At 43.8% G+C, this 501425-nt stretch overlaps 1 protein-coding gene across 1 annotated transcript; it reads right to left on the bottom strand.

The window, feature by feature from the left end:
* Positions 1 to 14038: 14038 nt before the first annotated feature.
* Positions 14039 to 370993, bottom strand: LOC124798170 (putative phosphatidate phosphatase). The gene is made up of 7 exons (XM_047261453.1): positions 370954 to 370993; positions 318400 to 318531; positions 198112 to 198263; positions 137968 to 138221; positions 120911 to 120968; positions 80948 to 81124; positions 14039 to 14164 (listed from the first exon to the last, which is right to left on the bottom strand). The coding sequence occupies exons 2-7, from the start codon at positions 318512 to 318514 to the stop codon at positions 14045 to 14047; spliced, it is 876 nt and encodes a 291-aa protein (XP_047117409.1). The 5' UTR covers positions 318515 to 318531; positions 370954 to 370993; the 3' UTR covers positions 14039 to 14044.
* Positions 370994 to 501425: the final 130432 nt, after the last annotated feature.

Genomic DNA, 501425 nt, shown 5'->3' with positions numbered 1-501425 from the left:
ATTAAGAGTGCGGAAGTTTTATTTCTTTTACATATAGCTTAGAGCACATGGCTGTTTGTTTTGGTACTTATTCTAGTATTTAATTCTGTTCAAGTCAGTAAAAAAGCTCAGTTGTTTAGACAATAATATGAAATGCAATTTGAAAATTAAGTAGCTGCAAAGTAAAAATTGCTTGCCTTTCTCTAAATTTCTTTGATGACGTTATGTTGAGGTCTCTGAAAGTCATTGTTCACGTAACGAAGTTCAGTACTAACATACATTTTAAATGGATATTTTCAAATCATTACTCGACTGCCTTTTTAAAAATTTAATGACAAACTTAACGTAAAAGTGACTTCTCAGTTTTCTTTATCATTATATACTCACTTAAAATTAGTGTCAAGACACGTGACAACCTTCAGTTGCCACGTCAGTGTTTAATAATAAATGTTTTTCTTTCCCATCATCTTGTACAGGATTTTGGATATAAATCGCCCTAGTGGGCTGGCGACCGTAATTATTTCCTTTTCGTTCATTAGTGTAACTCTTTTCTGTCCAGTGTTGTTCGTGAGTGAATGCACAAAATAACTTTCATTTTTCCAAATTGTAGCCCCATTCGGTTTAATTACTTTTTTATTTTTAGTAGACTTTTCTGTCAGAAAGATCGGTTGTACACTTTCCCCCTATTTATCGGTATTACTTCTTCGGGAAAGATGGCCTTATCCATTTAGAAAAATTCCATTACGTATACACGCGATCCACGGTCATATTTTATATCGCAATCAAGATAGGTCGATTAGTAAGGGGGAGGTTACAAACTGCTCGTGTCACAAGGCTACAATAGTACTACATTGGTTTGAGTATCATCATAGCTAACTCACGTTGATGTCTTGGCCACCAAATTCGCCTAATCTAAGCCCTGTCACTCCTGGGACGCTATCAGGTGTCACCTCTGCACTCACAGAGTACCAGCCGGAATTTACAAGAACTTCTTGACCTGTGCCTAGTCATCTGGTGCCATATACCTATCAAGGACTTGTCGAATCCATGCCAGGAAGAATCGTTGCTGTGTTGCATTCCAAAAGGTGGATGTATCATAATGCTTTAGCTTGTTAGTATATCCCGATACACCTACGAAATGCCGAGCTGACCACTAGATGTCACGAGAGGCGGCACCGCTGGTATAAAAGGAGGCTGGGAGTGTCGTGCTGTCAGCAGAGAAGTAGTGACAGCAGAAGGGGCCATCAGGAGAGCTCACTGGCTTCGAACCTGGACCACTGAGTGACAAATCCATCAGGGACGTTTCAACCCTTTTAAAGCGCCCCAAGCTGACTGTTGGTGAGGTTACTGTAAAGTAGAGACGCGAAGGAGGAGCCACAGATAAAACATGACCTGGCAGATCTCCTGAACTGATGAATAATGATCATAGAGTACTGCAAAGGGTGGCTGTAAAGAATGGCATGAAATCACCAGAAGGAGTCACTCCTGGATTACAATGTGCTACAGGCATTCTGGCTATTACAACGACTGTGCATAAGAAGTTAAAAAGAGTAGGGTTCAATGGTGGAGGAGCTCCTCATCAGCCACACATTTCCGTAGTCACTACCTTGAATTGGGGTGCTGCAAAGAGCGACGTTACTCGACGTCGATTGGCTGGAAATGGGTGGTTTGGAGTGATGGATCACACTATATGCTGTACGAATTCGATAGAAGGGTTTGCGTTTGGAGAAAGCCTGGAGGATGTTACCTACCATCATGTGTGGTGTCAACAGTGAAGTACAGAGGAGATGGTGTTATGCTGCAGGGGTGTTTTCCGTGGTTGGGGTTGTGGTCCCTTTATTGCGATGAAGCAAACACTGACTGCGGAAGGGTGTGAACACGTTTTACTGTATTGTGTGCTGTGTACAGTAGAAGAGGAGTTTGGAGAGGACGCCTGTATTAGCATGACAATGCACTCTGTCACAGAACAACATCTGCGAGACAATAGGTTGTGAACACTATCATTTCTGAAGTGGATTGCCTGCGCAAAGTCTCGACCTGAACGTATCAGAATATATTTGGGATGAGTTAGAACACCGACTTAGCTCCAGAATCCAGAAACCGCTATCTTTTCTGGTAAATGGAAATGATCGTAAGACGTCAGTGGGCAGGAGTTCCCTGGCAGGAAGTTCGGCCACCAAGTGCAAGTCCTATTGAGTGCAACGCCACATTGGGCGACTTGTGCATCGACAATGGGGATGAAATGATGATGAGGACAGCACAACACCCAGTCCCTGAGGGGAGAAAATCTCCCACTCCAGCCGGGAGTCGAACCCGGGCCCCCGTGCATGGCATTCCAACGCGCTGACCGTTTAGCTAATGGGGCAGACATATCTCTTCTGGTTTCGGATCTTGAGAAAGGATGGGCCTGTCGTTCTCCCCAGACATACAGACACTCATTGAAAATGTCTCCAGCAGGGTTGGTGTTAAGAAGGGACGTCGAGCAGATGTGCAGAACCTATATCTCTAACGTCGATCAGTTGTAGAATTTTGGAACACGTATTGTGTTCGAGTATAATGACTTTTCTGGAGACAAGAGATCTACTCTGTAGGAATCAGCATGGGTTTCGAAAAAGACGGTCATGTGAAACCCAGCTCGCGCTATTCGTCCACGAGACTCAGAGGGCCATAGACACGGGTTCACAGGTAGATGCCGTGTTTCTTGACTTCCGCAAGGCGTTCGATACAGTTCCCCACAGTCATTTAATGAACAAAGTAAGAGCATATGGACTATCAGACCAATTGTGTGATTGGATTGAGGAGTTCCTAGATAACAGGACGCAGCATGTCATTCTCAATGGAGAGAAGTCTTCCGAAGTAAGAGTGATTTCAGGTGTGCCGCAGGGGAGTGTCATAGGACCGTTGCTATTCAAAATATACATAAATGACCTTGTGGATGACATCGGAAGTTCACTGAGGCTTTTTGTGGATGATGCTGTGGTGTATCGAGAGGTTGTAACAATGGAAAATTGTACTGAAATGCAGGAGGATCTGCAGCGAATTGACGCATGGTGCAGGGAATGGCAATTGAATCTCAATGTAGACAAGTGTAATGTGGTGCGAATACACAGAAAGATAGATCCTTTACCATTTAGCTACAAAATAGCAGGTCATCAACTGGAAGCAGTTAATACCATAAATTATCTGGGAGTACGCATTAGGAGTGATTTAAAATGGAATGATCATATAATGTTGATCGTCGGTAAAGCAGATGCCAGACTGAGATTCATTGGAAGAATCCTAAGGAAATGCAATCCGAAAACAAAGGAAGTAGGTTACAGTACGCTTGTTCGCCCACTGCTTGAATACTGCTCAGCAGTGTGGGATCCGTACCAGATAGGGTTGATAGAAGATATAGAGAAGATCCAACGGAGAGCAGCGCGCTTCGTTACAGGATCATTTAGTAATCGCGAAAGCGTTACGGAGATGATATATAAACTCCAGTGGAAGACTCTGCAGGAGAGACGCTCAGTAGCTCGGTACGGGCTTTTGTCAAAGTTTCGAGAACATACCTTCACCGAAGAGTCAAGCAGTATATTGTTCCCTCCTACGTATATCTCGCGAAGAGACCATGAGGATAAAATCAGAGAGATTAGAGCCCACACAGAGGCATACCGACAATCCTTCTTTCCACGAACAATACGAGACTGGAATAGAAGGGAGAACCGATAGAAGTAATCAAGGTACCCTCCGCCACACACCGTCAGGTGGCTTGCGGAGTATGGATGTAGATGTAGATGTAGAAAGGCGAGGGGTGGGCACATTCCACATTTGTGTTCACTAATAGGAGTACTGATATTTTTGATCAGATAGTGCACAGACACGGTGAAATAAATACACTCAAAATAAAAAAAAAATGACGCACCACGAAGGAATTATCCGAATGGAAGAGAAATCGGCATATATGAATAGATGCATGACTACAATTTCAGAAAAATTGGATGATTTATTCAAGGGAAAGAGTTTCATGGACTGTGGAAGTCAGTAACGCGTTGGTCCCCCTTTGGCCCTTATACAAGCAGTTGCTAGGCTTGCCGTTGATTGATACAATTCTTGGATGTCCTCCTGAGGGATATCGTGCCAAACCCTGTACAGTTGGCGCGTTAGATCGCAAAAATCCCGGGATTGTTAAAGGGCCTTGCCCATAATGCTCCAAACGTTCAACAATTGGGTAGGGATCAGGCGACCTTGCTAGCCACAGTATGGTTTGGCAAGTACGAAGCCAAGCAGTGGAAACGCTATTCGTGTGCGTGCGGGCATTATCTCGCTGAAATGTAACTCCAAGATGGTTTGCCATGAAGGACACCAAAATGTGGCATAGATTATCTTGGACGTACTGCTGTGCTGTAAGAGTGTCGCAGATGTCAACCAAAGGAGTCCCGCTATGGAAAAGAATGGCACCCTTGACCATCACTCCCGGTTGTCAGACTACATATACACTCCTGGAAATGGAAAAAAGAACACATTGACACCGGTGTGTCAGACCCACCATACTTGCTCCGGACACTGCGAGAGGGCTGTACAAGCAATGATCACACGCACGGCACAGCGGACACACCAGGAACCGCGGTGTTGGCCGTCGAATGGCGCTAGCTGCGCAGCATTTGTGCACCGCCGCCGTCAGTGTCAGCCAGTTTGCCGTGGCATACGGAGCTCCATCGCAGTCTTTAACACTGGTAGCATGCCGCGACAGCGTGGACGTGAACCGTATGTGCAGTTGACGGACTTTGAGCGAGGGCGTATAGTGGGCATGCGGGAGGCCGGGTGGACGTACCGCCGAATTGCTCAACACGTGGGGCGTGAGGTCTCCACAGTACATCGATGTTGTCGCCAGTGGTCGGCGGAAGGTGCACGTGCCCGTCGACCTGGGACCGGACCGCAGCGACGCACGGATGCACGCCAAGACCGTAGGATCCTACGCAGTGCCGTAGGGGACTGCACCGCCACTTCCCAGCAAATTAGGGACACTGTTGCTCCTGGGGTATCGGCGAGGACCATTCGCAACCGTCTCCATGAAGCTGGGCTACGGTCCCGCACACCGTTAGGCCGTCTTCCGCTCACGCCCCAACATCGTGCAGCCCGCCTCCAGTGGTGTCGCGACAGGCGTGAATGGAGGGACGAATGGAGACGTGTCGTCTTCAGCGATGAGAGTCGCTTCTGCCTTGGTGCCAATGATGGTCGTATGCGTGTTTGGCGCCGTGCAGGTGAGCGCCACAATCAGGACTGCATACGACCGAGGCACACAGGGCCAACACCCGGCATCATGGTGTGGGGAGCGATCTCCTACACTGGCCGTACACCACTGGTGATTGTCGAGGGGACACTGAATAGTGCACGGTACATCCAAACCGTCATCGAACCCATCGTTCTACCATTCCTAGACCGGCAAGGGAACTTGCTGTTCCAACAGGACAATGCGCGTCCGCATGTATCCCGTGCCACCCAACGTGCTCTAGAAGGTGTAAGTCAACTACCCTGGCCAGCAAGATCTCCGGATCTGTCCCCCATTGAGCATGTTTGGGACTGGATGAAGCGTCGTCTCACGCGGTCTGCACGTCCAGCACGAACGCTGGTCCAACTGAGGCGCCAGGTGGAAATGGCATGGCAAGCCGTTCCACAGGACTACATCCAGCATCTCTACGATCGTCTCCATGGGAGAATAGCAGCCTGCATTGCTGCAAAAGGTGGATACACACTGTACTAGTGCCGACATTGTGCATGCTCTGTTGCCCGTGTCTATGTGCCTGTGGTTCTGTCAGTGTGATCATGTGATGTATCTGACCCCAGGAATGTGTCAATAAAGTTTCCCCTTCCTGGGACAATGAATTCACGGTGTTCTTATTTCAATTTCCAGGAGTGTAGTTTGGTATCCAAGGCGTCCGAGACATGACTGAGGCGTCTCCAGACACGTCATTGGTGGTCATCAGGTCTCGGTTCGAAGACAATTGTACTCCATTCAATGAGACTCCAGAGCAACGACATGTCTGGAGACACTCCAGACAGAGATGGGATACCAACCTGACCGTTGCCCGGCCATACAGCCCGACAACCATGAGTGTTGGCTCTGGTGCCATTTCTTTTCATAGCAGGACCCTTTTGATTGTCATCTGCGATACCATTACAACGTAGCGGTACGTCGAAGATAATCGAAGGTTCAATTTGTTGTCCTTCATGGCAAGCCATCCTGGGGTTACATTTCAGCAAGATAATGCCTGGCCACACACGACGAGCGTTTCTACTGCTTGTCTTCGCACCATACCTTGGCTAACAAGGTCGCTGGAACTCTAACCAGTTGTTAACGTTTGGACCATTATGGGCAAGACCCTCCAATCATCCCGGGATTTTTACGATGTAACACGCCAACTGGACAGATTTTCGCATCATATCCCCCAGGAGGACATACAATAATTCTATAAATCTACGCTAAGCCGAGTAACTGCTTGCATAAGGGCCAGAGATGGACCAAAGCGTTATTGACTTGCTCAATTTGTGATCCTCTTTCTCTTGAATAAAACCGCGTGGTGTAGCCGCGCGGTCTGAGGCGTCTTGTCACCGTTCGCGCGGCTCCCCCCGTCGGAGGTTCGAGTTCTCCCTCAGGTATGGGTGTGTGTATTGTCCTTAGCGTAAGTTAGAGTTAGTTAGATTAAGTAGGGACCGATGAGCTCAGCAATTTGGTCACATAGTACTTGCCACATATTTCCAAATTTTATTGGATAAAGAAATCTAATTTTATCCAACTATAATCATTTGTTTGTTTCTACATGTACATCCCACCTACCGATTTCCGTCTCGTTCGCATAATTATTTCGTGGTGCATCGTTTCTTTCTTTTCTTAGAGTCTACCTACAAACGTCAATGCGATTGCAGAGGGTTTCGTGACAAGCAATTTGAATACAAAGACCTGCATCAGAAAAATGTCGTCAAATGCCGCTACACAGCGTCGGAGTTGCAGGGAAAAATACCTGCTGCTAGGCAAGATCTTCGGTAGCAAACCTGACGTCTCAGCCGTTGCTGGGTTTGTTGTTGTGACTGGCGTGGACGAGTAAGGCGCCATATGCCACCCTAAGAACTGCGGACTTTGCGAAGAGTACGGCTTGCTGTCCGTCACGTTTTCTGCCAATGGGGTGGCCTAGCTGCAGGTGTTTTCCATGGATCTACGATGGTCTGTAGCCTCGCTGGATCACGTTTCTCAGACATGTGTTCACATCCACAATTTATTCTCAAGACACCATATACAACGCTTCTAAGTTTGAAGACTTTTTTGCTACACTGGCTTTAAAAAATACTGTCATGATTATAGTTAGAGAAATGTGTTTTGAAAATTACATATTTCTGGACGTTGTGTAGATTGTAAACGAGGTCGAATATTCGACTAGATCAGGTTTTCATAAACTGTGTTCTGCAGAACAGTGATGCTCTGTGGGAAGCGCTTCCAATAACATGACGTACTTTTACGACACTTTTTATTATTTTTTAAAATTTTTGTTATGATTTGTGTGTTATTAATCACGATTTAAAATTAATCACTGAATAAAACAAATTTTCTCGTTCTTTTAAAAAATATTATTAATTCATTAACCTTCAAAATAAAAAAAACTGTTCTATCGAGGTACCAAAATTCTCAGTGTGTTCCGTCAAGCCGGACGTTGGTGGCCGAGCGGTTCTAGGCGCTTCAGTCCCGAACCGCGCTGCTGCTACGGTCGCAGGTTCGAATCCTGCCTCGGGCATGGATGTGTGTGATGTCCTTAGGTTAGTTATGTTTAAGTAGTTCTAAGTTCTAGGGGACTGATGACCTGAGATGTTAAGTTCCATAGTGCTCAGAGCCATTTGAACCATTTTTTTTGTTCCGTCAGAAAAGAAATTTGAAACTGTTACTTTAAATGAATGAAGCAAATCTAAAACACTGAAACTGACCTGTAAAGTAGACTCTAACACTCTGTAGTCTTCATCTTGTTTCAGCTTTTGTTCTACAACTACAGCTGTGCATTGTAGAATTTATAATTATATTTCTTCATATTGAGCTGTGTAGCCACCAAATCGACAACGAGGCAGTGTAGTGTTTGTAAATAACTAATGTAATTAACAACCCTGAACTGGATAGTTTAATAAAGCTATCAGCACATAAATGCCTTGCCCAAATTCATATAACCATGAACACTAAAATCTTACAAACAAGGCCTGGTGCAGTGCTTAGAATACAGGCATAAGGATAAGGGACCAAAGAGAATGAAATAAAGTTTTCTTGTGATTAAAAAAAAAGTTGGTTACTGAATCTGGTGAAACCAGTTAACGTACTGCGTTGCTATGGTTGGAATGATGGCTATTGCTAAATAAAAAATTCAAAAACTGTGAATGTATTTGTTAAACATGCATGGAAGTGACATAACACATTCATTCGAGGAAATTTGCTGTTTGGCTTGATACAGCCTACTAAAAATCTCCACTGACTCTCAACCGAATAATTTCTTCGCTTTTGTTCTTTCTCGAATTATCTGTGTACATGTTTATATGGAACGTTTGTCATGTACACAACCATCGGTCTACTATATGTCATCCACATGTGGTCGAATTTTTTAACATTTCCATTAAAAAAGGAACACTTTTGTGCAGTGAGAAACTGGATGTTAAATATCTATATGTTTTTTTCTCTAAAGGTTTTTGCGTTAACCAGGTAGTTTGTTGTTTAAATTTTGGTTATTTGATCCTATAGACTCGTAGCAACTTAATGGTTAGTTGAAGCGTTTAATATCAGAAACAGTATGTGTTTATTACGACGGCTCTGTACATGTAACATGAACATAGAATTATTCAGTAAGTACTGTTAGAGATTACGCACTCGTAATAGCGAAACAATTAGCACATACCCCAAAACTATCTCTGAGGAACTTTTAGAAAAGTCTGCATCCACTCTGTATGATCTTAAAAATAATTATAAGTATGAAACAAATCCAAATGAATTGTTTCTTAGAAATTTACAGTTTCTTACCTTGGCCTTCACATCATTTTTATGACATTAAAATTTTCGGGTACATAGGGTATACAACGGCATAGGAACAGATTTATAAGTTCAGGAAAAAAGGGAACCATTTTTTTTATTTATAACTCATCTTAATTTTGCTCACTGACACTATCAAACAATCTGTATTACATCATAATGATTTCAGCCCAAAACTACAGCCCTGTGACAGAGAGTTACATTCATGTACTTATAAATTATCTAATATGTTTTAGCAGTTAAGAAAGAAACTCAACCCTCTTATATCATTATTACATAACAATAATTGTAATTGACAGTGCATGGCTCCTTGCAATATAATTTACGAAAAGAGATGAAATGAAGTCTCGTATCACATTACAAACGCACAAACAGCTAGTAACTGAAACTTTCACAAGTCAGCCGATTGAAACTGAAATGATAACAGCACACAGAAAAGGTAATATTTATTAACTGAGCAAGAGATATACATTGTTATGTACTATGGGACGCATCACTTCTCCAACTGCTGTAACTAGAGTCACTTATGCAACATTACAAAGGTGTCTTTTCCACACGACTTTTCTGTAATCAGATTTTTCACTGGAAAACTTCGTTTCTGTGAGACTCTTGCTAGTCATTGCTGTGTTGACACACGCTCTTTGGTCTTGTTGAAGGACAATGCATGTTTCATGACAGAATGACGTTCCTCTGTTCATTTTATGGTTCTGTGTCCGCCGGCTTCTAGATAATAACAACACGTACAAGGACTTTTACTAATAATGTTATATTTACATCGATTACAACAAAAAATTATTTATCTGGTGCCGAACACGGAATAATACCCATACTTAAGCAAGAAAATCTAACCTATTTCCCGTTTCCTGTCTTTAGTGACACTGAGATCTAAGTCAGTCAACAATTCCGCAGAAATGTCTTCAGCTTTTAATTCTGCACTGTGACTGGATTGCGTGCTGTACATCGCTGCTAGTTATCACGAATTTATGACACTACCCAGTAAGGTTATCGCTGAAGGCTCTTGTGTATTTGTTTATATTTAATTTATGACGTACATCAATTGTAAAATTATTTTTTGCTCCAAAGTACGGTAAAAACACAATCAGAGTAGAGACTTCTTCGAACGAGATACTAAGAACACTTACAAATTACGTTAAAATAGGTTGAGTACTTCGTCTGTTGAAGTTTAAGACAGAGAATTGATACAATTATATTGTTTCTCGTTACCTATTCAGTAATTAAATAAAAGTTAGTCATTCTGGATGCTGAAACTAACGAATTTTCTGGATACTCTAGCAGTATTAAAATTTGAAATTTTAGTGTTGGCTGGTTACATTCGTGAGAGGCCGAGTTACATGTTTAATTTTTTTCTTACTTTTAATCGTAATGATAAATAACAAGTTTGCAAAACCTGTTCTATTGTTCTGTGTTTAAGGATTTTTTGGAAGCAGTGTTTCCTTAAAAAAAAAAAAAAAAAAAAAAAAAACTGAAAAATGTGTGACGTAGTATACATACTTTAATGTATTATTCTATGATAAGCACAGGCGAAATGTATTTGGACATTAAGACTGGAAATAACTGCTGTTACCGGTTAGTGGAAGACCAACATATCACGTTGCTATTTACAGACCGTAAGCTGACGCATTTTTACTTTCGAGGCAAAATATATCACGACTAAAGAAACAGATATGGTTGAAGATGTTTCTAAATTCCTAATATGTCATACGTAAATGTAGGTAGTGATGCTTATTGACAAAGAATTTTTAAGTTTGCTGTGACGAGGCTGTTAGCTTCCGGGAAGGCATGAAAACTATGCAGATTTTGCAGCAGCTGTTAAGCAGTTTTTTCTTGAGGTATAAACGATTTCTTCTAGCGCGAATAAGAAATGGTACAGACAGAGGCTGAAAATAGTTTCGTGTGGCTCAATGGTCTATTGCAAGTCTTTAAGACTGAAACTTTGGAAGCTAGCAGTTTCTGGAAGGACAAGTTAGAAATGGAAGACTCTAGTGTGGAAATTTATTCATTAAGAGCGAAGAAGATTTTTATTCTATGCTTGTACGTTGATACTTTTCTGGGACTGTCTCTTATACGACTTACTGTTTTGCACATGGGAGTGCAAGTTGGTGGTCAGAATTAGATGAATCTACACAGTTCATTCACGTCATCATAAATTGCATCCTGACTTACCTCGGGATAACTGTAGAGCGCAACCTTCTTATCCACTGCTTTCGTGAAAGATTTTAAAATTCTTTATATTGCCACGTAGCAATAATCCTATACATGTATGATCGCTTAAAATTAGCAGACGGACATGAAAGGAAGGGAAGATGACAGAAAGGACCAGTGCTTTATTTAATTCTACAGAACGAACAGGGAAAAAAAATGTTAGTTAATTACAGCATCGTTTTACCGTTACATCGAAAGACTGCAACTATTTTAACGATTCCTCCATACGCCTAATAATTATGGAGATGGAATTGGTAACAGAAAAAACTCTCAATTCCTCCAACTCTACAAACATTGTGGAACCTGCTTCTGTATTCCAAGGCGAGTGCAAAAATAAATACTCCAATAAATCAAAATGCTAAAGAGTTTTATAGTATCAGAATTGTAAAATAATAGACCAGTTTCTGAAATTATCGACGTTAGTTTAATATTTCGTTAGTTATTCATTTTATTATACCCAGTCTGTATTTTTCAGTAGTAATTTAAGAAAGAATTGAAGATAGATAGAGTTCGTTAGTGTAAAAACTTTTTAATGAAAGATAACGCTGATATTCTTCTTCTTTGGCGTGCAGAATACAGATGGTACCTTAAGTACACTTAAAAGTCTTTATATGATACCTTTTCTGGTTTTACATTTACGACAGTCTTTTTACTAATATTTGTCAACTTTCGCAATAAATGCCCCACCACTATCAATACATAAACACACGAACAAGGAACTGGAGTTCCCGCTACACTAACCTGCCCACTAGGAACGTCGTCATTTATGTGAGTTTGAGAAAGTTTTTTTGTACGTTGCATCTGAAGAGGCTTCATTAGCGGCGGTAATGAGAAAAATTGTTACTCAGTAAGACATTGGTGCTAGTGACTGAAAATATTTCAGTATACAGTTTGCGACAGAACTACATTTATAAAGTACATAACCCATATTGCTGTAGCGCAATGGCAATGATAGCCGAAGTGTGCATACTTTAGAACAGTCTACTTTAGATAAGAAAGTATGGGTAGAAAATACATCGTTACTTCTCTCTTGAATGTTACTTTCACCTCATAGATATGAAAGAGAGGAGGGCTAGAAGAGATCACCTCCAACGATCGGGCTCCAGCAAACATTAGATCACCGTAATGCAACTGGGGACATAATATTGTGCGAGATGGGTCGAAGGAGTTGTATCTTTCGGTTGGTTACCAAGATCTGTAAATCGGTGGACTACTTTACGTGGAGCCATGAAAAAAAAAATTCTTCTGTTCCTGACCTGTTAAGACAGTGCAAAATGGTTCAAATGTCTCTAAGCACTATGGGACTTAACATCTGAGGTCACCAGTCCCCTAGACTTAGAAGTACTTAAACCTAACTAACATAAGGATATCACACACATCCATGCCCGAAGCAGGATAGAACCTGCGACCGTAGCAGCAGCGCGGTTCCGGACTGAAGCGCCTAGAACCGCTCGGCCACAGCGGCCGGCCGTGCAAAATCTCGTAGCTTTCATTTCAATAGATTTAGAAATAGGTATAAACAGGGAGTGTTATGTTAAGGCTAACTCTTTGGTTTCAAAAGAGTCTCATCAGCTAGAATGGTGACGGTCGATGGGTGGGGGTTGGGGGTGGGTGGGAGGGGGGCAAGGGGGGGGAGGAAGGGGCGGAGAGCAAGCTATCAGTTTCCCTCTCTCACTTTCTTATCTAAGAAAGATGGTTATCATGCTCTATATCATCCGTCGAAAAATGTACAAGTAGTTTCCGCCGCACCCTGAATACATCGATATTTCAGCAAGTGCATAATAGAACTCGAACCAGTGAAATGTGTGCGAGGAACAAAGGAGGATCATTTCCTAACACAGGTTTTGAACGCGGTAAGTAGTCAGTTACGTTGAGCACTGCAATTGTTCATACTCAACCAAAATGGGCACGAGGTAAACAGTTTGAAAAGTCCATTTTTCCGTGTACCTTTTTCCCCACACACTACAGTCTTCAATATTCTGAGGCTGTCTGCGTTCCTTCTCTGTAAAGGATACGCATACTGACGACGAAATTTTACATTTGCCAAGTGCTACAAACACATGCCAATTTGTGTGTAAATGTGTATTGCAATCTGTGCCTCGGGAAACTGAATATTATGAACACAGGACAGTTTCACGTTGTCGTATATATAATGGAAGTAGATGGTTTGTGGAGGTACCCAACAGAATGTGGCTCCTGCTGAGTTATTTTGAGCGTTCGGCGTATTCCTTTGGTTATGGTGAACATATGATCACAAAGTCAAATGGTATGTTTCGAAATCAGTCGTAACCTAAGAAGCGCGTAAAGAAAGGAGTTGTTGGAGCGATATTCTGCTTATTCGAGCCTTTTCATCTGTGTACCCAGCAAATGAGTTTTACCTGGGCGACGAAGCTCACTCGTTGTTAGCAGTATTATGACGCAGCTCGTCCAGCACAAACTTTCCTTGACTGCTCTGTACCTGCAGAGCGTCCTACCTTTACCGTCGCACTATTTTTGTGCCAACAGAAACCAGCATCGTCACTGCTCAGGGAAAGGATTCGTCAGACGCACTGTACTATTGTTCAGCCCGAACGTTTAGGCACTACATTGCGACGCAGCCACACGTGAGGTTGGGAGTTTCTTAAGAACATGGAAAGTCCGACGGCTGGGAAGAGGGGTACCAGCTGACGGCAATTCATCGGCTCCTCCACGGCTCCCTGCAGCAGTCGGTCATGTGTCTGGAGACGCCTGTGAGGCAGCAGGCCGGGGGCCGCGGGCGCCGCCCCCGCCGCCCCCGCCGCCCCCGACGGCAGGCTGCGGGCTGTGACGTCACGCGGGCGGCACGCTGCCGTCGACGCTGCCGTACACGTTGCCCTCCGACAACGCCTCCGCTGCCCCCACAGCCGGGCCTCCGGAAGCGCGCCGCCGCTGCGGCTGCACGAACACCATCTGCACAGATCACACGTGTTCCAATTACCATCGAGGTGCCAGATGTGCGCGCTGCAGAACTGCCTGCTAACACGAAAGTCTATAAGTAACAATTTTGTAACACAGTACAACGTGTCCACGACATCTCAAACATAGGAAGTAATTCTGCGAAGAAAATTATGTGAAAAATAGATAAGTCTAAGGACTTTTGTGACTGAACACACTTTGAAATGGCTACGTGTCGTGAAAAGGGTTATATGGTCGTGCAGAAACGTCTTGTGAAGCTCCACATGTACACTGATGAGCCAAAACATTATGACGACCTGCTTAATAGTATGTTTGGCCGTCTTTGGAATGAAACACACCAGCTCCCTGACACCTGTACTGCGGGTCGGAGAAAAGCTGGCGGCGGCTCCATTATGCTCTTGGGAACGTTCACGTGGGCATCCACGGGTCCAGCGGAGCGCGTGCAAAGCACCATGACGACCAACGTGTACCATACAGTGGTTGCATACCTCGTACACCCCTTTACGACGATCATGTTTTCCGACAGCAGTGACGTTTTTCAATAAGGCAACGTGCCGCAGGCCAGGAGTGTGATGGAGTGGTTCGAGGAACACAGTGGCGAGCTTCAGTTTATGTTTTGGCCCATCAATTCGATAGATCTGAACGCAGTCAAACACATCTGCGTTGTGACTGAACGTGGTGTCAGAGATCATCACCCCCCTCCCCGGAATTTAAGGGAATTAGGTGTGGGGAAATGCGTGGAGGTAGTGCATTGAAGTTAGAGCTCAGCATTGAACATACGTAGGTTGCCAATTTTTGCTGGTTTCCTTACAACTAAGGAGGAAATTTAAAAGCAGTGCATTAATTACTGACTGCCAACGTAATCTGAAGAAAGCGTTGTAATAACACTCTGGTCATTGGCAACTGGTTGTTTCGCATATATATGAGGTAGTTTCTGATGTCTGCAGTGACACACGCGGCGCAATTAAAGGATTTTATTAAAGGAACTTATGTATTAGGAAGATAATGTCAATAAAATATAATTAATGAAATGTGAAATTGACATACGACCTGTCACATAGGTTACTTGATAAAATCTGCTGTATAGTTTGAGGTCAGATAGCATGATTATGGGTAAACCATTTGTATTTGTCATCAAGAATCTCTAACATATCACTGACACATAAGCCTTGTAATTACAGGCAGCACGAACGTATGCAACGAGACTGATCAGGTCTTTCGCATATTTTTAATTGTAATCAGCATAATAGGTACATATTCGCACTTAATTTCACAAAAATTTATTGTGCTTATCTTTTTTAATAAAGGCTTGTTCTTATGTATATCGTTTCTGCTTGGTTCAAACCTCTGAAACGAAATTTATAGCCGTTCTTACATGATGAAGAAGGTATCAGATTTCATCAGACCACGCAGCGCTCTGCCAGAGTGCCAACATCCAGTGTGGATGGTCATGTGTCCATTTCAGTCGTAGTTGCCGATATCGCGGTGTTAACTTTAGTACGTGCACGGGTCTTCGGCTGCAGAGGCCCGTGATAGGAGTGTTCGGTGCACTGTCTGTTGAGACACATTTATACCTGAGCAACATTAAAGTCTCATGTTAGATCAGCCACTGTTCGTCTCCTGTCCTGTTTTACCGCTCTGCACAGCCTACGGCGTCCGACATCTGTAGTAAGGGGTAGCTGCCCAATCCCACAACGCCTGAACATGATTTCTGTCGTGTCACCGCCAGACACCACACTTGCTAGGTGGTACCCTTTAAAACGGCCGCGGTCCATTAGTATACGTCGGACCCGCGTGTCGCCACTGTCAGTGATCGCAGACCGAGCGCCACCACACGGCAAGTCTAGAGAGACGTCCTAGCACTTGCCCCAGTTGTACAGACGACTTTGCTAGCGATGCTACACTGACAACTACGCTCTCATTTGCCGAGACGATAGTTAGCATAGCCTTCAGCTACAATTGCTACGACCTAGCAAGGCGCCATAATCCTTTGCTATATATATTGTGGTTATAACATGTATCATCAAGAGCGATGTTCTACAATTGTGGATTAAAGTTAAGTATTCCAGAAGCTACGTACTTTTCTTTATAGCATTCATTACGTATCCTGTTTCAGAACTCACGCCAGCCTGCGTGAGTTTAAGCGCGTGCCTTTCGGCTTCCTCTCATTGTGTCTAGGCTGTCTTGTTTAGACACAACATATTTGGCGACGAGGATGCGATTCGAACCCACGCGTGCAAAGCACATTGGATTCCATCTCGCCGCCTACAGAATTCAAGGTAATGAGCGGCAGCCTCACTTATTATCATGTGTCGGCGTCCAGACGTACCGTGTGATAGTGAAATTGTTTCCCCGACGCGACGTAGCAACTCTGTCCTACGAAGAAATTTTGTCTGCATTAGATGCATATTTCAAAGAATCAGTCAATGTAGTTGCTAAAAGGTATACATTCTTTCGTACAAAACGTACGGCCGGTCAAACTAATAGGGAGTGGGTTGCAACTTTGCAAGGCCTTACTAGGGATTGTGCTTTTGAGTGTGAATGTGGACTCCCTTATTCAGATACTATGGTACGTGATGCAATTGCACAGAACGTTTCTGATGTTCGTATAAGGGAACAGATTTTGAAACTAGTCAATCCCTCCCTTCAACAAGTGATAGACATATTGGATAGGCAAGACACAGTTGACTTTGCTCAGGAATCATTTGAATCTTCCCCAGCCGTGTGTCACGTTAACCGGCCCGCCGGGCGAGCTGCACGGAACTGTAAACAGACCTCGCGCCCGTCCGCGCAGCTGCCGCCAAGCTCTCCGCTACGTTTGCCGCGTAAGCAGGCAAATGCAGTGCTAAAATCATGCCCGCGGTGTGCTACTAGACATTCGCGTGAGAATTGCCCGTCACGCCAGGCTATTTGCTTCTTCTGTAATAAAAAAGGACATGTTCAGAGTGTTTGCCAGAAAAAGCTCAGATCGGACACTCACAACCATTCCAGGCCCTTTGCTTCACGCCGGAATCGGAATCGAACCAAGAATACTCAGGCTCGTGAACCTTCGCCCATGGACATTCATGTAGTTAATTCCACTCCGCCCAGTGCCACTCTCTCTAACAGTGACTGTGTGCGTCCCACAACAAGTGTGCGTCGACGTCGCCGGAAATCACGTCAATTAGCAAGTGATTCTGTACCAGTGTCTGTTCACGTTGCACAAGACAGTCGCTCTTGTCGTCAGCAGGACAATATACTTTTTGTACACTTGGTCATTCATGGCAACGTGATCCCATTCCAGCTGGATACCGGAGCTGCAGTTTCACTAATCAATAAAGACACGTACAAACAACTGGGCACACCTCCCTTGCGTGCCGCAACTGTTAAGTTAAATAGTTATTCAGGATAGCATATCCCTGTGTTAGGACAGTGCAGCCTTCTTGCAACATACAAGGGACAAACAAAACTTGTGTCATTTTACGTCCTTCGTTCTTCTTCTGCAGTGAACTTGTTTGGTTTCGATTTATTTCAGTTGTTTAACTTGTCTATAGTCAATCAAGTCCTCTCAGTGAACCAGACTGTGCCTTCAGCCAGCGTTTCTCGTCTATGTGAAGAATTTGCAGACATTTTTGCACTGGGCCTAGGTTGCGCTACGAACAATACAGCACATTTGGAACTGAAAGTAAACGCGCAACCGCAATTTTTCAGAGCGCGCCATGTTCCCCACGCATTGCGTGAGGAGGTTGCAAGAACATTACATGATTTGGAATGCTCGATGGTTGGTTGTTGTCGATTCCTTCAGTAATTTTCCTTTTGTTGTCAGGATGTCTTCCACGACGTCATCTGCCACCATATAAGCGTTATCCGCTATCTTTTGTATTGAAGGTCTTCCACAGACTATTGTTTCCGACAATGTCCCACAATTCATGTCCACAGAATTTCAGTCATTCTGCAAGGCCAATGGTATTCAACATCTGACATCCGCGCCGTTTTCGCCTCAGTCAAACGGTGCCGCTGAAAGATTGGTCCGGACTTTCAAGTCTCAGATGTTGCAGTTGAAAGAGTCGCATTCTCGGGAGGACGCGTTATTGCTCTTTTTGTCCTCGTATCGCTCTTAGCCCCGAGATGGTCGCTCGCCGGCTGAGTTGTTGCACGGTCGTCCTCATCGAACCTCGATGTCTTTGCTACATCCGCCGCATCAGGTTCCTGTGCAGCGGCAGCCACCTGCTTTTGCTCCAGGCGACGTTGTATACTATCGCAACTATCGAGGTTCAGAGCGTTGGCTCGCAGGGCGCATTCTTCGCTGCCTCGGCCGCGCGATGTATTTGGTTTTGGGGGCCTCTGGTGAGGTGCGTCGGCATCTCAATCAGCTGCGCCTCTGTCGTCGCACGGGTTCTGCCGCTCCCCGTCTGCTTTCAGCGACGGTGCAATCCGGTCAGCGCCCTGGGGAACCATCTACTGGCTCGCCTCATCCCCAGGTGTTACCGACGCTGCCTTCCATTTTGCCCCATGGCGACGCGCCGCCGCCGCCTGTTCTCCCGCCGGCGCCGCCCGCAGTGGACGCTTCGCTGCAGCCGCCAAGCGCCTCCCTGGGTCACGCGCCGCCGATAGCTTCCCGTGACCAGCTGTCCTCCGACATGGAACTCTTGCCCGCTCCGGACCAGATGTCGTCTTCGCCCGTCGGGTCGACCCTTCGGCCCCTCCTGTCTCTTTACGGGCGCATACACCGCATGTTAGCGTGCACCCTGGACTAGGTTTTCAGGCGTTTCCTAGCTCCCCTCGGACCGAATGGCCGGGTGCGAGTGGCACAGCCTCGCCTGTTGTTAGGCTCCCCACCTCGTCGCATACGTCAACATGGGGTCCTCCCCACGGCGGGCGGAAGCCTTATAACACAACCGTACGCCGATTTGCGGGGGAGGAATGTGGTGTCACCGCCAGACACCACACTTGCTAGGTGGTAGCCTTTAAATCGGCCGCGGTCCATGAGTATACGTCGGACCCGCGTGTCGCCACTGTCAGTGATCGCAGACCGAGCGCCACCACACGGCAGGTCTAGAGAGACGTACTAGCACTCGCCCCAGTTGTACAGCCGACGTTCATAGCAATGGTTCACTGACAACTACGCTCTCATTTGCCGAGACGATAGTTAGCATAGCCTTCAGCTACAATTGCTGCGACCTAGCAAGGCGCCATAATCCTTTGCTATATATATTGTGGTTATAACATGTATCATCAAGAGCGATGTTCTACAATTGTGGATTAAAGTTAAGTATTCCAGAAGCCACGTACTTTTCTTCACAGCATTCATTACGTATCCTGTTTCAGACCTCACGCCAGCCTGCGTGAGTTTAAGCGCGTGCCTTTCGGCTTCCTCTCATTGTGTCTAGGCTGTCTTGTCTAGACACAACAATTTCACCTTGGATTTGCCACGTGTTATAGACACTCACCACAATACTCATCGAATACCCGAAAAGTCGTGCAGTTTCCGAAATGCCCGTGCTGAGCCTCCGGGCCATCGTACCCTGCATTCTGTCAAACTCAGATAGATCGCACGCCTTCCCCATTCTACTCACAGACAGCACACTCGCTGATGCTGCAGGCACCGTGCGTGTGTCTGACCAGCAGTCATTCCTCGTCAGGTGACGCTGCTATCACCTGGCTGGGTTATATCGATAGCAGGTCGGTGGTGATAAAGTCCTGTCTGATCAGTGTGTATGTGGGACCACTGTGCAAACTCGACACTCCGCCAGGAGATCATGAGAGTGACACTCGCCGAAACATCGCGAAATTTCAGTGCATGCAACTGGATGGATGCCAGAGAAGATTTCATCAGCAGTACACGCCGAGAAAGCCTACACTCAAGTTATTTATTTTATGTTCCATGGACCATAGCTGAGATGTCTAGCTATGATGAGGTATGTTTTACAATCACAAATTAACTTCCTCTGTGAAAATGTGCAACATGCCGACCATTTATATGATTGCTTAAGCTATTCTTCTATGGTGATTTTTATTGTGTTCAGTTGTGACCAGTATCCCCCCTTTCCCATCCACCTCTCTCTCTCTCTCTCTCTCTCTATCACACACACACACACACACACACACACACACACACACGTACGATATTTTTATAAGTTCCGAAACACTTCTAGGGAGTAGGAGGTCAAGTGAAAATATTTCAGTTTGTTTTTGAAGTTAATTTTATTGTTTCCTTCTGGATGGACCCCACAACTTCCATTAATTTCAGGATCAACGTGTTTCCACAGGGCTATAAGTTTACAGGTATGCTTTATTGAAGACGGTTTTGGGGGAAGCCAAGGCGAAATGGCTGTAGGAAATCGAAAAGGAAATGGTCGTCAGAAGGATGGATTCAACATATAAAAAAGTCAAAACAACTTTTTGCGTAATTAAAAGCAAGGGTGGCAACATTGAGAGTCCAACGTTTCACTGTTGAACGCAGAGAAGAGAGTAGATGCACTGAAGCCGTCTTCCGAACAAGAACTTGTTTGATTAGGTCATAGAAGCGCGAATGGGAGTGTTTGTGGAAGACATAGAGGATCCGACATTAGAGTTTTAAACAGCTTTGGAATACTTCACTAGCGATCAAATAAGGAACTAGGTATAGATAACATTCCTTTGGAGTTTCTAAAATCATTGACGGAAAAGATAACCAAACGATTATTCAGGTTGTTTTGTAGAATCAATGAGAGAAGAGACATACCATCAGACTTTCAGAAAAATGCCATCTCGAAGACAGTAAGCGGGGATAAGTGCGACAAGTGTAGCACAGTCAGCTTAACAGCTCATTTATCAGAGTTGCTTACAAGAGTAATGTGTAGAAGAATTGAAGAGAAAATTGAGGATCTGTTAAACGACGTTAAGTTTAGCTGTCAGAAAGGTAGAGGCATCAGAGAGACAGTTCTAACGTTGTGCTTGATAAAGGAAGCAGGACTTAACAGAAAAGGAGACACGTTTATAGGATTTGATGACCTAGAAAGAGCCTTCGACAATGTAAAATCATGCAAGCTGTTCGAAATTTTGAGAAAGATACGAGAAAGCTGTAGGGAAGGATGGATGATACATAACACGTACAAAAACAATAAGACTGGAAAACCAAGAACGAAGTGTCCGGTTTAAAAAGAGTGTAAGAAGAGGATGCAACCTTTCGTCCCTACAGTTCGATCTATACATCGAAGAATCAATAACGGAAATAAAAGAAAGGTTCAAGAGTAGGATTAAAATTCAGTCTGAAGGGTATTAATTGTAAGACTTGCTGAAGACATTGCTATCGGCAGCGAAATTGAAGTATAAATATACGACGTGTTGAATGGAGTGAACAATCTAATGAGTCCAGAATAGACTGAAGAAGGACGAAAGTTATGAGCTTCCGCAGAAATGGGAACAACAAGAAACAAAATATCAAAATTAATGATTACGAAGTAGATGACTTGAAGGAATTCTGTTACGTTGGAAACAAAATAACACGTGACGGACGACGTAACGAGGACACACATTGAGGTGACAAAAGTCACGGGATAGCGATATGCACATACGTAGACGGCAGTAGTATCGAGCACACACGGTATAAAAGAGCAGTGCATTGGCGGAGCTGTCATTAGTGCTCAGCTGATTCATGGCAACAGGTGTTCGCCACAATATTACCTTACGACGGGAATTAACAGACTTTGAACGCGGAAATGTAGTTGGAGCTTGACGCACGGGACGTTCCATTTCGGAAAACGTTAGGGCGTTCGATATTCCGAGATCCACAGTGTCAAGAGTGTGTCGAGAATACAAAATTTCAGGCATTACCTCTCACGACGGACAACGCAGTGGCCGATAACCTTCACTTAACGATCGAGGACAGTGCGTCCGCGTAGGATTGTCAGTGCTAACAGGGAACCAACGCTGCGTGAAATAACGGCAGAAATCAATGTGCGGCGAAATCTGGCGTCAATGGGCTACGGCAGCAAACGACCGAGGCGAGTGCCTGTGCTAACAGCACATCGCCTGCAGCACCTCTCCTGGGCTCGTGACCATACCGGTTGGATACTGGACGACTGGAAAACCGTGGTCTGGTCAGCTGAGTCCCGATTTCAACTGGCAAGGGCTGATGGTAGGATTCGAATGAGGCGCAGACCCCACGAAGCCGTGGATCCAGCTTGTCAACAAGGCACCGCGCGAGGTGGTGGTGGCTCTCCAGCAGCAGTCTACCGCATCCGGTGCGTAAATCACACAGTTTCTTTACGAAAGTACACGGAGGAAATAACTGCTTTAATTATGTTAGCGACTGTCGGAGAAAGGTGGAGGAAATCGCGAAGACCATTCTGGATGCGTCAATGGCTTGAACAGGGAATGGAATGCTTTACAATGATCTAACATACGTACTAGTAGGAGCTATTCGTTAACTCAGTTTAATTTTCATCCAATTTTCGATTTTAAATTGAATACAGTTAAAGTACAGTGTCTAATGTCAATTTGCGGTCCCATAATATTTATATTCTCCATGTTGCATTGACTACTATCATTCTGAAGAAACGTACTTCATCACATAGATTACAACCCCCAAAATCGTTTAGTAATTTTATTTTATTTTCTAAGGTGCTCGCCATAACTGAAAAAGACATTTAGCGACAAGATACAAACACGAGGCAGTCCATGAAACCGAGAAATAGGTATATATGTTTTACACTAAGTTTCATAACAGCAGAAATTGCTAGTGTGTATCTTGTGTTTACTTTCTGACGTAAACTGGCAGTTACGTTAAGATTTCTGGCCACCTGGGAAAAATTCCAATCGTTGGACTTAATAACAAGAATTTCAGCAAATACATTTTTTGCATTAAATGAGACAACAAGTTTACGGTTACCAGTCACTGTTTCATTATCTCCTCGACGCGTTTGAAAGGTTTGAACCTCCACCATCAGGTGGATTTACATTTGTTAGTATGACATTTGTGAGTGTGTTGTGTTACGATTTTTTTTGAGGAACTTGTGGCACTGTCTAGTGGAGAAACTAAACACTATTTCAGAGCATTGTTTTGGGTTTCTTTGGACAAAAAATTAAACGTGTATCTAATGGTAAACATAAAATAAGTAAAATAAAGTACCTCCAGTGGTCACAGGTTCCTTTCACTGTCGTAACACATCACATGTGTACTATCATATGTTGTAAACAAATATCGCGTAGGAAACTATTGGGTGCATGGATCGTATAGCAAAAGAGAAAACATTATCACAATGGACAAAGAATATACTTCCTAACAACATTATTACATAACAAATTTTAAAGCATTTGGAGGTGTTGTTTTGAGGTGTCGAACACATTTGTTGGAATAAATACTTCAGGTGGTATATAAATCCACTTTTGACAAGTTTAAGTACCTTAAACTTCATACTTGTTTATACAATCAGGTGAAGTGTTACAAACTTTTAAGTACAGTAATCATATTGGCTACAGTGGTAAAATTATACATAAATAACAATTTTGGTTGGGATTCATAGATAGATATGAAAGGACGCCTGAGGGGGAGGAAGTGAAAGAGAAAGTGAGAGGGAGAGAGAGGGTGGAAAGTGTGATTGTATGAGAGCAAACTTTACAAGGCAAGGGGTCTTAAGATTATATCAGTTACATGTAATAACTGTGTAAAGGTTCGGGTAATACATTGGTTAATGCTTAAAAATATGCAGATGTATGTGAAATTTGTGCCAGTAGTTGATGTACATATAGTTTCAAGCTGACAAGGGGTAGAAGCTGTTGGTGTGATGATATATCTGCAAATGAGGTCAACCACTAGTACACTTAGCAGCTGTCATGGTAACATAACTAAATATTTGTGGTAAATATTATGGTGTGTGTGTGTGTGTGTGTGTGTGTGTGTGTGTGTGTGTGTGTGTGTGTGTGTGTGTGCGTGCACGCTTTGCAGTTTTAATGACCTAGGCAGTTGCTGAAAACAGAGATGATACTATTGTAAATATTGTCATTTTTGTCGTTTTAGATGGATTCAGGTTGTTTTGTTTGGTATTTGTATATTTGGAGTGTTTCAATAATGTCTAGTTTTCTGCCTTTTGGTTGGATATGGAGGATGCTGATACTTGTGTTGTTAACATCGTGTTTTGTTCCCTGCAGGTGGGTGGCTGTTGCTAATGTGTGGTATTTTTTGTTTTTTAGTGCTGCCATGTGTTCTTTGAATCTAATCTCAAATAATCTGCCTGTCTGGCCTATCTAGAAGCAGTCACAGTCCAAACTTTCAATTTTGTACACATCTGTGTGCTGAAGTGGTATGGAAGATGTTATTTCATTCTTGTTTTTTGTGTTGTGATCGCTTTGCTATTATTGAGTGCTTTAGGGTGTCTACTATGGAGCTGTTATAGCTATTTGCAATAGCTGTTTGTTTTGTTATTTCAATTTCTTGATCACATTTGTCTTCAGAGAGTGGTAGTTGGATAGGTCTATTGATCATGTACCGGAATGCTGCCATTTTGTGGGCTGTGGGGTGACACACATTTTTATTTCAGTTAATGTCAATACCAGTCACGGTAAAGCCTAATCAAAAATGTTCACATTTTTTGCAATAAATAACATCGACCACTGCAGGTAATACTTGTATTAAATTAATAAGCGATACCCAGAATCTTTTAGAATACAAAATTTGGAAAAAAATTAGAAGAAAATACACACGAACCAGCTAATTTTCGCTTACATAGCTCACGACAGTATCAACTGAGCTACTGCTTCAACAAGGTAGCCGGCACCCGTTTAAGGTATATAGTACACTGTCTAAAGACTGTATCTGCAGCTGTGATTATTTGATATTTAACAATGGCCCACTGTATTAATGCGACGCCCTTTTGATGGACCAACATTGAGTCGTAGCACTTAAACGGCATACTTTCATAGCACACACTGTACAATGCGAAAAAAATAAACAAAACAAAAATAAAATACGGGAAGCCTTTAGCGACCGATGTGTGGTTTCGTGTCATTTTATTATTACAAATCTTAGCTAAAATGACTCTCAATTTGTTGATGATTTTAAACAGGTTATGTTTGTACCACGTAATCTATGATACACAAACGCGCTGAATATGTAGTTCAACAATACGGCTGCTCCTCAGTTCTGTTTGTGAAGTAGAAACGATGTAGTAACTCGCTGACCTCGTTCCTCTAGCATGTCATATTCTTCATTTGACGCTCTGCAGTGTATTGCAACGTGAAATTGCAGACTGTGAGGTCATTAGCTCTTCTTTCACCTGCGTCCCGTGACAGGACGGCTTTAGTCGTGCATTCTTATCGTTCGCCCTTGGTTCCTGGTCTACATGCCCTGCTGTAGTAGCTGGAACTGACTGCGAGAAATAAAGAAACGGAACGGTACATTTTCATAGCGCAGCACAGCATTTTCTCTGTCGGAGTTGGTTTTAGCGGAAAAGCTGCACATCGTGGTTTAAGAAATCCACAGAAGAGCCAAAGAAACTGGTACACCTGCCTAATATCGTGTAGGGCCCGCGCGAGTACACACAAGTACCGCAACACGACATGGTATGGACTCGATTATTGTCTGAAGTAGTGCTGGAGGGAATTGACACCATGAATTCTGCAGGGCTGTCCATAAATCCGCAAGAGTCCGAGAGGCGGAGACCTCTTCTGAACAGCACGTTGCAAGCAATCCCAGATATGCTCGATAATCTTCACGTCTGGGAAGTTTGGTGGCCAGCGAAGTGTTTAAGCTCAGAAGAGTGTTCCTGGAGCCACTCACTAGCAATTCTGGACGTATGAGGTGGCCCATTGTCCTCCAGGAATTGCCGTCGGAATGCACAATGGACATGAATGGATGCAGGTGATCGGACGGGATGCTTACGTACGTGTTTCGTGTCAGGAGTGCCATAAGACTCCAACTGCACACGTCCCACACCATTAAAGAGCCTACACCAGCTTGAACAGCCCCCTGCTGAAATGCAGGGTCCACGGATTCATGAGGTTGTCTCCATACCCGTACACGTCCATCCGCTCGACACAATTTGAAACGAGGCTCGTCCGAGGAGGCAACCTGTTTCCAATGATCTACAGTCCTATGTCGGTGTTGGCGGCCCCAGGCGAAGCGTAAAGCTTTATGTCGTGCAGCCATCAAGGGTACACGAGTGGGCCTTCGGCTCCGAAAGCCCATATTAATGAAGTTTCGTTGAATGGTTGGCACACTGACATTTGTTGATGGCCCAGCATTGACATCTGCAGCAGTTTGCGGAAGTGTCGCCGTTCTGTCACATTGAACGATTCTCTTCAGTCGTCGTTGGTCCCGTTCTTGTAGGATCTTTTTTCGGCCGCAGCGATGTTGCAGATTTGATGTTTTACCGGATTCCTGATATTCACGGTACTCTCGTGGAATGGAAAATCCATACCTCATCGCTACCTCGGAGATGCTGTGTCCCGTCGCTCTTGCGGCGCTTATAACACCACGTTCAAATTCGCTTAAATCTTAATAACCTGCCATTGTAGCAATAGTAACCGATCTAACAACTGCGCCAGACACTTATTTCATATAGGTGCTGCCGAACGCAGCGCCGTATGCTGCCTGTTTACATATCTCTGTATTTGAATACGTATACCTATACCAGTTTCTTTAGCGCTTCAGTGAATGTAGCCTATGTCCGTTTGATACTTTATGAGTGTATCGTGTAAACATTTGATGTAAAGTGGTAAAGTACTTTTCGAGGTTTTTGGTAACAACATTAAACAACGACTTATATTTATTTAGCAGTATATACACTACTGGCCATTAAAATTGCTACACCACGAAGACGACGTGCTACAGACGCGAAATTTAACCGACAGGAAGAAGATGCTGTGATATGCAAATGATTAGCTTTTGAGAGCGGTCACAGAAGGTTGGCGCCGGTGGCGACACCTACAACGTACTGACATGAGGAAAGTTGTCAACCGATTTCTCATACACAAACACCAGTTGACCGGGGTTTCCTGGTGAAACGTTGTTGTGATACCTCGGGTAAGGAGGAGAAATACGTACCATCACGTTTCCGACTTTGATAAAGGTCAGATTGTAGCCTATCGCGATTGCGGTTTATCGTATCGCGACATTGCTGCTCGCGTTGGTCGAGATCCAATGACTGTTAGCAGAATATGGAATCGGTGGGTTCAGGAGGGTAACACGGAACGCCGTGCTGGATCCCAACGGCCTCGTATCACTAGCAGTCGAGATGACAGGCATCTTATACGCATGGCAGTAACGGATCGTGCAGCCACGTCTCGATCCCTGAGTCAACGGATGGGACGTTTGCAAGACAACAACCATCTGCACGAACAGTTCGACGACGACGTTTGCAGCAGCATGGACTATCAGCTCGGAGACCATGGTGCGGTTACCCTTGACGCTGCATCACATACAGGAGCGCCGGTGATGGTATACTCAACAAAATGGCTCTGAGCACTATGGGACTTAACATCTGTGGTCATCAGTCCCCTAGAACTTAGAACTGCTTAAACCTAACTAACCTAAGGACATCACACACATCCATGCCTGAAGCAGGATTCGAACCTGCGACCGTAGCGGTCGCGCGGTTCCGGACTGAGCGCCTAGAACCGCTAGACCACCGCGGCCGGCGGTATACTCAACGACGAACCTGGGTGCACAAATGGAAAAACGTCATTTTTCGGATGAATCCAGGCTCTGTTTACAGCATCATGATGGTCGCATCCGTGTTTGGCGACATCGTGATGTACACACATTGGAAGCGTGTATTCGTCATCGCCATTCTGGCTTATCACCCGGCGTGATGGTATGTGCCATTGGTTACACGTCTCGGTCACCTCTTGTTCGCATTGACGGCACTTTGAACAGTAGACGTTGCATTTCAGATGTGTTACGACCCGTCGCTCTACCCTTCATCCGATCCCTGCGAAACCTTACATTTCAGCAGGATAATGCACGACCGCATGTTGCAGGTCCTGTACGGGCCTTTCTGGATACAGAAAATGTTCGACTGCTGCCCTGGCCAGCACATTCTCCAGATCTCTCACCAACTGAAAACGTCTGGTCAATGGTGGCCGAGCAACTCGCTCGCCACAATACGCCAGTCACTACTCTTGATGAACTGTGGTATCGTGTTGAAGCTGCATGGGCAGCTGTGCCTGTACACGCCATCCAAGCTCTGTTTGACTCACTGCCCAGGCGTATCAAGGCCGTTATTACGGCCAGAGGTGGTTGTTCTGGGTACTGATTTCTCAGGATCCATGCACCCAAATTGCGTGAAAATGTAATGTCAGTTCTAGTATAATGTGTTTGTCCAATGAATACCCGTTTATCATCTGCATTTCTTCTTGGTGTAGCAATTTTAATGGCCAGTAGTGTATTACCCATCGTTTCCCATTGCGCAGCTCCCCCGTCGGAGGTTCGAGTCCTCCCTCGGGCGTGTGTGTGTGTGTTGTCCTTAGCGTATGTTACTTTAAGTTAGATTAAGTAATGTATAAGCCTAGGGACCAATGACCTCAGCAGTTTGGTTCCATAGCAACTTACCAGAAAGTTCCAAATTTACTTTCGCATAGCTCTCTCGTATTTTTCTCGAAGCTTCGATAATTTTGTGTCATTGTACATTGTCGAATGCCTTGTCCAAGTCGACAAATGCTACGAAAGTGTTCAGAATTGTCTTTAGTGTTACTCAGGTTATCTATCTCAAATGGTCACTAATGTTGTAACAGTGGAGAGTGGTTTTTTTTATTATTTTTTTATTATTTGGCCTTTGAGTGTGTACTCAATTTAACCATCGGCAACACATAGTGACAATGTACACATAATTGAATAAACAAATACAGAAATGCATATTTAGAAGTATAAAAAGCTTAACTGTTACAGTTTTGTACATAATCTTTTAAAAATTGAATTGAATTGAATTGGAAAATAATTAAAAGTGTCTTGACTTACAGTTCACACCAATTCTGAAATATCTTCATCAGCAAGACATATTTATAATTTACGTACACCATTGAAACCTACAGATTGTGACCAGTACTCTTGATGAAGTTAACTATCACTTTATATAGACGAACGTCTTTAGTACACAAAAGAGAAGAAGCTGATAGAGGAAGCTGGTAGCCCATACTCAGCAATGTCTTCAGAAAGACCAACCGTTCACGGTCAAATTTGGGGCACATAAATAAGATGTGGTTGACATCAGCTTCCGACTCAGGATCACACTCACATGCTGGCGAACTGTAAACGTTGATCAGATGTAGATGTTGTGGGAAAGAGGCATGACTGAAGCGGAGTCTTATGATGGTAGAAATCGTGGATCGGTCCAGATGTGTCCTCATGAACTAAGGCTGTGAAGGAATCCGAGGTTTCAGCACTGCGTAATAACCGCCTTTTGTCTGTTGAGAAACATTCCACATTTCGTGCCATTGTTGTCTTGCGTGATCCTTGACTTCACGTAACTAGTCTGTATAAGGACTGTGCCTAAGGTTGCCGCTTGTTTGGCTAATGCATCAACTTCATCATTATAGAGGACACCAGAGTGGGAAGGTACCCAGAACAAATGGATGGTCCGGGCTGTGCGTGTGCCGCGAATATATTCAGGTAGCACACCCAAGATATAACTGTTGGTTGTTTTGTTCCATCGACTGTACTGATTGTTTTTAAGAAGGCTTTGCGAGTCAGATACTAGCAATATCTTGGGGAAGGAAGTGCTAGAGACAAACTTAAGTGCTTCCAAAACTGCCACTGTCTCCGCCGTAAAAATAGAAGTGCTCGTAGGCAGTTTGAAGGTTTTGCGGATCTGGATCTGAGGGCAGAAAAAAGCGCATCCTGTACACTCTTCTTGCCGAATTTTGGAGCCATCGGTATAAACACAGAGAAGACCCGGCCATTGTGCTTGAACGAGACGATTGAAGCCAACGTTGACATTAGTACTGTCCAACCAGGCCGTACTTAAATAATGCACTGGGATCTGGGAGGAGAGCGTTTGAAGATCATATTCAAAAACAGGTAAATGCGCTGAACGCCGTATAGAATGTATGACAGGAGACCAAGTGTCAAAGCTGGCACAAACGGCTGGCACTTTATTCCTTCTGTGGGATGCAATCCACAGTCGATAAATGCAGTCTCTACTTTGATAGACGGAACTGTCCATAATGACCATGCCTTGAATGTAGAATTTGTCCGATAACATTTGGCGCCTAATGCTGAAGGGCATCTCCCCTGCTTCTATTAAAAGGGCGTTGGTGGGCGTCGATCGCATGGCTCCAAGACAGGTACGAATGGCTCTATATTGAAGAGCACCTAATTTGGAGAGATGAATCTTTGACGCAGTGTGGTAGAATTGACAGCCATAGTCTAATCGAGATCGAATTATCCCTCGGTACATGGTGAGTAAAACACTCTGGTGCACTCCCCACCAGACACGAGTGAGTGATCTGATTACATTTAAACCTTCTTCACACTTGGTAACGGTGGATCGGATGTGGGGCGCCCAACTTAACCGAGAGTAAAAAATCATCCTCAGAAATCGAACGTGAGATTTTATTTGGAAGGTGTACTTGTCACAGGTAATGTGATCTTCAGTGCGAGCTGTCGTCGACTTGGAGAAGGGAACGACTGCTCATTTCTCAGCCGAGATCTCCAGCCCATTGATAGAGAACCACTCATCGATGTGTGCGATGGCTGTGGTTAATGCCGTTTTGGCCTGAAGATATGCAGCAGCAGTAGAATAAACACATATATCATCAGCATACTGTAGGATTTTTGTGGGGGGAGTAAGTATGCGTTCGAGGTCGTGCGCATATGGAGTATACAGGAGAGGACTTAAAACTGCACCTTGCAGCAAGCCCTGGGAGGCATAAAAAGGTCCGATCATGGTACCTTTGAAACGGACGTAGATCTTTCTTTGAGTAACCAGGGTACTGATACCGTAGATCATCCGTGAAGGAATTCCGAATCCTGCCAGCTTGTCCAAGAGTATCGGTATTTGTACGTCATCATATGCACCCTTAACGTCAAGAAAAGCTGCCACTACTGTGTCTTTCGTTTGAAAGGCTGACGTGATATCCACATTAAACAAAAACAGGTTATCCATGGTCCCTTTGCCTTTTCTGAAGCCGTATTGACTCCGAGGCAACAAATTACTTTTTTCAAGCCACCATTCTAGTCTCCTTTTTACCATTCGTTCCAGTGTTTTTGCAACACACGACGACAAGGCAATAGGCCTATAATTAGTACCGCCATTTGGATATTTACCAGTTTTGAGAATTGGAATTATTACTTGCATCTTCCATGTTGATATGAGGTCTTTCTTCATCCAGTACTGATTAAAAATGTTCAAGAGAAAGTCATTCGCTTCTATAGGCAGGTGTGCAAGCATAGAGTAGTGTATATGATCAATGCCAGGGCAACTGTCGCTCGATACTTTAATAGCTTCGTTGAGTTCTTCTTTAGAGAAAGGACGAAGGAGAACATGATAGCGGTCTTCTTCAGCAGGGAACCGATGGTTTAAAAATGGCACCGTGGGAGGAGCGATTGTATCTATGAATTCCTCTAACCAGGCCGTGGTGGCAGGAGGGGAGGAAGACAGCCGGCCGCGGTGGTCTAGCGGTTGTAAGCGCGCAGTCCCGAACCGCGCGACTGCTACGGTCGCAGGTTCGAATCCTGCCTCGGGCATGGATGTGTGTGATGTCTTTAGGTTAGTTAGGTTTAAGTAGTTCTAAGTTCTAGGGGACTTATGACCTAAGATGTTGAGTCCCATAGTGCTCAGAGCCGGTTGAACCATTTTGGAGGGAGACAGACTGTGGTGTCACCGCCAGACACCACACTTGCTAGGTGGTAGCCTTTAAATCGGCCGCGGTCCGTTAGTATACGTCGGACCCGCGTGTCGCCACTGTCAGTGATTGCAGACCGAGCGCCGCCACACGGCAGGTCTAGAGAGACTTCCTAGCACTCGCCCCAGTTGTACAGCCAACTTTGCTAGCGATGGTTCACTGACAAATTACGTTCTCATTTGCAGAGACGATAGTTAGCATAGCCTTCAGCTACGTCATTTGCTACGACCTAGCAAGGCGCCATTATCATTTGCTATTTATCTTGTGATATATGTACCGTCAGACCGATGTTCACCAATTATGAATTAAACTTAAGTATTCCAGTAGTTACTTACGTTCTTTGCTACTATAAATTCCCTTACCTGTTCCAGACCTCACGCCAGCCTGCGTGAGCTTAAACGCGTGCCTTTCGGCTTCCTCTCCTAGTGGCTTGGCTGTCTTGCCAAGTCACAACACAGCCTTCTTGTTCTAAAAGCTTTTATTTTATGCCAGATGCTTGCCATACTGGTTTCATTATTTAGGGACAGGCAAAATTGTTTCCAACTGTCCTTCTTGGTTTTCTTCAGGAATTTGTTAACTCGCGCATTCACTTTTTGCACAGCCAAGAAGTTGTCCAATGAAGGATTCTGACGATAGGTTTTCAAGGCGAGTCGTCGCTTCGCAACTTCCCGAGAGCATTCAGAATTTCACCAAGGAGGAGTGGATCGTGTTCTGGTCAGTGCGGTGTTGTTGGGTTGAGTGGTCGCGAGACAGCAGGGCCGACGCGCAGCGGCGCATCGCTCCGCAGAGGCGGCGGGCGGTGTTGGCCAAGGCCGCAGGCGGCGCTGGAGTGGAGGGAAGAGCGTCCGAGCCGTCCCACGACCCTGCCGCATTCCAGCCGAGGCTGCCGCGGCGGCCGAGCCAGCAGCCAGCGGGCAACAGCAGGCGCCGGGCAGCCGCGGCGAGAACTCACTGTCCGAAACTGTTCTGCTTCGGCAAAAGAACAAGCCGTAAGGCACTGGTGACTGGGAGACCCTGAAGAAAGGTTATCTGTGTTTACGCTGAGTCACCCAGGGCCGGTTTAAAAGGCCCAAGCGATAATACAAGCGGCAGCTTGTGGCGCTAAGCTGACAGTGGCACGAGAGCCGCCGTCCAAGTGCAAAATTTGTTCACAGAATGCAATATAATTAGTAGTGACCACCTACAGGTGAAGGTATACCATAGTATTCGTAGAAGGAAAAGCATCACGGTAAAGATGCTTGGGCAAACGAACTGTTTGCGAGGACATTTATAATGTGTTGTTACTAGCCGCCGCTGATTTCACTACGAAATAGTCACATTATAAGTTTGCTTGATTTATTTGAAAAGTAAACTTTCCGATAACTGCCCAGCTAAGTCCACGAAAATTTTTATCCAAGACCTACTTCTGTTGTTGTTGTGGTCTTCAGTCCTGAGACTGGTTTGATGCAACTCTCCATGCTACTCTATCCTGTACAAGCTTCTTCATCTCCCAGTACCTACTGCAACCTACATCCTTCTAAATCAGTTTAATGTATTCATCTCTTGGTCTCCCTCTACGATTTTTACCCTCCGCGCTGATCCCTTGATGCCTCAGAATATGTCCTGCCAACCGATCCATTCTTCTAGTCTAGTTGTCCCACAAACTCCTCCCCAATTCTATTCAATACCTCCTCATTAGTTATGTGATCTACCCATCTAATCTTCAACATTCTTCTGTAGCACCACATTTCGAAAGCCTCTATTCTCTCCTTGTCCAAACTATTTATCGTCCACGTTTCGCTTCTATACATAGCTACACTCCATACAAATACTTTCAGAAAAGACTTCCTGACACTTAAATTTATACTCGATGTTAATAAATTTCTCTTCTTCAGAGACGCTTGTTTTGTTGTTGCCAGTCTACCTATTATATCCTCCCTACTTCCACCATCGTCAGTTATCTTGCTTCCAGAATATCAAAACTCATTTACTGCTTTAAGTGTCTCATTTCCTAGTCTAATTCCGTCAGCATCACCCGATTTAATTCGACTATATTCCATTATTCTCGTTTTGCTTTTCTTGATGTTCATCTTATATCCTCCTTTCAAGATACTGTACATTCCGTTCAACTGATCTTCCAAGTCCTTTGCTGTCTCTGACACAATTACAATGTCATCGGTGAACCTCAACATTTTTATTTCTTCTCCATGGATTTTAATACCTACTCCGAATTTTTCTTTTGTTTCCTTTACTGCTTGCTCAATATACAGATTGAATAACATCGGGGATAGGCTAGAACCCTGTCTCACTCTCTTCCCAACCACCGCTTCCCTTTCATGTCCTTCGACTCTTTTAACTGCCATCTGGTTTCGGTACAAATTGTAAATAGCCTTTCGCTCCCTGTATTTTACCCCTGCCCCTTCAGAATTTGAAAGAGAATACTCCAGTCAACACTGTCATAAGCTTTCTCTAAGTCTACAAATGCTAGAAACGTAGATTTGCATTTCCTTAATATATCTTCTAAGATAAGTCATAGGGTCAGTATTGCCTCCCGTGTTCCAACATTTCTGCGGAATCCCAACTGATCTTCCCCGAGGTCGGCTTCTACCAGTTTTTCCATTCGTCTGTAAAGAATTCGTGTTAGTATTTTGCAGCTGTGACTTATTAAACTGATAGTTCGGTAATTTTCACATCTATCAACATCTGCTTTCTTTGGGATTGGAATTATTATATTCTTCAAGTCTGAGGGTATTTCGCCTGTCTCATACATCTTGCTCACCAGCTCGTACAGTTTTGTCAGGGCTGGCTCTCCCAAGGCTATCAGTATTTCTAATGGAATGTTGTCTACTCCCGGGGCCTTGTTTCGACTGGCCTACTTCTATGTAACTTTAATCCATCAAATAGCATGTTGCAAATTACTGTACACCCGAACTGTTAAAAGAGGTGTTAACAGGTGGCATCCTCACATTTGGAGGCTATATGCAAACTCCCCTCGCGATGCCAAACTGCGTTCACATTTCTCAGCTCAGCTGACGTACAGTGTGCTGGTCAAGCCTTCACACCCGGCGACTGCGCAGTTATCTTAGTGAATCGGCGCGAAGAATTTTCTCCCGTCCGATCTATGTGAATCTCTCGTAGATATCGTCCCTCAAAGCTGCCCTTGTAGCACACTGGATTCTTCACAAGATGCGACCTGTGGTTTTAATTCGTGGTGCTGGTAGCTAATTTATATAACATTACTCCCACGGAGCTATTACGATGCACTTATTTTTAAACACCGTAAAATAGTAACAGTTTAGTATTATGAAACGAATCCTCTTGAAAAGTTAATAAAATCCGATAGGATGGTAAAGCCAACTATCACGTAAGACAAGTCCCATCGTCGACTATCACACATGAACTGGCTCCAGGCACATCCTAACGCCGACTGGCAAGATTGTCAGCCAGCCGAAATTTCTGCTTTACATCGTAAAGCTTCGCCACCTTTCGTACAATTATGGCAAGCTGAAAATTAATGGAAAATTCTGGTTGGAATAATGACAATATTATGGAAAGGATCGTTGCTACACACCATTTGTCGGCGAAGCTGACTCACAGAGAGGCACATCAAAAAGAGTGAGAGGCAAATAAGCTTTCGTCCAAAAAGGCCTTCATCGGAATTAGACAACACACCCACCCACCCACACACACACACACACATGAAAGTACAACTCACACATACAGGGCTATTACAAAGGATTGAAGCGATTTCATAAATTCACTGTAGCTCCATTCATTGACATATGGTCACGACACACTACAAATACGTAGAAAAACTCATAAAGTTTTGTTCGGCTGAAGCCGCACTTCAGGTTTCTGCCGCCAGAGCGCTCGAGAGCGCAGTGAGACGAAATGGCGACAGGAGCCGAGAAAGCGTATGTCGTGCTTGAAATCCACTCACATCAGTCAGTCATAACAGTGCAACGACACTTCAGGACGAAGTTCAACAAAGATCCACCAACTGCTAACTCCATTCGGCGATGGTATGCGCAGTTTAAAGCTTCTGGATGCCTCTGTAAGGGGAAATCAACGGGTCGGCCTGCAGTGAGCGAAGAAACGGTTGAACGCGTGCGGGCAAGTTTCACGCGTAGCCCGCGGAAGTCGACGAATAAAGCAAGCAGGGAGCTAAACGTACCACAGCCGACGGTTTGTAAAATCTTACGGAAAAGGCTAAAGCAGAAGCCTTACCGTTTACAATTGCTACAAGCCCTGACACCCGATGACAAAGTCAAACGCTTTGAATTTCCGGCGCGGTTGCAACAGCTCATGGAAGAGGATGCGTTCTGTGCGAAACTTGTTTTCGGTGATGAAGCAACATTTTTTCTTAATGGTGAAGTGAACAGACACAATGTGCGAATCTGGGCGGTAGAGAATCCTCACGCATTCGTGCAGCAAATTCGCAATTCACCAAAAGTTAACGTGTTTTGTGCAATCTTACGGTTTAAAGTTTACGGCCCCTTTTTCTTCTGCGAAAAAAACGTTACAGGACACGTGTATCTGGACGTGCTGGAAAATTGGCTCATGCCACAACTGGAGACCGACAGCGCCGACTTCATCTTTCAACAGGATGGTGCTCCACCGCACTTCCATCATGATGTTCGGCATTTCTTAAACAGGAGATTGGAAAACCAATGGATCGGTCGTGGTGGAGATCATGATCAGCAATTCATGTCATGGCCTCCACGCTCTCCCGACTTAATCCCATGCGATTTCTTTCTGTGGGGTTATGTGAAAGATTCAGTGTTTAAACCTCCTCTACCAAGAAACGTGCCAGAACTGCGAGCTCGCATCAACGATGCTTTCGAGCTCATTGATGGGGACATGCTGCGCCGAGTGTGGGAGGAACTTGATTATCGGCTTGATGTCTGCCGAATCACTAAAGGGGCACATATCGAACATTTGTGAATGCCTAAAAAAACTTTTTGAGTTTTTGTATGTGTGTGCAAAGCATTGTGAAAATATCTCAAATAATAAAGTTATTATAGAGCTGTGAAATCGCTTCAATCATTTGTAATAACCCTGTACATGGCCACAGTCTCTGGCTGCCGAGATTAATAATTACAGTTATTAGAAGTCGTATGTTTTTACGTTGGTAGTACCTCCAAGTACATATGGCAAGGGCAAACAGTGGCTTATTTTCCCCTGGGCAGCAAGTCAAGTGTTGAAGTGTGGATGTAAATGGTTCGTGTATACTGCCAGGCGTCACTCAATTCACCGCCATGCAGAAAGCATGAGGTCGTAAAGTTTGTAACGTGTTTTTGGAAACACTGTTAGACGCAGAGAAAAAGCAGTCAACACAGTGATGTGTGTACATATAAAGGTGCCAGATATAAAAATATCTGCACTCACACCTTGTTGCGTGACACACACATACACATATATATACATACGAGGGTTATTCGGAAAGTAAGGAACGATCGGTCGCGAAATAGAAACCACAGTGAAAATCTGATGACGTTTTATGCACAGGTGTGTTGGGCACTGTCTCTAGTACGTCCGCCGATCGCGTTACGTCGTTCTGTTCAGTTCTGAAAACAGAGGGAGCACATAAAGATACCTAGAAACAATAGTGTCTCCCGCCAAGTACGAGGGTCTGGTGAGAAATTTCGTCTGAAGCTATGCAGCCAACATTACACAACAATCGTGCGTTTTCTTCTTCGAGACAATTCTCAGCCGCATTCTGCAGGGACAATGAAGATGCTCCTGAATCGTTTTCAGTTGGAAATATTTGATTATCCACAATATAGCCCGTAATTGCCTCCTTCTGAGTTTCATCTCTGCTTACATGAACCGCTGACTATGAAGACAACATTTTGGCACAGACAACGAACTGTAGGCGGAAAGCACTGGCGGCTGCCTTCTACAACGAGGGTATTGGAATGTTGGTACAACGCTACGACGAACGTCTAAGTCGGATCGGCGACTACGGAGATAAGTAGCTGGAAGTTGTAGCTAAATGTTGCAAATAAAACAGTTTTGATTTTCACTGTGGTTTCATTTCGCGACCTATCGTTGCTTAGACCTCATATATATATATATATATTGGGTTTCGAACTCATGTCTCCTGCTTCCTAGGCAGACACGCTGATCATTGTATCATGCGGCCACAATGATCAGCACAACACCACGGACTGACATAGCAGCCTCCCGTCAGACCCAAATCCTCAACTTCTTCACACGCTACTAAGATAGCGCCCCTTGCCCATTATCGTCATTACTCGCTGCATTTCGCAATTCGCCGATTCCCGTAAGAGTTCGAGCCTGGTGTGGATCCACACTGAAGACATCATGGCCGTCCTCCCCTTATATATATATATATATATATATATATATATATATATATATATATATATATATATATATACTCCTGGAAATTGAAATAAGAACACCGTGAATTCATTGTCCCAGGAAGGGGAAACTTTATTGACACATTCCTGGGGTCAGATACATCACATGATCACACTGACAGAACCATAGGCACATAGACACAGGCAACAGAGCATGCACAATGTCGGCACTAGTACAGTGTATATCCACCTTTCGCAGCAATGCAGGCTGCTATTCTCCCATGGAGACGATCGTAGAGATGCTGGATGTAGTCCTGTGGAACGGCTTGCCATGCCATTTCCACCTGGCGCCTCAGTTGGACCAGCGTTCGTGCTGGACGTGCAGACCGCGTGAGACGACGCTTCATCCAGTCCCAACCATGCTCAATGGGGGACAGTTCCGGAGATCTTGCTGGCCAGGGTAGTTGACTTACACCTTCTAGAGCACGTTGGGTGGCACGGGATACATGCGGACGTGCATTGTCCTGTTGGAACAGCAAGTTCCCTTGCCGGTCTAGGAATGGTAGAACGATGGGTTCGATGACGGTTTGGATGTACCGTGCACTATTCAGTGTCCCCTCGACGATCACCAGTGGTGTACGGCCAGTGTAGGAGATCGCTCCCCACACCATGATGCCGGGTGTTGGCCCTGTGTGCCTCGGTCGTATGCAGTCCTGATTGTGGCGCTCACCTGCACGGCGCCAAACACGCATACGACCATCATTGGCACCAAGGCAGAAGCGACTCTCATCGCTGAAGACGACACGTCTCCATTCGTCCCTCCATTCACGCCTGTCGCGACACCACTGGAGGCGGGCTGCACGATGTTGGGGCGTGAGCGGAAGACGGCCTAACGGTGTGCGGGACCGTAGCCCAGCTTCATGGAGACGGTTGCGAATGGTCCTCGCCGATACCCCAGGAGCAACAGTGTCCCTAATTTGCTGGGAAGTGGCGGTGCGGTCCCCTACGGCACTGCGTAGGATCCTACGGTCTTGGCGTGCATCCGTGCGTCGCTGCGGTCCGGTCCCAGGTCGACGGGCACGTGCACCTTCCGCCGACCACTGGCGACAACGTCGATGTACTGTGGAGACCTCACGCCCCACGTGTTGAGCAATTCGGCGGTACGTCCACCCGGCCTCCCGCATGCCCACTATACGCCCTCGCTCAAAGTCCGTCAACTGCACATACGGTTCACGTCCACGCTGTCGCGGAATGCTACCAGTGTTAAAGACTGCGATGGAGCTCCGTATGCCACGGCAAACTGGCTGACACTGACGGCGGCGGTGCACAAATGCTGCGCAGCTAGCGCCATTCGACGACCAACACCGCGGTTCCTGGTGTGCCCGCTGTGCCGTGCGTGTGATCATTGCTTGTACAGCCCTCTCGCAGTGTCTGGAGCAAGTATGGTGGGTCTGACACACCGGTGTCAATGTGTTCTTTTTTCCATTTCCAGGAGTATATATATATATATATATATATATATATATATATATATATATATGTGTGTGTGTGTGTGTGTGTGTGTGTGTGTGTGTGTGTGTGTGTTGCGTCTGTTGTTTCGGACATGTCCGAAAGAATAGACACTATTTTCATCTAGCAGGCAGTATGGATTGAGACACGTAGGAATTACAGACATTAACGGCGAGTCGGCATAGCTTAAATCAATGAGGAAAGCTGCAAATTTGGGCCGGCCTGGGATTCGACGTGGGTCTCCTGCTCACTAGGTAGATGTTTGACCAATGATCTCTTCAAGGCGGATGCATACCAGGCTCGAACTCTTACAGGAATCTGCGAACAGCGCAAGTCATGAGGATGACGGACAAGGGCCACTACAATAGCAGTATGTAGGTAAGTTCAGAATTTGGCTCTGACGGGACGCATGCTAAGCCATTCCATAAATCTGCGGTGACCACTGTGCGTGGGTGTCGCACTGGTCAGCGCAACTGACTTGTAAGCAGGAGACCAGGGTTCGAGTCCAGGTCTGGCACAAATTTTCAACTTTGATATAATCAATGTCCAGTCTCAGTCAATGTTTGTAATTTCTTTCTGTCTTCATCCATACTGAATGGTGTCCGTTCTTTCGAACATGTCGCAAAGACCTTACACTACATATATACGGGGGCTGTTCGGAAAGTAACGAACGATAGGTCGCGAAATGGAAACCACAATGAAAATCAAAACTGTTTTATTTGCAATGGTTATCTACACCTTCCAGCTACTTCTCTACACAGTCGCCGCTCAGACTTAGACATCTGTCGTAGCCTTGTACTAACTTTTCAATTCTCTCGTTGTAGACTAATTCTCCGGCCGGCGTTGTAGAAGACAGCCGCAAGTGGTTTTCGATAATTTTTTTGCTCTGGACTGCAGCTCGTGTCAAAATATTGTCTTCATAGCCAGCGTTTCATTTGAGCAGAGATGAACCTCAGGGGTAGCCAGGTACGGGCTGTATTGTGCGTGATCGAACACTTCCCATCGAAAATGCTGCAGGAGCATCTTCATTGCCCCTGCAGAGTGCGGCCGAGAATTGTCGTGTAGAACGAATCACATGACAGTCATGTTATGTGGATTGCATAGCTTCAGGCGAAATCTTTCGCCACGCCGTCATAATTGGGGGAGACGCTAATTTCTAGCCATCTTTACTTTATCACTGTGAGCTCAGAACTGAAAAGAGCGACATGATGCGATCGATGGGCGCCCCAGGCATAGTGCCCAACGCATCTGTGCAAAGCTTCATCAGATTTTCACTGTATTTTCCATCTCGCGATCGATCGTTCCTTACTTTGCGAATAACCCTCGTATAAAACAAATTGTTATGGAATAGCACCGACACATTTCCAAACAGGCAAATAATGAAAGTAAGTTTTTCTCCAAGCAGCATCCCCAAAGAATTCGAATGCTACCGAAACACTGATGCAACTAGTGAACTCCTCAGTAGAGATGGCCAAACTCGTTCATCCTTGGGAACTAGTCCACTGCTGATCGTTCTTTTTTGGGAACCGTTCATTTTTACTCGTTCACCGTTCATTTGTGCTTGGTATATGGTTCTTATGAAAAACTGAAAACTAGTAGTGTAGGTGACTGAAGGATGGAGGGCACCAAAAGGAGGCATTTGCCTGCCCCCTTGAGTATAGAGTTTTTATTCGTTACAGAATTCTTACACACTTTTAGAAGTAATTTCTGTGATTCTGCAGAACCTCTCGTTAGCCAACAGTAGCGTTGTGTGGCTGATCGCAGGGAAATAATATTGGCTGGCGCACGGAAAACCGGCCCCGAGTACAGACTGTTCGCCAATTACGGACGATGTGTTGCCTGTAACGAGCGGATACAACTAACAGACAAACATGTAATAATTAGGCAGTGAAGAAATAAAAAGCTAAGGCAAGCAACAATGGCAAAACAATCAATGACGATGTGTAGAGAGCTGGAGACGAGAACATGAAAATCTCACTCGACGCGCATGGGCTATAGCACATGTAGTCTTGTGAACCTGTTGGTGGCTGTTTCCCAACTTAATAGACCACAAGTGTCTTGTATAAAATTCTTCGTTTCGACTTCCACTACATAGCTATGCTACGTTGTAAACAATAATCGTTTACACCCTATATATACTTCACGTTGTCTCTGAGTTCGTAGGCGACGTAGACTTTATGGAAGCATAAAATAAAATGTGGTTTTCTCATCATACTTGCGTCACATGCATAGTAAAAATTAGGTTTTTATGTTGCATTATTAAAGTTAATGCAGCAATAATAATAATAATTAAGATCGCAGTAATAAAGTTTTTTTCAAATGGAGAGGCGCCGCTTTTCCTACTGAGCCAAAATGATCCACAACCCACTTTCTTACTTGTCTTTCTTTTTTTTTTTTTTTTTTCAAAGAAACCAAACTAGCAGGTAATGCAAATTGGAAACAACCAAACATAAAAAAATTAGAGCCTTCCTAAATGTAATGTTTTGTATATGAAAGATACACGAAAATCGTTTTATATGAATTTTCTTACACTAAAAATTAAGAAAATTATTGAAAGTTAGTTGCTAAATCAAGTCGATGAAACCAAAATACATACGAATAACAAAAAAAACTTGCCTTGTTATAAGTATGTCTTCTGCTGTTCATCGATATAATGAAGTGAGCTGATATGCCCTTTTGTTATCTGAAAAGACGTACCTATTTCATACAACGTAATTTTTATGTAATTTACGTAACTATAAAATACTTTTTGATTACCGGTTGTGGACGCTGAATAGCCAGACCCAAGTGCAAGAACAGTTTGGAACACATGTAAAATGAGCGAGCGCAGTGAACGAAACGAACAACTGGATACTGAACTAAGTAGGAGCAGTCGGCAGTGGAACTGAGGCAGGTGGTCATGCGAAGAACGAAGAGTGCGGCGGAGGGAGACAGACTGAGAAGAGCACGCGACCGAGGCTGGAACGAGAACTACCGAAGTGACCGCCGCGACCGAAGTGAACTATGAACCGATCGTTCCTCGTTCCCGGGAACTATAAGTAGACCGCCGCGACCGAAGTGAACTATAAACCGATCGTTCCTCGTTTCCGGGAGCTATAAGTAGACCGCCGCGACCGAAGTGAACTATGAACTATGAACCGTTCCTCGGTCCTGTCGTTCATCTTGGTGAACCGTTCCTTTGCACCCGTTCGTTCGCGAACTACCCATCTCTACTCCTCAGAATCACATGGTTACGTCAGTCCATTACTTGACATTTGGGCGTGTTCAGGGTCAGTAACCAGTCCTTGCCTCACCGTCCAAACTGACGGGATTGTCCTGCGTTTAGCAGACCCGCTACGAGTGGGCCTTAAACCGCAAGCGCGGAATAAGGAAGCGGCTTGCGGCAATCAATCGGTGTGTTTACCCGGCAGTTCACCGGGTGTGGTGGGCGCCGGGGAATGGCGCCCTTGAGCGGACGGCAAACATCCCACACGCGCTGGCGAGCGGTCGGCGGTCGGTCTCTCAGCTCGGCAGGTGGGCGGCCGCAGGGGCGTCCGGCGGTGCCGTTAGCCAAAGACCGCGGCAGGCAGCAGCGGACAGCGGACGAAGACGTGTGCCACTCGACCGCTCGGGGCTTTCCACGGCTCCAGCTTAATGGTCCAGCGGCGTTTCACAACCACAGAACTGGTTCCGTCTCATTCCACACAGGTGAAACCGAGAGGGTACGGCACGTCGCAGTTGACTTTCGCATTCACTGAACTGTTTCTGAATACCGCGAAGTCACCAACGGTCTCCAACGCCGCACCTACAAGTGGACTCCATGTCTGTTCTGGGATCCACAGGGAGTCTCAAACTGTTCCCTGATCTTTTGTAAAGTACACACCTCCTGTGGGGAAATCTGTGTCGCCGGAAATAAGAACGCACTTCGTACGACGCAATTTCAGTATAGAAATTTTTATTTCTCCAAGACAGCGAGCTTCAAGTCTTGGTTCAAATGGCTCTGAGCACTATGGGAATTAACTTCTGAGCTCATCTGTCCCCTAGAATTTAGAACTGCTTAAACCTAACTAACCTAAGGACATCACACAGATCCATGCCTGAGGCAGAATTCGAACCTGCGACCGCAGCGGTCGCGCGGCTCCAGACTGTAGCGCCTAGAACCGCTCGGCCACCGCGGCCGGCGTTTCAAGTCTTATGCTGCAAACATCTGATCTTATGGAACTTGCTGTGAAAGTGCCACGTTACATTGCATGAAGTCAGTACACCAAAGGCACTCCACACACATATACATATCTTGTTAAAGAACCTAGAGTTGATAAAATGCACCTCCCAAGTTTGCCTAAAGCATCGTGCGGCAAGCTTGGGACACCATGTCCAACGTCAATAGGCATGAACGGTACGAAGTAGGACCGTTGATATTTTTAAAAATATTGGGAATCCGATACATCGATACTTTCAAAAATATCATAACAGGACCTCGATATTTCGAAAAATGAATCGATATGTAGCCGCAAAAGATACCGAAATTCAGCCATATAAAAATATTGGCCCCATCTTGTAAACTTACAGCCTGTTTTAGAACTGTATATTTAAGTATTGATTCATTGTTATATATTGCCGGCCGCTGTGGTCGAGTGGTTCTATGCGCTTCAGTCCGGAACCGCGCAGGTTCGAATCCGGCATCGGGCATGGATGTGTGTGATGTCCTTAAGTTAGATAGGTTTAAGTAGTTCTAAGTTCTAGGGGACTGATGACCTCAGATGTTACGACCCATAGTGCTCAGAGCCATTTGAACCTTTTTTTTTTTTTTGTTAAATATTCTGTACATCAACAAGCTAGCAGACTGCTTATCCCCTATCGAGCAAGAATTGAAAGGAAAGCAAGGCTCTTTGACTCTTGGCGATAACCACTTGGTTAACACGTTAACAGAATCTACCTTCGGTTCTTCGTAGAACAACATTATAATAAATGAAAAGTACCAGTTTGCTTTTGTTCTACTGTAGAACAAAAGCAAACTGGTGCTTTTCAATTTGTTAACAATGAGAACTGCATGTAAGTGGCACAATAAAAGGTGTCCAATGGACCCGTCGCTAGGTTTCGTCACGTATTGGATTTGTCCGGAACACTTCATGTCGACTTCCCTATTTCGTCATTTCTGCCAACGCCAGCGACCTAGCAGCCGTAGTGTCAAAACTGTGTGGTGCAGTTAAACGTTGCAGTTTATGTTGGCAGCGCCGAGCGCCGATAATGTCAGCATTTCCCCTCACACGTCTTCGCTCACCGGAAAGACCAATCTTGTCATTTAGATTTCTGTTCATCATTTTGAGCAACTGTCTTGGAAGAACGCTGATGTCAAGCCATAGCACACTAGTAGCGATAAAAGTTTTTTTTTCCTTTTTTTTTTTTTTTTTTTTTTTTTTAATGCAGAATGCAGATGGTGTGCTATTGCTTCACTTCGGAAATCATCTTGTTACTCCATTCGCACTGCCACCTCTTCCTCGAACTGTACCCCCTCCCCCCCCCCTCCCCATGCCATTTGACTACTTCTTAGTGCCAACTACAATTGCTTAAAGACTAGACACGACGAAAGCTAAAAAACTAGTAAAACTCCTTCACACAGTGAAAGTAAAATTATGCTCTACTACAATTTCAAAAGAATTTCAAACATTTACCGAAACTGCGAAAAAAGTATAATGTAAAATAAAAGTGTCGGCGCTCAATATTTCCTTTACCGATATCGATATATCGATGTACCAGTGAAGAAAATGTCGCCGGTTCATGTAGAGAACTTTCGGAATGTATATCGACATATCAATATTTTATCAAAAGCCGTTGTATGAGTATGTTATCAACTGTATACATTTTACCAACTCTATGTCCTTTATCAAGATGTAGACATGTGTGGCGTGCCTTTGTTGTACTGACTTCGCGTAATGTAGCAAGACAGTCTTTCAACAAGTTCCAGAAGATCCGATGTTGGCAACATTAAGATTGTTGAAACCGGTCATGTTGGAACAGTCGCATCATATGAAGTGTTCCCTGATCGTGACCGTCGTTCTTGGCATCATTGTCGGTTTAGACATCATCTCCTCTCCATAAGGATGCCCACTTCTTCCGTAGTCGCGCCTCACGTCTTCTCTACTCTTAGAAGAAAACATCAGGATCACCTTATATTTTTAAGTAGAAAAAAGCACACACAAGATATCAGTTCCAGAACTCGATCCCGTGTAGGATACGGTGGCCGCTGAGCAACGACTAATTTTCGTCTAAAACGCTGGCCGAGTTCATTCGTATGTTCAGAACGGGAGGCCGGTACTTTCTGCCACCTTTCGGCCGCTCGGCGACACACTGCGATGTCAGAATCGAGCTGCACGCCCTGCGGTCTTTCTCAAACGATTTTAAAGAAAGTATTCGGTAAAAAATTTCAGTTTTGCTTTACTTGTAGCTTTATATGTCAGGTTCATTATGATATGCCCATCATTTCGTTAATGGTCATAATTTATTTATGTGGAATTTGTAAGAGACTGTGCGAAATTTGAAAAAGTTTGCAATGAAAAATAGAGGTCGCTATGATTTTGCGTTTGGTGCATTTTACATAGAATATTGCTGAGTATGAAATTTAGCTAACGTATTGAATTTTTCTGTGGACTTTGGTAAAGGTCTCTGTCTATCGCCTATCTCGAGAATACTGATCTGATGTAGCACACTCATTTGCGATCGCACCGCGCCAGCGATAAAGACAGAGTGAAATATCCACAACATTCCTCATATTCCATAAACGGTCTGAGATATCACAATGAGATTTTGGCAAATGGTAGCATTCAGAGAGGAGAGTATTTTGCCGTACGGTTATTATGCAAAACTTCATTACTTACAGTGTTATTCCACTGACTAGAGACTTTTTTGATGAAAGAATGTACTTTTAAGTGCCATCGATAGGTGGTGAAACGAAAAATTCTATGGATTTTGGAACAACGTAAGGTAAGACACTACCCGTTTATTTTGTACCGAGGATGAGCTTTCTCATAAGATATTGACCTTACTTTTCCTCAGTTCCTCACTTAATAAATTTAATAAAGCACCATTTCTGAATTCTCTCCCAGCTGTGTCTGCACAACATGTAAGTGAGGTGAGTCTGTGCCATCTCCGCCGCGTTTTGGCAAAAAAAAAAAAAAAAAATTTAACATAATAACAATAGAAATATGCAGGTTTTACTCAAAATTCGCCACTCATGACACCTCTCTGAAAGTTACAAATGGTTAACAAGCCAGTCGATAATAAACCACAGCATTTTCGGCGGAATTCTTTTTAGATACTAACCAAAACAGAGGTCACAGATCTTTTTGAATGGTCACCATTGGCCACGATGTCCTGTGCAGACTCTATGCAGTTACGACGTTTTGAATGAACACCTTTTGAACATTCACTGTGTCCCATTGCAGCCGCCCAATCCGCGAATTCGAAGTACCGAACAGTGGAATCAGTAAGAAGTTCATGTTCGTAATATCAGTGAAGCAACCAGCGATTGTGCTTTGTCCAGTGTGACAGAGTGCGCGGTTTCTTGCCTGTAACTGGTGCCAGATATGTCTTTGCTTTGAACACTTTCATGCTGCGATTCACAAATGGATTGTTCAAATGGCTCTAAGCACTATGGGACTTAACATCTGAGGTCATCAGTACCCTAGACTTAGAACTACTTAAACCTAACTAACCCAAGGACATCACACACAGCCATGCCCGAGGCAGGATTCGAACCTGCGACCATACCAGCAGCGCGGTTCCGGACTAAAGCGCCTAGAACCGCTCGGTCACAGCGGCCGCCCAAATGGAGTGTAAACTAATGAAATGAATGACGTATCGTTAAAGAAATAGCATAGCACTGTTTAATTATTAACATTGCTGTTGCGCGTTATTCTCTTTTCACTGGAAAAGTGAAGCTGTTAAAGTGGAATACAGTTGCAGGAGTTTCGCGTTCCTTGACGTGATTGGCATGATTAAATTGTAAATCGAAAATCATTAACTCCGTTTCATAAGAAATCTTCAGGTATTTTGTTTGAACGAGGTTGACGTATTTCGTACTCTTTCTGCGTAAAATAACATGTTTTCGAACAAGATTTCAAAACAATTTCTATAGACGCGTTAAATGTATTCACAGCTGTGGGGAAAGCGGCTTTCAAATACAATGTTTCGCCTGTACGGGAATACACAAAATGGATGTACGAGTACACGCGGTCGACACGTGGTTCACGACATGTGTGGAAGTTTGGGTCTGGACGTGAGTCGGGGACGAATAACCAAATGGTCGGGTCTGAGGTTTTCTCCGATCGACGGCTGGGTGTTGTGTTGTTCTTAAGCTCGTATTGTCGTAACGGACATTCCAGTGTTGAGATGGCTGAATGGGCACGGCCCGAAAGCCAATAACTTGGAAAAAAAGAACCGTGAACAGGAGGGCTCTGTCTGCCACCGCGCGGTCTGAGGCATCTTGTCACGGTTCGCGTGGCTTCCCCCGTCGGAGGTTCGGGTCCTCCCTCGGGCATGGGTGTGTGTGTTGTTCTTAGCGTATGTTAGTTTAAGCAGTGTGTAAGTCTAGGGTTTAAGCAGTGTGTAAGTCTAGGGACCGCTGACCTCAGCAGTTTCGTCCCTTAGGAATTCACACACATTTGAACATTTTGAACTGCAGGAGAAACTAAAAATTGTATGGTGTGCACTGGACTGAGAGACGTCATTTCACCTATTTTATTTAAAGTCGTCTTAGACAAGATCGACGCAGAATTTACTAAAAATAATCCACAAGGGAGCCAAATGCAGGAGGAGAAGATTACTAGATGATGGAGCATTAATAAGTAGTTCTAAAAGAGAATTAATGAGAATGATGCAAAATTATTACAAAATCGTTGAGAAAACAGGATTACGTGTCAATGACGAAAAGGCCGAATATCTGGACCTAAGTGAGGATATCCAAAGTGATGCAGCTTTGGCTTTCAAGGCAGTTGGTCGCTTCAAGGTACTTTTTAGTAACAACAGCAGAACAGGTATAAAAATAGATGTCCGCCCGAAAAAAAGCGAACAAAAAACTTTTTGCCGCGCGGGATTAGCCGAGCAGTCTCAGGCGCTGCGGCTGATCCCGGCGGAGGAGCGAGTCCTCCCTCGGGCATGGGTGTGTTTGTTTGCCCTTAGGATAATTTAGGTTAAGTAGTGTGTAAGCTTAGGGACTGATTACCTTAGCAGTTAAGTCCTATAAGATTTCACACACATTTTTGAACAAAACACTTTTTAGTCCGATAAAAATCTTAAAGGGAAGATCACTTAGTACTAACTTCAAAATCGACTGTTATACCGACGTTAAGCATCAATATTTGGCAAGAAAGATGAAGGAAAACTATTAACATTCTAAGGACTAATACAAAGTAAAATATTTGAACGGTTATATGATGAAAATAATACTCAATGGAGGATAAGAAAAAATGAAGAATAAAGAAAGCTGTCAAACACCATAACACCGACGAAGTGCTAAAGAAGAGAAGGTTTTGGGCTGGCCATACGGCAAGAAAGACGGCGAATACGTAAGGTGGGCATGTCATTTTGATTTTTATAAGTTAATCAATGTGCATGTCAGAGAGAGAGAGAGAGAGAGAGAGAGAGAGAGAGAGAGAGAGAGAGAGAGCAAGTTAGGTTACTATTAAACAATCTTTGGTCTTATTGTGGTACAGTCTCTGCGCAGTCTCATACATTCTTAGTTGAAGCGTAGTAGGTGGAGGTATTCAGTACCGCTGTGTTGACTTGTGATTGTATCTGTTGGGTGAAGATAGATTTACTGTAAAGGACACCAAGAATGAATATGATATATGTACTGAAAGGCGAAAAGAATCTAAATTTTGAATATTGTTGTTTTTTAAGGGAAGAAGTGTGAGGTAAGGCTGCAGCACTGCGCAGCTAGTATGTCGGAATGATTAGTGTGAACTAGTTAACTTTATTCACTTACTCAGAGCTGAGAGAAAGACCACACCTCTTCCCTGAGTCATGCGTTAACATATCAGCTTTGGTTTTCATAGAAATTCTCTATTAACAAGATACCATTTTTAAATCATTGTCCACTTTCTTAAACGTAGTATTGTTCAGACCAATGTTATGTGTGAAGATCAAGCGAAGTTTTACTTTGTCTCTTTGAATATATACTTCATTCTAAAATCGTTGTCTTGCAGTATCTCTTCATAGTAATAGTTGCTCTCCCAATCCTGCTGTTTAAAGAAGCTTTATTACTACCGATCACCACGTTGCACCACACGGTATACAACATTTTGAACACTGTCTGAAGTTTTTTTCGAAAAATATAAATCTAACTTAGCGGCTGCCTGCCTACTGTTTGGTGTTGCGTTTTCGAGAAATCTGTAAAAATGTTATTTAGATGGGAGGTAAGTGGAAATTTTGATTAGGGCCAGATAATTGCTGTACTTCAGTTGTGCATTTAATATAAAGACAAGTTGTATTCAGGCCAGTTACAGAGTCCAGTTCAAATTAGATTCTGTTTAGTCAAAGGCTAGCATACGAATTTAAGTTGGATAACAGTTCTTGGATACACAGTTTTGATAATAATTAGACTTTTTATAAAGTGGGAGGTAAATTTTGGGTAAGTTTCATACAGAAAAGCATAGTGGAGAACTTACAAACAGACTTTCTAGAACAGCATTCAGCAGGAGAATAAGGTAACGAGAGGACGAGGAAGAGAGAATATCCAGGAGGACGTAGCTAGGATAAACATCTTCTCTAAATGGACACAGAGTGCAGTCGACAGAAATAAATGGAACAGGCTCTCAGAACATGCAATCTCTTTGAATATTAATGCGTATCCTTTTCCACATGTAAAAGTAGAAAGATTCCTTTTAGTTCCACAGATGTTTGTCGCTGATGTCTTAACACACATCCTGTGATACTGTCCCTTCTCCTAGTCAGTGTTTCCCACATATTCCTTTCCTCGCCCATGCTGCGGGGGATTTCCTCATTTTCTATCAGTATAATTAATATACAGCATTCTTCTGTAACATCTCACATCAAACCGTACGATACTCTTTCATTTTCCAACAATACGAGACTCATTTCCATACAATGCTGTCTTACATACGTGCCCTCTCAGAAACTTCTTTCTCGTGCTTTGGCTAGGATTGGTCTCTTCGCCTGTGTTAGTCTACTACTTACAACCTCCTTGTTTCCTTGTTTTGCTTCCAAGATGATAGAACGGTTCACTGAGTCTGCTAAGTGGCTCTGCAAGTTTATCGCTAATGTTGTTTCAGCTGCTCCTCAATACTTTCGCTGTTCTTTGGCTTGCTCTCAAGCCGTATTCCATGCTCATTTGACTGTACATTACATTCAACGTATTCTGTAATTCTGCTTCGCAGTCGCAGAGGATAGCACTGTCATCGAAGAAACTGATAATTTACATCCTTCCTCCATGAGATTTGACCCCACTTACGAATTTTCTCTAAGTAAAATGTAAACTTTCACTACCGGAAATGTCATCCTTCTTGAAATATTCCAGGCTATTTCGCCGTGATAGAATGAGTTCCTTAGAGTAACCTACTGTTTCGTCGCTATCGGCGGAGGACATCTTCAAGAGGCGTTCAAAGCATCTCTGAGTGAGAGATTCACAGGCTTCTCAGTAGTGACCCAGAACGCGAATCGGACATTCAGATAAGCTACTATCACCCTTGAGGGTGTCCACCGCACACGGGGACGAGACGTCGAGTTTCACCAAGGAATTAGTTTGATCACGGCATAACAACCAGGAATATTTTAGTAATTGCGAATATTTCTTTCATTTTCTTCTTAATATTGAAGTACTTTGGGCATGAGTATGAAAGATGTTCCGTAGTGGATGTTAGGTTAACATTCAGATACGGTGATTCACTAATTAAATTCTATTCTGACGGTGGAACTAATTCGAAACTAAACTGAGGGCTTAATTTCTCGTCTACAAGAAAGTCGTTAGAGACGGCACACGACATCGCATGTCACAGCGACAAAGAAGGAGTCATACAGGACATTCCCCTTAATCGATTTAGCGAAACCCATATTAATCAAAATCTGGGTATCCGGGCCAAGATTCGAACCTCGCTCCTCCCGCTTCCAGCGCCTTAACCATTGTTCCGCGTCGCTCGGTGTCAGGCTTAGCTATCTCACCAAAAGATCACGGAAATGCCTCCCCCGGTCCTCTGAGAAATTTATCCCCATACTCTCGCTGCAAACCCGTTCCGGAACTAGGTTAGAAAAAGTCACAGCCGTGGCGATGATTTAGTGCTGTTTGCGCACGCGGTCAATATTTTTCGTGAATTCTGGGCGCGGCGCCATTTCGGAAAATAGTCGCCGGCGGTGGCGGTGGCGGCGGAGACCGGCGGCTTTTTGCGCAAAAGCTGTCCGGCCACAACGAGCCTTAATGGGCTGTTAGTGACGCTAATGGGCCCGTAACACGGCTGCACGGCTACAGTTCCGTGATACACGACGGGGCCGGCTCACGCTGGCGCCACGGCACTGCAGCCGAGCGCATTCCCACGGCGGTGGCGCCTTCCCAGCACAACGCTCTGACGTGGACTCTACAGTCAGGGTTGTGAGAGTGGGAAATCGAGAGGGTCGCGTTCGAGTTGAGAAGGGTGTGACTTAGGTTCCAACTTACCACTTTTTCTTCTTTTTGAGTCATCAAATCAATCTTCTGACTAGTTTGATGCAACCGGCCACGAATTCCTTTGCTGTGCCAACCTCTTCATCTCAGAGAGTAGCACTTGCAACCTACGTCCTCAGTTATTTGCTGCATGTATTCCAGTCTGTGTCTTTCCCTACAGTTTTTACCCTCTGCAGCCCCCTCTAGTACCATGGAAGTTATTCCCTGACGTCTTAACACATGTCCTGTCATCCTGTCCCTTCTTCTTGCCAATGATTTCCACATATTCCTTTCCTCTCCGATTCTTGTGCAACCTCTTCATTTCTTAGCTTATCAGTCTAGCTAATTTTCATCCGTAGCGCCACATCTCAGATGGTTGGATTCTCTTTTGTTCCGGTTTTCCCATAGTCCATGTTTCACTACCAACGTACATTCTCAGAAATTTATTTCTCTAATTAAGGACTATGTCTGCTGCTATCAGACTTCTCTTGGCCAGGAATGCCCTTTTCGCCACTGCTATTTTTTTTTATGTCCTCCCGGCTCCGTCTGTCATTGGTTATATTGCTGCCTAGACAGCGGAATTCCTTAGACTCATCTACTTTGTGAACATCAATCCAGATGTCAAGTTTCTCGCGGTTTTCATTTCTTTTGTTACCCACAGTTTCCTTGCAGTTACCGGGTGATCAAAAAGTCAGTATAAATTTGAAAACTGAATAAATCACGGAATAATATTGACAGAGAGGTACAAATTGACACACATGCTTGGAATCACATGGGGTTTTATTAGAACCAAAAAAATACAAAAGTTCAAAAATGTCCGACCGATGGCGCTTCATCTGATCAGAATAGCAATAATTAGCATAACAAAGTAAGACAAAGCAAAGATGATGTTCTTTGCAGGAAATGCTCAATATGTCCACCATCATTCCTCAACAATAGCTGTAGTCGAGGAATAATGTTGTGAACAGCACTGTAAAGCATGCCTGGAGTTTTGGTGAGGCATTGGCTTCGGATGTTTTCTTTCAGCAACCCTAGAGATGTCGGTCGATCACGATACACTTGTGACTTCTGGTAACCCCAAAGCCAATAATCCCACGGACTGAGGTCTGGGGACCTGGGAGGCCAAGCATGACGAAAGTGGAGGCTGAGCACACGATCATCACCAAACGACGCGCGCAAGAGATCTTTCACGCGTCTAGCAATATGGGGTGGAGCGCCATCCTGTATGAACATCGTACGTTCCAGCAGGTGTTTATCAGCCAGGCTGGGGATGATGCGATTCTGTAACATATCGTCGTACCTCTCACCACCCGTCACGGTAGCAGTTACTGACGTTTTGCTGTCCAGCGCCATCTGTCGGACATTTTGTGAACTTTGTTTTTCTTTTGTTCTAATAAAACCCCATGTCATTCCAAGCATGTGTATCACGTTTTACCTCTCTATCTACATTATTCTGTGGTTTACTAAGTTTTCAAATTTATACTGACTTTTTGATCTCCCGGTACTTTCTTTGCACCTAACTTCTTTACCAACTTCTGTGACTGTCCTTTCTAGAGATGTCCATTAGTCTTCAACCGAACTGCCTTCTGATCTATTCTTTAACGCAGTATCTGTAGCCTTAGAAAACTTCAAGCGTATCTCTTCATTCCTTAGTATTTTCGTATCCCACTTCTTTGCTCACTGATTCTTCCTGGCTAGTCTCTGAAACTCCAGCCTACTCTTCATCACTGCTAGATTGTGATCTGAGCCTATATCTGCTGCTGGATACGCCTTACATTTCAGTATCCGAGCCGGCCGGAGTGGCCGAGCGGTTCTAGGCGCTACAGTCTGGAACCGCGTGACCGCTACGGTCGCAGGTTCGAATCCTCCCTCGGGCATGGATGTGTGTGATGTCCTTAGGTTAGTTAGGCTTAAGTAGTTCTAAGTTCTAGGGGACTGATGACCTCAGAAGTTAAGTCTCATAGTGCTTAGAGCCATTCGAACTATTTTTCAGTATCCGATTTCGGATTCTCTGCCTGACCATGATGTAATCTATCTGAAATCTTCCGGTATCACCCGATCTTTTGAAAGTATATCTGCTCCGCTTGTGATTCTTGAACAGAGTATTCGCTGTTACTTGCTGAAATTTATTGCAGAACTCAATTAGTCTTTCTCCTCTGTCGTTCCTTGCACCAAACCCATATTCACCCGTAACCCTTTCTTCTTTTTCTTGTCCTAAAACTGCATTTCAGTCCACCGTGAATAAAATTTTCGTTTCCCTCTACGTAGCGAAATACCTGTTCAATATCGACATACACTTTTTCTGCCTCTTCATCTTCAGCTTGCAATATTGGCATGTATACCTCAACTATTGTTGTCGGTGTTGGTTTGCTGTTGATTCTGACAACCCTGTCACTGAACTGTTCACAGTAACACACGTCTTCCCCACCTTCCTACTCATAACGAATCCTACTTCCGCTATACTATTTTATGCTGCTGTTGATATTACCCTACACTCATCTGGCCAGAAGTCGTTGTGTTCTTTCCATTTCACTTCACTGACATCCACTATATCTTTATTGAACCGTTTCATTTCCCTTTCGAGATTTTATAGCTTCGCGATCACGCTCAAACTTCTAACATTCCATCCCCCACACCCAGACTCGCAGAACATCCTTTCGGCGGTTATTCAGCCTCCTCTCGGAGGTCCGAATGGGGGACTATTCCGGAATCTTTTGCTAATGAAAAGACTATCATGACAGTTTTTCAATTACAGACATGTCCTTTAGCTACACATTATGTGTCTTTAATGCAGTGGTTTCTTTTACCTTCTGCATCCTTATAGTGACAACGAAATTGAAAGTGAACATAATTCAGAACAGAAACAGTGCGAAAGTGAAGCCGAATATCAAGTTTGTTTGCGTGGCCATCCTCTGCAAGAGAGTGCCTCCCCCCCCCCCCCCCTCTTTGACAAGGCTGTTGGCAGAATGAGGGTTACTTCCTATGCTGGAAGTCCTTGGCCGCCATTGCTGCTGATTTTTATTCAAAATTTAAGCGGTAGCGGGGTTCGAATCCTGGACTGAGGACGTTTTGGTTACTAATAAAAGACACTGCCCCCTTTTTTGCGTTGATCTCACTTTGTTCGTTATTGTTCGTTGTATTGGTTCCGAGTGTACGTCTCATGACACCCGTTCAAGTTCATCATCGATCCATTCAGTCAGTTGTTTATTACATATGGCAGCTAGTCCACTGACCGAACTGTTTGTGTGTTTCATAATGAACTCACAATATTTACGTCTTTAATAGCGCAGATTGCGAACGAGTATCTATAACAGTGGCAAAAGAGTAATAGTGCACCACAAAAATAAAGGTAAACATGATGAACAGTGTCAAGAAAAAGTTCAGAATATAAAAATGTGCTTATGTTTCGGAAATGAAGTGGTAATGCGACGTCCAGACCAGATGAGAGGAAACGCAGATACCATCAAACTACCCTACTGAAGATGCCTTAGAGTGAAAAAAGGGGAAATGCGTCTGGGAGACATAAATTACAGAGCAGCAAGAAAATGCGTTTTTTTTTTTTTTTTTTTTTTTTTTACATAACTAATGTTTCTGTGCTTGCTGCAGAGGATGGCCACGCAAACAAACTTGATATTCGGCTTCACTTTCGCACTGTTTCTGTTCTGAATTATGTTCACTTTCAGTTTCGTTGTCACTATCTAATCCAACATCACTTCCTAAACTGTCCTCAAATCATTTTAAATCAGTATGCGCAAAGTCAACAGACAAAGACCTGGCTCTGAATCCATAACGCAAAATCGCAGGTGCGGTCCCAGAGACGGCTTGCATGAAGGAAGCAGCAATACGTAGTATAGGTCCACGTCACACTCAACTGAATACTGACAAAGGAAACTACGGCAGCCTCGGGAAAGAACAACTGGACAACGCTGGAATCCCCTACCCCTCCTCTGTGCACTGGAAATGGAGTAACAAAAACCGCACTTGGGTCGTTAAGGGTGACACATCCCTCACACAACACGAAGAAAAGATGTCATTGCGAAAAAGAAAAGCCGTTCCAGTTAAAAATGCTATACGACTGTTTCTAGCTTTTTTCTTTCTATCCGAGTTTATGCTCTGTCTTAATACAACGTTAGCGGGGCCATTTGTATAAGCTTAAATGTTCAAATGTGTGTGAAATCTTATGGGACTTAAGTGCTAAGGTCATCAGTCCCTAAGCTTACACACTACTTAACCTAAATTATCCTAAGGACAAACACACACACCCATGTCCGAGGGAGGACTCGAACCTCCGCCGGGACCAGTCGCACAGTCCATGACTGCAGCGTCTTAGTCCGCTCGGCCAATTCCGCGCGGCGTATAAGCTTAAGACAATTTTCTTCTGCACATTGTTGAATATATGGGTTGTCTCCAAAATTTACTCAGAAATGAGTAACGAATGGTAATCATTCTATCATTCTAATCGTATTTTTCTCCTATCTTGTAATTCTTCTCGTCCACCTAAGTGTAACGTGTTTATTTCACTAATATCAGGAACAATTGTTGTATAAGCTGTAGCAACTGCAGCTTTCCACTTGGAAACGACCTAACAACAGTGCTGTGATATTTGTTACTGTGAATCTTGAGTTATTAGTTTTTTGCACATAATTACGGCCTAGATAGCACTTTTGACCTATATGGCTAACCATTTTTGGTATATAGGTGCCTTAGAAGTCGGTGGCGTATTTTCACAACCGTGCCTATTGGTGAACTCATGTACAGACTAGTTTATTCAACCATGGAGCTGTGAATTAGTTGGCTGTTTACACATCATATATTTAACTTGCGTAACACTGTAAGGGTATAAATTTAAACACATAAATGACGCAGGCCACACCAGAACCAATACTTTGCACTCATCATGTTTATTATATGAAAATCCCAGCCACAAAGATGCGGAGGATTGAGACCGTGTGACTTTAAGAGGCCGACGTACATACCCTGCTCGGTCTGTCCATCTTGGACCATATTGGCACTTTAGATGCCGTCTTACTTCAGCAGCAAGTGGTCAGTGCTTCATATTGCATATAGCACGTTCTCCAATTTAGAGGAGCTGCAGAAATTGGAGCCCGTTTCGATGGGCACTTAATGGAGAAGTTTACATTTGAAATACAAGATGGTTATAATTAAAGTGCAGCTTCTCACAGAGGTCCAGGCTATAGTATGAAATTACAATGAAATCCAAACCATTAGCTATTTACAGGCGTTGATAAATAACGGGTGCAGTTGAAAATATGTGCCCCGACCGGGACTCGAACCCGGGATCTCCTGCTTACATGGCAGACGCCATCTTCATATTGGCTGTAATATCGTATGGCAGTGAAATAAAGTGTTAATGTGGAACCGCTGTACGCTGTAAAAGAGATTAATTCCAATTTTCTATAGGTGGTGACGCTGTGAATGCAAGAAAGACGTATAGAAATGTTTCCATATGTAACGCATTAGCAACGGGACGTGGACAGAAAAACTGAAACAAGTGAGAAAGGCATATTGTTCATTTTATTATTAACCGCCGCTAGCACGATGTGTTCAATATGAGCACTGGAGACGTCGACGAGATGTTGTACAGAGCCAGATTTGCAGCTGGTGGCCAAAACTGTAACTAATTTTTTTCCATTGTAAATCGGTTCTGTATTAACTCATTTAAGTATCTAGCAAGTTTCGCTGCCATACGATAATTACAGCCTAACAGGACCTTTGTGAGTAGCTGCACTATAACAAAAACCACTCAGTACGTTTGTACCAACTACGACAATAATAACTATTGATGTCAGTGACTGCCCGTAACCACACATTCGCAACTGTGTTCCAGACAGCTCTTTCGCGGACTCATGTTTACCAGGACGTTTTTGCTTCTATTACTAATTTCACCGGTGTCCTTTTTTGTTATTAATGATGATGCACCCTGTGTATTACCAACCTTTCCTCATTTTAAAAGAAAAACCGTTCTTTTAACCTTAAATTTAGTTACGTAGTAACATTTTTAGGGGTACAAAAAGTGTTTTTGACAACGTTGACTCGAATTTACTTTTTCAAATTCTCGGAGTACGGGGGTTAAATACAGGGAGCAAAAAATATATCCACAACTTGCACGAAAACCAGACGGCAGTTCTAAGAGTCGAAGTGCATTAAACAGAAGCGCTATTTTATAACAGAGTGAGGCGAGGTTGTAGCTTATCCCCGATGTTATTCGGTCTGTACACTGAACTAGCGGTGAAGGAAACCTAGGAGAAAGATAGAAACGAAATTAAAGTTTGCGGAGGAGGAATAAATACTTTGAGCTTAGCCAGTGATATTGCAATTCTGTCAGAGTCCGCAAGGACTTCGAAGAGCAGCCGAACGGAATTGGATTAGGAAGTGAAACAGTAACAGTAGTCGATGTGTTTCGCTATTTGGGCAGCAAAATAACTAATGATCGACGAAGTGGAGAGGATATAAAATGCAGACTGCGAATAGCAAGAAAAACATTTCTGAAAAGAGGAATTTGTTAACATCGAATATAAATTAAAGTGGCAGGAAGTCTTTTCTGAAGTGATTTGTCTGGAGTTTAGCCATGTATTGCAGAGGATAGTGGACAGTAATTATTTCAGTCAAGAAAGGAAGGGAACCTTTTTAAATGTGGTGCTACAGAAGAAAGTCGAAAATCAGATGCGTACATAGAGTAACTAACTTAATCGAATTTGAGAAAGAAGAAATTTAACTAGACTAAAACAGGGGATCGGTCGGTAGGCCACATTCTGAGGTGTCAAGGAATCGCTGATTTGTTAATGGACGTAAGTGTGGAAGCTGTGGAAGGTTACTTACTTTACGTGTCCGGGTGTAGTCCTGAGCCATCGGGTGACAATCCTGGCAGTCTCGTTTAAAACGCCGTCCACTTTTTTGGAATGGCAAGATGGGTTTCATGTTGTACGGCTATAAAACAGAGTCCCATTACTGATTATCGAAGAACTTCATGCTGCGCTACCCATGTTGATGCAGTTAGTTTATGTGGAATATTGTTTCTTGTACATGCTTTTCTTCTAAGCTCAGTGCAACGTTTTTTGAATGACAGTGTACCGTCAGAGGTGACTTCCAAATATTTTGAGTTGGTGAAGTGATTTAGTCTGTCCCCTTTCCATTCTATTTCCAACAGTCTTGTCGCTTCTCTTTTACGTAGTTGGAAAGCGCGTACTAGAGTTTTTCCTGGATTAGGTGGCAGATGATTTCCTTAATAGTAGTTTCCTACTGCTTCCAAAGCATCTGTCACTTTTCTTGCAGTAGCACGGGGTTGCAGCCTGGGCAATGTAGCGGGCACTGGTTACTTTGCGCTGTAGAAACACCAAATGTAGCCTCGAGTTGAAAGTGAGGCCCTCCAACACCATGAAGCCTGGGATCAGACCTGTGTCTCTCTGGAATAGGCAGCTCACCAGGCCTATGCCATACACACATACGTCCAACGCTCACATACATACAGAACCTACTCTCATCACTGAGGACAACAGAGGGCCATTTCGCTCTTCTCTGAACTCTTTCACGACACCAGAATAGCCATGCTTGGCGGTGTCGTGGTGTTGGTGGTAGCCTGCTCAGAGGCACACGTGGTCTTAATCCTGCTGCAAGCCAACGGTACCATATGGTACCAAATGGCACAGCAGGCGTAACTGTAAGGTGACATGGTCTCCTGACCTTCATTTCCTACATATTCTGTCCTCACTATCGTATTCTGCACATCAAGACGCTTCATTCGAATCCAAACTCGATAAGGTAGAGCCAATTTGGTATGAGTTCATGTAAGCGATATGCAAATCTAATAAGTAAATCACAAGTGCGCACCGAGGTTGAAAAAGTCGAGGCTGGTGTACACAACATGATGGCCACAGGAATTTTCGTTCTAAAGAGGCAACCAGCCTGCTGGGAGGCCTGTCCATTCAGACGGGTGAATCAACACACACCTACTTCGGCCGGAGCAACCGTCCAGAGAGAGGACAGCTTTTGCCAGAGCAAGCAAATTCCGTTACATTGTGTGGGAGTGCCCAGAAGATGCATTTTTTGATGGACCGACTGCGTAGTTATGGAGTTCTCACAGGAGGATAGCATACGCCAGACAGAGATGCTACATCTTTCCGCACTGGTCGACTTAAACGAAATGTCATTCTCCCGTTTAAAAGAGCAACGCTGATTGGCGGAATATTTCTGACGCAAAGAGCCAGAGAAGTGAGAGAGACAACGAATGATATACCCTTGTAATTTTTCCAGAAAAAGGGGCCATTCCGTTGTCGCTCTTGGAGCGGGAACACATAATGAGAGTGAGTGTGTTCGTACATGTATGCAAAGAGCGAAGAACAAAGTCTCTCCTCAGTACTTCACTGGGAGAGCACCTCTGTCGTTAGCGAATCGGAATGATACTCTATATTGAGTCGTTCGTGATTAAGTGTTGTTCACTGTGTTGGCCACCATACTTATTGTGCGGTGTGAACACAGACAGAGTACTAGTTAAATGCCTGCGAGCGAGTATTGAGTGGCATCACGGCGGACTGGTTATCTGACCAGTGTACCACGCCAATAATTGGACTAGGGGCAGTAGGAGTACTTGACTTCATCAAGGTGTAGGGAGAGTTTGATTGGCGAAGGTCAATCCAGATGGAAAGAGATGGTTGTGTTATTTGTCAGCAACGAGTGACGCAGGCAACAGTTGTTGCAGCTCACGGTATTGTGCGCTACAGCGTATTTGAGCCCCATCTTTCCTCCCTAACACTACACTCCATTGCATTTCTCATGCGACAGCCTTGACCGTACCTAGAAAAGGTGTAGGTGCGCCTCTCAGCCATTCTGCCGAGTAAATAACATTCTTAAAGAAAAGGGGGAAAAGAACCTTTCCATCCTGTGTAAAATAATAGCATTCCTATCCATAAGAGGCAATCTACTGTTCCGAAAAGAAACCGGAAATTTATTATTTTATAAGAAAAAGTTTCACTTGATTTCTCAGATCTTTTTGCAATAAATAATATTTTTCTTTTCTTACACTAACTAGCAATACTCCAGTACCCAAATATTCCACTAGTTACGTAAGAATACAGAAATTTCTCAGATCTTTTTGCAATGAATAATATTATTCGTTTGCTTAATGTTTTTCTTACACTAACTAGCAATACTCCAGTACCCACGTATTCCTCTAGTTACGTAAGAATATAGAATATTTTTGTGTCTTTTCCTTACAGCGGACGACTCCAGAAGATATTTGTTGCTGAATGTTTTTCAAGCAGTTCTTGTTAGTACATTAGGAGCGTCTGTCTGACTTCTGTAGTAGTGTGAGGTGCAAACTGTTTCTTGCAGGAGGCAAAGGGTACTTGTTGGATCAATCCATTGCGCAACTTGACAAAATAAAACCCACACACTAACATAACATGTGTCCGGATTTCGTCCCATGATGGGACGCTAGCGCTAAGCGTCAATCACGTGTGTCTGCTACGCGGACGTCCAGAATCTGGTCTATAGGTCTCTGTTCAACCGACAACTGCTGAAGCAGCAACACACCACCAGTGCAATGTGCCCCCTTTATGCTGCAGTCCATCGATACGTCGATCAAGGATACCGCAGGCCCACAATACGATTCCAATCAGATAGCTCAAGCTGTTCCGCAAGGGAACGTATTTGTCGGTGGGACGCGTTTGCACCTTTGAATACTGGAAACAGTGTTCACCTCTAAAAGTCAGCACAGTTACTGCATGCAGAGTCAAACAAAGGGCCCACAGACAGCCCTCATGACCGTCGTCTGATCGCCGATGACCGTGACACATGAATCATAAACACTACAAAAAAAAAAAAAAATGGTTCAAATGGCTCTGAGCACTATGGGACTCAACTGCTGTGGTCATCAGTCCCCTAGAACTTAGAACTACTTAAACCTAACTAACCTAAAGACATCACATACACCCATGCCCGAGGCAGGATTCGAACCTGCGACCGTAGCAACAGCGAGGCTCAGGACTGGAGCGCCTAGAACCGCACGGCCACCGCGGCCGGCATAAACACTACATTCCGGCAGTATATTATAGCATGGTGCACAGAACACAGTTCTTGAGGAATCTGCACGTTTATGCGGCAGTGTATTTCGTTGGTTGGTACTGGTCTCAAAAGGTTTATGGAGAACTGCGTTACGAGATCCGTGAGGCGACAGCCGCAGTGAGTGAGAAGCGAGACGCCTCCACAGTGTGTAACGACAACACGTTCGCTCCCGTGAGCTGTTGGGCGGGCAGGTCGCGTGTGGCCCGGTCGGCGAGCGTCCAACCGGCGCAGCGCGGCGCAGCGCAGAGAGAAACACTTTGCGTCGCCGCGCCGTGTCGTGCAGTGTCCGGGAGCCGCGGGCCGGATGTCCGTAATTGGCCCGCTCCGGGTCGCTCGGGCGGCGAATTCCTTCGTCTGGCCGTTGCCAGTCTGCGTCCTCCTAGCTAACGCTATACGCTCCAGAGGATTTTAGACAAATTGAACACGGTCGGTCGTGATCTTACAGGTGTGCGAGGATGAAAGAAATGTTACACGCGTGTGCAATGCATCCGCAAGTCCGTTATTCGCGTTCACGAGTCATTTATCCACTTCCTGTGCATTTAAAATTCTGAAAACCATTCTGAATACGTGCGGGACGCCGGAACTTTGAAGGTAGGCCTGAATTTTCGACTGCAGGATGGTTTCATTGACTATTAATAGGAAGTTTAAAGGTTTCCCGACGTACTGATTGTTCCATAAAAACACGGGAGAACTGCCGGTTGTCAGTAGCGTCCTGTCACGATATTTCGGCGCAGAGTCTTCTGGCCATCTTCAGGTGAGTGCCACTGTAGTAGTACTCGCGAGTACGCCTTTGAGCTGTATTATTTAAAGCCATACCGAGGTGACATTGCGCATGCGCTGCTCAGCGTGCGCGTTCATAACAACTCCTTGCGCTGCGCCTCGCGCCCTCCACCGTGAAAGCTTGGCATATCGATATCAGGTCGATTTTCATCTTTATGCAGATAACTACGTCGACTACGAAGTTCCTCTATAACATGATTCCAAGCAGAGTTTAGCTGATAACCACTATCTCGACTGATGAGAGTCTCGTTGTTAGACAATCTTATTTCCACAGATTCATTGATAATCGAGCTCCAAAAGTTTGATGTATGGGCCAAAATTTTTGTGTCGTTGTAATTCATGGAGTGGTCTGTGGAAATACAATGTTCGGCGATTGCGGACTTGGTGGTTTGGAGAAGGCGAGTATGCCGTTGGTGTTCCACAATACGTTCCTGCACAGTTGGTGTTGTTTGCCCTATATATGATTTGCCGCGTTCACTCAGAATCTTGTAAACACCTGGTTTACACAGGCCCAGGTCGTCTTTAACGGATCCCACCAGTGATCAAATTTTGGAAGGAGGGCGAAAGATGACTCTCACTTGATACTTTCTCAATATTCTGCCTATCTGTGAAGAAATATTCCCAATAAATGGTAGATTAGCAGTCGACCTGAAGGCCTCTTCCTCTTCCTTGTTCCGTCGTTTGTAGGTCTACATCACTCTGTTCACTTGCTTACTTGAAAAGCCATTCTTCAGAAATACTTTTTGCAGGTGTTCCAGTTCCGCTTGAAGACTGTCGCCGTCAGAGATGGTATGGGCACGGTGGATTAAGGTTTTGAGAACACCCATTGTTTGTGCCAGATGGTGGCAACTAGTAGCTTGCAGATACAGGTCTGTATGAGTGGGCTTTCTGTACACCGAGTGATCAAGTGTGCCATCACTCTTACGTCGCACCAAAGACGTCTAAAAATGGCAAGCAACCACCTTTCTCTACCTCCATGGTAAACTTTATGTTTTCATGTATGCAGTTCATGTGACGTAAAAACCATAAGGCCACACTATAAAAGTGTCGTCAACTTATCGCCAAAATACTGTCGGTTTAAAAGTGGCAGAGTCGAGTGCTCTCTCCTCAAAATCTTCCATAAAAAGATTGGCCAGCAGGGGGGACAAAGGACTCCCCATGGCGACATCGTCAGATTGTTCGTAAAATTCGTTGTTAAATATTAAATATGAAGAGGAGAGAGTATTCAGAAACAACGCTGTAATGTCTGCACCAAACATATTGCCAATGAGGTGTAGTGAGTCCACAAGAGGCACCTTTGTGAAAAGAGAAACCACATCAAGACTGACCAATAAATCGTTACTTTGTAGCTGTTGTGACTCAAGTCGGCTGATAAAATCATTAGAATTCTTTATGTGATGTGCACACTTGTCTATCACTGGTTTGAGCAAAGATGCCAAGAATTTTGCTAGGTCGTACGTGGCTGCTCCAATTTTATTCACAATTGGACGTAACGGCAAATTTTTCTTGTGAATCTTAGGCAGTCCATGTAGCCCAGGTTGACCAGAGGTGCACCAATGAAGAGTAACATCTCGCCCATGAAAAGGATAGCCCGCTGTAGCTTACGAGCAGATGTGGATACAGTAGTCTTAAAATCTGACAAAGGAGACGCTACTGTCCTCATACCAAGGGATGACTATATTAATAAGACCAATGTTTTATTATGTGACTCAACGTATCGCAAAATCGATAAGGATCCCACGAGCCGAGTGATGCGAAAAACAGCAGAACTTTTATCAAATAGTTGTCTACCGAAGGAGGTCATCAAGAGACTGAAACCAAACAGCCGGCCGAAGTGGCCGTGCGGTTAAAGGCGCTGCAGTCTGGAACCGCAAGACCGCTACGGTCGCAGGTTCGAATCCTGCCTCGGGCATGGATGTTTGTGATGTTCTTAGGTTAGTTAGGTTTAACTAGTTCTAAGTTCTAGGGGACTAATGACCTCAGCAGTTGAGTCCCATAGTGCTCAGAGCCATTTGAACCATTTTTTTGAAACCAAACAGTTCAGTGCCACCTAGGCTATATGGACTGCCTGCAATGTCACCTCAGTGTGGCTTTAAATAGCAGAGCTCAGCGCGTACTCGTCAGTACTACTACAGTGGTACTCACTTGGTAATGGCCAGAAGACTCTGCGCCGAAATATGGTGGCAGGACGTTACTGACATCCGGCAGTTCTCCCGTGTTTTTATGGACTATTAATAGGAATATTCCAGTAAGGACTCAAGAATTAAAATGACTACAGTTGCACTTCCTGTACAAGGACAGCGACTTTTAAGATGATAGAGTTCACACTGACCTGTGCAGATGCAAGTATGCAAATGGACTTCAACACTTCCCCTGTCCTGGCCGCTTCTCCGATACGGAGTACAGAATCCAGCAGTTGGAAACCGTGTACAATATCGACAGAATCAAGTGTACGCTGCACGACGAATGTTCCAGTATTGTTTGGGAAACAATTCACAACTTGTACGCACTTACAATGTGAACCGCAGGTACTCGAGCGAATACAGGTTTTTACTGTTTAAGTTCATATGCTTCATTTACTTCGGTAGCTAACTTTACGCAACTGTTAGCTTAATCTGCAGTGTCCGCCACGGGTAGCTGTGTGGTGCTGGCACGGTAGCTCAGCGTGTTCGGACAGAGGGCTGCGTGCTCTCTGTAATAAAAAAAAAAAAAAACTGAGTCAAGGAATCAACGATCAACTTGAACGAATGTCTTGTGACGTCCGCCCAGACCAAACGCAACGAACTACATCGAACAAAAATAAAAAAAAATAAAAATAAGTGGTCAGCGCGACAGAATGTCCGTCATAAGCGCCCCGGTTCGATTCCCGTCTGGGTCGGAGGTTTTCTCCGTTCAGGGACTGGGTGTTGTGTTGTCCTAATCATCGTCATTCATCCTCATTGACGCGCAATTCGCCGAAGTGGCGTCAAATCGAAAGACTTGCACCCGGCGAACGGTCTACCCGACGGGAGGCCCTAGTCACACGACATTTACATCTGCAGTTAGAGCTCCACAGGTAATAATTATTTTATATCACGTGTATTCAGTACTGTCGAGTGCCCTACCCCTCATAAACCTTCCGCTAGCTGTTCCTTTCGTTATCCTTTGTCATTTTACATGGTTGTTCGTCCAATACGCCTGAAGACGAGGGTAATGGTGGTACAAAAGGACGTGATAGATACAGTGACTGTAAAGGGAATGAACTATCGTAAGAAGGTCGTAGCTTCGTTAGTAAATGCTTTAAGAAGTTATTGTTGATTGTTGACCTTGCTACAAGCCTTACAACACATTCATGCAGCATATTTTGCTAAAAGAGATTGCACTGGATTCGAGTCTCGATTGCACTGAACGACAGATATTGAGCTATAATTAATATTAACTTATATTCTTAGAATATTATTCAAGTTATGCTATTCAAAACGAAACTACTTTACCTACTCATCTTTTGAAAAAGCTCAATTAAATTGTTACATGCAGGGATAGACACTTTTTTCTGGAAGCGTAAGCAAGTCGAACTAATCGATTTATGCAAGTGACACACGCTCTTGTCTTTTAGGCTCAATGTACCTCACGAGAACGGGCACACAGGACTACCAACGTATGCAGGGTGAATCATCGAAAACTTAGTAAATACTGCAGAAAAGGAAAGTGCTACTGATGTGCGGTTTTCACAGAATGGATTGTTAGTCAGGAGCTCATATTGTTACCCAATAAACTGACTGTAATAATAAAGTGTAGTTTTGTGCAGAAAGTACATTTTTTTAAACAGAAAAATGCTTATTCACTTTTACAGACTAAAATTAGAATTAATTACTTTTGAATACATTATGGGAGAGGCAGTGGTCAACGTCTTACAAATATTTACTATTAAAAACAGTCTTGATCACAATTTATTTATCAAGGTGACCGGTTTCGACCACTGCTGTGGTCATCTTCAGACCTTCAACAGAAAGAGGTTCTTACTCAATGGTCTGAAGATGACCACAGTAGTGGTTGAAACCGGTCACCTTGATAAACAAATCGTGACCAAGACTGTTTTTAATAGTAAATAATATTAGAATGTCAGTGGTGTTTGTTGCAGGAGTATAGGGTGAGTCGTTTACGAGATATCGTATTCTGTAAAGCTTCTATACCGACATTTGTTAGTGTCATTCAACCTTCGTAATTGCTAGGTGCGATGTTGCTATGTTCGCTTACAGTGTGCTTCTGTGTTCCTAGAATGCACTGCGAGTTGTTAGTCAGTGTGACAGTCCAAGCACTGGGTCGTCAGTGGGCGATGTGATTTACTAACGCAGAAATGGCGACATGCTCATAGTATGTGGAAAGTGTAGGAAGAATACAGCTCTTTCTTGTTCAGTGTACGCGGCAAGATATTCCAATGGAAAATTATTTATCAACATCTTCAACCAGTTACGTAAAAGTGGTAGTACATCACCTACACAACTTAGCAGAAGGAAACAAGTGACAACAGAAGAGGGGAAAATTAATGTTCTTGCTGCTGTTGCAGGTGACCCGCACATTAGATCCCTCGCAATCGCACGAGGAAGTGGCATCAGGCAGGCAACTGTCCTACGCATTCCACACCTCTCCCCATGAAGAGCTGCACGGAATTCATTACGAGAATCTTGTTAACTTCTGCACAAGCGTATTTCGACAGGATACTCCAGATGTATTATGTATTCTGTTTAGTGGTGAACCTACATTTACCAATCATGGCCAGGTGAACCGCCGAACCATGCACTATTGGTCTTTTGACAATCTCCGTTGGCTTTGTCAGCTGGTACGTCAGCGTCCATGGTGTATAAACGTTGGTGTGGGATAGTGGACCATCAGCTCATAGGCTCGTTTTCCACGGACAAAACACCGAACGCGCACACCTGTCGCAGCCTCCTAACAGACCATCTTCCACGGATGCTAGATGACGTTCCTGTGCAGACTAGGGGGAATCTGTGGTACCGACACGATGGCTGTCCATCCCACAGTGCACGAAGTACTCCAGTATGTCTTTACGAATTGTTTCCAAACCGCTGGATTGGACACAGAGGACCTGTACCTTGGCTGGCCCGTTCCCCAGTTTTGACGCCTTTGAACTTTTTCTGTGTGGAAAGCTGGAAGAGTCTGTCTACAAGGACATACCAACTACATACGATGATGTGCAACGACGTATGACTGCAGCCTGCTCGGACATCTGCACTGAAATGCTAGCACGTATGCAGTAGTCATTCCATACCACTCTGGAAGTGTGTATTGCCGCTGTCGGTGGTCATTTTGAACAGACGTGTGATGGTTAAGTGTCTCGATACAGGTCAGAATCCACATAACTAGTGAATGTACTTGTGTTATGCTTTAGTGTTTGCTACCCCAGGCATTGCACGAGTGTCGATGTGGGAACTTTTCAAGATATGGTATTTCGTAAACGACCCGGACTACAATCTTGCAACAAACACCACTGATATTCTAACTTACTCTACTTTTAGTTTGTTAACGTCAATAGGCATTGTTCCATTTAAAAAAGTGTTTGCACAAAAAATACACTACCTAGATATAATTATAATCTGTTTATCGGCTAAGAATACGAGCCTCTGCCCACCAATCCAATCTGCGAAACCGCACGTCAATAGCACTTTCCATTTCCGTAATATCTGCGGAGCAAGTTTTAGGTGGTTCACCCAGTGTATCAGCGTAACAAATCGGGATAAGAAATCTAATGGTTAGGACCGAATCGGGCACGATTTTCTTGCAAGACAGAAGATATGCGAACAGCAAAACATCGCAGGGGATATCAAATTGGTGCTCTGACTCTCGTAGAATATCTGTTAGTCATGAATACATTTTATTTGCGAAGCCTTTCTTTCAGTTTAATGGTAGTCGCCACTTACAGACGACAATAGCTCTATTGCAGTTACAATAGGCGAGCGAAAGCTGCTAGCTCTTTCCTCGCGCCAACTATTTGGCACATTGCTATCAGATTGGCTACAGCAAGGACTGCAAACGTATCCCATCGCAGAGAATTGCAATTCTAACCCCTGGCAACCGTGAAGGAAATCCACACGCAAGTTAATTTCTACTTGTGTTAAAGACTTACATATGCCATGTTTCTTTTAATGAGACCACTACTGGTACCATATGACGTCGAATATTTACTTGAAGATCTGAAAGAACGTGTTGGGCATAGGAAAATGAATCGGTCATGGAATCTTAGAACACATGTCAATGAATAAATTCCCAGTTCAAAAGTGTACTGAAGCAGGATTGTTGTCTTTGAGAAGTTTTAATTATATCGCTAAAGCTACTGTGCCAATTAATGTAATATTTAGTGGCAAAGAATGACGGAGCGTACAACGAAAAGGTCTCTTCTATTAATGGCAAAGAGATAAAAAAAGCAGAAGAAAATGCGGTGCCTACTTAAAAGCAGGGATAGAGTTTAATTTATGAGACATTCAATCCTTCTCTACATCACAGTGCGAAATCTTTCCCGTACCGTCTCCTGAAAAGAACGTTTCGATGCTTTGGAAAATATCAATGAAACGGTAAAAGAGGATTTGAATATGTCGCTATATGAATCAGTTTCATGTGGTTATGCTTTGTATGAATAATCAGCTACTCTGATAAATGTCACCAGTTGAAAAGAATTTTTAAATTTTTCCACAGGAGTGTCAAGTAATTAAACCGGTATGTGGTAACTTAGACGCTACGAGTAACCATTCCTCCGCTACGTATCGCATTTCTTTTAGGACTGAGAAGCTCATATTAAATGAAGAACTGTAAATAGAAGTTTCTATAAATGCCCACAAAAGAAGTTTGGAATGTAATTAATTCGAACACTGATCTCTTATAAAGTCAATACTGGAGACCAAGCTGTAATTTTAAGTGTGCAGCATAAATAGAAACAAAAAAAGTCAGACTGAGCCCTCAGTTCTTCTCCTCGCTCTCACTACTACCTTTCCTTTTTCTTTACATTGTCCCATATTTGTAGTTGATTACAAATTACACTTTATAGAAATGGATCGCACCCCCCCGCCCCTCTCTTCTTTGATTACGCTGGTTAAAATTAGAATATGTTTTTAAGCACTCATTTCAAATAAATGTACAGGCACTATAAATTTTTTACTAAATATTTTGGTCTGTTTGACTTTCTTTGTTTCTGTTTCTGTTGTACACTTAATATTACGATCTATTTTACAGGTGTAAGCCGGCCGGTGTGGCCGAGCGGTTCTAGGCGCTTCAGTCTGGAATCGCGCGACCGCTACGGTCGCAGGTTCGAATCCTGCCTCGGGCATGGATGTGTGTGATGTTCTTAGGTTAGTTAGGTTTAAGTAGATCTAAGTTCTAGGGGACTGATGACCTCAGATGTTAAGTCCCATAGTGCTCAGAGCCATTTGAACAATTTTTTTTGAACAGGTGTAAGTTTTTTACTTTCAACTAAAGATTACACTGTACTGCTTTGTTTATTAGGTTAAAGCTTCACTTGTTAGTATATGTTGCACTGTTTGTGTCTTTAACATGGTATTATCTTGCCTAATTTCCATAAGCTGCTTGACCTATTTTCGTCTGGTAGTTTGTTATTGACTTTCGGTCTGAATAAGACTTCTGGTGACAACTGCTCTGTACAATTATTATATTGCGTACAGTTGTATTGAATACGGACGGCGTGCAACAGAAGCTTGTAATAGTTTACTTCGTTGTATAACATTCCTGTCAATGATGTCTGTAAGTGCGATGTTTATAATTTTACACTACGTTGTCAAACTGCGCAGTCGTTAACGTTTTGTACTTCGTCGTTTAGGATAAGCTTGAAAATAGTTTATGACTGATATTAGTGGCACTGTGCAAAATAAAAGAGAGTGGAAAGTTTTCAGCATGAAGTACAACGATTATCTAGCTGTTGATTTTCGTCACTTATATGAATATGTTTTCTCTGTCTCCGAATATGGCAGTCAGATGCGTTGGTCCTTCGACTGTTGCCATATGCCCGTTGCCATCTGCAATATGTCATACGTCAAGTTAATCAACATACTCTTCCTTGACAGATTCATGTTACTGAAAAACATTACAGTGTCAGATTCTCCAAATTCGGCTTGTCGCTATTCCTTGTTGTCTTGGACAGACCACTAATAGTTCGGCAAAAATCTGTCCTTATAGATCGCAAATCGCAGGACGCCACTATGACGCAAATGTTGTAATGTAACACATTACTGGGCAATAAAAACGGTCATGTTTAATAGCATATCGTACAGCGGGTCTCTTAGCCGCCGAATAGGATGACTTCCCTTATCCCCCCACGAAGTGTGAGTGAGTTGTTGTAAGCGTACCTGTCCAGTGCAAGTGAATGAGATTATTGTGTGTATATTCTCACGTCTGTGATGACGACGACGACGACGATGATGATGATGTTAAGAGAGCAGAAATATGATGAAACCCATTGTCGGCACATAGCCTAATTCTCTCGAGTCGCACCAAACGGGCAGCCTTAGCTGCGTAAGACAGCGCAGAGGTACGGAATGTGTCCAGGCCATCGGCACGAAGTCCGGCAATCAGGAACCGTGCGCCACCATCTCTTCTCACCTTGCTAGCAAAATACAAAGTGTTTCTAAAAAATTCATCCGATTTCACATGATTGTATATTCTGTTTAAATGAGGACAGAAACATGGAATGGATCTTAACTTACGCATGTGATATGAGTTACGGGCGGTATGATTTTAAAGGGTGTATCTTTTACATCCATATGCATACAAACTATCGCATTTAGGATCAAAGCTTTCATTTACCATACCGAAATGTTCAATGCGTTCTCCACCGAATGTGCAGTAAGCATCAAGATACCATAAACGACGCCAGAGAGACCCATGAGGAATGGCTAGGATGCAGATGGCATGATTTGTGTGGCCTAAGTGCAGATCTTCTAGCGTTCTGGCTAAAAGGAAGAGCCTAACAAAATGACGTCCCAAACATTATGACGGGCTGCCCAGCCTGAAAATGAACGCCGCCTTATTGGAGTTGCAGGCACGTGACGCGAGCCGGCCGAAGTGGCCGTGCGGTTAAAGGCGCTGCAGTCTGGAACCGCAAGACCACTACGGTCGCAGGTTCGAATCCTGCCTCGGGCATGGATGTTTGTAATGTCCTTAGGTTAGTTAGGTTTAACTAGTTCTAAGTTCTAGGGGACTAATGACCTCAGCAGTTGAGTCCCATAGTGATCAGAGCCAGTCACGTGACGCGATGTTGACTGACGCTGCTTTGTCGCCGGTGTTCCTGCACATTTCAGTCGGGAGGCAAATGGATGGTCGTGCAGGACCAGTTGCTTGGCACGCCAGATCTCAAGATTGTAACCTCTCGACTTCTAACTCTGCGGCTGTCTGAAGGAGCTCGTGAGTGGTGTTTCAGCTGGGAACGTAGCTCATCGCAGGGAACTGAAAACAGCTGTGCAGCTGTGCAGAATGAGATTAATGGAGCCTGCAGTATTCCGAGAGCAGTAAGACGTCGCGCACGTCACCGTCGTCGTCTACGTGGACATCACTTTGAACATCCTGGGATAACGCACAGTACGTCGTTGAGTTGAATTTCGGGTCCCTCCACTCTGAAATAAATTAATTTCAGAAAGAAACTTTATTTAACGTTTTGCTCTTATTTTGATACGTACATTACACCTACGAAATGTGTACAGTTACTTTTGAATCACCTGTACGTGTAGACTGAAGAGATAAATGAAAATTGCTATCGAGGCCAGGATTCGAAATCAGGTCTCCTGCCCACTAGGCAGATAAGCTAACCACTACGCCACCCTGGCACACTGGTTTTGCACAGTCGCATGAACAACCCTCGCTCGTGTCCCTCCTCAATCTCAATTTCCATTCACGAATCAGACCACTTGTATTCCCCGTAAACTCGAACAAGACTGCAGAGGCTCTCCAACTGTATTGGAATAGCACCTCAGCATCGAACTAAATGGATGAGTTGAAGGGCCTCTGCAATGCTGTTCGAATTTAAGGGGAATACCGAGTGGCCTGAGGCGTGAACGGGAATTTGGATTGAGGAGGAGGGTGTGCAGTTGTGCAAAGCCACTATGCCAGGGTGGCGGAGTGCTTAGCGCCTAGTGAGCAACAGACCTGGGTTCGAATCCCAGCCTTGGTACAAATTTTCTTTCGTCTCTTCAGTCTGCATGTATACATCATGCATGTTCGAGGCTTGAGAAGGTCTCTGGAACCACGTAGTTTCATTTGAATATGTAATGCCTGCATAAGCCAACCACTCTGCGACATGCTAAGAACTTTAACCTGTGAGCCTGCAATGGTGTCCTCCAGACGATTCACTAAAAGTTAAACGCTTTGACCCACTCGTCTCTTCTATACACATGTACAGGGTGATTCAACTGCCCCTACCGATCGGTTTTATGCAACCTGCAATGCCTTCAAATACCACGTGTACGATTTTCATATTCTCTTGCTTGCTACACACAAACAATTAGTACTAGAGAAAAAATGAAGTGGCCATGTTTGTAGGAAATTTAATGTTCTTAAATTTTGTACTGGCCTATGTTTTTTTGTGGAGGCCACGGTTGTCGAGTTATTTCAGAAAAAGGTATGATAGTGTTCACCAAACGCATTTTTCTTTAACAACTCGAGGACCGTGGCCCCCAGGGAAAACGTATCCCAGTATAAAATTTAAATACATTAAATTTCCTACGAAAGGTTCCTCTTCACTTTTTCTGTAGGACTAACAGTCTGCAGGTAGCGAGCAAGAGAATAAAAAAAACCGTGTGTGTGGTATATGAAGGTGTTCGGGTTGCATAAAACTGATTTGTACGGGCAGCTCAATCACCCTACATAAGGAACAGTCAAATGAAACCGACGCAGATGGAAAAAAAGTAAGCAAACTATTTATTATTTCAAAACTAACTGCTATGAGTATTAATAAATTTGCGCCACTGCCTACAGAACCATGACTGTATCTTCTTCCGAAACAAATCGACGGCCACAAATGTTTCCATCAGGGCTCCAATCAGGGCTCCAATGTTTTCCACGGAGCTGGCGTGATTTTTGTTTTCACTACGCTGCATAGCTTTCGCTGGGAAGGTGTTACACATGCTCCATACAGTCTCGTTCTCTTCACATGCGATTTCCAGATACTCGGAGCCCTGAAGAAAGACATTCGTGACCGACGATTTGCTTCGGACGAAGTGGTGCACGCGTGGTTACAACCGCAAGCATTTTTCCATGAAGGCACTGACCATCTTGTATCACACTGGGATATATGTATTAACAATTATGACCTCTGCTTTAGAAATAAAGCCAGTTTACGTAATTTTTCCACCTGTCTCGTTTTCAAAATTGTTAAGGCTTTCGTGGCCACTTATTAACAAACTGCCTATTTGCTTCTGTCTCGGGTTCTTCGGCCGCGTCTGATGATTTTTGAGCCGTTCTCACTCTCAACCAAGCGTTTTCGTGAACTTGGCTGTCTATCTGTGTTTGGTTTCCCGCCCTTGTTGCGGTTATGCTATGGTTCTTCTTCCTTCTACGTGTGGCAGAAGCGATGTGTAACGATATTTGCACTATGTACCATCTTCGGTTTTGTGCATATAGTTTCCGGCTAGGGGGTCTGTGGGCAGTCGGTCGGTTGCTGCGGGTTAGGGAAGATATCTCCGCGTGGTGCAGACGGCTGGGTCCGCTGGCGGTCCCTGCACAGTGTGGGCCGTGTGTGGAGCTCTCCGATCGCTACGAGCTTCGTGGTTCACCGACCCAGGACGTCAAAGTTGAGTGGTGTTTTAAGTACCCAAGCCACGTCCATTAATGTTGTGTGTTTCGTTTGGGTGGTTTGCTGTTGGGGAGGTTTTCCTGTGAGCAACACCGAGTGCTTGTATTGCTGAAATTTAGCCACCATGTGGTGGAATTAACTATATTGGTTGACTACAATTCAAGTGCACCAGCGGAATTTTCTGCCTTGTGGCCGTTAGTGTTCCGGTTACCTGCCCTGGCCACTAACGTAATTTCTGACAGTGTCCTTTCCTCACCTGTTGTTGCTGTCCAACACGGTGTGTATTTTCGACAGCTCAATACATATACGTATTTGATTATGGATAATTACGCCCATAACATTTTGTGTTTGAATTCTCATGTACGGATTGGTGGTAAGCAAGTCGTTTGTAGGTCTGTCCATGGCTGTCCCTTGGTTGGGTTCCGTCGGATCAAGTGTAGTTGGGCTCCCCACCTGTCTCACCTAAGTGAACGAGGGCAGACCGACCCCCTGGAGGCTTCTGAGTGCCGTTGTCTTTATTGTCTTTCTCACCAGTGTTTAATTGTCTGTTTATAATGTATCATAGCCAGTGATTTAAAAAATTCTTGGGTTTACTGTGTTTTATGTAAATTAAGCGCCTTGAGCCGCGTATAAGTAAGTTCGAATTCTGAGAAGTGGACATTTGCTGAAAGGTTATTGTCGTTGTGTTGTCTTTTCTTTTAGTGCGGTTTCAGCCACTTAAAACTTGAGGCTTATGGTTATAGCTTTTTTTTTTAATTTTGGAAAAATAATTGTGGGCCTTCAGCCGCTTGGAACCTTATTCTTAAAATTACCTTTCAAGCTTAAATATTGCGGTCTTCTGCCCTTAAAGGTTTATGGTATTTCTGAATTTTGGAAAATCAATTGTGGGCCCTCAGTCGCTTAATGAAAGGTTATGGTAATTTATTTTAAAATATATATATATATATATATATATATATATATATATATATATATATATATATATACGCTCAAATTATTTTACGGCTGAAGGCCTCCAAACAAGGAATCTTAAAAGCAACATAATAAATTTCAAGTAAACGAAGACACGCAGTTGTTTGGAGGCCTTCAGCCGTGAAATAATTTGAGTTTGAAACTCTTAATTGTAAAGGTTCGGCTATGTGCCGCTTTGGTTTAAAGGTGTTATTAAATCACAATAGATTGCAATTTTAAGGTGAGGCTGACCCCAACCTTATTTGGCCGTTTCCTGTTCTTCCCAGCGGGTTTAGCGGGCGCCTCGGTTTTTGTGGCGTTTCGCCAGCACGAGTGGCTGGCATTGTCAAACCTCCAGTTCACCACCAGCAGTGGAGGATGAAGCTTAGACAACGCCAGCCACTCGTGCTGCCGAAACGTCAGAAAAAATCATCAGACGCACATCGGCCGAAGAACCCGATACAGAAGCCAATAGGCAGTTTGCCTCGTTTTCATTTGACTGCCCCTTATGCACGGTCTAGTCACATTAATGTGATCACCACCTGTGGTAGACGTCGGTGCAATAACCGCTCACTGAGGACAGGTGGCAGCAGTAAGACTGGACGGTGTATAAAACTTGTCAAAGGGACGCGGTAAACAGTGCAGTCGTTGCAGTAATGCGGAAACCGAGCGATCTGTCTAGCGTCCAGAATGGCATTGTGAGTGGCTTTTGGGCGAAGAGTGGAAGCTATGTTTGTAAACTATTCGCGTGCCGCCTCGATTGAAAACGGCGCTACGCAAAACCGACGCCGACGCAACTGTGATGCATCATGGGCCGTAGACGACAGGGGTGGACGACGCCTGCCGAGATGTGTTCTGACGAAGAGACGTGCACCTGTTGAGCAACTGAGCCCCCAGATGAACCAACGGAGTCTCCTCAACGACGGTTCAGCGAAAGCTGCTGCGTATAGACCGCCGCAGCAGGTGCCTGGTTCATCCACACATGCAGACTGTTGCTCATCGGCGTCGAAGGCTGGAATTTCCGCGCCATTACTGCAACTGGATGTCCAGTGAGTGGGGACAGGTGGTATTTTCGGATGAATGACGTTTTATGCATCGGAGACATGGTTATTGGCGCTTGCGTCGTGAAACGTCTGAAAGCAAAAACTGCAACAATCGTCGGAGGGACCCAGGCCAGAGGGCATTCCCTGGGTGATCTCGGCATTCTGGAAGAGACAATGATTCAACACTAGTATGCATGTATGCTCGAGGACCACGTGCACCGCAACATGCAGTTTCTGTTTCCTCGGCACGATGGCACGCACCGCAGGACAAGGCAACGTGTCACCCAGCTCGCAATGTACGTGTGTTTTTGCAAGAGCACCATGATGAGTCTGCCGACTCGCTTGGCCACCAAACTCCACGGATTAAAACACAGTGGACAATCTATGTGACCACCTCGATCGGCCTATTCGCGCCACGGATCCTCAACTGAGAAACCTAGCGCACCTGGCCACGGCTCTGGAGTCGGCATGAATCCGCAACCCTGTTGCTATCTTCCAGAAGCCCACCGACACTATTCGTGTATGTCTCGCAGCGGTCCACTGAGCAAAAGGTGGTCATTCAGGCTTTTGGCAGGTGGTCATATCAATGTGGCCGGCCGCTGTGGCCGATCGGTTCTAGGCGCTTCAGTCCGGAACCGCGCTGCTGCTACGGTCGCAGGTTAGAATCCTGCCTCGGGCATGGATGTGTGTAATGTCCTTAGGTTAGTTAGGTTTAAGTACTTCTAAGTCTAGGGGACTGATGACCTCACATGATAAGTCCCATAGTGCTTAGAGCCATTTGAACCATTTTGAACATCAATGTGACTAGAGAGTGTATCTTCCACCCGTATTATAAATTAAAGTCAACCGCACCATTAAGTATTACCTATGTGAGCTACCATTGGTATTTCCATATGGTTTTCACTAACAGATAGGCTGATTCACGAGCAATATAACTACTGCTATACGAGACGAATCGCCCGGCCGTGGATACTCCCCATCCCAACCCCCTCACTGTTAGTGGTAAGACTGCCAGCGGATAGTCCATCAAAAGCTGAACGTGGATCAAGCATGAAAACAGGAAGAAGATATGATGAACCCTGACAAACAGAAGCAAAATATAAACAGTGAACGACCAAATCCCAAAATATGTAACATTGAACATGTGTGTAAGCTATGGCGTCGTGGTTATGTTGTCACGGCGTAGGGCTATGAAGGTGGAGATCCGTGTTCAAATCTCCCTCGTGCCATATATATAGTGTGTGTATCTGTGTTATAAAATGTCCGTCCGGTCATTGACGTACCTGTTCGCTGTATTCAAATTTGTGCCTGTGCGTCCCTTCGCAACAGCGAGGTGTAAGGAAGGGACCTCAAGACGTGCGCACCTCCTATTCGTTCTGCACAAGTACCACATGTTACCAGTCTTGCGTTCCGTTTTGGAAGTTTTGACTCTTGAGTTCCTTTGTTGTAACATAGTTCGCACCCGTTTATTAGCTATTTTCGTTTCTGTGAGAGCTCTATGCGGCATCTCGCATGCTCTCACTGTTCATCATATTTACTTCAGCGTAATATATTATTACCATGTGAGTCATATTCTAAAAGCAATGTATAGCAAGACAGTTGCCAAGACTACAGAAGAAGAAAACACACTTCAAATGACCGGATGAAAAGTTTATAGTTTTTTTGAAGAAAAAAGAAAAGAAGGAACACGAGGGAGATTTGAACACGCAACTTCCACGCCACCGTCTGTCACCATGACCACACAACTACGACCCCATTATCCTTGTGATTTTTGTGTTGTTTATCTTTTGCTTGGACCGTTCACTGATTAGATTTTGCTTCTTTTTTTCACGGTTCAGCACACCTCATTTCTGTTTTAATGCTTGATGTGTGTTCAGTTTTTGACGAGCTGTCCACTGGACTACATCTGAGAGGGTAGGGATGGGGAGTTTCCCTTGTTAGTGCTATCCGCGCTCCGCAGGTTCCTAGTTCTTTTAACGAATTTGAAAGCAATATTTTATCTGCAGATTCTAAAAATAACCAAAAAATTTTGGTCGTCCGTAAAATCTATGAACGCTACAAATAATTCAATACCTTCTCTTGCTGACAGTACGGATAAGGTAACTGATAATGATAAACACAAGGCCGAAACTCTAAACCTAGCTTTCAAAAACTAGTTTACGGAAGAGGACTGCAGCACCATTCCTCCTTTCAATTATTGAACAAACGAAAGGATGGCTGACATAGTGTTTAGTGTATCTGGGACTGTAAAACAGTTAAGATACTTAGACACCAAGAAGGCACCTGGCCCAGACGGTATCCCCGTAACATTTTATGTTGACTATGCTACAAATATAGCACCGTTCTTATCCATCATGTATCAGAGATCATTGGAACAGCGGAAAGTTCCACGGGACTGGAAGAAGGGCCAGGTCATAGCAATCCATAAAAAGGGTAGAAAATCGGATGCACGTAATTACCGGCCAATTTCACTGACATCGATTTGTTGTAGAATCATGGAACATATTTTGTGTTCACACATAATGACCTTTCTAGACTCTGAGAAGTTCATCTGCAGAAACCAGCACGGTTTTAGGAAACAGCGGTCAGGAGAGACACAGCTGGCCCTTTTTGTGCATGATATACAACAGGCTCTAGATACCGGCTCCCAGGTTGATGCCATATTATCGACTTTCGAAAGGCATTCGACTCAGTTCCGCACTGTCGCTTGCTACAAAAAGTGAGCGCCTACGGTCTATCCGATGACATATGCGGTTGGAGAGAAAGTTTTCTAACAGGTATGTCGTCCTGAACGGGGTGACTTCAGCAGAAACAAGCGTAACTTCAGGTGTGCCCCATGGCAACGTAATAGGTCCTCTGCTTTTTACGATTTACATAAACGATCTGGTTGATGGTACTGACAGCGGCCTGAGACTGTCTTCCGATGATGTTGTAGTCTACAGGAAAGTACTATCACACGAAAGTTGTGAACAAATCAATGAGGATTTGCACAAAATAAATGTGTGGTGTAATGATTGGCAATTATCTCTCAATATTAGTAAGTGTAACCTACTGCGTATAACAAGGCGAAAATCCCCATTAATGTATGAGTACAAAATAAATGCCCAGTCTTTGAAAGCGGTAACGTCCATCAAGTATCTGGGTGTGACTATTCGAAATGATCTCAAATGGAATGATCAGATTACACAAGTAACGGGTAAGACGAACTCTATGTTGTGGTTTATTGGTAGAATCCTGAAAGGAAATAACTTACATTACGTTAGTTCGTCCAGTCTTAGAGTATTGTTCGTCTGTGTGGGACCCTTTCCAGTTGGGGCTGATTCAAGAGATTGAGAAGGTCCAAAGAAGAGCGGCAAGATTCGTGACTGGTACATTTAGCCATCGCGAGAGCGTTATAAATCTGATAGAAAGGTTGAAGTGGGACACACGCCGAGCCAAACAGAAGGGGCTGATCACTAAATTCCGAAATGCGATCTTCACCGAGGATGTAGAGCATATATTATTACCGCCAGATTTCAAATCGCGCAATGGTTACCATTCAAGGATAAGGGAAATAAGAGCTCGTACTGAGGCGTTCAGACAGTCTTTTTTCCCTCGCGCGATCCGCGAGTGGAACAGAGGGGAGGAGGGGGGGGGGAGACTTTGGCGCGAATTGTGCCCTCCGCCACACGCTGCTTGGTGGCTAGCGCAGTATATATGTAGATGCAGATGTAGCCAGATAAAACGAGGGTAGGGTATCCACTTACATATGCTTCTGAGATCCCGTCAAGTTAGAAAATGCGCTTACTTCAAATCTGACGCAGAAAACACAATGCTCCGAACTTTAACTGAGGCACAGAGTGTTCGTGTAGTACAGTAGCAAGCCGACAGCAGCAGTGAATATGAAGTGCTTACCGTGAGGATGGCGGTGGCGGTGCCTATGGAGGATCCGGCGAGGACGTCGCTCCAGTGGTGCATGTAGTCGGAGACCCTGGACAGGGCGCAGCACCAGGCCGCCAGGAAGAGCACGAACTGCAGCAGGTGGCGCGGCAGCGTCGCCGCCCAGGGGCCGCCCGTGCGCCCGATGTAGATCTGCGGGCACACCGGCGTCTGCGTCACTGAATGCCTAACCTCTCACACAGTCCCAGCTGCAGGTTGTCTGTCTGACGGCTTCCAGGGCCGACAAACTTCATATAATGACTGGAAGAATTTAAAAACTTAAAATGTTATCATACTCCACTCATTAAGGCCTATAACCTTATGTCGGACGTTTAACACAATAAGACCAATATTTAAGTTACGTATTATGCGTATGTCTTGAAGTAGCTTTAGAAAGCATCGCTCCTGCTAAACGCAACTCGCCCTTTTTTCACATGATATCTTGCGAACCGTGGATGAAGTGTATCAGACGGATGTCATATTCCTTGACTTCCGGAAAGCGTTTGATTCGGTGTGCCACTGCAGACTCCTAACTAAGGTACGAGCGTATGGGATTGGTTCCCAAATATGTGAGAGGCTCGAAGACTTGTTAAGTAATAGAACCCAGTACGTTGTCCTCGATGGTGAGTGTTCATCGGAGGTGAGGGTATCATCTGGAGTGCCCCAGGGAAGTGTGGTAGGTCCGCTGTTGCTTTCTATCTACATAAATGATCTTTTGGATAGGGTGGATAGCAATGTGCGGCTATTTGCTGATGATGCTGTGGTGTACGGGAAGGTGTCGTCGTTGAGTGACTGTAGGAGGATACAAGATGACTTGGACGGGATTTGTGATTGGTGTAAAGAATGGCAGCTAACTCTAAATATAGATAAATCTAAATTAATGCAGATGAATAGGAAAAAGAATCCCGTAATGTTTGAATACTCCATTAGTAGTGTAGCGCTTGACCCAGTCACGTTGATTAAATATTTGGGCGTAACATTGCAGAGCGATATGAAGTGGGACAAGAATGTAATGGCAGTTTGTGGGGAAGGCGGATAGTCGTCTTCGGTTCATTGGTAGAATTCTGGGAAGATGTGGTTCATCTGTAAATGAGACCGCTTATAAAACACTTATATGACCTATTCTTGAGTACTGCTTGAGCGTTTGGGATCCCTATCAGGTTGGATTGAGGGAGGACATAGAAGCAATTCAGAGGCGGGTTGCTAGATTTGTTACTGGTAGGTTTCATCATCACGCGAGTGTTGCGGAAATGCTTCAGGAACTCGGGTGGGAGTCTCTGGAGGGACAGGAGGCGTTCTTTTCGTGAATCGCTTCTGAGGAAATATAGAGAACCAGCATTTGAGGCTGACTGCCGTACAATTTTACTGCCACCAACTTATATTTCGCGGAAAGACCACAAAAATAAGATAAGAGAGATTAGGGCTCGTACAGAGGCATCTAGGCAGTCATTTTTCCCTCGTTCTGTTTGGGAGTGGAACAGGGAGAGAAGATGCTAGTGTTGGTAAGAGGTACCCTCCGCCACGCACCGTATAGCGGAGTATGTATGTAGATGTAGATGTAGATGTAGCATAGTTCACGGAGCGCAAATTATTCAGACTATATTCACGCAGTATTTGAGACTGCAAAGAGCACTTAGACATTTCCAACAAACTTTACACATAATTCCACATACCTTCTAATTTTTTCCTCTCTGACAGCCCCACTCCCTTCCCAACAACGAAAAAAAATTATCGCTTATTCATTTTCGCTAAGTGTGTAGTAAAACCTGAATGGCAGGCATAACATTTTAATTGGTTACTTCTTTACTACTGACTCTGTTCGCATTACATTTTGCAGACAGTATACTAATATACCACTTAATGTCCCTGTAAAATTATATCATTGTACGACGCATACCTTGAAGCGCCAAAGGAACTGGTGGAGGCATGCGTATTCAAATACAGAGATATTTAAACAATGTTAGAGAAGGAAAGTTGCTAATCTTTTTTGTTGTGCGTATCTCAGACGTAGCAACTCCGCTATGTGGTGAGTAGCAGCTTTCCTTGTCTAATATTGTTACTTTCCATCCTCAGTTTTTCATTGTTTGAGATATTTAAAAAGACAGATTACGGCGCTGCGCTCGAAAACGTCCATATAAGACAACAAGGGTCTGGCGCAGTTGTTAGGTCGGTTACTGCTGCTACAATGGCAGGCTATCAAGATTTAAGTGAGTTTGAACGTGGTGTTACAGTCGGCGCACGAGTGGTGGGACACAGCATCTCCGAGGCATCGATGAAGTGGGGGTTTTCCCGTACGACCATTTTACGAGAGTACCGCGAATACCAGGAATCCGGTAAAACGTCAAATCTCCGACATCGCTGCGGTTGGAAAAAGGTCCTGCAAGAACGGGACCAACGACGAATGAAGAGAATCGTTCAACGTGACAGAAGTGCAACCCTTCTTCAAATTTCTGCAGATTTCAATGCTCGTCCATCAACAACTGTCCGCGTGCTAACCACTCAACGAAACGTCATCGATATGGGCTTTCGGGGCCGAAGCCCCACTCATGTACCCTTGATGACTGCACGACACAAAGGTTTACGCCTCGCCTGGGCCCGTCAACAACGACATTGGACTGTTGATAACTGCAAACATGTTGCCTGATCGGACGAGTCTCGTTTCAAATTGCATCGAGCGGATGGGCGTGTACAGGTATGGAAACAACCTCATGAGTCCATGGACGCTCCAAATCAGCAGGGGACTGTTCAGGCTGGTGGAGGCTCTGTCATGGTGTGGGGCGTGTGTTGCATTGATATGGGACCCCTGTTACATCTAGATACGCGTCATTCCTGTCTGGTCACCTGCATCTATTCATGTCCATTGTGCATTCCGACGGACATGGGCAATTCCAGCAGGAGAATGCGACACCCTACACGTCCAGAATTGCTACGAGTGGCTCCAGGAGTTTCTGAATTTAAACACTTCTGAGTTTAAACACTTCCGCTCGCAGCCGAACTCCCCACACATGAACATTATTGAGCATATCTGAGATGCCTTGCAACTTACTCCTCAGGAGAGATTTCCATCCCCTCGTACTCTTACGGATTTATGCACAACCCTGCAGAATTAAAGGGGTCAATTCCATCCAGCACTTCTTCATACATTAGTCGAGTCCATGCCACGTCATCTTGCACGGTACTTCTGCTTGCTCGCGGGGGGTCCTACACAGTATTAGGCAGGTGTACAGTTTCTTTGTTACTGTAGTTCAGGTGATACGACGTCATAAAATTGAGATATGTGAAAAACTAGGGTTTTGCGTCTTCAGCCATGAAGTTTTTATATGATTAACATCAACTCTTTAACATACTGACTCTTTCGCAAAGCAATCAGACGATGTTTGAAGCCGTTTTATTCACGGGACCTAGATTCTTTGCAAACAGTGTTTTGTTGCGGTGTTGAGTATTCAATCAAAACTTTCTTTCCTTGTATTACAACTTTTCGTATCTTCTCCTGTGTTGTGTTCTTGGTAGAGACTAATGCTTTCTGTGAGGATGTTGTCAGTTTCAATATTATTTGGTTGGCGGTTTTCCATAAAACATAACAAATAGCTGTCCAAGCATGTTTGGGTAAATGGGAAAAAAAGGAATACTTTATTTTTCGCGGAAACTGAGTTTTAAACTCAAATTTAATTCTCAGGTACGTGCAAAACTGCGTGAACAGGAGCTTCGGATCCCAGTAGGAAGGCCAGCGGCCGAATGTGTCATGAAATGAGTGAAATACTTGTAGTCCAAACAAACATATAAACGATACGTATTACAGAAATGTATGTATGTAGGTTCCACATGTCCTCCTAAACCACTGGATAGATTTTAACGGAACTTCTCTTTCATATCATTTACTATGCCTAAAGAAGCACTGTGTGAGAGAGAATCACGTACCTTCAATGTGGAGGTGGTGGGGGTGTGAACGGTATGATATAGAAATATAACTAGAGAATATCTAGAACAATTTTAACCAAATTCTGTACACACGTGACCCACAACTTTTGTTACAAAAATACTGTGTTGGTGATATGCTTCCACGTACTACCTCTTCGTGTAGGTGTGGGTGACGTGTAAAAATGTCTGGTAACGAGCTATAATAGTGTAGGGGTTTGGATAGGCGCTTTGGTGACAGCCATGATGACGTTTCGGCTCTACGTGTGTGTGTGTGTGTGTGTGTGTGTGTGTGTGTGTTTGTGTGTGTGTGTGTGTGCGTGTGAGTGAGTGAGTGAGAGGGGAGAGAGAGAGGGGGAGAGAGAGAGAGAGAGAGAGAGAGAGAGTGGAGTGCAAATACAGTGACATAAAAGGTGATCTTTGTAACGCCAAAAGTAATTTCTGCCAGACTGGGCACACGCATCGCTTGCAATCTGGAAAAAAGTTACTGTAACTCTAAGACCTCCCCTCCCCCCCCCCCCTCCACGCCCCCCCCCCCCCATATCACAATCGATACGATATGCCATTGAACTTCTAAAGACTATTAGTCAAATGTATATGTAAAAGGGCAAAGAAATATCTCTCTACTTCATAAGCCACTAAAAGGCATTTAATAGAAAGCAGTGGGATAAGGTCATGAGCATCTAGAAGGGAAAGGGAGCGACGTGTACGCAGACAAGACTAAATGTGAATCTGCACTTGACCCAGAAGGGTTTCACATAGGAAATGAGACCTCGAAAGACAGCAAGATCAGAAGAAGGGTCAGATATGGATGTTGTGTCTCTCCCGTTTTTTAGCATTTGTTTGGAGAAAATAGTGAAAAGTTTTTCGGATGGGAAAAGAGGCGTCGGGATAGGTGAACGGAAAACACAATGCATAAGACTCGTAGAAGACGTGGTGATTCCTGCAGAAAATGAAGAGACACTGATTCAGATGCTAAATGACCTGAACGAAGCATGTGTAGCACATGGTACGAAAGTGAAAAAAAGAAAAAAAAGAAAAAGAAAACGATAGGCATCGTTATAGGCTTAAAGAAGAGAAAAGCGAACTACAATTTAGGGATAGAAACCGTATAACAGGTGAGAGCTTTCAAGTACTGGGAAAGATTGATTAGGGAAGAACTGCTGCGTGAACAGGACTTCAAAAGTCAGAATGGCTCTGGCGAAAGTGGTGTTTCAAAAACAGAAAAGAGTCTCAGCTAATGGTTTAAACACAGAATTAAGAAAGCGACTAGTGAAATGTCTAATATGTGGCGTGGCTTGATACACAGCACGGACGCCGACACTGAGAAAACGGGGCGAGAGGAGAATTGAATCTTGTGAGAGGCGGATACGGCGCAGGACAGACATCAGCAAGGCTGGTAAAGTCAGGAATAAGGAGATACTGAGATGAATTGGAGAACATCGGAGGACGTTGCTGGCAGTGATGAGTGGGAAGTTAAACTGCATAGGACATAATCTGACACGTGATTCCCTCCTAGTAGAGGGAACTGCAGGTTTTATTCAAGAGAAGAGAGTAACGTGCAGGAAAAGATACCAGGTGGTCTCCCTACAGCACATTATTTTTTGTACTGTTTGTTGTGATAAGGTGTAGGAAAACGTGACGTCAGCGCCTCAATATGCTGCCTATATACATTATTTTGGAGTTGGAATTGGTGTTATTTAGTATTAGCCTTGGTATTATTTAGTACTTGACTACGAAAAAGAAAGGAAGTACAGCCCTTAAACTTAATAGAGAGACCTGCAACAACAGTTCCGATCGGTAAATGTCGCAGCCTTTGCAGGAGCCGCTGCTGATCAAGAAGGACTACTAGCTCATAACTTCAGAATTGTTAACCACTTTTAAATACCTTCTACCCAGAGGGCTGTCGACCAACTACCGCGAGCTAGCAACAACTGCCTAAAATGTTTAAACATTCCTTCCTTTCAGTCAATCAGTCTTAAGAGCACGGTCTAAGGCACTGCAGTCATGGACTGTGCGGCTGGTCCCGGCGGAGGTTCGAGTCCTCCCTCGGGCATGGGTGTGTGTGTGTTTGTCCTTAGGATAATTTAGGTTAAGTAGCGTGTAAGCTTAGGGACTAATGACCTTAGCAGTTAAGTCCCATAAGATTTCACACACATTTTTTTTTCTTAAGAGCAGAATGCAAACACTCTAATTACTCATTTCCTTCTCCGGTTAACAGCACTCTTCCCGAAAGTGCTGTTTCCCTTGTAGGTTTCTTTCGCTAGTTTAGTTCCAACGCGTGCTGGAATGCAGACAGTCATAGCGTCGAAGCTAGCGTTGCTGGTTCCAACCAAAACCCATCTTAGGCAGGCTATTGAAAGACCTGTTAGTTAGCACCAGACTGGACAAAGCTCAAATCTTGCGTCCCATCGGGCAAGAGGATGACTCTACTGTGTGTTCGGGAATAAAATGTTGCAGTACGCTGCAATACCCCTAGCAACAACCGCATAAGCGCTGAGGATCGCAGTAGACAAGTTGTGAATTTCTGGGGAATGACTATGCGAAAGTGCCGCGTTATAGCCTGTCTTGCCTAAATACAGCGATAATGACGTCAGTACTGTTCGTAGTTTGACAGTTGTGAATAATAAAATGTTTCTGTCAAGACAAACAATAAACCTCAGTGAGAGCAGACATCTTTCTAAAGACGCTGAATAGTATTCCGAAGCACTTGGGGTTCAAATCCCCGTACGTCAGAATAGTCTTCAGTTGTCTTTGCACTCTCAGTATGTCACATAAGAATAAGCACTTCTCTAGAAATATAAATTTGTCTGTATCCAAATTATTATGTCAGTAGACCGCGAGGGGGATAACAAAGAATGAAGAGGAAATTGGAAATTTTGTGGTAAGGACTATGGGAGCAAACTGCTGAGGTAATCGGTCCCTAGGCTTACGCACTACTTAATCTAACTTAAACTAACTTACGCTAAGGACAGCACACACACCCATGCCCCAGGGAGGACTCGAACCTCCGACGGGGGGAGCCGCACTAACCGTGACAAGACGCCTCAGACCCCACGGCTACCCCTCACGTCAGTGAAGAGGAAAGCAGAGGATAGCCTAGCATGGAAGGCTACAAAGTCCAAACCTTCCGCAAGGCAAATAACCAAATGATGATGACGCAACAAATCACATAACTGCATAGAGCATAGTTGCCTAGAAATAAGCTTTTGTAATCAGGGAAAGAGTTTACACTCACCGTGCACCGTCACTCCCCTCACAACTTTTTCCAAAGCTGAATGAGATTTTCACTCTGCAGCGGAGTGTGCGCTGATATCAAACTTCCTGGCAGATTAAAACTGTGTGCCCGACCGAGTCTCGGTCGGGCACACAGTTTTAATCTGCCAGGAAGTTTCTTTTTCCAAAGCTGTTTCACAGAGGAAGACCGCACTGCAGTTCCTTCTCTAAATCCTTGCACAAACGAAAAAATGGCTGACATCGAAATAAGTGTCGAAGGAATAGAAAAGCAACTGGAATCACTCAACAGAGGAAAGTCTACTGGACCTGACGGGATACCAATTCGATTCTACACAGAGTACGCCAAAGAACTTGCCCCCTTCTAACAGCCGTGAACCGCAAGTCTCTAGAGGAACGGAAGGTTCCAAATGACTGGAAAAGAGCACAGGTAGTCCTAGTTTTCATGAATGGTCGTCGAGGAGATGCGCAAAACTATAGGCCTATATCTCTGACATCCATCTGTTGTAGAATTTTAGAACATGTTTCTTGCTCGCGTATTATGTGATTTGTGGAAACCCAGAATCTACTCTGTAGGAATCAACATGGATACCGGAAACATCGATCTTGTGAGACCCAACTCGCTTTATTTGTTCATGAGACCCAGAAAATATTAGATACAGGTTCCCAGGTAGATGCCATTTTCCTTGACTTCCGGAAGGCTTCCGATACAGTTCCGCACTGTCACCTGATAAACAAAGTAAGAGCCTACGGAATATCAGACCAGCTGTGTGGCTGGATTGAAGAGTTTTTAGCAAACAGAACACAGCATGTTGTTCTCAATGGAGAGACGTCTACAGACATTAAAGTAACCTCTGGCGTGCCACAGGTGAGTGTTATGGGACCATTGCTTTTCACAATTTATATATATATATATATATATATATATATATATATATATATATATATATATATATATATATATATATATATATATATGACCTAGTATATAGTGTCGGAAGTTCCATGCGACTTTTAGCGGATGATGCTGTAGTATACAGAGAAGTTGCAGCATTAGAAAATTGCAGCGAAATGCAGGAATATCTGCAGCGGATAGGCACTTAGTGCAGGGAGTGGCAACTGACCCTTAACATAGACAAATGTAATGTATAGCGAATACATAGAAAGAAGGATCCTTTATTGTACGATCATATGGTAGCGGAACAAATACTGGTAGCAGTTACTTCTGTAAAATATCTGGGAGTATGCGTACGGAACGATTTGAAGTGGAATGATCGTATAAAATTAGTTGTTGGTAAGGTGGGTGCCAGGTTGAGATTCATTGGGAGAGTGGTTAGAAAATGTAGTCCATCAACAAAGGAGGTGGCTTACAAAACACTCATTCGACATATACTTGAGTATTGCTCATCAGTGTGGGATCCGTACCACGTCGGGTTGACGGAGGAGATAGAGAAGATCCAAAGAAGAGCGGCGCGTTTCGTCACACGGTTATTTGGTAAGCGTGATAGCGTTACAGAGATGTTTAGCAAACTCCAGTCGCAGACTCTGCAAGAGAGGCGCTCTGCATCGCGGTTTCGAGAGGGTGCGTTTCTGGATGAGGTGTCGAATATATTGCTTCCCCCTACTTATACCTCCCGAGGAGATCACGAATGGAAAATTAGAGAGATTCGAGCGCGCACGGAGGTATTCCGGCTGTCGTTCTTCCCGCGAACAATACGCGACTGGAACAGGAAATGGATCTAATGACAGTGGCACGTAAAGTGCCCTCCGCCACACACCGTTGGGTGGCTTGCGGAGTATAAATATAGATGTAGATGTTATTAAGTTCGTCCCACTCACTCTGCTGGACTGGTTTGACGTAAGTCCCGGCACAGCTATTAGACCAGTGCGTCCACGGTGTTCCTGAAGGCTGGTGCCGGTGTCACGCCCACGCCCGAGCAGCGGCCGTGCTTCAGATTCCCGCCACCAACAGCACGCTACACGCTACACGCTACAAGCTGGAGACGTGCCTGGCCCAATCGGAGCGTCCGTGCGTCTCGCCGGAATACAGATAGGCTGCCCGTGGCACGGCAAGTAGGCGGCCATTAGCATGCCGCAGCGCTGCCGCCGTCCAATCTGTTTCCGTGTGGCGGCCGTCGGCCCCACAGCTGGCTGGCACCTCATAACAATTCCGTGCTGCGCCCAGTTCGGCTACGGGACCGCTACCAACTTTCTCCGCCACATCTTTCTGTTGTCGAGAAATCTTATGGTCGTTTGCTTCGACTGTCGGATACACATGTGCGACAGTTCGCTAACCTATTTGCGTGCGTGCGTCGTGACCCACTCGCTGACGCTAAGAGAACACTGGTTATGACTAAAACTCAGTTGTTCACAGACCTCCAGTGTAGGCTGTAATTATCGTATGGCTGCAAAACTTGGTAGATATTCTAATGCATTAAGGCGCAACTTCCATAAGCTTGTTTTCGAGAGAAAAGTGCTTCGGAAGATCTTCGGTCCAGTTCTCTATGCAGATACAGGGGAATGGAGGATCAGATACAACCAAGAGCTTGAGGAACTATACCAGCAGCCCAACACAGCAGGAACTGTCAAAGCCAAACGAATGCAGTGGTACGGCCGTGTAGCCCTGGTGGAGGATCACAAATGGCCTCGGAAGCTCCTGGATTTCACACCTACAGGAAAGAGACCGCCAGCGCTGGAGGGATGGGCTCCATGAAGATTTAAACCAAGTGTCAATATATGTGAACGGACGGCGGATAGCAGCAATGGACAGAATACAGCGCAGGAGGAAACTTGTAGATGCGTGCGGTCCACTGGGCCTCATCACGTTGTAGTAGTAGTAGTATTAAGGAACAACCGATTTATTCTGAAGAAAAATGAGTTACATTTATGGCCACCAGGCGCAAATATGGCGCTGTGCATGCAAGAAATAAGTACAGAAATGTTTCCATAGGTAATGGATTAACAACGGGACGTGGGCGGAAAAGGTCACACTAGTGAGAAACTGCAAAATGTTGATTTTGTTATTAACCACTAATTACAAAATTTGTTCATGCATACCACAGACGTTGACGAGATACTGCATTCGTAAAACAATGTGATCAGCAGTTGCTTGCAGTACATCCGCTTGGTTCTGAGCAACATATTACTGTATAGTGGCCTTCAGATCAAGAAGAGAACAAACGTGTCCCTGGTGAAGACGTTCTTTTAACATCTCCAGAGCCAAAAAGCACATGGATTCAGATCAGGTGATTTTGCAGACCATGCGTCTGGAGAACCTCTGGGTGTGCCACGTTCGTGGAAGGTTGCATTAAACAAATCTTTCACTGGGCGAGAGACATGAGGTGTTGCCCCATCTTGCATGAAAACAGCGTCTTCCACACAGTTGTGGTTTTCCAAAGCAAGTATCACATGTTGTACAGTGAGGTCTCGATAACGTGGAAACATCCGGTACGACTGACAGGCCCTCTGGGTGTATTCCCTTAAAGAAGAAAGGACCGAGAATAAAGGTGCTTGTGAATCCACACCACACAGCCACATACGGCGAGTGCAAAGGCTCTTCGTGCATAACTTGCTCTTTAACAGTACACCAAATTCAGCAGTTCTGTGTATTCACTGCCCCCGTAGTGTAAAATGTGCCTCGTCACTCCTTAGAACATCGCCCAGCCACATGTCATCAACTTCGATCCAAGCCAGAAACCGAAGATCATCTCCAGAAGGTTGCTGCGGCACATGATGTTCCAGCTGCTGCTCCATCTGGATCTTGTACACATACTAGTGCAAAACAGACGGCAAAACTTACGTTCCCTTGAACATGGGGTGGACAGTTCTCGTGACATTGCACGACGTTAGCACAGGCCTGGGCACGTGCTTCGTGGTGATTTACAGCAACATCATCCTTGTCAGTAGTTCTCATCGCGCTAGGACGTCTTCCTCCTCTACGTGCCACACCAAGCTCACACCTGTTTCGTATTTCATTATCATCTTCCTTTAACTATTTAATGACAAATGGTTCAAATGTCTCTGACACTATGCGACTTAACTTCTGAGGTCATCAGTCGCCTAGAACTTAGAACTAATTAAACCTAACTAACCTAAGGACATCATACACATCCATGCCCGAGGCAGGATTCGAACCTGCGACCGTAGCTGTCGCTTGGTTCCAGACTGTAGCGCCTAGAACCACACGACCACTCCGGCCGGCATTTAATGACATAAAACCCCTCCTCAGACCTTTCAGTCGACGATAGACCCTCAGTGGAGCACTATAATTGCTGCCGTTTACTTAAAACTGTTTCATTACGGCGCTCCGTCTGTCTTCTTGGCAACCATACTGTTCACTCAGGTTGTGACTTGTCAAATGACAGCGTGGACGTCACACAGTCATACAAACAGTGTACAGCGCCAGATTTACACTTGATGGCCAAAACTGGAAATAATTTTTTTCCAGAATATATCACTTCCGGCCTTCCCCCCATGAACCATGGACCTTGCCGTTGGCGGGGAGGCTTGCGTGCCTCAGCGATACCGTAGGTGCAACCACAACGGAAGGGTATCTGTTGAGAGGCCAAACAAACGTGTGGTTCCTATAGAGGGGCAGCAGCCTTTTCAGTAGTTGCAGGGGCAACAGTATGGATGATTGACTGATCTGGCCTTGTAACATTAACCAAAACGGCCTTGCTGTGCTGGTACTGTGAACGGATGAAAGCAAGGGGAAACTACAGCCGTAATTTTTCCCGAGGGCATGCAGCTTTACGGTATGGTTAAATAATGATGGCGTCCTCTTGGGTAAAACAATCCGGAGGTTCAAATGGTTCAAATGGCTCTGAGCACTATGGGACTCAACTGCTGAGGTCATTAGTCCCCTAGAACTTAGAACTAGTTAAACCGAACTAACCTAAGGACATCACAAACATCCTGCCTGAGGCAGGATTCGAACCTGCGACCGTTGCGGTCTTGCGGTTCCAGACTGCAGCGCCTTTAACCGCACGGCCACTTCGGCCGGCCCCGCAGGTAAAATAGTCCCCCATTCGGATCTCCGGGCGGGGACAACTCAAGAGGACGTTGTTATCAGGAGAAAGAAAACTGGTGTTCTACGGATCGGAGCGTGGAATGTCAGATCCCTTAATCGGGCAGTTAGGTTAGAAAATTTAAAAAGGCAAATGGATAGCTTAAAATTAGATATAGTGGGAATTAGAAGAAAAAGGAAGAGAAGGAAAAGTAGTTGGTGAATATGGACTGGGGCAAGGAATGAAAGAGGAAGCCGCCTGGTAAAATTTTGCACAGAGCATAACTTAATCACACCTAACACTTGGTTTAAGAATCATGGAAAAAGGTCATATACGTGGAAGAGGCCTGGAGACAACTGAAGGTTTCAGATAGATTATATAATGGTAAGACAGAGATTTAAGAACCAGTTTTTAAACTGCCCATTAGGGCAGATGTTAACTCCAACCGCAATTCATTGGTTATGAACTATAGATTAAAACTAAAGAAAATGAAAAAGGCGGAATTTGAGAGGATGGGACCAGGATAAAGTGAAAGCACCAGTGGATGTAGAAAGCTTCAGAGAGAGCATTAGGGAACAATTGACAAGAACAGGGAAATGCAATACAGTAGAAGAGTGGGCAGCTTTGAGAGATGAAATAGTGAAGGCAGCAGAGGATCAAGTAGGAAAAAAGAAGAGACTTGTTAGAAATCCTTAGGTAACAGAAGAGATATTGAATTTAATTGATGGAAGGAGAAAATACAAAAATGCAGTAAATGAAGCAGGCAAAAAGGAATACAAACGTCTCAAAAATGATCGACAGGAAGTGCAAAACGACTAAGCAGGGATGGCTAGAGGATAAATGTAAGGATGTAGAGGCATATATCACTAGGGGTAACATAGATACTGCCTACAGGAAAATTAAAGAGACCTTTGGAGAAAAGAGAACCACTTGTATGAATACCAAGAGCTCAGATGGAAAACCAGTACTAAGCAAAGAAGAGAAAGCAGAAAGGTGGAAGGAGTATATAGAGGGTCTATACAAGGACGATGTACTTGAGGGCAATATTGTGGAGATGGAAGAGGACGTAGATGAAGATGAAATGGGAGATATGACACTGCGTGAGGATTTTGGCAGAGCATTGAAAGACCTAAGTCGAAACAAGGCCCTGGGAGTAGACAACATTCCATTAGAACTACTGATTGCCTCGGGACAGCCAGTCATGACAAAACTCTACCATCTGGTGAACAAGAAGCATGAGACAGGCGAAATACCCCCAGACCTTAAGAAGAATATAATAATCCCAATCCCAAAGAAAGCAAGTGTTGACAAAGTGTGAAAATTACCGAACTATCAGTTTAATAAGTCACAGCTGCAAAATACTAACACGAATTCTTTACAGACGAATGGAAAAACTCGTAGAGGCCGACCTCGGAGAACAGCAATTTGGATTCCGTAGAAATGTTGGAATACGTGAGACAATACTGACCTTACGACTTATCTTGAAGAAAGATTAAGGAAAGGCAAACCTACGTTTCTGACATTTGTAGACTTAGAGAAAGCTTTTGACAATGTTGACTGGAATACTCTCTTTCAAATTCTGAAGGTGGCGGGTGTCAAATACAGGGAGTGAAAGGCTATTTACAATTTGTACAGAAACCAGATGGCGGTTATAGGCGTTGAGTGGCATGACAGGGAAGCAGTGGTTGAGGAGGGGTGAGACAGGGTTGTAGCCTATCCCCGATGTTATTCAGTCTGTATATTGAGCAAGCAGTAATGAAAACCAAACAAAAAATGGAGTAGGAATTAAAATCCATGAAGAAGAAATAAAAAGTTTGAGGTTCGCCGATGACATTGTAATTCAGGCAGAGACAGCAAAGGACCTGGAAGAGCAGTTGAACGGAATGGACAGTGTCTTGAAAGAAGGATATAAGATGAACATCAACAAAAGCAAAATGAGGATAATGGAATTTAGTCGAATTAAACCAGGAGATGCTGAGTTAATTAGGTCAGGAAATGAGACACTTAAAGTAGAAATGAGTTTTGCTATTTGGGGAGAAAAATAACTGATGGTGATCGAAGTAGAGAGGATATAAAATGTTGACTGGCAATGGCAAGGAAAGCGTTTCTGAAGAAGGGAAATGGTGCAAATGGCTCTGAGCACTATGGGACTTAACATCTATGGTCATCAGTCCCCTAGAACTTAGAACTACTTAGACCCAACTAACCTAAGGACATCACACAATACCCAATCATCACGAGGCAGAGAAAATACCTGACCCCGCCGAGAATCGAACCCGGGAACCCTGGCGCTGGAAGCGAGAAGAGAAGTTTGTTAAGATCGGGTGTAGATTTAAGTGTTAGGAAATCTTTTCTGAAAGTATTTGTATGGAGTGTAGCCATGTATAGAAGTGAAACATGGGCGATAAATAGTTTAGACAAGAAGAGAATATAAGCTTTCGAAATGTGATGCTACAGAAGAATGCTGAAGATTAGATGGGTAAATCCCCTAAGTAATGAGGAGGTATTGAATAGTATTGGGGAGAAGAGGAATATGTGGCACAACTTGACTGGAAGTAGGGGTCGGTTAGTAGGACATGTTCTGAGGTATCAAGGGATCACCAATTTAGTATTGGAGGGTGGCGTAGAGGATAAAAATTGTAGAGGGAGACCAAGAGATGAATACACCAAGCAGATTCAGAAGTAGGAACTTGGAGATGAAGAAGATTGCACAGGATAGCGTAGCATGGAGAGCTGCATCAAACCAGTGTCTGGACTGAAGACCATAACAACACCACTTACGGATTAAGGCATTGGCGTAGCCACCAATTTTCGCTGCCATACGATAGCTATAGCCCACACTGGGCTTCCATTTAGTAGTTGTACTTTAATTGTAACCAGCCGGTATCTTCCCTGAGTTTTTTAGGTCCTGAAGCCACATGCAGTTAATTGGAAAGTACATTAAGATCGGAACACGCAGGAAAGTGTCAGGGTTTGTTCTAGTGTTTTGTAGAACAAGTGCTTACAAAAGCGAGCCAAAACTACAAAGAACTTGGCAGTTTGAGTCTAGATATCAGTGTGGCGCGTCCGTCCTGGACTAGATGCACTCTCTGAGTGGGTAGGAGACTGTGTCAGAAAGCCATTGTATTCTCGTCTGAGGCAAATTAACGACTGTTCCGATGATCTTGGATATCCTGGGCGCTAACACTGGGACAGAGTTGACATCTGAACTGCTCCCACACATGTTCTATCGAGGACAGATCTGGGGATCTTGCTGGCCACAGGAGTACCTCAACATCATGCAGACGGTTCATACGGACATGTAGATTGTCCGACTGAAAAATGACACCACGATATTCTCAGCTGAGAAGTAACATAGGACACAGAATCTCGATGATGTACCATACTGCTGTCAGAGTTCCCTCAATCACTGAAGCTATGCTCTATGATACAATTAAATTTTCCTCTTGACTTTTAAGTCTCATCTTTGTCTACAATAATGACGGAAGCTGAAGAAATGAGTTAACATTTGTGCCATGGCCGGGACCTGAACGCAGGTATCTTTGCTTACTTTTTTATTTTTTTATTCTCTGTTGATCTCATTTTGTTCTATATTGTTTGTTGTATTTGTTCTGTGTGACCGTCCCAAGACACCCATTCAGCTTCTTCGTTGATCCATTCACTCAGTGTTTTTTATTACAGAGGGTAGCTAACCCTCTGACCGTACACGCTGACTCACCATGGCGGCTTGCTTAATAGACAGTTATGCTAGCCGTTACACCACCGTAACAATAAAGCTAACACAGGTGCAGAAACTACCCTAGTCCAACGCCCTCCCTAACACAAACTTCAAAATATGCTGAGGATGTGAACTGAAGCTTGTGTTAAGGTAGGCATTGGACTAGGGTAGTCTGTGCAGCTCTAAAACGGTTCAAATTGCTCTGGGCAATATGGGACTTAACATCTGAGGTCGTCAGTACCCTAGACTTAGAACTACTTAAACCTAACTAACCTAAGGACATCACACACATCCATGTGTGCAGGATTCGAACCTGCGACCGTAGCAGCAGCGCGGCTCCGACTGAAGCACCTAGAACCGCTCGGCCACAGCAGCCGGCGTCCGTGCAGCTATGTTTGCTGTAATGCTATGGTGGTGGAATGGGTAGCATACCTGTCTAGTAAGTAAGGAGCCCCAGGTTGAGGTCCTGGCCATGGCACAAATTTTAATTCATTTCTTCAGCGTCCATCACTATACCCCATGGCTCCCCACACCATCATGCCAGCAGTAGTATCCCTGTGCCTCTCCAAAACATCAGATGAATGGGACCTCTCCACACTCACGGCCGTACTTCCCGACGATGGTCATCCGGCACACTGCAGAACCAAGATTCTTTGCTGCGACATCATTCATCAGGAGTCCATGAGTCCGGGCAAAGGGACCACTCCAAATGCAGCTGTTTGTGTTATGGATGCAGCTGTTTGCGTTATGGTGTTAAATGCAGCCTACACAAGGGACTGTATCTCCTTAGCCCAATTGCTGCAAGTCTCCGACCAATGGTGTGGGATCATACAGAATGTTGCGGGCTGTCCGTTACTTGTTCTTAGGTGCCAGTCACATCTGTGAAGGGATACGATGTTACTGATGCACAGTTGGGCTATCCTCCATTGTGGTGGGGAGATATGGACGACCAGAACCTTCACGAGGAGAACGCCTGCCCTCACGTTCCCAGGCGGTCCACTATCGTGCTGCTATAACGTCCGAATGCCCCACAAATCTGGATATTGCAGAATTCGACCATCTGGCCAAGTGAATATCCACAATGAGGTCACTTTCAAACAGTCAGGTGCCGATAACGCTGTATCATACGATTAAGCAGTGGCTCTGTAATCTGTACAGTGATCATTCGTCATCCGACGCTCTTCACGCCATTTGTGTAGTGTGATTCCGTGTTGACGTTGCGAAGTGTCAGGGACAATGGAGGAGGGTAAACGAATCAAAATAAGTATAGTAAAATCTCTTGCACTTCAAGCGCTTTGCTTTCCACATTCTGCGACGAGATAGCTTGGACCAAAATAAGAAAACTGTCTAGCACACATGTGCTATAAAACAGATACCATAAGAGCTGTAAGTAGTCGACCAGTAGAAGAGATTTGCATCGCAGTAGCAAAGACGAAAAGCTGTTCATAGATCTTAAAGTATGCCGTGTTATTGGACATTTGTTCTTGTTTTGGTCCGTACCACCACCTCTCAAAATATGGAAAAGGAGAGGCTTGCAATGGAATAGATTTGTTTCACATTATGGAACATGAAGTGCTCATAGCACTTTAGGTATGCATTTTAGAGCCAATGTTTACTAGGTTACTTTGATGTATTTACCTTTCTCCATCGTCCCTGAAATTTGAAACATAGTCACGGAATCACCCTGTATGTACCACCAGGTCTCGCAACAGCACTAAAACGAACAACAGCAAAGCACTATAGCGGATGCTCTACACTGAAGAGCCAAAGAAACTGGTATACCTGCCTAATATCACTTAGGCCCCCGCGAGCACGCAGAAGTTCCGCAAGATGACGTGGCATGGACTCGTAACTAATGTCTGAAGGACTGCTGGACAGAATTGATACCATGCATCCTGCAGCGCTGTCCATAAATATCTAGGAGTACGAGGGGGTGGAGATCTCATCTGAGCAACACGTTGCAAGGCATCCCAGATATGCTCAGTAAGGTTCATGTCTGGTGAGTTTGTAAGCTAGCAGAAGTGTTTTAATTCAGAAGTGTCCTGCCCAAGTCCGTCGGAATGCACAATAAACATGAATGGGTGCAGGTGATCAGGCAGGATACTTACTTACGTTTCGCCTGTCAGAGTCCCATCTAGAAGTTATCAGGGATCCCCTATCACTCCAACTGCACACGTCCCACATCATTACAGAGCCTCCACCAGCTTGAACAGTCCTCTGCTGACATGCAGGGTACATGGATTCATGAGGATGTCTCCATACGCGTACACGTCCATCCCCTCGATACGTTTTGGATCGAGACTCGTCCGACCAGGCAGCATGTTTGCAGTCATCAACAGTCCAATGTCGGTGTTGACGGACCCAGGCGAGGCGTAAAGCTGTGCGTCGTGCAGTCATCAAGGTTATAAGAGTGGGCCTTCGGCTCCGAAATCCCATATCGATGATGTTTTGTTGAATGGTTCGCACGGTGAGGCTTGTTGATGCCCGCATTGACATCTGCAGCAGTTTGCGGAAGGGTACACTTCTGTCACGTTGAACTATTATCTTCAGTCGTCGTTGGTCCGGCTCCTGCAGGTTTTTTTTTCTTTTTTTTCCGGCCGCAGCGATGTCGGAGACTTGATGTTTTACCGGATTCGTGATATTCACGGGACCCTCGTGAAATGGTGTACGGAAAAATTCCTACTTCTTCGCTACCTTGGAGGTGCTGTGTCCCATCGCTCGTGCGCCGACTATAACACCACGTTCAAACTCACTTAAGGGGGGGGTAGGACGTCAAACGGACCGACTTGGAGCAGGAGAGGCAACACAGGACATTTTAATTTTCAGTGTCTATACTTTTACAAATAAATTCATAAAACTTTGTCAGCATCACCAGGAAGGATTCAGAATTCACACTCATTGCAGTGGAAGTTCGAAAACATATCAAAATAATTTTTTTTTATCTGCGAAATTTTATCACATTTTCGCTTACTAATGGCTGCATTTGTTGCTATAGGTACACTTTTCTTCATAAGTTAGAGAGATTCTTCGATGAATTTTGCACAGCATACATACAATACTTACAGGTGTGTGAAACTCTAGAATTTATTTAATTTATGAAAAAAACGAATGAACTGTTATAATTTAAACTTCATGTTTAGAAAAACACAAATTTTATAGTTAATTACCTCAATTTTTACCACAGTTGTTAATAGATTTCGAGAATTCTAGAGTATCATATACCTTTAAGTATGGTTTGTATGGTGTGCAAAATTCATCGAAGAATCTCTCATATTTATGAAAAGTGTACCTATAGCATCAAATACTGCCATTAGTAAGTGAAAAAAATGATGAAATTTCACAGTAAAAAAATCATTTCGTTATGTTTTTGATCTTCCACTACTATGAGTGTGAATTCTGAGTCCTTCCTGGTCATGCTGACAAAGTTTTATGAATTATAGACAGAGCAAATTAAAATGTCCTATGCTGCCTCTCCTGCTCCAAGTCGGCCCGTTTGACGTGCTACCCCCCCCCCCCCCCCCCCCCCGTTAAACGTTGATAACCTGCCCTAAGGGGGTGAAGCGGGGGGTGCCGGTTTTCAGATTGAATTCCCCCTCAGTGTACGTAGCCGTTGTGTGATATCTGTAACAGAGCATTTTTGGATTTTTGGTGCAATCTTTTGTTTGATTTATAAATGCCTAAAACAAAATTATTTTGCAAGTAATACAGTCTTTCAAATGGTAAACGTCTTTTCCATTCTGCACTTCAAGGGTTTTTTTTATCTTGTGCACCCAGACGCGTTTCGTCATAGCTACTGAAATATTACACGATGTTTTAGTTTGCACATATAGGTTATATAACCCATATATAGCTAGATTAAAAAACTTGAAGTGTAGCACGGAATATATATATATACATATATATTTATTTATTTATTTTTAAGACAAATAGCTTTCTCGCATGTGACAAACTAGTTGAAAGTTTGCAGCTTTCGACTACCCCATAAACGAACTGTTTTAGAGATATAACCAATCCAAAACTGTAATGTTTGTGATTCTAGACCACTCATGATGTTTTAACCCAATAAAATGAGAGGTATGAAAAAGTTAGGAATGTTAATAGCTCCTAGGCAGATTTAAGATGTTTTGGTCTTCAGTCCGACGATGCAGCTCTGAACGGTATTCTATTCTATGCAAAGCCTCTTCATCCCCGAATAGCTACTGCAGCTACATCCACTTGAAACTGCTTACAGTACTGGTCACTTGATCTCCCTCTGCAATTAAAACAGCTTCATTACTTTTTCAGGAAGGACACAATGGTCAGGTAAATAAGGAATTCACAATACTTGGTTCATATTACGGAATCATAGCAGTAAACTGACCACAGAACGGATCTTAAAAAAGGCCTGAACCGGTTGTGGAAAATTTTGAACAAATATATTTATGACCTACTTGTGACTGGTTACTATTTTAAAGGTATGTATTATTCTCACGTTTTCTCAACTCGGCAGATAACATACATGCTCATTTTTGTCTTCTCAGCAGTTAACATTCGTAGGCGCTAATAGTAATGGGGCTCTTGATGCTGACATGCAAAGTTGAGGAACGACGCAAAGACTAAGCTTCCTCGCCGGCGTATACCGCTGTCGCAAGTACTGGCAGCAGTCTGACGCTCTCTCTTGTCTACAGGTTCTCTGAGCCTGTAGTCTTCACCGTCGCCTGCCTAGCGGCGCCGCTCTGCGGAAGCTTGCGAACTACTACGAGAAAGCTTCACCGGCGTCTTGCAGATGGCGCAGCTGTAGAAGAAAGCGCAACTGTTTTACGATAGAGACCAGCATGTTGATGAAATTGTTATCAAAGAGCGAGGAAGTAAAGACGTATCGTCCTAATCTTCACGGGGAAACGTTGTTTTACAAGGATTATTCTGTTCTAGGAAATCCCGAATTACTCGTTGCGTGGAATCTTAAAGACTTTCTCTAAAGTTCTGAGCTCTATCAGCAGCATTCCAAGAAATACTATCGTCAGAGCGACGTTAAGCCCTGAAACTGTTTTCCTTCTCTTGATGGACCTGACAAATCTATAAGATATTGCAATGCCTGCGTTATTCTGAATCGCTAGCATGCATGTCGAAACGAACTTTGCATCTTAATTCAGAATAACACAGGCACTGCAATTCATCAGCCGACACCGGGCGATCGACTTTCAAGTAAAATGTCTTACCTATACGGGAATATACACAACTGATGCACGACTACAGGTTGTAGACGCATGGTAGACGAGGTATAGACGTGATATGCAAGTTTGGGTCCGGCCGTGACTCATGCACGGAGAGCCTAATGGTAAGGCGACCGCTCACGATGAGCAGAAAATCCAGGTTCAGGTGTTGGTCCGGCACAAATTTTCACTGTTGTCGTTGCATTCTACAGCTGTTGGAACAGTCGTAATTTCGCGCAGTGATGTGCCTGAGGGAAATGCGGTTGGAATCGTATCGCTTGTGTTAAATGTGTAACTGCCGGAAGTTTTAATGTTGCATGTCTGTTAGTTATTTTTCAGTGCTGTATTGAGTAGAACGTTGTGTCGCACTGTTTGTGAATTTCGAGATGGCAATTTAGAGGGACAACGCGTCTGCATTGAATTTTGTTTGAAACTCAGGAAAACCTTTACAGAGACACACCAAATGACGTAGGAAGTCAACAGTAATGAGTACTTAAGCCGTAATCGGTGTTAGGCCGGTATTACACTACAAAATTTCTTTGTCCAATATCTTTGTCAAATATCTTTGTCAAAGAAATTTGATGGTGTAATAGGGAACTTTGTCAAATGTCGTCAAATATTTGATCAAATCTAGGGCCTCGCTGTAGATTTGATCAAAGAAGTCGCTTGTCTTCTGTTCACTGCAATGTGACATGTTACCACGTGGAACGTTAGCATCGCTGCAGCGTTCTGTCATCTGTAATGTTTTTATAAACATTGCCAGTAAATACAATTGGTGTGCACCGACAACTGAACCAACAACTACAAAATTAATAGAGATGTATGAAGCTGATGTGGCGCTTTACAACGTGAGACAACCTCAATACCAAAATAGATTAAGAAGATTGGAGACCTGACCTAACCTAACCTAACCTAACCTAACTCTCTGCTGTAGCAAGGAATCGGAGTGTTACAGTGAGCCTGTCTTCTGCAGATATAGCAGTTTTAAAGTGAGTATTGTGCTTTGTGATATGAGGATACATTTCACTGAGCATATACAGAAATGTATGCTCATCCGTTCCTAAGTAATTGATGTACGTTTTGACGTCCCCCACTATAAGCTCACGTAACAAGTTTTGTTGAATGCTTTTATCGTGTCGTCATAAAACCCACGGCTTCACCCAGGTATGTTTCCTTTTTTTCCCCCACCTCTCTTACACATGTGCACAGAGTGCAATTGTGGTACATGCAACTGCTCCAGTTAATAAAATGTTGTTATTGTTAGCCATCTTGAACTTTGACGAAAAATATGATGACAGTGTAATACTCCTTTTTAGCGCCACGTCAAAGATCTTTGTCAAATATATTTGACGAATATTTGATCACATCTTTGATCATATCTTTGTCAAAGAAATTTGATAGTGTAATACCGGCCTTAGGAATGTTTTGCATTGCTTAAAAATGGCGGACAGAAGTTAAAAATGGTCGGACAGATGATAAAGATGGCCCTCGTTCAGGACGCCATTCGATGCCTACCGACGACGCTCACGTCAGGAACGTCAACGCAAGTGTGCACGCCAATCGACGACTGACTGTCCGAGAGATTGCAGAAGAAAGTAACATTTCAGTGGGATCATGTCATGAAATCCAGCATCTTGGAATGCATCGTTTTGCCACCAAGTTCTTACGATGGCTCATGAGCCAGAAAGCCCTTCGCCCATGCAATCTGTGAAGAGCTTTTGGGTAGCGCAAGTGAGAACGAGATGTTCCTTAAAAGAATCATTACTGGTGATTAGACGTGGGCAAACGGTTATGATGTTGAGACCAAGGTTCAGTCTTCACAACGGGTCGGGAAAGATTCTCCAACACCAAAAAATGCTCATCAGGTCAGGTCAAATGTCAAAGCCATGCTGGTAGTTTTCTTTGACTTTGAAGCATTAGTTCTTCATGAATTCGTGCCACAGGGACGATCTGTTAACCGATGATTCTAATCGGGACGTGTTGCGACGCCTGCGAGAAACTGTGTGAAGGAAACTGCCTCAAATGTAGCGATACAATACATGGCTCTTGCATCACGATAACGCACGCGCACATTCATCTCTGTTGGTGCGCGACTATCGCACAAAACACGAAATCTCTGTGCTGCCTCATACTCCGTACTCTCCAGACCTGACCTCTGCTATTTTTTTTTTTATTTCCGAAGTTGAAAACCCCGTTGTAGGAACGAAGATGTGCTACGACAGACGAGATAACTAAAATTCGCAGACGACGCTTCGCGCTATATAGCAAGAGGCGTACCAAGACTGCTTCCGGAAGTGGAAACGGTGTTGGGAGTGGAGTGTCAGTTGTGGAGGAGAGTATTTCGAAGGAGACCATGCACAAAAAGCAAAAGGTAAATGTAGAAAAATATTGTGGACAAAGTTCTGGAAATTTTTGAATAGGCCTCGTACATATTTTATGGATCAGAAAAACCTACCAGATAACGGTATTTTAGTTCTGAATAACCAGTATTTCTCAGTATTTGTTTGGTCGGTTATAACAGGTTTTTATCATTTTTTTACTAATACAATGTGTACAATTTTGCTTCCTCCGTTTGCCGATAGGTGGCGACAACGGTAAGTAGCGGTAGAAAGAAACAGACCAAAGACATCAGGCAGTTAGCTTGGACCTCGGTCAACATAACCTCATTCAAACATTAGTCGATTTGTGTCTGCATCATAAAGCTGTTCTTGATTGTAAATGTCAGTTTACGAGCCTAATTCTCGCCATTTGTGGGAGGTGTTACTGTTTTGTTTCAATATGAAGAAAACAGCGGCTGAGTCTCATCGAATGCTCTCAAGTACATATGGTAAGGACTTTATTAGTGAAAGAATGTGTCGTGAGTGGTTCCAATGCATCAAGAATGGTGATTTTGCCGGCCAGTGTGGCCGATCGGTTCTAGGCGCTACAGTCTGTAACCGCGCAACCGCTACGGTCGCAGGTTCGAATCCTGTCTCGGGCATGGATGTGTGTGCTGTCCTTAGGTTAGTTAGGTTTAAGTAATTCTAAGTTCTATGAGACTGATGACCTCAGATGTTAAGTCCCATAGTGCTCAGAGCCATTTGAGCCAATAGTGATTTTAACGTCGTAGACCGGCATAGAGGTGGAACAGAGAATGTTTTCGAAGATGCAGAATTGGAGACATTGCTGAGTGAAGACTTGCGTCAAACTCAAGAAGAATTGGCATGATTAGTGGGAGTGACACAGCAAGCCATTTCAAAACGTGCAAGGCTATGAGCATGATTCAGAAAGAAGGAACTTGCGTCTCATGTGAGCTGAAACCGAGAGACGTTGAACTGCGTTTGTGTGTTTGTGAACAGTTGTTTCAGAGGTAAAAACGGAAGGGATTTCTGCATCGCATTGTTATCGGGGACGAAAATTGGGTCCATTACGATAACCCTAAACGCATAAAATCATGGGGATAACCCGGCCATGCTTCCACATCGACAGCCAAACCGAATATTCACGGCTCCAAGATCATGCTCTGCAATTGGTGGGACCGGCTCGGCGTCGTGTACTGTGAGGTGTTAAAACCAAGTGAAACAATCACAGATGCTCGTTATCGAACGCAATTAATGCGTCTGAGCAGAGCATTAAAAGACAAAGGCCGCAATGCAGTGAGAGGCGCGATAAAATGATTTTCCAGCACGACAACGCTCGACCCCGCGCTGGAAAACAGGTCAAAAGGCGCTTGGAAACGTTAGAATGGGAAGTCCTATTCCACCCGCCGTATTCTCCTGACATTGCTCCCTCTGACTATCGCCTGATTAGATCAATGGCACATGGCCTGGCTGACCAACACTTCCGATCTCACGAAGTAGTCACAAATTAGATCGATTCGTGGATGCCTTCAAAAGATGAACAATTTTTCCGACGCGGGATTCGTACACTGCCTGACAGATGAGAGAAAGTAGTGGCCAGCGATTGAGAATACTTTGAATGATACATGTGTAACCAATTTGTTTCATTAAAGCCTCAAATGATGGGTAAAAAACGGCGGAAGCAAAGTCGTACACCTTGTATCTGTCTAAAACTATTGACATATAAATTTGCCATAGCAGCAGTGCTACAATTTTTGATTTCTCAATGAAATTTTTTTAAAAACGAGTAAAGTTTCCCCTGCTTTGAAATAATGAGTTTTTATAGAAACTGGAGAAAGCAATCAGCACAATTTTAATAACAACGCTACAGTTAGAAACTATCACCAAACACATGACAAATGGAATCGGTAGAGCATTGCAGCGACAATAATGTACGTGTGTGTTGCCGTGTGGCGGGGCGTATTACACGATGTGCGTTCGCGTGCAGTGTGCAACGTCTATCTAACAAGGGGAAGGCCTCAGACACGGCCAACCGATTCGGCTCACATTTTGCAGGTCGCTTCTGTGCAACCTAAAACGAAGGAATCTAAGATATTTTGGGTCAACACCCCCGCAATTTTGAGAAAATCATCCCTAAAGGTTATGATGAGCAATCGACTCAAAATTGGAGGGATCGATGGATAATTGTAAATAGCATTTGTCATCATCAGGTATGGGGTCCGCAAACGCAAACTTTTCCAGAAATCGAGGGAAGAAACTTTTACAACTGTCGCTTGTGTACCTTCATGGTTAACGCTTTCCGGTGAGAGCGCCGGCGCGGTAGCTTAGCGTGCTCGGTCAGAGGGTTAGCTTCCCTCTGCAATAAAAAAAAAAAAAAAAACTGAGTGAATGGATCAATGAAGAACTTAAACGGACGTCATAAGACGTCCGCCCGAACAAAGAGAACACACTCTAACGAACAAAATGAGATAAACTAAAAAAAAAGATAAAGGAGCGCAACGGCGAAGGTAACTGGCTGGGAATCGGAGAACCCGGGTTCGAATCTCGAAGAAACCTAGCGGATGTTATTCTTTTCATTTGCATTTTTCCATATCTCAATTGATCGGGATAGGAGGGTTAATAAGGTAACTAAATCAATAAGGAATGATGATAATAAGGTAGGCAAACTAATTTCCCAAACGCCGTGAGTTAGTAAAGTATTAAACTCTTAAGCCTTGTAAACAGCTCCGAATAAGAGTGCTGCGAATCCCTCACGAGGGATCACAGATAGCCAACTGCACGACGCTTGTTTACAACGAGGCACGGGACGGAATGCACGCGGGGAGAGTTATGTTGTCCCAGTTGCCTCTTTGTCATATCATAGTTGTGAACCTGGAAGAGTGAAGGTGTCCAGCACGATCCTTGTAGAAGTCAATCGGAAAGAGTTGTTTTCCGTCATTAGGCTGCCGCGAATCTCGTGGATACATGTAGTGATTTTTCCATCGTTAATGTGCCGAATGAAATACGTTTTGTGAGTGAATACAGTGTTCTTCCGTAAGTAACATAACGAGTACTGTATGTAGTTTGTAGTAATTAGCTCGTCTGTTTATGCCGTAGTATCTAGTTATTGTTTGTTGTGTCATATCTTTCAGGTGCATAATCTGAATAATGGAGGATGTACACCCTTCGACTAGCGCTGTAATATATAGTTGGGAGCCTGTCACAGACGATGGCAAGCGGGAAGTTACTGATGCTGTGTTTTGGTTTGTAGAAGTGTTGCGAGACAAAAAAATGGTTCAAATGGCTCTGAGCACTATGGGACTCAACATCTTAGGTCATAAGTCCCCTAGAACTTAGAACTACTTAAACCTAACTAACCTAAGGACATCACACACACCCATGCCCGAGGCAGGATTCGAACCTGCGACCGTAGCAATCCCGCGGTTCCGGACTGCAGCGCCAGAACCGCACGGCTACCGCGGCCGGCTGTTGCGAGACAGATGCATTATCAATGCACTACCAGAAGCAGGCAGTTCTGTTTCTCGGCGTTCCAGACTGATAGGAGCGGCTATCGTCGAGCAATTTTTGGAGCTGACGAACGAAATGATTTTTGTTGATACTGAAGTACTATATCATGAAGACGAAGCAGAAGGTGATTCATTGGAAGATATCCCGACTAGTGACTCGCAAAATGGTCATAACACTTTGGAAATCTCCACGTCACTGGGAATATGTGCTTCATCTGTTCCCGATGAGTATTACTAACCGGTTACTAAACGGTTGAACTACGGCGCTATATCCCTTGAAGTAAAAATAAAGGCGGTAGCGCTAGCCAGGAATCATCCAAATTGGAACTTACAAACACTACAAAAGAATGGAGAAACAACAGCCCTGGAAAGGGAGAGGGACTTGAAATTGTGGTAAAGCGATATTGTTAAAGGAGGGACAAGATACGACAAATACCAGGCGATAAATAAGTGGACATACGACAGATTTGTCGAATCTCGTCGTCGTAACGAGAATGTAACAACGAGAATACTTAAGGAGTGGGCTGCAGGTGCAGCGCTTCAATATACGGCCAACAAGGATTTTACGTTTGCTGCATCATTACCTTGGGCATGAAATTTCAAATCGGAGTATAAAATTCGTCAACAGCACGTCACTAAATACGTCTTTCATAAGGAGGTGCAAAATATAGTATATATACAGAAAGTGGCCGCTCTTTTCAGCACGCAAACGGCGTCACTTATGACCGGTTTACGTGGTCAACACCGATCAAACAGGATGCGAGTATCGGGCGAACATTCGACGCACGTTATCGCCTAAGAGAGAAAAACGAACCCGTGTCGCAGTTGGTAGTAAAAACAGACTAATACATTCGTACACGGCGCAATATGCCATCACAGCCTCTGGAAGAGTGTTGCTTAAGGTTTTCCTGTGTTTACAAGAAACGAATTTTACATTTGGTCCTCGGGTTATTGAAGAGGTCAATCGTTTAACCGACTCGTTGTAAATTTGTTTACATTACCTGCTCCAAATCCGGGAAACTGACGAATGCGATTTACAGAACATTTCTTGAGAATGTTTTAAAACCATACGTTTCTGATACCAAGTTTTGCCTAATATTGGATTCCTGGAGAGTACAAATTAATACTAGAATATATGACACAATGTTTATAGACGGCGAGGGTCAGCCGACGTGCACAGTAAAAGTAATTCCGCAAAGCTGCACACCGTTATGCCAATTGTGTGATGTTTATTTCTATCGCCAGGTTAAAAACTTTATTTCCAGGCTTCAGAACAGCAGTGTGTTTCTGGAAACCCAGCGGGAATTGCACAACCGCAAGGATGCAATAACTATTCACAGCATAATTCATAACCAACTTTCAGCACCGATTTTTCTGGCAATGATATCGTATGCATGGTACGCATCAAAATTAATTACCAAAAAAGACGTATTTTTAAATGTAAACCAAGTTTGTTTTCCGCCGACTCTTTGGATGAAACAGTGTAGCTGTCGAAAGATTGCATTCATTAGATGTTCTTTGTGCCGTGAGTATATTTGTTTCGAATGTTTATATGACAAGTACCATCCATCTAGTTGTTCGAAGAAAAGTGAGGAAGAGCCATTGTAAAGTGACCTGAAGTATCATTTTGGTTGTTTACTATCCCAAGAGGTTTGAGAAATTTATTTGCCTACCTTATTATTATCATTCCTTATTGATTTACTTACAATATTAACCCTCCTATCCCGATCAATTGAGATATGAAAAAATGCAAATGAAAAGAAAAACATTCGCGAGGTTTCTTTGAGATTCGAACCCTTGTTCTCCGATTCCCAGCCAGTTACCTTGGCCGTTGCGCCATAGCCCCTGTCAGCGGAAAGCGTTAACCATGAAGGTACACAAGCGACATTTGTAAAAGTTTCTTTCTTCGATTTCTGGAAAAGTTTGCGTTTGCGGACCCCATACCTGATGATGAGAAATGCTCTATTCACAATTATCCATCGATCCCTCTAATTTTGAGCCGATTGCTCGTCATAACCTTTAGGGGTGATTTTCTCAAAACTGCGGGGGTGTTGACCCAAAATATCTTAGATTCCTTCGTTTTAGGTTGTACACAAGCGACCTGCCAAATCTGAGCCGAATCGGTTGGCCGTGTCTGAGGCCTTCCCCTTGTAAGCCGCGTCTATGTGGTAATTTCTCGCTGTCGCCCTCGGACATCGATTGTGTTGCTGAATGGCACCTTGCCTAATTTGGAAGTATTTTACAAAATGCGGTACCAGTGAGGTACACTACTCCAACTACTTTAAAAGATTAAACACGAGAGGAGGCACAGCAAACTTACGACATCATATAAAGAGAAGAAACATACACTGCATTCCTTACAAGGGAAACACCCCATCGCACCCTCGTCAGATTTAGTGGTAAAATAGACCAGTGGATAACCGGTCAACAGCTGAACAGGGATCAAGCATGAAAAGAAGGTGTACTGAACTGTGAAAAGAAAACAAAATAAACAGTAAACCGTCCAAGCTCGAGATGTGTCAACATTATTGATACAGGGAAAAAGCATTTTCCTGTATATTTTCTCGTTTTATTTCACGCCTCTTTGGATATTTTGGGCTTGGTCATATGAAGACGTAATTTCGGATCACTGGACTAAAAATAAGGCATATTAATAATATCAAAATATATATTTTTTACGTAATAATACGTGTGGGGTTGCATACCAAAGTAATCTTCCTCAAAAACATTGAGTGAAAAATCAATATTTTAAGTCCAGGATCTCATTCAAAATGGTCGAAAATCCGATTTTCATTGCACTTTTTTAAAGGTATATGTGTTTAGAATGTTGGAATGAAATTTTTTTTAATCCGTGCCTTACAAAAGTTTCTAAAGCCCATTGTCGGGGGCAGTGTCACAGCAGCCGTGGGGCGCTCTGAGACGGAGATGGCCGGCTCATGTAGTAAACATGTCGCACCGTGACGCACGTTCACAAAATGATTTCTATTGCAATACACGTGCAAACGTATTCACCCAAAAAGCCGACCAACACCGTGTGCAGCCTGCCGAACGCAGCATGTCCAGCTCAGCCAGATCGGCTTTTCTCGCCAAGAAGAACGAGGGAACTGCTCTCCAGAAACAGTTCGTGTTAGAGGAACGGCTGATGTACGGTCCTGGAATTGCAGAAGTCCTGTTTTTATTCAACTTTTGGTCAAAACTGGTCAAAATATAATTTTTCATCCGTCATATTAGATTAGCCATTTTGAATTTTGAAAATCGAACTTCAGATTTGTGTTCAGCGACATCAATAATATGTAATAACGTGTAGTTTTTATGCAAATTGAACAAATAATACATATAAAAGTTTTCCCTAACGTTTAAACACGAAATGATTTCTCGAAACTGCGTGAAACATAAACTAAAAACTGTTCAACCTATTAACTTATTACTTTGACTTCCGAAAAGTAAACACTTTTCTTGGGAGCTTGTACCTATAGCATGTTCAATTTGTTAATATTACCTATTTTTCGTAAAGCTATAAAGAGTGACGCAATCCCCAAAAAACAGAACTTTAAGCTCGAGTTATCACCGGTCGTTAAATTCAAGGTTACTTCATTGAGATTAGGTATAACGTCCCCTAAATTTAATGTAGTATCAACTGATGTTACCCATTTTTGATTTCAGATAACTCCTGAGGGGCTACATTGCTCACATCTGCGAACTTCAAACTCTCTGGCCCTTGATCAAACTATGATACGGGGGCCAATTTTTTTTTTTTTTTTTTTTTTTTTTGCACTGAAAATCTAAAATGAAGTTCAAACCATGATCAATCATAATCCCCAAACAGATCCTTTGCATATCTTTTCATCTTTTCGTTGACAAAAAATTTCCAAACTTTGCCTATTTTTTGCTCATATGAATGACAATCTGACCTTAAGATAACATAAGTTTTGAGTATTTCCTGTAAAATTTAGCTCTTTGGCGAACCTGTGTTACCAAATTTACCGACTGAGTTGTAACAAAAGTGGTAATTTTAGAATCTTGTCCCCTATTCAATAAATTTATGTGGACGCCTTGAGTTTTAGAGTGCCAGGCCTGAGAGGGTAAGGCGGGCTTTATTTCCTCCCCCAACGCCCCACCACGCCGGTCGATCTGAGCTCCAGTTTGTTAACTTTCGCGACCGACTGCCGTGTTATAGTCTCTGCGCTGTACTATTTCTTGTTCCTGTTGCTATCTTCAGTCTGAAGTCGGTATCATGCAGCTTTCCTCGCCAGTCTATCCACTGATATACTCTTCGTCTCTGCGTAGCTACTACAACATTCATCCTCTGAAACCGGTTACTGCACTCAGTCACTGGTCTGTCTCTATCATTTTTACTCTCCACAATTCGGTCCATTCCGAAACTGTCGATTCCTTGATGGCTCAGCATGTGCCCTTGTAATCCCACAGTTACTATTACAGCTCCCTGATCTTAGAGCTGTTCTGTGACTTGTTTATGAAGTGATTTTGCTTCATGAAGAATGCTAGTGGCTCAATACTGTGTTGAACTCTGTCTTTTCTGTTGTAACTGTCTCAAAGAATGGATGTAATAGAGGGTTGTGTCTTACGATGTTGATTTGGTTGCGCTGAATTGCAATAATATGTGCACTGAAGAGCCAAAGAAACTGGTACACCTGTCTAATATCATGTAAGCCCCCTACGAGCACGCGAAGTGCCGCAGCACGACTTGGCATGGACTCGACATGTGTCTGAAGTAGTGCTGGAGGGAATTGACGGCATGAAACCTGCAGGGCTGTCCATAAATTCGTAACAGTATGAGGGGGTGGAGATATCTTCTGAACATCAGCTTGCAAGGCATCCCAGATATGCTGAATAACGTTCATGTCGGGAGAGTTTTGTGGCCAGCGGAAGTGTTTAAACTCAGAAGAGTGTTCCTGGAGCCACTCTGTTGCAATTGTGGACGTGTGGGGTGTCCCATTGTCGTGCTGGTATCCCCGAAGTCCATCGGAGTGCACAATGGACGTGGATGGATGCAGGTGATCAAACAGGATGTTTACGTATGTGTCACCTGTCAGAGTGGTCTAGACGTATCAGGGGTCAAATATCACTCCAGCTGCCCAGAGCCGCCATCAGCTTGAACAGCCCTCTGCTGACTTATAGCATTCATCGATTCATGAGATTGACTCCATACCCGTACACGTCCATCCGTTCGATACAATTTGAAACGAGACTCGTCCGACCAGGTAACACGTTTGCAGTCATCGACAGTCCAATGTCCGTGCTGACGGGCACAAAAAATGGTTCAAATGGCTCTGAGCACTATGGGACGCAACTGCTGTGGTCATAAGTCCCCTAGAACTTAGAACTACTTAAACCTAACTAACCTAAGGACATCACACACATCCATGCCCGAGGCAGGATTCGAACCTGCGGCCGTAGCGGTCGTGCGGTTCCAGACTGTAGCGCTTTTAACCGCTCGGCCACTGCGGCCGGCTTGACGGGCACAGGCGAGGAGTAAAGCTTTGTGTCGTGCAGTCATCAAGGGTACACGACTGGGCCACCGGATCCGAAAGCCCATATCGATGATGCTTCATTGAATGATTCGCACGCTGACACTTGTTGATGGCCCAGCATTGAAATCTGCAGCAATTTGCGGCGGGATTGTACTTCTGTCTCGTTGAACGATTCTCTTCAGTCGTCGTTGGTCGCGATCTTGCTTGATCTCTTTCCAGCCACATCCGGAAAAATAGTTGGAGATTTGATGTTTTAGTGGATTCCTAAGATTCACGGTACACTCGTGAAGTGGTCTTACGGGAAAATCCCCATTTCCTCGGTACCTCGGAGATGCTGTGTCCCACCGCTCGTGCGCCGACTGTAACACCACGTTGAAACTCACTTAAATCTTGATAAACCTCCGGCGCCAGACGATTGTTGTCTTTTATAGGCGTTGCCGACCGCAGCGTCGTATTCTGCCTGTATTTAAATACGCATGCCTATACCAGTTTCTTTGGCGCTTCAGTATATATTTACTTTATTGACTGGTATTATTTAATTTACTCCTTGTCCTCATGTAATAATTTTTCATGATTTTAAACAAATATTCGTTGTTGTACGAAGGCGAATGCCTTGTCAATAAGCTGCCGATACGGTTGCACTATCGGTCGGAGGATGGAATTCACGATTCGTACAGCCGTTACGGCGCCTTCCATGACCACCAGCGGCGTACGTCGGCCCCACATAACGCCACCCCAAAACAGCAGGGAACCTCCACCTTGCTGCACTCACTGGACGGTGTGTCTGTGGCGTTCAGCCTGGCCGGGTTGCCTCCAAACAAGTCTCCGACGATTGTCTGGTTGAAGACATATGCGACACTCGTCAGTGAAGAGAACGTGATGCCAGTCCTGAGCAGTCCACTCGGCATTCTGTTGAGCTTATCTGTACCATTCTGCATGGTGTCGTGGTTGCAAAGATGGACCTCGCCATGATGTCGGGAGTGAAATTGTGCATCATGCAGCCTATTGCGCACAGTTTGAGTCGTAACACGACGTCCCGTGGCTGCATGAAAAGCATTATTCAACATCGTGGCGTTGCTGTCAGGGATCCTCCGAGCCATAATCCGTAGGTAGCGGTCATCCACTGCAGTAGTAGCCCTTGGGTGGTCTGAGCGAGGCATGTCATCAACGGTTCCTGTCTCTCTGTATCTCTTCCATGTTGGAACAACATCGCTTTGGTTCACTCCGAGACACCTGGACACTTCCCTTGTTGAGAGCCCTTTCTGGTACAAAGTAACAATGCGGACGCGATCGGACCGCGGTATTGACCGTCTATGCATGGTTGAACTACAGACAACACAAGCCGTGCACGTCTTTCCTTGTGGAATAACTGGAATTTATCGGATGTCGGACCTCCTCCGTCTAATAGGCTCATGCATGGTTGTTTACATCTTTGGGCAGGTTTAGTGACATCTCTGAGCAGTCAAAGGGACTGTGTCTGTGATACAATATCCACAGTCGATGTCTATATTCAGGAGTTCTGAGAACTGGGGTGAAGCAAAACTTTTTTAATGTGTGTGTTAACAGCTTACTATACGGCAAGAGCATTTATATGCTATTAACTAACTCCTTACAACAGTCAAGTTAAGACATACAGCCATTGTGACTTCAGTTACATTCAGTATCTATTCATTAGTTATTCAGTTTACATATTTAATTTGCAGAAATCTTCGGTAGTGCCACAAAGCTTCCATACAGTGTGTAAACTTTTAGATGGCAGACCTCTCCCTAGTCCTGAATCGGTAGAAGTCGGTGAACGTCGGGAGGCTTCGGTAGGCACGCAGTTTCGACTGCTATCAACATTACGTAGCTGACTGTGTTGTACAAGGTAGCCATTGTCGTCTGCTTCGTTATTGTTTTGCGCTGTACTGTTCTGCGTGTTTTTATTGTGCAGTTGTGCTGAACATTATCAACATGAGTGAAGAGGCAGTTGCTGGCCCATCTCGGGAGTCGCCAACAACCCCTACCGGTAGGCCTACGGTTAGAAGGAAACCAGTATCACGTAGCGATGCTCGCAAAATTATATTGCGTGTGATTGAATGCTGCGAAAGGGAAACGGAGCAGAAAAAATTGCTTCACCCTCTTTACAAATACGCTTTTTAACACGTTTGCGAAACGTGTTGCGAATAGTGTTAGTAGTGAAGAAATAATAGAACAAAACGTCATGCCTGACACGGCACTTTTTCACGCATCTCGATGTTTAGCACGTCATATCTCCTGAATCATATGTCGTAAAGAGACATAAACTTGCCGGCGCGTTTACTGATTATGTGGATACTGTATGCGAAATATGTTGCGATTAGAGTTAATAGTAACGAAATAATACATTAAAACGTCATGCCTACTGATGCAGATTTACGGTATGTACTGGGGAAATGTAGCAAGCGACAAACCTTTTTGCCTTTCATTATTTTATGGGGGGTGTCAGCGAGAAAAATTTTCGTGAAGGTTTGAAATTGTATGTAACGTTTGTTGCTAGTCGCTAAGTGCTCTCATTCTCAAATAGTGGATGCATAAATCTGAGTATTTTCCCGCGGTGGCACCTCATTGTTTATGACGTCATATCTCCTCAAGAATGTGTCTTATTTCTTTTTTTGGCTAGGAACCCTTGTTGCCGTACGGAGAACAAATCACCAAAATTTCATCGCAATCGGATGAATGATTTGGGAACGCACAGAGGGCAGACATACATACATTCATTTATATATATACAGAGATTAACAGATACGATATACTATATGACCTGATTAAGTATATTTAAATTTTATAATTAATAGTTTAACATTGCGGGGAATAAAATAAAATGAAAAAAAATTGCGAGCAGTGGGAATCGAACCCGGGTCCACTGCAAGACAAGCCTGAACCTAATAAATTGCGCTACGCAGTGACCTAGCTGTAAAAAAAACATTGTTCATTACTCTTTCCCGGCGTTCGGAGAACAACTCACCAAAGTTACATTGCAATCGGATGAATGGTTTGTGAGCGCATAGTAAACAAACATACATACATTCATTTATATATGTATAGATTTTAATGTACATGACGATTTCAGTTTCGTTTACGAACAACATTTAAAGCGAGTTTTACTCCAAGCCTTTCGTCTGCCTTCGTGTAAGCATGACGCGTAATTTGTGGTGCCAGCACTGCAACTGGTAGGCGTGCCTTGTCCTCCCCCCCCCCCCCCCCCCCCCCTGCTGAGGTCATTAGTCCCCTAGAACTTAGAACTAGTTAAACCTAACTAACCTAAGGACATCACAAACATCCATGCCCGAGGCAGGATTCGAACCTGCGACCGTAGCGGTCTTGCGGTTCCAGACTGCAGCGCCTTTAACCGCACGGCGTATGAGGGTACACTCGATATAAAAAGTTGAGAAAAGATGGCTCAAAAATGGTTCAAATGGCTCTGAGCACTATGGGACTTAACATCTGAGGTCATCAGTCCCCTAGAACTTAGAACTACTTAAACCTAACTAACCTATGGACATCACACATATCCATGCCCCAGGCAGGATTCGAACCTACGACCGTAGCGGTCACGCGGTTCCAGACTGAAGCGCCTAGAACCGCACGGCCACCACTGCCGGCGCAGTTGAGAAAAGACTTTGTATTTTTGTCATTATCTGTCTACATCCTGTATCCTCTCTACTTCGGCCATCATCAGTTATTTTTCTGCCCAAGTAGCAAACGTCATTTAGTACTTTTGGTGTCTCGTTTCCTAATCTAATTCCCTCAGCATTGCCTGACATAATTCGGCTACTTTCGAATACCCTCGTTTTACTTCTGGTGACATTCACATTATAATCTCTTTTCCAGACACTATCGCCGGCCGGAGTTGCCGATCGGTTCTAGGTGCTTCAGTCTGGAACCGCGCGACCGCAGGTTCGAATCCTGCCCCGGGCATGGATGTGTGTGATGTGCTTAGGTTAGTTAGGTTTAAGTAGTTCTAAGTTCTAGGGGACTGATGACCTCAGAAGTTAAGTCCCATAGTGCTCAGATCCATTTTGAACCAGACACTATCCATTCCATTCAACTGCGCTTCCAAGGCCTTCGCTGTCTCTGTCAGAATTGCAAAGTCATCGGCGAACCTCAGCCTTTTAATTTCTTTTTCCTGTACTTTAATCCCCTTTCCAATTTTCTCATTGGTTTTTCTTCAGTACTCTCTCAATGTAGACTGAACAACAACGCCGGCCGGGGTGGCCGAGCGGTTCTAGGAGCTTCAGTCTGAAACCGCGCGACCGGTACGGTCGCAAGTTCGAATTCTGCCTCGGGCATGGATGTGTGTAATGTCCTTAGGTTAGTTAGGTTTAAGCAGTAAGTTCTAGGGGACTGATGACCTCAGAAGTTAAGTCCCTTAGTGCTCAGAGCCATCTGAATCATTTTGAACAACATCGGGGATAGACTACATCCCTGTCTGACTCCCATCTTGACTACTGGCTCTTTTTCATATCATTCTATCAGGGACATACACCATAGTATTCACCATTGTATACGTCACTGATGACGGTTGCTCCGTCGTAACCTTGACCGAACACTTGCTCACATTCGTTTTACATGCTGGCTAGTGATATTTAACCTTCCGCCATTTGTGAATACCCCCATGGAAAATGACTGATCTTAGGTCAATGAAAATATGTAGAAACATTTTTAAGAACATGTGGAAGAGAAATAACTAATAAACCACTGAAAGAAACACATTTTAATTTACTCGAGGCAGGTTAATATCTGTTAACTGCGTACCATGTTTACGTTCCAGGTTACAAAGGTTGCTCAGCGTGACGACCATGTACATCCACGATAGCCTGGAACCGCACTAGAAATTGCTCTACTGCTGCCTGAAATATCTCAGTCGGAATATAGGCTACCTACCTCGCTATGCTCATCCTGAACCTCCAACGTGTGTTAGTGTCCTGTTGAAAGACCCCTTCCTTCACGTAACCCCACAGCCAGAAATCAGATGGGTTGAAATCTACTGCTCTTTGTGGGCACACAGTTTGATACGATCGGCAATTCGAACTTTCGAATTACGTCCTTCAGCCCGGTGCGGAAAGGGTTGGATTCTTTCAATGCGCCTATACTCAGGAAGACTAGCAGCACTATTGGCGTCATTGTGAGAAAACAGCTTTACGAGTAAAGCCCTGCTCACCAGACCCATGTTGACTGTCTGCAGCTGTAATGCACACTGGTGCTTGTGTTTAATCCCTACGTCGCCGTGTCAGTAATGACTTCTAGCGACAAGTCATGACACTAATATCACTAACAACATAAATCCTGTAGCGCACAGTCTGAAAATCGTTTCTGTTAAGTTGGGTACACATGCAATAAACAGTTCTCCGTCTACACTGACTGAAGCAGCGAAAGTTAAATTACTGTCACCCTACTGATGTTCATACCCTAATGCTCATGACGCCTGTAACTGCTTATGAATGCCTGTGTTCGTTATAGCTGTGACGTTCGACTCTTTGATCACATTTCACCATCATATGCACAGCTATACTGGCTGCGTGCAGACAGATTTGCTTGTCCTCTGTCTTCTTTACCGTCTGATCAATGAACACTGTCCCTCATATCTCTCGTCGAGCTTAACTCTTTTGCCTGAGCAACATGGCAAAAACACCCTTTCTCATCGGAGAACCGTCCAGCCACCTTCTAGATGTACTTCTCAGTAGCAGGAATCCGACTCAGGAACAACTTCCCGCCTTACATTAGAGAACAATAAAATCTTCAGCTTCCGAAGACTGATAATGACATATCTTCTAAATCAACAATAAGATTACCATTATCCCTGTACGCACTCGTTACCCTTGTACATCCCTCTTTCCATCCTGATCTCCCTCATTTCCCAATATTCGTAGCCGATGCAGTCTACTTAAATTTCCTTTCACTAGAACTCGCAATATAAGAAAACATCTATTTTGTAGACCTAAAAGTACTTCTTATATCCGCCACTATCATTATTCTTATTTATGTCACTAGTATTATTATTAATATTACTATTATTACTATTGTCCGCAGCTCGTAGTCGTGCGGTAGCGTTCTCGCTTCCCGCGCCCGGGTTCCCGGGTTCGATTCCCGGCGGGGTTAGGGATTTTCTCTGCCTCGTGATGACTGGGTGTTGTGTGATGTCTTTAGGTTAGTTAGGTTTAAGTAGTTCTAAGTTCTAGGGGACTGATGACTATAGATGTTAAGTCCCATAGTGCTCTGAGCCATTTGAACCATTTATTATTACTATTATCACTGTTAGTAGCTGCAGCTGCAGTAGTACAAGTAATGGCAGTATAAACTTTGTTAGTTCATGGACAGTATAATTTACCAACGCCACTTCAAGGATTCAAATCAATTTAAAACTACATATTTGTCATATTGAAATTGTTATTTCTTGGGTAACTACGATGTAAACCCTGGTCCCATGTAAGAGATGGCATAATGGCCGTAATCTGTTCAGGCTACATATATAAATACATAACGCAGACTGATTTTTGACCTGCATAAACAGAGGCAAATGATTCGTGTATCTTTACGACAGAATAATTTGCAAAACAATGTTTCATTGTCTTAACATACCGAAAGACTTCACTTGACCGATTGATTTTACTAATATCTCCACTTTTCCTTCTCATTTATATTTTCTCTCTTTCGTTTCTGTTTGTACTTTCCTGTGGTTCCTCGCCCTAGGAGGAAACAGCCCGGTGGTCCGGACCTAATTACGCCTGTACTACCATCGCTGGATAGTTTCCTTAATTGTGCGGTGATAGATTTCCAGATATCGTCTTCTTGGAGTAAACAAGATATCGCTACGTGACGCAGACCTCAACAATACAGTGGTCTCTGGAGCGGCAAATGCCGTTGCTTAGCATCAGTCTGACGCGAGAAAATTAACGAGCATCGTGAGTGTATCCATCCCCAGTCAGCGAGATCTCATGAAAACCGTGAAATGCAGTGAGAGTACGGAGCAAGGACAGCAGTAAGTAGGTAAGTCATCAACATGCATCTGAGTTTCACCAATCCGTGGAACCTAAAGCACAGGCGTTAAATTGATCGCACCTTTCTGAGGATGTGTAATATAAATTCTCACAGCCATGTATATTTAATGAATACATCGATATTCGGTACTAAAAGTTCTATTCAGGGTAATTTGATTTTGCGAACCAGTCATTCACACTGTTTATCAAGTTTTGCTTGAGGCGGTGTGTGTTGGGGAGCATAAATTTTATACAGCATGTAATTACAGCAAAATCAGAATACTACAGATTATACGTTCTCTTACGAAGATTCCATGCCAGGTGGTGTCTGTATTTTCCCGTTTAGCCATTGGTCGACAAATCGGGTGTGTCACCATGGTGTCTTTGAAACACGTGTTTTTCATGCACATATCGTACTGCAGACAGTATTGTTTGACACCAAAATTGGGAGTCGGCAGACATAAGTCTTCTGCCTTCCTCCGATTGAGAATTAGAAAGCACAACACTCAAGAGAAGGCTGGAGAATACTGGTTACTTACAATTGTAAAAACTGCGGCGTAGAACGACAGGGAAGAATGGCCAGACGGGAAGGAAAGCCTGCAAATAAAGAAGTACACTTATTACATATTGTTAAGTCAGAATGAAATACCTTTCTACAATTACATATCTGAAGCAACATGCAGGGCGTCCAAAGCCTTTAGCGTCAAAAGCGTACAGATTGTAAAGAATTCTTAACTGAATGCTTTGAGACGAGGAAGAGAAGGTTGGAAATTAATGCTTTTTTAATTGATACAAACGATTGGAACCTCATCGCAACAGCAACAGCAACGAAATTAGCAACTGTTCAGCGTCACGACTGCTATTACCAGTGCATTCATTACAACGAGTATAAAATTTTGCTGAACTCTCTTAAATATTTCTGTAGTGTGCCGTGCAAAGAGGAGGGAGTTAGGACACTACCGACCAGCCCTTCAGTTTCCAGTGGGTTTCAAATACGATCGACTTCACGTAGCTTAGAAAAAGAAGTAATAATAATAATAATAATAATAATAATAATAATTTTCGCGGACAGATCACACGCGACTGTGTATTGTTTTCATTGTACAATCTCCTAGGGCTTTATCCCGTTCCATTCGCGTGTGGAGAGAGGGAGGAGAGATTATTTAAACGCCTCATTGCGCTTCGCGATTACTATGTGAGAGGTATGTATGGGGTTGGCACGTTTCTAAATTCCTCACTCTACACTGGTTCTTGAAACAGTGTAGTACCCTTCCTCGGCGTAGTTTGCGCCTATCTTTAAGCGTTTGCCTATTCAATTTCTTCAGCATCTCCGTGATACTCTCTCATGGGTCGAACAAACATGTGACTATTTGTGTTGTTCTTCTCTGTATAGCTTCAGTATCTCCTTTTAGTCCTACGTGATATGGGTCCCACGCACTTGAGGAATGTTATAGGATGAGTTGCACAACAATTTTGTAAGAAATATCCTTTCTCAACTAACTGCATTTTCCTGCTATTCTATCAGTTTCAGTTAAAAACTCGTCTTTACAGTATACGGCAATGCCCATGAGAAACGATTTTAGTTAAAGTTTCAGATTTGCTCTGCTACGTGCCAGAAGTCTATCAACTGCTTATCTAAAACTGAACCGATGCGAACATTTCATTTCATATCCCGACAAACTGGTACACCAAAGTATTTGTTTGGACTCACTCATATTGTAGTCTAGGACACTACGCATTTACATTTTTTAACACCTCAAGTAAGTTTCCACTCTCCGCGCCAATCTGAAACCTTATCAAGATCTGACTGAATGTTTTTGCAACTTTATTCAGGCAGTACCTTATTACAGGTAGCTCCATACTATTAATATTATGTCCAAGGTCATTAATATACAACACGAACAGCATGGGTCCCAACACACTCCTCTTGGGCACGCATTATATCTACATCTGTCGATGACTCTGCGTCCGACACAACATCCCGTTTCCTCTCTACCAAGAAATTCTAGATACCGTCATAAATTTCGGTTGACACTGCACGCAATCTTAGTTTCGATAATGAGCATAAGTATAGTAGTGAGCTAAATGCTTTTCAGAAGAAAAATAGCAGTTTATAAACCTGTGATTTACATGGCTTGTTCGATCTTAGCGTCTGATGTATTCATTTACGACCTTTAAGTGTTAAGATATCTATGATCAGCAAATTCGACGACTGGGAATAATTGAAACCGAAGGAACGAAATGTCGTAGATTATATTGTTATTTTTGTTGCTGTTGTTGGGCATAGGAGGTACTGGTAGACCAAGAGCGTGTCAGAGGACAGAAAGTGTTGGGTAATGACGTCTCACCAACCTCAGACTGATGGTTAAAAAAGTACATAACACGACGGTTGCACACCGTAAACCACCCATACGATTAACTATTTACTGACTCGGTTATCTTTTCTCAACATCAATATAAGAACCAAAAGTGAAGTCACCATTTGTCTTTCAGCTGTTGCTGATGCGAGTTTGTACCTACGAAGTAGGAAACATTCGTACAGTTTCGTTATTTTTTTTAAAAAAATGACAAAAACTAGTTCTCATAAACCGCGAAAAGTGTCTGTGTACACCGTAACCATGATCAGATTAGCCTTTGCATTATTTACCCCTTCCAAGGAGTAGATACTTTGTGTTTTCAACACCTTGCTCCACTGTTATAGAAGGGAACATGGCTGGGAGTCATAAATACGAGCAGTTTCAACTGTACGCCGAAACGAGATGCTGATTTTTTATGCGTGCGGGCCGGGGTGGCCGAGCGGTTCTAGGAGCTTCAGTCTGGAACCGCGCGACCGCAACGGTCGCAGGTTCGAATCCTGCCTCGGGCATGGATGTGTGTGATGTCCTTAGGTTAGTTAGGGTAAAGTAGTTCTAAGTTCTAGGGGACTGATGACCTCAGAAGTTACGTCCCATGTGCTAGAGCCTTCGATGGTTGATCTTCAGGAACAAAAACGGGCTGAACGATGTCAAGTCTGAAGGAAGTGCAGGGAGAACAGAGACGGGAATTATACGTAATTTCATACAGAGTTCCAGTGGGAAAGGGTGAACAGATACGGGAAGCAAAGCAGAGTGCGTGACGGCCAACAACGATGCAGGGACAGAGAGAGAGAGAGAGAGAGAGAGAGAGAGAGAGAGAGAGAGAGAGCGCTTTGGTGGGGTGTGTATCCAGGCATAGCAAAGGATTAGAAAAGTCAGAGCTTTGGAGAATGTTTGGGGGAACGCATTCCGTATGTTTGACCGCTTGTTAGTTTCATTCCGTTGTGGGATTTCTGTTGTGTGATTTGTAAGTGCGGTTCCAAGTCAGTTTACGATATTTGAATGAGTCAGTGTGTTATTAATTGCAGAGAATAAAAAAAAGATATGTATAAACATTTAAGTATGCAGAGTGTCCATAACTAAGTACCAGTGTCAAAACGCTGTAGACAGAAAACTACTGCTGAAAAAGACATCAAATTTGAATGGCATATTATTGACACAGGGGAAAGTGTCATGGAAGAAAAAAACTTTAACGAAAATCCTGCCAGTGGATGGTACTGTAAGCGTCTTAACGTAAATGGGGTCAGCTACAAATGACAGGTGAATCGTAATACGACGGCTACAGTTTGAGTTGCACATTACACCATGCGTACTGTTCAGTGTGCGTGGCTGCACAAGTTCAGCGTGAACTGTCAGTTAAGTCTATCGACCACGGCAAGGTCGTACCACATCGGATGGGGAAAACCGGTTTTTAGTTTTCCTGAGGCGAAAAATAGCATGAATTCCAAATTACATAGGTTTCTAATTGTCGTGAGATGGCGCGAGACATGTTTACTATGTTGTCCACAGTCTTTTGCCACAAGCCGAAATCGAGAAAGAGCATGTTCCACAACAGATCAGAGTATCTCGGAGTTCACGTTCAGAATGCGTTGTGCAGTGCGTGTCTACAATTCAGCTACGTTTGTAATTCGAGCACTGAACATATCGTCTTTCAGATAACTCCACGGCCAGAAGTCGCACGGATTAATATCAGGTGATCTGGACGGACAGGGTGTAGGGAAATGACGACTGATAATTTCAGCATTTCCGAATCGCCTCTGTATCAGCCGCTTCACCGGCTTTGGAATGTGCGGAGAAGCGGCATCTTGCATAGAAATGGCCCTATCACACATCCACACTGTTGAAGGGTTGGAATGACGTTGATGCGCAAAAGACTCTCATAGCGTTTACCATTGACGGCATAGGTAACAGGACCCGCAGGACTCATCTCCTAGAAAATATATACCCCTACGATGAACATGCCGTTAACACGTGCCACACAGTTACCCTTGCACGATGAAGCGCTACTCGTAGAAGTGCGTGCGTATTTTCCGTTGCCCATATTCTGAATTTCTGCATACTGTCATATCGTTGGAGATGTAAATGGGCTTCGCCAGTCCACAGAATGTTCCATGGTCATTCGTTGTCCAATTCCACCCGAGCAAGAAATTCCAGGGGGAACCTTTGTCTTGCTGGTGGGTCAACAGGAAGCAACTCCTGAACATGGGTGATTTTGTATGGAGAGCAACGCAGGATGCTTCGTAGGATTTTATGCACCGCGCTCGCATGCATGACCAACGTTCGAGCAGTTACCCTATCACTGCATGTTTGCACACCACTGGTCGTGCAATGTTGTGGCTACACCTTCGACAGACGTCGCATCTACTGCTTTCTTCCCTCTGCCACATTGCACTTCAAGAGAACCTGTCTTTTCGAATTTTGTAAACATTTTCTCCAGACCCTTAGCAGACATTTCGTACCCTTGTGTGCCCGGAACTTGTGCTGGGCTACTGGCGCACAGTCACCGTCCATGAAAAAGAGCTTTACCAGCAGCGCGCGATTCTTCGTGGGGACATTCACGTTGGCCGTCTCGGACGCAAACTGAGGAACAGCCGTGTGGCGCGTGTCCGTTGGTGAGCATGTTCTGACACTTAAAGCGCCATCTGTTGGCCAAACCTGTTTTCCCATGACGTTTTCCCTGCATCAATAGTGCACTGTTCAAATTTGACGTCATTCTGAGCAGCGGTACCCTTTCTACAGCGATTTTAGGCTGGAATATTGGTTATAGACATGTAGTATCACATTTTGTTTAGTAAATTTGACTGGAATACTCTCTTTCAAATTCTGAAGGTGGCAGGGGTAAAATACAGGGAGCGAAAGGCTATTTACAATTTGTACAGAAACCAGATGGCAGTTATTAGAGTCGAAGGACACGAAAGGGAAGCAGTGGTTGGGAAGGGAGTGAGACAGGGTTGTACCCTCTCCCCGATGTTATTCAATCTGTATAGTGAGCAAGCAGTAAAGGAAACAAAAGAAAAATTCGGAGTAGGTATTAAAATCCATGGAGAAGAAATAAAAACTTTGAGGGTTGCCGACGACATTGTAATTCTGTCAGAGACAGCAAAGGACTTGGAAGAGCAGTTGAACGGAATGGACAGTGTCTTGAAAGGAGGGTATAAGATGAACATCAACAAAAGCAAAACGAGGATAATGGAATGTAGTCGAATTAAGTCGGGTGATGCTGAGGGAATTCGATTTGGAAATGAGATACTTAAAGTAGTAAAGGAGCTTTGCTAATTGGGGAGCAAAATAACTGATGATGGTCGAAGTAGAGAGAATATAAAATGTAGAGTGGCAATGGCAAGGAAAGCGTTTCTGAAGAAGAGGAATTTGTTAACATAGAGTATAAATTTAACTGTCAGGAAGTCGTTTCTGAAAGTATTTGTATGGAGTGTAGCCATGTACGGAAGTGAAACATGGGCGATAAATAGTTTGGACAAGAAGAAAATAGAAGCTTTTGAAATGTGGTGCTACAGAAGAATGCTGAAGATTGGATGGGTAGATCACATAACTAATGAGGAGGTATTGGTTCGAATGGCTCTGAGCACTATGGGACTTAACATCTGAGGTCATCAGTCCCCTAGAATTTAGCACTACTTAAACCTAACTAACCTAAGGACATCACACTCATCCATGCCCAAGGCAGGGTTCGAACCTGCGACCGTAGCAATCGCGCGGTTCCGGACTGAAGCGCCTAGGAGGTATGGAATAGAATTGGGGAGAAGAGGAGTTTGTGGCACAACTTGACTAGAAGAAGGGATCGGTTGGTAGGACATGTTCTGAGGCATCAAGGGATCACCAATTTAGTTAAAAAAAATGGTTCAAATGGCTCCAAGCACCATGGGACTTAACATCTCAGGTCATCAGTCCCCTAGAACTTAGAACTACTTAAACTTAACTAACCTAAGGACATCACACACATCCATGCCCGAAGCAGGATTCGAACCTACGACCGTAGCAGTCGCGCTGTTCCAGACTGACGCGCCTAGAACCGCTCGGCCACACCGGCCGGCACTAATTTAGTATTGGAGGGCAGCGTGGAGGGTAAAAATCGTAGAGGGAGACCAAGAGATGAATACACTAAGCAGATTCAGAAGGATGTAGGCTGCAGTACGTACTGGGAGATGAAGGAGCTTGCACAGGATAGAGTAGCATGGAGAGCTGCATCAAACCAGTCTCAGGACTGAAGACCACAACAACAACAACAACATTTAGGAAATAACTGTGTCAGGTACTCTGCTGTGTGTAAGAACCAAAGATGTTACTCCTTGCATAAGAAAAGCGAACACTGTCATTACATTATCTCTGATTTTTATTATCTCTGTTATTCAATATAATATTAATGACTCTGATTTTGTTCTTTCTCTGATAAAGACGAAAGTGAACTTATAACTGAGAATAGTGAAAGTTGTATTCAAGGATTAAATAAACGAGTGCTCATCTCTTATAAGTAATTAGGTGAGAATCGAACATATATATTACTCTTGCTAGTCATTCTAATCACTGAAGAAAGTTTCATCTGCACTGTGGACACGGGGCGGAAGAGACCCTGGAGAGATTGGCGAACGAACCTGAAAATAAACACGGCGATTTTCAATGGACTCAAGAGCACGCAAAAACAAAATGCCACAACTTCTTACCAACATTTTACCACACGACAAAACACACACAAGGCGACTTTAGTTTCAATGTACACTTCAATAATCTATTTGAAAGCAAAGGATACGTGCTAAACTTGCCCATAAAACCGTAAAGTACAGTAAAAATAATAAAACATTTGTCTTGTTTGTAACGTCATGAGTTGTCTGAATTGAGAGCGTGGAAGGGCAAAATCTATAATTATTTTAGTAATATGGGAAAAGATTTATTAAGAAATAACATAAACTATTCTGCTGGAATTGTAGATAAAAATGTAAACCTTGAATACAACAAATAGAAAACCGAAAGTGATTTAAGGAAGTAATGTGACACATGTATTGTGATATCGCAAGAATTACATGTCTTGCAGCGCTGAAGAGTATCCTTACGGCATTGTCTTCTTGATTTGTGGTTTCGACGCTATCGACTGCTCGTCGTGTATTCCGTTTGAAGTCCGTAAACTGTCTGCTTGCACGATATGTCCCGCCAAGTTTGTTTGGCTACAAGAAACTGACTATATTGTGTTGTTGTGGAATTGTTTTGGTATCTTACTTTATTTTTACCTCTATCGGTCGTTACCATTTTTTGTAACTGGGCAACACTAAATTCTTTCAGACTTACGTTCTACTTATTAAGTCTTCAGATTGGTATGTGTACCACAGACGTGTAACAGCAACTAGTGCGGGGTCGACAAAGTAAAACTGGCCTCGATAATGTTTATAAGACTAGCGTGGATCTGAACCTTGTTAATGAAAAGAAGAACTACCCACAACAGAAAACACTGAAACCGTGATATCAGTGCACTAGTCGCTTGCTGTCACATGTATGCAAATGCGTGTTTCCCAAGTTTTGCGTCCTGAGAACTTCGCTATGTCATTACAGCTGAGTGAGCGAGAGCAGCAGATTGTGTTTATTGACCAGTTTAAAGTAATTCAAAACGCTGCTCTTTGTGAAATGTGGATGGGAAAAACCGACTGATTAAACCGGTGGCTGTATTTCAGTTATGAATAAGCGGTATTTCTCGGTATTTGCTTGGTCTCGTTTATAACAGGTATTTTTCTTTTTTACTGACAACCGATGTATCAATTTGCCATAGCAGTGGGACGAAATTTTTGTTTTAAAAAACACCAGTTTGGTTGGGCGTTCCGTTACTTTTGAAAGGTTGATATCGTCTTTGAATGATATTGTTTCTGACGAAAGGAGTCAACTTATAGACCAACAAATTATCGATCGAGTATTTATGAATAGATTGGACAATAAATATTCACCACTGGGTTATTTCAAATAGCTCTGAGCACTATGGGACTTAACTTCTGAGGTCATCAGTCCCCTAGAACTTCGAACTACTTAAACCTAACTAACCTACGGACATCACACACATCCATGCCCGAGGCAGGATTCTAACCTGCGACCGTAGTGGCAGCGCTGTCCCTGACGGTAGCGCCTAGAACCGCTAGGCCACCCCGGCACTCTCTAATGAAGAAGGAACTTGTTATTTATGACTTTGAACAAGATTCGCAATTAACTCAATCTAGTATGTTAAAGTGCATTATAAATGCCTTGACAAACGTTGGCAAAGCTAAAATAACTACTCGGCAAGCCCGCTCGAGGCATCTGTGGTCTGATACTAATGAATACGCATCCCTATAAAACAATCAAATTCATAAAGCCGTGATGTAGCTGCTGAAGGGTTATTATTAAAAGGCAGATAGTGACATAGTAGGGTGTGAGTTTGCATTTACGGCTGGACTTGAAAGCATGTTGATGGTAAAACAGCAAACAAATCTTCAGAATGAAGCTTAAAATTACTGAAACTCAGCAAAACATGACTTGACTGACCCTACAGTTCAACTCGCTGTCACGGCTGGATTTCACCACGTTAATCTGCAGGTGGAGGCTGAGGTGGCTGCAAAACGAGTCATTGGTTACGTACTAACAACTTACGCCTGCAGGTAAGTTCATATCAGCCAGAAAAATTTGTTAGTCCGCAGCTCATCAAGTCTACTTGGAGAGGTACCTGGCTGCAGAAACACTCGGCTGATCAGGGCGGCTGGTGATATCTGTCGGAGAACTCTCGCAGAGAGGAAGCCTGGCAGAAAAGGGATTTTGTGTCCTCTGCTTCCTAATACGAAGACTTGCGTCTCTGCGGTATTCATTCATCGCATTATTTTGATTGACTGAAGTATAGATATTCCGAGTGCCGACCAGTGAAAATAATTATTAAAAAATACTGGCTTTTTAGTTTGAGTCTCATTTCAGGCTGTTAACCTGTAACCTGTGGACGAACACATTTCCTATTCTCACTACTTAGTTTTGTGCGACAGTACAATGTTTCTAAGTGATGAATACCATCTAATGCACTTAGTTCATCAGTTCTGATGAAATATATTTCACAGCCTTGGGATACAGTTTAAGTTCGAAATATAGTTGTACGCTAATACATCAACGCAAATACACTGATCGGAATGGGATCTGGTGTACCATCGAGTTGCCGTCCGATATTTACCAAATTTCATGGAGATGGTAACCACAAAGTCGGTATTAAACGATTAAACTTCTATAGTTACCTGACACTGTCAGTATAGAGACGCGATTTATTACTTCAATGAACATTTCTTTATGCAACTTTTATTAGCAAAGATCGCATATAGATAATTTGACAACTATTTCCACTATTACCATTGATCTTCAGATTAAAGTACACACTGCAGTGTCCAGGGTGAGAGGACACTTTATCAATTGGTTGTTATCAACGAAATGAAGTGTCAGATTTGAGTTCATATTTGTAACATATAAAATGCCTATACTTACGATTTAGTCTTGATACAAGTAGGAGCTCAAAGCTGGCATTCCCTTGCGTTGTTTATAGCCAGTTGACGAAGTGTTCTCTTATCTCAGACACTGCTGTGTATATTTTCCTCTGAAGACGACTGGTAATGGTAGAAACTAGTTATCAGGTTTCCTATATGTGACCTTGCCTAACAAAGATTTTACAAAGAACACCAACATTCATTGATTAAACTTTCATTCCATTTGGAACTGATGTCAGTCATCAGCAGTAGGAGGTTGACCCCCATGGGCACGAATACAGTGTTGTATGCTTTGTGGCATGATAGCAAGCAGCCTCTCAATGGCATCTTGAGAAATTTCTTGCCATTCCTGAAACATATGATGTGCCAATTCATGGAGACTGCTGACTGGAGCCTGATATTTCCCGTCGCATCCCAGACACGCTGTGTGGGTGGCACATTAGGGGATCAGGCTAGCCAATCAAGGATCTGTATACTCCTCAAGGTGTTTATGGTGTGACCTTGGTCTATTGCATTATACTGCTGGAATATTCCATTTGGAAACCTAGTCGTGAAGGCTATGGCGAGAGGGTTTACCATTCTTCTCACATAGTGGCGAGAATTCAGCCTCCCTTATACAATTAGCAAATGATTTTTGTTGCCATGTACCTCCCGTCACAGTGATACCATGAGTTTGGGACGTACAGGTCTCTAGAATTACTGCTTCGATTGACCTTTCAACCAGGTCATGTAAAAACACGTTTTCAACGATCTGATCGTCTCAAACAGAAGCAAGACTCATCTCTGAACGCCACACAGTGACACGAAATATCTCAGTAGACTCTGGCACTGCACCATGCTTCCTGTTTGTGGTGTGGTGTCAGCGCTAAATGATGTAAGGAGTAATCTGTTCCAGAGGGTTCGTGATGGAACTCCTCTGGACGGATTTCAGCTGTTGTCATCTGTCTATTCGTCAGAGCCAGTCGAAGAATCCTACGACTTTATAGTGGTATAGTCTTTATGGAGGGACCCATGCCTACTAATCTTGCTAAGCTGTTCATCTGGATCGATATCGTCACGACTCGCTCTTTGGTCATTGTAGTGCAAACAAATGTCTGCATAATCTGTCGATATGGAGCTCCCGTGTCTCTCACATGAATGAGTCGAGCTTTCTGAGAGTCTGAACGATGGTCATAACCTGCATATCTTAAAGCTCCAGTAATGCTGTCAGGACGAAGTACCATGATTACAGCTGTCCTAATTGGTGTTCTTGTTCTACGACAATGCCCAACCTCATTCTGCACAGGACTCAGTCACACACGCTGCTTCTCTGGCGCATCATATTTTTCCTGGTATCCCCCACCCCCTCCCTCGCTAATAATCTCTGGGATCGAAACACATTCTTCCATTCTTAGTAAACAAAAGAAAAGGTCTGGAAATATACAGGTTGGTTAGAAACAGTCTAAAAGCTTGTAACGGTATTTCAGGGTAGGGTGTGCTGAAGAATACTTGTTAAGGAAAAAAGTTCGATACTTTGCTCCGTTTCAGAGTTAATTAACTCTGAAATTAGTCAGTCAGATCGTTGCGAGAGCCAGTTCAAGTGGCCTGCTGGAAACAATTAGTGTCAGTTGTTCTCACATCGTAGAGTTGATAGGGCATGAGACTGCTCGGGTACTGGCTCGGTTTCGATCCTGTTTTTTGTATTACCCTTTTGTACTGCTGTCTTGTTCGGTTTTAGGAAACCAAACGAAGCAACGTTTGGCGGCACAGTCTCTGGTGGATCGCTTGAATTTGCTTGTACAATGGCCTGACTGGCTAGCTACTGTGCTAATATGCTCCTAAAAGGTACAATGTATCGAAATTTTTAACAATTATTTTTCAGCACAACCTATCCTGCAACATCCTTACAAGCTTTACAGACTGTTTCTAATCGTTCTGTAGAGATTTGCCCTTTAAGGTAGTGCCCCTGGCTACTTTTCTAAGGCTAGAGGAAGAGGCCATGTCGGATCTGATTGAAATTCATGAGACTTAACATGAACGGAATCAGTAACTCACGACCTGTGGCAAACGATGAACACAGGAGAGATGAACTGGAGCCACTAAGAAAGCATAGAACCTTTTGCGACCTTAAGTTGTACAGATGGCAACACAGCATCACCACCATAGCAATGTTTATGAATTCCAGAGATCTATAAGGGGCGTTCAAAAAGAAACAAGCCGGAGGCATATTTACAGAAACCAGTACCTGTACGTTAGAAGTATTGACCCTGGCTGTTGAGACACTTGTCCCACTGTGGCACTAGGTGGTGAATGGCTGTCTCATAAAATTCCCGGGGCTGCGATGTTAACCAGTTCTGCACGTACAGCTGGACGTCGTCGTCCGAGGTGAATAGTTTGCCCCTCAGAGCCTTTATAAGGGGACCAAAAATGGCGTAATCACAGGGAGAGAGGTCCTGACTGTATGGATGGTGGCCGAGAATCTCCCATTTGGATTTCTGCAGGAGTGCCCCAACTGTGTTGGCCGTATGAAGCTTTGCATTGTCGTGGAGCAGAATGACCCCACGGGTGGGACTGCATGATCGTTTTGATTTGATCGCTTGGCGAAGGGTGGCCAAGGTTCGCGAGTAATGCTGGGCATTCCCTGTTTTCCCGTGCTGCATGAAGTGAATCAGAATGGGGCCATGCGGAACTAGTTAACATCGCAGGCCCAGGAATTTTATCAGATAGCCATTCACCACCTTGTGTCACAGTGGGACAAGTGTTTCAACAGCGAGGGTCAATACTTCTAACATACAGGTACTGGTTTCTGCAATTTTGCCTTCTGCTCGGTATTTTTTTTAACGCCCCTTATACGATTTATTGTGCAGAAGTGGTACAAAGCTATATCATTTTTCAACATAATCTCCCCCACACTCAATGCAAGTCCTCCAGCGCTTACAAAGTGCTTAAATTCCTTTAGAAAAAAATTCTTTTGGTAGTCAGCGCAACCACTCATGCACCGCGTGGCGTACCTCTTCATCAGAATCGAACTTCTTTCCTCCCATTGCGTCTTTGAGTGGACCAAACATATGGAAATCACTTGGGGCAAGGTCTGATGAGTATGGTGGATGAGGAAGAGACTTAAAATGCAGGTCTGTGATTGTTGCAACTGTTGTACGGGCAGTGTGGGGCCTTGCATTGTCTTGTTGCAAAAGGTCACCTGCTGACAGCAGTCCACGTCGCAGGCCGACATCTGTGTATCATGCACTAGTGACAGTAGTACCTCTAGGCATGTAATGCTCCAAAATGACGCCTTTTTCGTCCCAAAAGAGAGTCAGCATAACCTTCCCTGCTGATGGTTCTGTTCGAAGCTTCTTTGGTTTTGGTGATGAGACATGGCGCCATTGCTTTCTCGCTCTCTTCGTTTCCGGTTGGTGGACGTGAACCCAGGTTTCGTCGCCAGTAACGATTCTTGCAAGGAAGCCATCACCTTCTCGTTCAAAGCGCCGAAGAAGTTCTTCACAAGCATCAGCACGTCGTTCTCTCATTTTAGGAGTCAGCTGCCGTGGCACCGATCTTGCAGACACTTTGTGAAACTGGAGCACATCGTGCACAATGTGGTGTGCTGACCAATGACTAGTCTGTAAACATGCTGCAATGTCATCGAGTGTCACTCAGCGGTTTTCCTTCACTATGGCTTCAACTGCTGCAATGTTCTGTGGAGTTACAACTCGTTGTGCCTGACCTGGACGAGGAGCATCTTCCACTGAAGGCACACCATTTGCGAACTTCCTACTCCATTCGTAGACTTGCTGCTGTGACAAACATGCATCACCGTACTGAACTTTCATTCGCCGATGAATTTCAATAGGTTTCACACCTTCACTACGCAAAAACCGAATAACAGAACGCTGTTCTTCCCTGGTGCAAGTCGCAAGTGGGGCGGCCATCTTTATACTGATACTGCGACTGTATGCGTGCATCTGGACTATGCTGCCACCTACAGGCCATTCTGCACGCTGCTTGTAGCTTGCTTACCAACTTACCGGATAACGGCGCGAAAATTTGATTTGTTATTACAAATTTAAGGTTTTCATTTGACTCACCTTCGTATTTGGCCCTGGAGTGTCACCTTGACATAAAGCTGTCCACATGTGTGAAGTGTCATTGCAGTTCTTTTACCGGTCAGAATATAAATACGCCTGTCTGCAAGATAGCCTTCATACCCTCAAGGAAGTATTCAAAAAAACGCGCCACACGACTATACAGGAACTCGAGACACTCGAACAATCCTTTCATCCTCACTCTGGGAAATTACGATCACAACCATAGGTGGAAGCACAAGCGGCCAAAGACACTGCTAGCCAGGGCATAACCACCTATGGTAAACTAACATTCGCAAACAAGCGACAAACGTCGGCAAACCCCTGCATATCAGCAACACTGACTGATAATTACCAGCTGCTGTTAGAGCCGACCAACAGGCCACAGCAAGGACACCGACGAGCTCGCCCACTGACGCACAAACAAACCGCCAACATCACCCTACACTGTGCATCCGATATATGACGTGTTGGACACAAAAACGATAATAAACCTAACTGTTGCAGGTTGCTGACGCTGAACGATGACTCTACACCGGCACCCAGCGCCAACCTCCGAGCAACACAACCGCACAACGTCAAGGTATCGACATGCATGATACCCGCTACTAACAAAGCCCATCCTTGCACGACCTATCGCAGGCAGCAACACATCCGCTACTGCTATTACCACCAGACATATCGCAGAGATTTTTTTTTCCCTTGGCTCTTGCCTTGGCACTTTTTTTCCTCTGCCCTTCAAACCGCTACCCTACGTTCGACTACGACCCAATGTATCTCCAGATGAGCGCCTATTAATGGTTAACCTTAATCAGACGTACGCAAACATCGCAGTATCCACACCCTGCGACACCTCACTGTAGTGAATACTAACCCTTATGCAGAGATGGCAGTAGACCTATTGTGTTGGCCATCATGCCGGCGTGGGCGCGGAGGGGCTCCACCTCTATTAAGGGGGGTAGGACGTCAAACGGGGCGACTTGGAGCAGGAGAGGCACCACACGACATTTTAATTTCCACTGTCTATACTTTTACAAGTAAATTCATAAAACTTTGTCAGCATGACCAGGAAGGATTCAGGATTCACACTCGTAGCAGCGGAAGTTCAAAAACATAACAAAATAATTTTTTTTGCATGTGAAATTTCATCATTTTTTCACTTACTATTGGTTGCATTTGTTGCTATAGGTACACTTTTCTTCATAAGTAAGAGAGACTGTTCGATGAATTTTGCACAGTATACAAACCATGCTTAAAGGTGTCTGAAACTGTAGAATCTATTTAATTTATCAAAAAATGCATGAGCTGTTACGTTTTGAAATTTGTTTAGAAAAAAATCAAATTTTGTACTTAATTATCTCAATTTTTACCACAATTTTTTAATAGATATGGAAAATTCTAGAGTTTCATACACTTGTAAGTATGGTTTGTATGCTGTGCAAAATTCATCAAAGAATATCCGCTACTTGTGTAGAAAAATGTACCTATAGCAACAAATGCAGCCAATAGCAAGAGAAAAAATTATGAAATTTCACATGTTAAAAAAAATTATTTTGTTATGTTTTTGAACTTCCACTGATATGAGTGTGAATCCCGAATCCTTCCTGGTCATGCTGACAAAGTTTTATGAATTTATTTGTAAAAGTATAGATAGTAGAAAATAAAATGTCATGTGTTGCCTCTCCTGCTCCAAGTCGGCCCGTTTGACGTCCAACCCCCCCTTAAAAAAAGAGAGCTTAGGGGCATCACCGAGTGCCCATATCCCATGAGACAGCGTCAAAACAGACTGAGAGCAAAGGTGTCCATTCACTGGCCGATGGGTCGGCCGACGTCGCCTACAGCCCCCTCCGCGCCCCCCCCCCCCCCCGGTCAATCTACTGACTCTCCCCCTCCCCCCCTCACCACTACACCACTGTGCGGATCACCGACACACCTGACTGACTCCATGGTGGACCCTACCGGCACACAGTCGCATGACAATTTTCACAATGGTGAAACGGAAGGGAAAAGCGCGGAGTGTGGGATGGCAGTTGGGGATAGGGGCTGGCATATACGAGCTGTGCGCTGGTGGAGCCGACGCACCTGGACCGTGGACCCGACTACTGTACAGGGTGTTACAAAAAGGTTTGGCCAAACTTTCAGGAAACATTCCTCACACACAAAGAAAGAAAATATATTATGTGGACATGTGTCCGGAAACGCTTACTTTCCATGTTAGAGCTCGTTTTGTTACTTCTCTTCAATCCCATTAATCATGGAATGGATACACACAGCAACAGAACGTACCAGCGTGACTTCAAGCACTTTGTTACAGGAAATGTTCAAAATGTCCTCCGTTAGCGACGGTACATGCATCCCCCCTTCGTCGAATGGAATCCTTGATGCGCTCATGCAGCCCTGGAGAATGGCGTATTGTATCACAGCCGTCCACAATACGAGCACGAAGAGTCTCTACATTCGGTACCGGGGTTGCGTAGACAAGAGCTTTCAAATGCCCCCATAAATGAAAGTCAAGAGGGTTGAGGTCAGGAGAGCGTGGAGGCCATGGAATTGGTCCGCCTCTACCAATCCATCGGTCACCGAATCTGTTGTTGAGAAGTGTACGAACACTTCGACTGAAATGTACAGGAGCCCCATCGTGCATGAACCACATGTTGTGTCGTACTTGTAAAGGCACATGTTCTAGCAACACAGGTAGAGTATCCCGTATGAAATCATGATAACGTGCTCCATTGGGCGCAGGTGGAAGAACATGGGGCCCAATCAAGACATCACCAACAATGCCTGCCCAAACGTTCACAGAAAGTCTGTGTTGACGACGTGATTGCACAATTGCGTGCGGATTCTCGTCAGCCCACACATGTTGATTGTGAAAATTTACAATTTGATCACGTTGGAATGTAGCCTAATCCGTAAAGAGAACATTTGCACTGAAATGAGGATTGACACATTGTTGCATGAACCATTCGCAGAAGTGTACCTGTGGAGGCTAATCAGCTGCTGATAGTGCCTGCACGCGCTGTACATGGTACGGAAACAACTGGTTCTCCCGTAGCGCTCTCAATACAGTGATGTGGTCAGTGTTACCTTGTACAACAGTAACTTCTCTGACGCTGACATACGGGTTATCGTAAACTGCACGAAGAATTGCCTCGTCCATTGCAGGTGTCCTCGTCGTTCTAGGTCTTCCCCAGTCACGAGTCATAGGCTGGAATGTTCCGTGCTCCCTAAGAGGCCGATCAATTGCTTCGAACGTCTTCCTGTCGGGACACCTTCCTTCTGGAAATCTGTCTCGATACAAACGTACCGCGCCATGGCTATTGCCCGGTGCTAACCCATACATCAAATGGGCATTGCCAACTCCGCATTTGTAAGCATTGCACTGACTGCAAAACCACGTTCGTGGTGAACACTAACCTGTTGATGCTATGTACTGATGTCCTTGATGCTAGTACTGTAGAGCAATGTACTGACGAAACTAAAATGAGCTCTACCATGGAAACTAAGCGTTTCCGGACACATGTCCACATAACATCTTTTCTTTATTTGTGTGTGAGGAATGTTTCCTGAAAGTTTGGCCGTATCTTTTTGTAACACCCTGTAGAATCGTGTACCACGAAGGATGTCGGGACGGGCCAGATCGGCAGGGGTTGCCGGTCGCCTGGTCGGCCTGCGAACGGGTGGTCTTACGTACCTGGCCTCATCGATGACGTCCGGGTCCGTCCCGAGACACGTGTAGTCGGTGACGTAGGTGTAGGGCGGCTGCAGCGCAGAGCAGTTGACGTCGGGCTGGCAGGCGGTGAAGAAGTGTGGCCGCAGGCGGCCGACCACCAGCTTGGCCGAGTCGACCAGCAGCTGCTGCGCGCCGGCGCCCCACAGGAAGGCCAGCGCGGCCGCAGAGGCGCGCGACACCCAGCGGGGGACCGCCGCCCGCCGCGAGCACAGCGACACCGACACGCCCCCGCCGCCTCCGCCGCCGCTGCGGGGCCGCGCGCCCCACACCACGCGCTCCGTGACCACCACCTGCCGGAGCACGGGGCGCGTCATCCTCACTGTTCAGTCACGTGGCACTACCTCACCAGGTCGTCGCTCTACAGTTTACATCTACATCTACAATTATACTCCGCAAGCCACCCAACCGTGTGTGCCGGAGGGCACTTTACGTGCCACTGTCATTACCTCCCTTTCCTGTTCCACTCCCGTATGGTTCGCGGGAAGAACGACTGCCGGAAAGCCTCCGTGCGCGCTCGAATCTCTCTAATTTGACATTCGTGATCTCCTCGGGAGGTATAAGTAGGGGAAGCAATATATTCGATACCTCATGCAGAAACGTACCCTCCCGAAACCTGGACAGCAAGCTACTCCGCGATGCAGAGTGCCTCTCTTGCAGAGTCTGCCACTTGAGTTTGCTAAACATCTCCGTAACGCTATCACGCTTACCAAATAACACTGTGACGAAACGCGCTGCTCTTCTTTGGATCTTCTCTACCTCCTCCGTCAACCCGACCTGGTACAGATCCCACACTGATGAGCAACACTAAAGTATAGGTCGAACGAGTGTTTTGTAAGCCACCTCTATTCTTGATGGACTACATTTTCTAAGAACTCTCCCAATAAATCTCAACCTGGTACCCGCCTTACCAACAATTAATTTTATATGATCATTCCACTTCAAATCGCTCCGCACGCATACTCCCAGATATTTTATAGAAGTAACTGCTACCAGTGTTTGTTCCGCTATCATATAATCACACAATAAAGGATCCTTCTTTCTATGTATTTGCAATACATTACATTTGTCTATGTTAAGTGTCAGTTCCACTCCCTGCACCAAGTGCCTATCCGCTGCAGATCTTCCTGCATTTCGCTGCAATTTTCTAATGCTGCAACTTCTCTATATACTACAGCATCATCCGCGCAAAGCCGCATGGAACTTCCGACACTATCTACTAGGTCATTTATACAATGTGACAGAAGTCGTGGGATACCGCCTAATGTCGTGTCGGGCACCCTATTGGTTTTATTATTTTATTTTATTTAGACATCAAGTTCTGGAGCACCAAACTGAGGATCAAAGGTTCAAATGGCTCTGAGCACTATGAGACTTAACATCTGAGGTCATCAGTCCCCTAGAACTTAGAACTACTTAAACCTAACTAACCTAAGCACATCACACACATCCATGCCCGAGGCAGGATTCGAACCTGCGACCGTAGCAGTCGCCTGGTTCCGGACTGAAGCTCCTAGAACCGCTCGGCCACGGCGGTCGGGGCGAGGATCAAAGCTCCAAGGTCATGGAACGTGTCAGTACATGAAATTAAAGCGTAAAAGTAATAACAGATAAAAATAAAATGTTTATGAACCCGAAGAAAGTCAAGCCATAAGTTTAAGTAAACGCAGTCAACAGTACAACAAGAATCACCATAATTTTTCAAGGAACTCCTAGACAGAATAGGAGTGACCCATGAGGATAGCTCTTCAGTTTCTATTTGTAAGTGCGTGGATTACTGATAATAGTATGAAGGCTTTCACGACCGGATGACATATTTTCTGGTAAACCTTCCGGGATGTAAGGTCGTGGTCCATGAAACTCTTCAGCTCCTAACGTTTCGTCCAGAGCTACGCTGGACATCTTCAGAGGGGTGTTTCTCCTCCGGTGAGTCTTGCCGTCGGCAAGACTCACCGGAGGAGAAACACCCCTCTGAAGATGTCCAGCGTAGCTCTGGACGAAACGTTAGGAGCTGAAGAGTTTCATGGACCACGACCTTACATCCCGGAAGGTTTACCAGAAAATTACTGATAATACTTTTGAATTCTCGTCGTAGCTTTAAAACGTCCCCTTTGAAAAATTAAAAATGACTGCGCTGGTAAACTTCTACGTTATTTGATACAGAGACAGCGGAGCAAAACTGAACGTACTCAGACAGTTCTCTCTGTACTTATTCTGATCATCACTAAACTGACACACAATATTTTTAGCACAACGCTGTCTGACTTTCATTAATCCCTACAAAAGAATGGCCCTGACTAACAACAACCTATACATTTCATTAATCACTTACCTCACAAAAATCGTCGTTACACGAACTACTGAAATACAGCGAGCGCCAATATTGTCAGCTAAATTAAACATTCTAACTACTGAAGGCACTAACTTATATAGGCACAGTTAGCAAATGAAAGATTTTGATAGAGAACAAACAATTTATTTACCTTAATAATGTTCAAAAGTCATCATATATATATGTATCAGTTCATGACCTCCATCTTTACAAATTTCCTCTTTCTGGCGGACACACGTCCAGGTTGTCCGCTTATAGCAACCTCTTAATTCTCTGGCATCTCTCTCTCTCCACATCTCCCATGTGATGACCTCAACCCGTAGGAAAAATAATTATCAAAATCTGAACTGTGAAGCCATCCAAAATTCTAGTTGGAAAACCACTCTCTTTTTTATAATTCTCAATTGGTCACGATCCCACTTTGTTTATGAACTGAAACTTTAATATTCACGAGAAACTGCTCTGAAATTAACCTGAACCGACAAAATTGTGTATATATTCTCTGAAACTTCAAAGACTTCTAAGACAATATCTGAAAGGAATTAGAAAAAGTGACACAATTTCGTGAATCACACACAATACTGTTAATGCTCGCATGAACACTGGGGGGTTTCACCATACATCTACCCACTTTTGAGTATAACCAGTGTCTCTTAATACTACGACTCGTAGCAATACAATATGAAAAACTTTTATTTCTGGGTAACAGTCACTACGTGATTTGACAGCTGACATTTATAATTCCCGCTCACGTCAGGAAACGCACCAATACGGGAATAGCAGCTTTTACGTTATTGGTCAGAACGCAAGCAATTATGGCAGTCGCCGTAATTTTCGCGCGAAGCCATATTTCGCGACAAAATGCTCTTATTAGTCACTGTCATATATCTAGTCTCATAACAATACATAAAACTACATAAAATAACTACAATAATTTTGACATGCAAGGAGAATTAGTTCTAATGAGTGGAAGAAGTTGATATTTACTGGTGTTTCAACAATGACTACCAGGCAACTTTTAATTCACTGATTGTAATTTTATTTTCGTTAGCAGAAAGCAAACATAAACTAAACGAAGAATTTATTTAAATAGAGTCTGTAATTCTTATACTTTTAATAGAGAAAGAAAGTTTCTAGGTCAGTGGATAGCGTTCGGCGAAATCTCTTAACTTTTTGTTGCATACGAAGCGTTGCGTTGGGCAGCACGATGTCGGCGGGTTACGATGATGAGAGCAGGATACAGGCAGTTCCGCTGGTTAATCTTCTCCGGCGAAACGCAAATAAAGTTCCGGCACAGCTGTATCATTAACCCCGTGGTGATTAACAAACCACAAGACGCCAGTATACGATCGTTGTTGACATGTCCTCTCTTTCAAAGTACATTACGTAGACATCGCTCGTTTTTACATTTTATGCACTGTCCGTGACGCTATCGTCCATAATTACACAGTTCGTCACATTCATATAGTCTTAGCCACAAATACACAGTTCATAGAATTGTTCTTGTGTGTGAAGCACACCGTAAACAATGTCCACTCTGTTCTCGCATTTCAAACTTCGACAACGTCACTGAAAGTCATTTGTATTGCACAGTTAATTAAAGTCTTCACTTTCATGGCTTGATAGAATGTAATATACAACAGTTCCACCACCCAAAACCAATACCAGCAAAGTTCATTCGAATAAAGGCACAGTTCGTGTGGGCCACAACAAAGTAATGTTAGCGGCACTTTCACAGTCCGGTTTATTTGCTCTTAAAGTTCGCTGGCGATGGCGTTACATACCGCAGTGGTAAATAGAATTAACGATCTGATAGTTCGGTATCACTGTCCATACAATTACGTATGCTTTGTATAAAACACAGTACTATTTTCCCGCGCACGCTTCGCAGACACACCATCCACCATACCCTCTACTACACAACAACCTTTCGACTATCGATATCACTATCGCTGTCCCCTGTCTATAGATGTTAGATCGTTTTGTAAATTACATAAATCTTTATAAATGTTATTGACTGCATTTTTCACAATTAATAATATTCCAAAAGAGAACTTTACAGACTTTACCACAGGTACAAAGCAAGAAACATATTTATCCATTGGCAAACGAAATAATCACAATTACATCTTTACATTTAAAAACCACAGTAGAATGTTACATAATCACGATTAGAAATGCCCATATGAACAAAAGAAAAAGAATAGAAATCTAAAGAAAACCACGAAAAAAAATTTCATATGTGTAATTACCGCAGCTACGCGCTGTTCACATCCAACTGCCCAACACTACAATAGCGAATATTCCAACAATGCCAACCAGTCACAGACTGCACACAGCACAGTCAGTGATTTTCATACAGAGCGCTACGTGGCGTTACCAACATAAAAATCTAAACAGCCTACTTACAGCTTATTGAAAATGGATGCAGCAGTATACTGCACACCTTTCTGCACAAGAGTAAGGGGAAGTTTACTATCTTTTGGTTCAAAAAATCGATTTTTTTAAAAAAATTGCATTTTTGGATCCATAAAAGTGTTTAGAATCCACACCTGAAACTGTTTTCCGAATACGGAACGGTAATGTTTGTTATTCGCGGTTGAACAAAAAATGCACCTGCCTCAAATCGGCCTTTTTCACGAACCAGTTTTTTTCTTTCTTTCGGAGGACGAGTTATTGTACCGGTGCTTTGGAGGAAACACACAAAATTCAAATGAAACTTTGAACGCGTGTGTTTGGAAGTTAGCACCCAAGAATTTGCATTCTGGTGCGAAGACTGTGGAGATTGCGGCTTTCCTGGCAGTGAGCCGCTTCAGCGAAGGATATTCAGGAATTCTGAAGACCATGACAACGATGGATGTCACCCTGGGGCTCTATTCGACGCAGTTCGCCAAGCATTCGGACGACCAACGGATTCAAGCGGCCGAAAACCGCTTGTCAACGGCCGTACGAGCGGCTCTGGAGCAGAGCGCAGGAAGGCCCAGATCGAGCAGAACGCCCTCTATGAGGACGAGGAAGGACTAGTTTATGGACCCGGAATAGCAAATTGAATGTAAGTTGCATAATATTGCACTTATATGTAGTCAAAACTTCAAACGCGGTTTTCTCGAAACGACGTTCTTTTATCGTGTGGTATGGTAACTTCAAATCTACTAAACCGATTGGCATGATTCTTTGTTTCCGACGAAGCTAACTGAATAGTCTAGGAGCTGTACCACTTTTATTCCGATCCATCAACTATAAATATTTTTACCTGGCTGACGAAGTCGAAAAATCGAAGAAAAAATCCTGTTTTATTTTCAAATGGCCGCCATTTTGTTTCCTATGGTGCAAATAACTTAAGCGAGGTTCAACTCCTAAAGAATCTCATACACTTCGCTAACGTCAACTCAATTTTGATTTCAGACGAGCCGACTGACCTGTGACATACCGCGCGTGAAGGTCTACATCGAAATTTTGTTTCATTCCGACGGCACTTTCGCCTTTGCTCTTCGACATTTCCGGTCGAAAAAATTCCAGTTTGTAGAAGAAATATCAATAAACATTTTGACCAAATTTGACATTAATATCTATAACACATACCGAGAAAAAAATTCTCAAAGAACATGCTTTTTGCGGGCCAAAGATAGTAAACCTCCCCTTAACGAAGTCCGATCCAAATGCAGTTTTGATTTCTGCCGAGTATTAACTGAGTGAAAGCTGCTCATTCTTGGGAATAAGCTAATATTGTTAGCAAGAAATGACAGTAAGGAATATATATATTGAGAGGCGAATGTCAAAATAACCAAACTCAAGAACAGGGGTCGACAAGAGGTTCGTGAACTTACACCACTTATTCCCCGAACCACCCGTTTCTGAGCCAAAAAAATCCTTTCAGAATGGGAATAGCTACTCCAAAATATAATACCATAGGACATAAGCGAATGAAAATAAGCAAAGTAGACTAATTTTCGTGTCGAACGATCACTCACTTCAGAGACCGTTCGAGTAGTAAATATGGCAGCATTAAGTCTTTGAACAAGATCTTGAACGTGGTCTTTACACGACAGTTTACTATCTATCTGAACACATAGAAATCTGAACTGTTCGGTTTCACTAATCATATGCCTATTCTGTGAAATTAAAACGTCAGGTTTTGTTGAATTGTGAGCTAGGAACTGTAAAAACTGAGTCTTGTTGTGATTTAGCGGTAGTTTATTTTCTACAAGCCATGAACTTACGTCATGAACTGCACTATTTGAAACTGAGTCAATGTTGCACACAACAGCCTTTACTACCGAGCTACTAGTGTCATCAGCAAACAGAAATATTTTCACCTATAATACTAGAGGACATATCATTTATATTAATAAGGAACAGAAGCGGCCCCAACACTGATCCCTGGGGCACCCCCCCCCCCCCCCCCCCCCATTTCACTGCATCCCACTCAGACCCCACATCAGTCATTCTCAACACTGTGAGTAATGACCTTTGGCTGTCTGTTGCTAAAGTAAGAGGTGTACCAATTGTGAGCTACTCCCCGTATTCCGTAATGGTGCATGCAGTACTGTTGAGAAGCGGGGTGCAGGCTAATTGAGAGCTACTTGACTGAGAAACAACGGCACTGGTCACGAAAAGTGGCAGCGGCTGGGACAGCAGAGTGGCGACCACATGCCACCCTATGACGCCTAAGGGCTCAGAATGACACAGCGGCCGGTCGGTATCGTTGGGCCAACGTCTACGCTAACTTCCAGCAGGATAGCTGTCTGTGTGACAAGACCAGACAAGAGCTACAATGGTTTGAGGAGCTTGATAGTGAACTTACGTTAGTGTCTTGTCTACAAAATCTGCCTGATCTGATCTGGATAGAACACATCTGAGATGCTGCAGTTCGCCAGATACGCTGCCACAAACCACCTGTTAGTAATGTGCGGGAATACCGTGGCCTGTGCATAGACATGTGGTGCCGCACACCACAGGAAACCTGCCAACAAGTTGTCTACACAATGGCACTCAGAGTCGCTGTTATACTGAGTGTAAAGACGGACCAACACGCTATTAAGCAGTTTGTGACGATGTTTTGTGTTACCAGTCAATGGCTACCTATATCGATAACTATCCAACTTCAGCGTTACAGCAACGCCCAGGACACGGGATAAATATATACAACATTTGCCATTTATTTAATTACATTTTTAGTTCTTACTCTCTGTTACTGGTCAGATGTCATTTCCGTCAGAGTACGGCCTGTCAGTTAGAATGCTAAGAAAATGTAACTAACCCACGAAGGAAGTAGCTACAAGTCCGTCGTTCGACTGACTGCAGAACGATTCTACAGCCGCCAATGTACATTTTGCGTAAGAGCCGAGAAGACAAGAGAAGAGAAATTAAGGCTCTTATGGAGACATAAAGAGTGCTCAGAAAGAATCTGGAAAGCTTGTATGGGTGGTGCTGCGGACTTAGTAGTTACAAATAATTGTATATAAAAAAGATTCGATACGTTGCACCGTTTCTGAATTATTTAGCAATGAAGTTAGCCACTCAGGTCGATGTGCGCATCTGAAAAAGGGGTGACTCGCTGACGAACAGATGCCTGTGTTTTACCGCATTTGTGTATATGCAAGTGCTTCAATTTTCGCGCACAACGACCTGATTGGCTATCTTCAGTGCTAAATAACACGGAAACGGTGCAACGTACCGAAATTTTTACTAACGATTATTTGTCAGCACAATCTCCCCCGCAGCACCCTTTCATGCTTTTTAGACTGTTTCTGACCACCCTGCATAAACAGTTGTTTTTCCCTCAGTTTGCGAATGGAACAGGAATGGGACTGACCGGTAGTGGTACGTTTCCCCATGAACAGTGTGGTGGCTTATGGACAGTGTTAAGTAGATTGTACAAAGGGCGTTCAAAAAGTTTTGCACGGCCGTCTCCAATTTTTTCATTTTTTGCAGGAGGAGAATGAAATTTTTTGTGAACATACTGTACTTGGAACATTTAGCTATAAGTTGGTATATAAAAGTGTTTTATTTTATTTCCAAGTGAGCCGTAATGGACCGTGAAGTAGATGTCAGGTTGCGACAACGGTCGGTGATGGAGTTCCTCTTCAAGACCGGCGATGACTCTGCCACATCGATTCACAGGAAGTTGCTCTCTGTTTATGGGGAGGACACAGTGGATCGCAGCAGTATCCAGCGGTGGTTGCAGAGGTTTAAAGGTGATTTCTCTCTATTGGACAATCCACGATGTGGTAGACCATCGACGGCAGTGAGTGATGTGTATAAGGAGACCATTGATCAAATCATCCAAAATGACAGATGTGTGACGACACGACAGCTTGCTGAAATGACTCGTTTGCCATTGGGTTGTAGACTGGTACAGTCACAAGGGTACAGAAAAATCTGTGCACGTTTGGTGCCTAGATTATTGACGAGGCAAATGAAAACGATAAGGAAGAATGTGCGCGAGGGTCTTATGCAGATCTTTACTGAAGAGTGGAAACAGTGTTTTGACGGCGTCATTACCCAGGATGAAACATGGTAGTTTTTGTCCCAACCTGAGAGAAAAACCGAATCCATGGAGTGGCAACACCCGGGTTCCGTTCGGAAGAAGAAACCAAGACTTTCTCGAACAGCAGGCCGAAAGGTCATGGCCTCCTTCTTCTGGGATCAGTGTGGTGTCATTTTCATTGACTTTTTGGAACCTGGCTGCACAATTAATCGCGACCGTTACTGTTTGTCATTGGACAAGCTGCGACGTGCCATCAAGACCCACAGACCACAGCTTCAGGTTCAGCTCATCAAACTACACCATGACAATGTCTAACTTCATGCAGCCTTTATGACGCAGGAGAAAATCAGGAAAATGGGTTGGAAAATTGTTCCTCATCCTCCCTACAGTCCGCACTTGGCTCCGTCTTTGGTCGTCTGAAGACCCACCTGCGCGGTAACGCATTTTATAGTGAGGAAGGCCTTATTTCCTGCGTCAAGCGATGGTGTAGAAGACAATCACCAGAATTTTACCAAAGTGCATTTACATCTACATCTACATTTATAATCCGCAAGCCACCCAACGGTGAGTGGCGGAGGGCACTCTACGTGCCACTGTCATTACCTCCCTTTCCTGTTCCACTCGCGTGTGGTTCGCGGGAAGAACGACTGCCGGAAAGCCTCTGTGCACTCTCGAATCTCTCTAATTTTACATTCGTGATCTCCTCGGGAGGTATAAGTAGGGGGAAGCAATATATTCGATACCTCATGCAGAAACGCACCCTCTCGAAACCTGGACAGCAAGCTACACCGCGCTGCAGAGCGCCTCTCTTGCAGAGTCTGCCACTTGAGTTTGTTAAATATCTCCGTAACGCTATCACGCTTACCAAATAACCCTGTGACGAAACGCGCCGCTCTTCTTTGGATCTTCTCTATCTCCTCTGTCAACCCGACCTGGTACGGATCCCACACTGATGAGCAATACTCAAGTATAGGTCGAACGAGTGCTTTGTAAGCCACCTGCTTTGTTGATGGACTACATTTTCTAAGGACTCTCCCAGTGAATCTCAACCTGGCACCCGCTTTATCAACAATTAATTTTATATGATCATTCCACTTCAAATCGTTCCGCACGCAGACTCGCAGATGTTTTACAGAAGTAACTGCTACCAGTGTTTGTTCCGCTATCGTATGATCATACAACAAAGGATCCTTCTTTCTATGTATTCGCAATACATTACATTTGTCTATGTTAAGGGTCAGTTGCCTCTCCCTGCACCAAGTGCCTATCCGCTGCAGATCTTCCTGCATTTCGCTGCAATTTTCTAATACTGCAACTTCTCTGTATACTACAGCATCATCCCCGAAAAGCCGCATGGAACTTCCGACACTATCTACTAGGTCATTTTTATATATTGTGAAAAGCATGGACAGAACGATGGGCCAGATGCATCAGAGCTGATGGAGGCTACATTCAGTAGGCTCAATGTATAGCTAAATGTTCCAAGTATGTTCACAAAAAATTTCATTCTCCTCCTGCGAAAAATAAAAAGAACTAGAGATGACTGTGCAAAAATTTTTGAACGCTCTTTCTAGATTGTGAGTTCTTGTTCGTCAGAGTGGCACCCTTACCAAGCAAGGTTAATGGAAGAGATGCAGAAGATCCAAAGACGAGCACCGTGCTTTGTTTCAGGTAAGAGTTCGTGACGAAAATCCTCATCCAAGTTCACTGGCAGAGCTACAAGAAAGTTGGGGAGATTCACTGTAGAATTGAGATGACATGCGAACCGAAAAGAGACAAGCCACATAGTGTTGCCTCTGTCGCATGCTTCACGAAATGATCGTCAGGGTAGTAAATTAAAGTTCTGGGGTCTGGGCGTAGACGGACCACCGTGTCATCCCTCGTGTTGGATGCGGTATGGAGGAACATGTGCTCAGCACACCGCTCCGCCTGTCGTCATCGGGTTTCTTGACCCTGGAACCGCTGCTGATCAGTCGAGTGGCTCCTCAACAGGCCTCGTGAGACTGAGTAAACCCCATACCAGTCCTTCGACCAAGGAAAAATCCCTCGCGGTATGGGGAATCGAACCTGTCTGTGTGCTGCGAAGGTTGGCGATCATCACAGTAGTCAGAGAAATTCGAGATCCATTAGTGAACTGAAGAAGAAACGGGGTTAACTGATAATGATGTCCATCATAACTCTGCCACACAGCGCGAGATGGCTTATAAAGTACAATAATTAGATGGAGTTTTAGTGGCCAGAAATGTGATTGGTATTTCATTTTCATTCATTTTATTTATTCGAGGAAAGAGATGGTAATGAAGAACCTGATGTTATTCATCGTCGTCGTCGTAGTCTTACGCACAGAGATTAGGCATATGGCTCACCATCTTCACAGTCTCTGTACGTCCTTCCGTGGCCGACCTGTTTCTCTCCTTCTTCTCGGGTTGTAGTTCAGGATTTTTTTTGGTAGTCTCAAACCACTCATACTATTCACATGTTGTTTCCACCTCTCTCTCTATTCAGTTATTTCCTCATTAGTAGCATGCATGCTGAATTCATTTCGAACCTCCTGTGGACTTCAAATGTCGCTGGAGACGGAGCGCTGGCTCAGCAGAAGAGGGAATGGAATGGTTGCGACTTTTGCGCTCTTGAAGAAATCACCACGCATTCGCCTCAGTTGATTTCGAAAACTGCGGAAACTGGATGTCCGAATGAGGGTCGAACCCTACTAGATTCGAATACGATTTAAACGCCTTAACCATTGAGACACTGCTCTTGGTAACCTTTAAAAGCTGTCATTGCACGCAAGCAACGAAAATCATACGGAAGGAGAAGAATCGAAAAATCAAGTTGCACAGCAATGTCTTGAGAAATATTACCGTAACGGGAAATCAAGAGTGATCAGAGAATATGTATTACGTTTTACTACGGCGTGATCCCATTATTACTGTTACCTCGCAGGTATTGTAGTAATGCTTCGTAGAACAGTATTATTTTATTCTTTTGAGAACTTTTCAAAGTTCATTTCACAAGAAGTGTATACGTTACACACCCGTTATCTTTGAGATGGCTCATTGAAAGTTTCCGGAGCAGACTTGTAGCCGTCGTAAAGGCGAATGGTCGACGCACCCCATATTAATGTCCAGTAACAGGCGTCCACATACTTTTCAAATAGTTCCAATGGCTCTAAGCACTATGGGACTTAATATCTGTGGTCATCAGTCCCCTAGATTTAGAACTACTTAAACCTAACTAACCTAAGGACATCACACACATCCATGCCCGAGGCAGGATTCGAACCTGCGACCATAGCCACATACGTTTGATCATATGATGTATGCGGGAGTGCTGGTCTGAAGTTTGGAAACTAGGAGCATGGTACTGGGGGAGACGAAGAGAGACGGGTTGGTGAGGGGAGGGAGGGGGGGGGGGGAGAAGATTCGAGCCTGGATAGCTCATTCGGTGAGGGCGTTACCCGCGATAGGGAAGTTTCTGGGTTTGTGTCCCGGTGCGGTGCCGTTTTAATCTGCCAGAGGGTTCCAAAATAGTCCAAATTCAGCTGTAGATCGAATTATAGATCCGGAACGTGTGTGAAGTCTTCAATATCTACAGCAACGGGAGACAGTGCATTAAAACCATCGCTAGTACTTCACAAGGATTATATGGTGAAAACATTAGTATTGTGTGAAACATTTTTGCATATTGCCATCAGTACACCACCAGAATCTCATACAGCACTCGGCACTGACAACAAATATTGCGGATTTAATTCTTGAGCTGAGACTGATAAGAGTCAGTTGTAATCAACAGTCCACTGGTAGAGACTGTTCGTGGCCCCTTGTGGTACAGTGTGCAGCTAACAAGTGTCACCGGTATTCAGTCGGCGGCTTATCGTATTGAGGAGGAGGAGGAGGGGGGGGGGGAGGGGGGGGAAGGAACGAGATTCACTGTTTACGGAAAACCGGTTAGGCAATTCAGGCGATACGGAGATTGGCATAACTCTGATAAAATATCGCGCCAGAGTTGTGGTCCCCGAGGGCGTCTGCCTCTGTCAACGGAACGTGCTCAGAGCCTCCTGCCTCTATCGAACATGTGTATCATTATCGTTTGGTAGAATAGCGTGTACTTTGTCGGCAAGATGAACTGTTACGAATCAGTATGTCTCTGTGTAAAAGTACTTTGCAGGTTATTGTCCTACAAACTAATGGTGTTGCGGTATTTTGAGTGTAGGTGATATACTCGTCATCTCTTACTTAACTTCTATCCCGTATAGCGGGCGGTTCGCTTTCGCAGGATTTGACAAATTTTGATTTCACTGTTTAACATCGTGACCAGACGACCTTCCTGACACCACAGTCGTGGAGGTAACCTAAGGAAGGGAAGTCGTGTACACCATCTGTCTGTGAAAACTTTGTTTTTCATCGTTTGTGATGTGTTATACCCTCTGAGGAGAAATCCGAAGGCCAGCCCAGGATTTGGCTAAACAAGCATGGCAAACTGCCTATAACCACAGGCTGGTCAGTGTACCGGCAATATACGAGTGGATTTTACCTTCTTCGTACACGGCATTTTCGTTATACTATATTGATATTATATTTGAATTACATTTAGGTGTAATTCAGAGAAACGAAACTAGACAATTTAACAGTCTAGCTTAATTCGCTAAACATTCCAGAAAATTCACGCCTAACGTAATTAGGCATATTTCACTGGATAGGCTGGATTGATTAAAGTATGTGGTTCTCTGGGAAGTTCTGGTGCAGGTTAACAGTAGTTATTTGATCCTAAATTTTCAAATGCTTCCGACAGAAGCACTAGTTGCGCATTTCGTTGCGCCACTAAGTACATACAGCAAAATGTTCAACAATTATGATATCATGAAAGCATGACTAATCCTTGAATTATCAATTTGTGAACCACCGTTTGGTAAGAGGGTACGTTGATAGTACAAGAAGAGGAGAAAAAGTACTCAGATTAAAAAGGCCATGAGGCAGGGATGCAGTGTTTCTTCCTTGTTGTTCAACCTGTAAGTTGAAGAAGCATTGTTGAGAATGCAAGAAAGGTTAGGGAGCGAGATAGAGATCCAGGGTGAAAGAATATCAAGAATAAGATTAGGCGATTACAGTGCTACCTTTACTGAAACTGAAGTGAGAAATAATTACGGGATCTGTTCAATAGAGCGAACAGTCTAAAGAGCAAAATATGTGAACTTAGAGTAAAACAAACAAACACGGAGACAATGAGGAATAGCAGAAATTATATTAATAATGAACGTATCAAAGTACCTTTCTCAAATTTCACCAGGGCTTCCTTCTCTGCTTGCTCACTGTACAGACTGAATAATATCTGTCTCAGTTCCTTCTCAATTGTTCCTACTCTCTCGCGTCCACTGCTGAAAAAGTTCGTAACTTATTGCAATTTCTTCAGCTTTAGTCTGCACTTTTATATGTAATGAATTATGATCAGAGTCCACTTTTGCACCTGGAAATGTTCTATAGTTTAAAATCTGCCTTCTGAATCTTTACCTTGCCGTTTTATATCCTGTCTGAAACTTTTCAGTGTCCCCAGATCTTTTCCACATCTGCAACCTTCTTTCATGACACCTTAAGCCAAGTGTTTGCAATGATTATTCTACTCTGTGTAAAATTCTACCAGGTGGCTTCTCCTTTCACTCATTCCCCAAGTGCATACCCTTGTGTTATATTTACTTATTTTACATTTGCTACAATTGAATATCATTCCATAATCGCAGTTAAACTTTTGTCACCATTAATGTACTGAATAAGTTATTTTATCTTGTGATATGTTTTTTAGTCACTTCATGATCTGCAAAGCTAGAGACATTTACACTTACGTTACTGTGCTGACTCGTAGCTTTGTGATTATCTTCGCTATTAAATCATGTGATGCAGAGCGAATTAGATTAGCAAACCATATACTTAAAGCAGTAAACGAGTTTTGCTGTTTGGAGCAAAATAACTGATGACTGCCGAAGTAGAGAGGATATATAATGTAGACTGTCAACTGTAAGAGATGCGTTTCCGAACAAGGCAAATTTGTTAATATCTAATACAGATTTAGGTGCCAGGAAGTCTTTTCTGAAAGTATTTGTAAGGAGTGTAGCCAGGTACGTAAGTGATACATGAAAGAAAAACAGTTTAGACAAGTACAGGACAGAAGCTTTTCAAATGTGGTACTACAGAAGAATGCTGAATATTAGGTGAATAGATCACGTAACTAATGAGGAGATGCTAAATAGAATTGGGGAGAAACGAAATTTGTGGCACAACCTGACTAGAAGAGGGGATCGATCGGCAGAATACATTAGGGATCACCAATTTAGTACTGGAGGGACGTCGGACGTCTGGGGGTAAAAATCGTACAGGAAGACCAAGAGATGAAGACAGAAAGCAGATTCCGAAGGATGTAGGTTGCAGTAGTTATTTGGAGGTGAAGAGATGTTGCATAGGATACAGTAGGTCGGAGAGCTGCACCAATTCAGTCTTCGGATTGAAGACCACAACAACAACAACAACATTATAATCATTTCGTTGCACTGTTCATGATGTACTTTTACAAGAGCTCCTCGTCTAGACCTTGAAAGCTTAAGGCATGTTGACCAGCCGCCGCGTCATCCTCTGCCTTGCGGCGTAATGCGGATGAGACATGGAGAGGCATGTGACCAGCACACCACTCTCCCTGCCATTTATCCGACTTTCGAAACCGTGGAGCCGCTACTTCTCATTGAAGCAGCTCTTCAGTTGGCATCAAAAGGCTGAGTAAACCACGTGACAGTCCTCTCACCAAGAAAAAATCCCTGTTAGTACCGGGAACTGAACTAGGGCCCTCTGTATGGCAGCCTTCCACGCTGGCGACTCAGAGATATGGACTTGTTCATAGCAGTTCACTAAAATTCCTATTTTCTTGTTCACTATGAGTCTTATTCCTATATAGCCCCTATACGATTATGACATACTCCGTCATGGTGGTAGAACAATGCACCACCACAACACTATTATCACAGGCGTACTGGTGCCACAAACATCAGTGCGTTGTAGTTAAGTCTGAGCAATTTTAGAAATGGAGAGCTCGTAAGAGGGTGTCAACATTATTTTGTTCAATCCTTGTATTTGTTGTGTAAATCTCGCACACGAGATATTGTTTCTGTTTATTCAATTTTTTGTAAATTGCATTCCGTTTTGAGGTCAACTCCGCGAGAAACTGAATAGGATACGATTAACCCTTGGTAGTCCTCTCGCTGGTAACAGCGCCTTGCGTCACACTGTTTACACCTTAACGCGTGTGTCTTATCACCCACCTTTCCTTGACATCAAGGTTCAGGTAGCGCCAGTGTTTCTGGGTGGCGCACGAGTGAATGGCATGTAACACCGGCCGTGAGTAATGCCTTCCGCTGCAACGTAAACATATTTTGTATGCAGTTAACTTATACCAGCTGTACACGTGGACTGCTCCCCGCCCTGTGTTAATCCGGCATTATCTGCCTAAAGCCAAGTAACGTGTGTGAGTCTCTGTGGACTCGGCTTATCTGCGACGTCGCAAAACAAACGTGGCGGTACCATCGCATTCCTCTCTTGTAACAACACCCAGCGCGCAGCACCCAAACAACGGTTGTAAAGTCATCTGTCTCTCTTTCACGACTTGATATCTCTCTCCGAAATTTTAAGTTAGTGTGACAAAGAAAAGAGTCGATGGCGTCTAACCAACACTAACTACTTCATATTCCTATAACTGGTGATTCAGTAGAAACGTACGAGGAAACATACAAGCGTATGACTCAATTAAGAACCAACACTAAATCTTACATAACTGAACCGCCCGCGTTAGCACGCCTCTTCCGGGATCGGGCAGACGCGCTGTTGGTGGATCGAATCCGTCAGGTTGATTATTGACGAAGGGTGCCAGGCAGTCTGGATGTGGTTTTTAGACGGTTTTCCACATCCGAGTAGGACAATAAAGGGCTGGTACCCACGTCTCTCGTCAGTCCCACGAGTCTCAAACATTTCCAAAACATTCTCGCTAATTCACATGGGATCACACTAGACGCAGACAGGTGGAGCAAACAAACTCAGTTCCGAGGGTGGGAGAAGGGTGACTTTCGGGGGGAGGGGTTGGGGGGAGGGGGTGTCACGAAGGATCACCCCCCCCCCCATCGTTAGCATTGCCAAATCCAGATTAACATGCCGACGCTGTGAAGATATATGATAATGCCAGGGATGCGTTTCACAGTAGCGAAGATTCACAAGTGCTAATAGCTCTTGAGTTTTTTTGAGTCATCAGTCTTCTGAATGATTTGATGCGGCCCGCCAGGAATTCTTCTCCTGTGTCAGCCTCTTCAGCACTAGCAACTTGTCCTCAATTATTTGCTGGATATATTCCAATATTCCAATCTCTGTCTTCCTCTGCTGTTTTTGCCCTCTACCATGGAAGTTTTTCCTGATGTCTTAACAGATGTCCTATCATCCCGTTCCTTCTTCTTGTCAATCTTTTCCATATATTCCTTACCTTCCGATACTGAGCAGAACCTCCTCATTCCTTTCCTTGTTATTCCACCTAATTTTCAACATTCGTCTGCAACACCACATCTCAAATGCTTCGATTCTCTTCTGCTCCGGTTGTCCCACAGTCCATGTAGCACTACCTTACAAAGCTGTGCTCCAAACGTACATTCTCACAAATTTCTTCCGCAAATTAAGGCCTACGTTTGATACTAGTACACTTCCCTTGCCCTTTTTGCCAGTGATAGTCTGCTTATGATACTCTGTCCGTCAGTGATTATTTTGCTGCCTGGGCAGCAGAACACCTCAACTTTATCTGCTTCGTGAGCATCAGTCCTGATGTTGAGCTTCTCGCTGTTCTTATTTTGCTACTTTCGTCTGTCTGCGATTTACTCTCAGTCCATATTCTGTACTTATTAGACTTCTCCTTCAGTTTCACTCAGGACAGCAATATCATCACCAAATCGTGTCATTGTTATCCTTTCGCCTTGAATTTTTATTCTACGAGTGAATCTTTCTCTTATTTCCATCGTTGCCTTTTCGATGAACAGATCGAACAGTGGAGGCGAAAGATTGCTTCCCTGTCTTACACCCATTTTACTCCAAACACTTCATTCTTCGTCGTCCACTCTTATTATTCCCTCTTGGCTCTTGTACATGTTGTATATTACCCGTCTCTCCCTATAGCTTACCCCTACTTTTCTCAGAATTTCTAACATCTTGCACCATTTTACATCGTCGAACGCTTTTTCCAGGTCCACAGATCCTATGAACGTGTCTTGATTTGTCTTTAGTCGTGCTTCCATTATCGACCGCAATGTCATAATCGCCCGTCTGGTGCCTTTACCTTTCGTAAAGCAAAATGACCGTATCTAACACTCTCAATTTTCTTTCCCATTCTTCTGAATATAACTCTTGTCAGCAATTTAGATGCAAGAGCTGTTAAACTGACCGTGCGATAACTCTCGCACTTGCCAGTTCTTGCTGTCTTCGGAATTGAATGGACGATATTTTTGCGAAAGTTAGACGATATGTCGCCAGATTCATACATTCTACAAACCAATGCGAATAGTCGTTTTGTTGCTATTTCCCCCAATGATTTGAGAAATTCTGATAGAATGTTATGTATCCCTTTTGCCTTATTTAATCTTAAGTCGTCCAAAGCTCTCTTAAATTCTGATACTAATACTGGATTCCATGTCACTTCTAAATCGACTCCTGTTTCTTCTTCTATCACATCAGACAAATCCTCCCCCTCACAGAGGCCTTCAATGTACTCTTTCCACTTATCCGCTCTCTCCTCAGAATGTAACAGTAGAATTCCCGTTGTACCCTTGCTTTTAATTTTACCGAAGGCTGTTTTGTCTTTCCTGTATGCTGGGGATCAATATTAATCTGCAGAAGGTAGACATGATACGTGATGCAGATGATACTGCTATAGTCACGGAAACAAAAGAAGATCTAGAGGAAGTCCCCAGAGCAGTGGAAAAAATTCTATGCAAGCAGTATGGAATGAGAATAAACAAGAAAAAGACTAAAGTGATGGTATGCAGTACAGGTGCTCCTGAACCTCTGAGAATGAGAATCGGAAGAGAGGAGCTGGAAGTGATAGAGGAATTTACTTCCCTGGGAAGCAAAATCACGAAGGATGGTAGAAGCCGGAGAGAAACTGCGAGCAGAATACAAAAGGCCAAAAGTGCATTTAGTCGGAGAAGGAACTTACTCACCAGCAACAACATGTCTGAGAATAAGGAAACGTATCATGAAAGGTTTCGTTTGGAGTGTGGCCCTATACGGCTGTGAAATTTGGACAACTGGAAGAAAAGAGAGAAGACGGCTAGAGGCCCTGGAGATGTGGTGCTATAGAAAGATGACGAAGATCAGTTGGAGAGACAAAGTAGCAAATGAAGAGGTGCTTAGATAAGTATGAGAAACCAGATCTCTGTGGAGGCACATACAAACGCGAAGAGACAAACTTGTAGGGCACATCCTACGACACAACAACATGAGTGGAACAATAGCAGAAGGAGCTAGTGAGGGAAGGAATCGGCGGGGGCGACCAAGGATATCATACATGCAACAGATCATGAATAACGTTGGATGTAACACATAACTATAAATGAAGAGGAAGGCAGACAGAAGGGAGAAACTGCGCTCTGCTGCGAACCAACCTCGATTTCTTCACATTTTGCATGCAGCCATTCCGTCTTAGCTTCCCTGCACTTCCTGTTTATCTCATTCTTCAGAGACTTGTATTTCTGTATTGTTGAATTTCCCTGAACATTTTTATACTTCCTTCTTCCATCGATCAACTGGAGTATTTCTTATGTTATCCATGGTTTCTTAGCAGTTACCTTCTTTGTACCTAAGTTTTTCTTTCCAACTTCTGTGATGGCCCATTTTAGAGATGTCCATTCCTTTTCAACTGTACAGCCTACTGAGCTATTCCGTATTGCTGTATCTATGACAACTTAAGCGTATTTCCTCATAATTCTGTACTCCACTTCTTTGCGTATTGATTCTTCCTGACTAATCTCTTAAACTTCAACCTATTCTTTATTACTACTACATTTTGGTCTGAGTCTATGTCTGCTCCTGGGTACGCCTTACTATGCAGAATCTGATTTCGAGATCTCTGTCTGACTATGATGTAATCTCACGGAAATCTCGCCGTATCACCCGGCCTGTTCCAAGTAAACCACCTCCTCTTGTGATTTTTGAACAGAGTATTCGCTATTACTAGCCGAAATTTATTACAGAACTCAAATAGTCTTTGCCATCTCTCATTCCTTGTCCAAAGAACATCTTCTCCTGTAACCATTTCTTCTGCTCATTCCCCTACAAATGCATTCCAGTCCCCCATGACTATTGGATTTTCAGTTCCCTTTACGTACTGTATTACGGTTTCAATATCATCATATACTTTCTCTACCTTTTCATCTTCAACTTGCGACGTCGGCATGTATGCCTGAACTGTCGTTGTCGGTGTTGGTATGCTGTCGATTCCGGTAAGAGCGACCCTATCACTGAACTGTTCACAGAAACACACTCTCTGCCCTATCTTCATATTGAAACTTCTTAATAAAATATTTGCTTAAACTGCTGAATGAAATTCAATGGAAATGTCACTTTGCTAGTCTCCAATCTTACGACACTGACCTACTGAATTTTCCCTGGCAAACAGAACTCACACTTTTCGTATTCATTAATTACTCTCAATATACAACGGTAACGCGATCTGACAGCTACCAAAAGAATGGCCCTGACTAAAAAGAAATCCTAATAATAACCTATACATTTCATTAAGCACTTACCTCACAAAAATCTTCATTACGCGAACTACTGCAATGCAGCGAGCGTCAATACTGCCAGCTAAATAAAAGATTCTAACTGCTAAAGCCACTTACTACTAATAGGCACGTGGTTAACAAAGGAAAGATTTTGTTGCAAACCAAATAATGTATTTATTTTTACCTCAATAATGTGAAATCCAGTTCAAACACGGATATAAATCGTCATTGACATCTAGTACAAAGATATATAATCATGAATAATATTCAGTATCCAAGTCGAACATGAACAAATCGGTAGCCTACGCTAACACTTAAGACCTTTGCCCTCCATCAATACTAACTTCTCACATTTAACATCCATCACTGCTGGCTCTTCACCTCCAACTGCCCAACAGTACTTCCATCACTGCTGGCGACTAACCTCCAACTGCCCAACACTACTGGCGATTAGCTTCCAACAACGAGTCCAGCCAGCCACAGAGTCTCTTACAAAGAAAGCGCACTCAGGGATCCAATGCAAAGCGCTACACAGCGCTGACAACACAGAAGCAGCCCACTTACAATATTCATAACAAATCCTACTCCCGTTATATCATTTTCTACTGCCGTTGATATTACCTGTACTCATCTGACAAGACATCCTTATCTTCTTTCCATTTCACTATTACGTCTAGACTGAGTCTTTCTATTTAACTTTTAAGATTTTCCAGCCTCCCTACCACGTTCAAGATTGCGACGTTCCATGCCCCGACTCTTAAAACGTTATCACTTCATTGGCTATTCAATATTTTTCTTGAGGTAAGCACTTCTAAAGTTCTTACTAGACTTTTTCTTCTTGTTTCGAACCATGCTACCGCCTCTCAAAACATGGTAAGCAAAGACCTTGCAGTAGAAGAGATTTCATACTCGGCAACGAAGATGAAGAAGTGCTCATACTTCTCAAGGTATGCACTTCAGAGCCCATGTTTACTAGACTTTCGTTTCTTCGAATGAGCATTCCCCATGTGACTGAATATTGCCCATTCCTCCTGGCATACCCTACATACTTGTGCAGCGTTACATTTCGCACGATTCGGTGATGATTCTATTATATTACAGATGTTATTTCTTGGCAAAATCCACCTATTTTCACCGGGGGCGACTTCAGTGTTAACTTACCTGCCTCCGCAACGGAGAGGCTACACTGTAAGTTAGCTAACCTAATAACCTAACAGCCACTTAAGCTTTATGCATACCAAACCATTCCAGCAACAGAGGTTAGAGTCCACTGGAGTACATTCTCAGGGAAATTAGCGCACTTGACGACATATCATACCAGAAGACGGATGGACTGCATCACTAGCTCTCCACAAAATAACACCGAAGGAAATGCAACCAAGATACGAGCTTTTCCCATACGTTTTTGTTATGAAGCGAGTCGGCAGCCGTTATGTTCCTATGAGTCCACGTTGCTAATGATGGCCAAAAGATCTGTCGCCGTAGAAACCTGGACAGGAAAGCAAAAGATTAGTTGACACAAGTCCACTTCAAATAAGTATATTGTACTCGGCTGCAATGTATACAAGTTGCGGCAGCCGTGATTAGCTATGAGCAGAGGCCCGATATGGGCGAGCGCCTGTGTACACCGAATGTTTGCCGGTAGCTATCAAGAACTCGGTGTAACGCTCGGCACTAAATAGTGACACGGAAGTAATCTCGACTAGAAGACTGGTGCTCAGGTGCCCGCGCATATAACACCGTCTTGGATATCTTCATTGGCGGCCTGGAGGTTTCTCGCTGGTCGCGAAGTTTAAAGCTCGGCTCGATGTGCCCGCAGGAATCTTCGAGGCACCGGCTCCGACAATCTCGATAAGCTACAATACTACAGTTATACGTTATTTCCATATTTACAAAAGTCTTTTCGTGTTTTATGAAATACACTACTGGCCGTTAAAATTGCTACACCAAGAAGAAATGCAGATGATAAACGGGTATTCATTGGACAAATACTTTATACCAGAACTGACATGTGATTACATTTTCACGCAATTTGGGTGCATAGATCCTGAGAATTCAGTACCCAGAACAACCACCTCTGGCCGTAATAACGGCCTTGATACGCCTGGGCATTGAGTCAGAGCTTGGATGGCGTGTACAGGTACAGCTGCCCATGCAGCTTCAACACGATACCACAGTTAAAGAGTAGAGACTGGCGTATTGTGACGAGCAACTTGCTGGGCCATCATTGACCAGATGTTTTCGATTGGTTAGAGATCTGGAGAATGTGCTGGCCAGGGCAGCAGTCGAACATTTTCTGTATCCAGAAAGGCCCGTACATGACCTGCAACATGCGGTCGTGCATTATCCTGCTGACATGTAGGGTTTCGCAGGGATCGAATGAAGGGTAGAACCACGGGTCGTAACACATCTGAAATGTAACGTCCACTGTTCAAAGTGCCATCAATGCGGACAAGAGGTGACCGAGACGTGTAACCAATGGCACCCCATACCATCACGCCGGGTGATACGCCAGTATGGCGATGACGAATACACCCTTCCAATGTACGTTCACCGCGATGTCGCCAAACACGAATGCGACCATCATGATGCTGTAAACAGAACCTGAATTCATCCGAAAAAATGACGTTTTGCCATTCGTGCACCCAGGTTCGTCGTTGAGTACACCATCGCAGGCGCTCCTGTCTGTGATGCAGCGTCAAGGGTATCCGCAGCCATGGTCTCAGAGCTGATAGTCCATGCTGCTGCAAACGTCGTCGAACTGTTCGTGCACATAGTTATTGTCTTGCAAACGTCCCCATCTGTTGACTCAGGGATCGAGACGTGGCTGCACGATCCGTTACAGCCATGCGGGTAAGATGCCTGTCATCTCGACTGCTAGTGATACGATGCCGTTGGGATCCAGCACGGCGTTTCGTATTACCCTCCTGAACCCACCGATTACATATTCTGCTAACAGTCATTGGATCTCGACCAACGCGAGCAGCAATGTCGCGATACGATAAACCGCAATCGCCATAGGCTACAATCCGACCTTTATCAAAGTCGGAAACGTGATGGTACGCATTTATCCTCCTTACACGAGGCATCACAACGTTTCATCAGGCAACGCCGGTCAACTGCTGTTTGCGTATGAGAAATCGGTTGGAAACTTTCCTCATGTCAGCACGTTGTAGGTGTTGCCACCGGCGCCAGCCATGTGTGAATGCTCTGAAAAACTAATCATTTGCACGTCACAGTATCTTCTTCCTGTCGGTTAAATTTCGCGTGTGTAGCACGTTATCTTGGTGGTGTAGCAATTTTAACGGCCAGTAGTGTACTTGTGTTGCTAGACTATTCAGTGTAATGCATTATCCTTCTTCCTCGCTACATCTGCTCTATTCAATGATCAGCCAGAACATTATGACCACCACCGACCTACTGTCGATATAAATCAGTACAGGCGACAGCAGATTCTCCTGGTGGCGAATGGCTGCTAATCAGACACACGCATGGTGCATGTAATATCAATGAGAGTGCAGTCCGCGTGTAGAATGGAAAAGCGCGCGACATATGACCGAGGGCAGATGGTGACGGCCCAGTCGCTCGGCACGAGCTTTTCGGAAACTGCACGACTTGTCGGGTACTCGAGAGGTGCCGCTGGGAGTGTCTTGAACACGTGGCGAAACCACGGTGAAAACACGTCACACGTCGTGGGGTTGGCCGGCCACCCCTCATTACAGATATCGGACGTCTTAGGCTGGGTAGACTTGTGTAACAGGACAGGCGGCGAACCGTGGTGGAACTAACATCAGATTTTATTGCTGGGCAGAGCAGCCGAAGGTGCCAATGTTAACACCACGACATCGGCAACTACTTCTGAAATGGGCACGTGACCACTGGCACTGGAAGTTGGCGCAATGGCAGACGTTACATGGTCTGACGAATCGCGATACCTTCACCATACCTTTGGGAGGGCGCGAATCCTTCGTCTTCCAGGGGAACAGCTCCTTGACCTCTGTACTGGTGGCGGCTTCATTGTGCTCTGGGCAACGCTCACGTGAGCATAGATGAGCCCAGGGGAGCTCGTAGAAGGCGCCGTAACGGCCAAGGAGTATCATACACTGGTTGCGGACCACGTACACCCCTTCATGACGATCACGTTTCTCGACGTCAGTGGTGTTTTTCAACAAGATAATGCGCCATGTCACAAGGCCAGCAGTGTGTGGGGGCGGTTCGAGGAACACAGTGGTGAGTTCCAGTTCATGTGATGGCCCCAAAATTCGCCAGATCTGAAGGCGATCAGACACATCTGGGATGCGATTGAACATGGCGTCAGAGCTCATCGCCCCCCCTACCCCAAATTTACGGAAATTAGGTTGCCTGGTTCCCTCCAGCTACCTTACAAGGCCTCATTGCTTCCATGTCACGACGCGTTGCCGCTGGTATCCGTGCCAAAGGTTGAAATACCGGCTATTAGGTAGTGGTCATAAGATACTGACTGATAGGTGTATCTACGTTTACACTACAGTGTGTGGCGGAGAGGACCTCTGGCACCAATATCTGTTCTTTCCTTTCCTGTTCTATTCACGAATGGTGCATGGGGACAATCATTGTCGGTAGAGGTTCGTGTGACATCTAATTCCTCTGATTTTCTCATCGTAGTCTTTTCGCGAGACATATGAGGGAGGAAGCAATAGCTTGCTCCACTATTAGCAGGACGTACACTCTAGAAATTTGTATAGTAAACTTCTCCGTGATGCACAACTCCTCTTTTGCAGTTTGTTGGGGACCTCCTTGGTGCCCTCAGTAAATGATTACGCTACGAAACGCACTGCTTTTAGTTGCATCTTCTCTAACCTCGTATGTTAATCCTATTTGGTAGTGTCCAAGACTGCCAGCCGGTGTGGCCGATCTGATCTAGGCGCTTCAGTCTGGAACCGAGCGACCACTAGTCGCAGGTTCGAATCCTGCCTCGGGCATGGATGTTTGTGATGTCCGTAGGTTAGTTAGGTTTAAGTAGTTCTAAGTTCTAGGGGACTGATGACCTCAGATGTTAAGTCCCATAGTGCCCAGAGCCATTTGAACCATTTAGTCCCAGACTGATGAACAACGTTCAAGAATCGGTGGAATGAGTCTTCTGAAATCAATTTCTTTAGTGGAAGAATTATATTTTCCTGCGTCTCTCCCAATGGATCTCACTCTTATACTTTCCCTACCATTTGTTTTATGTGGTCTTTCCATTCTAAGTTACTCCTAGGTATTTTACGACTTAGTGATTTGCCGCCTATAGCAGTGATCCCGAACATTTCTGAGACCATTACCCCAGAATGCAATCAGATATTAGGTAGTATCTCCCATCCCTGCACCCCCCGGTCCCCTCAAAATCAACAACATTAGCACATAACTATGCTTTAGAATGAAATAAAAATTTCTTTCAACACGTTTATTTTTAAAGCGATCAAAGATAAATAATATTTTGTTTTTGTGGGATCTTTTAATTAAACTACAAACTAATGAGTCAACTGGTAGTGTATATTTCTAATCACTTTAAGTCTCTCCCCCGTTTTTTATTATTAACAGAATGATGAAGCAATGGTCAGTGCAATGCGAGCGTACAATTCCTCCTCAGCAAACAATGCTAACTGTCCGTGATGGGGTCAGGCACTTGTTACAAAACGAACGTACTCTGTACCTCTCCCCTCCCTAGCTACATTTGCTTATCTCCATCCTGCACCTCAATATTCTTCGGAACTCCTAGAAACTGGAAGATTTCAGGCTGCCGGTGCTTTGTGTATGACCACTGACACAGGTCCATTATGGGTACTACATACAACTCGGAGAAGGGATTTTTATGAGATATTGAAGCATATGTGACGGATATGACTCAATTTTACTGTCGTAGATGCATTCTTTTACAAGTTGTAAATGTCACGAAACTGTGTCACATAGAACGCTATTATTTAAAAAAATTACTGGTAACATGTTTAATCATATCACAGTCCTACAGACTACTGATAATACATTAAGAAAACAAGAATCCTCACCATGAAGGACTTCTCCAAATGGGAGGGAAATAAGTAGATGTGATGTACGTATGATTGGTTACAATTTCAGAAAAATTGGATGATTTATTCAAGAGAAGGAGCTTCACAAATCGATCAAGTCATGATTAACACGTTGATCCTCTCCTGGTCCTTATGCAAGATGTTATTCGGCTTGACATATATTGAGAGAGTTGTTGAATGATCACCTGTGGGATATCATGCCAGTTTCTGCCCAATTGGCGAGTTACATCGACAAAATCCAGAGCTGGTTGGTGGAACTTGCACATAATGCTCAAAATGTTCTCAGTTAGAAAGAGATCCGGCTACCTCGCCGGCCAAGGTAGAGGGTTTAGCATGCACGGAGATGAGGAGTAGAAACTATAGCCATGTGGCACCCCAGATCATGAGTCCTAGTTGTCGAAATGGGGCATAGAATATCACTGATGTACCACAGTGCTATAACGGTGCCATGGATGCCAAATAAAAGGGTTCTGATGTGAAAATAAATGGCACTTGAGGACATCAGTCCTTCTTAACTGAATGGGATGTAGAGTAGAGTATTATCGATGAACTGCCGTGCTGTAAGGGTGTCACCAATGACAAACAAAGGGGTCCTGCTTTGAAAAACAACAGGACCCCAGACCATTAGTCCTGGCTGTTGGTATGGGACACAGAACTTCATCAACATAGCACTGTGCCTTAAGGGTGCCATGGATGACAAAGAAAGTTGAACTGCATTGAAAAGATGTGGCACCACAGACATCAGTCCCAGTTATCAGAATGGGATATAGAGTATTGTCGAGAAACTGATGTGCTGTAAGGGTAACAAAGGACTTCTGCTATGAAAAGAAATGGCACCCCATTCCATCAGTCCTGATTGTCGGGCCATATGGCAGGCTGGTATCCCGCCACTGTCCGTGCATCTCCAGACACGTCTTTCGCTTGGAATCTCATTGACTAGAGTAGAACTGTCTTCGAGGATGAGCTCCATTTTGAACTGAGCCCCGATGACCAACGATAATTCATGTCACACCAGAAAGGTTTTCTACTGCCGTGCGCACAGCCACTACGAGTTCGACTGCAAACACAGTTAAGTGCCGCAATGAAAGAATACTTGCGCCGTGTCGACAGGAGTGGTTTATTTCGACCTTTGCCTTTGTCTCTAATCCAGTGTAGGCTGCTAAGCCCACGTTGCTTAAAATACATTTTGTGTGTGTAAGTGGAAATAATGAAACACTGCCTGGATACCCCCATCTGATGTGGAGTTGGCCATTAATTGTCTTGAGAGGCCCGCCATTATAGCGGTGAGTATTGTGTTGTCATAGAGAAGCATCATCAGAATGTTTCTTTCAGAAAAGCTCAGTGACTTTGAACGCGGACTACTCATTGGATGTCAGCTGAGTAACGAATCTACCAGTGGTATTTCAACCCTTCTACAGCAGGCCATGTCGACTGTTAGTGGTGTGATTGTAAAGTGGAAACGTAAAGGAACAATCACAGCTAAACCGATACCAGGAAGACCTCATGTATGCACGTACAGGGACTGTTGAATTTTGCAGAAGGTGGTTACAGAAAATTGCATGAAATCAGCAAGAGGGATCACTCGTGAGTTCCAAAATGTTGTCAAAAATCCAGCAAGCACAATGACTGTGCACAGGGAGTTAAAGAGAATCTGTGGTCAGTGCTAAGAAATGTTTGAGGTGGTGCAAAGAGCTGGGTGAGTGGCAACGAGTGATTTGGAGTGATGAACCGAACTACACCCAGTTGCAATCCGATGGAAAGGTTGGTGTTTGGTGAATCCCTGGAAAGCGTTACCTACTATCATATGTAGTGCGGACAGTGAAGTATGGAGGAATTGCTGATATTATATGGTGGTGTTTCTTGTTGTCAGTGTGTGGTATCGTTATTGAGCTTAAGGAAACAATAAATGCGGAAGGATATGAATACATTTTACAGCAGTGAGCAACACGTACAATGGAGGAATCGTTCCGATACGATGAGTGTTTGTATCAGCGATGCCAATGCACCATGCGATAAAACAGCATCTGTGAGGAAGTGGCTGTAGACAGTAACATTCCTGAAATGGACTGGCCTTCCCAGAGTCACGACCTGAACCCAAAGCCACATCTTTAGGATGAGTTCGAACGTCGACTGCGCTCCAGATCACAGCGTCATCACGTTTCGGCTGCCTTTCATCCACAGACATTTTGACACCACGCTGAAAGGGCCCGCTGCAGAATTAAAGCCATTATAAACGCGAAGGGTGGACACACCCCATGTTAAAATCCACTAGTAGATGTCCCCATGCTTTTGATCAGGTAGTGAATGCCTGAACTCTCGCACTGCGATGTAACGTACACTCTGTATGATACGTGGTTTAACAAGGATGGGCCCAACCACTGCACTACGGTGTTTTCAACACCGTCTCTAACGTCATTTGTATCTACACTGAAGTGCCAAGGAAACTGGTATACCAGGTGTACCGGTATGAAATGGACGTTAAGATACAAATGTGTCGATAGGGAACATTTGTTGTGAACGAGCCTTAATTTTTTTTGTTTGGTTGGTATGACATCTGTCAAAGATATTTAGTATACATCAAGTCATGGAACGAACATCATCATATGTTTTCATCGTGTTAACAATGTCGTATTTTTTACCAGAAAGTGATGATTTGCGAAAAGCATTAATTTTTTCTTTTCATTTGAAAAAAAGTGCTGCAGAGTCACATCGAATGCTTGTCAAGGCATATGGTGATCATGCTCTATCAGAAGCAACATGCAGAAGATGGTTTCAACGGTTCTGAAATAATGATTTTGTGTAAGAAATGAAGAACGTGGAAGACCATCAAAAAAGTTCGAAGATGCCGAATTGCAAGCAATATTGGATGAAAATGATACTTTGAGTCAGAAGCAAATGGCAGGAATGCTAAATGTTCCACAAAAAACAATTTCTGATCGCTTGAAAGCTATGGGAAAGATCCAAAAGTGTGGAAAATGGGTGCCACATGAATTGATTGAAAGACAGATGGAAAACCGAAAAACCATTTGTCAAATTTTGGTTCGAAGACATGAAATAAAATCAATTTTGCATCGAATTGTAACTGTCGGTGAAAAATGGATTTATTTTAAGAATCATAAACGGAAAAAATCATCGGTTAATCCGGAACAACCATCAACATCGACTGCAAAACCAGATCGATTCGGCAAGAAGACAATGCTCTGTGTTTAGTGGGATCAGAAAGGTGTGGTGTACCATGAGCTTCTAAAACCCGGTGAAACTGTGAATACTAATCGCTACAGACAACAAATGATCAATTTGAACTATGCATTGATCGGAAAAAGACCAGAATGGGCCAGAAGACATGGCAAAGTAACTTTTTTACACTACAATGCACCTGCACACAAAGCAAAACTGGTTCAGAATGCAATCAAAACACTTCGCTGGGAGCTGCTACCCCACCCGCCTTGTTCACCAGACTTTGCCCCTTCCGGCTACCATTTGTCTTCATCAATGGGACACGCATTGGCTGAGGAACACTTCGATTCCTACGAAGAAGTCGAAAATTGGGTGTCTGATTGGTTTGCTTCAAAAGACGAACATTTCAATTGGCGTGGTGTCCACAAATTGCCAGAAAGGTGGTCAAAATGTGTAGAAAGCAATGGTCAGTACTTTGAATAAAATGTTTTTACTTTTCAATTCGAAATTAGTGTTTCATTTTCACAAAAAAACGCTCATTTCATACCAGTACACCTGGTAGTCATGCTTATTCAAATACAGAGATATGGCAACAGTCAGAATACGGCTCTGCAATAGGCAAAGCCTATATAAGACACCAAGAATCTGGCACAGTTGTTAGATCGGTTTCAGCTGCTACAATGGCAGGTTATCAAGATTTAAGCGAATCTGAACGTGGTGTTACAGTCGGCGCTCTAGCGATGAGACACAGCATCTCAGAGGTTGCGATGAAGTGGGGACTTTCCCGTACGACCATTTTACGAGAGTACCGTAAATATCAGGAATCCGGTAAAACATCAAATCTCCGACATCGCTACGGTCGGAAAAGGTCCTGCAAGAACGGGACCAACTACGACTGAAAAGAATCGTTCAACGTGACAGAAGTGCTACCCTTCCACAAATTGCTAAAGATTTCAATGCTCGGCCATCAACAAGTGTCCGCGTGCGGACCATTCAACGAAAAGTCATCGGTATGGTCTTTCGGAGCCGAAGGCCCACTCGTGTACCCTTGATGACTGTACGACACAAAGGTTTACGCCTCGCTTGGGCCCGTCAGCTACGACATTGGACTGTTGATGACTGGCAACATGTTGCCTGGTCGCAGGAGTCTCGTTTCAAATTGTACCGAGCAGATGGGCGTGTACAGGTATGGAGACAACCTCATGAATCCATGGACACCTTGGGTGATATGATACCCCTGCCACGTCTAGACCACTCTGACAGGTGACACGTACGTAAGCATCCTGTCTGATCACCTGCATCCATTCATGTCCATTGTGCATTCCGATGGACTTGGGGAATTCCAGCAGGACAATGCGACACCCCACACGTCCACAACTGCTACAAAGTGGCTCCAGGAACACTCTTCTGAGGTTAAATATTTCCGCTGGACACCAAACTCTGCAGACATGAACATTACTGAGCTTATCTGGGATGCCTTGCAACGTGCTGTTCAGAAGAGATACCCACTGCCTCGCACACTTACGGATTTATCGACAGCCCTATAGGTTTCAAGGGGTCAGTTCCCTCCAGCATTACTTAAGACATTAGTCGAGTGCATACCACGTCGTGTTGCGGTACTTCTGCGTGTTCACGAAGGCCTTACACGATATTAGGCAGGTGTATAGGTACCTTGTTTCTTCAGTTTAGTAAATCTAATGATTGTCTCTAACTAGAAGTCTGTGTATACGAATTAGCTTATTTTAAATTGATCTAAATTTGTAAACACTTTGTCATATCCTATATCCTTGTAAAAATAGATCTACCTATGAATAAAGCTACTACTACTACTACTACTGCTACTACTACTCAATGTAAATGTACGTTCATCAACATCGATTTCCTAAAAGGAAATCTACAACCACAGAAAGTAGCTGGATGTACTATTTTTGCAATAACTGTGGCTCTAAAATAAAACATTTATTTTACAAATTAAATGAAAGTGAGCTCCATTATGGACATAAGGAATACGAATAAATGTCCAGATGAAGATATCGGAAAGGATTTCGCGGAAGCAATACCCATTAGACCATCTACCGGATGCTATAATACCAACGAAAATAGTTTCTTCCTGCGCAGGATTCCTAGAACTGTTCAGACGTTCATTTTTTAGAACAGTCCTTTTGCCGTAATGACGCACCGGTGATACTTACGTAACTCCACGATAACGCTACACGATAGCATTGGCAAATACGGTGTGCACGTCCTAACCTTGAATAACTCCGAACCTGTTAGATACGTTGTGCTGTAAAATGCGGTATTTCCTTCAAATGAAAATCGAAAGTTAGTATTTTCTTTTTTCCAATTTTATAACAAAATAGCAGTTGTAATAGAAGACTCCCGTCTATTTACAACAAATTTTATTTTAACCTTATTTCGTCCATATTGAACTGTGCTTTGGAAACTGCGACTAATTATGATATAAATGGCAAAACAATTATCGAGTGTCACTGACTCATTTTCTCATACAACACGTTTCGACGCCTTACACCCTCATCTTCAAAGTGGATCACTCATTTTCATTCGCATTTGTTTTCCTAGATGTAGGGACTTGTCTGTCGTAGACTTCATTTTGCTTCAGATTAGTTATAATGCTTCCAATCTTAATATAGCACTGTAGTTATACATTATCAGCGATATCATTATTACTTTTAGCATGTTCTAACAAAAAGCATATTGCAGATCGTTACGATTACACGTTGCGTCGGTGAATATCACACATATAAACAAAACAAAAACATTCCAGAGGTTGGACAGGCAGATACCATATTTTGTAAGTCAAAGAGCAATGCTTACCTTGCGAATCAAACTTACAAACCACATGAAAACAGGCATTTACATCTGTAGAACTTTCTCACATAAAAATAATGTTTAAAAAACTTACATACAAAAATTGTGAGCGTATTTATTTGGTAATTAATCAGTTTGATAATTTGGGCATTGCGTTCTGGTTTCTTCAGTTTTAGACGCTCAAGAGGTAGCAGTCAAAGTTATTGTTTATAATCTAGTAACAGTGGAAAACATCTAAAATAATTCATTGGCACTGTCTACGTTTTCTCATTGAGTACATTCTTCCCATGGTTTCTGCTGCAAATAAGTATTTCCAGTACATCAAAGAGACGTACTTTGTCGCCTTTGTTTAGTTTTAGATGATATTGAAAGCATGTACTATGTCGTTAATGTGGGAAGTTTCGTCCAGTCTGATCACTCATTGTACTGATTACTTATTGCATCTTATTTTGTATCGGAAAGTTTGCTTTTGTTACTTTTTATATTGTGTGACAGCCTATATGTAATTCATTGCCGCTGAAAAAAACTACCTCATTGTATGTTCTCAATATGTTATGAATTATTTTCTGTGAAACGCCATCTAAATATGGATTCAACTCTGTTTGGTGTCTGTTTGTTAGTCTTATTTTTGCTTTTATCTAACTTTTTATTACGTTCTTGGACCACTTTTCTATGATTGCATGGTGGAAAAAATATGTACTGCTATTAGCTTAATTTAATGAATAAACTTGTCAAGATTACCTACGACGGTTTGGGGAGCTTTCAGCCATCTTGATAATTATCACTAAATTACACTAGTGTGCTTCCCGAGTTATAAAGTAGTGCTAAGTCGGGGAGATGATTCAATTCGGCTGGAACTGTAGATCTGTACCTGTACTATCTATGAAAAGTTTTCGTATTGTGTTTGTGATATTTAGCGATACAAATCATAGAGTATGTATATCTATGGAGTGTGCATAGTCTATTGCGCATATTCTCAACATCAAACCCAGCTAGTCACGTGATTTTGGGATCACGATGCTCGTCTACAATTTACGGTAATAGCGAAACTTCAATATTACACATTACACATATTGGCCTTGTTTATATACGTTTCTGCATGCTTGAGTTTTAGTAACAGCTGTGGAGCAGTATTGTCGTTGCTATTGTTGTAAAAGATAAGTATGTGAAAGGAAGACCAGTTAGTTTTCAGAGGTACGTACAACAAATGTGTAATTGTAAATGTAAAGTTGATATGCAGCACTTTATATGTTGTAAAATATCGAGACACGGTACTATATGGTCTTGTATTGTAGAGATAACTTCTGCGGTTTTATGGCAGTTTGTTTACGAGACAAGTGCTCGATAAATTTTGAGGTGTGTTTGAGTAAACTGCAGTCAGTGTACATATACTGGTGCTACGTTCATACGCCGATAAAATTTATACATGACTGTCTGACTAATTTTCTCCAATTTATGCAGATTTTCAAACCCTTGTGTATATCTAAGTATTTCTGCGCGACACAGTTACCTATACAGTGTCACTGTAACGTAATTAATTAGAACAGATTCAACAGTATAAATCAGTGCAATAGAAAACCTAAAAAAATATTGTTGGCTGTCACTTGTTTTACTATCACTTACTTTATTACTCCAAAATTCGAGCACTATTCTCGTATTTTTTTAAATTTTCTTGTGCATAACGTTTCATTTTACTTTTTTGGTGAGCTGGCGAAAAAATGTTACAGATATTTTACTTGTTTATAAAAAGCAGGAGGGCAAATAAAGAAAAGTTGAAAAGAATAATGGACAAGCAGGTGAAGCAAAGCTCTTACCGTATTTATTGTAACAGTTTCATAATTCCAGATGCGTTGTTTTTTCGTGACATTAGGCGCTATCTACGCTGTCACTATAGCGTAATTGATTAAAACAGAGGTTCGACAACATGAGTAAGTGCAACACAAAACGTAAAAAAAAATTTTGTTGGCTGTCACTTCTTATTCCGCTATCGAAAAAACATACTTAGGGCGAGACCTGAGCTATGATACTGTGACGAAAAAGTGCGATAGTATCACTCTTCACATCTTTAAGTCATCTTCTGCAGCTGGTATCAAATTGTTAAGATGTCTGTAAAACAGGTATATAAAGTTTCACGGTACCTCTGAAGGTGATATCAGTAGCAGCGATGTAATGACACTCAAAATACGCTAAGCACTCTATACAGGCTAAAATGCGCCGTCCCAAAACCACGTGACTTGAACTGCAGCAGATGCTGGGAACAGAATTCTCGTTCTGTGCATCTGCTTGCTCACCCCATAGATACTTATACTCTATGGGACAAATATGTGTACACAGTGAGTTTAAAACAACTGTCACATATTACTACAGGAGGCAGTATTGGTCAAAACTAGAAGGAAAGTTGGGGTAATGATAAATTCTCAAACCAATTCTTGTTGATATTAGGGTTAATCTGTCCACTCATTCCCATCTGTCTGTAGACACTATAGGCTGTTCTGCATGAGATTATCAAGCATACCAAAGCATCCTTCAGTCTTTTTCGCAGTGAATCACATACTGTTTCAAATTCACCCGGCTCCATTCAGATTGCATTTGCCCCCCCCCCCCCCCCCTCCTCATCCCCGTATAGTCTGCAGATTGTCGATGAGTTGAACATACTCGAGAGCCTTTAAATATCCCCATAGCCAGAAATTCAACGGGTTCAGGCCCGGTGAATGGGAAGGCCATGGTACTGCATCGCCTCGACCAATCCACCGCCCAAGAAACTTTGCGGTGAGTCACTTTCGAACGATCCGTAGAAAACAGGTTGGTATCCCGTAGTACATAAAACACAGCCGTTTCATTTCTTCAAGAATGTCATTCTCCAATAGCAATGGAAACTCATGGCGTCAAAATAGGTGGTACGTAGCAACTGTTAATGTGTTTGGTAAAGTGTATGGTCCTATGACTACGTAACGGATAATTCCTTCCCATACACTGATACTTAAATAATCCTAATGCCTCACCTCCATGACTGCACGAGGATCTGGATCAGCCATCACGTGCGTACGAGGTCTGTTCGAAAAATTCCGGCACTTTGTCCACAAATTTTTTCTACTCTCACCTTTTACTTATTGTGCAGTTGTGCATGGTCTCCTTCGAAATACTCTCTTGCATAACTGGTTCACCGTTCCAAACGTCGTTTCCGCTTCCGAAAGCAGTCTTGGTACGCCTCTTGCTGGGTCCCGCTAAGCATCGTGTGCGAATTTTCTTTTATCTTGTCTATCAACGGGGTTTTCAACTTTGGAATTAAATACATTCCGCAGCGGATGGGGCAGCACAGTGATTTCGTTTTTTTTTTTTTTTTGCAACAGTCACGCACCAACAGAGATGAATGTACGCGTGCGTTATCGTGATGCAAGAACCATGAACTGTCTCGTCGCCACATTTCAGGCCGTTTCCTTCTCACATTTTCTCGCAGGCGTCGGAACACGTCCCGTTAGTACCATCGATTAACAGTTTGTCCCTGTGACACGAATACATTATGAACTAATCCATCAAAGTCAAAGGAAACTATTAGGAAGGCTCTGACATTTGATCTCAACTGACGAAATTTTTTTGATCTTCGGGGCCCTTTCGCGACCCATTGTGAAGATTGAACCTCGGTCTCAACATCATAACCGTAGACCCACGTCTCATCACCTCTTAAGGAACACCTAGCCAGCGCGGTCTGAGAGGCCTTGCGCGGTCCATGTGGCTTCCTCCCGTCGGAGGTTCGAGTCCTCCGTCGGGCATGGGTGTGTATGTTGTCCATAGCGTAAGTTAGATTAAGCAGTGTGTAGGCTTAGGGACCGCTAACCTCAGCAGTTTGGTGCCATAAGACTTTACCACAAATTTCCGAATTTTCATTTGGGCGATCCGAAAGCTTTTCACAGAATGAGAGGCGGAGGTCCTTCTGGTCATGGCTCATGAGCCGTGGGACAAACTTGGCGGCAATACGATGCATTTTAAGACGCTGTCAGGATTTCATGACATGATCCAACTGAAACGTTACATTCTTCTGCAATTTCTCGGTCGGACCGTCAGTCTTTGATTGACACGCACAATTTCGTTGACCTTCCTGACATGACCGTCGTCGGTAGACGTCGAAGGGTATCTTGTTGCGACGCCTGCGAGAAAATGTGAGAAGGAAACTGCCTCCAATGTGGCGAGACAATTCATGGCTCTTCCACCACGATAACGCACCCGCACTTTCATCCTTGATGGTGTGCGTCTATTGCCTCATCGTCCGTACTCTCCAAACCTGAATCTGTAACTTCCGTCCGGCGATATTTAAACCGTGTAAACTATTCATACAACCAAGTACGGCTTAAGCACTCATCTCCGTAGGCTCCCTGAGTCATTTAGGAGTGACTTTAATGCAGACGCCTTGCTCCTCTAACTTTGCCGTTTCGAAATTTGCAGACTGTGTGTCACAAAGTTCTACTCAACACAGCACTGGACAATAGCTAACAGACATACAACAATGAAACTTCCGGCAGTTACACATTAAACGCCGGTATGTGCCGGGTTGGCAACCGCATTTCGCACCAACACGTCATTGGCGTGAAATTAGGAATGTCCCGGGATTTTTTGAACAGATCTCGTACAGCAGTGATTCACTACGCCATCTCTTGTGGATCCCGCCTCATCTGAGAATCTTCAATGTCCCATACCGCAACAGCTATTTATTTCCGGTCATAATGGAGGGCCGGCCGGAGTGGTCGAGCGGTTCTAGGCGCTTCAGTCTGGAACCGCGCGACCGCTGCGGTCGCAGGTTCGAATCCTGCCTTGGGCATGGATGTGAGTGCTGTCCTTAGGTTAGTTAGGTTTAAGTAGTTCTAAGTTCTAGGGGACTGATGACCTCAGATGTTAAGTCCCATAGCGCTCAGAGCCATTTGAACCATTCTTGAACCATAATACAGGATATCCGAGCTATAGGTATACACACAAACATCGTTATAAGGAAAGAAATAGACATTTTATGTTGCTGGATGAATACGCAAACGATAGAGATACTCCAGAATGCGCATGCGCGTCAGTGCCAGGACACACCTGTCTCGACATGTTGGCGAACTGTGCATTTCTTCAAATGCCTCCCGACGTCATTTTCCAGCAGGATGGTGCCTCCCCCCACCCTCCCGATATGATGAGGCTGTTAGCACATTTCTCCATGAGACGTCTGCTGAGCGCTGGATCAGAAGGGGGGGGGGGCAATTATCTGATCCCCTCGGTCTCCCCACCAGACTTCGCTGGATTTCAGTGCATGGGGGTTTATGAAGAACTAGCTTAGCGCCCACTGCTTCGCTCGCGGGGACTGTATAGCTTGCAGAGAGTTTTGTTTTGTTTTTATTTAATCGAAATTTTATATCGTTCACAAACTGCTATATCTTCTAAGCTTTCCACAGTAATTAAAGCCATATAAGCATGGTCTTTTCCGAATGTACTTCTGATCAAAAAGCAATTTTGGTAGGCAGAGTTACAAGTTTTTGTTAATTATGGCTTTTGCTTTATGTGGAAATATTTCCATAGCAACTTTCATGCCCAAACAAATATTTCTTTATATCTAACCGAGAAGTGAAATAACAGTTTTCATAAATATAGCTTTAAAATTTTTTTGATGTAACGAATAATTTTCTTAAACATTTTCATCACTTATTGTACTCCTTAGGGGTTTAATTTCCAGAAATACTGAAACACGTATTTTTTTATTTCTAACCGAGAAGTCAAATACCAACTGTACGTAGCATTAAAATCCTTTAGTAGTTATTTATTTCGAAAAAACCTTTCACCCACTACTTCACCCCCCCCCCCCCTTAGCTGTTGAATTTCCAAAAATGCTTGAACACAAATGTTTTATTTTCTGACTGAGAAACCAAATTCCTGTTTTCACAGTTCTAGTTTCAAAATTCCCTTAATAGCAAGATACTTTCAGAAAGCCTTTCATTCCCTATTTCAGACTCTTGGGAGTGGAATTTCGGACACTCCCTTCTTAAGCGATGCGTACAGCGTAAGCTCCATACCCTCTCCAAACTTAGAGTTTAGCGGTTTGAGCTGGGCGGTGATGAGTCGATGAGTCAGTCTGATCCTATTTCACCCCCTCAGTGATTGGATTCCTGAAGCCCGTGACACACGTGTTTCTTCATCTCTAACCGAAAATCCGAACAGTAATTTTCAAAGATTTCGCTTTAAAAATAGTTTCATCAAACGTTCACGCCCTTAGGGGTTGAATTTCCAAAAATATTGAAATGTGTATGTTTCATTTCTAACAGAGAAGCCAAGTGCAAATTTTCATAGATTTAGTTTGAGAAGTACTTGCACAATGAAATATTTCCCTAAAAACTTTCATCCCCCGCTCCACCTGCATAGGGGTTGAATTTCCAAAAACAGTGTAACACGTAGTTTTTTTATTTGTAACTGAGAAGCCAAATCTAAATTTTCATGGGTTTAGCTTTAAAAATGCTTTCATAATAAAATATTCTTATAAAAAATCTCATCCTCTATTTGACCCCGTTAAGAGTTCAATTTCTAAAAATACTGAAACACGCATTCTTTTATTTGTAACCGAGATGTCGAACACCAATGTTCATAGAAGTAGAATTAAAAGTACTTTAGTAGTTCTGTAATTATGATATATCTTGGAAACAAGCTTTCACCTCCTACTTCATACCTCATAGCGTTAAATTTCTACAAATGCTGAAACACGTATTACTTTATTTCTGACCGAGAAACCAAATAGCAATTTTCGTAGGTCCAGCTTCAAAATTGCCAAACTAGAGACTTTTTCAAAGAAGCACTTCAATGCCTATTGCGCCCCTCAGGGTTGGAATTTCGAAAAATACTTTCTTAAACGACGCCTACTGTATAAAATACGTAAGTTCTCCAAATTTCAAGTTTCTGCCTTTAGCGTTTTGGGCTGGGCGATGTTGAGCCAGTCAGTCAATCAGGACAGCGCGTTTTATACATATGGATATTGTTTACAGAACAAAGGATCGAGATCTGCTGGATTTGTGACAACGGATGTACGCAGCAGTAGAGGCCGTAAGAACCTGTCATGTTTACGAACACGTGGCGAGAGATGGAGAGCCGTTTCGATATCTGTCGAGTTTCAAAGGATGCCCACACTCAAGAATGTTTGAGCTCCTGTGTACAATGTTGGACAGATAAAGTCATAAACTTTAATAGGTTCTGAAATACAAACACATGTTACTGTACACATCCAGATCGGAATCCCTGTATTATCGGACTTCTTCTCTACTTTTTATAAGTACACCTCCTGTTGTAACATGATCAAAAATGGTTCAAATGGCTCTAATTACTATGGGAACATCTGAGGTGATCAGTCCCCTAGAGCTTAGAACTACTTAAACCTAACTAACCTAATGACCTCACACACATGCACTCCCGAGGCAGGATTCGAACCGGCGACCGTAGCAGCATTGCGGTTCCGGACTGAAGCGCCTAGAACCGCTCGGCCACAGCGGCCGGCTTGGAACATGTGATACTTCTTTTAACACCCTGTAGTGTCATTTCTGCTGGAACATCCTGCGAACAGCTTTATTATCGTGTATAATGTATGACTTCAGTGCCGTGACCAATAACAAGTAATTTGTAGCCACATGAGGCATAAGGCGAGCAGGTAGCTACATTCAGGGAAATAAACAATGCTGGAAACTAGTAATCCACCTGAAGGTGTGGGTGTATATCCACGAAACGCGCCCTGGAACGAAATATAACTGACTGACAGAGAAATTGTTTCAATTGCTATTTTATGGTTTAATTTAGATATAGAGTTGTTAGTGGACGGTGAAACGCTGTTGCTAGTGGTATATAAGAAGATCACCTCAACGCACTCCGAATAAACTAATTAGTAGGTCACACTTTCAAGACACCAGGAATGGAATTAGTTAGACTTTGCTCGAATCTGAAGGGAAGAAGGTTAGGACTTAACGTCGCCTCGACGATTGGGTCATTAGAGCACGGGGGAAGGAAATAGGACAGTTTATTTTCAAAGGAACTATCTTGCAATTTGTCTTTTGCGATTTGGAAAAACTTTTGGCTGGATGGCAGGACGGAGGTTTCAACACCGCTACTCCTGAATTCCAGTCCATCGTCTTAATCACTGCGCCACTTTGACCAGTGTGTCAGTCCGAGCTGATGTGTGTACCGTTACTGAAAATTAACGTGACGTCAAACAGCTCTGTTCCTCTGTCTGCAGAGAGCGCCAAGTTACGAGATACGAACGACTCCAGCTTCACGCCTCCCCTCCTCATCACAGCCTCCCGCCACCTCCTCTCCTCGCTCCCATCGTCTTATCTGACAGGAAGTACTTGTGACATTGGAGGAAGGCCAATGTTCATCTTTTATTGGGGACAAACTTCACCAGAGAGTGTGCTACCCGAACACTTGTCTGGTCTCGAATGGTTTTCCTTCACGATCATTTTCTACTGACCACTAAAAGCAATGAAATATTAGATACGCACACAAATCATGACATAATGTACTACTTATAGAGCTCTATGCGTATATCTGTTCAAATTCACGTAATCTTTTTGAGGAGTGTCAGTATCCGTGACGGATAGGAAAACATTTTAGAGCAATAAGAATATCGGTTAACGTGCTAGTTTGTTGTTAACGATTTTCATTTACACTAAAGGTCCGTTTTCATTTGACTTGGTGTAGATTAGTGGCTTAACAGGAAAAACTGAAGAACGGCCAGTCGTAGATCAATGGTTAATAAGCATCCTTGCTAGTATGGCAGTAACCCAGGCGAAGGATGAACCGTCATTATGCAACGTTGCTACTCTGTACGGCTGTGCGCAAATGGGTAACGTCACCTTTCTAAAGATACCTCTTGACCACTTTCTCTTCACTATTCACGCATTTTTCTAGACACACAAAAATAGTTCCACCCTCTCAAACTTTTGCGTCACCCCGGATCGCGGAACTCCTCAAGATAAATGTTGACTGTGGGTATTGTATCACAGCCACAGTCCCTTTGACTGTTCAGAAATGTCACTAAACCCGCCCAAAGACGTAAAAAACCATGCATAAGTGGCGCCTATTAGACGGAGGGTGTCCGACAGCCGATCAGTTCCAGTCATTCCACCAGGAAGCAGATACACACCTCCCTCGTGTTGTCTGTAGTTCAACCATGCCTAAACGGTCAATACCGCGGTTCGATCGCATCCGCATTGTTACTTTGCTCCAGGAAGGGAAGTGTCCAGGCGTCTCGGAGTGAACTGAAGCGATGTTGTTCGAACATGGATCAAATGGCTCTGAGCACTATGGGACTCAACTGCTGAGGTCATTAGTCCCCTAGAACTTAGAACTAGTTAAACCTAACTAACCTAAGGACATCACAAACATCCATGCCCGAGGCAGGATTCGAACCTGCGACCGTAGCGGTCTTGCGGTTCCAGACTGCAGAGCCTTTAACCGCACGGCCACTTCGGCCGGCTTGTTCGAACATGGAGGGGATACAGAGAGACAGGAAGTGTCGATGACATGCCTCGCTTAGGCCACCCACGGGCTACTACTGCAGTGGATGACCGCTACCTACGGATTATGGCTCGGAGGAACCCTGACAGCAACGCCACCGTGTTGAATAATGCTTTTCGTGCAGCCACAGGACGCCATGTTTCGAATCAAACTGTGCGCAATAGGCTGCATGACGGGCAACTTCACTCCCGACGTCCATGGCGAGGTCCATCTTTGCAACCACGACACCATGCAGTGCGGTACAGAGGGGCCCAACAACATACCGAATGGACCGCTCAGGATTGGCATCACTTTCTTTATACCGATGAGTGTCGCATATGCCTTCAACCAGAAAATCGTCGGAGACATGTTTGGAAGCAACCCGGTCAGGCTGAATGCCTTAGATACACTGTCCAGACAGTGCAGCAAGGTGGAGGTTCCCTGCTGTTTTGAGGTGGCATTATATGTGGCCGAATTACACCGCTGGTGGTCATGGAAGGCCCTGTAACGACTGCACGATACGTGAATGCCATCCTCCGACCGATAGTGCAACCATATCGGCAACATATTAACGAGGCATTCGTCTTCATGGCGCCCTCATCGTTCATATCTTGTGAATGACTTCCTTCAGGATAACGACATCGCTCGACTAGAGTGGCCAGCATGTTCTCCATACATGAACACCATCGAACATGCCTGGGATAGATTGAAAAGAGCTGTTTATGGACGTTGTGACCCACAAACCACTCTGAGGGATCTACGCTGAATCGCCGTTGAGGAGTTGGACAAGCTGGACCAACAGTGCCTTGTTGAACTAGTAGATAGTATGCCACGACGAATACAGGCATGCACCAGTGCAAGAGGACGTGCTACGGGGGCATTAGAGGAAGTGGTGTGTAGAGCAATCTGGACCACCACTTACGAAAGTCTAGCTGTATGGTGGTACAACATGCAGTGTCTGGTTTTCATAAGCAGCAAAAGGACAGAAATGATGTTTATGTTGATTTCTGTTCCAGTTTTCTGTACATGTTCCGGAACTCTCGGAACCGAGGCGATGCAAAACTTTTTTTGACGTGTGTAGCTTGCCTTGTGTCCTCAAGAGAAAATGTTGAAACTAAACAGACAAATGAAACGTCATTAAGTGTACTTCTAATGTGGCAGGCGCAACTGCATAACACCTGCTTGATCAACAATCTTTTATTGTTTTACAACTGGTTTAGGAACACTTGAAGTTCCACTATCTGGTGTAAATCGCTATGATGAAAATACTGTGTTATACGACAATGGGACGAATCCTGAAGTCTGAAATGTCAGGATGGAATCATGCGTCTAAAGCTTCTAAAATGAACTAAAATAAACTGATTAAATAATATTCCCTTCCTAGGCGCGCAGTCCGGACCCGCGCGACTGCTACGGTCGCAGGTTCGAATCCTGCCTCGGGCATGAATGTGTGTAATGTCCTTAGGTTAGTTAGGTTTAAGTAGTTCTAAGTTCTAGGGGACTGATGACCACAGTAGTTAAGTCCCATAGTGCTCAGAGCCATTTGAACCAATGTTCCCCTCACATCTGAGATATATGAAAGGGTGTTCGGTATAATCAAGTCTAGTGGCGCGCGTAATTGGTATCCGGTGTGTATGATAGAGAAACTGAATAGAAAAATTGTAGTAAAGCGTGAGGGAGCGTGGAAGGGAATTATTTTAATCCCAGTAGAGAAAAACGAAAATAACAAGTTTTGTAATATTCCATATCACTGATTCGAATCAGAGAGAACTGGAAAGAAACTGATGTCAGTCGACATAGCTCCGGCATTATTCATACCAAAATATTTGTGCAGCAGGTTAAGGAACCGTGAAGTCTTCAGAAATGATCCTTTCTCCTATCCCGTAGTGTATCGTATTGAGTGCGACACAACCCAGTTGTGTAAAAGCAGATACATTGGCCAGACAGTCAGGAATTTTTATACGAGATTTAAAGAATACAAAGACCTAGTCAATTCCAGATCAGCTCTGACAATGCATTTAAATGACTGCACACTGCAGGGAAAGGTCGGTCACTCAGTATCCTGGAAGAAGTTTAAATCTTAAGACGTTTCATTCCCATTTTCTCGATACAGCTAATGAATGCACTGCCCTGTATCAAGAAAATATTTAGTTAATTATGACATTATTCAGGCACGTTAAGGTGTGTATAGAACATAACATTTCTACATTTTTTAAATGTACAGGGCCTCTTCCTTCTTAATGTAGAGATGGTTCCGTCTTCTTTCTGCTGCTACTTCCCTTTTTTCCGGTTTAAACAGTCCAGGAATCACATATCTGCTTCATACCACGCTTGCGCTGTAGGTATTGTGCGGCTTCAGTATTCGCGGCTAGTATTCACTATTACATAGTTTTCCTGTTAGCGTTCCGGGTTGCGCAGTGCGGGGAACGGTTTATGGAATTTATGTAAGTACTTCCAACCAATGTGTGGTTTCTCTTCGTCTTTTTATTGAATTTTACATGTTTCAAGATTCTGCTGAATTTTTCTGTCCGGTCGTGATGTCTGGTTTTTTTCGTATTTTTCTAGGTCTTTTTTATCCTTTTGGCACGGAACATTTGGCTCCATGACAACGTTGACCTCAGATGCTAAGTGTTGCCGCATAGTTCCTTACCTGACATTTCAGACTTGAGGATTCCGCCGATTGTCGTGTACCACAACATTTTCATTATTAAAGTTTACACCAGGTCGTCGTGCGACTAGGGCCTCCCGTCGGGTTGACCGTTCGCCGGGTCTTTCGATTTGACGCTACTTCGGCGACTTGCGCGTCGATGGGGATGAAATGATGATGATTACGACAACACAACACCCAGCCAGCAGGAGTCGAACCCGGGCCCTTAGGATCGACAGTCTGTCGCGCTGACCACTCAGCTACCGGGGGCGGAGAGTTTACTCCAGGTGATGGAACTTTAAGTGTTCCGAGACTGGTCGTGTACAGAATGAAAGATTTTTGATTAAGCGACTGTTACACATTTTCCTTTTTTTACTTTTTATAAATGGTTAAAATGGCTCTGAGCACTATGGGACTTAACACCTGAGGTCATCAGTCCCCTAAACCTTAGAACTGCTTAAACCTAACTAACCTAAGGACATCACACACATCCATGCCCGGGGCAGGATTCGAACCTGCGACCGTAGCGGTAGCGCGGTTCCAGACTGTAGCGATTAGAACCGCTCGGACACTCCGGCCGGCCTCCTTTTTACAACATAAGACATTGTTCTACAAACATTACCGTAATTTAATCAAAATAGGAATAGTATACAGGACACTGTAAGCTTGTCACTCGTTTATTATGGCACCGAACAGTAACGTTCTAGGACCGAGCGAGGTGGCGCAGTGGTTAGACACTGGACTCGCATTTGGGAGGACGACGGTTCAATCCCGCGTCCGGCCATACTGATTTAGGTTTTCCGCGATTTCCCTAAATCGCTCCAAGCAAATGCCGGGATGGTTCCTTTGAAAGGGCACGGCCGACTTCCTTCCCCATCCTTCCCTAATCCGATGAGACCGATGACCTCGCTGTCTGGTCTCCTTCCCCAAACAACCAAACCAAACCAAACCAGTAACGTTCCAGTGGAGTTACGTATGGTAAACGGTACGAGTGACATACGGGAATAAGTGAAAGGTGCCAAGAATTGCCGAGCTCCTCACGGTGGCTGTGCAGACTGGCTCACATTTTTCCTGCAGCTGCAGCTGCCACGCTGCTGAATCGCCTGCCGTGCAACCAGAGGCCGCCTTCCGGTCGTCGTCAGCGAAACGCGACGCGACGCCCTCACCGCATGGCGGCGGACATCCTAGGAGTTGCGGGGGCGCGCTACATTCGTGTTAACATTGTTTAAAGTAATTTGTCCCTCTGTCTGTGTACAAATGCATAGCTGCGTCTTCATTAAACATCACGTGAGAAGAGACAATTTTTCTTCAACACGACATTTGAATCCGGTGTACTCTTTTGAGTTTTGATTCCACACGGAGTTTCAGGTACAATGAATATGTGCGTAACGCAGAAACTTTCATTTCGTAATGCACTGAGGCTGCGAACCTCCCAGCTGTTGTCAAATGTGAGCCGCATTAAATCTGCAAGACAGCAGATTGTTGTATGCAAGACCAGTGTTCCAAAAGTACTGCGGTGCCATATACCGTATTTTACGGACTACAAGACACACCTCAATTTTTAAGCAATGTTTTTAAAAAATTACATTTTTACTATTTATGTTATTAGATTGCAAAGCCAGACTAAAAAATTCTTAGTTCATGAAACCGAATTGACCTTTAAAATACCTATAAATCGTCGTCTGAAGTTTCTTCTTCTTCATCCTCTTGCCGTCATCGTTGTCCTCTTCATATATAAGATGGCCGTCACTACCATCGAGAGCGTTAATTATGCCGCAATTCTTGAAAGTTTTAACAATAATGTCCTCTGTCACTCTAGACTACGACTGTTATACCCACTGTCACACTTGTTTGATTGTAGGTCGTTTTAAAGCTCCCTTCGCTTGAATTCATGTTGGGTTTCAACCATCATCCATTTGTTGATTCGAAAAACTTTACCAACAGCCGTATGTTTTGGTTTATTTTATTTTATATCTCAGTTGCTACCAGTTTCGGCAACTCAATATTGCCATCCTCAGGCCCCATACGCTATTATAGTATTAACAGTCTTATCGAATGGTGCCATAAAACTGGAATCGTAAATCCGATCGTTATGCAAGAGATTCCTGTGAACGGGTGACACTGTTGCATAACGATCGGATTTACGATTCCAGTTTTATGGCACCATTCGATAAGACTGTTAATACTATAATAGCGTATGGGGCCTGAGGATGGCAATATTGAGTTGCCGAAACTGGTAGCATTTGAGATATTAATAAAATAAACCAAAACATACGGCTGTTGGTAAAGTTTTTTGACGCAAGAAACACGTACCAGCTAATGTCCCCCAGGCCACAATGGACCCACAGAGATCATCCATTTGTTCCATTCCTCTCTCACACTTACTTTAAATGGTTTGTTTATCGAGACATCAAAAAGTTGCAGTAGCCATGTAAGTCCTCCCGGAATAACAGCTACCTCTGTGTTTCCCTATCTTAGTTAATCATTCACAGAAATTTTTATATGGCTATTAAACTGATTTAGTACAAGAAGAGAACTCTTCTTTAATAAAGCACCTTTCCTTTTTTCCCACTATCTGTTAATCTATAATTTGTCCGCCCCTGCTAGCTGAGTGCTCACAGCGACGGAATGTCATACCTAACGGCCCGGGTTCGGTTCCCGGCTGGGTGGGAGATTTTCTCCGCTCAGGGACTGGGTGTTGTAGGTCGTTGTGTTGTCATCCCCATCGACACGCAAGTCGCCGAAGTGGCGTGAACTCGAAACACGTGCACCAGGCGAACGGGAGGCCCTAGCCACAAGGCATTTTTTTAAATCTCTAATTTCATACCAGCCTCGTTCATTCAATCCTTGTCATGTACGTGATCAACAACACCTGACGGTATTTCAGAACGCTTCGGTTTTTTTTTTGCGCTAGGAAGTGATTATTGGACTAAGTTTAGTACCGCCAGAACAACATGAAAGGACAACAGTGTATTGCACTTTTTCATTTGCATTTGTTTTTATAGGTATAGCTTAGCACCTTTTATGGCAACAGCTCTGTTACTCGGTACATCAACTGTCAGAGGAGTTTCGTCCATATTCGCTATTTGGCTTAGTTCCACAATTGTTTTGTTTCGATGTTGAATAATAAAACGATAGAAAGATAATATTTTCTCTTCATACTCTTGTGGAATTTTCTGATATATTTTGGGTTTGGTTCGCAAGCATAAACTAGTAGCAAAAATGGTTCAAATGGCTCTGAGCACTATGGGACTTAACTACTGAGGTCATCAGTCCCCTAGAACTTAGAACTACTTAAACCTAACTAACCTAAGGACATCACACACATCCATGCCCGAGGCAGGATTCGAACCTGCGACCGTAGTAGCAGCCCGGTTCCGGCCTGAAGCGCCTAGAACCGCTCGGTCACAGCAGCCGGCCTTGTAGCACCAACCAACTCCACCCTTAAACCGCTAGGTTCCACTGTAGCGCTAGCTTACGAGCGTGTATTTGAATCATTTATCTATTAATTCCAATGACATTTTGACGGTGTCCTTGAATCCATTTCAGTACATCTTCTAGTTTTGGCCAGTTTGTATTCGGTCCTCTATCTGCACATTTAGCCTTCATCGTTTTTTTCAGTTCTTCCTTACCAGCCGCCAGCCGGAGTGGCCGAGCGGTTCTAGGCGCTACAGTCTGGAACCGCGCGACCGCTACGGTCCCAGGTTCGAATCCTGTCTCGGGCATGGATGTATGTGATGTCCTTAGGTTAGTTAGGTTTAAGTAGTTCTAAGTTCTAGGGGATCGATGACATCCGATGTTTAAGTCCCATAGTGCTCGGAGCCATTTGAACCATTTTGAACCTTACCAGCCCGCCAATCACGAAAGGTTTTTCTGTTGGTGGAGGGCCAAAATACAGCTCAGCTTCTCAGTTTCCTTGTTCTTCTGTGTATGGTATTACTTTCAATTTATAGCCCGCATCCTATGAATACATTTTATTTTTTCCGTTACGGAAAACAAAGAAAACAAATCATTTTCGATTCGAGTTAACTGGCATCGTTATGACGCATCATAGGCTAGACAGTGTTCTCGGTTTGTGATACCGAGGCGGGAGGAAGACAGTATTAGCAAGCTTGCGAATCAACGTTACTTGCGTCCGTCCATTGGTTCACTTCTGCTGCCAGTTGAATCCAACGTTGCCAGATAGAGAAAGGTTTTTAGCGGCATCGAATACATGGTTATTTTTAAGGCTGACGGGAATTTTAAATCAAACACGACCATTATTATATTAATTTAGAGTACAAGACCCACCTGAATTTTGGAGGCAATTTTTCGAAGGAAGAAGTACGTCTTATAGTCCATAAGATGCGTTATGTACGTGGTGGTATCACAAAGTGAGTTACATGTACCGTTCCGCACTAAAACCATTACCCAACAACGGTGGCGCATTGTCAGAAGAGATCACACGTTCAGGGTGTCTTGCAGATCCAGTACTACTGTGGTACGGATAACAGGTAGATCACAATGCGCGAGCGAAGTAGTACAGAAAATGCGAACGTACTCCAAAGCTGAAGTCGGCAGGAGCGTACAATTGCCTTGGTCAAAAGGTCTAAATTGCACACATATTCACCGTGAAATTGTGGTGATACGTAGACCAATGTAATGTCACATCCAGTAACAGTCGAACAGTGCCAACAATTTGACCAAAGCCGCACAGACGTGGGTGGTACTGACCCGCCATACAGTCCGGATCGTACACTATGCGATTTACATCTTTTCTGCAAGATGAAAAAAACATCCTGGGGAAAGAGATTTTCCAACGATGAGGATGTTCACAGGTCGTTCCTCGAATGGCTCCGTGACCACAGGGCGGATTTGTGTCATCGAGGAACTGGGAGTAGAACGTTCCGACTTTTGTTTTCAGAGACTTGGTGACTTTGTTGCGTATCTGTGTTACTTTAAAGCGTAGCGCAGCAGGCGATAAAAGTTGCTTGGCCTGCCATGATAAAATGTAAGTTACTTTCTGAAGTCCCCTCCTACAGCAAATAGATTACGCACCAAAAACTATGGGAATTCCCAAAGAGGAAACCTTTAGAATTATAGGAAATGGATAATAATAGATAGTCTATGCAATTGTGGCGTTCCAGGTGACTAATGTACACAGAAGGGCCAAAAGACTGGTACATCTGCCTAATATCGTGTAGGCCCTCTGCGAGCACGCAGCAGTGCCGACATGGCATGGACTCGACTAATGTCTGAAGTACTGCTGGAGGGAACTGACGCCATGAATCCTGCAGGGCTGTCCATGAGTCCGTAAGAATACGAGGGAGCGGAGATCTCTTCTAAACAGCACTTTGCAAGGAATCCAGGATATGGTCAATAATGTTCATGTCTGGGGAGTTTTGTGGCCAGAGGAAGCGTTTAAACTCAGAAGTGTGTTCCTGAAGCCAGTCTGTAGAAATTCTGGACGTATGGGGTGCCGCATTGTCCTGCTGGAATTGCCCAAGTCCGTTGCAATGCACAATGGACTTGAATGGATGCAGGTGATCAGGCAGGAAGTTTACGTACGTGTCACCTGTCAGAGTCGTGTCTAGACGTATCGGTGGTCCCATATCACTCCAACTGAACACACCCCACACCATTACAAAGACTCCACCAGTTGCGCAGTCCCCTGCTGACATGCAGGGTCCATGGATTCGTGTGGTTGTCTGCATCCCCGTACTCGTCCATCCGTTTGATACAATTTGAAACGAGACTCGTCCGACCAGACAACACGTTTCATGTCATCAACAGTCCGATGTGGTTATTGATGGGCCTAGGTCACGTATAAAGCTTTGTGTCGTCCAGTCATCAAGAGTACACGACTGGGCCTTCGGCTCCGAAAGAACATATCGATGATGTTTCGTTGATTGGTTCGCATGCTGACACTTGTTGATGACCCAGCATTGAAATCTGCAGCAATTTGCGGAAGCGTTGCACTTCTGTCACACTGAACGATTTTCTTCAGTCGTCGTTGGTCCCGTTCGTGCAGGATCTTCTTCCGGCAGCAGCTATGTCGGAGATTTGATGTTTTACTGGATTCCTGATATTTACGGTACACTCTTGAAATGATCATACAGGAAAACCCACGCTTCATAGCTACCTCGGAGATGCAGTGTCCCATCGCTCGTGCTCCGACTGTAACACCACGTTCAAACTCACTTAAATCTTGATAACCCGCCATTGTAGCAGCTGAAACCAATCTAACAGACACTTGTTGTGTTATATATGCGTTGCCGATCGCAGCGCCGTATTCTCCCTGTGTAGATACCTCTGTATTTGAATACGCATGCCTACACCAGTTTCTTCCCGCACCAGCCCGTCAGACTTGTCAGACAACACTCAGTTCATCACTTATTCAGTCAGTGAGCAAAAACCTCACGCAAGTTTTTCGATACATTATTCGTTAGCTTCTAAGAACTCTGAAAAATAGCAACAAATTATGATGTAACGGATAGCTCACTCCTTTTCTCGGTACGACAGCAGACAGCAGACGAGGGAGAGATATGGAATACGCGCGTCTGGGACTGGAGGTGGTGAGCCATGATGCCTGGGATCAAAACGCAATAGCAAAATAGTAAAATCACGGGAGTTTTGATGAGACAGTTAAAAAAATATTTATATGAATTCAGAAAACTACAGAGAATCATACAATAAAGTGACATTAATCTTTAAAGTGGTCGCTGCGGTTTGGTGTACTTAAAATAATATAGGTACAATATCAATCCCTGCAGCATGCTGCAGGTGAAAAATAGGTCAGCAACTTGTCTTATAATTGAAATAAATGGTTGTAGCTTCGTCATAAGCTGCATTGAGAAGTATCTATTTTTTATTTCTTGATGGTGAATAGTTTCGGATACCTGTGTCCATTTTCAAACCATCCGTGCTGTAAGTGTGACAAATATAGGAGATAGCCCATGTACAGAAACTGTCCCTGCAGTAATCAAAACGGTATATGGCCGATTTCACAACAGCAAAACATACCTTATAGGACGGACATTAGAGTTCTATTTGATTACCGCAGGGGCAGTTTCTATACATTGGTAATCACCTGTTTTTGTCACATTTGCAGCACGGATGGTTTGAAAATGGACACAGGTATCCCAAACTATTCACCATCAAGAAATAAAAAATAGATACTTCTCAATGCAGATTCTGACGAAGCTAAAACCATTTATTTCAACAATAACAATCGATACGTCAATTTGTAGCCAGTTTCTGGCACAATCCTAAACTGTGTTTTTGTTCGTGGATCACAATTATTTTAAAGGCAGTAGCTAGTTATTGTTGATAATGAAAAATAATTAATAAATTTAAAGGAAGGAAGATTAGGGTTTGAAGTCCCGACCGCGATGATTGCATTACAGGCGAGAAGATAAGGCGAGCAGGAGAAAAGGGTTCAGAAAGATTCTTTAAGAATATTTCTTCAAGACTCGTCGGAAGATTAGCGTGAAATGATTCGAAAAGCTTTACAAAGTTAAAGTAGCCCATCAAATGGCTAATTACAGCTGTTTGTTGCTGCTGATGAAAAAGTAAGACTATGAAAACCACCGAGTAAAGCGTGAAGATAAAAACGTTAATTTTTATTGCTTGATGCGGAATTTCTATAATTAAATGTAACATTGTTTCCTGAAAACCCCCGATGTAATTTCAGAAGGGATGGACTGCTCTCCATGTAGTTCAAGAAACCAAAACATCCACACCCCTAAACCACTTGTGACGCAGAATGAGACTCAATTTTCGGCTTAGGAAATGAACACATTTCGTACGCCACGATGGCAGTTTGGTAACTTTTATTGTTCCAAGGTGATAGGTTTCAACAGATTTTACTGCCGTCATTTGATCATGGCGCTTTGACAAAAAACTGCATAACATCAGATAATGCCAGCATGAGACTGTTGAAACCGGTCATCTTGGAACAATACAAGTTTTCACACCGTGACTGCGGCGTACGGAATGTGTTTTTCGTTTCTTATCTTATAGATCGCCACACTTTTCAGCTTTGTTAAGCTACTGAAAACTCTGGAAATCTCTGGCGAAGGACGGAATCTTAAATATGAAAGCCAACCTCAGTCTCGCGCAGTATTATGCTGGACTAGATACTCATGTGCCCACTCTGAGCAATAGACCGCCGATGTTGTTGTTGTGGACTTCAGTCCTGAGACTGGTTTGATGCAGCTCTCCACGCTACTCTATCCTGAGCAAGCTTCTTCATCTCCCAGTACCTACTGCAGCCTACATCCCTCTGAATCTGCTTAGCGTATTCATCTCTTGGTCTCCCTCTGCGATTTTTACCCTCTACGCTGCCCTCCAATACTAAATTGGTGATCCCTTGATGCCTCAGAACATGTCCTACCAATCGATCCCTTCTTCTGGTCAAGTTGTGCCACAAACTTCTCTTCTCCCCAATCCTATTCAATACTTCCTCATTAGTTATGTGATCTACCCATCTAATCTTCAGCATTCTTCTGTAGCACCACATTTCGAAAGCTTCTATTCACTTCCATACATGGCTACACTCCATACAAATACTTTCATAAATGACTTCCTGACACTTAAATCTATACTCGATGTTAACAAATTTCTCTTCTTCAGAAACGCTTTCCTTGCCATTGCCAGTCTACATTTTATATCCTCTCTACTTCGACCATCATCAGTTATTTTGCTCCCGAAATGGCAAAACTCCTTTACTGCTTCAAGTTTCTCATTTCCTAATCCAATTCCCTCAGCATCACCCGACTTAATTCCACTACATTCCATTATCCTCGTTTTACTTTTGTTGATGTTCATCTTATATCCTCCTTTCAAGACACTATCCATTCCGTTCAACTGCTCTTCCAAGTCCTTTGCTGTCTCTGACAGAATTACGATGTCATCGACGAACCTCAAAGTTTTTATTTCTTCTCCATGGATTTTAATACCTATTCCGAATTTTTCTTTTGTTTCCTTCACTGCTTACTCAATATACAGATTGAATAACATCGGGGAGAGACAACAACCCTGTCTCACTCCCTTCCCAACCACTGCTTCCCTTTCATGTCCCTAGACTCTTATAACTGCCATCTGGTTTCTGTACAAATTGTAAACAGCCTTTCTCTCCCTGTATTTTACCCCTGCCACCTTCAGAATTTCAAAAATAGTATTCCAGTCAACATTGTCAAAAGCTTTCTCTAAGTCTACAAATGCTAGAAACGAAGGTTTGCCCTTCCTTAATCTAGCTTCTAAGATAAGTCGTAGGGTCAGTATTGCCTTACGTGTTCCAACATTTCTACGGAATCCAAACTGATCTTCCCCGAGGTCCGCTTCTACCAGTTTTTCCATTCGTCTGTAAAGAATTCGCGTTAGTATTTTGCAGCTGTGACTTACTAAACTGATAGTTCGGTAATTTTCACATCTGTCAACACCTGCTTTCTTTGTGATTGGAATTTACTGCCAAATTCCGTTGATTAAGCCGAACATGAAGCCAAGTCCCGTGTGACGCCTGGAGGATGCTTTTGAACGCCATGGATGCAACTTTAAACCTTTCGCAAACGGTGGTAATGTACAGGAGCTGGACAAAAATAAAGAAACAGTCTGGGAAGTGGATGCTTGCACATACACCTACATCCACAGCGAAGTGATTACTCTGCTATTCACAATAAAGTTCCTGGCAGAGAGTTCAATGAACCAACTTCAAGCTGTCTCTCTACCGTTCCACTCTCGAACGGTGTGCGGGGAAAAAGAGCACTTAAATTTTTCCGTGAGAGCCCTGATGTCTCTTATTTTATCGTGATGATGATTTCTCCCTACGTAGATGGGTGCCAACAGAATGTTTTCGCAATCGCCAGAGAAAACTGGTGACTGAAATTTCATGAGAAGATCCTGTCACAGTGAAAAACGCCTTTGTTTTAATGAATGCCACTCCAATTCACGTATTACCTCTGTGGCACTATCTCCCCTACTTCACGATAATACAAAACGAGCTGCCCTTCTTTGTACTTCTTCGATGACATCAGTCAGTCCCATCTGATGCGGATCCCACAATGCACAGCAACACTCCAGAATAGGGCGGACAAGCGTGGTGTAAGCAGTCTCTTTAGTAGACCTGTTGCACCTTCTAAGTGTTCTGCCAATGAATAGCAGTCTTTGGTTTGCTCTACCCACAATCTATGTGAACGTTCCAATTTAGGGTGTTTGTAATTGTAATCCCTAAGTATTTAGTTGAATTTACAGCTTTCAGATTTGTGTGACTTATCGCTTAATCGAAATTTAGCGGATTTCTTTTCGTACTCGTGTGAATAACTTCACACTTTTCTTTATTCAGGGTCAATTGCCACTTTTCGCGTCATACAGATATCTTATCTAAATCATTTTGCAATTCGTTTTGGTCATCTGATGACTTTACTAGACGGTAAATGACAGTATCATCTGCAAACAATCTAAGACGGCTACTAAGATCTTCTCCTATGTCATTAATATAGATAAGGAGCAATAGAGGGCCTATAACACTTCCTTGGGGAACGCCGGATATTACTTCTGTTTTACTCTATAACTTTCCGTCTATTACTACGAACTGTGACCTTTCTGACAAGAAATCAAGAATCCAGTCGCACAACTGAGGCGACATTCCATAGGCATACAGTTTGGTTAGGAGACGCTTGGGAGGAACGGTGTCGAAAGCCTTCTGGAAATCTAAAAATATGGAATCAGTTTGACGTCCCCTGTCGATAGCACTCATTACTTCATGAGTATAGAGGGCTAGTTGTGTTTCACAAGAATGATATTTTCTGAATGCGTGCTTACTGTGTATCAATAAATCGTTTCCTTCGAGTTAATTAATAATGTTCGAACACAGTATGTTTCAAAGAACTACTGCAAATCGACGTTAGTGAAACGGGCCTGTAATTCAACGGATTACTCTTGCTTCCCTTTTTGGGTATTGGTGTGACTTGAACCATTCTACATTCTTTGGGTGCTGATCTTTGGCTCTGAGGACTATGGGACTTAACTGCTAAGGTCATCAGTCCCCTAGAACTTAGAACTACTTAAACCTAACTAACCTAAGGACATCACACACATCCACGCCCGAGGCAGGATTCGAACCTGCGACCGTAACGGTCGCGCGGTTCCAGACTGTAGCGCCTAGAACCGCTCGGCCACTCAGGCCGGCTGCTGATCTTTCTGTGAGCGAACGGTTGTATATAATTGCTAAATATGGAGCTATTGTATCAGCATACTCTGAGAAGAACCTCACTGGTGTACGATCTGGACCGGAAGCTTTGCTTTTATTAAGTGCGTTAAGCTGCTTTGCGACACCAAGGATATCTATTTCTATGCTTCTCATCTTGGCAGTTGTTCTTAACTGGAATTCAGGAAAATTTACTTCGTCTTCTTTGGTGAACGAGTTTCGGAAAACCGTGTTTAATAACTCTCCTTTAGCGGCACTGTCATCAGTGACTTCACCGTTGTTATCGCGCAGTGAATGTATTGGTTGCGCGGGGCCAGTGACGTGCTTTACGTATGTCCAGAATCTCTTTGGGTTTTCTACCAGATTTGGAGACAGAGTTTTGTTGTGGAAATTATTGAAAACATCTCGCATTGAAGTACGCGCTTTATTTCGAACTTCTGCAAAACTTTGGCAGTCTGGGGGATTTTGCGTTCTTTTAAATTTGGCATGCTTTTTTCGTTGCTTCTGCAACAGCGATCGGACGCGTTTTGTGTACCATGGGAGATCAGTACCATCGCTTATTAATTTATGTGGTATGTATCTCTCAATTTCTTTGGATACTATCTCTTTGATATCATTCCACAACTTTTCTACGCTTGCGTGATCAGATCGGAAGGATTGCCGACTGTCTCTTAAAACGGTGTTACGAGCTTTTTTTATCAGCTTTTTTAAATTGATATACTTTGCGTTTCTTTTTAATGGCTGTAGGAGTTACGGTATTCAGATGACAGCCAAGTGTAGAGAACCACGAAGGCACACGTGGAGTCTCCTCAACAAGCTGAGGCTATCAGTCGTGGTCAGAACAGTGTTCTGTGTAGCTGTGAATGTATTACGTTGAACTTCAGTGAATTCGATCATAGGCAAATTATTGGTGCTCATTCCAAAGAAATCAGGTGCTGACGGGTGTGCAAAGAAGAAATAAAAACTTTGAGGTTTGCCGATGACATTATAATTCTGTCAGACACTGCAAAGGACCTGCAAGAGCAGTTTAACGGAATGGACAGTGTCTTGAAAGGAGGATGTAAGATGAACACCAACAAAAGCAAAACGAGGATAATGGAATGTAGTCGAATGAAATCCGTAGATGCTGAGGGAATTAGGTTAGGAAATTGGACACTTAAAGTAGTAAATGAGTTTGGCTATCTGGGGAGCAAAATAACTGATGATAGTCGAAGTGGAGAGGATTCAAAATGTAGACTGGCTACGGCAATGAAAGCGTTTCTGAAGAAGAGAAATTTGTTAACATCTAGTGTAGATTTAAGTGTCAGGGAGTCTTTTATGGAAGTAATTGCATGGAGTGTAGCCCTGTATGGAAGTGAAACATGGACGATAAATAATTTGGACAGGAAGAGAATAGAAGTTTTGGAAATGTGGTGCTACAGAAGAATGCTGAAGATTAGATGGGTAGCTCACATTGCTAATGAGGAGGTACTGAGTAGAATTGGGGAGAAGAGAAATTTGTGGCACAACTTGACTAGAAGAAGGGATCGGTTGGTACGATACATTCTGAGGCATCAAGGGATCATGTGTTTAGTATTGGTGTGAAGCGCGAGGGGTAAAAATCGTAGAGGTAGAACAAGGCATGAATAGACTAAACAGGTACAGAAGGATGCATGTTGCAGTAGTTACTCGGAAATCAAAAAGCTTGCAGAGGATAGAGTAGCATGGAGAGCTGCATCAGACCAGTCTTTGGACTGAAGACCACAAGAACAACAAGGTGCTTCCATAAACAAGATAGCGGAAGCGTTCGGCGTTTCAAGACGCACCGTATGGAAACTTTATCCCGCATACATTGGAAGTGGAAAAACATCTGCCGCTAAGTCACAACGCGGAGGAAAGTATGTCTCGAGTGATGGTGACGGTCAGTCAGCGAAGGGGATTGTGACGAAAAATATGAGGACGACAGCTGCAAAAGTCACTGCGAAACTGAATGTGTCACTCGCGAGCGCTGTCAGCACCAAAACAACACGAAGGACGCTCAGTAAGCAGGGAACGGCAGGGTGCCCTATGGTTCCAAAACCATTCATCAGTGATAGAAACACCCTTGACGGGAAAAGGTGGTTCCGAGACCATAAATCTGGAGCACGGAGGAACGGCAGAAAGTCATTTCGGCGGACGAGTCTTGCTGCACACTGTTACCAACTTCTAGCCGAGTTTACGTCACAAGAGCGAAAAATAGTGGTGGTCTAGTGATGATTTCGCAACCATATCGTGGTATTACATGGGTCTCATGGTTACTCTGCAAGGTGGCCTTACTGCCAAGGATTACTTGACGATATTGGATGATCAGGTCCATTTCATGTTACAATGTTTGTTCCGCAATGGTGAAGTTGTGTTCCAAGACGACAGGGCCCCGTTCACGCAGCTCGAATCGTCCAGGACTGGTTTTGTGAACAGGAGGATGAATTGCCGCACCCTCGGCCCCCCCCCCCCACCCCACTCTCCCTTCCCCATCCCCCTGGCCATCACAATCACTATGTTAGTAAACTTATACGAGGTGTGGCTAGAAAAAAACCGGACTAGTACTGGTGAAACAATAAAACGAATGCAATAAGGCTGAAAGTCGCGTGGCCTGTCACGTGACTCTCGCTCCGCCTACTGCTCGAGTTTCATCTGCCTCCTGCACTCAGTCTGCCCGTGGCGTCTGTTTTAAGTAGTTGACGTTTTGTCTGTGCGTCGGAAAATGTTGAGTGTACAGAAAGAACAGCATGTTAACATGAAATTTTGTTTCAAACTAGGAAAATCTGCAAGTGAAACGTTTGTAATGTTACAACAAGTGTACGGCGATGATTGTTTATCGCGAACACAAGTGTTTGAGTGGTTTAAACGATTTAAAGATGGCCGCGAAGACACCAGTGATGACACTCGCACTGGCAGACCATTGTCAGCAAAAACTGATGCAAACATTGAAAAAATCGGTAAACTTGTTCGACAAGATCGCCGTTTAACAATCAGAGCAGTGTCTGAGTTAACAGGAGTTGACAAGGAAAGTGTTAGGCAGATTCTTCATGAAAGTTTCAACATGAACAAAGTGTGTCCAAAAATGGTTCCAAAGTGTCTCACAATTGAACAGAAGGAACGCCGAAGAATGATTTGTTCTGACATCCTGGAAAACATTGAAAATGATCCCACCTTCTTACAAAATGTTATTACTTGCGATGAATCGTGGTTTTTTACTTACGATCCCGAAACTAAACGCCAATCGATGCATTGGAAAACTCCTGGTTCTCCACGACAAAAAAAAGCACGAATGTCAAAATCGAAATTCAAGGCAATGATGATTGTTTTTTTTTGACATCAGAGGGGTTGTGCACATTGATTGGGTACCAGAGGGACAGACAGTGAATCAGAATTACTACATTAGCGTCCTGGCTACCCTACGTGAGTGAGCACGGAGAAAACGGAACGATTTGTGGAGAAAAAAGTCATGAATCCTTCACCAAGACAATGCCCCAGCTCACAGTGCGTTGTCAGTGAAGACGTTTTTGGCAAAACACAACATTCCCATCTTAGATCATCCACCCTACTCACCTGATTTGGCCCCCTGTGACTTTTTTCTTTTCCCTAAAGTAAAGTCAGCTTTGAAAGGAACTAGATTTGAGACTGTTGAAGCAGTAAAAGAAAAAGCGACGGAAGTAATGTATGGACTTACCGAAAATGATCTGGAGCATTGCTATGAACAGTGGAAAATTCGTATGGAGCGGTGTAGAGACCGAGGAGGAGAGTACATTGAAGGAGATAACATGAAATTGTAAATAAATGTTTTTCCCAGCATCAGCCCGGTTTTTTTTCTAGCCGCACCTCGTATATTTTGGAGAAACTATACAGCAGACCTTTGTGGTCTACATCCACCTCCATTATCGTTACCTATGCTTGCCACTATTTTGAAGGAAGAGTGGTGTAAGATTAGCCTTAGAACCACACAGGACTTGTATTTATACATTCCGAAACGGCTTTCCTGCATCGTATTAGGCGTGCCACCATGTTTTGTTTCGGATGTTTCCACATTTTCGTCCGCTACGTGCATAAAAGAGCGAGGTGGTTTCGCCGGAGGCTGGAGAACGGCTGGCTGGACTCACCACGAGCAGCGGCAGGCCCAGAGCGACGAGTGCGAGGGCCAGCGAGGGCACGGTGTCCGCCTTGACGGGGTGCCGGATGGACTCGTCGTCGCAGAAGAAGCCGCGCCGGAACGGCTTCCCGAACAGGAAGATGAACAGCACGGCCAGGCCCTCTGCAACAGAGCGGGAGCCTGCTCCAGAAACCGTCTCTGCTCATAACAGCTCCAAAATCTATTCTGAAGTACATTACTTTGGTTGCAATAGGTTCATAGATAGTATGAATGATAACAATTTACCGCGCTGCCTGTCAATGCCTGTCAATGCAGGCAATTTCCCTCTACTTTGATTCTATTATTGTAGCACCTTCAACTGTGTTAGCTTTCTTTAATACATACGTAAGTAAGTAGAATACGTCAAAACGGCTGCACTTGTGCAAGAGCCCCTGAACGCATGAACTCATACATGAAATAGCGTAATCTCAGGAGGCAGGCCACAATATCAGATTACAGAGTCACAAAACATTACAGGCATTATTAAAACGAACAGATAAAATAAAAAATCGTAAAAAAGAGCATGTTAGCAAATTTCAATATTTTGGAGAAACTCTATGAGAACAGAAAGAGACTTAACATTAGGATTGGTAAAGTTAAGGAATACTGCTGTCTACGGCACAAGGTAATAAATGACGGACGGAGCAAGGAGAGGACATCGAAAGCAGATTAGCGCTGGCAAAAAGGGCGTTCCTGGTCAAGAGAAGTCTACTAGATCCAACGTAGGCCTTCATTTGATGAAGAAACTTCTGAGAATGTACGTTTGGAGCACAGCATTGTTTGACAGTGAAACATGGACGGTGGCAAAAATCGGAACAGAGATGTTGTGCTACAGACGAATGTCGTAAATTAGGTGGACTGATTAGGTATGTGCAAAACACTGACAAGAGAAATGGACAGGATGATGAGACATCTGTTAGGACGTCAGGAAATGACTTTCGTGGTACTGGAGAGAGCTGTAGAAGGCAAAAACTGTAGAGGAAGACAGAGATTGGAATACATCCAGCAAATAACTGAGGAAGTAGATTGCAAGTATTATTCTGAGGCACAGGACAGGAATTCGTGACGGGCCGCATAAAAAAAAAGTGGCAGACGAGTAGAGAAATTAGCAAAACGTGTAAGTGTTAGTAAACAAAAACCAGAGAAGTTCAAGCAGGATTCCCTCTGAGAGAATTACGTGCATTCTTGATTATGTATATATAATATTCGTCTATCCTGGGAATCGAGAACCTGGGCGATTTTTGCCTGTTTTCGATATCAATACCGGCAAGATATCTGTCCTGGGAATTCCAAGACGTCCGAGAATGCTTTGATTTTAAGTTTAAATGTTTTCGTAATTTCACATTCGCTATTTTAGTTTTTTTATTTACTTTACTAATTTTGGAGTTATATTAAAATGCTATGTTAGCTGGCAATTACAGGTGCGTTTACTTCGTCTGCTCTCGTCTGTGTTGCGATTACTAGTTAGACCTGTCGAAAGTTTACAGACAACAAAACGATACGAAAAACACACAGAGCTATAGTTGCTCCACAAATAGCGAACTGCCCCGTGGAATGCTTCGACGGATGTTTTATAGGATGTCAGGACCTCATCCCAAAATATGGAAGCGCAACCCTGTTTCGTTTACCATAATTATCATTACAGACGCTGTATATGTTATAGGAATAGACTGTCAGGGGATGTTTGTACACTATGTGATCAAAAGTATCCTGACACCTGGCTGCAAATGACTTACAAGTTCGTGCCGCCCTCCATCGGTAATGTTGGAATTCAGTATGGTGTTAGCCCGCCCTTAGCCTTGATGACAGCTTCCACTCTCGCAGGCATACGTTCAGTCAAGTGCTGGAAGGTTTCTTGGGGACTGGCAGCTCATTCTTCACGGAGTGCTGCACTGAGGAGATGTATCGATGTCGGTCGGTGAGGCTTGGCACGAAGTCGGCGTTCCAAAACATCCTAAAGGTGTTCTATAGGATTCAGGTCAGGACTCTGTGCACGCCAGTCCATTACAGGTATGTTACTGTCGTGTAACCGCTTCGCCACAGGCTGTGCATTATGAACAGGTGCTCGATCGCGTTGAAAGATGCATTCGCCATCCCCGAATTGCTCTTCAACAGTGGGAAGCAAGAAGGTGCTTAAAACATCATTCTAGGCCTGTGCTGTGATATTACCACGCAAAACAACAAGGAGTGCAGGTCCCCTCCATGAAAAATACGGCCATACCATAACACCACCGCCTCCGAATTGTACTGTTAGCGCTACACACGCTGGCAGACGACGTTCAACGGGCATTCGCCATACGCACCCTGCCATCGGATCGCCACATCGTGTACCGTGATTTGTTACTCCACAAAACGTTTTTCCACTGTTGAATCGTCCAACGTTTACGCTCCTTACACTAAGCGAGGCGACGTTTGGCATTTACCGGCGTGATGTGTGGCTTATGAGCAGACGCTCGGCCATGGAATCCATGTTTTCTCACCTCCCGTCTAACTGCCATAGTACTTACAGTGGATCCTGATGCAGTTTAGAATTCCTGCGTGATGGTCTGGATAGATGTCTGTCTATTGCAGATTACGACCCTCTTCAACTAAAAAATGGCTCTAAGCATTATGGGACTAAAAATCTGAGGTCATCAGTCCGCTAGAACTTAGAACTACTTAAACCTAACTAACCTAAGAACATCACACACATCCATGCCCGAGCCAGGATTCAAACCTGCGACCGTAGTAGCAGCGCGGTTCCCGAGTGAAGCGTCTAGAACCGATCGGCCACAGCGGCCGGCCCCTCTTCAACTGTCGGCAGTCTCTGTCAGTCAGCAGATGAGGTCGGCTTGTACGCTCTTGTGCTGTACGTGTTCCTTCACGTTTCCACTTCACTATCACACCGAAAACGGTGGACCTAGGGATGTTCAGGAGAGTGGAAATCTCGCGTACAGACGTATGACACAAGTGACACCCAGTCACCTGACCACATTCGAAGCCTGTGAGTTCCGCGGAGCGCCCCATTCTGCCTCTCTCTACTACTGAGGCCGCTGACATGGATTTCCTGGCAGTAGATGGCAGCACAATGAACCAAATACGAAAAAGTACGTTTTTGGGGGTGTCCGGACACTTTTGATCACATAGTGTATCTACAAAAACCTTCTCCTGAATAACTGTAGCTGTTACTGAGAACCAGATGAAAATGCGTGCCGGGCGGTATGGCTGAGCGTTTCTAGGCGCTACAGTCTGGAACCGAGCGACTGCTACGGTCGCAGGTTCGAATTCTGGCTCGGGCATGGATGTTTGTGGTGTCCTTAGGTTAGTTAGGTTTAAGTAGTTCTAAGTTCTAGGGGACTGATGACCTCAGAAGTTAAGTCTCACAGTGCTCAGAGCCATTTTTTGAAAATACCTGTAGTAGTCCCTGAGAATTTGTGTTGATCAAAATGTCAGTGAAAGGAACCTGTGACCACTGGAGGTACTTTATTTTACTTATTTTATATTTACCAGTAGGTACACGTTTAATTTTTTGTCAAAAGAAACCCAAAACCATGTTCTGGAATAGTGTTTTGTTTCTCCACTAGACAGGGCCACAAGTTCCTCCAAAAAATCATAACACAACACACACACATATGTCATATTAACAAACGCAAATCCACCTGATGATGGGCGTTTAAACCTTTGAAACGCGTCGTGGAGATAAATAAACAGTGACAGTTAACAGTAAACTCGTTGCTTCATTTAATGTCAATAACAGTCACGGTTAACCCCAACCTAAAATGTTCGCATTTAAAGATGAATCGCTTTCCAAGCGAGCAGTCCATTACTCGACTCGTCGCGGCCGTGCACAAAATACAAGAGACGTGTTGGCCCGCACCCTGGCAGCGACTTATAGACATGGTTTCCAGCGGACGACAATCCCCACGCTAAGGCCGCTTAATAAATCTGCTGTAAACAGATGTGATCCGGCAGAAGGGAATGCTACAAACCAAGCGCAGTTATCGCGCTATTAAACGGGTGCGAATAGCTCGGATCTGTTCTATTTCAGAATCTTGTTTGCGTCAGGCACTTTCCCCAAAGATGAGACCACCTGGTGACGTCTGTCGTAAACGTGATGTTTACTCTGAGGCGCACCACCGGTGCAAACGAAGAAGTTTTGATGTCAAATCCAGAATCGTAGAACAAACGACAAAGCTTTCAGACACTCACGTCTTATGATATAAGGCAGTCGTCATACCTGGCACGCCAGTAGTTGATTTTGTCCGTACCCCATGTAAATTTTTGTTAATATGACGTGTAACCCCCCTATGAACCATGGACCTTGCCGTTGGTGGGGAGGCTTGCGTGCCTCAGCGATACAGACGGCCGTACCGTAGGTGCGACCACAACGGAGGGGTATCTGTTGAGACGCCAGACAAACATGTGGTTCCTGAAGAGGGGCAGCATCCTTTTCAGTAGTTGCAGGGGCAACAGTCTGGATGATTGACTGATCTGGCCTTGTAACATTAACCAAAACGGCCTTGCTGTGCTGGTACTGCGAACGGCTGAAAGCAAGGGGAAACTACAGCCGTATTTTTTCCCGAGGACATGCAGCTTTACTGTATGTTTAAATGATGATGGCGTCCTCTTGGGTAAAACATTCCGGAGGTTAAATAGTCCCCCATTCGGATCTCTGGGCGGGGACTACTCAGGGGGACGTCGTTATCAGGAGAAAGAAAACTGGTGTTCTACGGATCGGAGCGTGGAATGTCAGATCCCTTAATCGGGCAGGTAGGTTAGAAAATTTAAAAAGGGAAATGGATAGGTTAAAGTTAGATATAGTGGGAATTAGTGAAGTTCGGTGGCAGGAGGAACAAGACTTTTGGTCTCGTGATTACAGGGTTATAAATACAAAATCAAATAGGGGTAATGCAGGAGTAGGTTTAATAATGAATAAAAAGATAGGAGTGCGGGTTAGCTACTACAAACAGCATAGTGAACGCATTATTGTGGCCAAGATAGACTCAAAGCCCATGCCTACTACAGTAGTACAAGTTTATATGCCAACTAGCTCTGCAGATGATGAAGAAATAGATGAAATGTATGACGAGATAAAAGAAATTATTCAGGTAGTGAAGGGAGACGAAAATTTAATAGTCATGGGTGACTGGAATTCGTCAGTAGGAAAAGGGAGAGAAGGAAACATAGTAGGTGAATATGGATTGGGGGGAAGAAATGAAAGAGGAAGCCGCCTTGTAGAATTTTGCACAGAGCATAACTTAATCATAAATAACACTTGGTTCAAGAATCATAAAAGGTATCAGATGGATTATATAATGGTAAGACAGAGATTTAGGAACCAGGTTTTAAATTGTAAGACATTTCCAGGGGCAGATGTGGATTCTGACCACAATCTATTGGTTATGAACTGCAGATTGAAACTGAAGAAACTGCAAAAAGGTGGGAATTTAAGGAGATGGGACCTGGATAAACTGAAAGAACGAGAGGTTGTAGAGAGTTTCAGGGAGAGCATAAGGGAACAATTGACAGGAATGGGGGAAAGAAATACAGTAGAAGAAGAATGGGTAGCTCTGAGGGATGTAGTAGTGAAGGCAGCAGACGATCAAGTAGGTAAAAAGACGAGGGCTAATAGAAATCCTTGGGTAACAGAAGAAATATTAAATTTAATTGATGAAAGGAGAAAATATAAAAATGCAGTAAATGAAGCAGGCAAAAAGGAATACAAACGTCTCAAAAATGAGATCAACAGGAAGTGCAAAATGGCTAAGCAGGGATGGCTAGAGGACAAATGTAAGGATGTAGAGGCTTGTCTCACTAGGGGTAAGATAGATACTGCCTACAGGAAAATTAAAGAGACCTTTGGAGAGAAGAGAACCACTTGTATGAATATCAAGAGCTCAGATGGCAACCCAGTTCTAAGCAAAGAAGGGAAGGTAGAAAGGTGGAAGGAGTATATAGAGGGTTTATACAAGGGCAATGTACTTGAGGACAATATTATGGAAATGGAAGAGGATGTAGATGAAGACGAAATGGGAGATACGATACCGCGTGAAGAGTTTGACAGAGCACTGAAAGACCTGAGTCGAAACAAGGCTCCGGGAGTAGACAACATTCCATTAGAACTACTGATGGCCTTGGGAGAGCCAGTCATGACAAAACTCTACCATCTGGTGAGCAAGATGTATGAGACAGGCGAAATACCCTCAGACTTCAAGAAGAATATAATAATTCCAATCCCAAAGAAAGCAGGTGTTGACAGATGTGAAAATTACCGAACTATCAGTTTAATAAGTCACAGCTGCAAAATACTAACGCGAATTCTTTACAGACGAATGGAAAAACTGGTAGAAGCGGACCTCGGGGAAGATCAGTTTGGATTCCGTAGAAATGTTGGAAGACTTGAGGCAGTACTAACCTTACGACTTATCTTAGAAGAAAGATTAAGAAAAGGCAAACCTACGTTTGTAGCATTTGTAGACTTAGAGAAAGATTTGGCAATGTTAACTGGAATACTCTCTTTCAAATTCTGAAGGTGGCAGGGGTAAAATACAGGGAGTGAAAGGCTATTTACAATTTGTACAGCAACCAGATGGCAGTTATAAGAGTCGAAGGGCATGAAAGGGAAGCAGTGGTTGTGAAAGAAGTGAGACAGGGTTGTAGCTTCTCCCCGATGTTATTCAATCTGTATATTGAGCAAGCAGTAAAGGAAACAAAAGAAAAATTCGGAGTAGGTATTAAAATTCATGGAGAAGAAGTAAAAACTTTGAGGTTCGCCGATGACATTGTAATTTACCATGTGGTTGCACATAGAGCAAACTTCAGAATACGATTTAAAAGGTGTCAGTGTAGTGTGGATCCTTTCGTAAAACGACGGAATGTGGCCACCTTTCACTTGTAATTAAGAGTGACTTGAAAACGACATGAAGTACAGATGTTACAAATGTAAGTAAGAAATTTGTGCAGTAATGTTTTATCTTAATGTGAGATGTGGAAGTGTTATTTATACACAGCTATATATGTAGATAATGTAGTGCTTTTCCATGGTTTTACAGGTGCTTGATAATGACTCGTAGTCGGAATCGGCTAATCGCACGATTAAATAAAAATCGCCTTATAGCCTAATACGGACCATGTTTAAGTTTATTAAAATATAATGAGCAGACGGCACGTTGAAAACGGAGGGAAAACTACACGGTTACTGGTTTATTTGAATGTTTGTGTACTCGTAGTTCAAGAAATGAATGAGAAACACTGCTAGTAATGAAAATAGTGATATACGGATCTAATGTCAGATGAGGTGATTAAAGCCACTTGGATTTGTGGGAAAAGAAAGATGCTTAGAGGTGTTCGTCATTCAATAGAAACGTCTAACGCCGGAGAAAAGGATACATGAAACGGACTTGAATCATTTACAGAACGTCGCCAAAGAAACTGTAGAACAGAACATATCAATGAGTACGAAATATCACTTTTACAGATACAGCATTACATGTTGTTTTATTGCAGTAAAAAAGAGAGTTCACGAAATTAAAAAGAATATTTACTGGCACAATTACAAAATTCATTGCCTGATAGGAAAATGTTCAAATGGTTCAAATGGCTCTGAGCACTATGGGACTTAACTTCTGAGGTCATCAGTCCCCTAGAACTTAGAACTACTTAAACCTAACAAACCTAAGGACATCACACACATCCATGCCTGAGGCAGGATGCGAACCTGCGACCGTAGCGGTCACGCGGTTCCAAACTGAAGCGCTTAGAACCGCACGGCCACACCGGCCGGCTAGGAAAATGTTAAGCACACAGAATGGGAGGAGTGAATGAAATGAAACTGCATGGACTGAGAGGGTATGTCATGTAAATTCAGTGATTATAAAATCGAGTCCACTTTACAGATAACTTGGCAGTACGAGTCCACTTATCAATATGGCGCTCTGACCTGTGTTAATGCACTGATTCGGTTCGGAAGTGAGTCCTAAAGCCGTGCAATAGACTGGTATGATTCAACACCATGAAATATTATTCCATTAAAGATCTATTGTTTTTTATTCCATTAAAGATCTATTGTTGTTTAAAACACAACCACAAGCATTAATTTAAGAATTTCTGTGAAAATACTCTTTGTTGGCGCAGAAGAAGTTGCCGAAAGGGAATATACAGAACTCGATGTTAAATCCCACTTCATTATACATAAGATACTTACTTACATTGACTCGTTGTTGAATATACCAGGGGCGCTCAATAAGTAATGCAACACTTTTTTTCGGATAGTTTCGGTGGAAAAATACAGAATTTGTTGTGGGACACCGTGGAACATTCCAGCTTCAGGCGCTATGGTTTCATGAAGTTCCGATAGGTAGCGGCGATATACGTACGCCTCAAATGACTGTAACGCATGTGCATCTACATCTACATGGATACTTTGCAAATAACATTTAAGTGGCTGGCAGAGGGTTCATCGAACGACCTGTACAATTCTCTATCATTGCAATCCCGTATAGCGCGGGGAAAGAATGAACACCTATATCTTTCCGTACGGGCTCTGATTTCTCTTATTTTATCGCGGTGATCGTTTCTCCCTATGTCGGTCGGTGTCAACAAAACATTTTCGCTTTCGAAGGAGAAAGTTGGTGATTGGAACTTCGTGAGAAGATTCCGTCGCAACGAAAACCGCCTTTTTTTTAATGCTGTCGAGCCCAAATCCTATCTCGTTTCAGTGACACTCTCCCCCATATTTCGCGATAATACAAAACGTGCTGCCCTTCTTTGAACTTTTTCGGTGTACTCCGTCAGTCGTATCTGGTAACGATCCCCCTACCAATAAAACGCAGTCTTTGTTAGCCGTCCCCACAATATTTTCTGTGTGTTCCTTTCAGTTTAAGTAGTTCGTAATTGTACTACCTAGGTATTTAGTTGAATTTACGGGCTTCAGATTTGACTGATTTATCGTGTAACCTAAGTTAGCACTCATGTGAATGCCCTCACACTTTTTGTTACTTAGGGTCAACTGCCAATTTTCGAACCATTCAGATACCTTTTCTAAATAGTTTTTTAATTTTTATTGATCTTCTAATGACTTTATTAGTCGATAAACAATTGCGTCGTCTGCAAACGACCTAAGACGGCTGCTTAGATAAGGAACAGCAAAGGGCCTACAACATGACACTGGGGAACGCCAAAAATCACTTCTGCTTTACTCGATGACTTTCCGTCAATTACTACGAATTGTGGCCTCTCTGACAGGAAATCACCAATCCGGTCACATAATTGAGACGATATTCCACAAGCACGCAATTTCACTACAAGCCGCTTGTGTGATACAGTGTCAAAAGCCTTCCGGAAAACCAGAAATACGGAATCAAAAATAGTCAAATGGCTCTGAGCACTATGCGACTTAACTTCTGAAGTCATCAGTCGCCTAGAACTTAGAACTAATTAAACCTAACTAACCTAAGGACACCACACACATCCATGCCCGAGGCAGGATTCGAACCTGCGACCGTAGCGGTCGCTCGGCTCCAGACTGTAGCGCCTAGAACCGCACGGCCACTGTGGCCGGCAAATACGGAATCGATTTGAAATACCTTGTCTATACCACTCAACACTTCATGCGAATAAAGAGCTAGTTCTGTTTCTGCATTCCAAGCAGAGAGCTGACATTGAGTTTCTTTTGGCGGAACACCAGAGCATCGCAGATATTCACGGGCGCTTGCAGGATGTGTACGGAGATCTAGCGGTGAACAAAAGCACGGTGAGTCGTTGTGCGAGGCGTCTGCCATCATCGCAACAAATCTGTGCGATCTCCCACGTGCCGACCGGCCGCACACAGCTGTGACTCCTGCGATGCTGGAACGTGTGGACACTCTCATCCGATCACAACCAAACACCACGATGCAAAACTGTACGTTTCCGTTGGTAATGCCGACACATTCGTCCCCCAGTTGGGGTACTTATTGCTGCGTGACCGCTGGATTCTTCGCCACCTAACAGAAGACCATAAAGACCAACAAAGGACAATATGTGCGGAATTGTTTATTGTACGTTACGACGCTGTTCGTGACAATTTACTGTCGAACATCACAGAGAATGAATCAAGGGTTCATCACTTTGAGCCAGAAAGAAAGCAGCAATCTATGGACTGGCGCCACACCACCGCTTCTCCGAAGGAAAAGTTCAAAGGCGCACCCTCAGCCAGTAAAGTCATGGAGAAGGTCTTCTGTGACTCTGGATGGCTTATTCTGTTTGATGTCCTCCCTCATGAAGCGACGATCAACTCCAACGTGTATTGTGCTACCCTCAGGAAACTGAATAAAAGACTTCAACGTGTTCGTTGCCCAAAAAATGCAAACGAACGTCTCCTTCTCCATGACAAGGCCTCACACAGGTCTGAGTACAAGACAGAATGTCACAAAACATCATTGGACTGTTCTTCCTCATCCACTCTACAGCCTGGATCTCACATGTTCCGACTTGCATCTGTTTGGCCCACTGAATGATGCACTCCGCGGGAAGCAGAACGTGGATTTTAGGGAGGTCATTGATGCGCACCTCCTCCCATGAACTATGGACCTTGCCGTTGGTGGGGAGGCTTGCGTGCCTCAGCGATACAGATAGCCACACCCTAGTTGTAACCACAACGGAGGGGTATCTGTTGGGAGGCCAGACAAACGTGTGATTCCTGAAGAGGGGCACCAGCCTTTTCAGTTGTTGCAGGGGCAACAGTCTGGTTGATTGACTGATCTGGCCTTGTAACATTAACCAAAACGGCTTTGCTGTGCTGGTACTGCGAATGGCTGAAAGCAAGGGGAAACTACAGCTGTAATTTTTTCCGAGGGCGTGCTTTGCTGTATGTTAAATGATGATGGTATCCTCTTGGATAAAATATTCCGGAGGTAAAATAGCCCCCCATTCGGATTTCTGGGCGGGGACTACTCAGGAGGACTTATCAGGAGAGAGAAAACTGACATTCTACGGATCAGAACACGGAATGTCAGATCCCTTAATTAAGACAGGTAGATTAGAAAATTTAAAAATGGATAGGTTAAAGCTAGATGAAGTCGGGAGTAGCGAAGTTCGGCGGGAGGCGGGTGACTACTACATACAAAATCAAATAGGTGTAAAGCAGGAGTAGGTTTAATAATGGATAAAAAAATAGGAGCGCGGGTAAGCTACTACGAACAGCGTAATGAACGCATTATGTAGCAATGATAGACACGAAGCTCACGCCTACCACAGTAATACAAGTTTATATACCAACTAGCTCCGCAGATGACGAACAGATTGAAGAAATGTATGGCGAGACAAAAGAAAATCTTCACATAGTGAAAGGAGACGAAAATTTAATAGTAACTGGGGACTGGAATTCGATAGTAGGAGAAGGAAGAGAAGGCAAAGTAGTAGGAGAATGTGAACTGGGGGTAAGGAATGAAAGAGGAAGCCATCTGTTAGAATTTTGCACAGAGAATAACTCAATCATAGCTAAAATTTGGTTTAAGAATCATGAAGGAAGGTTGTGTACGTGGAAGAGGCCTGGAGACACTGAAAGATTTCAGGTAGATTATATAATGGTAAGACAGAGATCTAGGAACCAGGTTCTAAATTGTAAGGCATTGCCATTGGGAGAAATAAACTCTCACCAAAATCTGTTGCATATGAACTCTAGATTAAAACGGAATTTAAGGAGATGGGACCTGGATAAACGAAAGAACCAGAGATAGTAGAGAGTTTCAGAGAGTTATTATGGAACGATTGACAAGAAAGGGGGAAAGAAATACAGTAGAAGGAGAATGGAAGCTTTGAGAGATGAAATAGTGAAAGCGGCAGAGAATCAAGTAGGTAAAAATACGAAGGCTGGTAGAAATCCTTGGGTAACAGAAGAGATAGTGAATTCAGTTGATGAAAGGAGAAAATATAAAAATACAGTAAATGACGCAAGCAAAAAAGAAAGCAAACGTCTCTAAAATGAGATAGACAGGAAGTGCAAAATGGCTAAGCAGGGATGGCTACAGGACACATGTAAGGTTCTAGAGGCATATATTGCTAGGGGTAAGGAAAATTAAAGAGACCTTTGGAGAAAAGAGAACCACATGCACGAAAATCAAGAGCTCAGGTGGAGAACCACTTCTACGCAGAGAAGGGGGATGCAGAAAGTTGGAAGGAGTATATAAAGGGTCTATACAAGGGCGATGTACTTGAGGGCAATATTATGGAAATGAAAGAGGACTTAGATGAAGATAAAGTGGGAGCTATGATACTGTGAGAAGAGTGTGACAGAGAATTGAAAGACCTGAGTCGAAACATAGCCCCGGGAGTAGACAACATTCCATCAGAACTACTGATAGACATGGGAGAGCGAGCCCTGACAAAACTCTACCATTAGGTGAGCAAGATGTATGAGACGAGAAAAATACGCTCAGAATTCAAGAAGAGTATAAAAATTACAATCCCAAAGAAAGCAAGTGTTGACAGGTGTGAAAACTACCGAACTATCAGTTTAATAAGTCTCGGCTGCAAAATACTAACACGAGTTCTTTACCGACGAATGGAAAAACTGGTAGAAGTCAACCTCGGGAAAGAACAGTTTGGATTCCGTAGAAATGTTGGAACACGTGAGGCAATAGTGACCCTACGACTTATATATATATATATATATTAAGGAAAGGCAAACCTACGTTTCTAGCATTTGTAGACCTAGAGAAAGCCTTTGAAATTGTTGACTGGAATGCTCTCTCTCAAATTCTGAAGGTGGCAGGGGTAAAATAAGAGAGCGAAAGGCTATTTACCATACAAATTTTACAGAAACGAGATGGCAGTTATAAGAATCGAGGGGTATGAAAGGGAAGCAGTGTTGAGAAGGAAGTGAGACAGCGCTGTAACCTATGTCCGATGTTATTCAATCTGTATATTGAGCAAGTAGAAAAGGAAAGAAAAGGAAAACTCGCGAGTACGAATTAAAACCCACGGAGAAGAAATAAGAACTTTGGAGTTTGCCGAGGACATTGTAATTTTGTCAGAGACAGCAAAGGACTTGGAATAGCAGTTGAACGGAATGGACAGTGTCTTGAAAGGAGGATAGAGGATGAACATCAACGAAAGCAAAACGAGGATAATGGAATGTAGTCGAATTAAATCAGGTGATGCTGATGGAATTACTTAAAGTAGTAGAGGAGTTTTGCTATTTGGGGAGCAAAATAACTGATGATGGTCGAACTAGAGAGGATATAAAATGTAGACTGGCAATGGCAAGCAAAGCGTTTCTGAAGAAGAGAAATTTATTAACATCGAGTATAGATTTAAGTGTCAGGAAGTCGTTTCTGAAAGTATTTGTATGGAGTGTAGCCATGTATGGAAGTGAAACATGGACGATAAATAGTTTAGACAAGAAGAGAATAGAAGCTTTCGAAATGTGGTGCTACAGAAGAATGCTGAAGATTAGATGGGTAGATCAACAAACTAATGAGGAGGTAATGAATAGAGTTGGGGAGAAGAGGAGTTTATGGCACAACATGACTAGAAGAATGGATCGGTTGGTAGGACATGTTCTAAGTCGTCAAGAGATCATCAGTTTAGTACTGGAGGGAAGCGCGAAGGGTAAAAATCGTAGAGGGAGACCAATGCATGAGTACGCTATACAGATTCAGAAGGATGTATGTTGCAGTAGTTTTGCGGAGATCTGCACAGGATAGAGTGGCATGGAGAGCTGCATCAGACCAGTCTCTGAACTGAAGACCACAACAATAAACAACTGATGAGCAGACCAATAGAGTGGTACCATACAGGTCCTCCCAGTATGGTGGCGTAAGGCCGTCGCATGGAGCGTAGATTATGTTGAAAAACAATGTGTGTAGCCAAAAGAGTGGGGAATAATATGATGGATTGGAGTCTTGAGTAAAACCAAAGTCTATAGAGTTCGTTTTCAGTCCCAATATTACCTTCGTGGTTTGCACTATTTTTTGAGGAATATGATGTATTTGTAATGACAAAGGACCTTAGTGTGTTCTTATATGGTGAAGCAGCAAAGTTTTGAAAATGTCTCTATAGGATGGTCCAGAACTATCGCCCGATGTAATTCTTATAATTCGCCATTGTATTCTAAAAATACTGAACCCATAAATTAAGTCTCCACAAAATATGATACTGTAACCGATTATTGGATGGAAAATTTCAGAATAAACTTGTTTCTCTATGTTTAAATCATTTATATCAATAATCATTCGCACAGAACCGTAGCTTTGTTAATTTTGCTGTGTGGGTTTTCAAATTAAGGTTGTGATCTGTCTCTGGTACCAAAAGCGGAACATTATCTGCACTTTTTAAATAAGTGATTTTTACCGTCAGTGGAGTTATTGCAGAACTATTGAATTATGTCTAAAGTCTTGCCAAATCCCATCTAAGCAAAATAAAGTTTTCGTAAGTGTTGAAGGTCCTGGTCACGTTAGTGAATATCCGCGGATACATTCAGCGAGGACGATGTGAACACCCTCGCGTGCTAGATGCCTTCGAGCCACACCCAACCTGGTCGGACAGCGCGCTTCATTAACGGTTAAAGAGACGCGTTTCGGCGAAAGCCACCCACAACGGCAGGCAGGACACGTTAACAAGTCATCTCGGAAAGCCACATGACAGGACGTAATGGTAGCGCACCGTCGGCCAGAGGTAGTTTCCGGGTATTTCTGCTCGCACAGCGGCCTTTCAGCTACTGTTTTAATAAAAAAACCCGTGGCCACAGAACAGAGAGTATATTCTGCTCTCACAGACCGTGGGACGCGGTGAGAGACGGGAAACAAACAGCTCCGGCAGATTCCTAGATTTTCATAGATACGGTATGCGAGTACGTTTTCAAGGTATACTGACCATATCTTTAACTAGTGTTGTAGTTGCAATGGCACTAATTTGCTTTAGAGAGGCTCATTGGATGTACGAAATACGGTGAAACTTTCTAAAAAACTAGACTTAATTACAGGTAACAATGATGACTGAAAGTCACGCACCTGACTGAAACTAAATCTGCAATCAGGTGAATTGAAATGAATGTCCATTATAAAACAACAAAAACCAGTAACACCAAAAGGACTGCAAAAAGTGTGAAATCGGATCGCTTATTTCCATTATAGGGGTACGGAGAAACGACAATAATACAGGACTAAGGGAAACAAATTTTATTTCGTAAAAATGTGTTATATGCTGCTGATATGTAGTCCACTTTGGAAATAGGAAACACAGGACCTAGTAGATGAATTACAGAAGCCATAATGCAATTACGAGCCAAACCTCTCAGCCGGAAACGAAAAAGTAATGACTTACGGCAGGGTGGGGACATTCACTAGGCTCAAAAACTGCCACAGAAATAAACTAGTTAAATGAGTCTCACACATCAAACCTTTACAAGGACTGAAGTATTACTACAAAAGAAAGCAATTTCAATTTCCTCACCTTGACTGCAGTAAAAGCCTAAAAATTATAAAAAAATACTAAAATTTTATAAACTATGGCACTTCTAGCATTAGCTTCTGAAACATGGACCATTACAAACATTTGGCGAGAATAAAATTTAGCGATCAGGAATGTAATGTTTATCGTGTGTCAATATATGTAGTCTCACCCCAGATAACGACAGAACAGGAGAACTAATTATCAAATTAGAACTAAAACAAAATCCGGTTTGCTACAACGTGTACAAAGGGTGAAAAACAACAAATGTCCCCCAGCGGGAAAAGCGATTTAGTGTTATAAATCCGAACAGAGTATACGATTACGAGGATAATGATGATTTTTATCGCGATGTTGGTATTGGGTGTGATGCTGGCCGGAGTGGCCGAGCGGTTCTAGGCGCTTCAGTCTGGAACAGCACGACCGCTACGGTCGCAGGTTCGAATCCTGCCTCGGGCATGGATGTGTGTGACGTCCTTAACTTAGTTAGGTTTAAGTAGTTCTAAGTTCTAGGGGACTGATGACCTAAGATGTTAAGTCCCATAGCGCTCAAAGCCATTTTATTGGCTGTGATGATCATGCTAATATTGGCAATGATGATAATGACTAGTGATACTGATCATGGTGACTGTGATACTGATCACGCTAATGGTGCGTTTGACCACTGTGGTGGTGATATATACCATGGTGATGATAGTGATGGTGAAGATGATGTTCAAAAATGGTTCAAATGGCTCTGAGCACTATGGGACTTAACTTCTGACGTCATCAATCCCCTAGAACTTAGAACTACTTAAACCTAACTAACCTAAGGACATCACACACATCCATGCCCGAGGCAGGATTCGAACCTGTGACCGTAGCGGTCGCGCGGTTCCACACTGTAGCGCCTAGAACCGCTCGGACACCCCGGCCGACGAAGATGATGTGATGATATTGATATTGTTGATTACTGTAGTGCACACTACTGTTATCACAGAAGAGAAATTTTAGTACGAAGAATTAATGAAAGAGAATCTGGAGAAAGACTTCATGAAAACGCAGTCACCTCCAGTATTAAACCACATACCCATGATCAGCTTCTAGATGTGGCGACTGGCGAAACAGATACAAAAAACGCAACTGACAGACCGGATACCAAGCGTTCAGCACCGAGTCATCCAAGCTTCAAAAAAGGTATTTTCATCGCCTTTCGAGCCAAGGACGCTACATTCGATCGACGAGTTTCTGGAACTATTCGTGTCCCTCTGAGGAATTATGCGTACCATGGCTAGAGAGTCAAATAGTGGTACCACAGTGAATTACCATCGTAAATCCAAGTACCATCGACATTGCAGCTGAGGGTAGACTACACCTATGTGTGTGCAACTGAAACACTACAATAAATCGTCCAGCTAAACCAAGAGCCAACCAAACTATAAGAATAGAGCTGTGTATGACGTCTCGAAGCAGACACTTCGATGTCTTTAGTCGCACATCGACAGAAAACAATCGAATCGACGTTATCTAAACTGGACTGTGGCTGATGTGCGTCCAGTAGCCTTTTCCGATAATATTCTTCCTGTTATATAGGACGCACAGAATAAAGCGTGTTTGTAGAAAACTTGGGAGCAAAGACGCTCCTGAAACGATTTCTGAAACAACACGTCGCTGAAAAGGAAGCATTTATGTCACTCTACGTAATGTTTTCACGTCATTCTCAACCACTACAACTCTGTGTGGAAGACACTCCGGAACCTAGTTCGTTACCAATGCTTCCTCCAAGACCACGACCAACTATACACGACAAATGTCTTTCTTTCTCAGGATGCCCCTGTCACAAGCATAGAAATGTCCGTAAATTACTGAAAAAAAAAATCAAGGGAAATCACTGAGGTACAGTCCCCACCTATGAAACGCTGTATTTTCATGATAATCGGAAAACTGTTTGCTACGTGAATCTTTCACGGTGGACCCTTCAGCAGGTGTGGGAAGTGTTGTTAATAATATGGCCACAGATATATGAGAAGACGTATTGGCACCGGATTCTGTCACTTCCAGATTTTCCAGTCTCTGTTTGTGCACCAAATAGGTGTTGTTCTGCGTGTGAATAGAACCTCAGAATAGCATGACTGGAAGGTACGTTCGCGTACTGTACGTCGGGTGTATTTTATTGTTTTTTTTCCCAATGTCTGTATCTCGCTAAATATGTCTTTGGTTCTCTGGAGTACACATGATGTACTTAATGTCTCTACTCCAGATTGGATTATTGTCTTGCAGCAAAGATAACAACAAAAAAATTTTCAGGCTCGAACATTACTCCATTACTAAGTAATTTGAATTAGTTGTAGGCGTTCATAAACTGAACTGTAACAAAGAAGACAATGCTGAGAAACAGAAAACGCGCCAGAAGGTTATCGGACGAATGACAAGTGCGTCCTCTCTTTTTTTCCTTTTAACGAATACCACATGGCCGACGTTACGTAAGTTTATCTCTGAATGGTCAGGCAAGGTCACACAACATCCTGTATGGAGTGAGATACCGTTCGGAGTGAGTGAACTGACTTTCGAAATTCAGGTTACGTGGTTATTGGTTCAAATGGATCTGAACACTGTGGGACTTAACATCAGAGGTCATCAGTCCCCTAGAACTAAGAACTACTTGAACCTAACTAACCTAAGGACATCACACACATCCATGCCCGAGACAGGATTCGAACCTGCGACCGTAGCAGCAGCAGCGCGGTTCCGGACTGAAGCGCCTAGAACCACTTGGCTACAACGGCCGGCTTACGTGGTTATTCAATAATGTTTGTTGGTCTCTGTTACATCAATATTAGATTGTTTCTAATGATCTCGCCTGGCTTCCTCATCACTGTCGGACATTTCCTACAGAGGAGTATAAAGTCTGATGAAATTAATGCTCACAGGAAACTGTATTTACACTGTCATTCCCAAAAGATAATTTGTCCCATACAATATGTTATCCAATGAATCCGTAATGAAACTCGATGTTAAAGCCTAATGAAACGTACCCAGGATATTACAGCTATATCTTTAGTATAAAAAATATATGTCTGGAATTGCAATGAAGCACAGCTATTACCATGAATTTATAAAAGCTTCAGTAGGAAAATATTTTGAGGGCAGATATTTCTAAGTCTTTGCAACGTATATTAAAACCAAATGAAAGATGCGAGCGCTGATTAAATATTGTTACCATCACCGAGTAAAGAATTTTGACTGTGTGCAAATTTTTATACTTTTAAATAATTTACAGCGTTATTCAGTAGTGGAAACACATGCAGATGGCTTCGCTCATATTAATGTAGTAGAAGCGAAAATTCTTTTTACACCAACAGAAAATAAACGTTCATTTGATTACGGTATTGCAATGGAGTTGCTCCTCAGGGTTCCAAATGGTTCAAATGGCTGTGAGCACTTTGGGACTTAACATCTGAGGTCATCAATCCCCTAGAACTTAGAACTACTTAAACCTAACTAACCAAAAGACATCACGCACATCCATGCCCAAGGCAGGATTCAAACCTGTGTCCGTAGCAGTCACGCGGTTCCAGACTGAAGCGCCTAGAACCGCTCGGCCACAGCGACCGGCTTCAGGGTTCCACATTTCGACCCCTTGTTTTCTTAGTATACCTGAATGACTTCCCATTTGTAGCACACAGAGGCACATTGTCGATGAACGAGGGTAAAAAATTATCTACACTGCACATGAACGCTTACAGTACCACAGCACGGTTCAGTTATTCGAACTCAACCAATTCAGTTACATTCTGTCAGTGACGCCGTATATTTGTCGAATCCGCTAGTAATTTTCCTGTGCGGCTGGTTCCGGCGGAGGTTCGAGTCCTCCTTCGGGAATGGGTGTGTGTGTTTGTCATAAGGATAATTTAGGTTAAGTAGCGTGTATGCTTAGGGACTGATAACCCTAGCAGTTCAGTCCCATAAGATTTCACACACATTTGAACTTTTAGTAATTTTCGCTGAGGGGGAACAACGAACATTGATTCGACTTCTTTGGTCGAAAGGGGTGAAAAGGACTGAAATTCATTGTAGAGTTTCAGGACAATACGGCGACAATGCTATGTCACGCAAAAGTGTTTATTTGTGGACCAAGATATTAAAAGTGGCTGGATAACTGTGATACCTAAAGAGGGAGTAGGCTGTCCTTCAGTGCGCACAACTGTCCAAAAGATTCAGCAGTCTCAAGAGGTGGTTTTAGCGGATTAGTGATATGGTATCATTTTCTTCGGGCGTCAGTATGGTTCTAATCAAATCATACACGATGAATTTGGTTACCATCAAGTTTCTGTGCGATGGGCAAAGACAGCTTACTGAAAAAGTCAAGGTTAGGCGTGTTGACATCTGCCAGCTCTTACTTGATCGTAGCAAAACATAAGGCGTCTCATTCTGGACCAGGATAATAGCCAATGATGAACCGTGTGTTGACCACCACCAGCCAGAAACAAAACGTCAAGGTATGGAGAGGAAACACCCCGAATCACCAAAGACAAAAAAGTTCGGGACTTAGCCATTGGCAGGAAAGGTTATTCTACCCATCTTTTGTTGCCAGGTGGAGCATTACTGGAACAGTACACGACAAAAGAAATATGAAAGGAGGAATGAGTCGACAGCGGGCCGATGTGGCCGAGCGGTTCTAGGCGCTTCAGTCTGGAACCGCGCGACCGCTACGGTCGCAGGTTCGAATTCTGCATCGGGCATCAATGTGTGTGATGTCCTTAGGTTTGTTAGGTTTTAATTCTAGGGGATGACCTCAGATATTAGGTCCCAGGGTGCCCAGCGCCATTTGAACAATTTTTTATTTTAGAGTCGACAGCGAGGTCACTAGAGACGGAGCACAACGAATTACAAAAGGATGGTGAAGAAAATCGGTCGCCCCCTTTCAAAGGAGTCATACCGGCTTCCTCATGGATCGATTTAGGAAATCACGGACCCTTAAATGTGGATGATCGGATGGAAATTTGAACCATTTCTTCGCGAATGCGAGCCCAGCGTACTAACCTTTGCACCAACTCGCTCGGTTACAAAAGGAACAGCCATCAAAAGCAAGTCTTGCAGTGGGTTATTGGAAAGCGAACTAAAGCGAGCACTTCGCAGCAAACGGAGAGGACTGTATTCGATGTGTGTGTTGCTGTCCCATGAAAACGCGTGCCCACACCAATGAAATCGTGAAGAAATTGGGTTTTAAGCTACTAGAACACCCTGCCTACAGCCCAGATCTTGGTACCACCGACATTAATTTGTTTGAGCCACTCAAGGATTCTTTGCAACGTCGTCGATTTTCCTCAGATATGGAGGTGCCATGCGGTGTTAAAACGGTTTCGCGATCAACCGGAAACCTTCTCCTTGGTACTGTTACGGAAGCTGACAGACCATTGGACCAAGTGCAATCAAAGAGGAGTACGTCTTGAAAAATAATGTACAATTCAAAACACCACTTTTTTTGGTAAATACACTACTAGCCATTAAAATTGCTGCACCACTAAGATGACGTGCTATAGACGCGAAATTTAACTGACAGGAAGAAGATGCTGTGATATGCAAATGATAAGCTTTTCAGAGGATTCACACATGGTTGGTGCCGGTGGCGACACCTAACGTGCTGACATGAGGAAAGTTTCCAACCGATTTCTCATACACAAACAGCAGTTGACCGGCGTAGCCTGGTGAAACGTTGTTGTGATGCCTCGTGTAAGGAGGAGAAATGCGTACCATCACGTTTCCGACTCTGATAAAGGTCGGATTGTAGCCTATCGCGATTGCGGTTTATCGTATCGCGACATTGCTTCTCGCGTTGGTCGAAATCCAATGACTGTTAGCAGAATATGGAATCGGTGGGTTCAGGAGGGTAATACGGAACGCCGTGCTGAATCCCAACGGCCTCGCATCACTAGCAGTCGAGATGTTAGGCATCTTATCCGCATGGCTGTAACGGATCGTGCAGCCACGTCTCGATCCCTGAGTCAACAGATGGGGACGCTTGCAAGACAACAACCATCTGCACGAACAGTTCGACGACGTTTGCAGCAGCATAAACTATCAGCTCAGAGACTATGGCTGCAGTTACCCTTGACGCTGCATCACAGACAGGAGTACCTGCGATGGTGTATTCAACGACGAACTTGGGTGCACGAATGGCAAAACGTCATTTTTTCGGATGAATCCATATTCTGTTTACAGAATCATGATGGTCGCATCCGTGTTTGGCGACATCGCGGTGAACGCACATTGGAAGCGTGTATTCGTCATCGCCATACTGGCGTATCATCCGGCGTGATGGTATGGGGTGGCATTGGTTACACTTCTCGGTCACCACCTGTTCGCACTGACGGCTTTTGAACAGTGGACGTTACATTTCAGATGTGTTATGACCCGTTGCTCTACCCTTCATTCGATCCCTGCGAAACCCTACATTTCAGCAGGATATTACACGACCGCATGTTGCAGGTCCTGAACGTTCCTTTCTGGATGCAGAAAATGTTCGACTGCTGCCCTGGCCAGCACATTCTCAAAATGTTTCACGAATTGAAAACGCCTGGTCAATGTTGGCCGAGCAACTGGCTCTTTACAATACGCCAGTCACTACTCTTGACGAACTGTGGTATCGTGTTGAAGCAGCTTGGGCAGCTGTACCTGTACACGCCATCTAAGCTCTGTTTGACTCAATGCCCAGGCGTATCAAGGCCGTTATTACGGCCAGAGATGGTTGTTCTGGGTACTAATTTCTCAGGATCTATGTATCCAAATTGCGTGAAATTGTAATCACATGTCAGTTCTAGTATGATATATTTGTCCAATTAACACCCGTTTATCCTCTGCATTTCTTCGTGGAGTAGCAATTTTAATGGCCAGTAGTGTAGATACATTGCAGAACTAAAAGTGTAGATAATTTTTGACCTTCTCTTGTATATACCAGGTAACCCACGTAAGCCACCCTCTGTAGTTTTATGTTTACCGCATACGTTAGTGCAGGAAGGGTTGCCTCGTCACTGCTATGCAAAGCGGAGGTGCATGTACAAGCGAAACTTCTACGTGTTGTGACCTGGCTCAATGCGTTTTCCACCTGGTCGCGTAACTGTCTGTAGTTCGAGTGACGTCTTAAAGTCGAACAGGTAATAACTGCAGTGTACTCCAACGAAGACCACACCGATATGATACTGAAATGGAAATGAGCGTTTGGCGTCATTGGCCGGGAGGCCCCTCGCGGGGCAGGTCCGGCCGCCATATCGCAGGTCTTATTACATTCGGCGCCACATTGGGCGACCTGCACGCCGGATGGGGATGAAATGATGATGAACACAACACAACACCCAGTCCCTGAGCGGAGAAAATCTCCGACCCAGCCGGGAATCGAACCCGGGCCCAGAGGACGGCAATCCGTCACGCTGACCACTCAGCTACTGGGGCGGACACCGATATGATACTGATCTATGGGGAGACGCACCGCAATGCAGCTGAGACCCGATGGTTGCATTCACAATGTTTTCCAATGTGACTTCTACTTTCTGTGCGTGTTTTTAGACTACAGAGATGCGTTTAAGAACCGAGGGAGCTTTCCAGGCATAACGTGTCGTGGAATGACCAAGTCGCAACGCATCTGATGTTCCCTGGAACGTTATTGAGTGTTTTAGAGCACATCCCACGTACAGTAAGCACAGCTTAGATGAAAATATTGCGTACGTACACTGTAGCATAAACGAAAGTGTCATCGTACTGTTGCATTTAAGTTACAGTATTAGTTTTCCTATAATAATAATAATAATAATAAAATTGTTATGGGTGCTATTATGAATATTATGAAAGTCATTAAATCACGCCCACTAATACCTATTTCTCATCGTAATTAGGACCAACAAGAGCTGCAGCGGATCTGGGGCTATCGAGGTCTTCGGCGGAGGACCGAAATTGACATCCCTTTAAGCTGCACCTACACCAACAGCTGTATGGAACCAATTTCCAAAATAGGTTATCGTTCTACAGACCTGTTGTAAATAAAACAGCCGTAAATCTGGATTCCATTGGGCAGATTCTATGGGCAGATGAATGCTATTTCGACAATAATGCCACTGTCAACTGCTACAGTCTACATTATTGGGCTCCTGCAAATCCTTACTGGTTACGTCCGCATCACATGCAAGCGCACTGGCGTGTTAACGTATGGTGCGGCTTTCAAGGAGATCACATCACTGGACATGTTTATTTGGTTCCCAGCCCTACTGGTCGGTCCGCAGCTTGTGGTCTCGCGGTAGCGTTCTCGCTTCCCGAGCACAGGGTCCCGGGTTCGATTCCGTGCGGGGTCAGGGATTTTTCACCTGCGTCGAGATGACTGGATGTTGTTGTATCGTCTTCATCATCATCATTCATCCCCATTGCGGTCGGAGGAGAGCAGTGGCAAACCACCTCCACTAGGACCTTTCCTAGTACGGCGGTGTGGGTCTCCCGCATCGTTCCCCTACGCTCTGTTAAGGAGTATGGAACTTCATCATCTAACTGGTCGGCTGTATTCGCAATTCCTACAGAATGAACTGAATCTTGGGCATCTCCCAGAAGACATCCCAACTCAGTTTGTTGAGACACTGGTTTCGGCACAATGGTGCACCATCCCATTCTTGTAGAGGGGTTAAGGAATATCTCAACAATGTGTACCACGGACGGATGATAGGTCGTGGTGTTTGCATTTAATGGCCAGCGGGATGGCCTGCTGTAACGCCCGTCGATTATTTTCTTATGGGGTTATATCAAAGCCAGGGTTGACGAAACGGAACCGGAAAATCCAGACATGCTAAAAGAACGAATACGTCACGCTTGGCTTCAGCATCTGCAGAAATGTTAAGAGGTGTCCATGCAAATGATTTTCATATTCTGTCACTGGCAATATGCAAACTATTAGTCCTACAGAGAAAAATTAACAGGACATTTTTTTATAGGAAAACGTTTTCACTACGCCGTAGCTTTCAAATTATTTAAGAAAAACTCACAGAAGTTACCTTAAAAAGCGTTTTTCTTAAGCCATGGCCTCCAGCAAAAAAGTATCTCAGTTCAAAAATTGACTACGTCAAATTGTCCTGTTTATTTTTTGTATAGGACTGATAGGCTACGCTTAGCATTCATGGAAAATATATATATATATATATATATATATATATATATATATATTAGACTGGCAATGGCAAGGAAAGCTTTTCTGAAGAAGAGAAATTTGTTAACATCGAGTATAGATTTAAGTGTCAGGAAGTCATTTCTGAAAGTATTTGTATGGAGTGTAGTCATGTATGGAAGTGAAACATGGACGATAAATATTTTGGACAAGAAGAGAATAGAAGCATTCGAAATGTGGTGCTACAGAAGAATGCTGAAGATTAGATGGGTAGATCACATAACTAATGAGGAAGTATTGAACAGGATTGGGGAGAAGAGAAGTTTGTGGCACAACTTGACCAGAAGACGGGATCGGTTGGTAGGACATGTTCTGAGGCATCAAGGGTTCACCAATTTAGTATTGGAGGGCAGCGTGGAGGGTAAAAATCGTAGAGGGAGACCAAGAGATGAATACACTAAGCAGATTCAGAAGGATGTAGATTGCAGTAGGTACTGGGAGACGAAGAAGCTTGCACAGGATAGAGTAGCATGGAGAACTGCATCAAACCAGTCTCAGGACTGAAGACCACAACAACAATATATATATATATATATATATATATATATATATATATATATATATATATATATATATATATATGGGGGGGACAGAGAGAGAGAGAGAAATTTTATCAATATACAGGATGTCCCAGGAGGAATGGTCAGTATTCAGAGATGTAACAAACTGTTTATTCGAAGAGAAAACTCTAGTAAACATGGGATCTAAAATATATACCTTAAGAGCTCTCAGCACTTGTGCAGTAGACAAGATATGTTACACGGTACCGAGGACGGACAAGTGCTCTTAGCTCTTAAGGTACGCATTTTAGAGCCCATGTTTGGTGGAGATTTTTATTTCGAATGATTAGTCCTGTGATGTTCCTGAATATTGACCGATCTTGCTCGTACACTCTGTACAGGGTAGCAAGGAAACATGCTCTGCTAGAACTGCAGCACTGCATGGGGCCTGTGGCATTAATCGAAGATATATTTGAAGATGGTATCTGTTCTTTCGGACATATCTTCGTATCTATATAGTTAAGGCTCCCCGGTCATTTGAGCATCTTCTTCTGTGCAGATGCACACACAGTGGCCGAACTCTTACGAGAATCGGCAGTAAAGCCGCGAGTAATGGGTATGATGGGTAGCGGCACTATGAATATAAAGCGGGACAATCAGCTGCGAATGTGGGTCTGACGGCAGGCGTGCCGGAGATGAGTCGTTGCAGCCGGATAGAGCGTCTGCCAGGTAAGCAGGAGATCACGGGTTCGAGACCCGGTGGGGGAACACATTTTCAACTGTCCCCGTTGACTTATATCAACGCCTATATGCATCTAAGAGCATTTATTTTATTGTAATTTCATTAATCGAAGACTCGCTGGCAGCTGCGAACCGCCTCCATCCCTTCACTCTTGATGTCTTCCCCGACGGCGATATGGTCTTTGAACAGCATAATTGTCTGTGTCTCAAACCCAGAATCGCGCTACAGTGGTTTGAGGAGGATCATAGTGAAACACATTCACGTCTCGGCGACCAAATTTGCATGATGTGAATCTGATGGAAGACATCTCGGTCTCTATGAGGCGATATCATCGCGTACACAAATAATCGGCCATTATTTACGGAAATCACGTGATTTGTGTTTAGACATCCGCTGTCACGTATCTCCACGAGGCTACTAACGAACTGTAGAAGAGATGGTACGCGGAATCGGTGATGTATTGCGTCCCAAAGATGGCCCAACAAGCTATTAATCAGTTGGTCATACTGTTTTGGCTCCTCAGTGTAAACCTCGATGACAGGGCACAGCCACCGATGTTAAACGTCAGAAATGTACCTCTCTCTCTCTCTCTCTCTATTCGTTTAGTCGGTTCCGACTCTTCGTGACCCCATGAACCAAATCACGCCACTTTTTCCTGTCTTGCACTTTCTCCCGTAGACCTTCCAGGTTGGATCACATTGCTTCTGTGATGCCATCGATCCATCTCATCCTCTGACGTCCTCTTCTTCTAGTTCCTTCAATCCTCCCCAGCATTAATGTTTTTTTCCAGCGAGGCATGCCTTCGCATTGTGTGTCCAAAGTAGGTCAGCTTTTGTTTTAAGATTAGACCTTCCAGGGAGAAATCTGGTTTAATTTGCTCCAATATTGATCTGTTGGTTCTCTTTGCAGTCCATGGAACTCTAAGAAGTTTCCTCCAACACCACAATTCGAAGGAGTCAATTCTTCGCCGTTCAGCCTTTCTAATGGTCCAGGTCTCACATCCATACATCACAACTGGAAAGACCATAGCCCTCACAATACGGATCTTTGTTGCTAGTGTTGTATCTCTGGACCTTATAACCTTGTCAAGGTTTGACATCGCCTGTCTACCGAGCAACAGGCGTTTCCGGATTTCATGGCTGCAGTCGCCATCAAAAGAGATCTGGGAACCGAGATAACTGAATGTGGTCACTACCTCCATGGTTTCTCCTGCTATATCCCACGAATTGGTAGGTGTAGTTGCCATAATTTTCGTTTTCTTCACATTCAGCATAAGACCAGCCTTTTCACTTTCGTCTTTCACCTTCAGTAAGAGTGTTCTCAATTCTTCTTCACTTTCTGCCAGCAGGATCGTATCATCCGCGTACCTGAGGTTGTTTACATTTATTCCAGCTATTTTAATTCCTGTTTCTCCTTCATCTAGCCTCGCATTCCTCATGACATGTTCTGCATACAGATTGAATAAGTACGGTGACAGTATGCAGCCTTGCCGGACCCCTTTCTGAATCTTTATCCATTTCGTTGTTCCATACATAGTTCTCACCGTGGCTTCTTGGTCAAGGTATAAACTCCGTATCAGATGAATGAGGTGATCTGGTACACCCATGTTTTTCAGTACGTTCCATAATTTGTTGTGATCGATGCAGTCAAAGGCTTTGGCGTAGTCAATAAAGCAGAGGTACACATCTTTCTGGAATTCTCTCGCTTTTTCCATAATCCACCGAATGTTAGCAATTTGATCTCTAGTTCCTCTTCCTTTCCTAAATCCAGCTTGTTCTTCTGGCAGCTCTCGATCTAGATATTGGCGAAGTCTATTTTGTAAGATTTTCAACATAACTTTGCTAGCATGTGAAATAAGTGCGATTGTTCGGTAATCTGAGCATTCTTTAGAACTTTTCTTCTTTGGAAATGTACCACCATGTATCTAAATAAATGCCTATGTGAACCATAAGTGATCATATTGAGCACCCAGAGCATCGTGTTAGGTGCTGGAATGAGGATAACGAATGCAACGTGGCAACGCTCGCTTCTTCTCAGAGCATCCACGCACAGGCACATGCATCGTGATGCAGTAGGCAGATCAGTAGAAGACGGCCCAGTGTTACAGTAGTCCTGCGTACACTACTGTCGCTGGGACCGCCGCTGCCGGAACCCCTCTCTGGCGGGTCAAGGGGCGCCAACACTCGCCCTGCTGACACTGCAGAGGACTGACGAATTGTGCAGGTTCTAGCACTTGACGAAAATAACACATTTCGTGTATTTTAAAATCTTGAACATAGTTCAATATAGGAATTGTAGAATGTAATTTCGTGAGGCTGTATCCATAGCCTATAAAATCCACTACTGCAGAACTACATTGTTGATGACAAGTTGTTTAAAATACACTACTGGCCATTAAAATTGCTACACCACAAAGATGACGTGCTACAGAGACGAAATGTGACCGATAGGAAGAAGATGCTGTGATATGCAAATGATTAGCTTTTCAGAGCATTCACACAAGGTTGGCGCCGGTGCCGACACCTACGACGTGCTGACACGAGGAAATTTTACAACAGATTTCTCAAACATAAACAGTAGCTGACCGGCGTTGCCTGGTGAAACGTTGTTGTGATGCCTCGTTTAAGGAGGAGAAATACGTACCATCACGTTTCCGACTTTGATAAAGGTCGGATTGTAGCCTATCGCGATTACGGTTTTTCGTATCGCGACATTGCTGCTCGCGTTGGTCGAGAACCAACGACTGTTTGCAGAACATGGAATCGGTGGGTTCAGGAGGGTAATACGGAACGCCGTGCTGAATCCCAACGGCCTCGCATCACTAGCAGTCGAGATGTTAGGCATTTTATCCGTATGGCTGTAACGGATCGTGCAGCCACGTCTCGATCCCTGAGTCAACAGATGGGGACGTTTCCAAGACAACAACCATCTGCACGAACAGTTCGACGACGTTTGCAGTAGCATGGACTATCAGCTCGGAGACCACGGCTGCGGTTACCCTTGACGCTGCATTACAGACAGGAGCGCCTGCGGTGGTGTACTCAACGACGAACCTCGGTGCACGAATGGCCAAATGTCATTTTTTCGGATCGTCATCGCCATACTGGAGTATCACCCAACGTGATGGTATAGGATGCCATTGGTTGCAAGTCTCGGTCACCTCTTGTTCGCATTGACGGCACTTTGAACAGTGGACGTTACATTTGAGATATGTTACGACCCGTGGCTCTACCCTTCATTCGATCCCTGCGAAACCCTACATTTCAGCAGGATAATGACATTGTAATTCTGTCAGAGACAGCAAAGGACTTGGAAGAGCAGTTGAACGGAATGGACGGTGTCTTGAAAGGAGGATATAAGATGAACATCAACAAAAGTAAAACGAGGATAATGGAATGTAGTTGAATTAAGTCGAGTGATGCTGAGGGAATTAGATTAGGAAATGAGACACTTAAAGCAGTAAAGGGGCTATTTGGGGAGGAAAATAACTAATGATGGTCGAAGTAGAGAGGATATAAAATGTAGACTGGCAATGGCAAGGAAAGCGTTTCTGAAGATGAGAAATTTGTTAACATCGAGTATAGATTTAAGTGTCAGGAAGTCATTTCTGAAAGTATTTGTATGGAGTGTAGCCATGTATGGAAGTGAAACATGGACAATAAATAGTTTGGACAAGAAGAAAATAGAAGCTTTCGAAATGTGGTGCTACAGAAGAATGTTGAATATTAGGTGGGTAGATCACGTAACTACTGAGGACGTACTGATTAGGATTGGGGAGAAGAGGAGTTTGTCGCCCAACTTGACTAGAAGAAGGGATCGGTTGGTAGGACATGTCCTGAGGCATCAAGGGATCACAAATTTAGCATTGGAGGGCTGCGTGGAGGGTAAAAATCGTAGAGGGAGACCAAGAGATGAATACACTAAGCAGATTCAGAAGATGTATGTTGCAGTAGGTACTGGGAGATGAAGGAGCTTGCACAGGATAGATTAGCATGGAGAGCTGCATCAAACCAATCTCAGGACTGAAGACCACAACAACAACAACAATGCACGACCGCATGTTGCAGGTCCTGTACGGGCCTTTATGGATACAGAAAATGTTCGACTGCTGCCCTGGCCAGCACATTCTCCAGACCTCTCACCAATCGAAAAGGTCTGGTCAATGGTGGCCGAGCAACTGGCTCGTCACAATACGGCAGCCGCTACTCTTGATGAGCTGTGGTATCGTGTTGAAGCTGCATGGGCAGCTATACCTGTACACGCCATCCAAGCTCTATTTGACTCAATGCCCAAGCGTATCAAGGCCGTTATTACGGCCAGAGGTTGTTGTTCTAGGTACTGATTTCTCAGGATCTATACACCCAAATTGCGTGAAAATGTAATCACATGTCAGTTCTGGTCTAATATATTTGTCCAATGAATACCCGTTTATCATCTGCATTTCTTCTTCTTGGTGTAGCAATTTTAATGGCCAGTAGTGTAGTATATAACATAATATATCTAGGAGTAACAACCCAGAGCGACCTTAAATTGGATGACCACGTAGAACAAATAGTAGGAACAGCAGATGCCAGACCGAGAGATTCGTTGGGAGAATCTGAAGAAAACGTAACCCATCCACGAAGGAATTTGTTCATAAGGCGTTTGTTCGACCGACTCTTGAGTGTTGTTCATAAATCTGGGATCCTTACCAGGAAAGAGTAATAGAATAGAGAGAGAAGATCCAGGGAAGAATGGCTCGATTCGTGCTGGGCTCGTTTATTTCGCATGAGGGCATTACAGAGATGCACAACAAACTACAGTGGCAGACGTTACAAGACAGGCGTTTTACATTACGGAGAAATTAGCTACTGAAATTTCGAGTGAGCACTTTGCGGGACTAGTAGGACATTACTTCCTCTCCCATACATCCCACGAAAAAATTCGTGACGTTGAAGCTAATACAGAGGATTACTGGCAATCATTCTTCCCACATCCTCCTTCCTACGCGCCATTCGCGAGTGGAACAGGGAAACGGGAGGGGGGGGGGGGGGAGGGGAATCAGTTAGCGGTTCCAAGAGTAATGTCCGCCAGATGTAGATGTAAATGTCGATGCAATATCGCCGAACGGTAAACTGCATCGTCGACAGGTCACGACTCACGATCTTGCAACTGTCGAATTCCGGCACGTCCTGTTATATATTATTCTATCTCTTTATTATTTTTTGCCATCAGTCATCTGACCGGGCAGGTTTGATGCGGCCAGCCACGAATTATTCTCCTATGCCAACATCTCCATCTCAAAGTAGTACTGCACGCAAACGTCCTTAATTATTTGTTCGATATATTAGAATCTCTGTTTTCTCCTATAGTTCTTATGCTCTATAGCTCCTTCAAGTACAATGCAAGTTTTCCCTTGTTCTCTTACACATGTCCTATCGTCCTTTCCCTTCTTCCTTATAAAAGTTATTTGCCGCTTTTTTGCAGACATTAAAGGTCGATACCTCGACTTTAACATCGATATTCCACTCTGTCACCGACTTCATTATCGGTATTTAAATATTGATGTTTAAACTCCTAGTTTCGACGTTTTGTACATATCTTATTATCGAACGTCCCTAGTTGGGAACCGCTGGGATGCGGATCTAGCCGGCCGGAGTGGCCGAGCGGTTCTAGGCGCTAAAGTCTGGAACCGTGCGACCCCTACGGTCGCAGGTTCGAATCCTGCCTCGGGCAGGATGTGTGTGATGTCCTCTGGCTAGTTAGGTTTAAGTAGTTCTAAGTTCTAGGGGACTGATAACCTCAGATGTTAAGTCCCATAGTGCTCAGAGCCATTTGAACCATTTTGATACGGATCTGGCTATTTATCTCAGAGAATGTTATGCCCTTAGAATCCTATCATCAGTGTGTAACATGTAGTGTCCTTTAGTTACATATTATTCATAGGTCCATTCAATTCTTAGCTATGGCATTCTTTTTTGGGGAACAAATGCACTAAATATGAACACAATTTTGAAACTCCAGAAAAGAGCCATAAGAATAATAACCAAAAATACTAGTCGAGCACATTGTAAAGATATGTTCAGAACACTGGGGATTTTAACTGCTCCATGTGAATACATGTACCAGTCAGTTGTGCACATCAAAAATAACATTGGTAATTACTGCACAAACAGCTCTGTCCATGACCATGCAACAAGAGATGGTCTCAACTTACATTTACCAAGAAAAAATAAACATAAAAGTCAAAACAGCATTTTTTACCAAGGAGTAAAACCGTACAACAAATTACCAAAAGAGATTACAGAAATTGCAAAAATGCACTTATTTAAAAAGGCAGCTAAAAAGTATCTGTTATGCAATACATTTTATACATTGAAGGATTACTTAGCTAAAACAGAACAGGGGTTTGATAAAAAATGTAATACAAATAAGTAATAATAATAATGATTATAAAATATCCAACTTTCCACATAACACCTTCACTTTATGTTTTTTTCCTTCTTTTTTTTCCTTTCTAGAAATACTTACCCCCAAGCTATGCATAGCACAATACTAACACCTCTTCCTCTTTCTGAGCTCAGTATCTCACTCATTATGGAGGGGTGCTCACTCAGCTTTTCAGGATAGCAAATGGGAAATTGCGGTACAGAAAATGGCGCAGAGAATACCAGTGTGTGTATGTGTGTGCGTGTGTGTGTGTGTGTGTGTGTGTGTGTGTGTGTGTGTGTGTGTGTAGTGAGTGAAGTATTATGAATCAATGTGCATATAGTGTGTGCAGTTACAGATAATGAGATCTGAGTGAACAATGTGGCATTACATTATTTAATAAGTTATTTGTAAAAAAAGTATTGTATACCAGGAGTAAATCTAATGGTTGTCTCTAACTAGAAGTCTGTAAATACATGTGTATACGAAGTAGCTTATTTTAAATTGATCAAAATTTGTAAATACTTTGACATGTCCTATATCCTTGTAAAAAGAGATCTACGGATGAATAAAGCTACTACTACTACTACTATTGTGGGTTTGAACAGGCAGAGTCACGCTTGCACCGACCTGCGGTGCACGCCAGTTCGGCGTGAGCTGAGTCGGCCGTTATCTGTGACGTAGCGCCAGCTTGTCAGTCGCGGCCGTGTCGCTCCGGAGTGACCGCCTACGTCACCAGTCGATTACAGCGCGAGCCGCGGCTGCAGAGGTAAACACCAGCTGAGCGATACCAGCTGGCGGGCCCAAAGGTTCTCTCACTCGATGCTAACGTCTGTCTGTCTCTCAATGGACGGCGGGACGCTCTCGGTCGACAAAGGGCGCTATATGCGTCCTGTTGGCTCTTTAAAATAACGGTGGCTCGCAGACGACATAGTCCGTCTGGCCGCACGGAAGGAAGACAACTGCTGAGCGAAAGACGCAGGGTACTTAGCACAGATATTGGGCTCGGAAGAGACGTTGCTGATGACGAATAGTATCTTAACACGAAAGTAGCTTTCACATGACTGGTCACCGCCTAGTATCATAGCTCGGTGAAACTTGGATCATGCATAGATGTTACTGTTCAGTACAGAAGATGACTGAAAGAAATACGCAGTGAGACTATCGGTAGTGATACTGTTATTCAAAGACACTTGTTAAACTGAAGTTTTATGATGCGACTTATGATGGTTTCCTAGACATTGCAAAAGGCGGAATATAGTTCTTAATAGTGTCTTCGATAATAACAGATCGAAACGCATGCTCTGCAACGTACTTCCATGATGAGCACAAGGTTGGTAAGGAGTTGTTGTGGCAGGCTGTTGCATTCCTCCACCATCTGGGTTGGAAACAACTGGGTCGTCGCTGGTGAGTGTGGACGTGCTGCAGTACAACTCCCCAGAGCCTCCCACACTTGGCCGAAGGGTTTGAAGTTGGTGGAATGGGCAGGCCAGTCCATTTGTCGAATATTCTCTCGTTCCAAGAGCTTCTCCGCTGACCTGTTCGATCCATCGCTCAGTGTCATCCATGAAAATGAAGGCTGGGTGCAATGTATCGCTGGCCGGAGTGGCCGAGCGGTTCTAGGCGCTACAATCTGGAACCGCGCTGTTGCTACGGTCGCAGGTTCGAATCCTGCCTCGGGCATGGATGTGTGTGATGTTCTTAGGTTAGTTAGGTTCAAGTTGTTCTAAGTTCTAGGGGACTGATGACCTCAGAAGTTAAGTCCCATAGTGCTCAGAGCCATTTTGCAATGTATCACTGAAAAGACGCACAAGTGGGTGGGGCATAGTGTGACAATAACATTGGCCAGTGAGTGTACCGTCTTCAGAGATTTCGTGCTCCTTTTCAACTTTATACCCACACCATAACACATTGACCACCAAAGGGATCAGGATCGAGAATTTTTTTGTGTGCATTTCGCGCTCCGTCCTGTCGCAATATGGGGTTACGTCCATCAGTGTCGACATGGTCGTTTTGGTGGTCCACGTGTTATGGCGTGAGGAGGCATAATGGCGCATTGGTTTACTGACCTCCAAATCTGTGAACACAGTAAACTCACTGGTCAGTTTTATTGTGGATCTGTACTCCTTCTCCATGTGCGTCATTTCAAGTGTGCATTCGGCACTAACTACATTTTTATGGGCGGCAATGTGCGACCACATCGAACAGCTCAGGTGGAGAAGTTCTTGGATTTAAATCTTATCGGTCATGGGCGAGATGCATTTTGGAGACGTTCTGAAGCACATCCACATACACCAGTGGTTGTCAGCCGCACCAGTGGAGGAATGGAGCGCCCCAAAGCAAGAACTCTTTACCAACCTTGTGGCCAGCATGGGAGCACGTGAGAGAGAAGATATTGCCCTCCGTGGTGATCACATACCTTACTAAGAACCATGTCCTGCCTTTTGTAATGTCTAGCGGACCATGATAAATCGGGATAACTTCAGTATAAGTACTGTCTTTGAACAAAAGTGTCTTTATGTTCGTTTCGTCACGTATGTCTTTCAGTTATCTTCTGTCATATACTGTAGCAGTTTATTCTATGTATGGTCCAAGTTTCATCGACGTCTATTGTTGACAGTGACACATGATGCGAAAGTTACTTTCGTTCTTACGTTTTCCACTTCACTGTAGAAAGGATAATGACAAATCGCTAACACTGAAACTGGGGAAAAACGCAGAAAGATGGATTTACGCTAACGCTGCATTGTTCACCTAATTTTTAAAAGGTACAAGCATGAGTCTTATGAAAAACTGAGTATACTAAGTGACAAACCAGTCGCGCCCTGGAGATGTAACGGTGATGCTGACTAACACGGTTTCTAGTTTGATAACGGATTCAATTTGGCGAACAAGAGAGTCGACAAGTATCTTCAGCTGCACCATATCCGACTGATACCAGTCATTGAGGTTTAGATCCTGCAGAGCTACCAAATTTCGGTGGTGCTGGCTCTTCATTTCACCCTCAGTTCCAAATATCTCCTGGCATTTTCCGTGGGCTGAAGTGGGACAGTGTATATTTTTGTAACGGCCATGGAATACTCGTCGTGAAGATATACAGAGTGGCGCACATAAAACCGGCACGAACTGGAAAGCGAACGCGCGTGAGTAGCAATACTAGCTTGTCAGTTTCTTTGCCACCTTCCAACAGCAGTAGCGTGTGAGTAGTTCATACAGAAAGTAGTCGTTATCAACCGCGTACTTCATTGACATGCTTTACTCCATTGAAGAACGTGGGTTCATTGTTGAAGAATATGTGCGGTCTGAATCCATTAAAGTTGTTCGTGGCACTTTCATGAAAAGTTTCCTGAAAGTAATATTCCTGAAAAATCAACGATTCAGGATCTAGTCACTAGTGAAAAAGTGGCGTTCGACAGGCAGTATTGTCAATTCAAAGAGAAATAAGGTACCGACTGTATGTACATCTGAAGTTGTGGCAAACGTGACGGCACACATTGAAAGAAGTCCCTACAAGTCAACACGACGATTATCACGGCAAGTTGGAATATCTCGCAGGTCATGTCAACGAATCCTTCATGGCTTAAAAATGAGACCTTACCGTGTGAGTGTTGTTCAGCAAATTAAAGAAGCGGACAAGGGTAAGCGTACACATTACTATAATTGGTTCCTGCAAAATGTCGCTGGGGGACATTTTGAGCCTTTCCTCCTTTTTCCGACTGATGAAGCTTGGTTTCATCTCTCGGGTTACGTTAATTCACAAAAGACAAGACACTGGGCTACAGGGAATCCCCATGGCATACTGGAAAAGCCATTACACGATTTAAAAATTGGGTTATGGTGTGCTGTATCTGGTAACAGAACTATCGGGCCATTCTTCTCCAACGAAACTGTCAACACACATGTTTAATTGCAGCTCTACAATGAACTTTCGGCACTGTTTATACCAAACGAAAAATGCTGTGCATATTTCCAGCAAGATGGAGCAACTTCTCATAATACGTCGGATTTGTCCTTAGCTCGCATACATACTGATTTTACAGAAGAGAGGACCATTAGTAAGGGCTTGTAGCCACCCCACTCTCCCGAATTGTCACCGTGTGACTTTTACCGCTGGGGATTTCTAAAGCTAGAGTCTACTGCAAGAATCGCAGAACACGTGACACATTAAAAAACAACACATGTGAAGAAATTTCGAACATTCCTCAAAGAGTACTGGAAAGTGTTTTCCTTAACGTGCTTTGACGTGCACAATTTTGCTTGGATGTTGGCGGAGAACATTTTGGACACAGACTTTAAATTCCTTTCTGAAATATGCTTATTAAACTATTAAAAGTAAATCTGTTACTTAAACTGTTAGTTACATAGTTAATAATGAAACTGTACAATAAAAATGTAAGAAATTGATGATGTACGTTGATTTTCTTCTTTCATATTCCTTTCAGCGCAGGGGCCGGTTTTATGCGCGCCACTGTGTAGAAGTACTTGGTCACTGTGACTGTTGAAATAAACAATCTGGATCATGTTCACTGGAACCTGAATGAGGGAGCCCAGGTCACGGCATGAAAATAAAAAAAATTTCTCAAAAGATGACAGAACCATGTGCAGTATAAACTATACTCTCCACACATTGCGCAATAAAGTCTCATTGTGCTGTCGCCTCTCTGTACACCCTGGATCATTTGAAAAGACGCAAAGCAGAGACTCTTCAGGTTGCACCACACGGCTCCCGTCAGCTACTGTCAAGATTCCGTGCTTTTTGGCCCAGTGCAACGGGACAGCTTTATGTGCTGCTGCGAGCAATGGCATTTTGCGAGGTACCCGAATTCAAAGTAATGTTAATTGTGCGCAGTTTCTCTCGGAATATTCGGCGGGCTACTGGCTGAGGTCAACCTCCATTCTTTTTGACAGCAACAATCCCTGTCGCTTTATGAAAGCGACTGTCAGTGAGAAATCGTGACACTATTCCTCGATCCCTGTCGATTAGGATGACAGTTCTTACGCCATGTTACATGGCTGCGAGTGGTACCAAAGTGGTTGGTACCTCCAAGTGAGTGAGGCGAGAGAAGACTTTAATGCTTATTTTCCCCTGGGCAGCAGGTAAAGTGTTAAAGTGCGGACGCGTATACGTAAAATGGATAACCTATACGGACAGGCGTAATGCACCAATGTCGATTAAAACTTAACTGCCGTTCTGTCGGCATTTGACGCTGGTCAACGCAAACTGCGACTGTGCCAATTCCAGTTAAAGTTAAACTCTGGGGATGATCACCGTTAAAGTTGACAGAGGTATCAGCCTTGTTTATCTTGGACTGATTGCGGTAAAAGTAATGTAAATACGTATCATATGAAGATGGCGGCGTCCTTTAACGTTTTAGAAAAAATGGTTCAAATGGCTCTGAGCACTATGGGACTTAACATCTGTGGTCATCAGTCCCCTAGAACTTAGAACTACTTAAACCTAACTAACCTAAGGACATCACAAACATCCATGCCCGAGGCAGGATTCGAACCTGCGACCGTAGCAGTCGCGCGGTTCCGGACTGAGCGCCTAGAACCGCTATATCACCGCGGCCGGCTGACGTTTTAGAAGAAAAGAGTGATTGTTATTTGGTCAAATCAACTATAGCTTCGAATTTTCTACTTATCGGGATAACCCTGTCTCGCAAATGAAGAGACTTCTAATGATATCAAGGGCATATGCGTCTGGTGCATTTAACGTAGTTAAATAACAGAGCTGATGTACGTAGTACAACAGTGCAAGAAATTATCATGATGTATCAGGTATCATAGCAGCAACCTCCCCACAATACATTAAGTTCCTTCTCGAGCAGATTAACATTCCGTGATGCATGTTTTCAGCTTACTGGACGGATTTCCTGGAGTCAGTGATACAGAGGATTTCAATGCTACAGCATAATGATGATCTATCAACAGCGCGTCCTTTTAATTCAATTTCTCACAGTTATATATAATACAATGTTTACAGATACACTCTTTACACAGTTCAAATGGCTCTGAGCACTATGCGACTTAACTTCTGAGGTCATCAGTCGCCTAGAACTTAGAACTAATTAAACCTAACTAACCTAAGGACATCACACACATCCATGCCCGAGGCAGGATTCGAACCTGCGACCGTAGCGGTCACGCGGTTCCAGACTGAAGCGCCTTTAACTGCACGGCCACTCCGGCCGGCTTTACACAGTGTATATCGATTTGGAGAGATAGCTAGTACGTTCAAGCCGTAGTCAAATTGACCGTGTCGTGAGCTGTGAAGTGAAAGGAAGTAGCTTTCGTGTCCACCTCCTTCCACACTTTTTTTTCATCCTTGGTTTCTAAAAGATTCTGGATCTTTCTTCCTAGTTAAATAGAAGTGTTACCTGCAGCAGTCGATGTTATTTATGATAAATAACGTATTTGCTGCAATTATTGTTGCAAAGACTAACGTCTGGAATGTTACCCCAGAGGCCAGAAACTTTAGCGTAACTGTGAGCCTGTGTTAAACACAAGTCACACACTGGAAGTTTCTGTAATCATGAAACTTCGTGTAAAATATGTATACCTATCTCTTGGTTTAATGGACTGCCTCACGTCTGTATGTTGTCTGTATGTTGATGGTAACAGCATTGAAAAAACTCTCGTCTTCTGTTCAAACGAATTTACGAAACGAATCTCGATCTTGAAATGTATTTGATGAAGTGCGTTACTTCAGAGTGATGGTTGTCAATGCAACAATGGGAAAATGGATAATATGCATGTGCAAATTGACATTAGACACTAAAGTTTAATAATATTCAATTTAACGGAAAATGGGATAAAGACTCAATTGAGTTAACGAATAACTTCAACTAGTTTGTATGTTAGATAGCTGTTCAGCGTTATTCGCTGGCGAGGTCTCGGCGACACCTATATCTTATTAACAATGCATAAGTTCTTTTTTCGTTTGTAATCTAAAATTGTCGAATTACAGGCCGACCAGCTCTAACAGAACATCAGTTTCAAATTTTGAGAAATTTAGCCTCCTTTTCTCGTTCTGCACGGCGCAGTAACAATACTCACGTTGCGATAACAATCTGAAAAGCATGCGTAAATACCACAGTCAGTGATTATCGTTATCTTTGCATGTGTAATGGAGGCTTTCCTTTGTAACACACGGAGTTAACAGCGGTTAAAGTTCCGGTTAGCGGAACACATTTTGCTAACCAGCGTTTAAAGTTGGTACAGCGCAGATACAACTTAATCGTGACTATGCTTTAGCCGTAATCACTGGATCCTCGGTGATCTTGCTTCTTAATCGACGATGGTGTAATCGACCATAAATGGTGCAGCTACTACCGTGCAGCAAACATCAGGTCATACACTTCGTGAAGTGTTTGTGAGAAGACTGTTAGACGCAGAGAAAAACTACCAGAACACCGATGTGTGCACATAATAAATAACTGCAATGATAACCATTTCCCTGTATAGCCATACTGGGCAGTCCACGTTGATACATCAAAAAATCGGGGAACTTCAGTCACGGAGTGGTCACAGGTAAGTTCAAGCACGGTAGCACTTTTGTGTCATTCTGTCACGTCTCCTCGTTAACTGTCTTACTGCTCTTATTCCATGCAACCGACTGGCATGTCCACACCACTCCACTGCCTTGGCGTACGTCAGTTTTGGAGGATCCCATGACCATATGGTATCGGTACTGCACCTTCTACAACTCTTCAAAGCGTCCAGGGTGCTATATTAAGGTGGAAACTTCTATTTGGTCTAAAGAACTTATTATTTTGTGCCAACATCTGCATACGTTAGTGCTGGCCTCTGTGGCCGAGCGGTTCTAGGCGCTTCAGTCCGGAACCACGTGGCTGCTTCGGTCGCAGGAGCGAATCCTGCCTCGGGCATGGATGTATGTGATGTCCTTAGGTCAGTTAGGTTTACATAGTTCTAAGTCTAGGGGACTGATGAGCTCAGATGTTAAGTCCCATAGTGCTTACAGTCATTTGAACCATTTTTTGCATACATTAGCATATGTTCGAAAATTACCCCTCATTTGTGTTGCGTGTTGCAACTTGATATTGGAGACAACACAAGCATGTTTGTGAATGGAAAAAAAGAGAAGAAGAAAACCAGAGAGAGAGAGAAAGAATCGAAGCTACATAATGCGTCCTGTTCTCTGTAAGACACTGTTGTTAATTTTCTTATTTGTGACTGTGGAGTATAGCATGCGTATATCGCCCGAATAACTAATATTCCATGCAGTATATGAATTGCATCACATTGTCGGTTGTCGGTTGGTTGATTCGGCGGAGGGGACGAAACAGCGAGGTCATCGGTCCTACCATCGGGTTAGGGAAGGATGGGGAAGGAAACTGGCCGTGCCATTTCGAAGGAACTATCGTGGCATTTTCCTGAAGCGATTTAGGGAAATCACGGAAAACCTAAATCAGGATGGCCGGACGCGGGTTTGAACGGTCGTCCTCCCGAATACGAGTGTAGTGCGCTCGGTGCATCATGTTGGGCAATGATCAGTTTTAGTTCCACTCTCTTCTAAAAACGAAAATATGCCCAGCAATAACATAGAACTCAGCGTTTCATTCGTTTACTAACGCAAATAACTTCAGAAGTAATTTCAGAATATGTGCAAAAGCTGTAAATGTGCTTTCGTTTCGATTCCGACCAAGCCAAACGCGATGGTTACCTAGGTGGTGAAAATTACGGCTGCCCTACACAATGTTAACAGTATCTATACCAAAATGTGTAAAAAAGTGTGTTGAATGTACATAGTACTGGAACATGGATCTAAATGAATGTAAGTGCTCCTCAGTTAGACTTGTTGCCTAAAGGTATTGTTATATTGCACAAAACGCTGCAGAAATAAAAATGCAGTCGACGAACTGTATTAATTCAGCTTAAAATGGTTAAAACCTGAAATGCATATCGACCTAAACGAAGATTATAAAAGTCCCCAATTGCTGTATTTTTTGAAGTGAATTGGGTTAGAAGATTATGAAATGCCTGAAAGAAAACTATCGTTGACACACAGCCAGCACCGATTCAGAAACTATTGTTCTTGTGAAACGCAAATGGCACTTTATTCACACGAAATAATGGGTGCTGCAGACGGGAGACCTCAAGTGGATTCCATGTTTCTAGATTTCCGGAAGGCTTTTAACGACGATCCTCAGAAAGAGCTGCTAATGAAACTGCGTGAGTATGGAGTATCGTCGCAGTTGTGCGACTGGTTTCGTTATTTCCCCTCAGAGACGACACAATTCGTGGTAACTGGCGGGAAGTAATGTAATGAAACAGATGTGATATCTGGAGTTCCCAAGAGAACTATAAAAACAATTTAGGAGATAATGTGAACAACCCTCTTAGACTGCTTGCAGATTGTGCTGTCGTTTAACATCTAGCGAAGTCTTCAGAATATCAAACCGGACTGCAAAATGATTTAGACAAGATACATGCATGGTGTTAAAAGTTTCAGTTGGTTGTGAACAATGGAAAGTGTGAGGCTCTCCGTATGAATACTAAAAAGAGTCTGTTAAATTTCGGTTACATGATAAGTAATACCTATTTACAGGTTGTCGAGTCAGCTAAACATCTAGGGATTACAACTGTGACCAATATTTGAACCATCACATAGCAAATGTTATGAGCAATGGAAACTAAAGACAGTGTTTTACTGCCAGGACACTTATAGGCGCAAAAATCTACTCAAGAGACTGTCTTCACTACGCTTGTCCGTCCTGTTTTGGAGTACTGCTGCGCGCTATGGGATCCTAACCAGATAGGAGAACATTGAAAAAGTTCAAAGAACGACAGCTCGTTCTATATTAATGCGAAATACGACGGAGAGTATGACATTTTATGTAACCTTCCTCCAAGGGCCTGGCTGTTGTCGTGCCTACGCGACCAGCATCCCTTTGGCAAAATGGTTCAAATGGCTCTGAGCACTATGGGACTCAACTGCTGTGGTCATCAGTCCCCTAGAACTTAGAACTACTTAAACCTAACTAACCTAAGGACATCATACACATCCATGCCCGAGGCAGGATTCGAACCTGCGACCGTAGCAGTCGCACGGTTCCGGACAGCATCCCTTTGTCTCGTAACTTTCCCTCTATTATATTTCGATCTCACCAGACTTGGCCGTTTTCAGTGTGTTGTATAGTAGTGGTCATGCCGCAGACCCATCACTACCTATCACCAGGACACGGCGATTTTCATCTGTCGTCGTACATTACCTTCCCACACATTAGACTACCTGATTCGTTCTGTCTCATACTTCGGAAGTCGTCGACCCTCGCGTATCAACATTTCTTCCAAGTAAACGTTATGTTTGAGTCTGCTCACATGATTTGTCATGAACGACAATGTCTTGTCATCGATGTTGAACACCAACGTCTTGTCATCGATGTTTGAAGCGGTATTTTCTAGACATAATGTTTTTGTGCATATGTTTCTATAAACGTTTTTCCCCTCTCGGTCCTTTAGAAAAAAAAAAAAAAAAAAAAAAAAAGCAGACAAGTCTAGAAGAAGGAAGGATAGAAGATTAGAGTTTAACGTCCCGTCGACAGCGAGGTCATTAGAGAGAATACAAGCTGTAGTTAGGGAAGGATGGGGAAGGAAACAGGCCGTGCCCTTTCAAAGGACATCCCGGAATTCGCCTGGAGCGATTTAAAGAAATCAAGGGAAACCTAAATCTGGGTGTTCGGATGAGAGTTTGTACCGAATGCGTGTTCAGTGGGTTAAGCACTGCGCCACTTCGCTCGTAAACAAGTATAGTACTTACGCGGAGACCGAGATAAATATGAGTAAATATGGCATAAAAGTCTATCAAAATACGAGGAGTACTTATAAAGGTCTGACAGCTCAGTCTTAAACATCTGGCAAGAGAGTTTACGGTCTGATTGTGGTGACGATCTACATTTATGACAAGCAAGCGGGACCTCTGGAGAGCAGTGGTCTATAAACAGCACGAAAGGGCAGCGAAAATGCGCCAGTCACTCGACATTTGCGGAATGCCGCCGCCTAGAGGAACGTCTCGCAACTACCAGAGAGAAGCGTTTAGGACACTCACTACAAGAAAACTATGTTTTAAGAGAGGAACAAACCGTCGATTACTTGGGTAGCTTAAATTATTGTAACTATCTTGTCCATCCTCCAGTTTAGTTTTATGCTTCTAACTTCTTAAAATTAACTCCTGCTACTGTTCCAGCCACCATTCTTGGAAGAGTTTGAATCCCGTCATCGTCTTTTGTAGGGGGACGAGAAGACGATGCCTCTTGAGCGTACCTAGAATTTTTCCAGCACCAGATTCTCGCAATAGTTTGTGAGCAGCACTCTCGCTGTGTGCCACCATTTGTTGACGTTAGTGTCAGCTCCCAGCAATGTCGTTGACAGTGTCGAATAAATCAAAAGTGACTCTTTTTCTTCTGCTGCTTGAGCAGTTCTGAAACACTTGTCATTAAAGTGACGTTCATAACTAGTAAAACTGGAGGAATATGTTTTAAAATTAATCTATTTAAATTACTGAATTTAATAAATGGCTCTGAGTACTACGGGACTTAACATCTGAGGTCATCAGTCCCCTAGAACTTAGAACTACTTAAACCTAACTAACCTAAGGACATCACACACATCCATGCCCGAGGCAGGATTCGAACCTGCGACCGTAGCAGCAGCGCGGTTCTAGACTGAGGCGCCTAGAAGCGCTCCGTCACCCCAGCCGGCACTGAATTTAATAATTTATTTTTCATTTTACCAGTTTATAACACTGTTTCAAAGTGTAATTTATAATTGACTGAATTTCAGTGCCAAAGTACACGATGAAAATAAATTAGACCACGATCTGTCCTCTCTCCAAGAGTACAGACATAGAATAAAATAAAAGTACATGATAAAATGAGATTTGTTTGAATTTGGCCACCATGTCGGAGGTGTTTGTGGTGTCCGTTTCAAATTGCGTGGATAAATAGGTCCAAAGGTGATGTGACATTAACAAAAAATGGTTCAAATGGCTCTGAGCACTATGGGACTCAACTGCTGAGGTCATTAGTCCCCTAGAACTTAGAACTAGTTAAACCTAACGAACCTAAGGACATCACACACATCCATGCCCGAGGCAGGATTCGAACCTGCGACCGTAGCGGTCTCGCGGTTCCAGACTGCAGCGCCTAGAACCGCACGGCCACTTCGGCCGGCTGACATTAACAGAATGGCACGATGTCATCTTTGAAGTTTATAATTTCAGTGATTTGTATGGTTGTAATATGCCACTGGTAATGTTTCCATACAAACATTTTAATACATCACATGTTTACCAGGTTTCAGAAAACCTTATCATTTGTTCTTAAGAAAACTCTGCTGTTTAAGCTTCAATTCTGTTACAATTGAAAGAAGTTTATAACTTAGAATAAGTCATCGCCAGAACAACATCGTCCTGTATTGACAGAATCGGTCAACCACGATCCTGTTGAGACTGTTCTCTGAAGAGAGAGTTCACATAGGGCAATCGTTTCAAGCGACTTTATGGTACACGACGCAGGCTAACGTGCTTATCTGTAATAAGAATGATCAGGATTACTTTAAATACAGTAGTCATCGCATAAAACTAAAACTCACTATTATTTCCGTGTTGATCGAGCACCATTGTCGACCATGCCTGACAACGAGTTTGCTTTCTATGAGGCTTTATGTCAAACTCTTCTTTTCTTTACACGTTTCTTTTTGTTGTATCGTTACTTTCAACAATATGCAAGACAAAAGAAGTGCTCCAGTGTTAGTAATTCCTCTGCCTTATCTCTCGCTAATAATACGAAGCTAATTACGTTGACAAACTGAAACATATATTATGAGATGCATTCAATAAGTAACGCAACACAACGATTGAAAAATGCGGAATTTGTTTTAGGACATCCTGGAATATTCCTTCTTCAACCCCTATAGTTTCATGAAATTCCGATAGGTAGTGGCGCTGTACGTAGCCTTCGAAATGACGTCTGTAACGGAAGTGCAGTCCAAGTAGAGAGCTGTCATGGAGTTTCTTTTGGTGGAAAAACAGAGCATCGCAGATATTCAAAGGCGCTTACAGAATGTGTACGGAAGCGCCTGTCGCCATCGCAACAAGCTCTCGCAAACATGTATTGTGTCCCGCATGCTGGCGGACTGCACACAGCCGTGAATACTGCAGTGTTGGAACGTGCGGACACTCTTACCCGAGGTTACCGACGGATCACAACCAAACACCTCGCTGCCCAACTGAACGTCTCTGTTGGTAGTGTTGACATAATCGTCCACCATTTGGGGTACTCAAAGGTGTTTGACCACTGGGTTCCTCGCCGCTTAACAGAAGACCATAAACAGCAACGAAGCACCTTCCGTGCGGAAGTTACGAGGCTGATCGTGACAATTTTTTTGTCGAACATCGTCACAAGCGATGAAAAATGGGTTCACCATTTCGAACCGGAAACAAAACGGTAGGCCATGAAGCGGTGCCACACCACCTGTCGTCCTAAAAAAAACGTTCAAACCGCACCTTCAGCCGGTGAAGTCATGGCGACGTTCTTCCGGGACTCTGTTCTCTGTTCGATGTCCTCCTCATGGTGCAACGATCAACTCTGAAGTGTATTCTGTTACCCTCAGAAAATAGAAGAAACAATTTCAGCTTGTTCGTCGTCACAAAAATGCATCGCAAGGGACCACACAAGTCTGCTCACCCAAAAGGAGCTCATGAACTTCACTGGGCCGTTCTTCCTCATCCACCCTACAACCCGGATCTCGTAGCTTCCGACTTCATCTGTTTGACCCAATGAAGGATGCACTCCGCAGGAAGAAGTACGTGGGAGGTGGTGAGGTTATTGAGGCAGCATGACGTTGGTTCCGACGTGGTACCATGTGGGCGTGTAGGCCCTTCCAATAAGATTCCCTAAGGCTCTTGCATTGAACAAAGATTATGTTGAAAAACAGGGTTTTATAGTCAAATGAGCGGGGAATAAAATGATGTCTTGGAATCCTGAATAAAACCAACCTACTTTCAGAACAAAAGATATTGTATTACTGATTGAAGACCCCTCATAGTATATTTATTATATTACTACTCTCGCCACAGACGTGAACGATATAATACTACTTACTGTACTGACAGAATCTATCCATCAGTGTCCTGTTAAACCTTTTTCTGAACAGAGAGCGTACATGTGATGGGAGCCGACAGTATTGGAGAACCCTTTGGGTCTCATGATGAAGCTCCTATGCACTTTTCCCCTAAAATTGTCTGTGGACCACCGCTTACACTGAGGGTTACAGGTGTACACCAATGATCCCTACAATCAACATTTTCCTGCTATATTAACTGGTCCTTTGTAGCTCAACTTCCTGCGATACATTGCTTCCTTCTTGATGTTACCTTATGTGCTGCTGTCTACGACATCATTCAGGATCTGAAATAAATCTCCTCTCTCGCAGACTCTTCTCTTCGACAGATTCTCTAAGATAGTTCCTCCTTTTTTCTTAATATAAATTCAATCCAGTTTCTTTTCCTCCCTTTTATTATACTCAGTAGTTGTCTTTCCTCTCCTACGCTTCTAGGTAACTTTTCTTTTTTCATTCAATTCATCCAACTTATTTTTTCTGTTCTTCGCCATGTCCACATCTTAAAAGCTTTCTGCTTTACCTTTCTTGTCATTGTCCACGTTTAAGCAGCACATTCGAGGGCACTCCACACAAAACATTTTTCTTCTTCTATTCCTCAAAACATTGTCTACATTGCTGCAGAAAATTCTCCTGTTCTTACAGTATCCGTCGTTCGTTATTGCTATTCTCATTTTAATTACAGTGCTGCTCTTCCATTCGGTTACTGTCCTGCTTGCAGTGTACTTAAAGTTTTACACAGCGCTTGATATTTCTCCATTCAGCATTATATTTACCCTTTTATTTCCTCATAGGTCATTAATTTTGTGCTCTTTGTAGTGATTTTCATGCTATAAATCTTTCCTTTCCTTCAGTGGTATCCATGATACCCAGTAATTCTTTTTCATCTGTTGCTAGAAGGACCACATCGTCTGCAAACCTGAAGCATGATTTTCTCGTTCCTCCAGTTTTTTATATTATCTAGTGGGCAGTGGTCAATCATATTTCTAAGTGTCGATTAAAAGTGTAGGCAGCAGCCTTGTATTACTCCTTTACCAAGTTCTATCCAGTTGATACTTTCTCCTTTCATTTTCACAGACTTTTTTGGATTTAAGTATAACGATTTTCTGAGTCAGCTTGTTTTCCAGTCCATTCCCTTTTCGCTCATTCCAGGTCACATTACCAAATGCTTTTTCCAGGTCTATAAAACACCCATACATTGTGCTATGGATACTGGTACAAATATTTCCATCATAAGTACCCTAATACGTACCCGCTTCAGTGTGTTAGTTTTTTTTTTCTCTGAGTCTAACCGTCTTCCCACAACGCATTACATAATTTACTGTCTGATGTTTTTTGCACGGTCATAACTGCTCCGTGGACTACGCCTGCCAGTATAGACTATCAGTTTTGCGACAACGCATCCACACTTCAGCACCTCACCCACTCTTCAACACCTGACACGCTGCGGAAGGGAAAGTAACCATTAATGTCTTACTTGGGCCACTCATACTTGAAACACTAACCGATCCAAAAACATACTACTATAATTATATGTCTTCAAATGAAGTAAATACTGATGTAACGTTTTTCAGTGCACTGTCCTTAGTCAGCAAAAGGAAATATCTGCACTTATATTCCTAACACCTTGTATAGGTGCCTTCCCTTTTCAATAAACATGTCTCAAAAATTTCGCAAGAATGCTATTGCATGTCTAGTGCCTGTATTTCATCAAAAACCGAATTATTCCTCAGACAGATTCTCCTCCAATGACTTTTCCATTCTTTTATTACTAGTTCTTCATATAACTTTGGCTACGTGTAAAATGAGGCTATCTCTCCTGTGCTCACTACGTTTCTCTATTTCTTGTTTCTTTGTTAGTGGACTCATTAATGTTGTCAGATGGTCCTCTCTATGCTAGCTGGCCTCTTGAGCAGAGAACTGCAGTGCTGCGTGTACATTCCTGCCATCTGCGTCATCCAACACAGTGCTGTTTAGCAAACAGTTTCCATCGATCTGTAGGTGATTAAAGATTGCAGTGGGACCTCGTTTCCCCAGACAGGGCGAGACTGTAGGTCAACCAGATAATCGAAAATACGGTTAATCCGGAAAGTCAGGAGAAAGTGTTATGACATGGGTTAAATGCTGTATTTGTTTATTCGCACGCGGCGTCTACGGTTGTAGCCAACAGTATTTCAGAGCTTCAAATTTCATATGTGTTCATATGCGCTGACTATATTTTAAACAAAGAGTGCATCAAGCACGTAGTTACATTCCTGACTAAAGAATTATCTTAAGTTCATTTTTATTCTTACAAAGCTCCGTTACAAACTCTTGACCTTACGCAGTTCAAGTTGTAATGTTACATTATGATATGAACTGAGTAACAATGTGAAAAAACAGTAACAATGGCGTCATATTATATTGGAATCAGTCCAGGGTGCTGTCGTCCCTAACATTTTTTACCAATCTTAGTAAAAGTAAGATACTGGTAAACTGTTAAGGCAACAGCACCTTCGTCTGGTGCTAACATTATAAGGCACCACTAGTGTTTTTTTTCTTTTTTCATGGAGTAACATTACAACGTTACAGTTTTGTAACATGGACGTGCTGGCCCTCTCCCCTGCAACCCACACATGATCGACTGGATTTAAGTCCCGGTAACGGCCAGGCGAATCCATTCGCTGAATATACTTTCGTTCCAAGAGCTCCTTCATCCGCGCATTTCGATGCGGTCGCGCATTGTCATCCATGAAAGTAAAGTCAGGGCCAAATGCATCCCTAAACAGATGCGCAGTTGGAAGTGTGGTTAGTACATCTATGCAGCTCTATACTTCCCCACACCGTAACAACTGCACCACCAAAACTATCATGTTCGACAACACTGGACACACTCTTATATGGCGATAGGTGGGAACACGCAGTTCACGCAGTAACATTGTCGTACATGGCCGTTTTGATCGTCAAGGTGCTGCTGTGCGAGAGGGCATAATGTTCCGTGGGTGTGACCTCCAAATCTTCGAACACGGTACATTAATCAGTCAATGTTATTGCGACCAAAAAAAAAAAAAAGGTTCTGAGCACTATGGGACTTAACTTCTAAGGTCATCAGTCCCCTAGAACTTAGAACTAATTAAACCTAACTAACCTAAGGACATCACACACATCCATGCCCGAGGCAGGATTCGAACCTGCGACCGTAGCGGTCGCGCAGTTCCAGACTGTAGCGCCTAGAACCGCTTTTTTTATTTTTTTATTTTATTTTATAGAAAGTCGTCGTGCGACTTGTTGTTAAAGACCAGTTCTTACAGGAGCGCCTGAAGTGTATCCGCCTACAGCATGCCAGCTCGTCCAAACGTGTCTTCTCATTGCGTAGGCGTGAGTTCTGGGTAGCTGATCTGTTCAGTTCGGTTCGGTTAATACAGTTTTCAGCTTCTCAGGGCTTGGACGTTCCAGCTACGAGGTGGGTCATCGAAGGTGCTCCGTAAGAAATTGGAAAAATATTGCTTATAGCGTGGGTTACGGATCAGGACGCAGTGTCGTTCGTTGAGATAAGTCCAATATCCTAGCGTAGACTTGTCGCCAGAAGTAAAAAGATAGCGGATCGTGTGGCCACAGACCCAATTCACAGAGTGAGCTTTGGCAGAGGGGTAGAAAGTCTTATCGGGGTACAAAAGCATGTGGACGTCGATCTGAGCCGGTGTCTGGCGAGTAAGAAACGCCAAAATTCGCCGCGCAAGTGTCCAGACGTCGAGCGCTGTGCCACAGTGGAACCGGTGGACATCCGTGTCGTCCACTCCACAGTGGGTGCAGAGGGATGAATCGGCGAGATGGATGCGGTGCAGACGATCTCGGTTAACTTGTTTGCCATTCACGGTGATGTACCACTCTGATTGAACGTCTGATTCGAGAAAACGCGCATGGATCGCCTTCCATATGTGTCGCCACACGTATTGTGGATACTTACGTTCGATGGGGTTGGACGGGCGGCACTGTTGTAACAATTCGGAGACTGTTTTCGTGAGGTACCAACGTGTAAGTGGTAAGGACCGGTAGACATAGCTGAACTCCAGGAAAAATCGTTGGATGTAATAAAAGGGGGTTGGAATGGTCGATACCAGTACTGGGGCGGACAAGGAGGCCGGCGCAAAGTTGTGAAGCAGGAGGCTAGTAAGGCTCTGCGGGCAACGATGCCAAAGTTTTAGTTGGGAGCTGACGTCAAGTGCCGTGACACGAGTCGGCACGTGGATGAGTCCCACCCCGCCACGATCTCGTGGCAGTGCAAGGGATTCATATTGCACCTTGAATAACATCCCCGAGCTGACGAAGTAGCCGAAAGCCATCAACAGTCGTCGGGCCAGGAGATTTGGGACTGGTGGTATACGGGAAGCATGATACATGTTCACCTATTGCGCGCGTTGGATAACGTCGAGAGCTCGCAGCCGGTGATCTGCGAGATTTGCTCTGATTGTCTGTAGCAAGCGTCTACCATTGATAGTCGCTGAGCGGCGCAGGTCTGCTGTGAAATCAAGTCCAAGACACCGTATGGTGGCGGCGACACTAAGGGGGGCAACGCATCTCTCCGGCAAGCCCTCGCCAATGTGCAGGACCTTGGATTTTGACACGTTGAGGCAGCTCCCTGACGCTTCGCCGTAAGTCGCCACCCATGTCAGTGCTGCTCGTACTTCATCTTCACTGCGCAGATATAGTACTATGTCGTCTGCGTAGGCTGTACAACAAAAACGGTGGCCGTGCACAGCCATACATTCCAAACGTTGGGGCATGCCCTGGAGCAGGGGTTCCAAGGCGAAAACATACAAAATCTTGGAAAGGGGGCAGCCTTGTCGTACAGATCGTGCGATGACCAAAGGCGGTGTGAGGCGACCATTGTACATGATTTTAGAGGTTGCACTACTCAACAGGCGCATAACCACTGTGACAATACCGCCAGGAAATCCCATATGCTGAAGAACTGTCCGTAAATAGAAGTGGTCAACACGGTCGAAAGCCTGGCTAAAGTCCAGTGAAGCCAAGTCGCCAGGGAGACGTTGATAATGCGCCAATGCTATCATATCTCTGTAACGGCAAAGGGCAGTACGGATGTTGTTGTCGCCTCCTAGGGAAGTCTGGTCGCAGGATGTGACGTAACGTGCGACCTTCTTGAGTCGCGATGCCAGTAGCCGTGTGAATATTTTCATGTCGCTGTTGAGCAAAGTAATTGGTCGATAGTCCTGGACCCTCGATAACCCGCGCGGTTTATGTATGGGGATAATAATGCCATCTAGAAAGGCGCTCGGGACCACTGTCATCGGTGACATCAACTCTTGTGCCATTGCAGTCCACGTGGAAGCCAACAAATAGTGAAAACTTTTATAAAATTCTATGGGTATACCGTCAGGTCCAGGAGATCTGTTATTGGTACCCGTCTTGATAGCATCTACCACTTTATCTGTGGTTACGTCGTCTTGGAGGTCATGCACTGCATCCTCCGGAAGAGTGTTCGTAGTAAGATGAGCGACTTCTGTGATCAGTGCTGCAGAATGCGGTATGGCTGTGTATAGCCCGGCAAAATGAGCATGGAGAGCACGACCGATGCTTTGTTGGGTGTCGTGCCGGCGCCCTTCCATATCCGTGAGTACGTGGATCAGAGCTCGTCGTCGTCGTTGTCGTTCCTGATGGAGGTGGTACATCGACGGACGTTCTTGAGGGGTACGATTAGAAGCACGAGAACGGACTACGTATGGCTGTGCACGGCCACCGTTTTTGTTGTACAGCCGGACTACGGTTCCTTCCAAGTAACGGCGCATGATCGAGGACATGGATCATCGACTGCCGGGCTGGCGAGATAGGCATCGTCGCACAGTCACGTAGTATGGTGTAGTAGAAGTGCAGGGTATTAGTTTTCCACGCCTTAAATTCCTTCCCATAACTCATCAGTGTCTTCCCGAGGGTCGGCTTTGCACAGGAGAGCCACCATGATAACGTGGAGTCATAGGCTTCTCGACGATGGCGGCAGCGTGCCCACGCTTCTTCGACCATACGGCGACAGTCTGAGGAGGTCAGGTGAGCGACATTGAGTTTCCACAGACCACGACTATGCCACGCTCGCTGTCGGGCGAGAGTGACGTCACAGAGGTACGCATCATGGTCTGAAAAGGCCAAGGGCCAGACTTCCGCATGACGTGTGCCATCAGCAAGGGAGCGGGTAACGTAGATGCGATTTATGCGGCTTGACGAGTGAGAGGTGTAGAATGTATAGCCCGGTAGAATTCCGTGGAGCTTCTTCCAAGTGTTAACAAGTCGTAGACGGTCGATGACCACTGAGAGGGATGCACAAGGTGAATGTCGCAGGAGTTGGTCCGCGGGCTCTTGTGTCGAGTTAAAATCCCCACCGAGTACCAAATCGTCTTGCGGACCTGTGAAGAGGGGTGTGACGCTTTCGACAAAAAAAGTTTGTCGGTCATGACGGCGGCCAGTGCCGGACGGAGCGTAGACATTAATAATACGCACGCCGAACAGTGTGAGGGCCATTCCTCGCGCAGTGGGAAGGTAGATGACGTCCTCTGCAGGGAGTCCGTCGCGTAGCAGGATGGCGACGCCGCTACCGGTGTCGGATGCGGGGGAAACATGGGCGTTGTATCCGGTGGGAACTAGGAAGTCAGCCACAAACACCTCTTGTAAGAGTGCTATATCGACACCCGCAGAGTAAATAGTGTCTCAGAACATGGCCAGTTTGTGGGGGGCACGAATGGTGGCAAGATTCATCGCGGCGATACGATATTGCTGTGTACGGCCATCCTCAGTATTTGCTGAACGTGCGGTAGAAGTAGCCGGCAGGTGGAGACCCGCCGGTGGTGCCGCGGTGGTGATAATTACTGGCGGGGCGCCAACCCCAGTGTCGCCGAGGTGGACTCCTGTGCAACCTGGCAACCTGTTCCACATCTTCTTCAACGTCATTGACCCAGGAAGCTGACGACGTAGACATGTGACGGTCACGTACTTCTGGAACGGGTGTTATGGATTCCGCATCATGAGTGGCAGGGGGACCGCCGTCATCATTCGTTGACAACGGCGAGGACGCGTCCCAGGCTGGGAGAAGAGGCGTCACAGGAGGGGCGCCTGTTGCTGCCGCATCGCGTGACTGGACGCAATGTGAGAGATCACCGTCAGACATCAGGTCAACATCTCGCGGGGCCGTCTGAGAAAGGGCGTCATCGGAAGGAGTTCGTCGTCGTTTCCTGTGTTTGCGAGGCGACCGCTGTTTTCTGATGTGGCCTTCTGAATCAGAATATGGTCGCCCGTCATCTGGCGCCGAACCTGTCTGGACAAAGGCAGACGTCGGCACGACACCGAGGTCGACGTCCACGGTTCCAATATAAACATCGGTTTCGGTCTGCAACCCGGACGGTCCTGAAGCGAGCACTGGAGGCGACGCCGTGCTTGTGTCGTCGGCGCGTTGTGCTGCGGCGGGTGGCGTTGACGATGCTGCTGGCGCAATCGGGAGTGGCACGACGGGGTCCTGTGCAACCTTGGCGTAGGTGATGGGTAAGGACGTGACCGTCGAAGCCTGGGTCTCTTCACGTAACGGCGTCTGCAGTAAACGGCGGTGTAAGCATTCGGAACGTACATGTCCCTCCTGGCCACATCCTGCGCACGTTCGTGGCTGTCCATCGTAAATGACGATGGCCCTCACACCGCCAATCAGCAGGTACGGTGGGACATGTTTCGTCAGCTCAATTTTTATTTGCCGGACGCCATTTAGTACGGGGTAGGTGGTAAATGTTTGCCACTTCTCCGCGACGTGACCCAAGACGGTGCCATATGGTTGGAAAGCGGCAATGACCACATCCTGGGGCACCTCGAACGGGAGCTCAAACACCCGCAATGTCCGGAGACCAAATCCAGCATGAGCGACTGTCACAGCACCCATGTGTCCATCAGAGAGTTTAAATTTTAGTCCGGTGGCATGACGGTGAATTATGTCAGTGCTAATTTCCTCCGTCGACATCTTGACGTAGACAACACTTCCAGTGATGGAAAAGTGTATGCCGATTACGTCCTGGGGGTTCAAGCGTAGATCCTCTCGGATGAACTGTTCGAAAGCTCTGGGTCGTGGATGTTCGGCTTGAAACGTTACTTTGATCGTTGCACGGCGGTACGAGTGCGCCATGGAGTACGTTAGTACTGGACTCGATAGACACAAACACCGCGACGCGGAAGTAAACACCGCCGAGAGAGGAGCGTCACACGGCGCGCGGAGCAGCTCCGCACGCTAACACGGCTGTCAGCCGACGTGCCGCTCGGCCACTTCGGCCGGCTTATTGCGACACTATATTCCTTCCCAACGTGCATCTTTTCATGGTGCGTACTGACTTCAGTATAAGCTAGTCTCTTGAATGTACCCACATCTCTATTACTTAGAAGAGAACGGTCTATTGACACACAGTCAACACGGATGTAGAAAACATCGTTCTTGTGAAACACAACAAGCTCTTCACACACACACACATGAAGTGCGAGTGTTGTTGGTAAGGCATTTCAAATTGATTCCGTATTTCTAGATTTCCGAAAGGCATTTGACATTGTACCAAACAAGCGGCTTGTAGTAGAATTGCGTGCTTACGGAATATCGTCCCGGATATGTGACTGGATTCGTGACTTCCTGTCAGAGAGGTGACAGTTCGTAGTAATTAACGGAAAGTCATCGAGTAAAACATACGTTATTTCTGGCGTTCCCCCCGTTAGCGTTATAAGCCCTCCGCTGTTCCTTATATAAACTATTTTGAAGAGAATCTGAGCAGCCGTCTTACGCTTTTTGCAAATGATGCTGTTGTTTATCGGCGAGAAAAGTCATCAGAACATCAAAACGAATCGCAAAACGATTTACAAAAGATATCTGTATGCTGCGAAAATTGGCAGTTGACCCTAAATAATGAAAAGTGTGAGGTCATCCACATGAGTGTTAAAAGGAACCCGTTCAGTTTGGGTTACACGACAAATTAGTCTAATCTAAAGGCCGTAAATTGAACTAAATGCCTAGGAACTCCAATTATGAGCAATTTCAATAGGGAAGAACACATTGAAAATGTTGTGGGGAAGGCAAAGCAAAGATTGCGTTTTATTGGCAGAACATTTAGAAAATGTAACAGATCTACTGAAGGGACTGCCTATATTAGGCTTGACCGTCCTCTGTTGCAGTAATGCTGCGCGGTCTGGGATCCTTAACAGACAGCATTGTCGGAGTACATCGAAAAAGTTCAAAGAAGAGCAGCGCGTTTTGTACTATCACGAAAGAGGGCAGAGAGTGTCACGGATACGTTACAGGCTTTGGGATGGACTCCATTAAAACAAAGGCGTTTTTCGTTGCGGCGGAATCTTCTCAGGAAATTTCAGTCGCCAGCTTTCTCCACCGAACGCGAAAATACACTACTGACCATTAAAATTGCTACACCAAGAAGAAATGCAGATGATAAACGGGTATTCATTGGTCACATATATTATACTAGAACTGACATGTGATTACATTTTCAAGCAATTTGGGTGCATAGATCCTGAGAAATCAGTACCCAGAATAACCACCTCTGGCCGGAATAACGGCCTTGATACGCCTGGGCGTTGAGTCAAACAGAGCTTAGATGGCGTGTACAGGCAGCTGCCCATGCAGCTTCAACACGATACCACACTTCATCAAGAGTAGTGACTGGCGTATTGTGACGAGCCAGTTGCTCGGCCACCATTGACCAGACGTTTTCAATTGGTGAGAGACCTGGTGAATGTGCTGGCCACGGCAGCAGTCGAACATTTTCTGTATCCAGAAAGGCCCGTACAGGACCTGCAACATGTGGTCGTGAATTATCCTGCTGCAATGTAGGGTTTCGCAGGGATCGAATGAAGGGTAGAGCCACGGCTCGTAACACATCTGAAATTTAACGTTACTGTTCAAAGTGCCGTCAATGCGAACAAGAGGTGACCGAGACGTGTAACCAATGGCACACCATACCGTCACGCCAGGTAGTACGCCAGTATGGCGATGATGAATACAAGCTTCCAATATGCGTTCACCGCGATGACGCCAAACACGGATGCGACCATCATGATGCTGTAAACAGAACCTGGAATCATCCGAAAAAATGACGTTTTGCCATTCGTGCACGCAGGTTCGTCGTTGAGTACACCATCGCAGGCGCTCCCGTCTGTGATGCAGCGTCAAGGGTAACCGCAGCCATGGTCTCCGACCTGATAGTCTGTGCTGCTGCAAACGTCGTCGAACTGTTCGTGGAGATGGTTGTTGTCTTGCAAACGTCCCCATCTGTTGACTCAGGGATCGAGACGTGGCTGCACGATCCGTTACAGCCATGCGGATAAGATGCTTGTCATCTCGACTGCTAGTGAAACGAGGCCGTTGGGATCCAGCACGGTGTTCCGTATTACCCTCCTGAACCCACCGATTCCATGTTCTGCTAACAGTCATTGGATCTCGACCAACGCGAGCAGCAATGACGCGATACGATAAACCGCAATCGCGATAGGCTACAATCCGACCTTTATCAAAGTCGGAAACGTGATGGTACGCATTTCTCCTCCTTACACGAGGCATCACAACAGCGTTTCACCAGGCAACGCCGGCCAACTGCTGTTTGTGTATGAGAAATCGATTGGAAACGTTCCTCATGTCAGCAAGTTGTAGGTGTTGCCACCGGCGCCAATCTTGTGTGATTACTCTGAAAAGCTAAACATTTGCGTATCACAGCATCTTATTCCTGTCGGTTAAATTTCGCGTCTGTAGCACGTCATCTTCGTGGTGTAGCAATTTTAATGGCCAGTAGAGTATTTACGTTGTTCCCGTCCTTTGTGGTAAGGACTATGGGATCAAACTGCTTAGGTCATCGGTCCCTAGGCTTACGCACTACTTAACTGCACTTAAACTAACTTATTCTGAGGACAATACACACACCCATGCCCGAGGGAGGACTCAAACCTCCGACGAGGGAGCCCTGCGAACCGTGACAAGACGACCTAGACCGTACGGCTATCCCGCGTGATTCAGCATTTATGCTCAAACATGCATTTCTCAAGCTGTTTCCGTTTTTTGCGCAATCTCTGTATTGCTGAACAAGTTTTCATAGTGACGTTTTAAGCATGAGTCATAAAAGTGATCGAATAAATCCTGTAGTAGCGTGCATCTGACTATTGTTGTCGACCGAAGCAAAATGTAAGCCTCATCTGCATCAGTACCGCTGAACGTTCCCTTACAAACAACAGGTTCGAAGTAAGTGTTCTGGACAATACTAGCCTTACATTTTCATTGCAGTGTGGTCCATAGCCGAGAAAATTTTTCCGAATGACAACAATCCGATGCACATTCCAACCAGAGACTGTATTTTAACGTTCTGTGAATAGATGTACGTGTTGGCTGTAAGTCAAATAGGTCCATTGTCGGGTTGCGTTATTATTATTGTTATTATTACTGTTTATTATGACAATAACATATTTTTCAAAGATTACTTTACGATATATGGCTTATAATAGTCTAAACCAAGTTTTAGACTGCATTCTGTTATTACGTTAATAACTTTTCAATAAAATGTAGTTTTCTGTACGTAGTGTGCTAAATGTGTCTGTTATCCAGTCCCACCACCTTCTGGTTCTCAGGAAGCAATCCTCAGTGGTCCGGAGAGTTTTGGTACGGCATCAGTGTGCAAAATACAGATTACTGACATTCAGAAAATAAGTCTCACAATGGTGCATGAAATTTTTCTGCCTGCTTGATGTCTCTTTTAGACTCCAAGCAATATTGGTGTCGTTCCTTAGATGTGTGTAAGTTAAAACGTGCCAGTCATTTATTACTTAACCGAATGGTGATTGTTTAAGGTTTTGATAACGAATAAAACATTTTTGTGTCTTTTAATCTCACCATTTTTCTTATTTCTGATCCCTTGGGCTTGAGGAATTTGCCTGCGACCTTGGAATCCAATCTCAAGGTTTTGTATAATTTTAGTTATCTGCTATCATTCACAAAATATCGATTACCTGTAGAAGGTCAATAACAGACCAACGTCTTCAGACTGGAATGTCTTTGGTTCAAAATATAAATTTGTACAGCATTTCAGTTAAATTTAGACTTTTCCTAACACACAGTGTTAAGGTTTTGCTTGTAATTTGCTGAGTTGTTGAATAACACATAAGCTAAATACATTTGTATCTGTGAGTATATGTGAGTGGATTAAATGCACAGATTTAAAGTATTCTGTCTTGTGTAGATGTCAAATCATAAGAACTTTTATTGAAAGACGCATTATTCCTGGCCGGATAAAATGTTTTGTGGGGGACTACTTCACTAAGCTGCCCCATCACACTTGGTAAGTGGTGATTTGTATACATCATATCGTATAACTATGAGTACATCGTATTCCAAGTGATTGGGGCATTGCAAACGGCGGAGGCTGTCGAAGTATTTCAGTACAGGGAGTCGGATGGAAGGGAAAGGCAGTATTTTAATCAGTACTGAATTAACATTAAACCTTCATGTACATTCAACACAGGAAAATTTAACATCGAAACAGTTACTACACACTTAATGAAAGGGAGTTATGTCCTTTCAAACAGTATTTCGTAACCCATTAATTTGCGTGAAAGGTAGTCATTTTTTAGTGTGCCTCGAATCTAATCCAGTTACTTAATTCTGTACCAAAAGTACTGGCATTCATTCGATTCCAAAAATATTGACATTTTACGAAGGACACTATTTGAAATTGTAAGTTATTTATTAGGGACTGAATCTGATTTCCAGCGAACAGTAACACTTAAAACGTCTTCTGGCTTGCAGAGTTATGAAGCAGGTAATGTACATAACAAATAGTTGAGTTACGGATGATGACTCACGCCGGTCGTCAAAGAACTTGTTTGGTAATCTCAAATTCATAATATACATTCAGCCACGTTGATTCAGCTGTAGTGACGTGGTTGTTTGTATACTAAAGACGCAATAGCAGAAACCTGTATTTTTTTAATTATGAGTCGCAAATTGTCAACTGAAAACATCAATATCGAAAAAGTTAACCTGTGAACCTGCTTCTGTGGACTATGCAACCAAGCAACAAGAAAAAAGTGTATCTAATCTGTTGTGAAGATTGACGTTCCTGAACTTGTGGTGTTTATCATATTTATCGAGTCATTTGACTTAAACTTATGAGGAAAGCCACTGGGTATATAAGATGCTCTTATCAATTCCTTCGTTCAGAAGTTGGCTGAACACGATTAACACACCGCCATAAGTAGAAAGAAGTCGACGAAGAAGAAGAAAAGAGGAAAAGAAAGAAGATGAAGGAAGTAACAGGAGGCAGCAGCAGTGGTCGTTTAACACTGAAATGTTCCAAACTGTTGAGCTTTAATTCACAGCATGGAAGAAACTACAAACACATCACAAGGCAAAATTTGTATTATGCTTTTAATTGTTAATTTTGTGTTGCAGTCTGTAAAGTTATTAATGATAAATGTCGTTAGTAAAAGGATAGGGAGAAGTTGCTACGAAGAAAGGTTAGGGGTAAACATCCCCTCGTCATGGAGATTATAAATGGTCCAAATGGCTCTGAGTAATATGGGTCTTAACATCTGAGGTCATCAGTCCAATTGCAGCATCGCGGTTCCGGACTGCAGTGGCTAGAACAGCTCGGCCACATCGGCCGGCTGGACATTATAAGAGACTAGTTCGGGTAATACAAAATGAGGAAATAATCGAGTGTGATCTTACTTAAAGGAAACACTTGATCATTCGTCTCAAGTGATTTACGAAAACAGCGGAAAACTCATCATGGCTTCACGGGGATTCGAACTGAATGCCCTCAGCGTTTTTGTGTATCGTTGTATTGAATAACTGTGGCATTTTTTTCTAAATATAGCGCTACTGTTTTTAAGGGCATTCTAGGATCTTTTAAAATGTGTGCGGTACGTGTTTTGACAGCTCTATACGGCCGACAATAGGAAACCTAACAGTTGACAACAGTCGCATTTACCAAAATGAAGAAGTAAAGTTTCATTACTTTCTAGTAAATGATCATGATGAAAGAGTTGAGTTGCAACGTTTTCTTTTACTTAACATTCAGCTTCAAAGAAATGGACACTCGCGCCATTAAAAACTTATCTCCCCCGTTGTGACAGACCGCAAGGCTCAATAAATATCTGAAGAGTGGTACTGACTTCTTCAAAGTTACGGCGACGTCCGTCTCTGACACTAACGTACACTATTGTGACTTGTTTTTAAAATTATTATTGAAACGTTGTGCTCGGTGGCTTCGTAAATAAGTGCCAGTCCCCAAATATTTAGATCCATGACTGGATCCTAGGCTTCTTTTTCCTGTCACTTATCGCTTCTTTAGAGATATAACGATTTTTCACTGTCAAAAATGCAGTGGTTTGCAGTCCCCGTTGTAAGTCAGTTCAAAGGGGGCAGGAAGGCAATTGGATCGTGCTTAATAAAGCACTGTTGTGTTCAAACCAGCATTTGGAGTGAGGATATCTTTACTTTTGTTACTGAACAATGTTGATATCAAAAATCACTGTCCGTATGCACCAGAGGGACATTTGCAATAATCATTTCAATGAAGTCGATGCTCTCATGATCTTTCGCGAGCTAATTTGCGCGTCCGTCCGTTGCTTGACACTGGATTATTAGTTGGTTACCGGCCAAGGTGAAGAGGAAAAGATTGCAGCATTTGACGTCACAGGAGTATGATCTGAACGAGGACCTCAATCATCCATGTTGCTGGTCCCGGGGCCGTGACATGGGGCAACATTATTCGGCGCTAATAGTACAGGGCGTACTACTTGTTTATGTTTGCAGTTGAAATTTTTGCTAAAAACAATAAAATGTGCAAAATCTAAGAATTGAGACCGACAGGACGAAGTAGGTTTACCATTTCCGATAACTGTTACCCGATGATCACGTGAAATAACACTGAGACATCTACTTTCGAACATTTAAAACATTTCCAAACCATTTTCTGAGAAAAAAGGATCTGCAGATGTTAACAAGCGCTCAATTTCACTCTTTGTGGTCTCGAATGTGCTGAAAAGATGCGTCGTTTGCCAAAAGTTAGTAGTTCTTCAGATGTCTGAATACAAATCTCCGAACGTGAATCATAACTTACTAAAATTTGTCTAAACCCGAACCAGAAGTGTATTACAAATGAACAACGAGAGATGTCAACATTGTTCGAGTGCTTATCATGTTGTTCTTGTGGTCTTCAGTTCTGAGACTGGTTTGATGCATCTCTCCATGCTACTCTATCCTGTTCAAGCTTTTTCATCTCCCAGTACCTACTGCAACCTACATCCTTCTGAATCTGCTTAGTGTATTCATCTCTTGGTCTCCCTCTACGATTTTTACCCTCCACGCTGCCCTCCAATACTAAATTGGTGATCCCTTGATGCCTCAGAACATGTCCTACCAACCGATCCCTTCTTCTGGTCAAGTTGTGCCACAAACTTCTCTTCTCCCCAATCCTATTCAATACTTCCTCATTAGTTATGTGATCTACCCATCTAATCTTCAGCATTCTTCTGTAGCACCACATTTCGAAAGCTTCTATTCTCTTCTTGTCCAAACTATTTATCGTCCATGTTTCACTTCCATACATGGCTACACTCCATACGAATACTTTCAGAAATGACTTCCTGACACTTAAATCTATACTGGATGTTAACAAATTTCTCTTCTTCAGAAACGCTTTCCTTGCCATTGCCAGCCTACATTTTATATCCTCTCTACTTCGACCATCATCAGTTATTTTGCTCCCCAAATAGCAAAACTCCTTTACTACTTTAAGTGCCTCATTTCCTAATCTAATTCCCTCAGCATCACCCGACTTAATTAGACTACATTCCATTATCCTTGTTTTGCTTATCATAGCAGTGCGTTTAAACCGGAACAGAGAGGAGATCTGTGCAGAGCCCTGCTACTATGTCTTGGGGCCGATTGCGAGTGGTGACGATTCTTCCCAATTGACCCGTATTGAGGAACAATAGGCCAGGTCACCACTGACGAGTTCAACATCCCAGGCAGAGTGCGCGATCGAATGCGTTGTTTTAAATATTCTATTGTGGCCGATGTGGTCTCGCGGGTAGTGCTCTAGACACCGGCCCAGGAAGTGTTGGGTTCAATCCCGGGTAGAGGTGGGGAATTTCCCTCGTTGCAGTCCTTCTAGGACTGCCCCACATGCTCTCAGCCTGCTGTCAGACTGAGTACCGGGGATCTTTCTCGGGGTTAAAAAGCGGACAGGACGACGGCGTCGCCAGCCTTCCCCTACTAGCGCCACGCCGAACGTAAGGCTGCACTCTGCCTGCCGTCAGGGCAGCCCTACAGACTTAAGCTATGTTTTTACCTTTAATCTGCGTACTTATTTTCATTTTGTTCGTGTTGCTCAATATAACTAGTTACGATTATCACGATCTTTATAATGACGAGACGTTCGAATAATCATTCTGAAGAGGAAAAAATGGTCATTTATGTTTACTGATGAGAGCTACTCGGAAACAAATATTACAGCAAAAATATTTTTTAATATACTTCTAATATTTTGAAGGAAACAGGAGCAAAAACTCAAATGTAATTATTATTTATTAAAGTTTCTGTCACAGTTGCGTGTTGGTGGTGACAAATTTCGAACGATGACGTCAATTCTCAAACCATTGCCTACAGTAGTTACAGTACTATTAAGGACAAAGAATACGAAAAATTGCAACAACTACTAACATAACAGAGTGCAAAGCTCGCTGTAGTGGAAATATGGAATAAGACATACCTGCATTTCAGGTGTTTGCTAGAGCATAATTTGATTGATACACTTGCACACCTATTTCTTTCCGTGCGTGTTCTGATTTCCATTATTTTATGATGATGATCGTTTCTTCTAGGACAAATATACTATACTAGAACTGACATGTGATTACATTTTCACGCAATTTGGGTGCATAGATTCTGAGAAATCAGTACCCAGAATAACCACCTCTGGCCGTAATAACGGCCTTGATACGCCTGGGTATTGAGTCAAATAGAGCTTGGATGGCCTGTACAGGTACAGCTGCCCATGCAGCTTCAAGACGACACCACAATTCATGAAGAGTAGTGACTGGCGTGTTGTGAAGAGCCAGTTGCTCGGCCACCATTGACCAGACGTTTGCAGTTGGTGAGAGACCTGGCGAATGTGCTGGCCAGGGCAGCAGTCGAACATTTTCTGTATCCAGAAAGGCCCGTACAGGACCTGCAACATGCGGTAGTGCATTATCCTGCTGAAATGTAGGGTTTCGCAGGGATCGAATGAAGGGTAGAGCCACGGCTCGTAACACATCTGAAATTTCACGTCCACTGTTCGAAGTGCCGTCAATGCGACCAAGAGGTGACCGAGACGTGTAACCAATGGCACCCCATACCATCCCGCCAGGTGATACGCCAGTATGGCGATGACGGATACACGCTTCCAATGTGCGTTCACCGCGATGTCGCCAAACACGGATGCGACCATCATGATGCTGTAAAAAGAACCTGGATTCATACGAAAAAATTACGTTTTGCCATTCTTGCACCCAGGTTCGTCGTTGAGTACACCATCGCAGGCGCTCCTGTGTGTGATGCAGCGTCAAGGGTAACCGCAACCATGGTCTCCGAGCTGATAGTTCATGCTGCTGCAAACGTCGTCGAACTGTTCGTGCAGATGATTGTTGTCTTGCGAACGTCCCCATCTGTTGACTAAGGGATCGAGACGTGGCTGCACGATCCGTTACAGCCATGCGGATAAGATGCCTGTCATCTCGACTGCTAGTGATACGAGGCCGTTGGGATCCAGCACGGCGTTCCCTCCTGAACCCACCGATTCTGCTAACAGTCATTGGATCTCGACCAACGCGAGCAGTAATGTCGCGATACGATAAACCGCAATCGCGATAGGCTACAATCCGACATTTATCAAAGTCGGAAACGTGATGGTACGCATTTCTCCTTGTTACACGAGGCATCACAACAACGTTTCACCAGGCAACGCCTGTTTGTGTATGAGAAATCGGATGGAAACTTTCCTCACGTCAGCACGTTGTAGGTGTCGCCACCGGCGCCAACCTTGTGTGAATCCTCTGAAAAGCTAATCATTTGCATATCACAGCATCTTCTTCCTGTCGGTTAAATTTCGCGCCTATAGCACGTCATCTTCGTGGTGTAGCGGTTTTAATGTCCAGTAGTGTATGTTAGTTACATTTATAGTCTTTTGAAGTTAACCGTCTAGAAATTTGGGAAATATTAGATAACTGCACGTTCTATACACCTGATGGCAATGTATTCTATCTTCAGTTGTAACAAGGGTAACGCTGTCACTCTTCGACGGCAGCGATATTCCAGGTAAAAACAGAAAAGGGTTTCAACGTACAACACTTGTTTCCGATAGCTATCTCGTCAGAAAGACGCAAGATTGCCGTTGCGTGTGTTTCGCAGTGTGCCAGTACAAGTTGGCGGCCTGTACGCGGCTGTCACAGCATACATCAGCCGCGCTGGCACGGTCAGTATCTCTCCTGGCGCGGACGTAGAGATAAGGAGCGAGGTGCCGCACTTGCAGCAGGCGTAATGGAATGGCAAGGCCGCTGCGATAGCGCGAGTGCGAAGTACAGTAAAAAGGCAGGGGCAAACGACCGACCAGCGCGACACGGTCACGAATTATTGATCTGCGAAAGCCGCTTCGCTCCGCACAGAGAGAGACCGTCTTTGTGCTTTGATAGGCAGTTCTGACCATCTGCGTTCCACGCCAGATACACTCCAGCATCTCCGACCTAACTTTTCAACAGCGGAACTGGGGATGTTTGGTTGTGACTATCACGACAGATCCATTTGTTATATTATTAGTATAGTGCTTAAACACCAGATCATAACGACACACTTTAATCACAACAGGATGCCATTTAGCAAAGGACCGCAGTGGCAAGATAACGGACTGGTCTTCAGGAGATTGGGGTTTCAAACTCCCATCAGATCGTCCCGATTTAACTCTGCTGTTGGTCCCTTACGAAACGTTCCCTTATAAAACTTATAAATTACTGTGCTCGTAAACTTCTACGTTATTTGATACAGACAGCTGAGTAAAACTGAACGTACTCAGAGATTTCTCTCTTTACTTATTCTGATCATCAATAAACTGACACACAATATTTTTAGCGCAACGCAATCTGACTTTCAATAATCCCCACAAAAGAATGGCCCTGACTAACAATAATCTATACCTTTCATGAATGACTCATCTCACAAAAATCTTCGTTACTCGAACTACTGCAATACAGCGAGCGCCAATATTGCCAGCTAAATAAAAGGTTATAACTACGTAAGGCACTAACTACTGACAGGCATAGTTAGCAAATGAAAGATTTTGATAGAGAACAAACAATGTATTTACCTCAATAATGTTCAAAAGTCATCATATATATATCAGTTCATGATATCCAGTCTTACAAATTTCCTCTGTCTGACGGACACACGTCTATATCGTCCGCTCTCAAAACTCTGGCATCTCACTCCCCACATCCACCACTGCTGGCGGCTCACCTCCAACTGCGCAACGCTACGCGCTGTACACATCCAACTGCCCAACACTACAATTGCGAATATTCCAACAATCCCAAGCAGCCACAGACTGCACACAGCACAGTCAGTGATTTTCATACAGAGCGCTCCGTGGCGTTACCAACATAAAAACCTAAACAGCCTACTTACACCCTGAATCACTGAAGGCAATGTCAGGTGCCAGGATGGTTCCTTTAAAAAACACGCGACTTATTTCCTTCCCCATTCTCTGACTGATATTTTTCCTTCTCTTGCAGAAAGGTGCAGTCGTTGACAATCTGATACACAAAACTTAAGGACGAAATCAATCTTCGTACGATGTGCGACTGCCAAGTAACAAAGCACGACGAAAATTCATAGAAAAAACTACTACAGTACAGCGCAGTACACTACAGTATAGTACAGAAGGTAACTGGAAGAAATACGCAACCACACGAACACAAATGACACTTTTATTCAAAGACAAAAATTACATTGATGTCGCTGCGATTTATGACGGTCCTCTGGACATTACAAAAGATGGGACATGCTTGCTAATACTGTGATCACCATGGACGACAATGGATGTTTTGAACGTGCTCCATGGCTGGCCACAAGCCCTATAACGAGCTCTTGTGGTGGGCGTTTCCTTACTCCACCAGCGAGTTTTACAAGTGCTGGATGATCGATGGTGCGTGTGCACGAGCACGTGCTCGTCTCGACATTCCATCCGACACGTGCCCGAGGGGCCTGAAGTTGCAGGAACGGGCCGGCCGATCCATTTGCCGAATATCCATTCTTTTCAAAGTTCCTCCACCTGCCCTGATCGATGCGGTAGCGCACTTTCATCCGTAAAAATGAAACCAGGTCCGAATGCACCTTGAAAAGACACACATGCGGAAGGAGTACAGTGTCAGAATACCGTTGATCCGTCGGTGTTCCGTGTTCAAAGATCTGGAGGTCAGTACGCTCAAGCAACATTAGGCTTCCCCACACCGTGACACCTGGATCACCAAAGCGATCATGTTCGGCAATGTTCCTTGGAGCATTATCTGCTCCCATCTCTTGTCAACATTGTCGAACATGATCGTTTTCGTGATACATGTGTTATGGCATCTGAAGGCAATATTTTTCTTGGGCGTACTGACCTCCGAAGTTTTGATCGTTTCGCACTCAGCTGTCAACATTATTGTGGCACTATAATCCCTCACCATTTGCGTCTTTCGGCTCTGACTTTACTTTTATGCATGACACTGCACGTCCGCATCGAATAGCGAAGGAGGAGGAGGACATTTGCGAATGGACTGACCTCCCCGTTCCTCCGACCTAAAACCCATCGAGCACATGGGGGATGCGTTGGGAAGACGTATTACAGCACGTCCGCATACATCTAGCAGTCGTCAACCGCACTGGTAGAGGAATGGACTGCCGAGATACAAGAACTCCTTATAAACCTTGTCGACAGTACGGGAGCTGGAGAGAAGGCATTGGCGTCCGTGGCGCTCACGCACCTTATCAAGGACCATGTCCCGCCTTTTGCAACGTCCAGGGTACCTTCATAAATAGTCGTGATTAGAAGTGTCATTTCTGTTCGTCTTGTTGCTTATTTCTTTCAGTTACCTTCCTGTAGTATATTTTAAGATTTTTTCCTGTGTACGGTCCAAGATTCATCGAGCTATGTTACCCGGCTTGGCAGTTACAAATCATTCATGCGAAAGTTACTTTCGTCTTTAATTTTTGTACACCAGTGTATGATGAACACAGTTTTGGTACGTGTTTATCTAAGGTATTCATCGCGTTCATCCCAATTTATACTTTGTGTGGCGCGACCGACTCACTTCAGAGGAATTTCGAGATGAGTTATTATGGGATGCATTTCTATTTGGCTTTTCTGCTGACTTCCTTAATGGGGCCTGCTTGATTTCATTTCTTGTGTCAGTCTTTTCATTTCAGAGTACCACTTCCACCAAACTACCTCAAATATTTGTTGTATATATTGCAAATCAGTCCTCTTCTACAATTATTTTCCTTATATTGCTCCTCCAAGAACCGCTGAAGTTTTTCCCTGATGTCTTATCTCCTTTCGTCGTGTCTCTTCTCCTAGTCTCTCTCTCTCTCTCTCTTTCTCTGTCTGTCTGTCTATCTCTGTTTCTTTCCAAGTGTACGTTTCCACGTCGATTCCGCGGAGAAACTCTTAACATCATCAGTGTACTCCATTTTGAGCATCCTTCTGTAACGTCGCATCTCAAACGCTTCAATTCTCCTTCTTTCACTTGTTTTCCGGTTTTCGCACAGTTTATGATTCGCGATCCACATTTACGTTAGATCAGCTGAGTTCGTAGATGGGGCTTCTGTGACACCACAGGTAGTATCGGTACTGTACCACTGGGGACATTCACCTGGGCTTCCTTGGGAACTGCAGTACGGTATTGATCGAAGGTGCCACGGCTTAACTGCCAGTGTCACAAGGCCAGAATCATGCTACGGTAGATTGAGGAGCACGATAGCGAAGTGACGTTGATTTCTTAGCCGCCAAATTCGCCTGCTCTGAACCCGATGGAACATGTTTGGGAAGCTATCGGACGCCAGCTCCGCGACCCATGAACCACCGACCGGTAACGTACAGGAATTCCATGATCCTTACGCGGACATCTGGTGCCACTAACCTCCAAAACCTACCAAAGACTTACTGAACCCATACCATGGAGAATCGCTATTGCACTGCATTCGAAAGGTTATCAAGAAGGTGACCATAATATATTGGCTCATCACTGTCTTTTTGTTTTTAATTTTGTAATGAATTTCTTTGGTCTCACCCATTTCATGTTTTCTGTACAATAGTAATAATATAAGGGGCAATCAACTGAAAACAAGACACATGGAAAAAGTAAGTAAACTGTTTATTGTTTCAAAATTAGTCGCCATATTGTTAACACATTTATCCCACTGTGAGAAAAGAACCATGACTGTACCCAGGCGTGCACATCTTCGGGCGAAGCAAATCGATGGCAACGAACGTCTTTCTTCAGTGCTCCAAAAATGCAATAAATAGCATGGAGAGAGATCAGAATGGTATCGAGGACGTGAGGGCTTCCAGCGAAACTTATACCTCGTAGTCGAAACAACCTGCCGACAAAATGCCCGCCCGCGTGTTGTCAAGGTTGATTCTAGTACGCTGCAGAAGTTTCGCTGGAAAGCCCTTACACGTCCTCCTTGCATTCCCAATCTCTCCCCATCCGAACTCCATATTTTCGGAGCACTAAAGAAAAACATTCGAGGCCATCGATTTGCTTCGGGTGAAGATGAGCACTCCTGGATTTAATAATGGTTCCGTAGACAATCGTAAACGTTTTTCCACGGACGCACTGCCCGCCTTGTTTCACAGTGAGATAAATGTATTAACAGTTATTGAGATTACTTTTGAAATAATGAATAGGTTACCTACTTTTTTTTCATCCATCTCTTTTTCATTTGACAGCCCCTCTTTATAAAAGCTGTTATACTTTCTCTGTTATACTATACAAAAAAAGTACACGATTCCAAAATAATTTTGAAAAAAAAGGTGTATGTTTAATACTACATGTGGGAACTTTTAATTCATTTAAGATCAAGAAGGTGGTCTTCAAAATCATCAGTGGATAGCATTGTTTCGGGACAAACTGCATCTTTCTTGTAAAACTAACAGATTTCGCAGACAATATCTCTATCCTTCCGTCATTTTTTTTATCTCCATACAAGAGCCACTGTCAGTATGTAGCACTTCAGCCTATGGTACGGGAAGATTCGCAAAGAAACATGGATGAATCAAAATGTCAAAGTAGATAAGACAAATAATAAAAGAAGGACGATTACGGTTTAATGTCCCATCGACGACTGGGTCATTAGGGACGAAGCAGGAGGTCGGATTGGGGAAGAGTGTGGGAGGTAACCGGCTTGTCCTTTCCAGAGGGACTATCCCAGCATTTTATTAAGAGGTTTAAGGAAAACAAGAGAGTTAAAGTCTGTATGGTCGAACTAGGGTTTGAGCCTCGTTCCTCCCACGTGCAAACCCAGTATTTTATTGTTGCGCCACCTCACTCAGCAAATGATGTTCATCAGTACTTTTCGTCCGTCTTCCATTGCGCGGACGATAGATCTCTCCTGCACATGCTGTCTAGTTAGCCCTGCTCGCAGATGGGCTATCGCAGTGTATGGCCGAACGATTGCTCGTTTCCCAGTTTGTAGCAGCAATAGTTGGTTTCTTAAACACGAGCGCGTTTAAATCCCTCCAATATTATCTGATTTTTCTCCACGTATTCAAAGTTTCCCGTTGTTTATTTTGTGGCATTTGTCTTTGTACCTTGCTACTTCTTCTCTTTTGGGATTCTCCCTACATTCTACGTTAGCTGTTACATTTTTGCTTGTTTATTTAAACTGATCAGATGGGGTCACGGGTTTGCACACACAGTATTTTTTACATCATAATCAATTAATAAATTACAGTAATTCTACTACGATAAATAGTAATACAATGGCAGCAATATATCTAAAAAGGATCTGAAACAAGGTTTTTATGTACCTAATGACAATATGAATGATAATACTGGCTAGTAACTAACAGCATTAATATTAGCGGTCTTATTAATACTACTGCTGCTGATGATAACAATAATAACAGTGGTATTAACAGACAGAAAATGTATTTATGGGGGTACAAAAGTGACAATTCCGCCATTGAAAGTTCTGAGATAGAAAAATTAAGATAGGCTGCAGCAGCTGGGGACTTCGTGGAATGAGAAAGGTCGAAAACGGGTGAGTACTTGCCTAATGCAGACATTATTGTTGTTTTGGTGGAAATAGAATTAGTTGTCTCTTGTAACTGGTGATGTTATTTAGTTGTGATATTGTGGGCGAGGTCAGATTTGTGAAACTGGAAGGGGCTTAAAATAGGCTTCTGAGTGATGGAGTGGGACAGAAAGGATCTTGCTCCGATGGGAACGAGTGATTCTACTGTTTGTTCAGAAAGAGCTCGAAGACAACGAGAGAGACAGAAGGTGTAGAAATCTCTATTCTAGTCTATACCTACCCAGGATAACAGTACATAGGATGGTGAAATATGGTCAAAAAGTCTAACGTCGCATGTACATCGAACGCAGACGTCCATCACCACATCCAAACGCCATGAGTTTTCCGGAGAAAGACCTTACAACATAACATCGTTGTAATGAGCAATACAACAATACTGACAGACACAATTTAGTATTTTTCTCTTATTGGTAACTAATGTTTTGCATAATCGGAGTTTAAAAAATAATCTATTTGAACTCCACAGCTGGTTGACACGAACATTAAAGATTAATTAGCACCACCACAATTGTAGTGATACACATTTGTTATGTCACGACCGGTCTCGTTCGTTAGAACATCAGGTGGCCTGCTGTTAAACAAAATAAGAAATTATACTAAAAGCTGCAGTCAAGTCAAAGCAGTGCCGCACTCAGGGAATGACAGCAGGGGAACAGATGCAGCAATCCTGCATCGCCGTTCCAGCCAAGATCGTAGCGGATGCTGTTTACCATCCTCCCCTCCGATCTGCTACGAAGTGTCAAGTACATGTCTATATTGTGCGGTTGAGTGAGATGAGTGCTTCTACAGTACAGTGTTGGGTTTGTGTTGTTATGGATGAGAGGAAGGGAGAGGGTGAAACTCGCTGCCAGCTCACAGGCTGCTCCTCTCGAATACCACCAAAGGGGACGCCGAGCTTAAGGCCACCACGCAACGCACCATTAACAGTGCCACATATCCACACTTCATGAAACACTGTGGTGAAGTTGGGTGTCTAATCCAGGATCATGGTGCAAAGTCTGGTGATCAGGAACTTTGCACCACCACCTCTCCTTCCCTCACAGGCCGAATACAGGAAGAGACAATTTTGCACCCCTAGGATTCGAACCGGCGTACCTCCGAATCGAGCACCACCGCAAAGACGTGCGTAGGCGACGCAGACTACGGAGCGAGAAGAAAAGAGACCTGATGTCTGACCAGGCTGCTAACTTACACTCGCATCATTTACCCTCAGCATTAGAGCAAAAATTCTGGAAATGTTCTTTTAAATATTCTACATCGTCATCTACATCAGTAATCAGGAAGCCACCTGACGGTATGTGGCAGAGGGTACTTCTTGTACCACTAACTGATCCCCCCTTTCCTGTTCCACTAACGAATGCCGCGTGGGAAGAATTATTGTCGGTAAGCCACTGTATTAGCTCTGATTTCTCGAATTGTTTCGTCGTTGTCATTTCGCGAGATGTACGTGGTAGGATGTGATTTGCTGTCCGACCCTTCCCGGGGAGTATTCTCTCGAAATTTCAGCAGCAGACATTTCCGTAATGCACGACACATCCCTTGTAACCTCTACCACTTGAGTTTGTTGAGCATCACTGTAACGCCCTCACTCCGACCAAACAATCCCGTGATGAAACGGGTCGGTCACTGTAGAGTCTCTCTCTCTCTCTCTTCTGTCAGTCCTATCTGGTAAGGGTACGAGACTGATGAACAGTACTCACGAATAGGTCGAACAAGATGCTTGCAAACAACTTCTGTCGTGGATGAGTTACATTTCCTTAAGATTCTTCCTGTGAATCTCAGCCTGTCATCTGCTTTTCCTGCTATCTGTTTTATGTGATCATTCCATTTAAGGTCACTCTCGTCAGTTGGTCCTACGTATTTTACGGTAGAACTGTTTCCAGCAGTTTCTCATCAGTAGTGTAGTTTTACAGTAGTCAATTTCTTTTTCCTTTGCATGCGCAATATGTTACATTCATTAACGTTCAGGTTCAAATGCCATTCGTCAATCCTCTGTCGCTCATTTTGCAAATCGATACTGTCTTCTGGTCCTGCTGCTTTCTTATAGACAACCGCACCATCTGGGAACCGCCTTAAAGAGCTTCCGACGCTTTCTTCTACATCATTTATGTAATTTGTAAACATTAATGGTCCCATCACACTCCCTTGGGGAACTCCGGAAATTATCTTTACACCTGTCGATTTTGTTCCGTTAAGAGCGACTTGTTGAGTTCTGTCTCCAAGGATGTCCTGAATCCAGTCCCACATCAGGTCCGATACTTGATGTTGTTGTTGTTGTTGTTGTCTTCAGTCCTGAGACTGGTTTGATGCAGCTCTCCATGCTACTCTATCCTGTGCAAGCTTCTTCATCTCCCAGTACTTACTGCAACCTACATCCTTCTGAATCTACTTAGTGCATTCATCTCTTGGTCTCCCTCTACGATTTTTACCCACCACGCTGCCCTCCAATGCTAAATTTGTGATCCCTTGATGCCTCAGAACATTCCTACCAACCGGTCCCTTCTTCTAGTCACGTTGTGCCACAGACTCCCCTTCTCCCCAATGCTATTCAATACCTCCTCATTAGTTAGGTGATCTACCCATCTAATCTTCATAAGCTCGTACTTTTTTCACGGCAGTTCGGGACGGTATGAAATGCCTTCATCAAGTCAAGGAACACGGCATCGACCTGAGCGCCGTTGTCTAAGGCGCTTTAGATCTCATGGACGAACTGAGGAGCGAGCTGAGTTCCGCAGGATCTCTGTTTGCAGATTCAGCAAAGCATGTTCCATAATTCTACAACAGCTTCACGTCAGTGAAATAGGCCTATAATTAAGTGCATCCTGAAAACGGGAATCACCTGCGCCTTTACCCAGTCGCTGGATACCCTTCGTTGTTCGAGCGGACTACGATAAATTGGTATAGAAGGGAAGAAAATTCTTTCGCATAATGTCACAAGTATCTTATCTAGTGCTGATGTCTTTTCAATACCAAGCGACTGTAGTTACTTTTGTATTTCGCGATCGGTTATCTCAATATTTGCCATTTCAGCGTTCGTACCATGATTGAAAGAAGGGACAGTGTTACGATTTTCTGCACTGATACAGTTTCAGAAGACCCAATTCATTATTTCGGCCGATCGCCTGGCGGAGGCATGGCGAACAGTAAGTGAACGAGACACGCACGCAGTGTGCGCCACTTGACTATCCAGACAGGTGCGAAATAGCAGTAGATGCACGTCAGAAGGAATATTCCATCGTACTTCTTAATAACACAGGCACTGCTATTTCGTATTTATTCACCGATGCCAGGCCCTCGACTCTCAGTAAGTACGTCCTTTCTGGACGGGAATATACGTAAAGTACGAGTGCAGGTTGTACCACATGGACACGGAAACTCGTTTCTGGCCGTGATTCGTGCACGGATAGCCGAACCTGTTAAGGCGACCGCTCTCCTAAAGCAGGCAATCCGGGTTCGAGTCTCGGTCTGCCACAAATTTTCATTGTCGTCATTCTAATATACAGCAGAAGGTGATTCATATACGCAACAATGAATGCATTTCCTGTATAACCAGACAGGGTCGCCCCAGGGGAGAGGCGAACACTTAAACATACTGCATGGTCTCTGTCGAGTGCAATATATAGATTGTGGATCATACTTGTTACAAGTAAAGACAGAACCTTAAATACAGAAATGATATTATAGTGTAAAAAAACTTCATAATTATTCAAAATAACTGCAAAATCGATGCAAACAAAGATCAACAAATCAATTGTGCGCAATAACTAGGGGACAGTGTCAGTGCTTACACAAAATTGCATCGTCGTTCGATATATATGACAGTAAGTGACTGACTACGGAAAATTGTTGTTACATAAATGTATAGAATAAAGTGGTTACATTGAAAATGTGAAAGAGTTAAAATAATTAAACCTGGTGGTTTCTGTCGTATGTTATTACCAAAATTAAACCTGAACTGTGTTAAGCTCGCTACAATTATGCACAGAAACAAATGTCATGTTTCTGCCAGGCAGTCAGTGAAATTTTTATATGATCGTAATTTACAGATTTTTCCTGTAACATGACACAAGATAGGTACACCTCTTAAAACATGATATTAGCGCAACTCTTTAAGGATTTGTTTTAAGACAGTTGGCAGAGTGAGTTGCCTATTTTATTCGTTAAGATACTGTAGCTTTTAGCCCAATTTCTTGTTTTGTTTAATTGCAATAACATGTTGACCTTCTGACTAACGAAACCGGCCATGATACAACATACGTGTAATAATCAGCTGCGTTGGTTCTCATTAATCACAATATTACTTCAAAACTAAGCCGTCGCGACTGGTACCCTTGTCCGCAGCTCGTGGTCGTGCGGCAGCGTTCTCGCTTCCCACGCCGGGGTTCCCGGGTTCGATTCCCGGCGGGGTCAGGGATTTTCTCTGCCTCGTGATGACTGGGTGTTGTGTGCTGTCCTTAGGTTAGTTAGGGTTAAGTAGTTCTAAGTTCTAGGGGACTGATGACCATAGATGTTAAGTCCCATAGTGCTCAGAGCCATTTGAACCATTTGAAGTGGTACCCTTGCGTCGACTTGTCCTTACTTCTAGCGCCGCAAAAATCACTTCTCTTCACTAATATCCTCACCCACTGCATTTCAAACTTCTAGCTAGATTTTTCAGACACTTTTCCTTGACAGAGCGCACGCGCAGTCTCAGCTTGGAATTAGAGGCCACAAAAGCGGCCTCCATTGAGAGTTTCCGCAGTAGGCGCGTCACGCCTTATGCTTCGGCGCGTCTTTCGTCACTAGACCGAGGAGGCCTATCTCCGCCGGACTTGGACCATAATGCGAGGCCTTCAGCAGAGAACCGTGTTCAGTGGACCTCCCATTATTTCACAGTATGCATTCCAATCCACTCACTCTGACAGCGGAAAACTCTAAAGACGGTACTGGGCACTCTTAAATGTACCTGCCATTCTAATTTCATCGGGGCATACCATGAGATTACATACTGCACACGGGTGCAGTATATCGATCTACGAACGCGCCAGTTTTCTGTGGACACGATGAAATATCCTCCCGTGCTCCATGCCCCGTCAAAGTATTCAAATTCCACGATCTTTCTGGTGAATGCCCTCAAACCACCACAAGTCCCTACGTAACCTACAGATGAGCAACCCGGGAACCCAGAATTTCTCGATTCCAACGAGCTCTCTGTGTTCTCCTCCGAAGTCTGAGAATACGACCTTCCGTTTAACCGTATCCAATCCTTTCGTGACTCCATATCGACAACTTTTGTTGGGCGTTCCGGTAACCTTTTCGGTTCTCGGATGTGTTTTCGCCTCGGCTTGTCTCCTGCTGGGCCTTAAGATTGAAATTTTGGCAACGAATTTCACTCGTTATACGGACTAGAACGTTTGGATCGAGTGAAGAGTGGCAGTGACGAGATATTGGTCTCGAATTCGGGAGAGCGGAGGCCAATGAGATTTATCTTTCCTGTGATTTCTCGAAATCGGTTACGGGCGAATGCTGGAATGGTTCCTTTGAAATGCCACAGTCGATATCCCTTGCCAATCTGAACCTATGCTTCGTTCCTAATGGGAAGACATTAACCCAAATGTCGCTTCCTACTTTTTAGAACACTGGATATAAATATGTGCTCAAAGAAGTTACGGTAAGTAATGAACAATTTATTTTTGACCTAACAGAACCCCTTGGAACTTCACAATGTAAGAGGTCTGTTCAAACATTTCCGGAATATTCGTAATTTCGCACTAATGATGTGCTGGAGCGAAATGTGGTTGGCATCCCTGCATACTTCTGTGTTTAATGTGTAACTGCTGGATGTTGCATTGTTGTATGCCAGTTAGTTATTGTTCAGTGATATATTGAGTAGAACGTTGTATCGCACAGTTCGCGAATTTAGAGATGGCAGAGTTAGACGAACGAGTCCGCATTAAATTTTGCGTGAAACTCAAGAAAACCTTTGCAGAGACACGCCAAGTGATGGAGGAAGCCTACGGTGATGAGGGCATAAGCCGTGCTCCGAATGGTTCACATGGTGTAAAAACGGCCGGACGGAAGTTAAAGATAACCCTCGTTCAGGGTGCCATACAACGACTACCGACGACCCTCATGTCACTGACGTCAACGAAATTGTGCGCGCCAATCGAAGGCTTACTGTCAGAGAGATTAGAGAAGAATGTGCGATTTCAGTTGGATCATGTCATGAAATCCTGGCACAGCATCTGGAAATGCACCGCATTGTCGGCGAGTTCGCCCCACGGCTCATGAATTAAGACCAGAAAGACCTTAGTTTCGCAATGTGCGAAGAGATTTTAGTTTGCGCAAATGATAACTAGGTGTTTCTGAAGAGAATCATAGCTGGTGTGAGACATGGGCCTACGGTTATGATATTGAGACCAAGCTTCAATCTTCACAGTGGGTAGGGAAAGGTTCTCCAAGACGAAAAACAGGTCGTCAGGTTAGGTCAAATGTCAAAGTCATGCTGATAGATTTCTTTGACTCTGAAGGTTTAGTTCATCATGAATTCGAGCCACAGGGACAAACTGTTAACCAATGATGCGATCGGGACATGTTGTGATGCCTGTAGGAAATGTGAGAAGGAAACGGCCTGAAATGTGGCGAGACAATTCGTGGGTCTTCCACCACGTTAACGCATCCGCACATTCATCCCTATTGGTGCGTGCCCATAGCATAAAATACGAAAACACTGTGCTGCCTCATCCTTCATACTCCGCAGACTTGACCCTGCGAACTTTCTTTTAATTTCCAACATTGAAAGTTGAAAGTACGAAGATTTGCGACGATAGACGAAATAAAAGAAAATTTGCAGATGGCGCTTCGTGCGATCCAACAAGAGGGGTTTCAAGGTTGCTACCATAGGTGGAAACTGCGTTGGGAGCAGTGTACAAGGCGTATTCGGAAAGTAAGGTCCGATCGGACGCGTAATGGAAACCAGTGTGAAGTTCAAAAATGTTTTATTTGAAACAGTTAGCTAGACCTTCCATCTACTTCTCTGCATAGTCGTCGCTCAGACTTAGACATTTGTCGTAGCGTTGTACCAAATTTCCAACGCCCTCGTCATAGAAGACAGCCGTCTGTGCTTTCTGTCAAATATCTACACTGGTCTACAGTTCGTTGCTGTGCCAAAATGTTGTCTACATAGCCATGTGAGCAGAAACGAAACTCAGTGGGAGCCAGTTATGGGCTGTGTTGTTGGTAATCAAACACTTCCCATCGAAAACGTTGCAGGAGCATCTTCATAGCCCCTGCAGAGTGCGGGCGAGAATTGTCTTGAAGAAGGAAACGTGTGACAGTCATGTTATGCGGGTTGAATAGCTCCAGTCGAAATCTTTCACCAGACCCTCACACTTGGCGGGAGACACTTCTTACTAGCCATCTTCTTGTGCTCACTGTGCGCTCAAAACTGAAATGAGTGACTTGAAGCAATCGACTGCCATACTAGAGACACTGGCCAACACATCTGTGCAAAGTTTCAGCGTATTTTCACTGTCGTTTCCATTTCGTGATCGATCGGACCTTACTTTCCGAGTGGCCCTCGTATCAGTTGTGGATGAGAATATTTCGAAAGAGATCATGTACAATAAGTAAAAGGTAATAGTAGAAAAATTTTGTGGACAACGTTCCGGAATTTTTTGAACAGATCTCCGATTGTATTCAGGACTGGTATGAGGCCCAGGTATCACAAGCCGCCACTTCGAGTGCCAGAGTCGTCAGATCTGAAACATTTCTAGACTGGACGTATTACAATTATCAGTGATCACTCGGGGCGCCAAGCTGAGAACGGTACCCAAGTGCGACATTTGTTTACAGTGGGCGTTACAAATCGCAACAAAAACCGGCAAGGACGAAAGCGCTGAAGGAAAGGGGGAAACGAGAAAGAGGAGGGGGAGAGGGCAAATTATAAGTCGCTTGTGTGGAAAAATGTTATCGAACCGCTCCCAATTATATAGTTAACTTAAAAATTATTGTAAAAAATAAAAGAGAATTAAACATTGTGTCAATAATTTCCGGCGAAGACGTTTAAGATTTTAATGTTTGAGTACAGTAGTAGATCTAAATTTTCGAAAATTTCTTACCCTTAATTCCAAAAGATAAACCAATGTATTAAAAAACAAACATCGACGAAACTGTAAATTCCAAACAAACATCAACTGTGGTGCCATCAACTACTGAGAGCATTCTTTTCTATTTTGCTCTGTCCTGTTTATTTATTTTTATTGTTTTGACAGATTGTTCCCTCCAATAAAACTACTACCACACTGGTGTATAAAATTTAACGACGAAACTAACTTTCCAATTATATGTCACTGCCAGCGCGATTAAACTTGCATCGTGCACAGAAAGAGCTCCTGCAGTATACAACAGAAGGCAACTGAATGAAATACGCAGTGAGACGAACAGAAATGGCACTTCTGTTCAAAAGCAGTAATTAGGCTGAAAACACCACCGTTTATGATGCTCTGCAACAAGCTCCCATGCTGGCCACTAGGTTGGTACGGAATTCCTGTGGTAGGGCGTTCCAATCATTCAAAAAAATGGTTCAAATGGTTCTGAGCACTATGGGACTTATCTGCTGTGGTCATCAGTCCCCTAGAACTTAGAGCTACTTAAACCTAACTAACCTAAGGACATCACACACATCCATGCCCGAGGCAAGATTCGAACCTGCGACCGTAGCGGTCACGCGGTTCCAGACTGTAGCGCCTAGAAACGCACGGCCATCCCGACCGGCTCCAATCATTCAACAAATGGTTCAAATGGCTCTGAGCACTATGGGACGTAACATCTGAGGTCATCAGTCCCCTAGAACTTAGAACTACTTAAACCTAACTAACCTAAGGACATCACACACATCCATGCCCGATCCGGGATTCGCACCTGCGACTGTAGCGGTCGCGGGGTTCCAGACTGAAGCGCCTAGAACCGCTCGGCCAGACCGGCCGGCAATCATTTAACAGAGGTGTTGACACCTGCTGGATGGTCGTTGGTGCACATACGCATGCTGTAATGTTCAGCGGACCATCATAAATGTCGCCGTCTTTAGTATAATTATTGTCTTCGAATAAAAGTGTCTTTTCCGTTCATCTCATAGGGCATTTATTTCACTTACGATCTGTACTATACCGTAGCAGTTTTTCAAGTTCAATAGAAGCTATATGTGTTCCTAAATTGAATTCTCGACGTTTCTCTAGAATTCTTTTTATAGTAAATGTATTATTACTGCATGAGAGGCCTTTCCGGAATGCACATCATTGTTCTAATAGAAGAGTCGCTGTTATGGTTCGATTATTGATTATTTTTGCAAGTATTTTATAGGCTGAGTTTAGGAAGTTGAATCCTGTGTAATTTTCACAATTGTCTGTTTGACCTTTTTTGAGAATTGATATCGCTTCTGATAATTTCCAAAAGTGTGGAATTTTACACCAGTGCCAATATTCATTAAATAAATATAATAATTTAAAATCATAAAGAGACCAGTATACTTGAAAACCTCCATGTTAATACCTTCTGGCCCATGTGACTTCCTGTTTCTCATGCTTTTTAAAACTACCTGCACTTATTCTATTGCGACTGAATCCACCGTACTACTATGTGATATGATTCCCTCCTCGACCATCAATTCTGTATCTTCTGTTCGTCACTTTCTTTAATATCATCCTTTCCACCTGTCTTCGCTAGTTACATCTAGATCTGCAGTATTGTTCTCCGTTCTATTTGAGCTTTTCATTAGTTTGTAGGCAAAAGTTTGCCTCCCGTGTATATCTTGTTCTACTTTAGTTATAAAATGATTCCATGACTCTTGGTAGGTTATCCTAGTTATTTTATATATAACGACCTCCTTCACATTTCTCAGCCTCGGATGAAAAAGGATGAAAATTGTACTTTGTCTAGCACCACGACGTTATAAAATAGCGTCCGTGTTGCTTTTTCTAGTTAAAAAAGATCAAGAGCCATGTCGGTGAAGGAGAATGTTTGACTCCTTGAAGCATTATGACTTTTGGATCACTAAAAACAAGTTTTATAGCAGTCATGACTAACCAGTTCCTTTGTTGCGGCCGATTTACATCTGGTTAAGTGCGTTGTTTCTTTCAGAATGCACGGCTTTTCGACGTAAGTGAACAATAGCTTATAACGAGCACTGCAGAAAGAATGGCCTACCTTTATAGGCTAATTCTATGTAACCAATCATTACCGAAGAATAATACTCGTACTGCTTCAACGGTCAGGTGCTACAACTTAAAATGTTATTAGAATGTCTTTACTAGTGCCCTGCAAGTGTTCTGTTTCTCCCGCCAGTGTTTATAGTCAGTCACTTTCTGAAAGACTACTTCCAAATTTTAGTATTCCTTTAGCTTACGCAGGTAACTATAGGCTAATGACACGTTACGCTGAGGCCATCCATCCGACTATACTCTCACAAATTCCCGGCACTCGAATTTACATTCGATTTTTTTGGTTCTAGAGAACAGAGCTGTCGTGAATTGGTGAATGGCACAGCCAGCCACAAGCGCTTTTTAAATGTTTTATTTTAGTGCCATAGTCTGTTTGGCTACCATGCACACCTGCAGTTATTTTTGTTCACGATGCAATGATTATCATTAAGCAAAGATACAGAGATATCTTTCATTTCCCTATGGATAAAGGATGTAAAAAGAGCAAGGATGATGTATGGGATGTGCAAAATGCAACATGTTAATAACAGAAAAATGTTTGCACTCTAAGAGTAAACTTATTATTAAAAGGCAATACGCCAAATTCTTTTCATACGTCTTTTTTTTTAAATATAACTTTCAGCAAAAATTTTGACGAATTACTTGAAAGCTGATTGAGTGCATACTATGGCTGGCTCTGAGCACTATGGGACTTAACATCTTTGGTCATCAGTCCCCGATTGCATACTATGTACTAGACATATATGTACATACGTTTATATGTACAACATTTGGTTACCATTACAGTTTATAAGCTAGATGCAAAAAATGCAAAATTAAAAATCTAGAGTGTGGGATGAGAGCAACACATTTGTTCATTTTGATGCTAATATCTTTAACAGGTTTTCTTACTTTTGTGCACTGTTGTGAGTGGTAGTCCAATTTGTGTTTGATTTCGGTGAGCAGCCCAAGGCCGTTCTAGTCCACCTTACCCCCACGGCTCCAAACACACAAAAGACCTCGATTTCTGCCTTCCGTCTCTCTCCCGCGTTTTGTCATATGACACACCATTGTAGTCAAATTTACATCCATACCGAAAAATGGTTCAAACGGCTCTAACCACTATGGGACTTAACACTTGATGAGGTCATCAGTCCCCTAGAACTTAGAACTACTTAAACCTAACTAACGTAAGGACATCACACACATCCATGCCCGAGGCAGGATTCGAACCTGTGACCATAGCAGCAGTGCGACTCCGGACTGAATTACATCCATATCCCTGACCATCATTCATTTACAAACACATTTCAGAATATACAAGTACTTGAAACAAATACATTACACAGTTCTGTACACACTTATTCCATCATGTACTGCTACCTTTCTCCTTACAGTTTTTTACTTCACTATACTGCAGAAACGTGAACAGCAATCACTCGTTAAAACAGTTACTTTATTGTTTCTTGCCTGTTTTGCATTATGATTTTCAAATCCTTCAACAATTATTAATACATCAAATTATTATAAAATGAACATAGAAAATGAAATATCGGTACAGATTACCCACGCAGAGCCTAATAGCTTTATGTATATGTGGACGACTCCGTTTTAGGTGCATGGTTTCACCTGTTATGTTACAAGATCAGGCTGAAAACATGAGGCTATGTGACATCATTCTTGACATTTGAATTTTTTTGCAGTTTTTATGAACGGTTCTATGATCTCGTTGGCGACCATCATTGTCACGGATAATATTCGAGAACTTGCGTTTGGTAAACTACTGCAACATGACGCACAGACATACGTACTTTATTGAGAATCTTGTTGACAACAAATAAAACAGCTTTCTCGATGTGGTGTCAGATCTGCTTTACCCTAATGGAGAAAAACGCAAGATGTTAGGCGATACAGTATTTTACGACAATGGGTAATAGTTTTCAAGATTTTAATGCTGACAAAGTTAGTATCTAGTGTGAATTTTCACTCTGCAGCTGAATGTCTGCTGGTGTGAAACTGCCTGGCAGATAAAAGCTGTGTGTAGGACCACTGTCTTTCTCGGGCAATTGCTCTACCAACTGAGCTGTCCAAGGACGACTAACGAACCATCCTCACTGATTTACTTCCGCCAGTACCTCATCAGTGAAAGTCAAAGGTCCCAGATTCGAGTCCCAGTCGTTCACACAGTTTTAATGCACCATGAAGTTTCAAATCAGCGCTCATTCTGGAAACTTCCCCCAGGGTTGTGGCTAAGCCACGTCTCGGTGTTTTCCCTTCTTCCAGGGGTGCTAGTCCCGTAAAGTATGCAGGAGAATGTGAAGTTATTGGTAACCACTTCTGCTAGCAATCTAGGAGGTAAGAGATGAGGTGCTGGCGGAAGGAATTCTGCGAGGACGGGTTGTGAGTCCTGTCTGGATAGTTCAGTCTATAGAGTAACTGCTAGCAAAAGACAAAGATCCGAAGAGGCCCGGCCCGGTGCACAGGACGTTTCAAAATGAGTACCAGCTTCAGAGTAATGTATAGCATACAGTGTCAACCGAGCCGCGCATGGTACAAATGTAACCACAGGGTGTTTCACAATATTTTGATGATTTCAAATCTGAACAACACATAATGTAATACCGAAGCAAACTTGAATATTTTACACAACGTACAACATTTATTCAAATTTACTTATGAAATACTGCACCGAACAAATGACGACCATTCGCGGCTGCGCATTACTCAAGGCGTTTCGCCCAGTTTTTGAACACATTTTTCGTAACTGCTGGAAATTTCATATTAAATTTGGTCTTATAGCTGGTGCAAGCTTCTCGGCAGATCGTATGGGTACGTTTTCGCAATAAACGACGAGGGCTTGCTTGTAAACTACTACGCACACGTTCGATGTTGTCGGGAGTTCGGTGGGTTTTCCACGGTTTGGTGGACTTAAGAATCGATGGACAGGCAGTTGCACGGAAGTTTCCTACCCAGTTCAGTTTATTCCAAGAGCAGGAACTGGATATCGCGGATGAATCTTGAAACGCTTACGATGACACGTTGCACGTGCACGATAATAATAATGTCGTGTGACGAGGGCCTCCCGTCGGGTAGACCGTTCGCCTGGTGCAAGTCTTTCGATTTGACGCCTCTTCGGCGACTTGCGCGTCGATAGGGATGAAATGATGATTAGGACAACACAGCACCCAGTCCCTGAGCGGAGAAAACCTCCGACCCTTCCGGGAATCGAACCCGTGCCCTTAGGATTGACATTCCGTCGCGCAGACCACTCAGCTACCGGGGGCGGATGTGGACGATAGATTTGCCATAGCGAAAATAGCGCTCCACCGCCACCGCACGGTTCGAGCAGAACTGACCTGCATATGGGATGAAACGTGACACTCCACACTATTAACAGACGGCACCACTGTCGCTGTATCTTGCTTTTAGAGCGTGTTGTTCAAATTTGAAATCGTCAGAACATTGTTAAACACCGTGTATTTGTGGAACACAAGTAGTAGCGAAAACGGTCGAAGCACTTGAGTATAGGTTTCCTATTAAAAGAAAAATTATTTATAACAAGACGAGTTGCCTGGTTGGTTGATTTGGGGAAAGGACCAAACAGCGAGGTAATCGGTCCCATCGGTTAGGGAAGGACGCCGAAGGAAGTCTTTCAAAGGAACCATCCCGGCATTTGGATTTAGGGAAATCACGGGAAACCTAAATCACGATGGACGGACGCTGGTTTGAACCGTCGTCCTCGCAAATGCGAGGCCACTGTGCTAACCACTGCACCATCTCGCTCAATAATGAATTCATGGTGTACTATCGACGTACTCCGTTCGGAACGGTAAGGGAGGTACAGTTGAAACTTTGTTCTGACGCTTATTGATCAGTAGCGTGGATACGTCGCCGACTCTACGCGTTACTTCAGAATAACTCTCTGCGATTACGCAACACACATCATATAGCGTGATATCAAAGTTTGTGTGCGGCTATTTCTGACTCCTCATACATGGAAACTCTACGAACTCTGCTTCATTCCTGTTCGTTGCTGCTTTACAAACGCTAATGAACAGTTAAATTAGATACAGCGGCCATACTGAAGAGAGAAATACCCTCTCCCTCTCATTACGGCGAATGTAGTAGTTCGGCGAATCATGTGTCGAGGATGTCATCAGTCCTTGAAATGGCCGTCGTAGTGACAATCGGGCAACGACGCGAGATGTCGTGGTTGCACGACGCAGGGATCGCTACATCGTCGTTGGGCGCAGGCGCTGGGGTCTGCACAGTCCAACGTGTCAAAAGGGTGCGATGTCGGTGCTACATCTACATTTATACTCCACAAGCCACCCAACGGTGTATGGCGGAGGGCACTTTACGTGCCACTGTCATTACCTCCTTTTCCTGTTCCAGTCGCGTACGGTTCGCGGGAAGAACGACTGCCGGAAAGCCTCCGTGCGCGCTCTAATCTCTCTAATTTTACATTCGTGATCTCCTCGGGAGGTATAAGTAGGGGGAAGTAATATATTTGATACCTCATCCAGAAACGCACCCTCTCGAAACCTGGACAGCAAGCTACACCGCGATGCAGAGCGCCTGTCTTCCAGAGTCTGCCACTTGAGTTTGCTAAACATCTCCGTAACGCTATCACGCTTACAAAATAACCCTGTGACGAAACGCGCCGCTCTTCTTTGGATCTTCTCTATCGCCTCTGTCAACCCGACCTGGTACGGATCCCACACTGATGAGCAATACTCAAGTATAGGTCGAACGAGTGTTTTGTAAGCCACATCCTTTGTTAATGGACTACATTTTCTAAGGACTCTCCTAATGAATCTCAACCTGGCACCCGCCTTACCAACAATTAATTTCATATGATCATTCCACTCCCAGATATTTTACAGAAGTAACTGCTACCAGTGTTTGTTGCGCTATCATATAATCATACAATAAAGGATCCTTCTTTCTATGTATTCGCAATACATTACATTTGTCTATGTTAAGGGTCAGTTGTCACTCCCTGCACCAAGTGCCTATCCGCTGCAGATCTTCCTGCATTTCGCTGCAATTTTCTAATGCTGCAACTTCTCTGTATACTACAGCATCATCCGCGAAAAGCCACATGGAACTCCCGACAGTATGTACTAGGTCATTTATATATATTGTGAAAAGCAATGGTCCCATAACACTCCCCTGTGGCACGCCAGGGGTTACTTTAACGTGTGTAGACGTCTCTCCATTGATAACAACATGCTGTGTTCTGTTTGCTAAAAACTCTGTAATCCAGCGACACAGCTGGTCTGATATTCCGTAGGCTCTTACTTTGTTTATCAAGCGACAGTGCGGAACTGTATCGAACGCCTTCCGGAAGTCAAGGAAAATTGCATCTACATGGGAGCCTGTATCTAATATTTTCTGGGTCTCATGAACAAATAAAGCGAGTTGGGTCTCACACGATCACTGTTTCCGGAATCCATGTTGATTCCTACAGAGTAGATTCTGGGTTTCCAGAAATGACGTGATACGCGAGCAAAAAACATGTTCTAAAATTCTACAACAGATCGATGCCAGAGATATAGGCCTATAGTTTTGCGCGTCTGCTCGATGACCCTTCTTCAAAACTGGGACTACCTGTGCTCTTTTCCAATCATTTGGAACCTTCCGTTCCTCTAGAGACTTGCGGTACACGGCTGTTAGAAGGGGGCAAGTTCTTTCGCGTACTCTGTGTAGAATCGAATTGGTATCCCGTCAGATCCAGTGGACTTTCCTCTTTTGAGTGATTTCAGTTGCTTTTCTATTCCTTGGACACTTATTTCGATATCAGCCATTTTTTCGTTCGTGCGAAGATTTAGAGAAGGAACAGCAGTGCGGTCTTCCTCTGTGAAACAGCTTTGGAAAAAGGTGTTAAATATTTCAGCTTTACGCGTTTCATCCTATGTTTCAATGCCATCATCATCCCAGAGTGTTTGGATATGCTTTTTCGATCCACTTATTGATTTAACGTAAGACCAGAACTTCCTAGGATTTTCTGTCAAGTCGGTACATAGAATTATACTTTGGAATTCACTGAACGCTTCACGCATAGCCCTCCTTACGCTAACTTTGACATCGTTTAGCTTGTGTTTGTATGAGAGGTTTTGGCTGCGTTTAAACTTGCAGTGAAGCTCTCTTTGGTTTCGCAGTAGTTTCCTAAATTTGTTGTTGAACCACGGTGGGTTTTTCCCGTCCCTCACAGTTTTACTCGGCACGTACCTGTCTAAAACGCATTTTACGACTGCCTTCAACTTTTTCCATAAACACTCAACATTGTCAGTGTCGGAACAGAAATTTTCGTTTTGATCTGTTAAGTAGTCTGAAACCTGCCTTCTATTACTCTTGTTAAACAGATAAACCTCCCTCCCTTTTTTTATATTCCTATTTACTTCCATATTCAGGGATGTTGCAACGGCCTTATGATCACTGATTCCCTGTTCTGCGCTTACTGAGTCGAAAAGTTTGCGTCTGTTTGTTATCAGAATGTGACGATCGTGTGGAACCTAGCTTGCTCTGATCGTTCACAATATACCAGGGTCCATGTTATTGCCATTGTCTTGTATTTCCGGTAAGTGTTCGATACTGTTACACACTGTGCTAAGCACTGAGGTGACAGAAGTTATGGGAGACCTCTTAATGTCACGTGGGCCCTGTTTTGTCCGGCGTAGTGCAGCAACTCGTCTTGGCATGGACTCAACAAGTCGTTTTTTGTCCCATGGAGAAATATTGAGTCAAGTTTCCTCTACAGCCGTCCATAACTGCGAAAGTGTTTACAGTGCAGGTTTTTGTGCAGGAACTGACCCCTCGACTATGTCCCATAAATGTTCGATAGGTGGCCAAATCATGGGCTCGAAATGTCCAGAATAATCCTTCAAAGCAATCGCGAACAACTGTGGTCCATTCGCAAGCCACATTCTCATCCATAAAAGTTCCATCGAAGTTTCGGAACGTGGAGTCCATGAATCGCTGAAAATTATGTCCAAGTTAACCATTTCCAGCCATTGAACCTTCATATCGATCAGAGGGCGCAGTACATTGCATATAAACACAGCCTACGCCATTATGGAGCCACTGCCAGCTTGCACAGCGCCTTGTTGATAACTGGGGTCCATGGCTTCTTGGGATCTGCGCCAAACTCTAACTCTACCATCTGCTCTTACCAACTGAAACCGGGGCTCATCTGCTCAGGCCGCGGTTTTACAGTCGTCTAGGGTCCAACCGAAATGGTCACCAGCACAGGAGAAGCGATGCAGGCGATGTCCTCTTGGCAAAGGCACTCGCGTCAGACGTCTGCTCTCACAGCCCATTAACGCCAAAATTTCTCCGCACTGTCTTAACGGATACGTTGGTCGCACTTTCCACATTGATTTGTGCGGTTGTTTCATGCGGTGGTGCTTGTCTGTTTGCCCTGAGAACTCTATGCAAATGCCGCACTCTCGGTCGTTAAGTGAAGGCCATCAGCTACTGTGTCGTCCGTGGTGAGAGCTAATGCCTAAAATGTGGCATTCTAGGTACAATATTGAATTCCCTAACGGTTTCTGAAATTGAATGTCCCATGGGTGTAGCTCTAACTACCATTCCGCGTTGAAAGTCTGTTAATTTCTGCTGTGCGGCCATAATCACGTCGGAAACCTTTTCACGTGAATCACCTGTGTTCAAATGACAGCTCCGCCAATGCGCTGCCCTTTTGTATCTTACGTAAGTGATACTGCCGCCATCTGTATACGTATATATCCCTACCCCATGACTTTTGTCAATTTCTTTAGATGCAGAAATACCTTTGGATGTACCCCACGGAGCTGTTATAGCACCATTGCCGTTCACAATGTGCGCGGTGTGTTGCATTCATGTTGAAGTCTCCTAATAACTTTCCTTCCAGAAGCCAAAAAAATCATCACGTAACTGTTTTTTTGGACATCAGCTGGTTATTAACCTTCGTGACTGTCATTTAACTTTGTTCAGTACGAAGATTTGAAGAGCAGTACGTCTTTTTTAAATAGCACCCTACGCATTTTATTATGTAGAGGTGAGTAGCGTTTCTACACTGTCCAGCCACATTAATGTGACCACCTGTCAAAAGCCTCAATAACCACTTTTTGCAGTGTGGACTGCTGCGAGAAGTGCAAGAAAAAAGTCTGTGAGATACTGAAAGATATCGACAGTGATGTGGAGCCATGCTGGCTCGAAAGCTGTGGCCAGCTGCGCAAGGTTTCTCGATTGGCACGAACAGCCCTGTGGTATAGATAGCTACGATGCCACGGCTTAGGTACCAGTTAAGTTGGCACTACGACACCGACATCGATGACAGCACCCTCTAGCCGGTGCTGGAAAGCTCTACGAGCATCGCTACAGATTCACCCAATTTCATCAGCTGCAGCCAGCCAGGACACTTCGCTTCAGCATCGCACCTACGTACAAAGTTATGTAATCGTTTATCACCTTGTTTTTGCACCAGTAAACTATTTTCTTGCAGTACCGACTTCTATTACCTTTTCCCGTTCCTATCCACGCGGCGCTTCCTAGGCGGGATACAAAAAACCCATTCGAGGTGGTCCAACAGATTCTCAATTGAATTTAAATTCTGGGAGCTTGGTGGCTGCAGGTATATGGTAAACTCATCCAGGTGCTCTTCGGACCACGCACCTACACTGTGAGCTATGTTACAAGTTAGATGCTACCGTGTCGAGGAGAAACAAACTGCATGTAGGGGTGGACATGGTCTCCAAGGATAGATGCATACTTGTGTTGATCCATTGTGCCTTCGAGAATGACGAGATCATCCAGAGAATGCCACAAGAACAGTTCCCAAGAAAAAAACGCTCCCTCTTCCCTCCTGGACCTTTCCGACGATTGTAGCAAGGCCGTAAACGCCAACAGCCATCTGTCCGATCGAGTATAAAATATGATTCACATGGAAAGGCCATCTTTCGCCACTCAGCGGACGTCCTTTTGCGGTAATGACGTGCAAATTTCAGGCTTCTTCACCGACGAACACCAGTCGACATGGATCCATGAACGAGGCGCCTGTTGCAGAGAACAACACACAGCAACTTTCGCTGACCGGTCGTTGAGGAGACATTTGGTAGCCCCTGAACAACCACCTTTTGCAGAGAGGACCGCTGCGAGACGTGCAGGAAGAGAGTCAGAGAGGTTCTGGAAGGTACGGACAGCGATGTGCAGCCATGCGGCCTACAATGCCATGGCCAGCTGCAGTAGGTTTCTCTGTTGAGGATGCATGGCGTGAACAGCCCGATCGAGGTAGTCTCTCAGATTATTGATTGGGTTTAGTTCCGGGGAGTTTTGTGACCAGGTGAATACAGCGAACTTCTCCTGCTGCCCTTAGAAGATTGCAATTAACACAACAAGGTTGTGACTCGTTGCATTGCTCTGCTGGTAGATGCCGAGTAGAAACAAACTACATGTGCGTTTGGACGTGGTCCCCAACGATAGCTGAATACTTTTGTCGATCAATTGTGTCTTCCAGAATGGTGCGAACAACCCCATCGAGGTGGTTCCTCAGATCGTCGATTGGGTTTGGTTCTGGGGAGTTTTGTGACTAGGTGAATACAGTGATCTCGTCTTGGTGTCCTCAGAGGAATGCATTTACACAGCAAGCTTGTGACTCGTTGCATTGCTCTGCTGGTAGATACCGAGGAAACACAAACTGCATTTAGGGATGGACTGGTCCCAAAGGATAGATGAACACTTTTATTAGTCAATTGTGTCTTCCAGAATGACGAGATCAGACTGTAACGCTAGTTCCTCCGGCCTAGACCCTTACGATGGTTGTTGCAAGACAATACATGCCAATGGCCATCTGTGCCCCGGAGAATTAAACGTGATTCATCTGGAAAGTCCAGCTGTTGTCATTCAATGGACGTCTAATTGCAGTATTGGCGTGAAAATTCCAGCCTACTTTGCCGAAGAACGGTAGTGAATACGGGTGCATGGAGGCTCAAACGCGGCAACCTTCATTGAACTGTCATTGAGATGATACTCTTGACAACCCATTGGTTTATCTGGGAGGACAGCTGCTCAGCAGTTGCATGTCTGTTTGCCCGTGCACATATCCGCAGCTGTCATTCACTCCTGTGGTATATTATCCGTGGTGCACCACAGCAGCCTTGGTACCAGTTTTGGATAGCGCCAGTTTGCCATGAATGGTATACTTTAACCACAGCGACATGACAACAGTTTAAAAATTAGCCGTTCCTGAAATGCTTCCACCCTTATCCTGAAAGTTAATGATCATACCCTTTTGGACGTCAAATAAATCGCTACATTTCCGCATTACGACACCGACTGCACTTTTGTCGGTGTCCCGCCGGCACACTTTATATACCCTCCACTGCTAGTGCTGCCACCTGCCGTGTGTGAGTGGTTATTGCTCCCTGAGGTCAAACGTAGGCTTCAGTCACATTAATGTGACTCGATTCTGCAGTTTATCTTCATTGGTGTCCATTGTTGTTACACGAACATTCAGCTGAATACTGTTTACTAAACGATCGGTGTGCATCTTCCTTGTGTTTCCATTTGTTTACTGTTGAGCTCCAGCAAGTACACGTGTTACGTTACAGCTGTGTGGTGGTGCAAGGGCGAAAGTAAATTTTTCATAAGGTCTCGTTTTTGAATAGAAAGGAAGTGCATTAACGAATAAAACATATAGAGTATTATTTTAGAAAGACGCCAAAGGCCTCCCCGTAATGGTAACACCGGTTCCCGGTCAAATCACCGAAGTTAAGAGCTGTCGTACTTGGCTAGCACTTGGATGGGTCACCGTCCGGTCCTGCCGAGACCCGTTGGCAAGTGGGGTGCACTCAGCCCTTGTGAGGCCGTTTGAAGAGCTACTTGATTGAGAAGTAGCGGCACCGATCGGTCACGAACGAAAACTGACAGCGACTGGGAGAGTGGTGTGCTGACTACATGCCCCTCAGTATCTGCATCCGGTGAGGCCTAACGGCTAAGGATGACACAGCAGCCACATGGCACCACTGGGTCTTCAAAGCCTGTTAACGTGATTACTTTGCCAGGGCGTTACACCTGCACCTGCGCGGCTATCGAAGTATTACGTAAAGGACTGTCACCCAGAAAATCCATCACTATAAACGACACTCCTCGCTAATGGTTCAACATTTTCAGTAGGTAGTGTTTCTTTCCTGCTTAGCTGAAAATGAGTCTCGTTATTTTTTTCTGAGAATGCATCTCCAAGTAAACTGTTTGAACAGCAAGGAACATAAAAGATTATGAGCCGTTTCTGGTTGCAGACTGATCGGTGAATAAGAAGAAGCATATCCAACGTTGAAAGTGAAGAATAGCTAAGTTCATATGGTTGATGGTGAAGCGAGTGTGCCGGCTGGAGTGACCGAGCGATTTTAGGCGCTACAGTCTGTAACCGCGCGACCGCTACGGTCGCAGGTTCGAATCCTGCCTCGGGCATGGGTGTGTGTGATGTCCTTAGGTTAGTTAGGTTTAAGTAGTTCTAAGTTCTAGGGGACTGATGACCTCAGAAGTTAAGTCCCATAGTGCTCAGAGCCATTTTGCAGCCCACACATTTTAATTTGTGTGATTGCAATGTGCAGGTCAAGCAACTGCCACAAAGGAGAGGAGTAACGCAGGTGAAGTACGCTTTGTAACAAGTGTCTATCCTCACTGTGGATAGTTACTTTTCTTGTCTGATAAGGAGTTGTGTGTAGCACGTACGATGTACCATAAATTCTTTCGACAAGTGCTAAAGTTTGTAATAATGTGGGGCAGTAGGGGGGGGGGGGGAGGCAACAGACAGCATGTGGGTGGGGGCGGGGGTACTAGCTAATTTCCAACTGCACTCAGGGGTTATGGTCTAAGAAAGATTGGGAACCACTGCTCTGTAGGAATCGGCAGCTATGCTTCGGCCGCATTACGTCAGGCGAATAACGGCCGACGTGTGCGTCAGACGCTGCATAGGAATCCCGCCTTTAGAGTAGAGCGGGCGTTTCACCTGTGGTGTTGGTACCGTTTAGGGAAAGGCTCGAGGCCACGCCGTTTGAGAAATGTGGATCCGCAGCAGAGGAGCGTTTCCTGTTCCCTTGGTGACAAGGATTTCGACTGTACGCTTACTGCGGTCACAATATCACCAACACTGTCTGGACTATCGGATGTTCGAAATGCTGAGCCAGGTCAGACGAATATTGCATACAGTCACGTCACTCCGACATTCGTCTCAGTTTACACAGCCCTTCGAGCGAACGTGTGACGAGCTTTTGCAACCGAACATGGCTGCGCAGTGATCGAAACACGGCGCTCACATTCTGGAGGACTCAAATCTACCGCCTACTTCTTCTTCTCCTACATCAGCGTTTGACGCGCAACGTAGCGAGGTCTTAAGTTGCCATCTGGCGCTTTTTGTGGTTGCTTGTTTTGAGACCCACTATCTTGCCGGCTGCATGGAGGGTATCAAACCACGCTGCCTCGATCTCCCAATACCTCGTTTATCATCAACTTTCAAAGAAAACTCGCGCTTTGCTGTTGCTTTTTGATCCGCTCAAGTGTGTGTCCATACCACCTAGACTCCTTTCCTTCATTCAAATCCGCGACTACATGTTAATGACTACTTTGCAAGACACGGTTAAGTGCTCGGCAGAGGGTTCATCGAATTTCTGTCAAATATTTCTTTACCGTTCCAGTGTCGAATGGCACACAGGAAAAACGAAAACCTAAATCTTTCCGTGTGATCCCCGATTTATCGCCGGGCGGGGTTGCCGAGCGGTTCTAGGCGCTACAGTCTGGAAACGCGCGACCGCTACGGTCGCAGGTTCGAATCCTGCCGCGGGCATGGATGTGTGTGATGTCCTTAGGTTAGTTAGGTTTAAGTAGTTCTAAGTTCTAGGGGACTGATGATCTCAGAAGTTAAGTCCTATCGTGCTCAGAGCCATTTGAACCATTTTGAACCCGATTTCTCTTATTTTATTATGATATATATATATATATATATATATATATATATATATATATATATATATAACGCGAAAGAGTTACGGAAATTGGTCACAAATTGATATTTATGCACGTATCGAGGGACACTGCAAAATTCTAAACTTTGGTGGCCTGTAGATGAACATGTGACGCTGCAGTGTAATTTCACCGCGTAGCTGGCAAGGATAGTAAACGGGGGGCCAAGTCTATGCCACGGTATAAAGTCTTCTCTAATTTCATTTCGTGTACGCAGCTGGACAGTAACTGTACCTCGGTGACAGGCGTGTGAACAATATACGGAGATGTCAGCATTTGAGAGAGGACGTATAGTTAGGCTCAAGGAAGTCGGTTGGAGTAAATGGGTAATCGCTCCGCCTTCGAATAGGAGCGATGTAACCATGTCCGAACACAGTGTTAGGAAGGAAGCGGTCGACTTAGAGGAAGGACAGAACGTGAGGACTGAGACATAATCAGAGAAGCACTCAGAGCTCCGGGATCAGCATTATCGTCGATCCGACGTGCAACTGTTGCTTCAGTAACCACAGGGACCATTACTGTGCAGCTGGACAGAATTTGGCACGACATCCCTCAGGAGGACATCCGATACCTCTATCAATCAATGCAAAGTTGAATAACTCCTTGAATACTGACGTGAGATGGACCAATGCTTTATAAACTTACTCAATTTCTGAAGCTCTTTCTCTTGAATAAATCATCTAGTTTTTCTGAAACTGCAGTCATCTGTTTGTCTGTACTTGTACACGATATCACGATATTTATCAATTTCCGCACCATTCGAATAATGTGTGCGTGTGTGTGTGTATGTGTGTGTGTGTGTGTGTGTGTGTGTGTGTGTGTGTGTGTGTGTGTGTGTGTCTTTTCGCACTTTGAGGACAGAGATGGTGATTGAAATTTCGTGGAAAGATCTCGCCACAACGAAAACCACCTTTGCTTACCATTCCAACTCGCTTATCATATCTGTGACACTCTCCCCCATTTCGTGACTGCCCTTCGTTGAGCTTTTCGCTGTCCTCTGTCAATCCTATCTGGTAAGGATCCCATACCGGGCAGCAATACTCCGGAAGAGGACTGACAAGAGTCGTCTAACAGTTCTGCCAACAAAATACAGTCTTTGGTTCCCCGCCCCCGCAACATTTCCTGTATGATGGTTCGATTTCATTTGTTCGTATTTACTGTCTCCAGAAGTTTAGGTAAGTACATGACATTTTAAACGCATTACCCTCTCGTCGTCAGCGGATTGCTAAACCATAAACTTCCTTGTTTTAATAGTTTCTTAAAAATTTGTAACATTGGATGGTTACTGTCCGGTGGTGGCAGAACCCACATGGGTCTGGGTGGTTACTGAAGGGGCTTTGATGATTGCGGTTGCAGGCTTCACCATATGTATCGCAGATCATTTATATCGCTTCATAGTTTATGTCATTGGTATTGGACGTACCAACGCACCGTATTTGTTGGGTGTCGTTGGAGAAACGGTATAATGGATTCCAGGTGATCCATTGCCTCCGAATTCTTCGGGTGTTAGTCTGGCCGAACAAGTCTAAGATGTCATCGAGATCCATTCTAGATCTCATTAACAATTAGCGGCTGGTTAATTTCCTATCACCTGCACGGTTCCAGTGTCTGATAGTTTCGAATTTTCACAACAGAGCATATACTTTTACGTTATTTTTTTTCTGTGTACCATGGTTCATACTATCGACGTTCTGTAACATGCTGTACGGAATGAAATGTACACACTGCGTTAATGGAACGCCTGTTGGTTTGGTTATGATGCGGTACATGCTTTTACAGAATACACAGAAAGCGCTAATCATGATAAAAATATTTAACTACAACCGCTGCATTGCGAAAGTTGGAAGTGTTTTTCTTCCTTCTTATTAATGCAGATCTAGAGGCCTTTATTTTTTCTGAAGAGAAATCAACTATGACAGTAACAGTACACCTGCTTCTTGAACCAGTCAGCAGAAGGATTGGTTCAAGAAGCAGGCACAACAGCTTATCAGCAAAAAACTTTTTGTGCACTTCATTCCATCCTTATATGTTGACAAGAATTAATTATAAAACCTTTCCTGCAATTTTTTCACTGTCATAACAGGAAATCTGATTTACAGTTCATGGTTGTCCTTTGATCATGAAAAGATGTCGTCTGCAGAAAACGAATCTCTTTGACGCAAAAAGAAACTTGCTTGTACAATTATGTGCCAAATAGTGCAACAGTTGAATCAGAACGCTGTTTTAACAGCTCGTGTTGAAGCTGTTAACAGTCTTGAGTTCTTTCTCTCTTGGCAGAAAGTTCTATTGTTAAACAGAAAATATTTGAGTACGTTTCTTGATAGTGTTCGAGAGTTATTAAACAGGACTTCCCTCCTGTTCTCCCGTGTCATGCCAATTTTGCTAAATTATATTTGCTGCTGAATGAATCGCTAAAACTTTCCTCAATTTGTAACTCCGCAACAGCGCTATTTCGTATCCACTGTGGTTGCGCTGTTGATGTACGTTGTTCACATTTAATGTGAACGTACATGAAAAGCGTTTCACTATGTTGCTTGGAAGGTGAAATGTAACAAGCTATCTTTATGCATACGGTATGTCGTGACCTCACCGCATTGTGCTCCAAATTGTTAGCATTTTTGCTGGCGTATGTACATAATGGGACTCTGTCTTCCACTTAGAGTAACGTAATAACACAGGCCGAAAGAAGCAGCACGCTCATTAGTTACACCACCATTGAACGCGCCCGTTCTCCTTTGTGGCGAACTATCAGTTTGCTAACCGGTAGGCAATCTCACCACCTAACCAGCGGAAGTGAACACCGTATGGTCTCAGATCGCGTTCGTTCTGTCATCCACTGAAGACCTCTCACACAGACAGCAATATCGTCGTCCCGGTCTCAATACGCTGGGTTTTTTCACCCTAAGTTTCTCTTTCTCTCATCACAGGTCCATTGTTAATACTATCGTAAGAAGCTAGAAGGCCAAGAAATCACAACAGAAAAAATATGCAGGCCGTTGTGGCCGAGCGGTTCTAGGCGCTTCAGTCTGGAACCGCGCGACCGTTGCGGTCGCAGGTTCGAATCCTGCCTCGGGCATGGATGTGTGTGATGTCCTTAGGTTAGTTAGGTTTAAGTAGTTCTAAGTTCTAGGGGACTGATGACCTCAGATGTTAAATCCCATAGTGCTCAGAGCCACTTTTTAGAAAAAATATCTGAAAAGGAGATGCACTGTGGAATCAAAAGTATCCCACGCGCTTATTGGTGGACATTAATGTGACGTGTGTCCAACCTTCATCATATGCCGTCTTCACCTCTGTTGGTAACACTCCCAGTGAGGCGTTGGAATGTCCGTGAAGGAATGGCAGCCTTTTCTTCCTGAAGAGCCGGAATCACAGAAGGTAGCGATGTTGGAATCTAGAGTGTGGGCAGAAGTCGACGGTCAGGCTCACCCAGAATGTTCCATTGGGTCCAGGTCGAGACTCGGAGCAGAACAAATCGTTTCAGGAATGTTATTGTCCACAGACCACTGCCTCACAAATGATGCTTTATGAGAGGGTGTATAGTCCAACTGATCTACCGTAGGCAGTACACGATGCCGTGAAACCTGTTCGTATCATTCCCCATTTAACGTTTTCTCAAGCACCGTAAGTTGAATACACCCTAATCACGAAAAACATTCCAATACCGTAACGCCTGTGTTACACATGATGGCAGAAAACGTTCTACAGTCATTCGCCAATGTCATACCCTTCCATCGGATTGCCACAGAGTGTAGCGTGACTCAGATCACTCGTTTCCAGTGCTGTCCCTCTTTACATCTCCTCAAGTATCGCTTAACATTGACTGCAGAAATGTATGCTTTTGATGAGTTGCTCGACCATTTTTGTAACTCATTCTTTTCAGCCTTCTGCGAATAGTCATTGTGCTAGTTAGGACTGCTGGCAGCACTTTGGAAGTTAAGAGTGATTTCTGCCGCTGATTTCATGCGATTTTTTGACAACCAGCTTCGGCAGTGCTCGATGACTCCTATACGTCAGTGTATGAGGTTCATCTGGCCTTAGTTTAGGACTGGATGTTCGTTTACTTTTCCGCTTCCTCAGACATTTTTCCTGTTGTGATTTTCTTGGCATCGAAACTTCGAACTTGTTTCCTACATTCTTACGACAGTATTAACAAGGGGCCAGTATGAGAGAAATAGAAACGTAGGTTGAGGAAACCCTGTGTAATAAGACTGGGATCCTCGGTGAATGATAGAACGAACGCGACCTGAGACTATACGGTGTTCACTTCCGTTGGATAGATGGTGGAATTGTCACAAAGGAGAATGGATGCCTTCAATGGTAGCGTAACTAACAAGTGTGCTAGTTGTTTCGGCCAGTGTTATTACCAATGAGTGTGCTAGCTGTTTCTGGCAGTAATGAGTGCCACTAATGAGTGTACTAGTTGTTTCCACCAGTAATGAGTGCCACTAATGAGTGTGCTAGTTGTTTCGGACAATGTTATTACATTACTCCACGTCTCATGCTGTACCTTCGTCAGCAAAAATGGTAGCAATTTGGAGCACAGTGCGTGAGGTCACGACATGTGGTATGAATAAAGATAGCCTGTTACATGTCATCGGTCAGGTTAAGAGAGTGAAAGGCTTTTCACATTAAATGTGGACAGTGTTCACCGACAGAATTGCGACTGAGTACAATCACAGTGGATGCGGAATAGTGCTGTTGCGGCGTTACAAGTAGAGAAAAGTTTTAACATCACCAATACTTGACTCGGGCAGCTTTACAAAGTTTGAGGCCGGCTGCTGTGGCCAGGCGGTTCTAGGCGCTTCAGTCCGGAACCACGCTGCTGCTACGGTCTCAGGTTCGAATCCTGCCTCGGGCACGGATGTATGTGATGTCCTTCAGTTAGTTAGGTTTAAATAGTTCTACGTCTAGGGGACTGATGACCTCAGGTGTTAAGTCCCATAGTGCTTAGAGCCATTTGAACCATTTTGAGGAAGTTTCAAATGTTCCTGTTGGATTCGTTACTCCGGTGCCAACCAGTGACGAACCAACGTTCGTACTGACGGAGTTCTGCCGACTCATCCATTCTGCTTGTCTACTGACAACACAGTACTCCTCGCTTCCTTTTCTAGTGGGGTATCTGCCTCTCATGACACCTGCTAATCAGCTCCACAATGCATAGGACTGTCCAGATACTTTAAATCGGGTAGTGTACATTCACCTTCATAAGACAAGAGATCCACGAAGAGACACTGATTCACGCAGAACAGGTGAGGACTAAACTGTGACTGAAGAACATGGGAGCATGAGACATACAGACTTTCTTTTACGTGTCCAATATTCTTACAGCAGATACTAAAGGTGGAAAGTAGAAAGTCCTTCTAAATAGGTGTCCAAACACAAATAATTGTTGAAATACGGACGACTAGCTGTTACCCGCTGCTCGCGTATCAGTAGTTTCATTATGATGAGTGATGGTGAGTAATCAAGCTAGTAATATTACAAGACGTCTGTGTATACAACAGTGTAGAGACGTACGTATGAAAAATGTTTGCAATACCGGCATGTAGGTACATAATCAAAGTGTTTCTATTATTTTGCTGTATGTCGTGTCTGTAAGCATGCATTATATTTAAAAATGCCTCGATTCATGAATTCGAGCAGAACTAAACTTTTTAGGGGTTTCTGTGGCTCATCTAGTACTGGATGTGAGATTTTGCCACCTCAGCAACATATACCAACCGTTTCTCCCTTCCATTTTAACGCATTATGGTACCATCTGTGATGGTTAATTTATGATAAATGTAATCAGTTAATAGATCATAATTAAATGCAGCCACATCAAAAGCCTCCCAAGTTCCATAAGTAAAGGTACGACCCTCTCTTTGTCGTACACACCTTAAATGACGCCGTCGTTCTGAGTTTTCAAATGTCTTGGAAACTTTAAGAGACAGATGACGCTCAGCGTCCAAAACGCGACGGACTTGTGACTGTTCTAATGTCTCTGTAGCTCTTAAGACCACCTGACGTTCTGCGTCCAAGTTACTTTCGCATTTATAATAGTAATGTGGATTTAGTTCTCTTACAACCATATATTCACACTACAGTAAGTGCTTGATATCGTTATCACTCATTCCTAGATATTCTTCACCCATCATTATCAAAGAACCACAAACTCATACGAACCCATTTGATGAATTCGAGCAACTTTCGCAGCTTGATCTTTCTTAGAACTACGCGCTAAATGAGGTTTAGGTCTGCGAGGCTTACAGCAACAGTTTTAAATATGGTTCTCTGGATTAGCGTCCGATTTTATTGTTGTATCTCCATCAAAATTCTCCAGCTGTGGCAGTCGGTGTAGGAAGTCAATATCATAAACCACGTGCACAATGACGTTGGATTTGCACTGTCACGGAATAATCTACAGACACTAACAGACGCCGACCATCGCGCCAGCGTCATCTGCATGCGACTCACCTATACCATGCTTAAAAATGTTAATAATACCCAAAAAGATACAGCTTTCTAGAGTAGCCTATGGTGTTCCTCATGGTTCAAGTTATTTCCATACCAACCAAATACTATCGGAATCGGTTCAGCTGTAGAGCCGTGGAAACGTAACCTACTATGTTAGTTTCGTAATTAATAACACTGGAATTACTATGGAAATGTGGATTAAATACGTAGATGATTGTATAAGCATTGTGTTCATTATGTTGAATCGTATTATGTAGAACATATCAACAACAGCATTTTCACAAAAACGATAAAGTTCGAAAGTCAAAGAGTAAATCGCTTTTTCAAAGAGGAATTATTGTTCCATATTTGGCGTTATATTCTTCAACTCAGTAAATATGTTGTACTACAGACTTTCTAAAGTCGCCTATTTTTTTCATCGGCCTTGAAACTATCTCCATACCAAAAGTTATCAAAATCGGTTCAGTGCTTTAGTCGTGAAAACGTAACACACAGAGCTACTTTCGCATTTGTAATATCAGTGTGGATTTGGTTCTATTACAGCCATCTATTCACACTACAGGAAGTGCTTGATATCGTTATCGCTCTTTGTTACACATTCTTCATCCCTCGTTCTCAAAGAATCACAAAACTCATACGAACCCACCTGTTTGCCTTCGTACTCGGTTACCCAAAAACTGAAGAGCTTACAATCATGCGAACAGCAAGGCCACGGTTCTGGAGCCCATTGATCACTAATCGTCTGTCAGAGGACTACATACAGACGCAACAGATTCAACAAGGAATAAGCAGTGAACGACTGCACAAAGACATGCTACACCGCTGAGTACAGTTTATTTTCGACAAAAGCGAAATAGCTCATATCTCTGCAATTGCTCAGCACGTTTTCTAGTTTTGACCAGTACATTTTCTTGTAAAAATATTGTAGGTGTTTCCAAGACATACCGTCACGGCAGCGGTCATATGGATGACCTCCTGCGACGGTGTGTGCCATCTAATGGTCTGGCAGACAATATTAATAGCAAAATCAATTTTTCTGCTGATAACGCAGTTATATGCATATACCGACGAACTACCTGATTAAAACTGTACAAATGTCCACTCATATCTTCCAAAGATATAAACCAGTGCAAATTTTTGCAACTTGCTTTAACTTTTCAGAAATGTAAAATTGTGCATTTCAACAAAAGCAGAAGTGTAGTATCGCCACAACTAGCGTCAGCCAAGTCATACATATACCCTGGTGTAGAAATTTGTGAGGATACTAAATGGAGTGATTATATAGGTGGTAGACCGGTTCATTTGCAGAAGATGTGGATAATGCATTCAGTCTACAAAGAAGATTTCTTACAAAACATGTACCACACATCCTACAATATTGCTTAAATGTGTGGTACGCATACCAGATAGGACTAACAGGGGACGCATACAAAGAAGGGCAACACAAATGGACCCAGATTTGTCTGATGCAGGACAACGTCATGGAAACACCGAAAATCTGGAGAGCGAACGTCTAAAGTTGTACCAACATGTGAAGCATTAGGAAACTCACCAGGGCCTGCTGAAAAGTAATGCCTGCGAACGTTTTATATGAAAATTCTTCAAGCCTTCGAAATCAATCAATCTTTATTAACATTCTACAGCTTTATTCTTGATGTCTACATATTTTTGTCTCAACATAGCCACCAAGGCGACTAACACATCTCTGTCACCTCTGCTTGCACTGCTTCATCACTAACAACATGACGTCCTCGAAGGTGTTGTTTAAGCCTTGCAGATACAGGACAATCGCATGGGGTTAAGACGGGGCTTTATGGAGGATGATCGGTGGTAGTAAACCCAGGCGTCGGGTCGTTTCAGATGGCACAATGCTCGTCGGTGGTCTGGCGATGTCATGCTGAGGAAGATGATGTTCCGCGTGTGGATGAACTCTTCGAATTCTAAACTCGACTACAGCACGCTGCTTCCGATGCAGCGACATAGTTACATTACACGCTGCAATGTTACACGCTACAATTCAGAGCCTTCTAGCGGCAGAGGGCTGAAAATATCGAAATGTGAAGAATAAAAATGTAGAATGCTAATAACGTTTGTTTTATTTAAAAATCTGTAAGAGTTTTTACATAAAAAAATTCGGAGGCATTAATTTTCAGCTCTCCCTCGCGTAACCTCCGATATTCTAGTTGACCTTTACGCAGTATACAACTAGAGGTCAAAAAAGTGGAAAATGCTTGAAAGGCAACTGAACATTCCAAATATCAATAGCAGACCCAGGATAAACTGCATATCAGACTGACATGGCAGCACACAAAGAAAGAAATCACATCTTAGAGCGAGGACACGACGGAAGTGAAACTGTGGTAAAACTGATAAAGGGAGCCCAGAATGATGGCCATTTATGGCGTAGATATGACTCACAGACAGGTTGAAAGAAACCTTCAGCCTCGGCAAGAAGGTCAGTTGTAAAGACGATGGTGATTGTGACTAAAATAAACATTTCGAATGGGTTATTCCCTCAAGGAAAAAATAGCTTATAACATCACAAACAGACAAGTAATACCCTACGGCATGCTGCGAATGTTAGAAGTGAAGGAAATGGTAAGAATCGTAAAAAGACAGGAAAATTTCGCATCTGGTGGAAATGAGGAGTAACATCAAACTACATTTAAGACTGCGTTTTGCTAAGCTCAGTATTTCATGTTGAAAAAAAAAAAAAAAAAAAACCGAGTACGCTGTTGCGAGGTAAAAAATATAGCAAAGGATCTCGAAAATGAAGAAAAAATAAAGTGGAGATTCGTTAACATCCAGAGTCGTCCACTTTTAGGATGCACACTTTAGTGTATTATTTATTTTAGGCTGGGACACATCTCTTACGAGGTCATTAGAGAAGGAGCACAAGCTCGGATTAGGAAAGGATGGAGACGGAGAGCGGCAGTTTCGTTTCGAAGGAACCATCCCCGCGTTTGCCCTAAGCGATGTAAGGAAATCATGGAAAACCTAAATCAGAGTGGCCGGACGCGGGTCTGATCTGTGGTCCTCTCGAATGCGAGTCCAGTGTGCTAACCACTACGCTATTCCTCTCGGTCTCATGTTGAGGGAATGGAAGGAAAGGGGCAACGTCTTCCCAAGTAGTGCACGTATTACGTTTCTATATTTGTCTATTAATGTTTGTCGTACTGAGAATCTGAGGCGTAATAACGGAATAAATTGAAAAAGCTCTGAAAATATATTTGATTATTACATCAGGAAGCCACAGTACGTGAAACTACCAACTGTCACTAACTGCGGAAGTGATGTCAAATTTGAATCGTCTCAGAATGCAATCTTATCAGCCAGGTCAGCTACAAGAGGGTGCCTATCATACTTAAAAAGAAGGGACTGTAAAGCATAAAAAGAGTAATACCGAAAGTGTAAAAATACACCTCAGGCACTCCACTCTTTAACTCCCAGATTAAGAATGATAAAAGTAAGATAAAATTGTCCTCAAACGTTGGTTTTGTAAACTGTAGTACTTTTATAGGCATGTTGGACACGTTACGCCCTTGTGTTCCTTTGTCCTTCGAACTGATTTACCCAGCTATTTATAAAACTACAGGTTTCACTGGACTCCAAGCCACAGTCTTAGCTTTTCATTTTCCATTTACACGAGGTAGCACACTCTTCTTTATGCCTTCCTCGAGGAATTCTACCGCCAGCTCCTTCTCCCACGTCATAACCTCTTTCTGCACCTGCTCTTCAGTTGAAAATTTAATTCTACTTATGTGTGCCTTCAGGGAGGTGAGAAGATGATAAACTGGAGGCGACAAGTCTGGGGAATCCGGATGGACGGGGGGGGAGGGGGGGGGGGGAGGATCCAAGAGCGCTTTGGTGGCTAAGGCTGTGTAAAGACGGCCCTTGTCATGCAACAAGCACACTTCTTTCGTCAGTATTCCCCTCCTTTTGTTCTGACTGCTCCTTTTTGAATTTTTTTGGAGTCTCATAATATCGTTTTGCACTGATAGTCTCCACCTGAGGCAGAAATTCACGAAAATGATGCCTTTTCGGTCCCGAAACACTGAGGCCATGATTTTCTGCCCGAAATGGTGGCTTTGAAATCGACATGCAGTTTCCGGTACCCCAGCGGTAATGTGAGTTTCTCGTACAAAAGAGTTCTGGAGAGCTCTGAAAACATGGCAGATATTTCAAGACAATTTTACTCGATTTTTTGTACCAACTCATCAGTCGAAATGGAAGGTATTCCACTCCTCTATTCGACACGAACATTTGTTCTGCCTCCATTAAACTCTCTTGACCATTTCAAGAAACCCGTTCCGTTCATAACACCGTCATTTCAATCGCGAAAAAATTTAAGGAGGTGTTATCCCTTCCCCGAGTAATAAGCAGACCTCAGCATATGGCTCGCACATGGCGGGATTTCTTACTGAAATCTTTCACGCAACTGGACACTGTAGCGTGATGGTCGTTCAGGTCAGGGGTTTCCCCTCTACTATTCACTGTTGCTAACTCTAAGAGAAAGAAAAAAAATTCGGAGCCAATTATGGTTAAGTACGATTACTTTCTAAGCATGCCTCGTACAAATCATAGCCAAAAAGATGAAAGAAGCGATGTATAAATAAATATACATAATATGTAAATATATGTACTATATATAATTAAATAAATATGGTATGACTACTACTTTAATTAAAGCCATTAAACGGGCCAAACAACAGAAGCACTGAGAATGTTAGAAATTTCTCCTGGAGCCTACGCTGCAGAGATTAAAGATAAAAACAAAGAAAAGCAACTGTTGAGTATAGAGCCACATTCTTAACTGCCTACCGAACAATACGAAAGTAGGTTATCCGTGTTGACGCCTGATATCATCAATTAGAGACAGCAGGAGAGAGAACCAAGAGAAAGTTTTATCTGTTGCTATTGACATTAAAGCTGTAGCTACCAGAAGCTCCTGAAAGAGCAGTTCACTCGCATACTGTTGTTTGGGAATTTGTTTAAAAAATCCGATGAACTGGGTTACTAACATTTTCCGAAGGCCAAACGTAACAGCTGCCTGTGGTTGGCCGGACGCTTTGTATATTTTTTGATCACCGCTGCCAACCTAGACATCCAAGGATATCTGATGTACCTCCGAGTGCAACATTGCGAAATCATGAATCGGCTCCACTATAACAGTCAAGACGTTTTTTTTAGAAACATTTAAGTATTGTTTTACTCAAGGCACAAACGTAAGGGTTTCTAGGTAAAGTGCTCAGAAGTCTGAAGTGGAACAAGACGAAAAAAGTATCATCCTAGTACCATTTAAATCAATATTTATCCTATTTCATCTCCAAAGGAGGAGTAATTCAGCTCATTGTATTTTAACTGAGTTTATATTTTCAATATAAAGAAATGAAAAAAGAAAAAGTAATTTAATTTATCAGCTTATTTGTTACGTCATCCTCCAAATATTTCAGTAAGAGCAAATGCAATTAATAAAAGTAGATATCTACTTATATTTTGCATTTAAAAAGGTCAATGAAATCAGGCCGAGAATAGAAATACATAACGGACGAAACGCAGGGCTGAAGGGGAGACAACAAAACCTCTTTTTTTATGTGTGCCGTGGTTAAGTATGAGAGGCGTTCAATAAGTAACACAACAATTTTTTTTTTTTGAAAGCAGGTTGGTTTTAATCAGGATTCCAATACACCATATTATTCCTCACCCTTTGGTTACAAAACCCTATTTTCCAACACAATCTTCGTTCAATGCGACCGCCTTACGCCACCTTGCTGGGTGTCATGTCTACTGGTCGACATCGCAGCCAACATCTCGCTGCATCACTAACCTCCCCATCATCAAAGTACTGCTTCCTGCGGAGTTCATCTTTCTTTGGTTCAAACAGATGGAAGTCGGAGGGTGCGAGATCTGGGCTAGACGGTGGATGAGGAAGAACGTCCCAGTGAAATTTTGTGAGCTCCTATTAGGTACGCAGACTTGACTGTGGCCATGCGTTGCCATGGAGAAGGAGAAGTTCGTTTGCATTTTTGCGGCGACGAACCCGCTGAAGTCGTTACTTCAGTTTCCTGAAGGTAGCTTGAAACACTTTGGAGTTGATCGTTTGACCATGAAGTCAGCATCAAACAGAATAACTCCTTCAGAGTCCCAGAAGACCGTCGCCTGACTTTACCGGCTGAAGATGCCGCTTCGTACTTCTTTCTTTCAGAGGAGAAGTGGCATGGCGCCACTCCATGGATTGCCGTTTTACTTCCGGTGCGAAATGATGAATCCATGTTTCATTGCCTGCAATGGTGTTCGACAAAGAATTGTCACCATCAGCATCATAACGCGCAAGCAATTCGGCAGAGATGGTCCTTCGTTGCTCCTTATGGTCTTCTGTCAGGAGGCACACAGCTTTGAGTACCCCAGCTGGTGTACGAGTGTGTCAGCGCCACTCACAGAGACGTCCAGTTGAGTAGCGATGTGTCTGATGTGATGCGTCGCTCACCTCGAATGAGAGTGTCAGCACATACCAACACTGCAGAAGTCATAGCTGTGTGCGGCGAGCCGCCACGCGGGAGATCGCACACGTTTGCGCGACCTTGTCACTGTGATGACAGACGCTTCGCCCAACGACTCACCGTGCTTTTGTTCACTGCCAGGTCTCGGCAGACATTCAGCAAGCGTCTATGAATATCTACGATGCACTCGTTTTCCGCCAAAATAAACTCAATGACAGATCTCTCCTTTGAACGCACTTCCGTTACAACGTCATTTTGAAGGCTACGTGTAGCATTGTCACCTATCGGAACTTCATGAAACTAGAAGAGGTTAAGCGGTAATATTCCACTATGTCCCACAACAAATTCTGCATTTTTTCAACAGAAATTGGCCGAAAAAAAATGCGTTGCATTACTCTTATTGAAAGCCCCTTGCTAAGCCACATTTGCATTTTCCAACTTCTCTGTATTTTACGTCCAATTGCTACTATTTTGTTGAGGACTCGGTGAAACGAGCTGTATCTGTGCAAGATCGACATGTTGAAGTTATACCTTCCAGTCTGTACAGTTCCTCCTCCGTTAGTGGGTTACTCATTTTGGTTTTAGGGTTCCTCAATTTCAATAATTTCCCTTTCAAAGAAATGTAAACATCTGCTGTTGACATATTTTCTTTACACAAGTCAGTGTGTTATGAACTATCTTGCTATTACCTTCTAATGTCATTGCTGGTCGTCCAGCTACTATTCTTAGAAAATCATCTGCTATAGCCATATAACCTGATGCTCCTTATATTCTGAAGCCGGCTCGGTATTGCCTCTGACTTTCAGCCACTTACGGAAACCTCTCGTGATTTCAGTTTCTCTTATCATTGCAGTAATGTCGAAGAACGTAATAAAAACACCTATAATAATCTATCTTCTTGTCTATTAAACGGATATGTCCGTTAGAAATTTTCAAATGCTGCAGCTAACTCAAAATTACGCCATTTACGCATTTGTTGATTTTTTTGTCTAAAGTCACGCCTGATTCATCATACTCCCCATCGTGATACCGTACTGCACAGGACTCATACCAGTCATGTACTTATAACGCTTCAAGGGACTTTAGAGGGACATTTTCTGTACATTGGATCGAGTATCTACCATGCAAATTTGCCTGTAAAATTTTGGGTGGTTTCCGTCTTTACCTTCACGGTGAGTTATCGAATCTTGTGTACTACAAGTTTCTGAACAGCTACCTTTCCCTCCAGTCGTCTATTGTCATTTGGGTTTTATCACATGCCTTCTATTTTTACACTCGTCCTTGGGGCAATAGCTCTTTATCTTCTTGTTTCACCTGGGCTCCTTTGTCGCTCTATTTATCCCTATCGAGCACAAATAATCACTTCTCGTCTGTCCTGTTCTCCGTATTAGAAACTACAGGAGTTAAATAATCAAATGAAAGCTGATCCCTAATTCAGCCCCTGTAAAATAATCACACTTGAGAAAGCGATCGGACTTTGTTTGGAAGCTACTGAAGAGACACGTGTTGAGGAAGCGAAACTGCAGCGGCAATAGACGGTAGAGGAAGCGGATGCTTCGATTTCAGCTGTTGCGGCAACCGCAACAGGAAGGCAAGCGTTCAGCTGGAGCCGCCGCTACGGTGCTACCACACGGCGTCACTGAGTTTCAGAAATCCCAACTTCTTTACCGTAGGCGGTAACGCACGGCAACGGGTGGAGAGCCACTGAGATAGACTTCCAGTGTCCTCGGTTGAATCCTGAACACCGCTGTGTGTCATGGAAAGGGAATATGTTCACTGTTGTTGTTGATTAGGCTATCGGATGAGGACTTTAAGCTCGCGGCCAGACATTACACTTTTCAGAAAGGAAGGAAGATTGAGTCCGGAACCACGCGGCTGCTACGGTCGCAGGTTCGAATCCTGCCGCGGGCATGGATGAGTCTGATGTCCATAGGTTAGTTAGGTTTAAGTTGTTCTAAGTCTATGGTACTGATGACCTCAAATGTTAAGTCCCATAGTCCTTAGAGCCATTTGAAGATTAGAGTTTGTCCTGTCGTCATCGAGGTTATTGAAGAACAAGCTCGGGTTGGGGAAGCATTAGGAAAGGAAGAGTCGATGTCGTTTTCATAGGAACCGCCCCTGCATTTGCCGTAAGTGTTTTAAGCAAAGGAGGGAGGACATGGATCTAGTTGGTCTAAGGCTTCTATCAAGGCACACGTTAACCAATCTTCTGACAAAAAGAGCAATTCCGAAGTGCCAATTTTGCATTTCGAAATAGATCACGCAGAAGAATCGTACAAACATACGAGGTGCATTCAAGTTCTAAGGCCTCCGATGTTTTTTCTAATTAACTACTCACCCGAAATCGATGAAACTGGCGTTACTTCTCGACGTAATCGCCCTGCAGACGTACACATTTTTCACAACGCTGACGCCATGATTCCATGGCAGCGGCGAAGGCTTCTTTAGGAGTCTGTTTTGACCACTGGAAAATCGCTGAGGCAATAGCAGCACGGCTGGTGAATGTGCGGCCACGGAGAGTGTCTTTCAGTCTTGGAAAAATCCAAAAGTCACTAGGAGCCAGGTCAGGTGAGTAGGGAGCATGAGGAATCACTTCAAAGTTGTTATCACGAAGAAACTGTTGCGTAACGTTAGCTCGATGTGCGGGTGCGTTGTCTTGGTGAAACAGCACACGCGCAGCCCTTCCCGGACGTTTTTGTTGCAGTGCAGGAAGGAATTTGTTCTTCAAAACATTTTCGTAGGATGCACCTGTTACCGTAGTGCCCTTTGGAATGCAATGTGTAAGGATTACGCCCTCGCTGTCCCAGAACATGGACACCATCATTTTTTCAGCACTGGCGGTCACCCGAAATTTTTTTGGTGGCGGTGAATCTGTGTGCTTCCATTGAGCTGACTGGCGCTTTGTTTCTGGACTGAAAAATGGCATCCACGTCTCATCCATTGTCGCAACCGACGAAAAGAAAGTCCCATTCATGCTGTCGTTGCGCGTCAACATTGCTTGGCAACATGCCACACGGGCAGCCATGTGGTCGTCCGTCAGCATTCGTGGCACCCACCTGGATGACACTTTTCGCATTTTCACGTCGTCATGCAGGATTGTGTGCACAGAACCCACAGAAATGCCAACTCTGGAGGCGATCTGTTCAACAGTCATTCGGCGATCCCCCAAAACAATTCTCTGCACTTTCGCGACCATGTCGTCAGACCGGCTTGTGCGAGCCCGAGGTTGTTTCGGTTTGTTGTCACACGATGTTCTGCCTTCGTTAAACTGTCGCACCCACGAACGCACTTTCGACACATCCATAACTCCATCACCACATGTCTCCTTCAACTGTCGATGAATTTCAGTTGGTTTCACACCACGCAAATTCAGAAAACGAATGATTGCACGCTGTTCAAGTAAGGAAAACGTCGCCATTTTAAGTATTTATAACAGTTCTCATTCTCGCCGCTGGTGGTAAAATTCCATCTGCCGTACGGTGCTGCCATCTCTGGGACGTATTGACAATGAACGCGGCCTCATTTTAAAACAATGCGCATGTTTCTATATCTTTCCAGTCCGGAGAAAAAAAGTCAGAGGTCTTAGAACTTGAATGCACCTCGTACTGTCATTTGACCATCGCACTGACTCCCATAAAGAGAACTTAGTAATAAGCATCCCTGGTCCACAGGAGACACTGAAAGAGTTTAAAGCAGTTAAGTCGCCAGGTCCTGATGGAATCCCAATTCGGTTTAACAAAGAGTAGTCTACAAATGGTTCAAATGGCTCGGAGCACTATGGGACTTAACTTCCGAGGTCATCAGTCCCCTAGAACGTACAACTACTTAAACCTATCTAACCTAAGGACATCACACACATCCATGGCCGAGGTAGGATTCGAAACTACGACCGTAGCGGTGCCACTCCGGCCGGCAGTACTCTACAGCAATGGCTGCTTACTTAGCTTGCATTTGACGGGCATCTCTCGCCCAGCGCAAAGCTACTGGAAAAAAGTGCTGGTGACTCCTATATATATATAAGAAGGGTAAAAGAACGGTCCCACAAAATTACAGACCAATATCCTTAACATTAGTTCGTTGCAAATACTCCCAGGTCGAATACAATAAATTTCCTTGAAAGAGAGAAGCTTATATCTACGAATCAGTACAGTTTTAGAAAGCATCGCTCGTGTGAAACCCAGCTTGTCCATTTCTCACATGATATACTGCGAACTATGGATAGAGCGCAACAGGCACATTCCATTTTCCTCGATTTCCGTAAAGCGTATGAACGGTTCCACACTGCCGACTTTTAACCAAGGTTCAAGGATACGGAATAGTTTCCCAGACATGTGAGTGGCTGGACGACTTCTCGTGTAATAGAACCCAGTATGTTGTCCTCGACGGCGAGTGTTCATCAGGACAAGACTATCGTGGAGAGCGCCCCACGGAAGTGTGATAGGACTGCTGTTGGTCTCTGTATACTCGTACAGAAATGATCTGGCCGTCAGAGTAAACAGCAGGCTGCGGCTGTCCGCCGATGATGTTGTGGTGTATGGAAAGATGTCGAAGTTGAGTGACTGTAGGAGGAAACAAGATAACTTATACATAATTTATAGTTCGTATAATGAATGGCAGCTAGGTCTAAATGGAGAAAAATGTAAGGTAATGCAGATGAATTCTAGTACAGAATTAATAATGTTGCTGCTTGACACAGACACATCGATTAAATATCTAGACGTAACGCTGGAGATCGATATGAAATGGAATGAGCATTTAAGGAAATGGAACATTTAAGGATCGTAATAGGAAGGGGAATGGTTGACTCCTGTTTACTTGTGGAATTTGTAGGAAAGTGTGGTTAGTCTGTAAAGGAGACCGTATACAGGATACCAGTGCGACAGACATTGTTGAGTACTGTTCGAGTGTTCGGGTTCCACATCAGGCCCGATTAAAGGAAGACAGTGAAGTGAGCAGAGGCGGGCTGCTAGATTTGTTGCCGGTAGTTTCGAACGACACGCAAGTCTTACGGAGACGCTTCTTGCGCTCGGTTTGGAATCAGTGGTGGGAAGACAACTTTATTTTCGAACGGTAATACTGAGAAAATTTAGAGAACCGGCATTTGAGGCTGAATGCAGAACGGGTCTACTGACGCCAACGTAGATTTCGGGTAAGGACCACGAGGATAAGATTAGAGAGGTTAGGGCTCGTAGGAAGGCATGTAGACAGTTGTTTTGCCCTCGCTCTATTTGCGAGTGGAACAGGAAATGTAATGACAGCGCCCTCTCCGTCACATACCATACGGTAGCTTGCGGAGTATTTACGTAGCTGTAGATGTAGATGGATGGACGAGAACTTGAACTGGCGTCTTCCCGAATACGAGTGCACCCTGCCAATGCGGTCAGTGTTTTCAAGAGGAGCAGGCTCTGTGTTAGCACTTGGTCTCACCCCTCTTTCCTCCCCATTTGTGATAGAAACTTGACACACACGCTCGATGCACACGCCGTATAAACTTAACCAATCACACGTCACGAGCGAAAGTCAGTCACGAATCTCGAAACCGCCATGCGTGCGAAGAAATCCTTTCCGTTTAGGCAGCTGAATATCTCCTCGGGCACTCGTGGCAAAAAAGAAAAAAAGGCGTCGCGACTTTTGTTTTCTAGCGAAAGGAGTAGTGCAGTGATTAGGGTACTGGACTCTGATTACAGAACAGGAGGGTTCAAACCCCCGTCAGAACTATCAGATGTATACCTGTACGTTTTCCCTGGTTTCCCTAATACACTGCCTTTGAAAACGAAGGATGAAAAATTACGGTTTCACGGCCACTTGATTTCGAAGTCACTAGAAATGCAGCACAAGCTCGACTGTGTTTAAGGACGTGGAAGTGTCCTTTCAAAGGAACCATTCCCCTTCGAAAAGGCTGCGAACGCTTTCCCGCTCCATCTTCGCCACTTCGATGTTGTGCTCCGCCTTTAAAATATTTCTCAAATGAAAACTTATCCCCTAGGAGTTGTACAGTTATCGTATTTATTTGCTATTGGCCAATTTAGACATATTAGTCCATATTCAGCAGCATTCAAATAATCTCTAAGTAACATCTTGCAACACAGGCGGATCAATTCATCACCCCATTTGTTCCCTGATGCAAATCCAGTATGTGCAAATAACACATAAGTATAGAAGATAACAATGTGATTAGATGCAGAACAACTTCGGTACCGAAGTTACATTGAGAGTGTGTGTGTGTGGGTGGGAAGGGGGTGTGGTGGGGGGGGTGAGAGGGGGGAGGGGGGGAGTTACCGCACTCATGCACGCGTGTCCTTGTTTAAATAAGTAAGTTAAGTTCATTTTAAGTGCTAGGCAGAACGCCCTCTGATGTGGTGTGAGAAGTGATGTGGCACATGGCGTAGCAAGTACTTGGCAGTGGCGTGGCAAGCAAGTGACTCGACACCAACAGAAGTAAGGTAGCACCATGTCTTCTTCGAATGCTAAAGGTGTTCTGTCTTTAGTATATTTAATGAACGTTTTGTGTAAATGAAGCACAGCTACATGTGCGTCTGTAGTTTTTTCTCAGTAAACTTTTGCTTTTCACATACAAAATTAAAAACCATTGTCGTGTGTTTCACATGTGTTCTCCAGGATGCAACATTTCTCATTCGATTTTGAATAAATTATTCGAGTGAAAATTTGAACAGAAAAATTTTTCAAACTTTATAGTCCCATTTTCTAGCTCGATGTCCACCTGGGTAGCTGCGGGGTTAGCGTTGCTGATGCTAACAGAAAGGACCCCGGTTCGATTCCCGGGCGGGTCGGATATTTTCTCCGATCTACTTGTTGAGCCACTTATAAACACTAACGTGATCACTGAGACTGCACATCACTTCATGAGCCAACATAGAATTTATTCTCGTGATATCTAAACATACAGTCTCTGTAGCGTTGTACCAATGCAATCGCTTTCAGAAGTCTCTCATACGCGACCCCTGGAGTGGAAAACCAGCTGCGTAAATAGTCACTACACTATCTCCAACTCGTTCCTAGCGTCTCCTCCATATACAAAACAGGACACCAGTCTGCAGTTAAAAGGGAGGAGGATACACACAAGTTTCCCACGGAACAAATCGAATTTATTGTCTTTTGTAAGATCTCCCCATGTTCGCCTTGTTGCTGTCAAAGACTACATCCAAGTGAATGACGCCTCCACGTTCTGATGTGAAACTTCTGTGCGCAGAGCACCTTCCAGTCGAAAATCAGTTTTAACGCTGTACTTGACAAACTGGCACTAGGAGCAAGATGGAATAACATTATACATGACCTGTAGTTAACATACCATCCAGATGATGGCAACTTGCAACAGGATCGAAATGTTAGACTATACAGAAAACAAAATGACGTGTGGAGGCATGCCAAGAAAAACTTCATTCAAGACGTTTGTTTTGTGGTTTTCAGTCCAAAAACTGCTTTGATGCAGCTCTCCACTTTAGTCTATCCTGTGCAGGTATATTCGTCTGAAAATAACTACTGCAGCCTACAACATTTGAACATTAGTACTATAGTCATTCCTTGGTCTCCCTCTACAATTTTTAGCTCTCTGATTTCCCTTACCAAAGTCACGTTTCGTTGATGCCACACGGAATGTCCTATCAACTGATCGCTTCTATTAGTCAAACTGAGAGATAAATTTCTTTTCTGCCCAATTCGATTCAGAAACTCTTAATCAGCTACTCGATCTAGGAGATGGACAGAGACAGGAAAGAGCGGTTTTCTATAACACAGCATTACAGAAACTTTTGTTCTCTTGTCGTCTGAACTACTTCAGGCACGTTTCACTTCTGCACAAGGCTATACTCATGACAAATACCTTCAGAAAAGGCTTCCTAACATTTAAACTATTATTAGACCAACTAAGTATGCGTGCTGCGCAGGTATTAATTTACTGCAATCTTCTTCTAGTCCATCTCCTACTGCCCCTCTTCCTGTCCATCACTTAATGCCCCCTTCCTCTGTCCATCCCCTCCTCTTTCCTTTCTCTGTCCATCTTCTCTTCCCTACTCCATCTGTACATCTCGACCTCTTACCTTTCTTTGTCCATTTCCTCCTCCCCATCTCTCTGTCCATTTCCTCCGTCTGACCGGTGTTTATCACCTCCTCTCCTTTCCTCTGTCCATCTCTTTCCCGTCTCTGTCCATCTCCTGCCCCCCTATCTCTCTCTGTTAATTTCCTCCTCTTCCCTTTCTCTGTCCACATCTCCTTCCCCTCTCTAAGTCTGTATCCCCCTCCCCTCATTTGTGTTCATCTCCTCCTTTGCCCTGTCTGTCTGTCCATCTCCTACACCCCCCTTCTCTCAACCAATTATTACCCTTACCCCAATAGGAGGTCGCTACTTCTTACCCCCGCAGTAATTCTTTCCTGAAGTAAGTAATATGCGTACGACGTTTGGTTGAAATCGGTTCAGGGCTTTAGGAGGAATTCTTTACTCGTGGCCCTGCCAGCATTCGCAGACGTCACATATATTTAAGATATTTCACACAAATTTGTACACATACTTCACCTCTATGTATCTCTAGCCCTGAAATTTCGTTTTCACGTAACCCAGTGTTTATGGCGTCGAATTTCTTGAACTATGTGTCGTGCAATGATGTAATCTTGTAGGTACATAGTGGTAAATGTGCATACTGTATGCGAAATGTGTTGGGAGTAGAGTTAGTAGTTAAGAAGTAATAGGTTAAAACCTGATGCCTGATGCGGCAGTTTTACTGTATGAACAGCGAAAATATAGCAAACAATTACTTTTTCCCTTCATGATTTTGGGGGGTGCATCAGAGAGAAAAAGTTTCAAAAGGTTTGAAATTAGATGAAAAGTTTGTTGGACGCTGCTAAGTGTTCTCATTCTCAAGTACTGGATAAATATAGAGTGGCTAATTGCGCATAATGAACTTTGGTACTTCTTCACCGCCCACTCCTTTAAGAGGAAGATCGTTCTTACCGTCACAGTAATTCTTTCCAGACAGAAAGTGATATGTGTACAACGTGAGTGGTTGAGTAGGAGTTGCCCGGTATACATACATACATACATACACTTTCAGAATATGTATGGATGTTAACACAGTTCTGTTATTCACAAAGTTTTTCTTGTTATAGCCAGTCATCATTTCATATCCTCTCTACGTCGCCCATCATCAGTTATTTTGCTACCCAAGCAACAAAACTCATCTACTATATTTCAGTGCTTCATTTCCTTGTCTAATTGTCTCAGCATCGTCTGATTTAATTGGACTGCATTCTAGTACCCTTGTTTTACTGTTGTTGATGTCCATCTTACAACATCGGGGATAGGCTACAGCCCACACTTCCTTCCTTCTCAACTACTGCTTCCCTTCCATGCACTTCGACTATTACACGCCAGTCTGGTTTTCGTACGAGTTGTAAGTAACCTCTCGCTCCCTGTATTTTATCCTCGCTATTATAAATGTAGGTTTTCTTTTTTCAATTTTTCTTCTACCAAAAGCCGTAGGGTCAGTATTGCCTCACGTGTTCCTATATTCCTGCAGAATCTACAATGATCTTCTCCAAGATCGTCTTCTACCTGTTTTTCCATTCATCTGTAATTCGTGTCAGTATTTTGCGACCATGGCCTATTATCCTTCCTGCTACCAGTATTTTTTGGCTCACTATCACTGGGGTTATGTAGTCCCCCAGTAATTTACATCGCATATATTGGCAGCATTTTAATGAGAAATAACATAAAAACGTACATTACAGTAGTTGAGTGTAACAGTAATGCTACTGTTTCCATATACATTATCCTCAAAAACAAAACAAACCAATTTGTTAGGGATCATATTGATCCTAGTGGTACACAGTGCAAGAAACCATGAATAAATTTTAACGTGTTCCAAATATAAAAATGGACAAAACATCACTGGATACAATTGAGTCAAAGAGAGAAAGACACATGTTTTGAAAATAATAGTTTTGAAAACAAGGGAGATACATATTTCCAATGTGATTATGGGGTTATATTGACCTCAGTGGTACTAAGAGGATTAAACTGATCGTTTGGTGATATTCACAATTGTCAGCAACTGTCTTATTTCTAATTACTGCACTCTTCTTAAGACATGAGAGTATTGCGCCTGTGTCACATGACTTCCTTACAAGTAGGAATAGTTTTGTCGTGGCTGTTTCTCTCAAGAATCTCAGTAATTCTGAGAGAATGTTGTCTATTCCATGGAACTGTTTCCACTTATGTCTCTGAATGCTCTTCCGAATTCTACTGGCACTATCATACCTATCATCTCATCTTAAATTAATTCCTGTTCTCTTTCCATAATACTGTCTTCAGGATTGTTTCCCTTATACGCTCAGGTGACAAATGTCATGGTATAGCAATATGTACATATACAGATGGCGGCACGGTCGCGTATACAAGGTATAAAAGGGCAGTGCATTGGTGGAGGTGTCATTTGAATTAAGGTTATCCATGTGAAAAGGTTTCCGACGTGATTATGGCCGCTAGACGGGAAATAACAGGCTTTGAACGCGGAATGGTAATTGGAGCTAGACGCATTGGACATTTCGTTTCGAAAATGGTTAGTGAATTCAATATTCCGAGTTCCACGGTGTCCAGAGCGTGCCGAGAATAACAAACTTCAGGCAATACCTTTCACCACGGACGACGGCCTTACTTGACGACTGAGGGCTGTGGCGTTTGCGTAGAGTTGTCAGTGTTGACAGACAAGCAACACTGCGTGAAATATGGGACGTACGACGAACGTAGAACAGTGTGGCAAAATTTTACATTAATGGGGTACGGCACCAGAGCACCAAAGTAGTGTCTTTACTAACAGCCCGACATCGCCTGCAGTGCCTGTCCTAGGCTCGTGACTGTATCAGTTGGACCCTAGACGACTGGAAGACCTTGGTATTGTCAGATGAGTCCCGATTTTAGTTGGTGAGAGATGACAGTGGGATTCGAGTGTGGCGTTGACCCCATGAAGCCATCGACACAAGTTGTCAGCAAGGCACTGTGGAAGCTGGTGGCGGCTTCATGATGGTGTGGACTGGGTTTACGTGCATCAGTGACTGCAAATGGCTATGTTTGGCTACTTGGAGACGATTTGCAGCCATTTATGGACTTCATGTTCACAAAGAAAGATGGAATTTTTGTGGATGAGGTGCGCCCTGTCATCGGGCCCCAATTGTTCGCAATTGGTTTGGTGAACATTCTGGACAGTTCGAGCAGATGATTTGGCCACCCAGATCATCCGACACGAATTGCAACGAACATTTATGGGGCATAATCGAGGGGTTAGACAGTGCAAAAAATCCTGCACTGGCAACACTTCCGCATTTACCGACGACTATAGGGCCAGCACGGCTCAGTATTTCAGTAGGAGACTTAGAACGACTTGTTATGTCGATGCCAGGTCGAGATGCTGCACTATTCAGAGCGAAAGGGGGTCCCACACGATACTAGGAGGTATCCCACGACTTGTCACCTCAGTGTATAGAATCTCTATTTATTTAATATCAATTTATCCATTTTACTGGTTACTGTTTTGTCAGAAACCGACATTTCGCGTCCGTGGCTGCGTGCAAAACCGGTTTTGAACCGACAGGTTCATCTTCAGACATCTAGTCCACGTTTTATATTCGATTCCGCCTTTTGTTTCCCCATCCGACGAAAGTTCCTTGGGGTGGTGGTGCCGATGAGGAATCCGCGCCATTATGTTCAAGTGCAGGCTGCTTATCATCTTGCAGCAGCGAAAACTGTATAATGCACTTTTTTGTGTATAAAAATGCACGTAGTGTAGAGCACCACTCACACACTAAGAAGTTTCATCACATGGAAGTATGTGTACATAATGGCACGGATTCTTCAATGGCATCACCACCCCATGGAAATTTCGTCAGATGGGGAAACAAAAGGCGAAATCTAATGCAAAACGTGAACTAGCCGTCTGAAGATGAATCTGTGGGTTCGAAACCGGTAATGGTGCTGTTTAAATAAGTAAATAGCATTGTAAAAAGTGGCTGGTTGCTGTAACATTCTATGTAAGAATCAACCTATATTTTACTGGTTGTTCAACACCGTGGCTGTGAATTATATAAGTTTAAGAAATACGCCAACCATCCACTTTTTTAAATAGGTTTTGTTAATTTGAATACGCGTTTCGACCTTTCACCCATCTTCAATTTGCGTGATAGACATGTAATTCTTCAGTTAGGACATCGTTAAAAATCATCATCATCATCATTTAAGACTAATTAAGCCTTTCAGCGTTCAGTCTGGAGCATAGTCCCCCTTATAAATTTCCTCCACGATCCCCTATTCAGTGCTGACATTGGTATCTCTTCTGGTGCTAAGCCTCTTACTTCAAAATCACTCTTAACCGAATCCAGGTACCTTCTCCTTGGTCTACCCCGACTCCTCCTACCCTCTACTGCTGAACCCATCAGTCTCTTGGCACTCTTAACCGAATCCAGGTACCTTCTCCTTGGTCTACCTCGACTCCTCCTACCCTCTACTGCTGAACCCATGAGTCTCTTGGGTAACCTTGCTTCTACCTTGCGTGTAACATGACCCCACCATCTAAGCCTGTTCGCCCTGACTGCTACATCTATAGAGTTCATTCCCAGTTTCTCTCTGATTTCCTCATTGTGGACACCCTCCTGCCATTGTTCCCATCTATTAGTACCTGCAATCATCCTAGCTACTTTCATATCCGTAGCCTCAACTTTATTGATGAGGTAACCTGAATCCACCCAGCTGTCGCTCCCATACAACAAAGCTGGTCGAAAGATTGAACAGTGCACAGATATCTTAGTCTCGGTACTGACTTCCTTCTTGCAGAAGAGAGTAGATCGTAGCTGAGCGCTCACTGCATTAGCTTTGCTACACCTCGCTTCCAGCTCTTTCACCATGTTGCCATCCTGTGAGAACATGCACCTTAAGTACTTGAAACCGTCCACCTGTTCTAACTTTGTTCCTCCTATTTGGCATTCAATCCGTTTATATCTCTTTCCCACTGACATTACTTTCGTTTTGGAGATGCTAATCTTCATACCATAGTCCTTACATTTCTGATCTAGCTCTGAAATATTATCGTTAAAAATATCGAGCGCAATTTGGATGCTGCAGCTACCCTGTGCTAATATCTTTTTTAATCTTTGAATAATTTATTCCTTCCGCCTTCCTGCCTCCGCTAGTTTGCTTACTACTGGTTTACCATCTAAATTGTTGATATTCATACAGTTGCTTCTCTGTTGTCCAAAATTCTCTTTTAAATTTTGTGTACGCTGCCTCTCCTGTAATCGTGCAAATTAAAGTATGTATGCTGTGTATTGACTAGCTTCTGGTACTCACCTAGCAGTATGACGGTGACCTCGAGGGTGACCCTGAGCAGGGAGAGCCTGACCACGGCCATGGCGTCTGCGGGTGGCGCCGGGCAGGGCTGCTTCTGCGGCGGCTCGCTGCGCATGCGCGGGCCGGCCCAGCCTGGAACACGCGCCGTGACGTCACCGAGGGCTCTCTCCATTAACGAGATCGCTGTTTAGGCGGCCGCACGCTCCGCGGGCCCTGCCGCTGAGAGCGCGGCGCATTCTCGAGTCCGGCCCTTCACAGGGCCCGCCCTCCATTGATCAACGCCGCTGTTGGGGGCCGTGGTCCGCGTTCGGTCGCTAGGGCGGGTGTTTTCCATTGACCGTCGGGTGCTTCAGATAAGGACGCACTGGCCGTCAACTGTGTGAATGATGCTTCTAGCGAACTGAAAGCCGGCGAACAACGACTGGAGGGTACGTTCTTTTTACGCTGTTTCGTTTTGCCTATTGACACAGGGACCCCGCTCCCATTTCCAGCTAACATACCGGGTGATCAAAAAGTCAGTATAAACTTGAAAACTTAATAAACCACGGAATAATGTAGATAGAGAGGTAAAAATTGACACACATGCTTGGAATGACATGGCGTTTTATTAGGACAAAAAAAAGTTCACAAAATGTCTCACAGATGGCGCTGGACAGCAAATGTCAGTGACTGCGCATGACAATCGTGTATAAAAGGAGCTGTAATGTGAGAGAGAATCAGATGCGCCAGCAGACGCAGCATGTTGACGTTACCTGAAAAGGCGCTTTTAGTGAAGCTGTAGTATCAGAATGGGGGATGTGCTAGTTCAGCGTTACTATTCTATCGCCATAGGAAGGGGATTCGAACGGGTAAAGGTCCATTGACAAATGCAGCTGTGGCGAGAATCATTTCGAAGTCCAAAGCCACAGGTTGTTTAGGCGATAGACCCCGTAGTGGCCGACCGAGCACAAGGCGTAATGCTGCTGAGACAGTTCAGGAAGAAATGGAGACTGTAGCGGGTTCGTCTATGCACGGGGAAGTCAGCGCTCGTGCAGTCGCACGTCGCACCGGCATTCCATACACTACTGTTTGTTGGCACTTAGGCGTACCCTCCGATGCTATCCGTACAAAATCCATCGGCATCATGAACTGTTACCTGGCGATTTAGTGAAGCGGAGGGCATTTGTGGTATGGGCGTTTCAAAAGATGGTGGAAGATGACGATTGGTTGAGTAACGTGTTGTGGACCGACGAAGCTCATTTCACACTCCGAGGGTCTGTCAACGCCCACAACTGCAGAATTTTGGCTACCGAAAATCCTAGAACTGTTGTGGAAACTCCATTGCACGACGAGAAAGTCACGGTATGGGCTGGATTTACCACATCTACCATTATCGGGCCTTTTTTCTGCGAGGAAATGCGTGATTCTGGTTTTGTAACTGCTACCGTGACGGGTGAGAGGTACGCCGATATGTTACAAAACCGCATCATCCTCAGCCTGGCTGATAAACACCTGCTGGAACGTACGATGTTTATGCAGGATGGCGCTCCACCGCATATTGCTAGATGCGTGAAAGATCTCTTGCGCGCGTCGTTTGGTGTTGATCGTGTGCTCAGCCGCCACTTTCGTCATGCTTGGCCTCCCAGGTCCCCAGACCTCAGTCCGTGCGATTATTGTCTTTGGGGTTACCTGAAGTCGCAAGTGTATCGTGATCGACCGACATCTCTAGGGATGCTGAAAGACAACATCCGACGCCAATGCCTCATCATAACTCCGGACATGCTTTACAGTGCTGTTCACAACATTATTCCTCGACTACAGCTATGGTTGAAGAATGATGGTGGACATATTGAGCATTTCCTGTAAAGAACATCATCTTTGCTTTGTCTTACTTTGTTATGATAATTATTGCTATTCTGATCATATATATTGCTATTCTGATCAGATGAAGCGCCATCTGTCGGATATTTTTTGAATTTTTGTATTTCTTTGGTTCTAATAAAACCCCATGTCATTCCAACCATGTGTGTCAGTTTGTACCTCTCTATCCACATTATTCCGTGATTTATTCAGTTTTCAAATTTATACTGACTTTTTGATCACCCGGTTTGCCCTATTAAGGTCGAATCCTGCTGCTATGTCGACGTTACAGATTTTTGTTTGGTGGTCAGTTCCTCTGAATTGTTAGGCCGCATTCCTCTTTAAACTTCTTGAATAATCACTGTTTTGACCTCATCAAGATTATGCTGGTATCCCCAAATGCCTGAAAACTGCCGAAACACAATGTCGTTATCACTTATAGAATGCTGTTTTCACGCGCTTTTCCGAAAAAGTGGAGTTACTGGGTGAAAATCTTCTTCCTGATATTGATGCATTATCGTCGTTGAGTGAGTACTGAAAGCATATACTGAAAGAGAGTCGGAATCAAAAATATTATTTATATGTGATGTCTGTTCTTTCAGACATATCGGAAAGAAGAGGCACCACATGTATGTAATTAAGGCGATGGCGGTGCAGATGCACACCAAGCTCTCATGGGAATCGGCGAGATGCCGGGACTAATGCGGCTAATGAGCAGGGACAGTACATCAGAAGTATGTAGTATAAGCTGAGAATTTGGGTTTCATGGGGGCATGATGGGGTAGTTCGTGCGATGGTCGTGGCCACTGCGTCCGGATGGTGTAGTGGTTGCAGGCACGGTAGCTCAGCGTGTTCGGTCAGAAAGTTAGCCGCCCTCTGTAACTAAAAGAAAAAAAAGAAACCTGAGTAAATGGATACGCTTTAACAGGTGTCATGGGACGTCCGCCGCGAACATAGGCAACGAACAAAATGAGATCAGAAAAAAAGTGGTCAGCGCATCTGCCTAGTAAGCAGGAGACCCGGGTTCGAATCCTGGTTCGGCATAAATTTTCAACTTGCCCCACTGCTATACATCAGTGTCTATTGGCAGCTAATGTCTTTAAATCTTTTGTTTCTGGAAAAATGTTATTGACGTTGCAACGCCTGGTAGCTCTTTATGTTCCTCCCTCGCCGTAGCTAGATGTTTATTTCCATGAAAGTGGACAGACATGAAGGTGGAGCCATTTAACCATCATCTCTATTGAAATTGTACTGATCCTTCGGCGTTTCAGTTACTGCATGGACTTTACTTACATAAATATTACTCTCTCTGGCTGTCACTCGTATCTTCCTAAAATACAGAATCTGGTCTCATTTTTCCCGGTGTTCTGCTGCCACCAATTTTACACGCTCTCTTAACAGTCTATGGCGTTCGCGATCCTCAACGAGTTCTTTTATTGTAACTCTTCAGGCTTTCCCGGCGAGATCTTGACATGTGGAATAATAGGGTCTACTGCCGGATGTTTGTGTCGCTCTGGCACAATATTTCGGCCACGTAACCCGTTGCCTTCTTCAGGTGCTGTCTCAGTCTCAGGTAGCACCTGAAGAAGGCAACGATTTACGTGGCCGAAATATTGTGCCAGAGCGGCACAAACATTCGGCAGTAGACCCGATTATTCCACATGTCGTTCTTTTATTGAGCTTCCAGTTTCTTGATACATACGCTATCTTATCAAAACTGTCTGGACACCACTATGTAATGCAGATTGGCCACTAGATGTCGCAAGAGTTGTACCTGCCAGCATGAAAGCAGCCAGGGAGAATTTTGTTGTCAGTAGAGAAGCGTAACAGCAGAGTGAGTCGTTCAGGGATAGCTGTCACTTCAAACATGGACTAGTTACTGGATATCACCTGAGTGACAGATCCTTCAGGGATGTTACAGCCCTCTTAAAGCTGTCCAGGTCGACAGCTGGTAATGAGACTGTGAAGTAGAAACGCGAAGGAACAACGACAGATAAACCAAGAGCCCCAGGAGGGACTGTCGAGCTTTGCGGACGGTGGTTGTACAAAATTGGATGAAATCAGCGGAAGGAATAGTTTGTGAAGTTCCAAGGGGCTGTCTGTAGCCAAGTTGGCCTAATGAGTTGCGTAGGAACTTGAAAAGAATGAAGTACAATGGTCGACCACTTCCTTGTAAACTACACATTTCTGATGGTCAGTACTAAGTGAAGCTTGAAGCGGTGTGGAGAGCAGCATCAGTGGACAGTCGATCTCTGGAAACGAATAATTTGCAGTGACGAATCACATTATACACAGTGGCAATCCGATGGGAGTATTTGGGTTTGGCGAATGCCATCATGTGTAGTGCCAAGAATGAAATAGTGGGGAGGTGCTCTTAAGGATGTTTTTCGCGATTAGGGTGTTATTTCATATCCTCATTGGGTCTGACAAAACTCTAAATGCAAAGAGATATGAACACATTTTACAGTATTGTGTACTGCCTACGGTATTGGAACAGTTCGAAGACGATCCCTGTATGACAATGCACCCTCTCACAAAGCAGCATCTGTGTTGCAAGCCTTTGTGAACAATAACAATTGTGACATTTATTGGGCTTCCCTCAGGCCTGATCCAAACCCAATGGAACACCTTTGGGATGAGTTAAACTTGTCCCGGACTCCAGCTTCCAACCTCTCTACCACCTCTGGTCTCGACTCTTGAACAAAAATGGACAGCCATTCCTTCACAGACATTCAGATGCCTCATTGGGAGTGTCCCCAACCAGTGTGACCAGTGAATAAACCCCATATTAATGTTCACTAATAGGTGTCCAGGTATTTCTGATCATACAGTGTACTTTGCCATAAAGAAGCGTCATTTCACATACTCCCGCAGTGTGGAGCGGTCAGGCACGTCCGCTGTAGGCCGGAAGGAGTCTTTTAACTTAGGCTGATTGAAAAACATAGTCGTTATATAATTCGCCCGAAAGAGCCTGCCTGTGTGGTCGGTTAATCTAGTAACAAACGGTAATGTTCGAGTTTCCTCGGTCTGCTAATTTACATGATTATTATTACCGCTTCGTTACAGAGCTCTGACTGTGGAAACGGTCGTCATAGCCGTTGGCGATCCACGTTTCTATAAGAAAATAGGGCCCTGATAGCAAGGTCTCATTGTCAGTGATGCACTCAGAGCGAGTTGTTTCTGGCCGGGGTCAACACGACAGTCTCTCAACAGTGTTCAGCCATTCAGAGAGCCGGCCTGGGTGGCCGAGCGGTTCTAGGCCCTACAGTCTGGGACCCCGCGACCGCTACGGTCACAGGTTCGAATCCTGCCTCGGGCTCTGATCTGTGTGATGTCCTTAGGTTAGCTGGGTTTGAGTAATTCAAAGTTCTAAGGGACTGATGACCTCAGAAGTTAAGTCCCATAGTGGTCAGAGCCATTTGAACCATTCAGAGACACCAGTGGGACTCTGAAGGAGATCGCAGCAGTGAGATCGAAACGTCGGGCATTGACGAATTATGATTAGGAATATAACTCAGGAGATTTTACCACCAGTGACAACGGAAACGAAAACCTGCTAACTTGCATAAATTTGGCGTTCTGTGTCTTCTCGCGTAATACGTGTTCTCATCATATACTTTTTTTACCAATACATCGTTTCGTTACAACATACACTCTAAAAAAGCACGAAGGAATTATCCGAATGGGACGGACATCGATAGATGTGAAGTACGTGTAAAGACAAAGAAGTGATAACAGTTTCAGAGAAATTCGGTGTTTGTTCAAGAGAAACAGCTTCACAAATCGAGCGAGCCAATAAGGGGTTGATCCACTTCTGGCCATTATACAAGCAGTTACTCGGCTTGACATTGATAGAATTGTTGGATGACCTCCTGAGGGATATCGTTCCAGAATCTCTCCAACTGGCGCGCTGGATCGTCAAAATCCTGAGCTGGTTGGAGGGTCCTGCCCATAATGCTACTATACGTTGTCAACTGGGGAGAGATCCGGTGACCTTACTGGAAGTTATGGCAAGCGTGAAGACAAGCAGCAGAAACTCACGCCGTGTGTGGAAGGACATTCTCTTGCTCAAATGTAAGCTCAGGATGGCTGGCCATGAAGGGCAACAAAATGAGTTGTAGAATATCGTCGACGTACCGCTGTGCCGTAAGGTTACCGCGTGTGACAACCAAACGGGGCCTACTATGAAATGGCACCCCAGACCATCACTCTTGGTTGTTGGTCAGTATGGCGGATGACATTCGGTTTGCTATCCAACCACTGCCTTGGGCGTCTCCAAATGCGTCGTCGCTGATCTTGGGGGCTCAGTTCGAAGTGGGATTAGTCACTGAAGACAGTTCTACTCGAGTCCATGAGATTGTAGGCCGAAGACGTGTCTGGTGACGCCCCGACAGCTGTGGGGTACCAACCTGACGGTAGGCAGCCGTAAGGTCCGATAGCCGACAGTGATAGTCTGTGGTGACGTTTCTTTTCATAGCAGGACCCCTTTGGCTGTCATATGCGGTACCTTTACGCACAGTTTTGTCGCCCTTCATGGCAAGCCATCTGGGATTACATTTAACAAGATAACGCCCGGAGAGAGTTTCTATTTCTTCACTTCGTGCTTACCGAACCATAGCTTCTTCAGAAAGTTCACCGGATCTCTCCCCAGTTGAGAATGTTTGATGCATTGTGGGCAGGTCCCTCCAACCAGCTCGGGAAATTGACAATATAACGCGCCAATTGGACAGAATTTGGCATCATATCCCTCCGGCGGATATTCAACAATTCTATTAATCAATGCCAAACCGAATAACAGCTTGCATAAGGGCCAGAGTTGGACCAATGCTTTATTGAACGGGACAGTTTGTGAAGCTCTTTCTCCTGAATAAATTATACATTTAAAAAAAAATGCAAATATTTGTTTGTCTGTACATGTACGCCACATCTACCGATATCCTTTCCATTTGGTTAATTACTTCGTGGTGCGTGTTTCTTCTTCTTTTTTTTCTCGTGGTACATTCATTAGCTTCAAGTAACTAACTGTTCGTTATTTGGTGTTTTTCCAAGAACACCTTCCTCAGTTTTGTATCATTACCTATCTCTCATCCTATGCAATAGTGCTAGTACTAGCCTAAAAATTGAGATACATTTCTTTCTACCATATACTTTTCAGAAAGTGGAACTTGGATAGAGAGAAACGCGGAAATGATGAAACTGAAGGCTCTGAATGTTAACAATTAACTGGGGGTGCTCGCGTTCAAGACGAAGCGGCATTAGGGACTATGAAGAGGGAAGACGTCCGTGAGAAACTCTTATAATGAGACAGGATTGTTTGCTGTTACCTATGTTGAGTAACTGGGGAGCTGAGGAAACAGCGGAGAGAAAATGTTGTACGGGGCAACAAAAACTGTAAAGTATCTCATATCACTGTTTAACACATATGAACAGATTAAAAACCTGTAAAATCATATGAAGTCAGTCGAAAGCCGACAAAGCTTCACCAAATGTTTTGAATCACTCGGTTCCTCTGGCATTTAATGTAAGTCCACATAGTACTCTTGCACATAATGTCATCTGCATCGAAAGCTTGTGAGCCGTCGTTGTATACTTCATTTTAACTGTGCTAGCTTCAATCGCATCATTTAAATTGGCCAAAGTGATGCGATGTGTTCAAGTTAAAAAATATTAGTTTATGTCCGTGGACGTATACACACTCACACAACACGATAGCCGTAAGTGGCTTCAGTCAAGGATGTGTATTCGGCGGTTTCCGGCTTCTGAGGGCGTTTGGATGTACACAAGTTACGTCATGCCAAAATGTAATTTTCCATGTACAACAACGTCATGTAAATACAAAGTGCCTGTGTACTAAGTTCTCCACACATCCTGTCTCTGGTGACGCGTTACGTCGCGGAGATAACGAGCGACTAGAAAAGACTTCTTCATATTTATCTGGTGACTCCGTAAGATGTGGCATAACGGACAATTTGGCTGTTCTCACTTGCAAGACAGCAAGCACGTCATTCAGCCTTGCACCGCGTAGTGGCATATCTCTGCCCATTAGCCGTGAGTATTCGGTGAAACATATTTCAAGTTTAAAGGACAGCACTTAAAACACCTTTGCTTCACTACAGTCTTCATCTATTTTTACAAACATTAAAAACAACAATTTAATTCGATTACATGTTCTCTCTTTAACCTCATCAAATTCTATCATACGATTCCCGTTTGTACTTTTTCGTTTCTTTGCTTTCATATAATGTAAAGCAATTTTCTTCTTACTCGCTGTTTAATACAGATTTTGAAGAATACTGTTCTCACAGAAGGTTGAACGTAATTATTAAAGCGAGAGAAAGAAACGATTTCAATAAAGAAGAAACAGTGAAACATTTAAAAATAGAGTATTTAAATTGTAGTGTAAGTTAACTAACCATTTTATTCAAGGAGCTGGAAACTTGGTAAAGAGCGCTGGTTTTAAGGCTTTGATGGTCGACAAACAAAATTTCAGTAGTAGAATGATAGGTAGTGCTTCGTAGGTGGTGCATTTTGTTCTATTAAATCTGAAATCAAAACAGTACATTAACTTTTATGTGATAACTGGCCAGCTTGTGTGGCCGAGCGGTTCTAGGCGCTTCAGTCTGGAACCGCGCTACCGCTACGGTCACAGGTTCGAGTCCTGCCTCGGGCATGCATGTGTGTGATGTCCTTAGGTTAGTTCGGTTTAAGTAGTTCTAAGTTCTAGGGGACTGATGACCTCCGATGTTAAGTCCCATAGTTCTCAGAGCCATTTGAACTATTTTTGTGATAACTAAATTTTTGTTTTTTTGTTTTCTGTAATGAGGACATCAGACAGTTGTGTTAACCTATTAGCCGGCCGGAGTGGCCGTGCGGTTCTAGGCGCTACAGTCTGGAACCGAGCGACCGCTACGGTCGCAGGTTCGAATCCTGCCTCGGGCATGGATGTGTGTGATGTCCTTGGGTTAGTTAGGTTTAATTAGTTCTAAGTTCTAGGCGACTGATGACCTCAGAAGTTAAGTCGCATAGTGCTCAGAGGCATTTGTTAACCTATTAAAAACAATTTTCCTGAAAATTTTGTACTGAATTGTGATTATTTATTAAACGAAAACCTGATACTTTAAAAACGACTGAATTGATGAAGTCGACAATGGGAAAACACCAAGAAATCATGGTAAAATTCAATCCCATAGTGAGAATGGGCAAAGCCTCGTCTTACAGCAGCTTCTCGGTGAAGTTCATGATTGAAAATCAAGGCATGGAAGTCGTTCAAATGTCTCTTTTTGCCAAGCAGTAACACAAGCATATTTCCCACGACATCATTCAGTTAGTTCAAAGGAAACACCGAGGTTTTAGCACGAATCTCCATATGAAATCTCTTCTCTCCAGATCGAGTCAGTCTACAGCGGGTGTGATGAAACTATTCCCAGCTGGTGACTGGTAAGGGAGAATTACTTTGGTGCACGATTCTGGTAACCGCTGCAACAACAGCATGAGTTTGATAAAGAAAGAACGAGGTGTATGGCATTCTTGGAAAGGAGATGCAGAGGGGTAAGTTCAGTCTCCAATCCGAAAGGGTTTTCTTCCCCCATGGACAACAATTTCACTCTATATAATGAGCGAGAGTTGTGTGTTAGGGTCCATTTTACATTTGTCCGGCAACCACCTAAACCAGGGCTGGCCATGGCCTGCCCAACTTCACGCAGGCTGCGTGTAGAACGAGGCTCAACCTGTCTCGCCTTTTCTCGTTCCTGCCCTGAAGTACTCGGAACAGGGCGAAATTTCATTTAGTACTGGGAATGCGGCATTTTTCGATCGGCACAACTCTTCAGTTCGGCTGAATCCCGGTGTCAGCGCTGTGTGCCCTTGGCTACAAGTTCGTGCTATGAAGGACGGTGACAGATTCAGTGGATGTTTGCACAAAAAGCGGCACTCTAGCAATCTTCACAAGGTTTTAGAGAGATAGGGATGAGAATTTTCCGTATGTAATATGCAGTGGCATAACTGACAGATACTGCAAATTTTCCACGAAACGATATTACAATACGATACAGAAAGAATGGAAGAGAATGTACATGAAGATGAAATACGAGACATGATACTGCGTGAAGAGTTTGACAGAGCACTGAAAGGCCTACGTCGAAACAAGGCCCCGTGAATAGACAATATTCCATTAGAAATACTGACAGCCTTGGGAGAGCCAGACCTCACAAAACTATACCATCTGGTGAGTAAAATCTATGAGACAGGCGAAATACCCCCAGACTTCAAGAAGAATATAATAGTTCCAATACCAAAGAAAGCAGGTGTTGACAGATGTGAAAATTACCGAACTATCAGTTTAATAAGCCATGGCTGCAAAATACTAAAACGAATTCTTTACACACGAATGGAAAAACTGGTAGAAGCTGACCTCGGAAAAGATAAGTTTGGATTCCGCAGAAATGTTGGAACACGTGAGGCAATACTGACCTTACGACTTATCTTAGAAGAAAGATTAAGGAAAGGCAAACCTAGCATTTGTAGACTTAGGGAAAGTTTTTGACAATGTTGACTGGAATACTCTCTTTCAAATTCTAAAGGTGGCAGGGGTAAAATACAGGGAGTGAAAGGCTATTTACAATTTGTACAGAAACCAGACGGCAGTTATAAGAGTTGAGGGGCATGAAGGGGCATGAAGGGGCATGGGAAGGGAGTGAGACAGGGTTGTAGCCTATCCCCGATGTTATTCAATATCTATATTGAGCAAGCAGTAAAGGAAACAAAAGAAAAAATCGCAGTAGGAATTAAAATCCATGGAGAAGAAATATAAACTTTGAGGTTCGCCGATGACATTGTAATTCTGTCAGAGGCAGCAAAGGACCTGGAAGAGCAGCTGAACGGAATGGACAGTGTGTTGAAAGGAGGATATAATTTCAACATCAACAAAAGAAAAACGAGGATAATGTAATGTAGTCGAATTAAATCGGGTAATGCTGATGGTATTAGATTAGGAAATGAGACGCTTAAAGTAGTAAATGAGCTTTGCTATTTGGGGAGCAAAATAACTGATGATGGTCGAAGTAGAGAGGATAATGTAGACTGGCAATGTCAAGGAAAGCGTTTCTGAAGAAGAGAAATTTGTTGACATCGAGTATAGATTTAACTGTCAGGAAGTCGTTTCTGAAAGTATGTGTATGGAGCGTAGCCTTGTATGGAAGTGAAACGTGGACGATAAATAGTTTGGACAAGAAGAGAATAGAAGCTTTCGAAATGTGGTGCTACAGAAGAATGTTGAAGATTAGATGGGTAGATAACATAACTAATGAGGAGGTATTGAATAGAATTTGAGAGAAGAGGAGTTTGTGGCACAACTTGACTAGAAGAAGGGATCGGTTGGTAGGGCATATTCTGAGACATCAAGGGATCACCAATTTAGTATTGGAGGGAAGCGTGGAGGGTAAAAATCGTAGAGGGAGACCAAGAGATGAATACACTAAACAGATTCAGAAGGATGTAGGTTGCAGTAGGTACTGAGAGATGAAGAAGCTTGCACAGGATAGAGTAGCATGGAGAGCTGCATCAAACCAAGTCTCTGGACTGAAGACCACAACAACAACAACAGAAGGAAAATAAAGATTTAGTTGACAATGAAAAAGCAAAACATTGCTACAATTGCTAGACGGAATTCATTGTTCACAACATGAAGAAGCACGTTGTGATAAATTTGGAGGTATGCAGCACATGAAGAAATTGGTGGAACGAGTATTAAAATTTCTGAAGTCGCACGCATTATTCCACTATTAGTTGCAACAGTTTCAGTCGTAATCGAACGAAGAGTATGGAGACTTTATATATTACTGCAAAGTACGTTGCTTTAGTGAAGAGTCTTGCCTGAAACGAGTTTTCGAATTAAATTTGGGTACTGTTGTGTTTCTAAAGGAAAACGAGTGCATAAACGAAAATTAGAGCATTCGGAATGAATTTCACGCCTCGCATTTTCGGTGTACTTCACTGGACAGTGCCCACAGTAAGACACTGCAAGGTTAGAAGCAACTGATTTCTGATTTAATGTGGATGCAATTAAAAAGAAGATCATGTCACAGAAAAGACACATTTAGTCTCACAAAAGTCAAGTTCCATAAGGTCACTCCCAAAAAATGGTTCAAAAGGCTCTGAGTACTATGGGACTTAACTTCTGGGGTCATCAGTCCCCTATACCTAGAACTACTTCAACCTAACTAACCTAAGGACAGCACACACATCCATGTTCGAGGCAGGATTCGAACCTGTGACCGTAACAACAGCGCGGTTACGGACTGACGCGCCTAGAACCGCTCGGCCACAACGGCAGGCAACGTCACTCCCGTCAAAGAAAACGTGATGTTTGAAGGACTCGTAGTGGCCTTGAAAGAATTACAAGGATAGTTTCCTAAACGTTTTGGGGTCACTGTCGATCTTACATCTGTTTTAGAACTGTTTTCGAGGCCGTTTGCCTATTCATTTGAAAGCGCCCGTTGCATGTACAGATATAAATGATTCACCTACAAGGTAATTCCCGGTTTAATTACGAGTCCTTTTGCATTAAAACCGCTCAGTATGCCTACATTGCTTTCCTCAGGTAGAGTTTCCACGTCTCCTCAACGAGGTTGCGAAAATGCTACAATATTTCGATCGACATGTTCGCATGAAAGATTTTTTTCGATTATCAAAGTAAATAAGGGACGATTACGTGGCAACCTAAGTGCGAAAATCTTTAAAATTGTCTGTGTCTGTCCGGCTATGCCGACAGTTTGTAAGAGATTTTAAAAAATTATATTGTGTCTTCAACATGATATAAGTAGTAAAATAATTTGAAAATCTGTTTTGTTTGTGGTATATGTTCTTGAGAAACGTGAAATATAAAACTAAGTCTTATGCAGTCATTTAAATGTGGCGCGTTCGCAGTTTCTCCTTCTCCCCCCCTCCCCCCACTCAGACAACAAAGCGTGGTGGTGGGGGAAGTCTGCGGTGAAGCTGGGCGCCGCGCTCTCCTGTCAGGGCACGGCGAGAAAGCCGCATTGTCGGCAACTGTGGCCGAGCGGTTCTAGGCGCTACAGTCTGGAACCGCGCAACCGCTACGGGCGCATGTTCGAATCCTGCCTCGGGCATGGATGTGTGTGATGTCCTTAGGTTAGTTAGGTGTAAGTAGTTCTAAGTCTAGGGGACTGATGACCCCAGAAGTTAAGTCCCATAGTGCTCAGAGCCATTTGAACCATTTCTGGAAGCCGAATTATTGGACGCCCCCGCTGTAAACGGCACCTTCGATGTGTTACATAATTGTCTGCGACAGAGATGGCTTTCAAGCTGAAGATACACTACTGGCCATTAAAATTACTACACCAAGAATAAATGCAGATGATAAACGGGTATTGATTGGACAAATATATTATACTAGAACTGACATGTGATTGCATTTTCACGCAATTTGGGTGCATAGATCCTGAGAAATCAGTACCCAGAACAACCACCTCTGGCCGTAATAACGGCCTTGATACATCTGGGCATTGAGTCAAACAGAGCTTGGATGGCGTGTACAGGTACAGCTGCCCATGCAGCTTCAACACGATACCACAGTTCATCAAGAGTTGTGACTGGCGTATTGTGACGAGCCAGTTGCACGGCCACCATTGACCAGACGGCACGTGCGTTGCCGTCCGAACGGCACACGGCAGTTCTGGAGCCACCGGGCACTCCGTCTGCAGCGGACGACTGCCGTGCAGTTAGCCCGTGACGTATGGGGTGGCACTGGCTTGATAAACACTAACGTCTTCACATATTTCAGGCATGGCACGTCACGGAAGTGTTCGAGGCATGTCATGTCATTCGTTCTACTGTTATTTGCCTTTCTTTTTGTTTTCGTAACTTCTCGGAGGTCTCCCCATGGTTTTGGATATAGACGAGCTATTAATTAATTTAGTGTAAGATTCGCCAGTTTTATGGAATAAAACTCTAAAAAAAATTGCAAGGACAGGATCCATACAAAAAATGCGTGGATCGATGTATTCAAGGGACTGAGTGGACCATTTCAAAACATAAATGCCACGGAAAGAAACTGATATGGTAAGTAAGCTGCTCAACCACTTGAATATGTTTTATTGTGCCAATTAAAATGTGTTTACATTAAATGTAGTAATAACAGCCTCATCAAAAATCATGTTTTAGAAAAATACCAGTTCACAGGCCCAGCTGAAGTTAGAAAGTAACAGGTTATTACGTTTCTCACATTACTTACGGAAATTTCTCTACGTGGCTGTCTACCCGCCTGCTCTCCTTCAACTCCAATGACTAATAATATACACTACTGACCATTAAATTGCTACACCACGAAGATGACGTGCTACAGACGCGAAATTTAACCGACAGGAAGAAGATGCTGTGATATGCAAATGATTAGATTTTCAGAACATCCACACAAGGTGGGCGCCGATGGAGACACTTACAACGTGCTGACATGAGGAAAGTTTCCAATCGATTTTTCATACACAAACAGCAGTTGACCGGCGTTGCCTGGTGAAACGTTGTTGTGATGCCTCGTGTAAGGAGGAGAAATGCGTACCATCACGTTTCCGACTTTGATAAAGGTCGGGTTGTAACCTATCGCGATTGCGGTTTATCGTATCGCGACATTGCTGCTCGCGTTGGTTGACATCCAATGACTGTTAGCAGAATATGGAATCGGTGGTTTCACGAGGGTAATGCGGAACGCCATGCTAGATCCCAACGGCCTCGTATCACTAGCAGTCGAGATGACAGGCATCTTATCCGCATGGCTGTAACGGATCGTGCAGCCATGTCTCGATCCCTGAGACAACAGATGGGGACGTTTCCAAGACAACAACCATCTGCACGAACAGTTCGACGACGTTTGCAGCAGTATGGACTATCAGCTCGGAGACCATGCCTGCGGTTACCCTTGACGCTGCATCGCAGACGGGAGCGCCTGCGATGGTATACTCAACGACGAACCTGGGTCCACAAATGGCAAAACGTCATTTTTTCGGATTAATCAAGGTTCTGTTTACAGCATCATGATGGTCGCATCCGTGTTTGGCGACATCGCGGTGAACGCACATTGGAAGCGTGTATTCGTGATCGCCACACTGGCGTATCACCTGCGTGATGGTATGGGGTGCCACTGGATACACGTCTCGGTCACCTCTCGTTCGGATTGACAGCACTTTGAACAGTGGACGTTACGTTTCAGATGTGTTACGACCCGTGGCTCTACCCTTCATTCGATCACTGCGGAACGCTACATTTCAGCAGGATAATGCACGGTAGAACGTTGCAGGTCCTGTACGGGCCTTTCTGGATACAGAAAATGTTCGACTGCTGCCCTGGCCAGCACATTCTCCAGATCTCTCACCAACTGAAAACGTCTGGTCAATGGTGGCCGAGCTACTCGCTCGTCAGCCGGCCGCTTTGGCCGAGAGGTTCTACGCGCTTCAGTCTGGAGCCGCGTGACCGCTACGGTCGCAGGTTCGAATTCTGTCTCGGGCATGTATGTGTGTGATGTCCTTAATTTAGTTAGCTTTAATTAGTTCTAAGTTCTAGGCGACTGATGACCTCAAAAGTTAAGTCGCATAGAGCTCAGAGCCATTTGAACCATTTTTTTGAACTGGCTCATCACAATACGCCAGTCACTAGTCTTGATGAACTGTGGTATCGTGTTGAAGCTGCATGGGCAGCTGTACCTGTACACGCCATTCAAGCTCTGTTTGACTCAATGCCCAGGCGTATCAAGGCCGTTATTGCGGCCAGAGGTGGTTGTTTGCGTACTGTTTTCTGAGGATCTATGCACCCAAATTGGGTGAAAATGTAATCGCATGTCAGTTCTAGTATAGTATATTTGTCCAATGAATACTCGTTTATCATCTGCATTTATTCTTGGTGTAGCAATTTTAATGGCCAGTAGTGTTCTTCTTCGAGAGGTGTTTGATAAGTAACGCAAGACATAATTTTTCTAGGCCAATTTCGGTTGAAAAAATGAGGAATTTGTTTTGGGACAACGTTGAATATTCCCGCTTCTGTCCCTACAGTTCTGTGGAGTTCCGATAGTTTGCGGCGCTATACGGATCCTACAAAGTGGTGTCTATAAAGGAGGTGCGGTCCAAGCAGAGCTATCGATGAGTTTCATTTGGTGGAAACCGCAGTATTACATATATTCAGCCGGCCGCGGTGGTCTAGCGGTTCTAGGCGCGCAGTCCGGAACCGCGCGACTGCTACGGTCGCAGGTTCGAATCCTGCGTCGCGCATGGATGTGTGTGATGCCCTTAGGTTAGTTAAGTTTAGGTAGTTCTAAGTTCTAGGGGACTGATGACCACAGATGTTAAGTCCCATAGTGCTCAGAACCATTTGAACCATTTTGAACATATATTCATTGGCTCGCTTTATTTGTTTATGAGACTCAGAAAATATTAGATACAGGCTCCCAGGTAGATGCCATTTTCCTTGACTTCCGGAAGGCGTTCGATACAGTTCCGCACTTCGCCTGATAAACAAAGTAAGAGCCTACGGAATATCAAGACCAGCTGTGTGGCTGGATTGAAGAGTTTTTAGCAAACAGAACACAGCATATTGTTCTCAATGGAGAGACGTCTACATACGTTAAAGTAACCTCTGGCGTGCCACAGGGGAATGTTATGGGACCATTGCTTTTCACAATATATATGTTCCATGCGGCTTTTCGCGGATGATGCTGTAGTATACAGACAAGTTGCAGCATTAGAAAATTACAGCAAAATGCAGGAAGATCTGCAGCGGATAAGCACTTGGTGTAGGGAGTGGCGACTGACACGTAACATAGACAAATGTAATGTATTGCGAATACATAGAAAGAAGAATCCTTTATTGTATGATTACATGAGAGCGGATAAAACACTGGTAGCAGTTACTTCTGTAAAATATCTGGGAGTATGCATACGGAACGATTTCAAATGGCTCTGAGCACTATGGGGTTAACATCTATGGTCATCAGTCCCCTAGAACTTAGAACTACTTAAACCTAACTAACCTAAGGACATCACGCAAGAGCCAGTCATCACCACGCAGAGAAAATCCCAGACCCCGCCGGGAATCGAACCCGGGAACCCGGGCGTGGGAAGCGAGAACGCTACCGCACGACCACGAGCTGCGGACGTACGGAACGATTTGAAGTGGAATAATCATATAAAATTAATTGTTGGTAAGGCGGGTGCCAGTTTGAGATTCATTGGGAGAGTCCTTAGAAAATGTAGTCCATCAACAAAGGAGGTGGATTACAAAACAATCTTTCGACCTATACTTGAGTATTGCTCATCAGTGTAGGATCCGTACCAGGTCGGGTTGACAGAGGAGATAGAGAAGATCCAAAGAAGAGCGGCGCGTTTCGTCACAGGGTTATTTGGTAAGCGTGATAGCGTTACGGAGATGTTTAGCAAACTCAAGTGGCAGACTCTGCAAGAAAGGCGCATCGCGGTGTAGCTTGATGTCCAGGTTTCGGGAGGGTGCGTTTCTGGATGAGATATAGAATATATTGCTTCCCCCTACTTATACCTCCCGAGGAGATCACGAACGTAAAATTAGAGAGATTCGAGCGGGCACGGAGGCTTTCCGGTAGGCGTTCTTCCCGCGAACCGTACGCGACTGGAACAGGAAAAGGAGGTAATGACAGTGGCACGTAAAATTCCCTCCGCCACAGAACGTTGGCTGGTTTTCGGAGTATAAATATAGATGTAGATGTTCATCACTTCGAACTGGCAGTCCATGGAGTGACGCCGCACTACCTCTCCTCTGAAGAATACGTCAATGCCACACTGCCACGAGGTAAAGTCATGGCGACGGTCTTCTGGGAATATGAAGGCGTTTTCCTGTTTGATTTGCTCCATGATGGCGCAACGATCACCTCTGAAGTGTATTATGCTACCTTCAGGAAACTGAAGAAACGACTTCAGCGTGTTCTTCGCCACAAAGTGAAAACGAACTTCTCCACGACAACGCACGGCCTCATGCAAGTTGACGCACCCGAGAGGAGCTCTCTAAACATTATTGGACTGTTCTTCCTCATTCAGCCTGCAGCCTGGATCTCCGCTTTCCGACTTCCAGCTGTTTGGTCCAGAGAAGGATGAACTTTCCGAAAAACATTACGTGGGTGAGGGGTAGGTTACTGATGCAGCAAGATGTTGGCTCAAACGTCGACCAGTAGAGTGGTACCATGCGGACAGCTACATCTACATTTATACTCCGCAATCCACCAAACGGTGTGTGGCGGAGGGCACTTTACGTGCCACTGTCATTACCTCCATTTCCTGTTCCAGTCGCGTATGGTTCGCGGGAACAACGACTGCCGGAAGGCCTCCGTGCGCGCTCGAATCTCTCTAATTTTACATTCGTGATCTCCTCCGGAGCTATAAGTAGGGGGAAGCAATATATTCGATATCTCATCCAGAAACGTACCCTCTCGAAACCTGGACAGCAAGTTACACCGCGATGCAGTGCGCCTCTCTTGCAGAGTCTGCCACTTAAGTTTGCTAAACATCTCCGTAACGCTATCACGCATACCAAACAAGCCTGTGACGAAACTCGCCGCTCTTCTTTGGATCTTCTCTATCTCCTCCGTCAACCAGACCTGGTACGGTTCCCACACTCATGAGCAATACTCAAGTATAGGTCGAACGAGTGTTTTGTAAGCCACCTCTTTTGTTGATGGACTACATTTTTTAAGGACTCTCCCAAAAGAATCTCAACCTGCACCCGCCTTACCAACAATTAATTTTATATGATCATTCCACTTCAGATCAGTCCGTACGCATACTCCCAGATATTTTAGAGAAGTAACTGCTATCAATGTTTGTTCCGCTATCATATAATCATACAATAAAGGATCCTTCTTTCTATGTGTTCGCAGCACATTACATGTCAGAATGATATTTCACTCTGCAGCGGAGTGTGCACTGATATAAAACTTCCTGGCAGATTAAAACTGTGCGCCGGAGCGAGACTCGAACACGGGAACTTTGCATTTCTACCAACTGAGCTACCCTAGCACGACTCACGCCCCCTCCTCACAGCTTTAGTTCCGCCAGTACCTCGTCTCCTACCTTCCAAACTTCACGGAAGCTCTCTTGCGAACCCTGTAGAACTAGCACTCCTGAAGGAAAGGATATTGCGGAGACATGGCTTAGCCACAGCCTGGGGGATGTGTCCAGAATGAGATTTTCACTCTGCAGCGGAGTGTGCGCTGATATGAAACTTCCTGGCAGATTAAAACTGTGCCGACCGCTGGTGGCCGAGCGGTTCTATGCGCTTCAGTCTGGAACCGCGCGACCACTACGGTCGCAGGTTCGAATCCTGCCTCGGGCATGGATGTGTGTGATGTCCTTAGGTTAGTTAGGTTTAAGTAGTTGTAAGTTCTAGGGGACTGATGACCTGAGATGTTAAGTCCCATAGTGCACAGAGCCATTTGAACCATTTTGATTAAAACTGTGTGCCGGACCGAGACTCGAACTCGGGACCTTTGCATTTCGCGGGCAAGTGCTCTACCAACTGAGCTACCCAAGCACGACTCAATCCCCGTCTTCACAGCTTTACTTCTGCCCGTATCTCGTTTCCTACCTTCCAAACTTTACAGAAGCTCGCAGGAGAGCACTTGCCCGCGAAAGGCAAAGGTCCCGAGTTCGATTCTCGGTCCGGCACACAGTTTTAATCTGCCAGGAAGTTTTACATTACATTTGTCTATGTTAAGGGTCAGTTGCCACTCCCTGCACCATGTACCTATCCGCTGCAGATCTTCCTACATTTCGCTGCAATTTTCTAATGCTGCAACTTCTCTGTGTACTACAGCATCATCCGCGAAAAGCCGCATGGAACTTCCGACACTATCTACTAGGTCATTTATATATATTGTGAAAAGCAATGGTCCCATAACACTCCCCTGTAGTACGGGCCCTCCCAGTGAGGTGGCATTAGGTTGTCACTCTGAACGGAGTTTATATTGAAAAATTTGGTTTTGCACCCGAAAATGTGGGAAATAATATGATGTATTGGAATCCTGAATAAAACCAACCCGCTTTCGGAGAAAAAAGGGGCTACATTACTTATGAAAAGCTCCTCGTACATCTGTCGATGACTCGCCATCCAGGATAACTTCCTGTATTCTCCATAAAAAGATATCCGCAGTTCAGTGACAAACTGCCTCTGATATCCAATACGATCGTACTTCAATAAACGTATCTGTGGCGGAGCATAAAATGCTCTTCGGAAATAGAGAAAATAGTGCATCTATCTGACTGCCTTCTTTCGCGTCTTTCAGAATGCCATGCGACAAAAGTGTGAGGTGTGTTTCACATGACCTATGATTTTGGAATGCATGCTGGTTGGCACGGAGAAGGTCGTTCTGGTCGAGAAATCTCATCACGTTTGAACTCTGAATATGTTCTAAGTTCCTACAACGAACGGATGTGAAGGATATTGGACGGTAGTTTTTTTTTATCACTTCTGCTACATTTTTTATAGACAGGTGTGATCTGGGATTTCTTCCAGCTACTGGGGACAGTTTTCTGCTGGAGGGATCTACGAGAGAATTATGGTTAACAGAGGGGGTTGTTCAGCCTCGAATCGGGTGTAGAATTCAATAGGGATTCCATCGGTCCTGGGCCTTGGTTCAATTTTAATATTTCACCTGTTTCTCAACGCCACTGACATTAATATCTATTTCATTCAGCTTTTCATTGGTGCGAGAATTAAACTGCTGCAATTGTCTTGGGTTTTTCTTTGTGAAGGAACATTTAATAACAGAGTTGAGCATTTCAGCATTTGCTTTGATGTATTCAGTTCGATTTGCATTCACGAGGGACTGGGCACTAACTTTGGCGCCACTGACAACGTTTACATACGATCGGAATTTCCTTGGTTTTTGTGAAAGATCATTTGACAATATTCTGCTAAAGTGTCAGTGAAGGGTTCACGCATTGCTCTTTTGACAGCAAAACTCATTTCATTCAGCATTTTTCCATCTATAGATCTATGTTTTATTTTGTACCTGTTAAGCAATAGTTTCTTTACACTGACTGTATATGATGGAGGATCTCTCCCATCATAAACTGTTCTACTGGGTACATATATATCCAGCGCATGGTCAGCTATTCTTTTAAACTTCAGTCGTAGTTGCTCGACATGCTACTGTCCTAAGCTAAAACTTTCAAGTTCCTCATTGAGGTATGACACTACTGCTTCTCTGACTAGTTTGTTGCTGAACAAATACATCTTTCTGCGTGTTTTTGTTGCTCTTTGTAATTTGGTATTCATTGTTGTTATAACTGCCTCAGGGTCAGTGTTACCAGTCTGGATGTGGACATCCTGAAGAGTACAGGTCTGTTTGCTGCCATTAGACCTATTATAGAGGCTGTTCAGAAACAGTATGCAAAGCTCGTAAGGGTGCTGCATGACTAATTTCAATGAAAAAACTCGGAAACGGCGCAACGTATCGAATTGTTTTCTTAACAGTTATTTCCCGGCACAGCCTCATCTGCAACAACCTTATAAGTTTTTCAGACCGTTTCTGACCACCACGAGTCGGTTTCTGATTTATCTGTGTACGTAGTTTTCAGAGAAGGATGTCTTGTCACGCCCCTAGTTAACAAAACTGTAATTATTCTAATAGATTGTTGCATTATTTAAGTCGCGTCCAATGATTACAGTATGATTAGGACACTTTTGTACAAGCGAACTGACTGAGGTTTTTTCTAAAGATTTTGATCACATCAGCAGGTGAGTCTTGTGGTCGATAGAACTGTTTACGAGCTCTCAGTAAACTTTGGGGTAAATGTGCTATTACTTTACAGTCTGTGTGGTTCATTCGCGCACTTGGGAAGCCTATATGCCTTTCGCTCATTCACACACAGATCTGTCAGTGATGGCTTGAGAATTACTCAAGAAAATAAATGTCCCGCAACGGATAACGTCTTTGAATGCATGTAATTTACATGAGTGGCATGGGAGGGACTCCCCAAATTAGCATCTTGCCCAGTGTAAAAAAATTAATTTAATATCTTTGGAAGGCCCTAGACTATTCTCGTAATTACTAGAGCTCAAAAACCCTGTAATTAAAGCAGTTTCAAAGACGAATAAGCACTGGTATTGGCGGGTGTATGAATTATTGTAGTGCATTTCATCTATATTTCTATTTTATTATAATTTATAGATAATCCTTCTTTCTTAGCACGAGACAAAGTCCACACCAAAGGATGTCTAATTGACATTATACTGTGCACCATCGAGCGACAATCGAACGGCAGTCTTGTCTGGAAAGTCCGCAGTCACATTTGTGGGTGGGGGGGGGGGGGAAGGGTGGGATAATTAGTTCCATTCGCACACGCTACAAAGATGCAAGAAACTACTATTGCTGGTCTATGTATACAAACTGTGCTCTGATGAGGTTGAGAGAGAATTAACGAGTGCTTTGCGGATACCTGTTGGCTGCTCCAAGTTTCCGTCACATACAGGAATAGCACATACGTCTGAAATATAATTTTAAGCACTGATTAATTCGTTCTACAATAGCATATATTTACTTGTCTGCCGTCACCCCAGTTGCCTAAAACGCATACATACGCTACAGTCATTCTGCCGGTATTGGCGCGCATGGTGGATGTGCGCCAAAAATCCTATCACTCCGCAGCTTACAAAATCTAAGGTATTTGACCTACACAGCCCGCGCGCTATCGTTGGATTCTGGGCGGAAAGATCCGAGAACTTATCTTGTTTAAAATGAATATGCATTAAATTCAGTAACAAGTGGTGATATGATGCCACCTCCTGAGTAGATTACGAGGGCGCATAAATTTCACAATATTTACTATTTCAAACTGTTTAAGGTGCGTCAGTGAGCTTAGTGAATGAGTGACTCGGTACATACTTCAGATAAAACTATTTAATACAGATTCAAAGACCATAGTTCCCAGAAAGAATTCTCATCAAAATCTGGATTAAATGAGCGAATAATTTGGGTTAAATGAAGGGATAATTTGGGCTCTACGATCACTTGATAAATTTAGTGAAGTTAACAACAGGAATACTATTCGTAGGGCCACCTGAGCTAGTGCAATTCCCGGCATTCTAGCTCCAGCAGCATGAACAAAGCCAAATTTAGAACTGCACTCCCTAGCGAAATTTACGCCAATATAGATAGGAAAATGGATCCAACGTAACTGCACTTCATCACGAAACAGTTGTGTGTAATTACTTTAGAAAATGATTCAGATTCACCGGCCGGGGTGGCCGATCGGTTCTGGGTGCTACATTCTGGAACCGTGCGACCGCTACGGTTGCAGGTTCGAATCCTGCCTCGGGCATGGATGTGTGTGGTGTCCTTAGGTTAGTTAGGTATAAATGGTTCTAAGTTCTAGGGGACTGATGACCTCACAAGTTAAGTCCCATAGTGCTCAGAGCCATTTGAATCATTTTTTGATTCTGATTCCGAATTACAAACGCTCTATTCAGTTGCGTATAACGGAGCTTTCCAATAGCGTGCGTTATGCACCAAGACCAGGGTCCTAGTGCCGCCCGTATCTTCACGTGCCTAAACTTCATGCGAAGGAGAGAGAAAAAGCAGTGTCTACCACTACCTGCACTTTACACGAGGGCAGGTGACCCTTCCCTACCTCAAAGCAACGTCTCTAGGTCTCCCTTAAAATTAAAAGAAGTTAACCAAAGCCTACGGTGGTACAGTATTCTCTGGCTCAAGTGGAGGATGCTTGAAACATAGTTGCAAACTTGGTTATTCAGTTCGCCCTCACACAGGAGGAAGTGTAAGGAAAGATTATGGACTGCATTGGGCAAAGAAATAAAGATACATGTGAACATTTTCCTGCAACATTGGCTGGGCGATCAAGTTGTAGTAATAAATTTTTTTAAAAATTTTAAAAGCAGATAACTGCTGGCAACAAATAGTCGCACAAATTGCACACCAACACCGTAAAAGTGGGACGCATTGTTCTCTTTCAGGAGAGTGAAACCAGGAGCTAGAACATAGCACCAAGGGGGTCGCCGAGCTCAAGGTCCCAATCCGACATAAGGACCACCGTCGAAAGTGTCACATGCCTTCACTCCACGTAACACTGCGTCGGAGCTGGGAATTTTACCGGGGACGTCAGAATAAAGTCTGGTGGTCAGGAATCGTGCACCATCATCTCTTCTCATCTTACCTTCCAAATACTGGCTGCGAGCGTTACCTCCAACAGTGAGGTTTGATCCATTTACCTCCGAGGCGAACACCAGGGTTCTATTAGCAGCCTCGAGTACGGAGGCGGTATCCGAATAACAATAAAAGAGCACTTTCCTGTTATGAAGCTTCCGTGAGTTGCTCATGCACTGGTCAATGTATTCCCCACAGAGATGGAATTTAAGCTTTTCCTTGCCTGTTCCAAGTTGGATTATCTTCTTTTATCAGTTATACAGGGTGTTCATAAAGCCCAGCTGTCATTTAAAAAAATCGGATAAGTGCGAGTAGAATCGCGCTCTGAGGATTGCACACAAACTGTGTTATACAGACGACGATAATAGTTTCGTGCTGCTCAATGGTCTGATGCAAGGCTTTTTCATGGGACGCCACCTCGGCGACTTGCGTGTCCCTAACCGACACGTTGTCCAACTGGGGAAACGGGCCTACAACTTTACGTGAAATCCGAATCACGCATTGTTTCTGGCGACTCCACATCGTTGAGAGGTAAAGGCTAGGTTAAAACGAAGACTGAAAGTCTGTGGCCCGACCGATGTTCGATCTCGCGACCTCTTGGTTTCCAGCCACGTGCAAGACCACCCGACCCAATGTGTTTACATGTGTTCACATGTAGATTTTGATGACTCAGTTTACCAATGTCAACGTAAGTGATATATATCCTTATATTTTTGCTCGCATTGACGTGGAACCTTAAATTATTTTCACCATTAAGAGACGGTAGACCTTAGAACTTGACATAAATTTCAACTTGATACCTCGATTCATTCCTGAGAGAAAGAGGTCTCTACAGACGGACGTAACGTTCGATTGCATTGAGCCATGCGCTGGGACCATCACGATCCATTTGCCTCACAGGAGATGTGGCAATTTAGCACATACCGCACCTTCAAACATCTATGTGAGCGTGCACCATCATGCTTGAAGTTGGTGGACGTCTGTTTGAGGCACAAGGTAACGCCCACTTTGAGAAAGATCTTTGATACTACCTGTCTCTTTAAAACTTTTGAACCATCTCATCATGCTTGTTCTCCCGATTCTGCCCTCCCATGCTGACGCCGTTAATTCCGCAGTACCGTTGTCATAAGTTTAGATTTTGTATACCAGGTAACACATTGCGCCTTCTCCGGACATGTCCTCATTCTAATGCCAAGTCCACTCTACAACAAAGAACAAAGGAAAAGCACTTTGAGAGCTGCTGAACGCTTTACAACGAACCACGATGCTTTGTCTCTAGTAGTTTCCTAGAAATGACTTTCTTGGAGTGGTAACGAGACTTTACGGACACCCTGTATATTGTAGGATCGACACATGATTCATATAAGATCGTCCGCTCAGTAATCCATACTGTTCCTCAGTTATCGTGGCTAATTGCTCCCAGTCCATTGTTTGAGATTATGGCATTTCCTCCCTTCGAGCAGCCGATTTCATTTCGCGATCAGTGTCCTTCCTGCCCGTCTCTGTCAGGAGGTGTAGGGGGGTAAAAATTTGCAGCAGCTGGGAGCTACTGATTTACTCGATCCATCAAAATACTCCCGGAACTTGGGGAAACAGCTCGCTGCGACAACACTGGAAATGAAGCAACTAGTCAAAGCGCACAAGATCCACCTGGGAATCTTTTATAGGTCTTGAAATTCACTGTCAGAGAGACGTGGACCGCAGAACGGCAAGAGTCATGCAATATAAAGGCAGAGGTTATGGTAAAATTAACCCGACACTGAGTTCAGGCGGGAGGAACATTAATGCTCCAGAAGATTCAAGAACACTACAACACACCTTACGTTCTACCACGGTCGCTAAAGGAAACAACTACATCATATTGACCTGGTGTCGTCACCATAATGTCATTGCGTCAGAGAAGAGGATCACACATATTAAATATTTCGGGATATTGCGCTGTGGATGAATGAGTTTTTTCGAGAAAACCAACAAGGGGTGTTAGCAACAGGTGTTAGCAACAGGCATTAGCAACAGGCAACCATTGTCTTCCAGTTTTGTAAAAGTGATTTCACGTCTTGCCGCGGAGGCATGCGGAAATGAAATTTTATTTAAGTCAGTAGCGGTCCATGGAGGGACTCGGACATTCCACTTTCATAGAAGCTACAGATGCCCCCCCTCCCTCCCCCCCCCCCCCCCCCCCACCACCACCAATACCCGAAGATGACGTTTGCAGATGGGGGGACGAAAAGTTGGACTTTGCAAGATATGCAAATATCTGATATTTACGCTCTTGGAAATTTACATTGCACAAACAAGAAGATGACAACTATGTCTTCTTTGGCTATCCGAACAGATACTGTACCACAAGTCAACTGCACCAACGTACATTCAACTTGGGCTGCCTACAGCCGATTTCTGTAATCGTGTTGTTATGCCTAAAAGTCTTCCCCAGTATACGGCCTATTATACTCATTATTAAATTAAATGTTAATCACCTCTTAATGCAAGACAAGGTGGTCGGTAGTGTAAATGTGTGCATTTGCATTATGTGTATTGGTTGTAGTATCTGCATGCTGATGGTTGTATGAATTAGCACTCATAAAAAGAGCGTACGATTGTGGTGCCAAATTTTCTACGGTTTCAAACAAACCTGTTGCAGGAATTTACGTTCAGCGATCGGCAAGACGTATCTATTTCATCAATATCGCCATCGTCATCATCATCATCATCTCCATCATCAATTGCTGGCCGGAGTCGCCGTGCGGTTCTAGGCGCTACAGTCTGGAACCGAGCGACCGCTACGGTGGCAGGTTCGAATCCTGCCTCGGGCATGGATGTGTGTGATGTCCTTAGGTTAGTTAGGTTTAAGTAGTTCTAAGTTCTAGGGGACTGATGTCCACAGCAGTTACGTCCTATAGTGCACAGAGCCATTTTGAACCATCATCAATTATTGCGTTAACGAGCCTTTAAGAGGAGTAGGCCGTCAAAAATTTGAGAAAATTTGATTTTCAAAAATATCCTGTTTTGTAGCGCACATCTTTCTGAATAGTGTGATGTATGAAACATATATATTTGAGAGATTATGAGGCACGTTATTTGTTCTTAAGTGTACCAAGATGCAGCGCCACACCCCTTTGCACAGCATTCTTCTGCCATACATAAGTGTATTTCGCTCTGTAGAATTCGAATGTTTATATTTGCGCCAGGTATTGTCATACGTGAAACAAAGGAGAACTGATAATTTCTCTGCTGCTATCGACGTGCATTGCTTTGATCACTGATTTTGTTTGTTCTCTGTTTTGAAAGGCCTGCAGCGTGGTGTTGTGAGTTTCGAAACGATTTTCATTTGACTGTGTTATTTTGTGCTCGTTTGTGGAATATTATTTTTGTGGCGGTGTTCGTAGCGACAAACACTTGGCTGTAGAAATGGCTTACGAAGTCACCGCCACACTTTTAATAGCGGGCCGACCGGTCCGCTGGAACAGTGAACAGAAAGATGAAAGCCCAAACACTCATATTAAATAAAAGTCGGTACTTATCTTTTATTAATGAAGATACAGTAACACAGTAGTGAACTCGGTGTCTACAGAAATCTGTCTAGTTCAAGTCGGAGCGGCTAGGTCAGCGTCGGCTGACGACAAACAACAACTCTGCTGCGATGAACACACGACTGACTCGCAAGTACACAATTCGGTGGCGAGTATACAACTGAGCGGCGAATACAGAACTGTCCTAGCGCTCGCGACTCCAGCGCTTAAGAAGCCAGAAGCCAGCGGTGGCGCTCGCAGACTTGCGGCGATTTGCTGTCTCGCTGGCGCTGCTTATGGGGACGGCGTCCGGACTTTGATGCTGCCAACCTTTTGGCAGCGGGCTCGGGTGGCATTACTGGCTAGGACATAACAATTATGGCACAAGATGCCTAGAATTTGTTGCTTCAACCGTAAACAATGTCACCAGAGTAACAGATACACAGTAAAGGGTGCTACAACAAATGTTACACCAGTGGCTCAAGATTGAAAACTCTCAGAGCCGGAAACAAAGCAAAGGTCAGTTGCCGGTGGTGAAGAATATCATCACAGGAATTCTCTACCAGCTGCTGTAATGGAAGCCATCAAACCTACATTCAGGGGTACCCAAAGCCCAAATGGAAGTTTTAACCAACGTGTCTGGGAAAGATTGCCAAAAACCGTTTTTGTGGGAAGAAATGCACTTGCTATTGGTGATTATGATGCAGTTTCACGTTTTAATGATGGTGTTCAAAGCAGGAATATGGTTTAGAGAAAATGGGAATTTAGCCCGTGAGTGAACTCCATCAAAGCTTTGTATGCGATAGACAGAGAGCGTGTAATGAAAGCAGATAAATCATTTTTGGAGGTGATAAAATCAAGAAGAGTGTATCATAGGAATGTAAAAAGGAAGGAAACTGATTTAGAAAACAAACAAAAAACCTGCTTATGGTGCTGGACAGTTCTGAAAGAATGCCAAATACAAGTAGAAACTTTAACGGCCCTTTTTCCGCAAAACACAAATTTCTGTACTTATGTACATGGAATATCCAAAATGTATATCCTGTTACTTTCAAATTTGGTATGCTTACTAAACGCAAACTCCTTAATGCAAAACTCTAGAATTTTCCAAACCTATTAAAAACAGCGGTAAAAATGAGATAATTAACTATAAAATTTGAGTTTTTGCTGAACATGAAGTTTAAAATGTAGCAGCTCATTCATTTTTAAGTAGAGTTTGAAACATCTGTAAGTATAGTTTGTATGCTGTGCAAAATTCATCCTACAATCTCTCTTACTTATGAAGAAAAGTATATCTATAGCAACAAATGCAGCCACTAGCAAGTGAAAAGAATGATGAAATTTCACATGTTAAAAAAATTCATTTTGTTATGTTTCTGAATTTCCACTGCTATGAATGTGAATCCTGAACCATTCCTGGTGATGCTGACAAAGTTTTATGAATTTATTTGTAAATGTATAGACAGTGGAAATTAAAATGTCCTGTGGTGCCTCTCCTGCTCCGTATCGTCCTGTTTGACGTCCTTCTCCTTAAGGCAGACAGCAAAAGACAAAAGAAAACACCACATTACACAAGGAAAATAAAGGGCTGTACATCATATAAAATGATAAAGGAACACATTACAAAAAAGCGCAATAAAAAATGGAAGTCAGCCGGTTAGTCACAACATTGGATATCTAGTGCAGATGGTAGTTCGTCGATGCCGCTCCCTATCTTCATCTTCCAACGCTGTTGGCCCCACCGGTTTAAGGATTGTTGGTACTCTACCCTTTCATCGCGTAGTTGAGTGTCCCTTGGCAGTTTTCCAGCAGGGTGAGAAAGGAAGACTCTATTAGGGAGGGATCCATGAGCTGGAAAGTTGTGGCTAAATCGCTGAGCGTCTTCTGGCCTAATAATCTACCAATGCGTGGCTTTCCAAACCGCTGAAATAGGTCTTTTTCCCATTTACCTTCCATGGTGTTCTAGAAGGGCCCACAGCTCCTTCGAAGTGCCTTTTTCTAGAAGGCACAGACTGCTTCTTCAGTTGTTACTAACGTCGCCCAGCTTTCACAGCCGCATAAAAGTCCCGGCCGTGATAGTGTCATGTACAGCTGAATCTTAATCTTCTATGATATTAAACATTATTTGAACAAACTGTTCAACCTAAATAACATGCGATTAACGTTCATTATTTGTTGATTCAGTTCTTTCATCCTTTCATTTATATCTGTAATAATTTAAATCCTCGGAGTCGGACCTGACCTGGAAACTGTCGCCACACCTGTAATCAGAAAGTTGTTTCGCTACTGCGCCACATGACGTGGTGGCATAATGTTGTGGAAGATATGACTCAATGTCATCTTGTATAATCTGATTTCCCCTAAGAACAATGGCAGTGTGATTGTGCTACTGGCTACTGACACAGTGTTTATCTCGGCGTCAGGTGACAAGCTATCACTCAAACATATCTGCGTTCATGTCCTATGTAATACCACGTGATGTTTTGTGTCAAGCACGACAGAAACTTCATTTCTCTGTTCTCATCGGAGACGACAGCGACCGTACACGAAAACTGAAAACACTTAATGCGAAGAGTGTTGCCAGGAACTTAAAGCAGTCACTACAGAAAACCACAGAAAGAGAGCGGACTTAGAAATATGCACGTACTTATGTACTACCGGAATTCACATTTTCACTAAGAAGTGGCGTCTCAAATCAGTCAGAAGTTGTTACAACAACTCAATGCAGTGGGTTCACACCTCACAAGGCGTCTTGTATATCCAGCAAAATCAATAACCGGTCCGTCTTTTTTCCATTTGTACCAACCAGCAAATCAGTTGTAATTAATTTTATTTTTTTATTTTACACGTCTAGTTCCGTAGGATCAAATTGAAGAGAAAATCTCCAAGGTCTCGGAACGCGTCAGTACATGAAATTACAACAGAAAAGTAGTAATAGATAAAATAAAATGTTTATGAAGGCTAAAGATACGACAAGCTATAAGTTTATATACACGCAGTCAACATCGAAACATAGGAATTAGCTCGCTTTTTCAACGAACTCCTCAACAGGTCAGAAGGAATCACCCACGACGAAACTCTTTAGTTTAGATTTGAAATCGCATGCATTACTGCTAAGATTTTTCAATTCTTTTGGTAGCTTATTGAAAATTCATGCAGCAGAACACTGCATGCCTTTCTGCACAAGAGTCAAGGAGCTGGGATCCAAATGCAGATTGGATTTCTGCCTACTATTAACTGAATGAAAGCTGCTGATTCTTGGGAATATGATGTGGTGGCACAATGAAGAATATATATATTGAGAAGCAAACGTCACAATACCCAGACTAATGAACAGCGGTCTACAAGAGCTCCGAAAACTTACTCCGTTTACTGCCCGAACCACCCGTTTCGGAGCCAAAAATATCCTATGAGAACGGGAAGAGTTACCCCAAACTATAATACCAAACGATATAAGTGAATGAAAATAAACAAAGTAGACTGCTTTTCGTGTCGAACTATCAGTTACTTCAGATTATGTTTTAATAATAAAAATGGCAGCATTAAGTCTTTGGACAAGATCCTGAACATGGGCTTTCCACGGCAGTTTACTATCTATCTGAACACCTAGAAACTTGAACTGTTCAGTCTCACTAGTCAATGTTCATTCTGTGTAATTAGAACGTCAGGTTTTGTTGAACTGTGTGTTAGAAAATGTGAAAACTGTGATTTAGCAATAGTTTATTTTCTACAAGCCATGAACATATGTCTTGAGCTACACTATTTGAAACGGTGACGATGTTGCAGACTGTATCTTTTACTACCAAGCTACTGTCATCAGTGAAAAGCAATATTTTAAAATCACTTTTAGTACTAGAAGACATATCATTTACTTAAATAGGAGCCGTGCGGGGTGGCCGCCTGGTTTGAGGCGCTATGTCACGGATTGTGCGACCCCTCCCGAGTCCTCCCTCGCGCATCGGCGTGTGTGTTGTTCTAAGCATAAGTCAGTTTAAGTAGTGTGTAAGTCTAGGGACCGATGACCTCAGCAGTTTGGTCCCTTAGGAATTCACCCATCTGAACATTCGAACATAAATAGGGAACAGGAGTGGCCCCAGCACTGATCCCTGGAGGCACCCTCCATTTAACTGTGCCTCACTTGAACCCCACATCATAGCCATTCTCACAACTGTGGATAATAGTCTTTTGCTGCCTGTTCTTAAAGTAAGAGCTGAACCAACTGAGAGCTGTTCCGCGTATTTCATAATGGTTCAACTTCTGGAGCAATATTTTGTGATCAACACAATGAAACGCGTTAGTTAAATAAAAAAAAAGATGTCTAGCGTCCAAAACTTTTTGTTTAATCCATCCCGCACCTTACGGGGAAAAGAGAATGTAGCGTTTTCAGCTGTTAAACCACTTCTAAAACCAAACTGTACATTTGGCAGCAAATTATACGAAATGAAATAACTGTTAAAAATTGTACATAAATCTGACTTAACAAGAACAGAAAATATTTGTTACGTGCCGACTTTATACACTCGATCGTGTACTGCTGACCAGATACATCCTTCACCACTGACCATATGGTTTTAATTTTATCCTGTGAATTACCTGTTCTTTTTGCGTACCACATACTCTTTGCGTTACTAATAACATTTTTAAGCACCTTACAGTACCGTTTGTAATGGGCTACTGCAGCTCGATTGTGACTACTTTCAACAGTTTGATATGCTTCTCTCTTTATTCTACATGAAATACTTATCCCACTAATCCCCCATCCAAGATACGTTTTGCTGCTAGTGTGCTGTTTTGAACTTTCTAACGAAAATAAGTTTTCAAAGAGCATGAGAAATATGTTCCGGAAAGCATTATGTTTGTCATCTATGTTATCAATACCATAAACACCATGCCACTCTTATTCCTTAACGAGATTTAAAAAACTCTCTACTTCCGTTCGATTAGCTTTCCTACATATTTTGTAATTATATACAACACGCATTTGAGTAAAGAAAACCTTTTAATGTTTGTCCATCGTGGTCTGAAAGGCCATTAGCATTTTATTAACAGAATGGTCATCTACTAATGAAGAATGAATAAAAATATTTTCTATGGTTGTTCTACTGTTCCCCTACACCCTGAATGGAAAAAAATACAACCGGCATCAGATCATATGAATTTAAAAGAGCTTCCAACATCCTTTTTCTTGCACAGTCACGTACAAAATTAATACTGAAGTCATCACATACAACTGATTTTTGGTACTTTCTGTAAAGTGAACCAAGAACCCTCTCTATCTTGAGCAGAAATACTCTGAAGTCAAAGTTAGGGGACTACGGAGAACATTGGCACTAAATGTGGTGATCAGATCATCCCTCCTCCCCTCTCTAGACAAATACTACCGGTGGAGAATATTTCATTACCAGCGCTCGTACCGCCTGTCTCTGAGAGGAACGACATCGCACAAGAGTTTGATAGTGACTTACGTTACGGCAACTATTTTCTGTTTCTATAGTAGAATTTCATATCCAGAATAGACTACCTTGGAGAGTTCGATCAGGCACGGTCCTTGGACTGGAGGACACAACAACTGAATTTCTCAGTTGGCCATACTTATCGAATTATTGAGTTCTCGATTTTTCTCAGTAGAGGGAGTTCACAAGTCAAAGCTAATGAAGTGTATTCCAGTCTGCAATCTCTGATAGCGAGTGTGTGGTGAAAGGTAATTCCTCCGAATTTTTATGTGAACATTCTTACAGCTTTCTGAATAAAACAAACGTTATGAACTTTCCAGATCTTTATTCTTTATGCGTAGACTACTTACTTGTTTCTCAACATAGTTATCCTAGCGACGAGAGACTATTTTGCTGGTACTGTCTGAATACAATGTTTGAAACTTTATTGACGGACCCACAACCTCACGTGTGCTTTCACCGCTTCACCAATACCAAAGTGAAGGCCTCGAAGTTACTCTTTAAGTTTTGAAAACAGATGAAAGTCGGATGGCGCCATGTTGGGACTGTATGGAGGATGGTCGATGACAGTGGGTCATGGGAGATGCAGTAATTATGCTGAAATCATAAACATAACTTCCAACCAGCATCGCGGTTTATGACCAGGAAAATAACAAGTACTGGTCTTAGTTACAAATGTAATATCGGGATTCTACACAGACAGACTTGGGAGAGCGGACTATACCAATTTACATGCTTGTTTTTGCTGCAGACTCTACGTTTATGAACATTAGTCCTTAGTAAAAATGTTACCCACCCAGTTCTTGCTTCAAGTATTCAAGGGTTATTGTAGAAATTTATTATACTGCTTGACAATTGCTAAAGAACAGAGACGCTGCTGGACAGAAATAATTACAGTCGATGACGGACGACATGAAACACAGTACATACGTAATAGAGGCAAAGTGGTGTATTTATAACGACGAATTGTACAGATTTCACTACACAACAAAAATGGTTCTGAGCACTGTGGGACTTAACATCTGAGGTCATCAGTCACTACAGAACAAAGCCATTTTCGTACATTTTCATACGAATTGGAGCTTTGTTCGGAGAGTGTGTCCCAGTGATGCAAATAGACGATAATCGGACGGAGCCAAGTCTGGAGAACATGCCGCATGCTCTAGTATTTCTCAACTGAACGTCTCGACCATTTCCCTGACCCGTTTTGCTGTGGGTGAGGAGGCGTTGTCATGGAGCAGTTGACTTTGTATTGCCTTTTTCCGTATTCCGGACGTTTCTCACGTGATGCTCGATTTAAATCGATCATTTGCTGTTGGAATCGATCAGTGTTAACGGTTTCACGAGGTTTTAACAGATCATAATAGGTGACACCCTTCTGATCCCACCGAACACAGAGCATTGTCTTCTTTCCAAAGCGATTTGCTTTTGAAGTGGATGTCGATGGTTTGCCTGGATTCAGCCATGATTTACGACGCTTAGGTTTCTCAAAATACGTATATCCATTTTTCATCACCTGTCACTATTCGAGGGAGAAACGACTTTCTTGTGTGTCTGGCGGGCATCATTACACAAGTGATCTTTCGATTTGTTTGCTGTCTTTTATTCAGTTCATGCGGAACCCATTTTTCCCACTTTCTGCACCTTTCCCATAGCTTTCAACCGAAGAGAAACGGCTATCTGCGTCACATTCAATTGCTCTGCGAGTTCCTGATTTATCATCTTCATCCAATAAGGCATGCAGTTCGATGTCTTCGAACTTTTTCGATGGTTTCCCACTCTCGTCGTTTCTCATGTAAAAATCACTACTTCTGAATTTTTTTTGAACCAGTCGAAACGCTGGGTTTTCCCAAGAACATGTTCGCCAAAAGCTTCCACAAGCGTTCGATGCGATTTGCAGCAGTTTTCTTCATATGGTAACAGAAAACCAATGTTGCCCGCAAATCGTAGTTCGTATGCACAAAACTCGACCTCTTTATGGGTTTGAAACAGATGCCGATGTATAGAACTTGGGATACTGTGTGTTGACATTCGTGGTCAGCCGTTACACGAAGCAGATGGCGCTGCAGACGCTGTCTGTCGATACGGAAATTCCGGTTTCATACTTCCACATCTGGTAAGTAATTTTCATGTTGGACGCAGTTCTCACTCCCAACATAATGATCGATACCGGACGCTCAGTAAGGAATATGCCCTCCTCAGGAACTAATGCACATTTTGCACCTGTTATTCATACTGGCTACCAAACTGTTGAGAAGTCCGTGGGGGATATTGTGCTACTCCTCTCTCAAGACTGTTTTCAGTTCTTCCACGGTTCAGGGAGGGGGTGTTCGTTGAAAAACACGTCTTCCAAGAGCTTGCCAGCCATGCTCTATAGGTTTTAGGTTCGGGGAGTACGCAGACCATTCCATACGATTAGAATCAACACTTTCCAGTGTGTCCGACACCTCAGCGTTCATGTGTGGGCGGACAGTGTCGTCCATAATCGGAAAGTCGGGAGATACAACACACCTAAACAGACGGACACAATCCAGAATAATCTCCCTGGAGCAACGGTATCTCGCGCAAAGATATGCAACGGTTTTCAGCCATTGTGCGTAATGCTTGCCCACATCTTAACGCCTAGGCCATACCGATGACTTCATGAACATTCTGTGGCGTGTGAAGTGTTCCCCTCTCTCTCCACACCAAGTGGTGGGCACAATCACTTGCCACAGTGAGGCGGGATTGATCGGAGGAGATCATTCTGGACTACCGTTGCTAACCCCAACCAACATGCTCCTACACCAATGAACATTTTCACGACGATGGCGTTGTTGAAATGGGATGCATTTAACATTCTCCCGAACGTACAAACAAGCCTGATTTAATCGCCGCGAAATGGTTCTGGTAGAGAAACGTGTAGCGGTAGCGGTTGCGAAGTCTGCAGTGATCTGCCTACGAGTGAGATGTCGTTTCTTTTTCGCCACTAGCTCTACAAATCTCTCCTCTTGCGGGGTAGTGGTCCGTCTACAAACACCGGTATCCTTTCGCATAGAATTTCCGCCTTCAGTGGACTTTTTTAATCGTGATATGATACTTTGGACACACCCACTACTGGCCACAGGAGTAACGCTTTGACCAGTTTCGAACCGTCCAGCCGGCCAGAATGGCCGAGCGGTTCTAGGCGCTACAGTCTGGAGCCGCGCGACTGTTACGGTCGCAGGTTCGAATCCTGCCTCGGGCATGGATGTGTGTGATGTCCTTAGGTTAGTTAGGTTTAAGTAGTTCTAAGTTCTAGGGGACTGATGACCTCAGAAGTTAGGTCCCATAGGTCTCAGAGCCATTTCAACCATTTTTGAACCGTCCAGCTATTCGTCCACGATAGTGAGCATTCAAAAGTCCGTACCAAACGGAATGTCGCACTAATCAACTCCACAACAACTCTCGTCAAACACGGTGTTGCATGATCTGTCGAATGTACACAGCTTGTTCGTGTACTAGCTTCACTGTAGTTAGCACGTCCCGCCCTCTACATTTCGTTTTACTATCATTGGTCGGGCGTTCCGTACCAATGGGCACCTGTTCCTTAGCAAGTGTCAGTTAATCCTTAGCAGTGAAATATTCTGTATTTCTGTCCACCCGACTGGATTGCCGTGAGCCAAGTGTTAACCTTACTGGAAAAAGTGCACGTCGGACATTTGTTCCTGTACTTAGGCGATATGTAAAGTTTTCTATGTGCGTGGCCTTACAACAGTCGATATGTAAACATTTCTTAATTAATATGGGGTACCTTGTAAGAAGCCTTTTCTGCTGAACGAATGCTTATGTGAAGCGTATCTTGTCGCAAGTAGACACGTTGAGAACCGTGGCTGTAGTGCAGTTATAACGTTTACAATTTAAACAACAACCAGCAACAAGGTCGGTTTCAAACGTTTATTCAAATCGAACCATTGCTGGATTACTAGTTTCCGGTTTATTACAATCTCATCCTCATATGCCTCTTCCAGATATCCGTGCTTTCCTATGTTTTGTATTCTTTACTGGTTTGCGCAGTAGGTGTAGCTAGTAGTAATGGGGGCACACCAGGAAATCCGGGAGTTCTGAAAGAGTCCTCGGAAGGTGAATTTGTAGCAAACACGAAACCGGCAATAAAAGTTTTTAGATCAGCCTTGTGGCTGGTTGCTCTGTGAATTATAGAACTTTTACTAAAGAATTTAAGTAGTTACTGCGATTGGAGAGTTTTGAGCGAGACTCTGACAACAGCGTTACACAACCGTTACATATGCTCATCTTCGAAGCTAACCTGCTCTTTGCTCACCCAATGCTGACGTGACGTCGACTAATTTGTATCGACGTGATAATTACAATGGGGAAGCGTGCTCACGCAGTTGTTACGACCTACTCTTAATTTACATTCGTGACGACCACTACACTTTCTGCCCTGGACAACGGCAGCCCTTGAAACGTTGCATCGATTCTTGTGGTTCACTCAAATAGCCAGTCAGTAGAGCGATTCATATGCCGGCGGAAGCGAACTTCGCAGGCGATGCTTTAGTCACGCTACAGAAAGTAACAAGTTCTGAACAGCACACGTTTAAAAGGCGTCGAGAGCATTCGAAAACTCCCTCAAAATCAATATCTTCATCGCTTTTTATTAACTCCTGTGGTGTGAATACGTTCTTCTAACGTATAACAAGATTAAGATTGAGTCAACGATTGATATTACCACGCAGAAGCGATGATTTACGCGTGTACAAAGTGGTCGTGCTGAAATAGAACTACTGATAGAGGAAGTTGAGAAATTGGTAGAATATATCAACTGCAAAAAACGTGGTCTTGTGTGATTAGACCACTAGGATATAAAACAGAGAAAGGCCGGCTAAATACTTTCATTCGTCACTTCGGTCTGCAAGTATACCTCATACATGTTTGAGACTTGAAAAGGTCTCTGGAACCATATAGTTTCAGCTCAATGACCTGCTTTGCTGTGTCGATGTTGTACTTTGCATACAATGGGCAGATTAGACGATGCGTTATTGATGTTTCACTTTCTGTAACAGCGAGCAGACTCATCATAACGATACACGTCACTAAAGACGAGCCATATTCAAAGTTTAGGAACTAAATTTAAGACGACAAGAATTGTCAGGTTTCGGTTTTTTAATCTGAGAAGAATAAAATCGATGCATTTGAGATTCGAACCTGCGGAAAAATGTGGAAAATAAAGTGTACAGATAACGTACGAAATCAGGAGCTTCTCCACAGAGTCGTCTACTGACTGGAACGGACGAGATGATGGGGGCGTGTGTAATAGAACAAGGAATACGGGGAATACCTTGTCTTACTAGAGGGAGCCACAGAGGGCTAGTCTGAGACGATGGGTTTGGCGCAGGAGAGCAAATCGCTGCGAGCTGCATCAGACCACACAGAAGCCTGATGACCCGCCTGCACCTCCCTCCTCTCTCCCCCCCCCCCCCTGCCCCCGATTAAAAGAGAAATGTTGGAAGAAAACAAATTAGTCTGTGTTGAAGAGACATAGGATCGTTTCTTAAATGACGCATGAGCACTGGACGCTGCGGATGCTGAACGATGATAACAAGCATACGAAATAGGTTCCCAGATATGTAAGTTCTTAAGTAATAGAACCCAGTACCTTGTCCTCGACGACTAGTGTTCGTCAGATATAAGGGTATCGTCAGGAGCGCATCAGAGAAGTGTCATGGAATCACTGTTACTGTCTATGTACATTAATTATCTTACAGACAGGCTTAGGAGCAATCCGCGGATGTCTGATGATGACGAGGTACGTGTCGTCGTTGAGTGACTGTAGGAGCACACCAGACGACTCGCGAAAATTTTCTAGTCGGTCTGATGAATGGCAGATTACTCTAAATGTAGAAAAATGTAAGTTATTGGTGAGGACTAGGAGAAACAATCCCGTATTGTTCGAATACAGTATTAGCTGTGTGCTGCTTCACAGAGTCACGTCGATTAAACATGCAGGCTTAACGTTGCAAAGCGATATGATATGGAACGAACGCGTAAGGACGGTGGTTGGGAAGGTGAATGGTCGATTTCGGTGTATTGGGGGAATCACCGGAAAGTGTAGCTCTTCTGCAAAGGAGACTACGCACTAGAACACTTGTGCGACCCATTCTTGAGTCCTGCTCGAGTCTTTGGGATCCCCACCAGGTCCGACTGAATGAATACATCGAAGCAATGCAGAGTCAGGCTGTTAGATTTCTTACCGTTAAAGTTCGATCAACATGCGAGTATTACAGAGATGCTTCGGTAATTCAAATGGGAATCCCTGGAGAGAAGACGACGTTCTTTTCAGGAAACACTGTTGGGAAAATTTGGAGAATCAGCACTAGCGACTGACTGCAGAAAGGTTCTACTGCCTTCGACATGTATTTCGTGTAAGGACCGCCAAGAAAATGTAAGAGAAATTGGGGCTTGTGCGGAAGCATATAGACAGTCCATTTTCCCTCGTACTCCTGGCATGTAGAACAGGAAAGGAAATGAGTAGTAGTAGTAGTCGTGGTAGTAGTAGTAGTAGTAGTAGTAGTAGTAGTACAAGGTATCCTCCGCTACACACCATACGGTGGCCTCCATTTATGTAGATGTAGATGCAACGGGTATGAAACGGTTTCACCTTGAGTTACTTATGAAATTATAAAAATAACTCTTTCATACGACAGAAACAAGTAAGAAGGATTTTGCTTCTGGAAGGACATTTGCAGCAGTATAATGGGTGAGCTGTTTAGCAATAGCCCGTGTCAGTGCATGTACGTGCATAGTGCTAACTCGTACATATTCATGATATTCGCCCACAGGTGGGACAAGAGGAATGTGTACGTAACATAATAGTCAGTACACAGTACCAACATACTGAAAATTTTGCGGACATTTGCATAACTGATTTCCATGTCCTCTGAGAACAACAAAGCCGACAGTGCCCGATTGCATTATGCATACATATCGTCCAGCACACGATTCAGTTTCAATATATACGTTGCTTGTGCCTTTTGAGATTCCTCCAGTTTTTGGTGTGCAGGACTGAAGACTCTGGAACATCTTTTGCTATTTTCTTTGAATTAGGAATACGCTAATCGAAATCACTTAAACTGATCTCTTGTCTTGCAACCTCTGAAACTGGTGAGTTCACAAACGAAACAGTTATGTGCTAAGATATTGTCTTAAGGAATATCTTCGCAGATACGTATCTGGATGAATATTTGACTAATAGAACCAAGGGAGTCACCGTGGTTAGGAGCAATGTCTTTAACAAGTAATCAAAACGTCCTGAGCCCTCGGTTCAATCACAACCAATGCTTAAATTCTGAATAAAAACCATAAGCAATGGTGATCGAAGACGTCTAGTATAAACACCCATCCGCGATCTACCAACGAAATTGTCAAAGTGGATGAAGGAGAGGACAACGAAAAGATAACATTCCATTCGTCCGAGCGGGGAATATTAGAAATCTGAATGTGGCACGGAAGCTAGAATAACTAAAACAGGAGATGCAAAAGTTCTGCTTAGATGTAGGGGGTCAGAGAAGTAAAATGCAAATAACATAAGGATTTTTCGTCAAATGATTAGAGTGTAATACCAACAGCAGCAGCAAATGGTATAACGGGAGAAGGATGCGTGATGAATAGAAATGTAGGGCAGAGAGTGAGTTACTATGAACAGTCATAGGATTATTCCCATTATAATTAACAGGAAACCGACACCAACAATAATAAATTAGGTGTACACGCCGTCACGCATGCACAAGCTGAAGAGACAGAGAAACTGTATGAAGATATTGGACGTGTCGGTTCGGTATGTTAAGGGAAATGAAAAACTAATAACAATGAGTGATTGGAAACTGTAGTCGGGGAAAGAATAGAAGAGAGAGTCTCGTGTTGAAATGGGTTCAGTATTCGTAGTGACGGAGTTCTACAATACTCGGCTAGTAATGTTCAGAAATCAGAACAGGAAGAGCTACACTTGGAAAATGTCTGGAGACACAGGAAGGTTCCAGCTGGATTTCATCATAGTCAGGCAAAGGTTTTGAAATCAGATACTGGAATGTAAGACGTACTCAGGACCAGATATAGTCACAGATGACAATTTAGTAACAATGAAGAGTAGGTTGAAATTAAGAGAGTTGTCCGGAAGAATGTGTGTATGAATAAGTGCGAACCTGAAATACTGAGGAATGATGAAGTGTCTTTTAAATTTCTCTAAGACTATAGATACTATGTTGTTGTTGTGGTCTTCAGTCCTGAGACTGGTTTGATGCAGCTCTCATACAGTAAAGCTGCATGCCCTCGGGAAAAATTACGGCTGTTGTTTCCCCTTGCTTTCAGCCGTTCGCAGTACCGGCACGGCAAGGCCGTTTCGGTTATTGTTACAAGGCCAGATCAGTCAATCATCCAGACTGTTGCCCTTGCAACTACTGAAAAGGCTGCTGCCCCTCTTCAGGAACCACACGTTTGTCTGGCCTCTCAACAGATACCCCTCCGTTGTGGTTGCACCTACGGTACGGCTATCTGTATCGCTGAAGCACGCAAGCCTCCCCACCAACGGCAAGGTCCATGGTTCATGGGGGGGGGGAGGGGGGGGATGGTGATAATAAATAATACAATTTTAAAAAAGGCAGTCACGGAACTTGGACTTACAAATATAAGAACGAGTAAGGTAATTGCGAAGAAATCTTGAGTAACAGAAGAATCATTTCTACTGATCGACGAAGGAAGGAAGCACAAAAATGTTCATAAAGAGATAGGAATAAAGTAATAAATTTTAAGTCAGTTGGGAGTGAAAGAAATAGAAACTGCATGTGGCCAAAGCGAAACGGCTACAGGTAAAACGCGAAGAAATCGAGAAAGAGGTGTCGGAGAGACTTATTCAGCATACAAAAAAATCAAAACATCCTTGGGTGAAACTAAAACCAAAGGCATAAACATTAAGCCTACAAAATGAATTACACTGTTAAACGCAGAGGAGGGAGCGGATAGGTTCAAATGGCTCTGAGCACTATGGGACTCAACTGCTGAGGTCACTAGTCCCCTAGAACTTAGAACTAGTTAAACCTAACTAACCTAAGGACATCACACACATCCATGCCCGAGGCAGGATTCGAACCTGCGACCGTAGCGGTCTCGCGGTTCCAGACTGCAGCGCCAGAACCGCGCGGCCACTTCGGCCGTCCGGAGCGGATAGGGGGAAAAAGTATGTTGAAGGCCTTTATAAGAGGCAAAACCCGTCTGATGACGTTGTAGAATCAGGAATAAGGATGCGTATAACAGACAAACGGGATACAGTGTTAGTCATAGTTTAACAGAGATAAAATAGTGCGGAAGACAGAGATTACATTCCATCGTAATTTCTCAAATCATTGGGGGAAATGGCCATCAAACGACTAAATCAAGTTGATTTGTAGCATGTGTGAGTGTAAAGACAAACCACCAGATTTTCGGAAAAAATATAATCCGCACGATCTCAAAGACAGCAAAGGCAGGTAAGTGCGACAATCGGCTTAACGTCTTCTGTATCCGAGTTGGTGACAAGAATACTATACAGTTCCTTCGCCAGCGAACTACTTCATGTGAAGGAACTTTTTGAATGATTTTTACATCCACTGTGTCTATTTTCCAGCCTTCTTTTTGGTGTGGGATTTGGACTGGGCACTGACGAAATTAAAAGTAGCTTATTAAAATGTCTTTTAGCTTACATTTTTGTGTTTCTTGTTTATCATCCTTTTTTAAAATGATTTATTTAGAACTGTCAAACAATTTGAACTATCAGTTTCAGTTCCCGATTATTAATAATGCTTCTTTGTGTGATCAGTCTCGAAACGGGGCGCAACACATAACGGTGCGTTGCAAGTTTTGAGTTGGTCTCCAGTTTCCTGGCGCACTTTCTGTTTCGTGGAAACCAAACATCTGCACATTAGTGAGTTTTTCCTTGAATGTTAGCTCACAATAACATCGCAAAATACCTCTCTGTAAATTCCACGTCCGCAGCTCGTGGTCGTGCGGTAGCGTTCTCGCTTCCCACGCCCGGGCTCCCGCGCTCGATTCCCGGCGGGGTCAGGGATTTTCTCTGCCTCGTGATGACTGGGTGTTGTGTGCTGTCCTTAGGTTAGTTAGGTTAAAGTAGTTCTAAGTTCTAGGGGACTGATGACCATAGATGTTAAGTCCCATAGTGCTCAGAGCCATTTTTTGGAAATTCCACAGCCTTTTCGTCATCGAAACGCCTTCCCCTGTCAGTTTTTCTCCGTTTGGTTCCACATTTTTCTGCGTTTTTCCTAACTAGAGGGCGAAAAATGGCACTCACAAAGTTTCATAAACTGTCTGAGTGCCATTTTTCGCCCTGTAAGTGACCTGTGGAGAGCGTGAGCATTTAAAATGAACTAATCCAGAAAAAGAAAAAATGTATCTTATACCATTTTAGAGTCTTATGCACTAATCATACTGAGCTCAATAGCATGTCATGATGGCAAACTGCAGTCATACTTGATTTGTAATTTATAATACATTGGGGTTTATTGATTTTTTCGCCAGTATTTCTGTCAATCCTTTATGTTCCAGCCGTTTGTCTTGTGTTACATGTGATCAACATCCACACTTCTCTTTTATCCCACCATACGATAGCAACCATTTTGTCAGTTGACTTAAACTCAGTTTCTGCTTGTTTCAAGATACAACGCACTAATTTGATGTTTCTACAAGAGGTGCAGTCGGCAGGTATTCAGAACGCGAAGAATTAGAATATGACACTGAAATACTCTGGGAAAGCGCACACCTTATTGACGCTTTTGACGCTTTTGATCAGAAACAAACCAATTTCTAGCCATTAAAACAAGTGTTTTATAAGTTGACTTGAGGGTGCAAATTTAACTCGTTGAAGACACGCATTTTGTCATTTTTTATGATATTCCTGACAGAACGCGTTTCATTGACCTCTGCGGTTCTGGCATATTGAGACTCTGCTACTAATGATATATGTTTGTTCCGTGGCTGAGAAGCCAGAGGAATAAGGCTGGGTCGAATACCATTGTCAACTTACAGGGTATGTCCCCGTTCCAAATATGTTCTCATAAGTGTTGGCAATATGTCGCCACTTGTCTCTAAATTGTGGAACCAGTTTCTGTTGTTGCGCCGGTATATACAATGAATTTATAAATTTACCCTGCAGACACTCACACTTCACAGATGTCTTCATTACGATTCTACTTCGCTTAGATGGAATAAATTGTTTAAAAGATAATCGACTTTTGAGTAGCAAGACACTATCGTCGATGCCGAGCTTCTGATTTGGGCTAAATGTGCTGCGCAACGTCGCACGTACTTTATCAACAAAATTCATAATCTTAAATAAACTGTCCCATCCAGTACCCGCACAATTGTTACTAATGTGTAGCATTTTAGAAAGTAAAGTAAAATGGCCTCTGGACATAGTTTCGAACAAAACTGGAGTGTTAAAAGTGTATCTCTAAATCAATAATGACTTATTTTCAACTTTTGAACCAATAAGAAGACAAATAACAACAAAAAATAAAGTTCCTCCATTTCAGTAGCATTCCACCTTGACAGTCGAGACTGAACAGATTCACGAGTACTTGCCTAGGTGTATACGTAAAACCGCTCCCTTTCGTCTGTTGTAAAATAAAACACGTCTTCTGATAGGAATATCATAAAAATGACAAAATGCTTGAGTCATTAATGAATTGACATTTACACCCTGAAATCAACTCACGGAACGCGTGTTCTAATGGCTAGAAATCGGTTTGTTTCTGATCAAACGTGTCACTAAGGTGTGTGCTTTTCCAAAGTATTTCGCTGTCATGTCCTGATTCTTCGGATTCTAAATACCTGTCGACAGCACCTCTTGTAGAAACAACAAACTAGTGTGCTTATCAACTGATGTTCTGAGGACTATTTATTCGAGACCGCACTGAAGACTCGTCACTGCTACCGACATCAGAGAATTCACACCCACTGTCGCTCATAGGGAGTATCTCTAGTATCTCTGTATCTGTGCAACTACATGACGTGACATTTCTCTCAAAGGGAACTAGAAGTTAATCATGACAAAAACATGCAAAGGAAAGGTGAAATCTGCAGTGAGGGACCACAGCAGCAAACGTAGACGCACCACACTCGAACTATTCAGCTGGAACTGTGAAAATCTCTGGAAGAACGGAGCAGAAATTCAGCTCTGCGTGTTAACACGTCTAGAGCACACAGGTAGATGTGGCTCAGTACTCCTAAAGTCGTCCGCAGCAGTGAGAGGGCCTGCGAAACTGGAAGCATAAACACGTAAACTGTGCTGCAGAGAATTCCAGAGGCCACCCTTAAACCCTTCCACAGCACATGGAGAGCGGCAGAGCATGACGAATTAACTCGTTCACAGCAATCAGAGGGCTGGACGGTGCGTGGTCCTTACGTCAAACAGTAGAATTCCAAGTGCCATGAGTCAAGGTCACCCTCATGTGGTGACTTACGTGGTAAGAAGATTGCATGGAAACTTTTGTTTGTATCAATAAAACATCATTGTAATGAAAGTAGAGAATCTGGGTTTTAAAAATAGTAAAAAAGTTGTTGAAGTAAACAGACAAGCCAACTACTAAAGCTGTGAACCCATTCCATGTACTTACAAGGCATACAACTGACACCTTTGAGTTTAAAGATGCTGCTGAAACATTACTGTCAATGCTGGCATGTAGGATCACCAAATGCAGTGTGATGAAAGTGTCTCATGCTCGTAAGTCTCAAACAGATACTAAAAAATAGAAAAATGTCAATTTATTCAGGAGAGGAAAGATCACGGCTGACGGATGCCATGCTGAAACTGATGTGAGAGGCCAGCCATGTGTATTAGTTGCAAAACAGGAAGGCCTGTCGACGATGTTGTCATTTCCTCCTCGACAGTATAGAGAGTTCTACTTTGAATTTTGTAACATCTGACCCCAAGAATGGATAGTGCAAGAAATACAGCAGTGTGGTCTTATGTGGAAATGAAATGGAAGGTAGAAGCACAGAAAAGAAGAGAATAACCTTTGAAATGTGGTGCTACAGAAGAAAAATGAAGATTAAATAGGTGGATCGAGTAACGAATGAGGGGGGCCGATCCAAAAAGGGCATAACTTGACTAAAAGAAAGGATAGCTTAACAGGACACGTCCTGGGGCACCAAGGTGTAATTTATTAACTAACGACGGTGTAGAGGATTAAAAATGAAGAGCGCAACCACGGCCTGAATACAGGTGCAGATGAATGTAGGGTTCAGTACTTATGTAGAATAGTATGGAGAGTGAAGTAAACAAGCCTTTGGATTGATGACAACAGCAGAAACAACCTCGCTCAGCGGCATACGAAAAAGTGAATTATTAAAGTGGAGAAAATAACATCATGAAAGTCAAAAATGTCTCTATAAGTGACCATTGAGCAAGGTAAAACACTTAACGGTCGTTTACTGGAATATGTATGAGATGTGACAAACAAGTAAGTAATTAAGGTCTTTGAGTCCACCCGAGGGCCAACCGAATCGGAGAAGACACAGCCATGGATAGCTGAAGAAATACATTACATTACTAATGAGAGAACGAAATACATCAATGCAAACGACGTGAAATGAAGCCAGCAGTGGATAGCTTAAGAAATACTCCAGATTACGAATGAGAGAAGGCACTACATCTATGCAAACGATACAAGCGGTAGCCAGTAATAGGGGCCGCTTAGAAATGAAGCAAACAGAAAGTGGAAAAAAGTAGAAACGAAATGTCTGATACCTAAAATTAGAAATAAAGCTGTTATGGGAAGAACAGACGTGGAATATGGGGCAAAGGACAAAAAATATTACACTTAAAGCAGCGTGGAAGTCATTAGGAATTTCGTTTGAATGATCACTTATCTTTTATTATACTGAGTAACATCAATAGCAGTCCAGCTTAGATCACTAACAAATTCGATCGTATAAACTGAATAACATGAAATAAAAATTTAATTCACGAACTAGAATTGAAACAAAAATTATCTGGCGATATTTTGGGGAAAGCACAAAAAATCATAGTTATGTAACATATAGAACATTTCTCTACAAATTATTAGTCCTCATTTGTGTAATACACTGAAGCGCGAAAGAAACTGGTACAGGCATGTGTATTCAAATGGAGATAAATGTAAACGGGCAGAATACTCCGCTGCGGTCAGCTAAGTCTATGTAAGGCTACAAGTGTCTGGCGCACTTATTGGATCTGTTACTGCTGCTAAAAAGGCAGGTTATCAAGATGTAAGTGAGTTTCAGCTTGGTGTTATAGACGGCGCACTAGCGATGGTACACAGCATCTACGAGGTAACGAGGAAGTGCGGATTTTCCCGTACGAGTATTTTTCGAATGTACCATGAATATCAGGAATCCGGTAAAACATCAAATCTCTGACACAGCTGCGGCTGGAAAGAGATCTTGCAAGAATGGGACCAACGATGACCGACTAGAATCGTTCAGCATGACAGATGTGCAACCCTACTGCAAATTGCTGCAGGTTTCAATGCTGGGACATCAACAAGTGTCAGCGTGCGAACAATTCAACGGAACATCATCGATATGGGCTTTCGGAACCGAGGGCCCACTCTTGCGCCTTTGATGACTGACGACGCAAAACATTACGCCTCTCCTAGGAGCGTCAACACCGACATAAAACTGCTGATGACTGAAAAGATGTTGCCTGGTTGGACAAGTCTTGTTTCAAATTGTATCGAGCGGATGGACGCGTACGGGTATGGAGACAACCTCATGAATCCATGGACTCTGCATGTCAGCAGGGGACTGTTCAAGCAGGTGGAGGCTCTGTAATGGTGTGTGGCGTTTGCAGTTGGAGTGATATGGGATCCCTGATACGTCTAGATACGACTCTGACAGGTTCAAATGGTTCAAATGGCTCTGAGCACCATGGGACTTAACATCTGAGGTCATCAGACACTCTTCTGAGTTTATACACTTCTGCCGGCCTCAAAACTCCCCGCCATGAACATTATTGAGCATATCTGGAATGCCTTGCAACGTTCTGTTCGGAAGAGATCTCCACCTCCTCGCACTCTTACGGATTTATGGACAGCCCTGCAGGATTCATGGTGTCAGTTCCCTCCAGCATCACTTCAGACATTAGTGGAGTCCATGCCTAGATGTGTTGCGGCACTTTTGCGTGATCGCGGGGGTCCTACACGATATTAGTCAGGTGTTCCATGTATCTTTGACTCAACAGTTTACATGAACATTCTTCTGTGGCGTATTGGTAATTACGGCAGCAGTAGCAAATGGATCAATGCATGGATTAATGAAAAAGTCTGGCTTTCTAAATGATGCAACTCTGGTGGATTACACTTCAGTTTCCTTAAGTTCGACTGTCTGTGGTTCTATAAGTGAATTGCGTATAGCGTCGTGCTGCGTTGTTGAAACCGGTGCTGGGACGTAGCTTACTTGTCTCAAATAGAATCAAGGGATCTGCCGTGCTTAGCGTCCCGTTCCCAGGGGCGGATCGCCTTCAGCGGTTGAACTCAGGACACTAGTGCCAAGTGTTGGTGATCGGCAACTTTACAGCATCATCTCCCCTCGCCACTGAAGCAGTTTCTGATTTAATCACGGCAACACCGCCATAACAGTGGGTAAAATACATTTTCTGACAGAACAAATTTTCCAGAACGAATTTTACATTCTGCAGAGGACTTTTCGCTGTTCGAGCTCCGGCCCGACACACGGAAACAGTGGGTGAAGAAGTTTAATTTTCCGGCAATTTAGCGGCGAAGAATACTACTATTTCGTCTTTAGTTAATCTTCCGGTTTCTTTCTCTCCACTTCTCATTGTAGCACATTTTCTTTCTTTCCTGAAAATTACGTCACTTATATCTTGCCTATCCGTTCAGCCTGCTCTCATCTGCTCTGATTCTGCTTTACATGTTTTCCGGTCTTATACTAATCTTTGCCTGCCCTAACTGTTTTTTTTTTCCCACTTCTTCTACCCTTCCAATCACGAGGTTCAACGAAGTCTTAGAACCTTTACATTTCCCTCGAGAGGATCTTCGACAGACTTCTTACCTCACATATTATTTTTAGCGCATCGACATTTTGTACCACATCTGTCCACCCGTTCTTACATTCTCCGATAGAACCACATTTGAGGTCCTATTATTTCTATACGGTGATATGCCACAGATGTACGCTTTCAGGAACTTCTTCCTCTATTTCACATCAATAGTTGATGTTAGTAGAGCTCTTTCACCTAAGAAATCTTTCCTAGCTTCACCTATTTGCGCCGGCCGATGTGGTCGAGCGGTTCTAGGCGCTACAGTCTGGAACCGCGCGACCGCTACGGTCGCAGGTTCGAATCCTGCCTCGAGCATGGATGTCTGTGATGTCCTTAGGTTAGTTAGGTTTAAGTAGTTCTAAGTTCTAGGGGACTGATGACCTCAGCAGTTAGGTCCCATAGTGCTCAAAGCCATTCGAACCATTTGAACCTATTTGATAATGATAACTTCCTTTTGTCGTGTTTCCTCTGTAATCTAGCCACTAGTTCTAGATACTTTTATTATTACGATTATTTACTATTCGTTAAACTAGATCTAAATAGTGTTTAAAATCACCAAAAGACTACTCTCATCGTTTGTATTTATTTTCCGTAACATTACCACTAATAATTCTGTGACATAATTTACACAAACTGTTGCTTTAAGTATATTTGTCATTCAATATTCGGTATAATACACTGAAGAGCCAAAGAAACTGGTACACGTGCCTAATAACGTGTAGGGCCCCCACGAGCACGCAGAAGTACCGCAGCACGACGTGGCATGGACTTGACTACTGTCTGAAGTAGTACGGGAGGGAACTGACACCATGAATCCTGCAAGGCTGTCCATAAATCCATATGAATACGAGGGGTTGGAGATCTCTTCTGAACAGCGTCTTGCAAGCATCCTACATAAGCCCAATAAAGTTCATGTCTGGGGAGTATGGTGACCAGCGGAAGTGTTTAAACTTAGAAGAGTGTTCCTGGAGCCACTCTATAGCAATTCTGGACGTGTGGGGTGTCGCATTGTTCTGCTGGAATTGCCCGAGTCCGTCGGAATGCACAATGGACATGAATGGATGCAGGTGATCAGACTGGATGCTTACGTACGTGTCACCTGTCAGTCGTATCAAGACGTAACTGGGGTCCCATACCACTCCAACTGCACCCGCCTCACACCATTACAGAACCTCTCCCAGCTGAACAGTCCCCTGATGACATACAGGATCCATCGATTCATGAGGTTGTCTCCACACCCATACACATCCATCCGATCGATACAATTTGAAATGAGACCCGTCCGACCAGGCAACATGTTTCCAATCAACAGTCCATTGTCGGTGTTGACGGGCCCAGGAAAGGCGTAAAGCTTTGTGTCGTGCAGCTGTCAAGAGTACACGAGTGGGCCTTCGGCTCCGAAAGCCCATATTGATGATGTTTCGTTGAATGGTTCGCACGATGACACTTCTCGATGGCCCAGCATTGAATCCTGCAGCAATTTGCGGAAGGATTGCACTTTTGTAATATTGAATTATTCTCTTCAGTCGTCGTTGGTCCCGTTCTTGCAGGATCTTTTTCCGGACGCAGCGATATCGGAAATTTGATGTTTTACCAGATCCCTGATATTCACGGTACACTCGTGAAATGGTCGTATGGGAAAGTCCTCACTTCATCACTACATCGGAGATGCTGCGTCCCATGGCTCGTGCGCCGACTATAACACCACGTTCAAACTCACTTAAATCTTGATAGCCTGCCATTGTAGCAGCAGTAGCCAGTCCATGAACTGCACCATACATTTGTTGTCTTACAGAGGCGTTGACGACCGCATTACCGTATTCTGTCTGTTTACGTGTGTCTTTATTTTAAAATGCATGCCTGTAACAGTGTGTTTGGCGCTTCAGTGTATCATACGTTATCGGAATTTAAGATTGGTGCTCAGGCACCTTCTTAAAAACCAATTACACGAAACTGACTTTTGATATCACTTTATAGATAAGATAGGTCTATATTCACAGCTATGCTCTGCGAGCCACCTGACGGCGTGTGGTGGAGGAGACTTCTGGTAGGCTGTCATGAATTACCCTGATCGCTGTTCCATTAGTAAATGGATCGTAGGGAAAACGCCTGTCGGAGCGCCTCTGTAGGGACACTAATTTCTCTGATTTTAGCATTGTTGTCTTTTTACCAAAGGTAGGTGGCAAAAAATAATACGCTGCCGCCTGTTCTTGAAACGTACACTATTGGAATTTCAATAGCAAATCTGTCCATTATGGACAACGCATCTCTTTTATCTTCTACCATTGGAGTTTGTTGAGTGTTTTCTAACACTCTAGCGTATACTAAGAAAATCTGTGACGGAATACACGAGTCTTTGTTGTATCATTTCTCTTTCTCTGTCTCCAATCAACTGCTCAAACGTGGTAAGAGTTCCAGACTGTCGGACAATACTCAAGAATCGGTCGAACAAATGTTATATATGCACGTTCTTTCGTTGTTCAGCTACAATATCGTAAGATTCTTTCCATGAATCTCAACCTGGCATCTGTTTTTCGTACAATTAGTTTTTGTGGTCACTTCATTTTAGGTAGTTCCTGACGAATACCCGTAGGTATTCCACCTTTGTTGCTCTTTCCATTGATTTATCACCAATAGCAGAATGGAACAATGTATTAATTGATAATACGTTATCATTATTTAGTTTTAGGGTCAACTCACGCCGGCGGTTCTAGGCGCTACAATCTGGAACCGCGCGACCGCTACGGCTGCAGGTTCGAATCCTGCCTCGGGCATGGATGTGTGTGATGTCCTTAGGTTAGTTAGGTTTAAGTAGTTCTAATGGACTGATAACCTCAGATGTTAAGTCCCATAGTGCTCAGAGCCATTTGAACCATTTGGTCAACTCACAGTGGCTGCACCAACCTCCGATCCCCTGCAGGGCTTCCTGCATTTCGCTGTAGTTTTCTGTTTCAACTTTCCGATACACGAAAACATTGTAAGCGAACATGCTCATTGAGTTTCTAGCTTTATCCACTAGGTATTTTATATACGAAGGCGTCCAGGAAAGCAATAAATCCGAATTTTTTTATGTGAAAACCGTTAAAGCTTTTTAAGTTAAACAAACTTTAGTACAATTCTACGTCTATATACTTCAAGTTTATACACACATCAAAAAAAGTTTTGGATCACCTCGGTTTCGAGAGTTCCGGAACCTGTACCGAAAATTGGAATAGAGATCAACATAAACATCATTTCTACCCTTTTTATTGCTCATGAAAACCACACATTGCATGTTGTACCGCCATTCAGCGCGACCGTCAGAGGTGGTGGTCCAGATTGCTGTACACACTGGTACCTCTAATACACAGTAGCAAGTCCTCTTGCATTGATGCATGCCTGTATTCGTCGTGGCATACTATCCACAAGTTCAACAAAGGCACTGTTGAAAGGGTGGAAGTGACAATGGAACACAAAGTGCCCTCCGCCACCCGCCGTGAGCAGTGCGACCCAGCGCCTTACCTCTGTCTCCGGGAGGTGGCAGCAACGAGGCCGCTGCCGGTGTCGGCGCGCCAGTCGCCGTCCGCGGAGGGGTGTGTGCGGCGCCGGCCGTTGGTCGCTGGCTGCTGGCTACTGCCTGCTGGCTGCTGGCTGCAGCGGCGAGGAACGCCTACTGACGGTCCGGCACCGCCGAGGGCGCGAGCTGCTGGAGATGCGGCGCTGCGCATGCGCCGGGGCACCGGTCTTATCACAAGTCGCGCGTCGGCCAGGGGATGTGAAGGAAAGAGGGGGGGGGGGGGGGGGGGGGAGTGCAGCCGTGACGTCGCACGCACCCAGCTGATCTGCCGCCAACGCGAGCCTTTGCGGCGCCGCTTTCATGTGGTGCGCGCGTGGGCCGCCTCCGATGCCGTTTCCGTCACCGGCGACGGGCGGCGCTACCTGCATTAAACGACGCGGGGGCGGACGTGACGCGGACACCACCGCTGACGCAAGTCCGTCCTTGTCAAGGGACATCCACGTTCTACCGACAGTTTCTCATGTACGGATTGAAACCTTTAAACATTTATAGCCTCCAAGTGTCTCTTGAAACGTTAAATACAAGTCAATTATTCAAAAACAGTCTTAATCACATTTATTATTATTATACCGCCAATCGGTTTCAACCCGACGTAGGCGTCATCTTCTGGGCGTTTACACCACAGTTTCCTGCCACTATGGCCTGCCGGAGTGGCCGAGCGGTTCTAGGCGCTACAGTCCGCAACCGCGCGACCGCTACGGTCGCAGGTTCGAATCCTGCCTCGGGCATGGATGTTTGTGGTGTCCTTACGTTAGTTAGGTTTACGTAGTTCAAAGTTCTAGGGGACTAATGACCTCGCCCGCATCTCGTGGTCGTGCAGTAGCGTTTTCGCTTCCCACGCCCGGGTTCCCGGGTTCGATTCCCGGCGGGGTCAGGGATTTTCTCTGCTTCGTGATGGCTGGGTGTTGTGTGATGTCCTTAGGTTAGTTAGGTTTAAGTAGTTCTAAATTCTAGGGGACTGATGACCATAGATGTTAAGTCCCATAGTGCTCAGAGCCATTTGAACCATTTTTTAATGACCTCAGCAGTTGAGTCACATAGTGCTCAGAGCCATTTGATGCCTGCCGTTATGTAGACAGGAGTGACACCACCAGCAGTCGACCAGTGGTGTAAACGCGCGGAAGATGACCCCTACGTCGGGTTCAAACCGTTTGGCGGTATAATAATAATTAATGAGATAATACTGTTTTTGAATAATTGATTAATGATAATAATCGCTACATCATCTCCACATCCCTGTTGTCCAAAAATCTGTTAAATACAATATTTTTTTATTAAAAGTAATCCTTATTTTGAGAGGACGTAGTACAGACCAAAACAAAAACAGTGTCCAATAAACATGGACTCTAAAATTCACACAATACCAATGAGCACTTGTTCGTCTTTACTACTGTGGCAACTCATCTCTCTTCTATTGCAATCTATTTCCTATTACGAACAACCTACACGCTGCAGTAAGCCAATGAACAAAGAAGTGAGAACACATTATTTTGTTACTGTGAAACATAAGAGCTTCTAACGCAGGGGCCGCCAAGTTTTTTTCTTCAAGAGCCAACATTGACGTTGTGGAACGGCATCTCGGGCCGAAGATATTGCTGTCTTATTTTCATTGGTAACCTTCATAAATTACACTAGTGGCCATTAAAATTGCTACACCAAGAAGAAATGCAGATGATAAACAGGTATTCATTGGACAAGTATACTATATTCGACTGACAAGCGATTACATTTTCACTCAATTTGGGTGCATAGATCCTGAGAAATCAGCACCCAGAACAACGAACTCTGGCCGTAATAACGGCCTTGATACGCGTGGGCATTGAGTCAAACAGAGCTTGGATGGCGTGTACAGGTACAGTGCCCATGCAGCTTCAACACGATACTAGTTCTGGCGTATTGTGAGGAGCCAGTTGCTCGGCCACCACTGACCACACGTTTTCAATTGGTGAGAGATCTGGAGAATGTGTTGGCCAGGGCAGCAGTCGAACATTTTCTGTATCCAGAAAGGCCCGTACAGGACCTGCAACATGCGGTCGTGCTTTATCCTGCTGAAATGTAGGGTTTCGCAGGGATCGAATGAACGGTAGAGCCACGGGGCGTAGCACATCTGAAATGTAACGTCCACTGTTCAAAGTGCCGTCAATGCGAACAAGAGGTGACCGAGACGTGTAACCAATGGCACCCCATATCATCACGCCGGGTGATACGCCAGTATGGCGATGATGAATATACGCTTCCAATGTGCGTTCACCGCGATGTCGCCAAACACGGATGCCACCATCATGATGCTGTAAACAGAAGCTGCATTTATCCGAAAAAATGACGTTTTGCCATTCGTACACCCAGGTTCTTCGTTGAGTACACCATCACAGGCGTTCCTGTCTGTGATGCAGCGTCAAGGGTAACCGCAGCCATGGTCTCCGAACTGATGGTCCATGCTGTTCCTGCAGATGGTTGTTGTCTTGCAAACGTCCCCATCTGTTGACTCAGGGATCGAAACGTGGCGGCACGATCCGTTACAGCCATCCGGATAAGGTACCTGTCATCTCGACTGCTAGTGATACGAGGCTGTCAGGATCCCACACGGCGTTCCGTATTACCATCCTGAACCCACCCATTCCATATTCTGCTAACAGTCACTGGATCTCGACCAACGCGAGCAGCAATGTCGCGATACGATAATCCGCAATCGCGATAGGCTACAATCCAACCTTTATCAAAGTCGGAAACGTGATGGTAGGTATTTCTCCTCCTTACACGAGGTATCACAACAACGTTTCACCAAGCAACGCCGGTCAACTGCTGTTTGTGTATGAGAAATCGGTTGGAAACTTTCCTCATGTCAGTACGTTGTAGGTGTTGCCACCGCAGGCAACCTTGTGTGAATGCTCTGAAAAGCTAATCATTTGCATGTCACAGCATCTTCTTCCTGTCGGTTAAATTTCGTATCTGTAGGACGTCATCTTCCTGGTGTAGCAATTTTAATGGCCAACAGTGTAGTAAATCATATTTTGAGAGGAGGTAGTATGGACCAAAACAAAAACAGTGTCCATTAAACATGGGCGCTAAAAGTCACACAAGACCAATGAGCAATTGTACGTCTTTACTACTGTGGAAACGCATCTCTCTTCTATTGCAATCACTTTGCTATTACGAACGACCTACACAATGTAGCAAGCCAATGAATAAAGAAGTGAGAACACATTATTTTTTTACTGTGAAACACTAGACCTTCTAATGCAGTGGTCGCCTTGTTTTTTTCCTTCAAGAGCCAACACTGGCGTTGTTGGGCGGTATCTCTGGCCGTAGATATTCCTGTCTTATTTTCACTGGTAACCTTCATAAATTAGTATGTTATGAGGGCCCAATAGACTAGCTGTGGTGAGGGTGCCGTAAGTCAGCTACCAGCCTATTAGTACGGTTCGAAGGCGGCACTATTCGTAACACTTCGTGTTCTTTGTTGCAGAATGCTGCCACCCTCAAAGAATCCATTCGTTGCCTGACAAAGTGTTGTGCTGTGTTAGTAAACGATTAATTAATTAATAACAGTAATTTTACTTACATAGAAATGCATTATGCAATAAGCAATACGATCGGAAATATTTACTAAATGTTTTGATTGGTTGGTTGGTTTCGTGGATTCGACCAAACAGGGAGGTCATCGGTCCCATCGTCTTAGGGAAGGATGGGGAAGGTTGTCGTCCGTGTCTTTTCAAAGGAACTATCCCGGCATTTTCCTGAAGCGATTTAGGGAAATCGCGGAAAACCTAAATCAGGATGGCCGGACGCGGGCTTGAATCGTCGTCCTCCCGAATGCGAGTTCAGTGCCAATCACTGCACCATCCTCATCGGTAAATGTTTTGAATATCGTTTTTCTCTGCATATTGTGTTGTACTACAACAGCTTCAATTTAGTTACATATTCCTTACTACATATATGTATCGCATTTTGAGGATGACCGTCTATATAATGCGCTTTCACGATTCCATATTACATCCGTCTGAAATACACCACCGATTGTGGAAATTGCAACACCAAGAATGAAACGTATGAATTCGATTAATTTAATACCACAGGTTATGTATATGACAAGCAACAAATGATTATCTTTTCAAATTGTACATGCTCTCTGAGCCCTACTATTCAGTATGTCGTGTGGCCACCATGCGCTGCAATTAGAGCTGCTATACGCCGTGGCACTGAATCAATAAGGTTGTTAATACGTTCCTGAGGGTTTTCCCTCCACGCAGTTTGTATCCGAGCTGAAAAAACTGTGACACCAGTTACTGGAGGACCGTGACACACCAGGTGCCGACCAACCATATCGCAGACATGTTCGATGGGCGACATGTCTGGCGAATGTGCAGGTCGGGGAAGCAATGATACTCGCCGCTCTTCGAAGAAGTACTGTGTATTCCTCGCAATATATGGCCGGGCATTGTCCTGTTGAAATGTGCCCTGTGGAGATGGTTGAAGCAGGGAGAGTACCTCAGGCTCCACAACCTCCGTTAGAAACCGGCTGCTGTTCAAAGTGCCCGCAATACGTATGAAGCGAGAACGATTGTTGTAACCAATGGCACCCCAAACCATCACACCTGGTGTTTGTCTGCTCTACCGCTCCACAATGCAAAAATGGTTCAAATGGCTCTGAGCACTATGGTACTTAACTTCATCACTCCCCTAGAACTTAGAACTACCTAAACCTAACTAACCTAAGGACATCACACACATCCATGCCCAAGGCAGGATTCGAGCCTGCGACCGTAGCGGTGCGCGGTAGCAGGCTGAAGCGCCTAGAACCGCTCTGCCACTTCGGCCGGCCAATAGGCTTCCATTATACTGTCAAGTGATGTCATAAAACTACAATGTAGAAGCAGGGAGTGTGGTGTATGGTTCGGCGGCACCCTCAGCGTTGCGTTTACTCGACCGAATGCACACTGAGGCGTTCGCCTAGCGACAGGTGCCCTTTTCACGAGTCCGGTGACCAGAGTCCTGGTGGAGGCCGGAGTCCCTCCATTGCAGGTTAGGCGCTCGCAATTGCTCTCCAGTTACGTTGCACACGTTTGTAGTTCTCCTGCGCATCCGAATTACACTCTCCATTTACCGCCCACGACGTTTCATCTCCCTCATCGGCGGCCCAGGTCAGGGCTTACCATTTCAGTTCGTGTGCGATCCCTTCTCTCCGAACTGGGGTCCTTGCCTTTACCATCTATACTTAAGGTTCATTCACGAGCACCTCCATGCTGTACACCTAGGCAGCGGCTTCGTCTGGACCTTTCACATGGCCCTAAGGACTCAGTTAACCCTGCGACTCTCCACTGTTACTTTCTCTCGATTCTCGACATGTACCGGGGTCATGAAGTGGTCGATGGCTGATGGTCACGTTGGCTTCGTCTATGTTCCTGGAGGACATATAGAACAGCACTCCTTACCAGATTGCTGCAGTGTTTTTAATGCAAAGCTGGTGGCCATATCTCGTTCTTTTGAGCACATCCGCTCATGCCCTGGCGAGTCATGTCTTTTGTGTATGGACTCCTTGAGCAGCCTACAAGCTATCGACCAGCGCTACCCTCGTCATCCTTTGGTAGCGACCGTCCAGGAGTCCATCTATGCTCCGGAACGGTCCTGTCGTTCGGTGGTGTTTGTCTGGACCCCTGGTCACGTCGGAATCCCAGCCAGCGAACTTGCCCACAGGATGGCCAAAAAGGCTACGCGGAAACCGCTTATGGAGATCGGCTTCTCTGACACTGACCTGCGTTCAGTAGTACGCCGCAATGTTTTGCGGCTTCGGGAGACGAAATGGCATAACCTCAGTACGCACAACAAGCTGCGTGCCATTAAGAAAACTGCGAATGTGTGGAAGACCTCCGTGCGCGCCTCTGGCAGGGACTCTGTGGTTCTCTGTCGGCTCCGCATTGGCCACACGTGGCTGACGCATAGTTACCTCCTCCGTCGAGAGGACCCACATCGGTGTCGATATGGCTCACGGATGACGGTCGTCCATCCCTTGCTGGACTGCCCACTTTTAGCCGCTCTGCGGCAGGCTTTTAACTTTCCCAGCACCCTACGTTCGATGTTGGGCGACAATGCCTCAACAGCAGCTTTAGTTTTATTCGTGAGGGTGAGTTTTATCATTTGCTATAAGTATTAGCACATGTACTTTGTCCCTGTGTGTCCTCCACCCAAGTGCATTCGAGGTGGAGGTTTTAATATGTTGCAGAGTAGCTGGCTTTTCCTTTTTATCCTCATTGTCAGGCCATCCATGGTAACCTGCTTTCTAGTTTTAACCTCTTCTACCTTTTTCTTGCGTCTTTGTGGTTTTGTTGCCCTTCCGTCGTTAATGTGGTTTTCCCTTTCATTCTGTTTTGTGTTGTAAGCCTCATTGTCTTATTCTCACCCTTGTGTCATTGCTTCCTTCGGGTCAAGGGACCGATGACCTCGTAATATGGCCCCTTCCCCCCTCTTTTAAACAAACCAACCAACAAAACTGGTTCCGCTGCACTTACCCAGAACTGTGAGTATAATTTCCAGTAGCAACAGTAACAGACGTTTAGTGCATGCTGTAACAAGGGCAATAATAGAGGCACGTGTCGTCATCGTAGTAGCAAAGAGCTTGCAGTAGAAGAGATGTGATTCTTGTAAGCCCATGTTTACTGGAAGATGAACAGGAGATCATAGCTTTTGGGGCATGTATTTGGAACTATGTGTACTGGACTTTTCTGTCTTGTTTTGGTTCATATTACCACTTCTCAGGATAGATAACACATTTTTAACACCCTGTGTACTGGATGATTTAGTCCGCCTTCGTAACTACACTCACGTTCAGAAAAACACAGCATCTTGAACTATTAGAGATACGACGTTCATATTCACAGGACATGTACATTAGTGAAACGATTAGCATTTGAACCATGTCACTCCGCGGGTTCGAGGTCAACATGGATATCGCGGCTCAGCACCACCTACCGGTAAAATGTGTCTCTGGCTCTCGTTTTCGCTACAAACCGAAGGTAATGGGTAAGTTTGACTTGAGCAGATGTGCAGAAAGCCTCGCAGATGTATGCGCGAATCGTACTGTCAAATCAGTGAGTTTGAAAGACGGTGCATTATTGGCATGAGAGAAGGGGATGCATCCATCTGGGAAATTGCTGCTCGTGTGGGATGAAGTGTTTCGGCAGTGCGACGGGTGTGTGCAGAGTGGTTCAAGGAAGGCCGTAAAACACGACGAGATGGGGCAGGTCGCACCGCTTAGAGCACCCCACCAGAAGATTGACACCGCATCCGAATGCCACTGCAGGACAGATCTACGTCCTCCTCTGTTCTGGCGCAACATTGAAATGGTCTAACACACCGCACGCTGTCAGGGCAGTACTTCGCCATTTATTATGGCATGGCTTACGTGCGCGTCGTCCACTTCTCCGCCTGCTTTTCACGAATGCTAGGCGGCAATCGGGTATTGAACGCGGTCACTGGCAGCAGAAATGGCATCAGATAGTATTTTCGGACGAATCCAGATTCTGTTCGTTTGGAAATGATGGCCGCATTTTGGTTAGCCACAGTCAGGGGGAGCGTCATCATAATGACTGCATCCGCACAAGACATACAGCACCAACTCAAGGCCCTTATGGTGTGGGGTGCTATTGGGTACGACAACAGTTGGTGCGTGTCCAGGGCTCTGCGACCAGTGTTGCCTGCGACCTGCAGCCATATCCTTTCTGCACAACACCCCAGGTGCCATTTTTCAACAAGACAATGCGCCACCACGTGTTTCTGCACGAACACATGCCTTCTTGGTTTCACAGGATGTCACACTTTCGCCCCGGCTCGCTAGAGCACCAGACATGTCGCCAATCGAAAATGTGTGGGATGTTATGGGTGCAGTGCTGTGATCCAGTGCCAACCACCACAGATTAACTTTGTAACCAGATGAGTCCAGCATGCATGACTATACCACAAGACGCAATTCGCGCCTTATACGCGTCGATGGCATCACGAGTGGAACAAACCATCAGGGCCCTTCCCTCCTAGGCAACAGGACACATGCTGAACCGATGTGATGCTGAAATGCTAACCGTTTATGCAGAACATCCTAATATACTTGTCCCGTGAATATGAACATCCTGTCTCCAGAGGTTCAAGGTGTTCTCTTTTTCTGAACGTGAGTGTAAATGGTCACAGTACCGCCCACTGCCATATTGGGCGATCCGGCTTCGATTCCCCCAGTACTGTCAGTGATTTTCCCTCAGTGGGTGGACTGCAACGGTGTGCACCCAGCCTCGTGCGGCCAACTGAGGAGCTACTCGGCGCATTAGTAGCGGTTCCAGTGTCAAGAAAGTCGACAACGAACACAACGAGCGGGAGAGTGCTGCGTTGACCACATGCCCCTCCATACCGCACCCAATGACACGGCGGTTGGCCGGACCCGATTGCCTCGTCTGGAACCAGATGGCCCAACTTTACTTATGTCGGATAATTTGTTTTCATTCAGACAAAAGTCATAAGACTTTCAATCAACACATTTTCTTAATCGTCTTAAGCTATGATATAATCTCTTGAGTCCCGAGCACACATTTTCTGTTATTGCTTTCGGTAATGCCAATGAAGAATTAAATGAAACTCAAAATTTTTAAGGCCATAGCGAATTTTTTGTAGATGTTATCGTACACGATACCTTGGGACTCAAGCAGGAGAGTTACACACTCAACTATCCAGCTTCATACTGCTTCATTACAAAGAAAAACAATCATAAACATTGCACATTTTGTTCATATTTGCTGTAGATTTAAAGATAGGACAAACTAGAAACTTGGTATGTAAAATTTCAACAACTGTAAGTAAAAAATTAAAAACGATTTAAGCAAAAGTTTTCTAAATAAACTGTCTGAAAAGAAACAGTATTCATTTTAATAACATACTTACTCTTATTCACTTTTATGTTTCCAGAATTCGTTTCTTTCTCGAATTTGAGCAATAGACACTGCTTCTTCTTCTGATTCATCGCATCAAAGCGTACGTTCATCATCAGCTTAATCAATTTCTATGTCATACTTACCTGGATTAATTCTGTTGGCCATCTGAATCATCTCTTCACCGGTCAAGTCTGGGGATCAAGTGAAAGAAAATATCACCAAACCTCAGCTGTTATAAGTAAAGCCGGCATTGAGTCCCGAGGTATCATATGTGGTAAGTTTAAAGCTTACGTTATGACGTTAATTCATAGATCGCTACTAACTGAGGGATGTCTGTACAGTTTTTATACGGTATTAAAGCATGTGGAAACTCATGTAGTCAGAAAAAGATACCTCTTTACCTTTATTTCGCCGATACATGCTCTGCAGTCGCAGAATCCAAAGTTTCCAATCAGTGCTGGCACATCAAGATGTTCAGCAGAAGGACAAATAATTGACCTGACGCCAGCGCGATGTCTATTGTACTTGATATCATGGACCAGAAAACGTTCAGCTGCGTACGCGAGTGAGAAGAAAATAAAATCTGGTCGTATTATGTATGATTTATCGAGACTGAAGAGGAGAGCACCATCAATATTCCAGAATGAGATTTTCATCTGCAGCGGAGTGTGCGCTGATGTGAAACTTCCTGGCAGATTAAAACTGTGTGCCGGACCGAGATTGGAAGTCGGAACCTTTGACTTTCGCGGGCAAGTGCTCTACCATCTGAGATACCTAAGCACGACTCACGCCCCGTCCTCACAGCTGTACTTCTGCCAGTATCTCATCTCCTACCTTCCAAACTTTACAGAAGCTCTCCTCAAAACCTTGCAGAACTAGCACTCCTGAAAGAAAGGATATTGCGGAGACATGGCTTAGCCACAGGTTGGGGGATGTTTCCAGAATGAGATTTTCACTCTGCAGCGGAGGTGCGCTGATATGGAACTTCCTGGAAAATTAAAACTTTGTGCCGGGGCGACACTCGAACTCAGGATCTTTGCCTTTCGCCGACAAGTGTGCAAGTGTACACAGTTTTAATCTGTCAGGAAGTTTCACCATCAACATTTTTTTTACAGCCGGAATCCACTGTATTCTGGCTGTAGAATATCCTTAGTCAGACTATAATATTTCTGGCTTTGCAGCCATCATATTCGTGTACAAGAAGCTCTTCCTAGAGCAGTTGAGAAGGCAGCAGTGGTGAGATGACGTAATGTGGCGTGAGGTACCGATGACAGATGGTTTGCTATCGTCAGAAACACCGCCTAAACTGTGGTCCTCCTCCGCGATTGGTTGCTGCGTTCGGAAGCTGTGCGCCAAAATGATAATTTTCTGTTATTAATATTAGACATGCTAAACAGCGTATTTACTTACACTTCAACTTAAAACATCTCTCAATAGCGTGCCATCATTCCATTATTTCACAAATATTATCAACCAGAAGAATGATAAACAATGAAAAGGTAGACGAAGCACTTCGTCGATCTTCGGTTCGCACCTGACTTGATGGCGGGCGAAGTGGTTCGGCTGTAAGATCGTAACTAGTTCGGCAGTTTCGGAGGACAGACACGTTGTCTGCCGTGGTCGGTATCTGTTAAGACTTTATTAGTAATCTGGTTTGTAAATATGAGAGCTGGTTCGCCAGTGTCGGGAGACAGACATGTTGTCTGCGGCGGTGTCAGTTAAGACTTAATTTGCAATATCTAATCTGTGAATAGTGCTGGTTCGACAGCCTCGGAGGACAGGTATGTTGTCTGCCGAAATCGGTGTTAAGTCTTTACTAGCAAACTCTGGTTATTTGGACATACAGTTGAGAAAAGTGTGATATTAATCACGGAAATAGGCAGTTCATTAATCCCGTATAAACGAACTGATTGGAAATTTAATCATTTCTAAAATAACAGTTCCTTGCTAAGAGTTTCTTGCAGCCTCAAGATAACGGATTTACGACCTACGCGCTATTTTCTGAGCAGGGGACAGCTGTAGAAGACTGCAGGTTTGTAAACATTTGTTAGAACTTACGCAATCCACTCAGGGCGGTGGAAACAAATAGGCACCTCACGTGTACTGCAATATTAGTACATATGAGATCAGTGACACGTCATCTGTGGTAACACAGAAGAGGTATGAAGGAGAGGTATATTTTTGAGGGAAGGGGTTTATCAAATGGTTCAAATGGCTCTGAGCACTATGGGACTTAACATCTGTGGTCATCAGTCCCCCAGAACTTAGAACTACTTAAACCTAACTAACCTAAGGACATCACACACATCCATGCCCGAGGTAGGATTCGAACCTGCGACCGTAGCGGTCACGCGGTTACAGACTGAAGCGCCTAGAACCGCACGGACACACAGGCCGGCGAAGGGGTTTATCGCACACACGTTTATATACCCCTCTCTCTCTTTCTCGCCTTCTCTCTCTTTTTCTACTTTCCGTAAGACAAAATCTATTATAAAGCTTTAAAAATCACCTCAAAGAAATCTAGCTACGTCCATGAAGTGATAGGGACATTCCTTGTCTCTTAATTCACTCTTAGATACATCTCAATTTTCCCAACGATGGATGACTTGGCACAGAAAATGGGGGCGGGGGGTTGAAGTTTACGCTTTGACCGCTAAAGAAGCGTTTGACCCTGACGATCACCTCGTTGTAATTCTGTAAACGCCTGCCATGCAACTTTTTCTTTATTCGAGGGAAGAGGACGAAATCACAATAGTCCGATTAAAATTGCTTGATAGTTGACTTCCGTCAACTGCCTCTACAGTGTTGCGACATCCGCTGCCGGCTACTGCTCGGTTATAGGGGACACAGAAACATGACCGATCACTTCACATAAGTTGTTAATGTGTAACACGGAGCAATGTTGGAAGCGACCGCCGCGAGGTGTGACAGAAATGGGAGATGCTTTGTCAATAGCTGATTTTGATTGACCAATGAACGAACTGCGGCAGACTACGGCTATTGTAGCCCTAAATTTAAACTCACGTCCTACCTCGTGACGTAAAATGCATTTGAGAAAACGGCGATCAGCAGTCTGCAGCAGAAATAAAATACAATCATTTTTTTCAGGGCGTTTAGGGCTAACCTATACGAGCGAAACCAAGACAGAAAAATTTCGTAATAAGTTCCACAGTCATTTTCCGCGCAAAATTTCAGTTTTAGCGGAGAAACAAAATAATTTCTCGCTGTCATTCGTTACCTGACACTGGGAGGACGTCACAAGACAACCGTTCAAGTTGATCGTTGATTCCTTTACTCAGTTTTTTTATTACAGAGGACGAGCAGCTCTCTGACCGAACACGACCTTCGATACGTCAGGTTTATACGCTATCCACAAAGCTGTGCCATTACTCTGCTACAGACGCTTGAATTTGTAAATCTGATGCTACATTCCCAACGATTTACAGCCAACCTTCAAAAATTCGGCTTCGTGCAATGTCGTGCGAAGCTTATCTGATACACGGAAGAGCGAAATAAACTGGTACACCTACATAATATCTTGCAGGGCTTCCGCGAGTACGCAGACGTGCCGCAACACGACGTGGCATGGACTCGACTAATGTATGAAGTAGTGCTGGTGGGAACTGAGACCATGAATACTGCAGGGCTGTCCACGAATCCGTAGCGTACGAGGGGGTGGATATCTCTTCTGAACAGCACGTTGCAAGGCATCCCAGAGATGCTCAATAATGTTCATATCTGGGGAGTTTGGTGGCTAGCGAAGGTGTTTAAACTCAAAGGAGTGTTCCTGTAGCCACCCTGTAGCAGTTATGGACGTGTGAGGTGGCCAATTGTCCTCCAGGAATTGCCAAAGTCCGTCGGAATGCACAGTGGACGTGAATGGATGCAGGTTACCATACAGTATGCTTACGTACGTGTCACTTGTCAGAGTCGTATCTAGACGTCTCAAGAGTCCCATATCAGTCCAACTGCACAAGACCCACGAGACCCGTCCGACCAGGCAAGGTGTGTCCAGTCATCAACAGTCCAATGTCGGTGTTGACGGGCCCAAGGGAGGCGTAAAGCTTTGTGTCGTGCGCTCGTCAAGGGTACATGATTGGGCCTTAGGCTCCGAAAGCCCATATAGATCGCGTTTCAATGGATGGTTCGCACGCTGGCACTTTTTACTGGCCCTTCATTGAAATATGTAGCAATTTGAGGAAGGGTAGCACTTACATCACACTGAACGATTCTCCTCAGTCGTCGTTGGTCTGTTCTTGCAGGATCTTTTTCCGGCGGCAGCGATGTCAGAGATTTGATGTTTTTGCCGCATTTCTGACATTCACGGTACACACTTGATGTGGCCGTAGGGGAAAATTCCCACTTCATCGCTACCTCGGAGATTCTGTGTTCCATCGCTCGTGCACCGACTATATATCACCACGTTCAAACTCACTTAAATCTTGATAACCTGCCACTGAAGCAGCAGTAACAGACCTAACAACTGCTCCAGACACTTGTTGTCTTATATAGGCGTTGCCGTCGGCAGCGCCGTATTTTGCCTGTTCAGATATCTCTGTATTTGACTACAAATGCCTATACCAGTTTCTTTGGCGCTCCACTGTGTAATCCGATCTCTGTGATTATAATAACTGTGTAAATGATGTGCGAATCGCATCTTCTACGGAAGCATCCAGTAGTGTGTGTGTGTTTATTGATTTTGATGTGGTTATCATATGTGATGAAATACGAAATAAGTGCCATAACCAGAAAGAGCGGTAAGAAAGAGCGCTGCACAAGACGTCGGAAGTGAACTAACTGTTGTGGCGGTGTGACAACTGCGAACCGTTAGGGTGTGACGTTGAGAGTTCCGCAGGAAACCAGCTACAGCACATGAAGTACCGAGTATCAGGTAGTTTTAATCGGACTAAAGATGCCATTTAGGTGAGGCAAAATCCGCTAACCCAAAGAAACAGCTCATGTGACTTGTGTCCTGTTTCCACTGTTTGCATTGGTCCTTGGTCCCGGGGCCATAGTGACACGTCCAGCACCCGCCCACGGTGGTTAGGCGGATAAGAAAGTCATGTGGAGTGACCTGAAACGACTGAAACATTTCCGTTGTGCCACGGTTCGGCGGCCGCGGGAGTTTGCGGGCGACGACCTTCCTCATGTTCAGACTATTGTGCAAAATGTACTGATTTTCCCTTTTTTCACTCGCCTCGACTGTGACACACCGGAGCACCATAGGCTTCACTTCTCTTGTCATTCCCGGTTCTTCACCGAGTGATAGTCTACCGCTTCGTAGTTCATCATTCAGACTTGTTACAGAACACTGGAAGCGCTAAATGGTTCAAATGGCTCTGATCACTATTTGACTCAACTGCTGAGGTCATTAGTCCCCTAGAACTTAGAACTAGTTAAACCTAACTAACCTAAGGACATCACAAACATCCATACCCGAGGCAGGATTCGAACCTGCGACCGTAGCGGCCTTGCGATTCCAGACTGCAGCGCCTTTAACCGCAAGGCCACTTCGGCGGCTACTGGAAGCGCATATGATACCTAACCACTGTGGCATGTGACGGTCAATTGTTTGCGTACACTTCCACCAACTCTGTGTGTGTTGTTGTTACGTCTACAACTTTGTTTCGTACGTTTTTTTCTCGAATTCTGATGCTTTATTGTGAAAAAGTTACAAAACATTTACCTGTCAAAGTAATGACCGTCGCTGGCCATTACTTTCTCATCTTACGAATCTCGCGGCGGAAAAACTGGGCGTCTTCTGAGGAGTTCGATGAATCGACTCAGTTTTGCACGTGGTCATATGATCGGAGGTGCTTGTCACACTGGCCGTGTGCCACTAATCAAAAGAAGTTGGTAGCCACAGGGATCCATGTGTGGAGAAAACGACTTGTGGGGTAGCTCTTCCCATTTCAACGTTTCATTTTTGATTGGTTTTGCGATATGGGGTCGAGCACTGTTATGCTGCATAATCGCCTTTTCATACCTATTGTTGTATTGTGGCCGTTTGTGCTTCAGTGGTCGGCTCAAAAGCATCAATTGTTTTTGATAACATCTCCTGTGATTATTTGCGTCGGTTTCAGTAGCTTCGAAAACTTTCGCTCTTCCACCGCCATGCCTGTTTTCAACGTCGATATCACCATCCTTGAAGCGATGAAACCATTCTCTGCGCATTCTTTCACTCATAAGCGCCTCGCCATAGGTTAATCAACATTATATGAACCTCAGCTGCAGATTTCTTCGAGTTGAAGCAGAAAATAAAAACTTCGCGCATTTTACGAGTCTTGATCTCCTAAGCTGGCATATTCAAACGAAAATAACTTTATGATGCTATCCTAAATCTACTAATACACTCTTAGCCAAAAATATTGAACATTCTAGGTATCTTTGAGTGTTGTGAAAAATAAGAAAAATAAATAGAAACAATTTGTTCCAGTGTGTAATCTTTATTAGTAACACAAAATCAATATTTCGTGGGCCCACCTTTTTGCCTTTATTACATCATAAATTGTTTCTGGTAGAGAGGACACTAGCTTTTTACGATCTTTGGCACTTGTGGCGTTCCACTCAAGGTGCAGGCGGTCTTTTAACTCTTGACTTAATTGTGTGTCGCCTGACTTTGCGCTCTAAATACTCTTTGGGGTTGAGGTTCCGTCGTTGGGCAGGCCAGTCCAGAAGCTCGGTGTTATTTTCCCGAATTAAAGTGATGGTGCGGGTAGATTTATGACAGGTTGCGTTATCGTGCCGGAAATAAACGCCGCCCGCGATCGTAGCGCCAAAAAGCGTTATAAAAGAGGGCAGTAAAGCAGATTCTATTATGTCTCTGTATTTTGTGGAATCCCTGCTGCCTTCACATAAGACCATTTGTCCCACTTCTGCAGCGCTCATGCAGCCCCAGAATATGATGTTCCCTAAGCCGTGTTTTAGGTTAGGTACCACACACTCTGGGTTTTATTCCTCTCTTACTATTTATTATTCGGTCCTCACAGTGATTCGATTGCGCCCGGTTCTGGGCCTATTAACATGCGACCCGGTCAGGGCGACTCGCACAATAGAATATTGTACAGATCGGCGTGAACATTGCACAGTTTTCGAAATCTCCACCGGCGATTTGCCTTGCTCATGCAAAAGCTTTATCTGTCCTCATTTTTCTAAACGAAGTTTGTTTATTTTAGTCATAATGCAACAGTATCACCGATGTCACAGATCTTAAGAGGAAACGAGCACTATGTTAGCGATATGTGATCACAACAAGCGAATGAAGCGAACTGATCAGTACACAGAAAAACATTAAGATGACAAATTTTACTATACCAGGTGTTTCATTGGTGGCCTTGAGGTGGATCATTATTTTTGGCCTTTTTCGATGCCGACAAACTACTTTTAAATCCAAAGGGTTTCTTTACAGTTACGTATAATCTCTGGGACGCTCAACACTTTTGGCCAAGGGTGTATTTTGAAGCCGTTGTGTCTGCACATGCCTTAGCTCACTGTACGACGGTTGGACCTACTGTCTGCATCACCACTTGCTCCTACTGCCGTCTATTGCACAACGGCGGAAGCAAAGTTGTAGACCTCGTATCTTGAAATATTTTAAAGTAATTCAATTCAATGTTACTGACCTAGCGCAAAGAACAAAGAAGATCAAGAACACGCACTAAGGACTGCCTATACATAACTAGATCTTTAAGTTCTCTGTTCAGCAGCAATGGCGTCCCAACGTTATTTGGGTACAGGTGCGGTCATACGGTTGTCGTTATTCATGCAGCAGATTACCTGGTAACGTCATCTTCCGCAGCAATTCCGGATGACTCGTTACAATACGTTAAGCTTCTTTGAGCGCGTGAACTTGATTCGGACTTAGAGTTTTGAGCGTCTGCAACACAACATGAGCTCTAGTATTACTTAGCTCGTGTTGCAGAAAAATTGGTTAGGTTACTTCCGGTTCCGCAACAGTTTTTTTTTTTTTTTTTTAACTTTGGCACTTGAGATTTGCCACACTTGCAGTTTCCTCGTTGGCCGCTCTGCGGCAGTGATGGACAAAATCTATTTTTATGCTATACAGTAGGATTAAAATTACGAATCGTCCCCAGCGCTTATGTATGTCGAGAGATGCTTGTATATTTGCGGTGTGTTTACGTTCTAGCGCTAACTTCTACCCGCCGTCTGGTCGTTACTGTTGTTTTGGATTCATTACAGTGCTTTACATAAATCGCTGACAGTGTCTATTGAAGAATATTGCTAGAAAATACTCGCTCTTTTACGTCCACCTGCTGCCTGGAAGTTAGCTGCGCACTCCACCGAAGAATAAGTTTTTGCTAATTTCTACTTTACTGCAGTTTAAATGCATTGTAGTGATTTTCAGTAAACTGTAAAAGTAGCTTCATTTGTGACATGTGGTTCCTGCTATAGGTTATGTTTGGGAAAACATTATCACGACTGTGGGTTTGTGTTTAACTAAGGTTGACTGTCGCGAGGATTCAGTAGACTGTGAGATAAGGCTCTTCCATGGATTTGTATATTATATGGTCCGGACAAGAAAATGGTGGAACAGGGAAGAAGATTTGTGCCCTATAGGCAGAATTATAAATGGCGTAGTTTGAGTTAGACAGGTCGAAATCGGAAAGACAGTGATAGCTGCCAGAAGAAGAAAACCTCATAAATCACGTTTCAAATAGCTGTTAGCAATTAGTTTGACTCATTATCTGAAATAGCGGAAGAGCCTCAATCAGTTTTCGAGTAAAGCAGAGTACAGTAGTCTCGTAGAAATGATTTGAGGCTAGGTCGGTAGGAAAATCAAGTGGAAAGAAAAGATTATAGTCGTAGGGGAGGTGCAGGCCAAAGCCAAATGCTGCAGGAAATGCTAAGCATAGATGGCAAGGTCACAAGCATCGTGAAAGCTAGTGCAAAGTTTAGCCTTATGATAGAGAACATAGAGGCCTTGTGCAGCGATTTTGATGGAGAGGACCACGTGCTTACCCTGACGCGAAAAAAAAAAAAAAATCATCGGATAGCGATAAGCACGTTTAGAGATGGACGTAGTACCGCGTACACAAGGCACAAAAGGGTAGGACATTGGCGGAACGGTCATTTTTACTCAGATGATTCTTGTGAAATTGCTGCCGACGTGATTATGGCCGCACGACGAGAACTGATTAATTCTGAACGCGGAAGGGTAGTTGGAGCTAGACGCACTGGACATTCTGTTTCGGAAATCGTTAACGAATTCAATATTCCGCTATCCACAATGTCAAGAGTGTGCCGAGAATACCATATTTCATGCATCACGTCTCACAAGGGCCAACGCAGCGGCGTACAGCCTTCACTTAACGACCGAGAGCATCGGTGTTGGCTTAGGGTTGTCAGTGCTCACAGACAAGCAACACTGCGAGAAATAACCACAGAAACCAATGTGGGACGTACGACGAACGTATGCGTTAGAACAGTGGTTTTAGGTGGTTTTCGACATCCCACTAGGTGAATACTGGGCTGGTACCCAAGCCCTGCCTCAGTTACACGATTCGCAAACATTTCGAAAATTTTCACCCATTTTCACATTAACAATACCGCACACAGACAGTTGGGGTACACGTATTCCATCCGGAGGGGGTGGGGGTGGGGAGGAGGGAGTGGGGATATGGGGGGATAACGGTATAGCAACAGAAAGGGTATCCAGCCACCCCTGAAACCAACCATGCCAAAGCAATTAATAGCCTTGTGCTGATGGGGGACAAAGACACAAGACAAAGAAGAAGACTATTGAGCTACCTGAGAGATAAAAAGCAACAGTTAGTAGTAGTTTGCGGAGTTTTAGTGCTAATTTCTTAAAAGATATGGACGGAAAAAATTAATAGACTCATTATTAGGGTGTTTCAATCTAAGTACTCAATTTTCCAATTCATGTGCACCAAGACAATAAAACTAATTCATAACATTTTTATAGATAGTGGTCAGGCTGAAATAATGTTCACCTAACTGTTAATGGACTATCTGATAATGATGGACAATTAATGGAGGTAAATAATGCAACACCTCACAGCCCTGAGGCAAGTTCATACAAAACAGTGAGGCTTATTAAGGAGAACAGGATACTATGTCTCAAGAGTAAGTTAAAAGCAGTGACGAATTCTTACTTACAAACTGGTAGACAGTTACAGAAAAAAACACGGGTTTTTAAGTGTAGTGACATGAGTAGAGATAAAGTGGTAATGTGTTCATTAATTAACACTAATCATATATACATATCCTGTAAAACAATTAAGTTCAGCTACTTTTGGTCTTGAATAATATTCTGCGGTAGCTCATCACTTAGAAAGAAAGCACTGACTGCACAAAAACGAGCAGTAAGAGTAAAGGGTGGTGTTCACCCACAGACGTCATGTAAGTAACTCTTCAAGAAGATTGCCACTTTAATTGCAACATCACAAAACATATATCTGCTAATAAAATTCGTCATAAATAATCCATCACAATTTCAGAAGAACATTACTGTGTATACCTACAACACTAGACGAAAAATGAGCTTTCTTAACCATTACTAAAGCTGTCAGTTGCTCAGAAAGGAGTTCAATATGCAGCAACAAAATTTTTAGATCATTTGCCCAATAACATAGAAACTCTGTCATGTAGGAAAGACAGTACTGAATCTAACCTAAAGTCATTTCTCTTGACGATTCCTTCTATTCCACGGACAGATTTCTGTTTAAACAATATATTTGATCCTGGATGTGTGAGGCAAACAAATATACCTGTCTTTCTTCGAATAAAGAGTTTGTATTCCTCCCCACTCATGGTCGGTCTTTATTTTTCTGGGTCAGCAGTCCTCAGTCGGGTTTGATGTAGCTGGACACGACTACCACTCCAATCCCAATGTCCTCAATTATTTGTTACAAGTATTTCAATCCTTATCTCTTTTTACTGTTTTTACCCTCTATAGCTTTCTCTAGCCCTGTGGATGTTATTCTCTGAAGTCTTAGCAAATAAGTAGTAGAACAAGTTGCAAACAAATGCAATTTATGGTTTTTAATGATCTTCATTAGCTGTCACCCACTCCCTTCCCCACCCACCCCCATTCAGGCTGTTAGGTGGTTGGGAAAACTTTGTACAGTCTATGATGTTACTGAAGATAACAGCCAAGATGATTGATTATGACTTGCTCACCAGTATAGCCCCTTGTTTTACAGGCTATCTGGCAGGTTTAACATCAGCAGGATTAGGTAAAGTATTAACGATTTATAGCCCCTAAAATGACTGTTTCCCTTCATAAATGGCTGGAAATTAAAAATTAGAGTTGATGCATTGTACTATTCTTTCGAGGAAAGAACTTAGTCTGTATGGTTGGCCTGGACATTGGCGCCTAGTGAGACCATCACCACATCCCTCGGAAAGGGCTGAGTTTTCTCATTTTCTGGTGCAGCAGCTCCAATACCCACACGTATCTCCTTTTCCAGTTAGGGAGGGCCGACTACCACTAACACATATATGTTCACACATCCCCAGTTCATATTGTGGGACACTGCAAAATCCCTTCCACAAGGTGCAGGGGGACCTGTCTGTACCAGAGGGAGATGCAAAGAAGCACAGACCTTGATTCGATTAACATTATCTGTCACTTAAAGCAAAGGGGGCAGAGATGCAAACACATGGGTGAGAGCCTGCCAACAGCAGCTGTAGTCCAAGTGTTCAGTATTCCAATAACAGCCACACCATCCCATCTGACTGTGGACTGCAACGTGTCACCCACATGCAGTTAACGGTCAACACATGGGGCTTCTGCCACCAACACACAGCGATCAGATTCCCCCGCGCTGACAGAAAAAAACTTCCTTCACGATTAGTCGCACTCTGGAAACATGCACCATAAATTTCAATAACATAATTTAGAAGTAGCACTCCTAGTAACAATAAATTATTTTTAAAAACTCTTAGAGCATCTGTGTTTCCATCTTGGCTGTTGCTCAGTAGCATTTATTTTATTTAAAATCGCACAATCGGCGAATTTAGGCCTTACACCTCATTTTCAATGTTGCTTGTAGATGACTCCCAACTTCCTCCAATTAGAGCCAGCCTAGCCACAATAAATTATTATTAAAGGCAATCCATAGATTTCAATCACATAGTTTTCCAGGCATCTGTACCCCTGCATCTTGTTGGGATATACCTATAGCAAAAATTGTCAATAAACAAATCTGTAAGTATTAATTCACGTTCAGGTGTTTTTACAATAATTTACACAGCCATATAATACTCATATAGTTATTCTTGTTTCTGGGGCATTTCGATGTGATACCATATTTAGGAAAATCTAATGTGTCATAAAATGCGGTGCGCACCCAAAATTTAAAAAATCATAAAAAAGCGTCTGTTGGCGTATCGCTGGTTGGCTAAATTTATTTTACACAGCAGTTGATGTATAATGAATTACCAAAACAACAACAATTTTTAAGTGACCGGTTGTTAAGGGACACAGCCATTATTTATAAAGAACGCCTGTCTTGTTTCTCACTATGACACGCAAACATACCACAAATTACAGGCGTTACTCATCATTGTTCACTAATGCCATCATTACTGGTATCCTCGGAGGATCTACATCAGAAACAGATTAATTTTCTCCTTCCCCATCATCCTTGGTGTCCTTCCAGAACACGTCGTCTTCTCTGCCATCCAGAGTACTAGAAACAGCATTTCTTGAATGAATTTACGATCAATGCTTTTCCAGGCAGCTGATCATGGTTTGGTGCACAAGACCATTTTTCGTACTGTTCCTGAACGTAACCTTTGAAAGGTTTATTTACCCTGGCCTTCTGGGTTTGTAACACAGAAGTCATTCCTCCAGGAATAGTAACAAAGTTACTGCCTAGGCTGTCGATCTTTTTTTTTCACGTCTTAAGTGAGACGACCACGAAATGCATCAAAAAAATGGTTCAAATGGCTCTGAGCACTATACGACTTAACATCTGAGGTCATCAGTCCCCTAGGACTTAGAACTTCTTAAACCTAACTAACCTAAGGACATCACACACATCCATGCCCAAAGCAGGATTCGAACCTGCGGCCGTAGCGGTCGCGCGGTTCCAAACTGAAGCGCCTAGAACCGCTCGGTCACTCGGCCGGCCCGAAATGCATCAAGGCAAAGTATTGATGATATAGTTTTAAAAGCCCACCAGGACGAATTTTCCATATGTTTCAGAGCTAGTCAAGCGTTAAAGCTTCAGTCCTCCATCCGTTCTCTCGATTTCGAACAATGACGTGTTTTTCACAACCTGATGTTTGAATGGTAACTTGTTTTGACTTTTTCTTATCAATCACGTAATTACATGGTATATCAGACCAAACTGGCAGCCCATTAGCGTTGCCTATTAGGGGTATCGAAAAATTCTTCACTTTCCAAAGTGTGATGACAAACCGATGAAATTCTTGAAGTTTTTTCTCAAAATCAATTGGAAGCTTTTGGCAAACTGTTCTATGATTGCATAGAGATAACCACATCTGTGTCATAAAGTGATCTACCCATCCATGGTTAGCCTCAAATTCTTCCTCATCATATTTAGAATTGCAGCCACCTCTTTTGCTTTGTTTCTTATGGTGTCAACAGTCACAGGTTGTCCATACTTCCTTCAATCACGAACGAATTCCAAAAGTTTTGCTTCATTGTCGGGATGTCTTCCTTTGCGAAGGTCAGTCAGTGAATTCTTTTCTAGTAGCGGTAGTTAAAAATAATGCCAATTTTGATTCTTCCATAAGCGAACATTACTCTGAGCTATACTGAACTTTCTTCCCATCCTGCTGTTACCATATTTTTCAGCATACAGAATTACTTTACACTTGAAAGTAGCATAATACGATGTTCTTCTGTGTTTTCCTTCTCATTTTGTGACTACCTAATGTAAATAAAATATCCAGTAATAGGCCGACAATAGTGTAATGAAAATGAGAATTAAAACACTGCATTGTGACGTGAGAAAAAATATCTAAATTTCAAGTATGTTGCCAGTAAATGATGGATTCAAATTTGTACTCAAATGTCATACACCATAAAATTTTATGTTCACTCCAGTTTTGAATATTGCTTATAGTAAAAAAAAAAAAGGTGGCGAACCTGATAACGCAGAGTTTCAGCTTGGGATGAAGAAGGGTGCCTTCGAATGTGAATATATCGTAGGAGACGCCAGTTGCAGGCTCCTGCGTTGGTGTAGGATAGTTGAGCAGAGATGCAGAAGTGTGGTCCTGTGCTATGCCAAGGTGCTAATAAAACATTATCCAATTAACTGTCATTTATTTCCTAAAGTTTTACAATCACTTTGTCTTCTTCCCAGTGTGGTCTAGCAACAGCCGTGCTGTGCCCACATCACAGGAAGGCACAAGGTAGCGTGTCAGCAACCAATGAGGAATCTGCTGGTGCAGCCCTTGGCATAGTCGGAAGTCAGCGCCATGGCCCCATCACAGAAGGGTGTGCAGCCGGTATGTCTCTGCAGCCTGCCGTAGCTGTGGACGCTTGTCAGAGCCTCAGTACTCTTCCAGAAATCTGCATGCTCATGTTACTGGTTGTCATGATGGCGTGTAGCACGAATACCCAACAGCGACATGGAGGGCAGCCTGACAGGTGATCCCAGCAGAAAGCCATCAAGGCACTACTTGTGCTGCCAGGAGTGGCAGCGCAGATGCCCTGCTCCAAAGTTCAACAGCTCACAGATGGGTAGGTCATTTCTTCATTCATGGAAGATCAGCAAGATCAGATGAGATCTTTGGGTAGTCTGGCGCAAATGTAGCTCACAGAACTGAAGTTACTTCCACAGCTGGACGGCTATGAACTCCAAGCTGGTGGCGCTAGTAACAGTTCATCATAGTCACTGGATCATCCTGCAATTAGTAGATCTGGCCATTTATAGGTATCAATAATGAAAATAAAGTGGTCAGGCTATGAGAATAAGTGGAAGAAAGGGGAGGATTTTTTAGCAGTTGATATGACTCCCGTGTACTGGTGACCAAACGTGATCCTGTTTTCTGAGCCTGTAAGCGTTCCTATCTGACCTAATGTTCAGTTTCTGAGCGTTCTTTCATGCAAAGTCTGGAACCTGAAAGGCCTTCTCATGTCGTCCCTAGGTGTAGTTACTACACGTAGCTCTATTGTCTGGTCTGCCAGGCCAAGATGCTGGATCAGATTTTGGTGACGCTTTCTCTCGTACAATCTGAGGCAATGATCTCCCTGCTTGTTTGCACTTAAACTCCTTTGAATGTTGACATTGGTTATATCATCACTGCGTACTCGACAGGTGTGCTCCACTTAGTGCCATCCCAGTCAGTGTCAACAAAATTTTATTCCTCACTTAATTACTATTCCTCTGCGCAGCAATATGGATTCTACGGGGAGTCACTACGAAACCACACTGACTGACAAGGCCGCATTCACCAGCAAATTACGAGAAATGTCATTAAATTGAACGTGATGAATGCTTGGTAGGAATTCAACATCTCTGTTTTACGGAAGTATGCATGGACCTGCACCTGCGTGCTGACGTTCTTGACAAATTCAGAGTGTCTGCATGACCGCATCTACTCTGGAGCGTGGCTTCCATTACGCTGCAGCAGGGCTTTTATTGGACGTCATATGTCAGCTTTAAAATATTGACAGATGTTGACATGTTGGTCTGTTCCAAATGCGAGACACACAGGATACTTTGCCATTGTATCCATAGGCATACCAAGGCAAAAAAAAAAAAAAAAAGCTCGTGGATTAGTGATAAAAATTAACGCATCCAACGATTTCACCTACACGCGTAAACAGCTAATATGGACATACTACGCAACAGTCTCTGCCGACTGGAGGGTTTCAAAGGCTGTATGATAGAGGAAATGTTGGTTTAGGTCAATTCATCGATTTGACTGTAGATTCTAGTGTATGATATGTCTTGGACGCAGAACTGGCGTATCCTAATTGTTCACATGATGCGCACAGTGACTGGCTGCTACGTCCAGAGCTACCAGTTCCTTGAGACGGTTCACTCCTATAGCGTAACTTTTAATCACAAACGAAATTATGTGACAGATTCTTTTTCTGCAGACACGGTATTTAAAGTCAAAAGAACAATCGATCTCTAAGTACCAATGTATTTTATTAATAAGATGAGCCTCAGAGGCGACCCATCTTCCATTTTATCTTTTTTGACAAGCTGGTGTTTTAGCTTCAATTGCCTTTTCTTTGCTTACCTGTCTTTCTCTGTCTGATTGTTGTGGAAGCAATATGTAAGTCTTGGATACTGCCTGCTTATGGAATAATAAATTAAAATTTAGTTATCTAACTGTGTTCACTTCGGAGTACCATATGAAATACCTCATCTGAATGACATTTTTAAGATTATATATATATTATCCATGATTTTCAGAGGTCGTGTCCATAGGGCTGGAGCTGGACTGTTCAATGAGCAAACTATTCGAGCTTCATTTGTGGTCTTTCATTAATGATTCTTCTAGTAGATAAAGGACCTATCTTCGTCATTATGGAAGCCCGATTGTCTTAATTCCTACATTTTCCATTGTAAGAATGTTATTAAACTTTCGATAGTGGCTGAACAATGACGGCAGAAAACCAAAACGCGCTGCCACCATACAATCATTTTTTTTAGCGATGGGAATGATTACTGATACCTTTTATTTTTTCAGATCACGAATGGTTGCTTATAATAGGTATTAATGCAGTTTGTAAGCCAGAAATATAATCCCTTTAAAGCTGGAATGTATCTTCTTCACGAGAAAAAATAAGCATGTGAAACTTTGAATCATTCGCATTTTTTCATTGTAATTTAGCTGGCGAATTGTTCTTCTGTAAAACTTTCTCTATTGACAGGGCACATTGAAACTGGCGAGCGTTTTTTGTGACTTTTTTGTGAGACATTTATTGCATGTCATTACAGTTGCACTTCGTTGTTGCATGCTCATCAGTTGCCATCTGAGTGTAATGCATCTATGAATGGAATCAGAACTGTAAAAACAGCAGCAGTAGTGGTCGAAGCAACGAAAAGAAAACCTTGAAAAAGTATTTCAAACTATCAGTTTAAAAAGCTGCAAATGATGAGAAAATCCATTGAAAGAGTTATGGGTAAGGGCATCATCGTTGAACTGCTTGTATTTGTGTCACGACTCTTAAAATACACAGTATATGGGTCACGGCCTATCCTAAAATTTCTTCAGAGGTTTTTAATTTTGGCAGTTTTTATTGTGTTAAAAATTCAGGGAAAAGAGGGCCAACGTCACTAGCATGTAGCTAATACGGAACTCCGCTGATAATACTATCAAAGACGCTCGAGCGTACCCTGGGCAACTCTAGCAGTTCACATAGCGACAGAACCTACCGCCACCAGGACAACAATAATACTGAGAAGAACTGACTAGGCAAGTAGAAAATGTGGAACCTGTCCCAGGGAAGTACGATCAGTTTGTCAACCTAGTGAAAACCATCCCTACGGAAACATATCCCCAGAGGCTGTAGAACTACCTATATCGCGGGAATTTGAATTATTCAATGAAGACCCTTTCTATGAAGAAACAATTCAGACAGGTGAAAAACTGATGTTTACCATATCTGCAGAGAAAAGTGAAGTAACGCAGTAACACAGTTAGACATGAAGCATCGCCATCATAAACTCCTGAAAAATCTTAGTGATGACCACACTAGAGTTTCTCCTGAAATGTTCAATGTAACCCCTGATCAGAAGGCTCATCAAATGGTACTAAATGGCAAACCAAAAGACAATCTGAGAGGACAAAGCTACAAAGATGTGCTGAAGGAAATGACTTTATTAATTGTCCTTTCACTTTAGAAGAACTAGAGGACGTCACATGCTTCATGAAGAACAACAGAGCTCCAGGCCTAGATGAGCTATGGGTTGAACAAATAAAGAGATTCAGACCAGGCACTAAAAAGTGAATTTCAATTCTAATTAACAACTGCATCTCTAAGTTACAAATACCCAAAATATGAAGTAAAGCTAAAGTTGAAACCTGAGGAAGATCTGACAGACCACAAGAATTTTTGACCAGTCTCGCTTCACAAACTGTTGGAAAGAATGACTATGTATCGCATTTGTGGATATGTAGACCAGACTGTTATTAAACGTCAGGCAGGAATCCGCCCTGGAAAATCATGTTGTGGCCAGATCCTCAACGTAACTCAGCATATTGAGAATGGACACAAAAGAAAGCGTATTACAAGCGTGGCATTCGTGAACTAACAGTAGCATATGACATAGTAAAGCTTAACAAACTGGTAAGGAAGATTTATACAATTACCAAGAGCTACCGATTAACCCATTTCATCTTAAATCTTCTACAAAACAGGTGGTTCTTTGTCACTATTAACAACAAGAAAAGCCGATGGGGAATCCAGAAGAATGGTCTTCCTCAAGGCAGTGCCTTGGTACTGCTGTTCTACAGCATCTACACCACTACACAACCTGTCAGAACAGAAACATCATCTTTCATATAAGCGGACGACACAACGGTTGCAGCTCAAGGAAGATCGTTGGAGGAAGTGGAAATGAAACCGACTGCAGCCCTCGAAGATCTGGCAGAATACTGTGACAAAAACCACGTAAGGTCCTGTCCATGCAAAAGACAGGTCTGTGCGTTTCACTTGAGAAATAAACAAGCTAAGAGAACACTGGAAATAACTTGGAGGGGAAAGAAACTACAACACTGGGACACCCCTACAAAAGTCAGAGTAACGCTCAACCACACACTTACTTTCAAGGATCAATGCGAGAACATGAAGCTCAAAGTCTGCGGCATCAATAATACTGTGCGCAAGCTCATTAAGAGCACATGGGGGGCTCAAACAAATTTTCTAGGTACGTCTCCCTTACCTCTATGTTCCTCTGAGGCAGAATAGTTTGCACCAGTCTGGCAGAACTCCACACGCAACAGCACGTTGCCACCGCTCTTAAGGAGACAGCCCGCATTTATAAACGGGTTATCTAAGACCAACACCAGTTGACAAAATCTACCATCTTACAGGCATAGCACCTCCGGATATCAGACGAAGAGCAGCGACAGAGATTGAGAAAAAGAAACAGGAAAATGATTACAGACATCCAGGTTTAGGAAGCGAAACTTCTTGTCCTAGGCTCAATTCGAGACAGACCTTCCTTCAGACAACTGAAGCGATTACGTCATTACCTTCTGCTCGCCGAATAGAACTGTGGCGAAACAAGACAATGCAGATAACAACCAAAACATAGAGGAAGAATGAGCTGCTGGTTTCAAACTACCCTCCCACACGTGGAAGACTTTGAAGAGACTGCTAACTCGAGTGACGCAGTGCAAACAAAACTTAAAGTTGTGGGGCTGAATTATTGAAATTCAACCCGCGGATTTGGAGAACTTCAAGACAGTGAACACCTCTTGGTCCGCCTGAAGTTGCCTGAAGTCTGCACGCTTGAGGACCTGGTTTCAACAAATGTCCCAAGAATTAAGACTTCCGAATTTTTTGCAGCAAAATCAATTTGACATTTACAAAGTCTAATGTACATGTTGTAGGTATTATATTGTATTATTATGAATTTATAAATAACTGTATTGCACTGTCCTGGATACGAAATTAATAATAATACCGCTCAATATTCGTGAAAACTTAGTTCATATGGCGGAAACCAACCTATAACACTTCCCATCACTATTAGATCCTGTAGATTCGATACAGGAAGATCCTACAAGTAATGGTAGCAACAGCAACGTACAGTCTGTGCGTTACAGTACTCTCACGAACTATCGTGGCCGAAACGCTGGCTATTGTGGCAATAGTGCGGCGCTGCAGGGCAGATCTGTGGATCAAAACAAACAACAAAATGCACAGACTTAGTTGAATTTTCATAGGCTGCGGAGAAAAAACAACATGTTTAGTGCAGGATATAATATGAACCACAGTGGTTATCAAGAAATTTGGTGGCAAAATCAGAAATTAATTACACCTGAATTTCATAAGCCAGGCAACAGACTAGCTCTGAGCCTCTGACTGCTTCCAAATTCGCAACAGCAGCAACAGGATCATATACTGCCTATACCTGGAGGAGAGGTCCGTTTAACCCTAGATGCTAGAGACATAAATAAAATCATCGTTACCACAAGAACTAGCCCGAAGTACTAGAAAAATAGTTGCACAATTTGTATGAGCTACAGTATTTAACCAGTATAGATCAGCGACTACCTACTGGCAGTTGTAACTTGTAGTAAACTCAAGAAAGTAAACGGACTCTTTTTTTATAGAAGAAATTGTATATTGAAAGCGTTGTCTCTTTGATTGAGGGTGAGTTCTGGAATCTTTATGACGTCCCTCAATATAGTGGTCGGAAATGAGCTGTTGAACAAGGTCACATTGTATGTAGATGATATGTTAATAATTATTCCCACTTGGGGGGTATGTAGGATATTTTTGGACTCACTCAGGGACAACTATTAGTCTCTAAAAACATAAATTTAGGAAAGACATGATCATATTTTCAGGCCACATCATTCCACCAATTGATAGTTTACCTGATACACATAAGGTAAAGAAATCAATAATTTTCCCTCTCCTATCACTAAAAAAGCAGTTAAAGGCATTTCTACGGCTAGCTTCATTCTTAAGGCGTTTTATGTCTAATCAGCTGTTGAACAGAGCTGTACTGTTAAATTTGTTACATAAGAATACCACCTGGTTCTGGTCAGTAGAACGTCAGGCAGCCTTTGATCAAATTAAGCATTCTTTGGTTTCAGTAAAAACTTACACCACCTGGACATGACCAAAGACTTTTGTACTGTAACTGCTGCAACCTGTTCTGCACGCAGTGCACACATATTACAAGCCGTAAAAGATTATGGTAAAACCGAATTCAATGTTATAAGTTTTGCATGTCGCGTGCTTATAGATTGTGAGTGACCTCATTCAGTAAGAGAGCTGGAAAACCAAGCAGTGGTGTGGGCAATCAAAAAATATCATTTTATTCATGGAAAATGAGTCAAGGTACAAAGTGACCATCAATAATTACGTTACTTACTAAGTTGTAAACTAACTTCATCGACGATTTCTACAATGATCACTGTCTTTGCAGGAATACTATTTTGAGGCCCTGCATGTGAATTACAAGGACAATGTATCATCATATTTACTGCAGGGACAGCCCAGGTTCTCACAACTAGTTGGGCAAGAGTCAGACTTCAAAGCATTGTTAATGAAGTACCAAAATATAGGCAGTATTAATCATTATTTAGAGATGTGTTGCAATATGGTGGTATTGCAAGATGCAGACCAAAGATAGAAGAAGGTGAAGCAATTCCTATCCTTGTAACCACCTCATAAATTATCACTATATTATAAGTTGCATGATAAGGCATACTACAGATTCCAATATGTGGTGTGTACACATACTATCTGCATGTCAAAATAGTTTCAGTTGTTATATGCATTACAAATGGCGACACTTTGGTGTCGATAAGTGCAAAGGAAAATTACTGTTGCATTACTACTTTCCCAATAGGAACCAGAGGGTGCACGAACTATTATGTACCTGTTGTATCTGCCAAAATGCCAAGTCTTTAAATCAGTCTAGTAAAATAGTAGTACACCCCATTTCACCCACAAAACCACAAGAAAATATGAGTTGACATATCAGGATTATTATCTCAAGTTAGAGGAGATTTGAAGTATCTAATTGCTCTTTTGACCACAAAATCGATTTTCTGGTACTAAAAATTATAGTGAGTTATTATATAACAAGGTCTGGTAAACAGAGGTGATACGATCTGACAACCCATCAAATTTCGCAGATAAAGCATTGGAATCATTTCTACAGGAACAGGAAAAGGAAATTAGACAGATCTTAAAATTGAAATTTCATCCCAAATCAGATCCCACTCTAAGAGGTTTTAGAGAATTTAACCAGTTTATCAGAAAGTATGCAGCTAAGCAACATACTAAAAGAGTTGAATTTTTAGCTCCCTTTGAACGAATAGTCAAGAAGTTAATTCAGACATCTGCACATCATACACCACCCGAGAACATGCTTAGAGAAAGAGAAAAAATGGGTAGAGAATAAATGTGTAGATCCTCTTCCTCTCACACCTGCAATGAAGAAACATGGAAAGAAAAGGTCAGGCAAACTCTTGTTCCACTAACAGACAGTGCACATATAAGAAAGTTAGTCTGTGACAAGGACTTGAAACGTATAAAGAGATTTTATGTGGGTAACAAAATATTGCTTAGGACCCAACCAAAGCCGCCTTTTCTTCAAAATAAAAAGTGGTAACTACTGTACCCTGAGTCACAAGAGATAATTAAGATTCCTCACAAGGCAAGGTATGTCCAACTACATCCAGAATCTGAGAAAATAAAGGGTTTATACCAACATGAAGATATGAAACAGCATATTCAGTGACAATAAGAGCTTGAATCTAATTTTTATTTTCATTATCATTTTACCTTTTACATATTTAAATTTTTATGTTGTATTTTTATGCAATGAGCTAACATGTGTAGGTCATAATGTATGAAACTTGCCTAAAGTATCTATGTGGTCAAAACAAGAAAACAGAACCACAAACCACTCATTGTATGGGATATATATACACTACTGGCCATTAAAATTGCTACACCACGAAGATGACGTGCTACAGACGCAAATGTAACCGACAGGAAGAAGATACAGTGACATGAAAATGATTAGCTTTTCAGAGCATTCACACAAGGTTGGCGCCGGTGGCGACACCTACAACGTGCTGACATGCGGAAAGTTTCCAACTGATTTCTCATACACAAACAGCAGTTGACCGGCGTTGCCTGGTGAACCGTTGTTCTGATGCCTCGTGTAAGGAGAAGAAATGTGTACCATCACGTTTCCGACTTTGATAAAAGTCGGATTGTAGCCTATCGCGATAGCGGTTTATCGTATCGCGACATTGCTGCTCGCGTTGGTCGAGATCCAATGACTGTTGGCAGAATATGGAACTGGTGGGTTCAGGAAGGTAATACGGAACGCCGTGCTTGATCCCAACGGCCTCGTATCACTAGTAGTCTAGATGACAGGCATCTTATCCGCATGGGTGTAACGGATCGTGCAGCCACGTCTCGATCCCTGAGTCAACAGATTGGGACGTTTGCAAGACAACAACCATCTGCACGAACAGTTCGACGACGTTTGCAGCAGCATGGACTATCGACGACGTTTGCAGCAGCATGGACTATCAGCTCGGAGACCATGGCTGCGGTTATCCTTGACGCTACATCACCGACAGGAGCGCCTGCGATGGTGTACTCAACGACGAACCTGGTTGCACGAATGGCAACACGTCATTTTTTCGGATGAATCCAGGTTCTGTTTTACAGCATCATGATGGTCGCATCCGTGTTTGGCGAAATTGCAGTGAACGCACATTGGAAGCGTGTATTCGTCATCGCCATACTGACGTATCACCCGGCGTGATGGTATGGGGTGCCACTGGTTACACGTCTCGGTCACCTCTTGTTCGCACTGACGGCACTTTGAACAGTGAACGCTACATTTCAGATGTGTTACGACCCGTGGCTCTACTCTTCATTCGATCCCTGCGAAACCCTACATTTCAGCAGGATAATGCACGACCGCATGTTGCAGGTCCCGTACGGGCCTTTCTGGATACAGAAAATGTTCGACTGCTGCCCTGGCCAGCACATTCTCAGGATCTCTTACCAAATGAAAACGTCTGGTCAATGGTGGCCGAGCTACTCGCTCGTCACAATCCGCCAGTCACTATTCTTGATGAACTGTGGTATCGTGTTGAAGCTGCATGGGCTGCTGTACCTGTACACGCCATCCAAGCTCTGTTTGACTCAATGCCCAGGCGTATCAAGGCCGTTATTACGGGTACTGATTTCTCAGGATCTATGCACCCAAATTGCGTGAAAATGTAATCACATGTCAGTTCTAGTATAATAAATTTGTCCAATGAATATCCGTTTATATATATATATGTAGCTGAATAACTCATGATCGCATAGTTGCTACATGAATGGCCATTAACCTTTGCTCATTACTATGGCCAATTTATTTACACTACTCGATATGGAATGCCATCGTTGTGAGAACTTTTCATTTCTGCCTATGCTGGTAAGTGGAGAACACTGATTCGAGACCTCAACAAAATGCTTTGTCACACTGACTGTACTAGCAGTTACTGAACATTGTACACTAGAAACAAGTGTACACAGAGAACATAAAAACAACAGATTATTAACATTTCTAGTGGAGTATATGATACTCAGTGCTTGATGTAACATTTTGTAATGCTCAATGTTCAATGGACTATACCATGTAATCATGGAACAGAAATATTGTAAAGGTCTTGCGTCCATGGAACTATTAATTCAATATTTATTCAGGCAATATTTATTATATTGTTAAGAAAGTGCACAAACTCTTCCACTTATAATTGTACATAGGCTTATGCTTTTCTATTTAGTATAAGTTAATAATGACGACTTCAACCATACATAGTTACTAAATGATTATTCATTCTTCTTTATTTTGATGATTCAGTATTGTCATACTATATTCATTATGGGTCATGAATTATCTAGTGTATGTTTAGCTACAGCTGGGTCAGGCATTTTTTTCTTGCGCCCTCAGATGCTTCTCTTTTTCACGTATGTGCTGTTTTTTCCTGATCGTGCTCTGTTTGGCTTAGAGATATGCTAAGAATCGTTGTCCTCAAGATCAAAAGAAATACTTTTATTTCTGAGTGTCAGGCCAATGCGTTAAATACATAGTCTGACACAGCCATGCAGATAACAACAAAAACCTTTGTACATGATTGAATTTTGTAAAAGTCACAAATGTTACTGAAATCATTTGTAAACAAATATTTACGAACCCTGAGGTAAATAGAGACCATTTTCAGTAGCATATGGGACTAAATGGTAAATAAACACACGTGTGAAAATGAGTGCAAAATGAATGCTTCGACTCAAAAGTAAATGCAAAATAAATGCTCCAGTGAACTTGGTGCTACAGAAAAAGTGCTCATGCTTACCGAAGCTCGTCATGTAAGACGCTCGTGCGAGTTTCTCATGCGGGTTGCTCATGCGAGTGGCCTCAGTGAGTCGAACTGGACAACAAAACTTTGAAAACAAAGTGCAACTACACTTATTTCAGACTTAGAAGTGTAGTTTTGTCGTGAAGTTAATCTGTGGACAGTCATTGTCCGGTGAAAACTGTGGGTAACTGACACTTCAGAGCACTTAAGCAAGGACGCGATTACTGCAGTTAAAAACTTGTGACTGTTACGGCAGTGTACAAGAAAACCATTGCAGTATATCTGATTGTTACCTCACGTAACTACGCTCGCTGTTCAACTGACGATTGCACAATGACGTCACAAAAGTGCCTCACAGGGACTCTCATTCAATGCTCATAGTGGACGTTTATGTAGACAAACTCTTATCTGCCATCTGTATAGTAGCTTATAAACTAAAAGAGATTGTTGAACTTTTGAAATAATGTGGCAGATTAGCATCCATAGGTAGGCTAACTTACTAAAAATAAAAATGAAACCGAAGTCCCCAACCCAACATATGAAACCAATATAACGTTCTGTACATAACAATCATTATGATGTTATGACCACATTAACAAAAACTTTATTTCAGGGGCTGCCTAGAATAGTCTGTTCTAATGTAACGCTGATACTGCCTACGTGATGCTTAATATTCGCTCTTGATGAACTACCTGACAACTTCCTGAAAAGATGTGCATATCCAACTGATGCAGCCAGCCATTGTCTGTTCTGCTTGCTTCAACGTCAGTGTTCCTGCTCATTCAGTGAGAGTAGTGAGGTCGATGACCGATGTCCTTCCCTAACGCTGGTGCATCGTACCTCACCTCTCCTGACGCCACAGAATCATGTCAACGACATATCTTTGTCAAAGAAATTGTAAACGAACTACAAATCAACCTTTTGTTACGCAAGAAAGACAATATTGCACTTATTCTTTAATTCAAGATTAATTCCAAGGTCAACATATGAAACAAACATTTTAAAAGAAATACTTTTAACAGTGATCGCCTGAAGATGAAAAACTAAACTAAAAATATGCGTCCATCCTAAATATTCAAAGTCCTAAAAATTTGCAAAATAAAATTCATATCAATTAAAGTAATTCATTTACGTTTATTAACCACATGAACACTTCATGTATCTAAGCCTGCTAAAAAATTCATTTTGACATGGATAAATGACTGAATTTGGAGGCCTTGGTCTCATTTTTGGCATGGTTTCCCGTAACACATGCATGTACGGGGAGACAAAACTTGCAGTATTAGTTTGCTATTTTATTCCCAATTCCCAACATGTGCTAAAATATTTTAATGTATCGGAAAATAAACTGTATACGACAGGCTAGCGATAAACAAAACGTATCTAGGTGATTGAATGCTCGAAGTGAGTGCTTTTAACGCCCATAACTTTCAGCATTCAAGAGGGCGATATACCATTACTTTTAATCAGAAACAAAAGACGAAATTTGACAATTTGTTCTGCAGACACGGTATTTAAGGTCAGAAGAATAAGAAATTTCACTCTATGGATCTCTAAATACCACTGTACATTATTAACAAGACGAGCCTGAGAGGCTACTTATCTTCTACTTCGTTTTTCTTTATCAAGTTGGTATTTTTGCTTCAATTGTCTTCTCTGTTCTGCCTCGACTTTCTCTGTCTGATCGTTGTAGAAGCAACACATATCATGTATTGCCAGCTTATGGAATAATAAGTTAAAATTTAACAAAATAACTGTATTTAGTTTCGTAATAACATACGAAATACCTCCTTTGAATGACAGTTTTTGATCATATCTACACACATCAAAAAAAGTTTTGCCTCACCTCGGTTGCGAGAGTTCAGGAACCTGTACAAAAAATTGGAATAGAGATCAACATAAACATCATTTCCGCCTTTTTTATTGCTCATGAAAACCACAAATTGCATGTTGTACCACCATACAGCGAGACCTTCAGGGGTGGTAATCCAGATTGCTGTGCACACCGGTACCTCTAATACCCAGTAGCCCGTCCTCTTGCAGTGATGCAAGCCTGTATTCGTCGTGGCATACTATCCACGAGTTCATCAAGGCACTCTTGGTCCAGATTGTCCCACCCCTCAACGGCGTTTTGAGATCCCTCAGAGTGGTTGGTGGGTCACGTCGTCCATAAACAGCGCTTTTCAATCTATCCCAGGTATGTTCTATACGATTCATGTCTGGAGAACATGCTGGCCACTAGTTTAGTGATGTCATTAACCTGAAGGAAGTCCATCACAATATATGCACGATGGGGACGCGAAATGTCGTCCTCGAAGACGAATACCTCGCCAATATGCTGCGGATATGGTTGCACTATTGGTCGGAGGATGGCATTCAAGTTTCGTACATCCCTTACGGCGCCTTCCATGACCACCAGCGGCGTACATCGGCCCCACATAATGCCACCCCAAAACAGCAGGGAACCTCCACCTTGCTGCACTCACTGGACGGTGTGTCCAAGGCGTTCAACCTGACTGGGTTGCCTCCAAACACGTCTCCGACGATTGTCTGGTTGAAGGCATATAAGACACTCATCGGTGAAGAGAACGTGTTGCAGATCCTGAGCGGTTCATTCGGTATGTTGTTGGGCCCATCTGTAGCGCGCTGCGTGGTGGAGAGGATGCAGAGATGGACCTCGCCAAGAACGTCGGGAGTGAAGTTGCGCATCATGCAACCTATTGCGCACAGTTTGCGTCATAACACGACGTCCTGTGGCTGCACGAAAAGCATTATTCAACATAGTGGCGTTGCTATCAGGGTTCCTCCGAGCCATAATCCGTAGGTAGCGGTCATCCACTCCAGTAGTAGCCCTTGGGCGGCCTGAGCGAGGCATGTAGTTGACAGTTCCTGTACCTCCATGTCCGAACAACATCGCTTTGGTTCACTCCGAGATACCTTGACACTTACCTTGTTGAGAGCCCTTCCTAGCCTAAAGTAAGAATGCGGACGCGATCGAACCGTGGTATTGACCGTCTAGGCATAGTTGAACTACAGACAACACGAGCCAAGTACCTCCTTCCTGGTGGAATAACTGGAACTGATTTGCTGACGGGCATCCTCAGTCTAATAGGCGCTGCTCATGCATGGTTGTTTACATCTTTGGGAACGTTAAGTGACATCTCTAAACAATCAAAGGGACTGTGTCTGTGATACAGGAGTTTTCAGGAGTTCTGGGAACCTGGGTGATGCAAAACTTTTTTCGATGTGTGTATTATTTATGATTTTTAGAAGTTGTCTCCGAAGAGATGGACTCGGATTATTCGATGACCAAATGATTCGAGTTTCATTTGAGCTCTTTCGTCAGTCATTCTCTTAACATATAAAGAACTTATCTGCATCATTATCAAAGTCAGATTATCTTAATTCCTACATTTTTCAGAGTAAGAACTTTATTAAACTTACACAGACACTAAACAGTGATGGCAGACAACAAAAACACGTTGGCCAGAAACTGTTCTTTTCTTTTTTGTTTCTTAACAATTGGAATGATTACAGATAACTCTTATGTTTGAGACTACAATTGGTTACTTATAAAAGTTAGTAATGCAATGTATAAGGGAGAAATATAGTCCTACCGCTGTTGGACTGTGGCTTGTTGACACAACAAAATATGTACCTGAAACTTAGAATCGTTCTCATTTTTTCAATATCGTTTAGCTGGAGGATTATTCCTTTGTAGAACTTTCTCTGTAGAAAAGACATATTTCTCCCACCAAGCTGATGACTACAATTGATGATAAGCAGAGACACATCTTGTATTACAGAATCACCCAGCAATGTCTCAGTTAGGAAATGGAAATGATTAGAGTCAACCACTCTATTATATTTGATTAGCATCTCCGATTGAAGGAATACCAAGATGTTACGAAGAACATGAGGCCCTCTGCGACATGTGATTTGAAAACGACTTTTTTTAAATTAAGTTAATGAATAAAGCAGTTTTCTGCGGGATAATGGTGAATTTGAGAAACCACCACGAAATTTATTTAAGAATGATGTGGATGGGCTTATGACCCAGTGAATTATACTGCCAGGCCAAATTTGAAGCAAGCCACGGTCTTCAACAAAGGTAACATGATTCTGTAGGCAGCTAACGTTTCAGTAGAGTTCACGAAGCTTATTTGTGTTGGTATGTGTAGATTGGACCTTCGAACTCCACATGTACCATTTTCATTTTGCGTCTGCAAAAACTCGTTTTACAGACCCAAAGCACCTTTATAAGGATTCACACAGCTTCATCTATTGGGTGAAAGTTTGCGATCCATAAGAAGTAATAAGTTGCAACCCCAGTACATGCTACACATCTGGACATGCCACCGATAATCCTTACGGCGTAACACCTGCCAACAGCAAGGTTATCGGCCTTATGGAAAATGAGACTAATAGGTCTCACACTGAGGACTTAGTAAGTTGTAGATGGAAAATTTATGCATATTGTACAGTGAGAGGTGACACCTGAAGGTTAGCAAAGGTTGTGTATTGTCCAGTACCAATGGCTCTCGAGGCTTAAGACACCTTGGAGTGTCTTGCGGTGGCGTTGGTAGTACTCCATCTCAACCACCACAACAAGCTAGCGTTCGATTACAGAACGATGTGGTGCACACTGTATCGAGCTGAAAATTAGCCTGTCACCTCATGATGATAAGCAAGTCATTCCTGAGGGTGGAATCATAGCTCTCCCATAGTTACACTATACACTTGAGTAATAGTAAGAAGTTGAATTTGTTAATTTGAAAATAGTATGTGTGTGTGTGTGTGTGTGCGTGTGTTTATGTGAAATAGTAGTGTTATCTATTTATTATAGCGTAAATAGTTGTGTGTATGATTTTCCATTTTGACAACTGTTAATTACATGTTGACAATGCTAAGGACTTTCATGGAAAATATATTCTGTACTCGTTTCATACTGTAGATATTGGTTTTTTCATGTTACTAGGCGTTACTATTACTGTAAAAATACATCTCTGTACAAAAAGCATTACATATATTCTGAGTAATTTCTAAGGAACTTATGCTACTAATCATTATTAGTGTAAAAAAGTATCTCACTACAAGAAGTATTATATATTGAACAGTTTTTGAAAGAACAAATGCACTAGTCAGTATTATTAGTGGTGAAAACAATGCAACCAAAGAAAACACCGTACAAAATACTGACAAAGAAAATATCCTGAATAAATGATGAAAATTTGTTACCTTATATCGTTCTTATTATTTACAAAACCCAGTCACAAAGGTGCACTTTAAAGATGATGGTAACACGGTACATAACCTGATAATTTGGGGTTTTGTATACTGCTCAGGTCGTCTAGATTTCTGGGAAAAGGCAATACACTATCACAGTCATTTCCAAAGCCATATAGGAGCCATACCTGAAATTATATCACCGGTGCTTGAAGAAGACAATAGTCATTCTACATGGATAAAGTTGTATGCTGAATAATTTGTACTTGACTTCTGTACTCGTTTCCATACATGATGTCGTTGTCCATATTGCTCCCTGTCTTTTCAAAACACGGTAATACCAGCTTGGTAAAAGAGACACTGGCACGGTTTCATACTTCTCAACACATTATCCAGGGACCTCTGAAACGTTACACGTGCATTTTTCCATCAAAATGTCGTTCAGTTTTGCACTGAAAGTGCCAACTTGGTTCCAAAAAACGTTGTCTTCAACTGGTCTTGAGGAACAACTACTCCTTAAATTCATGGTTGAAAACTGCCGACATTGTCCCAAGTTTTCGATGGTCTCAGTAATGTTGGGGATGGAGTGTGCATCCGTTAGGGTAATCATAGCAGAAACTGTATTGTTTAGTACCATCTGTAGATGAATCCTGCATCCCCCATATCTCCTCTGTTATTCTGTCAGCTAACTGCTGGTTAGTAAAATGTTTCATAATTATCTGCAAATACATGTCTGACATGGTTTCTGTACACCAGTGCATAATTCCCTGATGGTTTTCAGCGCTAAGGCACAAGCATTGCTGGCAATGGACCACATGGAAAAAATAAATCCCCAATTTCGAATAGCAATTCTTCCATCTACTCTCTCTATTCCCTTTACATGATAGCTCCACTTTCACACTTAATACAGTGGCTTGCAGTTGCTCATGGTTCACACTCCTTATAAACCACTTATCATCCAGAATGTCCAGACTTGCTATTAACATCCCCTTCCTTAACTGCAATTCCTTGGTGCCAATATTATCTATATATGTGAGTACCAATCCCCCACCATACATCTCTTGTACAACAACTTGCTGGAATCAGTATATTGTTCACTTCCAGGCATTCTACAACATACAACATATCCACAGGCATCTCTGACTCCACGCACATAGAAAGTAACTTCCCGGTGCCACCTGGCACGGTCATGTGAACTACGCATCAGTGCAACTGTAAGTGGTTCAGCTGGTTTGTCAAGGCACTAGACGGTCATCATGATAGTTCTACATCGGCACCAGCTTCCCTTCACTCGAGAGTCATTCCACTAAGTCCTACAGTTCACTCACAAAGATCAGCTTTAGCACAATGTTGATACAAAAAGTGGAACACTTATATGAGATACCACCTCCACACACTGCAGAAACCAAACCACCACTATAAAAGAGCTGTATCCACCAATTCCAGTGCCCCTACACGTTAAGCCCGACCCCATGTAAGCTATATAGTTCTGTGTTCTGTTGCCTCTGACTCACTACGTCTCTACTGGCGACAGACACATGCTCCCTGTGTCCAAGAAAAACTTTTACTCCTTACCTCTTACAGCACGAATTACTGTACCCTCCACCTCCGCATCCATATTCGTTGCAACTAATTATTATGGAAACGACATTAGACTGGTTTCTGGTTCGCACTTGCGCTTAGAGGTTGCTTACCACCTCCTTCTCCATCTCTATCTCCATTACCAAAGCTGTGCTACTGATACCTTCCGTTTCCTCTATTGCCCTGGTGCTGGAGACACTGCCTCTGAAAATGCCCCATCCATCCACACGTGTAACACTAAATTCTCACAGAAAATACCCCATGTCTATCCCAAACCACTGCTGATACGCCAATTTGTTCACATTCTTTCGCTAACATAAAAGCAGATTGCACATCCTTTGTTGCACACGTACACACCCGTCTTGACAGGACCAGTGGCAACCCCCTCAGAAAAGCATTGAGCACCTTCTGCTGAGCTTCTTGTGATGAATCTTCGTTTGATGATAACTCTACCCCAACTTGTACATGTTGTTCATTAACTCTCCTTATTCTGTCTCCAAAATCTCCCAGTTTCCCCATTCCCCTTCACAACAATGCTAAACTGCTCCCAAACATACTTTACAGTATTCTGTTTTACATATCTTTGCAAAGGCCCCTTCTCGAACTGCTCAAGCTTTGGTGCATTCTTTAATGCTTCCGCACACCTCGATTACTCAGCATTGCAATATGATCTTACCAATGAAACATACAGCATGTTAGTGGCATAGACTATATGCATGCTGTAGTATGCCCAAGCAAGTTTCATTGTGTATACCTCACAGACACCAAACGCTGCTTTCTACAATTATTCTTAAACTCTGATGAGGCAGACCGCTTCCCCCCACTACTCGTAGTTTTTCTACCCAGAGCAACTGACTGTGAGTCCCACCACCCATCTCAACTGATGACATGAGGCCCTGTAAGAATGACTTGCCACCCTCAGACGATGTTACCAAAAAGGGAATAATTAATACTGTGGCAACTGGATCTACTTCATATTGTCGTGCTTGAGACAATGCTAACTGTTCATCCATAAGTTTCAACTGCCCATGTAACTATGTATTATCCACTAACAGTTGCACTAGCTTCTCTAACAATGTCTGTATTATCCAATGTCAGTTGCAGTACCTTCTCTAACAATGCCTATACTGCTTTTGCCTCTAGCGAACCTTACATTCCTCAGATTGTCATTGTGATACTCTTACTCTTCATCACATACAATAATACAAAAAACCACAACTCCAAGAAATCATGACAAATTAGTCTTTACGTTGTACCACAAGCCTTCTGGACTCTCTACACTGCCTTGCATTATGATATTCCCAATGAATCATATAACATGTTAGAGGCATAGACTCTGTGCATGGAGCAGTATGCTCAAGCAGGTTACATTGTGCACACCTTACAAACACCAAAAACTGCTTTCTACAATTGCTCCTTAATTCTGGTAAGTCAGTCAGCTCCTCCAGCCTAAACAAGATAACGTTCGAGTTACTATGACAGTCATGTCTCGATCCCACGTTCACTACACTCTTCAAAAAATAGCCAAATAGTTCATCACTTGCTACACTTTGTTCGTGGCTATACGTCAGGATGCAGTCAGCACCTGGTAGAGCGAGGCTGGAGGGCAGGAGGCTCCAGAGAAAGGCAGTTGCAAAATTAACACGTCCTGTATTGAAGCATCTGCATTGTGTAGAACACAAGTTCAGTGGCTGCCTCGCAACTCAAGCTGACAGCTCGGTTCCACATCAGTGGGATGCGCACTAGACCGTGCTATATCTGCTGTGGCTCCATGCAGCACTTCAACCGTGTCACAGTGGGTTGAACCCCACTGTAATGAGGCTCGTCGTTTTGATGATTTAAACAAGGTTTATAAATCATCTTGGCAAGTATTGAGTTATGGGCAAACTTCAGTACGCTTAAATTAGAAATAAGGACAGCAAAAAAAAAAAAAAAAAAAAAAAAAAAAAAAAAAAAAGACTTTAGCTAGGAAGGTTCAACAGGACCGCTACTAGGTCTCTTAAGGAGTCAATTTTTGGAGAAGAATGTTAATAATTTTACGAGACAGAAAAAACTGTAGACAATACTGCCTGTCAGTACAATTAGAGTCGAGTGTAGTATCGCAACAAACTCATCTCAATAACAGATTGATTCACACAGTCTACAGTTCCTTCCCTATATTTGGGCCAAAATATAAGGTGGTTGAAGCTCCTACCATCGCCATATACCTTCCAGTGACTCTCCAGGCATTATACCATCTAGAGCTGTGTACTGTGCACCAAGATAACTGTCATAGCGATTTCTGTGGTGAGAAAAACATGATACATCTGTAACTAAGGCAGGACAGGCGTAAGATGTAGTACTAGCACACACAGTCTTCCGCACACTACTTCCCAGAGGAAAAACTGCATGATGACGCTTAAGAACTTCCAGTTCCTTGAATCATTGGGCTTGAACACTTGCAATGAGAACACTCCACATAACAGCTCCCATAAAGTATGATGACAGCATTACACATCATAATAAAATTCGCACAAGCTATATGCCGCAGCAGTGTTTAACAAAAATGATGAAATCAGTATTCTCATCCAGCATTAGAAAGCTTTAACCACTGTATGCAATAGTTTCCTATACTCGAATGAGAAATTTCGGATAAGTGATGGTAGTGCAGTGCGGCTACCACATGTGGGTAAATTAGTGTGAGCCTGAGCGGTGTATTGCAGTACACTGATGGCAGGTGAGCATGGGATTTTGTTAGTGTAATTATTCAACAAGGCCATCACAATTCTGCGAGGCAAGTTAGCTTTCTGAAGCAGTGGGCTCAGCGGTACTGCATAAATTCATGCAGCAAGGGGCAAGGCAGTTTGCCACACTGACAGCGCCACTGGTGTTTTACAATCCAGGGTGATTCAAAAAGAATACCACAACTTTAAAAATGTGTATTTAATGAAAGAAGCATAATATAACCTTCTGTTATACATCATTACAAAGAGTATTTAAAAAGGTTTTTTTTTCACTCAAAAACAAGTTCAGAGATGTTCAATATGGCCCCCTCCAGACACTCGAGCAATATCAACCCGATACTCCAACTCGTTCCACACTCTCTGTAGCATATCAGGCGTAACAGTTTGGATAGCTGCTGTTATTTCTCGTTTCAAATCATCAATGGTGACTGGGAGAGGTGGCCGAAACACCATATCCTTAACATAGACCCATAAAAAAAACCGCAGGGGGTAAGATCAGGGCTTCTTGGAGGCCAGTGATGAAGTGCTCTGTCACGGGCTGCCTGGCGGCCGATCCATCGCCTCGGTTAGTTGACGTTCAGGTAGTTACGGACAGATAAGTGCCAATGTGGTGGCGCTCCATCCTGCTGAAATATGAATTGTTGTGCTTCTTGTTCGAGCTGAGGGAACAGCCAATTCTCCAACATCTCCAGATACTGTAGTCCAGTTACAGTGGCACCTTCGAAGAAAAAGGGACCAGAAACTTTATTGGCTGAAATGGCACAGAAAACGTTCACCTTAGGCGAGTCACGTTCATACTGAGTTGTTTCCCGCGGATTCTCAGTGCCCCATATACAGACATTGTGACGGTTGACTTTCCCGTTAGTGTGGAAAATTGCTTCATCACTAAACACAATCTTTGAAACGAAAACCTCATCTGTTTCCATTTGAGCAAGTATAAAATCACAGAAATCGATTCTTTTAATCTTATCAGCTGCAGATAGTGCTTGAACCAATTTCAGACGATAAGGTTTCATAACTAATCTTTTTCGTAGGACTCTCCATACAGTTGATTGTGGACCTCAGAAGTTAAGTCTCATAGTGCTCAGAGCCATTTGAACAACCGATCCACTGCAAATTATAAGTGCTGGACATTTTGTAGGGAAATAATGCTCAATCTCGCACCTCAACTAGGATGAGAGAGCTGTGCTAGCTGAGATTGCCGCATGGATCTGCCAGTAAAAAAAATCAAGAGTCCAAGGCGTCTGTGGGGCAACAACTCTTTGCACTAAGTCCCTGCATGACTTGGTACCATTGAGCAGCAGGCCATCTGAGGTCTACTCTTGCAGCACATCTGACAGCTATCCAGTTGACAGCAGGACCTTTTCATGCACATCAGCAGTTTTCTCCCATGCAGGACTAGTGCTTCGTCATGGAGGGCTTTTCCCATTGTGAAGCTGCCGAGGCGCTGCTGGGGGCTGCAGTAGATATGGCATCGTTGCGTGTACACGCCACTACCGTTGAATCCTTGTTGCCAGATTACATAACGAGGCTGCTGGTGTATGGCGGAGACTCAAGGTTAGGAATCTGCCATGTGAATGCAAACAGCTCAGTAGAACTCTGTGCCTGCCGGCCACTGCCACAGTGTACTATGCAGTGCATATGCCTCAATAAAGTACTTGTTAACTTTGCAGCCATCTTTCTCTCGAGCCTTCTGGGCTCCCCTCTCGCCTCTACCGCCTGCTCGCACCCTCCTGGCTTATAACTGCCCATCTCTGCAACGGGGGGTGCTATAGTTTGGTGTCAGAATTAGAAGCGGCGTCTTCACTCAGCACTGTTGACCACGACCTATGGTGTCAACAAGGTGTGGTGAGTGACGAACTATTTGGTTATTTTTTTAAGGGAGTAGTGGAGATGGAAGCGAGGTGTGGATGTTATTGTTACTTGGAGTACACTTTGTTTAGTCCGGAGGATCAACTTGACTTATCTCGAGTTTAGAGTTAATTGTGAAGAGTAGTGTTGGGTGTCTATAGGGTTTATGTAATACAAATTGCTTGAGAATACAGCCCATGCATGGTGCAAGAGCCTCTAATCTGTTGTATGTATTATCGGTATTATCATACTGCAAGACAGAGTAGAGAATCTAGGTGGCTTATCATGTGCCATAAAGGCTACTTGTGATGATTATTTGTATTATTATGTGTAATGAAGAATAAGACTGTCGCAACGGCAGAGTCAGGAACGCAGGGTTTGCTAGAGCCGAAACCGGTACGGTCTTGTTAGAGAAGGTAGCATAGTAATAGTGGATAATACTCAATTATACAGGCAGGCGACACATAGGCAAGAACAGGCAGCACTGCTTCAGTCACTGCAATTGATGTAGATCCAGATGCCGAAGGATTAATTATTCCGTTTTGTGGAAAATGATCTGATACTGTGTGGTCGTTCTTTCAAGGCCTTAAGACATCAGCAGGGATGAGTGGTCGGACCGACAGTCGGTTGTTGCAGGTAGCAAAGGTGTACTGAGGTGTTAAGGAGTGCACCAAAGTTTGGACAGTTGGAGAAGGGACTTTTCCAATAATACATAAATCCGAGTAGTGCAAGGTGGTTTCGTAAGCAGTTGAGCACTATTGTACAGAGACGTTGGAAAACTATGGAACCTTTCACGGACAGGACGAGGAAAGTTAATGGATATATGTGTGAGCTGCGGCAGAGTGATCATCAAATGCAGATTCGTTGCAAGAAGCTGAACAAAGGGTGCTCGAAGTTTTTCTAAGGGAGCCGCCATCGGACATTGAAAGGTAAATATACAGGATAAATTAATTTTGTAACAAAATATTATATTGAACCAGAGATGGGCAACTGTATTATCGATTGTGTAGTAGCGTCACTGCTCAACAGTGTTCACTGATTCAAGGTGTTACAGGTAACGTGTTAGAGTAACTTTAGATTGAGAGATATGTGGAGGACTCTCAAGTGAAAGACGTGTTGTACCTAATATGTGCTGGAGATACAGGGTGTTACAAAAAGGTATGGCCAAACTTTCAGGAAACATTCCTCACACACAAATAAAGAAAAGATGTTATGTGGACATGTGTCCAGAAACGCTTAATTTCCATGTTAGAGATCATTTTAGTTTCGTCAGTATGTACTGTATTTCCTCGATTCGCCACCAGTTGGCCCAATTGAAGGAAGGTAATGTTGACTTCGTTGCTTGTGTTGACATGTGACTCATTGCTCTACAGTACTAGCATCAAGCACATCAGTACGTAGCATCAACAGGTTAGTGTTCATCACGAACGTGGTTTTGCAGTCAGTGCAATGTTTACAAATGCGGAGTTGGCAGTTGCCCATTTGATGTATGGATTAGCACGGGGCAATAGCCGTGGCGCGGTACGTTTGTATCGAGACAGATTTCCAGAACGAAGGTGTCCCGTCAGGAAGACGTTCGAAGCAATTGATCGGCGTCTTAGGGAGCACGGAACATTCCAGCCTATGACTCGCGACTGGGGAAGACCTAGAACGACGGGGACACCTGCAATGGACGAGGCAATTCTTCGTGCAGTTGACGATAACCCTAATGTCAGCGTCAGAGAAGTTGCTGCTGTACAAGGTAACGTTGACCACGTCACTGTATGGAAAGTGCTATGGGAGAACCAGTTGTTTACGTACCGTGTACAGCGTGTGCAGGCACTATCAGCAGCTGATTGGCCTCCACGGGTACACTTCTGCGAATGGTTCATCCAACAACCTGTCAATCCTCATTTCAGTGCAAATGTCCTCTTTACGAATGAGGCTTCATTCCAACGTGATCAAATTGTAAATTTTCGCAATCAACACGTGTGGGTGACGAGAATCCGCACGCAATTGTGCAATCACGTCATCAACACAGATTTTCTGTGAACGTTTGGGCAGGTATTGTTGATGTCTTGATTGGGACCCATGTTCTTCCACCTACGCTCAATGGAGGACGTTATTATTATTTCATGTGCTGCTAGAACATGTGCCTTTACAAGTACGACACAACATGTGGCTCATGCACGATGGAGCTCCTGCACATTTCAGTCGAAGTGTTCGAACGCTTCTCAACAACAGATTCGGTGACCGATGGATTGGTAGAGGCGGACCAGTTCCATGGCCTCCACGCTCTCCTGACCTCAACCCTCTTGACTTTCATTTATGGGGGCATTTGAAAGCTCTTGTCTACGCAACCCCGGTACCAAGTAGAGACTCTTCGTGCTCTTAATGTGGACGGCTGTGATACAATACGCCATTCCTGGTTTTGTGGCGGTGTTCGTAGCGACAAACAATTCGCGGTAGAAACGGCTTACGAAGTCACCGCCACACTTTTAATAGCGGGCCGACCGGTCCGCTGGAACAGTGAACAGAAAGATGAAAACCCAAACACTCTGATTAAATAAAAGTCGGTACTTATCTTTATTGTCGAAGATACAGAAACACAATAGTGAACTCCGTGTCTACAGAGATCTGTCTAGTTCGAGTCGGAGCGGCTAGGTCAGCGTCGGCTGACGACAAACAACAACTCTGCTGCGATGAACACACAACTGACTAGCAAGTACACAATTCGGTGGCAAGTATACAACTGAGCGGTGAATACAGAACTGTCCTAGCGCTCGCGACTCCAGCGCTTAATAAGCCCAGAAGCCAGCGGTGGCGCGCGCAGACTTGCGGCGATTTCCTGTCTCGCTGGCGCTGCTTATGCGGACGGCGTCCGGACTTTGATGCTGCCAACTTTTTGGCAGCGGGCTCGGGTGGCATTACTGGCTAGGATATAACACTCCTCCCCCCCAAATCGCCGCACCGTCGTTGAATAATGACGTGGCGAGAGTCGACGGCGGGGGAGGGGTCTGGCCGCAGGCGTAGCGGACGAGACCGGGGCGGAGACTGTTGTCGGTGGCAGTCCCCGGTCCGCACCCCAGCATTGGCTGCGCGGGGCCTCGGGAAACACCGACTGAAAACCGAGGTCAGGGTGCACGCCTGTGACCACGGGCGCAGCTTCTGGTACTGGACGCGACGAGGCGTCGGGGCCCACGAAGAGAGGCAGCGTCTCCTGACGCTGCGTCGACGGCGGCTGAGTGGGCGCCGGACAAGGCGCTGCGGGGTCAGACTCCTTGGGGGTGCCCAAGGAAAGCGGCTGCAGGACAGGCTGCACAGCCACCGCTTGGGAAGGCGGCCCGGCTGAGGGGTCGACGTCCATCAGCTTGGAAGGCGGTGGCGACTGAAGAGGGACCGCAGGCGCCGGAGCAACCAACGGGGGCGCTCCCGGATGAAGCTGCGCGGGAGGCATCAACGGGACGGGCTGTCGGCGTGGTAGCGGCGACGGCTGCTGCTGCTGCCCTGGGGGCGGCAGCGAAGTCGGAAGGCGCGGCTGGAACCCGCCGCGGACCAAATCTGTGGACAAAGAACGAGCGGCAGAATCCGGGCGGCCAGCGCGGCGCAACTGGTTCTGATGCCTCCTGTGCACCCCAGTAGCACCTTGGACAGTATAAAAACCGCGACCCTGGACACTTATCACGGTACCACGTTCCCAACGACGGCGACCGTGATAAACTCTGAAAAAAACGGCGTCGTTGCGCTGAAAACGCGTGCGATGCTCAGAAGCGGCGGGTCGATCCGGGGGGTGCAACAACCGTAGTAGGGTGCGATGACGACGGCCGTGGAGAAGCTCTGCAGGCGAAGGGCCGTCGCGTGGCGTGGTCCGGTACGACGACAGGAACGTGATGAGGGCCTGCTGACGAGAGTGCGTAGCACGAAGGCGGTCCATATGATCCTTGAATGTGCGTACAAAACGTTCCGCTGCACCATTCGATTGAGGGTGGAACGGCGGAGTAAGAACATGGGAATGCCATTGGCAGAACAAAAACTTTCAAATTCAGCAGAGGTAAATTGTGGACCATTGTCAGACACTAAAACTTCTGGAAGACCCTCAACACAAAAAATTGAAGTCAACGCCTGTATAGTTTGTGCAGACGTTGTAGACTGCATGGGCACAACAAACGGAAAATTACTAAATGCATCTATCACGATGAGCCAACGAGAATGCCAATATGGACCAGCGAAATCAATATGTACTCGCTGCCAGGGACCGGCAGGGCGTGCCCACTCAAAATAGCGTTGAGGCGGAGCAGCTTGGTGTTCGGCATACGTCGAACAATCTGTAGACATCTGCGTAATCTGCATATCAATGCCGATCCATGTACAATGACGGCGGGCCAGCTGCTTGGTGCGGACCACTCCCCAATGACCTTGATGCAACAAGTCGAGGACCTTGGATTGGAGCACTTGGGGAACCACTACACGAAGCTGGTTATTCTCGGTGCGTAACAGCAAAACTCCGTGCGAAACAGACAACAGATGACGTTGCGGATAATAGCGACGAACCACAGGATCCGATATGTCCTTTGCCTTGGACGGCCAACCACGTTGAACAAAACGTAATAGTAAACTCAGATGAGGATCTGTAGCTGTCACACGTGCCACCTGACGATAATCAATCGGAAAATCCCGGAGGGATTGATGCTCATCGGCGTCAATCTGATGGCAAGAGTCGTCAGATGAATCGAAGACATCATCCGCAGCAATCGGCAATCTAGAAAGCGCGTCAGCGTTTGCATGCTGAGCTGTAGGGCGATACAGTATCTCATACTGGTATTGTGATAACAAAAGAGCCCAACGTTGTAGTCTCTGAGGTGTCCGCTGAGGAACTGGTTTAGACGGATGAAACAGTGACGTCAGGGGTTTGTGATCTGTTACTAAATAGAATGGTCTACCATAGAGGTAGTGATGGAATTTTTTGACACCGAACACAATAGCCAACGCTTCCTTGTCCAATTGGCTATAATTACACTGAGCTTTGTTTAGCAATTTAGATGCGAACGCAATAGGACGTTCGGTGTTACCGACTCGGTGAGACAACACAGCACAGAGGCCGAAAGAAGAGGCATCACAAGCTAACACCAGAGGCTTGTTAGGGTCGTAATGGACCAGACAACGATCATTCAATAAAGCCTCTTTAAGCTGCTGAAAGGCTGATTGGCAATCAGCTGACCACACAAACGGAACATTCTTACGGCGGAGACGATGCAACGGTGCAGCAATCTGTGATGCATTAGGTATAAACCTAATATAATATGCCAATTTGCCAAGAACTGCTTGCAATTCATGCAGATTGCGAGGGGCGGGCAAATCACGAATAGCTGCTAAATGTGACTGGGAGGGATGAATGCCTTGAGCATTAATAACATGTCCCAGATACTCTATCTCCGTAAGGAAAAATGAACATTTATCGATGTTGCAACGTAGGCCTGCCTGAGACAACACTGTAAACAAACACTCCAAATTACGGAAATGTTCAGCAGGCGTCCGACCGGACACAACAATATCGTCTAAATAGTTGCAACACGATGGCACATTAGCCAGAAGTTGTGACAAAAAACGCTGAAAAACAGCTGGAGCTGACGCACAACCAAAAGGCAAACGCAGAAAACGGAACAACCCCAACGACGTGTTTATGACAAAATACTGTTGTGATTGCTCGTCGAGGGGCAATTGCAAATATGCTTCACGGAGATCAATTTTGGAAAAGAAACGAGCTTCACCTAACTTATCCATCAGCTCGTCCGGTCTAGGCAAAGGAAAAGAATCAATGACAGTCTGAGGATTAACTGTCGACTTAAAATCAGCACACAAACGTAACTTGCCAGACGGTTTCTTTATAATAACTAAGGGAGAAGCCCACTGGCTCGCTGAAACGGGTTGAATAACACCGTTGTTTTGCCAACGACGAAGTTCATCTGCTACAGGTGCCCGGAGGGCGTGAGGCACTGGACGAGCACGAAAAAATCGAGGCTGAGCATTATCTTTTAACGTAATATGAGCGGCAAAGTTCGCAGCACAACGTTGTTCGTCTACAAATATGTCACTGTATTGTTTACACAAATCGGTTATGCTGTCTTGAGGAACAACAACAGAATTAATTTGCAACACATTGTCTTGGATAGACAGGCCAAACAAGTCAAAACAGTCTAATCCGAAAATATTTACACTGTCTGTAGCGCGGAGCACTGTGAATGACACTGTTTTTGTATTGCCACGGAATGTGGCTGGCACGCTACATACACCTAACACAGGAATTTGTTCTCCACTATAAGTAGCCAAAGAATGTTTTGCCGCTGAAAGTTTAGGGCGGCCGATAGCCGCATACGTAGCACTATTTATGAGAGTCACAGACGCACCAGTGTCTAATTGAAAATTGAAGGTCTTATCCTGGATGCGTAGCTTCACAAATAGTTTATTACACTGTCTCTGGATCGGTGCAGTGGAGGCGGAAGACACAAAATCAGCGCGTTTAGCGCGTGTTCGCTGCTTACGACAACTCGTCGATTGGGCGGGTGGAACAACAACTCCCGCTTCACTTGCAGTCTGTACATTACTTTTTACAGCGTTTGAATTACGCTTGGGTCGCATAGCACAGGGCTCGGTGGGTGGCTTATTGCGGACAAGTTTATTACCCACACGAACCGTGGAAGAGTCTTTAAACGCGACCTTCTGGGCGGGCTGGCTTTGAAGAACATGAATATCCATGGGCTGGGCAGCACTAGAATTGTTCTTGCGTTTACGCAAACAAACAGTCTGGATGTGTCCTTTCCTTTGACAAAAGTGACAAACCGCGTTTCTTAACGGGCAACGTTCACGAGGATGAGCAAGAACACACTTAGGGCAAGACTTAACTCTATAATTTTGCACACGCGGCTGTCGAATGTGTTTAACATGACGCGGCCGGCTAGTGTTTACAGTCTGACTCTGCCGGTGGGGCCGCGGGCGTGACATAACTTGCTTAGCACAGGCAATTTGAGAAATACATGGCTGATCTAACTCACACTCAGCATAGTCAAAAGTATCTTGGGCTTCAATGATGTTCATCACAGTCTCTAATGACGGGTCAGGCAACTTTAAGATAGCAGCACGAATACGAGAATCTGCAATGTTTTGAGTAATAGCGTCTCGTAACATGACATCACTGTAGGAAGCTCCACACACACAATTAAATCGGCACTGACGGGTGAGGCCCCGTAAATCTGTTAACCACTGTTTATTAGATTGATGTGGCAGTTTCTTTAATCTGAAGAACTTGAATCTGGCTGCTGCCACATGAACTCGCGACTCGAAATACTCAGCAAGCTTGTTAACAACAACGTCATAGTCTAAAGCTTCTGGCTTGGATTCCGGGAACAACTTACAAAGTAGTCGATAGACTTCCACGCCTGCAGTGGAAATTAAATAAAGCTGCCGCTCAGTACCCGTGATTTTGTAGACTGTCATGTGCGCCTGCAACTGCGCAAAATATTCTCGCCATTCTTCGCTTGATGCATCAAAAGCACGGAAAGGTGGTGCTGCCTGTGCTTGTTCCTGTTGTGTTGGAGGATTAGCCGCTTGTTTGGCGATTGCTTCCACCAGACTTTGTATTTGCTGACTCTGTAACAAGATCAACTGTTGTAATTCGGCAGACATAGTGAACACAAATTAAACCAGCCCCCAAAATTTTATCGCTATAATTAGTATAACCAGAAACAAGTTGAACCAGCCCTGCACAAGAGTTCGGAAGCCCTCGTCGCCAGTTCTGTGGCGGCGTTCGTAGCGACAAACAATTCGCTGTAGAAACGGCTTACGAAGTCACCGCCACACTTTTAATAGCGGGCCGACCGGTCCGCTGGAACAGTAAACAGAAAGATGAAAACCCAAACACTCTGATTAAATAAAAGTCGGTACTTATCTTTATTAACAAAGATACAGAAACACAGTAGTGAACTCCGTGTCTACAGAAATCTGTCTAGTTCGAGTCGGAGCGGCTAGGTCAGCGTCGGCTGACGACAAACAACAACTCTGCTGCGATGAACACACAACTGACTAGCAAGTACACAATTCGGTGGCGAGTATCCAACTGAGCGGCGAATACAGAACTGTCCTAGCGCTCGCGACTCCAGCGCTTAAGAAACCAGAAGCCAGCGGTGGCGCGCGCAGACTTGCGGCGATTTCCTGTCTCGCTGGCGCTGCTTATGCGGATGGCGTCCGGACTTTGATGCTGCCAACCTTTTGGCAGCGGGCTCGGGTGGCATTACTGGCTAGGATATAACACCTGGAGGCTGCATCAGCGCATCAGGGATTCCATGCGACGGAGGGTGGATGCATGTATCCTCGCTAACGGAGGACATTTTGAACATTTCCTGTAACAAAGTGTCACGCTGGTACGTTCTGTTGCTGTGTGTTTCCATTCCATGATTAATGTGATTTGAAGAGAAGTAATAAAATGAGCTCTAACATGGAAAGTAAGCGTTTCCGGACACATGTCCACATAACATATTTTCTTTCTTTGTGTGTGAGGAATGATTCCTGAAAGTTTGGCCGTACCTTTTTGTAACACCCTGTATACTTCCTCGCTGCGGACAGTAATGATTTTTTTTTATTTGCAAGATATATGATGTTTGCTAATTGTAAAAAGAATCGTGACAGAAGTTGGAAATAATTAAGGTACAGAAAGTTGTTTTGCTACTAATGCAATGCGTGTGTTCATAAGTGATGACTGAGACAACGTATAGCACTCACATCCAATGATTTTGTAAAGCTAATTGTTAATGAATAATCAGTTTATTGAGTGTGTTAATTGTGAGCATTATTAATTTTCAATGAGTCAAATTGCAAATTTTAAGCTTAGTACCGTATTGTTTTTACCCATGTTAAGACTAGTTCCTAGATCCATGTCATTTTTGATTAACTATTTTTCTCAAGAACTTATTGTCTCAGTCAACTTCAATTTAATTAGAATGTATGCTAAGCAGCAGCCTTGCACAATAGCTGTTTGCTAACTATACAATTTAAATTGCTAACAGAGAGCAGTGTGAAGAGCGTTACCATTGTGCAGATAAAGGTATGAAATTTTATTGTTTCAGGGATAGCTTTCATTTCACAGGGACCTTTACTTTCAAATTGATCAAGTATTGTTTTATTGCCAGGGCCAGTTTCAAATGAATAGTGTCGCACCGGATTCAGTTTTTGTGTTACATAAATTCACGCAGTTTTGGTTTGGTTTAAATTTGTTGACAGTTTTTATTCTCACAGCTAAATTAAATTTACATTCTTGCAGTCAGAAAAGTTCAGTAAAGGGCAAAGCACATAAATGACTAGATTAAATACACGTTCGCATACCATTCCCATTCTAACAGTTGGGTTTCATGCTATTTCAGTTATGTAATTTCATAGTTTCAGTCGTATTTCAAACGTACATGTTTCAACATTTCAAGAAGAGTGCGTGCAGGTGCACTAAACGATCTGCATTTTACTGTTAGGTTAGTGACGGAAAGAGAAGAAAGTGACATATCGACAGGAGCACAGGCTAGACGTGGGGTATTTTTTGTGAACATTAAGTGTTACATGCGTGAGTGGAAGGGGCATTTACGGAGGCAGTGTCCTCAGCCTCATGAAAATAAAGGAAATGGAAGGTTTCAGCAGATACTGGAGAAGACGCTAGCAGTCATCTTATATGGAGTCTTCCACGCTTTCCCATCTAATTTAGCACATTTAGTTCAGCATATTTCAGGAAAACGGCGAGGCCATCGGTCTCATCGGATTAGGGAGGAATGAGAAAGGAAGTCGATCGTGCCCTTTCAGAGGCACCATCCCGGCATTTGCCTGAAGCGATTTAGGGAAATCACGGAAAACCTCAATTAGGATGGCCGGACGCGGGATTGAACCGTCGTCCTCCTGAATGCGAGTCCAGTGTGCCAACCACTGCGCCACCTCGCTTGGTGATTTCATTAAAGTCTTCTAGCTTTAAGTAGAGGTCTGGAGCTGTATGTAGATAGTCGTAAACCGAAACGGCGCAACTAAAAAGTTTTACAATGCAAGACAATGACAGACCCCATGCAAAATACACTCCTGGAAATTGAAATAAGAACACCGTGAATTCATTGTCCCAGGAAGGGGAAACTTTATTGACACATTCCTGGGGTCAGATACATCACATGACCACACTGACAGAACCACAGGCACATAGACACAGGCAACAGAGCATGCACAATGTCGGCACTAGTACAGTGTATATCCACCTTTCGCAGCAATGCAGGCTGCTATTCTCCCATGGAGACGATCGTAGAGATGCTGGATGTAGTCCTGTGGAACGGCTTGCCATGCCATTTCCACCTGGCGCCTCAGTTGGACCAGCGTTCGTGCTGGACGTGCAGACCGCGTGAGACGACGCTTCATCCAGTCCCAAACATGCCCAATGGGGGACAGATCCGGAGATCTTGCTGGCCAGGGTAGTTGACTTACACCTTCTAGAGCACGTTGGGTGGCACGGGATACATGCGGACGTGCATTGTCCTGTTGGAACAGCAAGTTCCCTTGCCGGTCTAGGAATGGTAGGACGATGGGTTCGATGACGGTTTGGATGTACCGTGCACTATTCAGTGTCCCCTCGACGATCACCAGTGGTGTACAGCCAGTGTAGGAGATCGCTCCCCACACCATGATGCCGGGTGTTGGCCCTGTGTGCCTCGGTCGTATGCAGTCCTGATTGTGGCGCTCACCTGCACGGCGCCAAACACGCATACGACCATCATTGGCACCAAGGCAGAAGCGACTCTCATCGCTGAAGACGAAACGTCTCCATTCGTCCCTCCATTCACGCCTGTCGCGACACCACTGGAGACGGACTGCACGATGTTGGGGCGTGAGCGGAAGACGGCCTAACGGTGTGCGGGACCGTAGCCCAGCTTCATGGAGACGGTTGCGAATGGTCCTCGCCGATACCCCAGGAGCAACAGTGTCCCTAATTTGCTGGGAAGTGGCGGTGCGGTCCCCTACGGCACTGCGTAGGATCCTACGGTCTTGGCGTGCATCCGTGCGTCGCTGCGGTCCGGTCCCAGGTCGACGGGCACGTGCACCTTCCGCCGACCACTGGCGACAACATCGATGTACTGTGGAGACCTCACGCCCCACGTGTTGAGCAATTCGGCGGTACGTCCACCCGGCCTCCCGCATGCCCACTATACGCCCTCGCTCAAAGTCCGTCAACTGCACATACGGTTCACGTCCACGCTGTCGCGGCATGCTACCAGTGTTAAAGACTGCGATGGAGCTCCGTATGCCACGGCAAACTGGCTGACACTGACGGCGGCGGTGCACAAATGCTGCGCAGCTAGCGCCATTCGACGGCCAACACCGCGGTTCATGGTGTGTCCGCTGTGCCGTGCGTGTGATCATTGCTTGTACAGCCCTCTCGCAGTGTCCGGAGCAAGTATGGTGGGTCTGACACACCGATGTCAATGTGTTCTTTTTTCCCTTTCCAGGAGTGTATGATATATACATACCAGAAATTTGAAACGGAACTGAATATAACGTACAACAGCAACTAGGTAAAACTTGTTTTGGTTCCCTTTATTTCAAAAATACCGTTACTGGTTCCGAATTTACAAATTCATTGTAAGACAATTTGCGTACATTTATCGAAACGTTGTGTACGTCTATTTGCAGATTTGTTCCCCTACGATAAACAGAAATTAAGTTTCAAATGTGTGACAATGATGGTGGAAATTAATGTTGTTCTATAAAACGCGTGTAAGAGTGTAACTTATGTGGTAAGACCGCCTGGAACATCTGCTTTCATCATTTTTCTCTAGTCAAATGCATAAACGTTGTTCTTGATGGTTTCACAGTCAGAACAGCAGTAAACATTATTTTCCACCCTCGTTGCGCAAATGCAAAATTTATCGAGACACACCAATCAAAGAAATAAGAATAAGTATTAAGCAGTCACAAGGTATAAAAGTGTCAAAGATGCTGTGATACATAGGTCTTGCACAAAGGATCGGTACTTCATGAAAAGGAGCTATATACGAGTATAACTGCCAATTTAGATTCAAACGTAGTGTTCAGAATAAAAGCCTGGCATTTTAGGTAAAACAACATAGAATTTAAGATCTATATTTAGGGATTTATAACATAGCTAAAATACTTTACAAAACTGAATTAAAATAAAAGTCTGCAATAATGATAGAATCTGAAGAAATGAATTAAAAGTTTTTCATGGCCAGGACTTGAACCGGAGTCTCCTTGCTTACTATGCAGGTGTGCTAGCCATTATACCACCACAAAATTATTGCAAACAGAGCTGCATGGCTTTCCTAGTCCGATTCCCTTCCTAACACGAACTTCAACTCACATCTTCAGCTTATTTTATCCTTCTTAGATCGTCATTATTGCCGAGGCTCTCTGATATTGGAATAGCACCCTAGCGATGGACGATATAAGAGGGAGAAAATAACCTGAAGATGTGAATTGAAGTCTGTAACAGGGAGGCACCTGCCTGCTACGCAACGAGACCTGCATTCAAGTTCTGGCCATGGCACAAATTTAAATTCATTTCTACAGCATTTTTCATTAAGAAAGATTAAGATGATACTAAATGTCCCAAGATAAATTTAGTTATGTGAAATAAAAGTGTTTCAAGAGATCATGTAGAAAACGTTTGCCGTTTTAATGATGCTGTTAATGGTACATTACAAACTGATTATATAGTTATTGCCATAAATCTGAATATAACAAGGATATTCAGTGCTGTATGATCAGTAACAGTCTATAGATAAGTTGAGGAGCTTTACTTACATTGCAATGGGAAGAGCACTATTTGGTAGGTTTCTTTCCTACAAAAGGTTTATTGGTCAACTTGTTACTCATTGAGGACATGGAAAAGGAAAATAGCTCTTGAGTGTGTATCTCACAAAGCTGATAACGAATGCACATTATGCTAAAAAAACTCTGCTTATTTGTGTTCTACTGTGAATGAATGGGGACAAATTTTGTAAGAAGGGTTCTTGTAAATATACGAGTGCCATTTTAATAATACAGAATTACATTGCACAAAAGAGTTTAGTAAAAAAAGATGAGCTATTTTTTGGTGTCACCTTTTTAATTCAAATTTAAAGTTAAATCCTCCATGCAATAAGGTGATCTCGGCGACTTAACAAACCTTGGAGAATGTAATTTCAACTTTCTGTCGTTACACGGACAGTTTCGGTTTGTATTCACAGCAGTAAGGACGAAGTTGAAAATGGCGAGGGATGTGAAATCTCGCGGCGCGTGCTCACGGGACTGACATCCATGCAACTGTAGGATTATGGTTTATTTTTTAATTATGTTCATATTAGTTGCACTATGGATTATTAACGCTTCTTAATTGTGCACTAACAATGTGAAATTTTACGTTGCGTACAAATAGCTCTGGAAAGGGACACTATTAAGAGTAAAAAGAGGATAAAAAAAGGAAAAGAGAAGGGTGGGAGGGATCGAGTGGAACAAATCAGACGCAGAACTACAACAGGTGCAGAATGCAGTAACCACGGAAGGGAATCAATTAAGTGCACAGTAATATATATATATACAACTGAATAAATTTCTCATCCCTATGCAACTGAGTGACTTGAATCACTACTTGACAATCATCTGTCAAATGACAGTTGCACATGTAGTAGCGAAATAAATTGGAATAAAAGCAAAATAACCACATTTGTTTGACAGATCGAGAAACAACAAAAAAGTAAAAACAAGTGTAAGTTTATTTTAATTTAGGGTGGAATGTTCTTTTCTGGTTTTTTCCCCAGATCTTCCAGCCTTTTTTTTTTTCAACTGAAAGCATTCGGTTATTTCCATCCTGGGAGCATAACAAACAAAACAAACAAACACTCAACCAAATACGTCGTTCCCATCGTAAGTTACGTTAAAAAAGTATACAAAAATTTTGATTTTTGTGATTTGTGGGAATTTTCCGAGTTTCCTTTGTAATTGGCCCGAATCTTTTTTCCTGAAAATTTTTCCAGAACAATAATGAATACAACTTAAAAAAGAACTACGCATATCCATCTTTCGAATCGTGAGTTATTGTCTTGAGTTCATACGGCATAGAAAAAAGTACTTTCAAGTTTTCCGAATTTCCCAATTTCCCTGGCGACTTTTCCAGTTTTTCTTTTCCTAGAAACCTTAATCGGGCTATCACGATTTTTTTTATAAAAAGAATACCTAGATCTGTCCAGCCGTTCTTAATTGATGTGCTTTCCAACGAACAGCATTTACTTTTTACTTATATACATACGTTTTCGCACCTTTATTTGAACCTTCAGCTGACCTCTCTGAGTTGTGAACCTTGAGGAAGGTCGGCATTCGAGGGGGAGGACTCGTGGCGGGCGGACGCTCTACTGCCGGTCGCTGTTCTTCGAGCGCGCTACGCTTGCCGTAGGGAAGACAAAGTTGTCGTGTGCCTTGTGTGTACACAGCGCAGCAGAATTGTCGTGTGCGGAAAATTTGTTGTGGTAAGACCTAGCTAGGCGTGATCGCTTTGTGGCGCAGCTGCTGCTGGTCTACCAGCAGCGCGGTGGCCGCGGGGCTCGGAGTGTTTTCGTTCTGAGCCGTCTGATCTGCCAGTAACGTGTCCCAGTCAGAAACTGCCGCAGGGCATACTCCCTTCTCCTCCGAGAGTAGGGAAATTCCTATACCAGAGCCTGTAGTGCTACCTGGATACCCGCGCATAGTCTACACTAGGGCTGGCTCTGAACAACCAGCGCCCCTTGACAGGGTCGGTATGACTTAGGAAACCGCTTCTGCAAGCACACTGGATAAACCCAAAGCCCCACTCCGCTGTAGTGCCCAGTCTCTGGACTCCCGCAGCCATCCCTCCACAAACATCACCGAGGGTAAAATACGGAAACAAGCAGACGCAGACGTGATGCAAGCGACGAAGCGTCCGGCTCGCTTCGGAGTGTTCCACTACCGGAGATGACATGGAGTTGGATGAGGAGCTGTAGTCGCCAACATCCGACCCACAACAGCTTCACCCCGATTTCATCCCCAGAAGCGGATGAAATTGTGGCGAAAAGGGATCAACTCTCTAATCAGGATCCCAGCCAAAACAGAAGAGAGAAGATCCTCCCCCCCCCCCCCCCCAATAATTGCCACGATCCAAAATGGCACCATGGCACCATGAAAATCAGCAAAGAAATTGCGCCGATGTTAAAAGGTGGCCTCAACACTTCATGTAGGGGCACATCGGTAAACTTATAGGCTTCCACACCTCCCAATTGTAGGACGATAGAAGAATATTTCCAGAGGAACAACATCTCGCATCAGACTTATCCAACAAAAGAGCGTGACTCGTTCAAGGCGGTGATTAAAGGTCTCGCCCACGACACCATCCCAGCAGAAACTACAGTGGACCTCATCTTCGACAGTCCGCAGCTCGTGGTCCTGCGTCAGCGTTCTCGCTTTCCGCGCACGGGGTCCCGGGTTCCCGGCGGGGTCAGGGATTTTTTTCTGCCTCGAGGTGAGTGGGTGTTGTGTCGTCTCCATCATCATCATTCATCCCCTTTATGGTCGGGGAAAGGCAATGGCAAACCACCTCCGCTAGGACCTTGCCTAGTACGGCGGTGCGGGTCTCCTGAATCGTCCCTTACGCTCCTCGGAGTATGGGACCTCAACATCATCATCTTCCGCAAGTGTAAAGTCATCGAGATGAAGCAAGAAACAGCCGCCTCTCACCCGCCAAAACCAGGTGAAGGTCGCAAAAAGCTCGCCTCCTTCAAAGCCATACTACATCCTGACCCAAAGAAGCGTCAACTATACGCGATCAGACACACGCTGCATCGAATTATATCGGCAGCCTGTGGGTCCTGTACAGCGCCACCAGTGCCAGCAGCTCACTAACACGTGTACCAAGAAATGGGACACGCCGGCGAAATGCGCTCTCTGCGGCGACAGCCATCCGGCAAACCACGCCGCTGTCCTACTACACTAAAGCTGATGGCGATTCGTCCTCCGCGGCCATACCCGCGAACTGCTACTGCAGTCGCGACAGTGACGGCGGGCTCTGCTCCCGCAGCCACAGCCACAGGTTCGAGCTCTGCTGCCGTCAAAAGCCGCAGATGGAATGTGCCAGGGCCTGAATTCCACCCTGCCCTTACCCCACCACGCTCTACAACAGCCGCTGCCGCCCGGTCGCGCCCCACCACCTCCGCCCTCTCCACACCAGGGTGTGGGGGCCGCTGCCACACACCGCAGTCTTCCCACAGCGCTCAACTGGATACATTTCTGGACGAGCTAAGACAGCTGCGACAACTGTTTTCAGGAATCAGTCTTATTACCCTTTTTACCACTTTTAAGGACATCTTGGCAAAGCTTCGAGTTGCGCCTGATGCCATATCAAGATTTATGATTACTGCTGACGGAGCAATGACGTTAGTGACATGCCTTGATGGATCGCCTTACGTCCAGAAGAACAAAATAGCAACCTGGAACGCCAAAGGCGTTAAAACTAGAGGAACTGTTTCGGAAGACTTTCTAGATTGGCATGCCAAAGATATTATGTGTCTGACGGAAACAAACCTAAAGCCCGACGACCGATTCTCTGTCACAAATTACGCCATCCACCGGTACGACCGTGTGGACCGCTCTTGCGGCGGGACAGCGGTATTGATTAAGGGGGTGGGACGTGAAACCGGCCGACTTGGAGCAGGAGTGGCATCAGAGGACATTTTAATTTCCACTGTCTATACTTTTACAAATAAATTCATAAAACTTTGTCAGCATTACTAGGAGGTTTCAGCATTCACACTCATTGCAGTGGAAGTTCGATAGCATAACGAAGTAATTTTTTTTACATGTCAAATTTCATCACTTTTTTGACTTACTAACGGCAGCATTTGTTGCTATAGGTACACTTTCCTTCATATGTTAGAGAGCTTCTTCGATGAATTTTGCGCAGCATACTTACCATACTTAGAGGTGTACGAAACTCTAGAATGAACTGTTATATTTTAAACTTCATGTTTACAAAAAACACAAATTTTATAGTTAATTACCTCAATTTCTACCACAGTTTATAATATATTTGGAAAATTCTAGAGTTTCACACACCTTTAAGTATGGTTTGTATGCGGCGCAAAAATTCATCGAAGAATCTCTCTTACTTCTGAAGAAAAGTGTACCTACAGCAACAAATACTGCCATTAGTAAGTGAAAAAAATGATGAAAGTTCACATGTAAAAAAAAATCATTTCTTTATGTTTTCGAACTTCCACTGCTATGAGGGTGAATTGTGAACCCTTCCTGGTCATGGTGACAAAGTTTTATGAATTTATTTGTAAAAGTATAGACAGTGGAAATTAAAATGTCCTGTAGTGCCTCTCCTGCTCCAAGTCGGCCCGTTTGACGTCCTACCCCCCTTAAGGGCAGAAGGTGCTTCCGCTCCTTTGAACTTCCGCAAACTATCGAGGCTGCCGGTGTAGAAATCAAAATTGGCCAAAACCTTTGGCAAATTTTTCAGCCTACCACCCCCTCTCCCCCCACCACGCCCTTCCCCCCCCCCCCCCCCCCAACTTCACGTATCTGAGTACAGGACCTTCAGGCTGTGCTTAGGTCTGGCAATCGTGTATTGGTGGGAGGGGAACCAAATTCGAAACATAGAGCCTGAGGCCGTCGAGCCGAGAACGCAAGTGGCAAGACTTTGTGGGGGTTGATCGAGGGGCGCGCCACCCTTAGTGTCATCAGCCCAGACGGACCCACGCACATTCCCGGCAACGCGGACGTAAATTCTCATTTTTTTAGATATTTCTGTCGCGAGAAACTTGGATCTCGATGCGTCGGTCACAGAGCGCTACATGATGGACTCTGACCACAGTCCTATCGTACTAGATATCGCCAGTGTCGAAGACGATGCACGGAGGATGGCAAACACACAAGTGATTACAAACTGGAACAGATATACCGACCTGATGCGAGCATATGGAGGAAATTCTCCCGCTTCAGACGGAAGGAGACTTGGAAGAAGCCATTGAGGATTTCCCCGGCACCCGCCACGCCTGTGCTCGTGTAGCTAGCGTCAGGATAACCACTGACCCTGACGCCAGCGACCTGCACCCTGACATCTGGGACCTCTTAGTCACCAAACGCAGGAGCCGTGGGTTGTGGCAGCGCTATCGTGAACCAGCCGACCGCCGCATGTTGCCGAGTCTAGAGGACCAGGTGAGACAAAGATTACAAGCGCACTGGAGCCACTGCTGGGAGGGGAAACTAAGATCCGCCGAAGCAGACGTATCCAGACGCAAAATCTGGAAAATAACCTGGCAGCGAAAAACTCTCACCAGAGAAAACAAGCCACTCCACGTCGAGAACGGTCTTGCATACGACGAGCAACAAAAGACGGAAATAATGGCAAAATCATTGGAATCACAATCCCGAACTCACGTCGTCCACGATGACGATAGCGACAGGCTGGGGAGAATAGTTACCGGACCAGTGACTCAGATAAAAAATATGCGCCCAATGACTGAATTCGTGCCCATTAACGAGCCAACAGTATGTCCACCCATCAAGCGGCAGAGTAGTCACAAAGCTCCTGGCCCCGACCGAGTCCGCACCCCATCCCTAAAACACCTTGCCCCCTGGCCATATCCTACCTAGCAAGGGTTTATAATGATTGCTTCAAATTCACATACTCTCCCTCAGCATGGAAAATTGCGATGGTCATGACCCTACCTAAATCTAATAAAAACCTGCTCCTTCCCTAAAGCTACAGGCCCGTTTCTGTCCTAAGTGGTCTGAGTAAAACCCTAGCGTCAATCCTTTCACCCTTCCCCCCCTCTCCCCCGTCAGTTCCTGAGTGAAAACAATATCCCTATGCCTCAACAGTTTGGATTCCACGCTGAGAATTCCACTAACCAAAACTCCGTTTCGTTCGCTTGGTACAACACATTTGTCTGGCCAGGGGAAGGAGAGAAGCAACAGGAGCAGTGTTCCTGGACACAGAATAAACATTTGACCGAGTCTGGCACGATGGCGTTGGTTCAAATGGCTCTGAGCACAATGGAACTTAACTCCTGAGGTCATCAGTCCCCTAGAACTTAGAACTACGTAAACCTAACTAACCTAAGGACGTCACACACATCAATGCCCGAGGCAGGATTCGTACCTGCGACCGCAGCGGTCGCGTGGTTCCAAACTGTAGCGCCTAGAACTGCTCTGCCACCCGGCCGGCACGATGGCGTAATCCACAAACTACATCAGACAGGGTGCCCAGTTCACGTAATTTCGATCATTGACTCCATCCTTACAGGACGTCAGTTCGTTATAAGAAACGGAGACAAGTCCAACCAGACAGGGCAGATTGCAGCAGGAGTCCCGCAAGGTTCGGTTTTAGGTCCCGTCGTTTATACCATATACACGAATGAGACTGGTGGAGAGATTACTCTATATGTGGATAACACCGCCATATACAGAAGTACAGAAGATAACGCAGCGGTTTAATTGCTGGAAAATAAAGATCAATCCTTCCAAGTGCCAGGCGATCTATTTTATCCCTACAATCAATCTCCCTGATCATCAACTTGCCATTGACGGCAGCGAGTTAACTTGGAGAAATTCAGTTATGTACCTGGGCCTGGAAACAGATCGACGCCTAACACGGAACTGGCTCCTCACCACTTCAGCAAAGGCTGCACTCTCTCCTGTAGGTTAAATCCCCTCATGAAAGGCAACGGAATAACCATTCAGTGCAAACTTCTCCTCTGGTGCCAGCTCACACTTCCAGTCATCGTGTATGGCTCGGAGGTATGGTCTATGGCGTCAGACACAGCACTAACCCATCTGCAACGTCTCCAGAACAAAGTTTTACGTGTCATCTCAGGCGCTGGCAGATAAGTCCCCAACGCACACACAAAATACTTCTTAAACCAACCCACCATTTACACACTTACTCATGACAAATCCACAAAATTTTACGCAACAACACAAACTTCGCTCCACATTCTCGTTCAAAATTTTAGAAACGGACTACCAGAAGCTTCTCACAAACGCCCAAAATTAACCCTCACACGCCTCTTTAGGGGCCAATAACACATACATAAAACACCAAACACAAGTTTACGCACAGAAGACACGCACACAAACCCAATCCCTCATCTTCACTAAGTCCATTAGCGCATTTTGAAGTCAGACGGGCACAGGGCACAGCCCAGTGGTACTTCGTACGCAACCAAAACAACCATAGCCCCGTCGTGCAGAACACACAGTGTTGTCTGTGTCGCCGCCAACTCAAGTCCTTGGGTCACGGCGGGCAGCGTTTGTGGCGCCTTGTGGCGAAGCATGGCCACCACTGGCCAGAGCGACCGTCAGAGCGGAACCTGTGTTGCCAGTAAAAGCACACTTCCTCGCTGAAGCCGTGGTCCACATCGATGTCCGTGTCCACTTCCCAATTGGTGCGCTCCATGTACTTGTGAAACTTCTGCTAGTGTTTGCTGTGGTCGTAGAGGAATACTACTGCGTGGATCATGTCCTGCTCCAACACGACACAAGTACACGTCGAGGCTGAAGTGTCTCCGAACATCATCATCATTTAAGACTGATTATGCCTTTCAGCGTTCAGTCTGGAGCACAGCCCCCTTATAAAATTCCTCCATGATCCCCTATTCAGTGCAAACATTGGTGCCTCCTCTGATGTTAAACCTATTACTTCAAAATCCTTCTTAACTGAATCCAGGTACCTTCTCCTCGTTCTGCCCCGACTCCTCCTACCCTCTACTGCTGAACCCATGAGTCTCTTGGGTAACCTTGCTTCTCCCACGCGTGTAACATGACCCCACCATCTAAGCCTGTTCCCCTATAGAGTTCATTCCCTGTTTTTCTTTTATTTCCTCATTGTGGACACCCTCCTGCCATTGTTCCCATCTACTAGTATCTGCAATCATACTAGCTACTTTCATATCCGTAACCTCGACCTTATTGATAAGGTAACCTGAATCCACCCAGCTTTCGCTCCCATACAACAAAGTTGGTCGAAAGATTGAACGGTGCACAGATAACTTAGTCTTGGTATTGACTTCCTTCTTGCAGAAGAAAGTAGATCGTAGTTGAGTGCTCACTGCATTAGCTTTGCTACACCTCGCTTCCAGTTCTTTCACTATGTTGCCATCCTGTGAGAATATGCATCCTAAGTACTTGAAACCGTCCACCTGTTCTAACTTTGTTCCTCCTATTTGGCACTCAATCCGTTTATATTTCTTTCCCACTGACTCTACTTTCGTTTTGGAGATGCTAATCTTCATACCATAGTCCTTACATTTCTGATCTAGCTCTGAAATATTACTTTGCAAACTTTCAGTCGAATATGCCATCACAACTAAGTCATCCGGATATGCGAGACTGCTTATTCTGTGTTCACATATCTTAATCTCACCCAGCCACTCTATTGTTTTCAACATATGATCCATAAATAATATGAACAACAGTGGAGACAGGTTGCAGCCTTGTCTTACCCCTGAAACTACTCCGAACCATGAACTCAATTTACCGTCAACTCTAACTGCTGCCTGACCATCCATGTAAAGACCTTTAATTGCTTGCAAAAGTTTGCCTCCTATTCCATAATCTCGTAGAACAGATAATAACTTCCTCCTAGGAACCCGGTCATATGCCTTTTCTAGATCTATAAAGCATAGATACAATTCCCCGTTCCACTCATAACACTTCTCCATTATTTGCCGTAAGCTAAAGATCTGGTCCTGACAACCTCTGAGAGACCTAAACCCACACTGATTTTCATCCAATTGGTCCTCAACTAATACTCGCACTTTTCTTTCAACAATACCTGAGAAGATTTTACCCATAACGCTGATTAAAGAGATACCTCTGTAGTTGTTACAATCTTTTCTGTTCCCATGTTTAAAGATTGGTGTGATTACTGCTTTTGTCCAGTCTGATGGAACCTGTCCCGACTCCCAGGCCATTTCAATTATCCTGTGTAGCCATTTAAGACCTGACATTCCACTGTAATTGATGAGTTCCGACTTAATTTCATCCACGCCAGCAGCTTTACTGCACTGCAATCTATTGACCATTTTCTCCACTTCCTCAAATGTGATCCTATTTCCATCATCATTCCTATCCCATTCTACCTCGAAATCTGAAACATTACTGATCGTATTTTCACCTACATTGAGCAACTCTTCAAAATATTCCCTCCATCTGCCCATGGCATCCACAGGATTCACCAGCAGTTTTCCTGACCTGTCCAAAATACTTGTCATTTCCTTCTTACCTCCCTTTCGAAGACTGCTAATTACACTCCAGAATGGTTTTCCAGCAGCTTGACCCATGGTTTCCAACCTGTTTCCAAAGTCTTCCCAAGATTTCTTCTTGGATGCTGCAATTATCTGTTTGGCTTTGTTTCTTTCTTCAACATAACTTTCTCTGTCTACCTGAGTTCTAGTATGTAGCCATTTTTGATACGCCTTCTTTTTCCTTTTACAGGCTGCCTTGACTGTGTCATTCCACCAAGCTGTTTGCTTCATCCTACTTTTACGCACTACTATTCCAAGACATTCTTTAGCCACTTCTAGTACTGTGTCCCTGTACCTTGTCCATTCCTTTTCCAATGACTATAATTGACTACATTCAACTAACTGGTACCTTTCTGAGATCTCTGTTACGTACTTGTGCCTGATTTCCTTATCCTGAAGTTTGTCCACTCTTATCCTCCTACATATGGACGTGACCTCCTGCACTTTCTGCCTCACAATCCCAATTTCACTGCAGATTAAATAATAATCAGTGTCATCAAAGAATCCCATGAATACACGTGCGTCCCTCACAGCCTTCCTGAATTCCTGATCTATTATTATATAGTCGATGACAGATCTGGTTCCCCTGCCTTCCCAAGTATACCGGCGAATGTTCTTATTTTTAAAAAAGTAGTTTGTGATTACTAAGCCCATACTGGCACAGAAATCCAAGAGTTGTTTCCCGTTCCTGTTGGCCTCCATATCCTCTCCAAATTTACCCATAACCTTTTCATACCCTTCTGTTCGATTTCCAATCCTGGCGTTAAAATCACCCATGAGCAGAACACTCCTTGTCATTTACTCTAACAACTACATCACTGAGTGCCTCGTAAAAACTATCCATTTTATCTTGATCTGTCCCTTCACAATGCGAATATACTGACACAATCCTAGTTTTCTTGCTAAGCACTGTCAAATCTATCCACGTCAGTCGTTCGTTTACATACCTTATTGCAACTACGCTGGGTTCCATTTCTTTCCTGATGTAAAGCCCTACACCCCATTGTGCTATTCCTGCTTTGACTCCTGACAGGTAGACCTTGTATTCTCCCACTTCCTCTTCTTTCTCACCCCTTACCCGAATGTCACTAACAGCTAAGACGTCCAGCCCTATCTTACTTGCAGCCTCTGCCAGCTCTACCTTCTTCCCAGAGTAGCCCCCAATGATATTAAAAGCTCCCCATCTCATTACCATTTGTTTGCCAAGTCATATCTTAGGAGTCCCTGGTTTGTCAGTTAGAGGTGGGACTCCGTCACCTCCAAAGGTCCGAGGCATTTTGCTCTGAGTGTTGCCAGCATCATATTTGAAGTACCAGGGAAGCAGGTTGCTAGCCTTACTTGCACCGAGTCCCGTTGGGTTTTACCCCTAACGGTTGAGGGACTAACGAGTGGATTTGGTAGTCTTTGCCGTATGAGCACAAAGGTGACCACAACTCAGAATATGTCCGAGATGCCCAGCCTTATTCCAAAGTGACTGATATCCCGACTGTCGGGACCATGAAGTGTCTCCGAACACACTTATTAATTTTCTATATCTGATGTCAGCAAGTGCGCGTTTCCATTTGCCTTAGAGTATCTTATACAGCGACATCTCTCCGTGAAAGAAGCCTCATCTTTCAATGGCCATGTGTAGAAGAACTCACCAGAGCTCCGCACTCCACCTAGAAATCTGGCTCTGACAAATTATCTTAGTGAAGAGTTTTTTCTTTTTTTTTTAAACTAGCGCTTATAGCCATAGTTCTGGTCAACACACGTACATACAACTTGCCGGTACATTCCTATAACGAATATGAATCCATGTACGTATGTAAGGGAAGGAAGAAAGAAAATTAAGGTTTAACGTCGGTCGGTGGAAACTTCATTGGGGTATCCGTTTTACTTATCACCTGACCCGGATCACAGTTCAAGGTTCACGGCGCATTTGCAGTTTGCCTACTCATATTTAACAGCTTCCCGGGCAACAAAATTTTTATTTTGAATATTTCTTATAATTATTGACTGAATTTTAAAATTAAAAATACTGCAGAAATCTACTCATTAAGAGCCATAAGCTTATGTTAAAGGTTAGTTGGTTGGTTGGTTGGAGAGAAAGGTACCAAACTACAGTGTCACCAGTCCCCGTATGTTAAAGGCGCAGCACAGTAAGACAAGTGTTGCAGTTTGAAACTGGATGTCTTGAGCCAATGTAAACCACGGCGTGCAAATTACCCACACTATTTTTATCCAGTATTTGAGAATAAGAGCTCTTACAAGATGACCACCCGGCCAATCGGATTTCTGTAATATATATATATATATATATATATATATATATATATATATATATATATATATATATATATATATATATATATAAGACCTCAGACTTCCGATGCAGTTCTATGCAACTCTCAAAAATCATCTAGAAAATCGAGTTTTAAGCTTTCCGACCGTCTTTAATATCCTAAAGTGAAATTGATTTACTCGAAAGACAGTGTAGCTTTATGGTCGCATGATCGCCTGCCCTAAGGTGGTCATGTGTCGGATTCCCAGCCACTGCTAATTTTTAAACTGAGATGCACGTTCTACCAGAATTTCCGTGAAGCGTAAAATACATAAAGATGGAAAAAGACGGTAGCGCTCGAAATAGGTAGTCGCTGCTTCGAGTCTCGATTTGGTCTTTCATCATGTCGTTTTTCCAGTCACTTAAATATAAAATTCATCAAATATATGGCAATTAACAGGTACATGATTGGAGGTGGTGGTAAGTTCCTATGGGGCCAAACTGCTCAGGTTATCGGTCCCTAGGCGTACACACTACTTAATCTAACTTAAAATAACTAACACTAAGGACAAAACTCACACCCATGCCCGAGGGAGGACTCGAACGTCGGACGGGAGGATACGCGCGAACCGTGGAAAAGCGCCCTAGGCCGTGCGGCTACCCTGCACAGGTAATACATGATTGTCACTTTTATCTATCTTGTTTCTAATTACGTACCATATATAAAATTCCAGTTATAATTGCAAATATAATTTCTTAGTTATCGATCTTTCATAAAAGATTTTATATATCTGAGTCCAAAGAACACTAAAATACACTCCTGGAAATGGAAAAAAGAACACATTGTCACCGGTATGTCAGACCCACCATACTTGCTCCGGACACTGCGAGAGGGCTGTACAAGCAATGATCACACGCACGGCACAGCGGACACACCAGGAACCGCGGTGTTGGCCGTCGAATGGCGCTAGCTGCGCAGCATTTGTGCACCGCCGCCGTCAGTGTCAGCCAGTTTGCCGTGGCATACGGAGCTCCATCGCAGTCTTTAACACTGGTAGCATGCCGCGACAGCGTGGACGTGAACCGTATGTGCAGTTGACGGACTTTGAGCGAGGGCGTATAGTGGGCATGCGGGAGGCCGGGTGGACGTACCGCCGAATTGCTCAACACGTGGGGCGTGAGGTCTCCACAGTACATCGATGTTGTCGCCAGTGGTCGGCGGAAGGTGCACGTGCCCGTCGACCTGGGACCGGACCGCAGCGACGCACGGATGCACGCCAAGACCGTAGGATCCTACGCAGTGCCGTAGGGGACCGCACCGCCACTTCCCAGCAAATTAGGGACACTGTTGCTCCTGGGGTATCGGCGAGGACCATTCGCAACCGTCTCCATGAAGCTGGGCTACGGTCCCGCACACCGTTAGGCCGTCTTCCGCTCACGCCCCAACATCGTGCAGCCCGCCTCCAGTGGTGTCGCGACAGGCGTGAATGGAGGGACGAATGGAGACGTGTCGTCTTCAGCGATGAGAGTCGCTTCTGCCTTGGTGCCAATGATGGTCGTATGCGTGTTTGGCGCCGTGCAGGTGAGCGCCACAATCAGGACTGCATACGACCGAGGCACACAGGGCCAACACCCGGCATCATGGTGTGGGGAGCGATCTCTTACACTGGCCGTACACCACTGGTGATCGTCGAGGGGACACTGAATAGTGCACGGTACATCCAAACCGTCATCGAACCCATCGTTCTACCATTCCTAGACCGGCAAGGGAACTTGCTGTTCCAACAGGACAATGCACGTCCGCATGTATCCCGTGTCACCCAACGTGCTCTAGAAGGTGTAAGTCAACTACTCTGGCCAGCAAGATCTCCGGATCTGTCCCCCATTGAGCATGTTTGGGACTGGATGAAGCGTCGTCTCACGCGGTCTGCACGTCCAGCACGAACGCTGGTCCAACTGAGGCGCCAGGTGGAAATGGCATGGCAAGCCGTTCCACAGGACTACATCCAGCATCTCTACGATCGTCTCCATGGGAGAATAGCAGCCTGCATTGCTGCGAAAGGTGGATATACACTGTACTAGTGCCGACATTGTGCATGCTCTGTTGCCCGTGTCTATGTGCCTGTGGTTCTGTCAGTGTCATCATGTGATGTATCTGACCCCAGGAATGTGTCAATAAAGTTTCCCCTTCCTGGGACAATGAATTCACGGTGTTCTTATTTCAATTTCCAGGAGTGTACATTAAAATAAAATCTACAATCTAATATTGATTACAGAGAATTTCAGACTTTACAATTCCAACTTTCAGCAGTCAGAATAGCACGGTTATTTGCTGCAAAAATAAATAAATAAATCCTCGCTCAAGTTACTGCAGGCCAACACGAGACTAGAGTTCTGCCTTGCCCCACAATCACAACATTGATCATCTTCAGATCAGTCTTACACTTTTTTACCCTTTTCTCATCCTGTTGAGGATTTTCCAGGTTCCATATTGCAGATTGTATCCCGTTGGTAGCTTCTCTTTTGCTGTTCACAATCTTCCAGGAGGCTGTATCTCTCACAGCTCAGTTCAGCCGGCTTCTACTGAAGTTGTAACTGCTGCATTAGTAAGTAGGAAACTACTTCTGGATTTCAGTTGTGATGGATAGTTCCAGACAATTGATGCTTTGGATCTGTTTCTTTTATTTTGTAAAAGATTGTTAACGAAAATTGTTAAAAATAGAAAATTACAAATTACTATCATTTTGACTCTTATGTATTTTAGACTTCGCGGGAATGATCATGTAACAAAGAGCTTTGTTTAAAATTTTACCACTACCAGGAATCGAACCAAATGGATCCACGGGTTAGACAAACAGTTTACCGCAGAGCCACGCAGCCCATTAGGAAGAGAATATTACTTTACAGTATTAAAGTCGCACAGACAACTCTGAAGTCGAGTTTTGTGATTTGTATCAGACTGCTTTGCGTAACTGAAATTCCGGCTCTGAACTTCACGTACCATAAATGTAAAAGAATACAGAAATCCATTTGCCGTATGGTCTCATTGTTAGTGACTTTCAACAAATTTTATTCGCAATTTCGCACCTCCTCTAAACTTTTTCTCACTTACATGCTTAAAATGAATTAATTACTTTTGAATGCATTACGGGAACAGCAGTGATCAATGTCTTATAAATAATTACTATTAAAAACAGTCTTGATCACGATTTATTTAACAAGGTGACCGATTTCGGCCACTACTCGGGTCATCTTCAGACCACTGAGTAGGAACCTCTTTCTGTTGGAGAATCACTACTAGTGATTCTCCAACAGAAAGAGGTTCCTACTCAATGGTCTGAAGATGACCACAGTAGTGGTCGAAACCGGTCACCTTGTTAAATAAATCGTGATCAAGACTGTTTTTAATAGTAATTATTAACATGAATTATTTAAAATATTATCTCATATGTAAAGCAATATGACGTTTGAAGCTATTTTATACTTCGGAGACTGATTCTGCAGAATATGAGGGTGGGGTGTTTACTAGTAATTTCGAACTGCGGGAGAATGGAGAATGCAACTGGCAGTCCTCCAGGGAACTTTCGCGGTACTTGCTTCAAGCGGTTTAGAGAAATGACAGAAAACCTAAATATGGACAGCGTGGTGGGGACTCCAACCACTCTCCTTTCAGAGACAAACCAGTGTCTCATCTTTGTGATTGGTTAGGCAGTGTGTGGAGGTTTGTGAGTCCAGTGTTCATATGTCTCTATCAACATTGTAGCGGCGTCTAATTTCTGTCTGTGGCATGGCTTTAACGGGCTACCATACAAAACAAAACACTTACCAGGAGTGTTTCAGTCACGTCTCTCGTCGGTCGGGGCTTCAGCAGTGGCTTGCTCAGTGTGATGCAGCACAATCCGTTCTCTCCCTCGTAATTAGTGACACAGGCGCTCCTAATGTAGGTTTTTCGTAAGTAGTGACACTTTATAAACACTAAATGAGATTTAGTAAAGATACCTTGTAAAAATACGAGGGGCGCTCAGTAAGTACGAGATGGCGGACACACTCACTTGAGGTGATCGACGGATCGCAATCAAACGCCCCTCTGCACAACTGTGCGCCTCTGCTGGCAGTGCTGCCACACTAGTCCAGCAGTTAGCGTACTCAAAGGGTGTGTGCCCGCTGCGTTCCTCTCCGCCTAACAGAAGACCGTAAAGATCGACGAGGGATCGTCTGTGCGGTGTTGCTTGAGCATTAAGAGGCTGATCGTAACAATTTTTTGTCCAACATCGACGCAGACTATGAAATGTGGGTTCATCTCTTCGAACCGGAAACAAAACAGCAATCCATGCAGTGGCGCCGCACATCCTCTCCTCCGAATAAACAGTTCAAAGCCGCAATGTCATCGTGACTTTTGTGGTACACTGAAGGGACTATTCTGTTTGATGTCTTAAGTGCATTGTGCTACCCTCAGAGAATTAAAAAAACTATCTCAGCGCGGTGTCGCCACAAATATGCAGACCAACTTCTCCTCCGCGACAACACAAGGCCTCACATAAGTCTGCACACCCGAGAGGAGCTCACCAAACGTCACTGGCCTGCTCTTACTCATTCACCCTACAGCCCGGATGTCACACTTTCCGATTTCCATCTGACTGGTCCGGTGAATGACGCACTCCGCAGGAAGCGATACAGGATAATGTGGATTTTATTGATGCAGCAAGACGTTGGCTCCGACTTCGCTACCAGGGGAGCAAATGGGGCTTCCCAGTAAGCTGGCACAAGGCCGTCGCATTGAACACAGATTATGTTGAAAAATAGGGTTTCGTAGCTAAAAGAGTGGGGGATAATACCTTCTACTGGGATCCTCAATAAAACCAAACTGCTTTCAGAAAAAAATCTATTGCATTATTTACCTCGCATGTGAGGAATTCTGATAACTAGAACTGGATACAGACATCTTTACAAATGTTGTTGTTGTGAACTTCAGTCCAGACACTGGTTTGATGCAGCTCTCCATGCTACTCTATCCTGTGCAAGCTTCTTTATCTCCCAGTACCTACTGCAACCTATATTCTTCTGAATATCCTTTGTGTATTCATCTCTTGGTCTGCCTCTATGATTTTTACCCTCCATGCTTCCCTCTAATACTAAACTGGTGATGCCTTGATGCCTCAGAATGTGCCTTACCAACCGATTCCTTCTTTTAGTCAGGTTGCGTCACAAATTCTTCTTCTCTCCCATTCTATTCAGTATCTCCTCATTAGTTACGTGATCTATCCATCTAATTTTCAGCATTCTTCTGTAGCACCACATTTCGAAAGCTTCTATTCCCTTCTTGTCTAAACTAGTTATCGTTCATGTTTCACTTCCATACATGGCTGCGCTCCATACAACAACTTCCAGAAAAGACTTCCTGATACTTATACTCGATATTAATAAATTTCTCTTCTTCAGAAACGCTTTCCTTGCTGTAGTCAGTCTACATTTTATATCCTCTCTACTTCGACCATCATCAGTTATTTGGTCCCCAAATAACAAAACTCATCTACTACTTTAAAAGTCTCATTTCCTAATCTGATGCCGGCCGCTGTGGACGAGCGGATCTAGGCGATTCAGTCTGGAACCGCGCGATCTCTACGGTTGCAGGTTCGAATCCTGCCTCGGGCATGGATGTGTGTGATGTCCTTAGGTTAGTTAGGTTTACGTAGTTCTAAGTTCTAGGGGACTGATGACCTGAGATGTTAAGTCCTATAGTGCTCAGAGTCATTTGAACCATTCTGAACCATTTTGAACCATTTTGAACCTAATCTGATTCCCTCAGCATCACCTGGTTTAATTAGACTACATTCCATTATCGGCGTTTTGCTTTTGTTGATATTCATCTTATATCCACCTTTCAAGACATTGTCTATTCCGTTCAACTGCTTTCCAGGTCCTTTGCTGTCTCTGACAATGTTATCGGCAAACATCAAAGTGTTTGTTTCTTCTCCATGGAGTTTAACGCCACTCTAAATTTTTCTTTTGTTTCCTTTACTGCTTGCTCAAGATAAAGATTGAATAACATCGGGGATAGGCTACAACCCTGTCACACTCCCTTCTCAATCACTGATTCCCTTTCATGTCCGTCGACTTTTATAACTGCCATTTGGTTACTGTACAAATTGTATATAGCCTTTCGCTCCTTGTATTTTACCCCTTCCACCTTCAGAATCTGAATGAGAGTATTCCAGTCAACATTGTCAAAAGATTTGTCTAAGTCTACAAATGCTAGAAACGTAATTTTGCCTTTCCTTACTCTATCTCCTAAGATAACTCGTAGGGTCAGTATTGCCTCGCGTGTTCCAACGTTTCTACGGAATCCAAACTGATCTTCTCCGAAGTCGGCTTCAAGTAGTTTTTCCATTCGTCTGTAAGAAATTCGTGTTACCATTTTTCAGCCCTGACTTATTAAACTGATGCTTCGGTAATTTTCACATCTGTCCACATCTTTCTTTGGGATTGGAATCATTACATTCTTCTTGAAGTCTGAGGGCAATTTTCCCGTCTCATTCATCTTGCTCACCAGACGGTAGAGTGTTGTCATGGCTGGCTCTCCCAAGGCTATCAACAGTTGTAATGGACAAATAGACTGACTTTAAATAGCTTATAATAAATTTTGTTTCATTGCTCGACTCAAGATGGCGTGATTTTTAGCATATCTCAGGACCACAGATTTTCGACTAACACTGCTGTTCCTAATTTAGCCGCACGGGATTAACCGAGTGGTCTCAGGCGCTGCAGTCATGGACTGTGCGGCTGGTGCCGGTGGAGGTTCGAGTCCTCCCTCGGGCACGGGTGGGTGTGTTTCTCCTAAGGATAGTTTAGGTTAAGTAGTGTGTAAGCTTAGGGACTGATGACGTTAGCAGTTAAGTCCCATAAGATCTCTCACACATTTTGTTCTTAATTTAACGCTTGACTTAAACATACAAATTTCTGAGCAGTGAGTCATCTCACTGATAAATATTCTCTAGTGACATTTCGCATCAGTTAGAAAGCACTCCGTCTTCAGGCCACGGGTGGCCTACCGAGACCATCCGACCGCCGTGTCATCCTCAGTGCAGGATGCGGATAGGAGGGGTATGGGGTCAGCACACCGCTCTCCCGGTCGTTAAGATTGTATTCTTGACCGAAGCCGCTACTATTCGGTCGAGTAGCCCTCAGTTGGCATCACGAGGCTGAGTGCACCCCGAAAAATGGCAACAGCACATGGCGGCTGGATGGTTACCCATCCAAGTGCCGGCCACGCCCAACAGCGCTTAACTTAGGTGATCTCACGGGAACCGGTGTATCCACTGCGGCCAAGCCGTTGCCATTTCGTATCAGTTATATGATATATTCGAGCAAATTACATTTGGTTGTAAAAGTGTGCTGTTTGTCGCATGATCTTCGACTGTATCTTAATGGATACTCTCCGTAGAACGACTACGTCAGTTGGTCCTCATTGTCGCAAAAGCCGGTATGTCTCAGGAGAAGACCGCGAAATGGGATTTTGTAAGCAGTCGAGTGTGGTTTCACGAGCGAAATGTTAATATTATCGATTTATCACCATATCCTTCTGAAACACTGCTAAAATAATTTGAACCCATCCCCGATTCCAATTCTGTCAAGAGAAAGATAAACGTTGTTTCAGTTCATCAGAACCTCGTTTACTTACATATATGATATGTTCTCCTCTGTACTTACGTTTCATGCAGCTACAAATAACTGGCAGTCGAAATCGTTTTCCTCTCTTCTAGTAGTTCTAATTTTCTTTTTTTTTTTTTTGTTCTTTGGATGTTTACATCAACTTTAGTAACTGCAATTTTCGGTTATCCTATATTCAGGGTTTGTTGGGGACAAATATACTTTTTTATTATATTATTATTTTTATTTACATCTCCACTGCTCAATCATGTTTAGTCTAAGAATGCCGTAGTTGAAGAGAAATGGCATACAAAAACAAGTAATGTTATTTCCTCAACACGGATATCGCCGAAAATTTGATCTACACTAATACTGAAACAGAAAAGTGAAATAGAAAATCAAGAAACAGAGGAAATGGAAGGTGAAAGGATTGAGAGATCAAAAGAAAGAGGTAAATTGATTCAACCACTACGCCGAAGGCCAACAGCAATGTATGTGCGTTACACAATCAAAGATTTGCTAGTGAAGGAAAAGCAGATACACATGTAGGAGAATGGGTTGTTCTACACTCTATGAGAATTCAGGCACTTGTCAATATATATAAAACTTTCATGATACACTAAACTATGAACTGAAAACTGACCGAGCGAGGTGGCGCTGTGGTCAGAACACTGGACTCGCATTCGGGAGGACGACGGTTCAAACCTGCGTCCGGCCATGCTGATTTAGGTTTTCCGTGATAAAGCAAATGCCGGAATGGTTCCTTTCAAATGGCACGGCCGACTTCCTTCCCCGTCCTTAATCGGATGGCACCGACGACCTCGTTGTTTGGTCCCATCCCCCAAACAAACCAACAAACCAACCAAACAAACCAACAAACCAACCAACCAACTGAAACCGAGCGATAAAAATACTAAACTGCCGGTTGAAGGTGTCCATTCAGAGTACGCTGACTTCTTTTCCCTACCACTTTAGGAATGGGACACGACGTTTCACAAAATTTCAAAGCCTGTCTCACACCGATAAGAGCGTCGGCGAGGGTGGTGGGTGGATCTCCAGACAAATCAAGGACTGCCCTTACGTGAGTATTAAAACACACGTAGCTAATAAATATTGGACATAAAGTGGCACACCACAATCTTCAAAGTGCTGGTTCTCCACCGTGTGTTAACGGGCTGCCTACATCAAGTGAAAAGTTTAGGGTCCTATAACATCCGTATAATGTTGACGTAAAACGTCGCCTACGTCCTGCATATTATTGATCAAAATGCAAAATGATTAGATCGCGTTAGATCAGACATACTGTCCGTTCTGCAGACCCATATTAAATAGATCATCAACTTGTTCGCCGGCCGAAGTGGCCGTGCGGTTAAAGGCGCTGCAGTGTGGAACCGCAAGACCGCTACAGTCGCAGGTTCGAATCCTGCCTCGGGCATGGATGTTTGTGATGTCCTTAGGTTAGTTAGGTTTAACTAGTTCTAAGTTCTAGGGGACTAATGACCTCAGCAGTTGAGTCCCATAGTGTTCAGAGCTATCAACTTGTTCGGAAAACAAAACTCAATAATGCATATTTACAAAAGGATTGATATACCGATGTTACTTCCAGGGAAAAACTAGTAGAAGCCAACCTCGGGGAAGATCAGTTTGGATTCCGTAGAAACACTGGAACACGTGAGGCAATACTGACCTTACGACTTATCTTAGAAGAAATATTAAGGAAAGGCAAACCTACGTTTCTAGCATTTGTAGACTTAGAGAAAGCTTTTGACAATGTTGACTGGAATACTCTCTTTCAAATTCTAAAGGTGGCAGGGGTAAAATACAGGGAGCGAAAGGCTATTTACAATTTGTACAGAAACCAGATGGCAGTTATAAGAGTCGAGGGACATGAAAGGGAAGCAGTGGTTGGGAAGCGAGTAAGACAGGGTTGTAGCCTCTCCCCGATGTTGTTCAATCTGTATATTGAGCAAGCAGTAAAGGAAACAAAAGAAAAATTCAGAGTAGGTATTAAAATTCATGGAGAAGAAATAAAAACATTGAGGTTCGCCGATGACATTGTAATTCTGTCAGAGACAGCAAAGGACTTGGAAGAGCAGTTGAATGGAATGGACAGTGTCTTGAAAGGAGGATATAAGATGAAGATCAACAAAAGCAAAACAAGGATAATGGAATGTAGTCTAATTAAGTCGGGTGATGCTGAGGGAATTAGATTAGGAAATGAGGCACTTAAAGTAGTAAAGGAGTTTTGCTATTTGGGGAGCAAAATAACTGATGATGGTCGAAGTAGAGAGGATATAAAATGTAGGCTGGCAATGGCAAGGAAAGCGTTTCTGAAGAAGAGAAATTTGTTAACATCCAGTATTGATTTAAGTGTCAGGAAGTCATTTCTGAAAGTATTCGTATGCAGTGTAGCCATGTATGGAAGTGAAACATGGACGATAAATAGTTTGGACAAGAAGAGAATAGAAGCTTTCGAAATGTGGTGCTACAGAAGAATGCTGAAGATTAGATGGGTAGATCACATAACTAATGAGGAAGTATTGAATAGGATTGGGGAGAAGAGAAGTTTGTGGCACAACTTGACCAGAAGAAGGGATCGGTTGGTAGGACATGTTCTGAGGCATCAAGGGATCACCAATTTAGTATTGGAGGGCAGCGTGGAGGGTAAAAATCGTAGAGGGAGACCAAGAGATGAATACACTAAGCAGATTCAGAAGGATGTAGGTTGCAGTAGGTACTGGGAGATGAAAAAGCTTGCACCTAATAGAGTAGCATGGAGAGCTGCATCAAACCAGTCCCAGGACTGAAGACCACAACAACAACTTCCAGAGATCCTGAGTGAGATGGTCCTCTGGAATGTGGAAAGTAGTCAAAAACACACAACTTGGCGTATTGTTTACAAGGTGTTTGTATTAACTTGAGACAACTAAGTGTCTCGAAAATTACGTACGGAAAAAAAAAACGTTCTACGTGAAGAGCTGGTATTGGTAAAGACCACATCTGTCTGTGCTACAACTGGCTACCTCCTAACCACACCTCTTACGTGGGCGGGGTGAACTTTGTATTTTCAAGTGGTAATCACAAATTTTTATTGTATATCTGGATTCTACGTCCTAAAATAGGTATGGTTTACTCAAGCCATTGATTCCCATTCGTGGAAGATGGAACTATTTTCGACAGATATGAAGTGTACCTGTTTTCCAAATTAACATCGGACGAATTTATTTTTGTATTTCATTTACGATGTAAATGTGTGTCTGCCATTGATATCTATGTTCTAAATTTAATTAAGAGTTCCAGTGTTGTTTGCACAGTACAGTATAGTTAACCATTTCAATGTATGTTTAGAAAATACGTTCAGCGTGATCCAGGAACAACGACGTGGATGTAATAGTTTACTGTTCCCATCGGATGCTTGATTTCGGTGAGTCCTCTTGCCTCTCACCATTGGGGTTCTTGATTTCGCTGTATTCATGGGAGGTGCGCCTGTCACAATCACTTGATGGTCGGTTTTCTGTATTACGAATGTTGTGGTTTTTATTCCGCCGGTAGTCACATAGCGGAGAGTGGATGGAAACACACAACGAAATCAGTCACCGTGATGGCGAGGTTCGAGAATGGCACCGAAATCAACCATTACGATGGTTTGGGGACACATCAGAACCACCCCATGGAGGAACATAAACTGGGTTATCTTACAAGCAGCTTATTTGCCAGAAATGTCAATGTCTAGCCATATTATTTGCACCGTACAATCACATTTTCAGCACTCAAGTAACGTTTGAACATAAACGTAAACCATTAGAACACATGTTTACATTAACATTGTAAGTGAAATGTAGAATCCGATGCATCTGTTCTTAATTGCAAACGCAGTTTGTCGATTGCAGCGCCATCTACCACTAATGGGAAATAAGTTTCAGTAAATCGTATTTATCCGAATATGCAATAAAAATGGCGATTTCGCGTTTGAAAATACGAAGTTGATCCTCCCATCCAGGAGTGGAGTGGAGTGGTGGTTAGGAGGTGGCCACTTGTAGCACAGATGTCCACTTTAATAACATTAACTCTTCATCTAAAGCATCTTTCTCGTACGATATGTCGCTTTCGAGATAGACGGATATCTCAAGTTAGAGCAAATATCCTGTAAATTCATGTAAACATTGAACAACAGTATGGAACAGACATTTAAATGTGTACATACTGAAGTGTGTTAACATAACTGCAAAGCTATTCTGGTCAAGCAATGTCAAAACAAACAGTTTGCAAAGCTCTCCTCCATAGGCTGCATTATTGCACAAACTGTGACGAAGTCAGGTAATACATGCCATTCTAGCTGTGAAGTAATTGGTATTCTGTATATCAATTGGTTCTCTTGAAAAATTCAGTGGAGTCGGAGTTGGCTATCAATAATTTCTTCAGGTCCCTTGTTGTGGCGTATTAAGACAGCCACGCCACTCGGAAGTAGCCGAAAGGCACGCGTTAAGCTCATGTAGATTCGCGTGAGCTCTGAAACAGGATACGTAATGAATGCTATAAAGAAAAGTACGTAGCTTCTGGAATATCTAACTTTAATCCATCATTTGTATACATCGTTCTTGATGAGACATGCTTCATACGATAACTATCAATTGCTAAGGCGCCTTGCTAGGTCGTAGCCATTGACTTAGCTGAAGGCTATTCTAACTATCTGCTCTGCAAAGGAGCGAGGCTTCGTCAGTGTGCATCGCTAGCTAGGTCGTCCGTACAACTGGGCGACTGCTAGTAAGTCTCTCGAGACCTGCCGTGTGGTGGCGCTCGGTCTGCGATCACTGATAGTGGCGACACGCGGGTCCGACATGAACTAATGGACCGCGGCCGATTTAAAGCTACCACCTAGCAACTGTGGTGTCTGGCGGTGACACCACATCCCTCTTAAACTGTATTATATTAGCTCCTAAACGTGACGAGGTTGCTGACAAGCTGCTGGAAATGTCTGTTCCTGAATAATAAACATATTTACGGACTAAAGTGGTTGGTTTAAGCATTATTCCTTGTATTGATTATGTAAATTGCTGTATGCGTTTTGAGGACTTTTTATTGATGACAAATTTCATTAAGCAATAAGTATCGAAACCAGTAGTTTGTTACTCAGGCGAGATATTAAATTTACGCCATAAATAATTCGTGTCATACGCTTTTGGACAGAGAACTCCTTAGCCTGCGTTTTTAAGATACCCCAAAATGACACTCTGGAGTGAAAATAAAAGAATGTCAGGTTTCCTCGTTTTTATATCACCAATTCTGACTGAATACACAGAGAGAGTAAACATTTGTGTAGGCGTTTCAAAAGTTAACCTCCACCCTGCTGAATTCATTATCAAGAAATAATCCGAAGAATTAAGCTCTGTCCAACTCTTCTATCTGCTTGTAATATGTAAGTCTAATTAAGGAATGGAAAACTTACTAGGTCATGACAGCATATAGCGTGTCCTTTCGAAGTTCGGTGACGAAGACTGGAAAAGATTTATTAGTATTGTGGGATTCGGACAGCAGTGTTTAAAGTTTTCCTGCCGACGAGACTAGTAAGGTGAAAGTAATAAATAGTTTATGTGAAAGGAATAGCTTTTTGTTGCGAAATCTGTGGTGTCACCGCCAGACACCACACTTGCTAGGTGGTAGTTTAAATCGGCCGCGGTCCATGTAGTACATGTCGGACCCGCGTGTCGCCACTGTGATCGCAGACCTAGCGCCATCACCAAGGCAGGTCTCGTGATACGAGAGTGAACTCGACCCCCAGTTGTACGAGAACCAAGCTACCGCCCAGTTGTACGAGAACCTAGCTATCGCCCAGTTGTACGAAGCCTTTCTCTCTCATTAGCCGAGAGACAGAATACCCATCAGAAGTTAATGGCTACGAATAGCAAGGAGCCATTTGTATCAGTGCCTATAGCTTACGAGTATTCAAGAGAGATGTATTCCACGAACTAAATAAAAGATAAGTAAAAAGCATCTAAATACTTTTCTTCTTATTCATTCATAAGTTTTATGTTCCAGACTTCACGCCCGTATGCTTATTGCCGTGCGTGCACTATCGGCTACAGCGTTAGTTTAGCGTGCCTTTCTTTTGGCTACTACCGTGTGGCGTAACAGTCTTGTTACGTCACAACAGATTGGCGACGAGTAAAAACTTTTTTCTGATTGCTTACATTTATTTCTGATTGCTTACATTTCATTGTGTCATGGCTTCGCCACATTCTCCAGATGTACTGTCCGAATTTTATCGCTTGCAGAATCAGCAGACGCAGGCGTTACTGGATGCCCTTGGACAGCTCGTCCAGGGTCAACGTACCATTCAAACCGATGCGGCCGCCGCCGCTTCTTCGCTACCGCTGCCACTGAACGCTGTTGCACCTCCCTTTCGACCATACGTGGCAGCCGATGAGACGTGGCAAGAGTGGTCTCGCCAGTTCAACTTTCACATGGCTGCCTACAGAATTCAAGGTAATGAGCGGCAGCCGTTTTTGCTTTCTTGTGTCGGTGTGTCCACATACCGTGTGATAGTGAAATTGTTTCCCCGGCGCGACGTAGCAACTCTGTCCTACGAGGAAATTTTGTCTGCATTAGATGCCTATTTCAAAGAAACAGTTAATGTGGTTGCAAAACGGTATACGTTCTTTCGTACAAAACGTACGGCCGGTCAAACTAATAGGGAATGGGTAGCAACATTGCAAGGACTTACTAGGGACTGTGCCTTTGAATGTGACTGTGGTCTTTCTTATTCAGATACAATGGTGCGTGATGCAATTGCACAGAACGTTTCTGATGTTCGCATACGGGAGCAAATTTTGAAACTAGTTAATCCCTCCCTTCAACAAGTGATAGACATATTGGATAGACAGGACACACTTGACTGTGCTCAGGAATCTTTTGCAACTTCGCCAGCCGTGTGTAACATTAACCGGCCCGCTGGACGCGCTCCGCGGCCCGGTAACCGGGCCTTGCGCCCGTCGACACAGCGACCGCCGCGTGCTAAGCCAGGTGTGCCGCGCCAGCACACAAATGCAGTGAAATCATGCCCGCGGTGTGCTACTAGACATTCGCGTGAACATTGCCCGTCACGCCAAGCTATTTGCTTTTTCTGCAATAAGAAAGGACATGTTCAAAGTGTTTGCCAGAAAAAGCTCAGATCAGACAATCACAATCATTCCAGGCCCTTTGCTTCGCGCCGGAATCGAACCAAGGACACTCAGGCTCGTGGACCTTCGCCTATGGACATTCATGTCGTTAATTCCACTTCGTCCGGTGACACTTTCTCTAACAGTGCCTGTGTTCGTCCCACAAAAACTGTGCGTCGACGTCGCCGGAAATCACGTCAATTAGCAAGTGATTCTGTACCAGTGTCTGTTCCAATTGCACAAAACAGTCGCTCTTGTCGTCAGCAGGACAATAAACTTTTTGTGGACTTAGACTTTGAAGGCGAAGTGATACCATTCCAGCTCGATACAGGAGCTGCAGTTTCATTGCTCAATCACGACACATACAAACAACTGGGCGCACCTCCGTTGCGTGCCGCAAATGTTAAGCTAACTACATATTCCGGACAGAAAATTCCTGTGTTAGGACAGTGCAGCCTTCTTGCAACATACAAGGGACAAACAAAACTTGTGTCATTTTACGTTCTTCGTTCTTCTTCTGCAGTGAACTTATTTGGTCTAGATTTATTTAAGTTGTTTAACATGTCTATTGTAAATCAGGTCCTATCAGTGAATCAGACTGTGCCTGCAGACAGTGTTTCTCGGCTGTGTGACGAATTTGCAGACGTTTTTGCACCGGGCTTAGGTTGCGCTAAAAACTATGAAGCACATTTAGAACTGAAGGTAAACGCGCAACCGAAATTTTTCAGGGCGCGCAACGTTCCCCACGCATTGCGTGATGAGGTCGCAAGAACGTTACACGATCTCGAATCACAGGGTGTAATTGAACGTGTGCAAGCTTCTCTCTGGGCCTCACCCTTAGTAATTTTGCCAAAACCTTCCGGAAAATTGAGACTTTGCGTGGACTTCAAGGCCACAGTGAATCCACAGCTAGTGACTGCTACTTTTCCTTTGCCCCGCCCGGAAGATCTTTTTGCTAAACTGTGCCCGGGAAAATATTTTTCAAAGTTGGACCTAGCCGATGCGTACTTGCAAATACCGGTGGACGAAGAATCCCAGCGCGTATTGGTGGTTAACACGCATCTTGGATTGTACCGCTTCAAAAGACTGCCATTCGGGTGTGCATCCGCCCCTGCCTTGTTTCAGCAATATTTACAAACTGTTTGTGCGTCGGTCCCTACTGCAGCAAACTATCTGGACGATATAGTGATCTCCGGACAGACAGAAGAAGATCATCTTGCGAATTTACGAACATTATTTCAGGTCCTGCGGCGACATGGTCTTCGCTTGAGGAAGGACAAATGTGTGTTTTTTGCTCGTGACTTACCATACCTGGGACATGTCATTAATGCCCAAGGCATACATCCGAGTCCAGAGCACCTCCGTGCCATACAAGAATTGCCTTCCCCTCAAAATATGAAACAGCTACAGAGTGTGTTGGGTAAAATTAATTATTACCATAAATATGTGCGCCATGCCTCTTCCATTTCAGCTCCGCTTCATCGCTTACGCCGTAAAGGTGTTCCGTTCGTCTGGACGACGGAATGTGAACGCGCCTTTCGCCAGTTGAAATCGGCGTTGCTTTCTAATACTTGCCTTACGCCATTCGATCCCCAGAAACCCCTTTTGTTGATGGTAGATGCATCGGATTTCGGGATCGGGCTGTGCTTGCGCACAAAGTTGGCTCCCATGATCGCCCTATTGCCTTTGCGTCCAAATTGCTCTCGTCTGCGCAAAGAAATTATTCACAGATAGAGAAAGAAGCTTTGGCTCTCGTGTTTGGTGTTACTAAGTTCCATGATTTCTTGTATGGTCGTCACTTTACCATCATCACAGACCACAAACCTTTGACATCGCTTTTTCATCCGACCAAGCCTGTACCTCCACGTACAGCGCAGAAATTCATTCGCTGGTCTATTTTCCTCTCGCAGTACCGCTACGATATCTTGTATCGGTCCACTGCTAAGCACGGAAACGCCGATGCGTTGTCCCGTTTGCCTGTTGCTGAGGATAAAGCATTCGATTCTTCTGAACTTGCTTGCATGTTCATTGATTCGGAAACCGATGAAGTGGTCGAATCGTTTCCGATTGATTTTCGTCGTGTAGCTACAGCCACAGCTGCTGACCCTGTCCTTGCTACTGTTTTACGTTTTGTTGCTACGCAATGGCCTTTGTCAAAGTCTCGGATCGAGGATCCGTTGGTTCGCCGATTTTTTGCTCACAAGGAGACTTTTTGTTCGACGTGGTGTTTTGTTGTTGCGTTCTGATAATGATCAGTCCAGAGTCGTGGTCCCACGTTCGTTACAGTCCTCTGTTTTACGGCTTCTTCATCAAGGACATTGGGGTATAGTGCGAACGAAACAACTTGCTCGTCAGCACTGTACTTGGTTCGGAATCGATGCTGCGATTACGAATATGTGTTCTTCGTGCCCGGCGTGTGCCGAACAACAATCCGCACCGCCGCGGAAAGTCTTTGCGTGGCCAAAAGCCACTTCCCCTTGGCAACGCTTGCACATTGATTTTGCTGGTCCATTCTGGAATGCTCGATGGTTGGTTCTGGTCGACGCCTTCAGTAATTTTCCTTTTGTTGTCCGGATGTCTTCCACGACGTCCTCCGCCACCATCCAAGCGTTGTCTGCTATCTTTTGCATTGAAGGTCTTCCGCAGACTATTGTTTCCGACAATGGCCCACAATTCATGTCCGCAGAATTCCAGTCATTCTGCCAGGCCAATGGTATTCAACATCTGACATCCGCGCCGTTTTCGCCTCAGTCCAATGGTGCCGCTGAACGATTGGTCCGGACTTTCAAGTCACAGATGTTGAAATTGAAAGAGTCGCATTCTCGGGAGGACGCATTGTTGCTCTTTTTGTCTTCGTATCGCTCTCAGCCCCGAGATGGTCGCTCGCCGGCTGAGTTGCTCCACGGTCGTCCTCATCGCACCTTGATGTCTTTGCTGCATCCGCCGCATCAGGTTCCTGTGCAGCGGCAGACTCCTGCTTTTGCTCCAGGCGACGTTGTATTTTATCGCAACTATCGAGGTTCACGGCGTTGGCTCGCAGGGCGCATTCTTCGCTGCCTCGGCCGCGCGATGTATTTGGTTTTGGGGGCCTCTGGTGAGGTGCGTCGGCATCTCAATCAGCTGCGCCTCTGTCGTCGCTCGGGTTCTGCCGCTCCCCGTCTGCTTTCAGCGACGGTGCCGTCCGGTCAGCGCCCTGGGGACCCATCTACTGGCTCGCCTCATCCCCAGGTGTTACCGACGATGCCTTCCATTTTGCCCCATGGCGACGCGCCGCCGCCGCCGCAGCAGCAGCAGCAGCCGCCGCCGCCGCCGACCGCATTCGACGCTTCGTTGCCGCCGCCAGGCGCCTCCCAGGGTCACGCGCCGCCGATCGCTTCCCGTGACCAGCTGTCCTCCGCCATGGAACTCCCGACCGCTCCGGACCACATGACGTCATCGCGCGTCGGCTACCCCGACGCAATGGAGGTCGACACTTCGGCCCCTCATGTTTCTTTACGGGCGCATACACCGCATGTTGACGTGCACCCTGGACTAGTTTTGCAGGCGTTTCCTAGCTCCCCTCGGACCGGATGGCCGGGTGCGGGTGGCACAGCCTCGCCTGTTGTTAGGCTCCCCACCTCCTCGCATACGTCAACATGTGGTCCTCCTCACGGCGGGCGGAAGCCTTATTACACGACCGTTCGCCGATTTGCGGGGGAGGAATGTGGTGTCACCGCCAGACACCACACTTGCTAGGTGGTAGTTTAAATCGGCCGCGGTCCATGTAGTACATGTCGGACCCGCGTGTCGCCACTGTGATCGCAGACCTAGCGCCATCACCAAGGCAGGTCTCGTGATACGAGAGTGAACTCGACCCCCAGTTGTACGAGAACCAAGCTACCGCCCAGTTGTACGAGAACCTAGCTATCGCCCAGTTGTACGAAGCCTTTCTCTCTCATTAGCCGAGAGACAGAATAGCCATCAGAAGTTAATGGCTACGAATAGCAAGGAGCCATTTGTATCAGTGCCTATAGCTTACGAGTATTCAAGAGAGATGTATTCCACGAACTAAATAAAAGATAAGTAAAAAGCATCTAAATACTTTTCTTCTTATTCATTCATAAGTTTTATGTTCCAGACTTCACGCCCGTATGCTTATTGCCGTGCGTGCACTATCGGCTACAGCGTTAGTTTAGCGTGCCTTTCTTTTGGCTACTACCGTGTGGCGTAACAGTCTTGTTACGTCACTACAAAATCCATAAAAAATTTGATTAACAACACTTTCTAACACTATTCTATATATTGCACCGTTTTCGTCATCTTCAAGCAAGAATGTTTCTGACAAAATTTAAACACAGATGAGAAAAACTAAGGGGTCTAATATGGAAGCTTTTTTGGACACCACAGCTAACTCGGCACCATGTGGATGAAGACTGGTGGCTGAATAACAAATCTACTTCCTACTGATACCTTTGCCGTAGGTGTGACATGCAGAAATTCTTGAGAATCCTACTCCTCCTCTTCCTCCTCCTCCTCCTCCTCATCAAATGGTTCAAATGGCTCTGAGCACTATGGGACTCAACTGTTATTGTCATCAGTCCCCTACAACTTAGAACTACTTAAACCTAACTAACCTAAGGACATCACACACATCCATGCCCGAGGCAGGATTCGAACCTGCGACTGTAGCAGTCGCACGGTCCTCTCCATCTCCATCTCCATCTCCATCTCCATCTCCATCTCCATCTCCATCTCCATCTCCATCTCCATCTCCATCTCCATCTCCATCTCCATCTCCATCTCCATCTCCATCTCCATCTCCATCTCCATCTCCATCTTCCTTTTCATCATTACAAAGAGTAGTTCCGATCACAGTCTAGCCAGATCTGTCGTAACCTAGTTTTCCATGTGGTTCGTAGCTCAATTCTTGTTATCTTCCTTGTGATCTCCACATTTTAATCTGTTTTATTAATTCGTTAATTGCATGAATTCCCAACTCTTCGCTGATATCTTCATTCCTTGTCTAATCTCTCAGACTGTAACAATTCACGCATCTCAAATCACTTTTCAGTGACACCTTAATACTCTAAGTATGTAAATAACGCAGAAAAGTGTGTAACAGATTACATTATACAGGTATACTGACAGCTTAACTGTTTATTTTCTAATATTTCTGTATATTATGCAGTGACTGATCAAATGATCAACTACGAACAGATGAGAACGTACCGCGGAACGTGACGAATTAAATTACCCAATCGTTCTCGAGCGACAGCAGTAAAATATCCAATGTGAACTAAAGGGGGACGACCACAGAACACCGTTTGGAGACATGTTCCAGACAGTCATGACAAGAATCCGAAGTATAAGGATCTTACTGATGGTTACTCCAAATGGGAATGTCATGATGTCATTCTGGAGCTACACTTCACTGTCACTGCGCCTGAAGAAGCAGCCTCTGATTTTCAGGAAGACTGTGTGGATACCGGGGTGGTGTCCATGTACTCTGTGGACAGGTTTACGGGTGAAGGGCGCAGACACAGAACAAGTCCAACAACTGAGTAGTGTGGCCATAATAGTTCATATGTGAGTTCCAATCCAACACACACACACACACACACACACACACACACACACACACACACTATACAGAGGGGCATTCAACACTTTTTGTTGTTTGCGAATTTCTGTTGAAAAAATGTGGAATTCGTTGTGAGGCGTCGTGGAATATTGCCGATTTCTCCCCTATAGTTTCATGAAGTTGCGATAGGTGGAGGCGAGATAAGCAGCGGTCTTTATGGTGTCTGTAGCGGAGGTGCGTTCTAAGCAGAGTGCTGTCATCGAGTTTCTTTTGGCGAAAAACGCAGATACTTATAGGCGTTTGCAGAATGGCTATGGAGATCTGGAAGTGAACAAAAGCACGATGAGTCGTTGGGGGAGACATCTTTGATCGTCGCAACAAGGTCCCACTAACCTGTCCGATGCCCCACGAGCCGGCCAACCACACGCAGGAGTGACTCCTATTGTGGGCACCATCATTCGAGGTGATCGACGGATCATAATCAAAGACCTCGCTGCTCAAATGGAGATTTCCATTGGTAGTACTGACACTCGTCCACCAGTCGGGGTACTCAAAAGTGTATATCCACTGGGTACCTCGACGCGTAACAAAAGACCATAAGGAAGAACCATCTGCGTGGAATTGCTTGCGCATTACGAGGTTGATCGTGAGAATTTTGTGTCGAAAATCGGCACAGATGAGACATGGGTTGATCACTTCGAACCGGTAACAAAGTGGCAATCCACGTAGTGGCGCCTCGCCACCTCTCCTCTGAAGAAAGAAATGGTTCAAATGGCTCTGAGCACTATGGGACTTAACCTCTGGGGTCATCAGTCCCCTAGAACTTAGAACTACTTAAACCTAACTAACCTAAGGACGTCACACACATCCATGCCCGAGGCAGGATTCGAACCTGCGACCGTAGCGGTCGCGCGGTTCTAGACTGAAGCGCCTAGAACCGCTCGGCCACACCAGCCGGCCTGAAGAAAGTTCAAATCTGCACCCTCAGCAGGTAACGTCATGGCGACGGTTTTCTGGGACCCTGGAGTGGTTGTTCTGTTTGACGTTCCCTCTCATGGTGCGACGATCAACTCTGAAGTGTTTGTGATACCCGGAGGAAATTGAAGAAACGACTTCCGAGTGTCAGTAGCCTCAGATGCTAATTAACCTCTGCTTCTCCATGACAACACAGAGCCTCACAAAAGTCAGCGCACCTGAGAAGAGCTCACAAAACTTCAATGGACTGTTCTTCCTCATCCACCCTACGGCCAGGATGTCATACCTTCTGATTGTCATCTGTCAGGCCCAATGAAGGATGGACTCCTCGGGAATCACTACGTGGATTATGAGGAGGCTATTGACGCAGCAAGACGACGGCTCAGACGTCTACCACACGGGTATACAGGCCCTCTCAGTAACGTGGCTTAAGGCCATAGCATTGAATGTAGATTATGTTGAAAAATAGGATTTTATAACAGACTTGCGAATAAGATGGTGTACTGGAATTTTGAATAAAACCAAACTGATTTTAGAAATACATGTGAACGTGCCTCGCAAGAAATTTTATTTTTTTCTGGGAAAATCGATTATACCATCCCAGAAATTAAGTATTCCCATTTCGCTGCTAGCAATAAAGGTTTTCGGAAAGTTTCCCCTGGTTATCGGGCGAATACCCTAACGGGAAGCCCCATACCAAATAGTCTCAACTGGGATTCCCTCTACCCCACTCCCAGTCTGCTCGGCTCAACAGAACAGCGACTCTAAATGTGTCACATCTGAGACACTCATCTTTGCTTCTTGTGTTAGAGGAAGGGAAAATTAGCCGGTCTCCACTGAGTTTTTTGCTGTACGGCTCCTGCTATTTACTATTACGTAGCGTCAAAAACGGAAATCCGGTTACGTACCCTGGATTTCATAAGTCACACCAAAGTAGGTCTTCTGTTATTTCGTAACAGTTTAAAGCAAGCGCCATTAATACATGGCTAAATATGTGAGGTGTTTCACAATTCGTTTTACAGGCTTCTACAAGTTGCAGCGTGGAATTGGTAGATAAGGTTTTGATAAATTCTTGTCCAGAAAAGTATCGTTTGGATATAAGGTAAATAGGAAGAGTGCATCTGTTACATATATCTCGCATCAGAGTACGGTCACAAACTGAAAAGAGGACGCTGTCGTCTGTCCGTGTACAGAAAAGGGAAAGATTTGAATGAGATCCAATCTTTAAACTTATTTTACATCCAAACGGTGCATTTTCAAAGAAGGGTTCCTCATCAAAACTCTATACACTAAATCCCCTCTACAGCCCTTAGAATCCTGTAATAGGATTGTGAAGTATCCTGTATTACTATGGGATCCAATGAAACTGGGTCGTGAAACAACATATACGTACGACGAACGACAGATTTAGTAAAAGATTAGTCACGTCATTCCGTGTTATGTTTTAGAAACAAAGAGAAGGACAATAAAAAGGTTCATTAACTTCATTACAGAGGGACTCAAGCGATTTCAGTCAACGCTAAAGGTTATAGCCACTATACTTCAAAATCTGAAGTTGCTTTCTGTGTGTCACTGTTGCTCAAACAACTTTTGTTGTGCTGCTGCTCTCCAGAAAACTTCCTCCTCTGTTTTTCGAATCATTAAAATCATGGTGCACGTATTTTACATGGACGTATCTCGCCAAAGGTGAATTAGGATCAAATCAATAGGAATCAAAGTTAACAGTTTCTATCTTTATGTCCGCGGAAGCACGAAATAAATTCAGTTTAAGAATATACTGCAACATTGCATTAGCTACCTATTTACTTCAATGTGGTAACTAGTAAATGAGAAACGATTTTAAGAGCCTGGAGTCTACTAAAATTACAGTATGGCATCTCTTTTGGCAAGGTATGAATCTACATTCTCGTGTTTACAACGTAAAAATTCTACGCTGCAAGATTAACAAGTTGTTTTACAGCACATACTTCGTACTTTATTAGTTCGACGTTACTAAAGAAATATCAGAGAAACATTTGTGCCATGCGGAATAGCATAACGTGTAGATTTTCAGAATCTGACTTCCACGTCCTCGATTAACAACCATTGTCCACCGTTTTAATTTTTAAGTGCTGGTATTACTTGCATCATAAAGCAATTGTCGCTTCCACTTTTACAGTGAACAGTGAAAGAATGTCAGATGGTTCCCGAAAGTCGTACACAGCCATACAGGTCGCACGAACTAGAATCAGGAAGTCACTTACCATCAAAATTTACCCTACAAAAACTTCTGCGAAAATGAAATTCTCAAACTGCAACCACATCGTTACAGATGTTAGTTTACGTAAGACTGAATGACATACTTGTCGCGTATATGTATACGCGTATATGTAGTTTTGCACTGATCCCTGCAACTTCCTCTATACAGGGTGGTCCATTGATCGTGACCGGGCCAGATATCTCACGAAATAAGCGTCAAACGAAAAATCTACAAAGAACTAAACTCGTCTAGTTTGAAGAGGGAAACTAGATGGCGCTATGGTTGGCCCGCTAGATCGCGCTACCATAGGTCAAACGGATATCAACTGCGTTTTTTTAAAGTAGGAACCCCCATTTTATTACATATTCGTGTAGTCCGTAAAGAAATATGAATTAGTTGTACCACTTTTTTCGCTTTGTGATAGATGGCGCTGTAATAGTCACAAACATATGGCTCACAATTTTAAACGAACAGTTGATAACATACGATTTTAAATTAAAATACAGAACGTAGGTACGTCCGAACATTTTATTTCGGTTGCACCAATGTGATACATGTACCTCTGTGAACTTATTTCTGAGAACGTATGCTGTTACAGTGTGATTACCTGTAAATGCCACATTAATGCAATAAATGCTCAAAATGATGTCCGTCAACCTCAATGCATTTGGCAGTACGTATAACGACATTCCTTTCAACAGCGAGTAATTCGCCTTCCGTAATGCTCGCACATGCACTGACAATGCGCTGACGCATATTGTCAGGCGTTGTCGGTGGATCACAATAGCAAATATCCTTCAACTTTCGCCACAGAAAGAAATCCGGGGACGTCAAATCCAGTCAACGTGCGGGCCATGCTATGGTGCTTCGACGACCAATCCACCTTTCATGAAATATGCTATTCAATACAGGATCAACCGCACGCGAGCTGTGTGCCGGACATCCATCATGTTGGAAGTACATCGCCATTCTGTCATGCAGTGAAACATCTTGTAGTAACATCGGTAGAACATTACGTAGGAAATCAGCATACATTGCACCATTTAGATTGCCATCGATACAATGGGGGCCAGTTATCCTTCCTCCCATAATGCCGTACCATACATTAACCCACCAAGGTCACTGATGTTCCACTTGCTGCAGGCATCGTGGATTTTCCATTGGCCAATAGTGCATATTACGCCGGTTTACGTTACCGCTGTTGGTGAATGACGCTTCAACGCTAAATAGAACGCGTGCAAAAAATCTGTCATCGTCCCGTAATTTCTCTTGTGCCCAGTGGCAGAACTGTAAACGACGTTCAGAGTTGTCGCCACGCAATTCCTGGTGCATAGAAATATGGTACGGATGCAATCGATGTTGATGTAGCAGTCTCAACACCGACGTTTTTGAGATTCCTGATTCTCGCGCAATTTGTCTGCTACTGAATTGCGGATTAGCCGCGACAGCAGCTAAAACACATACTTGGCCATCATCATTTGTTGCAGGTCGTGGTTGATGTTTCACATGTGGCTGAGCACTTCCTGTTTCCTTAAATAACGTAACTATCCGGTGAACGGTCCGGACACTTGGATAATGTCTAGGATACCGAACAGCATACGTAGCACACGCCCGTCGGGCACCTTTATCACAATAGCCATACATCAACACGATACCGACCTTTTCCCCAATTGGTAAACGGTCCATTTTAAGACGGGTAATGTATCACGAAGCAAATACCTTCCGCACTGACGGAATGTTACGTGATACCACGTACTTATACGTTTGTGACTATTACAGCGCCATCTGTCAGAAAGGGAAGAAAGTGGTCCAACTAAAACATTCATTTTTCTTTACGTACTACACGAATATGTAATAAAAAATGCAAGTTCCTACTTTAAAAAACGCAGTTGATATCCGTTTGACCTATGGCAGCGCCATCTAGCGGGCCAACCATAGCGCCATCTGGTTTCCCCCTTCAAGCTAGACAAGTTTAGTTCTTTGTAGTTTTTTTCGTTTGACGCTTATTTCGTGAGATATTTGGCCCGGTCACTATCAATGAACCACCCTGTATAGAGGATAGCCGTTAACTGCGGTTTGCGTCTCACTGCGAGGAAGCAACAAATGCTGTAATGGTACGGAAATGTGTTGGAAGGAACAAGCGGAAGTTATCCGTTTGTTGTTACCTTAGACGTAGTCCTGTAGTCGCGTCGGCGTAAGACGAATGCGGACAGCTGCAGGGGGCAGGGCGCCCATGCTCACGCGCCTGCCTCGTGTCATCAGCTAAGACGAATTTGTGAACGTTTCCATGGAAACGCCTCACTGTTGCTGGTGCTGTGTTGACGGCTGTTCTGCGTTCGTAGTCGGCTGCGCATCGCAGCTGTCTGCCAACCACGAGGAATTGTCACGATGAGTAGCGACTACGGGGGTGTCACCGCTACAGTATATGTAACCATGGTCTATTATAAACGTACCACATGTCTTCCTGCCCCGTTTCTCTCTCCATTTCCTCCTTCCCTGTCTCTCCGTCCATCTCCCCTCCACCGCCTCTCTGTCAATATAGTCCTCCTCACCCCTCTCCCCGGCAATATCGAAAAAAGAAAAATCTGATGATCCAAATATATGACGAAATACAATCATGTTAAACTAGTAGTTCTCGGGTAACAAAGGCGATGAGAACATATTTATCTTTGTGGAAGGAAACCATTCATTTTACACATGTGAGAAAACGATTATTTGCAGATTTAATTGAGAAACTGTGTTTAAACAAGAATAAAGAGAACCATTCCTTCAAGGGAGAATGCCTTCGAACGATAATTAAAGCGTCTGAGACAAAGAGTGGTCACTGAAGATATTTTTAAATGGAAGGGAGAAACGGGTCTGTGTTAGAAATATGTACACTGTAGCACATTACAATATTATTAACATTAAAATATTAGATTACGATTTTCAAGAGGCGGGGTAGCTAATTTGAAATATTGAATTTAATATTAGCCGTGGAAGTCTGTTTCTGATATATGCTTTAAATATTCCTGACTGAAATTAATTTGACTCCCCAAAAGACGTTTACAGTCTTAAAGAATTAGTAAGTAGTATTACAAATCTTTTAACCAAGTGTGCTGGTGGCAAAGCTTCCGAAAAGGTAGAGCGGAGCATAGAAAATGTTTTACTTCTTTATAAATTGATTTGCATTCCACCATCCAGCATTAGGTTTCTATCAGACCGACGAGAACGTTGACCGAAGGCTTTGTACAGAGGCCAGTGACCGATCTCAAAATTACGCACTTTGCGTAATCACATTGCCCGGGTACTCATGGAAACGGTCGGTCAGGGACCATGAAATAAAAATTTACTAAAGTAAATGCCGATTTAATACTAGTAGCATTCGGCTGTGGCCACCAAACAATTTTTTGGCAACTCTCCTGCGCCGTAGCCTGAAAAAGTTCTAAAATGCAACATGAGAAATGGCATTAATGGAAGACCAAAGTAGATTTCTTGATTCAAACACAGTTGTCACTATTAAATTAATGTAATTATTTAACCAAATGTTACAGATACGAGAGCGGCACTTACATTTTATGAACAATAACAAGAAGAGGAGAGCAGATCGTGCTTTTAAATAGTCAAAACAAATTACTGCAACATTCTTTATATTAACAGTAAAAAATACATTTTTATATTAAATTATGGTCTTTTTCCTTACATAGAAAATAATTCTTAATGATTTTTAGCATTAATTAAACGTTTGGGACATATTTTATTAATTATTCAAAAAGCAACATTTCATCAGCTAAGAACTATATGTTTAGAGTGAACTAAAACACAGTTTAAGCTAATAGGTGGCTGGTCATTATTCTAAATATATTGCAATTTACCATTAATTCAAGAGACTACCAAATGTAAGACATACGTCACAGTGAAGTGTGCCCAAACAGTCTCCTCACTAAAAAGATTACAGTCCCGCTCCCCACTTCCAGGTAGCAATTCAGGCGTGTACTCTCAAATGCAAACGATCATAGAGGTGTCCCAAGCGTCTTGCGCCTTTTGTTAAAATTTGGCAATGGTTCTTTCCGTTCCGCCGCTAGAGAACGTAAAAGTTCCCACTTCATCAAGTCCCATACTTGTTCAAATGACGAGAGATCTAGTGATCTTGCCCTCAGGGGCTCAGCATTCGTTTGCTGAGTACGGGTCTGGCTGTCCCGGGGTTCCTGAGCTGGGGACTAGAGAGCGCCGCCTGTCCCCCGTACCATAAGCGCCGGGAATGCTTCAGCGACCACCGTGCGATAGTGCATCGTTGTATGTCACGGGAATGGGGATCTTGGCTTGATCGACCGGATCGCGAGGATGGAATAAATCGCTATAAAAAAAGAAAAAAAAGAAAAAAACTCAATGTCAAGGTATGCTGCGCGCTCATGAGATGTGTGGCTGTTGAAGTGCTACTGTCATTAGCGCACAACCTCTGGGAAACCTGCCGGACCTCAGTTGTATAAGGCTTACTCAGGCATGCGGGGCTCTGAGTGGACCCTTATTTCCGTAGCTGCTCGGGAGACCTAAATGGATCCTCCTGAACTATCTTTTCCTCCTCCCAGCGGAAAGGGTGGGCCGCTGGTAGGTAGTAACACCCAGTCTAACAAGAGGTTCAAATGGCTCTAAGCACTATGGGACATAATATCTGAGGTCATCAGCCCCCTAGACTTAGATCTACTTAAACCTAAATAACCTAAGGACAGCACAAACATCCATGCCCGTGGTAGGATTCGAACCTGCCACCGTAACAGCAGCGCGGTTCCGGACTGAAGCGCCTAGAACCGCTCGGCTACAGCGGTCGGCTCTAACAAGCGGGATCATGTAACCAGTCCTCCTAACTACGGTGTTATACAGAGTTTTTCAGTACACCGTAGTAGCTCGCATGCTGCTGCTCAGAACGTGCTTTTGATTGTGAAGCGAAAATAGCGCCACTTTGAGAAGGTTTCACCTCTTTATATTCAGAAAGATTTAGAGAGAATCGCAGGTGCTCTGAAACCCGTCACGCGATTGCTTAACGGAACGCTGTTGGTTGAAACTGCTAGTTCCCAACAAGTCATCAACGTCCGGAAATTGCCTTGGGGCATATGCCGCAGAAACTATAGCGAAGGTGTTGTGACCTGTAAAGGTTTTGTCGACATTCTCAAGGAGGAATTGAAGGATGAGCGGGGTCACGAAGGCATAAGTGACATGCAAAATATATATATGGGGGCTCATAATATCTGACTACTCCTCCTTACGGTATCGTCAATAGCCTCTCCAACGTCTTTCGCAAATGCCGAAAGCGGATTTTTATCAACCTGTACTATTTCATTCTCTTCGAAGAACTTTTCAGTTTTGGAAATGTAATCAGCATCATTAATAAGAACCAATGAGGAACTTTTGCCGACTTTAGTAACAAACACGTTGTAGTCTGTCAGTTTAACATTGGGTAATTTCATCATCTCACAACTACTTTTAACCTGTGCAGTAATTCATTTAAAAATTTTATAGTCAAATTTCAGAGGAACATTATAGCTGGGGTCCCTACTAAGCAGTGTTAACTCTTCACTGGAGACGGGAATACCGATCACATTCACTACTATTGCAGCAAAACAATGTCTACTTACTTGGTTAGTGGTAGAAGTACAGTGCCCTGTAATATTCGTAATCAGTAGTTGCAGTTTCCGCCAGTGTCGCTGTTGGATAACTCTGTTTCTAACACGCATTCTCATGAATTACACTAGCCAAAAAATGAAACTGCTTGGGAGTTATTAAAGTGGGAAGGCGAGTATGTGAAGAATTGGCCGTAATGGCAGCTAAAGCCTTTGCCTTAAGCGCTACTTTAATTTCACTTTTTACTAATGCCACTTCAGTTAGCCGCAATACGTACAGCACTGTATTCTTACTTTGGGGAACGTTGATGTTACTTCTTTTTCCAAGAACGCTTTATTAAACAATTTTCAGCTGGGTGTGCATAACAAATCTTTTTGCACGCTAATGTACTGTAGCCTACTTGTTTGCCAGCTTGGCACCGTAATTTTTAGATCAGACGTAACGTCCTGGTGGACATATGAAGCCATAGTCACAATTAATAAAATATGACTAAAATGCTGATAGGCTGTTGAAGTATATCAAGATGGTAGCAAATATTTTAGTGTGCTGACCTCTTTCGGCAAAGCCCCACATTAGAGTGTGCAGTAGAAATACAAAAGGCAATAACAATAGTAGGACATACAGTGACAAAGCAGTTCAAACAGTTTTTAAGAAAGCTGGAAAGGAATCTGACGTTAGTGGGGAGCCGATGATGAAAGAATATATCTTACTCGCTTACCATGGTCCTCTGTCAGATCAAATAGCTAATGCGTCCCGCAAAGAAAACGTTGTATTGGATTTCCGGAAAAAATTTGGACAAAATATAGGTTGGAGACAGCGAGCAATAAGTTTGGCAGAGCAGAGGTCTACAAGATCAACTGTGCCTCGTGTGCGAAACATACTGGACAGACTGGGAGGGATTTTGAGATCATGTATCGTGAGCGTGGATGTGCTAGTAGCGGTCGTGCATTAGCGGACCATCTAAGAGAACTGAAGCATTGCTTAAGAAGCATTAACGATTGTGGTATCGATAGCTACAATGCCACATAGTTTCAAAGGTTGGCACTACCACGAGACACCGACGGCAGCGCCCTCTAGCTGGTGCTGTGCAGCTCTACGAGCTCCGCTACAGACTCTGCCCCCATTTCATCAAGTTCAGCCAGCCAGGACACTCCGCTTCAACTTCGCACCACCTTGCAGGTTATATATTCTTATTGCTTGAGTAAAGGCGATTTACATTCATACAGCGGTACCGACGTGTTTTACCTTTTCCTGATCCAACCCACGCGCCGCCTTCCAGGCGGGATACAAATACGATGACTTGTCTATCCTGATATTTTTGAGTGACTGAAATTTACGTGAGTAGAATGTGTGTTCTTATAGGAAAACTATCCGAGGGTTTCCACCCAATAATATCCAAACAGCAGACTCTGTACACAATTTCTTAAATTGCCAATACTAAACTCTTTTAAATAACAACAAATTCATATAACTTACAGAACTTAACAACTGGTTAAAACAATAAGCTTTAAAGGCAGTAACGGCGGCTTGCCACCATAGAATCAAAGAATCTTTTACAATAGTGCTTTTAGAGTTTACACAAGAGACAAAATCCAATAATAAGTTAACTTGGCAATACAACTTAAGATCATTTACCAAAACCTTTAAGAAAGATAATAGCACTTGGCACCATAAAATCAAAGAAGCGCAACACACAACCAACGAATATAATAAAATAATAATTTGATACAACCAAAGGGCAAGGGCAACTCCCAACGCAATCACAGACGAGCGAGCTCTCAATACTTCGGAGCCTTCCCACTGGAAACGGTCCCCGAAATAAACCGCTGAGAGCTCCCCGACATGCCTCCCACAACTGCCCATCACTTACGCACCTTGGTTATGTTCTGTAACACACGACAGATAATATCAACACAAGATAAAATTCCAAAATCAAATAATATAATATCCCGACGGCGCATGATAACCACGGTGCCGTTAACTCGGGAACTCTTAACAAGTGCCGGACGCCAACATACACAAATCTTAATAAACAATTACCGCTTCTTAAAACGAAACAATAAAAGCCCAGCGAACATGAATAGTCAAACCACAGTCTTAGAAGTGCCTTAACGACACCAAACGCGACTATTCCACCAATTTAAAAATAACACAGTGAGATAAAAATACAGAACGTACCACTAAACGCTTCTACGCAAACCAAGTTGACGAGATCGTGTTATTCAGGTCTCAGAAGACCACATGTGCCAAGAAGCAGTAATTCACTACACATATACTGTCCAAAACCGCCTTTCTTAGGCAGACTTTACCTAACACATCAAATGCCAAATATACCACACATGAACGGAACTCCGGGGGGGGGGGTAACAGGAACCACCTACGTGAATTCCTTCAAAAAGGAACAAACAGGCACCACCAAAGGCAACGCTGAGCAGATCGGGCTGGCAACGACCCGCTCAGCGAGATAACCAAAAGATACTCCAGTTGAGCAACTAAATTAGTACCGACAAATATCGTAACGTGCCACACACACAGTAAAAACTTCCAACAACGCCGTCCCACATCAGAATGAAGTTCAGAATCCGCTGCTGGAGCTTCCAGCAGAAAATCTGACGAGCCAACCTAGCCCACACCCTAACCTGGCAGAAGACTCCAAAATTCAGCAACTAGTTGTCTCCGGCCCAGAGTATCACAGGACCCCACCGGACCTCCAAATCAGACAGACAGGCAGAACAAGTACGCCGACTCCAATTAACAACACCGCATGGCCAGCACAGCGGCGAGTCGCCTCCTCCCCACAACACTCTGCTCATAGCGCTAGTCACCAGCAGGTCAGGCAGAGCGAACTTCACGTTCCGTGCAATATCCGGAAACCGACTACCCTCTCGCTTTGCGCCGGCCACCGCAAACTCATTCCAGCGACGTAATAGCAAATCACCACCGGAGCGCCACCCGCACCAGAACAGAGAACTACAATCGATTATAGAGCGCGCTCTAAACAAGATCACAGGATAGCGGCGCGCGCCATATGAATGAGCCATCAGGAGGATATGAATCTTTTGATAAATGAGCAGGTAGCGAGTTGTTGTAAATGGTTTCTCGATTTCTTCGACGATGTAATAGTAGATAAAAATGAAAAAAAAACTTTTTTTAGCTATATGTTAACCTTCAACTGCTTTATTATTTACTGTTCTGTATTAGACTTCCTGCAATTAAGGCTATAGTCAATCGTCAGGTCCTCTAATGGTAGTAGCTTAAGTTTGACATCTTTGGCGTATTTGTTTCAAGAGATACGGGAAGGTTTGAGGTGCCTCTTTTTAAATGTTGACATTTTCATAATTTTAACGAAAAATTACGAAATATAAAAATTGTTTTTATTGATTTCATTTCTTAAACTTGCGACACATTATATGATGTAGAGGGCGCTCATCTTATGTATTCCGTGCTTTCATTACGGCTCCGTAGTGAACCAGTCTCACTTCAAATTTTGGTTTTGACTGATCTACGTCACTTACTGTATTCGACAACAAATGTCGTTTGTCAGTTTCGCATGGTCGTCATTATGCGTCCACTTCAACTTCTTTTGTATTTGTAAGAAGTGGTATGTACTTATATTTCTTCTTGTTTAGTTGTTGTGCTCGTTTTCAACAAGTTGAATTGCTGTGTCACTGTAATGTATTGCTTTTCGTATATTTTACAGGGCCCGAAACGCGCCAGCACACTAAAGGATTTACTACCGTCTGGATCTCATTCATTTCAGCAGCCTATCAACATATTTGTCATACTTACACAATTGTGATTATGGCTGCATACCTCTGTCAGGACTTTTAAGTCTGATATATGAAAAACCTCACTGCTCAACTGGACGTCCTGTTGGTAGTGCTGACACACTGGTCCAGCAGTTTAGATACTCGAAGATGTGCGGCCGCTTGGTTCTTTGCTGTCTAACAGAAATCTAAAAAGATCTTCCATCTGTTTGCCCTAATGAAGGATGCACTCCGCGATAAGCAACACGTGCTTGATGGGTAGGCTACTGATGCAGCAAGACACTGCGTGCGTCGTCCATGAGCAAAGTGGTACTCTGCGGGCATACAGTAAGGTGGCGTAAGAGTATGTTGAAAAATGGGGTTTTGTGGCCAAAAGAGTGGGGAACAGTATGGCGTAATGGAATCCTGAATAAAAACAATCTGCCTGCAGAAAAAATGTGTTGCATTATTTATTGAACGTTCCTCGTATTTTCGAAAAATATTGTGGATTGCTTTTGTGGTGATCCTCGTACATCAACGGCTCATCGGATATTATCAGCAGCACTACCAGGTTACCGTTGGCGATACTGTTGTCCACAGGAAAGTGTCATCGCTGGATGCAGAAAGACCTGGACAAAATTTCGAATCGGTGTTTATTCATTCACACACAAACGTCGTTTTCCACGAGTCCCATTATGCTGTGTATCTAGTCAAGGCAAACGTTAAGAGCCGGATCTGCTACCGCATTCTTCTTCTGTAAAGTATGGAGAGGACGACATTTCTGTTGAGCTTGAGACAAGAGTGCTGATTGTCATGAAAATAATTTTTAATCAGACAAAATCACATTTATTTATAACGGAATGTCTTTTTCGTCTGGCATCGACCATTCTCAGATCATGAAATACTGGCCGTGGGTGAATCCCACCATGCGGAAAGCACGTTGCTAAACAACAACGCTGTGTTGTTACTGACGCATGACTCGTATTTTGTGATCTGAGGATGGCCGATATCGGCTCAAACCAGCCATTTCATTAGAAATAAATGCCACTGAACTGGATTATTAGTTATTTTCTTAAACATACTGACAAATAATTGTTGATGTTGTTTTTGTCGTTGTGCTCTTCAGTCCAGAGACTGGTTTGATGCATTTGTCCATGCTACTCTATCCTGTGCAAGCATCTTCATCTCCGAGTAACTACTGCAGTCTACATCCTTCTGAATCTGCTTAGTGTGTCCATCTCTTGGTCTACCTCTACGATTTTTGCGCTCCACACTTCGCTGCAGTACTAAATTGGTGATCGCTTGATGCCTCAGAACATGCCCTACTGACCGATCCCTTCCTCCAGTTAAGGTGTACCACAAATTGCTCTTCTCCCCAATTCTGTTCAGCACCTCCTCATTAGTTACGTGATCTGCCCATCTAATCTTCAGCATTATTCTGTCGCATCACATTTCGAAAGCTTCTATTCTCTTCTTGTCTAAACAATATATCGTCCGTGTTTCACTTCCGTATATGGCCACACTCCAAACAAATATTTTCAGAAATGACTTCCTGACACTTAAATCTATACTCGATGGTAACAAATTTCTCTTATTCAGAATTGCTTTCCTTTTACATCGCTTTCCTCTACATTTTATATCCTCTCTACCTCGGCCATCATCAGTTCCTTTGCTTCCCAAATAGCAAAACTCATCTACTACTTTAAGTGTCTCATTTCCTAATCTAATTCCCTCAGCATCACCCGATCTAATTCGACTACATTCCATTATCCTCGTATTACTTCTGTTGATGTTCATCTTACATCCTCCTCGCAAGATACTGTCCATTCCGTTCAACTGCTCTTGCAAGTGCTTTGCCGTCTCTGACAGAATTACAATGTCATCGGCAAACCTCAAAGTTTTTATTTCTTCTCCATGGGTTTAAATTCCTACTCCAATTTTTTTTGCTTTACTGCTTGTTCAATGCACAGATTGAACAACATCGGGGATAGGCTACAACCCTGTGGCGCTCCCTTCCCAACCACTGCTTCCCTTTCATGCCCCTCGACTCTTATAACCGCCATCTGTTTTCTGTACAAATTGTAAATGGCCTTTCACTGCCCGTATTTGAACCCAGCCACTTTCAGGATTTGAAAGAGAGGATTCTAGTCAACATTGGCAAAAGCTTTCTCTAATCTTTTTGATTGGAATTACTACAGGGTTATTACAAATGATTGAAGCGATTTCACAGCTCTACAATAACTTTATTATTTGAGATATTTTCACAATGCTTTGCACGCACATACAAAAACTCAAAAAGTTTTTTTAGGCATTCACAAATGTTCGTTATGTACCCCTTTAGTGATTCGGCAGACATCAAGCCGATAATCAAGTTCCTCCCACACTCGGCGCAGCATGTCCCCATCAATGAGTTCGAAAGCATCGTTGATGCAAGCTCGCAGTTCTGGCACGTTTCTTGGTAGAGGAGGTTTAAACACTGAATCTTTCACATAACCCCACAGAAAGAAATCGCATGGGGTTAAGTCGGGAGAGCGTGGAGGCCATGACATGAATTGCTGACCATGATCTCCACCACGACCGATCCATCGGTTTTTCAATCACCTGTTTAAGAAATGCCGAACATCGTGATGGAAGTGCGGTGGAGCACCATCCTGTTGAAAGATGAAGTCGGCGCTGTCGGTCTCCAGTTGTGCCATGAGCCAATTTTCCAGCATGTCCAGATACACGTGTCCTGTAACGTTTTTCTTTTTTTTCGCAGAAGAAAAAGGGGCCGTAAGCTTTAAACCGTGAGATTGCACAAAACACGTTAACTTTTGGTGAATTGCGAATTTGCTGCACGAATGCGTGAAGATTCTCTACCGCCCAGATTCGCACATTGTGTCTGTTCACTTCACCATTAAGAAAAAATGTTGCTTCATCACTGAAAACAAGTTTCGCACTAAATGCATCCTCTTCCATGAGCTGTTGCAACCGCGCCGAAAATTCAAAGCGTTTGACTTTGTCATCGGGTGTCAGGGCTTGTAGCAATTGTAAACGGTAAGGCTTCTGCTTTAGCCTTTTCCGTAAGATTTTCCAAACCGTCGGCTGTGGTACGTTTAGCTCCCTGCTTGCTTTATTCGTCGACTTCCGCGGGCTACGCGTGAAACTTGCCCGCACGCGTTCAACCGTTTCTTCGCTCACTGCAGGCCGACCCGTTGATTTCCCCTTACAGAGGCATCCAGAAGCTTTAAACTGCGCATACCATCGCCGAATGGAGTTAGCAGTTGGTGGATCTTTGTTGAACTTCGTCCTGAAGTGTCGTTGCACTGTTATGACTGGCTGATGTGAGTGCATTTCAAGCACGACGTACGCTTTCTCGACTCCTGTCGCCTGCGCTCTCGAGCGCTCTGGCGGCAGAAACCTGAAGTGCGGCTTCAGACGAACAAAACTTTATGAGTTTTTCTACGTATCTGTAGTGTGTCGTGACCATATGTCAATGAATGGAGCTACAGTGAATTTATGAAATCGCTTCAATCAAGTAACTCCTCAACTGGCACCGAGCGAGGTGGCGCAGTGGTTATCACACCGGACTCGCATTCGGGAGGACGACGGTTCAATCCCGTCTCCAGCCATCCTGATTTAGGTTTTCCGTGATTTCCCTAAATCGCTTCAGGCAAATGCCGGGATGGTTCCTTTGAAAGGGCACGGCCGATTTCTTCCCCATCCTTCCCTCACCCGAGCTTGCGCTCCGTCTCTAATGACCTCGTTGTCGACGGGACGTTAAACACTAATCTCCTCAACTGGCATCACGAGACTGGGTACACCCCGTTTGTAACTATCAGTGACAAATCCCTGGCGGTACCGATAATCGAGCCCGGGTTCCTCACATAGCATTCAGCCAGGAGGACCGCTCTGCTACGGAAGCAGATTGTTCGTTGAACATGGCGTTCTAATAATGTCATTTCCAACTTGTGTTAGGTAGAGGAGGTCTGGAATCTGTCAAGGAGGTTGGTGCCATGTTCTAGACAAAAAAAAGAGCTCATATTTATGTTTTCAGACAGAAAGCTTGAAAATGATTTTTATGAGCCTCAGAATCCACTCTATGAAAAGCCACCTGCACCTGAAGATTTGTAGTATTTCGGTGAGGAACGTGGCAAGTACTTCATCAAAATATCACAGTGTGGAAGGTATAAGGGCCTCTGGAACACTAGCACGATCAGGGCATGTTGTTGGTCACATCACGCGAGAGATCCAGGTTCGATTCTGGGTACTGCCATGGATTTGTCTTTGGTGGTTATGAACAGGGTGCATTCAGCCTCGTGATGCCAATTGAGGAGCTGCTTACCGAGTAGTAGCAGGTCCAGGTCTGCTAAACCAACGAGCAATTCACAGGAGACGCTTTAACGACATGAGAAAGGGAAATTGAAGCTGGTTCACTATTCGACCAAAAAAGTCAAGTATCCAGAAGGGAAGGAAGGAGAGAAATGAAACCTCACTGATTGAGAGTGTGAGTGTTGTTATTCCAATTGCTGCAACCGCGACCGGGACGGTTGTGGGGTTGAAAAGATGGAAAGCACGGTGGGACCCACGGAGAGGCCCACGAACAACAGCACAACGGTAGAGAACGGACAGGACCAACGAAGCAAAGAACGAACAACAAGTTCGAACATCAGAGTGACAAGGAACCCTAACAAACACGTGCACTTGTACACAGAACAAGTAAGTAAGCGGTCTAACGCGAGGCGATGTGTCAACAGATGTACGCGAGATTAGACTGGCTAGCTGAGTTTTTTTTTTTTTTCTTTATTGTGATTTCATTCCCCTGCCCCATATGGGCAGGGGAGGGCTGTCAGCGGCACAATCCGCCGCTCTTCAGCCATGTGACATGGCAACTAAAATAACAATAAAATGTTATGTACATAAGGCGATAAAAAAGGGGAACATAAAACAGAGTAAAGGGGGAAAATGGAGGTAAAAATAGACTGACATGGAGACGTTCATGGGGGACAGTTAAAAAAGTTACCAGAAAGTTAAAAAACACAGTCAGCAATTCTTAAAACACAGAGAAGACACTGAATGGACATGCACAGGTTAAAAGTTGGCCACAGTATTGTAAACACTCCAGAACAACACACTTAAAACCCACTTGTAGCACACACAAGGAAGAATAAAACTGCCAGGTGGGACCTGCCGAGGCAAAGGTCAGAGAGGGTGGAAAAGGAGGGTAGAGCAAGGGGCAGCAGGGGAAGCGGCGGGATGAAGAGAGGAGGGGCGTCAGCGGGTACACGAAGAGGCAGGAGACATGTGGGGTGGGAGATGAAGAGCGAAGACAGGGCAGGAGGGAGTGCAGAGACACCGAAAGGGTGCACAAGAGAGGGAGGGGGAGTAGGAGGGGGAGCTGGCTTGGCAAGAGGCAGGCGCTTAAGTGCGCTATCGGGGGCGCCGCTATTTTCCGCTGGGACCACGTGTTCCACTGTGGCGCCCTCACACTAAAAGCGGGCCACAGCTCGATGGTGGAGAGACCTCTATGGGTCTTCGACGTCCATGACGTCTGGCGCGGATTCAAATTCCATGGCGCGCGGTACCAGACCAATGATTATAGAACCAGTCAAATTTACAACGGAAATGGCTGCACAAGCTCGCTGATCACTATGGCGTTGCACAGCGTCTAGCCTCGATGTACGCACTGTTCCTGTTGGGAAGTGGGAAGTGTGTCATAAGGCGCTGTATCCTGTCCTGAGGCAAGCCGGCCCACAACTGTTCCTTAATATCCTTAATACTAAAGCTGAGGGGGACTTGGCATACGAGATGGTCATACGTGCGTTCTATTGGAGGCAGACCTGGGAGTCTTACTGGCCACAGGAGAACCTTAACGTCACGCAGACAGTATCGACACGTTTGTCAGGTGTGAACGATCGTTGTCCTGCTGAAAAATGGCACCAAGATACTGGCACATGAGAGGTGATACATGAGGATGATGGATATCCATGACGTACTGTTGTGCTGTAGAGGTCCGTCAATCACTGTCAGTCGTTGCCTGAAGTCATACACGGTGGCTTCCCACGTGATGCTACGAGGAGTAACACCTCTGAGCACCTCCAAAATGCGACCCTTCCGCACATCGCCACCATGTTCAATTAGAGTAGAGCAGAAGAGCGATTCATCGTTGAACTCAGTGCGACATCACTCGCTAACAGTCCATGCTTTCCATTCAGGGCACCACCCCAATGGAGTCATTTGTGTTGTAGTGTTAGTGGCAGCCTACACATGAGACAGTAATTCAATAGTCCAGCTCTGCAGTTCCTTAGCCAATGATGCAGGATGACACTGAATGTTGCAGCGAGTCCATTACTTGTTCTCAGAAGACAGGCACAGATGTGGAAGATGTGAAGGAGTCACAAAGTGCTTGGTGCACAATACGGCGTTGGTGGTCGACTGGGAGACTGGGACCTTGACGACGAATATGCCTCCTCTGTCCTTCCCAAAAAAAAAAAAAAAAAAAAAAAAAAAAAAAAAAAAAAAAGAAAGAAAGAATCTAGATATTGAATGACTCGACCAGCCGGTTAAATGGAGGCCCACAGAGAGGCCGTTTGAAATCTCTACCAGGTGCTGATAATGATGACTCAAACGATTATGCTGCATCTCCGTGCCCTTCCCGGTGATCAGTGTCACTGTTCAAGCCCCTTATACACTTACAGGGCCAGGTGACAACACTAAACACGGACAGTAGTAATGCTCTCTGCAGGGCTATCTGCCTTTCACAGAGCACTGCAACTGCAAACGTTATCTACTCGCCGATAGCTTGTACATGTACGTATACCAAGATACATTGACATCAGATTGTGTCGTCTGGGTGCTTCACTTTTTTTTCTCAAGCTGTGTTTGTAAACTGATCTATAAGTAATTCTCGTAACTGTGAGTGTAAGAGAATTAGGGTCTCATAATTATTATGTCAGAAAAACTATAGAGACCTTTGGAGAGAAAGAACCACCTGTATGAACATCAAGAGCTCAGATGGAAAATCAGTTCTAACCAAAGAAGGGGAAACAGAAACGTGGAAGGAGTACATAGAGGGTCTATACAAGGGCAATATAATTGAGAGCAGGATTATGGAAATGGAAGACGAGGCAGATGAAGATGAAATGAGAAATACGATACTGTGTGAAAAATTTGACAGAGCACTCAAAGACCTGAGTCGCAACAAGGCCCTAGGAGTAGAGAACATTCCATTAGAATTAATGATAGCCCTGAGAGAGCCAGCCATGACAAAACTCTTACCATCTGGTGAGAAAGATGTATGAGACAAGCGAAATACCCTCCGACTTCAAGAAGAATATACAGGGCTTTACAGAAGCTCTCCTGCGAACCTTGCAGGAGAGCTTCTGTAAAGTTTGGAAGGTAGGAGACGAGGTACTGGCAGAAGTAAAGCTGTGAGTACCGGGCGTGAATCGTGCTTCGGAAGCTCAGTTGGTAGAGCACTTGCCCGTGAAAGGCAAAGGTCCCGAATTCGAGTCTCGGTTGAACGCACAGTTTTAATCTGCCAGGAAGTTTCAATACATTTATTTGTTTGTAATGTAATTCTCGCGGAAACAGTCCATGTATCTACAGTAAGGAGGTAGTATGCACAGTCTATGGCAACCGCGTCAGCGGTAAACATTGCAGTACCCGTGATGTGTGTCATTACGAGAGTTGTGTTGCTTCAGGATGGTTAGGACAACAATACCATACGATCGGAGGCTCCTTATAGTCACTCTAATGGAGGATGGACAGAGACAAGTGGACGTCGCAGCGAATGTTGCTTTGAGTCAAAGTGATGTATCTATCTATCTATATCCGAATCCCGCTCCAGCTACTGCCGGGTCTGGGTGCTGACGAGTCCTCTCCATTTGGCTCGGTCCTCCCACCACTTTTCTTCCTCCACTTGCTGCCAGATCACACCTCTCCTTTCTACAGATATTCTCACTCCCATTTTCCACCGTGTTCTTGGGCGCCCTCTAGGTCTTTTCCAATCCATCTTTAGTTCTTCCATAATTTTGGGGAGTCTCTGCCCATGCATCCTTTTAACATGCCCATACCATCTTAATCTCTTTTTGTTTCAATTTCTTTTCTCATACTTTCTTGTTTAAGGTCCTTTCTAATCTCTACATTCCTTACTCTGTCCAGTCTTGTTTATCCCTTAACTGATCTGAGAAATTTCATTTCCCCTGCTTGCAGTCTGCTCCAGTCCCTTTCTGTCATTGTCCATGTTTCTCCTCCATAGGTGACAACAGGGAAGTAATAATTCTTATACATAAAGAGTTTTGCTTTTTCTGAAACTTCCGTATTCCAAATCAGGTATTTCATTGTTTGGTAGAAATTGCCTGCCTTCTGTAACATCCTATTAATTTCGTTAGTTATTCTTCCATCCCTAGATATTTCACTCCCTAAATAAGTGAAACTTTCTACCACTTTGAGGGGTTCTCCATTCAAGGTAATATTTCCGTTGATCCCTTTCTCTCTTCCAAATATCATTTCTTCACTCTTACCTTTATTTATTTTTAATCCATACCTTTTCATTAGCCGGCCGGAGTGGCCAAGCAGTTCTTTGCGCTTCAGTCTGGAACCGCGCGACCGCTGCGTCGCAGGTTCGAATCCTGCCTCGGGCATGGATGTGTGTGATGTCTTTAAGTTAGTTAGGTTTAAGTAGTTCTAAGTTCTAGGGGACTGATGACCTTAGCAGTTAAGTCCCATAGTGCTCAGAGCCAGTTGAACCATTTGAACCTTTTCATTATTTCCTTCCACGCATCAAGCTGTAACTGTACATCTACCTATTTATCACCCCATATTACCATATCGTCTGCAAAAATCATCTTTTTGTCTTTTTCTTTTACTGTATCTTTAACTGCCCGGTTCATGCCCTCCATCACAACATTAAAAAGTGCAGGAGATAGAATACTTCCTTGCTTAAGTCCTTGTCTTATTTCGAAGCATTCAGAGTTCCCCAATGGTGTTCTAACTTTACAATTGTGTCCTCTGTACATTGTCTTTATTACATTAATGTAACCATCTTCTATATCTATCTTCTTCATTTCTTCCCAGAGTCTTTCCCTGTTAACTGAATCATATGCCTTTTCTATGTCTATAAAAACCATTATCACCCTTTTGTTATACTCCCAACTTTTTTCCTTCTGTTGACGGATAGAAAATATCAGGTCGATCGTGCTTCTTCCTTTCCTACATCCATGCTGTTCTTCACTCAGCTTCTTTTCTATCTTTTCACTTATTCGATTTAGTAAAATTCTTTCAAAAATCTTGGCTGTGTGACTCATAAGGGTTATTCCTCTGTAGTTTTTACAAAGTCTTTTATTGTCTTTCTTGAAGGTGGGGACAATGTTTCCTGTTCTCCAATCGTCAGGTATTGTACTATTTCTCCATACGCTTGATAGTACTCTATACAGCCACTGCATTCCCACTGGACCTGCTGCTCTTATCATGTCCACTGATACTTCATCAGGTTTTGGGGCTTTCCCGCCATTCATCTTCTTCACAGCTTTCTCCATTTCTTCCCGTGTAATTTGTCCTAATTCCGCTTCCCAACTTCTCTGTTTTCTATTTTTCGCACACTGATTCATTTTCCATTGTCCCACCAGTAATCAATGGTCTCCATTTGGACACACACTTGGAATTACCTTCGCATTTGTTACTTTCTCTCCCCATTCCCTATCTACTAGAATATAATCAATTACACTCTTGATTCTTCCATCCCAACTGTATCTGGTGATAAAATGACTTTCTCTCTTCATAAACCAGCTGTTTGCTATTTTCATTCCATTCCTCTGGCACAAATCCAGGAGTCTTTCCCCTACTTGATTTCTGCCTCCATATCCAAAACATACCAATACTTGCTCAAATCCCTTTCTGTCTTTGACTGTCTGTGCATTAAAATATCCCATCACTATACTAGCACTCTCGATATGGTTTTCTAACACATTTTCAAAGTCTATCTTCTCTTTTTCGCTACATTCCACTTGAGGTGCATAAATCTGGATTATTTTTAGTGTTTCTTTTTGGAATCTCAGGTTTAAGATTATGATCCGTTCTGATATATATCTCACACTTTCAATACAGCTTTGTACGTTCTTATTCACCATCACTGCCACACCATTTCTTCCAGACCTGTAATTCCCACTCCAGTACAGTTTTCCTCCTCCTCTCAAATTCTTCTTACCTTTTCACTTCCACTTTGTTTCGCTTAATCGCAATATATCTAACTTTCTCTCTGTTAGTACATCTGTCATTCCTTCCATTTTTCCATTGAGGGTTAATATATTAAGGGTGCCAATATTTAGGTTACTTTTTAGTCCAGTTGTTTTCATCTTCTTGTACTGATGAATATCATCAGGTCTCCCATCATTCACACCTGTACTTGAAGAAGTAGTGGGGTCAAATCCTGAGTGGTTCGTTCTGAGGCTCGTCTGTAATTTTGAAAGCAATATATTAAGCCTACTGGCTTGCTAGGGCTAACGCAAGAAAGGATTTTCTGTTGGGGTTGTCTCCCTTAGCCTTTGGAGTTTCTCCTCCACCACAAGGCAGTGGTTCCCTTCTCATTTAATCCCCAGAAAGGAGGGTTGCCTCATCTGCCAGCTACGCCATTCTGAAGTCTTCCTTCTCCGCCGTTGTTGCCATTAAGGTCTTCACCCGTAACCCTGGGCATGGGTTCCGTGTTATACCCCACGGGATTGGGTCCCTGCCTGAACTCAGCCATCCTAGCACTCCAGCCTACTCAAGTGTAGGATGCTCACCCCCGCGACGTGGAAGCGCCAGATAGGAATTACCCCAGTGGAGGAATAGGGAAGGGCACCCTACCTCCCTGAGGCTAAGTTAATGATTGTGTATGGTGCCACAATCAAAGATGTATCTAGTACATGGAAAAAGTTTCTAGTGAGAGGATTGGTTGGAGATTGTCACAGAAGTTGCCGTGGAAGAAAAACAGCAGGCTTCAGGACCAATACTGATTAAACACCAACCATAAACCCTGAAAACATTGCTACACGTCCACTGAGGCAGTTCCAAACAACTAGACGAGTGCAAGCGATACGAAATAGGTTCGATGGACAGGGATTACTTGGCAGAAGACCTCTCAATCGGGTTCAGAGATGAGCTTGTGCCGTAGGGACTCGAAGCCACTTTTTGTTGTCTAGGGAACAATGGGAGAAGACAACAATGAGAACAAATTGTAGTGTTTGCAGTCGAATCTTTTGTAAGGATTTTTTTGTTATCAAGTGGAAATGTGTTTATCTTATTCCCTTTTTTTACTTATTATTGTAGCTGACAGAACAAAATAAGTTTTGTTTCCTATATATTCAATATTCACAATGAAGCAATATGAAACATTTGTTTTGATCATTGTGAGTGACTGCCGTCAAGGAGGTAAATTTCCCTTCGCCCTCACGGTTTTCTTCGACACCCCTTCGCTCATGTATCCCCCTCCCCCCTCCCCTATCCCCTCGCCCCGACAGTTAGGCTTGAAACTATTCAATCCACTGTTTTAGCGTGAAACTACTTTTTGGCTCTATTCTTGTTATTCCACTGGTGTAAAGTGCTGGAGTACTAAATCAATTTCAGAAATGAAGTAATGATGTGTTGTGGTCAATATGAAGGCGTCGATAGTATGTTACGTATACTGGCAGAAGTGAGAGACACTGTGGCTGTATTTCAGAGAGACACTTTGGAGTTTTCACGTTCATCCAATGTTTTTAATGGATTTTAAGGGACTTACTTCGACCACCTGACACGAGCGTACTTCGGATTTGTAAGGCCCGGCAGCTCTGACGTCGTTTCGGCGACGCAGGCAGTAGGTCAGCAGTGAACGTGAACTTGGCCGTGCATCCGGTCCAGGTTGCGTACAGCTGAGCTTCCGTCTGTGGGTGGCTGGCTGGCTTCCTGCGAACATTCCTGACAAACACCAACAGCCGTGGGCGACCTTCCTCTCTTCCGCTCCATTTTCTGAAACGTTGTTAGGCATCCTCCCTCAATTGAGCAATATCGATTCCACGAGTCGAATTCCCCAGTTTCTACGCTACCACAATACGCAGAAAACCGTAGTAATGCTTCTGCGCACTCCTGAACAGCGTGTCCAAAACATTGAGATTCAAAACTGTGTTATTATTATTACTGGAAATGAATGAGCGTATGGCATTGTTGGCCGTGGGGCCCCACACGGGGAAATTCGGCCGCCAAGTGCAAGTCTTATTTCAGCCGACGTCACATTGGGTGACTTGCACGCCGGTAATGAAGATGAAAATGATGATGAGGACAACACAACACCCAGTCCCTGAGCGGAGAAAATCTCCAACCCGGTCGGAAATCGAACCCGGCCCCCTTGCATGGGAGGCGAGCACGTTAACACCCAGCTAAGGAGGCGAGCACTGTTATTATTATTATTATTATTATTATAGCATTAATTAATTCAGAGATCAATTAGTAACAACATGTTGTTGTACTTCTGTTATCTTCTACCAAGTCTCTCTCTTCTTTGCCTCCTCCATGCGTATCATGCAATGCTCCATTTACTGTCACTACTCACCATCACATATTCGGTTTCTTTCAGACTCATTCGCAGTCCCCATTTATCATCTTTCTGTTATAAACGGCGTATCACGAACTCAAGATCGAATTCAAGTTGCTCTCGAACAGCTTGACCATCAGTAAAACTTAACGATAAAACAGCTGTACATCGTTAATAATAATTCCCATTCCTTCACAGCTGTTCTTCCACCTTCGGAGAGCCACTTCTACATATAAAATGAATAAGATGTAGGTGGCATACTGCAACCTTGTCTTAGTTCTTTTGTACATTAATAGGTTACGGTAATTTTGACCCTCTTTAATCTGTACCTTATTATCTCTGCACATTTCAATTATACACTGAAGAGCAAAAGAAACTGATACACCTGCCTAATCTCGTGTAGGGCCTGCACGAGCACGCAGAAGTGTCGCAACACTTTGTGGCATGGACTTGACTGATCTATGAAGTAGTGCTGGAGGGACATGATACCATGAATCTTGCAGGGCTGTCCACAGATCCATAAGAGAACGACGGGGTGGAGATCTCTTCTGAACAGCACGTTGCAAGGCATCCCAGATATGATGAATAGTGCTCATGTCTGGGGAGTTCGTTGGACACCGGAAGTATTGAAACTCAGAAGAGTGCTCCTGGAGCCGCTCTGTAACAATTCTGGACGTGTGCGGTATCGCATTATCCTGCTGGAATTGCCCATCCGTCGAAATGCATAATGGACATGAATGCAGATGGATGCAGATGATCAGACAGGGTGTGTACGTACGTGTCACCTGTCAGAGTCGTATCTAGATGTACCAGGGGTCCCATATTACTCCAACTTCACACTCCCCACACCATGACATAGCCTCCACCAGCCTGAACAGTCCACTGCTACCACCCAGGTTCCATGGATTTCTTTAATTCCATTTTCTTGAAAAACTGCATTGTCTTATCCACATAATCTTTTTCGTAAATCACAACTTATGGTCCACTCAAAAAAGATTATGTAAATGTAATTTCTTTAAAAACTGTCATATTGTTAAAAAGTATATTCGCCATTAATATGTATGGTGATAAAATAACATCTTAGTACATATGCACAATTCTTACAGATAGAGGGCACTTTTTACTTTTGCCAATCAGGTTTCTCCAAACTGTGGTAAGGTTTTAACAGATCATAAATTACTTTAGTTATGACAGCGAACAAGTAGTTCTGTACTGACAGGTTACTTCGTAACTGCAACATGTGGTATGTTTGCATTTTAATTCGTTCCAAAGATTTTTTTGTAAACTAAGATAGTTCTATCAGCAACTATATAATCTCTCTTATTAATTATATTTTAACATTATCTAACAGATCTGAAGATGGGCAGCTGGCCTGAAACCGGTTATTGAAAATAAAAAATAGCGATCAAAGACTGAAATGCCATATTTTTATGTGGAGCTTTTTGTCTTGCAGTCATCAAGGGCACACGAGTGGGCCTTCGGGTCCGAAAGCCCATATCGGCGATGTTTCGGTGAATGGTTTGCACGCTGGCACTTGTTGATGGCCCAGTATTGAAATTTCCAGAAATTAGCGGAAGGGTTGCACTTCTGTCACGCTAAACGATTCTCTTCAGTCGTCGTCGTCCCCGTTCTTGTAGAATCTTTTTCCGGCCGCAGCGATGTCGGAGATTAGATATTTTACCGTATTCTTGATATTCATTGTATACTCGTGAAATGGTCGTACGGGAAATGTTTTCACGGCTAATTCGCTTTTAATGTGTTCGAAAAGTAACCTGAGACAGACTGAAATTTCCACTGTGTTATTAAAAGATTCAGTAATTTTGATTGCAAATTGTGTTGAAATTGGGCTTCAAAAGTTATCTCAGTTTCCACTAAAGTAAACGTATGATGTGTCATGGCAGATTGTGTCAATGACTTTCTAGTCAAGATCCAAATATGATTATGAGGGCGACCGTTTTCTTCATTAAGTAATGCTTTTACAGAAGGATTTTCGTAAGGTCAGGTTGTCCTGATGCCTGTCGCAGTTGTGTAGACTAGCACTGTTGTTTTTTAAGTAGCAAAAGCTATAGAAAAGATGACTAATTTAAGCAGTGAAGAGTTAGTTAAAATATTTTGACTCCGGCCTCGATAGTATCCTGTGGACGCTTCGGAAATTACGATAGCCTTTGCAATAGTTTGGACAGGTGTTTGAAGACAGTTCTTAAACCAGTAACAGCTTCGTTAAAAGTAATCATTAACTCTGTTGAAGTGTAATATGGCTAGCTTATTGACGTACGTTGCTCACTCGTTTGTAGCTACTCAAGTTTGTAGAAATGAAACGTCGATTACTACACGTGCCGGAGGTAAGGGTTTAACACTCAAACAATAACAAATAGAAATGAGGTGTAATTACACAGTGGTTTGAGAACAATGTGGAAAACATCACTAGCTCCGACAAATTTCACTCTCGAAAATTTCAGGTTTTTTTAAAATTATTATTAAAATGTTCTCTAGGGCGTCTGGTTTATGATAGTGATCATCCCAAGCTCGCTAGAAACTCCGTAATCGAGTTACAATGCTATTTGTGAAAAAGTATCTGAAAATCATTCACGGAAGGGAAAAAACAGTCGACATGTAATTTTATCGGCGGCCCAACAGGCATTATAGAAATTATATACTTTAAACGTGTTTTCCTCGAAACCATATTTTTGAAACTGGCGGGAAACAAAACTTCAGAACGTTGCATACGATTCTGATCTTAACTTGACGCAGACATTTTAAATTAAATTCTGTATTAGTTTAAGTAGCCGTTTTGCAATGTCTCTAAAAGTCTGTTTTCGGTGCACGCTTTGGTCTCGATTTTGTGGGCGAAGAACATTGCATTTCTTTCAACATGGCACCGTTTTGTTGGTACATAATATTTTTCAATTGTTATATGGATGCTGGAAGAAGATATACTGAAAATGGCTTGTACACATTCATTTTGTTGCAGGTCCAATATGAGGGATTCGGGAATTTCCGCGGATTATCAATGTTCTGGCTGCAAGAGGTCCTTCCACCTGGTACTGCGTTTAGAGGGGACACAAAAATTATTTTTCAAGGACAAAAGTGTAAGAAATAAAACGTTTTAGCAGATTTAGCATTATATCTTATTGTACTTGAAAAAGCATCACGAAAATCATCTATTTTCCTTGCGTTTAAAGAGGGATACCCCCTTAAGAAAACATTTGGCAACAACCAGCAGTAAATCCACAAAGACGAAGAAAGCAGGGCCAGGGATAGAGACACAGTCGTAGGGACAGAGACTGTTGTCGGTCTGTCATACTGGAGACCCGAATATGACGGGGGCAGACAGAATGTTACACTTAATAAATAGAGTCCCATCACAGCAGTGGACTTCATCAGATGGGACCAGCACATTGAGGCAAGGCACCAAAGAAAAATGTGCCAAAACAGCTTCGACACACTTTTGAATGTGGTACGGATGTCAGTCACAGAAGACCAATTCGCATTGCTGATGTGGTAAGTATTAACACGAAGCGATACGTGGTTTTATGACACGTTAATGTCGAACACAGACGGCAGCTGGTAGAAGTGTTGAATACCGAAAGCGAGTAGGAGATAGCATAGTTAATTCTAGAAAATCGATCATTAGAAACAACCTGTCCAGCACAAACGTACCCCACAACACACACTTATTCCAACATCATCAACGATGAGAAGGGCTCTGGTCAATGGTCAAGACCAGTGGTTCCCAACAGGTGGTCCACGGACCCCCAGGGATCCGCGAGCTATGCCAGAGGGGTCCGCAAGATGCTACTAGAATAAAAAATAAATATTAAATATATTTGGTATGATAACAAATATTTTGTTTTGGCTGCTTCCTGCATGATCAGAGCTTTAGCGAACGCTAACTTCTGACGCTTAACTTTGCTTTTTTAGGCACTTGATAATGTGATATGACAAGGTACCAATCATGAGAGGATCCTCGAGAAAATTTTGTTGGGAACCCCTGGTCTAGACGTTCAGCTAAGCAGCTAAGCCATAGTCGAGTGGAGAAGCGTACTCAAGCTCACAAGAGAAACCTATACGCCAAAGACAGTCATAAATATCACAACTGGGCTTTTTGGGTAATTAACTGGCACCAAGAGCCACAAGTCGTTCCTAAATGTATATTCTTGGGAATAGCCAAACCACTCCGGGAACGTTAATTCAGTGCCATAGGGAATAATGCTGCTCTACGATTATTGACTACTCATCAGCGGAATCTGTTATCCAGTCCCCAACGAGTCCCAAACTGCCAAACTGACCGACGAATAGTACCTTTGAGTATCTCAGTTTACAGGCAAATTCAGGTCCAGAGAGGATATAAGGCAGTCCAAATGATCCAGAGTGAAGCATATCAAATCTGGGTCTCATTCCAGTCCCCATCTATAGCCCAGTGACACTGCGAATTTTTATCCATAAAAATTCCATCGTTGTTTGGTAACGATAAGTATATGAATGCCTGCAAATGGTCTCAGTTGATTCACCTGGACCGGGAACCCAGTCTAGTCCACGTAAACACAGCCCACATTATTATTGAACCACCACCAGCTTGCCCAGTGCCTTGGTGACAAGCTGGGTCTATTGGTTCGTAGGGTCTGGGCCACACTGGAACCCTGCTATTACCAACTGCAGTCTGGACTCATCGGACCAGGCCACTGTTTTCCAGTCTTCTGATGTCCAATCGATATGCTCACGAGTCCAGGAGAGTCGCTGCAGCCGACGTCATGCTGCTGGCAACGACACTCTCACCGGTCGTCTGCTGTCGTAACCCATTAACGCCAAATTTCGTCGCACTGTCCTAACACATGCGATCGTCGTACGTCCTACATTGGTTTCTGCGGTGTTTCACGCAGTTTTGCTTGTCTGTTATCACTGACAACTCTACGCAAACGCCGTAAGTGAAGGCCGTCGGCCACTCTGTAGTCAGTGGTGAGAGTTAACGCCTGGAACCTGTTATTCTCGGCACACTCTTACTGCGGACCCTGTAGTATTGGAATTCCTAACGATTTCCGAAACAGATGTCCCATGTATCTAGTAGCTTCAACTAACATTTCGCATTCAGAGACTGTCAGCTCCCACCATGCGGCCATAATCACGTCGGAAACGTTTTCGCATGAATCACCTGAGTACAAATGATATCTCAGGCAATGCACTACCTTTTTATACCTTGTGTACGCGATACCACCGCGATCCTTGGATGTGCATACGCTATCCCACGACTTGTCACCTCAGTGGAATGCCGTTTGGCCTCTACGAGTTCACAGTAAAGGCGTTTGATCCGCGCAACACTCCAGCCAACTTTGAACATATGGCGGATTATATCCTCCGACATATTAAATGTGCGATATGACTTTGCTACTTGAATGGAAGGAACGTCCTGCGCCGTACGAACCCGCCATTGTGAGATGGTTGTAGTTGGGAGATGTGGATCTATGGTTCGACTGTCAGCTCCAGCAATCAATCATTTACGATTTGCAATTCTTGGAAAGTTCTGTCTTTTACATAATATTTTAATTTTCTTGAACATTTTATGTATGTACAAATAGGACAGACTACTTAGACAGGCATTTCTGCTCTGCATATATTTAGTGTGGTCTTTTTAAAGATACTTCACGTGTAAGGCGTTACTTCTTTTTAACCCTCTTAACTGGTACTTCAGTTTTGCGTGACAATGTAGCTATATAACCAATTCCCAGCAATGGGGGTTCGCAGTATTGACGATGTTGCCAGTAAGACTTAATAAATTTTTACCTCTAAAGCTTGTTGTGGCACACTTATTCTGAACTATTTTTTCAAACAAAAATAGTTGTTTTTGAAACAAATTTTAAAGATGATCTATTTGTAGCAAATATGGCAGTCAACTAAAACCCGATAGGTGACAAAGGCCAACAAAACACTATAAAAATTAAACGCTCTCGTGCAGGCAACGGGCTGTGTAATTTAATGACAAACCTGAACAAAGCAAATACGCTACCGTACAAGGTAAGAAACTACAGCGATATCGGAAGTTGCAGAATAGGCGGATCAGTTAGAACTATTATCGCAAATGCTGAAACAGGTGGAGCTGCTGAAACAGTTGTCTGGAATCTGTAATCGTGTCGACAATGCCAGCCGAAATAGGAAAGCAGTTTGTGAATTGGTATACTCAAAGATGGGCAGCTTGAAGGGCTATCAAAGTCTCCATTGAGGACGGGCCCCAAGGCAATGCGTAAATTAGACACTGCAAAGCACAATTATTAGAAAATGATAATTAGTCGCAATATAAGAAGATACGTGCAAATTCCAAGTGAGTCACAATTGATGACGAAAAGGCTTCTTTTACTATTTGCTGTCGATTGAAAGGATACTGAATACTCATCCATCACCTTTGGTAGACATTTTGGCAGTAATTACCTGTTTTTTTTTCGTATTTCCCATCCAACTATTGGCAAATCTATTAATGCAAATCATCGCTCCTCAATGAAGGGTCGTTGGTTGCCAGCGTTTGGTGTCGGCTGCGTTCGCAGTCGTTCGTTGCAATCGCTTCCACTGACTCGTGAAAACGACTGCGCTTCAATGCGCTCTTTTTGGGCTTCTTATGGTTCTGTGTATGTTTCATTCGATATACTTTAGAGATCAGATCGAATGGATCCATAGGCTCAGTGTGGAAGGTCCGCTTTTGACTGTAGTCGCATGGATTAAAGTCATTTGCAGTTTTTGACGATTGATTCTTTTACAAAGATGTTGATAACAAAATCAGAAATCTGTTACAGTACGTAACATTTTTACTATGTTTACATCAACCGCAAGTCTCTGTAAGGGGCAGCTTACGTTTAAATGAGCCAATTCCGTTCGATAATTCTCAAAGTTTATGACCTTTTTACAGTGCCCATGGCTATATTCGCAATTAGTAATATAGGAAGTCACAATGTGCCAGACCACATCAGTAATCCACGATTACTTGTCGGACGTGCTCTCGGCATCACACGTTGCAGGGTGACAGTTGTCGTACAGACATCGAAAGCAAACGGAGACGTCATGCAAATAGACGTGGCTTTCTTCGTTATATTACCTCTCAAATGTCATATAAATTAAATAATATTACCAGTGAAGAAAAATAGATTAGTAATCAAGTTTGAGCGGGAGTCGAACCGTCGCCTCATACACGTTCGTCTTGCGAAGCTCGAACGCTGATAATTTTTTTTTATCACATATTGTTCGTTACTGTTCGTTGCGTTTGTTCTAGGCGGATGCCCCATAACATCCGTTAAAATACGTTGTTGAACCATTCACTGAGTTTTTTTTTTTTTTTTTTTTTTTCACTACAGAGGGCAGCTAACCCTCTGACCGAACACGCTGAGCTACCGTGCGGCTGATCGCATGACCACCACGAGCTCTAACGTCCAGCATCTACGCACAGATGTATAAGTCACATATTAGACGCGCAAAACTTATCTTGCGATTTTCGCGGAGTTGCCAGAGTAGTGAACCTTACTTCTTGCAAATTGTTTTAATGGCCTGCTAAAGGTCTACAAAGTTTGAAGTAAATCAGGGATACCAACGTCGCCGCCGCCCCTTGTTAGTGCGACAAATGTAAAGCATTTTGACGAAAATTAACAGGCATTGTACATCTGGGATAATGCTGTTTTGTACCGAATAGCAATTTCCTGTGTAGGCTTACTTAAACTTATTGCGAGCTTAAAAACATCTAAAACGCAGAGTGGCTAAAGGCCCGCTAAGCTGTTTGTTGTACAGCTGTAGTGGAAATTATTTATGATATTTTTTAAGCCAGACGTTTGGTACCGACATAGACCGATAAAGTATTTTAGCAAAGGATGTTTTTCATATGAGTTATTGGTTTAAATGCGTGGGCTAGAGCAGCCTACTACAAATATTCTCTCTAATTGTTCTTCCTGCCATCCTTAACATGTTCTAGCAGTAGTGCCATATGCGTTGTTTCAGCGTAATTTGTGGCAGTGAAATGGTTTATGTCTAACTTCCAATCGCACCTCTGTGTTTAAACTGTTATCACGAACCAAGCTTTCCACCTGTTATGTTGCAAGATTTGTGGGCTTACTCATTGATAAGTCGTAACGTTATGTCTGATTATCAAGCAGGAGGAGGAAATTAGTGTTTAACGTCCCATCGACAACGTGGTCATTAGCGACGGAGCATCCCGGCATTTGCCTGAGACGGTTTAGGGAAATCACGGAAAACCTAAATCAGAATGGCCGGAGACGGGTTAGAACCGTCGTCCTCCCGAATGCGAATCCAGTGTGATTATCAAGCAGCTAGTCCCCTATGTAACGGGGTGTGTCGTCAGTGCTAAAGGCACCCGTTAATGCTAGTTTTCATGCGCTCTGTCGGTCGAGCCCTATGTTGAGGATGTCTTGGTAGACTATTAGCTTCATTAGTGCTTTGGATTGAAACTGCCAAGCACCTGTCATTGCTTTTTAAAATAGTTAACCTGTTTAGTTTCTTGGTGGTTAGGGCTGTGAAACTGTTTTAAACATTTTTTTCGTGTTGTGTAGCCAAGGACCGCATTTGAAAAATTTTTCGTGCGTTAGTGAAGTTAAAACGGCTAATGTCGATTTGGTTTGGCAAATTCATTGGAAGTGATACTTAAAGCATCCGTAGCTGTTTGTTGTACGCCCAAATACATATAATTTTCCGGGGAGTATAGTGATACCTCAGCTATTGACTGTGAGTTACAAAGTGCCAAAGGCGGTGAACATAGCTGTCGCTATATAACTACTAGCAACAGAGCTTTATTCAGCACTGTTCTCCACTCTTCCCCGTAGTGGCCTGCTCCATATCACCGTTCCATACTGTCATCAAGGGCGTACTGGCCATACTTTTATAAAATTTACTCTTATGACTGTGCTAAAGTCCTTTGACGCTAAGAAAGTATTACTCTTTTTCACAGAGTAAAATGTTCTGATGATCCTGTAAGAGGACGAAATTTGTCACCAAATGAAATAAATAACTTACATGTGATCCATAGCACTGTCATTAAAATAATATTAAGGACAGATGGTGGAGCAATCAGGCAGAGCAGCGACGGAAGCAAGCAAGGAAGAAAGTCAGTTATGGTTTTGGGAAACCATGGAGTACGTAATTGGGATGTCTAGTATGATAAAAAAATTATTTAGGTTAAATATATTTCATTTCTTTCAATTTAAATTTGTATTTCATACTAGAATGCCGTGTTCCCAGTTTGGCACAGCATTGCCACAGGAGACACGAAAGCGGTCGAAGACGTCCGTCTTCTGGTTGGCTCCTGATCGTTGTCAGAAGGAGGCTAGTTTTTGATTACGCAAAGGCTTCTATTATTTGGAAAAGAACAACCCGGATTTCTTTACGTAATCAGTATGAATTTTATAATTACCTAAGGGACCTTTAACAATGAATAGTAAGAAAAATTGCATTTGCAAATGAAGTCATTAATAAATGGGGCAGCTATGAGTTGTATAGAAGACAAGGGGCGACCTTCTGTCTACGACCAGGATGCCGCAGTATTCTCTGCTGTAGTAAAGGCTGTTTGACATTTATAAAAATAATATGGCATGGAGGATAAAAAAGTATAAAGGAAAAGAACAGAATAAGAAGTCTGGAATACACTAAATATATTCAAACAATTCTCACTAGCAAATTAGGGCTTATTTATAAACAATATAACTTACATAAGTACTTTTCTAACTGTATGGAGCGATCAGATTTCAGCCTGTCCTGTGCTGTCTCCTTGGTTCACGTTTTTGTCAAAAATTACAGTCATTACTTTTCTCCTTCGTTAAAGACAATTCTTGCACTGTTCAACACCTTCATAACAATAACTTGCCGATTTATAGTTTCGAACATAAATTACTTGAATTTTATTAATTAATAATGTTGTCTGCACGCTGGCAAGATCGCTCACTTTTATAGCTTAAAGTCGACCACCTTTACGTTTTCACATAACAAGCAGAAGTACATTAAAATCTGAAGATCTACAAAAGTTTTTTTTTTTTTTTTTTACTGTCATCTTTTATTTAGATCGAAGCGGAACGACAGTTCAGCTTCTGTTAAAATGTTTCTTTGACTGCGCAATCGATGTATTAGCGTCCGCGCTAGATGCGCATCTTTACAGTTCGTAAATTATATAAAACAAATGTCTTTCAAAGAATAGATCTCATCTCAGAAGTTGATCATTTAATATACAGATAGGTGAATGCCTTTCCAAGGGTACCCACAGCTTTCATACGACGGAAATCCCAATAATATTACAGATGGCAAGAAGTGTCTGAACTGCCAGCCACTGAAATGCGACTATAGTGCTAATTATTATGGCATCACTGTCAGTGATCGCTGAAAATTTTATGCACACCAGTGGGAAGTTGGGTTCTCAGGGCTTCTGCTATCACAGTTTTAATAAATCGTTTCTACATTTTTAAAAGTACATTTTTATTGACCAGCAACTCAATATCTTTGAAGCCAGGTAAAATATAATTATTTCTTCTTCGATATCCTGCTCCGGATAAAAATTTTTGCCACCACGGTGTCTTCCAGTTTTCATTGTGATTTCATGTTTCCAGATCCTGACCCTGCAAATAAACATATGAAATTGAGAATTTGCTACTCTTTGATATGGGTGAGTTTTGTCAGTCAAATTACTCTCCAAGATTTTCTTTGCAGCTTAGAGAAATTGCTGCTTATTGCAAAAATACTTCTAAGCAGATTCATATTTTAACAAAATTTGAAGTAAGGGAATGCTGAGAACACTGAAATGCAGCCATGTTTCGGTTACAAAAAAATGTTCAAATGTGTGTGAAATCTTATGGGACTTTACTACTAAGGTCATCAGTCCACAAACTTAGACACTACTTAACCTAAATTATCCTAAGGACAAACACACACCCATGCCCGAGGGAGGACTCGAACCTCCGCCGTTTCGGTTACCTTCTAGCAAAATCTTTAGTGACTATTTTCGAAATCATACTGTTTCAGCTTCATGATACATACTGTAACAATATATAGCGAGTACAATGTTTTTGTTTGGCTTCCTGCAGAGAAAAATTACGACACTTTTAAAAGCGAATTCTCCATCTGTGCTTGGCAAAAGGCAGCAATAATAAAACGAAATACTGCGTTCATCTGTTATAATACATGTACTTACAAACCTGTTTCCGACTTCTGCCGTAATATGTGGCAGCTAAATGTAGCACAGAGAAAATAATGTGCAACAGGTTAGTGATACAGATTGTGTTCTTACAAAGAATCACATGAACTTTTTAAAAAAAGTTGCAAAGAAAGTCTTATGTAATAAGCCAATAACAAATCACATTTTAATACTGCAGTGTCGTTTTCTCTGATACGCAGAATCAAAATTTAACAGAGGAAAAGGGAAACTTTATATGTTCATATAAAACTCTTTCTTATTGATTTCAAGTCTGTCCAGTAGGGCACCTATTTTTCTTAACGAAATGTGGAACGTAGCAGTGTACATTGTATAAATGGATTTCTGTTAAAAGATGTTACACACAACCTGAATCTGTCTCTCCCAGTCCCCAGTTTCTTTCACGTCCAGACACGTAACTACCACAGCTCTGTCTGATTAACATTAGTATTCCCACATTGCTTGAAGGTGGTGTTGCACCAGTTTCTGCCAGTAATATGGTTGTAACTACTACTGAATAGTTCTTAAGCCATGTTGTTATAAAACACAGTTCTGTAGTTAAAATCCTTTTAACTTTTTCGTAAGGTTACCTAACATTTTGCCACCAAATGGGATAGTGCACCAGATTTTGTCTGTGATTGGTTCCTGTAAGCCGGAGTAAAGGTGTGGTAGAATTTGTTGATGGTGAATATACGTTTAAAGGGATTGGGTCATCAGTCCCTCCATTTCATGGAAAACACGTGAAAAGTGAAAAAACAGGGGGCTTTGCTGCTCCAACTACATTATAAGATCAAAAGTATTTGGACACCCCCCCCAAAATATTCGGTTCTCATATCAGGTGCATTGTGCTGCCACCTACTGCCAGGTACTCCATATCAACGCCCTCAATAGTCGTTAGACGTCGTGAGAGAGCAGAATGGGGCGCTCTGCGGAACTCACGGACTTCGAACGTCGTCAGGTGATTGGGTGTCACTTGTGTCATACTTGCGTCATACTTGTTTCACACTTGTGCCACACTCCCTAGGTCCACTGTTTCCGACGTGGTAGTGAAGTGGAAACGTGAAGGGACACGTACAGCACAAAAGCGTGCAGGCCGACCTCGTCTGTTGACTGACAGAGACCGCCGACAGTTGAAGACGGTCGTAATGTGTATTAGCTTCAAATGGCTCTAAGCACTATGGGACTTAACATCTGAGGTCATCAGTCCCCTAGACTTAGAACTACTTAAACCTAACTAATCTAAAGATATCACACACAACCATGTACGAGGCAGGATTCGAACCTGCGACCGTAGCAGCAGCGTGGTTCCGGACTGAAGCGGCTAGAACCACTCGGCAACGTGTAGTAGGCAGACATCTATCCAGACCATCACACATGAATCAGTATCGCATCTTTCAACACGACTGGGCACCTGTTCATAATGCACGGCCTATGGTGGTTACACAACGATAGCATCCCTCTAATGGACTGGCCTGACCTGAATCCTATAGAAAACTTCGTTCCAGACCTCACCGACCGACATCGATGACTCTCCTCAGTGCAGCACTCCGTGAAGAATGGGCTGCCATTCCCCAAGAAACCTTCCAGCACCTGATTGAACGTATGCCTGCGAGAGTGGAAGTTGTCATCAAGGCTAAGGGTGGGCCAACACCATATTGAATTCCAGCTTTAACGAGGGAGGGCGCCACGAACTTGTAAGTCATTTTCAGCCAGGTGTCCGGATATTTTTGATTACATAGTGTATATAAGCAAGTCAAGAGTTTGAGAAAGGGGGCGACAGTTGTTTTAACACGATAGGTAAAAGAAAATAGAGATAGCCCAGGAAGCATGTTGCGCAAGAGGGTCTAAAGGCACAACGAGGGAGGGAAGAAAGTAACCACAACCACAACTAAAACTGAAAGTCGATTGTTATAATTTAGTGTAGAGTTTACTCGATTGTTATAGTTTAGTGTAAAATCGGCTCTCCCTCAGGAAATGTAACACTTTGGCAGTGGCTGTCTCGTCATTCGAAAGCATCTGAAGTAGGGAGGTAGCCAAGCTGAGACTGTGCCACAGATCGGACAGCAAGGCGCAGTCAACAAGAACAAGTACTATCGTCATTGGCGTACCGCAGCGAGGAGCATTCCCCGACGCAGAAGGAACTCCTGCGCGAGTCTCGCGTGGCCGATGCGTTGTCAGCACAAAACAATGGCATCTTCTTAAGATGCCTGAAGAGATATATGCCACAATTTAGTGGATCCTTTAATCGCTCACTACTTGTTTTGGGTTACAGTAGGCTACCCATCTAACTCCCAAAGCCTCAAAATGTTGCGTCCAAATTGCAATCGTTCCCGGTATTCCGACGTCAAGTTGATCTGTAGTGGTGTCTTTAGCTCGATGGTTGGCGAGTTCATTTCCCGGAATGCCTATGTGGTTCAGAGAACAGATGGTCACGTTTCCCAGAGCTTTAGAGGCCAACCAGTAGGTCCTGGATGTTGGTGCCCAAATGTATTTTTGGATAGCACAGCGATATAACTTTTAAGCAACTCGTGGAATCGCTACGGATCAAAGCTGGTCGTGGCCAGTGATTTGACGTACAGCAAAGCCTCAGGTATGGCACCCAACTGTGCAGTGCATAAACTGCAGGCACTTGCAGAGAGCCTTTACCTTGCATGTGCAAAAGCGTAACCACCAACCCTGTCGTTGACTTTAGATCTGTCAATGAAGATGCGTACTGAATTAGGATAATCGTGGAGAATCGAACGAAACAGGTGTCTGAGAAGGGCAGGATCAGCATCCTCCTTGATGCCACAAAAGAGTCCATCCACATCACAGGACGTGTTACACAACACGGGGGGTGTCTAGAGGAAGCTCGAGGAACACAAACTAAAGAAGACTTTGGAGGTCCTTCAGTAGAGTATCGAGTCGGATCCTATCTAGTCTATCCAGTTCCGGGTGATGTGCAAAATGTGGTGTCACCGCCAGACACCACACTTGCTAGGTGGTAGCCTTTAAATCGGCCGCGGACCGTTAGTATACGTCGGACCCGCGTGTCGCCACTATCAGTGATTGCAGACCGAGCGCTGCCACACGGCAGGTCTAGTCTAGAGAGACTCCCTAGCACTCGCCCCAGTTGTACAGCCGACTTTGCTTAGCGATGGTTCACTGTATACATACGCTCTCATTTGCAGAGACGACAGTTTAGCATAGCCTTCAGCTAGGTCATTTGCTACGACCTAGCAAGGCGCCATATTCAGTTACTATTGATATTGATATTGTGAATCATGTACCGTCAAGAGCGACGTTCATCATTAATGGATTAATGTTAAGTATCTAACTAATTACGTCCGCTTTCTGAATTCTAATTCCTTGTCATGTTCCAGACCTCACGTCAGTATAGTCCTTCCCTCCTCACGCCAGCATTCGTGAGCTAAAACGCGTGCATTTCGGCCTCCTCTAGTACCTCCTACAGAAACCAGATGGCAGTTATAAGAGTCGAGGGACATGAAAGGGAAGCAGTGGTTGGGAAGGGAGTGAGACAGGGTTGTAGCCTCTCCCCAATGTTATTCAATCTGTATATTGAGCAAGCAGTGAAGGAAACAAAAGAAAAATTCAGAGTAGGAATTAAAATCCATGGAGAAGAAATAAAAACTTTGAGGTTCGCCGATGACATTGTAATTCTGTCAGAGACAGCAAAGGACTTGGAAGGACAGTTGAACGGAATGGACAGTGTCTTGAAGGGAGGATATAAGATGAACATCAACAAAAGCAAAACGAGGATAATGGAATGTAGTCGAATTAAGTCGGGTGATGCTGAGGGAATTAGATTAGGAAATGAGGCACTTAAAGTAGTAAAGGAGTTTTGCTATTTGGGGAGCAAAATAACTGATGATGGACGAAGTAGAGAGGATATAAAATGTAGACTGGCAATGGCAAGGAA

The sequence above is a fragment of the Schistocerca piceifrons genome, chromosome 5 (genome assembly GCF_021461385.2).
Source record: "Schistocerca piceifrons isolate TAMUIC-IGC-003096 chromosome 5, iqSchPice1.1, whole genome shotgun sequence".
Classification (NCBI taxonomy): Eukaryota; Metazoa; Arthropoda; class Insecta; order Orthoptera; family Acrididae; genus Schistocerca; species Schistocerca piceifrons.
This window is presented reverse-complemented; position numbering and strand designations above follow the sequence as displayed.

What these genes read in the sequence shown, in the direction of transcription:
- LOC124798170 (XM_047261453.1), bottom strand. Translation starts at nt 318,514, where the DNA reads ATGCGCAGCGAGCCGCCGCAGAAGCAGCCCTGCCCGGCGCCACCCGCA. An exon ending in ACGCCGCAGTTTTTACAATT is followed by an intron (nt 81,125 to 120,910) that starts GTAAGTAACCAG and finishes GTGTGCCCGCAG; the next exon opens with ATCTACATCGGGCGCACGGG. An exon ending in CCGCCACCGCCATCCTCACG is followed by an intron (nt 14,165 to 80,947) that starts GTAAGCACTTCA and finishes TGATCTGTGCAG; the next exon opens with ATGGTGTTCGTGCAGCCGCA.